The 462,142-nt window shown below is 40.5% G+C and overlaps 3 protein-coding genes and 1 pseudogene across 8 annotated transcripts; 2 read left to right on the top strand and 2 right to left on the bottom strand.

The window, feature by feature from the left end:
- Positions 1-66,290: 66,290 nt before the first annotated feature.
- On the bottom strand, positions 66,291-333,045 carry SH3PXD2A (SH3 and PX domains 2A). Of its 4 annotated transcripts, XM_063434631.1 has the most exons (15): positions 332,792-333,045; positions 292,493-292,573; positions 247,057-247,132; positions 216,342-216,418; positions 214,851-214,942; positions 166,390-166,418; positions 140,941-140,985; positions 134,289-134,420; positions 101,894-102,007; positions 94,260-94,343; positions 84,029-84,146; positions 76,846-77,180; positions 76,031-76,080; positions 69,618-69,737; positions 66,291-68,861 (listed from the first exon to the last, which is right to left on the bottom strand). In XM_063434631.1, exons 1-15 carry the CDS (start codon positions 332,861-332,863, stop codon positions 66,960-66,962), a joined length of 3,327 nt encoding a protein of 1,108 aa, XP_063290701.1. In that variant the 5' UTR covers positions 332,864-333,045; the 3' UTR covers positions 66,291-66,959. The 4 variants fall into 4 exon arrangements, with proteins under 4 accessions (XP_063290701.1, XP_063290703.1, XP_063290702.1 ...); XM_063434633.1 differs by lacking the exon at positions 94,260-94,343; XM_063434632.1 differs by lacking the exon at positions 140,941-140,985.
- A 26,541-nt stretch (positions 333,046-359,586) lies between these two features.
- STN1 (STN1 subunit of CST complex) lies at positions 359,587-392,894 on the bottom strand. The gene is made up of 10 exons (XM_063434561.1): positions 392,826-392,894; positions 378,800-378,946; positions 376,001-376,096; positions 370,681-370,752; positions 367,705-367,875; positions 367,063-367,192; positions 365,218-365,371; positions 364,573-364,692; positions 363,097-363,169; positions 359,587-359,961 (listed from the first exon to the last, which is right to left on the bottom strand). The coding sequence occupies exons 2-10, from the start codon at positions 378,906-378,908 to the stop codon at positions 359,804-359,806; spliced, it is 1,083 nt and encodes a 360-aa protein (XP_063290631.1). The 5' UTR covers positions 378,909-378,946; positions 392,826-392,894; the 3' UTR covers positions 359,587-359,803.
- A 4,306-nt stretch (positions 392,895-397,200) lies between these two features.
- Positions 397,201-455,028, top strand: SLK (STE20 like kinase). Of its 3 annotated transcripts, none has more exons than XM_063434946.1 (19): positions 397,201-397,458; positions 418,221-418,385; positions 420,110-420,158; positions 422,401-422,550; positions 423,735-423,807; positions 424,682-424,876; positions 430,124-430,205; positions 430,779-430,910; positions 434,007-435,407; positions 436,959-437,089; positions 437,593-437,716; positions 440,585-440,764; positions 445,300-445,371; positions 448,780-448,909; positions 450,615-450,739; positions 451,553-451,741; positions 451,928-452,053; positions 453,546-453,659; positions 454,423-455,028. In XM_063434946.1, exons 1-19 carry the CDS (start codon positions 397,309-397,311, stop codon positions 454,567-454,569), a joined length of 3,735 nt encoding a protein of 1,244 aa, XP_063291016.1. In that variant the 5' UTR covers positions 397,201-397,308; the 3' UTR covers positions 454,570-455,028. The 3 variants fall into 3 exon arrangements, with proteins under 3 accessions (XP_063291016.1, XP_063291015.1, XP_063291017.1); XM_063434945.1 differs by lacking the exon at positions 445,300-445,371 and adding an exon at positions 444,199-444,291; XM_063434947.1 differs by lacking the exon at positions 445,300-445,371.
- Positions 455,029-456,140: 1,112 nt separating this feature from the next.
- LOC134574681 (staphylococcal nuclease domain-containing protein 1-like) lies at positions 456,141-458,765 on the top strand (annotated as a pseudogene).
- The last annotated feature ends 3,377 nt before the right edge of the window (positions 458,766-462,142 follow it).

The raw sequence follows: 462,142 nt of genomic DNA, 5'->3' as shown, positions 1-462,142 counted from the left end.
AGGCTGGCACAAAAACAAATATCTCAAGCCAAGCAATGTATTATATTCTCTATTGTTTAACTATATGTACTTTATAACTTCCCTTATATCCTGCTTTTTCGTGACTCTTATATTTCTTTTTTATTAGGTTCAAGAAAAAGTTTATGAGCAGCTTTGATTTCTGTCGATAAAAATATTTGTTGCTAGTATTTAAGTACACAATGTCCTTGCACCTTTGGAGAGTGTTTCAGGTACATTAGATACTGAATTTGACACAGAACATTCTTACTGTAGACAATGTATCTGTGTCATCTCATTCAAATGGTTATAGTATTTGGAGTTCTCTGATGCTGTCCTTCCATTGAGTGTTAAACCGTTTTTAATTTTCTAATGTTTTAATGCTAAACAAGAGTCCCCAGCAGCCCATCATCCCCTCAGTGCTGCTTGGGCTAGGATGTATTAGCCTGAACAGCAATGGGTGGGATCACATCACCCATTGCCAGTATAAATAAGTATGACTACATGGAAGTCTGTAATTTCTGCCTTAACCACACCTCCTGCAGGGGCAGGGCTGTGGGTATCCAGGAACCCTCATTTAATGTTAAACTGCCTCAAAATGGTTTAATAGAGGGAAAGTGCAAGGGGACTACGGGCACCATAACCAGCTGACAGAGATGAAATGGTCATAGTAACCGCAGTGTCCCTTTCAGGAACACTTCAAGCAGCATAACCACTATGTCCTGCTGGGTGACCACAGCTGTAGCCCTGCTTCCGGATGTTCCTTCTGGATGTTCCTTGCAGGAGAATCCCATTATGTCCATTAAGCTAAGCTGGGCTATGCTTATTGGATGAGAGCTCTCAGCCAATGAGCACAGTCCTGGACAGGAAAGGCTAAGATCAGTGAAGACACCTCAGCTTGTCCAGCAGGGGAAGCTAGATGTGATGTAGATACCTGGGGAATCCAGATAAACGTTGTGAAACTGTTCTAAAATGAGATGACGGATTACTCCGTCAGAGCGGTAGTGCTTGGCGTGTTCTATTAATTAAGATGTTGTCCTGAGTTGAATTTTATCTGTCTGCGTGAAACAACAGGAAATTAGCTCATCAACATGAGTAGAGTACCAGCCTTCAGTTAATGTATTAAGTACCTTGAGTGTGTGTTATAGGCATCCTTATGTGCGTAGGTGGTGATGTGAGGATCTACCACTTATTTATCCTCACTTGCTTTCAGAAGTACACAAAAAGCTGTCAATACTACCCATTGTCATCAAGCCCTCATTTAATGTTCCCTGGGGGCTCGACCAGAGCTGTCCTTTCCTATTTATCATGCACAGATCACTGTCATTATTCCAATCTAGTGCCTGACTGTTCTCCTACTGACTATCACTCTCCTTCCAACCCAAGATATATATTTCTACAGTATGGTGTATTAACGTGTATGTTAAATGAATGTGTAACTGTATGAAGAATAAAACGTATCTGTGCCTGTTTTCAATGTAACGTTCTCTAAATAACCGGGGAATCGGTCTGAGACTAATCCGATGACCACTTGCATCTTAAATAACCCCTATGGGCTACCTCTCCCATTGTGTATATTGTAGGTGAACTAACGTGCCCAAATTACTTTATCCATCCTTGGTTTCATGCAGGGATTGGTATCATCTTGTCTACTGTTCAACTCATGCCATACCTTTTATTATTTAACTGGGTCGGGGTTGCAGTTCGTATGGAAATAACAAATCATGAGGTTTAAACAGCGAGTTGTGATGAAAGTACATCAGAAATAAAAATAAAATTTCTACTCCGTGCAACTTGCAGCTTAGTTAATAAATTCACAAATTTGCTGTATCAGGGATGGTACTGTTCTGATAATAATAGTGAAGAAAATACATTTGTGTCATTAGGAAAAATCATTGTCATTGTTTTTGTTTCTCAATGCATTGATGCATCGATCACTTATTGTAAATATGTTCTCTTCTTTCTGTGGACCAATTGTTAGCAGTTACTGAGTGCTCAAACCTCTTATTGTGGTGTAATAAAAAGTGCAGGTTATAGCCATGAAAAGAACTCCTTTTCCCCTTTCTATATCTTCTTTGGTAAAATGTATATGAAAGTGGGGGTCTTCTTTGTTTTTGGTTTATTTTACATTTTCAATTTATTTCCATCTATTTATTACTATTTTGTGCTTTGTTTTACAACAATAATGAATTCCTAGTACAAATTTAGATAAAAAAAATGTGATTGTGAATAAAATGATTTAAAATAATTTGTTTACAGTTTATTTGTGAGGAATGTTTTGTCTTCCTGTTTTGTATATAATGATATGTTGTAAAACATTAATATTAAAATATTTGCTCAAGACAAAATATAAGAAATGCACAGACTAGTAAATAAAATCTACTACTATAAAGTGTAAAGTACTCATGTACTGATCCATGGCCCCCTCCCCTCTAATTTCCCCCGACCCCCGACAGACACACACACACACATACATACAGAGACACACACAGGCAGACAGACAGACAGATACATACACACACAACACATACATACAAACAGACAGGCACACATACATACACACGACAAACATACATACATACAAAAAGACAGGCACACATACAGACAAGACACATACATACATACAAACAGACAGACACACACACAAGACACATACATAAAAACAGACAGGCACACACACATACATACAGACAGATAGAAGACATACATACAAAGACACATACATACAAACAGTCAGGCACACATACATACAGACAGACACCGACACATACATACAAATAAACACACACACACACACACACACACAATATTTAAGTCACCCTCCTGTTTCCTACCTTTTAGGTGCAGGAGGGTGACTTTCCCTCGGGTCCAGTGGTGCCTCAGGTTGATGGGGAGTCAGAGTTCCCACCCTGACTCCCTCTGCTTTCTCCCGCGTGGGCTCTGTGTATTAGCTGGGAGGAGCGACCAGGGAGTCACTTCCTTCCAGTGTGTAATGATCTCACCAGTGTGTGATAAAGCACCGCTGCGCTGACAGGGCCCCCTGACAATTCATCTCCATCGGGTGGCCCTGACAGCATGGGTCACCCGATGGGCATCTTAACATGCGGCCCCCGGCGGTTTGCCGCGCGGGTCGGGGTCGCAAATGATGGCGGGCACCCGGTCGCAGGTGTCTGCAGGGTGGCTGGGCCCCCTGGAGTGACGGGCAGCTGCGACCCCTGCGACCGCTATATGTACGCCAGTGCCTCCGAATATCACATAAGAGTGAGCATTTTGGATATAAACCACCCTTTTGGATGGGATTAATCTGATGCTCTAATGGTTTAGGTTTGAGTTAAGACCAGCTTGAGAATTGAGCGGGGATGCTCTGAAAGGCAAGCTATTTGAAGGGTTGTGAATTCTCACTATTCTCTTGCATGTGTTTTAGTTTGTTGGCTCTCTTTAACCCCTTAAGGACCAAACTTCTGGAATAAAAGGGAATCATGACGTGTCAGACATGTCATGTGTCCTTAAGGGGTTAAGGTTAAAGGGTAATCCAGACGTATGCCTCTTGCTCACTGTGCTTAGAGGGGTATCAGCTATACCTCATTGATGAGGTCTAACAAGGGTAAAATAATTGTCTGGGGTTGCTGTGTCTTTCGTGTTGAGTGAACCTGCCTGCATTTTGGATGTGGGCTTCCCTTATGTGTGGGTTCAGTCTGATGTGCAAATGGTTAAGGTTCTCTCTGTAATGGCACAAGATGACATAAAACCAACTTGAGAATTTAGCAAGGACCCATCGAAGGGCATGCTACTTGAGTTGTTGTCTGTTCTCAGCATTCTCTTGCAATGTGTTTAAAGCGGCACTGTCATGCCGAATCCCGTTTTTTTTTTAACCCCCCTCCCGCCTCCACTACATCCAATTGACCCCCTAGTCACCCCCAAATGCCCCTAAGCCCCCCACATTACCTATTTTTAAATCTGTATCTTCTGCCCCGATCTTTATTCAGGGCGCCGCCATCTTTGTGTGGGTAGGTGAAGTCCCTGTGGGACACGTCATCTGCCCACACTAGATAGCCCTGAGATTCCCGCACATGCCCAGTGAAACATCTGGACATGCGAACGGGAATTTCATCTATTCATTCATTCATTCATCAGACAGACGAATGAATGAATAGAAAAAATCAGACGAACAAACTAACACTGAGTATCAGTGTTCGTTTGTTCGATCAGTTTATTACAAGGAGGGAGCTACCGACGTGCAGCTCCCTCCTTGTAATATGTAAAGACAGAAGCGGCAGGGAGCAGTGCTCCCCACCACTTCATAAGCCCCCCCAGGTCCCCCCCCTCACTCTATGGGGGTCAATATGACCCCCATAATAGCACAAGGGAGATTAAAATCTCCCCAATGCCCCTACTCGCTATACCGCGAGTAGGGGCATGTCCACTAAACAGTGAGCAGCCTGTGGCTGCTCACTGTAAAAACATAAATGGTAATAAGGGGGGGGGGGGACCTACTGTCCTCCCCCCTGGCCCCCACCCCTGCGCGGTGGGTGGGGGCACTAATAAAATAATAAGGGGGGGGACCTACTGTCCTCCCCCCCGGCCCCCACCCCTGCGCGGTGGGTGGGGGCCCTAATAAAACAATAAGGGGGGGGGGACCTACTGTCCTCCCCCCGGACCCCACTCCTGCGTGGTGGGTGGGGGCCCTAATAAAACAATAAGGGGGGGGACCTACTGTCCTCCCCCCCGGCCCCCACCCCTGCGCGGTGGGTGGGGGCCCTAATAAAACAATAAGGGGGGGGACCTACTGTCCTCCCCCCCGGCCCCCACCCCTGCGCGGTGGGTGGGGGCCCTAATAAAACAATAAGGGGGGGGGACCTACTGTCCTCCCCCCGGCCCCCACCCCTGCGCGGTGGGTGGGGGCCCTAATAAAACAATAAGGGGGGGGGACCTACTGTCCTCCCCCCCCTGGCCCCCACCCCTGCGCGGTGGGTGGGGGCCCTAATAAAATAATAAGGGGGGGGGGAACCTACTGTCCTCCCCCCTGGCCCCCACCCCTGAGCGCTGGGTGGGGGCCCTAAATAAAGATAGGGGGGGGGACCTACTGTCCTCCCCCCTGGCCCCCACCCCTGCGCGGTGGGTGGGGGCCCTAAATAAAGATAGGGGGGGGACCTACTGTCCTCCCCCCTGGCCCCCACCCCTGCGCGGTGGGGGGGGCCCTAATAAAATAATAAGGGGGGGGGACCTACTGTCCTCCCCCCTGGCCCCCACCCCTGAGCGGTGGGTGGGGGCCCTAAATGAACCCCCCCCCCCAAGGTGACTAGGGGTCCCAAGCAGGGGCGTACCTAGAGCATTTGGCACCCGGGGCGGACCCTGAGTGTGGCACCCCCCCCCCCCACCCCGATCACATAAATTTCATACACTCCCTACACATAAAAACCCTGCACCCCGATCACATAAATTTCATTCACTCCCTACACATAAAAATCCTGCACACCCCCTTAATAAAAAACAAAAATGTGCACAACCCCTCTTAATAACAAAAAACCTGCACACACCCCTTATAAAAACCCTGCACAACCCCTTAACAAAAAACAAAAAACAAAAATCTGCACTGCACATCCTCCCTTAATAAATAGAATACTGCAACCCCCTTAATCAAAAAACCCCTGCACCCCCATTATTTAAACCTCCCCCTTTAATTCTTTAATCCACAGCCCCCTTTAATTAATCCTCACTCCCCCCTTAATTAATACACCCCCCTTAATTAATACACCCCCATTAATTAATCCACACACCCCTTAATTAATACACCCCCCTCAATTAATCCACACACCCCTTAATTAATCCTCACTCCCCCTTAATTAATACACCCCCCTTAATTAATACACCCCCTTAATTAATACACCCCTTTAATTAATGCTCACCCCCCTTAATTAATCCACACCCCCTTAATTAATACACCCCATTAATTAATCCTCACTCCCCGTCGCACTTTAAAAAAAACAAAAAAAAAAACGAGCGCAAAAAAAAAATTAATCCATGTTCACCCATGGAGGGCACGCCGCGTACTGAGCTCCGCAGGGCGGGTCAAGGCTTATATAGCCTTGCCCCGCCCTGCAATTAGGCTTAGAACACACTGATTGGTTGGTTTAAGCCAATCAGAGTGCTCTGTGTCATTTTACAAGCGTGGGAAAATTCCAAAGAACTTTCCCACGCTTGTAAAATGACACAGAGCACTGTGATAGGATGGTTTTCAAGCCATCCAATCACAGTGCTCTGTGTAATTTTACAAGCTTGGGAAAGTTCTTTGGAATTTTCCCACGCTTGTAAAATGACACAGAGCACTGTGATTGGATGGCTTGAAATCCATCCTATCACAGTGCTCTGTGTCATTTTACAAGCGTGGGAAAGTTCTTTGGAATTTTCCCACGCTTGTAAAATGACACAGAGCACTGTGATTGGATGGTTTTCAAGCCATCCAATCACAGTGATCTGTCATTTTACACAGCGTGGGAAAGTTCTTTTGAATGCTTACTAGACATGCCCCTACTCGCGGTATAGCGAGTAGGGGCATATTATTTACTAATACTAAGTCATCTTTACTTAGTATTAGTAAAGTTGGCTGAAAGACCAGTTTAGGTCTTTCAGCCTTTTAGTAGATAGCTCCCTGATACCGTGGGAATTAGGGAGTTATCTACTAAGCGGCTGCAAGATGCAGCCACAGCAATGAATAGGATCGGAGTTTCATTCATTAGAATGAAATTCCGATCCGAACAAAGTACCGAATTGCATCCTAACACCAATGGAGAAACAGTGCTCATTCTGTTAGGATGCAATTCGGCAGTTTTGCCGGCATTCTGTCTAAGTGACAGGACATTCGGCAGTACTGACAGGAAGCATTGTGGGAACTGGGAGGAAAGCTAGGGATCATGGGAAAATTGGTCTGACCAGCGGAAATGAAGCACACTTTGCTCCTCCGCTGGTCAGAGCTGGTCAAGCGGAGGAATCCTCCATAAGGCAAAGAGTCCCTACTTTGTCTTATGATTTTAAAGAAAACTAAAGAAGAATGGAAGAAAAGAATAACAGATCCTGAGAGAGGGGGAGAAGAGGAAGAGATTGAGGAAAGGTAAGTTCGGCATGACAGTGCCGCTTTAAGTTTCTTTGCAAGATTGGCCTTAGCTAAAACATAACCCAGTCAAGGTGGGGAAATTGGAAATTGGATTGGTCACTGTTGGTGGCTCATAGATAAGTTTTAAGAGTGGAGAAGAAACCAAAAGAGAAAAATTAGAAAAAAAAAAAAAAAAAAAAGGTGGGAGAGGAAGGGGATGACCCTAATACAGCCCTAAATAAGAGAGAATAAGGAAGCAGACTATGCGAAGTAATAGAAGAGGACCTGTATCCTAGCAGAATGATGAGACAATACCTGAGAGAGGGAAAGGGGTTAGGGGAGTTTAGTGGTGGAGACATCTCTGAGTCCTAAAAGAGTGGAAGCATAATTGTGTTGCCTTGTGCCAACATATCTAAAGTTATTCACTAAACTCATGAGTTGTGCATGTTTGACAAAGGAGATAAACATTTTAAGTCAAAGCAGTCAAAATGGGAATGTTCTACTTACCTTTACTTACCCGGAGTGCTGGTCTCACTGCAGCTGCCCCGCCTCTGCCAGCTGAGATCATCAGGATTTTCCATAAGAAAGCATTTGGAGACCAGTGCGCATGCATGGCATATCGCCATGCTGCGCCAATCAGCATCTACGGAAATGGTCATTGATTGAGTAGCTGTCTGTTTCTTGTGTGTTGTTGGTTCTAAAAGCCTGCCTCTTATGCTTGTCTTGATGCCACCTTGTGGACATATGTTGTTGCAACTAAAACAAATATTACTGAGGGGCAAAATATTACTTCATTTATTGGCAATGAGCTGCCCTTGCTGTCTGCTCACTTTCCATACAGGTACGCAAATATTTAAACAGCTCCTTTTAACTCACCACAGAAGCACAGTAAGTGTGATAGTTACTTTTATTCATTTGTTACAGCAAAAGCATAAACATGTTTTTATGATATACACAGTCAAAGTGGTATTTATTTAACAATTCTCATATAGCACCCTTTTCCCGGGTGCTTTACACAGATTAACAAATTATAAAGTGAGTGAGGATGGCATTTTGATCTAGTCATTGAGTTGCAATATAGCGAGGTATAATGCTTAGAGGATAAATCATTAGACTGAGGGACATTTACAGTAAATTATTGAACATGCCAGCACAGCGCGGTGACGTAGAACAAATTAGAGAACAATAAAAGTCGACTGTAGGAACATTAACCCCTTAAGGACACATGACATGTGTGACATGTCATGATTCCCTTTTATTCCAGAAGTTTGGTCCTTAAGGGGTTAATGTCATCTATATAACCACAAATACAAGTCGCCATTTTTATAACTTTTTCCTGGACACCTATAACTTATACAAACTCATGAGCAGCACGTGAAAAGTGATACCCTGCAAAGAAGAATGCTGCAGCGTATGAATACTACAATCTCCAGGGAAGCACTTTCAATAACCCTACGTAGTGTCGTGATCAATATGCTATATAGTGTATCACTGCTTCTTAGGAACATTTGTAGGTCTTTTTCTTCTTCTCCTATATACCAAATAGTCTGCAATTTTTACTCTTAGATTCCCAATTTTCTACAATTCCTGAATTAGTAAATAAGCACTAACTTTTTTTTAGTATACAAAATGAATACATCCATGTAACTTAGCTACAGTAAACACAAATGCGATTTATTTGTCAGTGCAATACATCACCACTAGATGTCAGTGTGCTCTAAGGTTTGCGTCTAGAATTTAAATATAACTAAGTGTAATTTAAATGCAGGGCCACCATCAGGGGGTGACAACCATGACGGTTGTCACGGGCCCGGCGGCCCTGGGGAGCCCGGCCGCCCGGGCCCCACGTGTAGCGGCGGAATTGCCGCCGGTGCAGTTGCACCGGGGCACGCAAACTTCCCGATGGGCCCTATATCTTCAGGGGCCCGGTCAGTGCTGTGGCCATGTTATAGCGCGACCGGGCCCCTTTAAAAAAAAAAGTGCAGCTGTAGTGCATACAGACATACATAGACAGACTTACAGACAGACACATACATAGACATACATACATGCATACAGACAGACATAAATACATACATACATACATACATACATAGACATACACACACATACATGTATACAGGCATACATACACAGACTTACAGACAGACACATACAGAAAGACACACATACACAGTGCTCATTTTCTAGCCACCTTCTCTTACCTTTGCAGGAGGGTGGCTGGGGATGATGGGAGTCGGCGTGACTCCCTCTTCACTTGCGCTCTCCCACTTCACTTTTTTTTTTTTAAGGGGCCCGGTCGCGCTATATAACGGCCACAGCGCTGACCGGGTCCCTGAAGGAGGGGGCTCATCGGGTGGCCCTAAGTGTGTGTGCGTTACAGTTGTCACCCCCTGATGGCGGCCCTGGCAGGGTGAACCACCATCACGCCCACACACGATTTGGTCTTAGATAATAAATACTTATTGCAGTGTGTCTGAATGTGTCTTTAACTTTGAATGTGTCTGAGAGTGCTATTTGGAATTTCTACGAACGTTTGTGTGTCTGTGTACATTTTCTTTTTGACTTACGTTATAACTATCATATTAGATGAAATGGCACTATAGGCAGTTACTTCAAAGATATGTGCAATGGCCTGAATATGAGAACTTCTTGTACAGAAGATAACAGGTGATGCAAAATATGAACAAAATATGTACTTTAACCCCTTAAGGACCAAACTTCTGGAATAAAAGGGAATCATGACATGTCACACACGTCATGTGTCCTTAAGGGGTTAATAACGAATCGCTTTCTTCAGGAGCAGTGATTCCATGTTAGGCATACATACACACAGACAGACATACACACATACATATACAAAAAGAGAAGTCCTGCGCTTAAGCAGCAAGGACTACAACACACATCAGCCCCAATATATAGTAAAAAACAAAGAAAAGAAAATGTTACTTGCGCTTTCTCCTTAATCCCTATGTATATTTAGACAAATGGAGGTCATTTAGTTGCTCCAATGGCCATTGGAGGGATGCCCGCCTGCCAACGTCAAGGCAGACCCCCCCTAAGCGGGTCCTAACACTGACCCTTCAGCCTGCTTCCTTGAGCTTCTGGCAAAGATATCTCTAATGAGACAGAAAGGGGTATTTTTTATATACACCCCTTTACTTATTAACCCTTAATAGGGAACACATGGGATGGGTAGCAGCATTGTAACCAGGCTGTGTGATACAAAGTAAATACAAATACAAAAAGAGAAGTCCTGCGCACATACATACACGCATACACACAGACAGACACACACACAGACATACACACATTCATAATGACAGACATACACACAGACACAGCTCATTTTCCAGCCACCCTCCTGTTTCTTACCTTGTCTTTGCAGGAGGGTGGCTGGCTGGGGCTGATGGGACTGGCAGTCGGCTGGCTCACCTTCTTCATTGTCAGGCGGGCGCTCCTCCCACGCGGAGTGAGCTGGGAGGAAGTGACCACTTCCTCCCAGCAGCACTTGCGCTGCGGCAGCATATATTATTTTTTTTAAAGGGGCCCGGTTGCGCTATACCACGGCCCCAGCGCTGACCGGGCCCCTGAAGATATGGGGCCCATCTGGTGACCCTAAGTGCAAGGGCCACCCGATGGGCCCCATCAGCGTGCGGGCCCCGGTGCAACTGCACCGGCGGCAGTTCCGCCGCTACACGTGGGGTGCGGGCGGCCGGGCCCCCCAGGGCAGCCGGGCCCATGACAACCGTTATGGTTGTCATCCCCTGATGGCGGCCCTGGTCAGTATGTATGTATGTATGCCAGTATCAATGAATGTCAGTATGAATGTATGTATGTCTGTATGTCTGTCAGTATGTATGTATGTATTCCAGTATCAATGTATGTCTGTATGTCAGTGTAAATGTATTACAGCTTTCAGAAAGTGGAAGATATCCTTTATTCTGGAGACTCCTATCCAATATAATCTACAATAAAGTCTAATGGTAAGTCCACTTCAGGCAGCCCTGGTTCTTATGTGAAATTGATTTATTATCACTTGTGTCTTGTGGTGTTCAGTACATATAGAGAAGCTTCCTTAACCCCTTAAGGACACATGACATGTGTGACATGTCATGATTCCCTTTTATTCCAGAAGTTTGGTCCTTAAGGGGTTAAAGGAAACCTACAGTATGATGAAGACAAAGCTGTTTTCCTAACACTACAGTGCCCTCCCCCCTATAATAAATAACTTTTTATTGAAATACCCATCTGCGCCGATGTCCCTTGGTGCTGGGTCGTGCTCTGCCTCCTCCAATGTCATCTAATGAAGGGACCTAAAGCGCATGCGCGGTAAATGCCATGTGCGCATAGGGCCTTCTCCTTAGAAAATACTTCTCCTTATTGCCGCAATACTTTTTCTATGGGGATTTCTCTGACACTGGAGGTCCTCATGCAGAGCGTGAGGACATCCAGCATCCAGGAAGCTGCTATAGTGGCAGCGGCTGTCTAGTAGGCAGTCACTAGAAGCAGTCTTAGTCCTATAATGTAAAAACCTCTCAGAAACTGCAATTATTTACATTGCTGGGCTAAAAGGAACAGGGACAGTGCCCCAGGCCACTTCAATGAGATGGGTGCCTATAGTGTCCCTGACATTGTCTGTATCCGGTATAAACTCTGTGTATAACCTGCTATACAGTGACTGCTGCCCAGTCCTTACTGAAGTAAAGGTAAGTACCAGTAAGTAGAATATGTTTGGGAATGGGAAATGTCAACTACCGAAACCTTTATTTATGAGGCTTTACTTGCAAAATAAGGCCTTGATCTGACAGACCAGAAATCCTTTACATGTGTATTGCAGGTAACAAACCACACCCAGTTATTGAGGTAAATCCTTGCAGATCCCCCACAGGTGTTACTGGGCCTTGTGAGATGTCTGAGGAAGGAGTCTGGATAGATCTAATATGGAGGTATTCAATTTGCTGTTACCATAACTTTACAAACTGACTTTTTAAAATGTTTTGCACAGTTCCCAGAAGAAAAGTGCTATCAGAACGTTTAATTGCCTTGTGAAATCTCCTCATAGATCACAAAACTACATTGTGTGTGTATATATATATATATATATATATATATATATAATATGTATAGTGTGTAAGCTGATTCAGACTGAGTAAAGGTTGTTGGGAAATATTTGGTTTAAATGTATTTTTGTTTTTATTCGTATAGCAACTGCACAGCTTGAGCTATTATTGGGAGCACAGAGCAAAGAGCATTTGTTTCAACTACTCGAGTACCTTTTTGTATTCTGCTATTCCAAATGTATCCTGAACAGGGACTGAGTATCCTAAAATACTGTGTTACCGTCTGGCATTGACTTTTATAAACACATTCTGCACATTTGGAGTTTCTAGTTCACACTTTATGTTCAGTGTATACTGATATTCATATTCTGGGCCCAGTCGTTATGATACTAAAATGTGAATGTTTTATGTATTTTTTTTTTTAATGCACTTATGATTTGGGGCATTTTAGCCCTTTGTATTATGGGAGAATATATTCTAATTACCGGTACTTACGTCTTGCTCTGGTATGTGATTATGGATAACTTGTATCTGCACTTTGAGTCCCTCCTTGTTTCTTTGCCTCTTGTCTACCATACAATATGCATCACCGTACATTATGAAACATTTATGTACCTATTTGACATGTCTCTAGTGCACAAAGGGTTAAGTATTAGAATTTCCTAGAGATATATTTCAAGAGTTTATAACCCCAAGTATTTATTTTTTTATTTTCTGGTGGAGTAAATGTATTGCTCTGGTACATTAACCCCTGGGTGTTCAACCATTGTACGTGTTTGTTACCAGTGGTAGATTGCGTCTGATATAGCAGATCTAGAAGGTTCTGTACTGGGAGTTTGTCCTCCTCAAGGAGACTACACACTCACATGTGCTTAATGGGGGAGGAGTAGCTTTTGCATTCATTCAATAACTCTGGCTATCTATGACCAGCATTGTGTTGTTCCTTCCATCCTTAAAGGGATATTCCAGACCCCTAAAGCACTTTAGCTTGTCCTAAAAGTGAAGTGAAGTGTGTCCTCTCTTTTTATTTTTTTCCCTTCCATTTTGTAAAAAGTGCAGATTTTAGATTTATACTTTTACACTTTTATAAATTAACCTGGTTACACCGACCTTGGCTTTCAAGCAGACAACAGCTCATGTTACTTCCTGTTTTGGTTATCTTATTTACACTGAACTTAAAGGGATACTCCAGGCCAATTCTGCCCATTGGAGTGGTCTGGGTGCCAACTCCCACTACCCTTAACCCTGCAAGTGTAATTATTGCAGTTTTTATAAACTGCAATAATTACCTTGCAGGGTTAACTCCACCTCTAGTGGCTGTCTACTAGACAGCCACTAGAGGGCACTTACGTGTCTATAGCACAGGTTTTCTGTGCTAGAGCTTCGCTGGACATCCTCACGCTATGCGAGGACCTCCAGTGTCACTCAATTCCCCACAGGAAACCAGTGACAAGCATTTTCAATACTTTCCTATGGAGAGCTCTAATGCACGTGCGCGGTAGGTCTCCACGGCCAATGGGTGGGATCAGTCTCGCCCACCGGCTGACGTAAGGAAGGGGAGGAGCGGCGGTGACCTCAGGTAAGTGACTAAAGGGGTTTTCACCCTTTCAGCAAAAGAGGATGGGGGGTGGGAGGGAGAGGGGACATGCAGTGCCAGGAAAACTCCAATATCATCCGACAGGGGGCCTAATGTGCATGCGCATCGAGTGCATTAGGCTCTCCCCATAGGAAAGCATTGCCTCAATTTTCACTGATATTGTGTGTCCTTCTGCAGAGCATGAGAACGTCCAGCGTCGTTTAAAAGGACACTATAGGCACCCAGGCCACTTCATCTCATTGAAATGGTTTGGGTGCAGTGTCTCTGTCCCTTTTAGTCCTGCAATGTAAATCATTGCAGTTTTTTAGAGAAACTACGATTTTATATTGCAGGGCTATAACTGTCTCTAGTGCTGTCAATCGGTCAGCCACTAGAGGCACTTACTGCTTGCTGGGCGAATATTGGATGAGGACACCTTAAAATAAAACACACATTAAAATAAAAACACACTGTTTACATTTTAAAAAATGCCAATATTTTCTTTGGGTTAGAGCAGTGGTTCCCAAATGTTTTAAGTTCAAGGCTCCCTTAATATTTCAGTATTTTTCCAAGGCACCCCAAGACAAAATTTCTAGGTTGTGTGTGTATATATATACAGCGCTGCCGCATTTACTGGCGCTATCGTGTAATGTACAGTGTTGGTGTTTGAAGGGGTGCTTGTATAAAGTTATTGTGTTTTACATACAGAGGGAGGTGTGTTTTGAATGTGATGTTTGATTGCAGGGGTGCAATTGCGCCCCCCCCCCCCCCTCCCCCCAAGAAAAACGACGGTCTCCCTCTCCCCTGCCAGAACATGCAGGTGCCAGCCCTGCAATGTTCCTGTGCACCGGAGGGGAGATCAGATCAGGCACTGTGCTGACAGCCGGCAGGGCAGGGCAGGGTGAGGGAGGGAGTGAGAGAGGACCCGGGAGCTATTACCTGCAGTTCACTCTCACCACTGGGGCCACAAATGAATCCCCCACTGGACCACCAGGGACTAAGAAATGTCCCCCCTCCACCCAGTAAAGGTAAGAATGGAGGGGGTACATAAATATTTGTTTTAATTAAATAAATAAAAATATATATATATTTAAAAAAAAAAAGAGAGCCCCCTACCCTTAACACCCCCCCCATACACTCATACTGCCCCCCATACACACACACTGCTCCCCATACTGCCCCCCATATACACACATTGCCCCCCATACTGCCCCCCATACACACATACTGCCCCCCATACACACATACTGCCCCCCATACACACATACTGCCCCCCATACACACATACTGGCCCCCATACACACATACTGGCCCCCATACACACATACTGGCCCCCATACACACATACTGGCCCCCATACACACATACTGGCCCCCATACACATACTGGCCCCCCATAAACACACACACACTGCCCCCCATACACACACACACACTGCCCCCCATACACACACACACACACTGCCCCCCATACACACACACACACACTGCCCCCCATACACACACACACACACTGCCCCCCATACACACACACACACACTGCCCCCCATACACACACACACACACACTGCCCCCCATACACACATACTGTGCCCATACACATACTGCCCCCCATACACAGAAACTGCCCCATACACACACATACTGCCCCCCATACACACACATACTGCCCCCCATACACACACATACTGCCCCCCATACACACACATACTGCCCCCCATACACACACATACTGCCCCCCATACACACACACATACTGCCCCCCATACACACACACATACTGCCCCCCATACACACACACATACTGCCCCCCATACACACACACATACTGCCCCCCATACACACACACATACTGCCCCCCATACACACACACATACTGCCCCCCATACACACACACATACTGCCCCCCATACACACACACATACTGCCCCCCATACACACACACATACTGCCCCCCATACACACACACATACTGCCCCCCCCATACACACACATACTGCCCCCCCATACACACACATACTGCCCCCCCATACACACATATACTGCCCCCCCATACACACATATACTGCCCCCCATACACACATATACTGCCCCCCATACACACACATACTGCCCCCCATACACACACATACTGCCCCCCCATACACACACACATACTGCCCCCCATATACACACATACTGCCCCCCATCTTCACACACACTGCCCCCATATACACACACACTGCCCCCCATATACACACACCCTGCCCCCCATACACACACACACACACACACACTGCCCCCCATACACACACACACACACTGCCCCCCCATACACACACACACACACACTGCCCCCCCATACACACACACACACACTGCCCCCCCATACACACACACACACACTGCCCCCCCATACACACACACACACACTGCCCCCCATACACACACACACACACACACACACTGCCCCCCATACACACACACACACACACACACTGCCCCCCATACACACACACACACACACACACACACTGCCCCCCCCATACACACACACACACACACACTGCCCCCCCCATACACACACACTGCCCCCCCATACACACACACACTGCCCCCCCATACACACACACACACTGCCCCCCCATACACACATACACTACCCCCATACACACACACACACTGCCCCCATACACTGCCGCCCCATACACACACACATTGCAACTGTTACACACACATCATGTCCCACACATACACTGCATCCCTGACATATACTGCCACCCTCACTCACACACTACAACCTTCACACAAACACACTGCTCACACACTGTCCCCCTAACACACACACACACTGCACCCCTTACACATTGCATCACTCACACACAGTGGCGTACACACAACCCATGGGGCCCCGGTGCGAAAACTGATCCGTGCCCCCCCCCCCGCGCGCTTACTCTGCGAAACTGGCGGTGGGAACCTGGTCAGAGGGGTCACAGACCCCTGCGACCGCGGTATGTACGCCAGTGCATGCAGATAGACATACACTTAAAGGACCACTACGGACACCCAGATCACATCAGCTCAATGAAGTGGTCTGGGTGCCAGGTCCCTCTAGTTTTAACCCTGCAGCTGAAAACATAGCAGTTTCAGAAAAACTGCTATGTTTCACTGAGGGTTAATCCAGCCTCTAGTGGCTGTCTCATTGACAGCCGCTAGAGGAGCTCCTGCGATTCTCACTGTGAAAATCACAGTGAGAAGACGTTGAACGTCCATAGGAAAGCATTGAGTAATGCTTTCCTATGGGCGGTTTGCATGCGCATTCGGAGCTGAGTGGCGGAGAGATCCCCAGCGCCAAGGGTGTCCGGCGCTGGAGAAAGGTAAGTGCTTAAGACATACACACTCTCATGAACAGACGCATACACACTAGCTAACAGACACACACACTCAGTGACAGACATACACACTCACTAACAGACACACACTAACACACTCACTAAAACGAACACACACACACTCACTAACACACACACACACACACACACACACTCACTAACACACACACACTCACTAACACACACACACACTGACTAACACTCACACACACTCACACTTTTTTTTTTTTAATTTAATCCCCTCAGCCTCCCTACCTTTAGAAGTGCTGAGGGGATTCCCTGGGGTCCAGTGGTGGTGGTGCTGCTGGGCGGGTTAACTGGCTGGCGGGCGCACGAGGGAGCACTTTCCCCTGGGTGCTCCCTCTTCAGCTCCCTCGCGCGCCGCGTACTGATACGGAGCCGGAAGATGACGTCATCTTCCGGCTCCGGTATCAGTGCGGTGCGCGAGGGAGCTGAAGAGGGAGCACTCAGGGGAAAGTGCTCCCTCGTGCGCCCGCCAGCCCGGTCATACCACGGCCAGCCTCTGGGGGCCCTGTGGTGGCCAGCTCCTGGGCCCCCCAGGGGAAGAGGCTGGCCACAGTGGGTACATACCGGGTCGCAGGGCGGCCGGGCCCCCTGGTGGGCCGGGCCCGGTCGCAGTCGCGACCCCTGCGACCCTGGTATGTACGCCACTGCTCACAAACACCACTACTACAGCCCCATGTCCCAGCAGACCTAAGGTAAGTTGTCAAACTGTTCTTAAACGGTTTGACTACTTACTCTGGGAGGGGGTCCCGGCACTATTGACACCATAACCACTACACTGAGCTGTAGTGGTTATTGTGTCTGGATTATTAGTTTAAATAAGCTACAAGTGCCCCTCCCGAGATCAGGCTCTGGATCCGCCACTGGTGACAACCATAACAGTTGTCACTGGCCCGGCGGTCCTGGGGGGCCCGGACTGCTTTGGCAGTCCAGAGCCCCACAATTACTCTCTGCACATATATATAGCGATGAGCGCTACATATATGTGCAGCCGCGGCCCCCCCAATTCCCTACACTTGCAGAGGGGGCCCAGCGGACTGCAAGTGTACTTACAAGCTCTTCCCTCTCTGTAACTCCCGCGAGACGTGCGGCTGTTAGAGCGTTGCCACGGGTTACCATGGCAACGCTCCGCGCGGCACGCACGCCGCGCTTGCGGGAGTCTCAGAGAGGGAAGAGCTTGTAAGTACACTTGCAGTCCGCTGGGCCCCCTCTGCAAGTGTAGGGAGCTGGGTGGGCCACAATGCCACCGGACCACCAGGGATCTTGGAATCTCTGGACCAGGTAAGAACCAGGGAGGGGGGAATAACTTTTTTGGAATGCTCCATTTACATTACACTAACACACACACACACATACACACATTACACTAACACGCACACACTGCATTCACTACACTAACACACACGCATTACACTAACACACACACTGCATTCACTACACTAACACATACACACTGCATTCACTACACTAACACATACACACTGCATTCACTACACTAACACACACACTGCATACACACATTACACTAACACACACACACACTGCATACACACATTACACTAACACACACACACACACTGCATACACACATTACACTAACACACACACACACTGCATACACACATTACACTAACACACACACACTGCATACACACATTACACTAACACACACTCTGCATTCACTACACTAACACACACACTCTGCATTCACTACACTAACACACACACTCTGCGTTCACTACACTAACACACACACACTCTGCGTTCACTACACTAACGAATTCACTACACTAACACACACACACTGCATACACACATTACACTAACACACACACACACACACACACTCAGGGGCGGACTGACCACTCGGGCATATCGGTCATGGACACTGTGTCACCCCCACCCTCCCTCTGTCACTAGTCACCCCACCCTCTGTCACCCCTTCCCTCCCTCTGTCATTGTGTCACCCCCTCCCTCTGTCATTAGTCACCCCTCCCTCTGTCACTAGTCACCCCCTCTCTCTGTCCTTAGTCACCCCTTCCCTCCCTCACTCTGTCCTTAGTCACCTCCTCCCTCCGTCACTAGTCACCCCATCCCTCCCTCTGTCACTAGTCACCCCTCCCTCTGTCACTAGTCACCCCTCCCTCTGTCACTGTGTCACCCCCTCCCTCCCTCTGTCACTAGTCACCCCTCCCTCTGTCACTGTGTCACCCCCTCCCTCCCTTACTCTGTCACTAGTCACCCCCTCCCTCACTCTGTCACTAGTCACCCCCTCACTCTAGTGACAGTGAGGGAGGGGAGGGTGTGACTAGTGATAGAGGGAGGAGATGACTAGTGACAGAGTGAGGGAGGCATAGGGTGACTAGTGACAGAGGGAGGGAGGGGGTGACTAGTGACAGAGGGAGGGAGGGGGTGACTAGTGACAGAGGGAGGGAGGGGGTGACTAGTGACAGAGTGAGGGAGGGGTGACTAGTGACAGAGTGAGGGAGGGGGTGACTAGGGACAGAGGGAGGGTGTGACTAGTGACAGTCACCCTCTCCCTCCCTCTGTCACTAGTCAACCCTTCCCTCCATTACTCTGTCACTAGTCACCCCCTCACTCACTCTGTCACTAGTCACCCCCTCTAGTCACCCCCTCACTCTGTCACTAGTCACCCCCTCACTCACTCTGTCACTAGTCACCCCTTCCCTTCCTTACTCTGTCACTAGTCACCCCCTCCCTCACTCTGTCAGTAGTCACCCCCTCACTCTAGTGACAGAGTGAGTGAGGGGATGACTGGTGACAGAGTGAGGGAGGGAGGTGGTGACTAGTGACAGAGTAAGGGGGACAGTCACCCCCTCCCTCACTCTGTCACTAGTCACCCCCTCCCTCCCTGACTCTGCCTCCATGTACCCCCTCACTCTGCCACCTGTCACCCTCTCCCTCACACACTCTGTCACCTGTCACATATGCATTCATACTGACACTACATCCAGACATGTACAAGTGCATTCACACAGACTCAAATACAAACATGCATTAATACACAGGTCTTCACAATATACACATCCAAAGGAATGCTGTATTATATGAGAGTTGTATTTAAAGGGACACTATAGTCACCCAGACCACTTCAGCTCAATGAAGTGGTCTGGGTGCCAGGTCCCTCAGGTTTTAACCCTTCAGATGTAAACATAGCAGTTTCAGAGAAACTGCTATGTTTACTTAGCAGGGTTAATCAAACCTCTAGTGGGTGTCATCCTGACGTGCAGAACGTCTATAGGAAAGCATTGAGAAATGCTTTCCTATGGACTGTTTGAAAGCGCACTTGCCGCGCATGTGCATTTCGCTCCACTCATGAGCTGACGTCGGCGGGGGGGGAGGAGAGGTCACCAGCGCCGAGGGGGCCCGGTGCTGGATAAAGGTAAGCTGCTGAAGGGGTTTTAACCCCTTCAGCGCAACGGGAGGGGGGCCCTGAGGGTGGGAGCACCCTTAGGGCACTATAGTGTCAGGAAAACAAAGCGGTTTTCCTGACACTATAGTGTGGTGGAATCTCGGTAAAAATAAATTTAGTAGGCCGAGATTACCACGTGGCATGTGTACGTGCATATGCTGACGTATCGATCAGTTGGTTGCACGTGGCAAGATACGATCAGTAGTGTACGGAGCATGTGCAAGAATACAGGATATAGTATTCCCCCTCCTCCATTGTGCTGGACAAGCCATGCGGTCAAACAGGAAGTTAATTCTTATTTGTGTTGATTGGTTAAGAGAATGTGCGGGTGGAGCTTAATATGGGAGGAGTTATATGCCTATATAAGGAGCCTGCACTATTGTCCGGGGCTCAGACTTTGCTGTATTTTGGTGACGCTAGTCCCTCTGAGTCCCGATCGGTGATCCAATAAAGAATCTCTTCCTTCCTGAAGAAACCTGTGTCCATCTCTCTGTGCTTGGCTTCCGTCAGTTTCTCCGGTATCATTTGGTGCATTGGCCGGGAAGCTCATCGTTCAACGGTAGCTGAGAGGCAGAGGCGTGAGACGGTCTATCTTTGCCCACGTTCTCTACGGCTGCACCCCTGAACTTCTGCGTGGACCTCCCTTCGTCTCGGCGCCACTGGTCTGTTGTCCAGGAGATCATCGGCCTCTACGTGAGAAGTGCTGGGGTGTCCCCGTCGATGAGTGTGAACTCAGGTTCAGGAACGAGGAGGTAAGATAACTGCTGTTTTAGACGGCAGGACCCGCTAGGGGTATACCGATTGTGCGGTAGGCCCAAAGGGGTTTTTGAATCTGTATCTGCCCCCTCTGTCGGAGGGAAGGAGCGAAGGCGCACCGCTCGATCGAACGCTCTTTAGTCAGACCGTTTGATTTGGTTAGTCAGGCAGGGCGCTCTGGTGTAAAATAAGCCCTAGCCGGACACCGGTGTCTTGTCTAGACTAGCGTTCTAGGGTGTATATTTTGTTCGCTAGGTCGGAGGGACCGGGAGACTAAGCGGCGTCTGTGTAAATCCGGTTCGCTAGTTCTCATCCTATCTGGGCTAAGTGGGAAGGCGTGTAAATTTGGAACCCACTAGACTTTTGATAGTGCGACTAAGAGGCGTCTGTGTAAATTCGGTTCTCTAGCTCGCTATATATGTGGTGATTGGGCAGTGTGGCTAACCAAAACGTATGTAGATTGTTTTTAGGTAGTCCATTCAAGGTACTGGCCAATAGTTTAGTTGGGAATTGTAAATGTGTTAACGATTGTTTTAGTAAAGTGTATATCTTGTTAGATAGCGCGAGCTCAGCCGTCTAGCGAGAGTGTTAATAGTGTGTTGCTGTATTATAGTGCACGGTACCATAACCCTGTATATTTACTGACATTGTATAATAAGTACTAATCATTGTCGTCCATTGCATGTTTAACACCATAACCACTAATAATTGTATTGTGACCTTAACTTGTGCTTTGACCTATGCTAACCGTACTGTAACCGCTATTTGTAAAAGACGATGTTACTGGGGTGTGTTATAGACGGGTAATTCGTATATAGAGAATTATAGCGTGGGTGACTGTATAGTTACGCCAAAGGGCATAATATTGATTATATAGTGACTGGTGTAACAGCTGTGTGTGTACGGGAATTCCCTGGGTGATTATTGTTATTGTGTACGTTTCACTTGGTAACCGTACCACGTGGTGCTGTTGCCAGAGGAAACGGGTGTGACTGTTGAATAAGTACGCGTGTATAGTATTCGTTGTCGACGACGTTCCATTGTTAAATATGGGTGCGTCGCAGTCAACGATTCCGGATCCCTTAGGATGTATGGTTAAGAATTTTAAAAAGGGATTCAAAGTTTGTGATTTTGGGGTAAAGATGTCTCCTGTACGTTTGGTCACTTTGTGTACTAGGGAGTGGCCTACTTTGGTTGCGGCATGGCCGCCACGTGGCAGTTTGGATCCAACTCTGGTACAGCGCTTACACGTGGCTGTATCAGGTAGGCCTGAACTTTACGGCCAGTTTCCTTATATTGACTGTTGGAGACAGGCCGTAAATGACTCGCCAAAATGGCTCCAGACATGCCACGAGGAGCAGTGTCGCCTCATGGTAGCTAGGACTTGTTCGTCCACTAGGACTGGTGTTAGGCCCATTTTGGACACGCCCCCTGAGTCCGAGATCCCTTTGCCGCCCCCTTACTTTCCGTTAAGAAGAAGTGACGCAAACGCAGGAAGCCCTGCACCCCTCCCCTCATTACCCTCATCCACTTCCGCTTCCTCCTCCAGTACAGGATCCACCCCCCCTCGTACTAAATCTCCCCTTCCGGAACCAGAACCCACCCCCATTAAAAACGAATATCCTGATTTGGCGCCACTTCAGACTTCCGGTCAAGCTTCATCTAGCTCGGCCCGAAGTGTTCTATTCACTACCTTTTCCCAAAACCAACCTCCCACATCCCCATACCCTATCTCTCCCCGACCGGAACCCATGACTGACGCTTCCCTACGTAGCCCCATCCAAACCCGACAGTTGACTGGTGCCCAACAATTAAAGCACTATCAGATGCCTCTTCGCTTAAATCCCGGGTCAGCTTATATCGATGCCGCAGGACAAATGGCACACGCTGACCCAGTCTTCGTATATGTCCCATTTACCACTACCGACCTTTTAAACTGGAAGACCCATAATTCCTCGTATACTGAGAAACCACAAGCCATGACTGATCTGTTCACCTCAATAGTACAGACGCACAATCCGACATGGGCTGATTGCCAGCAGTTACTAATGACTTTATTTAACAATGAGGAAAGGACAAGAATAAATCAAGCAGCCATTAAAGCATTAGAAGATAGAGCCCGTGCTTTGAACCAAGCTAATCCAGCAGCATGGGCCGCAACACACTATCCCAACACTGATCCCGATTGGAACGTAAATGGTGCTGATATGGTTCAACTTAGAGCCTATAGAGACGCTATAATTGCTGGCATGAAAGCCGGAGGAAAGAAAGCCATTAACATGTCGAAGACAGTTGAGGTGATTCAGAAAAGCGATGAAGCGCCCAGTGTCTTTTATGACCGATTATTGGAGGCGTACCGCTTGTACACCCCCTTTAATCCGGAAGACGCAGACAATTCCCGAATGGTTAACTCCGCCTTTGTCAGCCAAGCATACGGAGATATTAAGCGCAAGCTACAAAAGTTAGAAGGGTTTGCAGGTATGTCCATCACCCAACTAATGGAGGTAGCAAATAAGGTCTATATGAACAGGGATACAGAAAGTAAGAAAGAGGAAGAGCGCAAGATGCGTAAAAAGGCTGATATGCTAGCGGTAGCGATCGCAGGCGTAGATAGACGGGGCCCAGATAGAGGCGATAGTAGATGGAATGAGGAACCTCTAAGTAGAAATCAGTGCGCTTACTGTAGGGAAGAAGGGCATTGGAGAAATGAGTGTCCGCGAAGGGAACAGTCTGAGAAAGACAGACCTAGGACAGGTTATGGAAACTTTAGAGGCAGAGCGAGAGGTAGAGGAGGCCCCGGAGGGAGTAATGGTTATAGAGGGAGTAATGGGAACAGAGGAAGTGTTAGGGAAGACAGGTATATTCCAGCAGCGCAAAGGTCCCGCGATAGAGAAGGTAGGGACTTCGTAGGATTGGCTGACACGGTCATGGAGGACTATTGATACCGACCGGGCTCCATCCCCCTTGGTCGAGCGGAGCCTATGGTCGATGTATCAATAGGGGGAAAAAGGAGCGCGTTCATGATCGACACTGGTGCTGAACATTCAGTGGTGACTAATCTAGTTGCTCCTCCATCTGGAAGGACTATTACTGTGATAGGAGCAACTGGAAGAAGTGCTGAAAGACCGGTTCTTAAAAGTCGACTCTGTACATTGGGAGGCCACGTAGTAAAACACCAATTCCTTTATATGCCTGAATGTCCAGTCCAATTGCTGGGACGTGATATGCTATCAAAATTACAAGCGCAGATTACGTTCCTACCAAATGGAACAACATCCTTAAAGTTTAATGGACCTTCAGGTATTATGACTTTATCCGTACCAAAGGAAGAAGAGTGGCGACTTTATACAGTGTTGACTAGCCAAAACCCTAGGAGTGATGAGACATTATTTAACATACCAGGAGTTTGGGCAGAGAACAACCCACCAGGACTGGCCCGCAATATTCCACCTATAAAAATTGAACTAAAACTTGGGGTTTATCCAGTAAGCCTAAGACAATACCACATCCCGCAGAAGGCTAAGAAGAACATCCAATCCTATCTGGATAAGTTCATACGGTATGGTATCCTAAAATTCTGTACTTCCCCCTGGAACACCCCATTGCTGCCTGTTCAAAAGCCCGGTACAGATGAGTATCGACCTGTGCAGGACTTGAGAGCAGTCAATGATGCGGTTGTTAGCATACATCCAGTTGTACCCAATCCATATAACCTGCTTGCTTTAATTCCGGGCGGGGCTACTTACTTCACAGTCTTAGATCTCAAAGATGCCTTCTTTTGCCTCCGAATTGCCGCAGAAAGTCAATGTATTTTCGCTTTCCAATGGGAGAACGCTGTAACGGGCTCAAAACGCCAAATGACTTGGACAAGACTGCCCCAAGGGTTTAAAAATTCACCTACCCTATTTGGTTCAGCCCTAAGTCAAGATCTATTGGATTTCGAGTCCATCCCAGGAGAGTGTGTCTTGTTACAATATGTAGATGACTTGTTGATAGCAGCAGTTACAAAAGAAATCTGTCAGCAAGCAACGCACGATCTACTACACATTCTCTGGAAGGCAGGATACAAGGTGTCCAGAAAGAAGGCTCAGTTGTGTTTGCCAACTGTCAAGTATCTGGGATTCCATATCTCTGAAGGTCAAAGGATTATGGGGCCAGAGAGAAAAGAAGCTGTCTGCCAAATACCAATACCCAAGAATAGAAGACAAGTGCGAGAATTCTTGGGGGCAGCAGGCTTCTGTAGGATATGGATTCCCAGCTATGCGATACTAGCAAAACCTCTGTACGCAGCTATCAAAGGTACAGAGCACGACCCCTTCTTATGGACCCAAGAACAGCAAACGGCATTTGAAGATGTGAAGAAGGCTTTGATGAGTGCCCCAGCATTAGGTCTACCTGATCACACACGACCATTCTACTTATATGTACACGAGCAAAGAAGAATGGCTGTGGGAGTATTGACACAGTACTTGGGATCATGGCAAAGACCTGTTGCCTACATGTCTAAGCAACTGGATGCAGTGGCCAGCGGACTTCCACCTTGTCTAAGAGCCGTAGCTGCAGCCGCCCTGCTAGTAGCTGAAGCCGATAAACTCACTCTGGGTCAAGAACTTTATGTACGAGTCCCACATGCAGTACAGACGTTGTTGGATTACAAAGGAAATCATTGGTTTAGTAACAGCCGTATGACCAAGTATCAAGCAATGTTGTGTGAAAACCCAAGAGTGCATTTAGAGACTGTAAACACCTTAAATCCAGCTACCCTTTTGCCACAACCTACTGAAAGTCAACATGATTGTTTGGAAGTAATGGATGAAGTATTTTCAAGTAGACCAGATCTTCGTGATTTTCCCATCCAGAACCCCGATGTTCAATATTACACCGACGGCAGTAGTTATGTGAAAGAAGGGATCCGCTATGCAGGATATGCAGTAACAACAATAGACAAGGTGATAGAAGCTCGGCCACTGGCGAAAGGAACATCAGCACAAAAGGCAGAATTGATAGCACTAACACGAGCGTTACAATTGGCTGAAGGTTTAAGAGTAAATATCTATACGGACTCTAAGTATGCGTTTTTAACCACTCATGCCCACGGAGCTTTGTATAAAGAAAGAGGACTACTGAATTCAGAAGGCAAAGAAATCAAGTACGCAGCTGAAATCCTACAACTATTGGAAGCAGTGTGGGAGCCGAAAGAAGTCGGTATCATACATTGTCGAGCGCATCTGAGAGGAGATGGTGATGTAACCAAAGGAAATCGGATGGCAGATAGTGCAGCTAAGCGTGCTGCTGAATCAGGAAGACAGGAGTATGTGGGGCATATAGCTGCTCTAATACCAACTCCACTGTCCCAATGGACTCCAGTTTATACAGCTCAAGAAGAGGAGTGGTTAAAGACTGAACCGGGAAAGTATTTGGAGAACAAGTGGTATCAGCTAGAAGATGGAAGAATAGTCATACCAGCATCACTAGCGGTAGAAATTGTCCAAAATTATCACAACGGGACACATTCTGGGAGAGACAGTACTGAAGAATCTCTCAGGAAACATTTCTACATACCAAGATTGTCCAACTTGACTCAGGCCATTGTACGCAGATGTGTAACGTGTGCTAAGAATAATGCAAGACAAGGACCAGTAAAGCCACCAGGAGTCCAGTTTATGGGGGGACTCCCCATGTCCGATCTACAAATAGACTTTACAGTGATGCCTAAATCGGGTGGACATCGTTACCTGCTGGTAATTGTGTGCACCTATTCAGGCTGGGTAGAAGCATGTCCTACTCGTACAGAGAAAGCAGGAGAAGTTGTAAGATTCCTGCTACGAGAAATAATACCTCGATATGGACTACCCTGTTCTATAGGATCGGACAATGGTCCAGCTTTTGTTCACCAGTGCCTACAACAACTGACTCATATGCTTGGTATAAAGTGGAGGCTTCATACTGCATATAGACCCCAGAGTTCTGGTAAGGTAGAGAGAATGAATAGAACTATTAAGAACCAGTTGGCTAAAATGTGTCAGGAAACCCAACTTAAGTGGAACGTTCTCTTACCTATAGCTCTATTGCGAATCCGCAGTACCCCTACCAGAAGGATGGGCCTCTCTCCTTTTGAAATTATGTATGGACGACCACCTCCCGTACTTGGTAACTTAAGGGGGGATTTGAGTCAGTTGGGAGAAGGAATTACTCGGCAGCAGGTTGTAGAATTGGGTAAGACTATGGAGGAGGTACAGAAATGGGTACAAGATAGATTACCTGTGAATATTTATCCCCCTGTTCATAGTTATCATCCAGGAGACCAAGTGTGGATTAAAGAGTGGAATAATGTACCGTTAGGGCCCAAGTGGAGAGGTCCTTATGTTGTTCTTTTGTCTACCCCTACAGCGATAAAAGTAGCCGAAGTGACTCCGTGGATACATCACTCCAGGGTTAAACCAGCAGCAGTCGATTCTTGGCAAGTTACAGCAGATCCAGAGAATCCCTGCAAGATCCGGTTGAAACGCACTACTCAGTCGGAGTAACGAGGAATTATTGTGGATTACAAATTTTATTGTTACAGGTGTGAGTGAGAAGGCCATAATAAAGCCTGTCCTCTTACCAACACATAGTGTATAAGCCAGGAAAGTCTCGAAGGGACACCTGTGAAGACGAGCAGGACTCCATTCCCTGCAGCCCTCACATCCTGGAAGCTGAGGTTCCATCGCACGGACGAAGACTGAGGATGACGGCGAAAGATGTGCTTTTGATTGTGTTTATTTACATGTGTTTTTATATTCAGGAAGGTAGAGGTACCGACACTCCTAGCTGTGAGGTATGCATTAAGACTACGAGAACAGGTAACCATATTTCCCAAACAGCTGTGTGTGTACGGGAATTCCCTGGGTGATTATTGTTATTGTGTACGTTTCACTTGGTAACCGTACCACGTGGTGCTGTTGCCAGAGGAAACGGGTGTGACTGTTGAATAAGTACGCGTGTATAGTATTCGTTGTCGACGACGTTCCATTGTTAAATATGGGTGCGTCGCAGTCAACGATTCCGGATCCCTTAGGATGTATGGTTAAGAATTTTAAAAAGGGATTCAAAGTTTGTGATTTTGGGGTAAAGATGTCTCCTGTACGTTTGGTCACTTTGTGTACTAGGGAGTGGCCTACTTTGGTTGCGGCATGGCCGCCACGTGGCAGTTTGGATCCAACTCTGGTACAGCGCTTACACGTGGCTGTATCAGGTAGGCCTGAACTTTACGGCCAGTTTCCTTATATTGACTGTTGGAGACAGGCCGTAAATGACTCGCCAAAATGGCTCCAGACATGCCACGAGGAGCAGTGTCGCCTCATGGTAGCTAGGACTTGTTCGTCCACTAGGACTGGTGTTAGGCCCATTTTGGACACGCCCCCTGAGTCCGAGATCCCTTTGCCGCCCCCTTACTTTCCGTTAAGAAGAAGTGACGCAAACGCAGGAAGCCCTGCACCCCTCCCCTCATTACCCTCATCCACTTCCGCTTCCTCCTCCAGTACAGGATCCACCCCCCCTCGTACTAAATCTCCCCTTCCGGAACCAGAACCCACCCCCATTAAAAACGAATATCCTGATTTGGCGCCACTTCAGACTTCCGGTCAAGCTTCATCTAGCTCGGCCCGAAGTGTTCTATTCACTACCTTTTCCCAAAACCAACCTCCCACATCCCCATACCCTATCTCTCCCCGACCGGAACCCATGACTGACGCTTCCCTACGTAGCCCCATCCAAACCCGACAGTTGACTGGTGCCCAACAATTAAAGCACTATCAGATGCCTCTTCGCTTAAATCCCGGGTCAGCTTATATCGATGCCGCAGGACAAATGGCACACGCTGACCCAGTCTTCGTATATGTCCCATTTACCACTACCGACCTTTTAAACTGGAAGACCCATAATTCCTCGTATACTGAGAAACCACAAGCCATGACTGATCTGTTCACCTCAATAGTACAGACGCACAATCCGACATGGGCTGATTGCCAGCAGTTACTAATGACTTTATTTAACAATGAGGAAAGGACAAGAATAAATCAAGCAGCCATTAAAGCATTAGAAGATAGAGCCCGTGCTTTGAACCAAGCTAATCCAGCAGCATGGGCCGCAACACACTATCCCAACACTGATCCCGATTGGAACGTAAATGGTGCTGATATGGTTCAACTTAGAGCCTATAGAGACGCTATAATTGCTGGCATGAAAGCCGGAGGAAAGAAAGCCATTAACATGTCGAAGACAGTTGAGGTGATTCAGAAAAGCGATGAAGCGCCCAGTGTCTTTTATGACCGATTATTGGAGGCGTACCGCTTGTACACCCCCTTTAATCCGGAAGACGCAGACAATTCCCGAATGGTTAACTCCGCCTTTGTCAGCCAAGCATACGGAGATATTAAGCGCAAGCTACAAAAGTTAGAAGGGTTTGCAGGTATGTCCATCACCCAACTAATGGAGGTAGCAAATAAGGTCTATATGAACAGGGATACAGAAAGTAAGAAAGAGGAAGAGCGCAAGATGCGTAAAAAGGCTGATATGCTAGCGGTAGCGATCGCAGGCGTAGATAGACGGGGCCCAGATAGAGGCGATAGTAGATGGAATGAGGAACCTCTAAGTAGAAATCAGTGCGCTTACTGTAGGGAAGAAGGGCATTGGAGAAATGAGTGTCCGCGAAGGGAACAGTCTGAGAAAGACAGACCTAGGACAGGTTATGGAAACTTTAGAGGCAGAGCGAGAGGTAGAGGAGGCCCCGGAGGGAGTAATGGTTATAGAGGGAGTAATGGGAACAGAGGAAGTGTTAGGGAAGACAGGTATATTCCAGCAGCGCAAAGGTCCCGCGATAGAGAAGGTAGGGACTTCGTAGGATTGGCTGACACGGTCATGGAGGACTATTGATACCGACCGGGCTCCATCCCCCTTGGTCGAGCGGAGCCTATGGTCGATGTATCAATAGGGGGAAAAAGGAGCGCGTTCATGATCGACACTGGTGCTGAACATTCAGTGGTGACTAATCTAGTTGCTCCTCCATCTGGAAGGACTATTACTGTGATAGGAGCAACTGGAAGAAGTGCTGAAAGACCGGTTCTTAAAAGTCGACTCTGTACATTGGGAGGCCACGTAGTAAAACACCAATTCCTTTATATGCCTGAATGTCCAGTCCAATTGCTGGGACGTGATATGCTATCAAAATTACAAGCGCAGATTACGTTCCTACCAAATGGAACAACATCCTTAAAGTTTAATGGACCTTCAGGTATTATGACTTTATCCGTACCAAAGGAAGAAGAGTGGCGACTTTATACAGTGTTGACTAGCCAAAACCCTAGGAGTGATGAGACATTATTTAACATACCAGGAGTTTGGGCAGAGAACAACCCACCAGGACTGGCCCGCAATATTCCACCTATAAAAATTGAACTAAAACTTGGGGTTTATCCAGTAAGCCTAAGACAATACCACATCCCGCAGAAGGCTAAGAAGAACATCCAATCCTATCTGGATAAGTTCATACGGTATGGTATCCTAAAATTCTGTACTTCCCCCTGGAACACCCCATTGCTGCCTGTTCAAAAGCCCGGTACAGATGAGTATCGACCTGTGCAGGACTTGAGAGCAGTCAATGATGCGGTTGTTAGCATACATCCAGTTGTACCCAATCCATATAACCTGCTTGCTTTAATTCCGGGCGGGGCTACTTACTTCACAGTCTTAGATCTCAAAGATGCCTTCTTTTGCCTCCGAATTGCCGCAGAAAGTCAATGTATTTTCGCTTTCCAATGGGAGAACGCTGTAACGGGCTCAAAACGCCAAATGACTTGGACAAGACTGCCCCAAGGGTTTAAAAATTCACCTACCCTATTTGGTTCAGCCCTAAGTCAAGATCTATTGGATTTCGAGTCCATCCCAGGAGAGTGTGTCTTGTTACAATATGTAGATGACTTGTTGATAGCAGCAGTTACAAAAGAAATCTGTCAGCAAGCAACGCACGATCTACTACACATTCTCTGGAAGGCAGGATACAAGGTGTCCAGAAAGAAGGCTCAGTTGTGTTTGCCAACTGTCAAGTATCTGGGATTCCATATCTCTGAAGGTCAAAGGATTATGGGGCCAGAGAGAAAAGAAGCTGTCTGCCAAATACCAATACCCAAGAATAGAAGACAAGTGCGAGAATTCTTGGGGGCAGCAGGCTTCTGTAGGATATGGATTCCCAGCTATGCGATACTAGCAAAACCTCTGTACGCAGCTATCAAAGGTACAGAGCACGACCCCTTCTTATGGACCCAAGAACAGCAAACGGCATTTGAAGATGTGAAGAAGGCTTTGATGAGTGCCCCAGCATTAGGTCTAGCTGATCACACACGACCATTCTACTTATATGTACACGAGCAAAGAAGAATGGCTGTGGGAGTATTGACACAGTACTTGGGATCATGGCAAAGACCTGTTGCCTACATGTCTAAGCAACTGGATGCAGTGGCCAGCGGACTTCCACCTTGTCTAAGAGCCGTAGCTGCAGCCGCCCTGCTAGTAGCTGAAGCCGATAAACTCACTCTGGGTCAAGAACTTTATGTACGAGTCCCACATGCAGTACAGACGTTGTTGGATTACAAAGGAAATCATTGGTTTAGTAACAGCCGTATGACCAAGTATCAAGCAATGTTGTGTGAAAACCCAAGAGTGCATTTAGAGACTGTAAACACCTTAAATCCAGCTACCCTTTTGCCACAACCTACTGAAAGTCAACATGATTGTTTGGAAGTAATGGATGAAGTATTTTCAAGTAGACCAGATCTTCGTGATTTTCCCATCCAGAACCCCGATGTTCAATATTACACCGACGGCAGTAGTTATGTGAAAGAAGGGATCCGCTATGCAGGATATGCAGTAACAACAATAGACAAGGTGATAGAAGCTCGGCCACTGGCGAAAGGAACATCAGCACAAAAGGCAGAATTGATAGCACTAACACGAGCGTTACAATTGGCTGAAGGTTTAAGAGTAAATATCTATACGGACTCTAAGTATGCGTTTTTAACCACTCATGCCCACGGAGCTTTGTATAAAGAAAGAGGACTACTGAATTCAGAAGGCAAAGAAATCAAGTACGCAGCTGAAATCCTACAACTATTGGAAGCAGTGTGGGAGCCGAAAGAAGTCGGTATCATACATTGTCGAGCGCATCTGAGAGGAGATGGTGATGTAACCAAAGGAAATCGGATGGCAGATAGTGCAGCTAAGCGTGCTGCTGAATCAGGAAGACAGGAGTATGTGGGGCATATAGCTGCTCTAATACCAACTCCACTGTCCCAATGGACTCCAGTTTATACAGCTCAAGAAGAGGAGTGGTTAAAGACTGAACCGGGAAAGTATTTGGAGAACAAGTGGTATCAGCTAGAAGATGGAAGAATAGTCATACCAGCATCACTAGCGGTAGAAATTGTCCAAAATTATCACAACGGGACACATTCTGGGAGAGACAGTACTGAAGAATCTCTCAGGAAACATTTCTACATACCAAGATTGTCCAACTTGACTCAGGCCATTGTACGCAGATGTGTAACGTGTGCTAAGAATAATGCAAGACAAGGACCAGTAAAGCCACCAGGAGTCCAGTTTATGGGGGGACTCCCCATGTCCGATCTACAAATAGACTTTACAGTGATGCCTAAATCGGGTGGACATCGTTACCTGCTGGTAATTGTGTGCACCTATTCAGGCTGGGTAGAAGCATGTCCTACTCGTACAGAGAAAGCAGGAGAAGTTGTAAGATTCCTGCTACGAGAAATAATACCTCGATATGGACTACCCTGTTCTATAGGATCGGACAATGGTCCAGCTTTTGTTCACCAGTGCCTACAACAACTGACTCATATGCTTGGTATAAAGTGGAGGCTTCATACTGCATATAGACCCCAGAGTTCTGGTAAGGTAGAGAGAATGAATAGAACTATTAAGAACCAGTTGGCTAAAATGTGTCAGGAAACCCAACTTAAGTGGAACGTTCTCTTACCTATAGCTCTATTGCGAATCCGCAGTACCCCTACCAGAAGGATGGGCCTCTCTCCTTTTGAAATTATGTATGGACGACCACCTCCCGTACTTGGTAACTTAAGGGGGGATTTGAGTCAGTTGGGAGAAGGAATTACTCGGCAGCAGGTTGTAGAATTGGGTAAGACTATGGAGGAGGTACAGAAATGGGTACAAGATAGATTACCTGTGAATATTTATCCCCCTGTTCATAGTTATCATCCAGGAGACCAAGTGTGGATTAAAGAGTGGAATAATGTACCGTTAGGGCCCAAGTGGAGAGGTCCTTATGTTGTTCTTTTGTCTACCCCTACAGCGATAAAAGTAGCCGAAGTGACTCCGTGGATACATCACTCCAGGGTTAAACCAGCAGCAGTCGATTCTTGGCAAGTTACAGCAGATCCAGAGAATCCCTGCAAGATCCGGTTGAAACGCACTACTCAGTCGGAGTAACGAGGAATTATTGTGGATTACAAATTTTATTGTTACAGGTGTGAGTGAGAAGGCCATAATAAAGCCTGTCCTCTTACCAACACATAGTGTATAAGCCAGGAAAGTCTCGAAGGGACACCTGTGAAGACGAGCAGGACTCCATTCCCTGCAGCCCTCACATCCTGGAAGCTGAGGTTCCATCGCACGGACGAAGACTGAGGATGACGGCGAAAGATGTGCTTTTGATTGTGTTTATTTACATGTGTTTTTATATTCAGGAAGGTAGAGGTACCGACACTCCTAGCTGTGAGGTATGCATTAAGACTACGAGAACAGGTAACCATATTTCCCAAACCCTAATTTGGCATTCACAATACGAGTGTAAAGGAGATGTATCGAGATGTAGATACTTAAATATAGACTATAGTGTGTGCCATTTAGGAGTAGGAGAACCTAAGTGCTTCAGTCCGGAGTATCAACCTCGTACAATTTGGTTGACTCTCAGGAATGGAGATCCTCAGGGGACCCTAATTAACAAGACGGTGTTAGAATCCGTACATTCTTCGGGTGTTCTGCTATTTGATGCGTGCAAAGCGATATCGAGTGGTAGAAAGCCGTGGAATGTATGTGGGGATCTTAGATGGGAGAGGACGTATGGGTCTAATGATAAATATATTTGTCCCAGTAGTAAAAATAAATATGTGAGTCCTAGATGCCCAAATAAAGACTATAACTTTTGCCCATATTGGTCTTGTGTGGGGTGGGCGACTTGGGGACAGACAGTAGACAAAGACATGATAGTGACTAAGTTGCCGACTAGCCCTTATTGTAAGTCTATGGAATGCAACCCAGTCCATATACTTATTAATAACCCCGACAAGTTCCTAGATAAGTATGGCAATTTATTTGGGTTTCAGATATACGGGACGGGTTTAGATCCTGGGACATTATTGTTTATAGGAATAGAGACTGATACGGTATCCTCCCAGACTCATCAAGTATACCATTCCTTTTATGAAGAGATGAGTATAGATAATAAGATCCCCCATAACGCTAAAAACCTGTTCATTGATCTAGCTGAAAGTATTGCCGGTAGTCTTAATGTTACCAACTGCTATGTGTGTGGAGGTACTAACATGGGAGACCAATGGCCTTGGGAAGCAAAGGAGGTAATGTCCGGTTCTGAGGCAGTTGACCAATTAATATCTACACAAGCCGATTATCATATGAGTGTTAGAGGTAAATCTGAGTGGAGATTAAAGACCTCCATCATAGGTTATGTTTGCATAGCAAGGAAAGGAATAATGTATAATACTTCTGTAGGAGAATTAACTTGTCTAGGGCAAAAAGCTTATGATGATGATACAAAGAATACAACTTGGTGGTCGGCTTCAAATGTCTCAGAACCATCAAACCCGTTTGCTAGATACGCCAATTTAAAGGATGTGTGGTTTGATCTATCTATCACATCTACCTGGAGAGCCCCAGCAAATTTGTACTGGATCTGTGGTAAGAAAGCCTATTCGGAGCTGCCACAGGACTGGGAAGGGGCATGTGTGTTGGGTATGCTCAAACCATCCTTCTTCTTGTTACCGATTGAAACAGGTGAGACTTTAGGTGTTAAAGTGTATGATGTGAATCATAGGAAGAAAAGGGGACCCATAGAGATAGGCACCTGGGAAGATAATGAATGGCCTCCCCAGCGTATTATAGATTATTATGGGCCAGCCACGTGGGCTGAGGATGGTACCTTTGGTTATAGAACCCCTATTTATATGCTCAACCGTATTATAAGATTACAGGCGGTGGTTGAGATTATCACAAATGAGACATCACAAGCGCTCAATCTTCTAGCGAAGCATAAAAAAAAATAGATTAGCCTTGGATTACCTTTTGGCAGTAGAGGGAGGTGTATGTGGGAAGTTTAACCTAAGCAATTGCTGTCTTCAAATAGACGACGAAGGGCAAGCAATAGCTGAGCTTACTAGCCATATGGTTAAACTAGCGCATGTGCCTACTCAAGTATGGAAAGGGTACAATCCAAGTAGTTGGTTTGGTAGCTGGTATGAGTGGTTTGGAGGGCTTAAGGCAGTGGTAGGTGGAGTCCTACTGATTTTACTGTTGTGTCTACTCCTACCGTGTCTTATACCCTTAGTAGGTCTGTGCAAAGCCTGATAGGAAGTATAGCAGAGAGGAAGGCTGCTGCACAGATAATGGCGATATATAAGTATAAGGCTCTAGATCAAGGAGAACCAATGCAGGAAGATGAGTGTTAAAAGATTCACATCATAAGATAAGTCTGGTCTGGTTCAAGGTAACTTGCGGTGTAAGCAAAACTAAGGTTATGTGATGCCTCAAGTAATTGTAAAATATCAAGAGGCATCAAAGGGGGGAATGTGGTGGAATCTCGGTAAAAATAAATTTAGTAGGCCGAGATTACCACGTGGCATGTGTACGTGCATATGCTGACGTATCGATCAGTTGGTTGCACGTGGCAAGATACGATCAGTAGTGTACGGAGCATGTGCAAGAATACAGGATATAGTATTCCCCCTCCTCCATTGTGCTGGACAAGCCATGCGGTCAAACAGGAAGTTAATTCTTATTTGTGTTGATTGGTTAAGAGAATGTGCGGGTGGAGCTTAATATGGGAGGAGTTATATGCCTATATAAGGAGCCTGCACTATTGTCCGGGGCTCAGACTTTGCTGTATTTTGGTGACGCTAGTCCCTCTGAGTCCCGATCGGTGATCCAATAAAGAATCTCTTCCTTCCTGAAGAAACCTGTGTCCATCTCTCTGTGCTTGGCTTCCGTCAGTTTCTCCGGTATCAATAGTGATCCTTTAACATTTATTTAATGCACATATATTTGTGCATTCAAAGGGCCTGGGATCTAATTTTGCCCGGGGGCCCCAAAGGCTCTCAGTCCGCCCCTGCACACACTGCATACACTACACCAGCGGTTCCCAAAGTGTGGGTCGCGACCCACTGGTGGGTCGCAGGGCGATCCCCAGTGGGTCGAGCTGACCCACACATCCAGGGCCGCCGGGCAGTCAGGCATGCAGACTGACACCAGGAGGGAGCCCGGCAGCTTGCCCTGTATGCCGCCGGGCTCCCTCCAGTCAGTCTGCCAGCAGCTCCGGTCTGAGCTCCGCCGGGTGCAGAGCTGAAGACCGTGTGATAGAAGTCTCACGAGCTCCCAGAGCGTTACCATGTAACACAATATACACACACTGCATCCACTACACACACACACACTGCAATCAAACGCAAACATTACATACAAATACACCCCTGCATTAAAACACTAAAATGATCTACAAACACCCCTTCATTCAAACACCAACACTACACACAAAAAGCACACCTGCATTTAAAGTCCTACACTACATATACAAACACCCCTGCATTCAGATGCAAACATTACAAACAAGTACACCACTACATTCCAATAGCAACAGTACATACAAATACACTCATACATGCACACATATACTTAATACAAAAACATGCTTACATTCAAACACTGCTCACAAATATAACCCTGCAATGATGTGCAAATGGTAGATCTCCATCTGGCATATTATTGTTGAAGTTCTCCGACAGATGGAGATCTACCTTTTGGCCACACTTTCACTAGATGGGGGCCCAGAAAACATACTTGCACCACGGTCCTCTCTACATTAGTTCCACCACTAGGATAATCAACGTGAGGTGCCTGGATGAAAGAGCAGGACAACAACATTTCTGATTCTGAGTTTGTGAGTAAGCAGTTGTATGTCTCTAAAACTGATTGCCATGATGTGTAAAGTTTCTGCCTCTAAAACTGCCATGATATATCAAAATTATGCCTCTAAAACTGCCATGTTATGCCAATTTTATGCATCTAAAGCTGATTGCCATGGTGTGCCAATTTTATGCATCTGACTGTTTGCAATGGTGTGCCAATTGAATGCTTCTGAAACTGATTGCCATGATGTGCCACGTTTATGCATCTAAAAGTGATTGCCATGATATGCCAGGTTTATGCATCTAAAGCTGATTGCCATGGTGTGCCAAGTTTATGTATTTAAAGCTGTCATGATGTTCCAATTGTATGCCTCTAAAACTGATTGCCATGATGTACCAATTTTATGCATCTAAAACTGATTGCAATGGTATGCCAATTGTATGCATCTAAAGCGGATTGCCATGGTGTGCCAATTGTATGCATCTAAAGCGGATTTCCACGGTGTGCCAATTGTATGCTTCTGAAGCTGATTGCCATGATGTGCCAAGTTTATGCATCTAAAAGTGATTGCCATGATATGCCAAGTTTATGCATCTAAAGCTGATTGCCATGGTGTGCCAAGTTTATGTATTTGAAGCTGTCATGATGTTCCAATTGTATGCCTCTATAACTGATTGCCATGATGTACCACTTTTATGCATCTAAAAGTGATTGCAATGGTATGCCAATTGTATGCATCTTAAGCGGATTGCCATGGTGTGCCAATTGTATGCGTCTAAAGCGGATTTCCACGGTGTGCCAATTGTATGCTTCTGAAGCTGATTGCCATGATGTACCAAGTTTATGCATCTAAAAGTGATTGCCATGATATGCCAATTTTATGCATCTAAAGCGGATTGCATTGGTGTGTCAATTGTATGCATATAAAGCGGATTTCCACGGTGTGCCAATTGTATGCATCTAAAGCGGATTGCTATAGTTTGCCAATTGTATGCCTCTAAAGCGGTTTGCCATGGTGTGCCAATTGTATGCCTCTGAAGCGGATTGCCATGGTGTTCACTTTTTAAAATACGCATTAAAAGCAAGTGGGTCTCGAAAAATTACCATTTTGAAAAGTGGGTCTCGGCCCATAAAAGTTTGGGAAGCCCTGCACTACACTAACACACACACACTCTGCATTCACTGCACAAACAGTATCTAATACACACAAACACTGCATCCATTACACACATTCTAATTCACCTCCACTATACACACCACATTCAGTCCTGCATCATTTGCAGCGGATTAGGTAGGAGTCTCGTGGGCGAAGAGGGCGGCGGGGGGGGCCCAGACCTTGTGCTTTGTCAGGGACCCCAAAATTTCTGCTGGCGGCCCTGAATTAACTAAATAGACATATTCATATTAATGAGTGAAATAAATAGGCCATTTTAAGGCTTTCAAATCGTAAGTGTAATACAGAATTTAACCACAAGATGCCAGCAAAGTATTACTTAGAAAAAATTTTGACACTACAAATGTTCTAAATAAAATATCTCTCTCGCAATAAATACGGTGTATATATAATAATAATTTTAAAAAATTTCGATGCAAGATCATCTGTTTTATGGCTAAAATAAGAAAATAAATAGGCAGCTTGATTCCTGACGGCTGTTTGTGTTGCCCGTCCCTATGTGGCATTTTGGAGTGCTGGGCTTAGGGCAGCAGGGTCTCAGGGGGCCTCTGTTTTTATTTCATTTTTTGTATTAAGCGGAAATTGCGAAATACAGACACTACATTGTCATATCTCTACTTAAAGCTCTGATAATATATGGAATAATCTAACCACTCATTTTAAAAATAACCTAAAGTAAACAGCGTAAATAAAATAAAACAAAAAAATGATCAGCAATATGTACCCTGGAAGCATTAACATAGGTAGAGACTCCCCAAGTATACTTGTGGCCAATCTGGCCAATCAGAGCGTTGCTGCGGATTACCACGGCAATGCTCCGATGCAAGGCCGCCATCAGGGGGTGACAACCGTGACGGTTGTCACGGGCCCGGCGGTCCTGGGGGGCGCGGACTGCTTTGGCAGTCCAGGGCCCCACAATTACTTTCTGCACATATATATAGCGATCATCGCTATATATATGTGCAGCCGCGGGCCCCCCGGCTCCCTATACTTGCAGAGGGGGCCCAGCGGACTGCAGGAACACTTTACAGCATTTCCTGCTCTAACTCCCGCGAGACGTGCGGCCGTTAGAGCGTTGCCATGGCAACGCTCCGCGCGGCGCGCACACTACATCTCGCGGGAGTGAGAGCAGGAAATGCTGTAAAGTGTTCCTGCAGTCCGCTGGGCCCCCTCTGCAAGTATAGGGAGCCGGGGGGCCCACAATTCCACCTGACCGGACCACCAGGGATCAAAGGATCTTCCCCCCTCCCTGAACCAGGTAAGAAACAGGGAGGGGGGAATAACAAAAATACATTTAAATTACTATTACTACATTTACATGCATACACTACTAAACACATACACACACTGCATTCATTACACTGACACACACTGCATTCATTACACTGACACACACACTGCATTCATTACACTGACACACACACACTGCATTCATTACACTGACACACACACTGCATTCATTACACTGACACACACACTGCATTCATTACACTGACACACACTGCATTCATTACACTGACGCACACACTGCATTCATTACACTGACACACACACTGCATTCATTACACTGACACACACACTGCATTCATTACACTGACACACACACTGCATTCATTACACTGACACACACACACTGCATTCACTGCACTGACACTCACACACACTGCATTCACTGCACTGACACACACTCTGCCTTCATTGCACTGACACACACTGCATTCATTACACTGACACACACTGCATTCATTACACTGTCACACTGCATTCATTACACTGTCACACTGCATTCATTACACTGTCACACTGCATTCATTACACTGTCACACTCTGCATTCACGACACTGACACACTCTGCATTCACTACACTGACACACTCTGCATTCACTACACTGACACACTCTGCATTCACTACACTGACACACTCTGCATTCACGACACTGACACACTCTGCATTCACGACACTGACACACTCTGCATTCACTACACTGACACTCACTGCACTAACACACACACTGCATTCACTACACTGACACATACGCACTGCATTCACTGCACTAACACTCACTGCATTAACACTCACTGCACTAACACACACACACACTGCATTCACTGCACTAACACACACACTGCATTCACTGCACTAACACACACACTGCATTCACTGCACTAACACACACACTGCATTCACTGCACTAACACACACACTGCATTCACTACACTAACACACACACTGCATTCACTACACTAACACACACTCTGCATTCACTACACTAACACACACTCTGCATTCACTGCACTAACACACTCACTGCACTAACACACTCACTGCACTAACACACTCACTGCACTAACACACACACTGCACTAACACACACTGCACTAACACACACACTGCATCCACCGCACTGACACACACACTGCATCCACCGCACTGACACACACACTGCATCCACCGCACTGACACACACACTACATTCACCACACTGACACTCACTGCATCCACTACACTGACACACACTGCATCCACTACACTGACACACACTGCATCCACTACACTGACACACACTGCATCCACTACACTGACACACACTGCATCCACTACACTGACACACACTGCATTCACTACACTGACATACACTGCATCCACTACACTGACACACTCACACACTGCATTCACTACACTGACACACACACACTGCATTCACTGCACTAACACTCACTGCACTAACACACACTGCATTCACTGCCCTAACATACACACTGTATCCACTGCACTAACACACACTCTGCATTCACTACACTAACACACACTCTTCATCCACTACACTAACACACATACTGCATTCATTGGGGGGGGAGGCAGGCCGGCCGGGCAGGGAGGGGGGGGAGGCAGGCCGGCAGGGAGGGGGAGGGGCCCAGACTTTGTGCTTTGTCAGGGGCCCCAAAATTTCTGGTGGCGGCCCTGCTCCGATGGTCTCGCGAGATTACATGGTCTGCAGCTCTGTGGCCACTGGACCACCAGGAAGCCCACTGGACCACCAGGGAAGAAAAGGTATGTTGTCTCTCCCCGTCAGACCCCCCTCTTTCAGCATCACCCCCATCACCCCCCTCATCATCCCCCCTCACTATCAACCCCCTCATCATCCCCCCTCACTATCAACCCCCTCACCACCCTGAGCATCACCCCTCACTATCAACCTCTTCGCTCACCATCCGCCCCCCCCTCGCTCACCATCCGGCCCCCTCGCTCACCATCCGGCCCCCTCGCTCACCATCCGGCCCCCTCTTCCTCTCCCCATCAACCCCCCTCTTCCTCTCCCCATCAACCCCCCTCTTCCTCTAATCATCACTGCCCCCATACATGCAACACACTTCAAGCAGCTACCCCATACACATAGGGTCCCAGACAAAAACGCAAACATGCTTACATAGACATACATTCTCACACACACACACACAAGGATACTCTGTCAGACACAATCTCAGGCACATACACAGGTAAACTGTGCATTAATGTGTATATGTGACAGTGTGCATGTATTGCAACTCTATTTTTTTCCTTTTTTTTTAGTGGGGCCTCATGTTTGAGTTTTGCCTAAGGCCTCATAAAGTCTAGAGCCGCCTCTGCTCTCACCCTCCCCAGCCCCTCCATGTCCCATTCCCTCTCACCCTCCCCAGCTCCTCCATGTCCCATTCCCTCTCACCCTCCACCCTCCCAGGCTATCCATGTGTCCCATTCCCTCTCACCCCCCCCCCCCACCACCACCACCCAGCCTCCATGTGGCTTATTCCCTCCTGCCCCAAAGCACCTCCATGTGGCCTATTTCCTGCGGCCCCAAAGTCCCTCCATGTGTCCCATTCCCTCCAGCCCCAAAGCCCCTCCATGTGTCCCATTCCCCCTGGCCCCAAAGCCCCTCCATGTGTCCCATTCCCCCTGGCCCCAAAGCCCCTCCATGTGTCCCATTCCCCCTGGCCCCAAAGCCCCTCCATGTGTCCCTTTCCCTCCGGCCCCAAAGCCCCTCCATGTGTCCCTTTCCCTCCGGCCCCAAAGCCCCTCCATGTGTCCCATTCCCTCCGGCCCCAAAGCCCTCCATGTGTCCCATTTCCTCCGGCCTCAAAGCCCCTCCATGTGTCCCATTCTCCCCGGCCCTAAAGCACTATCATGGGTCCCATTCCCTCTCCTACCAGCTCCTCCATGTGTCTCATATGAAGGCTGGGGACTGGTGAAGGGGGGCTGGGGATCTGTGGATTGGTGAAGGCGGCAGGGGACTGATAAAGGAGACAGTGGACTGATGAAGGGGGGCAGGGAATTTTGTTGTTACAACTGTTCTATATTTATCAGTTTATTGCATGTGTATTTTGGAGATAGCTTTGTAAACTGACCCTTTACAATAAATGTTGCACAGTATTTTCGGATAAATATATATATATACCCACACACATTACATACAGCCAGCACTCACTATACCCACACACATTACATACAGTCAGCACATAAATTAACTATTAGCTGCCAAGTGTGTTTGTTATTATTATTATTATTATTATTATTATTATTTGCCCACAGACCGTTCTAGCCAATAACACACAGTTAATAATTTACTTGCAAAAATGTGCGTCATACGGGATTTTCTTTCAAACCAATGCATTGTAAATTTCTAAATACGTTTTTTGATTGCAGTTTAAGCAATTTGACATGGTATTGTGGTCACATGGCTTGATCACATGATGTCACAATGCACTTATTAATAATTAAAGGGACACTCCACGCACCCAGACCACTTCTGCCCATTGGAGTGGTCTTTATGAAGAAGTGGGTTTTTAATTATTTTTTTGAAGGAGTGGAGACTGGGTGAGCATCTAACGGAGGAGGGAAGTGAGTTCCACAGGAACGGTGCAGCCCTCGAGAAGTCTTGAAGGCGAGCATCAGAGGTGGGCGTACAGACAGAAGATAGACGTAAGTTTTCAGCAGAGCGTAAGGGCCTAGATGGGACATACTTGTGTATTAGGGAGGATAGATAGGTGGGAGCAGCATTATATATAGATTTGAAAGAAAGAACCAGAATTTTAAATTGAGCCCTATATCTTACAGGAAGCCAATGTAGGGACTGACACAAGGGTGAGGCGAGGGATGTGTGGGTGGACAGAAAGATGAGCCTTGTCACCGCATTCATTATGGACTGTAACGGCGCAAGTTGGGAGCACGTAAGACCACTGAGAAGTGGATTACAGTAGTCAAGGCGAGAAAGGACAGTGGAATGGACCAGCACCTTAGTCGCATCTGGCGTTAAGTAGGGTTGGATGCACGCAATGTTTTTGAGATGGAAGTGGCAGGATTTGGCGATAGACTGAACATGAGGCGTGAAGGAGAGGTCGAAGTCAAAGAGAACACCTAGGCAGCGAGCCTGTGTGGTGGAGCTGATGGTAACACTGTTGACTTGGAGGGAGACAGACACAGAAGTAGCAACACCTCAGGGAGGAAAGACCAGAAGTTCTGTTTTGGACAAGTTGAGCTTAAGGAAGTGGGCAGCCATCCAGTTAGAAATAGCAGAGAGGCAGTCAGAGACACTACTCAGGAGAGGACAGATAGATTTGCGTGTCATCCGCATAGAAATGATATTGGAAGCCAAAGGTAATGAGTTTACCAAGGGAGGCAGTATAGATGGAGAACAGTAGGAGACCAAGGACTAAACCTTGGGGGGACACCAACAGAGAGGAGTTAGGGAGAAGAAGCAGAGCCAGAGAAAGAAACGCTAAAAGAGCAACAGGAGAGAGCAATATCTTGTAGACCGATATTGTGGAGGATTAGAAGAAGAAGAGCGCTCTTGATAAAGGCGCCACATAGCGCTGAAACGCGCGTCGAGCTAGACGCTGGGTTTAGGGTTTATATACACCACTTTGGGTCTCTCTTTTAGCCTTCGATATGACTAACAGCTGATACTAGATTTAGGGCTGTACTCTGCCCGGTGTGCATGCCGAATAGCAGTAGTAAGGCTTTGAGTTACTAGCTTATTAGTCTCTTAGGGATTTGTCTCTCAGAGACTCCTCTGCCTAGCCTCCTATTGGACTTTGAATAAGTCAGGCGATAACCCAAGGGTTTGGTACTCCACTTTGCTGGTCTATTGGGCTAGTAATCAGGAATTACCCTATACTAGTCTGTTATTTAATATCTTTCTCTCTAGATTTAGCTATTAAGCACTCTGAGAATACGATACAGTTAGGAGTTTAGTCACTCTACCTCCTACACTCTAATATATATAAAAAAAAAGGAGGTGCTCTAGCCTCTGCACAAGTGGAGCCTGCCTATCTACCTGAACTTAAACTTGGGGGGCATTCAGAGGCATTTCTAATTGTACTTTTCATTTTATTTTCAATTTATTTTTAGTTTCACCTATACTTGTATACCTTATAGTAGGGGTCACCTACTGGCTGTTTTTCCCAGACAACTATATAGGTGATATCTCTACCATTATTGTTATCCCTACTAGGAGGGCAGCTCATACCACTGGTCTGCCTCTCCTATGATCTATATAGGTGACTGCGGCATGCTTCTGGGCTGTGCTAACTAGGTAGAGCTCTATTTACGCATATGGGTATCCTTTCCTGTTCATACAATTGCTAGCCCCCGCTAACTCTTATTTTGCTATATTTAGCCTCTAGGCTATTGCATGGTCCCCCTATAATATACTTTACATATAGTATATTATATCTTAGGGGAACACCCATGGGACCTTAACTTAAGATCGAGACCAAGTGTGTGTAGCACATTTTTTCACCCCCCCCTTTTTTTGCACAGTTTGTTTGCACTTTCTTGGGTTACCATATTGGTTTTTAGTACATTAATTTCCTAATAAAGATTTTTTTATTTTTATTTTCGCTTACTTCATGTATTCAGCCATGGGACTCTAGTCAGTTATTTACCCTCCTATATGGGCACACCCCCTGCTAGTGGTCTTTGGAAGCTGGACTCTTGCTCTCCCTTCCATCTACCCTAACACTTGGGATTCTTTTTCCTCCAGTTTATATCGTTCTGGGTTATGCCCATGTCTGTTGCCCATTTAGTCCGTTTTGACTTCAGGGTTAGTTTGTTCTAACTCTGTAGTCTTTCCTTTTCTTATATTTACTTAAGCATTGAATAAAGCATTTAGGTCTCCCCCATCGACGGTGGAGGAGCGTGGGCAGGGCCTGACCCAGCGCCGAAGGACATGGCACTGGATTCAGGTAAATAGCTGAAGGGGTTTTAACATGGGATGGGGGGTGGGAGGGAGAGTGGCACTGCAGGGTCCTGCAGTGCCAGAAAAACAGATATGTTTGTAATGTTATTATTTTGATGTATTTAACTCATTAGGTATTTTATTGATCATGTATATGTTTTTGTATATGTTTTATGTATATGTATATTTTTGTCTGTGGACTGTATTGATATTTGAGGTCATCATTTTGTGCCTTATGTTTTGCACACATGCCTCATCATTTGCTTTGCACACAGCACTTTGATTGTATTTTCACACCACACCGTATAAATAAGGTTGATGTTATGTGTTTTAGTTTGATAAACAATCCAGAACATTGAATTCTCTTCACTTATAAATCTGCCATGGAGTATGTTTCTGACTTTGTGTGTGTGCCATCCTCTCTGCGATTGTGGATGCAGGATGTCCTCACTTCTGCCGTCTTATTTTTGTATGCATATGATCTTAAAGCTATACAATATTTTCAGGGAGAGGGATTCATCCCCCATTCCCTCCCAGTTCCTACACCCATATGCAGGGCTGATCCTATGGACAGGGGCGTATGGGTGAGATTTTTTTTTTTGGTGCCTCCCAGGTGGGCGCGGTCATCTTTCTAACCCCTCTGCTTTGCAACGACTCCACCTCTCCATCTAGACACACACTCACAGGCAGTCACACACACTCACTGATTTGTCACACACTGACTGAAACATACTCAGACAGAAACATTGACACACACTCTCAATGACAGAAACACTCACTGACAGACACAAATGCTGACAGACACACAGTGGTACACAAAACAAGGAAGTCCAGCGCTCAGCGTTTTAAATCTCAAAAATTATATAATATAATCACACAATTATACACACACTGCCCCATGCATACCTAGACAATCACACACATTCACACTGTCATATGGACACTGTATCAGACAGACAAACACACACACTCTCTCTTAGTGTCTCATACACACAGTCCTTGCTGTCATGAACACTGGGAGATGGAAAGGAGGCCAGGGTCCCTAGTATCTAGTGGGAGGCAGGTATTCCTTTCTGCTTCCCTTCTGTGCTGCAGCAGCTCTAGAATTGGTGACGCCATCTTGAACAATTATCTCTATAAACTCATGTGTATAAATAATTTTTTAAAGCAACACACACAAACACTGACATACATACATGCACACACTTAGTGACATACTTTTACTGACACATACACACACTTACTGTTAGACACATACACGCTTACACAGTCTTGCACACACACTCACAAATTAATTGTATTGTTTGTTGCTCCTACCTTTAGGAGTCTTCTGGGCAGGGCTGCCATCAGAAATTTTGGGGCCCCTGACAAAGCACAAGGTCTGGGCCCCCCCCACCCGACCCCTCCCTCCCGGGCCCGCCCACGCCCTACCTAGTCCGCTGACAATGATGCGGGACTGAATGTGGTGTGTATAGTGTAAGTGAATTAGAATGTGTGTAATGGATGTAGTGTTTGTGTGTATTAGATACTGTTTGTGCAGTGAATGCAGAGTGTGTTAGTGTAGCAGATGCAGTGTGTATAGTGAACGCAGAGTGTGTTTGAGTAGTGGATGTAGTGTGTGTACAGTGATGTAGTGTGTGTTTGTGTAGTGGATGTAGTGTTTGTATGTACTAGATGAAATGTGTTTAGTGGATGCAGTGTCTGTAGTTGATGTAGTGTGTGTATTAGACGCAGTGTCTGTGTATAGTGAATGCAGAGTGTTTCAATTTGTGGTGGATGTAGTGTGTGTACTGTGAATACAGGATGTTTGTGTAGTGGATGCTGTGTGTACAGTTAATGCAGAGTGTGTGTCGTATAGTGAATCCAGAGTGTGTGCATAGTTTAGTGAATGCAGAGTGTGTGCATAGTTTAGTGAATGCAGAGTGTGTGCATAGTTTAGTGAATGCAGAGTGTGTGTTAGTGTGTAATGAATGCAGAGTGTGTGCATAGTTTAGTGAATGCAGAGTGTGTGTTAGTGTGTAATGAATGCAGAGTGTGTGTTAGTGTGTAGTGAATGCAAAGTGTGTCAGTGTAATGAATGTAGTGTGTGTGTGTGTGTGTGTTAGTGCAGCGAATGCAGAGTGTTTGTAAATGTGTAGTGAATGCAGAGTGTGTGTTAATGTGTAGTGAGTGCAGAGGGTGTGTTAGTGTGTAGCGGATGCAGAGTGTGTGTTAGTGTAGTGAATGCAGAGTGTTAATGTGTAGTGAATGCAGAGAGTGTTTGAGTAGTGGATGTAGTGTGTGTACAGTGATGTAGTGTGTGTTTGTGTAGTGGATGTAGTGTTTGTATGTACTAGATGAAATGTGTTTAGTGGATGCAGTGTCTGTAGTTGATGTAGTGTGTGTATTAGACGCAGTGTCTGTGTATAGTGAATGCAGAGTGTTTCCATTTGTGGTGGATGTAGTGTGTGTACTGTGAATACAGGATGTTTGTGTAGTGGATGCTGTGTGTACAGTTAATGCAGAGTGTGTGTCGTATAGTGAATCCAGAGTGTGTGCATAGTTTAGTGAATGCAGAGTGTGTGCATAGTTTAGTGAATGCAGAGTGTGTGTTAGTGTGTAATGAATGCAGAGTGTGTGTTAGTGTGTAGTGAATGCAGAGTGTGTCAGTGTAATGAATGTAGTGTGTGTGTGTGTGTTAGTGCAGCGAATGCAGAGTGTTTGTAAATGTGTAGTGAATGCAGAGTGTGTGTTAATGTGTAGTGAATGCAGAGGGTGTGTTAGTGTGTAGCGGATGCAGAGTGTGTGTTAGTGTAGTGAATGCAGAGTGTTAATGTGTAGTGAATGCAGAGAGTGTTTGAGTAGTGGATGTAGTGTGTGTACAGTGATGTAGTGTGTGTTTGTGTAGTGGATGTAGTGTTTGTATGTACTAGATGAAATGTGTTTAGTGGATGCAGTGTATGTAGTGGATGTAGTGTGTGTATTAGACACAGTGTCTGTGTATAGTGAATGCAGAATGTTTCAATTTGTGGTGGATGTAGTGTGTGTACTGTGAATACAGGATGTTTGTGTAGTGGATGCTGTGTGTACAGGTGATGCAGAGTGTATGTTAGTGTAGTGAATGCAGAGTGTGTGTCAGTATAGTGAATCCAGAGTGTGTGCATAGTTTAGTGAATGCAGAGTGTGTGTTAGTGTGTAATAAATGCAGAGTGTGTGTTAGGGTGTAGTGAATGCAGAGTGTGTCAGTGTAATGAATGTAGTGTGTGTGTAAATGTGTAGTGAATGCAGAGTGTGTGTTAATGTGTAGTGAATGCAGAGAGTGTGTTAGTGTAGTGAATGCAGAGAGTGTGTTAGTGTAGTGAATGCAGAGAGTGTGTTAGTGTAGTGAATGCAGAGAGTGTGTTAGTGTAGTGAATGCAGAGAGTGTGTTAGTGTAGTGAATGCAGAGAGTGTGTTAGTGTAGTGAATGCAGAGAGTGTGTTAGTGTAGTGAATGCAGAGAGTGTGTTAGTGTAGTGAATGCAGAGAGTGTGTTAGTGTAGTGAATGCAGAGAGTGTGTTAATGTGTAGTGAATGCAGAGAGTGTGTTAATGTGTAGTGAATGCAGAGAGTGTGTTAATGTGTAGTGAATGCAGAGAGTGTGTTAATGTGTAGTGAATGCAGAGAGTGTGTATGTGTAGTGAATGCAGAGAGTGTGTTAGTGTAGTGAATGCAGAGAGTGTGTTAGTGTGTAGCGGATGCAGAGTCTGTGTTAGTGTAGTGAATGCAGAGAGTGTGTTAGTGTGTAGCGGATGCACAGTGTGTGTTAGTGTAGTGAATGCAGAGTGTGTTAGTGTGTAGCGGATGCAGAGTGTGTGTTAGTGTAGTGAATGCAGAGTGTGGTAATGTGTAGCGAATGCAGAGTGTGTGTCAGTATAGTGGATGCAGTGAGTGTGTTAGTGTGTAGTGTATGCAGAGTGCATGTTGTATTAGTGAATGCAGTGTGTGTATTGTATTAGTGTATGCACTGTGTGTGTTAGTGTATGCAGTGTGTGTTGTATTAGTGTATGCAGTGTGTGTGTCAGTGTATGCAGAGTGTGTTGTGTCAGTGTATGCAGTGTGTGTTGTGTTAGTGTATGCAGTGTGTGTTGTGTTAGTGTATGCAGTGTGTTGTGTCAGTGTATGCAGAGTGTGTGTTGTGTCAGTGTATGCAGTGTGTGTTGTGTCAGTGTATGCAGTGTGTGTTGTGTCAGTGTATGCAGTGTGTGTGTGTTGTGTTAGTGTATGCGGTGTGTGTGTTGTGTTAGTGTATGCGGTGTGTGTGTTGTGTCAGTGTATGCGGTGTGTGTGTTGTGTTAGTGTATGCGGTGTGTGTGTTGTGTCAGTGTATGCGGTGAGTGTGTTGTGTTAGTGTATGCGGTGAGTGTGTTGTGTCAATGTATGCAAAGTGTGGGTTGTGTAAGTGTATGCAGTGTGTGTTGTGTCAGTGCATGCAGAGTGTGTGTTGTGTCAGTGCATGCAGAGTGTGTGTTGTGTCAGTGTATGCAGAGTGTGTGTTGTGTTGGTATGTGCAGTGTGTGTGTTGTGTCAGTGTATGTAGTGTGTGTTAGTGTATGTAGTGTGTGTGTGTGTGTTGTGTCAGTGTATGCAGTGTGTGTGTGTGTTGTGTCAGTGTATGTAGTGTGTGTGTGTAAATTTGCAATGAGGAGGGAGAGGGGGGGGGTCATTTTAACATTATTTAAAAAAAAAAAAAAATGTAATTAATTAAATTGTTTCTCCCCCCTCCCTGCTTACCTGTGTCTAGGGAGGGGGGAGATTCCATCCCCGGTGGTCTGGTGGCATGGTGGGGCCCCCCGGCTCCCTGTTACCGCAGAGGGGGCCCAGGCCTCCAGCTTCTCCTCTTCTCTCCTCCAATAACTCTCGCGAGACCCGCGGAGCGTTGCCATGGCAACCGGGTCTCGCGAGAGTTATTAGCAGGGAGGAGAAGAGAAGAGGCTGGAGGCCTGGGCCCCCTCTGCGGTAACAGGGAGCCGGGGGCCCGCGGCTGCACACATAGATCGCGATATTCGCGATCTATGTGTGCAGGGAGGGAAAGTGGGGCCCAGGACTGCCAGAGCAGTCCGGGCCCCCCAGGGCCGCCGGGCCCGTGACAACTGTCACGGTTGTCACCCCCTGATGGCGGCCCTGCTTCTGGGTCCTCTCCCCGGGGAGCAGTGACTTTCATGATCTTCCTGCTCCTCTCTCCTCCCTCGCACTGTTTAGTGATGCGGGCCGGAATAATGTCATATTCCGGCTCCCGGCATCACCACAGATGGCACACAAGGAAGCAGGAAGATCATCAGCACAGGCAGTGCTCCCTCGCTGCCGCCTGCCTCCTTCCTCACTCGGCCGGTATATTGCTGCAGAGTAGGCACCCGCTGTCTTGGATAAGCAGGTAGTGAAAAAAGTGATAAGTGCTCTCTATCCAATAAAGCAGCTATTCACCAACAAGGAGTTCCTTTTACCTTGTGAACAATAGAACAAAACAAGCAAGTAAATTAGGTGGACAGCGCTAAGAATTATTATAATAAAATCATACATACACAGGTAGCAGCAGATTTCGCAATTATGTGTCTTACTCTTAAAATAAAGGGAAATAAAAGTACAATGATAGTGCAGTATGTTATGAATAATATGGTTATAAAGATATATTCCAAAAGGGCACTCACGTTTTCCAGAGCTTAAAAAGCTCTATTTTAGGAGCCTGGACGGAACAATCCCAGTCTAAGGATTTCTTTTTGCTGGTATCAGATTCCCAAGGTAGTGTGATTCCTCATATGAAAAAAATAAGACACATCATTGAGAAATCTGCTGCTACCTGTGTATGTATGATTTTATTATAATAATTCTTAGCGCTGTCCACCTAATTTACTTGCTTGTTTTGGATAAGCAGGTGCCTACTCTGCCTTGCTACATAATCGCCAATCTGGAGGAACCCTTAGGTGACCAGCTGGCCACCTGCTGGGCTCCCTGTGACCGGCCATCAGCCTGCTCCGCATGATGTCCCCCACCGCCTGGCATCTGTGCGCAGGGCACTCTGTGCACCCGCTCAGGATCGGCCCTGCCCATGTGTGTCTGTCTATATAATAATGTAGATCCAATTAGCCATTTTAGTCCAGTAGACAAGATTCCAAAATAACAAGAATATTGTATACAATGATACCTTTTTTATAATATTTAAAAGCTTAGCTTAATTTGCTCGTTTTATATCAGGGGTTCTAATTAGACATGCTCAATATGAGCAAACCAGGAATAACATGGCCCTGGTGCAAGAATCAGAGAAGGGACCCCTTACTGTCCCATACTTGCTCCAATACACCTGACTGGGATGTGTGTAGTGGCTGAGTGTGTTTTTGTGTAGGGCTTGGCTGGGTGTTACTTGTATGTGTGGAGTTGGCGGAGTGTGATTGTGTGTTGTTCCTGTAACAATTTGTAATTGTCTCATTTATTGTGAAATATCCTCCTTTTATAATATTGTAAAGCGCTGCTGAATAACATGGCGCTCTAAAAATGCCAATAATAATAATAATAAAAATGTGTGATTGTATATGGAGTTTGGCTGCCTGTGAGTGTGGAGTGATTAGCCCTGCTTGGGGTCCCTTCCCTAAACGTGACAATCCCCCATGCTGAGGCTAACATGCTGGCTTCACTACCCCCACACTGGCATCAGTGCCTCCCATACTCCTCCAGCAACACAATGATTGGGATCAAGAGGACCACCTGGTATTCTATGGCATTAGACCCTGTATGCCATTGGCACACGTGCTTAACATTAAGGATTTGATTGACTGGTAGGGGAGGGACCATATTTTTAAAGCTCTTTAAATTAAAATCTATAAATTTTCTAGTGTTTATGCAAGCACAATGAACAGATGGGATTTAATACTCTCTAATATACACTTATTAGGACACACGCTCTCACTAATACACACACACTGACAGACACACAGTCATTGGCACATACACTTTGAACAACACACTTTCACTGACACACGTTGTCACTACTACACACACTCACTGACAGTCATTGGCGCGCACACTCTTTCTGACACCAACTCACTGAAAAAACTCGCAAATACACATAAACTGGCACAAACCCCGAATGACACACTCGCACTCTCTCAAACTCAGAAAGAAATTCAGCAGTAGATCCTTTCAAGTGGGGTTGTTGTGATGCTGTTTTCTTAATGTTCTTTCTGCTCTGCTACCTTGCGCCATTTAGTGATGCTGGTACCAGAGTGGCGACATATTCCGGCTCCCAGCATCACCACAGGGCGCACAGGGGAGCAGAGCAAGTCGAGAATGGAGTTCGTTCCTTCATTGCGCACAGCCACCCGCCTCGGCAGCACCCTTATGTGGCCAGCTCTTGGTCCTCCGTTACAGGAGGAACACCGAGGTCCTGGTCGCACTTCCGACCCCTGTAGTTCTGCTACTGGGATTAACCCTTTAAGAAACTTGACACTGCTAATGTTAGTAAGTTTGTCTGATTTTTTTTTAATAAATATATATATATATATATATATATATATATAAGTTTGTCTTTAAGTTCATTTAAATTGCACTTTAATTTTACTCCACCTCCGTTTAAACACTCTCTATTTAATGGAAATATAAAGCATCTGTTTCTAAACATCCCTGCCACACATTGCTTGTTCTTCAGCATCCAGTGTACAAAATGACATGTTCTCTAGAAAACCAATTTCTGATTTTAAGTGGAATTCCTTAATTTAGTCCTTAAACCCGTCTACATCTTAATATGAACTGCAAAAGGATTCCAGCTAAACGTGTTTGTGTTCTTCAATATGCAGACATAAATTCTTATCCATGCTGCTTAAAATGACTCTCTAGGCACCCAGACCTCTTTATCTCAATGACGCCCACCCATACATCCCTCATTTTAAACCTGCAGCTGAAAGCGTTGCTGTTCTGCAGAAAGGCGATGTTTTCATTGCTGGGTTTAAGTGACTCTAGTTGCTGTCACTCAGACAGCCACTAGAGGTGCTACTGAGGAAATAGCAGTACTGTGTCTTGCCATGCATGCACACTACCCTTCCAATGCATCGTATTTATTTATATTTATATTTATATTATATTTATAAATATTTTACCAGGAAAGATACATTGAGATTTCTCTCGTTTTCAAGTATGTCCTGGGTCCACAAAACATTGCATTGTTACATTAGAGTACAATAAAATACAAATACAAAATACAAAAACAATATTGACTGAGATCATTAGTCCTGTGTGGAGACGGGTGCTAAGAGGTAGAAAAGGTAAGTAAAACTATTTTGGTATGTTTCGTTTTTTTGTTTTTTTTCTCACTGTGGAGACCGATCTAAATGGCCCTAGGGCAGGGATAGGCAACCTTCGGCTCTCCAGATGTTGTGGACTACATCCCCCATAATGCTCTTACACACATAATGCTGGCAAAGTATCATGGGAGGTGTAGTCCAAAACATCTGGAGAGCCGAAGGTTCCCCACCCCTGCCCTAGGGAACTATACACATCTGTATTCCTAATGCTATAGTAGTCCTTTAATGCACGCCTGATATAAGGAGAATATCTCAATATTAAGCCCACAGGAGTTTGCATCTGTACAAATAAAATAACAGACACCAAAAAAATACAACAGAAACTACAGTCCATTTAAAAAAAAAAAAAACAGAAAAAACAACAACTTTATTGTTTTTGAGAAATATACGATGCAGTTGATGTAAACATAAACAATATTACAAAAAAAAGACAAATTGTATCTTACAATTTCCAAGATTTAACTGTGTGACTCCCTATCTAAGCTCTCGAAACAAGAAATACTAATCTAGCTGGATCACTATTTGTGACAAATGTTGTTTAAAGAGTTTAAAGACGGTATGTTTACTTTCTCAAAAAAAAATGAAAAAATGTATTCTTTATTTCAACATAAATATTACAAAATATAAGCTCATTTAGCACCACTTTGGTCCGTGAAATACACACATTGGGAGCTGAAATTCAATAACAAAAGTTAAGTTAAACATGTTTCTTATTTTTCAATATTAAAAGGTCTAAACCAAAGCTGGACAACAGCTACCCTTTGGCTGATTGAGGTCCCGAGACACCGCTAGAATATTATCATATCATGTCACACTGCAACAGACCCATATCTTGTGAAAATGAGTTTTCTTGTTTCAATGATCCATTATCTCCTGATCTCCTATGTAGAATGAGTGCTTTACTCACAGTAACTGGTATTGTCACAAGCTTTAAACTGATACATTTCTAGTTTCTTTCAAAATAAAAATGAAAGTTTGTTTGTTTTTTACAGATGTCACTGTAAGTCTAAATATAATCATATCGTATAGCTACTTCTGCACAACTATCCCTTTGTAATGACAAAATATCAGTCTCCTACATGCACCTCTGCAATCGCTCAAAAACCTTTTTTTTCTTTCAAAACTTTTGCCAATTACTGCTCAGCATTTTAACAGAAATGGTACCTGATACAGTCCATTAAATACAAATTCTTAAAACGGTTTAGAAAAAGAAAAAAAAAGGTCTATTTTGGAAATTGGATATTAATGTTGACGTGAGATTCAAAATATTAAGTTTTCATAAACGTATTAAAAAAAACTGATTTTGTTTCCTGCAAATTATTATTTTCTTAAAAAAAATAAAAATATATATCGGTAAACTTCTCTCATAACCTGTTCGAATACAATTAATCTTCCAAACGTTCCATCTTCCACTTTACTTTTTGCATTCCTTCATGCAAACGTTTTCTGAAAACCCTCACAACGTCAAATAAATGAAACCTATGAACCAGCGGTCAATTCACTTACGAAATCCTTCGCTGCATTTCGCTCTCGACTCCCTCATTCTCAGACACTCGCTCTAACCCTCTTCTCATTCAATAAACACAATAGTTCTCATATTACTCTGAATCCTAGTTTAGTATATTCTATACGTTAATCTGCAGGCTTTGCATGAAACCGATCACCTGTATACCAGAAGATTTTTGTGACTTGCAGCCAAACACTTACAGGGTTTTTACTAAAGGGAGGATTTCAGGGCGTTCCTGTTGGGAAGATACGATATAAGGCGTGATTAATATATAATCGCACCTCCGTCACAAACCGTTTGCAGTTACCTGCATATCAAACAAATATGTATAGTCATGAAAACACACTTTTCCGATAGGAGGCATATGGCATGGTGCATGTGGGATATCAGACATCTAGTAATCTTAGCCCTGTAAAATTACCAGCATTTTTGCCATTTAAATTCAACAGCCATCTGTCACGGTCTGCCAGAAGACGACGGGTACCATAGTGCAACAAATGCTGTAAGGCAAGATCTAACCAAATCCACATCTACTGATAGACATTTGGTAAGGGTGGGGTAACATTTATCAAAAAAAAGAAAACCGTCACTGTTCTCATCCCATCAGATAATTTTATTCTTTTAATAGAGGACAAATCTTCTGTGACGATAAAAAAAAAAAAAAGCAATGCAAGTAATTGGATATTTCTTTGCTAGGGATTTGTTCTAATTTTCCACTTGAAATTACGAATGTAATACAGATGTTAAATTACAGAGATGGAACATTTCAGAAGCCTTTTTATTTAATTTTTTTTTAATTTCCTGTGGCACGTCAAGATGTCAAATGAGGATCTGAGAACCTCTGACGTGACTGCCGTACAAAGTATGAGAACAGTGCGGGGCTGCCTTCTACTGAAAGATACAAAGTAGTCATGTCTTCTAGAACTACTCTTAGATTTCCAAATAATGTCCGTTTAAGACTCAACAACTTGATACATACATGTTGATTTCTCTTGACTGCCTTTCTTTAAAGCCTACATCTATAGTGGGACAGCAAAGTATGAGCATTACAAAATCACCTATTCAGCTCTTCAAGCACTAGAGTTGTGTAACTACGAATAAATTTTTTTTTAAAGAAAAACCACCACTTAACAAGCTTAGTTACGATAATTATTCTACAATAACTATAGACAATGTTTCATTATAAATCTTGCATCACTATAGAGACATTGTATATCTCTGTATGAACATGGCAAGTTTGATGTCCATTTCATAGAATTGGTATCTCTCCCAATTTACTGTCACCTGGCTCATTTTATGCTTAAGAAGGTTTTTATGGTTTTGACGTACTTTCCATAAAGTTGTCTATTGATCTTACCAGATCTATTGATCTTACGTCCCAGTTTATTGAGCCAGATAACATTTTTGAGTTTGCAATGCTAGATAATTTAAAGAAGAACAAAACCAAAAAATACTGAAGGCAGTAAATTGGAAATGGCTTATTCTCCACTTATAGTCTAAGAACAATGTATTCCAGATGTTCTCCTAATTGTAACCAGTTTTTCAATGATGCCATTACAGGATTCAATGTTTTTATCCACAAAACATGAATATGACAACCAAGTTGCAAAATTTAAACAGAATCGTCTAGTTGGTAATTTTAGTTTTTTCCCTAACTGTATCAACTCCCCCCAACTCACTGCTTGAATTCATGAATCCAGATTTTTTTCCATTTTTAAAAACTTCTTGTTTAGGTTAAATACAAGCTCCATTAACCTGACATTTATATTTTGTAATATATATGGTTTATAAATTACTTTTTTTTTTTTTTTTTTTTTTAATGGTAAACATAGAAAAATCACACAGTCCTTATTATATTGTAAGTTCAAGGATTACTCGTTGCCTATTAAGTGAAATATTCCCAAGTAGTTTCCAGTTAATTTTAATTCTTACCAATTGTTACTTTTATTTTTTTAGCCTTAAAAGTTCAATCAATGCACTAATTGAGGCTTGTTCCAAGCAGCTGTGCTATCTACCTGTCGACCATAATACACTTGGCTGTGTATTCGATAAACATCCCTATACTGGCAAATTGGAAACCGTTTATACAATGTAGGCCAAAAAAAATCCTACCTCATTTTTTATTTTTTTTGCCGAATCCTACTATTTTGACCTAAATTTTGAGACTCTGTTGTCTATTCATCACAACTCAATTTAGTGAATAAATCCTAATGATTGACTTGCTGAGGCCTTCTAATCACCACGGCCAAAAAAATAGTTACCATGTTTTTCTGAACACATTCCTTTTTCAGGATGGACATGCCCTGTAAAGTAATGCTTGGAGGCATATATCATTCATATGCAACGGGAGTAAATAGTCACAATCCAGCTGGGATTCAGAAGGAATTGCCAACTCTATTTTTTTGCTCCCTAAAATATATGAATTATATATACAATAGGGCAGTACCCATCATGATAGGTGTTCAGAAATACATGAAGTATCCGTATACCGACCTTAAAATAGTTTGGAAGGCTTTATTGATTTAACACTTCCACTACCAGGGAGCAGGCAGGCTTCGACACACAATGAATTGGCCCAACAAAAAGTTACAGGTAGATATCACGGCTGCTGTATTGACGAACAGGAATCTCAACTCAGGACAGTGGTGTCTTGTGCTGTTAAAGACAGATATGTATATGCCAGTGTGAAGCTAGCTATACACATTGGTAATAATTGCACTCTTATTTAGAACCTGCTAAACTGACTGGATAACTCTAACATAAATTAAAAAAAATAATAATAATTGGGACCAGCCCAGTGCTGAATCTGAAACCAGGACAAAACCAGTCTGTGGTCTGCCACGTTCGATGACTAATCTGTAGTGCTCCAGCTGTTGTCATACACTCAGCCAAAATGGTGAGCAGGTGAGCTAAGCATTGTGGGCATGTAGTCCACAACAGTTGGAGTCACCAATGGCTGCGGACATTATTTCCTTTCTCTGTGGGACCTCATCTATAAAGTTCACCATTAACAATATTTTCAATCAACTGAGCTTTGTTTCACCATTGAGTGAGTATCCACCATTTCCAGTAACCAAAAAAAGTTAATATGGTCCCAATCATTTAGCATTTAGTTTTTTTTTTCTTTGTGCATTTTTTTCTTTTATTTATAAAAATGTTAGGAGATTAAAGCACTTTATTCATACACAAATTTCACTTTACAAATTAATGGCTGTTAATATAACAGCATTCTTTACAAAAAAAATTAATGTTACTGGGCATTTAGCTGACCATAAATGGGGTGGAATTTCAGGCAGTAGCAGCAGAACTCGAGTTACTATTAAAATATATGTATTTCAGGCCTGGGTCTAACTGGCATTGCTTAATGCTGCCTATCCGTAGATCTTAAATGGTTTAAAATGTGTTTCTTAACGTAACCATGAGCTCTGTTCCATAGGCTCTGAACTGAGGTAACATTGTCAAACTGGCTTTTCTAAATCTTGTGTCATTGCTCCATAAACGTTTTCTAGTGCAAAAAAAAAGGATCTGTACAGATTTTTTTGCCTCCAGTGTAGACACTGTGGCCTTGGGAGTGGTGGCAAAATATTACAAACTACAAGAATTGTTAAGCTCGGGGGTCCAGTGGCTTTCCAATCCCCCTGCCATTTTATGTTTTACGCTCAGCTGCTTTTTCCACAAGCGGATGAAATACTATCTTATCTAAGGATAACCCTTCCAGTGGATTTCAGCTAAGTTAAAATGTTAATGTTGCAGTAGGGTTGTTGTTGGTTCCCTGAGTGGACTCCTTAAAAACCCCAGGTGTGATTATTATTTTATTTTGTTAGCACCATTTTATTATTAACCCTGAGTCTCCTGTAAATATTCTTCAATTTCTAATATTTAGTTAGAATTAGACCCTAAAAGTGCAGAATTTCTATTAACCCCCCAATTATCCTGTTTGTTCTATAAAATCAAATTAAGAGACAATCCCCTTGTTTCTAGCTACATAGAGAGTGACCCTATTTTGCAGAATTTTTTATTATAACAATTATTTTAAATATTAATTGATGAGATACTGCACTGATAAGGAAGTGGTGTGAAGAAGCACTTAGATCAGATTAAAAAGGACCTGAGATTTTTCACTTGGGGGGGGGGGGGGGGGAAATTGTGTATATAGTAGACGTCTTATCTGCAAAAATCTGGGTTTCAACTTTGTATGGTGTTAGGTTTGGGTCGCCTTCCTTTTTCTCCTCTTAAAACTACCTAGCCATGTAAACATTCCCCCAAATAAATTACCAGGAATAACTCATTGGACAACCCAATCAAGCCAAAATTGCAAGATTAGCTGCCTTTATCACAGAGCCTTTTTCCTACCTCACTGCAAGCTACACATCTTCCTTTTAATCTTTTTTCTGGAGTGCGTTTTTCAATTACAACTTTCACACTGTGCACACCACTTTTGAGGGCTAAATTCAACTACAGCAATGTCCAAAGGAAAATGTAAAGAATTTACTAACCCTTAAAATGTATCAAAGGTTGGTTGGTACCTACTCATCATTACATTCCTCCAATGTGCATTGCTACAGTTTAATCACCACTTTAAAAGTCCTGGATGAGTAACCTGTGTTCGTAAATATAGAATTTTAGTTTTTAATAATTTTCTTATTGCACGTATCCTTTTTTATAAAAAAAAAATGTTTTTGGATATTATTTCATCTTATTTTGTTTCCTATGAGAATACAAAATGATTACGGTTACAAAACAATGCAGTATAAGACAGAGTATAGGTTAATAAAAGCGATCTACACATTAAATACAATAAATGTACTACTGCAAATTCTGTAAATAAAAACACGTTTTCGACTGCCTTAAGCGCTATGAAATTCCCTCGCATTTCATACATACTTGATAAAACGCCATAGCAGTCATTTAATGCAGAAAGCATCAGTTAAATATATTTTTTACTAAAATGCAGCTCAAACATCTGAAAGTGATTGCAAAAAAAATGCTATAAAATGCCATCGTCTGTGTTACTTCTCCTAAGTGATTAACAATAATAAACAAAAAAAACTTTGATATAAAAAAGTGCCAAATCATACTTTGGTGACTGATTAATTTCAACCAGCTGATTATATGGACAAGACTTTCGGTTACAAAGGGAAAATATCATCTATCAAAATATCATCATAAAATTCACTGCGTATAAAACATGCTAAAGGAAAGATTGTTTCCTTCGTGTGATGCATATCTTGAAACTCATTTAGAACATAATACAAATAAAAAATGCTACCCATTCTGCTTAAACAGCTACCCATGCTTTATAGCTAGTAGTGCAGTGAACACAAGTTCACTTCTTAGTCAGGTAAATCTATATTTTGATAACCGTATGCTGTTCTCAGATTGCTTAAATAAAGGGGATTCATAAAATAAAGAATAAAGTCCCTATTAAAAATAACAAAACTCAAATTTGGGGAAAACAAAAACCTGAATGTGTCTTGCGTTTGAGGTTATATCTGGCTGTAATAAATCTACAACTCCTTAACCACTGGCTGGGTCAACTCTGCTAGCAGTTCAGCATCTGATTCAGAGTAAATATTTAAATTCACATTATTGTATAATGTGTCTAACTAGAGGAGAATTGTAACTGGAAGTCTTGACAGTTTTAAAATGTTAACCATGTATGTATACACTTCTGCTGATGTGTATTTCCACAACTGAAAGAACTACATACGCATTCTGTTTTAGCAACATATTAATTCTGATTCAGTATGTGATGTGCCAGTGTTCTACGTAGAGTCTGATATTAATGTTGAGGGTTTGGAATGGATAGATTATTTATGCATTGAGACGAGCATGATGAATCTAATGGAGTCTGTAATTTGCATACATTGTGACTGTTTCAGGGACTTCAAAACCCCCAAAAAGCTATGTATGCACACTATTGCAGATATCTATGGGAGTTGGGTTTTATTTCTTTAAGCTGATAAATACTATAATCATTGCTTCCGCCCAAGAGTTGTGAGAATTTAAGAGCAGGGCTTATTTTTGTGTTTCAGGAACTTCCAATTGAATTCTTCATGCTGTTCAAGCAATATAATGGGCAAAACGAACCACTCCTCAGATGTACTTGGGGTGCTTATTGGGTTAGTGTCACTATGCTCTGTTAGGCTCTGCCATTTGGCCCTGCCTCCTTGGCTGAGATCATCAATTCTGATTATGTCAGCCAAGGAGGCGGGTCAGGGGCAGCAGACCCGACCAGTGCTCAAAAAAAAGTTTCAATTTATTTAGCAGGGACAAGGGATATAGTTTTTAACACTACAGGGTCAGGAATACATGTTTATATGGTCATGTATACAGCATAGTGTTCCTTTAACTGTGAAAACACCAAACATGTTTGCGGACTCCTAAAAAAAAATTATTGTTTGTTCTAACAAAATTCCTCCCAAACCGTAACACTGTGCGCTGATGATTGACATATTTGATTCCTTCCCTTGCAGGCAAAGCTTTCGAGTGAGCCTGCATGTAGAAGTCAGTAGAACTTTGTGCTCACTACTCTCGTACATGCACTGTCCAATTAAAACAGTCCTTTGTCATTCCCCCCACACACAAAAAAAACAACTGAGTAGCTTGCTTTGAGTGGCACGACATGAAGATGGAGACGGAGAGGAAAAAATTGGCTCAGCGCTGGAATCAATATTAGTTTATTTTACAGCTTTTATTACCAAATGTAGGGTTGGGAGGGACTAGTGACAAATGCCATGGCCCTATAAACACAATTGAGCATATAAAGAAAAAGGGTTGGAGTAAACCTTTAAGTTACATTGTTCTTAAAAAGGTTGTCCTATAAATCTTGGCTCTACAACTCTTGGTATTGGTATCAAGCAGTATCTAGAAGGCTTATTATTGAGCATGTTGTAGTTAAGGCAGAGCTGTGATATGGTAAAGTAGACTAAATGTAATGGAATATTTGTTTCCAAGACTTATAAAACATTTTATTTTATTTTAAATCAGCCAAGTTACAGTTTAAATATTCACAAAAAGAAACTTTGAAAAAAAAAAATGAAACTTTTATCTTTAACTTGAATCTTTGTAGAATAGTGAACGGCTGTAAAATGTATTTCCCCTTTGGCACTGAAAGGCTTGTACAAACAAATTAGATATAATTATTATAACTTTTTTTTTTCTTTTCTTTAAACATTATGTTAGAACCATAACAAAACATACAAAAAATATAAAAAAAATTCAGGCATTGTATAACAATCAATAACGAACTCGGAAGTGCTCATTATTAAGAAAGTTGCAGTATGCAGTATTTAGCAAAAAAAACCAACAAATTTCACATTTTGGGGGGGCCGTTTGATCTAATATATAACAGTTTAAGCTTGAGTTTCTTCTCTTCTGTAATGTAATATATATATATAGATTTTCTTTTTTCTGCTGCAGCTCAATATTACCATGAAGGGCCCTTCTGATTACTAAGATAATTATTTTTCCTATAGAAGTCACTTTCTCTATATAATGTGTAAAAACATGTATTACAATGTTATTCTATTATCACAGTGTCAGTTTAATCAAACCGGGTCATTTATTCCTGAACAGGGTACTTTGCCTAATTGTTTAAATTTCAAGTATAGTGTTATTTATCTATCTATCTATCTATATTTAAGATTTTTAGCAAATATTTGATACTTCTAGACTTAGTTTTTTTTTTTAAGTTTGACAATAGATCAAAGATGATTACTTTGTTTAATAAATGTAATAATGTTTTTCTATAGGGTTTATCCACTACATGCTATGTCGTAGTGAACTGAAAATAATTGGGAAACGTTGGCAAAAATTACGCAAGTCTGCTACCGTAGCCTTTGGGGTATGATTACTTTAAACGTGCAGCTCACTACAAATGGTTTAGTGAATAAACTGTGAATTAAATAAGAATGGCCTTATGAAGAGATACAGGATATCTTCTGTTGATAAACAGGGGCTTTTGTTTGATAGATGAAATAAGCTTTAAAATTTACTAAAACCATTGTGTTAGCTTTTACGTGATGGGGGCTAAAAAGCTATTTAATTGTAATTATTTTAACGGGGGACTGTAACTTATCTGGAATTTACACCACTGAATAAAACGAAGAAAATCATAGGTAAATTGTGCTAATTTTATTTTAAAGATTGAGAAAATAACGTAATCCCGTAATCAAGCTCGGACAGGCAACGCCAGGGCAAGCAATCAAAATGTAGAGGAGAAATAGAAACATTGTTTCATTTCCCCTCTTCTCTGTTTGCTTTCTCTAGGGCTGATGTTAAATGCAGAGGACAGAGCTTATAGCAGTGATTGACAGGTAGCGAAGGTGGAGGCACCCAGTTGTACGATAAAGAGGTGTAGATTTCTACATTTTAGATTTATTTTTCACACCTCACAAGCCTATTTTCTTAAATGTACTGATAAGCAAACAGAACTCTAAAAATCGTGCAAAGTGACAGTTGCCCTTCAAGGAGTATAATAATGGTGATCCCCAACCCAGTCCTCATGGACCACCAACAGTCCAGGATTTATGTATTTCCCTGTTTTATTCCAATGGAGATACTGAAAAAAACTGGACTGTTGGTGGTCCATGAGGATTGGGTTGGAGAACACTGGCTTAGATCATGTCAATTTCTTGCTACCTTGTTTTTCACCACTGGTGGAATGGTATGATCAACCTGAAAGTACAAGCCACCATTAGTGGCTCTGAGGGTCACCTATTGTGTCTGCATTGCCCCACTTGTTAATTTGCTGTTAGGGGGCAGATGGTTTAGGGGGGCACCAGGCTCTAAAGTAATGCACTGTTCTGTAACTTAGCATCTCTACAAATTACAGATAGATAGCTGTACGACAACTTGATGTAAAGAAGTATAATGACTTAAATAATTATAAATATTTTAATATATAAATACATCCTGCTTTATGTTCTGTATGCACTGCACTTTTTTTCATAATGCACTTGAGTGTATCTTGTTATTGGTAAAGTGCATCAGTTTTCAAATAATGAACTACTCCTTAATCATTATTGGTAAAAAGTCATATATATAATATAATTAATAAGATTAACTATCTTGCTACTATTAGTACTGCAGTCTAGCAGATAAACTATGTATTACTCTGTTTAATACTGTCCAGCAGAACTATATAGTGCATCCAAAAGTCTATTAAATAAAAGATGCCAATCCCTATATACAGCAACTAGGTAGTTAAACCAAGTATGCAATTAACTCTTGAACTGCCAGGTTAACTATAATAAGTTGCGCAACTTCTGTTACGAAAATGTGCCAATTTTAGTTTAAGAGCAAAATAACTTCTTTGTAGAATTTCACCCAGGGACTTTGACGTAGGTAACGTAGGAAGCAAGGCTTTTAGTTTCGACTATTTACAGTAACCCTGTAACACGCTGGCTGTTTTTAAGAATTTTGTTATTTGTGTTTTTTTTATTTTAACCAATACCAGCAATCCTTTCATAAAAATCAATGAATTTGAATGGTTGTTTTCTTTTTTTTTTTTTTTAGTTTTTCATATTCCTGATTCAAACTTGTTACAAAAACTGGAGGTTTTCGTTCAGCCCTTATAAACAAAATTGAATATTTTGCATTGGAAGTTCTAACAACAATGTATTCTGGAATTCCTCCTCTCCTATGCCTATCATATTATATAGTACCCAGTAGACACCATTGTTGTGTGATACTGAATATAATTACACCATTTTAACTCTTAACAATGGCAGGTATGTCAGATTTGTGATCAAATCCACTATAATAAATTCTAGATGTTTACAACATTGATCAATATATTTGTAGTTTTCTCCTGACATTTCAAGTGCACACATTACATAATACATATAATTCCTGAACACGTGTGTGCGAGTAGAATGGTATATTTACAAACATATATAAGCTCAGTGGCTTGTTCCACAAATGATAAACCAGGTTTGCCGTGGGTCAGTTATTGTTCATTGTGTACATAGCGATAAAATGTATGAATCAAAATGTACCAATATGACAAGATCCACTTGGCGGATTTATGATTTCACGGTATTCGAACAGGTAAACCATGTATGTTTTGTAAAAATTGAGCACTTACAAAAACATAACTCATATTTGCTCACAACAAATTTGCTTTGCATTGTTCTGCTTTTTTTCAAACCACTTTTAATTCACGTTTTCCTGAAAATCCATAAAAAAATATTAAAAAAAGAAAAATCAATATATACAAAAGAAAAAAAAAAATTCCGCAGAGTGTGAATCAATGGCTTATTCTGTAAACAACAAGGTTATGAACAATCTCCTTCTTCTAAAGCCAAACCTGGACATATACTCCATGTACAGTATACAGTATATAATGATATTTTGTATACGGCAAGTTAGTGTGTAAACCAGTTACAACAAAATGCGCACCACTAACCAATCGTGGAACGGTGTTCACATCCAGTAATTATCTGATGTATACAAAGGGTTTATAAAATCGACCAGAGCTGTATAGATCAGTATTTTTCTCTTACTCATTAACACCTCTCCTCCCCTATTCATTCCTACAGGATTAGTAATTTTTAAAGTTGGGGAGAAAAACTATAAAATAATGAGGAAAATGACAAAACAGGACTTTGTAGACCCCAACAAAAATCACAAGCAAGCTTCTAAGGCGTTGCATTGTAGGGTCTTCTAGAACTGGACTTTGGTATTTTTAAACTCGAGCTCCCTATACATTTTGAAGAAGTATATCCATAAACATGTGTACTATGAAGAACACAACACCTCTTAACAAAAAAAAACCATTTAAGAACATGTTTAATTATCCTTTTTTAAATTGATAGAAATTGAGCGAGAACTCGCATAGAGTACGTCCTTCCCTACCTAACCTTGGAAAGAAACAAGGTGTGGATTGAAGGGAAACTGTACTAATTGAGAAATTTACCACAAAGCTCCTTAAATATTTCTGCACATTTTGTAGAAACATTTTGTAGTGAAGGCACAAAAATACACGTTTTGTGTAGAACAAACATAAACAGTGAATCTGTAATCTTTTATGTTCTATGTTCTTTTTACAATTTTTAACGTATTGTCTACAAAGAGCAACTTGTTACCAGCAATGACCTCATCAAAAGAATTCAAAGCATTCCAGACTTGGCAGTAGTTCTGTATCTAAATAATGACATTAGTGTTACTTATTTTACCTTTTTATCAGATAAATATATCTATCTATATATATATATTCATATAGATGTATATACACTTTCAATTCTTTTTCTCTAAATAGTTAGAGGGCACCCATCCTTTAAATGGTTTCCCTCCATCAAGAATATGGCAGTACCACCAGCCATTTGGATTTTTTTCCAACACTTCCATAGAAACACCTTCTTGAAAACCTACAGTTTCATCATCTCCTTCATAGTCCGCAATGGAGATATATATATCTTTCAGGTTATTATGAATAAATTGTGACTTCTCGATGGGTTTAGGTCGAACAGTGGACACAGGTATTCCATTTCTTTGTGGGGACCGAACTGTTTCTAAATCTGAAGTTTCTGCTTCTGGTTTTTCTCCAGACTTTATCTTAGACCTATTAGTTTGAGAACGGACAGTGTTAAAGGAAGAGTTTCGACGAACAGTTCTCAGGTGGTCAGTAGCTGAGAGTGATTCATTCCTGCGTAAGTGGCAAGAAATATTGTTATCCTTTGGTGGTGCACTAACAAACACAGACTGTGGCCTGACTGCCACCTGCTTTATTCCATTTCTTAATTTCACAACATTGTTTCCTGGTCCTGGTGGTTTGGAGAACCCTCCCGGGGGCCTGGTTGGAACAGGAGGTGTTGCTTTCTTGCTTTGGTTAATAGTATTTAAAGCTTGCACCCTTTTTTCGATCTTCTCAAGGCTATTTGACTTATTTTCATTTTTCTTACATATGCTTGGATCAGGTTCAGATGTGGAGATTTCAGACTGTGTATCGTCTACCTCTTCTAGAAAATGTGATGGTGCCCATCCCTCTAAATGTTTGTATTTTATATACCACCAGCCACTGTCTTGCTTTTCGAGGACTTGCACTTTTGCTCCTGTTGGGAAGCTTATTTCTGAATCCAGTACCTTTTGGTAGGAGCTCCTGGCTATATAAATATCCTTTTGCTCATTGCTTTCATCATTATTTGTACTAATGACAGGATGAGATGAACTAGCAGGGAGATCCACAGAACTTCTTCTCGGAATGCTATCCGCCTCATCAGATGCTGTCTTTGGTAGATGTTCAGAGTCTTCACTTTTTGAACCCTTAAGACCACTTCGCAGCTGTCCTGTTGGCCTCAGTTGACGCCGCAAAGTGCTTATGTCCATTTTATCTTGAGAGTCAGTTTTATTTAAAAATGGTTTTGGTCTAACAGATGGCTTTGCTTTGGTTGAAGGAACTACTGCTGTTTTTTGATCAGTATCTTTCTTTGGACCAACCTTTGGTACAGTACATAAACCTACATCTGAAACTGACCTTGGTTTTTTCTCCTCGCTTGTTGAGAATGAGACACTTTTTACAGCTTCTTGGTTGACATTTCTTTCTGATTTTTGCTTTAAGAGGGGTGGCTTTAAAGTGGCTGCAGTAGGAGAGTTTTTTGGAATAATCGAAGAGCTTTTTTGTGAATCTGAATCACCGCAAGATTCTTTGCTTGAGATAAAATCATTTCCAAAGGGGCGGAATCCATCATTTTCATAAATAGTCTCTTCTTCATTAGTGACCTCTTCAGAATACTCGCCAACTTTAAACTTTGCCCTCTGAAGAGAAGATACAGGTGAAGACTTTGAAGGCTGAAACATACTTTCAACAATAACATCATCTATGTAACCCTGAGAGGAATCATTTGGTTCAGTTTCCAATTCAAAACCAAAAGCGGGAACATCATATTCTGGTTCCTCATATTTCTGTTTTAAAGGAGAGTCCTTGGATTCAGATGAACAGAGCGTTCCTGGAGCTGACCCTTCCTCTGCATCTTTCGGTTTAGTTGGTGGAGCGGGTGGAGGAACTTTTGGCCTTGTAAGTGTGCTTGTCCTTCGGTTTAAATTGGGCTTCTTTCTTTTGTCAATGTAGGAACAGGGTGCCCAGCCTTCTTTTTCTCCAATCTGGACATACCACCAACCACCAGAATTCTTTTCAATCACCTAAAACCAAATATATTGATACTTAAAAGTGGGTAGTTAAGCCTGGTGTCTCACATATATCTAACTTTTTTTTTTTTTTTTGTAGGTGAGTTTAAGAATTTATTTTTTCATTTTTTTTTTTTAAAGTTTCAGAATACCACACAAACACAGGTAACATATTAAAGTGCAAGTGTGTGTGAAGGTTCTATTTAAAATATTGGTTAGTTTTTGTTTTACAGTCAAGGGAAATAATGCATGGAATAGATTTTATATTATGTAACAGATTTTCCTTAAAGGAACACTACTGTGTTAGGAATGCCATAGTGCACCGTTAGCCATTTAGGTGCTTGTCCCCCTGTCTCCCCAGTCCAAGTGGGAAAAATGCAGTTTTACTTATCTTTTCCCCTTGCAGTGCTGGTCTCTGCTCTGCTGTCCCACCTCAATTGGCTAAGATAATCAAGACCGATAATCTCAGTTGATCTAATGCATTTTTATGGGACAGGATTGGGAAGCTAGTGCATGCACGGCAAAACGCTGCACTGTGCCAAACAGATGATCTTTATGAGACAATCTGATAAAGTAAAATATTACCATTTATTTTGTTACATTGGTTTCTGTAGGGGACTTCACACAATTACCAGAGTCAAGGATTATGAGTTGATACCAGATTAGGGAACTGTAGTACCAGCACATTAAACACCATTAACCAGTCTGGCACACTATATTTTTTTGTTTTTTGCCCCTAGTAGTTAGAAACACGCTATTTTTTTTACTTACATCAGCCTTTTGACCTCCACGGAAACTTATCCCATCAGATATACAGGACTGGAATTCTGCAATAGTGTAATACTCTACTTCAACTGAAGGGGGCTCTGGAGGTTTTGGTAATTGGAATCCCTGCAGGAAAAAAAAACACACAAAAAAATCGCAATAAATTATATTTGAAATCATGACTTTTCCAGCATGTGCAAAGAACACACTGTAACCAGGAGATTGTATAATTATCCGCGATACACTGTGCTATTTTGTTTTGTGGCAGTTTATCAAATCTAAGCCAGGGTTTACAAATCTGACATTTGTACAAAAAATGATGGATTGCACACAGATGTCATTTTAAGGCGAGCAGGAGACTTGCAAAATAAAGACGTCAGTAGGTTATTTTGCCATGGTGCAATCAAAAAAATTCTTTGGACTGAGATGGATGCATCAAAGGTTTTTGGCTTTAACTGGGAAATGGACAAGAAGTTTTAATCTTACTGTATATTTCAAAATGTATTTATATATGGAAAAAAATAATTTTATTATTATTTGAAGAGACTTTTTATTTTATAATAGTGTTTCTGGTTGTTGTGTTTTCTTTTTTTTTTTTTGTTTTTTTTTACCCAATGGAAGCAAAAAAGCAAAACATATTGCAAAAATGACTTGCAACTATATAAATTAAGGATCATTTAGGGCCATAATTCAAATATATTGAGATCATCACTTGATTTCCCTCTAGGACGATACCACGTACCCTTGTCCACAATATTATAGTATAGTACGGAATAGTTATACTGCAATGTCATATGAAGGTTAGGTAAAACATATTTCTGGATCTTTATCCTTATAAAAGGTGCTTGTAATGTATTCAGTAAGGGTACACAGTATTTATTATTATTTTTTTCTCAATTTTTCTGCTACATGATTTCTCTTAAACAGAGTTCTAAATCTTGCAATTGTCTCTTAGTCCATGAGGTGCTAATTCTGGCTGTAGCCCCAGATGAGGTCCTGACCAGCTCGGAGTCTAAGTTCTCGGGTTATCCTGTGTCCCCTGTTCCACAGCTGGCCGTGTGCATCTAAATTTATCACTAAAGTTACGGCATTCCACAGAGCGTGCTGGATGGTGATGTCGCGAACATAAAATTTTCGGTTCGCGAATGGCGAACGCGAACTTCCGCAAATGTTCGCGAACGTGCGAACCGCCATAGACTTCAATAGGCAGGCGAATTTTAAAACCCACAGGGACTCTTTCTGGCCACAATAGTGATGGAAAAGTTGTTTCAACGGGACTAACACCTGGACTGTGGCATGCCGGAGGGGGATCCATGGCAAAACTCCCATGGAAAATTACATAGTTGATGCAGAGTCTAGTTTTAATCCATAAAGGGCATAAATCACCTAACATTCCTAAATTGTTTGGAATAACGTGCTTTAAAACATCAGGTATGATGTTGTATCGATCAGGTAGTGTAAGGGTTACGCCCGCTTCACAGTGACAGACTAAACTCCCCGTTTAACGCACCGCAAACAGTCCATTTGCACAACCGCAAACTCCTCATTTGCACAAGGTTGGATACCAAGCTAGCCATGTCCCGTTCCTTGTCCTCACTGATGTAATTGAAGGTCTCTTCCTCGACCCAGCAACGTACAACACTAAGGGTCCCTGAAAGGTGACGACAAGCCCCCTGGGACGCCTGCTGTGTTTGGTCTTTCACCTCCTCAAAGCCACCTTCCTCCTCTGAGTCCTCTTCTTCAGACTCCTCTCTCTGCGTTGCCTCTCTCTGCGTTATTATAAGGTGTGTTAAGTAGTACCTGTTACGTCCCCTATCAGGGGACGTGTATATGGCATCGATTTTAGGAACCGGGAGATGGAAAAAGATGCTTGGTCGGTCCTCCTACTTCAAATTTAGGGCACTGCGCGTGCAATCTAATGTGCCACCAGATAGGAGTGGTGTGTTAAGTAGTACTATTCCTATCAGGTTAATCCCAATGTCACGACTACTAGTGTGGTCCAGCACGCAGAAACTATATGTAAACATATACATAGGTAAGAAAAGGAAAATAAAAGGACAGAGCGTAAACCGGACCTTAGAATGGCTGGACTAATACGCTAGAGACAGAGAATGGTCAAAGGGAAAGCAGAGGTCAAAGAAGCCAGAAAATGCACAATACCATTTACACAAGCCAAGTCAGGGAAACCAGAATTCAGAATAACCAGGGAAAAGCCAAGATCAGGATACCAGGAAATCAGATTCACAATGATAAAGCACTCTCAGGAAACCAGGAACAGGAAACCACGACCGGGCAAGGTACTGGGGTGAGCTAGGGATTTAAATATCACGCGGCGGGCTGGCAGCCGCGACACCCTGTTATGTCCCCCTCATCAGGCCTTTTTTAGTTGAATGTATCGCTCACTGTCAGTCCCTTCAGGATCCATCCCTCATTCATCTTAATAAAGGTGAGGTAATCTAGACTTTTTTGACCTAGGCGACTTCTCTTCTCAGGGACAATACCTCCTGCTGCACTGAAGGTCCTCTCTGACAGGATACTTGAAGCGGGGCAGGCCAGAAGTTCTATTGCAAATTGGGATAGCTCAGGCCACAGGTCAAGCCTGCACACCCAGTAGTCAAGGGGTTCATCGCTCCTCAGAGTGTCGATATCTGCAGTTAAGGCGAGGTAGTCTGCTACCTTTCGGTGGACCCCAAAGGGCTGTGGCGATGCGTAGGACTTAAAAAGCTCTGCATGTCCTCCATCAACAACACGTCTGTAAAGCGTCCTGTCCTTGCCGGCGTGGTCGTGGGAGGAGGAGGATTACTTTCACCTCTTCCCCCGTTAAGATTCCCGTTGTCCTGTGACCCTTATACGCTGTGTAAAGCATACTTTTTAATTGATTTTGGAACTGCTGCATCCTTTCCGACTTGCCATAATTTGGTAAAATTTCAGGCACTTTCTGCTTATACCGGGGGTCTAGTAGCGTGGACACCCAGTACAGGTCATTCTCCTTCAGCCTTTTATACGAGGGTCCCTCAACAGGCACGAGAGCATGAAAGACCCCATTTGCACAAGGTTGGATGCTGAGCTACTCATGTCCCGTTCCTTGTCCTCAGTGATCTCACTGAAGGTATGTTCTTCCCCCCAGCCACGTACAACACCACGGGTACCAGGTAGGTGACAACGAGCACCCTGGGATGCCTGTTGTGGTTGGTCTTCCTCCTCCTCCTCAAAGCCACATTCCTCCTATGACTCCTCTTCCTCACAATCCTCTTCCAGCATTGCCGCAGGTCCAGCAAGCGATGCTGATAAGGCTGTTTCAGGTGGTGATGGTGACCACAACTCTTCCTCTTCACGCTCATCTACGGCCTGATCCAGCACTCTTCGCAGGGCACGCTCCAGGAAGAAAACAAATGGTATGATGTAGCTGATGGTGCCTTCAGTGCGACTGACTTGGTTTGTCACCTCCTCAAAAGGACACATGAGCCTACAGGCATTGCGCATGAGCGTCCAGTAACATGGCAAACAAATTCCCAGCTCCGCAGAGGCTGTCCTAGCACCCCGGTCATACAAATACTCGTTTACGGCTTTTTCTTGTTGGAGCAGGCGGTCGAACATTAGGAGTGTTGAATTACAACGTGTCGGGCTGTCGCAAATCAAGAGCCTCACTGGCATGTTGTATCGACGCTGGATATCTGAAAAGTGCGCCATGGCCGTGTAGGAACGCCTGAAATGGCCACACACCTTCCTGGCCTGCTTCAGGACGTCCTGTAAGCCTGGGTACTTAAGCACAAAGCGTTGTACGATCAGATTACACACATGTGCCATGCACAGCACATGTGTCAACTTGCCCAAATTCAATGCTGCCAACAAATTTCTTCCGTTGTCACAAACCACTTTGCCGATCTCCAGTAGGTGCGGAGTCAGCCACTGATCCACCTGTGCGTTCAGGGCGGACAGGAGTGCTGGTCCGGTGTGACTCTCTACTTTCAGGCAAGTCAACCCCAAGACGGCGTGACACTGCCGTATCCGGGATGTGGAATAGTACCTGGGGAGCTGGGGGGGTGCCGTTGATGTGGAGCAAGACGCAGCAGCAGAAGAGGACTCAGCCGAGGAGGTTATGGAAGAGGATGGAGTAGGAGGAGTAGAGGAGGTGGCAGCAGGCCTGCCTGCAAGTCGTGGCGGTGTCACCAACTCCTCTGCAGAGCCACGCATTCCATGCTTGGCAGCCGTCAGCAGATTTACCCAATGCGCAGTGTAGGTGATATACCTGCCCTGACATGCTTTGCAGACCAGGTATCAGTGGTCAGATGGACCCTTGCCCCAACACTGTGTGCCAGACATGCCATTACTTCCTTTTGCACCATCGAGTACAGGTTGGGGATTGCCTTTTGTGCAAAGAAATTTCGGCCGGTACCTTCCACTGCGGTGTCCCAATAGCTACAAATTTTTTGAACACCTCAGACTCCACCAGCTTGTATGGTAAAAGCTGGCGGGCTAAGAGCTCAGTCAAGCCAGCTGTCAGATGCCGGGCAACTTTGTGACATTGGCTTCTTACGCTCAAACATGTCCTTGACAGACACCTGACTGTGGGCAGATGAGCAGGAACTGCTCAAGGCGAGAGACGGAGTAGCGGATGGTTGAGAAGGGGCGAGGAGGACAGCAGTGGTTGACGTGGCTGAAGATGCTGGACCAGGAGGAGGATGGCGGCTTTGAGTTTGTGTGCTGCTTGTTCACATGTGTTGATCCCATAGGCGTTTGTGATGTGCGATCAAGTGCCTTTGCAAAGCAGTTGTACCTAGGTGGGTGTTGGACTTCCCATGACTCAGTTTCTTTTGGCACAGGTTGCAAATGGCATCGCTGTTGTCAGAGGCAGACACACAAAAAAATGCCACACTGACGGCATTCTGGTGGTGGCAACAGCATGCGTTGATTGGCGTGCTGTCTGGCTGACCCCGGGTGCCGATGCATGCTGTCTGACTGTGCCTCTAGCTCCTTGCGACGACCTCCCCCTGCTTCCAACTCGTCTCCTCCTCCTCCTCTCTGTCTCCCCATCTGAACTTCCCCCCTGTTCATCTTCTGTTCTAGCGGGCACCCACGTGACATCCACGGACGCATCGTCATCATCAACCGCTTCACTTGTATCTGACAACTCATCAAAGGAAGCAGCAGCGGGTACAACATCATCATCACACCGTACGTCCATGTGTGTAATGCCCGAAGCTAAGCTGGAGGAGGATGGTGCGTCAAGGTTCCGAGCGGAAGCTGTAGAAGATTGGGTGTCCTGTGTTAGTCAGTCAACTATGTCCTCAGAACTTTTCAAGTTCAGGGTCCTGAACACTGGGCATTATTCTAGGGCCAAAGGGAATCACAGCACCATGACCACGACGGCCCCTGCGGGGTGGCCTGCCTCTGCCTGTCATTTTTTTTTTTTCGATTAGTGGTACTATGCGTGCAAGCTACTGTGACAACCAGATATGAGTTGCACTGTGCAGTTGCAGAAGTTGGCAGAGTAGACGCTGTAGGCCTGACACACACGCTTGCAGACAACTGTTATTCAATCTATTACAGTCAAAATTTAATTTTTTTAAATGTACACTACTGTTACACCAGATATGAGTTGCACTGGTGTGACACTGTGCCCTGGCAGGCCCTGAAACGCACACATGTGAAGGAAACTGACTGCTATTATATTACAGTCCAAAAAGTTTAGTTTTTTTATAAATGCAAGCTATTGTGACACCAGTGAGTGAGTGGTGGCACTGGGCAAGTGGGCACAGTATACGCTGTGAGCCTGACACACAGGCTGGCAGGCAGGCAACTGCAATTACATTACACAGAAGAAAAAAAAAGCAGACTGATGTTCTAGCCCTAAAAAGGGCTTTTTGGGGTGCTGTCCTTACAGCAGAGATCAGATTAGTCCTTCAGGACTGTAGTGGACACTGAATACTACCTAGCTATCAATTTCCCTATCAAATTAGCAGCAGCTACACTGTCCCTACTCTCACTAAGAATGCAGCTTCACAATGAATGTAAAATGGATGCTTTCCAGGAGGTGGGAGGGTCTGGGAGGGATGGTCTGCTGCTGATTGGCTGGAATGTGTCTGCTGACTGTGAGGTACAGGGTCAAAGTTTACTCAATGATGACGAATAGGGGGCGGACCGAACATTGCATATGTTCGCCGTGAACAAGCGATGTTCGCCAGGAACTATTCGCCAGCGAACCGTTCGGGACATCACTAGTGCTGGACCTTCACTGATGGATGTGATTACACTGACTACCATGGTCCTTGAAAATGCACGCTAAATTCGACCCAATAAACAAAGTGCAATAAGCCTACTGCTTCTTTAAATTATAGTTTTATTAGGATTCAAAACTAAACAATGAAAAGACAAATATTCAGGTGGTATAGCAAAAATTAAAAATGTAAAATACAAACCAGACTAGACTCTCTCCTTGGGGGAGGCTTCATTCTTAGATTTGGAGAACCTGGAAGAAGACAGAGGAAACATGACTTTAAGAAAATGTCTTCCTGGAACATCTTTCCTAAATACAAAAATAAACTGTTAAATATGTCTGTACAATCATAATTACTAACTGGTGCTCTTAAATATTGTCTGAAAAGGGAAAACCATAGTTTTGCCCGTTAGTTCATATTCCTATTGTTAATGCTCTTTGCCACGTCTTTCTCTGTAGGTTTTGTTTCAATGTTTAGTTTTGTTGTTTATTATTTTTTGCAAGACTAAGCTATTTTATGAGTAGCAATGAGTTAAAATGTACAACTACAATGGTATAATACTCTACAGATTGAGCTAAAGCATGATTTTTGTAAACGGACTCTCCTAGCACCATAACGCTTGTATATATGCTACATTGGTTATTGTGCAAAGAGCCCTCTGCCTCCTCAGTCTGTTGCACCCATCAGAGCATTATCTTCCATGAGAGAAGGATCTCAATGGGCCATATTTATCAATATTGCACCGGGGCTAAACGGAAGTGATAAATGTTCTGTTCATTTCCATGGTGATTTGCACCAAACATTGTTTTTTGTTTTAATAAATATGGTCCTATATACACCGAACGCTTCCTTTAGTTCTTCATCTCCACCATGGAAACACTTCCATGGAGTTGGGTTAATTGGATTTAGTAGGGAATAAATGAAGCCATAATTAGGGGGATAAAAGTCTAATGTCAATTTATGTTTTATCTGTCTAGTCGTCAGTAGGTCAAAAAGACTGAAACCAATCTCCTTACTTATTTCAGATCTTTGGGGGGCGATTCTTGCCACCGCTGGGGATCCTGGTGTTATTTTGGATGGTAACGTTTCAGAGCCCATCATGGAATTTCCATTGGAGTCATTGCACAGGATCGGCAAGCTGATTTCTTTCTTGGTGATTTGCGGTTCTTCGCTCTCGCTACCCCCTTGGCCATCTTTGTCACTGCTCGGCTTCTTGCTAATCAGGTTACTGATTTCCATAATATTGCCAATAATTTCCACGGGACCTGCCAGATTCTTCTTTCGGCACGGGAGGTCATCCTTGGCTTTCTTCAGGTAGGATGCTGGAGCCCAGCCTTCTTTGCCTTGATATCTTTACAAGTAATGAAATATAAATTTACATTTTGAAGAAATATTTTTACATACTGTAAATGGATAACTCTGTACAAACTGAGTAATATTGAACTTTTCCATATATAAAACAACCCATTAAGCACTGAAAAATGTAAAACAATTTTTACAGCATACTCATCTCAGATGTCATCGCAAGTGTGCACCTATATTGCAATTTCTTCCTAACTGCATGTTCACTTTTTAACATTTTTTTTATTTGCGATTAATGGTTTTCCCCGACTAAAAATTGTGATTTTTATTAAAACACTTTTTTCATCGGAATAACCCTTGCTGATATGATCCCACCCCTCATTTAAAAAATAAATGAAATACTCCACAAGGGTCAGGTACTGAATGGCTGCGTATACTCCAAGCACCATAAACACTTCAAATAACTTAAGTGGTAACGGTGCTTGGCATAACTCTTTACCACAAGTTACAGAAGGGTCGCAGCTCCAGTTTATTAATAGAAATGATTATGACATCAATATTTTTGGGCTTTTCTTTTTCTAACGTTTCAATTTTGCTCTAACAAAAAGAAAAGAAAAAAAAGAAAAAGTACCTCTACTCCCTTATAAAGGGGAGCATCAAGAGGCGGAGGAATCTTGGGAAAGGGTTCTATTTTTTATTTTGTTTTATGCAGTAAACACCTTTATCCTTTCTTTAGTCTTCAAACAAATGAATCCGTTGCTGGATTACTCTGTTAAAATGTGTTATGTATTGAATTGGCTTTTACTCTGAGACGTAGCTATTTGCAGAGTGACTAATATGCATTCTGCATGATAAGGTGCGCTAACTCCGTCTTAGCACATAGACCTCAGGTGTGTAATGAGGAATGAAGCTGGATCAAAAAGTAAAATAGAATTTGTATCTCTGCAGCAGTTCCCAACATCTGTTTTCCAATGAGAAAAAAAATACAGGAAATGAGGATCAACACGCAGGCAGGAATGTCAGCATAATGCATGTTTAAGGTGGAGCCTGACATAATATTTAAGGTGGATTATGGGTTTGTAATTGGATCACTAGCTGCCCTTTTAAGAAGTTGGAACACTTTTTACATGCAGCTTTTGGAAAAAGGTTCAGTTCACAGATTGAAGTGCGAAAAATATTGCTAAGCAAAAATAAAAGTAGGATTTTTAAAATTTATTTTTTTGGTAAACGTTCTCATATTTTTCGTCAATCCTTGCCGCAGATGTGTAAATATACCTTCAGGCCATAGAGGTGACCAACGTCTTGCCAGCTAAGGAAATACTGAAACTCTCGAGATATTATGGCTGCTAAATATTGAGGTTTTATTTTTGTGAATTCATTGTACAGCGCTGCGGAATATGTTGGCACACTATAAATAAGTTATTCATATAGATACCGGGAGAGGGACAGAAAAAGCACATTGAATAGAATGGAAGTCGCATCAAGTTGAGTCAAAGCAATACAAATATTTTATGGTGCTCTAGAGTGATTTTTACAGCGAGTGTCACATGAAGCTATTTTAGCAAATTTAAAGTGATCCATGTCATGCAAATGTTCACTTACTAAAATGAGAATTCTTTCAGTTTGGCTACTTTGGCCTTAAAATAGAAATTCACTTTGAATTCTAACTTTGGTAAATAACTCTATGTAACTAGATATACATTGTGTATGTGTTTAGGGACTGTGGCTGGAGTTGTGACCAAGTATATAAAACAGGGGTTTTTAGTTCATTGAATAAGAAAGCATGTCACTTGTGTAATTGTATAATTGTGTTATTTAGAGGAAGAACATTTTATTTGTTTTTACAGAAACAACTGTTTAAATAAACTGATGAAAAGACAAAAGGTCCATTACTGTCTGTATTAGAGTTCTAGAGCTCTGTTAAACACTTGTATACACAGGATGCTCTGAGCGGTTGAAAAACAGACAAGCCAGGGTAGAAGAGAGGTGCAGGGAGAGGGACTGTTCCTCCTAAATACAGACACTTGGGTGGTATGGATCTACAGAATATTGTAGGATCTACACCAGCCATCAACTCCAAAATTCAGCATATGGAGAGCCAAAATGTCCTACTAAAAACTGTGTGGGGAGACTACAATAAACTGTAAAAAAGATTATTGCCAGAATATGTCAAACATGTCTAAAACAATCTCGCAATTACAGCTCCAAGTAAAAAAAATATCTCTATAAAAGCACTCTGCGAAAATAAATAAAATAATAATCAAAACGTCTATAAAAGTGAAAAATAAATAATCTTGCTGAAAATGTTCAAATCGCATTTAATCCCTCCGAGACCGGGGGTTAGACAAATAGATTGTTAATGCAATGGTCTTTGCACGTAATTGGTCCAGAATGGATATAGAAAAACAAAATAATTCTCCTTTAACAGTTAACTTTTAATCTTGTTATAATCTGGATGTATTACCCCTTTTGCCTAATAAAGAGCACCTGAAGTACAATGCCTGTAAGTAATCCTGACCGTTCTATGGTAAATCTAGCATACTGCTCCAACACGGGCACTCCACTACCTGAGTGAAATTATTGTTTAATAGATTTACCCTCAAAATTAAAACATGCATGTATTTAATTATGCATTTTTTTTTAAATTGTGCATATATATATTTAAAAAAAAACAAAAAAACAGCCCAGACTTTCTGTAGCTGTCCAATCATAGACTTCCTAATGCAGCTCAATGAGAAGTCTTTAAAAGGCAGTTGCTCTGGGCGATCGCCTGCATCTTGAGTTAAGTGTCAGGAAGTAACAGAAGGGGTTGTCTGATTGACAGCCAGGGGGGTGTAATAAGGTTAATTTATAAAACTCCAATTTCTATTGAAATCTGCACTTTTTGTAAAATGAAAAAAAAGAAAAGAGGACACCCTTTAATGCCAGTTTGGAGTGTTGCTTTAAGTTTGCCTTTTGCAAAGAAGCCTTTTACTAACCCATATTGATAATAACAACAAAGTATTTAACCAGGAAAAATAGGACTGCAATGATGGACAGACCTTTAGAAAAAATAACCAATTACTTGTATATTTGGCCAGGAAAGCATTGAGACGGCATTGTGCATGCGCAGCAAAATGCAGAACTGGTCCAGTCAGCATCTCCTCAAAGTCTAAATCAATGCATCTCTACAAGAAGCAATCCGCTCCATGCAGAATGTGGAGACGCTGAACATTGGTGCTGCACACTGTGATAGGATGTACCTCTAGTGACCATCTGAGTGATTGCACCTAGAGGTGTTAATGGGCAGCAATGTAAAATGGTGTTTACATTGAAAAGTCTGCAGGGACAGGCAATAAACACCAGAACCATTACATTAATCTGTAGCGGTAACTATAGTGTCTGTTTCAAACCACAGGACTGGGACTGTGACTCTGATGACTCTGATCTGATTCTAATTACAATCTGCTTTAATCTGTAATGATTTTTTTGGTTATATTAACTACATCTGCTACTGCTTAGCTCTCTATTAGCACTACAGATCAATTATATTGCCAACTGCAAAGGAAATAAGGAATCTATCGGTATCCTGCTGCTTTAACCCTGTGTACATTGTGTGTGAGTCAGGAGTAGCTGACATGGTTGGAGTCTCAGTATCTTGATGCTTTAACCATGTGAACACTGCATGCTGAGAGCTAATGGAGTCGCTCACGTTTCATAACAGCAGCAATATTTAATATATAGCTAAAGTTATTATAGCACTACTTAAGATGAGATCATGAGAGGGAGAGCTAAAAGAACGAGGAAGATAAACAGAAAGAGAAAGCGAGCGTGCTCTAAAGCATTTTACAAATACATATAGTATAGGTATCTCTATATTGCAGCTCTGTGTAATCACAGTGATCTTGGCTGTGTGGGGTAGTTAATCGTATCTCCTCATTGTGCCCAGCTCTGTGTGTTAATTCTGTGTATTTTACGCAGATCTACCTATTGTATGGGTATGTCTGTAGTCTACCCAGGTATCTGTGTATTATAGCTCTATTATCTGTCAGCTCTGTTGGTATCGTTATTTCTGTATTGTACTCGGCTCCATGTATTTACAGAAATCATTATGTTGTGGCCAGCTTGTTTTATTGTATGAATATCTGTGTATTATGAGCAGCACTCTGTATTGTATGAGTATCTCTGTATTATGCTCAGCTCTCTGTATTGTATGAGTATCTCTGTATTATGAGCAGCACTCTGTATTGTATGAGTATCTCTGTATTATGCTCAGCTCTCTGTATTGTATGAGTATCTCTGTATTGTGCCCAGCTCTCTGTATTATGAGTATCTCTTTATTATGAGCAGCTCTCTGTATTGTATGAGTATCTCTGTATTATGACCAGCACTCTGTATTGTATGAGTATCTCTGTATTATGACCAGCACTCTGTATTGTATGAGGATCTCTGTATTATGCTCAGCTCTCTGTATTGTATGAGAATCTCTGTATTATGACCAGCTCTCTGTATTGTATGAGGATCTCTGTATTATGCTCAGCTCTCTGTATTATATGAGTATCTCTTTATTATGAGCAGCTCTCTGTATTGTATGAGTATCTCTGTAATATGAGCAGCTCTCTGTATTGTATGAGTATCTCTGTAATATGAGCAGCACTCTGTATTGTATGAGCATCTCTGTATTATGCTCAGCTCTCTGTATTGTATGAGGATCTCTGTATTATGCTCAGCGCTCTGTATTGTATGAGTATCTCTGTATTATGCTCAGCTCTCTGTATTGTATGAGGATCTCTGTATTATGCTCAGCTCTCTGTATTGTATGAGTATCTCTGTATTATGCTCAGCTCTCTGTATTGTATGAGGATCTCTGTATTATGCTCAGCTCTCTGTATTGTATGAGTATCTCTGTATTGTGCCCAGCTCTCTGTATTGTATGAGTATCTCTGTATTATACTCAGCTCTCTGTATTATATGAGTATCTCTTTATTATGAGCAGCTCTCTGTATTGTATGAGTATCTCTGTATTATGACCAGCTCTTCTTAATGTATGAGTATCTCTGTATTATTACCAGCTCTCTGTATTGTATGAGGCTCTCTGTATTGTATGAGAATCTCTGTATTATGACCAGCTCTCTGTATTGTATGAGTATCTCTGTATTATGCTCAGCTCTCTGTATTGTATGAGTATCTCTGTATTATGACCAGCACTCTGCATTGTATGAGTATCTCTGTATTATGCTCAGCTCTCTGTATTGTATGAGTATCTCTGTATTATGACCAGCACTCTGTATTGTATGAGTATCTCTGTATTATGACCAGCTCTCTGTATTGTAGGAGTATCTCTGTATTATGCTCAGCTCTCTGTATTGTATGAGTATCTCTGTATTATGCTCAGCTCTCTGTATTGTATGAGAATCTCTGTATTATGACCAGCTCTCTGTATTGTATGCGAATCTCTGCATTATGACCAGCTCTATGTATTGTATGAGTATCTCTGTATTATGACCAGCTCTCTGTATTGTAGGAGTAGCTCTGTATTATGACCAGCACTCTGTATTGTATGAGATTCTCTGTATTATGACCAGCACTCTGTATTGTATGAGAATCTCTGTATTATGAGCAGCTCTCTGTATTGTATGAGATTCTCTGTATTATGACCAGCTCTCTGTATTGTATGAGTATCTCTGTATTATGCTCAGCTCTCTGTATTGTATGAGAATCTCTGTATTATGCTCAGCTCTCTGTATTATGACCAGCTCTCTGTATTGTATGAGTATCTCTGTATTATGCTCAGCTCTCTGTATTGTATGAGAATCTCTGTATTATGACCAGCACTCTGTATTGTATGAGTATCTCTGTATTATGACCAGCTCTCTGTATTGTATGAGTATCTCTGTAATATGAGCATCAATCTGTATTGTATGAGAATCTCTGTATTATGACCGGCTCTCTGTATTGTAGGAGTATCTCTGTATTATACTCAGCTTTTTGTATTGTATGAGAATATCTGCATTATGTTTAGCTCTTTGTATTGTATGAGGATCTCTGTACTGTACAGGGAGGAGTCTGGCGCCCCACCATCTTAAAACCTAACCAGCCGCCACCGTTTTTCCACTGGCAGGATGGCTATAACTGTATCCCTCTTTGTGAATTATCCTCTTGCTATCACACAGCAGAGTATACTAATGAGAGCTGTAATCCTACAGCCGGTGGATGGAGGGCCATTGGCTACCCTTCTCTATAAGCAAACATTTAAATTAACCACTGCTAATCTGATAGACTTACGAATGAGCAAAGCACATTTTCTGGGCACTGAAAGGTTAAGCTTTCCTTATTATTATTTAGACTGGACATGTAGGCAGGAATTAGGGGAAAAGATGGAGCGCTATTAAGTTACAACCCGATTTTGCTGCTTTTGCAATTGTGGCCATGGTTTTTCCTCATTTATCAGCAGGAAAGTTCTTCGAGTGGCTAAATGATTTGGCAAAAACATGTGTTCCGACACATTCTTCTACACCCATCGTTGAACATGAAAGATAAATCTGCCAAGCACTGGCTAATCTTTGGCACTGCAGGTGTTGTGGACTGCATTTCCCACGAGGCAACCTGTGAACTCTCAGGAATATACCTGAAATAAAAACATCGCTTTCCAATCCTGGACTAAAATGGGAAATTCACTTTGAAATCTTTATTCATTTTTTTTTTTTTTTTTAAGCATTCAATACTTAATGCCCATGTTGTCATTACCAAGACAGTCCTTAGGTGCCCATTTAGTGATGCCATTGCTGTTCGTAGTTGCGGTTTATAAGTAGAACTTTCTACACGGACATAAGGCTGATCACCTTTCCTTATCGGGTTAGAACATACAGTGTGAGGGATTGATGAGACATAACAAGACATTCTAGAATCACTGCATACCTGATATACCACCATCCCTCCAGATTCTTCTGGATAACTTCAACTGTGACACCTTTTTCAAATCCGATTTCATCCTTCCCTTGGCTGGTGTAGGGCTGGATGGTGACATATTTCTCCTCTAATAAGAACAAAATGAATAATTAACATGACATTCCATATTTTCTCTAGCTATTAGAAGGCAACGCTACATTTTGCATTGTCTCAGCACTTCCAGCAATTTAGAAAAAGCAAGTCACATACTTGACGATATACTCCACTGGCAATCAATCCACTTGGCTACAGCGACACATTATATCCTCTCTGGGATGACCGCCTGTTGGCCAGATGCAATAAAAACAATAGAACGTGGAATTTGACACTGTACAAGTACGGTGCCAAAGTACTATCCTGATTATTGATATTTTACTGCAGCTTCGTCTTCCTAGGCTTAATGGAAATGTCATTTTTAATACAATATGGGTATTAGCCGGATTACAGTAACAAATCAATTGAACGATTGTTACTCACAGTGATGTAAAAGAACGACCGTGCCAAACCGTTCCTCTAATAAGCACACATTTCAAAATGCAAATCTTTAACGCAAACCATTCCCGGTAACCAGGAAAACGCAAGAGAAACTGTCAGCACCGGCAAGTAAAGTAAATTTGCCTACATTTTACAAATAGGTTTATTAGGGGGGACATCAATATAACGGGTCTGGAATTATTAATTGAACTGGGGTGTTTGGGGCATTGACATTGGGAATGTTAAACTAGACCTGTTGTTAAAAATTTAACTTTGTTGAATTTTTCCTTTTGCTTTTTTGTGTAATTTCCTAAAAGGGTTTTTGTTCACTTACCTTGTATGGAGCGTGATTGACTTTTCAGACAAACTCACCTCCTTCATAACCATTCCCTGTTCATATCCTGCATCGTTTGGGAAGCCTGCCATAACTTCCCCACATTTGGAAAAGAGTCCTTAGATGACGCTGATGTGATGGGCATCATTTACAGCACATTGAACAGAATGTGTCAGTCACTCTGTTACTTCTTTGTTGTGCATATGGCTGCTTGTGCTTCGTACTGACAAAGTCCATTGCCGGATTCTCATAGAATCAAGATGGGGCTGAAAGCACATGCGCTGTAGCTAGTTGAAGCTGGATGTCTGAACAGCTTACAACACACAGCCAATAGCCATGTACTCAGACATCGGCATGGAGTCTATTCTGACTCTATCCCGGAAGGGAGAGTGCCAATTTAGCGGAATTTTATACATACATGTATACATTTGCTAGCGCTTTGGCTAGCCCAATGTATAGACGAAATCTTAAAAGGTATCATTTATGGTAATTGGAATATGGTTAACATTTAGGACACAATATATAAACTGCAAAAAGCAGAGATGGAGAATTTCTTTCAATTTAGTTAATCTGTCCTACAATTTCAGGTTCCTGATCTAGTGAATATGCACCATGATAACTTGATCTCAATCCTGGCAAAAAATGCCTGTGCTATAGAGATTTCCTACAATTTGTCAAACATATCATTGTAATCTATAGTTAGAAATACAATGAAAATACCGAAACCCAATAATATTCAAAGAATATTAAATATATTGCCACTAATTAAAATAACAACTTGCCTTTCATGATAACTTAATCTTAACCTCTCAAAATAACAGCCAACAGTATTAGCAATCGGCCGTGTATTTTAGATGCTTGCACTATCCTCTCTATTTGGATAGTGTAAATATGATTTGTTTCAGGAAATGCCAGAGATACAATCACATTCCATGGATCAGGACATGTCTGTCTAAGAAGCAGGAAGGAGAGGGGGCAGACATCATTTTCTTTTTTTTTTTTTTTTTTAATGTTCATCTGTAAGTAGAAATGACTCAATAGTTCGTCATACCTTAGCTGCCACTGACTTGTTTTACCCATAACAGAGATATATGGTGAGTTCATTTTTAAATATTTACAATGAGGTCAATGCTTCCATTTTCTGTCTCTGTATAGGAGTACTCCCACTCCCTCTAAACGTTACGCAATTAAAAAATTAAATATTAGTATAAAATTAGAGGGCAGTGTCAACAGAGGTACAAAGCTCGAAGAACTTTGTGCTAATTAAAATAATACACTCCGATCAGTCTTGCACGAATGAGCTACGAAAACGGGGGTGAATTTATCATATTTTGGAAAGACAAGCATAATATGGTCATGTACTATGTCAGAATTCTCCAAAATATTAGTTTGTAATTAATTAATAAAAAATGTTTTTGGTAGCCAATAAAGGTAACTAACTTTCCACAATTTTTAATATGTCTACATATCCCCTACATACATTTTAATATTAATAATATATATCCACGCATCCCTATCCTGCAATTGGGGTCCTCCATCTTTGCTCCCTGTCAATCATTATTATAAATGCCATATTTTGCACCTGGCAGTCAGCACAGACAAAGCATACAGAGACATGGAATGAAACAATGTTTCTATTTTGTCTAATTTGCAACGTGTGCCCTGGTTGTGCCAGGACTGGACTGGAATTTGAGATTTACTAAATAATGTTTTACTTTCCGGAGAAGTTGCCATTTTTGGGAATTGTCTTACTGAGAATAGTTATTTCAGCAACATAGATAAAGGATCAAGCACCCATGATAGTGCTTCCCTTTTCAGCATGGTGTATGTGTATTGCAGTTCAGAAAAATGACTTTAATCAGCCATTATTAAAGGCACACGGACACAGCTCGGCCAGTGCTGCTATGTAAATGATAAAACATGAGGATGAAGTAATTTGTGAGTTGAAACTTAGACCATTTGTAGGTATAAAATGCCCTTGAAATATTGACGGAAGGCGACATAAGTAAAAACTCAAAAGGACATCCATTCGGTTTACTATAACACATCAAGTGGTTTATTCACTAAAGGGTGGATTATCAGGAAATCAAAGTCAATTTCAGAAGAATTAGCTGAAGTAGAAGTTGTGTGTTTTTAGTGTTGCTGTTTTTGTTATAAAATTCACTTTGAATTCCTGCACTTTACACGTTGGTGATTAACACTATAAATATATTGCGGCGGCTGTATCCCAGGAGTGGCTGCTTATTTTAGTGCTTTTATATAAATATCTAAGGATTTATTCTATTCTGGATGCTAATGAAATCAAGCTGTCTGTTTAAACTGTACATACATTGGCACAGCCAGGATACAGATACGTGAGCAGTCTGTTGACCGGTAGGGAAGAAAAAAAAAATAGAAGCAAATTAACTGGCAACATCTGCCAAATGGTAAGAATGGTTGGTTGTGATTATTCTATATATTTGTTGAATATTTGACTACATAATGAATTATATATACCAGGTTCACATCCACCCAGCTGGCTTCTATTTAAAGCAGAGGAAAAATTACCAAGGCGAACATACAGATAGGATAATATAAAAGAAGCGTCTTATTAGGCCCGCTTTAAGGAAATCTATCCATAAGCATAGAATGGGAACACTAGGGGTAGCCAAAAATATTTTATGGGAAACGATAACCCGTTACTGCTTAGAGGTATCCCATACACATTCTTTGCAATGATTTAAGTCAGTTCTAAGAAACATGTGGCACTTCAGATGTTTTTCATCAATTTCTTCCTGGAGCAACCTACCTGTGGCCCTCCAACCAATATTGTTCTAATCCCATAATCCACCAAATATAGCCTACCTTTAGCTCTACAACTGAGAATGCACTATTCCTATAATCCTTATGGGGCAGTTTACTTATGGCTATCCAAAATTGCACAAATTGTCATTAATCCCCCAAGTTATATTACTTGTGCCTCCAAGCTGGTATTTTACCATTCCCGTAAGCTCCCCAAGGTCAAATATCTGAGGCTTGCCAATTGATATTGCACAAATCTCTTAATCATCTACAGGTAGCCTACTCTCTGGCTCTCCAACTTTTGACGAAAAGCTCTTATTATGATTCAAGAAGTAGAGAATATCTACTGGTCATCAGCTAAACTCATGTGACCCATGAAATTGTCCACAAATATTTTATCATAAGCGTGGCAAACTGGAGATCTGCTGGTTTGATCCTCCATTCAAAACCCATCAGTGGATACAGAGTTGCAGACTTGCGGTGTTAATTTTGGACAAGGGTTACCAAATCCCCAATTTCATGTTTTTTTACCTGCTAGAGGTTGGCAACTTATTAGATTTCATCGCATATATGAGAACATCTTACTTGCATTATTAATGCATGATTAATATTTCTTCCACTCCATGGTTCTATCAACTCAATAGGAGTGTGGACTAAAAGGAGATAACGGTGGAGATAACAGATCCTAGGAGGATGCAATTGGAACGCTTGCCTTTCTCTGTTGATTAACAAGGTTCACGGGATGGACTGTACGTCTTCAAATGTCATATGGTGACAAGCCAGACCTTTTTGAAATAGTGATGCAATGTAATAAGGTTCATTGAGTTCCAAGGGTGGAGGACATCTGGACTGCCTGGACAATCCTAGATTAAGGAAAGAATTGAAAGCATGCAATGTTCTTTACTATACAAATACCCTGTTGCACAATATCACTCATCTTCACAGAGTGTTCCCCCGTAAAAACAGAATGTGTTCTTAATTTTATATTTTAATAAACTAGGAGTTAAATGTACAAAGTTATCTAGGTTGGCTGAATCCATAAACGTATGGTTTATTTTGCATTCTCAAACCAGTCGAGAGACCTTGCCTAAGCATTTAGAAGAGTAATAGTTTGTATCAAAGCATTCCTAAACAATTTTCTGTAGTAGATATGTCGAATAAGTTGCCCTAAGGAGTATCTCCTTAAAGGACAATGGTCAACAAAACTTCACTTAATTTTTAAAACATTTTCCATTTAATGAAACTTAATGGTATATTTCTTAAATTATGTATACCAATTTATTTAGAGAAAATTTTACTCCCCCCTCGCCCGGGTCAGACCCATGTTATGGATGCTCAGCAGTTATATAAAAAAAAAAGTGAAATGTTCTCAAAATATATCAGTATACACCATTTAAGAAAATATAATTAAGTTTCATTAATTCAATTTTTAAAAGTGAAAATTTGATGACAGCTGTCAACATATGAAATTTGTCATTTTTGATTGTGATTCCATTTACTACGTTTTTATATTTTTCCAAAGAACATGAATCATGTCATGATGTGGATTAAATCACAGCAATTCCTGTAATTAAACAGGATTAAAAGGGAACGGTCACTTTTCTTAAATAAAACACTGAACATCCGTATATAAATTATTAACCTTTTTTCAGGAGATCGCCCATTCTATTTTAAATGTATGTTAAAGAGTTAGCAAATAACATCATAAACCAATTCAGACAAGGCAAATATTGCAAATTAGGAGAAAAAACAGAAACATTGTTTCATTTCTCTCTTTCTCTGTATGCTTTCTCTCTAATGACTTCCCAATGCAAAGGACAGTTTATAACAATGACTGACACACATATATTTGTTAAAGGGACACTACAGTCCCCAGAACAATTGTAGATTAAAGGACCACTATAGGCACCCAGACCACTTCAGCTCAATGAAGTGGTCTGGGTGCCAGGTCCCCCAGGTTTTAACCCTGCAGCTGAAAACATAGTAGTTTCAGAGAAACTGCTATGTTTACACTGCAGAGTTAACCCAGTCTCTAGTGGCTGTCTCCCTGACAGCCACTAGAGGCGCTTCCGCAATTTACACTAAGTAAATCACACTTATTTGATGCTGGACGTCCTCACAGAGTCCAGCGTCAAATAAGATCCCCATAGGAAAACATTGAGTAATGTTTTAATATGGGTGGGTTTGAATGCGTTTGCGCCTCTGGCTGTGCATTGGCGGGGGAGGAGAGGTCACCAGTGCCGATGGAGCCTGGCACTGGATTAAGGCAAGTGATTGAAGAGGTTTTAACCCCTTCAGTGCCAAGTGAGGGGGGCACTCCAAGACCCTATAGTGCCAAGAAAATGGGTTTGCTTTCCTGGCACTATAGGATCCCTTTAATGGAGCTTTTTCAGAAAAAAAGGCAGTGTTTACATTATTGCCTTATAACACCTTTAGTGGCAGTAACTGATATGGCCACTAGAGGTGCTTCCTGGGTCAGTGCTGCACAGTGTTCTCTGCATGGAGGTGCTAACGCCTCTTGTTTTAGCAGTGCATTGATTCAATGCATCTTAATGAGGAGATTTTGATAGATGCATGCACAAAAGCCTTCCAATGCTTTTCTATGGAGAAAGCATTTGATTGGCTGAGATTGTCAAATTTGATCTCAGCCAAGCAGACACAGAGGGCAGGGGCCAGTCTTAACGAGATAAGTAATACACCTTTTTAAAGGCAGACACCTAAACAACACTAGTACAACTATAGTGTCAAGAATACATGTTTGTATTCCTGACACTTTAGTATTCCTTTATAGGGATAAGTAAACCCATTACAAATTCTAAATGACAGTTCTCCTTTAAGGTTATACTGCTCCAAGTATAATGTGTGACAAAGATTTCATTCTGCATTAGAATATATGAATTTGAGTAAATTGGGAGAATCTCTATTTGCCCACACCTGTCTTACAAACTAGTATTTACTGTGATTTATACAAAGGAGTAAAAGGATTGGCCCAGCCTGTTCTCTCAACCACTTCATATGTAATTACTGGTATGGAACAAGATCAATGACATTTTTTGAAAGTTTAACATGTGGCAAGAGTATTCTGGGTTATTTATTTATTTTTAGGAACGGCACATTTTAATAAGAAATAAGCAAATGGGTCTACATCTGCATTAAAATGTATTAGAAAAAATAAGGGAAGCCAAGGAGGTAAACATAGAAACTGTATAAAAACACAAACAATGTGGCCTTCGAAATGAAAAAGAACCAAGATTCTCATGGAATTGGCGTGACTTACATCGTTGTGTGGAAAAATTGCTATTTTATTTGTGAAATGTGGATAGAGTGCTAGGAAATGCCTAAATTATAATAATTTAGAAAAGGGAGGCCCATGAGGTTTTTATTGGTCCGTCTTAAAACCACATGCATGAATTTTGTTTTTTAATATAGTTCTGAAAATAATGTAAAACATAGATTGTATTCATACTGTTTGTGCTAGGAGAAATATTCTTATATGTTAATCCAAAATAATATGAATGCAATAGAAAGGGTACACTGAGCATCGGATATTTCAAACACAATCTGGAATATAGGTTTTGGGTAAAGGGAAACTATAGTGCTAGGAAATCAAAGTTTTTTTTTTCTAGCACTATAGTGATCTATAATGTCCCCTCCCCCTACACTCTTCTGCCACTAACCTGATTCCTGCGCCAAAGCCCCTGGGCCTGGGCCATGCTCTACCTCCGTTCCCGCAGGGTGCGGCGAGTGCCACGCTCGCGGTAGGACTACCCTGTTGCTTTCCCATGGGATTTTAGATGACACTGCATTTCACTGCATTTCCTCATGCAGAGTGTGAAGATGTCCAGCATCATTTAGCAGACCAGGACATGCCTTTAGTTGCGCTCCTGGTAGACACTCGCTAGAGTTGGAGTTAACCCTGCTAGCTAATTATTGCAGTTTATCAATAACTGCAATAATTACAATCGCAGAGTTAACGCACCCAAACAACTTCAATGGGCTAAAGTGGTCTGGGTGCCTAGAGTGTCCCTTTAATGCTCACACCAATGGACCAATAATGGACTAATGATGGACTGACTCGATCCTGCTGGTAATTAAAGTTTCCTGTAGTGGTTATGTGGCCAGGAAAGCCTTAATGCTCTCCCAATGTATGCAGCTGAACAGTTTGACAAATTACCTTGGGTCTGACGGGCCAAGCTCGTTGCCTGAATGCGCTTAACTCATGCTCTCCGCTAATAAGACTGCCCTGCATGGCAAAGCTTAGCTCCAGGGGGGGTTGCTGACAGGTACCTAGAATATGCCTGGTAAGTTGTCAAACCATTCTTAAATGGTTTGACTACTTACTGTGGAAGAGTTCCAGGTGCAAGGCTAGGGTTAATGCACTTGGCATGTTCCTTTAAACCTGCACCTATGAGAGGCATCAGCCGGAGAACTAACCACTGAGCCATTTAAAGATTAACACACTAATAATAAATACCATAATAAAAGACATTATGTTAACTCTCCACCTTCAAAATATATAGCAATGGCTAACCTTACTTTGGGGGGGGGGGGGGGGGGGGGGGGGAGGAGGGGCGGAAGTATTCAAAAAAGTGAAGATTCCAAAACTGTAACGAACTATTTTACATGTAGAAAAGCAAACGTGAATGTACCCTTCGAGTGCCAATGTCCGTCCGTTATATAGCAAAGCAAAGAGTAGGGAATCAGGCGATAATATAATCTATCTCTAACAGTTACTATGTGCTTCCTATTAATCCTTATATCACCACTCAATCTCATGATATGTAAATTTATCGAACGCACAAATATTCCTCTGCGTTTGCGCACGAAACAGAATCTACTTTAATACAAATCGAATTGCCGCATCGAGAATCTAGCTGTGTCTGTAGGATGCTTTTCTGACAAATCTAGATCACATAATACATTAAAGTGAAGGCTCTTTTTTCCAGACCAGACCACAGCAGATTTTGTTCTGAAACTTTCCCTCTGTCAGCAGTCTCTTACTCTCTCTCTCTCTTTATTTTTTTCCCTCGTGCTGTCTTTTTGTCTCAAGTTTGGAAAATATGTGCACACTCCAGAGGGAACAAGATTATAAAGAACTGTTGGAAAGCTGCGGTTTTCTTTTACTTTACTCCTCCAGCATTAAAAATTAACCTAAAAGCAGAACCGATCTACGAGAAAAGGCTGTATTTATTCTATGGATTGGTATATTGGATGCAGGGGAAGTAGGAGAACATGACAAGAAATAGAATATTCCCCTAACCCACTTTAATTTTTTTAATAACATTATATATACCAGGGGTCCTCAAACTGCGGCCCTCCAGATGTTGCTGAACTACAACTCCCATGAATCTCTGGCTATTTATGTAATTCAAAGAATCATGGGAGATGTAGTTCAGCAACATCTGGAGGGCCGCAGTTTAAGGACCCCTGATATATACATTTTCTTTGGAGAGGAAGTAACTAAAAATAGTTCTTTTTGTGGAACTTCCTCTGAAAAACAAGGGTAACGTTTTCTAACTGAATACAGTACGTTGCTGTCTTTATGTTTTAGGGGTTGGTACAAAAAAATTTCAAAAGTGAAAAGTGAGCTACAAGTGATCCATAAATACAATGTATACCGGAGTGCCCAATGAGTAAATCTCTAGATGTTTTAGAGACATCAACCTCCATGGTGCTTTGACTTTGTGGTTCTACAACAGGAGGTCTACCTTTGCAAATAGATCAATTAAACGATTTGCCAGACTAGAGTCCATGCACCTTTTTGTAGCTCATATTGCATATGCAGCTGCTTATTAACAGTTTTTTTTTTTTTTTTACTAAATTGAGAATTTAAAGTGAATTTCAAATCTAAGGCCATAATAGGCAAATTGGACAAATTCTCTAAGTCAGCTATGTGATCAGTTTGGCTAATTTGGCTTAAAATGTGACATTTACTTTAAATTCACTTCGAATTCTCACGTTCGTGAAGAACCCTGTGAGTTTCTGTTGCTGTTCTTTACAGCTATATGACCGCTTCATGAAGGTTATGTAGTATCCACATTGGACATTTCAGGGAGCCCACAAACAGACACAAACACCCTAATAAATGAACATATTTTGCCATTGTTTGTCCACGTGCCCTGGCTGGAAGCTAGCGTTTACAGGGATTCACAGAAGGAACATCAACACGAATCCTTAATTGAAACTAAAATGTTATCTTTGAGTTTGCTAGTTTGGGTAGAGCATAGTACGTATGTCATTAGGTATGTTATAAAGAGCAGCCATGTAATTAATACTGGGACATTATAAGTCGCTAGTTTCTGATAACTTAAACCAAAAATAACTTTTTACAAATACGTTTGCCTCAAAGCCCTTGTCAAATTGTGCTGGCAATCTATAGGCTGTAAATTCATCTGAACTGAGTCTCACAATGTACCATACTTGTTTGTACCCATTTTTTTTTTCTGCATCATTTACCAAAATTATAGTTTCCCTTTTACTGCAGTCAAAGCAAACACAGTGTTAAGTTATTTTGGTTATCAGTTTCTCGACTGGGGCAATGGGCACACCTCAAAGGGTTAAGGTCAGTACCAACCATGAGTTATTTTGTTCACTAGTTAAATCTCTATTCACCTCGGCTTTGTTGCCTGTTGACTATGCCACCCAGCGTCCATCGCCGGTCCAGCCGCCGTAGATGGGCCTTGCGTCTCTTAGTTACTAGTACAGGAGGTGGATGGAAACACGAAGAGACAAAACGAAAAAAGAACAAAAAAGAAAACATGACAGAATGATGTGAATATAAATCAGAATGTAAATGAAAACACAAATTACATGAAAAACTGAGCATGTTAAAATATGAGACCTGTTAGAAAACGATAAGTCAAAGGATGAATCATGGAATTCTAGAGCTCGATATAGTTATAGTATGGAGCAAAAATGACAATGACATAGGTTTAGTGAGACTTTAAATATTATATAAACATTTATATATTCTACATAAATGTGCAAGTAAGAGGATTTAGTTGTAAGAACTCACCAAGATCAGGAAAACCAATTAAACTTCATATGTTCAATTTTCACAAGAAACACTGTACATATAGACTACAGACCCTATAATCACAGTACTTGGAGTAACCCTTTAAAACAGTGAAATTACTTTTATTTTTTGATTGAACATACCTAAAGGCCCAGCCGTCCTACTCTCGGTTATTCAATAAAGTCAATTCTTCTGCACTGAATTTGAGTTTGTCTGGATCCAGTAGGAAAAGGAGATTGGCCAAATGTGTTTATCATCTGTCATAAGATGCTGAATGTAGAACTTGGTAGGAAACTGGACCAAGTTCGGCCTAACCACTTTTGTGTTTTGGATCACCAACGTATCCAATACTAGATGTTATCTAGCTTGAGTCATTCTGAGACATTCAAATGCTCTGTCACTATAAAACAGCCCACTTGTGAAATGGCAGAGACTGGAGAACTTAACTAGCCAGTGGTTGCAGATTAAGGAGGCCAGAGTATCTGAACATTGCATCATAGGTAACTATTGGTTTGCATATGTGGGACTACAACCCTAATCAGCCCAAGTTCAGCTGCCCTGAAACTACTATCTTATGATATAGTTAAGATAGACAGGCAGTAGTAGTTCATACGTGTTACATAAAAGTATTCTTCGGTTCCATTATAACAACCTATTTATGCCTGGCCTATGAAAAAAAAAACTACCATGGTCAATTCATGAAAAGCAAACTCTCTCTTGGCATTAAATGTGTACTATATCTTAGATTATGCATGAAACAAAAACAGTCTTGCGGTTTGCTCACTTTGCATAGCACACACATATAGATCTATTAATCTTTCTAAAAACATTGAGTTGCTCAAAATAATTAAACAAGATGAATGTTATGCAGAGCACATACACAGCCACCTACAACTACAAATTATAAGTGGACATGAAAATGCAAATGATGCATCATTTTAGACAATTCAAATAAAATTCAAAATGTTTGATGTGCTGTGAAGGTGTGGTAGCGATGAAGCCAGATTAATTCCAAAAAACAGATGAAACTAATATTAATTTATGAAATTTAAAGTAAACACAAATTATTTAATGAAATTCACAGATGGGAATGCTGAAAGATGGGATCTTTAAAGAGTTTAATTTGTGCAAGACACTGTAGAAAATGATGTATTTTGGGGAGTAAACTTTTCATTCTAAATTACTTACTTACAATTACAATTGATGGACTTGGTCGTGAGATGTCAACTAGCTAATAACCAAACTTTCCATTATACCTACATTATATCATTTATATGTGAATTATGACCGTAACAAAATAAGAAATTGTATAAAATACTCCAGCTGAATGTTTGTGGACATCACATTCCCTGCCTTAACAGCAGTTTTTCCATCGTAGTATGGTCATTGAAGAAGTTATATTAAATGTCCCACTTATTGAGCACATCCCTGCAGTTGGAAAATGAGGACACTGAGGGATAAATCACAATCCAGCCTCAGATTCCAATAACTCTTTCTAACTTTTGGCCAGTATCGCATGGAATGGTTTCAACATGATCGCAATCCAAAATATGTCACAACGATTTTCTGCCTGTAATTCTACCAAAGTAAGAATTGCTATTGATTTAAAACCAGGCTAAATGTCAGTCGTCCTCATTAGTCACACGATCTTGAGCCTGATACTGTGAGATAGTGAGGGTAACCATAAAATAAATATCTATCTTGGTAGGAACTATCTGCGGATTCTTTTCTTTATAGTGCATTGGTCATGGCAGTAGATGAAAGGTGGGTCATTATCTTGTTGTGTTCCAGAGAGATGTTAAAATGCCAATATGTATCTTTAACCTTGCTCAAATTGAACATTTTAGGTATATCGTATATGTGCGGTGGGCAAGAAGCTAAGCTGGGGGAAGAAAGGCATCTCAATTAGTTTTAAAATGTGCTTTTACTTCTTCATGTAAAAGTGCAGCTGGATCAGAGAAGATGGGGGAGCAAATGAACCACTGATGGTTACATGTTTTGAGCCTTAAAGGCACTTCATCAGAAACTTATAGTGCACGTGTATTTGTTGTGTTATCAATTTTGCTAGATTTTTTTTGTCACATAGCTTATCTGTACTTTAGGTGCTTTAACTGATTCACAAGGAACTATTGGCATAAGTTTGATGTTCTCGCACCTCTCAATTTGGCAGAAAATAGTCAATGAACATCTTCCTGAAAAAAGAATAAAAGAAAGGGCTGCGCCAGGGAAATTCAATATAAAAATAGTCCAAACAAAAGAACGTCTTATCTAGAGGTGGTCTTGTGAAATACGCAGAGTCTGTAGGTATGGGTCAGGGACGAGTATCCTCGCTGTTCTCCTTCTTGTAAATTCTCTCGTATGTAGGAGATAAAAAGAATAGAGAACAAAAATAGTGCAATAAGTCTAATAGGGAAATAAATAAAATCTAAAAAGCTGGTATAAAACTCACATTTGAGAGAGCTATAACTCGCTCTTGTGTAGAAGGCGTACAGCGGTACGATCCCCGCTTATGGGATATAGTGAAAATTTCCTCCGCCAATGGTGTGTTCAATGCTCAAATATAAAAAGAGAGACAACCAATAGTGCTCACTGGATGAGATACAGGAGTTAAAATATATATAAAATAGTACTCACAAGAGTGGAGCGGGCCAACTGCTCCTTGAAAATAGCGCTGGTGGTATTATCCCCACCTCGGATTACTTGGAGTCCAGGGTGATGCCAGGTAACAAACAATATTCAGTGTATTAAAAAAAGATAAATGGCACTAATAAAAAGTATTTCACAAGACCACCTCTAGATAAGACTTTCATTTATTTGGACTATTTTTATATTGAATTTCCCTGGCGCAGCCCTTTCTTTTATTCTTTTTTCTCTTATTATCTTCTTAAGGGTGTTTGAGGGATTCCCTTATAGGGTCGCTGCCTATCTGTTATCTAGTGCTTACTCTTGTTTCTGTTTTTTACTCTGTTTTAATGAACATCTTCCTACCACAGACCACCATTCGTCCTTAAAGTATATCGTTTGACGAATCTGAGACATTGTTTTGAACTTGAATTCTAGATCTTTTGACAATAATATACTTAATTTCTTGGCCAACTTGCAGCTCATGCTACATAGATTGAATTTTCTAAACGGTTGAATTTGGAAATACAATATATGAAAATATGGTCAACATCTAAATTCCACGGTGGAAACTGAGTCAGTCATGGGAGAGCCATTGCTACATTGTCTATTGACCTTCTGGCTCAGCTGTCGAAGAATGGGTGTAGAAAATAACGCGTTTCCAAGGAGTGTGATGTGCACAAAAGTTCAGCTGGACTCTTCTGAGTATTTTCTAAAATGTCCAATTTAGTTATTGTTATGATTCACATTCCAAACAGCTGACCAGCTTCTAATAAATGATATGACAGATATGTTGGACACTTTGGTTATTAGACTATTTGACATCTTCCCACCAAGTCCATCAATGTAATTTAGAATGAAAAGTTGACTCCCCTACAAATTACATCCTTTTTGTGTAGGGGGGTTTGACATGTTGATAACATAAAAGGCCTAATTTTTCAAATCACAAGTAGAGCAGTGTTGGCAAACAATCTATTCTTTGACAGAAAGTGATCTTATCAGTTTGTCAACTTTTAAGGAGAACAAAATAAGAGGCAGTTTTTAATTCTCTATTTGTGAAAAAGTTTAACTCAAATACATATATTAGCAAAGAGCAGCTAATAACGCTTTATTGTCAATAACTACACAAAAAATATATTTTCTCTCTTTTTCACAAGTGTGTTTTTTTTGTATTTTTGTCATTGTGTCCTGATGTGTTTTATGTTTTTTGTAACTCAAGGTGACTGCATATTCATCAACAGTTTACTTTTGGTTTATCTTTTCATTATTTAACGCCAGAGTTAATGGCAATGGATCTTAAAAAAACAACCCAAAAAGATAAATAAATTTGGGGAGTGAAAAAGTACCGCCTGGATTTCTGAGAGATTACTGGTTTCTTGAAGGCTGGTAAATCCTATTAAACATGAGACATGTTCGTTTTCCTTTTTTTTTTTTTGTATTTGAGCAAGTGTTTTGTCTTTTATGACTATTGTAACATTATTTGGTATATGCTTGGTTTGGTTACATGATACTTTGTACCATATAAGCTGGTGTCTGCAAAGTAACAAAATTCAAGGAAAGGGAGGAATCAAGATAATAAAATAAATAATAAGATAATAAAAAAAGTAAAAATATTAACAACTGTAGTGACCTGATTTAGACAAAACCATAAATAATTCCTCCTACTTAGATTAGCCAACAAGAGACCCCATACTTAATGAATCTTTCTATTCTCACCCTAGTGATGTGCTTTGTATATTTTGAATTGCATGGTCCTGATCATCATGCCATGACGTACTCTGCCTTAGAAAATGTAAAAGTAAAAATATAAAGATGTAAGCTTAACGTGTGGATAATTATTCTTCACTTATGAATCTCATTGGAATGTCGGCTTTGATTTATGAGGATTGGAGGAGGGATTTGTTGTAGTTTTAAATAAGTACATACAATGTCTTCTATGGCTCACAGTTAAACGCCGGACATCTATTGACTCATAAAACTTGAAAGGGAAAGTCATTTTCTCAGCACTTGAAGCTGGGAAGGGCAGCAACAAAAATGCAAGTTCAAACCACAATACTAGGCATTTGAGAAACCGGTTCACTTTGAAAAGAGGCGTTAACGCTTTCATGGCATATTCCATCCATTGCAGACCATAAGCAGTCTGCATTTCTCTTTAATACTGGGTTTCATGACCAGAAACCAAGGATAAGGAAGGTTGAACATGGTAAAGATGATAAAAAAAAGGGAAAATGTCTTTGGACATAAATAAAATCCATGCATGACAATAACTTGTAACTAACAGCTTACTTAAAGTGTTAGTGAGACTTCAAATTTACTTTAATTTATAGAAAAGTGCACAATAAGAGTGTAGAAAAAAAAATAATGCAAGTACACGACACTTGCTCCTTTGTGCTAACCTTTTTTTTTATTGGCCTAATTGCCAAAGCTGTGTCGTCATCAGCCTAAAGGATTAATGCCATACCGGTTCATCCAATTGGCCCTTAGCAGTGTCTTTACTGCTTATTTAGTTATTTAAAGCGATGATGTGTTTTAAAATGTGTGATGGAAGACTTATTGGGAAAGAACACAGAGAGGAATGATCAATGAGGTACACGTGTAATATTGGTTGCATCACCGATGGTGTTTAGGCTTCAATCATCCACCCTGTGAGCAAACCAAATCACACTTTGGATTTAGATAGATACTTTAAAATTCCATTCACATTCTCCCATACCTCTAAACCCAATCTTGGTTGGGTTAATGATTGGTGCAAAATAGAATGGGAGATTGGGGACCTTTATATGTTTTAGATAATTATGTGACAATTTGCCTATCCAACACCATGTTATCAAACACATAACCAACTAGTTGCATCTATATATATCTATTGTCTTTATCTAATAAAAAAATTGAACTTTTAATCCAGGGCTTGGTTCCTCCGCACAAAGATAAAAATAAACTTTTTTTTTTTTCCTACACATTTTGCACTTATAAATTGTTGGGTAACTCAATATAAAAATACTTTAGTTTTACTTGGCTGACATAGTTGTACACACAATACTAATTTACATTGTCAACATGGTATAAACCCCCCCCAGGCTCCAAGAAATCACTTTGCATCTAAATGTAAAAATCAGTTATATCTTCATGAATGATGCTTTCAGAACGGATTTACTCAAACCTCTGGTCTTCAAATGGCAAATATTTTCAGATGTTCTACAGATTTCTGGAGCATAAAATCTGCAGGAAACACCTTTCATTATGCGGGCAAGTATATTACAACAGCAACGCATAACAAAAACACAATCAATATTCCAAGGTTCTGCTCTTGAAAGTGAATCTGGTCACCTGAAACGATTTAAAGTTAGCATGCATTGTGCAGAGCACCAAGGGATTTAACACAGATGTGCCACATGTGTGATGAAAAGCAATTTGAAATAACCAAATAAATGGAATTTTTTGCATAGGCTCATTTTTGCTGTTTTGAATACTGCCATTTCAATTTAATGTCTCACCTTCGAGTCAGCCTAAGTCTCAAACACTTTGCATTACTGGGCAGCAAGGCTGTTAATCACTTAGCTCCAGGTTGCCAATATCCCTACTGTGGATGCTCCCTCCTTATAGGAAAAATCAAAGCATAGACTGCATATCCACAGTTTGCAACTTCCTTGATAGTAAAAAGACTGCATATCCACAGTTTGCAACTTCCTTGATAGTAAAACACCCCAGTAAGGCTGCGATCCGTTTACAATGCAATTCCTATCATCCAAAGTGATGGCTGGATCTGCTCTCTGGAGTATATCCTATAAACGCCTGCTGGACAGGGGATTATGGGATATCACTCTCAATAGACTAAAATCAGAGGCTCCTCGTTGGAACATCTAGCTATGTATTGGGAGGTATGTGCCTGCAGAAGATCCCACTAAGCAGTGCACCAAGGGGCATGTTAAAAGGTAAGTATCTATTTTGAGTTGTCCTTATGTTTGTTTTTTTTGTTTTTTATTGTATTATCATGAACAATACATGGTTACATTTTGATAATTATTTTGAAATAATAAAAATACTTGAAAACGAGAGAAATCTCAATGTATCCATCCTGGTAAAATATTTTATAAATAAATATAATCTAAATCAGTCTAAAAATTATTCATCTCTCAAACTCAGAGCAAAGCCAATGGAGGGCAGTTCTATCCATACTAGAGCTTTTCTGTGGTGCTCCGTACAGCCTGCTCAGCTGGCTTTCATGGCAGAACAGATGCACATCCTTTAGAATGTTGCAAATCACCAGTGATGTACATTCTGTCTCCGGAATGCCCAACCAGGTCCATTCCACCTACACCCATATTTCTTGCTGTTAGGAGGCTTGAGGTGGTCAGACTTTCTTTAAAACTGACTTTTATGCGGGCAATGATTATTTTAAATATAGACCTGGTGTGTACATTTTTCATAGGTGTCACTTCCGAAGGGAAAAGTACACTTTATTATGCAGGGATAGACTTTTAAAATTGTATATGTGAGAGGTGAAGCTAGAAACCTGTCATTTCTAGAGGCATAAAACAGAAATACAATGTAGATATTTGTTTCTAGAAGTAATCTAGACTCGAGTAAAGCATAATTTAGGTAAACTTACCATCCCCCAGTTTCGAGGTATTGATTTCAGAATCATCTTTGGTTCCACTCTGTGAATCAAGGTAGGTTGCCGGTACCCAGCCTTGTTCCTCTGCTGTGCTCACAAACCACCAACCTAGGGAAGACAAAAGCCAAACGTCAAACTTCAGTCACTGGAAAACTCCCAGTAATCACAAAGGGAATGCGTCCAAAAACCACACATAAAATAAATTGGATATACTTGGAATTTGTTTTCCTATAAGGAAGAGGAACTCATTTTGTATCTAAAAACAATGATATTTTAGCAGAAATTTGCACTTATAAAATATAGCTTAAAATTACATTGACATGAAAAAAATAGTTGCACACAGAAAATATATATATTTGTTATGGCATAAACCATTCAGGCCTCCAGAAATCACTCTGTAAATATAATCATCAATATTTCACCTTCCTGATGGAAGTTGTTGAAAAGATTTCTGTTTGTGTGTCCGTTACGCTTATCAAGTTCAATAGATATCACCATCATACCACCCAACGTTCTCTCTGATATGCCAGGCAGGGTGTCTGATAGAAGTGGGTATAAAATGTGTATCCTGTATCTAGCAAAGTACAGAGAGATCGTCGCATTGGGAGCCATAAGTTAGCTGCACGTGTGTTTGTGCAGAGAACTGCAGTGATGTGTTGCAGAAACAAAATGTTGACAAGTACAGCATTCATGTTGTAGGACATATATCTACCAAGCCTATTGAGTGACTGAATTTAGATTTTTGAGTATCTGTCAATAAGAAAGTACCCCAGAATGGTGGAACAGCTACTAAACAGTGTTTTCCAAGAAAATTGAATAGAAGTGAAAAGTATGGTGAGGATAACAGCAATCAGACACTACCACAGAAGGAACTATTTCTATATGGCGCACATATAAACACACGCTTTAAATACCGTACTCAAAGGTTCCTGCACTTGCACACAGAGTGCTAACTGCAGCCACAGCCCTCCCTCACCAGGAAAAGGCTCCACCAATCAGGATCTCTCATTCTGGTCTGTGGAGTTTTATCCTATCCCATAAACTTCTGTCCAGCAGGGTGTTTATGGGAGTAGTAATTTTTCCTCCAAGAGCAGTTCCAGTCATCATATAAGATACAGGTGAATGAGGTATAAATGGATATCAGCCATACCCTAGCAATCTGTGATAAAAACTCACCTTTATTCCAGCGTTGCGCAGGTCTGGCTCCTGGTCCACCTTCTTGGCTAACATAACCAGAATTAACAATCTCAGCCAATCCAATGATTTCCCATGGGAAAGGATTGAATTGGCTGAGATAGTAAGTTCTGATGATCTCGGCTAAGGAGGCAGGCAGGGGTGGGAGAGGCGGAGAAAAACAGGAAACACTGCACACTGACCAATCAGCATCTTATTCAATGGAGACGCTAACCATGAACTGACCCAGGAAGCACCTCTAGTGGCCATCTTAGTGACTGCCACTAGAGATGTTGCTCGGGAGCAATATAAACAATGCATTTTCTTTTTCTTTGAAAAGGCAGTGTTGACATTAAAATGCCTGTAGGGACTGACTATACTCACCAGTACATTAAGCTGTAGTTTTTCTGGTGACCATAGTGTCCCTATAATGTTTACAGTGACACTTCAAAGATTTTTTTTTTTTTTTAATACAAACTCCCAGTGGAATTTGAGAGGTGGGGGGGGGGGGGGACTGGGGGAGTTTTGTTCCCCGCTACCATTCTGCCGTAATCTTGGTTACACATAAAGGATTCATTTCACTCCCCCAGAGATGATTTGGAAGGATGCTATATAACAGCTCAGGCAAGCCAAGTCACAGAGTTATTGAAAACAGATTTCCCTCTTAAGCAACTATCTGCACCCTTTGACTGCCAGCAGGCTGTCCCAGGCACAGCGATAAACATATTGTTTAACATCCATTCCTAATTAATGGCAAAAAAAAAAAAGAAAACAAATATATACAAGGACACGGTCTGACATTCAGCTGATTCTATACTAACAGGAATTTTAATGCTTGCTCACATGAACCCATGTGATTTATAAATTGAGGCAGCTCTGGAGAAGTTTGGCTTGTAACAAAACTCAAACTATAAATGTTTGCCAACTGTTTTTGCTTTGTCAGTCATATGGAGCTGGATTTAGTGCTATAATCAGGACAAAAAATGAAATGCAATCTGATAAATATACTTGTTTTATTATTCAATGCTATATTCAAAAAGTCACTAATTTAATGTACATGGTTGTCCTCACCTGAAATCCTACATGGTAGGAAGATTACAGTCTTATGACATGATTTTACAGGAGATAAACATATTCCAAACATCTCCTAGAATTGTAGCCTGCCCTGGGTTCCTCCTATCCTGCTTGACCCTAATGTGGGTATCCTGGTCAAACCTATTACTAAAAATTATTATTGTACTTAGTAGCTGCGTAGTGTGGGTTGCCAGAACTCCCAGAGTCCCTTAACGGGTGCCTAGATAGCCTCACTCCTCCTTCCTTATCTGCCTTATGGTCGTGATGTGTGTGACACTGATAATTGCATATATTTTTTTTTAAATCCACCTCACAACTTAAGTAATGTGTATAGTCTGTACGTACCGGTATGATACCATTAAATAGTCATGTACATAATACCTAGAAATAGTGTGATTTCCCATTTGAAGATACCATGGCTGTATTTAGCAAAAATATACTGTAAAATATAACGTGGCAATGTTTATGTCCACCGTCATGTTAAAAAACTGTGTAGAATGTTCAAGCATTGGGAGATTTTTTTTATGCGAGGCGGAGGGGGCACTGTGTTTTATTAAGACTTTCTTTTGAATTTTGCACCTCTAACAATTTTGAGCCCAGGGCAGGTGACCCTGGCAGAAGAGGAAGTCATAGTTTCCTGTAAAAAAATTAAAGATTTAGAATGGCTTTCCTAGAAGAACGTGGTATGATAAAACAATGTCTGTAATCGGTTTTAGATCCAAATCAGGTTACGGGCCAATAATACTTTAGTATGCTTGGTATATTTTATTTCTGGTTAGCACATTTTTGGTGACCTTAGGCTAGCTTGAAATTATTTTCTACTCTAAGAGATTTTTTTTCAACTTTTTTGTTCCCATATTTATAGGCTACATTAACTGTGCCTAGTTACCTCCATGCCAGTTAATCATCAAGTTATAGTATATATGAGCAAAATAAAGACTTCAGACAGTGTTGCCCATCAACATCAAAATGTATCTCAGAGAGTTTCATCCAGAAGTGTTGAATGTCTATACACTCCTTTAGTTACCTTCCCCTACAGCTGGAAGCTATGTGAAAGCCACGTAGACTCCATGAATACACATAACTGAAGAATGTATATCTGTTTTTTATTTGGCAGGGGCTTACAGGCCTAAAAACATATGCGTCTATAATGGTCCTCCTTTTTCCATAATATACACGTCCAGCTATACCTAATACCAAAAGAAACAATGTTTCCAGACTTTCAATAAGTGAAAATACACAGTTGTATAATTGGACTTGGCAGTAGCTCAACTACATAACCAAACATTTCTAAAGATGAGATCAAATAGTTACCTAAAGGAATAAGAAAAGATTCTAAAAGTCACTAATGGCTAAACGATTGTGTATTTTCAACCTCTGGATTTTGTTTGATGGTTTTGCTCCAGAGAGAGAGTCATACTTACTGAATGTCCCTCTTTAGGTGGTATAGATAATTTTGGGAACACGTATCCCTCTCTCCCTCTTCTCTATCCTGGTATCATTATTCTCTATTTTCCTTTCTACTTTTCTATCCTCAAATTGGCCTTGACTTTCCAAATGATTCAAAATGGTTAGAAAAAGTTTTCAAATGATTTATATAATGGTCACTATTATAGTTTACGGGAATGTTTGTAGATAAATCATTTGAAATTTTTCTCTGACAATGCTGAATCATCTCAAAAGTTTATTAAATCGAGACCATTGTTAGAAGCTCAGAATATCGTTTAAAGTGTATCATTGCAAAACTGAGCTTCACGGCAAAAAAGGAAATTATAAAAAGTCTTGAAACTATAAAGATTCTGTATGCTTTCAATATTCCTCAGTCCAGCAGGGTTACATCATGTCACGTTGTTTTTCCAGGGAGATTAAGGCTCAGTTGGAAACCATTAAAAATTAGCTGTCACTCCAATGTATCAAATGTTGGAACTAAACTTGATTTCACCAATGAGTAATAGCCTAAAGGAAAATGCATTATACATGCATGAATGGAGGTCACTGCCTAAATACTGGCATATATAGAAGCTTTGGATTTTGATATGTGGGTATGTATCTGATTTATAGATAAGAAACCATATTTTACAAAGTGAGGACAACGTCCTCTGATTCTCCTCATTGGCAGGAGGGTATTAGAGGACATACAGAGAGCGGGATTTACATCTCGAGGGGCCTTAGGCTCATGAAATTTGGCGCCAACAGTCCATTGGACTTAATGCTTCATTAAGTAAACAGATGGGTAGCCGAAAAATAAACCAAAAAACTCTTAACACTAAATTTATCACTTTTTTTTTTTACTTTTACCATATTCCATGTAAGCCTTGCCCAAATGGGTACCCCTATATGGTTAAAGGAGTTTACTAATTTTTATACAAAGTTAGAAATCTTATCGTTTGAAAACTCAGTAAGCCAAGAGCAATCACATGCTCAGTTGGGACTCACATTAGCCAGATCTTTCTCAAAGATTGTGTGTAGTTATTTTACAAATAAGCCCCAGAGCAGAAAATATTCATATGTTTTCTTTCACTGTCAGCTGAGTTTTCAGAGAATTCCAATGACCTAAGATGTTTACAATTCAATATTCTGCTGGAAGACATGCAATCATTTGGACACACTATGAAATCATTCTGCTCTCCCCTGTAAGGAGAGCTGAAATCTGAGTAAAAAGATAGGATACGGATGAGACTTGTTGGAACTCACATCAAAACTTTAAGTGATGCAAATGTTGAAATTATGCAGTTGCCCGTGTCTTTGTTTAATGTGTCCCTAGCAAGACAAAAAAAAATGTTTGGGCACACATGATTTTTGAAGTACATTAACACAGCCTTTGTGCAAATAGATGGTCATCTTTCGTCATTGCCAGTCATTTGGGCAACATAGGTTTGTGTTGCATAATAATAACACACACATACCTTTCCCTATGCTCCGACACTGGTCCTCACCCACCTAAGAAACAAACTTCTCTGCTGTAGCTCTGATGAGCTTCTATGCCTTACACAAAGAGACTAAATATCATTGCACAATTCTCCCACTATAAATGAGCTGACAGTGCATAATTCCTAAAATGAAGCTGAAACAGTATCCATGGATTCACAAAGAAAGTACCGTATTTATCGGCGTATAACACGCACAGGCGTATAACACGCACCTCATTTTTAGAAAGAAATTCCAGGAAATTTCCCCCCTCATCCCATAGTATTCCCCCCCCTCATCCCATAGTATTCCCCCCTCATCCCATAGTGTCCCCCCTTTCCATAGTATTCTCCCCCCTTTCCATAGTATTCTCCCCCCTCCCATAGTATTCCCCCCTCCTCCCATAGTATTCCCCCCCTCCTCCCATAGTATTCTCCCCCCTCCTCCCATAGTATTCTCCCCCCTCCCCTCCCATAGTATTCTCCCCCCTCCCCTCCCATAGTATTCTCCCCCCTCCCATAGTATTCTCCCCCCCTCCCCTCCCATAGTATATAGTATTCTCCCCCCTCCCCTCCCATAGTATTCTCCCCCCCTCCCCTCGTATTCTCCCCCCCCTCCCCTCCCATAGTATTCTCCCCCCCCTCCCCTCCCATAGTATTCTCCCCCCCCTCCCCTCCCATAGTATTCTCCCCCCCTCCCCTCCCATAGTATTCTCCCCCCCTCCCCTCCCATAGTATTCTCCCCTCTCCCCTCCCATAGTATTCTCCCCCCTCCCCTCCCATAGTGTACTTTCCTCCCCCTCCCCTCCCATAGTGTACTTTCCTCCTCCTCCCCTCCCATAGTGTACTTCCCCTCCTCCCCTCCCATAGTGTACTTTCCTCCCCCTCCCCTCCCATAGTGTACTTTCCTCCCCCTCCCCTCCCATAGTGTACTTTCCTCCCCCTCCCCTCCCCTCCCCTCCCCCTCCCCTCCCCTCCCCTCCCCCTCCCCTCCCCTCCCCTCCCATAGTGTACTTTCCTCCCCTCCCATAATTACTTACCTGTCCTGAAGCGTGGGCCGGCTTCACACCGTGCACCGCGGAACAGGAACTTTAATTTAAGGTTCCGGTTTCCGGCGGGACTGAAAGGAAGTGTGCACACTATTGTGCACACTTCCTTTCAGTCCCGCCGGAAACCGGAACCTTAAATTAAAGTTCCTGTACCGCGGTGCGCGCTGTGAAGCCGGCCCACGCTTCAGGACAGGTAAGTAATTATGGGATATCGGCGTATAACACGCACCCACGATTTTTCCCCTATTTTCAGGGGAAAAAAGTGCGTGTTATACGCCGATAAATACGGGTATTCTCAATCAGCAGGGCATTTGAAAATATTTATTACCATTTTATTTTAGTTACATTTATAGCATTATATTTAAGGTATTTTTTAATTGCAGTCTATACACAAAATAGCTGGTTGTCTGAACTTTATATCCGAGCTATCCATGCATGTATTGAATAAATAGTTCTCAAAAAGCTATGTAATTAAAGTAAATAGAACAGCTTCTCCTGTATTGGCATTTGCACATATCACAGTAATGGTGCTGTTAGTATGTGGGTACCTCCCCTGTTTCGTCACTGAACCATTTCCATTTAACAGTGAATCGGGGTTCCCAACCTAGTCCCTTCTGACAGAATGTCTAAGGTGGATTTTTGCTCAGTCTTAACACCATACAAAATCATACCACTGGTAGTGCCACTGGCTGCCGCTGGTATGATGTGGTATGTTGTAAGCCAGAAAGCAACTCTGTCTTATCCATTCCATCAGTGGGGTCTGAGCTGTGGGTGCCTTGGGACCTTGATTCACTATTAAACCGCTGGGAAACGATTTAACTACAAATCAGGGGGCACTGCTCAAGGCACAATAACCACTAAAACACAGTGTCCCTTTAACATCCAGAACAGCACTGCTGCATCTCCTTAAATGTGTCAATATTCTTTTTTTTTTTTTTTTAATTCTTTATTTTTATTGTGCATTGTGATAAAAACAGGCAGGCTCATGGTGCCCCAATAGCAATCCTCGAGCGTTTTACATGCTTAACAGTAGGAGCAATGTGTTAATAGGCACATTTTGTATAATAAGGTATAGCGTAGAATAAGCGTACATAGTGAACATACTTAAGCAGAGCAGTAGCTAGTCTATGGGTGATGCAATTAACTCTGGGTTGCTACGCTAGTGGTTTAGACAGGCTAGAGCTATTAAAATATATCATGACATTCAAGCTAGGTCTTATGAGATTGTCTTAGCATAGTTGGTGTTGTCAACAGTTTAACTAAAGCAAATCAGTTTAGTAGATTAATAAAAAGAAGCTTCATACATGCGTGAGTTTTACCACCCCAGTTTAACCACCCGCCAGTGTCTATGTGCCGTGAGGCTTGCCTCTGAAGTGTAGTGACTGCAGAGGGGCTCAAGCTTGGGAACAGCCAAATTAGGTGCAGTCCAGGTAATTGGCAGAATAGTTCCCCTACGGTGTACTTGCGGTTCGGTCCAGTGTCTACCTCGGGTAGGAGTTAGATCTCTGCAGCCACGTTGTTTTCACTGTGATTTCGCAGCTATGGGCTATTGGTCAGTGTGGGTCTGCTGCCTCGCGGTGCTTGCTTTGAGAGTCCTCTCTATAAGCGCACGTAGTCTCTGCCGGCCTATTGTGCTGCTGCTTGCATGGAGGTGCGACGTGGTTCCAGTATCTCCGCTACCGGTCAGCTTAACCCGGAGTGGGTCTTGGCAGGTACATGTTGGTTTCCACGTGTCCCGTATCAGTTTGTTGCGTCTGTCGTTTGCTGGCTTGGGGACTCTGCATGTTGTCTCCGCCATTTTGGCTGCGGCCTCCGAGTTCTGGGGCTCCATCACAGCCTGGAGTGTTAGCTTTTCTGGCTGCTGGCGAGCCCAGGGTGGGGACCGGGATCACCCCCTCCGGTCCAGGGGGGGGGGGAACGGGGCCGGACCTCCTCAGCCTTGTGTGCCGCTCGTGCCACTGGTGGGCAGGATAGCAGGGTAGCGGCCGTCCACCTCACTCACCGCCCGAGCGCTCCCCATCGCGAGGGACTAAAACTCTGCAGCAAGCCTCACTTCAGGACCAGGGTATCTGCTTACACAGGGTCGCCTTTGCCAGTCGTTTGATAGGTATTAAATCTATTTTTCTTGTGAAAATTGGGCTAGGACGCAGGAGCTGTTCTTTTGTGCGACCTGCCAGCATGGCGGTCGGCCCCGCCCCCCAAATGTGTCAATATTCTTAAAGAGAATGTTCAGTGATTATTAATTTGAGTACTTTTCCAGAAAAGTGATGATTTGCCTTTAAGTACAAATGTTATTGCATAGTTTCAAGGATAGGGTTTTTTCCCCCCACAGATCACATATTGTTCTAGTCAAATACTATATACCATCCCATATATATATTACCCTGGTACCACTTATTGACAGTCTCCTGGATGTATGAATGGAAAAGCAACCTGCACACCTGGGTACATCCTGAATCATAAATCTTAAACGTCTGGAAGGAAAAGGACATAATGATATTCCCCAATGCACCCTGAAATATTCCGATCAGCATATATATTTAACACTAGATCATTTTAGAAGAAGAAGAAGAAAAAAAAAAAAAAAACCCTTTGCGTTTTTATTCTGTTATGTTCATTATTTTCTATATTGAGCAGCACGGTTTATTGCTCACAATACAGGGGTTTTCCTAAGGGACATGTAAAAGATTCTAGAGTTTATACGAAAATGCCTTTATAGTAAAACCAGTTGCAAAATGTCTGCACATATTTGTCTAGGAATGGACAACACATTTATCCGTGGTATTCAGCAGTAGACAAGGCCAAAACAAAAGGTGTGAAATGTTGGGGTCTACACTCCATAATTATTATGAATACTTCATAATTATGGACTTTGCACATGCACATAATAACTTTGTGCATTAGTAGTGTTGTTCAATTCCTTGCTTTCTGTAAGATTGTTCACTGGGATGCGTGGAGATGCTGACGGCAGAGCTGCCTACTGTGCAGCACTGAGCCAGGATGCACCTCCAATGGCCTTCTGAGGAGGGGCCACTTGGAGGTGTCTCTAGGGGCAATGTTAAAGTGTTTGCATGAAAATGCCTGAAGGCAATAATTGTACTCACCAAAACAACTACATTAAGCTGCAGTTGTTCTGGTGACTATAGTGTTCCTTATGACGGCACCATAAGTTAACTTTTTGTCACTGGAGATACAAATCCCACAGTGTTCAATCATTCAATAATTCATAATGTAATTCCTTTTAGCTATGTGTTGTCCCATTACTAGCTTCCATGGGTTAATGTTTCTTTTTCATTTCTTTAACTAATCTGAAAAGAAACGAGTCCAACACAGAATGCTACCTATAATGAGCTCACATGTACACCAGCCAATCGCCAAATCTCAGATGTTACAGAGGCCAACAACACATTTTCTTTTTAAATGAAACCTGTAAATCTCTTGGACATGCGAAGACGGTATCCAACTGTACTTACTGTTTCAAAGATGGAACAGGGAAGCACAATGAAATATATAGTGGAGAATCTGCCATATACAATGTCTTTTTGGCAGACTCCTGCTTAGATAGGTCTAATTATTTGTGTATTCAGCTTTTTAAAAAATAATATTTTTTTTTACATATTGGGAGCAGCGGACAGCTGAGTGTAATTGATTTACCAGATGTGTCACAAAGCCCAACTAAAAACGGCTGTAATAATCAAATAGTACTCCGCGCAACATCTGCTTCTTTTGATCTGCGGATGGAATTATTCAATTAATGATAATTGAAATATTAAAATGTTGCAAAGTCTGTGCAACTTCTATGAGATGGATCAGCATTCGTGGTTTAAAAAAAACACAAAAAAAAACAAGCGGCTGAAAATGATATATAGGTACAAAAATCTGCTTCCAGAGGACTCGTTGGATGCTATGTAAGAGCAATATGGTGCAATAGAAGAAACATTCCATCTGTTTCAAAGAATCAGTCATTCTGCTTAAACCCGAACGTATATTCCTGTATGGTTAGACTTTTTGCAGTGACTGACCAGAATCAGATTTTGTATTCGGTATATGCCCAAGGATGCTGGCTAGCCAAATTATTTTTCCTTTGAATGTTTCCCATTATGAGGAGCTTTTGTAAACTCAAACACATAATAATCTACATTTATTTAAACCACAGAGCTGTATTAACATAACACGGTGATCTTGGTTCTTAGACACCACTGATACTTTTCTGATTTACATTAAAAACACAAGGAAAGACATGGGATGGGTGCCAGTTTTCCAGTGCCTGAGCCCAGGAGATATAATGTGAGCCTTAAGAGTGACATCATCCACAAGGTTTTAACCAGAAACCATGTACCAACTGGCTGCTCAGTGGATTAAACAGATTTGACCATTTTAAGTGATGAAACAACATTGTAACACCCTTCTGCAGCTGTCAAAATCAGAGCTGAGCAATATACACATGTAAAAGGAAGTAGGTATCACGGTATTGTAAAAGCAATTTTTTTTAATTCTTTATTTATGAGTTCAAGGATTCAGCCGTACAGAAGTAAGAGCATGACGTGTCATATTACAGTGACAAACATTATCAACAATGTACTGTATGGTGATCAAGTACACTGCAGGCCAAGCTGCGATCTTCATGTCTAACCATACTTAAGTGGTCACAAAGTGCCACAACTTCTATTAGCTTCATCCCGAACATTTTCATTGGTTTTATGAGGTAACAAGAGAGAAAGCAGTGTGAATAGTAAGAGGATGAGAGATGTAGAGGGGTGTGAAGGGGAAAGGGGGGGTGCAGGTGTGATGCTTATCGATGGTGACCCCTACATGGGTTAGCGGGTCCCGTTGCTGATTGCGTAAGTGTTCCCACGTCCGTCTAAGTAGTCTTCCCAGGGTTGCCATATCTTGCTAAAAGTGGTGTACGTGTTTTGTAGCTGGGCAGTCACTTTGCCCATTAAGTAGTTATCCTTAATTTTGATGATATACTTGACCATTGATGGTGTTTCCATACTAACCCACCCTTGTGCCCTCCTTGCTGCTAGTGTAACCGAGCTCCCTGTACCCCTGGCTGGGTACCTCTGCCAAGGACCACTTCCTAGCTGGAACAGGGGACAAACCGCCGCACTTCTGCCCACAGTCGCCGTGGCTTGACTGGGGTCCTGCAGCGAATGTGGAATTCGCTCTGGACACCCCCAGGCACTGGACGACAGGGAGAAGAATGCCATTATTTAATCTGTGCAAATTGTGATGACAAGTAGTAAAGGTGTAAGTTATGTAAGCCCATGCTCCCTCTCCCCTTTTGGTCGATAAAGTAAAAGCAATTTTAAGGGCATATTCCCCATTTTGTTCCATAGATGTGTTTTTACGCTCCTTTAAATTGGGGAGAGATATCTTCTTTGGGTGATTATATAAAATGCTTGCTGCAGGGTTGCATTTAAAATGCTATTGGTGTGCAAGATATTTCTTTTAAATCGTTCTGCTTCCCATCACTTTACTTTAAATTGCTCTAAATACAATACTGAAGATAAGTTGTGCTAAACTTTTTTGTTTTCTGTGATGCGCCATATTTTTGTTAAATGTATACTAAAGAATTAGCAATATAACATCACAATCCAGTTCAGACCAGACACTACCAGATAGTGCGTTGGAGAAGGTGAAAGAGATACATTGATTCTGTATCTTCACCTCTATATTCTAAGTTCAATGAAAGAAAAAGGCCAGAGCATATGAGAATGATTAACAAGGAGTCTCAGTTCCCAATCAAAGTGGACCCAGGGATGCTGTTTTCTATGTTTAATTTTATTTTCAAACCACCTGAACATATATTTTTTTAATATCGGGGAAAAAGTAAATGTAATATCAACTCATGACATGCAAGTTTCCTTTTAAATATTCCTGTTTGAAGAAATAATTTTAATGCAAGGAGAGTTTGCAATAAATTACTTGTTCATAAATATGGCACTCAAGGGGCTTACGAAAGGAATAATATTGTGCATAAAATGATCTTTAAACATTGAAAAGGCTTTTGAACATGGTAAACATATATTATTTCTCAATTTCCTTATAGGGTTTCACCATTTTGTAATCCCTCCATTTACATGGCTATCTTGTGTTTAAAACCAAATTGCAAAATTGGTCAAAGTCATCTATCGAGGGTACAACTGTAGACCAAGGCTGGCAAACCCCCCAATACGAATGTAGGATAGAAAAGATATGGTCCGGGCACTGAAGGATGACTGAATAGCAGTTTTAATGAAGATCGGTGCGTATTACAAGCAGCAACGTTTCAAAATCAAATTAATTCTTGATCAAGCTAACACGACAAGACAAAATATATAGGCCGTATAATTAGTACAAATTGAATACAATCGCAATCAGTACACTTGCTCAGACTTCCCAGTTGGCCAAACCATGAAATCCAGGACCATAGGAAAAATAAATACATTTGAGCCACTGAGCACAATGACCGCAGTCCCTCCTGACGTGCGATCACGTAAAAAAAATGTGATGACGTGAGGTGTACAATTGTTAATAGAAGCTTTACCAATATTGCGGCAAGCGCAGGAGGAAAGTCACAAAAAAGCAGGAGAAAACAAGTCATTGCTAACCACTGACATCATGATGCGCTACTGTTTTTGCTTGTGACGTCATCCCATAGTCTTTGCAGGGTTAGCCTCGACTTTTTCCTAATTTTGTACCTGATTCACACATTCCATGTATTATTAATCAGAAATCACGCAGAAAGAGGCATAGGAACATGATCACATTTCTGCAAAGGGGATTTAAGCCCCACCTATGCAGCACATACAGGCTACAAATTCCAAATTCACTAGTTTTGGGTGAACACCATCCAGACCAATATATTTAGATATTGGTCTGTGAGGGATGTAAGGCCTGTTTAAACAATACTGATCCAGTTACACATATTATGAAATGGGAAACTTGTCCTCTTTCACTCCTTTATTATCTGTACCTAGGCCGTCCCATTTAGTATTTATCACAATGCATTAATCACAATTCACTTCGTTATCCACTATTCATGCACTTTAAGCCACAAACATAATTCAGACAATAAACAAAATTAAAATAAAAACATTTCCCATTCTGTTCACCCAGCCCAACACTGGGTAGGGGAATGCCAGCTTGTGACGTTATTTAATTTAATTTCTAGTTTGCTGTATTTAATGCAACAGTGTTAACTGGCTTCTTTTAACAAACATGAGGGAATGATTAAACACAGCTATTGCATTAAAGGGCATTAACGGACACAAAATACAGAAATCAAAAAACAGACACAAAGGACACAACAGAAATCAAGGGCTGTACTAGATTACCATATTTTTTAAAATTTAATTTTGAGGGGCTTTCACCCTTTGTGTGCTAGGAACCAACAACGCACTGGGAAAGATGACAATGCCTTGTCCAACCTCCAGAACTCAGCCTTCACAGCCAGATAACAAATTGTAGTAAAGAAGTATTGGAGTAATACAAACGTTGGTGCAAATCTTGCGTGTAGGATGTAGTCTAAAGGAAAATGTAAGCCTATACGTTTTGACAAAGTGCAGACACAAATCTTGCAGTACCTCATACAGAATGGAAAACAAAGCACATACCCAAATGTTCCATAAATTGAGGGAATTACACATCCCAGGAATAGAAACCGTTCAACATGCTGTGCTGGTCCATGCAGAAAAGCAGCCAGCTGGCTATTAGACTACAAATCCCAGCATGATCAGTCATAATATGCACAACAACAATATCATCACAAGCCTTAGCAGTCTCTCCATGACCAGAGTTGGCCAAATGCCTTACCATGTCATTCTTGGCACCCTTCAAGGGGTTAATTCCAACTATGCACAGTGCCCGTATAAGTCAAATGTTCTGATCATGCACAAAAAGGGCAAAATTAGGTAAAATGTTGTATAGGCAGAACTATGGCAGGATTACAGACAGCTGGATACATTTTCAAAAGTGTTTTTTTGTTGTTGTTTTTTTACTTAAGGCCACAACGCTCTTCCTCAATGTAAAGACCATGTAGTTGGATTACAAAGCGTTACCATTACCAACTCACATGCTTAGGTCTCCAGCTTGAAAGTATTCACATTTTAAGGAAGTTGAACAAAAGCCAAAAAGAAGAAATAACTTCTCGACTGAGACCTTAAAAACGGTTATCGTGGTTAAAATCTCAGTTTATGTTTTCAAGATGGTACATGCTTTAATAACTTCAAAAAAGCATCCTTTGTTTCTATCATTACAACGTCTCTGGTAATAGATTCTAGAATCCCACTGTCATCATTTACGAAGTGCCTCTTTCTTGGGTGAGGTTGCAACACATATGATAAGCTTTGTTAGTTGCAATTACCTAAAATGGTTACTCCAACCACCATGAGCACTTCAGTAATTTGACGTGGTCATGGTGCTGGAGTCTGGATGTGCAGTGTTTCTGCTTGGAACATGGCACAATCAGAGTTATTTGCACTTGGTGTGCCAAGGGGCTAGTTACATTCCCGTTACATGTGACTTGGGCAACCTGCAACTCTTCTGGGCTAAACTATATACTATATAAATAGGCAATCGAACATAGAGAAATATGAAAAGAGTTTTAAAAAAAAATCATATACGTTAAAGCGAACATAACGGTTATACATAAAACCCATGTCTTTTTGTGCAAAAAAATCGGTTTGTACCCGTCAAGGTTTCATTGGGATTACAGTAGAGAAACAACTTTTAACATCTTCATAAAATGGGAAAAACTGACCTCATCTATACATCTCCATCCAAAATCCAAACAGTGACCCTATTGGAAAACCGGTTTGCTGACGAGTCAAATCTGTAGCAGTGCCTAGCACTGCTCTCCTAACCTTACTGTACCTCCTCCAGAGGCGTTTCCATTGCCATTTTTATGTCTCTTAAATGGGATCATGTAGGACCGATTTAACCCCTTAAGGACCAAACTTCTGGAATAAAAGGGAATCCTGACATGTCACACATGTCATGTGTCCTTAAGGGGCTAATAGGTCCACATGAAAAGCAAAATGGAGAAACTCTGCCTTTAAAGGGGGTTTGAACCATTGGTGCTCGGTTTTGACAAACCCTGCTCTCCAGCCTGACGGGAACCGTAAAATCTATTCCTTTTTGAATCGTTAGAATGCAATTTACGATTTCATAACATATGACTTCAGTTAGCATGAAATTCTCGCTGGAGACTTGGAGATGGAAGCAGTGTCTCTGCCAGTGTCTAGTAACAGCTCTGCTTGAGCCAAGGTTTACAATTTTCCAACCCTTGGAGATTACTGTAAGCAGAAACCATTAGTCTGCCAGTCTTCGTGTGCCGTTTTTTTTTTTTTTTATATACGGTATTCCCTCATGACATTCTTCATTTATGCAAACCTTGCATTTGGGAGATCCAGGGGGTCTTTTCAAGAAAACAGTTGAGATTATCTCAAGCCATTATAATTTGCTGCTATTATCTGTTAAATGAAATGTGTGTGCTTGGGACTGTTTCCAAAATATTTGGATGTAAGGCACTGACAACCCCCCTTTTGGAATCAACATATTTCTTAGAAATGATAGGGCAATATTTTATGAAGCTGACTTATCAATCACAGTTGTTTGACGTGAATAAATATAAACTGCTACTATGAATTAATGTATTTTACATATTCAGGCCCTAAAGTTCCAACGGACAATAGGCACATCCATGCCTAGTGTTCCATTTGTGGTGAAGTACTAAGCTAAAACGTGATAGAGCTTTTTAAATTATGTACTTGGCATTCCACAATGTGTGATTTAGGTGTTAAAAGATGAAAGTGCAATCACTCAGTTCCATTTGTATCCGGCTCAAGGGACCCAGATATGTACTAACTGCTACACTGAATAAAATCGCTTTAATTGTATACATTTACTAGACACACGATTACGCAATGGGCAGATCAATTTTCCAGGAAGGCAAAATGGGACAGTGTCAAGTCTCTCTGGACCAGTCCATTTGAATATATTAAGAGAATAGAGGGAAAGGATCGACACTGATCTAGAAACATGCATGGAAAATGCATTTTTAAAAAAATTAAATGTCATTTCTTATAGAAATTATAATGTGGGCATCCATGAATAAAATGGCAGTGGGGATTGAGGATATCCCTCCGGCTCTTTTTATGTATGTGTATTCAGTGTTCTATTTTGTATCAGTTCTTTTTTCACTTTTGTAATTTCACCATGGTTCTGGATGGCTGTGTTTAAATTTATGTAGAAAAAAATAAAAGAAGGATAGTGGGGTCCAGGACAAAAGCCCAACTAAACACAATTGCTGCAAAGTTTATATCCTGCATTTTGTTCTGATGCCTTACATATGCTTTGTCTTTTCTGTATTGGAAATGGATCTCGATGTGTATATTGCTTCATACTCCACTTTTTTCTAATTTTTTTTTCTAATTTTAAAAAATCAGCCACTTGTATGCTGGAGAGGGCAGGTCATAATCAATGACTTTATTTTAGACAGCACACACCACAGGACAAGACGTTAGTCAAGTAATTCCTGTAATTCCGTTGGCATGTGACTTCTACATATTGTATTGATGACCCTTATTTATAGGATGGTTTGCAGGGAATGGAATTTATGAGCGCGTGGTTATAAATCAGGCCCAACCAGGGGTAAAGTTACACAATTTAAATACATAATTGCGAAAAAATATAGTTCCCATAAATAGATGCAAATATACGATACACAAAATCTCAGCAGAAACATGAAAAATATAAAACGTCATTCAGGTCATCCATTTATAAAAGGCTAATATATTGAGAGGATGATCTGTATGAACTATACAGGATGTCGCATATAACATGTTTATAAATAAAATAACATGCATATTAATAAATATAAACGTCTCTTGTGTACTTTGGGCATTATACAGGTCACGTTGGTTCTGTCTGTTGTACATGTGCCACGTGGGTGCTGTATGAGATATTGATGACCTGTGGGTGCTGTATGAGATATTGATGACCTGTGGGTGCTGTATATGGGTCTAGTTAAGGGCATTGATAGTCTAAGTGTGAATACCAGGTGTCACGTGATATTAGATTTTGGTTCCAGCTACTGAAATTAAATAAAACGGTCAAAAATTGCTTTAGACAAGTGTACAAATGTAAAATGATCTTGTTAAATTTACGAAAAAAAGAAAAGAAAATTAAGGTTTATTATATATGTCTAAGCTTCTATTTTGTTTATCTAGTTTTGGCATTAGGACTCTGGCAAGCAGAAGGCTAATTATGGACACCGACCTCTTGTCATCATTTCATTGGCATTAACCGGAATTCAGCCCTGACAGGAATCAAGCCTACATGAGGTAATCATGCTAATGCGAATTGCAGCAGCAGCGGTAGTGTGTGCTTTCCAATTCAACGTTACAACATAAATAATAGACTTAAAGTGGACCTAAAAAAAAAAAAAAGAGGGGGGGCGGGGCCTGGCAGCCAAGATGGCCGGACCTGTACTCTAAGAGCTCCGGCACCGAATACCGAAGAAACACGCATTCTAATCGAACAAACAAAGCCTATAGCGCACAAGGCCCAGGGAATGAAAGGGCACTACTTACAGAGCAAAATGATACCAACCCCGAGCCGGAGCTCCACAGAGAAACCCGTACCGGCCATGCGGCCTGAACAGAAGTGGGGCCTGAAACCAGGGAGAGGCGGCCGACCTCCCGGCACGGAGCCCGCTCACAAGCGTGGGAAAATCCAGACCCTGCTGCCCCCCCCTCTGGACCGGCGGGGGATATCCCGGTCCACGCTGGGGATGATCACCCCAGCAACACTGCCTGATCACCCATTAAAGCCTACAGCTAGACGGGACTTGCGAGACCCACACAAAATGGCGACACAAAAAAGGCCAGCAACAAAGCTCACACTGATCAAGCCTCCCAGTAGCACCATAGAGTTTTTTGAAACACTCTGCACTCACCTCTGGACGAAGCTCCAAAACCGAGTACAGTCCTTCCAGCAGGCGAGAAGAGATGCGGTGGCCTGGATCCGACCGGCAGCCAAAAGACAAATGGGCAGACTCTCCCCACGAACCTCCAGAGAGGGACCCCAGGGGCAATGCCGGGAACAAATATGGCGGGAAACGAAACCAGGCTCCCTGGGCACCAGCACACGCACCAACACGCATCAGGGCGAGACCCATAAGCATGCCCGACCTGAGCATCACCCGGCGGTTCCAGGAACTCTGGACCAGCGTAGAGCAACCTCACATTTCCCGACACGAACAGTTGACAGCGACGCTCACCAAGATGCAGCACGGACTCCCACTGGGGAGAGAAACGGGAGAAGGAACCCTCCACGATCCACTGGAGAGAAAGGCTCACTGGGGCACCGCACCTGCCTACAACCACACAGGACAATACACCGACCTGCCCTGAGCTTTCCGTCCCTGGGCATAGGCTGACCGACTGTTTGCATGGCAGAGCTGAATCACCTGGTGCACCATGGACTTACCGGCCTGCGGCTGCAGACGCCCGATCCTATGCAGATTGCATCACTAATGAGTATTTTGTTCTGCCGCATATGTCTAGGTTTATTTTGCTTTTGTTTTTTCACCTTTATCATTTACTATCATCCAACAACTAATCGCTTACTTAATTTTGTAGGAAATGTCGGCACTAAGATATAGCTAAGCTTACGAGTTTACTGTCTGTTAAGCAACTCGGTTAGCTCAGTAACCCTTGCTTTACTTTACTTAAGGAAACTCCCGTGGCTAGCGTCTCGGATAACTGTTAGTCAGCTCTGTCCATGGTTTCCAGCCATTGATTACAATGTTGAAAGCTTGTTTATTTTGTACTCTTGGTCTTTTGTAGCTTAACCCCTTAATGACACAACTTCTGGAATAAAAGGGAATCATGACGGAATATATCCGTCGTCTGTCATTAAGGGGTTAATGTGCATATTCTGACTAGGCATGCCTCATGCATCTAATCGATATGACCCAACTAATGTACGACTTAATTTAAACCGACATACTCAACACCAGCATGTGAACCACTTAAAACTGAAAAAGGCTTAGTCTAACATGTTTATCTTAAATATAAAATGTGCAGTCTTGTTTAACCCCTTAAGGACACATGACATGTGTGACATGTCATGATTCCCTTTTATTGCAGAAGTTTGGTCCTTAAGGGGTTAAAACAGCCATGAAAATCTATAATGTATACTCTTGTTCGTGCTATCGTGGCACACCATGCATGATTGTAATTCCCTGCACGCTATAAATAAAGAATTTAAAAAAAAAAAAAAAAAGACAATGTGTAGTAGTGTATACACAATAGTTTTCTTATTGCTCACTTACTCTTGTGTTTGTAATATTGTATTTCCTATTCTGCACCTGACCCATTCCTGATTGGTCACTTAATATGGACCTTGTAACATGTATTCTAAGTAGTAGAAGCAAAAGGAAATGCATGTTCATAAAATTCACTATATTATGAGCTCTATTACAGAAGAATTGAAATACACCACTAATATTATCAACCATTGTATTTACACAGCTCAGCCACACCATTAAAACAACCTGCCTTATATCATGTAGGTTCCTCTCACGCTACCAAAACAACTCTATAAGCAGCAGATCCTTCAAGTCCTGCAAGTTGCTAGGTGGGTCCTCCATGGATCGGATTTGTTGTTCTAGCACATCCCACAGATGCTCAATCAGATTACTATCTGAGGAATTTGGAAGCCAAGGCAACACCTTGAAGACAACATATTGAACCCTCTGTCATGTTCTTCAACACATTTCCTGAACAATTTTTGCAGTTTGTCAGGGTGCATTATATTACTGAAGAAGCTACATGGTAATATCATTGCCATGAAGGAGTGTGGATGGTCTCCAACAATCTCTCTTCTTTGCACCACTTTTGGTAGGTACCAACACACTGTATACCGGGCACACCTCATAAGACTTGTCGTTTTGGAGATGCCCTGACCCAGTCGTCTAGCCATCACTATTTGGCCCCTGTCAAAGTCACTCGGATCTTTTCACTTGCCCATTTTTCCTGCTTCCAACACATGAAGTTCCAGAATTGACTGTTCACTTCCTTCCTAATACATCCCACCTCTTGACACATGCCATTGTAATGATATAATCAATGGTATTCATTTCACCTGTCAGTGGTTTTAATGTCGTGCCTGATCAGTGTACTATATACAATGTTACTATTAACTGTTGTATATTTTACATTACAAAAAACACTGTGGTGCAACAAAATTAGCCGTTACTATTCTTTTATACAAGGTACAGAAAGTCAATTGGTCTACAATACATATTTTCCCATTACCCATAATATTATCTTACATACAATACATGCAAAGAGGCAGAGGAATTATCACCCATTACTATGTCCACACAGTTCAGTGGAGGCCCTTTTATTCTGCTTGATGTAATGCTTATTTAAAAATAGGTATTTATGTACATTGGTGATGTTGGTACTAAATTAGTGGCTGAAATGGAACAGAACTACCCAAAGATCATTTTCAAGCAGTACATACTCTCTAGGAGGCAATGGCAAAAATCACACAAATCATAAAATTGTTTATCTGTGTGCGGTTTAGAAAAACAGGTCAAAGCTTGACTTGAGATACTCACAACTTGAAGCGATTTATATGCTTTACAATTACAGTAAATGGACTGGAACTGGTATTTGCCTCCTCAAGCAGGGCCTCAAGCTTGTCAGCATGAAATTAAGTTATTTTATCACCAATTCCCTGTAGGGTTTGTCTACCCATTGTACAGTGCTGACATAGATGGTAGCTAGCATGTTGCAAATAAACAATGTTCGGTAAGCATTTTTCTGTTTACATCTCTGTGTGATACCAGTTTGGCTTTATACAAGAGAGTCCTGCAATAATGCTAGGTTACGTAATATAAACACAAAGATAAAGCAACCGCGCTTACAGCAGCAGTAGCTTAGGTTACATAATATGCTTCTTTGCCGAAAAAAATAAAAAATAGTTTGTGAATAGTTTAAAAAGAAGTACTATAGCTCTTATAACACTACATTTGCCTAATTTCTGTAGTTGTTATGGTGCCAGGGGTGTCCTGTCATCCTCCCACAGTAAACGGTTTAGTTTGCCTGGATTCTACTGGATTCTACTGGGTGCCTACCACTACCTCCCCGGCTGCCTTTTAACCAAGACAGGGCATTGCTCAATTGCGGATAAACAATAAATGCGGCTTTGCTCTGTGGTAGGAACGTCTGGCTGGAGGGGAGGTGGCAATGGGAGCCTGGCACGTCCAGATGAGCTGTCCTTCCATTCTTAAATGGTGAGGACGCCATGGCACTACTAAGACCATAACCACTACAATTGACTGTAGTGATTCTGGCGTGCAGTGTTCCTTTACCTACTCCCAGTAATGGCGCTTACAGTATAAATAACCATATATAAATAAACTGCATGGGTTAACATACAGTGCAGGATTAATCCCCTGTGAATTGTCCTCTACGTGGCAAGTCACATTCAGAGTGTAATATGATCGGTTAGAAGATTTGGAGCAAAAGTAAACCAAATTAAATAAATTAGTTATATAGGGGTCATTTACTAAACTAAGTATGTATTTGACAAAGAAATTATACATTTTAGTAAAAGATAACCAACTTAGCCTATTTGGACTGATGTTAGCAATTCAATAACCGATCCCCGTGAAATTCATAACTTAGTGAATATGCCCCTCTTAGTAAATAAAGGCTATAGCCATATGTAACTCTATAGTGCACACTCACCGTTGTAGTCACATGATTTCTTAACTGACCATCTCCAAACAAGCAACAATATTGTCCAGACAGGTTGAATTAGTGACAGACTGTGCCATCATAATAATGTATCAATAATTATTTTAAATTGTAACTACACACTCCTCTAATGGCTGCAGGACACTACAAAGCCACCTAAGGTAAAAGAACAGGAAGTTCTACACAGGCAAACAGTCTTAGGAAACAGAATTGATTAATCTAATATGTTATCATTAAGGAGTGAAACTATTTTACTAATTAGTGACATATTAAAGGATACTTATATTTCAGCCAATTAAGATTTTTTTCCTTAACCAAACACAAGGCTCTGTGTGTTCTATTCTTTACACAGTTTAACTGTAAAAAAAAAAAAAAAAATACTAAAACAATCTTTCGTTTCGTTACAAGATTATTTTTCTAAGTATGCTGTCCAATAATTAAAATTTTGGCAGCTGGTTAGCCATCACATGTGGATATTAACTACATGTCCTGAATTATCCTTTAAACCAATTTCCAGATAATTCAGAAATACCAGTAGTCGAGATATGAGCCATAATTTATTCCATACCATATTCTGAACGGCCAATAATTTCAAAGCGAGACACATACATTATGCCACTTGCCGAGTATCACTTTCATCAAGACACATGCGGCCGAGCACAACATGATAAAGAAAATCAAAGCCAATTTTGTAGATTATGATGCAAAGAGGTCCCTGGTTACTGAGTCAAGATGCAGCATCTAATACCTGCTGTGTCTTGCAAAAGTAACTGCAGCTATAAGACTGTCATTTCTCCCTCTGATGTCAAAAGTACAAAACAATCTTCCTCACTTGCAGTGAACGTCCATCCAACTTGTACGTACATGGTGCGCTGGCTATGCACAGGAGGGTGAGTCACTATGCCTCTCCACCTGACAAAACCATGAAGGGGGCACAATAAACTGTAAGCCCGGCCCTAATCAGTGTTTTTAAAAACTGGCATTGATAAGGTGGAAGAGTGACTTCCACACAATGAATGCAGTCGAGGAAAGAGCAATCACCAATAGTCTCTTTACGTTCAAGTAGTCCTAAACTATTTAACATTAAACCAGGGTACTTTAGATCACAAAATCACTACAGCAACTTTAGTAGTTCAGTTGTTTAGCTTACCTATTTAAAATGCATTTTATTATTATTATTATTGTTTTTTTTATTTGTTTGTATTTGTATGATTAATAGCAGAGGTTCCAAACCCAGTCCTCAAGTACCCCCTAACAGTCCAGGATTTGGTGATTACCCAGTTGTGTCAAAGTTGCTTTTAGAAGAAAAAAAAAATGCTTTTGGCACAACAGGGTAATCCCTAAATCCTGCACTGGCAGGGGGTACTTGAGGACTGGGTTGGGAACACCCAATTTATATGATGCTTTAAAATAAGAGTACATTCCAAAATAGGATTAATTTATTTTTTTTACATATTTTTTGAGGCTGCTGTGTTTTCCATATAGAATTTAGAAGACATTCACAGTCACTGATCCTATAGACTGTAAGCTTGCTTGAGCAGGGTCCTCTTCAACCTATTGTTCCTGTAAGTTTTCTTGTAATTGTCCTATTTATAGATAAATCCCCCTTCTCGTAATATTGTAAAGCGCTACGGAATCTGTTGGCGCTATATAAATGGCGATAATAATAATGATGATATGCATGGATTAGCCTTTCTGTGCCATTAACTGCAAGGGTAACTGCAGTTAAAAAGAACTGAAAAACCACAGGAGTGCAGTACTTATTGCGCAACATTTAAAATGTAAACAGCACAGTCATCCAATTATTTTCCTATTAAACATACGATAATAGTTTTCTATAGGAAACATTCCAGACTCTTGCACAAGTCCCATTTATCATTTATACAGCATTTGCCAAAGCTGGCTATAGACCCCATTAATCCCCTAACTTAGCATAGTGTGTTTTTGTGCCGTGCGCTATATTATTAACAGCCTAATGGCAAAAAGCCCATCAATCTTTCCTGGTAAAGCACACCTTAATGCGACCAACTGTTTACAAATAAACCTTGCCAACTGTTTGCAAACAGAGTTGTCACAGATTCCAGACTGTCTCCATAGAAGCCAAGGCCAGAATCTGGCTCAAAGCATAGTGTTCCAGGGCTGGCTACATAGTTTAAATACCAATGGATACTTTATACACCAAAGCTGGAATACCTATGTTCCTCTGGCTTGTTGTTGGACTAAAACTCCCATCATCCTATGACAGTTTATTGTATTACCATCTCTGATATAAAGTGCAAGGGAAGGGGTGAGGCTACAGAACGGGCATAGCCTGGCACCAAGAACGGATGGACTTTTACAAGTTATTCTTTCTTTTCTCAATGTGTCGACAGACCCGTAACCCGTTATGTTCCTATGATGGAGACATGGCTCACCCATAATATATTATATAATATTCTGCAGAATTAAGCAGCATCTTTGGCTCTGTTAAGGTGTTTGGATTTATCGGAGAAGTTATCTATATTATTTTATTCAGCAAGCACCACTGTTTCCCCCTTATCTTTTCCCACAACGCATTGAAAAAGACAAGAGAGATGTTAAATCTTCTTTGGGGAGGGTTGATAATGGGGCATCATTACTTTGAGTGCTTGTAGCTCACGAGAAAGAACACAGCACGAAGGCAGGCCGAGGCAGCCACAATGTAATTCAAGTTAAGGTTTGTAATGAGTTCATGATGTAAATGTAAGTCAAGGACTGCCAGTAACTATCGTTATATTCATCGGTTATAGAGTGTTTCCTCCCTCCTCCACCAAGATTGCGTAAACTAACTAGAAAGTCAACTCAGAGCAGCTGTGAGCAGTTTGGCAATCAATGAAACTACAGAATTTTCGCTGTAAGCGTGCACCCAAAATGCTCTTAACCCCTTACCATGACATCTCCAATTTGGGATTCACAGAACAGTAACTTTTTGGAAAACAAAATCTTAGGTGTTTGACTTCGGGACTGTTCTTGCACAGAGAGGGTCGTGCGAGCTCTACAATACTCCAGCAACATACAGAAGTCTGTGTCTTCAAATACATTTGTAGGGTCAGAGAACCACAGAACATCCAAAGCCCCCTGTCACTGTCACCATCCTGTGATTAACTGACCAGATGTGAGGGAGCATGAGGGCCTGTGTTATTTGGGACTGTTGTAAGGTCCTTAAAAATATGTAAAGAGCATAGGAACATTCCCACTACAGATGCTTCTTGTATTTCATGAAGAATATTTAACTCCAGATATTTACTCGACAGCTGGATACCATAGGGAAACACCAAAAAGAAACCACTCACAGTGAATGGCAAAAACCATGAAACAAACTTTACCAACAAACACAGGCTGAGGCGGACAATGAAGGGAGAGAGATCTTCCAGCAAGGTGCCTCATGAGTTTCAGGTCCAAAAGTGCTTACGCATAAAAAAAAAAAAAAAAACGAAAAAAATAAAAGCAAATCTCTTTTCCCATTATACTGCAAATGGTTTTCTTTAACGAATGAATTCCAGATTTAGTTACCTGAACTTACCTCTCTTACTGTGACAATACGATCAGAAAACAAAAGGCTGAAAATTTAGTCAAATCTCATTTTTGCACGTGGTACAAAAATAATACACTGATATACACTAAGACTCATAAACATATATATATTTTTAAACAAACTAAAAAAAAACACCTAAAAATGTTTTGGATTAATGAACTACCATACAGGGATACATCGTTGCTGGGGAAACATGCAGTGAAAATCTCTGTTTGGACCGACAGAGACAAGCATGTTCCATGGATAAAGCAAGGATTGTTCTCCATCACTCAGAGTTTAGCAGTATTTATGGTGTTTTACAACATGTAATGACAAGGGGAGTGAGTGGGAGTGTGCCTGAGGACAATCGGGACTTCTAATACGCCTTCCTCCCGCTAACTCACATCTCTGAAAGATTCTTAACTGTGGCACTCATGTTGCCAATTCCTGTTAAAACTGGCAGTTCCAGAACGACCGTTACGATGCCGTAATGAAAGGCATGCCGTCTTGTTTTTACAGTTGGAAGCTGCCAGAACTGGCTCTCCTGGAGGGACAGGAAATAAGGACGTGGGGTGTGGTGGCTATTGTGGTGGAAAGTGAAGTAAAGGAATAGTGAGTAAGATGGAGTTGGCTGTGGTACCAAATGTACATAAATAAACCAGTTTCAACCACTGTGAATGATCTGTTTTAAAACTGAATTAGTCCAATACTAGAGAACAATTTGGGAGGCCAATGGGACTTCTATAAAAATAAAATGTGCGTCAAACATCAGGGTGCGGGAGGGCGTAAAGGTGGTACAAGCAGACAAACACTTCATTTAGATCAATCACCGTGGCAATCAAACAAATGTTTTTGCGTCTACTAGTTACTATGGAGATTGCTCCACAGAGATGCTTTGCAAATCATAAATCTGAGAAAAAAAAAAAAATTGGTCCCAAACATTTTACATGGGGTATTTGGTTATTTTTCCCAAACACGATTTCTTAAGACGAAGAAGAACAAAAACAAATGTGTTCTTAATTTACATTCTCCTGTTGCAACTGGCACATGACTATTGCAAAATGCTAGAACACGGATGTCATGTCAACAAGAGCCTTTGAAGATCAACACACTTCAGTTCAAATATGTGCCCATTATCATAAAAATGTCCCAGGTCCCATTTTCCCCCTGCTACCTCGAGAGACCTGCTGATTCTGTAAAATAAGCAATACAAACAGCGAGCATTGCAGTGACCAGTCACAATCCAATCATTATAACAACCTATAGTATGTATCCTGGATGGAATATCTTCAATCAATGAATGAGTTCGGTATGGAAATAATTTGAATGCACACCTATAACATATTGTATAAAAGCTTCCACAGAAAACAAACTAACAAAATCGAGCTGCAAGTCTATGTTCATATTTTTTGAAAGCTTTTAATGGGTCGCATAATAGAAATACCAGATTTAGGAAAACATAAATGAGTATACTGTTTTCAATGACCAAACAGGATCCTATACGGGTAGAAATTCTGACCTTTGAACACTGCCACCACATGTGGATGTAGTGGTTAATATGGCCATAACGTTTCAAGTATTAAATCGGTAGTAGTTTCGGTAAAGTTTAACTAGTATGGCGTGCCACCTTAGCCAGGTTTTGCGTACTGAGATGGAGGACTTAGGAAGAGATTCCCTCATAACTTCTCAATGTATACCTTCAGGGGTTTCCCTGGCTGAGATTGCTGGGGATGGGTTAGCCCAGTACTCTCAGCCAAGTCTCCACCGTTTGGACAGTGATGATGTAGATTTGTTAATTCTTGCACTGCACAGAAAATCCTTATTGTCCCATTTTCATGGAAGTACGAGTATGTGTAGTTCAGCTGTCATATTTTTTTCTATTAGAACTATCAAGTATAAAATAATCTATTTGTAATTTTAACTTGCTGAGTTGTTTCATTCATCTTTTCCCATGAATGTAAATACTCACAAGGAAGCACATACACGACTTTTATTGTATCCCAGCTTTTCTTTGAGAGAGCTTGTACAAGTTAGTTTAGAGATACACAATATCATGAAGGGCTGAGTGGATACAGATCAATACATTTTAGCATACTGAAGCTGAACTAGATACAATAGCAGAAACAGGGACATAAACACAGAGCAATAAGCTATTCACAACCTAAACATATGTAAATCTGGTGTTTGGGGAGTTTATTTTTTTCCTAAGAGATATAGATGAGTCTCGTTACAGATACTCGACTTTGGGCTGGTTAAACAGCTCATCTGATATTTTTACGACTGCCAGCACTCACATCATATCTGTACTCCTACACATCCTACACAGATCTTCTAGTGCATGCGCAGTGAGTTGCCACAAGAATGTAGTGCGCATCCTCTAAGAAGATGTGTTCCTTAACAGCCGTCATCTCCTGAGACAGCTTAAAGAATTGAAATAATGTCTGAAATGGTTTAGGATTTCTGGAATTCATTATTATAGTAATTGGGATTTTAAGTAACATAACAATCACAGCAGATTAAAGGGACACTCATTGAAGTTGTTTGGGTGCGGTGTCCGAGTCCCCTTACCCCAGCAATGGTAGTTATTAGAAATTATTGCAGTTTTTGAGAAATCAGACAGCCACTAGAGGCATTTATACAGGTGGTTAGGCGACCATGAGGACATCCAGCGTCCGTCAATTCCTTATACGAAAGCAATGCAGCAATGTTCCCTTTGGAGAGGGTCTGATGCGCTCATGGCGTTAGTTGCTTATGCGCATTAGCGCCCCCGTCAGGTGATGTTGGAAGTGTCAGAGCGCCAAGCCAATGCTTCTGTGCTGGGATCGGGTAAGTACAGTAAGGGTATTTTAACCCTTACTTTGCCTGAGAGGTGGGAACGAGGTAGCTATAGCGCTAGGAATACAACTTTGATGTTAAAGGGATACTATAGTGCTAGGAATACAGACTGTTGTGGAAAAGTTTGGCAAAAGCCGAGGCTCTTCCCGGTGACCAAACTACGCCATCGTCTCAGGCACAGTAATCCTGTTGATTTACAACTTCCGTGTTATCAATATCAGTTCATCCAGTATTGGACTAATCTGCTCCCAGCTCTCTCAGCCAATCATTTCAATCCTAGTTGAATAAAACTCTATTAATAATGCAGCACTGTACGATATGCATTAGTAATGTGGCCGAGGAAGGGGCAGTCTCCAAAATTCAGGAAGAGCCCTGGTTTATGTCAAACCATTCCTATATGGTTTGGCATTACACTGGGGAATGCATGTAGACTCTCCAGGCTGCATGACAACTGCAGTAAGTGATTATGTTTCACAGTGTGTCCCTTGAAGTAATCTTTGTTTTATTTAAAAATTCTTTTTGTTTTGAAATTTTAGTTAAACAACTTGGTTTATATGTTGTCAGTGCTAGAGATACTGTGTCATTAACCGAATGGTCACAGACCAAACATAAATAGTAAATTTGGGATTTTTAAGATGATGCATTCTAAAAAATAAACTCTGGGTTTTTTGGAATTTTCTATGCAGCTCTAAGACTGTGTTCAGTTTTCCAAACATAGAATTAACCATGATCATCTTTTGTTTCAATATACACTTCGGGTCACGAAAAAAAAAAAGTATGTGGGGAAGGAGGAAAGTTTTTTTTGGCATTCCTATTTGTTTAGACTGGTGTGATCTATTCCTATATGTCTACAACCACACCAAGTATAGAAATAGATACGTCTTTGGTCCAAATAGTAGAAAGGTTAAGAGTCTACAATTCTGCTATTTTGGTCTAAAAAGCAATCCTTGCTTTATTACGGAAACCCCTACTTTATGTGCTAGAGGCCAGGTGGCCAAGTTCCAGCACTGTTGGGGGTAGTAACACAATGCCCCTGGTACATTTATCATATTCAAAAATGTGCATAGATAGTTTTTATAGGGCACTTATTAATGGGACATTATGGGATATGTAAATAATATTAAAGAATGTTCTTCAATTACTACCAAGATGTTTTTTTCACTGGCCGAGCTATTTAATTCTGTAGTATTGCAGGCCAAAAAATCTATTTGTACAATTTTGGGGTCTACCTTAAATTGACTATCCCATTGTTTTGTACAACGTTAAATAAGGGGTGCAGGCATTTTCTTGTTCTACAGATTCGCAAGGAATGTATAGCTACTGCCCAGGTATGTATAATAATGACAAATAATGTATAAGCATGGCAACCATCTTTCTTCTCTTACATGTTTTTTTGTGCAAGAAAAACACAATTTCTTGCAAGGATCTCTACTGAGCTTAATTGTCAAAGACTTCTGCAGAACGTCTACCCCTGCCACTCCAAGTAACACCCCTGACTTAGGGGTAAGGGGAGCTCACTATCAGTACGAACCAAGCACTCAGTTTTTAGTTTAAAGGGCCACTATAGTCACCCAGACCACTTCAGCTCAATGAAGTGGTCTGGGTGCCAGGTAGACCAGGTTTTAACCCTTCAGATGTAAACATAGCAGTTTCAGAGAAACTGCTATGTTTACATTGCAGGGTTAATTCAGCCTCTAGTGGCTGTCTTTCTGAAAATCGCATTCAGCGTGCAGAACGTCCATAGGAAAGCATGCGTTTTTAATGCGCGCGCGGCTCTGGCTCCACTCGGGAGCTGACGTCAGTGGGAGGAGAGGTCACCAGCGCCGAGGGAGCCCGGCGCTGGATTAAAGTAAGTAGCTGAATGGGTTTTAACCCCTTCAGCCCAGCGGGAGGGGGGCCCTGAGGGTTATATCATGTCAGAAAAACGAGTTTGTTTTCCTGACACTATAGTGATCGTTTAAAGGGAACCAACAGAAGTGAAGAAATATAGATTAGCGATAAAGGAAAATAAGTGATCTTGTGCTCTAAATGACAGAGTAAATACTCAATCCATTTAGGAAAAGTTTGACCATCTACCTTGGTTCTGCTGGGTGTACGGTGCCACCTCCCCACTACCAGAAGCTACTGCCACTGAATTAAGCTGTCTGTGCAGTGCCGCACTCATTGGATAAAAACGCACAGCTGATGCTCTCCGCCAATGAGCCGGTCTTTGCTCAGGGAAACTAAAGGAAGCTCCTTGCATGAGACTACAATGGGAGCCCGGCAGGACCCAGGTGAGTTGTCAAATAGCACGCTGCAGTGCTTATGGTTGATTGTTCCTTTAAATGGTTTGACTACTTACTCTGGGAGCGTGTCAGGTAACTCCTGGCACCATAACCACTACCAGCATTTGCCCAGGGAAGGAAAGATAAAGTCAGATAATGGACATCACTGACAGAAAATCAAAGTTGGCTGCTACTAGGCAGAAGATGGAGATGGAGGGAATATTGGCCAGAAAAAGTAAAACACCAGGACCAGAGGGGGAAAAAGCAATATTAACAGAGCTACTTTAATTAACAGACAGGAATGTATTCGCTAAACACCGAATCATAGTGATCAGAATCCGAATTGCAAAATTTAAGAAAAGTTGCAGAAAATTTACAAATACGCAATTTGTCATACAGTTTGCAATTTGACTTTTAATTCACTACATTTTCGTGTTTAGTTAATAAAACTTTGCTCCCCCCCACCCCCCCAATTTAGATATTTGCAATGAAACCAAGTCTCTACTGAGAAGGCATCTTGTTTGCAATCCCACTAGGTAAATGTTATTCATTATTACATAGACTACAAACACAAACAAAGCATAACACAGCACAGCACAGAGAAGCATTTGACAATTCTTTCAACGTAGGATTGGAAGCCAGGCAGCTCCAGCGTTTGCTGACAATTTGAATTTAGATCCCCACCCACTCTCCTCTCTCCTAACCACAAAAAGAAATCTTAATGTACAAAGGATCTCCAAGACGGCTTGCCACATTTGCAGGAATTCTGGATACAAGTTTGTAAAAAATATGTAACAAGAATAGACTCTGCCTCATTCTCAAACAAAGCAGAGCAGGGATGTGCACAATGCATGGTTTACTGCTATCCAGTATGGTCATTGGGTGGCAAAGTAAACACACAATACATCTATAGACAGAGGAGGTGCCTGGGCGTAGATATATTTAGTAATGTGAGTGGAAACACTCAGACACACATGGGTTCACTCACTAAACCAGGAATTCTGCAGAACTGGTAAGGGAATAACATTTTAGGCAAAAATAGCCATGCTTGAAAAACAGCTAGGGTTTGTTGTTTGTTTGCAACCCCCTTCTCAATTCTGTGCAATCCACCGTTTTGTAAATAACACCTGCAGTGACTTGCAATCTCTTAGAAACCAACTTCAATACACATATACCTTCCTTGGGATATTTAAAAAACAAAACAAAAAAAAAAAACCACAGCCTTTGTTTTCATCTCATAATTGCTTCACTCTGATTTGGAGGATTTGCAATGGAATAAAAGGCTACATCTCAGATGTACACAGTCTAAGCCAGAAAGGCGGATATAACTTTTTATTTTTTTCTTTGGCAAACCAAACCCATTCAATACACGTAGATAAAAAAAAACTCTCGCATTGTGTTTGCTCTGTGGAAGGCCTGCTGTAAACAATAGTCAAGCAATAGGATTTTTTTTTTGTAAATCAGAGCAATTGTACTTTTATTTATTAATTTTTTTTTTTATACTCATTTGGAGACCGATACTTGTAAATAAGAGGGTGTCGTCCCTCTAGTTAAATGCTAAATGCAATTTTAAGAATTTATACATAATACGTTGGAAGAAATCTTATGGGGCAAGACAATATTTTTGGCACAGAGCCCAAAACAACTGGAAAAGAAATGTACCTTCTCAGCCAAGTTCAGGACCAGATGTGGTTAACGTACAGATTTCTATAGGGGAAGGGGGTCAAGGAGGACGAAACTAAATAACAAACTATAAAAAAGTAAATATATAAATAATGAAAAAATAAATAAATCTTACCGCTTTCATTTTTTTCAATGACATCGACGACTTCTCCAGTTTTTAGACTGATCTCGGAATTTTCTTGTTTCTCATAGTTCGATACAACAACGTATTGCTCCAAGATCATGGGGTCGCAGTTGCTATCAGCACCTGGGGAAGGGAAAAAGCACGCAGTGAGCCAGCTTCCAGCCATTGCCCCTCGCGAACGACCTACGTCCATCCGATTCATGATAAGTCAACTTGTCAGCCGATTTTAGCCAATCAGAATACAATCTTGGCTCGAAGCATGATTGCAAAGAGCTGGCCATATAGATATGTTCCTTTCTGGCCCTCGACAAGGCAGCAGCGTAGAACATTTGAAGGAAGGAGGAGTGTGAAAGGAAAAAAAAAAAAGAAAAGAAAATGCAAACAAAACTTAATCAAACGGCCTCATTATTTTGGCCGGCTGCATCTCATGCAGCGTTCAACCCTGTATGTCAGAAAAGAAAACGGAAAAAGAAAAAAAAAAAAACCACGCAAAGTTTTTCAACGTAAAAAAAAAAGTGTCAGTATGACTAAGTCCTCACGTAAACTAATAAGAATAAGCAAACAGCGTTGCTCTGAAAAAAAAGCAAGTTCTGCTCGCTTATGTCTTCAGCTGGAAGTCAAGAGGAGACTGTGAACGCCAATCATTTTCATCTGTACTGTGAGTCTTAAATGGAAACACATGAGGAAAGAGGAGTAGGGAGGGAGGGATGTAAGATAGGAGGAGGGGTAGAGGAAAGGAAGAAAAAAAAGTGTGCTGGATACTGTTTACTTCTAGGCACAAGACCTAAAGTTACGGGGCCAGATTCTTTCTAAGAGAGTTTAAAAAAAAAAAAAAAAAAAACATTCTGGAGCAGTTCTGGTCCCTCATAAACTTTAACTGTTTTCTTAACCCTTCTGATTACAGAGGGAATAAAGTGTGTTCTGATTACAGAAAGACATTGTAAATGTTGTAAGTGACAAAGAAAAACTGATTATAAAACGATAAAAAATATATATTAAAAAAAAATAAAAGTTCCCAATTTGTTAATGGTTTTACTGTATACTTTGGAGGGAAGTTTAATTTGCAAATTGCACATTCAAATTTCTTAACATATAGAGCTACAGAATTCTGTCAGCACGCCTGACGTTAATGGAAAGAATGGCGTGATCAGATATGACTTGTCTTGTTTTGCTAGTTCTAGCCTATCCATTTGGGCAACTTTTTAAATTCTATATAAAATGAACAGTCTCTCTTATTGTAATACGATGGGGTCATTTACTTATGGAAAGTAAATTAAGCAAACTAATTACATAGTTTAATTTACTTGGTGGCAGTAGAAAAATGGGTTTATTTGCCAATCTACAATGTTGGAGGGACATTCCAAGCACCATAACCACATGTCAGGGGGTTTTCTGACTGTTGTTATTTTGTTCATTAGGAGGGGATAAATAAATTGCTGCAGCTACAGGACTTCATCTAGCTACAAGCAGTCTTATATTTTTATACAAAACATTATGTTCAGTAGCCAATCCTGGGTTGCAGCTTCCATATGCTTAGAGAGTAGTCTCATTCACATTTCATTCATTAATGAAGCCAATTGCAAGAACGACATAAAAACCAGCATTCAAAATTAAAATCCTTACAGTTGGAGACTCTGAGTTATTTATTAAAGTGAGAATTAAAATATAATTAAAAGTAAACGTCACATTTAAGGCCAGGATAGCAAATTGAAAGCATAGCTGTTTTAGAGGATATGTCCATTTGGCTAGTTTGACCTTAAATTTGAAATTCATTTTGAAGTCTCACTTTAGCGACTAACCAGGTGTATGTTCCTCTCTGTCCATGCTTCATCAGCACAAACTGCTGTTTAGTAGATAAATCCCTTTGATTTGTGCACCTTTGTAGTTTAGATCTGCACTGTTCAACTCAAATTGATTTATTTGATCTGAAATATCCGGGTATAAATGTAAACCCACCATACACAAATCATGTTGATAGCAAGTTTACCTGTAGGGTTGTATACAATATATCTATACATGGTGTTGGCAAAGTGCACTGCCTACCTAGGCACAATACACTAAAAAGCTATTCACAACATCCCACAATTCCTAGGGGGTACGTGCTACAAGTTGCGAGATCCCATTATTTGGGTGTAGTGAGACTACGCATGTAACTACCTGTGGACTCCACATTTGTAGGCTTAATTGTTGTCATTGCAATAAAAAACAAGGAGGTTAAGAAGTTAAAGTGACACTACAGTCACCAGAACAACTACAGCTTAATGTAGTTGTTCTGGTGAGTATAATAGCTCCCTTCAGGCATTTTCATGTAAACACTGCGTTTTCAGAGAAAAGGCAGTGTTTACATTGCCCCTAGGGAGACGTCCAAGTGGCCACTCCTCAGATGGCCACTGGAGGTGCTTCCTGGGGCAGTGCTGCACAGTAAGCAGCCCTACCGTTCAGCATCCCCACGCTCTGCATGGAGACACTGCATTTTCCTCAGAGATGCATTGTGGGTTTAGCACTATAGGGTCAGGAATACAAGTTTGTGTTCCTGACCCTATAGTGATCCTTTAATGTAATAACTTGTCAACTATATAACTGCCAACAATTTGGTTACAATTATGTATAGATGACAATGTATGAATTTGCATCAGTCATGTTGGACACTATATGTTTTATCCATCTGAAATAGTAACAGGTATATGGTCTAATTAATATTATTTATTGCTATGACATCTGCAAACTTAGCATGGAAATGGACAAATCTTATGCACAATCTGACCCTTAATGAACCATACAAGGAAATAAGGAGTACTGTTCCCAATATGTAGCACTTCACAAAGTTTTAGAACTGGGGGGGCATTGCGCCGGTTTCTGAGTCTTTCCATGCTCACCCAAGATCAAAGAAAGAACTCAAATCTCCTACATAGACAAGGCAAATCTGAACTATGTCCTTATTGCTACAATTTGAAGGACACAGTAGCTCCCTATCTCCCTCGGCAAATAAGAAAAATAAATCAATGTGATACAAAATAAAAAAGGAAATCAAATTATCTGTAAAAGGAACAGAAATGCAGAGTGGTAGTTAGGTTAGGCACCCTGGTACAGATCCAATTCTACTTTAGATTGAAAATTCATGACCTGAATTACTTAATGGATTGGGATATTTGAAAGAAGGAATGGGTAAATTTATAAACAAAAAACACAACTTGAAAATCTACACATAGCCTTTGCAGTTCATTTAAGGGACACAAAGCACTAAAACCACTGCAGTTTAATGTAGGGGTTCTGGGGCCAAATAGACTGTCCACACAGTGTAAGCTCTGCTTTTCTGAGAAAATGCACTGTTTACATTGCTGCCTAAAGACAGCTTTGAATGCAGTCACTCGGAGAGACACTAGAGGGACTTCCTGGTTGTAGTTTTGCAATCTTTGCATGGCCAACATTTGGTTTCTACACACTCTGTAAGGATATGCTGAACGCTCCCGTAGAGATGCACAGAGTCAGTGAATCTGCATGAGGAGGTATTGATTGATCCCCTCTGTGGGAAAGCATTGGATTGGCTGAAATAATCAGCCTGCGTAGGAACGCCTGCGCAGCAAGACTGGAAAACTGGGGGATGGAAGTTAGTCTAACTAAATATTGTATTATTCTGGGGTTGAATCTCACCGCCCTTACATTATTCCAATGTTTGGAATACAGATTTGTATTCTGAAAGTCAGTGTTCCTTTAACCCCTTAAGGACCAAACTTCTGGAATGAAAGGGAATCATGACATCACACATGTCATGTGTCCTTAAGCAAATTAAAATATTTACTTTCTTCATAGTTCTACATTTAATCTAAACTAAGCCTGCAGCAGTACAATAGTGAGCAATACGCATGGTTTCTATACCGGAGTGCATAAACGCTTAAGGACGCTCACAGAACACTAGGAAAACACTGCGACTGGGCAAGTCACATTACTTCAATATTGACTTAACGTAAGAAATGTTTAAACTGCAGTCATTTGAACTTTCATTCACACATCACGCTGTGAGTCACCTAGTTACTAGTCACCTAGTTAAAGGGAAATTACTGCTATATAGATTTAAACAGCTGCAAATGAAATTCGTAAATATTTCCACGTGCAGACAAAATTAAAGGAAGTCTCAGCTGGTTAATGAAGTGGTAGGCATTTCCCTATGTATCGTGTCTTACAGCAGTCTTTTGCACACAGAGTGTGCAAAAAGAACGTCACAGTGCAGTGGGGTTAACAGAACACTCCAAAAACCATAACAACTACAGATCAGTGCAGTGGTAATGGTGCCAGAAGTGCCTTGGCACCCCACAAAATTCCCAACCATTTTAAAACTGTTAGACTTCATACCCCCAGATTGCCACTACCCTCTGGAAACTCAATGTCGAAGCTAAGCCCCGCAATGCGGCACTTCGCTCATTGGTTGCCAAAACAAATTCAGCTTATTGTGTTTGTTTTGGTGAGTATAATCAGTCCTGTTTCTTGCAGTACACACTGTCTTTTCAGAGAAGAGAGTGTTTTCATTACAGCCTAGGGATAACTCCACTGGCCACTCCTCAGATGGCTGCTAGAGGTGCTTCCTGGTGCAGTGCTGCACACTGGGCAGTACGGTCATTCAGTGTCTCCACCCTGATCTGCTTCCTGGACAAGCTCAGCCAATCCAATGCTTTACTATGGGAAAGCATTGTGATTGACTCAGAATACCACATCTGATGATGTCAGCCAAGGAGGCAGATCAGGGGAATAGCCAGCAGCAGCAGACTGGATTTTACTATATTTAGAAGGTAAGGGGGCTCGATGGTGGTTGTAATACTACAAGGTCAGGAATACATGTTTGTTTTCCTCAACCTTTGGTGTTCCTTTAAGAACAGGTATAGGGAACCTGCAAATAGAGATTTATTTATTTTTGCAACACATTGTTCCTTTGTAAAATTAGCTTATTGAGCATATCCTGATTAGTGAACATGTAGTTGCCATTAATCTATAGCATGGACCAGTGGTTCTCGACCCAAATTAAAAACGTTCATCAGCGTTCATGGCGTTCATCATCTTCTTCCCTGTGTAACACTTATAGGGACCCTTTGCGCACCAATACAACTTTAATATATTTGAAAGCTATTGGCCTAATTAATAAGCTGTATTTTTTTACGTGCTCAAATCTTTATAGTTTTTACAAAAAAATAAGTAAATGTTTAGCAGAATGCTGCACCATAAGCCTGCCTCTTTAGTAACACACTGTCACTCCAGAAAAAAATACTTCCTTATCAAATGGAGGCACACAGCTCAACCACTGACAGCATTAAGTGATCTGAAATTCAAAACAACTTGCATTAGAAGGAGAGAACACCCCCACAGGGAGGCCTATAGTAAAGATATCACTACCTGTTTACTGTTTCTCTGACTGTCTGCAGCCAGGTAATGAATTAAAAGCAGCTCACTCAGTGCTGTTGACGCCGAACTGTGTGCATACATTTGATAAGGAAGTCTTTATGGCATAAGGGTGCGTGGCTAACGAGGCAGGCGTATGGTGCAACATTTTGCAAAACATTTATTTATTTTGTGCAAAAACTCTAAAGATTTGAGGATAGAAAAAAATATAGCACATTAATGAGGCCAAAATCTATCAAATACATTAAAGTTGTACTGGTGTGCGGAGTGTCCATTAATATGTCGACAATTATCGAAATTAGTCCCTTGCTGTGTTAACAGCACATTGTGCCAGTTTCAAATATTTGGGATCACATTTTGGGTCCTGACCCAAGAGTTAAGAACCACTGGTGTAGTTTGATGGCTAATGAATCTTTGTGTGAATACAATCATATTGAGCATGCACAGGATCAACATGCTACAGCAGTGATGGGCTCAACATTCACACCCAGTTATAGAACAGCATCATCCATGATGCATTGCATTCTTAGTACAGGCGATGCATTAACGGGATTAAAGTGCTACAACTGTACTTTGCATTGCTGGGGAAGAACAGGAATGGAAAAAGTCAGAATTGTCCAGCCTGAAGAATGAGAGTTGCAGTTAATACAATTTGGTCTCAGTTCCTGAACACTTTGAATATTGAATATTACAAATTTAGTCAGAACATCTGTAGACAGTCTGAAGTTTTCATCTCATTTAATATACAACGGCTGTAAACGGTTATATCTGCTATAAAAATTAAAAGGAGTGACCAGATAGACTTTATATGATATCTCTGCAGATTATAGAAACATTTACACCTAACACATGCACAGAAACGTGATGCTGGCAAAATTGAAAGGTAATATTGATTCCGGGTAACTGTAAAGTAATCTTTAATATGCACTGAATTGCAGCTACAAGTAGGATGTGCAAAATGTAATAATAGCAATAACATTAACTCAACAACCCAAAATATAATAAAACACCATTAGAATGTTAGTGTCTAATCTAAGTTCATCAAAATAAAACCAAAGTAATAAACAATAACACACAACTCAGAGGCCACGGGACTGGGGCTCACTCCACACGCATGCTAAAACATGTAAAACAGTGAATTCACAGGATTTTAGCATCTGTTAAAGCTGTGATTGTCACACTCAAACCAAAGCCATACACAGAAGGCAAATTAACAGAACACGTTGGTTTGATTACCAGCACACACGAAAGGTACCTTTAGGCTCAGCTTTTGGGATCTCACATAAGCTGGACATCCAAACTTCCGGAGGTTTCAAGAAAAAGGCAGCATTAAAACAAATATGAGAATTTTAATTAGATAGAAGACACTGAATGAAATGCTTAATAAACTTAGAAAAGGATGGATGCATGGATGAAAACAAAAATGTAACCCTTGTGGAAACATCCATCCTATAAGAGAGAGTGAGAGTGAGTGTGAGTGAGTGTGTGTGTGTATATATATATATATATATATATATATATATATATATATACATGAAATTTAGTGAATATGTGAGTGCTCTGGATTGTGTATTTTGTATGTTGTACATACAAATACACACACACACACATATATATATATATATATATATATATATATATATATATATATATATATATACACACACATATATATATACACATATATATACACACACACACACACACACACACTTGACCATTTTTGATCACCGGTCATTTAGATCACTCCAAAGTCTGTGGGCACAGGATACATTGGCTTAGCTATTCTGCCCACTACACTTTGATATCACCTACTTGTTATGGTTATTAATCCTTATTCCAATTATATCTGGCGATAGGCTGGCAATGTTTACATCCAACAAAATATCGTAGAGACATCGTGTCTTTGTAGAATGCAACTATGTATTGTACTGAATGTACCCAGTTAAATTATTTTGTCTACAGACTGCAAGATGCCACAGCAAATAAAAAATATTCTCCTGGAAGTCCAAGATTTCAGAGGTTAAATGAATATAAATAACAACGAAATCCAGTAATTAAAAAAATATTGGCACCTTGAGAGCCGTGCGCAGCCCATGCGTGGCGTTTATGAATGATGGTAGCGTGACTTAGCATTTTTTATTCATTAAAATAAATCGATAGGTACAATTTCCCTGAATGAAGCAAGTGACTCCTCGATCTATTTCAATGAGTGAAAATGCTGCATCATGATATGCACTGGATATGCACAACGAGTAAAAAGCTTTGCAATGGAGATATAGTCTGTATATTTGAAGTATATTCTGTTAATGCTTTGAGTCCATGCTTTTCCTTTTAAATGAAAATAAAATTAAAATTAATCACAAAAATGCACAAATTGGGATCAAATCCAATTATTATAGAATCATTAAAATAAGGCATGTTCTGTGTGCCCTCAAATAAGGCCTTTTTTTTTTTTTTTAAACAAAAGAACAGGAGGCTGTTAAAAGGAATGCAACTGTACCAAAATATCAGCATGTAAGCAGATACTCTGAATAATGCACTTTAAACATTCTATAAATCAAATTAAAAAGGTTTGTATGCATTTCTGTTTTGAAAGTCAAACCTCCATGTTTGCATGTGAAAATGAATATTCATTCAGATTTTGGTTTAAGGTGGAAACTGCTTTTGAATGATATCACCGTGGCCAACAGGGAGCCATTGCAAGCCCAATGGCTGTAAAACTTCAAAAGAAATCCCTAGCCTCGCTGCTGGGCTCAGCTTTGCTTCCTTTAAAGACCAAAGCGGGAGCTTCAAACAGTTTAACAAAATATTAATTATTAGAAATTGCTTCAATCTTAGCCAAGGCCTTCTTGTAGACAGATGTTTAAATTTAAGCTGTGCCCTGCACGTTTTCTGCATAAGATACAAAAATAAAAAAAAACAACACAAAAAACACAAAAACAATAAGAACAAAAATTAAATAAAAAAAAAAAAAACAGCAGAAACCCCCCAATATAAACAAACAAGTCAGCAAGTGTTCATGCTTCCCTGCCACATCTGCTTTACATTTGACTTTCTTTTTCAAATGTTATACACAAATTGTTCCCAGTGTTACAGGAAAAAAAGATTTATCATATACACATGTGACGTACTCCGTTTAGAAAACGTGTGCGCTCGCAGAAAAATGAAAGAAAACAAAAGCTGGCACTATTTATGTGCGTTAGTGAGGGCTTAAAGCAGGCTTCCCCAAACTCCGGCCCTCCAGATGTTGTTGAACTTCAACTCCCATTATTCTCAGCCTGTTTCATTCATAGAATCATGGGAGTTGTAGTTCAGCAACATCTGGTGGGCCGGAGTTTGAGAGAGAGACACTAGGCACTTTAACCACTTCATCTCATTGACGTGGTTATGGTGCTTGGAATCCCTTTTTTTAAAGCATTTAACTATTTTATACTGAATGTGTGACTTGGCAGCCCACACCCTCCTGTGATCAAGGCAGTGGCCAAAACATTTGGGTATTTTTGTCTCCAGCCCTAGGTCAGTATACCGTTTTTGAAGGTAACCTTGTTGCACTTTATTTATGTGAATTAAGGTGTAGATGCTTTGCACTTTATCTTTATTGCACTTTTGACTGTACACTTATGACATGATATATTGTATCTAATTGAATAAATATTTTTGCATGAAATGGTGTGCTGTGGGTTTGCATGTGTAATCTTGATATGGTAACAAGGTTTTTAACCCATTCTAGCACCCTGCTTTAAATAGTGCATGTTTATAACACAGGGGATTACCTACTGGAGTTGAGCGCTATCTATATTTCTTATAAGCCCACACCCTGTTTTCAAACTGTTTAGCACAAATTGGGACATTACCAGCCATCGAGGTACCAGCCCCGTTGCCTGAGATTGCATGATGTGTAAGTTTAATTTTCTCATCATTTGTCTAAAAGATATGCACAGGTAAGCAAGATTAATTCATCCACAGTTAACTTAACCCACTCATCCATACAAGTTGGAACAGCAATAACAAGCTTGGGAAAGCTTATAACCATTTGCTATCTGCCCATCATTGCTGGTTTGTACAGTTTATGTAAATATAAACACCACCATTATTTCAGCAAGGATGGAAAGGCTGTGGTTTGGGTGCCAGGAGAGCAGTTGGCCATCCAAATACATTTTGACAACGAACTGCATGCACCAAAACTATTACAATAAGTTGTGGTAGTTATGGTGCTTAGAGAGCTACTTCAACCACAGGGGACCTCATTTAGGGAAAGGTACCTCTACTGCTTTCTGTTAGTGGAAGAAAAAAAATACACGAGATTCTGACAGCAACAGAAGTAACAATGATGTCCTAATGAATGGTCCTGTAGTGAACTGAAATGGCAACCTTTTCCTGATGGTTTAAAAGCATATTAAAGCATGTTTTTGTTGTATTGGATGACCCAGAAAGACAATCGAATTCATACACGTAAGCTCACCGACGTAAAAACACAAGCTCGCTAATACACACAAATAGTTTCACTGACAGACAATCTCACAGACACACACAGACAAGCTTACTGGTACACATACACAAATGTAGTACAGACAAACTGACACACACACACACAAGCTTACTACAGACAAACTCATTGGTAGACAAACAGAAGCTTACTACAGACAAGTTTACTGTTACATGCACACATTATCACTACAGACAAGCTCACTGACACACATACACATGCTCACTACAGACAAGCTCACTGATACTCACATGGTCACTACAGAAGGACTCAATGACACACACATGACCACTACAGACATGCTCAATGTCACACAGAAGCTCACTACAGACAAGCTCACTGATACAAACATGCTCAAAACAGACAAGCTCACTGACACACACACATGGTCACTGAAACACATACACATGCTCACTACAGACAAGCTCATGGAAACAAGCTCACTACAGACAAGCTCACTGATACAAACATGCTCAAAACAGACAAGCTCACTGACACACATACACATGCTCACTACAGACAAGCTCACTGATACTCACATGGTCACTACAGAAGGACTCAATGACACACACATGACCACTACAGACATGCTCAATGTCACACAGAAGCTCACTACAGACAAGCTCACTGATACAAACATGCTCAAAACAGAGAAGCTCACTGACACACACACATGGTCACTGAAACACATACACATGCTCACTACAGACAAGCTCATGGAAACAAGCTCACTACAGACAAGCTCACTGATACAAACATGCTCAAAACAGACAACTCACTGACACACACACACATCTTACTTCAGCAATTTACTAAACTTTACATAAAACAGTTGTGATGGTAGTCACCATCTCTGGGACCATGTAAACTCTGACCTTCACTCTGGCAGATTTTTTAAAGGGACACTATATTCACCCAGACCACTTCAGCTCAATTAAGTGGTCCGGGTGCCAGGTCCCTCAGCTTTTAACACTGCTATGTTTACATTGCAGGGTTAATCCAGCCTCTAGTGACTGTCTTCCTGACAGCCGCTAGAGGCGCTTCTGCGACGCTGGATGTGAAATTCACACCTAGCGTGCAGAACGTCCATAAGAAAACATTGAGAAATGCTTTCCTATGGACTGTGGACTCCTATGGACTCTTGCCGTGCACGCGCATTCCGCTCCACTCGGGAGCTAACTTCGGCAGGGGAGGAAAGGTCACCAGCGCTGAGGGAGCCCGGCGCTGGATTAAAGCAAGTAGCTGAAGGGGTTTTAACCCCTTCAGCACCAAGGGAGGGGGGCCTGAGGGTGGGGGGGGGGGTCCTAAGGAGTATATAGTGTCAGGAAAATGAGTTTGTTTTCCTGACATTGTAGTAATTCTTTAATAACTGTTGGCCTCTATTACCTCCCAGGGTTGCTCCACCTTCAGCTGGGATTATGTGTGACTGGGTTTGCTGTTGGTAGCAATGGAACTGTGGGTTTTTGTATGTTTGACACTATGATTTACCAGATTTTTCTTATGTCTAAGTCACGCTGTGCTCATTATATGTGTGTATTATAGTTCGGTTATATATCACATGTTATGTGTGCTCTCCTATCCTGCGGATGCTTTTTACCAACTAGGTGGATTTGGCTGTAAAACCTGTGCAGCGCCACTGTTGGTTGTGAAGATCTTGAAACAGTTATGTTTTCAACTTGAATAGCAAGGCACAATAATTTGAATATTCAGGTAGATTTGCATATTATGGTTTATGGTTTATGCAGGCAGGTTACACTTTTCTTGCAAGTGTTAGTCTTCCCCACTCCTTTATCATTATTGTATTGTTATAGGAGTGCTTGTATGATTCACCATTTGATTGTTATTAGTGTATAGGTTACATATAGGATTGAGTGCGTCACCATAAGTGTGATGGAGTCTTGTTAGAGGCTAGTCCTGAGTAAATATAAAGCATTGTGTGCTATCTGATTTGTTTGTGGATTCTAGTAACAGCGTTTTCAGGTCTGTTGACTGACTGCCCTGGTTTCTGATCCGGAGGACCTGTTCAGAAAGAGCTAGGTGTGTTTGTAAAGGCAGTATTTGGACGCAGCGCAGGCAAAGGTATCTATACCTGCCTGGGAGAGGTGCAGAAAAGGTAGAAGGAAAAATATCTGTCTGGAAGGAGAAAGGCCATCCAGAGGAAAGAGAGCTATAACCACTTCATCCTTCTCCAACGGAAAAGTTCCCCAGAGACCCCAGTCCAACGTTTGCAACCGGGTCTGAAGCTCTCCAGAGTCCTCTGGACCATGCAGGTAAGAGTTCCGTTCTAATCTCTCTGATACCAACAAAGTGTTTACATGTGTATTAAGAAAAATAAAGCCCAAAATGTCCCAGCTGGTCATTTGGACACTCCCTCTGTCATGCACAGGTGGACAGTAAATTACAACTTCCTCTCTGCAATGCACATGTGTCTGCATGGCTAAATCTTGACAATGCTTTTGAACTGCAGCCAAAAACAGAGGAGAATTTGGGGAGGACTCTGGATACACATTGAGACATATTTTCACTATGCAGAAGCATTCTTTGGAGATACAAATGCCAGGCTATAGTGAGATAGCCGAATATGAGCATTCTGTACACATACAGTCATAATGGTAACATTCTAATGGTGTTTGGAGAATATGCATTCCTTAAAACACCAGAAAATTCCCAATTACTACTCAGCAAATTGTACTGTACAATTTCTCGATGTTTTTTCATTTTTTTAATTTTTCTGACCTTGTAGAGTTGTAAGCCAAGGCTTTCCACAGTATCAACAAATATTTCATGATGTCGTCACAATCAACAAGACAATAATAACAAGTTAATAAGAGAATTTACAAAAAGTCTATCCTTCTAAATACTGCTTGCCCCTGTGATTCATTTAAAATAAAATTTTATAAAGCCCTCACGCACACTTGGTTGGATTTCTCTGTCGACTGTTTTCTGTATGCTGTTCTTATGAGTTATTGGTACCGACCTTTTCGATTTTTGGATTTTCAACTCACATTAATGTAATTGGGAAAGAATGCTGTGCTATGAAAAAAAAAAAAAGAAATCTTGAAGTATTGTTTAAAAAAAAATAAAAAAAAATCTTAAAATGCAAAAAACTTAAAAAAATAAAATAATAAAGGTATTTCCATAACACTGGATCCTTTTGCAATCACTCATTAAGCAACCATGGCAAATTATCTCTCCTCTATGGACTACCTCATGCCCATTGATGTTTTGAGATTCCACGGATAGATTTCTGTTTTAGCCAACACTTCAAGGAATCTGGACCCTCGTTAAGTTTGTGAAGTTTATTGGAAAGCACACTGTAAGCTGTTCCATGCTGATCACATCATTAATGTGAGATTTCAGAACGATTCTAGAAAGAGGAGATGCTTTCTACAGGCCAAACGCAAACATCTGTAAGACGTATTTGTTTTATCTGCATGAGGACCATTATTCCCAGGTTCACATAAAACCAGATTTAACTACCTCACCTACTGACTGTAACTAATTAATAGAATTCTCATCACACCACCCCAAATTGTTTAGACTTCACTTAAGGTGGATCCTCCCTCTGTACGGAGATCTGTATACATCTTGCGAACTAGCTCTTTCACCAGAAACTGACGCTGTTTTGCTTTTTTAACCCCAGCTTTTAATTTACCTACTGGCACATTTCCAGCGCCAACCTCTTCAACAACAGCAAAACAGACTAAACGCCGTTAACATCCATCTCTGGAAGCCATCTTGCAAGAGATACAGAGTGACTGAAGTTTAACTTTTTTTTCTTTAAATAATTGTTGGCAGTCTTGGCTTATGGGACACAGCCCTGTTGATAGAGTACGTGCCAAAGTTGATATACTATCAATGTTATTCCTCTGTATACTTTGTAGAACATTTCCAACCTAGAATGCAGCAGAACAGCTGGTCAGGTTTGTTCATTACATGTTGGTCCACTGAGGGTAGACACACTACATCTGTTTCTGTATGTATGGTGTCTGTTTAATATGTTTGGATACATTTTACAAGTGATTTACTAAATTTTTATTTTTATTTTAATATTTTGAAAAATTACTTTGAAAATCGTGGCCAAAATGATTGCATTGAGGCCTATATTAGAGACTATGAATCAATGTGTTCTCCCCATGATTACAGTTGTATAGTCGTGAAGCAGTACACAAGTGCTTAGAAATATTTAAAATATCTTCAAATCACACAACAGTAACCCTACCCCCCACCCTAGCAAAAAAATATATGTGTACATAATGTCTTAAGGATACAGTCTGAATAACAAAAAATATATATATTACTACTTCTTAATAAATGAATGGTATAGCACAGGCATAGGCAACCTTCGGCACTCCAGATGTTTTGGACTACACCTCCCATGATGCTTTGCCAGCATTATGGGTGTAAGAGCATTATGGGGGATGTGGTCCACAACATCTGGAGTGCCGAACGTTGCCTATCCCTGGTATAGCATATTATTGATGTAGATGGTTATTGTTCTGCCACCCAAAATGTTTCAAAGGAGAGTATCTGATTGTCTGCTAATTTCCTGCACACCACAGATGTTTGGGGGTTTTAATTAAGAAAAAAACAAATGATGCAAAGCAGAGCTTTTTCCACCCTCATTTGGAGAACTGGTAAATGTTCCAAATTATTTTTCATTATTATAACATACTGTACATGTCGAAAAAAAATTTACATTTGTGTGCGAGGGTATGTGTTTTTGTTTATCAGAAACAATGATTTTGTCATCTCTCAAACAAAACCTTAGTAAGCATTATGGGTAATGTAGTCCATAACAACAGCTAGCATGCAAAATAATCTCTTGACTGTAAACTACATGGTGACATTCTTGTGAACCGCAGACTAGACATGCTGATTTAATGGCAAGATTGCTGGAAAAGCTTTTTGCCAACTTGATTCCTACTCCAATTAAAAAGGTAGTGGAATGTCATTTGTCATCCCAGTGACATGTTGCCTACTCATTGCAATTCCCATTATCGAACATTTATGTTTGGCCAAAAATCAGTGTAGATCAGGGATGCCCAATCGGTAGATCCCTAGATGTTGTAGAACTACTGGTTCCATGATGTTCTGCATGCCTTTAGAATGACTACGCATCATGGAAGCTGTAGTTCCAAACATCTGGAGACAGGGCCGGCGCGTCCCAGCAGCCCCACTGGACCACCAATGAGAGACCCATGCCAGCTTTCCAGGTAGGGAGGCTGGGTGGGAAATTTAAATTAAATTTAGATTATTAGTTACTGTGAGTGTATGTGTGTGCGCATGTGAGTGTGTCTGCATGTGAGTATGTGTGTCTGTCAGTGTGTGTGTGTGTGTGTGTGTGCATGTGAGTATGTGTGTCTGTCAGTGTGTGTGTGAGTGAGTATGTCAGTATGTGTGTCTGTCAGTGTGTGTGTGAGTGAGTATGTCAGTATGTGTGTCTGTCAGTGTGTGTGTGAGTGAGTATGTCAGTATGTGTGTCTGTGAGTGTGTGTGTGAGTGTGTGTGTGAGTGAGTATGTCAGTATGTGTGTCTGTCAGTGTGTGTGTGAGTATGTGTGTGTGTGTGTATGTGTGGGCATGTGAGTGTGTGTGTCTGTCAGTGTGTGTTTGTCAATGAGTCTGTCAGTGTGCGTGTGAGTGGCAGTCAATGAATGAGTGTGTCAGATAAGTGAGTCTGGCTGTCAGAGACGTCTATGTGTTTGTCATTGAGTGTGTGTGACTGTCAGTGTTTATACACCCCTGACTGTAGCGTGGCCAAGCGGAGTGTACCGTGGTACAGGAACTTCTGTTTCCTGTACCTGGCAGGACTGACAGGAAAAGCTCACTGTAACGGGATTCGCTCAGCCACGCTACAAGAAAGGTAGGAGGCACACCAGGAAGGGGAGGGGACCACTATGGGGGCGGGTGGCGCACCAAGGGACAGAGAGAGGAGTGGAGAGATACCCTGAGGTACAGGAAAAGGAGGGTGGGGGGAGAGGAACACTTAGCGACAGGGAACAGAGGGGGGAGGGGAGAGGAACAGTAAGGGTCAGAGAAGGGAGGGGACCATTAAGGGACGGGGAGAGGGGCTGGATGTGAAAGAAACACACAGCGGGGCTTGAGAAGGAAAGAGACACACACAAAGGAGCTGGGAAGAGTAAAAGACACAAAGGGGCTGGGAGAAAAGGAGTCACACAAAGGGGCTGGGAGGAGTAAGACACACAAAATGTGGGAGGATGTAAGAGGAAAGATAGGAGACACACAAAGGCAAAAATAGGAGATAAAATACACTAAAGGGAGTCAGATATTTAAAGACGGGATAAGAAACACAAAAGGGAGGTTAAGAGGTACACAGGTGAAGATGTTTTGGGGGGGGCGGAAAAATGCATCTTCGCCTATGTACCCAAAATTATTTGCACCGGCCCTGTCTGGAGAGCTACCTTTTGGGCACCCCTGGTGTAGCCTGTCAGAAACTGTGTGTTTGGATTTCTGCATTTTCAAGCCTACAGTTCCAAACACAGCCACAGAGAGGTGTATGGAGTTAGGACATTTTATAAACTCAGAATTCCTCCCTCACTAAATTCTCTAAACGTTGCTCCTAAACTCCTCATGGAGAAACATTTACACACACACAACAAAAAAAATAATGACTAGTCTTGCAAACGTCTAGCACAAATACAAAAGAATAAGGGCAGAATGAAAATGTATTAACTAGCCAAATAAAATAACATCACTTGACATTCTTCTCCGTTCTCTGATTTTGGCCTCAGTATTGCATTTCGTATTCCAATTTCCCACAATTCTCTGATCGGTGAATAAATCACTACTGTATTATGGTAGAGCAAACTTTTTCCATCAACACCGAGGCCTCTAATCACAAACCATAAGCTCAGATCCTTATGTATCTGCTGAGTTAAGCACAAATTGACTAGAAGCAAATAAATGATTGTTTTAAAAAAAAAAGGGAAGCTGTATGCCTGCTACTTATTACATCTGTTTAATAAAAAATAATAAAGTACTTTAGGGATTTAAGGCATCAGACCCTATAATAATGCAATAGCACTGGTTGGGGATGTTTTTTGTTAGGAAATGTTGGGAAATATAAAGTACGCACACAGAGGAAGCTGACAGTAAGTGGGTCGGATCTATAAAACAAGTACTGTAAACATGCACATCTCTTCCTGACTCATCACACTGGCTGCAGAATTAGTTCCAGGTGCTGTTTGCAAGCTGGTAGTGATTCTATATTGTGTGTTTGTAACGGACCAACAGTCCTGGCATTGTGAGCCCTACAGATGTGTAAGTGGTTGTGGTGGCAGTCCGAGCACTAGGACCCCTATAGATGTTTAAGTGGTTGTGGTGGCAGTCCTGGCACTGGGAGCCCTATAGATGTATAAGTGGTTGTGGTGGCAGTTCTGTCACTGGGAGTGTGTGTGTGTGGGGGGGGGGGGGGGCAATGTCTGTAGTGGGGCAGTGTGTGAATGTGTGGTGAGGAGGGATTGGGGGTCTTTCAGAATTTTGTTTTTTTTTTAATAAAAATAAATAAATGTATGTCCCCCCTCCCTTCTTACCTCTACGGAGGGAGGAGGGGGGACATTTCTCGATTCCTGGTGGTCGTAGTGGTGAGAGTGAACTCTAGCCCACAGTTCTAGGGCTAGAGTTCTCTCTCGCGAGATCCGGAGCGTTGCCGGGGTGACCGCAGCAATGCTCCGTGCAAGCGAGAGAAGGACCCAGAGGAGCTGTAGGCTGAGCTCCCGGGTCCTCTCTCCCTCCCCTACCGGCTGCCCGCATGGTGCCTGTGGATCGGGGAGGGAGATCACCGATGAAGGCACATTGCAGGGCTGGCGCTTGGATAGTGCCAACCCTGCATTAGCCGGCAAGGCAGAGCCTGGGGGGGGCAATTGCCCCGCTGCCCCCACCTGGATCCGTCAGTGGTGCCAGGACTGCCACCACAACCACTTACACATCTGTAGGGCTCCCAGTGCCTGGACTGCCACTACAACCACTTACTAGATATGTGCAAGTCTTTTTGTGTAAGCATCCGAATGTCCAAAGTTCCCGAATTTCCGAAGTTCGGTAGTTCAGAAGTGCCGAACCAAATACCATTGTTCTGAATTGCAGAAGCAGCCAGATTTTTTTACTTACCCAAATTTCCGAACCAAAACAATTTTTTCCCCATGCACATCCCTACATTATAGTGCCATGTGTACCCGCCTCCCTCGCAGCCCTCCCTTGCAGTACATCAAGGGTAAAAAAAAAAAAAACACTTTATTTACTCGCCCGATTCAGTCGGTGCTATGCCTTCTTTTACATCATCCGATAGGGGGGACCTAATGGACATGCGCAGTGAGTGCAGGAAATACATAAGCGTCAGGCGACCAAGAGTCTGTTAAACTCAGGGAAACGCCTCTAGTGGCTGTCTGGTAGGTAGCCACTAGAGGCTGTCTTAGTACATTGCAGTTACTCTAAAACTCTAAAACTAAGGGGGACAGGGACACTGCACCCAGACCACGTCAATGAGATCTGATCAATGAGATAACGTGGTCTGGGTGCCTATACAGTCCCTGAAATCACTAAACTGCAAATTTAAGCAAGTTAAATTCAAACAATTCTAGCAAGACATATTTGACCTACATATACAGTTGGAGATAAGGGCCATGCCCAAATGAGCTTACACCCCTATATGATGATATTCTGCAGCAGTGGCCAAAAGTTAAGGAGTGATGGGCTGTAAAACTAAATGCTGGCAATCATGGGAAATGTAGTTTTACAACAGCTGGAGGTTGACCTATTGCCCATCTCAGATATATGACATATACTCAGGGGCGGACTGACAGGTCGGGCAGATCGGTCATGGACCGAGGGCCCGAGTCAGTCAGGGGGCCCGGCAGCACAGTCATGCTTCTGCTGTGGAGATCAAAGATCTCCACAGCAGAAGTAAGTTATGCAAAATGCTGTAAGAAGGTTGCAGGGGCCCATAATGACTCCAAGGGCCCCTGCAACCCATCAATCCCCCCACTCCACTCCGTGAGAGACCTGGCAGCATTATACCTGCTCTCACTGCCAGGTCTCTCTCTCCCTGCTCCGTGCTCAGTGTGAGGATGGGAGGCGGGGCAGGAAGTGACATCACAACCCCTGCTTCCCTCTCACACGGAGCACACTGACAGCGTGGATGGAGGAGAGTGAGAAGAGGATCCTGGCCTCCAGAGTGCTGTTTGATGAAGATGGAGGGAGAAAAACATCACATTGTACAGGTAAGCAGGCCCATACACACACTGCCCCTCCCCTCCCCCCCCCCCATATACACACACTGCCCCCCCATATACACATACTGCCCCCCCATATACACACACTGCCCCCCCATATACACACACTGCCCCCCATATACACACACTGCTCCCCATATACACACTGCTCCCCATATACACACTGCTCCCCATATACACACTGCCCCTCATATACACACTGCCCCTCATATACACACTGCCCCCATATACACACTGCCTACCCATATACACATACACTGCCCACCCATATACATAGACTGCACCCCCATATACACACACTGCCCCCCATATACACATACACTGCCCACCCCACACATACACTGCCCCCCCATATATACACACACTGCCCCCATATACACACATACACTGCCCCCCATATACATACATACACTGCCCACCCATATACATACATACACTGCCCACCCATATACATACATACACTGCCCACCCATATACACACACACACTGCCCACCCATATACATACATACATACACTGCCCACCCATATACACACACACTGCCCACCCATATACATACATACACTGCCCACCCATATACACACACACTGCCCACCCATATACATACATACACTGCCCACCCATATACACACACACTGCCCACCCATATACACACACACACTGCCCACCCATATACACACACACACACTGCCCACCCATATACACACACACACTGCCCACCCATATACACACACACACTGCCCACCCATATACACACACACACTGCCCACCCATATACACACACACACTGCCCACCCATATACACACACACACTGCCCACCCATATACACACACACACACACTGCCCACCCATATACACACACACACTGCCCACCCATATACACACACACACACTGCCCACCCATATACACACACACACACTGCCCACCCATATACACACACACACACTGCCCACCCATATACACACACACACTGCCCACCCATATACACACACACACTGCCCACCCATATACACACACACACTGCCCACCCATATACACACACACACACTGCCCACCCATATACACACACACACACTGCCCACCCATATACACACACACACACTGCCCACCCATATACACACACACACACTGCCCACCCATATACACACACACACTGCCCACCCATATACACACACACACTGCCCACCCATATACACACACACACTGCCCACCCATATACACACACACACACACTGCCCACCCATATACACACACACACACACTGCCCACCCATATACACACACACACACACTGCCCACCCATATACACACACACACACACTGCCCACCCATATACACACACACACTGCCCACCCATATACACACACACACTGCCCACCCATATACACACACACACTGCCCACCCATATACACACACACACTGCCCACCCATATACACACACACACTGCCCACCCATATATATATACATACACTGCCCACCCATATATATACATACACTGCCCACCCATATACATACATACACTGCCCACCCATATACATACATACACTGCCCACCCATATACATACATACACTATTCACCCATCTATACACTGCTCCCCATACACACATACATTGCCCTACACATTCACTCACTACACCCCCTCCCCCCCTACACACACACACACTGCACCACTCACACACACCACTGCTCCTATGCCCTACTACAGCCTCATATCCCAGCGGACCCCAGGTAAGTTGTCAAACTATTCTTAAACAGTTTAACCCCTTCAGCCCAGCAGGTTGGGGGAACCTAATGACCCTATTGTGCCAGTAAAACAAGTTTGTTTTCCTGGCACTATAGTGCTCCTTTAACCCCTTAAATCCGGAGGACGTACTATTACGCCCTGCAGGAACCGGCTCTAAACGCCGGCGGGCGTAATAGTACGTCCTCGCCATAATGGCCGCCCACGTGGCCGGCGCTAATCGCCCGCTGCAGATCGCGGTCGGGGGGGATGCCTGGCCCCCCAGGCAACCCCCCCTGTGGCCGGTGACCGCGATCTGCAGTCTCTGATCGCAGTGACAGGCTGTCACTGCGACCAGTATTCAGCATGTGTCAGCCGATTTCAAATCGGCTGACACATGCGGCCGGCGGCTTTCCCCTTCTGCAGATCGCGGTCGGGGGACTTACCTGGCCCCCCAGGCAGTCCCCCTGGGGTCAGTGACTGCGATCTGCTAAGTCTGAGATCGCAGTGACAGGCTGTCACTGCGATCTCAGAGCTCTCTGAACGCAGTGACAGCCTGTCACTGCGATCAGTGTTACATGTGTCAGCCTATTGGCTGACACATGTAACTGGCACAGTGATCCCCCTGCAGATTGGAAGGGGGGAGTGCTTGTACCACCCAGGCACTCCCCCCTGTGGTCAATTACCCAATCTGCAGGAGGTGATCACAGTGACAGGCAGTCACTGTGATCACTGATCCTGTGTGTCAGCCAGTGATGTGAAATCACTGGCTGACACGGTCATTGCCCCCTGTCCTGTAATAAAAATAAAATATTAGTTAAAAAAAGAAATAAAAAAAATTACAGTTACAAATATATATGATCTAAGTATATTCTATTATATATATATGATCTAAGTATATATATATATATACACATACACACACACTTACACATACACGACGTGTATTTAAATATTAATATATATATATATATATATTAATATCAAATTACACGTAGACTGATACTGATTAAATATATATATAATTATTGTTATATATATATTTATATATAATATAAAAAAATATATATGTAAATACGTAAAAAAAAAAAATTTGAAAAATATTTAAAAATAAATAATTAAAAAATATATAGATGTGTTATTTCGTTCTAACTGTATTGTGATATTAATATATATTTATATCAAAATACACGTAGAACAAAATAATATATATATCATAATATATATATCTATATACATAAATATATACGTATATATCACTATATATATACCTATATAAAAATATTTAAAAAAAATTATATATATATATATATATATATATATATATATATATATATATATACGTATATATACACATATGTATATATATACATATATTAATTCTACACATATATTTATGTAATAATTTTACATAATTAGGTATCCTAATTAATTACAATTAGCGGGACCTGCCTGACAACCCATGCCGAAAGTATAGGGAATTTAATTTGCTAGCACTATATTTAACCCTATAACTTTCCAAGACACCATAAAACCTGTACATGGGGGGTACTGTTTTACTCGGGAGACTTTGCTGAACACAGATATTAGTGTTTCAAAACAGTAAAATGTATTACAACGATGATATCGCCAGTAAAAGTGACGTTTTCTGCATTTTTCATGCACAAACAGCACTTACACGGACGATATTATTGCTGCAATACTTTTTACTGTTTTGAAATACAAATATTTGTGTTGAGTGAAGTCTCCCGAGTACAACAGTACCCCACATGTACAGGTTTTATGGTGTTTTCAAAAGTTACAGCGTCAAATATAAGGCTTGTGTTTCATTTTTTTCACATTAAAATTCGCCAGATTGCTTACGTTGCCTTTGTGACCCTATGGTAGCCCAAGAATGAAAATTACCCCTATGATGGCATACCATTTGCAATAGTAGACAACCCAAGGTATTGCAAATGGGGTTTGTCCAGACTTTTTTAGTAGCCACTTAGTCACAAACACTGGCCAAAATTGGAATTTTTTGCATTTTTCACACACAAACAAATACTAACGCTAACTTTGGCCAGTGTTTGTGACCAAATGGCTACTAAAAAAGACTGGACATACCCCATTTGCAATACCTTGGGTTGTCTACTATTGCAAATGGTATGCCATTATGGGTGTAAATTTAATTCCTGGGCTACTATACAGTCCCAAAGGCAACGTAACCAATCTGGCGAATTTCAATTTCAAATGTAACACGCTATATTTGACCCTGTAACTTCCCAAAACACCATAAAACCTGTACATAGGGGGTACTGTTTTACACGTGAGACATCGCTGAATACAAATATGTGTATTGTATTGCAGTAAAAGCAAACAGTATTTTGACATCCACAGTTAAAATGTCACATAGAACTAAAAAAAAATTAAAAAATTCTTTTTTTCTCCCATTTTTTTATATATTTTTTATATTAAATTATGTTCAATACCTAAATATTTGATGTTAAATGAAAGCCCTGTTTCCCCTGAATAAAATGATATATAATAAGGGGGAACATTTAATATGAAAGAGGTGAATTACGGTTGGACAGACATATAGCGCAAATGCCAGGTTTTGTTTACGTTTTGTTCTGTTCACAACTTGTACATTTGGCTGCGGTGTTAAGGGGTTAATATTTTGTCTTCGTAGGGCCCTGGATCAAATTTTGTCCGGGGGCCCAGAAGGCTGTCAGTCCATCCCTGCATATACTGCTCTAACCAGCAAGTAAGGGAAGCAATGTATGACGGAGAGTAGAAGAGGAAAGATGTAGGTTGGGGATTATACACGAACAGCAATGACTTTAGTTCACAAATTACTTGTAAAGTTTAGGCAAAAACAAACCGGTGAAATATCTCCACTTAATCTAAATTGATTGTTTTTATTTTATTTATTTATTGGCCTAAAGTTGAAAGTTATTTGTTAGCTCCTGACAACTCACTTTTTAGTAGATAGCCCAGTGAATGGTTTTCCTTAATTAATGCATACCTAAACCCCAAGGGTTCTCAACAAGTTAAAAGCTCTCGAAAATGGAAAATGAATACCATATGTGTGTTTAAGGTAGTTGCTGTTCTGGCCTTGAAAAACCTTACAGACCTTGTTTTGCTGCAATGTGGCTGATCATGTCTCAGACTGCATGGTGCTATCTAGAAATGATTATATTTGTGTGACTCATCTGTTAATGCAATCAGATCACGTTCATTCCCTTACATGGACAAGTGCTCACCACCAATGTATCCAGAATTGAACTCATTCAGCTTTATGTTACAGCGGAGTAATTGGAAATACATTCTGGGCAAGAAGAAATCACACAGAGCTCTGTGGTTAGAATATGAGACTGCAATTGGCAAAGAGGTAGAAGGATGGAAGAGTTACCGAATGAGTCAGGAGATGGAATGCCAGCTTGTGTATTATTAAATGTAAAAAGCTACAATGGTGAGTATTATATAATAAGTGCTGATATAACCTGCTACAAGGGCTTAGAATGGAGTCCGAAAACCATTACAAGTACATAACACGTGACATGTCAACTGCTCCATTACCATGCATGCATCTACCATGAAAGGTACAAGATAGAAATATTTGAGACTGGAGGACAGACCACGCAGCAGAAATTCCAGGTATAATAAGTCACCAGAATGTAAACTCCATTCTTCAACAGATGGTTTCTATGTATCCATCCATCTCAACCCAGGGACCCGATTGGCCTTGGGTGGAGCACTACTCTACTGCCACGGAATGCTGTAGGAGCCTCTTTGGTGGTGGACCCTTGACAGACATCTACAATGCATAAAGAAGTCCTCCTTTCAACAAAAGGTACAATTAGTCCAAATAGTTTAAATTTATCTGCTCATGTTTTGCATTGATTTTGTATTAGATATATTTTGTAGCCCATGTAATTATAACCGTGCCATCACAGGGAGATTTGAAACATCCTACATGATCTTCCATGACATAACTGCCAAATGTCCCTATTTTGGAGAGACAATCCATTTTGGAACCAAATTCCTCGGTCCCTTTTTTCTGTCCTAATACCACTCTTTTGTAAGAGCTCCATATTGTTGGTGTATCTGAGTGCACAAAAGAGCTCCACAGCAATAATACTCACAGTAATGTGTTTTTAAACAACAATAAATGTATTAAGAAATCAGTCTGTGTTGATAAGATACATTGTTTGTGTTCTAAATGACATGTTGGTTGCATAAATGGTTAATAGTAAGTCACATGGTATTTCTCAGAACAGCCCTGCCCCTGGCCACACCCCTAAAATTAAGGTGTCCCTCTTTGTCCATTTGAAATGTTGGGAGATATGCCTTAAATATCTCCACCATGTTCAAATTGACACCAAAGACAATTTATGTGTGAGAGATACAAAGACCCCATTCCTTCTACCAGGGGGACCCTTAGTAATTTATCAAAGTGCTTGAAAAATTTTTGACACCGAACAAACTACGACCTCTATAGCCGTCTTAAAGAGTGCCTATAATCAAGCTGAGACTGAATTTAAAATGCTTGAAGGCCACCATTCCTTTTATTTGCAGCCTTTTTGGTCAGAAATTCTATTAACTAAACAGTGAGCTATTCAATCGTCTTGCAAATGTTAGGCCAAAATAGAAGAATAGGAAACTAAATGATGCAAGCCATAATTCACTATTCAGAGACCTTTAAAACCTTTTCATGTCTTTAAAATAATAAAAAAACTGTTATGGATAATTCAAAGAAGTGAAACAAAAAAAGTGTTTGATTTGTTTGATTAATTAAAATGCTGCTCTTTTAAAGGGTGACACCATTCATGAAGACTTAAAATGTAAAAACATTTCTGGCCACCTGAAATTTAGCCGAATGTTGGATTGGCTCGGCAGAACTTCGGAACAGAGATTACTATTTGGAAATCTAATCAGTAGAATAATAAAATGGAGCAAAAATGTGCCAATCAGTGTGCTGCAAAATATACAAATAATATAATAGTATGTACATAATTTGCAATACACTGACAGAAGCATTTTCGTGCCACTTGATTCACATCAACATTTAGTGTCTTTTAACTAGCCATCAATCATCAATTTTTCCCCCCGATCATTCATCTATTTTTTTGGAATCATGGACAGAATCATGCCCCCGAACTGAACATGTTCAGCATTGCGCAGTTCAGTCAGTCCGTGATTCGGTTACATTTCGTCTCAGAGTTCGGGAATTCTGACCAACACACGATCTGCCCAAATTCAGCTGAACCGCAGTTCGACTGGAAACAAATCTCCAAGTCTACTGGCCATGAACATGTGCAGTCTATTATTATTGTCTGGAGACAAACCAGAAAGACATTACATGTGGTGTATTTCCAATAAATAATTATGTTAACATCTTCAATATATAATTTTTTTTTTAAAAGGCAATTCACTTTTATTTTAATTACAGTACGCAAACATAGAAACATAGAATGTGACGGCAGATGAGAACCATTCGGCCCATCTAGTCTGCCCAATTTTTGGAAATACTTTTATTAACACCTGGCTTTATCTTGTATCCTTATGCTTATCCCACTCATAAATATTTTAACATATTATTTGGCATACTATCTTGCTTTACCGACTGTCTTTCAATTCTTCAAACAGCTTTCAGACAAATATAAGAAATCTACTTTAATTATCACACTCATGAGAAATTGTAAATAATCTGCTGGTAGGTTTGGGACACGGATTTCCAGAATGCAAAAAGACTATAAAAAAACATGTCTGTGGGCATAAAGCCACATACATTAAAGATAATTATTTGGCTAAAATCAAACACCAATATTTCAAAAGACTACGTAGGCCTGCAAGCATGCCACATGCAGAATTGCTTAACTCATGTATTGTCATGAATAAAGGTACAGGTCAAACTACGATACAGCTTATATAAGATAATTGGAAGTTGTACGGCATGCACACAATGTATACACCAAATGAGATTGGTCAGGGGAAGTAAAGAGTCCTCTTGTGATGTGACAGAGTAGGAAGATTTTTGCAAATTGTTGCATCAATATTAAATATTTGGTTTGCAAAGCCATTAATATGGCATGGTAGTTCTACTACAGCGGGAGAGTTAATTTGCAGTGTTGATAATGGAAAATAGGGATGAGTCTGTTTTGGGATGATATATGTAGCCTCAAATTGTTTGCATGTTCCCTTGCTTCAGTTCTACCACGTGACACAGAATATTGTACAATAAAATCCTTCACAAACGTCTATCGCATGAAGTCACCAGCAACTACCAAAATATAAAAACAAGTCTCATCAATGAGGCTCATTGTGTCATCAGCCTTCTGTATCGCTTCACTCTACAATGGCAAAATGAACGTATAAAAATAAAAAGCTGACATAATAATAATCTAATAAAATAAGTTTATTTTAAAAGGATTTTCCTGTGAATCTGAGTAAGTGGTGATACATTGTGGCAGCATTACAACAAAATCCCTTTATGAACTTCAAGGGGATCCTTGTTTTAAATTCATTCAGATATCCTATCCTAGCAAATCATAAGATTACTACAACTGAGAAATGGAAGAAAAAGGGGCACTATTTATAATTTTATTTTCTTGGCTCCATAACGGAATTAAAGGGGCACTCCCATCGCTAACAGGGTAATTCATGAACGTGAGAATTATTGATAATATAAAGTGAATTTTTAATGTAAGGCCATGTGCATATGTTACACTCTTCCTTAAACGCATCACGTTGCCGGGCACAGAACCCCTTCCAGTTCTAATCTATCTATTTAAAAACAAATCGAAATGGCGCCTATGGCAGACAAATCGATTTGTCAATGTATTTAAGGAAGTGTGCAATGAGCGCACATGGTTAGGCCAAAGTAGGAAAACTAGAGACATTGCTCATTTGGAAATATTTCCATTGCTATTGTAGCTTTAAATTTAAAATTTGATTTGAACATTAAATGCAGGAACTTAACAGTTCTATAAGGTTTTATTATATTTCATTTTTCTCAATATATTTAAACGCATTAACAATACATTGCATGTATAACAATAAATGCATGTTATGTTTAGGCCGGGGATATAACGTAGATGGCCCACGTTTTGACCATTATAGAACGATATATGATATACACTGAACAAAATTATAAATGCAATACTTTTGTTTTTGCCCCCATTTTGGTTTTTCTTTTTGCCCTCCATCCGCCTGTGAGGTGGGTAGATTATCTCGGCAAAGGAGAAGTGCTCACTGACACAGATTTAGACAGATTTGTGAACAATATTTGAAAGAAATAGGCCTTTTGTGTGCATAGAAAAAGTATTAGATCTTTGAGTTCAGCTCATGAAAAATGGGGGCAAAAACAAAAGTGTTGCGTTTATAATTTTGTTCAGTGTATAAATAAGGAATGGCTAAACCAAGGTCGATCTAAAGCTTAGAATGTCTCAGACAACACACACAAAAAAAACAAATAAACAGGAAATTGCCTACCAGTCCTATAAGCAATGTGAATAAGCATGAGTGCATAAATTGTTAGATGTAGAAAATGAATGTGTCACTCTATATATGGATTACTAATTTAACTAGCGATAATAAGTGCTTCTTTATTTGGGCAGGGATGGGAGTTTCATATTGTTAAATGACAACGTTTTACGCAGTACCTCAGAAAGCAACAGACTGCAGTACATTAAGATGGGAAGTACGAGGTCAGAAGAACTTACAGCACCATCTAGAACAGGCAGAGGGAGATTAATCTAGAACAGGTAAGGGGAGGTCAATCTAGAACAGGTAAGGGGAGGTCAATCTAGAACAGGTAAGGGGAGGTCAATCTAGAACAGGTAAGGGGAGGTCAATCTAGAACAGGTAAGGGGAGGTCAATCTAGAACAGGTAAGGGGAGGTCAATCTAGAACAGGTAAGGGGAGGTCAATCTAGAACAGGTAAGGGGAGGTCAATCTAGAACATGTAGGGGAGGTCAATCTAGATCAGGTAGGGGAAATGAATCTAGATCAGGTAGTGGAGGTGAATCTAGATTAGGTAGTGGGAGGTGAATCTAGATTAGGTAGGGGGAGGTGAATCTAGATTAGGTAGGGGGAGGTGAATCTAGATCAGGTAGGGGGAGGGGACTCTAGATCAGGTAGGGGGGAGGTGAATCTAGATCAGGTAGGGGAAATGAATCTAGATCAGATAGATGTTAGATGTAGAAAATGAATGTGTCACTCTATATATGGATTACTAATTTAACTAGCGATAATAAGTGCTTCTTTATTTGGGCAGGGATGGGAGTTTCATATTGTTAAATGACAACGTTTTACGCAGTACCTCAGAAAGCAACAGACTGCAGTACATTAAGCTGGAAAGTACGAGGTCAGAAGAACTTACAGCACCATCTAGAACAGGCAGAGGGAGATTAATCTAGATCAGGTAAGGGGAGGTCAATCTAGAACAGGTAAGGGGAGGTCAATCTAGAACAGGTAAGGGGAGGTCAATCTAGAACAGGTAAGGGGAGGTCAATCTAGAACATGTAAGGGGAGGTCAATCTAGAACAGGTAAGGGGAGGTCAATCTAGAACAGGTAAGGGGAGGTCAATCTAGAACAGGTAAGGGGAGGTCAATCTAGAACAGGTAAGGGGAGGTCAATCTAGAACAGGTAAGGGGAGGTCAATCTAGAACAGGTAAGGGGAGGTCAATCTAGAACAGGTAAGGGGAGGTCAATCTAGAACAGGTAAGGGGAGGTCAATCTAGAACAGGTAGGGGAGGTCAATCTAGAACAGGTAGGGGAAATGAATCTAGATCAGGTAGTGGGAGGTGAATCTAGATCAGGTAGGGGGAGGGGACTCTAGATCAGGTAAAGGGAGGTGAATCTAGATCAGGTAAAGGGAGGTGAATCTAGATCAGATAGTGGGAGATGAATCTAGATCAGATAGTGGGAGATGAATCTAGATCAGGTAGGGGGAGATGAATCTAGATTAGGTAGAGGAGATGAATCTAGAACAGATAGAGGAGATTAAGTCTATTCTTAGCTTTACACTTGCGAAACACAGTAATCTACTGCAATCCTTTTATTCTGTATCCAGACATTAGACTGAACAAGCAATGCTGTTCAATAACAAAATATGTTGTGCATATCATCCAACATTTCAAACGGACAAAGAAGGACACTTTAATGTTAAGGGTGTAAATGGGGGTTTCATCAGGGGCGGGGCTGTTCCAAGTAATTTTAGGTGACTTGCTAGCAAAAATTCATGCAACTAAAATGTAATTTAGAACTAGCACAATGTATCTTATTTACACGGACTGATTTGTAAACACATTTATTGTAGTTTATAGACACATTACTGTGAGTATTGTGGCTGTGGAGCTCTGTTATACACAGATACACACCAACAATATGGAACTCCTAGAAAAGAAGGATTTTAGGATAGAAAAGGGGGACAGAGGGATTTGGGCTCAAACTAGGGACTGTTCCTCCGAAATAAGGACATTTGGGTGGTATGGCTAATTATATATGTTGCACTGACAGATTTAGCATTTATTATCCATGTAGGTGTGTATGTTATGATTGTTGTACGTGTTATGAGTTCCACATGCGAGCTGTATTCTATATTGCCTTGTTAGATTTAGGGATGCATCTAGCTACTGTATCGGTTATGGGTACCATATGGGATGTATATCATATGGTTGTAGGCTGGGTGAGTGCCAATTGTATTTAAATCTTTCTTATTAGTTACCATACACTCACACACATTTAAATAAGTGATTAGTGATGTTTTGGTACATTGTGATTCCAAAATAGTTGCTCTCCCTCCACAACCCAGATGTAATTTGTCAAGTCCTTCTCCAACAGCTGCCTTTTATTTCTCAATGTATTTTGTACTATTTGAGCTCTGTGTCCGGAGTCTAGAAAACGACAAGATACTTGTGATAGTTCCGTGTGGAGTTAACATTATGGATCAGAGAGGACTAACTCACTACAAAGCCAGTATAGCCAAATTTAAAAAGTCCCTGCCCATTAATGATTGACAAGTTATTAGAATACAAATACCCAAGTGAGGCTGATCCCCATTATAAGAGAAACTTTTCTGCTCTTCCAAAAACAATTGGCCATATTTATCAAGGTGTAACAAGCATTAAATGTTGACCTTAGAAATCATAAGAATGTGCCCCCAGAAACGCTCTGATTTCCCTCTGCTAAAACCAGCAACATCTTAAAATATTGACAAATGTGAGCGGGCACTTAACTCAAATCAATCAGGACCACAATCTTCTTAATTAACGAATACAGCTATGAACCCGGATGACCGCACAGCCCCCTATATAATGCACTTAGTACATAAGAGATCAATAACATATTTTACACCAGAGACAAGTCATTCATCTGGCTAAATTGCTATAAATGTCATGGTCACCCCCATAGATAGATTTAGGAAGGAACAGAAAGGGAAAAAAAAGGGAAGTGATTTGGGACCAAGAGCTCAAGAGGCATAAGAACGTAACGAATATTGTGGTTGATTAAATGTAAGTATTTAATATTAAAACATAATAAACTGAAACGGTGCATTACACAATCCCACTGCCAAAAATTAACACTTTCAATCCAAACTACAGCGCTGCTAGCAATGCAGTCACTGAAAGGGATAAAATTATGTTTTTACAGATTTAGAGCTTACACTATGGCAGTGAGAACAAGACAGCTCTATGGATGGATGCTGCATACAAGTCACTATTGTACTATTACCGATAAATGAGAGACAGTCACTTTTAGTAAATCTTCCGTAAACTGCATGTTAAGCTAAATCTCAAATGAAATGGGGTACACATTAAAAAAAATAATAAAAATAAATATTGGAAAATAGCAAATTCTTTTAACCCCATGTCCACCAAAAGATAAAAAGGGATTGCCCAAGGCAATACAGGTACACGCATGCAATACATTACTAACCATCAAAGAAAGGTTTGTGTTTTCTGAAAAGATAGAATTGTAATGAAGGGTTGGTGAGATATGGCCTTACGTAACAATATGCAAAAAATTGATAGTGTTAGGAAAAGTGAATAGCTGATACATGAAGAGTCTGCATTGACCAGATCTTTAACTGCAAGAAGAGGAAGAAGCCCACATGCAGTAGCTGCCAGTTCCAGGATTAACACAGGCTCAGCGTATACATTATACAGATAGAGCAATGCATGCAGCTCTCAGCCCCCGGCATGTGGATGCAGAATATGTAGGGGGGAAACAGCATAAAATGAATGATTCCCTTACCTGATTTCCTCTTAAATGCTCCATAATCCCTAAAAAAGAAACAGCAGCAGATAGACATGGTTAGTCAAAAGGTTATTGGCGGACAGGCAAAAGCAAGTGCCCCACCCATACAATTAATGGTCCCCTCTGTTCCTCTCTGTGGTTTAGCTGGGGAGGAGAAACGGAGTCTGAGAATTGACAGGACCAGTTCAGCATCCCAGCACTCCGAACAGCTGCTGCTATTACTGCAACAGATCTATGGGCTAGTGTGTCATATAACCTGATGGCCAACCAAAGCATTCCTCATTGGGTTCCCCCCGGGTGGTGTTTTTTGTTTTTTTTTCACAGTGAGGAACAGACTATTACAAGAAAAACAATTTAAAAAATAATAATACATTAATTACACTGTTACAAACCTTTATTATTTTAGCCAGATTTCAAAATAAATAAGGGACAGGCAACCTCGTGTTATTCTGAGATAAACAGCTTTTAGAGCACCTCCCAACGCTTCAAATGGCATGAGAGGGTCACGTTCATTTTAGGAGGTGTGACTGGGGGTGCAACCAGGGGCGAGGCTATTCTAGGACATTTTAGGTGACTGCCTGACCTACTGACAACTATTTATGCAATGGAAAATCATTTAGAACAAAAGCAAAGTATCTTATTTACACAGACTGCTTTCTAAACACATTTATCACATCACATCTCTCTGTTATACAATGAAAAACACCAAATAAGCTGAAGTTCCCAGAAAGGAAGGAAAAGAGAAAAGGGGCTGAGAGTTTTGAATAACATAAGGACTGTCCTATCACAATAGGTACACATGGTAGCTATAGACAATGTAAGCTGCAGCAGTAACATGTTAAACACATCTGTGTTTTGTATTTTTCCTAACTGAAGGTACCTCTAGCAAGCTGATGAACCCACATAAACAGTGGCGAGAGTACTCACACTGCATTTGTTAAATTCTGTATATAAATGTAACATCTCTCGACAGAAAAGTAAATTATGATTCGCTCTAGTTATATACAGATATTATTAGGTGAGTGTCCCATTAATATCTTGGTAACTGGGAGTGTCAGTGGGAAAATGTGACATGTGAAAAATCGGTTCTAACAACCGCATCATTTTCACATTTAGCTGTATGAAATAATCAAGCATAAATATAAACCTATAATAAATGGGTCAACGAAGTAATTAGTCTAATATTAGTTTATTACGTGAAATCTTCTTTTTAAAAGAACGCTTCAAGCACCACAACCACTACTAAGTGCTGGTGCAAGGAGTACCCTTGCCCCCTACCTGGGTAAGTAGTCCAACTGCAACCGGTTTCATAACTTATCTGGGTTCCACCAGGTACCTGCTAGTAGCTTCCATTTGCTTCATTCAGCTAAACAATGCACCATTAAAAAAAATTAAAAAAAATGGTTTGACTTCTTGCCACGGGAGAATGCCAGGGTACTCCTGGCACCATAACCACAACAGTGCACTCTAGGGATTTTGGTTCCTGGGGTGTTACTTTATGATGGGATATTCTTTTTTACACTTTTCTTCTCTTAGTAAACCTAGGCCTAAAATATTCCTTAACTCACAGCTTGAAAACAGAAATCGATAACGGCAGATCTTCTGGATCTAGCTGGAGTGTCAAAGCTTAACCACCACCGGAAAGAGGATGAGTTCAATATTTTGGGCAGCCTTCATAGCGTGCCCAAAATAGGCCATCATTCAATGCCAGCTCGAGCATTATGGGCAGCAGATATGGTACAATTCAAGTTCCCCATTACACAAAAAACTATTGTCTTTGATAAAAAAGTATTCTTAACTTATTAAAAATATTACAGAAAATGAAGGTACTTTCTTTGATAGGACAATACAGAAATATGTTCTTGTAAAATAGGGAAAATAAAAGTGTTTTACGGAAATTATAGAGACAAAAGAAACAACAAATAAACTTGCTTGTAAATCTACCAATCAACTTCCCTTCACAGTATGGAAAAGTGCACAGTCTAAAAGCGCTGCCCTTAAATATTACAAGAAAACACAAATGAAACTGGCGTCTGGGAGACTGATGGTTTAATCCTCGCACTGACAAGACTGTGAGCAGGCATTATACAGAGCGTGTGGGAGGACAATAAGAGTGTTTTATGCTCACGTTTATTGGAGTCTTTAACCCAGGACACAAATAACCAGCCCACTGTTCAGACCTGATCTCTACAGCCATCCAATAAAAAAAGGGTTTAAATACTTTGGGTATTTTTTTTTTGATTTTTTTTAAGAGGCTCCTAAAAACTCACAGAGAGAGGGTAATAATTATTAACTAATCAGCAAGATTCCAACTCACTAATAACATTTAGACCAAAATTAGGCAGGCTGGAAATTAAAAAAATATCCAACTCGGCAAAGTCAGACAATGTTGTGTCACTTGGCTATTTAAAGGAACACTATATTTATAGGTATACAAACGTGCACTCCTGACACTACAGTGTTAAAGGACCACTCTAGGCACCCAGACCACTTCAGCTTAATGAAGAGGTCTTGGTGCCAGGTCCAGCGAGGGTTAACCCATTTTTTTTTTATAAACATAGCAGTTTTAGAGAAACTGCTATGTTTATAAATGGGTTAATCCAGCCCTCAAATCCTCTAGTGGCTGTCTCACTGACAGCTGCTAGAGGCGCTTGCGTGATTCTCACTGTGAAAATCACAGTGAGAGCACGCAAGCGTCCATAGGAAAGCATTGATAATGAGACCAGCTGAATGCGCGCGCAGTTCTTGCCGCGCGTGCGCATTCAGCCGAATGGGAGGATCGGAGGAGGATAGCTCCCCGCCCCGGCACTGGAGAAAGGTAAATTTTTAAACCCCTTTCCTCTCCCCAGAGCCCAGAGCCAATTCAATGAGGCTATTGCGCACGGACGGCAAAACACCACACTGCGCCAATCAGCATCTCCTCATAGAGATGCAGTGAATCAATATATCTCTATGAGGAAAGGTCAGGACCTCCGTGCAAACAAGCCCGGACTGGCCATCAGGATGGCCATGGACCCAGGCCGACAGGGGAGATCAGTGTATCTCCCCTGCCGGCCCATGCAGATCCAGCGCTATCAGAGCACCGGCCCTGCTGTGTGCCTTCATGGGCTGGTGGGGAGACCAACTATCTCCCCACCGGCCCACAGGCACGGAGATGCGGCCGGGGGAGACAGGGAGAGAGGACCCGGTGGATCTCTATCTTGCAGCTCCGCCGGGTTCCTCTCGAGAGGTTGGAGCGTTGCCGTGGTTACTATGGCAATGCTCCGATGTCGCAAGAGTGAACTCTACCCCAGGAACTACAGGATAGAGTTCACTCCACACTGGACCACCAGGGATTTCCCACCTGACTTTTTTTCACGCAAGAGCTCTTCAGCAGGGCTCTGCGGATTGAACCAACCTGTTCACTTTGAGAGGAGAGATCTTCTCAGTGGGCCGCTGTGGTTCAAAAATGCCCAGGCCAAATTTTTTCCCCAGTCCGGCCCTGCGTGCAGAGTGTGGAGATGATGAGCGTCAGTGCTGCACACTCTACTGGCCGTCTGACCGCCACTGGAGGTTTCCCTAAATAGTAATGTAAACACTGCCTTTTTAGTGAAAATGCAGTGTTTACATTAAAATGCCTGCAGGGACCTACTATACATATCAGAACAACTACTTGTTTTTGGTGACTACAGTGCTTTCAGTAAAATGTGGCTGTTAAAAGAACTCTAAAGCATTTGGAATACAAACTTCTATTCCTAACTCTTTAGTGTCCCTGTCCCTAGGTGTATTCAAGCCCTCTCCATGTTTCCCTCAAAAATAAAGAGCATTAAACATTTTAGTTACCTTTTTCAAACACTGAGGCTTCTTCAGCGCTGCTCACCTCTCTGCTTCCCACAATGTCACGAAGGAGGTAATATTTCCTCCATGATTGTCTAATCCAATATACCTCATAGAGGAACATTGGTATCTTTTGCAAGCCCTCCCCTTCTAACCCCGCCCAAACTTTCTATGGCTGTCCAATCACAGACTTCCCAATGCAGTTCAATGAAAAGTGTTTGCAAGGAAGGTGCCCTGGGCAATTGCTGCCTCTTGAGTTTAGCTTCACTGAGCTACCAAACCAGGAAGTGACAGAACTAGTTGTCTGATTGACAGCCGGGGGGGGGGGGGGGGGGGGTAGAGCTTTAACAAGGTTATAACATTTATAAAAGTGTTTATTTCCATTGAAGCCTACACTTTAAAAAAAAATAAAAACAGAGGGTACACCCTTCACACATAAAGCACTTCAGCAAACTAAACGGTGTGTGGAGTGGTCCTTTTAGCAAACATGTTCAGATTTCAATTCACTGCAGTCTGGTTTAGTCTTGTAGCTGTTATGGGTGTCCATTTATCTATAATCTTACATTTAATTCTATTTCAGAAATCCAACTTCAAGACCTCATGTACTCATCTTGACACTGGTAAAGAAAAATATACTCTAACACAACCCCCTCTGTAAAAGAAAATATTATTTAAAAAAACATGGATTTTTCTATCAATGCTATGTAGAATACCCTAACCTTTTCATTTTAGGGTCAGATCATTTATAAATGATGTACTTGTCTTATCAAAGTATTTGTTCTGCAAACACAGGCAGGGATCAAAATTAAACTCTGGGTCAGCCTTATTCATGTTGGAATAATAGCAACAGTTTGAAAAAGAATTCTTCAAATCAAAGTCATAAACATTAGACCCCCAACCAATACAAGCAATACCCTACAGGCACCCTTTCAGTGACCACCTCCGTAAAGAATGTCAGATTATTCAAAAACGGATGAGGGACAGGGGAGTAGAATTATTCTGGTATTTGATGAGCAAAGAAAACGGAATACATGGTAGCGTTGTATTAATGTTTTATTTTGCTTAGATCAAATATGGGAAACTTTAAGCTGCAGATGTGACACGATATATATTTGCTCACAGTATGCCCCCTCTGTTCAAATACATACTTTGTTCATAACTGGAAACAGCCAGACAACTGGGATTCAGACTTGGGAATAGTGAAATAATATTTCGCCACATGTGATATACACAGAATATCCATCCATTCATGCCCAGCTGTAACATAGGTACAAAGCTGCCTTAGAGGTTTCAGTGCCGGATGGCTGGACAGTCTTGATTTGCATGTGACACAGAGATGACATATCCATAGGCACAGAGCAAGTCTTTAACCCCTTAGGGACCAGTGATATGATCCCATCATGGCAATCTTGTCTTTGAAGATGGAATGGCCCACTCATTTATAGGACTGTATAGGGCGGACGTTGTTCAAGAGGCAGGGTATTTCACACCTCTTGAACAGGGACCAGACTGTGAGGACAGCATGAAATGACAACTGGTCCGTAACAGGTTAATAGGACAGCAATCGCATTCCACGGGAGAAATACAAGTTAAAAATAAAAAAAATAAAAAAGAATTCTGTTTGGACGGCTTGGCCTCAATAGACATGTGCATACTATTGATTGTCAATGACAATAAATAAAAAGACCCAACTATCATACATCTGTCACTGTATTTAAGATTTCGAAAACAAACAGGACATCCGTCTGATCATCAAATTAGAGTAACTCTGTTCCTGGAGAGAAAGGGTGAACTGGGATATTAAATAGCACATCTGTTTTGACTTTTTCCTGTTTATGCTTTCTCTAACCAAAAAAAAAAAAAAAAAAAGGGTCTTTTGAACCATTCCTAGTCCTAAGGCTGTTCTTAGTCTGGCACATCCGCTAAAATGCACATAGCTGTGCTTTAATTTGCAACGCTTGTATTTACTGTTGGATACTAGTAAAATACCAACACATTCCATGGGGCTCTATACGGCCAGCTGACCGTAAAACCCCATCTACCCCAATGTTATGTAATGATCTATATACCTTTGTTAATCTTTTTTTTGTGTGTGTGTGATGGTCTGTTCTCATTTAATTTGTTCATCTCACATTAATCAACATTTAACATCCAAGCTGCCCATCGGTCCAGCCAGGTTACATATTAAAGGGACCCTAGAGTCACCAAAACAACTACAGCCTAATGTATTTATTCTGGTGAGTATAGCCAGTCCCTGTAGGCTTTTTGAAGTAAACACAAAAAACAATACAGTGTTTACATTACAACCTAGGGATAACTCCACTGGCCACTCCTCAGATGGCTGCTAGAGATGCTTCCTTCATATTGTGCAGCACTGACGTTCAGCGCCTCCGCAGCTGTACTTTCCCCCATAGAGATGCATTGCTTCACTGCATATATGAGGAGATACTGATTGGCCAGCGTGGCATTTGGCTCTCGCCCTCATCCCCTTGGCTGAGATAATCAGAATTGACTATCTTGGCAAATTGAATTCTTTATTATGGGAAAGCATTGGATTGGCTTAGATAATCAATTCTGATTATCTCAGCCAAGGAGGCAGATTGGAGGTAGCGCAAGCGACAGCAGATTGAAATAAAGCTGAGTTTTTAGGCTATTTAAGGGGGCAGGAAGGGGGAGAGGGGGCGGCCACCTAGGTAGTGTTTTTAACACTACAGATTCAGGAATACATGTTTGTATTCCTGCCCCTATAGTGTCCCTTTAAGTTGGAGGAGCTGAAATAGAGACATTGCTATATTTCCTCCACACACTAGCAAAGACAGAAAAGGCCAGATCTTGCAAGAATGATTGGCACAAAGCCAGGAATTAGGTAAACATAACAGGGAAGATTTCAACGTTTAATTTTCTTTCTGGACCTCACACACATATTAAATAAAAGGGATAAGTCAATGCAATATTAAAAATCCTGGGTAGTAACCGTACTTATAAACCCGGATTAAAGTTCAGCATTGAACAACAGTTTTAAAATGGCAAAACAGATTTGGAGGCCCAACGTTACAGCATATGTTGCCGCTTTAAAAGTACACACATAACAGTTTTTATTAAAATTGAGCAGGCAATATTTTTCTACAGAGCAGATTTGGAGAACTTGCCACCTCAACTGTTCATTGGACTACAATGCCCATGATCCACCAATGCCTGCGATTATAGTTTTAAAACAGCCTGATAGCATAGATTTCCCTTTAAGTGATCTATTAAGCACCTAAAGCAATATGCATTTATTACAGACTATTATAAAAATGGACACAGGACGGCATACCTTACTTAACCATGTCTATAATTCATCTCCTGATGTCTGGCTGTTATGAAAATTCTCCTGTGTGCAATTTTATGCCTCCAAGCCTAAATGTACAAAGCATGCTGTGATATACTGTACTTTACAATGGCAATGTATAGGGTTGCAAAAGACTGAATATTATGCTTATTCAATGAATTCCTTTGAATCACTTTTCAGCTTTGAAGACAGATCTGTTCAACAGAGCAAAAACAGGCATCCCTGCCTCTAAACCAGAGGAGGCACACTCCTGGAGTCCTGGTGGGATGAAACTATAAAAGGATTCACGCAAAGGATGTCTGATCCTTGCGAGACTTGTAAGCAGACTCTAATCCTGTGTCGCTACACTCTGTGACGCACCGCACTACCAGACATCATACTGCTCTGAATGCATTTTCATGAGTTACGTTACTGCCTCATACAAATACATCTAAATAAATGAAATTAGGAAGAAGAGGTTTCCTTTTTTTCCTCTCAGTAAAGTAATGATTGTATAGCAGAGAGTTGATCTGTAAAAGTTGGTTCATGTAGGATAGCTATACAAAGATAGCAACGTATTAATTGGTCGCTATCATCTGTTTATTGCAAATGACACCAGAAAAGGTTATCTTACCCGAGTGACAAGCGTGATCCGAACACAGTGCGCAGAGAAGAAGGTCTACAGATACGTACTAAGAGACAGTAATTGACAAGTCATATAAAACAGAGCTCCCATAACCTAATTATATCCAAAAAGTAATTACATTTGAGATAAAAGGAGATGGTATGATGTATTTACAAACCGCCGCAATGAGCAATCGTTAATAATTGTGTCTATTTCTCTAAACAGGAATTAATTTCTAATTAATCAGAACTTTTTTTCCTGTAGATTTAAACTTGGTTTGTTGCAACCACCCATTGTAGAGCATTGTAACATATTTTGATGCTTTGGAAAATATGAAATTCTGGCCCCACTGCCAGACGCCAGTCCACATAAGATACCATCCAAAAGTGTCAGATTTGGTGGGAAAATCCTGAAGTTGGGTTCCTGTACTGCTGTTCCAATGCATGTCATCACATTGCAAATTAAATTCAAATTATAACCTTAATGGCAGAGTAGTAACTAGAGTTGCGCATTTGGTTTTATATTAAAGTGGAATTTGTCTTCATTTAGGACAATCGGTGATTCGTCTGAAATCCTGAACTCCGAAACGATATATGGACGAACCTCAAAACAAATTAAACGGAGAGTGGATTAAACAGTTGTTTTGTGATTTAAAGTTTCATCTGTGACTTAAAAATAAAATAAAATTAATAAAAACAATGATTGATGATAAAAAAAAAATAAAAAAAAAGAGAGACATGATTATGACGGCTAGGAGACAGCCACTAAAAGTAGATTTTATTCACAGATCAAGTGACCAATAGTGGGGAAAAAAGGAGCGGTAGAAAAATAATGAAAAAAAATAAATAAATCTATATATTATACATTTAATATATAAATATAGATTTCATTTCCTGAGCCTCCTTTTCCTCTGTATTGGTTACTTCGCCTCACTTGATTCTTATGCCTTTTTGGGGTGTCCAGGAACGATAGCATGATGAAATTTATCTGAACCAAAACCTCACATGGAAGAAAGTCGAATTGCTTAAAACAATTTTTCTCCACGTCTCGGACTAACCACATTTTTCCAGTAGTAACTTTGTATAGACTGCAATAGCAGGACATAGGTAGACAGACACATCATATTTCTGCTCACTTTACAATTAAGTTTCATTATTCCTTTAAGAGGTTTAGATCATAAAAGAGTTTATAGTGGCTTCTAAACGATGTATTGAGTTTCCATATAAGAGTAACACTTATGTGAAAAGAAGGATTGCCCTAAGCACATGCACAATACATCAGGAAACATGTAAAAAAAAATTAAAAAAAAGTGTGGTGATTGGCAAAATGTCAGAGCACAGTTGGTAAGCCAACCACAGTACTCCTAGAACTGCACATAGATAGATTTGGAGAATAATTAAGTCTTGCCTGGGCCGGTACCTGTGTTATTAGCTAAAATTTTCCATAAAAAAATAAAAATAAAAATAGGGAGGAAAAAGTACTTTACCTTAATGAATTTGCCAGAAATTGTAAAAATAACGTGTTAATTTAAAGAAATTACTTGTTTAGTGCGTGGATTAAATCATGGAAAGTAGACATTCCATCTATAGTATATGATGTTGATGCCTCTGTGTGTGCTAATTCACACCTAACTAACTCTCGAAATCTGTCGCATTGAGCTCCCCTCGTCACTAACACTTGGATAAAGCCCCATCTTCAAGCCATGCTCAGAGAAATACAAGTGATTTGGAGATTTCCATAATGCTTGCGAAGTCCTAACATACAATCTGTATTGCAGGGTTCCTGATAATTGTGACTGCAGTGATTTAGAATTCTCCGGTTCCCAGATAATTCCATTTCTCCTATGTGTCAATGTAGGAGTGGCCATCATAAAGTCCCGTTTGGTTGGAACACCCTTTATCAAACCAAACACTCAGGGTTGCAATCAGGGGAAACAGGCATTACTCCAGTTAAAGGTCCACTCAAGCTGGTGGACCTCAATGGTCAAGTTGGGGAGATATCTTGCCAACAGGACTGCATTGAAGGTATCCTGTAGAGTGGGTCCCTTACTCAGAGTGTATCTGTGTGCGTGGCAGTGCAGATCTGTGTATAGGTCAGTGGGTATATGTGTATGTATGGTGATGTATGTGTGTCTGTGAGAATGTGTCTTGGTCTGTGCATGTATGGGGACATGTCTCTTTGTGAGTACGTGAGAGAGCTTATGTACATAAGACTGGGAGAGTATGACTAGCAGGTCCCAGCTACTGATTTTGTAAGGGGCACCAAAATTTCTGACGGCAACACTGCAAACACAATACATAACATGCACTAAACGATCGCAGAGTGTGGTATTGAGATAACCAAAGAACGGCAAGCCATCAAGATTGGCTAGCTGCATGGTCTTAGGTCGGATAAGCTGGATCAATGTATACTTGCAAAGTCTATACTTTTGCCTTTGGAACAATTTTTTTGTACAGTAAAAATTCCTATATGATCTCTACAGCTAACAAAACAGCCGTAGCGGCTGCTCATTTCAGTGCAGTCAGTGACTCAAGCAAATGCTCTACAATTAAAGAAAGAAGATTCGGTAACCTCCCTTAACCACATAACCGGTTATAAAATTCAAATCTGAAAAACAGAATATGGTTACTCTACACCCACATTTCAGAAAGCTGGTCATTTCTGATTTTGTACCCAAGCCAACTACATACAAACATAGAGGTCTATAATAATATATTCTGATACATTATATCCCATATTGATTTATTTACACGCATTGAACCTGTAACTATAAGTTTTACCAAATGCATAAAAAATACGAATCACAGTTATAGAGCTATGGTGTCGACATAACAACAAAATGGAATTTTGGGGAAGCAGGTATCTAATGTACTTTATATGTGCATGTCATTCCATAACTCCTCATGTGCACCCGTACCTTAGGCACGCATATTTTTGTATCATGGGAACCCGTATCATGTGTACTCATATTACTGCAACCGGAAACATGTCCATTTCATCAGGGCCACCAAGGTGTATTTTGGGGGCCAATATTGTCTGGGTATATCCTCAATAGAACATAGAAAATAACCAACTTGTGCATTAATATCCTTCCTATCAGTATACCACACGCATGTTGAAGGGATATTCCATGTTGAATACATACCGATGACATACACCGATATTGAACCACTAGTACAACTTGGATGTGGATCCCACATTTTGTGTATTAGACTTGACACATGTCCATGGTTGTACATTCAAGACAAACAAATCACCTTGCATTTAAATGTATTGAATTGATGGCTACTTTGTATGATTCACCATGATATTGTAGCATGATATGTGGAACTACTAGTAGGGTCTGCATGCAAATTCCACACATTCTGTGTTTCCACATGCCAAATTTGCCTTTGTACCATTAAAAGCCCATATCATCGAACGCGGATGTGAATCTGATTGTCTAATTCTTTTGCCAAAGCTTCTTCAGCACAATTTTTCTGGAAAAATAAAATGAGCAGCCAAAGTCTCTTCCAATGTTGGATCTATAGATGATGTACATGACGACCGTCTAACAAGACACAGATGCATCAGATAATCTTTTCATCACTATATATTTCACATTGCACCAAATCCCAGTATCCTTCTACTTTAAGGCTACACAGCAACTTTGTGCCTGTAGAGCTGCTAATTAAAATGAAATGGAACTCTTAATATTGGAATAGCATTACGGCAGTATAAAATAGTGCCAAGCAGATCATTTTCCAGTACCATTTACTAAATTGATAACATGATTTATAGAGTTTCGAGAGAAAGATGACTCTAAAACACTCTGCCAGAAGGATCATTACAATTGAAACCAAATAGTTGGCCTGGAAGTGTGCGACACAGAGAATCATAGGAGATCCGCCAAGTATTATTAAATATAATACAATCTAAATATAGAAATATATAAATAAAATACCATTTGCAGAAACACTTCCAGCTTATTTTCTGTTTTTTTGGAAAATCATGGCTCTTCTGCAATGATTACTTCCACATATTGAGCTGGAGGTTTTAACGTTTCTCGGACTAGAGCAACAATCATGCTGGCTGTGCATAGTAGGAGTTACATAGGTTGAAAAGAGACTTGTGTCCATCAAGTTCAGCCTTCCGCACATCTGTTTTTTTGTTTTTGATCCAAAAGAAGGCAAAAAAACCCAGTTTGAAACACTTCCAATTTTGCAACAAACGAGAAAAAAAAAAAACTTCTTGCCCTCAAATGGCAGTCGGATTTATCCTTGAATCAAGAAGCTGTTACTCTACAGTTGAAATCTTATATCATTGAATATAATGTTTTTGCAAGTATGCATCTAGTTGCTGTTTAAACATCTGTATGGACTCTGATAAAACCACTTCTTCAGGCAGAGAATTCCACATCCTTTTTATTCTTACAGAAAAAAAAACACTTTTTTTTGCCTTAGACTAAATCTTCTCTTTTCCAGTCTAAACGCATGACCTAGTGTAGTCAAGTTTTTGAATAGATTTCCACACAATGGTTTGTATTGTCCCCGAATATATTTGTATAATGTTATCATATCCCCTCTGAGGCGACTTTTTTCTAAACTAAAGAGTTTTAAATTTGTTAACCTTTCTTTATAGCTAAAATGCTCCATTCCTTTTATTAATTGTGTAGCCCACCTCTGCACTCTTTTCTGTGCCATCATATCCTTTTTTAGAACAGGTGCCCAAAATTGCACATCACATTCAAGATGTGGTCTTACCAGTGATTTATAAAGAGGCAAGAGTTGATTCTGGTTAGATAAATATTAAGCAAAACTGTTTAAGGCAGGACACAAATTAATTTTATTTGGATATACAGAATGGGAACACCTTAAAAACATTAAATGTACCAGAAATATAAAACTCACTTTTTAATCTCAGATTTTATTTCTAGACAAATAAAATACTGTCAATTAATTTAAGGCTTCAGTGACTGCTGTAATGATTACATGATTACAGTTAAGAGTGATTGTGAAAGTAAATTCAAATTTAGAATAGTTGAATTATCAGTAGAATTATCTTATTGAAATTAAATAGAAAATAGAAAAATAGAATGTGACGGCAGATAAGAACGATTCGGCCCATCTAGTCTGCCCAATTTTCTAAATACTTGAATTAGTCCCTGGCCTTATCTTATAGTTAGGATAGCCTTATGCCTATCCCACGCATGCTTAAACTCCTTTACTGTGTTAACCTCTACCACTTCAGCTGGAAGGCTATTCCATGCATCCACTACCCTCTCAGTAAAGTAATACTTCCTGATATTATTTTTAAACCTTTGTCCCTCTAATTTAAGACTATGTCCTCTTGTTGTGATAGTTTTTCTTCTTTTAAATATAGTCTCCTCCTTTACTGTGTTGATTCCCTTTATGTATTTAAATGTTTGTATCATATCCCCCCTGTCTCGTCTTTCCTCCAAGCTATATATGTTAAGATCCTTTAACCTTTCCTGGTAAGTTTTATCCTGCAATCCATGAACCAGTTTAGTAGCCCTTCTCTGAACTCTCTCTAATGTATCAATATCCTTCTGAAGATACGGTCTCCAGTACTGCGTACAATACTCCAAGTGAGGTCTCACCAGTGTTCTGTACAATGGCATGAGCACTTCCCTCTTTCTACTGCTAATGCCTCTCCCTATACAACCAAGCATTCTGCTAGCATTTCCTGCTGCTCTATTACATTGTCAGCCTACCTTTAAGTCATCAGAAATAGGCACCCCTAAATCCCTTTCCTCAGATGTTGAGGTTAGGACTGTATCAAATATTCTGTACTCTGCCCTTGGGTTTTTACGTCCAAGATGCATTATCTTGCACTTATCCACATTAAATGTCAGTTGCCACAACTCTGACCATTTTTCTAGTTTACCTATATCATTAGCATTTTGGCTTATCCCTCCTGGAATATCAACCCTGTTACATATCTTAGTATCATCAGCAAAAAGACATACCTTACCATCAAGACCTTCTGCAATATCACTAATAAAAATATTAAAGAGAATGGGTCCAAGTACAGATCCCTGAGGTACCCCACTGGTGACAAGCCCAAGCTTTGAATATACTCCATTGACTACAACCCTCTGTTGCCCATCACTCAGCCACTGCCTTACCCATTCAACAATATTGGAATACAAACTTAAATATTGCAGTTTATTGATAAGCCTTCTATGTGCAACAGTGTCAAAATCCTTACTGAAATCTAGGTAAGCAATGTCTACTGCACCACCCTGATCTATAATTTTAGTTACCCAATCAAAAAAATCAATAAGATTAGTTTGGCATGATCTCCCTGAAGTAAATCCATGTTGTCTCTGATCTTGAAATCCATGTGTTTTTAGATGTTCAACAATCCTATCCTTTAACATGGTTTCCTTCACTTTCCCAACTACTGAAGTAAGGCTTACTGGCCTATAGTTGCCCGACTCCTCCCTATTACCTTTCTTGTGAATGGGCACAACATTCGCCAACTTCCAATCTTCTGGGACTACTCCTGTTATCAATGATTGGTTAAATAAATCTGTTAATGGTTTTGCTAGTATACCACTAAGCTCTTTTATTAGCTTTGGGTGTATTCCATCAGGTCCCATTGACTTATTTGTCTTTACTTTTGAGAGTTGAAATAAAACCTCTTCCTCTGTAAACTCACGTGTAATAAATGACTCATTTATCCTTTTTTTAAACTGAGGTCCCTTTCCTTCATTTTCATCTGTAAATACCGAACAAAAATAGTCATTGAGGCAGTCAGCTAGACCTTTATCCTCTTCTACATACCTTCCTTCTTTTGCTTTTAATCTAACTAATCCTTGTTTTACTTTTCTTTTCTCATTTATGTATCTAAAAAAAAAAAAAAAGTTTTGTCCCCCTTTTTTACTGACTGTGCTATTTCCACTTCTGTGTGTGATTTGGAAGCTCTTATAACTTGCTTAGCCTCTTTCTGCCTAATCTTATAGATCATTCGGTCTTCCTCACTCTGGTTTTTTTAATAATTACTAAATGCTAACTTTTAGTTTTTTACTATTTTGACCACATCTGCGGAGTACCACGGTGGTTTCTTGAATTTTTTGCTTTTACTGACAAGCCTAATGCAATTTTCTGTTGCCTTCAGTAGTGCAACTTTTAAATAATCCAATTTTTCTTGGACTCCATTTAAATTGCTCCAGTCTGATAATGACTCCTTTACACATATTCTAAGTTTAGAAAAGTCTAAAACTTTTGTTTTTGTGTGGTGTGACTCAGTCACTGTTCTTATAATAAACCACACTGATGATCACTGGATCCTAAACTTTCACCTACAGTAATATCGGATACCAAATCTCCATTTGTTAACACTAAATCTAGCATGGCCTCTTTACGAGTTGGCTCCTCAACGACTTGTTTTAGAGACAATCCCAGTAGGGAGTTTAGAATATGTGTGCTCCTGGCACAAGCAGCTATTTTTGTTTTCCAATTCACATCAGGAAGATTAAAGTCACCCATGATGATAACTTCCCCCTTCATTGTCCTTTTAGCTATTTCTTCAACTAGTAGATTATCTAACTCTTCAATTAGTCCTGGGGGCCTATAAATCACACCTACACAACTATCACACTGTGTGATTACCAAATTCTAACGTAACCCAAACGGACTCTATGTTCGCCTCACTAACTTTTATTAGGCTAGATTTTATGCTATCGCTCACATACAGGGCCACCCTCCCCCTTTCCTGCCTTCCCTGTCTTTTCTATATAAAGAGTACCCTGGTATTGCTATGTCTCAGTCATTTTTTTCATTATACCATGTCTCAGTAACAGCGACTAAATCTACACTACCAGTTGCCATTATTGCCACAAGTTCATGGATCTTATTCCCTAAACTGCGAGCATTTGTAGACATGACTCTAAGCTTATCCTTTTTTAACACACTTGCTACAGGCACCTTATTGATGAAATGATCTAATCTCGCTAAATGTCTTAATTTAATTTAAAATTAATTTAATTTAAAATTAATATTTTACCACTTAGGAAGGAGGTCTGTCAACTTTTGGTATGGGCGGGTGGGGGATAGACCTACTAAGGTTGGTCCTACTCACCTAAAGAATCACTATAGTCACCCAGACCACTATATCTCAAAGGGGAACTGTCGAAGCAATATGGGTAATTCCGAACCAGAAGTCCTCAATTGCTTGAAAGATGCTAACATATAATTAAGGCGACATCGATTAAATTAAGATAAAAGACAGACTGTGGCGTGGCAGTGTTAAGCACAATGTACTTTCAACGGGGACTATATGAAGACCTCTCCCTTTAAGAATCTTATGACCGATGTTTGGAGATGGGCGGAGCTTATTAGCCGTGCCAGAGATGAAGAAGAAATGGCTGCGTTTAAACAGAGCAGAAGTACGTCACCGGAAAAGTACGCACCACCATCTTGGAAACCCGGAAGTACAGAACACAGAGACATATCCACTGAACACGCCACCATCTTATTAGTGGTGGCGAGTTGCTTCCGGTTATGGCCATATTTGGGCATAAAATTACCCTGTTAGCTGCTACACCCGTGATCCTATACCTATAAGGAGGATATATATAGGTGTGCTAGCTGAAGGTAAGACATATTTCACCTGAGGAAGACCATAGAAGGTCGAAACGCGTTGTGCCTGCTGCTACATTGTATTTTATTTTGTTATTTTATATAGCTGAATAAATTCCTGTTTGAATTAATTCATCCGGTTCCTGAGTTTCTGAAAATATCTGCAAACCAGAGAACCTCTAGGACAAGATGCAGTATATCCCATTAGTGGATGAAATGCCTCTATAGTCCAGAGTCCAACTTATTTGGCTCTGGAAATTGTGAGTTTACCTTTCGTTTTTTACCACATTATATATTTGTTACAACAGTACACACTATGCTGTATTTATATCTATTATATACAGGGTCCACAGTTAAGAATTATTACTGCCAATAGGACCTACATACTTACATTTGACAAAAGGTAAAAAATAATTACTGAGTCTGCGCGCTATCACCTTTTTTATTTTATCGTTGTTTCTATATATAGTGGACAGAGTGACTATACACTGAGGTGATTAAAAGCTGCACCGTTTTTTTTTTTTTTTTTTAAGTCTAGCACCCTTTTCGCCTTCTGTTGTTTGCTGTTTATCGATTAAATTGCCTACTCTTCTGACATTTTAAGGGCTGTGTAATCTAAACTAATCTCTCTCGACATTATCTACATTTCTGTACATGATAATTTACTCCCATTTTCGTTAATTGACTGCACACACGGTTTGTAGTTCTCTTTTCTTCTAGAACCAAATAACATTTTTCAGCAACCAAACATGAAAATACACCTTGAGTTTGCGAAGCAGAAACCAACCAGTCATGAAAGTATGGAACATCAGGAATTGCTTGGCTAGTTGCTGGGTAAAGCTGACCAAGGGGTCGTAAAGCACGGTATACTTGTCTCAAAGTCTGCATTGACGATTATAAGAACAGGGGCGGACTGACAGGTCGGGCAGATCGGTCATGGACCGAGGGCCCGAGTCAGTCAGGGGGCCCGGCAGCACAGTCATGCTTCTGCTGTGGAGATCAAAGATCTCCACAGCAGAAGTAAGTTATGCAAAATGCTGTAAGAAGGTTGCAGGGGCCCATAATGACTCCAAGGGCCCCTGCAACCCATCAATCCCCCCACTCCACTCCGTGAGAGACCTGGCAGCATTATACCTGCTCTCACTGCCAGGTCTCTCTCTCCCTGCTCCGTGCTCAGTGTGAGGATGGGAGGCGGGGCAGGAAGTGACATCACAACCCCTGCTTCCCTCTCACACGGAGCACACTGACAGCGTGGATGGAGGAGAGTGAGAAGAGGATCCTGGCCTCCAGAGTGCTGTTTGATGAAGATGGAGGGAGAAAAACATCACATTGTACAGGTAAGCAGGCCCATACACACACTGCCCCTCCCCTCCCCCCCCCATATACACACACTGCCCCCCCATATACACACACTGCCCCCCCATATACACACACTGCCCCCCATATACACACACTGCCCCCCATATACACACACTGCCCCCCCATATACACACACTGCCCCCCCATATACACACACTGCCCCCCCATATACACACACTGCCCCCCATATACACACTGCCCCTCATATACACACTGCCCCCATATACACACTGCCTACCCATATACACATACACTGCCCACCCATATACATAGACTGCACCCCCATATACACACACTGCCCCCCATATACACATACACTGCCCACCCCACACATACACTGCCCACCCCACACATACACTGCCCACCCCACACATACACTGCCCCCCCATATACACACACTGCTCCCCATATACACACTGCTCCCCATATACACACTGCCCCTCATATACACACTGCCCCTCATATACACACTGCCCCCATATACACACTGCCTACCCATATACACATACACTGCCCACCCATATACATAGACTGCACCCCCATATACACACACTGCCCCCCATATACACATACACTGCCCCCCCATATATACACACACTGCCCCCATATACACACATACATTGCCCCCCATATACATACACACACTGCCCACCCATATACATACATACATACACTGCCCACCCATATACACACACACTGCCCACCCATATACACACATACACTGCCCACCCATATACTCACACACTGCCCACCCATATACATACATACACTGCCCACCCATATACATACATACACTGCCCACCCATATACACACACACTGCCCACCCATATACACACACACACTGCCCACCCATATACACACACACACTGCCCACCCATATACACACACACACACTGCCCACCCATATACACACACACACACTGCCCACCCATATACACACACACACACTGCCCACCCATATACACACACACACACTGCCCACCCATATACACACACACACACACTGCCCACCCATATACACACACACACTGCCCACCCATATACACACACACACTGCCCACCCATATACACACACACACACTGCCCACCCATATACACACACACACACTGCCCACCCATATACACACACACACACTGCCCACCCATATACACACACACACACTGCCCACCCATATACACACACACACACTGCCCACCCATATACACACACACACACTGCCCACCCATATACACACACACACACTGCCCACCCATATACACACACACACACTGCCCACCCATATACACACACACACTGCCCACCCATATACACACACACACACTGCCCACCCATATACACACACACACTGCCCACCCATATACACACACACACTGCCCACCCATATACACACACACACACACTGCCCACCCATATACACACACACACACACTGCCCACCCATATATACACACACACTGCCCACCCATATACACACACACACACACTGCCCACCCATATACACACACACACTGCCCACCCATATACACACACACACTGCCCACCCATATACACACACACACTGCCCACCCATATACACACACACACTGCCCACCCATATATATATACATACACTGCCCACCCATATATATACATACACTGCCCACCCATATATATACATACACTGCCCACCCATATACATACATACACTGCCCACCCATATACATACATACACTGCCCACCCATATACATACATACACTATTCACCCATCTATACACTGCTCCCCATACACACATACATTGCCCTACACATTCACTCACTACACCCCCTCCCCCCCTACACACACACACACTGCACCACTCACACACACCACTGCTCCTATGCCCTACTACAGCCTCATATCCCAGCGGACCCCAGGTAAGTTGTCAAACTATTCTTAAACAGTTTAACCCCTTCAGCCCAGCAGGTTGGGGGAACCTAATGACCCTATTGTGCCAGTAAAACAAGTTTGTTTTCCTGGCACTATAGTGCTCCTTTAACCCCTTAAATCCGGAGGACGTACTATTACGCCCTGCAGGAACCGGCTCTAAACGCCGGCGGGCGTAATAGTACGTCCTCGCCATAATGGCCGCCCACGTGGCCGGCGCTAATCGCCCGCTGCAGATCGCGGTCGGGGGGGATGCCTGGCCCCCCAGGCAACCCCCCCTGTGGCCGGTGACCGCGATCTGCAGTCTCTGATCGCAGTGACAGGCTGTCACTGCGACCAGTATTCAGCATGTGTCAGCCGATTTCAAATCGGCTGACACATGCGGCCGGCGGCTTTCCCCTTCTGCAGATCGCGGTCGGGGGACTTACCTGGCCCCCCAGGCAGTCCCCCTGGGGTCAGTGACTGCGATCTGCTAAGTCTGAGATCGCAGTGACAGGCTGTCACTGCGATCTCAGAGCTCTCTGAACGCAGTGACAGCCTGTCACTGCGATCAGTGTTACATGTGTCAGCCTATTGGCTGACACATGTAACTGGCACAGTGATCCCCCTGCAGATTGGAAGGGGGGAGTGCTTGTACCATTTGGCTTGTGTTTCATTTTTTTCACATTAAAATTCGCCAGATTGCTTACGTTGCCTTTGTGACCCTATGGTAGCCCAAGAATGAAAATTACCCCTATGATGGCATACCATTTGCAATAGTAGACAACCCAAGGTATTGCAAATGGGGTTTGTCCAGACTTTTTTAGTAGCCACTTAGTCACAAACACTGGCCAAAATTGGAATTTTTTGCATTTTTCACACACAAACAAATACTAACGCTAACTTTGGCCAGTGTTTGTGACCAAATGGCTACTAAAAAAGACTGGACATACCCCATTTGCAATACCTTGGGTTGTCTACTATTGCAAATGGTATGCCATTATGGGTGTAAATTTAATTCCTGGGCTACTATACAGTCCCAAAGGCAACGTAACCAATCTGGCGAATTTCAATTTCAAATGTAACACGCTATATTTGACCCTGTAACTTCCCAAAACACCATAAAACCTGTACATAGGGGGTACTGTTTTACACGTGAGACATCGCTGAATACAAATATGTGTATTGTATTGCAGTAAAAGCAAACAGTATTTTGACATCCACAGTTAAAATGTCACATAGAACTAAAAAAAAATTAAAAAAATCTTTTTTTCTCCCTTTTTTTATATATTTTTTATATTAAATTATGTTCAATACCTAAATATTTGATGTTAAATGAAAGCCCTGTTTCCCCTGAATAAAATGATATATAATAAGGGGGAACATTTAATATGAAAGAGGTGAATTACGGTTGGACAGACATATAGCGCAAATGCCAGGTTTTGTTTACGTTTTGTTCTGTTCACAACTTGTACATTTGGCTGCGGTGTTAAGGGGTTAATATTTTGTCTTCGTAGGGCCCTGGATCAAATTTTGTCCGGGGGCCCAGAAGGCTGTCAGTCCATCCCTGTATAAGAATGAAACTACATGCATCACTTCCTGAGCTTTGAAGCAAAAATATATTCAGATGGCTCAGATACTAATAGGACACAAGAGGCCTGTTTGACTGACTAGCTCCATAATGTTTAATGGAAATATGACATCCAAAATCATTATACATTTTTCCGTTGTTAATATCGCTTTTCTCTCTAGGAGGGAAGAATGAATGTGCCATTTGTGAGGCATATGTTTTTTTGATTTTTTTTTATATTTCTATGCAAGTCTTTAATACGAATATTCTTGACCGGATGACGAACAAGAGAACTGTTGTAGACAGCAACTGCCCCCGGGTTCATGGACACAAAACGGTCAGTCATCACATTTTGCATAAAAAGTCTAGTAACATTGAAAGAATGAGGATGTTACCTAATAGGAACTTCTAGACTTTGTGATTTGCTGTTAATTAAAGAAAGCAAAGGCAGCAGAATTAAAGTAACGTTTGACCAAAGTGATTCTTAGAAGATGTTGTTCCACCAGCTTAGCTAACACAAGCACATTATGAAAGGAAATAAGTGCAGGTCAAGAGTGGCTGCAAGCTAGCCACCGAATCACTGGAAACGAGGGGGCACTCCGCGCATTCTGTAAGTGAACATTCAGAAGCCGGATGTCGCTAGGGAGATGCTGAGACCAGCACTGGAGGCATCTTTAAGGGTTTAACACTTGAAATTGGTTTAACCCCTTGAGATAATAGTGCCTCCTGGCACCATAACTTAATTTAGATGTAGTTGTTTTGGTGCCTGGAGTGTCCCTTTAATCTTTTTAATAAATGCTCAGTTTTCTTTTACATTTATATAAAAAATTTCCCAAATTACATCATAAACCAGTTCAGACAAGGCAAGGCCAGGGTAAACAATTCACAGGAAGAAGAGAAATAGAAGTCTTGTTTCTTTCCTCTTCTTCTCTGTATGCTATCTCCATGCGGACTTCTGGATAGAGCTTATAGCAATGATTGACATGGACCTTCAATGAAGGCATCCAAACGCAGGATAAAGAGGCGTGGGGACCACACAATTACATAATTGTTAAATATAACTACTAGCGAGGACCCAGGACTGGAGTTCTAGGTGATTTTATGTTACATTCCGAGAGCAGCTGTGTCCATCTACCACAGTGCGAGGATCCCATTGTACTGCAAATCATCAGGCGGATATAGGACACACTAAACCAAATGAAAAATGGAACAATGATGTGTTTAGGATTCCATAAAAATCCCAGCATGAGCTCAAACAATGGGGGCTTCATAATCATATGATTTTAAACAATCGAGCTACATTTAACTACACTTACAGAGAAACAACGCAAAAGGAAAGCTTCCAAGGAGTTACTGGCTCTTTCCTAATTCAATAATATTTATATGAAAATGAAAACGGTCATATATTTAGCTTCCTTCGTCAAGTAAGGAAAGTAGAAGCCTGCAGCTTTGCAGATTAACGCTTGGATCCCAACCCCTAGTACTCCCAGTTAGCGGAGGGTGCTGTAGACATACAATAAGATTGTGGAATCTCTTCAGAAGATATATAGACAATCAGGAGGCGTGATGCTAGTGTTTAAGATATATCAGTCCTGCAAAAGTTTGAGAGTTCCCAGAGCACACGGTCAAGAAGACACCAGGAAAATAAAGGCGCAGACAGCATTTATGAATCGCTGTGCAATTCACTGCCATTTAGAAGTTAAATCACTTTTGTTTCTGTTTATGCAGCCCTAGCTACACCTCCCCTGGCTTTGACTCCTACAGCCTGCATGAAAAAAATGGTTTCATTTTTAATCAGAAGTTAGCTTATTTTAAAATGTTTCCTCTCCTACTCTGTAGATTGAACTTTACACACAATAGGCTCCTGAATGGTCTAGCAAGCTGTTAACAGAGCAGAAGAGATAAAATATTGTAAATTAAATCTAATTTGCAATACAGGAAGTGGAAACATTGGATGACTCTTTACAGGAAGTGTTTAGGAAGGCTGTGTAGGTCACATGCATGGACTAGGACTGTATAAACAAAGTGATTTGACTCCTAAATGGCAGAGAAATGAGCAGTGAGACTGCAGGAACATAATCTATACGCCAAAACGGCTTCATTAAGCCAACATTTTTTTGGTGAGTATCTTGTCCCTTTAATAACAAGCAGCCCAGGTAGTTGACATGGAACGTCATGTAAATCCAATGGGTTCCAGTAATTAAACCCTTAAAGTGTACTTTTTGCGTCATATCTATATCAATTTACTGATGTGGTGATGGTGCAAAGACTTTCTTCTTAAAAATATCTCATTACAGTGAAACACCATTTTGATTAGTCTGAGTGTTGTCCTTCCTGTGCTGCCAATCAACCAGCTGGTATAATCTATTGACTATAAATCTCAGTTTTGTATAACTTTTGTATCTGAAGCCAGACACTGTATGCTAATCTCCGCTGCTCAGGGCAGGGTGGGTTAAACAGTGACAAGACTCCTGTTGCCCATGTCTCAGGTAAATTAACACTATTTCCCTCATAAAGAATAGAAGGAATTTTTTAATACAAATTGGTAAATATCTTCAAAATCACCATTAGAAGCTTAGGACTAGAGATTGATCATCAATGCTTCTCTCTGAGTACGAACATAAAGCAAGTGCAAAAATGAAAGGGATCTTCAATAGCTAGAGATGTCAGAACTATTTTTAAAAAATAAAATAAAAAAGTATGTTTTTAGACTTAGAAAATGTTTTCTGTAAATTTTAGTAAATGCATATTTTTTTCACAAGGTTTATTCACATGCTTTAAAAAATATGCATTTTTGAAATTAGAGTTCTCCTTTACATCTATGTGAGTGCTCTCACCAGGAATACTAATGGAATGACATCTCCTTAGTGCTTAGAAATCAAATGAAAGTTGTCCGGTGAGATTACAGCGGATCTGCCCCTCAATTAGGTAAAAGCTTTTCTCGGTCCTTGAATTGGGAGCTATGTCAAACAGACAGAGAATTGGCTCTACGAAGGCACAGACATTATCTTGAATAAATGTTAGGGGGAATTTTGAGGATACGGATGTGTGGTTTCCACTTGCTGTGAGAAAGCAATGTCATATGAACATTTCCAGGGATTATCCAACAGAACCAAGAAAAGAAATGATAAAACAGAAAAGGATGTAAAAGAGATTAAAATGAATACGTATTGGAAAGACGAAAAAAATAAATAAATTCGTTGTATACAAACGGGTTCAGTTTATTTTCCAAATCTCAGAATGCAGAGAATAATTGGAAAATAAATTTACTGACAGCCAATAGGGCAAAAAGAAGCATGAGGGAGACTATTTGATGGTAATAAGATGCATACGTTTGATAAAGAGCCTGGAGGTAGGCAGGCCTCCGACAAATTCAGCATGGCTGGAATATCATAATTAAATAAATACATTAACGTGTAATGCTCCATGTAAAATGGCTTTATGACAATAGGGAACTAATTCAATAAAATCAATCTGACACAAATGAATACATACATAGAAATATTCTAAAAACACATGATAATAACATCATCATCGCGGTTCCTGTGCTGGGAATTGTGGGGACCGCGAGGGAGCATGGTAGAGAGACATGCTCCTCCCTCCTCCTTCAGCCCCAGGCGAGTCAGCATTAGTGACAGCCTGACAGGAGTGCCGCCAGACCAGCGAGGCTGCCCTCTGGTCCGGCGGCTCCAGCGTGGAATGCGGCCGCCGGCCGGCCCCCTTAGACCCAGTATCCCGGTGGGCCAGTAACCTGTGTTTATTATACATTATCCCCCCATAGCCAGTAACCTGTGTTTATTATACATTACCCCTCATAGCCAGTAACCTGTGTTTATTACACATTATCCTCCCGTAGCCAGTAACCTGAGTGTAATATAGAGATACTGTGTGTAATATAGAGATACTGTGTGTAATACAGAGATACTGTGTGTAATATAGAGATACTGTGTGTAATACAGGGATACAGTGTGTAATACAGGGATACAGTGTGTAATATAGAGATACAGTGTGTAATACAGGGATACAGTGTGTAATACAGGGATACAGTGTGTAATACAGGGATACAGTGTGTAATACAGAGATACTGAGTGTAATACAGGGATACTGTGTGTAATAGAGATACTAAGTGTAATACAGGGATACTGTGTGTAATACAGGGATACTGTGTGTAATACAGGGATACTGTGTGTAATACAGGGATACTGTGTGTAATACAGGGATACTGTGTGTAATACAGGGATACTGTGTGTAATACAGGGATACTGAGTGTAATATAGAGATGTGTGTAATACAGGGATACTGTGTGTAATACAGAGATACTGTGTGTAATACAGAGATACTGTGTGTAATACAGAGATACTGTGTGTAATACAGAGATACTGTGTGTAATACAGAGATACTGTGTGTAATACAGAGATACTGAGTGTAATACAGAGATACTGAGTGTAATACAGGGATACTGAGTGTAATACAGGGATACTGTGTGTAATATAGAGATACTGTGTGTAATACAGGGATACTGAGTGTAATACAGGGATACTGTGTATAATACAGAGATACTGAGTGTAATACAGAGATACAGTGTGTAATACAGAGATACTGTGTATAACACAAGGACTATTGGAGAGGGGCAGTAAATGTAATATAATAGAATTAAGGGAGGAAGACATGGAGAGGGGCAGTAAATGTAATATAATAGAATTAAGGGAGGAAAACATGGAGAGGGACATGGCACTAAAAGACTGTGTCCACTCCGGGCAGCAGCCAGCTGACCCGTGTGAGTCAGGCTGGGGCTGCCGGGAGTGAACAAGGGGGAGATATGTGGCGGGACATCGCCACTAAGTGCCATGTCCCCTGAGTATTCAGAGGTTTGGTTTTATATTTTGTGTCTCCAATATGTACAGCGATGGTTTTCCCTTGTGTATGTCTTGCTATTACTGTATTGCAGAACATTTAAACGTTGACAGTTAACTCCTGGAGCCGTGAATAAAAATTGTCCGTTGACTCCCAGGCTATGTGTCGTGTTGTCCTTGGGAATGGGAATTATGCTGTGTGTCCTGCCTTCTGTATGATGAATCCTGAGTACCAGCAGAGAGCCCTTGGATTAACCCCTGACGCTCCACTACAAGGTTCCCATTGGCCCACGTCATTCCAGCACCCCCACACACGAACGTTTTGGGGGCGTAGGCATGACGTGGGCCAATCACTGGTGTAACAGTAGTGTACATTAAAAAAAAAAAACTAGAAATTTGAAAAAAAAAAGCAGTCAGTTTCCTTCACACGTGTGCATTTCAGGGCCTGCCAGGGCACAGTGTCACACCAGTGCAACTCACATCTGGTGTAACAGTAGTGTACATTTAAAAAAAAAAAAATACAGGGGCTTGTTGTCACCTTTCGGGGACCCTTGGTGTTGTACGTGGCTGGGTGGAGGAAGAGACCTTCAATGACATCAGTGAGGACAAGGAACAGGACATGGCTAGCTTGGTATCCAACCTTGTGCAAATGGGGAGTTTGCGGTTGTGCAAATGGACTGTTTGCGGTTGTTTGCGGTGCGTTAAACGGGGAGTTTGGTCTGTCACTGTGAAGCGGGCGTAACCCTTACACTACCTGATCGATACAACATCATACCTGATGTTTTAAAGCACGTTATTCCAAACAATTTAAGAATGTTAGGTGATTTATGCCCTTTATGGATTAAAACCAGACTCTGCATCAACTATGTAATTTTCCATGGGAGTTTTTCCATGGATTCCCCTCCGGCATGCCACAGTCCAGGTGTTAGTCCCCTTGAAACAACTTTTCCATTCACTATTGTGGCCAGAAAGAGTCCCTGTGGGTTTTAAAATTCGCCTGCCTATTGAAGTCTATGGCGGTTCGCCCGTTCGCGAACATTTGCGGAAATTCGCGTTCGCCATTCGCGAACCGAAAATGTTATGTTCGCGACATCACTACCAGTGTGTGTATTTCTGAGTGTGTCTGGCATTGTCTACCTGTGTATGTGCATGAAAGTGTGTGTCTGACCAAGAGTATCCTTGTGTGTGAAAGTATGTCTTTTTGAGTAAGTCTCTGGGACCGTATGTGTGTCGGGTAACTGCTTGCGGTGTGTGGTGTTTATGGGGGCTGCCTGTGAACTTTGTGCATGTGTGTATAGTAACCCGCGGCAACACTCTAACATGGTGGGAGAACGAGAGACACTTCAGTCTGCAGCTCACTCCCAGTGGAGCTGCAGACTGGAGGCTGGCTCTCTCCCGGGCAGACTGACAGGAGGGGCCTCGCACCCGGTGGCATTATGGGCAAACCGCCAGGACCCATCCTGTGTCGGGTCCTCGTTCATCGGACCCGACATGGTAGTCTGCCCTAAGGCCGTGAGGCCCCCATCAGCGCAAGTCCTTAGGCGCCGCCTAAATCGCCTAATTAGAGAGCCGACTCTGCTCCACTTCCTTGTTCCAAATAAAGACTTCCTTTTAGAAGAAACCTTTTTTCCCATTTGATGTATTCAGGGATTGGTCTTCCCTTTCTGGAGCACCCAGCAGAAAGTATTCCCCCTTTTTTAGTTTGTGCATTTTACTCTTGTTTTTTTGCACCCTAAAATACTGCCCAAACTCACCTATCTTGAACTTTGCCTGCAAAACACAACAAGGGTCTTGAACTAAACTATTATGATTAGAATTCTGCATTGATCACAACAATACTGTAGCCAGTGGAAATAAAGGCTTGCCAAACTATTGTGGATAAATGTAAATATATTTTTATTTAAACAAAAATTACAACTTTCACCACTAGAGGTCACTGTCTGTCAGTTTTTACAGCGAAGCAACCATGCACCCAGAATTCCTATAGTTTGCTCTTATGCCTCTAGTGGAATCCCGTGGTAGGTGCGCTACAAGTCTAAGAACTGCCATTAACGTAAAAACACCCTTAAATATGGAAATCTCAGAAAATCTAATTTCCTTTTTTAATATGCACAAACTAAAATATTTACAAATAAAAACATTTCTGGTTTAGGGACTTGATGGTATTCGGATATTCAGATCAGAGGAAAAAAAAACTTTGGTTTTTGCACATTATTTTAAAAAAACATGTAATAAAGCAGAAATATACAAAGAAAGAGAAACAAAAATATTTGTATTCCCTCTGTCTATATTACCACGTCTTCCATGTTATGCCAATGGTGGCACCGTAGTGCTGGCATCATTATTTATTTGTAGATTCACTTTCCCATGATACTTGCTTCAGCTTTCCTTGGCATTATTATTATTATTATTTTATTACGTATATAGCGCCATCAGATTCCGTAGCGCTGTACAATGGGATGTGGTATATCTCTTTACGATTGCACAGTGTGAGCTGCTGCTTACCTTTTTACACGTTTTCTATATTTATTGTTGTTTTTTTACAGAGATTTTTACGACATACCCACTTTTCAGTTTCTTTTTCTCGGAGTGGCAGCACTGATTTGGTAATATAATTTTTCCTTAAAGGTTTCTGGAACCAGGCACCCCAAAAGGATTACAGTTGCGAGTGAAGATTTGACATTATTGGACTTTATATCGGGAAAGCAGAAGATTGCTTTAATTCCCAGGGTGCTCGGTACAAGGCATCTCTACTGCTAAAAGGTCCATCACTGACCTATAACTAGTCACACTAGCACCGGCGAATCCTGCTGGGATTTTTCTGTGGAGTATATAAATAATTTCCCCATTAACCTAAATATATAGAAATAAACCACAACCCACATACACATTAAAAAAAACAAAACATGAAAAAACATGCTTATTAAAGTAATGAATATTATGGCAAAGGTTCTAATTAATGGGTTGGTTTTGTAATCCAGGTGCAGAGATAGTTGTAATAACTATTCCATTATATTTTTATGCACCTTGCCAGCCACACCCCATATACACACCAAGAAAAATGCAGAGGGTGAGTTTCTGGTTTTAGATACGTGGAAATGTTAAAGGGACACGGTATGCACTATAACCATTTCAACTCATTGAATTGATTATAGTGTCTGGAGTCCCCTGGTGACGCCCCTCCATTCAGTGTTAAAACATTTTTGGGCAGCACTAAATTAGGGACCCTGGAAACCCAGCCCCTACTGGATGTATTGCTAAGGCAGAGATTACACACTACCTTCTGGTCATACCAATTCATACCAGCAATGGGCACTGTGATAATGCTTCCTCATTGCAAAATTAGCAAAGATGGGGTGGGCTGCTGAGAACTCTTGTTTAGAATTAAAACATTAAAATAAATTAAAGGAGAAATGCAGCATTAGAAATGCAAATGTGTATTCCTAATTCTATGCTGTCCTAGTCGTTTGACATGCCCCTCATCCCACGCAAGGGTTAAACAGGTAGTTGACTCACATTTTCTCCCACGCTGCACTGCTCTGTGCGGTGGCCCAGACTCCTCGGCTGAGATCATCCATCTTGATGATCTCAGCCAATCCAATGTTTTACTTTTACAAAACGCTGAGCTATTCAGGTGGTGTCTATAAGACTATCTGATTGATATAGTAGGGTTCTACTCGGTTATTGTGGCGAAGGGGTTCTAGTGGCTGTCTGAGTGTAGGTTTTAAATTTGTCTAGTGGCTGTCAATGTAAACACTGCCATTCCTGCAGAGAGGCAATGTTTTAAGATTCAACTTTATTGTCACTGTACCACGTACATACAAGGGCAATAAAACAGTTGTAGGGTTAAAACTACAGGGACATTGTGTAATGTTACTGCTAAATGGAAGGACGTGCCAAGGGACTCAACACACTCTAACCACTTCAATAAGAGGTATCAGATACATGGCCTCTACTGTCCCTTTATTATTTTAACCCTTCTTTAGCACGCTATATACACACACACACGCATCAATAACCAGATCAGACCAGGGCAAATACTGCTGCTGAAGAGGAGAAATAGAAACATTGTTTAATTTCTCGCTCTCTCTATGATGACTGCCAGGTGCTAAGGACAGAGCTTAGAACAAGAACTGACCGGTAGCAAAGATGGAGGCATTCGGTAGCAGGGTAACGAGGTGTGGATTTCTACATTTTGTTTTATTCTTTACATCTCACGAATACCGATTTCTTAAATATAGGAATAAATAACCAACCTTTCGGCAGGTGGGTTGTTGGATGGTAAATAAAGCAACATAGGTCTGTCAAACTGGCTGGTACGCACTCTGATCCTGTGCTGTAATTATTCTGTCTGTTTAGGAAACATACCACCAGGATGTGATATACAACAGGACAGCTGAGAGCTGAGCTCAGGGGCACCACAACCACTATGGAAGCAACAAGACCTCTACACCCTCATGAATATAAACTTCGCTAAGGTAAATTGTGATGCATGAAGCTTTTGTGCTGTCATTACTTCTATTAAAAAAAATTCACAAAAACATTTAGTGCATACCAATGCAATTTTTTTTAAAACTATGCTTGGTTAGCACTTAAAGGCATTGTATTGGCACCATAACATATTCATCAAAATAAAGTTGTTGTGGTGCCCAGAGGTCCCTGGTGATTTTTTACTGGAAGGGATTAAACTGTTCTCGAATGGTTTAACGACAAAGGTTTCTCTCCAGTGTCGGGTCCTCTTTTCCCCAGCGACATCCAACTTCTTGAATTGAGTTTCAGGAAGCACAGGGTGCCGCCAGGCAGGGGTGCTGATGATTGACTTAGAACACTGCTCTAGCCGATCGGTAGCTCCCTATTCATAAAAAAGAGCAACCTTTAGGGTAAACTGTTCCAGAATGGTTTAACTCCAACAGGTGAGAAAGTGCCAGGAACCGCTGTTCCCCATAAATGAATTTCAATAAAGTTGTTATGGTGCTCATATAGTTATTAGTATTATTATTGCCATTTATGTAGCGCCAACAGATTCCGCAGTGCTTTACAATAGTTCTTTAGGATCCAATAACTGCTTGTTATTTACACCGTAAGTGTGAATATTTTGGACAGATGTTAAAGATGCCAGCTGCTTAGCAAGCGCCAATTTAAACCCCCAGATGTGTTGGAAATTTAATGAACGTGTGTCTGTAAACCTGGGATTAACACAAATGCAGACGTTGGCACAGCTAGACCCAGCATTGCTTCATCCTCTCTAGAACAAAACTCAGAAGATTTGCTGCCTCTTAAGAATTGTTACTCACGCTCACAATAAGAAAAGTCGATTATTACTTTGTAAACATGTTTTAGGGTACGGTGTCTGCAGTCTGAACTGCTAGAAGCTTCATTTCATTTTATTGTAATTATAGTCCAGGTAATATATAATATTTTAAAAAGCACAATAATTGTATTAACGCATTAAAATCACAATTTCAATATTATTTTTGTGATATCAGGGGATCTGTTGACTGTCCTGTTTACTCTTCGCAGAACAGAACCCCCCAAAAAGTGTGCACAGGGTAATCAAAGTGTCTCTATAAAACTTTGCACATGGATCTTGGGGGGCTGACGTGCATGTTCTAAGATCAGACCCAGGACAACCCCATTGCATGGCATCACTGGCTCCTTGTGGCCTATCCCCTATTCATTAATCCCAAATTTGGGAGGCATACATCAGGCAGTAATATATAAATGCTGTCTGTGTATTACGGGAAATTTGGTTTACAAATATTTAGGGTGCAAATATTAAAGGTCACTACAAGCACCCAGACCACTTCAGCTAATTGAAGTGGTCTGGGTGCAATGTCCCTTTTGCACTTAGTGTTGCAATGTAAAACATTGTGTGTTTACATTGCAGCACTAAGTCTGCCTCCAGTGGCTGTCTCCCAGAGAGCCACTGGAGGCACTTCCTGGATCGAAACGTACCTTTGTTCCGGTATCTGGACACTGGATGTCCTCACACTCTGCATGAGGACATGCAGCGTCAGATTTTTACCCTTAGGAAAGCATTGAATCTATGAGGGGGGAGTCTAATGCGCGCGCGGAATTTGCTGCACATGCGCATTAGCACCCACTCGTCGCAGGATGTCGGAGGGGGCAGAGCGTCAACCCAGCATCGAGGGACATCGGTGCATGGGTAAGATAAGTAAATAAATGGTTTTCAACCCTTTATTTAACGCGATGGAGGGGAGGTAGCGATATTGCCAGGAATACAGCTTTGTATTTCATGCACTATAGAATCTCTTTACATTAGCCATCACCGATCTCATGCGGTCCTAACCCTCTCTATCATTTTTCAGCTAAATATATTGTGGAGTTTTTTTTGTCTTCCATTTGCACAGTGCTAAAAAAAACGATCTTGGAAACCCTATGACTTGTGAGCAGGTTCGTTACACACTGTAATTACTTAATGACGCAGTCACGGGAAGATGTAGGCAGATGCCAATGTAATTCTTGGCAGTGTGTCCGCGTTAATCAAGGTCTGAGCATTAAACATGCACCAACAGTCTATTAAAATACGCCTGTGTCACTTCTATGTGTAAATAAAATGATCAAACAACGTATTTACAGTAATCACATTTATTAAAAAAAAAAAAAAAAACAAGCATCATCATTACGTCTTCCCCCACGGTTGTAGTAAAAGTTGTTTATACACATTTGATTACTTACTTTTGCGAGATACTTTTGCATCTCACCAACACTTTCCCTTCACAGCTGAGCAATCACAGCTAAGGGTCCACTGTTGGAGAGAAGAAATGACTCATGGCTCCTACATTTTCCTAAAGAGAAGGAAAAAAAAAAATCCCAGGGCCAAAAATGCCTCATTTATAAATCTTTAAAGATAAGAGGAATAGGGGCTGAGTCAAAGGAAATTACATAACAGAAACCAATTTCCTTGACTTCAGACAAACATAAAGCTGATTTTAATTGAAAAGCACATGGGGCAGGATAAAATCAGATGTTTTACTACAGCACTTGCATTTTAACCGACTTAGTCACCTGTACAATAAACCTCCAGCTATTAAAGTGATATATGTATTATATGTTTTAAAATATATTAAGTTGCTCTATGACTAAAAAAAAAATACTTCAGTTAAATAGGATACTTTGAGCATGGCTTGACAAAATCAAATCTTAATATATACCCAACGCACCTCCCAAGTGTTCCTATTTAGTAGGGGCAGTCCCTATTTTAGACGCAAGTTCCTCGGTTTCACTTTTCTAAGAGCTCCATATTGTTGGTGTGTATATCAGAGCTCCACAACAACAATGCGCACAGTAATATCTTTAAAACTACAACAAATTTCTTTAGAAATCACTCTGTATAAATAAGATACATTGTCCTTGTGCTAAAATATATTTTAGTTGCATAAATTATTATTAGTAAGTCATCTAAAATTTCTTAGAACAGCGCCACCTCTGGCCACACTCCTACCCACACCACAAAACCTAAAGTGTCCCTCTTTCTTCATATGGAATCCAGAAAGTTATAACATACCGTATATACTCAAGTATAAGCCGAGTTTTTCGGCACATTTTTTGTGCTGAAAAAGCCCTCCTCGGCTTATACTCGAGTCAGTGTCTGTATTATGGCAACTTACATTGCCATAATGCAGACCAGGTCCGCCGGGCTCATTATAAGCCCGGCGGTCCTGTTGGGGCCCAGAGCAAGCTGTTCCTTACCTTTGTAGCAGCTCCGTTCAAAATTCCCTCCCCCCACCCAGTTTACACACACCCACCCTGCATTATATATATATACACACACACACACACTGTGTTATATACACACAGAGTGTGTCTTTGTATCAGTGTGTGTGTATATAATGCAGAATGTGTGTTTTTATGAGTGTGTGTGTATATAATGCAGAGTGTGTGTTTGTATGAGGGTGTGTGTATATAATGCACACACACTGCATTACATACACACACTCATACAAACACACACACTGCATTAATTATATACACACAGCATTCATTTTATACACACATTCTGCATTCATTATATACACACAGCATTCATTATATACACACACTACACAAACACACACACACACACTGCATTCATTATATACACACACTGTAAATAAATATTCAATTAATGTAATTTTATTGGGATCTAATTTTATTTAGAAATTTACCAGTAGCTGCTGCATTTCCCACTCTAGGTTTACACTCGAGTCAATACGTTTTCCCAGTTTTTTGGGGTAAAATTAGGGGCCTCAACTTATATTCGGGTCGGCTTATACTCGAGTATATACGGTAAGCCGGTTCACTAAAGTGTGGATTGTCCAGAATTCAAACTAAACCCAAATTAATTTCAACTATTCAAACCGTAAAATAATAAGTTTCAGCTGTTTTGGCCTGAAGTTTGAAACGGACAGGGTTATTTATTGAGTCAAAGTCATTTCGTCACTGACTTTGACTTCCAGACAGTTCGTATTTTAGTTAATAACCCTGAGTCACAACAATGTTGAATGTTAAACTGCTAGGTTTGTGAATAAAATTAATTCCAGCTTTCTTTATAGATCGTGACCAAACTAATTAAAGTGTCACTCCAGATCCCTAAAGCATTTTAACTTGCTGAAAAGTTTAATGTGTAAATAGTGTCTTTTTTCCATTTAACAAAAAGAACAGATTTCAATAGAAATTGGTGTCCTGTCATAATAAGGTTAAAAATGAACCTTGTTACACCCCCCATAGCTGTCAATCAGACACCTGGTCCTGTTACTTCCTGGTTTGTTTAGCTCAGAGGAGCTAAACTCAAAAATAAGCTTTTGCTCAGAGCACCTGCCTTGCAAAGACTTCTCATTGAGCTGCATTGGGAAGTCTGCGATTGGACAGATACAGAAAGTCTGGGCGGGGTTAGAAGGGGAGGGTTTGCAAATGCTACAGACAAGAGATCTGCAATGTAAAAATGCAGAATTCATGCAAGTTTTCATTCAAGATATATCTACCAAACAGTGATTTTAATTTATTTTAAATTTGGGCAGTGGAGTGTCCCTTTAATTTGTAGATTTAATAAATTAATCTTAATACATGATTAAATCATGTTTATTATCTGAATTCCGGAGCAATGTATTTCATTATTTTTTTCCTCTGTTTTTGCTTCTGTGACTTTTTATGCTCTAACAGGTTTTTATTTTATTTTTGTTTTACATGTATAGAAGCTGCACAATATTTGGAATGGTATTCAAATGATATAATAGCAGACTGTAGAATTTTTAAAATGTACATTTTTTGGCCTAATATTTGCAATATCCTTTCATTTATTAGATATCACTGATATAGTACAGTGATTATTTACTAAAACCCAGTCTTGTGACGGTAAAAGCTCACAGAGAATGTAGACTATAGGAATACCGAATGTTGGATTTTTGGGGAAAACACATAACAGATGCTACCGTAACACAAAGCTTGTGATCACCCTGAAATTAGGCATTAGAGCTGCTGCCATATTTCATTTGGTGTTGATTTCCACTTTGACCTGTAAGTCTTTAAAAGGGAAAGATCTAAAATGCGTGGGTCACCGGGGTCAAATGCAAAGAGGAGAGACAGACATAAAGTCTAAAGTAAATTTATTGAGCGGAGACCCTGTATGGAAGCAAAGTGTGACCAGCTTTTAACCTATTTACTTAGATACATCACGTTTCAGCCATGGATGAAGTCATTGACCTGTCATTCTTCACTTAAAGGGAAATATCATGGGAAAAAAGTAATTCCCAATTTAATATTTAACCTATTGAGTGCCAGGGGAGTGCGATCCAATTCACATAAAGCTCTACATTATTTCAAACTCCTATTAATCAAAGTGTTTTTACCATGGAGAATACCAGAAGATAATCTCTTTTTTTAAATATATTTAGGGAGAAATCAAGGCACCCCCAGCCTCAATTGTAGTCATTTTATTGACTCTGAGATGTAAATTATATGTGTGGAATAATATTATGTCTCCACATTTTCAAAGTCTTAAGAGGGCACTGAATTTGTGGATTTGTCTACATAAAGCAACGGTCAGTCCTGTCGGTCTGTCCTGAGTGTTTGTGTGGAGAGGATAGACAGTGTATCTATCTGTTCAGTTCCAGAAGTAACACATGATTTGTGTAACCTTCATTAATATTTATAGGGATAATCTCCAGACTCTTCTCAGCCCCTCTGAGTAAGGCCATCATTATACAGTGCAGTGGTTATCAATCATATTATGACGGGGAACTAAGTTACATACGTGCCATTAGGATGGTAGATTACACAGCAAAATAACATTCTGAAAATGATCTTCTTTAGAATCTTCGCAATATTAGTGGAATCCCTGTGACACGGGGTATGGACATGCTGCTCCAGTAAGCAGAGTATTATGGGCCATAGTCGGAGACCCTGTGCATATGATCTGCCTGATGGCGTTAAAATTAGTTTCAAACAGGTACCGCTTCCATTTCAGAAATAAATAGTTCACTAGATAATCACTGAGATCTGGCAAAAGACTCAATAGCTGGCCCTCAGTTAATCCCCACTCAGGTCTCAAAAAAGGTTCTGCTCACTTATGCCATTACGAAAAGAACTCACACTATTAACATAGCAGATTTATCCGGCCAATAAGGGGGGTTCAGATCTGAATGCCGGCGAGAGATACAGCAAACTTGGACAACTGTTCCGGGGGTTGTTGTATTTCTCGTGCAGAGCGACCTTGCCAGCATTATGGGTGCGATCAGTCTGATGTGCAATGGTATAGATTCTCGCTGTAATGGCACAAGTGAGTAAAAACTATTTAAAGACCTGAGCAGGGACTAATCGAAGGCCAGTCTAGTTTCTCTAGCTTTTGTGCCTTTTTTAGAATTCTCATATTCTCGGTTTTTGTTGCAATCATTTACTTTGCTCTCCCAAAGTTAAAAGGGTAACCCAGACAGGAACCCAGTGCTCACTGTGCTTAGAAGGGTATCAGCTACACCTTGCTGATGAGGCCCAAAGAAGTTCAAAACAATCGTCTGGGGTTACTGTATCTCTCGTGCAGGGAGAACTTGCCGACATTTCGGTTCTGGACTGCTCTTGTGCATGGAATTAGTCTGATTTCTTTGCAATGACACAAGTGAGCAAAAACTATTGATACCTGTGTGGGGATTTACAAACGAGCACACGCTATTGGGTTTCTCTAAGCTTTTGTCCATTCTCACAGTTCCCATATTCTCGGTTCTTTTTTGGGCCTCGTCCACAAGGTGTAGCAGATACCTCTCTATGCAGAGATAGCAAGGGATCCACACCTGGAATTGTACTTTTTACTTAGGGAGCCCCTATGCCTATGCATTGCAGCAAAAACAGAGCGTATGAGAACTCTGAGAATGGGCAAAAGCCTTACCCTTTGATAAGATCCGAGTTTTTGTTCACTCCACTCCATTTCAAAGGGAACCGATACCATTAGCATAGAAGACTGAACCTCCTTATAAGACCAGATCTGAAATGCCGGCAAGTTTATGTGATAAATATTCCACCTGTTTTACAACAAGCAAAAAATACAAGTTGACGTCGTAGCAATAGCAAAGTAAATCCACTGGCTCCTGCTTTATGGCTGGAAAATTAAAACACTGTAATATGACTTTTTATTATTAAACATTAATATAACTTTAAACACACTGTACATAAAAAAGGGGCAGGTGGCGGATCAGTCAGTCCTGGTTCTCAGATGCACCTCTGTATCAGTTCTGGAATGGAGTGATTTTTTAAGATTCCTATTTCAGCTAGGTGTAAATTGAAATTGCAGTAAAATCTGAAATGGCACCATAAACATTTGGAAACGATCAGTGCCAGAAATTTATAACAGGTGAGCGAGAGCCAGAAGGACCCACCTACCAGGATTAGACATTTAACTTGTCTGATGTGCAGAGCTGGAGTGGAAAAGTCGAGCTCCACCACCTACTTTGATTTCCCCAGTCCCTATTTATTGCTACAGCGATGCAGCTGTTGGCAAGAGGAGGCTTTCTTAGCACCCAGGAAAGGAGACTGGCTCCCAGAAGCAGTCTATCATAGCCATAGTTACAGATTAACAACAACAACACAAGCAATGGCTTAGTCCAGCTGCAAGTGTAGGAGTTCACGTAAGGTTTGGAAAGTGAACGTTTAATTATAACTGAACGGCATCCTCATTTTTACAGTTAAAATTATCTCTATCGATCCAGAGACAGTATCACTCTTACGGTTTGTCAATTGCAAGAAGAAATCATATTGACAAAGCCCAGGGATTTAGCTACAAATGTCCTAATTCAGGCACTTGGCTTAGAACACTAGGCCAAATTAGTATATGATGTGTTGATCATGGCCATGCAGTGTTAACCCATGATAAAACTAAATTCTGCAGTTTAGCCGGGAGAACCCTTGACAAGTTGATAATAGTTTCCTCTAGAGTGGTGGAGAACCCTAGTGATCGGAGTTCTGTGCTAAATCCATTTCTGGGCCCCTAAGTGCTAGTACAAGCATGACAAACATGCAACCAATGGCCGCATGTTGCCCACAATGGATATCTCTGTGGCCCATCTGCCCTGGGTTCACTTTGTGCTGTGGCTGCTACCAGCCGCAAGACATGAAAGATATTTCCTATCGGATTCTAGTCTTCCCTCGAGTGCTCCCGCAGGCTAGCCACTCCCCCTTCCCTCCTGCTCGCAGTGCCAGAGGAACGTCTGGCCTGCTTGAGCAGATAAGAGCAGGGCTGGAACTGGAGAATGGACGGCTCATCTTAAGGTACGGGAAGATGGGCTTGGGGGACCTTTCTGTGTAGTATGTTAAATTGGGGAGGGTGGCAATGTATTAGAGTGGTGGGAGGGGGGCAATCTATTAATTTGGTGGATAAACAATAACACAATATAGATAAAATTGGTGCAACCATAAATAATTAAAACAGAATGATAGAAAACTTTTTTGATATGCAGCACCCGCTGTAAACCTTGGTAATGAGGTACAAAAAGATAAAAGTGTAAAGTGCTGGTGCGCAAAAGATATTTATAAAACCTTAAGTGTTAATTGATATCTTAAAATGCTTACATAAGTGGAGTGGGTGTTATCCCATATAACAACCACCTATACCAATCACACATGCATATACCTATACCCTGTACAATATGCACTGTAGGTATTTGTAAAAAGGAGATAAACGAGAAGCACTCCTAGTGCAATAAAGTAATTTAAAATGCATAAACCGCTAAAAAAAAAAACCTTAATAGGATAATCATGCACAAGAGTAGTAAAACAAAAAAAGAAAAACAAATTATAGATATATTATATATACATATACACAGACTTATTTTGTATTAATAAGTGGGCCTATTCCATGGGCATGGGCCTGGAGCTTCAACTCCATCAGCCCCTATGTTAATCTGGCCCTGCGGTTTGGTTGGGATAAGCTATGCTAGTTGTCCATTTTGGCTTAGCATGATGAGAGTTGTAGTCTCCTGAAGTTGCAATTACAAATATTGCCTAAATAAATTAAATTCAGTAATAGTGACTAATTGTTTCCTGTACATCAAACATGAACTTCAATAATAATCGATTTAGGCCAATTTGGGTTAAATTGTAAACTTTGTCTAAATATAAAACTTTCAGCTACTGAAAAGGCCTCCACTGAATAACTTCTCACCTTTAAGCATTGACTCACAGACTTAATGGATCACAGGACAAGAAATAATCCCCACCACCTCTCGGAGTTCTGCACATGATGAGTGCAGATAGAGAGAGTTGTGTTTTGCCAACGTATAGGAGATCAATGAATCTTTTGCACCAAAATCAAATATGAGATCTCATACCACTTTTGCTGAAAATGTTAAATATGCTTTATACATATTAAAGAAAAATAATTTACGTTTTTACATATGTGGTCGACTGAATGACTGATTCTGCGTTAATAAAACCATTGAAAACAATAAGTAAAACGCCGTAGAGAAATGGGAGAGACTATCTCCAGGCCTTCCAAAATATTTCCAGACAATTGCCAAAATGCCAAACATTCAGATATTAGCAATCAATGAATCAAGTGTCAGCACCCCTCCTCATGGCAGAGAGAGACAAGGGAAGTCCCTCCTTGTTTTTTTAAGGATGCAACTTAAACAATAGTGACAGCCTTTCGTAACTTTTTTTTTTTTTTTTTTTTTTAGCCTTTCGTAACTTTTTTTAAATTAGTGTTGGCTTCCACAGCGGTATAAATTCCTATAGAGTTGTGCTCCATTGTATCATAGAAGCCTACCATGATCCTGTCTTACTCCAAAAATCTGGGAAAAGGAAACCTTCCGCACCCCAGATGTTGTAAACTATACCTCCCATAATTGTGGCTGTAAGAGCATTATGGGAGATGTAGTTCACAACATCTGGAGTGCCGAAGGTTACCATAAAGTAATCAGCAGTAAGTCGACAGCATTGACATGTTACAAGTAAGCAAAGTAAATGTATATCAAGAGTAAAAAACAAACCACAGATGTATATCTGAATCGTTCGGGTAAGAAAGTTCTCGAATACAACAACCAATAAAACATATGCCCATGATAGGACGCACCGAAGGCATTCCAGCACCCAACACTTACATTTCACCGTCCAGATGGGAGTTTCTGGAGCTTGGAAAGCAGCTCAGAACCCCAGTCTGCTTCATTTCTGCAGAGAGCAGCTATCTAGCCTCATCCATGATTGTGTTCTGTAGGGTAATGTGGATTTCACTAGCACGAACAAAGAACATATGATGTATTCAGCTATCCCTCCCAGATTTACTGCTGAAAAACAGCAGTGTGTAGGCTTAACCTCTTCAGCAACCGATACAGTAACACAGCTTTCTTAATCATCACCCAGGAGGATTTTATTTTTTATTTTTAAAGGGGGAGACATTGTTGCAAATCACTTTTGAATCCCAGATTGACCTCTGAATCACTAACAGTTCCATAGTAATGCAGTAATGAAGGGGGGTGGGGAGGAGGGGGGAGGTAGAGAGGGGAGTTCTAGCGGGGAGGGGGGTTGTAGCCCTTCAAATTCGGCTTCTCACACCTCTCCGTTTCTGTCATTGATCCAAAAGAAGGCAAAAAAAATAAATAAAAATAAACTAACTGAAGGAATTTCCAGTTGCTATAGAAAAAGGTAGAAAAAGGTAGAGGAACGAATTTCTAGACTCCAAAGTGGAAACTGATGTCACTTGAAAGAACAAGTTAAAGGTGCTAATAATATCCTAACTGGCCAAAAAAAAGCGTCGAAGGTCACCACAGCTTTAAAGGACATTCTATGTCCAATGACCACTGCAGATCACAACACGTGCTATGGTGCAAGAAGCTATGGACACAATCTAACATTGTTTATCACACCATTTAAGAATGACATTTTAAAAAAAAAAAGAAAAAAATGTTTTTTGTTTTTAAAAGTATGCTACCCAATATCTCTTTGCTCCACACTGATCTGCAGTGGTTATGGCATTTGGAAAACACATTACAAGGGACACAGCACAGGCCAAATAAAAAATAAATACATTTTTTAAATGACGTTTAGTAGATATGCCCCATATAATACCTAAAAAAACAGCTTGCGAAAGCTGCAGTTCCCATCTGCAACCTTTGCAAGCCCTCCCCTGCTAATCCCGCCCAGACTTTCTGTGGCTGTCCAATCACAGACATCCCAGTGCAGCTCAATGAGAAGTCTTTGCAAGGCAGGTGCTCTGGGCCATTGCTGCCTCTTGAGATTAGCTCAACTGAGCTAAAGTAACAGGACCGGTTTTCTAATTGTCAGGCAGTTGCGTGTAACAAGGTTCATTTATAAAAGTGCCAAGTTCTATTAAAATCTGTACTTTTTATTAAAGGGACACTATATGTCAGGAAAACCGCTTGGTTTTCCTGACACTATAGTACCCTGAGGGTGCCCCCACCCTCAGGGTCCCCCTCCCACGGCGCTGAAGGGGTTAAAACCCCTTCAGCTACTCACCCTTTTGCCCTGCCGGGCTCCCTTACCTCTCCTCCCCTGCCGACGTCAGCATGTTTGTCTGACGTCCCCGGTGCCGAATGCGCATGGCGCAAGTGTCCGTAGGAAAGCATTTTTCAATGCTTTCCTGTGGACGCTCTGCGTGATTGAGGCATAATATGCTTCAATCATTGCCGATGCGCCTCTAGTGGCTGTCCGAAGACAGCCAGTAGAGGCTGGCTTAACCCCAGATGTAAACATAGAAGTTTCTCAGAAACTGCGATGTTCACATCAGGCAGGGTTAACCCTAGAGGGACCTGACACCCAGACCACTTCATTGAGCTGAAGTGGTCTGAGTGATTATAGTGTCCCTTTAAATTAAATAAGAGGACCCATTATTCAAACATACCGCATTTAAGCTAGCTAAAGTGATTTAGGGGTCTAGAGTGTCCCATTTGAGATAAATAACCAATAAAACTGCCATTCAGCAGAGACTAATTATTAGTACACTGGAGAAGACTGCCTTTATTAGAAATCAGAGTTAAAGTTTTTGGATAATTAGAATGTATTTTTCTCTGTTATCTACTCTAGTCCCTCTCCTTGATCTGTAATGGTGTCGGAATACAAGATCTGGACCGAATATGAAGACTGGATCACAATGGGGCTTGGTATTAATTGAAACCATATATCAGGGCACCATATTCACAGTAATGATAAGGTAATAATCTCCAGGCCTGGATAAGCCATGCACTGACCATACTCGCCTGTTGTATGACCTAGCTACAGTCACAAAGTACACCCATGAGACTTCAAACAGCTGTTCAAACAGATTATACTGACTAAGTGTAACCGTATAAAACAATTATATCACAAATTCTCTTAACCCCTACCATTCCAACACAGGCCAAATTCATGTTTCCATCACCAAGCAATGCAAAATGAAATGGCACACTGTGAAGTGCTAGGTTGTGAGGGTGCGTCAGAAGTGATCTTTACCCACTGGAGGTGCAGACCACATGATCCCATCCAATAACTAAATTAGTTTTTTGATCTCCCCCTTTTGAGCCAGCACTTCAGGCAAACACCCCGTTTCCATTATGGTCCCAAACTGAATGTATTCATTCTCAGCAAGAAGACCCCATTCTCCAGATTGTGACTTGGAATGTGCTTAGGTCATGGTGTTATGTCACCAGGAAACCAACGCCTTATTGACGTTTTATAATGCGAGACAGCTTATTTTCTCTTCTAAAGAACTGCACTTGGTTTAGACACCTCATTCAACTCATGCAGTTTTTTTTTTCTCACATGACGATCCTATCGCCTCTCATGAATCATGTAAAAGTTGGTGCCAAGGGTGAAATACTTCTGTCCAACTCCAATAAGTGCTGTCTAGCAATGTAACACGTCTTGACGTCACTTTGAAGAGAGGTCAACACACAAAGTCTTTGCTAGGGGAAGAGAGGTCAAGGGATTGGCATTGAGACTGACTCGGCCTGTTAACCTCCGTCAACCCTGCAACTCCCAACACGGGTCTCTGCTTGAAAAGCAAGTTCAAAGATAGTATTTCTAAATCCTACAGCTCCTCACAAGACATCATGTGACCATCACGCTATAAATATTCCTGCAAATTACAAGGACTAACACTCTGCATAAAGGAGTAACTTTGATTGTTTTACAAAGACAAGACAGTCCGAGTCCACTGCAGCTGGTGCGAACTACAATTACCAGCATCCACGGGGAGTTTATAGAAGTGACAAACTATGATACATTTTAAATTTTAATAAAGCAATAATATATTCTTAAGGCCTTAATCTTCGTGGAGTCCATTCATAACTTTTGCCACACAATGACAGCATCACTGCAAAATGGCAAAATTATATTATATAAATATGAGACATGAGCCCCCCTAAAACTAGCACGCATGAAGTGGGGAAACCAATAAACATGGTCCCCCCAAATAAGCAGGGAATTCACACACCCTATGTTTTGACCTTCCCCGTGTAGTGCATGGAAAGGGCAGACATATTATCATATTATCAGGGTCTTATTCATTTTATTTTACCTGTTTGCCCACTGCCAGCGTTTACCCGCCAGTAAGTTTATCTAGTTTGATGACATGTCAAATGCTGCCTAACAGCCAGATAACCGTACATTCAGCTAGGTCCGAGATGGCTCAATTTTTCAAGTCCACTTGTTTTATCCCATAATTTTGTCTTTTTGAATAGGCCGGCTTACACCAACTTGACTCTACTTTTTTAACCAACATTCCCTCACAAGTCGTTGGCAAAATATGGCACACTCCACTGACCCTTTGTTCTATTCTAACCTAAATAAACATCACTAAAATAATATAACCAACAGCAAAACTGAGAAAAAACAACAACAAAATGTTATGGGTGACCCAGCAGGTTTCGGGTTATGGCCAGTATATTTAGGGATAAGTTACAATTTAGGTAGGTGAACCTAACCTTAATACTTTCACTAGCACGAATTTCTAAACTTAGCATTTTTACTGCACTAAACCGAATCCTAATACAAGGATTAAAAATACTGACATAATTAAAAAAATTAAACATTACATCAGTTTTGTTCAGTAACATTTTGTTTTCCAAAACGGAGTTCCCACATATGAAGGTAACATCAAGTCATTCGTGATCATGCTAAATTTTACAGGGCTATTCAAGTGTGCAACGTCAGCATTTTAACATTAATTCATACCAAATATCAGATGTTAGACCAAAATAGCTGAGAAACATTCACCACGTAAGTTATGTTTTTAGTTTGGCTGTTTTTGGCATGACATTTTATTTCCCAAAAAATTCATATTTTAATAAAATAATCCTAAAACTGAACATTAAACAAAAACATTGGGGAAATATTCCATCTTGGCTACTTTGGACTATAGTTTGAAATTCCCTTTGGATTCACTCTAAATTTCGGACTATTCAATGGTAAAATTGCCAGAATTTCACTTTGAATTTAAAGTGAATTAAAATGTATAATTTAGCCCAACTAGCCAAAATTAAAGAATAGCTGACTTGGAGATTTATTTTCTAATTCAGATATTTTGGCCTTACAGCCAAAATTCACATTGAATTCCCAAAAATATTCACTTTAGTGATTTGCCCAGAATTCACAAATAAGCCCTTTTCGAATTCCTGACAATTCCTTCATTAGTGAATAAACCTGTAAATATTTGTAAGTATCCCAGAAAACAAGGTATGACAAATCCATCAACATATGACACGGATATCAATGACATGTGTATTTACGTATTAAGTGTATTTAAAGTATTTACAGGATATAATCATCTTCCTACTTTGATCTAAACTCACGTAAACTAATACACTGACAATTTTTTCTAAATCATAAATTTGCTCGAAGAGGTACCGGAGAGGGAGCATTCTACCCTGTAAAATTATAATAGAAAAACACATTTGCAGACTGTTTACTTACCCTGCCCCAATACCCTAAAGGCACCTATTTTAATAGTATCAGATTCTAAACTTTAGAAACATCACAAAGCATCCTTCTTCAGCAATACAGGGTTGCCAGCAACCCGCCTCCAAATTCAAATGCCACATCTGGAAAATGCAAGAAGACGACTCAAAGCTTCTATTTGTTTTCTGTATTCTGTAAAACACCCACTGCTGACCCCTGGAATATGGAGTCTGTGAAACGCCACTCTGCTAACCCACTCTGCATCTCATGTTCATACTAAAGGATATGCCTTGTTTCCAAACGACTCACAACAACAGATCCATTAACCATTTGAAACGGTTTCATATACGCACACATACTGACCCATTATATATGGGGAATGTAATAATTTTTAATTTGCTCAAAAGGAAAAAATAAATAAATTAAACTTAGTTATACATTTACAGAATGCCTGTGAGGTCTGATGATTACTTTATTACTTTTTTTTTTTTTAAGTTTGTATGTAACAGAACAATACAAAACTGTTACATAGCAATTAGTCTGGTGGAGCAGGCAGCTTGAAATACATTGTTTAAAGGTTGGACTTTGGATACATATTACAAATGCTTCAACATGTGCCATAGTTTAAAAAGGGCCTTAAAATTAAACTTTTTAAGTAATCCAACTGTCTGTTCCTCAAAATTGCGCACATTAGCCTGTATCATATCTAAAAAAAAAAAAACAACAAAAAAAAAAACAGTGAAACGGAGAGAAACCAATCAAAACCAATCTGGTGTGCGATTACTTGGTAACTCTACATTCAAAGTGATTTTTTTTTTTTTTTTATTTCTGCTTTGATTTAAGTGCAGTTTCAGGCATATCTGTGAAAGTTCCATTAAGCCCTACTGATTGATAGGCAAGTCATCGACCAGGAGACAAAGTCAAATGTGAGAGATTCTTCTACACACATCAGCGAGGAGATAAACAAACTCAAACGTTGATGTTCTAAAGCCAACAATATATCTACATGTCAAGAGGCCGATTATCTATAGACTGATTCATCTTTTTATCTGTGTATAGTGTCCAGATGGACCTCCTTCTATCTTTAGTTAGTTGATATAGAATGTTGAAACCATGGAACAAGCGAAGAATGCCTCGAAGGTTTGAGTTGTGTGTCACCTACTGTTCTTCTGGAACGTAAACTGAGTTTTATATACGAAGGGACCTACCATTGTTCCATGCATTGTGCCTTTATATGACAATGGAGTGGAGAAATCGATCAAAGTGCAATGAAAACAGGGTTTAGCTACTAAATTGAGAATGGTGGGGAAACGTACAAGCAAATTGCAAATGTTAAGCCAAAACAGAAAACTAGGAAACTATGGTTAAAGGGACACTCCACTGCCCAAATACACAATAAATACAAATCACTGCTTAGTAGATATACCCCAAATGACAACATGCATGCATTTAATTATGCATTTTTTATTTTATATCTAAAAACCTCTTGCTAAACCGGCATTTTTCTTGTCTGCAGCCTTTGCAAACCTTTCCCTTCTAAACCCGCCCAGACTTTCTGTGGCTGTCCAATCGCAGATTTTCCAATGCAGCTCCACGAGAAATCTTTGCAAAGCAGGTGCTTTCAATTGCTGCCTCTTGAGTTTAGTTCCACTGAGCAAACAAAACCCAGAACTAACAGGACTGGTTGTCTGCTTGACGGAGGGAGGGGTGTAACCAGGTTAATTTATAAAACTGCCAATATTTATGGAAATCTGCACTTTTTAATAAATGGAAACAAATATATATACTTCACACAAAACTTTTCAGCAAGCTAAGGTGCTCTAGGGTTCTGGAGGGACCCTTTAAATTTTAAAATGTTTTTCATTTAGCTATTTTACACTAAAATTTGCAGTTTCTGAGTCAATTTGCCAAGATTTATACTGTGGTAATTTTTTTTCTAAAATATATTGTTCTAATTTATCAATTATGAAAGAATCAATACAATTGTTTAAGCACGTGACTTTTCTATGAAAGATCTTATACCGATCAAGGAGAGTCTAGGCTTTTCCTACAGCGTCACAAAAGTGAGAAGCATATATGTGCAGTGATTTAAAAGCGAATATGCCCAATCATAACGTACAAGACGAAGTGAGCCTGAGGCAGGAGGCTCCTTGCAGCAAAACCCATGCAGACAGGTCAGTTGTTCTGGTGCGTGGAGTGTCCATTTAGACACGTATTCACACAAAGTATCTTTTTAAAACAATTGACTTCCATTGATAGTAAGAAGGAAAAAACATACTTTGCATTTCCAGGCTGCTGTTTGATAAACCTTGGACTCTTCCTGTCTTCATTCAGACGTACAGGAAGGCAGTTCTTGATGTGAACCAGATACAAATAGTGACAGTAGACAACATCTGAAACTGGTATTATGTCTAGATATACTGTGTCTTTAAATCATGCTTTAAAAAAACCAAAACCTGTTAACCCATCGCTGGTGCACATCATGTGCTTATCTCTACCCAACAGTCTGGGTCTGTTTCCATCTGACCCTCAGATAATAAGTAACTGTTGAAATGTGATCTGATATTGCTTTTTGAACATTAACAGATCTGATACACAGGAGAAAGTATCAGTACAATTCAGATTTCTTTTTTAAGTACAATTATACTAGCAATAAAGTGTACTTCGGTATCATGAATATATATAGCAAAACAAATTACCAGAACAGGTCTCATTTACCCTATATTTTTAGGAATCTACTTATGTCAATTTGCCAGTATTTTTCGAATGTGTAACAGCATAATTGCTCAGTAATTCTCCTATGTAAATGAAAGACGAATTTGCTGGGGTATCATAGACACTTCCTGGTTAGACTCAAGAACAAAGTATGGTAATTATGTGTAAATGTCTATTTAACATTTTTTTCATTTTTCAACATTTTGGACAAACAGGTGTAAGTATCAGAAATGGTTATAATTATATATTTATATAGTTAACTCCATGAATTATGCTCCATACAGTATGTTAACTCTCAGCCAAAGGAGAAAACAAGAACACAAATACAAAAAAATAAAAATTAAAAAATATTAAAGTCAATGAGCCTTACTCTTTAGGAGGGTCCAGATCTTCAGGACGAGCCTCAAAAAATCTCAGGACTTCTTCACACTGTGATATGTGGGCTGGAAGCTTCACCAGAGACTGGTTAAAAAAAAGAAAAAAAAAAGAAATGACTACTTAACAGCTGGAAACATTCTTAATAATTTTATTCAATCCCTTCATAACAGATGACATACAAGAACGGTCATGACATAGGATTTGATACATTCAATGTCCTGGGTGGGTTAAAGCACTACTAGTCCACATATAAAACACAATATCAAAGATTCTATTTACTTCTAGTTTTATAAAGCCATAACATTAGGGATGGTCTAATGGATATTGATGTTAATGGTCTACAACTCACGGAATTCTTTCAATGCAATAGAGGACTATAGAATAGGCAAGTCTTAGTTCAGCAACATTTGGGGGGTGGAGAGGGGGGGGGGCATAGTTTGAGATGTCTAATTTCTAGACAGCAGGCAGCATATGAAACATTTTTTAGAGCTCAGAGCTCCCAGCACAGTCTACCATTGCCAACCAAATGCTTTGAGGCACTTGGAGTTTCCCCTTTAATAATCTTTACAGACTATTATTCCTTAATAAAAAAATATGAAAATATTCGCTATCTGTGAATTACTGTGCACATTCCTCCAGCATAATTAATGCTTGAAACCCACAAATGAAACAGTATACTTGCAATAGGACATTCTTTCAAAGGGACAAAAAAGGTCCCACAGCTGTGTCACAGCTTTAAACATCTCACATGCAATCCTAAAACGAAAACAGTCAAAGGGAAGGTAATATGAGGACAAAGACCAAACTTTTATTGTAAGGCAGCCTCATAACACAGTCTAACACCTGAACGGGAATATTTACCAGGAATATTGGATTACAGACCAATTGTGAGCTTGCAAGACCTTAAACATTTCTAGATCTGTAGGTATATCGATGTCAAAGTGCAATTTCATTCAACGGCTTTGTAATATTAGTCTGAAAGTACTTCTGACTGCAGATTTTTCATGTAGCTAATCATTAAAATAAACAAAACAAAAAAAACGCTCTTTCGTCAGTATGTAAGTGGTTGCCAGCTGTAGGACTGAAATATGGAAGAATGTATGTGAGTGTGTGTGTGTGTGTGTATTATATGTAGTGTAGATTGGATTAGCCGTATTAGTCCAGTAGACAAGGGGCCAAAATACCAGAGTATTGCAGTATGCAATGATACCTTTTTTATTGGACTAACATAATATTTCAAAGACATGCTTTCAAGAGTTTCCTCTCTTCCCAGGGACTTACTGGTGCAGTGGTCAGACCGCCATTCAAACCTGTGGTTCCCAGTTTAAAGTCGGTGACATTAACACTGTGCTATCCAGTCGATATTATAATATATATATATATATATATACACACACACACACTCTCTCTCTCTCTCTCTCCCCTGTTTTAGGGTTATACAGAATATCCTAAGACTAGCATTTCTAAGAAGATGCATTCTCACCCTGCAATATTCATCAATGGGCTTAAGTCTCTTCACAGCTACATCTCGAATATGGCTCCTCCGAAATAAAATTTTACCTTTAGAAAACAAAACAAAAAAAAAAAGAAAAATGATTAATAACAATTTAAAATAATGGGAATCGCCAAGCTGAAATTAAATACTCATTTTTAAAGCTTCATAAACAAAACTAAAATAGACAAAATCGAAAACATGCTGAATAGCATTTGTGTTTTTACCCCGAGCCCTCCGTACTCCAGGATGCCGCGGATACTTTTCAATCAATCACAGTGCTTCAATTATTTTCTATCGCAACGCTAGGGATATAACTTTCCCACAGAGTTTAAGGATATACAATTCTACTCTCAAACGGAATTCTCAAATACTCCATACTCAAAAAAAGCGCACGCACACACACACACACACACACACACACAAAATACATTCCCTACACACAAACTGCATCACCAGCAAAAACAAACACTCTCTCTCTCCACAACACCCAAACACACATACTAGACCACAAACACAAAACAACCAAATATATTTACACACACTACACCACAAACATCCCTCTAAAAACACATGCAATCCCACAAGCAGCTTTCAAACACATTCACAATGCCATTTACTGCCCCTGTTCCACTTTGTGTTCTGGTATCCCACTTATGGAGACACTAGACACAAGTCAGTATACTGACATATGATACAATAGGATACGGATGTGCACAATTCACATTATTCTGCATTTTATAGCTGTGGGACTCTATGATATATTGCTATTCACATTACTGTAGGATGTTGTGCTTTTTTGCATCTGTCTGTCTGTGCCTCTGTGTATACCTGTCGGTGCTTGTGTATGCCTATCTGTGTCTTTGGGTACTTGTGCATGTTGTGTGTGTATGGGTGTCTGCATACATCCCAACCATCTTGGTTTTGGAGGGCCAGTCCTGATATTCACATCATGTACTGCCATTCTAAATATTCCCTGGTGTCCCACTTTTGGGGACTCCACCATAGTACTTTAGAAGTGCGAGTGCATCATTAGATGAGCATGCGCAATAGTCACGGCACTAGGACCATGCAGAGAGCACTGAAACAGTGCTGCCTGAAAGTGGTGCCCTCAGTGGGCTGACCTGCTTGATCGGCAGGCAGCCAGGAGTGCGTCAAAGCCAAGCCCTCCTACCAGTAATTTGGCAGATTTCCAGGTGAGTACACTCCCTCTGGGTGGAGAAAGTTTTGTGATTGCATCACTGATCCGTCCCTCTACCCTCCTCCTGCGATGTATCAAATTTGTGTATGTCTGTAAGTAACTGAGTGTGCAAAGAGGCATGTCAAGCGGTTAAATAGAGGAGGTGCAGGGGTGAGATTTGGGATGGGGCTTTAGAAAGGGGTCTTCACATTATATGTGGTCCCGGGTGTTATTATACATGCATGTAATGTAACAAACACACAGAGATGGACATGCAATGCACATACACACAATTGCCCCAAACACAGACCTCTTGGCAAAGTGAAGTTTGAATATTCCCTCCCTAATTTGGTGTGCTCCCACCCAGCTCTCTCTACGATGACTGCATTCAGATTTCTTCTTAACCTGAGATGTTCAGTGTACCTACATGAAGTGGTGCTGGTGTTACAGGTAGTTTTAACACTACTGTGCAAACTGCAAAGACATATTCTAGACACTTCCATTTTAAATCCATTCTACTGTTTATGGAACCCATTGTCTAAACCCAATCAAACTATGTACAGACTCTTCAGTAACACTATTCCCAAGTACCGCACAATTCAAATCAACGGATTCAATTTTTCTCAGTACTATGAAAGTGAAACAGACTTATTGTGTTATTTTTGTGTGTTTTTTTTCTTTTTTTTTTTGCATAGCGGCAATTCTGGTCACTTACAATTGGTTGAGAATGTAAAACCACTTTAAATTTATTTACCCTTATGGAATGTCAGGACTTTGTCTGGACAATAACCAATATTGCAGTATGGACAGTGGATGATTGTTACACCACCGCAATATCAAATAATAAAGCTCAATTCAATAACTAGAAACAGCTCTTTGTTCCTAATGAAATAAATAAACAAGTATAAAGAAAAATCCTACATTTGTTCAGAATGCCATTGACCTATATTAATTAAAATGGTCTTCATCGTTCTTTTGAAGATGCAGGCAAGAATTAACGATGCACCCATAATCCATGCTTGGTGTCTGGGGTGGGGTGGCTTTTATGGAGCTAAGCTTACAGTGAAGGAGACTGGCCTTGTGATCAATGGTCATAGTTCCATTCAAAAATATAGTTGTCGCCCGCCTTATACACAATGCCGCATCTTGACATTACTAAATAGTTACCATATGGTCCAACTTACAGGTTCCTCACTGCGTCTTTGCCGCAAGATCTGACTCTTTTGGCAAATCTTTTTTTGTTTGTTTTTTAATCTTTTTCCTCTTTTTATTTCCCTAACCCCTAAATTATGTTCAGTTTAGTTTAGTTTTTTTTTTTTACTTCCCTACCTATATTTTTATTTGACCACACCAGTAATTCTGGAATGCCTAATAAAAAAACAAAGAAAAAAAAACAACCTTAAATGAACATTATAGTCACCAGAACAACTATGGCTTAGTGTAGTTGTTCTGGTGTCTACAACATGTCCCTTCCGACCTCTTTACGTGAACACTGCCTTTTGAAAGAAAAGGCAGTGTTTACATTACTGAAAAAGGAAAAACAGGAGAGCAATAGTTGATAAGTCTTCATTCAAATGAAAAATTAAATTTGATAAACTTTATTATTATAACTTGAATACAACACACAATTTATTAAGAATAGAATACGTTTCAGGAAGTATTACTTTACTGAGAGGGTAGTGGATGCATGGAATAGCCTTCCAGCTGAAGTGGTAGAGGTTAACACAGTAAAGGAGTATAAGCATGTGTGGGCTAGGCTATCCTAGCTATAAGATAAGGCCAGGGACTGATGAAAGTATTTAGAAAATTGGGCAGACTAGATGGGCCGAATGGTTCTTAACTGCCACCACATTCTTTGTTTCTTTAAAGGACCTTGTAGTGTATTTACAACAATATTTAACTGTATACGGTTTACATTACTGCCTTGTAAACCCTCTAGTGACAGTTACTAGACAAGACGCTAAACGTTCTCCATAGAGATGCACTGATTCAATGCATCTCTATGAGGAGATGCTGGTTTGCGAAGTGTGGCGTTTTGACGTACATGTGCAATAGCCTCCCAATGCTTTCCTGTGGTGAAAGCATTGGATTGGCTGAGAACATAAAATTTGATGAACTTAGCCACAGAGATGGCGAGACAGCCGCGGCGAGATAATGTGCGAAACTAGAATAATAGTAAGAAAAATGCCTTTTTTTTAAGGCAGTCAAGGTGGGGCCAGGAACCTACACTATGTTTTTACCAGTATAGTGTCAGGAATAAATTTTTGTATTCCTGGCACTATAGTGTCCCTTTAAATGAATGGATGGAATTGTTGCCAGGCGCTGAACTTCATGTCCCATAAGCCTCTCCTGGCTAGAGCTTCATGAGCTATGCTCAACTCCAATTGAAAATAGTAGAAGCATCAGGATTGGCTGAGGCAGGTCTTTGAGAGCTCAATGTAGAAGCTGCAAATGCTGGGGATTTGCAGCAAAAACGGAGGACATCAAAAATCTGTATTTATTTTTCTTTTGTTTTTAAACACATTAATAACGTTAGTCTCCCAGCCAATAATATCCCATAGAATCTTCATGATGGGATACAAGGGTTTTATTACTTAGAATGCTTTCGGTTATTATCAATTAAACCAGCTATCGATAAATGACGGTCTATGTCGTCATAATAGTCGGGAATTACTAACTCACTAAATAATTGTAATACCTTGTAGAACTGTTGATGGGAAACAAGTAGAACATTTCATGCCGATATGAATGGGTCTTCAAGTGCCAGACTTTAATGACCTCTTGTTTTGAGAAGAAGAACATTAAGGGGTTACGTTCTATAGTGCTGTGATTTGCACATTTTAAACTAGTGAGATGGACCTCTTTTTCACAAAACCCGACATTCCTCCAGGTCACAAGGTTATTTGAAACAAAATTCACAGGAATATTCTTTATTAAATTTGAAAACAAAACAAAATCCACCCACACAACCTCAATGCAATGGAGCCCGAGAGATAATTCACTGTGAAGCAAGCATACATTAATTTCTATACAGTTGTTGCTTTGTCTTCATGACTAATATTCAGTAAAACCTTCTTAAATGTTACCAGTAGTTGTAGCCAAAACATATGAATCGCAGAGCCTGCCAACTTGATGTTTTATGTACATGTCCTTTTTTGATTTGATCTCAAAGGAAAGGTTTCACCCTCATTTCTACCTGCTGGGTGGTAAACACACATTATAAAGCTGCCTTTTTTCAGTTTGGTGACCCATGCTGACGGTATAAAATGACCAGAAAACAAAAATGTATTTTCTGTAGACTCCGTTCAGTCTTGTTCAGGTCCAAAGGAAAGCAACCCGAGTTCCAACACATTATCCAGACACCCTGTAGAGCAAACACTGATGTTCTTTGTGCGGTTCCAAAACAAAAATCTCCATCCAACTGGCAAGTAGAAGACATGTCCTGGTCACCGAGTATCGAAAGAAGCTACTCACTGTTCTTCTCACCGTGCAACGAGAATTAGAAGGATAATCGGCCAACCCGGAGTATCCTCGAGAGGTGAAGCACAGTGGGAGGTTTTCAGGAATCAATTTCTTCAACATCCAACGTATAGCAGTCACAGTAAGAGTACAAACAAGTTAAAATAAATTAATAGTAAGTCTACACCCAAATTCCATTAACCACTGCTATGTGATGATATTGCGAACGGCTATCTTACAGTAAAATGGGAAACACTAAAGGTGGGAGTTGGAAGGACTGGAGGGATGGATTTAAACAACAGAACAAAAAATAAAATAAAAAGACATCAAGCAGGACCAACTGTATTCTACCCTAAATATTGCACCCAATATGTCTGGTGGCAGAGAGTTATTAGGGCTGGATAAACAAAGCGTTTTAGCTCCTAAATGGCAGAGAACAGAACAGTGAGACTGCAGAGGCATGATATATGCAACAAAACTGCTTCATTAAACTAAAGTTGTTTTGGTGCCTGTAGTGTTCCTTTAAGCTTGGAAACAGTAACATTTTAATAAATTGCTAATTTAATACAGCTATTATTATTAGCAACATATTCTGGAGCTCTTTACAATCATAGAAAGGGGATATTTAAAGGTAACAAAACGTTCTGCTCCAAACAAGCTTACAATCTATGAGGACTTAAGGTAGGTGGATATATATTGTTAGGTGTCTTGCTCACGGACACTTACTGGTAAGGGGGGTTTCCCAATTCTAAGGCAGTGATTTAACCACTGCTCTAACCAGCTGATAATGATTTAATCTTGGACATAAAAGTGCTGAATTAAAAATGTAAAATCAGGACATCACTAAGATCTACAACTCCTAGGGTAACAGGAAGCGGAGGGTATTTAGCCAAGCACGGCCCTTCAATGCATTCTGGGTTCTTATGCATTTAACATAATGGATTTGTTCACGTGCACAAGCAGAAACATCTGCAACACTACAGGCGGGAGTGACGGACAAGTGGTGGTCCCCAGAGATACATCAGGCTGATATTCAGAATAAACTAACAAAAATAAACAAACGATTTCCCACAAATTATTCCTCCCCATCTGTGGGAAATTTTATCTCTTCTAGGAAGACAACAGCATGAAACAACGGTACATTTTAACTCGTTGAGTGTCCACAATTCCTGGGTTAGTGAATAAATCCCAAAATGAAAAATAAAAAAAAAAACAGAAAAACTAGACATAAATAAATTGTCCGTAAAACCTCTGAGGGACAAACTGAAGTATGAGAGTTCTAATCACATTTCCAAGAGATAATACGGTTGAGATTTCTTGCAAATAAATATCAAATGCAGAGATTTCCCCATAAGTTACACAATAATAAACATTTTGGATGATTATCACATTTGTAAAGGGTGTTTTCTGGATAGTTCACAGTAGTGTTGAAAATGTGATCCACAGGGGACATTCTGCTGAACCCGGTTTACCCAAGAACATCTGATTAATTATATGACATCATTGTTTTATTAAGTTCATATCTCTAGTGTAAAATATTCACAGCCCACCCTGTGAATATGTTTTCAAGGAACTGGTAATCTAATTTGATCATCCAAAATCCTCAGATATTTTCTCGATTTGTTCTGAAATTTAAGGTTTTGTGTTGTCGTTTATCCTATAATTAATATAACACAGATACTGAAGGTGCACACACCTTTTAAAGGGTACACTATAGTCACCCAGACAACTTCATTGAGATGTCCATCATTGATTGGAAGAGCATGACATTTGGCCGCGCAGGCATACCTCCAATCTGATTGGAGGACCTAGTGAAGATGTCAACAAGCATGCTGAAGTCTTCAAAGGTGGATTGGGTGGCTGCAGCAGAGGAGTCACAGGGCTGGAAAGCAGGTAAGTAATCCCTTTTAAACTTTAATTTTTAGCAGCAAAGTGGGCTGGACAGAAGGGATGATTTTTTGCTTTTGGAGTATTGGTTCCCTTTAAGAAAGACCAGGAAGAGTCAGTCTGCCAGTTCAGCTTTTGTGGACTACAACTCTCAAAACGCTCTGCCTGGTAAATGGCTGAGAGTCATATAGCCCACAGCGGCTTCACTCCCACACTTATCCATCACAAAGATCTTTCATTGACATCCCGTAAACCGAAAAATAACTGCTAGAAAAAAAAACACACAATATTTTGTATTTAACACCAGAATAAACTATAGAACTTTTTTTTAATAACATTTTGTAACAAGTTGTAATCTTTTACACTTTAAACTACTGCACGACTAAGCACATGGAACTGCTCCCGATGACGCAAATGTTCTATTTTGTGCTCTATGTGCAAGATTACAGTAAGTCCCTCCAAACAATGTTACAAGGATTACAGCTAAAATGGTTTAGTTCTTGTGCAGCTGCCAATAACTTGCTCCAGTTAACTGCTCATCTAATTAAACTGTGTTTTAATTAGTCACTACTGCCCATCATTTCCATTGTGTTTTGGGAAAATCTAACACTGGGTAAATGAAGTTATTAGTTATGGTATGAAAAGAAAAGGGAGGAGATGCCTCGGAGGCAGGTATAAAAGATGGATACTTCCGTCATGGTAGTAAGATTGCACTTTTATACCCTCCCTCAGGGCATGTCCTCTTGTGTTCTCTTCAAAATGTAATTGAATGACTTGAGTTCTTGCATGTTGTGGATGGCTAGGTTATATTTTAGGTCAAGGCCAGACAAAAGGTAGATCTTCATCTTTTGTCAAACTACAGCTCCCATGGTACTTAAAGGGACACTATAGTCACCTGAACAACTTTAGCTTAATGAAGCAGTTTTGGTGTTTAGAACATGCCCCTGCAGCCTCACTGCTCAATCCTCTGCCATTTAGGAGTTAAATCCCTTTGTATATGAACCCTAGTCACACCTCCCTGCATGTGACTTGCACAGCCTTCCATAAACACTTCCTGTAAAGAGAGCCCTATTTAGGCTTTCTTTATTGCAAGTTCTGTTTAATTAAGATTTTCTTATCCCCTGCTATGTTAATAGCTTGCTAGACCCTACAAGAGCCTCCTGTATGTGATTAAAGTTCAATTTAGAGATTGAGATACAATTATTTAAGGTAAATTACATCTGTTTGAAAGTGAAACCAGTTTTTTTTTTCATGCAGGCTCTGTCAATCATAGCCTGGGGAGGTGTGGCTAGGGCTGCATAAACAGAAACAAAGTGATTTAACTCCTAAATGGCAGAGAATTGAGCAGTGAAATTGCAGGGGAATGATCTATACACTAAAACTGCTTTATTTAGCGAAAGTAATTTAGGTGACTATAGTGTTCCTTTAAGGTAATGATGTGTTGGGTAACAATGTTAATGCTCCAGTATATAGGTAATAATCTGAGGACACCAATACAGTTATTTACTACAGTGTGATTTGCTGAAATTCTAAACTAATTCTAATTTTTATTAGAGTACAATAGCCGAACTGGAAACATTTTACAAATCTGCGATTTCAAATTTGGCTATTTCGACTTAGATTTCCTTATTGTTTCCATACTCCCGACTAACCAAATTTGTCAAGTATTTATTGAAAATTACATGCATCATGCTTATAGTTTAACTTTGTGCCTAAAGGGACACTATAGTCACCAAAACAACTGCTAGTTTAATGAAGCTGTTTTTGTGTATAGATCAGCATCTGAAGTTCCACTGCTCAATTATCTACAATTTAGAAGTTAAATCACTTTTGTTTCTGCAGCCGTAGACACACCTCCCCTGATTATGACTGACACAGACTGCATAAAAACAAAATAGTTTTATTTTCAATAAATTATTTAACTTGCTTTAAAAGTTTTCATCTCCTGCTCTGTAAGTTGATCTTTAATCACATACAGGAGGGTCTAAAAAACTATTAACTGAACAGGAGATAGTACATTCTAAACAGAATTAGCAATAGAGGAAGTATAAACATTAGATGACTCTTTACAGGAAGTGTTTAGGAAGGCTGTGTAAGTCACATGGAGGGAGGTGTAACTAGGGCTATATAAACAAAGTGATTTAACTCCTAAATGGCAGAGAATGGAGCAGTGAGACTGCAGGAGGCATGGTCTATAGAACAAAAACGGTTTCCTTAAGCTAAAGTTGTTTTGGTGACTGTAGTGTCTCTTGTTTCATATTTAATAAGGATTACAATCTAGCAGTTCTACTCTTTATTCTTTAGTTAAATTGAATAAAGAGTAAATGTCTTTGTTTGACAAAGCACCCTGATATTTACTCTGACTTGAAGAGAAATACAAATCTGAATAGCAAAATTGAGACTAAAATACCTAATATGGAGAAATAAGCCTCTCCATTTCATCTCTTGTCGTAATTTTGCTGCAATTCGGAATTTAGTGAACAAACAGCATAGTCTGCAAGCAAACATATGGGAGAAATGCAGCGATGTCACCTTTCAGGATCCCGGAGTAATAAACATGATTTATTATCTGTGTAAAGCTGTATATCAGATCATCTTGTTTAGAATTGCAATTGTGAATATGTCTCATTAATAATTCCATGCTGGTTACATAGAATACTTGAGGTTTGTGGCTTCAGAAAGCCCAGAGGCACTGGCAAAAAAAAAAAGTATACACAGAATACTAAGATTTCGCCTGTATTTCCAAAATAAACAACCAATGATAAAATAGAGACACAGATCAGTGTGCATCGTATTTTATACTTGCCTGCGTCAACTGCAGACATGTTTCCAACCACTGTATTAAAAGAAGAGTGGACTCTCTCCAATAATAATGAGAATCTCCGGTTTGATGCTGTGAATGGCACGGTGTGAATGGCAGAAATGAGAGCTTGTAACATTTTGGGACTTCGTTTTCTACGATGAAACTGACTCTTCACACAAATAACATTTTTATATATGGAGGGACCTCACCAGTGTATAAGAGATTTGTTCACACCAACACAGCCTCTCAGACAACTTGTTTAAGTGCAGGGTCCAGTCCAGGACGTAGGGACTACATGAATATTAGTTATGGCAGGAGAGGCAAAACCATAACTGAGAAGCAAATCAATGACTCCACTATATACTGTGTTCTATAAAAATTAGCAAAGTGTTCTCTTCTCATTACAGGGTTTGGTTTTCATGGAGGGAATACGAAGTTCTTCTATGGACAATTGATATGCTTCATGGTTGACTGTGGACATGTTCTGGCTTGTTTCAAATTAAAGGTCAACCCATCTATGCCAGTCACTGATCCTTCTATCTCCCCCCCCCCCAAACACCCTTTCTTAAAAATAAACAAAACAATTTCCTTGTTCCAAATCGGCTCCCAACGCAATTATCCCTGTGTAATAATCATGTTTCTGTTTAATTCGTTTTGTTATTTGGTGTATGGTTTGTACCCTTCAAATTTATACAAGAGCAGAGCAGGAAGGGGTGGCACAACTCTGCATGATTTTATTCATTTGTTTCTTCTTTTGTAGAGTATGTGCATAATTATTTATATATAACGTAACGTGTTACCTTTAGTTCTTCCTGGAAGTTTCACTGAATGGTTGCCAATATACGTGTGTTTTTTTTTTAACGAAACTGTTTATATCGATTACTCTCTCAATAAAATATTCATGAAAAAAAAAAAAGTTTGCCAAACACTTTATCATATGTAGAACGGAACAATCCAAAAACTAAACCTAGTGTTTCTATCACCATTCACACCAACTGAAGATACTGAAGATTTAGCATTTCTTATTTGGGAGCCATTTTTGTATTATCTTGCACAGGGATACACAAAGCCCAGCGGATGCAGGACACCCTTGATCTACTGCGTATCTTAATTGGGAACACGAAGGGCTGCCTGACACCAGCATTTTGCATTGTACATGAAAGATATAGAAACCGCCCTTTACACTGCCATCGGTATCATTCTAGACTGCCATGTTACATTGGAAGCCTACCTGTACAGGTCTCCATAGTGACAGCACCTAAACGGTTACATTTCCACCAGCAGTTGGCTGTCTTAAGTGTTCTGCATTGTAGAATTGTCATCAGTGTATAGGTATGAATTATAATTATGAACTTTGTTTGCATTAACAGTAGTATATTCTTCCATTTATGATTTAACTAAATTACATGTTTTTTCTTTGTCTGGGGTTTATCTAACTTACTCTCCTGATATCCTGGAAAATAATTATCTGTTATCCACAGAGCTCCAAAGAAATAAAACTCCTAGTAATGTGTTGTATGTATGAGGGCATCACATTGCTCCACTACAATAAAACTCACAGCAATATGTCGTGCACATGAGAGTATCACAGAGCTCCATAGCAAAACAGAATTTTTTTTATCCCAAATACCACTAGTTCATATCGCTCCACATTACCATTCTCAAGATATTTAGAAAAATCAGAATAGGCAAAGTAGGTTAATTCAGCAAAGTGATGGATAACTGTAGAGTATACACAAGGCAAATTGTAGGCCAAAAGAGATCATTTGGAAAACTTCCCAAATGCATCTTTTTTTCCAGCAAACCTTTTTGGCTGGAAATGTGGAATTCTCTCATCAGACCTTCCAAATTCCTAATTTAATATTGTATATTTACTACAGTGTGAATTGTCGGGTTTTCAAACTGTAATTAAAATCTTAGGTCATTATGAAGTCAAAATAGAAATGTAGAGATTTTTTTTGTTGGTTTGTTTTTTTCTTTAAGTCAGATATATTTTCCGATCACCTATTTGGCCCTAACATTTGAATTTCTCCATAATCTACATTTTAGTAAATATAACCCTGATTTAGATCAGAGGTATAATGAAAGGGGAAGGGGGAGCTGCCACTTAGACTGTGATTTGATAACTGGCACGCTATCTAGCAAGACAAATCCCAACGCACCAGACATGTTAGAAAAAGTATATTATTATACCGTTATTTACTGTGATCCTGACCACAACGGCAAAGCATTAACACAGCAGACTGTAGGTATTAATGCAGGCATAGAGAAACCTAGACTAAATGCTCTCAACGCCTGCTAAACAAACCAAATCATGCCCTCAGCAAATAAATAAATAAAAAAGTAAGAACATCGTATTTCTTGCCAAGGCAGAATTCTTTAAAACACTGCCCAGTAATGAAAAGGTAGCTTGTTCCAGGAGGTTGTTAACAGATTAGTAATGTAAGATGTGTCCCTTGCTGTTAATTAGCTGTAATATGGTGTACTATAGATTAGGCGTTTAAAGTGAAAATGTACACACGTATTGAAGAAATTATTGCGCTTAACAAGAATTGCAGTTTTCAAAAACTGTAAAATAAGTAAATACACAGAGAAAATATTTTACAGTTTCGCAAATATAATTTTTATCTTTTTTCTTAAATGATATTTTCTATTTTTCTCACTAAGGCCTACCCACTGAAGTGAGAATTATGGCAAATAGACGAAAAGACTGCACGTTTTAGGCCAGACGAGTCAATTTGGAAAAAGTAAAAAAAAAAAAAAATTGCATATTTTCCCTTTTTCGCTACCTCGTGCTAAAATGTTTGGTTCCCTTGTCAGTTCTCTATAATTCACTATTTAGCGAGTCATGCTGTCAATGCTACGAAATTGCAGGTTGAAGTGAACGACTAGCATGATATGGTAACAGGAGATCCTTAAAAATATCTGCTGGGCCCGGATTCTGCAAATCAATCAGACGCAGAGAATGGAATACAGGAGTACAGTTACTAACCTGGCTCCAGACTCTCATGCCATTGGCCACAGTGTAGATCATATAAGTAACCCCTATTGCTTATTTTGGTTGTTTTGAGTTCCAGGTATTTGTGTAGTGAACCCGCTATCCACGAATTGAGGGATTGATAACTTTCACATTCACGTACATATCAATTGGGAAAAATTTGACAAATATAATATAAAAAACTACATTTTGTATTAGAATTTTTTAGCAAAACAGACATTCAAGAATTATATTCTACTCTAAAGATCACCTCATCGTGTTGTAGAATGACCAATAGAATAGCAGGCAGGCACACTATCCCTATGGGTCGCACACAGAATCCTATAATTCTCATAGTTCTTGTGGGATACAGCCATGTCACACAGAGATAGAGCGGCCAATACACAGCAGGAAAGACTAAGTAGATCAAACAAATCAAATTCAATATTTATTTTAACTATAAATTAGCTCATTTGGCTCGCACTATGTACAGGCGTAACTACTAAACAACACATTTAAATACTAATTAAATAATAATTCAAATATTATACAGAGGGTATCATTTTTTTAATGAAACATTGCAGGGAAGATAAGGGCATTGAGAGTGTACATCTGCCATGCTCTTAATTAACCAAATGTTTAGCAATCTGAGGGGTAACGGAAATGGAGACCCCTGAAATGATCAAGCATGGAGCCCACTGTTACTTTTTTGTCTACATGAGGAAGACAAATGCAGTCGAGGGTGGTATGCATTGATTGTTCGACTAGGAGTATATGTGTGCAGGACTCCAGACCACCAGCCCGCCATCCACATTAGATGAATGGTTTGAGAGTTATTTTTAAAAATAATTACAGCCATGAAGAAAAACCATTGTCTGGATTCAAGAGAAAGAGAGAGAAAAAAAAAAGCACTAGCTAGTCAGCAGTTTGTGTAAAGAAGAACGACAATTCCTTAAATGAACAGAATCCTGCACGCTAAATAATACTGAATAATAGAACTGAATTAGGCAAGAATGGGAGAAAGTACCATCTCAGGAGTTGGGAGTGGGTAGTGCCATCTTGAGAGGTGGGGGTGAGTAGTATAATCTCAGGAGTTCTGAGTGGGCAGTGCCATCTCAAGAGGTGGGGGCGGGTAGTACCACCTCAAGAGGTGGTGGCAGGTAGTACCATCTCAAGAGGTGGGGGTGGGTAATACCATTTCAAGAGGTAGGGGTGGGTAGTATCATCTCAAGAGGTGGGGTGGGCAGTACCACCTCAAGAGGTGGTGGCGGGTAGTACCATCTCAAGAGGTGGGGGTGGGTAGTACCATTTCAAAAGGTGGAGATGGGTAGTAAAATCTCAAGAGGTGGAGGTGGGTAGTACCATCTCAAGAGTTGTGGGGGTAGTACCATCTCAAGAGGTTGGGGGGTGGGTAGTACCATCTCAAGAGGTGGGGGTGGGTAGTAGGATCTCAAGAAGGGGATGTTCAACTTAAAGGGGTTGGAGGAGTACCATCCTGAAAAAGGCCGACAGGGAACAGAGAGGAAGGAAAGATGGAAAAAAAAGAGAGACAGGCAACTTACAACATAAAGAGAGGGAACAGCGAAAACATTGGCTATACCAGGCAAAGGCAACCTTCGGCACTACAGATGTTTTGGTCTACACCTCCCATGATGCTTTGCCAGCATTGTGGGTGTAAGAGCATTATGGGGGATGTAGTCCACAACATCTGGAGTGCCGAAGGTTGCCTATCCCTGGGCTATACCATACCTCACAACATTTCAAATGGACAAAGAGGGACACTTTAGTTTTAGGGATGTGGGTTGGGACTATTCTGAGGAATGTTATGTGATTTGCTAATAATTTATGGAACTACAATGTAATTTATAACAAACACACTGCATCTTATTTACACAGTCTGATTTCTAAACACATGTATTGTAGTTGAATGCTGGCGATGGACAACCAATGGCATCATACCCCCCTCCATGTCACCATAAATCTTTCTTCAGCCCTGCAATGAGGGGGAACAATGTCACCAGAGGCTGCAGGAGAACCTGGACTCGGTGCGGGATCAAAGGTAAGTTTATTCCACCTTAAGAGGGAGAACATACCAGCAAGGCTTATCCCATCCAAAAACAGAGTTTTATTGAAACGTTTTATGGTTAGAGAAGCTCCTTAAGGCCAAATAATGCGGTATAACAATACAAATACAAAAAGAGAAGTCCTGCGCTTAAGCAGCAAGGACTACAACACACATCAGCCCCAATATATAGTAAAAACCAAAGAAAAGAAAATGTTACTTGCGCTTTCTCCTTAATCCCTATGTATATTTAGACAAATGGAGGTAATTTAGTTGCTCCAATGGCCATTGGAGGGATGCCCGCCTGCCAACGTCAAGGCAGACCCCCCTAAGCGGGTCCTAACACTGACCCTTCAGCCTGCTTCCTTGAGCTTCTGGCAAAGATATCTCTAATGAGACAGAAAGGGGTATTTTTTATATACACCCCTTTACTTATTAACCCTTAATAGGGAACACATGGGATGGGTAGCAGCATTGTAACCAGGCTGTGTGATACAAAGTAAATACAAATACAAAAAGAGAAGTCCTGCGCTTAAGCAGCAAGGACTACAACACACATCAGCCCCAATATATAGTAAAAACCAAAGAAAAGAAAATGTTACTTGCGCTTTCTCCTTAATCCCTATGTATATTTAGACAAATGGAGGTAATTTAGTTGCTCCAATGGCCATTGGAGGGATGCCCGCCTGCCAACGTCAAGGCAGACCCCCCTAAGCGGGTCCTAACACTGACCCTTCAGCCTGCTTCCTTGAGCTTCTGGCAAAGATATCTCTAATGAGACAGAAAGGGGTATTTTTTATATACACCCCTTTACTTATTAACCCTTAATAGGGAACACATGGGATGGGTAGCAGCATTGTAACCAGGCTGTGTGATACAAAGTAAATACAAATACAAAAAGAGAAGTCCTGCGCTTAAGCAGCAAGGACTACAACACACATCAGCCCCAATATATAGTAAAAACCAAAGAAAAGAAGCAGGCGGCATCCCTCCAATGGCCATTGGAGCAACTAAATTACCTCCATTTGTCTAAATATACATAGGGATTAAGGAGAAAGCGCAAGTAACATTTTCTTTTCTTTGGTATAACAATATATGTAAATCTCTGTCTGTGAAGAGGAGTATCAAGGCTTCCCAAAAAAAACTTAACTTATTCAGGAAAATCTCACTATAAAGGAAGAGAACGCAAACGTTAATCATTTTATAAAAAGTAATTCAAACTGTAGTTTTCCATTTAAAAATTCCACATTAAAATTGCAATAAACTGGGCAGCACATAAGGCTGTGATCAGGGGATCTCTCATCAAGTTGGCTACCAGACGAAAGAAACAGAAACATTCTAGATTGGAAACATTGCTGGGACGGCTGAGGACCCTTGAACTAAAACACCAAACGGCCCCTGACACAGAGACTTACGAGCGATTGGAGGCGGTTAGGAGGGATATTCGGACTTTACTGCTAGATGATGCGGCACGCTCCATGGTGTGGTCGAGGCGGACTTTTTACGAAAAATCCAATAAAATGGATTCACTCCTAGCCAGGACTCTGCGTCCCAAACAGGATCGTACGCACATAACAGCAATAAGACACCCAGATGGCACGACCAGAACAAGGCCCGACGAGATTGCTCGGGTTTTTGAGAACTTTTATAAACAATTATACAACCATACTCCAGATAAACAGACATATGATGAAACTGAAGAAAGGACCATACTCGAATATCTCGATAAGCTCGGGATGACTAAACTCAAGAGGGAAACAGTGAGTGTTCTTGCTGCTGATATCACCGAGGAGGAAGTTTATAAAGCCATTTCCGACTTGAAAGGCAACAAGGCACCGGGACCAGATGGCTTCGATGGCTCCTATTATAAAATTTTTAAGGAAGAACTAGCGCCTCCACTGACTAGGCTCTTTGCCGCTCTCAGGCAGGGGGATCAGCTGGATCCGACCATGGCCCTCGCTACTATCGTTTTGATACCCAAACCAGACAAGGACCCCCTTGCACCTGAACATTACAGACCTATCTCACTGATCAACCATGATCTTAAGATCTTAGCGAAAATACAAGCAGAAAGACTGAATCCGTTGCTGACCTATCTGGTCCACGCCGACCAAGTGGGTTTCATTCAGGACAGACAGCTATTTGAAAATACTCGGAGGAACATCGACCTGATCTGGAAGCAAGCTACCTCAAAAATGCCGACGTTAGTGGTAGCTATCGACGCAGAAAAGGCTTTTGATAGGGTGAGGTGGCAATTTTTGTTCACGGTGCTGAAACATCTGGGGTTCCCGGACGAATACATAACAACCACGAAGGCTATGTACCACGACGTACGGGCACAAGTACAGATTACAGGAGCCCCTATGACGCCATTTCGGCTATATAACGGAACCAGACAGGGTTGCCCACTCTCCCCCCTTCTATTCGTGCTAGCACTGGAACCACTACTCCAAGCTATAAGGCAACATCCGAACATAAGGGGTGTGCGGGTGGGAAATAGTGAATTCACTGTATCGGCGTACGCCGACGATGTCCTCCTTACCATCACCAACCCCTTGGATTCTATGGCTGCTCTACAAGAGGTCATAAGGGAGTATGGCGCGACATCGGGTTATAAAGCCAACATGGAAAAGACCAGTGCAATGCCGATTCACATGCCAGATACCGACGTACACCGCATCCGAGAGACCTACAGACTTCGAGTGGAAAGGGAGGCCTTGAAGTACTTGGGCATTCAACTTACGGCTGACCCACTACGCCTATACTCCGCTAATTATGACCCCATGCTTCGAACATTGACTGGAGATTTAGAGAAGTGGACGGACAAGCCAATCTCCTGGATCGGACGGATCAACTCGGTTAAAATGAACGTCCTCCCACGTATTCTGTTTTTATTCCAGGCTTTACCTATTCGAGTTACAAAAACCCAATTGACTCCGTTACAAAGATCAATAGGTGAGTTCATCTGGCAGAATAGGAGACATAGGATATCTAGACAGGTCCTATACAGACGTAAGGATAGAGGGGGATTGGGCCTACCGAACCTATATTTCTACTATTTAGCTGCCCAGTTGACACAGGTAGCGATGTGGCACTCTTCGCCGGAAGTGAGGCGGTGGGTGGAGATAGAATCCGAGATAACGGGGTGGGACGTCCCCCATTTTACCATGTGGGTCCCGAAGGACCATAGGCCTCGGATACGGGCACTTTGCCCGTCCATTCAAAATTCACTCCGCATTTGGGACGAGAACGGTCGCAAATACGGACTGGCATCATCCCCCTCCCCCTTAACCCCGATACTCCGGAATAGGGAATTTCCGCCGGGAATGGCTCCTAGAGAATTTCAGAATCTGGAAAGAATAGGGTTGCAGCGGATTCATCAACTTTACCATAATGGGCAGATAGTCCAATTCGCAGACCTTCAGCGAGAATCCCACTTAACACCAACGGACTTTTTTCGCTATCTTCAGATTCGGGACTTTGCTAGAAAGCCCCACATAAAAGGAGCTGCGCAAGCAGGGTTGACATTCTATGAGAAATTATGCCGAGCTGGAACCGTCCCCAAGGGTATGATAACACACTTGTACGCCCACCTTAGCACGGAGAACAAAGAATGGGGCCGTTTGGCCTACGCTGCCCAGTGGGAGGCGGATCTGGGAGAAGTTTTGGAAGGAGTGGAATGGCAGGAAATGTGGGAAGCTAACAAAAGTTCATCCGTTTGCGTCACCCTCCAAGAACAAACATGGAAGACCATGTTCCGCTGGTATACCACTCCTGTCAAACTCTATAAGATGCGCAAACTGGATACGGATGATTGCTGGAGGGGATGTGGTACCAGGGGTACGTACCTCCACATGTGGTGGGAATGCCCGAAACTACGCAACTTCTGGAAGGCAGTTGAAGGCCTATTGACGCAGACCTTTAACAAGCCCCTACTATTAGACCCGTGGGTATACCTACTGAACAGATCCATTGACGGATGGACCAAAAGGGAGCAGACTCTTGTCCACAAAATAACCCTTGGGGCTAGACGAACTATTGCCACAGCTTGGCTCTCTCCTGCAGGGCCGGAGATTTCGGGAGTGATATCTAGGATTCGAGACTGCCGACTGATGGATGATCTGACAGCACGAGTGAAGGGGACGACGGAGAAATTCATAAAACTTTGGGAGCCCTGGGATAATAGTTTAGCAGGATCTACGTAGACGGACCATATACATCAGTATGATGGGGTTTGGGGGACCCTGGGGTTTTTTCCGTCCCGCGCTGGCCCAGGCTGGTCGTCCCGCTCTTGCCGCGCCCCGGTTCCGGCGCCTCGCCTCATTTCTCTCTTCTCTCTATCTGGACTTTTCCCTTTTCTCCTTCTTCTTCGACAACCCTTATTTCTCGGTTCTCGAGCGATGGGGGTGGGTCTCTCTTTATAACATAGGTCTAATTCTATCTTATTCCTTATTTTGCCTGCCTTACCAACATCTCCTCAGGTGCGATCGGTGTGATAAGGGAAGGTGGAGACCTGGTATTATCCGGTTCCCTTCCCTACTAAGCCCCTTAGGGGACGACTTAGAATTGCCTGAGACTTATAAACAACCTTCATTGAGAGCCAGTTGACATAGATGACCTAAACGGGGAAGCCAGGGGTGGTTTTGCATTTGCTATCAGTTCGCTTCTCGAATCACCACCGTTAGCTACTACCCACCTGACACGTAGCTTTATGTACTTGTGCCTCCTGTCGAATCGAACACCGGGGACTTAAACCAAAACATATTAGACTGATACCGAATCCCCGATGGGAGGCGGGTGGAATGGAATTTAGGGATAGGCGTGTCTTGTAGACAGATATCGATTAAGATTGCTTCTGGTTAAGAATGCTCTTTTACGCTCAGGCTTCTGCGCAGGCCACACGGTCATATTGTTTCTGTTTTGACAATTGCGGGCAAGAGTAGAGAATTTGAATACTGATGCCATATAAAAAACACAAAATCCTCGATGGGGGGCAAGTTGTATAGCATTTACAAGGGGGCTTGTGATATGGGCATATTTTCATTATTACGTTCACAAAACTGTTCTTTTGTACTTTGGCTTCTGCGCAAGCCTTCGAATTGTCTAATTCTTGCCTTACCCATCGTGTGCAAAAATAAAGAATTAAAAAAAAAAAAAAAAAATTGCAATAAAAGAGTTTGACGATACAAGGTAGAAATGTGTTAACTATGTGAATTTACAATCTTATCCAACGTGTTATTGAGGGTTGCTGCCATATTCTGTCTACCAGATGTCAACACTGACAACAGCAAAAATGATTTCCCATTTGACATGATGTGAGTATTTGGCAAATTAAGCCGTTTTGGGAGACTAATAAAAAAAAATCTGGAATATCCCTGAGAACTAAAGCAAAACTAAACTCTCCTTAGTACAGAAAATACGAGAAAGCTTAAAACAAAAAGCATTGTAAATAAACACCATATATGCCAGTGCAAATCAGTGTATAAAACGGAAAAAAAATAGAATGGATGACCCATGTAAATGGGATGAGCGCAAAGTCATTAGATTCGTATAGAATAGAACCTAACAAAAATAGGATACATTGACTTTTGTGTCAGATTTATGCAATGTTTGGTCATGTCAATAAATCCTAATTACATACCATCCAATAGGGTAAAAGAGGGCAGGCCAATGACATGAATTGCAGTCACTGTCCCCAATGTGCTCTTTGCATGGTCTTACAGCGGAGTGATGTGCTCGTGCTACACTTTCTGTTGACAGTTTCCAAGTGTCTCCAAAAATGGAGACCAAGGAACAAATGGATGTCGGGACAAGTCCCTGAAATAGGGACTGTCCTGCTATAATCAGGACGATTCAGAGGCCTACTATTATCTTTTTAATAGTATATTATTAGAAAAGTATGAAATACAATTATAGTACATGCTACAATTTCCTTATTTATAATATTTGCTGTCGGAGTTTAAACCTATCTACATATTCTAACCAGTTTGTATACATCCTGTTATTCTGTATGGCTTTTTCACTTAGCCATTCATATCCTTTTTCCATCCTTATCTGATGTTTGACCTGTTGTATAAGTTCTTGTATACTAGGTACTATTTGTCGTTTCCATTTTCTGGCTATAACAGTCTTTGAGGCCATCATTACATGAATTATTAAAATTAAATCTTTCTCTGGTATGTTTCTATCGATCATGTGCAATAGTGAACATTCTGGTCTATTTGTCACCGGGGGTGGGGCTAGATCTTTCATAACTCCAAAAGCAATAATCCATAATGTCTTTATCTCTGGGCATTAACCTTCTATTATATCACCCAAGTAAGATATTTGAATTTATTTTTAGGGGCTTTAACTTGAAGTTTATTGAGCTGTATTTTATATGTTGTAGCTATTGGTCTCAGGAGCACACATATAATGCATGCATGTTTAGATAAGTAGAGCCTGTGTGTGCGTATATGATATACTGTTGTTGTTATGGTGCTTGGGCTGTTCTTTTATAGGGGTGCAGGGTTTGGCCATTTCACCTGAAACAACCGCTTTTTAATCTCAGTTTAGGGATATTTATAGCTGCTGCTATTTTGCATTTATGTGCTAAATAATTAGCCGTCACTTTGCATACCAATAGAATGTTACTAGATATTTAGCACTTTGCTCTCGGGCAATATGTGTTTGGCTTTCTTAAAATCTACCCCACCATTCCTTTATCATCCATGTTTCCCTAATTTACCTTTCAGTGTGATCTCTTTAGTGATCACCACGACCACAATTTCACAATGCTGTTTTGTAAACCTAGACCAGTGATGTCAGATTCTCCGTAGAATGCCAGGAAATGCTTTAAGTCTATTCAAAGAAGCAAACTTGAGAGGTTGTAAAGTTGCATTCAGAAAGGCATGAGTCAAAATGCACATAAACATTTACTGGATACACGGGCACAGATTGCTGCTAAACCAGCATAGACTTGAATGTCTGGATGAATTAAAAATAAAAGCATTTATTAGCAACACATACGCACTACTGCGGCAAGTGTTAGGAAGCTCCAAGTACTCAAATTAAAGTACTAAATGCATCTCAACTGTATCTCTCTTTGAAAAACAAAACAGTATAGTAAACAGAATACTTTGTGTGCTTACAAAAAAAAAAAGCTCAACTGATGGTGCATTGGGATATTGGGGCATGCCCCCTCCCCCCACCTTTCCACAGTGTATAACCTGGGCCAGGTCATGTCATTTTTACCATGTTCCAGGAATCAAAACTCTGAGCTGTTCAGGGTATTTTTCACTAAGCTGCGAGTATTGAAATTCACATCAAAATATTCTGCATCTACTGGCTCATTGCAAATAAATTGTGTAAAAGCTTGATGAATTCTAACAAAACAGTTCATTTGCACAGATAACTGTTTTGGGTTAGATCGACTCCCTACCCTACCCAAACCTTCCCTAACAAAAGAAAAAAATGGTATTTAAGTTTCCAGTCAAACAAATGCCTAAATAATTAAATTTATCTCCGACATTCTATGCCCATTAGTCAGTGAACACATGGACATAACCTATACAGTCGGGCATGCTAGGGCTTGCATGGCCCCAACCAAAACAAAAGAACATCTAATTAGATTTGCTCATATTTCACCGTTGTCCCAATAGGCTTGGTCCCTCCAGCACTGAAAACCTAACAAGACCTCTCTAGTTCAGCAAGTGTAAAGAGGGGGTGTAGCAAGTTGGTGCAAATCAAAGTAAAATCTGCCAACAGAGGAAACTCAAATTTCAGCAAATTATTCTAACTGATTTTATCAAGCCAAAAATAAATAAAATAAATTATAGCAGTGTTTGGTTTGAGAGTGGGAAAGGAACCTCTAACCCATTTCATTATTCTCATTTAATTAATTGGCACGTTTCACAGGACAGACACAGAACTGGCCACGCAAGCCACATGCGTGATCTCTGCCTCTTCACATGCATGGAAGCTTAGCGAAGCTCACATGTATTCAGAAATACACAAGCAGATACACAAAACCCTGGCCACATACATGATCTCTGTCTGAGTTGATGCATTTGAATGTTGCATAACACAGGTTAAAGGCATGCAGAAACAAACGGTCACACAGATCACACGCATGGAAGACAAACTCTGACAGAGATAACACATGCATAAATGTGATTTACCATCAAGACCACACATGTACACAAACTGTCACACATGCAGCCATGTACCTTGATCTGTACCTTGGATAGCGCACTTGCATGCATTAAACAAGTTACACACATGTACAAATGCAAATTGTTGTAGAGTTCAACAAATGCACAAACACAAAGTGTCTGAAGGACAAAACCTAGACACAGAAGTTGCTAAGCAGCAAAACAAAACATACAAAGAGATCACAAGTGGGCACAAGAATGCCCAGGATTGCTTGCAGGGCATATCACACAGAACTGTCCAGGTAACACAAACATATAGATGCTGGGTCAAGTTGTAAAATTCTAAATGCATTCCAAGTATTCCTACTGCATTTTTATATTTAAGTAAACACTTATTTAGCGTTTCTTTAATTACCTGTTTATGGGATTGCCCAGATAACCTTCGTGTTTGATGCTGCTGATATACACATAATGCACACCTGTGTAAGAACTTTGCTAAAGAATTGTGAACAGAAACCGGTACAGCGTAAGTGAGCTAGGTGATATCTCATGAGATAAAAGGAGAATTGAGTGCTTTCTTGGCTGACCTTTTCTGAATTTATTTATTTATTATTATTGTGGAGGGGGGCGGAAGGGGTATTGCGTAACTGGAGCAAGCGGTATTGCGTTAGTCCGCCAACTCATACATCACACGTTGATTGACACGTTAAGTAGCTGATGAGGCTCTAATTAAATTAAGCCTGACTTATTGTCTGCCATGAGGTTTCAGGGCTGTACTTAGCTAGGTAGGCCGCAGTGCGAGTTTAGGTAACATTCTTACAGCTAGGTGAGTTATACCTGGATCATTGGATAGACTGAAGGTTCAGCAGGTTGAACCTGCCCTTTGATAGTGTCCATTTAACTGCATTCTTACCACTCATCATGGGATAGCTACTCCCCTTCTAATTGCTTGCATTTCATTTTATTGCGAGAGGTTAGAATGCTCCACCTACCCCACCTCCCAGAGATTCAACGCGTGATGAAGCATTTACAATTACAATAGCAAAGTTAAATCAACTGTACAAGTATAGGGTAGCTAGAGGACTTCATTACAGTTTGCCTAACCCATGTCCCTTAGCAGGTTACTATAAGAACAGGGCGAATGTGCAGTGTCCATAAACTTGCAGTAATTTGTGGAAATCACGAGTCCCCAGAAAAAATAAATGCAATGGATGAGAAAATGTCCTGTACCTGGAATTGACTTTATATATGACACTATGTATATGTATGCCACCATCCTGTTAGTTTTCTACTATAGAATAACAAGCATCTTGTCCATGACACTTTATACATGTTTTGTATTGTTGTCGTAGCAACATTCCAATCCACAAGTGCCCAAAAGGTAGATGTCATGGTCTTGAGCAGGTTAGATAAGAGACTTTGGCCAGAGCTACCGTTAGGTTCTTTATTGGTTAGTTTGGACATTATAAAGGAACAGGAAATTCTATGAAATTATAGGGAGAGAGAAAATAGGAGAAACAGTGGTTTAGGCAATATGCCCCAGACGGGTTATAAAACAGGATATAATTAGACAGAAGCAAATACCCATGGATGAAAATATAGGTTATATAGAAAAATAAGTAAACAGAACAGAACAGTAGGTTTTTAGGAATTACAGGGAAAATAGAAATTTATGGGAATCAGCCCCCAATTGGAAGGATCACTGATAAAGTGGGTAAATAACGCCATGCAATAATAATTAGTAGCGAAGTCCAGTTTGGTGTTAAGCAGGTTGGTATAGAGCAGGTCGGTTGTGGAGATCTGGTAGGTATAAAGCAGGTTGGATAAATAGTTGCTGGATCAGCGCAAAATTTTCAACAAGAAGCTAAGATAAATGTAGGGCCGCAACCTAAGGGTATGAAGTTCCCTTACAAACCATCAAAGAGAATAGAATACAGTAAAAATAACCTATTTTTAAATGACCTAATTTTATTTTTACTGTATAAAGCAGGTTGGCAAGTTAAAACTGGATAGTAGCATAGTTGAGGTTGGTACCGAGCAGGTTGGCAAGATAAAGAAGGATAGTAGTGTAGTTCAGGTTGGTATGGAGCAGGTTGGCAACAAAAGGTTGATAATGTAGATCAGGTTGGTCTCCAATAGGAAGGAAGCAGAGAAGGTAAGTCCATAGGTAAGATTACAGGAGCCAGGAACAAAAGTCTTTCTGGTTGACCATCAACTTCATTGTAAAGGCCCTGTGTTGAGTTGGGTGTAGCCTTTTGTAGGAATTGTAAGTAGTCAAGGCAGGTGAGGATGATGAAGGTAAGTTCAGACCAAGAGGCTAGGGAGGCCACTAGTGGCAAAACATAGTTAGTGTATAAACTGTTATTGAAGAAATAGAAATGAAAGAAACATAATCCTTGGTTGTCAGGATAGGATCTTGACTAGTGATGTCGCGAACATAACATTTTCCGTTCACGAACGGCGAACACAAACTTCCGCAAATGTTCGCGAACGGGCGAACCAGGCGAACCGCCATAGACTTCAATAGGCAGGCAAATTTTAAAACCCACAGAGACTCTTTCTGGCCACAATAGTGATGGAAAAGTTGTTTCAAGGAGACTAACACCTGGAATGTGGCATGCCGGAGGGGGATCCATGGCAAAACTCCCATGGAAAATTACATAGTTGATGCAGAGTCTGGTTTTAATCCATAAAGGGCATAAATCACCTTACATTCCTAAATTGTTTGGAATAACTTGCTTTAAAACATCAGGTATGATGTTGTATCGATCAGGTAGTGTAAGGGTTACGCCCGCTTCACAGTGACAGACCAAACTCCCCGTTTAACGCACCACAAACAACCGCAAACAGTCCATTTGCACAACCGCAAACTCCCCATTTGCACAAGGTTGGATACCAAGCTAGCCATGTCCCGTTCCTTGTCCTCACTGATGTCATTGAAGGTCTCTTCCTCCACCCAGCCACGTACAACACCAAGGGTCCCCGAAAGGTGACAACAAGCCCCCTGTATTTTTTTTTAAATGTACACTACTGTTACACCAGATATGAGTTGCACTGGTGTGACACTGTGCCCTGGCAGGCCCTGAAACGCACACGTGTTTTATATAGCATTTTATGTTTGTTTGAGACCACCTTAAAAATATTGGATATCGCTAAAAATCATGATCACTATATACTTTCTCTACAAACCTCTAAAACGAACCAAACTACTCATCCATCCGCTATACCACTTTATCCCACCTATAACTAGTGCCCAGTTAAAATACTTGACTCTTACTTACCCACACTCAGTCATGCCACACACATTTCACCACTACTCTCACTGAATCCCTCTGACTATGGCTAAATTCATCTTCTACATCAGAACACTACTCCTAAGATTGGGTTGTATCCATGTCTCGGGTCTTTCATTTAGAATAGGGGCAGCTTCGGTCTCCTTCAACACTGACACTCCAGTGCATATTATTAAAAGATTGGGCAGATGGAAATCCTCAGTCAGGGCCGGCCTTAGGCATTTGGGCGCCCTGTGCAAAAAATCTTCACAGCGCCCCCCCTTCCCGTCCCCCCTCCCCCACTCCTTACCCCTTCCCACACACCCTGTCACACACACACACAGGCAGACAGCCATACACACACACACACACACAAACACACTCAGGCAGTCATACAAAGACAGCCACACACAAACACACACACAGACATAGAATGTGACGGCAGATAAGAACCATTCAGCCCATCTAGTCTGCCCAGACAGTCACACATAGGCAGTCACACACAAACACACACACACACACAGGCAGACAGCCACACACACAGCCACACACACACACAAACACACAGGCAGACAGCCACACACACAGCCACACACAAACACACAGGCAGACAGCCAAACACACAGAGGCAAACAGCCACACACACACAGGCAGACAGCCAAACACACAGAGGCAAACAGCCACACACACACAGACAAACAGTCAAACACACACTGTCAGACAGCCACACACACACAGTCACACACAGACAGCCACACACACACACTGGCAGACAGTCACACACACACATAGGCAAACAGTCACACACACAGGCAGACAGCCACACACACACAGTCAGACACACACACACTAACAGACAGAGACACACACTAACATACACTAACCCACATTAACAAATGTTTTTTAAATTTATTTAGACACCCCCCCAGCCTCCTTACCTTTGGGAATGCTGGGGGGGGTATCTTCCTCCCTGGTGGTCCAGTGGCTGCTGGGCTGGGCGGGCGGCTGGCGAGGGAGCACTTCCTCTGAGCTGTCTGCTCAGCTCCCTCGCGCGCCGCAGAGTGAGGCTGGGAGCCGGAATATGACATCATATTCCGGCTCCGCCTCCCAGTCTCACTCTGCGGTGCGCGAGGGAGCTGAGTAGACAGCTCAGAGGAAGTGCTCCCTCGCCAGCCGCCCGCCAGCGCCGCCCGACCGCCCAGGAGCCCGCCGGCATGTCTGTTAGCCGCAAGGCTAACAAGACATTTGCCTTGGGCATTTGGGGGGCGGCTTTTTTTGCCGCCCCCTGGAAAATGCCGCCCAAGGCAAATGCCTTGTTAGCATTGCGGCTAACAGACATGCCGTGTGAGCTATGCGGCCGCAGGGCGCCCCCTGCACCATGGCGCCCTGTGCGGCCGCACAGCTCGCACACCCCTAAGGCCGGCCCTGTCCTCAGTCTACAACCGATATATTCCTCATCCCGAGAAAGAAATGAGGAAAGCTTTTAAAAGTTTGGCTTTGTAAATTTGATGCAATAAGTGTGTTTTTCTTTAATACCTTTTCACCCTCTTTGCATGAACCCGAATTACATATATTACTAATATGTTTCTGAACATATATATTATATTATTCACTCACTCACTCTCTGGGCCGGCCTAAGACATCATGCTGCCTAGGTCCAACGATAAATGACTATGGGGGATAATGTATAATAAACAAAGGTTACTGGCTATGGGGGGGATAATGTATAATAAACACAGGTTACTGGCTATGGGAGGGATAATGTATAATAAACACAGGTTACTGGCTATGGGAGGATAATGTATAATAAACACAGGTTACTGGCTATGGGAGGGATAATGTATAATAAACACAGGTTACTGGCTATGGGAGGATAATGTATAATAAACACAGGTTACTGGTTGTGGGGGGATAATGTATAATAAACACAGGTTACTGGTTGTGGAGGGGGATAATGTATAATAAACACAGGTTACTGGCTATGGGGGAGATAATGTATAATAAGCACAGGTTACTGGCTATGGGAAGATAATGTATAATAAGCACAGGTTACTGGCTATGGGAAGATAATGTATAATAAACACAGGTTACTGGCTATGGGAAGATAATGTATAATAAACACAGGTCACTGGCTATGGGGGGATAATGTATAATAAGCACAGGTTACTGGCTATGGGGGGATAATGTATAATAGACACAGGTTACTGGCTATGGAGGATAATGTATAATAAACACAGGTTACTGGCTATGGGGGGATAATGTATAATAAACACAGGTTACTGGCCATAGGGGATAATGTATAATAAGCACAGGTTACTGGCTATGGGGGGATAATGTATAATAAACACAGGTTACTGGCTATGGGGGGATAATGTACAATAAACACAGGTTACTGGCTATGGGAGGATAATGTATAATAAACACAGGTTACTGGCTATGGGAGGGATAATGTATAATAAACACAGGTTACTGGCTATGGGAGGATAATGTATAATAAACACAGGTTACTGGTTGTGGGGGGATAATGTATAATAAACACAGGTTACTGGTTGTGGAGGGGGATAATGTATAATAAACACAGGTTACTGGCTATGGGGAGAGATAATGTATAATAAGCACAGGTTACTGGCTATGGGAAGATAATGTATAATAAACACAGGTTACTGGCTATGGGAAGATAATGTATAATAAACACAGGTTACTGGCTATGGGGGGATAATGTATAATAAGCACAGGTTACTGGCTATGGGGGGATAATGTATAATAGACACAGGTTACTGGCTATGGGGGATAATGTATAATAAACACAGGTTACTGGCCATAGGGGATAATGTATAATAAACACAGGTTACTGGCTATGGAGGATAATGTATAATAAACACAGGTTACTGGCTATGGAGGATAATGTATAATAAACACAGGTTACTGGCTATGGGAGGATAATGTATAATAAACACAGGTTACTGGCTATGGGGGGATAATGTATAATAAACACACAAAAAAAAAAAAAAAAGAATGCAGCTTCAGAATTAATCTAAATTGTATGCTGTCTAGGAGGTGGGATGGTCTGGGAGGGAGGGTCTGCTGCTGATTGGCTGGAATGTGTCTGCTGACTGTGAGGTACAGGGTCAAAGTTTACTCAATGATGACGAATAGGGGCGGACCAAATATCGCATATGTTCGCCATCCGTGGCGAACAAGCTATGTTCGCCAGGAACTATTCACCAGCGAACCGTTCGGGACATCACTAATCCTGACAGTAGATCCCCAGATGTCTGAAAATTACAACTTCAAAGATGCTTTGTCATTCTAAAAGAATTGTAAAGACATGCAAAACATAATGTTGTAGTTTTACAGCATATGGGGAAATCTACCTTTTGTGCACCCCTGTTCTAATTAAATCACTCCTAGGCAGCTGTGTTCAAGGTAAAGCAATGTATCTTGGACATTTTGCAGAAGAGAGCAATGGGGTTTGAAGTTTAACAGACAAGCGAAGGGTTAAACTTGATGAACCAGAGTTTATTTTCAACCTAGATTACATGTAACATACGCTGGTACCAGCCATGGCCCACGGACTTCCTATATACCAAGATTAACAGGTGCTCACAGACATTTTATTTTATAAAGACAGGGAATACAGTAGCTTTGATTGGTAGAAAACATCCCCCCGCCTCCCCTTTTAGATGAAGGACTAATCGTTTGCCAAATGTAAGATCTTGAAAACGTGCAGCTTCCGGGTCATTGTATCCACATTCATTAGCGAGCTGTGAAGTTTATGTGCTCCTGCAGGGGGTCGTGTCTGACTTTCTAGCTGCTTTATATAGCCACCAACTACAAAATAAATAAATCAAATCAAAGCCGATTGAAATAGAGTTCCCACGGGAGAAACAGTCGGTGCAGGAGAGTGACAACATCTGCAGACACTTGAACTGTGGGACTGTTTGTTCGCTGAAATACAAGGTTGCTGACATATATTTCATGGTCACCAAGGGACGAGACATTAGAGAGAGAAAGCCATTTGCTTGACGTCTCAATGTTATTTAACGACGCTCATGTACGAGGCCGATAATGCTACAAAAGTTTAGGACGGCAAAGGGTAAACTTGATCCGGCAGATGTTTTTTTAAAAACATTTCCCACGAGGTCCTGACATATCCTAGGCTGGCTATGCACTATGGGAAATGTAGTTTACAAATATATGTAGGGGCAAGTTTAACAAGCACTGGTAGAGGGGATTGTATTCACAGAGGCAAAAGATTATTCTCATGATTCTTATCATTATTTAGTATTGGTGATCAGCGAAGCAAATCATGATTTTGAGTTTGAAGAAGTGAAGCATATCTTGAGTTTGACTTTGCAGTAGTTATTGTCACAGATGCAGAGCCCCGGTATCACAATGGTATCACAAGTTCAGTGAATTAGAAGTATGACTCAAGTCTAAGCTAAGTTAGATGCAAGTCTAAGCATGTTACCAACTTTAAGGAAATGAAAGTATATGGTATAGAATATATATATATATATATATATATAGTATTAGAACTTGGTGGCAGGGTGTGTAGGTACTCTGTACCTTTACTATCCCCTCTTGCTCCCCCGACACATTCAAAGTCTTGACAAGTGGAGGTGTTTGGGACAAAGGCCCAAGGTAACAAGTTATCTTCTTATAGAATCTCTCTACACATGTGAGGGAAGTTCTGTAGAAGATAATGGCATTGTCAGCTGTCTGCAGGACCTCCTTCAGGACCATCCAAAGCAGCATCTAGCATAGATAGAAATGTCGGCAAAGACTTTAGGACAATAACTCTAGTGTCAACGGAATAATCAGAAAGTAAGTAACAATATTCACAATTTAGTGAAAAAACATTAAACCTTGAGAATTCTTGCGTGTCTTTAGTCCGTATAAAGAACAAGAATGTATTTCTGTAATGGGGTTACCTGGGAGAAATGGTATAATTCTTTGCTTGGGATCTTTCTGTCCAGCTTCAATAGGAAACTTGTCCAAAACTTGCATCTAAAACAGAGAAAAAGAAAAACCATCAGAAAAATACAAAATGGGGCAAAATGTATTTATTGGCTCTCTCTAGTGGTAAAGAAACAAGGTGATTTCCAAACACAATTCTGAGCCATTTTCGCAGTTGAGAAAAATCTCCAAGCTAGGCAAAAAAAGCCAGCTCCTGTAAAACTACAAATCCCATGGGTCTCTGGGGGACCCATTTAAATAGACAGCTGTGCTTCCGCTGGATTACATTTTAATAGGTCTCAAGAAGTAATGGAGGGAAGGAAGTGTTAGCGAGCAAAGCAGAAGACTGCAGAGCGAATGCAGTGAGCAAAACGTTCAACACAAAAACAAAAAAGGAAAAACAAATAACCCCCCCCCCCCAAAAAAAAAAACATTCTTAGAGGTGAACACCCATGGCCCCAGTTTTATCCCTAAAATTAAAGTGTCTCTCTTTGTCCATATGAAATGCTGAAAAGTATGCTCCTATTAAGGGACACTCTGCATTTATTTGCAATTCCGTCAGATGTGTTGGATTTTATTGTTAAAAAAATTAATGAAACATTAAACCTATTACGGTCTTCTTAACTTGGAACATTATATATTTTAGGTGCTGGTTTACCCAAGAAGGAGTGGACTTTTTTGTTTCCTTTCTCATTCATTGCCTGGTGGTAATAAAAATATCGCCCTATTACCTTATAGGTTTAAATGCCTGTTCATTTTGTCCTATACTTTTCCAATTGGATTTTAACCAGATCAATAATAATGACATTTAATAATACAACGATTCGTGATTATTTTCTATTTCTGGAAACAAATGATCCAAGTAAACTGGAAGCATTGAGAAAGGTGGAGGCTGGTGTCACCTTCCAGGCCAAAGTTCTTTAGAGAGTTAAAAAAAAAGCCTTTACTGTGTTTTTAGTTTGATCTTTCCTGCGTGTTGTAATGAATACTGAATAGCATGGACCACCCACCTGATTTGGTTACACTTCACAAGAACAGATGTTATTTCAATTGAAGAAAAAAAAAAACTTTACTTTTTTTGCACAGACCTCCATGAGACTTCTTACACGGTAACCTTTATTTTTGCATCCTTGGGATGAACATTGGGTAGAATCATTTGCATGTTTTGGAAGAAGGAAAAAACCAAAACAAAGCAACAAAAAAAAACAGCAACAACTTTTTCCACGACATAGTTTGACCAAAACAACACAACACAGCAAGCCCAGAAACCAAAACAGAGTGAAAACAGATGGAAATAAATATTAAAACTTAACTGACAAGATGCATGTATGAAGATCTGTACTCCTACATGATGTATGTTATCTGTATAAAAACAGATTTCAAACAGCAAGACAAGGACATATAGCATTTGCATCATGTGTCAATGCATTTTACTTGCAAAAAGACAAGTGTCTTCACACTTTGATAAATCTCCCCCAGTGTGTCACATGTATCAAGGAGACGTGCCAATGTATAGGTTCCGCAGTATCATGGCTGCTCTCCTAGTCCATATAACAAAGCAGGCTCAGGCTGCTTGTGTGTAATCTATTGCATAGGGAACGGGTTCAATTAAAGAAGATTAGCGATAGGGGGCTATGAGGAGGTGGAACATAAGGGGAAAAAAAGACTAAACTACAACTCTGATGATATTGGCATATTAAATACCTGTATGTGTGTATACTTCATTAAAAAAAAAAAAACTCTGGGGGGGCGGGGCCAAGCCGGCAAACCGAGCGGTCGCATGCAAGCAGGGCTCCTGACTACCGAGCCATAAAACTACTGTTATTAGCCGAACCCGAGCGCCTAACTGGAACCGGGAAGCCCTACTAAAGCCATAGGAACCCTGGCGACAAGCCTGAAACCGGAATTCAGCCCCTCGGAGACCGGGAGTCTGAACTGGCCAGACGCGGCCCAGAGGTAAGGGGACTGGGGGGAGGCAGCCGCTCTCCCCGGCCCTGCATCGGAAAGGCAGCCACACGAACACCCTGTCCCGTCCCCCCCCCGGACCGGTGGGGGTTACCCCGGTCAAAGCCTGATGGTGCACTCACCAGTTTAAGCTCCAAGACAGAGCCCGCGACGGCGGGTAGAAGCGAACGCCATCAAAATGTCCGCCACCACATGCGCCCGGCCCATAGAGAAGCCTGACCTCCTCACCAAACTCAACATGATTCCCACAACGGGACCGGCAAGCATCAAACAAGGGCGTACATTCTCCTCGGCAAACAGAGCCCAAAAATGGCGCCGAAAGAGACGAGGCCGCAACCAAACGCGGAAGATCCAAATACAGGCGGGATCCCATCGCACCAGAGACCCGGCAAGATTCAGCCTACCACCCAGGCAAGGGCTACAGACCATCCAGAACAGGCACTCTAACCCACGGTGGGACCGGGCGTTGCTGAGGAAGCTGAGACAGCAGCCACCGCAGAACACTCCCCACTACTACCCAGAAGCGGACCCCCAAGATCAACGGGACATCCACACCAGCATACCGACACCTAGAGACTGTCCCAGAGCACTGAGCCGTGGCATTGGCTGAAACCACCATGTTGTACATGCTGAGGCACCCGCCATACTTGGGACATATCTCCAAGTGCTGCACTACTAGATCTGTGGTAGGGGGGCGAATACTCTAACTGAACTTAATCTGATGGCAAGTTACATCGGACCCCTTAATGATATTCTGTTTTTCTGTTAGTTGACTTATATACAGCAGTAGATGTTAAACTGACATATATAGCATGTACACTTCAGAGGGCCTAACCTAAAAATTATGTGTCACACACTACTAGATCTTACGATATCAGTTTAAACTATGACTCTCGTTGCTATATTAATGAAGTTCCGCCTGCCTCACTCAGATGTAACTTAATAAGCGCTAATTTTAAGGCACTATACGTATGCCCCTGCATAATCCAAGTCATCACGACAGGCTACCTTAGTCCTTCCTTATTAAAATGTGCAAATAGCCGCTCAATCACCCTAGTATGGCACTATTCCTCATAGCATATATTTGCTCAACCACTACTCGACTCTACGCATATGCCTACCTATTTTTTACTGTTATTGCGTGAAACTTGTTAATAATACTGTGTAAAATCAAATTACAAAACATGTGCATGTTCTCTACATACCACATATCTGTTATCACTTTTTGAAAATCGCGCTTGTGAGAGCTAATGTGGCTATACAAGCACTGTTGTAAGCCTTTATGCACAACAAAAATAAAGAATTAAAAAAAAAAAAAAAACTCTGCAGAGCTGCAGACCATGTACTCTCGCAAGACAATCAGAGCGTTGCCGTGGTAATCCGTGGCAATGCTCTGATTGGCCGGTTTTCGCGAGACACATGGTCTGCAGCTCTGCTCACTGTGGAGCTGCAGACCGTGTCTGCGGTGGCCGGCCGGGCAGCCAGGAGGGGCCTCGCACCCGGCGGCATACCGGGCAAGCCACCGGCCCCCTCCTGGTGTCAGGTCCTCGGTCAGTGACCTGACACAGTCTGCCCTCAGGCGGTTTAGGCGGCCGCGAGGCCCCAGCCAGTGCGAGGCCTTAGGCGGCCGCCTAAACCGCCTAATTAGAGAGCCGCCTCGGGAACTCAGGTTAGAGATAATTTGGTCAGCTTTATTAAGGTGTCACTTCTTCAACATATGTTAGCCACCAAGTCTAATCTGGCAGTATGCCAGATGACTTTCAGTTGAACATAACTTTTAGCTTTTAATTTATTTTACATTTTTAGTTGCCTATACGGTAGAAAAGTTTAGTAGTTCTGAAAAATGGACAGAGACATTGTATTTTCTGTTACATTTGACATAATTGAGGATATTAACATTTTCTCCAACCAGAAAATATTAACAAAATAAATAAATCCCTGCAAATATAACAAGGAAAACATTTTCCCTCTTCCAACCTCCCAGGATTTGGGTGTAGCGTGTTTACCATATGTCAAGAGGAACCCGCAGGAAACATATTCTAGCCACTTGAATGAACATCTGCATACAAGGAAAATATTAAATAAACTGTAAAATTAAGTTACTACGCATTTTCCAGCACCGTCGCTAGAAAGCAGATTTAAAAATACATATACAGTTTGATTGCCAGAAAAATAAATAAATAAATGGCTTCTTCCCAAACGGCTGAAATTCAATTATTTAATTGTATAAACAATTAATGGGTGTGTGAGAATACGCATACATGCGCTATTGTGTGCTGTTTATACTCAGAATTTACCAGATTATCCCAGCTCAACTGGCACTCTGTTAAGAAAACTAATGAAGACTTAAAGTTAAGAAAAAAAAAAAGAAAAAAAATCTGACTTCAAATAAATCTGAGCATGATTAGAACCAAACACTAACTTCTGTTTATAAATGTTAATATGTTTACAGTGGTATGCCTGTGAGAGCTTGGAAGGCCTTGATCCCAGTGAAGTGTAATCTCGTTATTACTGGTGCCCCAAGAACTATATTTACATAGTGCCAACATATTCTGTTGGACAATAAAATGATAGAAATGGATATTAAGGGGCGAAGAACGTCCTGCTCAAACAAGGATTTGAGGTTGGGAGATATATAGTTACGGGTCTTGTCCAAGGATGCTTACTGGTAACGAGCCGAGGTTCTCCTGTAGCCTCTGTGAAGAGGAATGCCACCAGACAATTAACCAGTTTCAGGCAACCTTACCAACACAGCTGTACCTATAAGGTCATAGGTGCACGACTTGAGAGATGACTGGCTACTTGTTTTGTCATAGACCTATCCAATAGTAAAGAAATAATGGATACCGCACTCACCAAGATGCTCCGGGGTCCAGGGCTGGCCAGGCCCCACTCCGAGATATGTAGCGTAAATAATGGTCCAGGCACTCAGGGTAGTAGCAAAAATAGCAACTTTATTGGGGCAAAAGCAGTAAAGTTTCAACACAACCGGGTCTATATGAAGCTTGAGTTGAAACGTTGCTGTTTTTGCCCCAATAAAGCTGCCATTTTTGCTACTACCCTGAATACTTAGACCATAATTTACTCTACAAAGACCTATTCAATAGCATTAAAGTTACTTAGTGGCTGTTTAAGAGTAATTTCAAGAAAATGACTAGGAATAAAAAAATTAAAACATATATATTTCTGTCAAAACTCAGAACACAACACAAAATTGTAGGTAACAGATTGCTATATAAAATGTACATTTAGATATGTACAAATATAGATGTCAAAGTTATAATTCTTTTATTGTTCCGGGACGGCTTTTTTTTTTATTGTACTTTTGTTCACGGACCATGCTTAACTGTATTCTGATTGGCTTAGCCTTAGAACATTGAGTAGTCAATTCGATGGTTTTTCAATTTTTACTCCCAGAAACCCTTTCTACCTGCTCTTTCATTGCAGCAGTAAAAACTATTACATTTTTCTATACGTTTCTTAACGCTTTCTCAAAGTGAAAGTTTATTTTAAAAAGCATTTATATTAAGGCATTATGGGCACTTTAATTCAAAGAAAAACCCCTTTCCATTTGTAAGAGTTAATATTGGCCTAACAGACTGTGTTACTCTGGAAAATAGAAGCCTGTGAATCCCATTCTCCTGTATAATATATGAAGGAAACCTCCTCACAAGTTGATTGCTGCCAAAATTCTGAAAAAGGCATTTCAGCTTCCAACATTTAGTCCAAGATAGAAAAGAGCCACAAACCCCCCTCCCCCCCTATCCCCCCCCCCACCCCCCCCCCCCCCAAAAAAAAAAAAACTGCACTGATGAGGCTTCGACTGAGTGTAGCATTAAGGGTATATTTGCACATTATCGAAAATTCCATCAGCCAGAAGCTGTGTTATTATAGGTAGATAGGCAATAGTATGAGTGGGCTAGGAGATTCTCAAGTGCTTTAGCCCAATGATAAGTGGATCAGGGTATGCCCAGCTCCATGGCCCTAAAACAGCACACCATGCGCAATCCCTGTGCCCCTAAAATGAAAAATGAAGAAAATATTTACACCCCAGACCTGCAATAGTACCATGGGTATCATATCCTCTGGTCCCCAGTAATCCTGTCCCAGGTAGCTTGAACTCACTCTGTCAGGTCAAAGCTGTTGAAAAAATTAATTAAAATTCACCTACAGTTAAATGGTTAAGAAAAACAGAGAGGCTGAACTCAAACAGTGATGGGGCAATTCCTTTGGGTATTTTTTTTGTCAAAGCACTTGACAATGGAGAATTTACCTTCTACAATAAGTTGCAGTAGTTATGGTGAATGTGGTGTACCTTTAAAAGTAATAAAGCCATGTGACAGCACAGCAATAAGTGTTTAATGTTTTTTGCACACAAATTCACAGATGTCTGTGGATGGTTCTAGTCATATTAAACATGCAATACAAGACAGGGTTTGACAGATGCAACACTACTGTAGTTCATCCCAGCAACCTCTATCTTGTGCAGTGCGAGGGACCATTCACAGAGGTCCCTGAATGTCTAGGAGACACAGACTCTGCTTTTCGCAACTCTACTGCCGCCAGTATCTACCAGCATTGTGTAATACCATACTATACACCTATTTGGAGGTATAGATGCAGGCCAGAAGAGGTAGAATCAAGGGATGGGCACACCATGAAAGAGAAAAGGCCACATCTCGGGACTCCCAATAGAATAGATTCTTCTTATTCGTTGAGGAAGCAATTGTTGAAAAATTGTTGAAAACGATAGAATTTACAAAATACCAATTTTGACTGTGTTAGAATTTTACTGAAAATCCAACCCAGTCAAGAGATATACAGAAAAAAAAAAATAGGGACTACTTTGTCTCTGTATTTCTCCACCGCCTGACTTTCTTAGACTCAAGATGAAGATACAGAGTCTGCAGGATCCCCCATAGACCTCAGTGCTGTACTCTCGCGCAGCAGTTATGTCAACTCCTGGTGCTGAAGCGCCAAGAGTTGAAGAGGAGCAGCGCGAGCAAGATAGCGGCGCCTGCAAGAGACAGGTTCAGGTAAGTAATCCCACCCTTACCTGTCCCCCCAGCCACTGAACCACCAGCGGCGATGTCACAGTCTGGGGACTTTGCAAATTCGGTGACAGTGGTTTAAAAACTGTAATAGAGGAAATAAACTATTTTTTGTTTTTAATTTAGACATTATATATACATACTATTAAATGCATTTAAAAGAGGGACAGTAAATAAACCCGGAGGAGTCCTTTTTATTCTTAACCCCTTAAGGACCAAACTTCTGGAATAAAAGGGAATCATGACATGTCACACACGTCATGTGTCCTTAAGGGGTTAAAGTATATTTTTTCCCACATTTTTTTATTTATCCTTATACATTTAGATTTGCCTTGTTAAGCAGAAATACAACAGTTAATCTTACCAGTTACCCTATGGAGAAAGTCACAGGACAATTTACTGGCGCTCCAAACACAAAGAGTCTGCTCACTTGCACTTTTTTCTTTTTCTCGTTACCTTAAAAGTCTTTACATTTCTGTCTCATTTGCTCAAAAACCACAATTCATTTTGCAGAGTTCACATGAGTCAAGTTTGACTGATAACTTATTCTAACTTCAGAAAAATCGAGGAGGCAGCTGCTTCGTGCAACCAGTCTGGAGAACTCAAACAGCGACAGAGCTGGACGTTTTCCAAAATAAAGCAGAAATAGTCACAGTTTAAAGAGTGGGGTATAATAACTAAGCAGTGAACTACGGTAATTCCGTATCACAGTTCCGGAATTCCGGTCAAAAACAGTCAAAATAGACAAACATAGTTGCAGATGTTTTATAGTTGCAGATGTTAAGTATCTTAAAAAAAAAAAAAAGAAAAATATCCAGTGAAATCTCCTTAAATGACCACTTTGGGCACCATAACCACTGCATACACCCATAGTGGTTATGGTGCCAGTTTTATACTTACCCAAGTCCTGATGGGCACCTGTACTGCTTCTTCTTAAGCAGTAGAAGGCAAATGTCAGTTTGCTCAAGACAGGAACTTGTTCATTGTTTGAGGTGTTGATGCTGTGGAGTCCAGCTTCTCCTCCTGAATACGACCAGTGGCAGCACGGGCAGATATTAGGACCAAGGTAAATGCCAAACCCCACTAAGAGTTTAACTGATTACACTGGAGTGGGTTGCAGTAGTTATAGTGCTTGGCGCATATATTTAAAACAATTTAAGCAACAATATACCAGATTATGACGAAGACTAATAAGCCACTTTTCTCGCAGTAGACTTCTAAATGGCCAGTTGCTGACAAAGCAATGACAGTTGTCTGCCCTGCGTTAGAAGTGTAGCAAGCTGGAAGGGGTAGTTATTGCTGAATAAAGCTTCCAAACACCACATTTTATCTTCAGGTAGCTGATAAAGCCAAGGTCGGATTGTTTGACCATCGTTTTAGTTTCTTTTTTGTCAAACATCTTGATCCCACCCCTCCAATCCCCCCCCCCCCAATCGTTTTAAACCTGCAGCTGCAGAACAGCAAGGTTTTAATTTCAGAGTTTAAGTGTCTCTGTTGGCTGTTACTGAGGCAGCCGCTAGAGGTAGAGGAAAAAGAGTGATTATCTGAATGGTGCAGCGTGACATTTTGCCATGCATGCGCACAAGCTTCCCAATTCTTTTTTATGAGATAATACTGGATTGACTGAGATCATCAATCTTGAGGATCTCAGCCAAGGAGGAGGTGCAAAGACGAGGTGCCAAGAAGGTAAAAAGGTAAGTAGAAGTATTCTTTTTTTTTTTTTTTTTTAACTCCCTGCAGGTTTGGGCTGATCCCCTAAATAGACCCCAGGGAACTATAGCGTTAGAAATGCACTCTATATTCTGTATTCTTAACTCTATAGTGTTCCTTTAAGAAGGTTTGTCAAAAAAAAAAAAAAGACATGGGTATCTTTATACAAAAAGGAGCCCGAAAGAACTTTCATGTAAAATACAAAGTTCTTGATAATTAAGTGGAATACGATCATGTCAAAACCTTTCAGTTAAATGGTGATTATAAACAGATCAGGGAAGGAACCTCATCAGCTACAGAATAAGCATACAGCTGGGCATGTAATAAATATCCTGCTATATTCTCCTGAGAGTTTCGTACTGTAGTCAGCAAGATGAACATTTTAAATAGAATAGGTTCCAGCTGTAAGACTTTATCCCAGAGCTAAGGCGTGTTCCTGGCATGTGTGGCCGTTCTCATATAGCCAAACTTGCGTTATAAAGGAGAACGCAGAGGGATAGTCTGAATTTCAGCACGTTGACAGATGGCCAGACCGTATCATTGCAAGGATCAGTCTCGCACAAGAACAAAGGACATAGATATGATTAACCTTTCGAGGGCCACAGGAGTGTGCAATGGGGAACGCGAGATGTCCTGAAAATTGACGCAAACAGTGTTAAAATTACCAAATTGGGAGAAGAAGCATCGGCAAACCTTACAAACCGTTAACTGTAATTTTAAGTGATTAGTAACCAGATCATCTATTTATATTAAACGTGTGACAGCAAAAAGCTAAATATTTTGGGCTCTATAATTAAAGACAAGCAGATTGTACCAGCCGTATCAGAATTTTAGAACACAAATTGCATTAGCAATAGCACATTAATTAATAAACATCCAGTGGTGATTTCCTCCATTTAATAATACATTTTTATTTTTATTTTTATTTTTAAAGCTAAATGGATAATCACCCATAATTCCTTTCTATTTGCTGCATTCTATGGCAACTTTAAATCATTCAAGTCCGTATCGTGGCATAAAATACCCTTACAAACTGTGCAGTTCTAGGATTTTACATACGTTAAAAACAGGCGTTCATCATAAAATGTGCTACAAGTATATTGGACGGCCCTTACTTACAGCAATGGAGGAATAAACTCTAGAAGTGGACCAATTAACATAGAAAAAAAACAGGATTTTAATGGCGTAGACTATTGGTTTCCACAGTGGTTTTCTGCACTAGCCATACTTGTACAAAAATCCTGGGGTTTTGAAAGAAACTCAGAAAGATTCCAACTATGCTTGGGTCTCCATAACATTTCCGAGAGTCCATGGTTGACAAAGGCATATTTTATTCACCAGAGAACCATAAACTATCTACTATAGCAGCAGTGCCTTCTCACCAACACGTGCAAATTTAGTGTAAGTGGTCTTCCAAGTTTTATTGTAAGAAGGCTAATTAGCCTAAATTTGCAGAGGGTCTGGGAGTTTATGGAGCTGTCCTACACTCCTGATTGGCTGGAATAATCAACGTACTATCTCTATTTCAACCATGTTGCCTTCTGCTTTTACTTTTTAGGAGGCAAGGTCCTTGGAACATACATGAGAAATTCCAGGTGGTAACTTCCTTTTTCTTTTTGATGCAGATCACCGCAAGAATCAATAAATCTTCAAACGTTGGCAGTATGTTTCCACCCCCATGAGAAGGATGGAGGATATGGGTCATATGAATGTATTCAATTAGGATGTGATGGGTGGAAGACACAAGCACATACACATCTCTGGGATATCCTTAAAATGAGAGATTTCTTCATCAATCCTTCGTGAAAACAGGTTATAAAATGCTTATACATCAAGTCTTAAAGTGAGAAGATTGAGATTTTTTTCATAACTGTGCTTGCATACCAAAACACTTGAAAGAAGCTTTAAATTGTAGAAAATAGTTTTACCTTCCACAAAGCTTTAAGTTTTCAGGCTTACTCACTTCCTTCCCACATTGTGCGAGCACCACAATAAGCACTGCTTCAGCTGAGGACACTTATGGCCTATATGGGCCACAAAACAATTATACATGCAAGAATAGAATTAAGCTTGGCCTATGGCCTATGCCAATAGTCAGTCTGCCAGGACGAGGGAGAGCGCATTTTATTATAAAACAGAAGGGTTTCTGTAGCGCCTGAGTAGTCCTTAAAAGGTATATGCACCGACAAGAAGAGAAGATACAGGAACCAATTGTGTAGTAAGTGTACATATACTGGTGAGGAATAAAAGTAATAAGATGTGCACTGGGAGCTGTAATCCAGCTCTGACTTAAGCAACTGGGCGTTATAATCCCCGCCTCGGGAAGTAGTGTGTCAAATTGTTCTGTATTTGGGTATTTCTTGTTGTGGTAGAGTCTCGTAAGTATTTTAAAGGAGAACAGAATAAAATAATATAGTGCGGTATCTAGAGTTTAAAATCCCAAAAGTAAGTAAGTATTTAGATGTGTACTCACATACTCAGGAGCCTAAGTAATGGCTCCTAGGATATAGCATGGAGTGGCATGATCCCCACTCTGGAAGAGAATCTATACATTTGCCAATGATTTTGCAATCACCATGTATAGATGAAATCGCATGAGGAATCCATTTCTACTGAAAAGAAGCATGACAAGAATCCTTTAATAAATTAATGGGCAAATAGATTTAACTGGAGTCTATTCCACCATCTTTCAAAGTCATCGCTTTCTATTCTTGATCACCCTATCGCCTCTCCCTACACCGATAGTAGAAGATTTTCAAGCCAGTACAATTATTGTAAAACGATTAACATTTTTACGAGAGTCTATACCTAATGGTGTTTACTTACAACTGTTTAGGAATTCTTAAAATACAATATACATTGACCTCTAAGCTCCATTTCAAATCTCAATGCTATTCCAAACCTCAGTCCCGCGAGTTGTAGATGATAAGAATAAAAGAGAAGGAATAATGATAAATGATAATTGCTTGCATGTTTCCAAGGCTTTTTGACAATTTTTGGGAAAACAGTGAAGTAGGTGATTTCTAATCTTATCCTAAGAAAACCTCAGTCAGGTCATGTATGGATGTAAATTAAACCGTATGACTTTCATATGTCAAGTAACTGAATCCAGGTGGCTTGACTACGTATATATCATTTGTGCCTTTTCTATAAATGGGTGAATAGTGATCATCATAGAAAATAGCACTAGAAAAAAAAAATATATTTCTTACTCATTGGAATAATTCACAGTAACATTTCTGGATGTCTAACGGGTGACAGCACAACACGCATTCTTTCCATAGAGCAGGAAAGTAAACAAATGACCATATGATTTAGAATATAGAAAGAAAAAGTGGTATCTTTGCCAGCAGCATGACTTGTGCCAACCTCTTGTCTAACGATGGCTGCATTCACCCTAAAACAAAAAAAAAAAAATACTTTTCCTGCAGCTGTGATCGTTTCTCAATGAAGCAGATTCTTTCTTTACTTTGGCTGAATTTAGCAAGTTTTACCCTCCTTCCTCAAGCCCTCTTACGTGAGAACCGCTGAAAATCTTTCCAACGGAGTGGAATAAAAATGTTAAGTAAAATGCAATGAAAAGCAATGCCAAGCAAAGGGTTAACGGTACCATCCTGTAAAAGTGCAAAATACACCTATTTATTTTGCAAGTTAAATTTAAAGGGTAAGTACCCTGCCATTTTTTTTAACACGTGGAGTGATTTAATCAGGTCTGTTTCAACTCTTGTTATTTTTTTTTTTTTTTTAAATATTCAGTTCAATAGATTTAATGGGGGGGGGGGGGGGGGGGGGCAAAGTCTTTGAAGCTTTAGCTGTCAGACATGGCTTTAAGTGGTGCCAGTCAAATATAAATATTAGTAAAAAGACTGACATGTAGTGTAACGTTCAGAATTTGAGATTCCCTTATAAAGCATTCTGGGTTTGATTCACAAGTGACATCACCCAAACTAGTGTGTAATATTGGATCGTAGCATCATCGCAAGAGCCAATCTGGCACATTCTGGATAATTCGAATTACGGTCATGATAATATAACAGGGTTATCCACTAAAGCGTGCATTCTCGAGAATTTAAAGTGAATTTCAATTTGGAGGCCAAAATAGCAGAGCTGGTAAATTCGTCAGGTCAGGAAACGTGGACATTTCATTGTTTAACACATTCAATATATGTAGCGGAGAAAAGAAGAATTGGATACCTATAATAATGCTGCAGCGGTAAGAGTCAGTGGCAGATATACCTACCCAATATCAGGAAAAGGCATCAATCAGGAGCCTCCCATTCTGATCTTATTATCCGATAAATCCTTGTCCAGCAGGAGTTTATGGGATATGCTGCTGTTCCACTCATTAGATCTGAAAAGTGGAACTGCTGATAGAATTTACTCTGTGATTGCCGTCGGTTTATTCAGAAGTAGTTATGGTAGGGTGTGGAACTGCACTCTATCCCTTTAAGCAGTATGTAGCTGGGTGCAACTCAGACAGTCTCAGTACCAGAGACCAAAATGCTGAATAACAAAATAGAAGAAAAGTCGAGGCACTCCTAGGTACAAATCAGGCAATTTTATTGAATCCACTCCATCGCAACGTTTCGACCGACACGGTCTTTGTCAAGCTTGTAGGTCGAAACGTTGCGATGGAGTGGTTCAATAAAATTGCCTGATTTGTACCTTGGAGTGCCTCGACTTTTCTTCTATTTTGTTAGTCAGTTTATTCAGAGACACATTCAAAAGTTTGTGATCACAGCCGTGCACCCATTTCTCTAGGATATGCATGAAGCCAAAAAACAAAAATTCTTCCCATGATTTACGTCACTAAAGGTACAGCATGATATTTGCAGATTGCAATGTGTGTAAGGGGGACGCAATGAGCAAAGATTGTTATTGTACTTAGAATTACACTTTAATGGAGGGATAGGCCGCCTTTAGCACTCCAGCTGTTGTGGACTACATCTCACATAATGCTCGTACAGCAATATTGGCAGCAAAGTACCAAAGAGTATCTGGAGTGCCAAACGCTGCCTGCCCCTGCTTTACTGTGCTGTGGTCATGATGGAAGATTTGCAAGAGTGTCACTAAGTGGAAACACATGGAATTATCACAAACATTCTACTGGTTCCCATAGCGATAGTTCCTCTTTCAGTACTTTGCATGTATGAACCGACATGTACAGTGTAACGTGCTGTCATACTGGTAACTTTGTACAGAGGTCTAAAAATGTGCAAACATTTGTCTGTAATAAAACAAGAGCTAAATCGCGCTCTAAACAAAGAGTTTCCATTACTGAACATTATACTTTTATCAGAACCGCAACTTTTTATCAGAACCCAAAGAACCAGTTTCTGAAATGGTAACCCTGGGCAGGAGAGGTTGAGTTTTGTCTTCATTAGTCCAGGGTATTACATCACAGCTCAAGCATCCAACATTAAATCATCTTGCTTCTCTCTGTTCTCCATTCTCCAACTAATAAAATGCTGGCAACTCAAACAGTAGGAAGCTATGTTTATATCTGCAGTACAATGGATGAACTGCAATCTCTCGCTGAACGGAAATGTCTGATTGCGGCCTTGATAGAGGCTCAACAAAGACAATCATTTAGTTTAGATGTTCTTCATCTGTTTGGGATTTCCCAGAGAAAGAGCTATTACGACGTCAGATGTAATGCAGGATTTTATGTTCTTTGAGCATGGAGTGGACAAAGTGCCATTTTGTTTGATGAGGATAGCTTTACAGACAACCCAGAGGGTTATCTCAAATGATTCAGGTCAAAGACGGGCACGCGCGTCCACATGTGAACCTTCAAAAGGGAACTTCCATCAAGATTTTTCAAAACAATAACCCTTTGACATTCAGTCACAAATATTACCCATCTGATGCCACAAGTGTTACAGCCATAAGTGCTCGAAGACCATCTGTCCATATACATGTAAGACACAACATGAATGAGAAGGACACTGCTAGAAGGAATTACCACCCATTTTAATGTGTGGGGGAGAGAATACTTAAAGTTTATGGAGAGAGAAAAACCAAATGCGGTAATCCCTTTTAGAAGTCAGTTTTTGCAGCAAACCTCTGCGGACATATTTAGTGATTCTTCTTCGATACTCACAAAATCACCTAAGAGGAGACTGAAAGGGAAGCTCCCAAATGCATTTGTTTAAATTATTAACAATTATTATTTGGACTCCCACTGGATTATATGAAGCAAACTACAGCCATTAGGTTGTCTAGATTACAACGTTTGTTATAATTTATTTATATCTACACTTTAGTACACGTTTATTAAACCAAATACATTGAGCTTTCTTGTGCATTGAATGTGTCCTTGTACCCAGGGCCATTTCTTTAACCCCTTAAGGACCAAATTTCTGGAATAAAAGGGAATCATGACATGTCAGACATGTCATGTGTCCTTAAGGGGTTAAAGGGACACTTGCATGTAGAGTATAACCCCACCTATTTCAGTTGGTAGTATACATTGAAAAAAAAAAAAAAAAAAAAAAGCATGGAATAAAATACATGGTTCTCTAAATATCCCAGAATTCTTTGAAGGATGCACTGCATATGGCAGATAATGTTGCAAGTAGTTAGCGGACATCATTCATTAACAAATACCTGGAACCAGATCAATGAATGTAGCCCATACTTCTACATGAAGGCTGTATTTACAAATCACTGAATTACGGTCATCAAAAGTGGTTTTAGGAAGTGCCATTGACGGTATTTTAGCAATGTTAGATTTTGACAAGTCACCTTGCATAAAACAGTCAAAGTTGATTCTTTAGGTATTTTTTATTATTATTTTTAAGATTTTTAAATATGACTTCCATTAGCTGTCAATCATGATAGTATGTGGCAATAAATCAGGCACATGTTACATGGTACACTGCAGTAGTAAGACAATAGCAAGGTTTTTTTGTGCGTCAAATTATAGAGATTATTAAAACTGACTGAAACAGTCCCAATTCCAGTACAAGAGAATTGGAGAAAACAATATAAAAAAAGCTGAAAAGAAAATGAATAAGCCAACAGTGCAGACTTGTGTTGGGAGACTCTTTGCACTGCTCCCTAGATGGTAACAAAGCCAATTCCCAATTCCCAGTCAGACACTGGGGCTCTGCAGTCCAAAACAAGTGAGGAAAGGTGTGGGGACTCCATCTCTGCCATATCCAGGTATCTAGGCCTGCTTTTATGTCATACTAAGCTGGTTGTTTCATGTGTACAGGATGGAGGTCTGGAGCAGGACTCTGATGCATCCCGACAAGTATTAGAAGCACATGCTGGAGAGCCTCTGGAGGCCCAGCCATAGGGTTCTGGAAGACTTGTGGCCTATGTAAGTGAACTCCGAGCCTGGAGCAAAAAGCATCAAAGGCATGGCTGAAAGCCACCACCTGTGGGTGCAGCAGGTCACTCACCTGGGAACATTCTGGTGAGTAGTTAGCAGCCATATTGATGTTGATGTTTACCAACTTCTTGGAGCAGTGGGGAAAAAAAAGATGCTCTACCGAGGACTGGGATAGCCCCTTTTGATCCAAATGGGGAAGGACGGGGCTGAAAAACAATACTCAAGCAGTTGTGCGGCAGTGGAAAAGAATGGCTGACTTACTACCCAGGCTAGGCCACAATTAGGAGAAGCAGTTTCCTCTCAGATGTGCCAAACCTCAAGAGTAACATGAACCATGAAACCACCAGGACTTCATACAATCTAGGACACCAGCTGGGCAACACTTTTCAAGGAGATTGGTGCAGATAAATAGTCAGAAAGACGGAATTCCCCAGTAGTTACACTTCACTACATCAATCTGGTAGATGGTTATGCCCCGTCCCCCATTCTTTATATATTTATATTAAAATGGTATTAAATTATAGACTGGTAAAACACACAAAATGCAAGTTACAACTTTTAATTAATGTTTAAAGGCTGAAAATGGAGCATGTTTGCTGATTTACAGGGTTATTCACTAATGCGAGAATTCAAAGTTCATTCAAGGTGAATTTTAAATGTAAGATCAAAATAGTTAAAATGCGTCTCCCTCTCTTTTTTCTGTACCCCTATAATCACATGCCTCAACAAAAATAAAGAATTAAAAAAAAAAATAGTTAAAATGGAAATAATCTCTGTCAGCTATTCCTTAATTTTAGCTACTATGGTCTTTTAATTTAAAACTTACTGTAAATTCTCAGTTTAGTGGATAACTCTGTTAGACTTCCAAAATCTGATAAATGCAGTGTTCTTTGAAGCTTCCTTGGACGTTCAGAAGCAGAAAGCGACCATAAGTCACACAGTCAACTCTACACTGTAGATAGTTAGGTCCTCGGTATCGTAAAAGATTGGGTCAGCGTGTGAAATGGAGATGGCTTAGATGACTCCCGAGTTGCCTGTTATGATGACATTTCCTATCATTTGTGGACAGGAAAGGCAGAGATGAGAATTAGGTGTGGAAATATGGCTTTCCCTTGAAATCATCACATTACTGGAAGAGTATTTTAGCCTTGTTTGTTGGATTATTCTGTCCTCTTAATGTACTAATTTTTTACAGAATAAGACATGTCTTTTACGTGGCCTTCATGAGGCATCACCTCTTCTTGTTCCTGTGAGTCAAACTTATGTTTCATTTTTTTACACAATAATGCATGATTTTTCCACCTATTGTACAATGCTATGGAATATGTAGACACATTATAAGTAATAGTATTATTATTAATAATGGCATTGAAGCTTTAGGAAGAGATATGAAAAGATGGGAGCAAAGATTTAAACCAGTGAGAGCCTAATGTACGATCTCTGGAGATGTAACCAAGTCCCTGAATACAGTTTTACACCATAGAAAAAAATATAGAAAATTACCCATAACTCGTGTTAACCTTTTTTCATGAGATCCTCTGGTTTCTTTTAATTTTATATGAAAGCAATTTGTTTTTGCAATTAACATTGCAATGCAACTTACTACGAGTCAGTGGGTTTCTCCAAGCTTTTGTCCGTTCTCACAATTCTCATATTGTTTGTTTTTGTTGCCCTAACTTGGTTCTCCTCAAGTTCAAAGGGTAATCTAGATGTGGACACCGTGCTCACTGAGCCAAGAGGGCCATCAGCTGCACCTCACTAATGAGGCACAAAGAAAGTAGAGACTTGCCGGGATATCGGTTCTAGACTGCCCTTACAAATGGGATCAGTCTGATTTGCCTTGGAACTGGCTCTCTCTGTAATGACACAAGTGAGCAAGAACTATTTTGAGACCTGAGCGGGGATTTACTAAAGGGCAAGTTACAGAGTTTCTCTAAGCTTTTGTCCACTCTCAGAGTTCTCATATTCTTTGTTTTAGACAATACAAAGCCAGTGCAATCATAGCAGAGGAGGAGAAGAAATTGAAACATTATTTTATTTCTCCTTGTCTTTGTATGATTTCTCTATGCCGACCAACTGGTTTAAAGGGATATTGTAATAACAGGAATACAAAGCTGTATTCCTGGCACCACCTATCCTTCTGCCTCCCCCTTCCTTCCCGGTAAATAAAGGGTTAAAACCCTTTATTTATTTACCTTATCCCAGCGCCGATGTCCCTCGACGCTGTGTCTAAGCTCCGCCCCCTCCTCCGTCCTGCGACGAGCAGGATATAATGCGCATGCGCGGCAAGTGCCGCACGTGCATTTGACCTCCCCATAGGAAAGCATTGAATGAATGCTTTCATATGGGGAAAAATCCGACACTGAAGGTCCTTAATGCAGAACGTGAGGACGTCCAGCATCAGATAGCAGACCAAAAGTCCGTTAGGATTCCGGAAGCGCCCTCAGTGGCTGTCTAGTAGACAGCCACAGAGGGCAGACTTAGTGCAGCAATGTAAACATTGCAGTTTCTCTGGAACTGCAATGTTCTACATTGCAGCACTAGGTTCAAAAGGGACACAGCACCCACACCACTTCAATGAGCTGAAGTGGTCTGGGTGCCAACAGAGTTCCTTTAACCCCTTAAGGACACATGACATGTGTGACATGTCATGATTCCCTTTTATTCCAGAAGTTTGGTCCTTACGGGGTTAAAGGACAGGGAACCAACATGGAGGATCCCACTGGCAGTATAAAGATGTTTGGGTTTCTGCCCTTAAATCTATTTTTCCCACCTCAAAAATACATATGTGATTAATATAGGGATATATAAATATAAAATCAGAAATCATGGGCAAGCCTGCATGCCTGTATATGTTCTTAAAACAAACCAAAGTAATTTTTGGCCTATACAGGCTTACTAATACGGGGGTTTAAGATGTGAAATTTTCCTTTAGAAATCATTCTATATGTCTTTTATACCAACAGCTTTATTACATTCATAAAGAATGAGTCTTAAAGCGGCACTGTCATGCCGAATTCCGTTTTTTTTTTAACCCCCCTCCCGCCTCAACTACATCCAATCGACCCCCTAGTCATCCCCAAATGCCCCTATGCCCCCCACATTACCTATTTTTTATTCTTTATTTTCTGCCCGATCTATATTCAGGGCGCCGCCATCTTTGTGTGGGTAGGTGAAGTCCCTGTGGGACACGTCATCTACCCACACTACACAGACTGTGAGATTCCCGCACATGCCCAGTGAAACACCTGGACATGCGAACGGGAATTTCACCTATTCATTCATTCATCAGACAGACGAATGAATGAATAGAAAAAATCAGACGAACAAACTAACACTGTGTATCAGTGTTAGTTTGTTCGTTCGGTTTATTACAAGGAGGGAGCTACCGGCGTGCAGCTCCCTCCTTGCATTATGTAAAGACAGAAGCGGCAGGGAGCAGTGCTCCCCACCACTTCATTAGCCCCCCAGGTCCTCCCCTCACTCTATGGGGGTCAATATGACCCCCATAATAGCACAAGGGAGATTCAAATCTCCCCAATGCCCCTACTCGCTATATCGCGAGTAGGGGCATGTCCACTAAACAGTGAGCAGCCTGTGGCTGCTCACTGTAAAAAAAAAAAAAAAGGGTAATAAGGGGGGGACGGGGGACCTACTGTCCTCCCCCGCCGGCCCCCACCCCTGGACGGCGGGTGGGGGCCATAATGGGAATGAGGGGGGACCTACTGTCCTCCCCTCAGGCCCCCACCCCTGGGCGGCGGGTGGGGGCCATAATAGTAATAAGGGGGGGGGACCTACCGTCCTCCCCTCAGGCCCCCACCCCTGGGCGGCGGGTGGGGGCCATAATAGTAATAAGGGGGGGGGACCTACTGTCCTCCACCCCCCGGCCCCCACCCCTGGGCGGCGGGTGGGGGCCATAATAGTAATAAGGGGGGGGGGACCTACTGTCCTCCACCCCCCGGCCCCCACCCCTGGGCGGCGGGTGGGGGCCATAATAGTAATAGGGGGGGGGGACCTACTTTCTCCCCCCCCCGGCCCCCACCCCTGGGCGGCGGGTGGGGGCCATAATAGTAATAAGGGGGGGGACGGGACCTACTGTCCTCACCCCCCCGGCCCCCACCCCTGGGCGGCGGGTGGGGGCCATAACAGTAACAAGGGGGGGGGGGGACCTACTGTCCTCCCCCCCGGCCCCCACCCCTGGCCGGCGGGTGGGGGCCATAATAGTAATAAGGGGGGGGGGGGGGGATCTACTGTCCGACCCCCCCCCCCCCGGCCCCCACCCCTGGGCGGCGGGTGGGGGCCATAACGATAATGGGGGGGGACCTACTGTCCTCCCCCCGCCCCCACCCCTGGGCGGCGGGTGGGGGCACTAAGTAAATTCCCCCACCCCCCCCATCAAGGTGACTAGGGGTGCCCAAGCCCCTAGTCACCCACCCCCCAACCAAATAAAAAATGCCCCTACCTACCCCCCTCACCCTAAAAAATAGTGAGGGGGGAATAAAATTGCTAACCTGTAAAGTAAAATTAAACTTACCATTCGACGTCTTCTTTTTTCTAAAATCTTCATTTTTCAGCCCCAAAAAAGGCCAAATAAAAAACCATCATAGCCGTCGAACTAAAAATAAAATAAAAAACCCGAGCGCAAAAAAAAAACCCGACGAAAAAGAAAAAACCCGAGCGCACAAAAAAAATAATCCATCTTCACCCATGGAGGGCTCCGCGCAGACTGAGCTCCGCAGGGCTGGGCAAGGCTTATAAAGCCTTGCCCCGCCCTGCAATTAGCCTAAGAACACTCTGATTGGTGGGTTTAAGCCAATCAGAGTGCTCTTTGTCATTTTACAAGCGTGGGAAAGTTCTTTGGAACTTTCCCACGCTTGTAAAATGACACAGAGCACTGTGATTGGATGGCTTGAAATCCATCCAATCACAGTGCTCTGTGTCATTTTACAAGCGTGGGAAAGTTCTTTGGAACTTTCCCACGCTTGTAAAATGACACAGAGCACTGTGATTGGATGGATTTCAAGCCATCCAATCACAGTGCTCTGTGTCATTTTACAAGCGTGGGAAAATTCTTTGGAACTTTCCCACGCTTGTAAAATGACACAGAGCACTGTGATTGGATGGATTTCAAGCCATCCAATCACAGTGCTCTGTGTCATTTTACAAGCGTGGGAAAATTCTTTGGAACTTTCCCACGCTTGTAAAATGACACAGAGCACTGTGATTGGATGGATTTCAAGCCATCCAATCACAGTGCTCTGTGTCATTTTACAAGCGTGGGAAAATTCCAAAGAACTTTCCCACGCTTGTAAAATGACACAGAGCACTGTGATTGGATGGATTTCAAGCCATCCAATCACAGTGCTCTGTGTCATTTTACAAGCGTGGGAAAATTCCAAAGAACTTTCCCACGCTTGTAAAATGACAAAGAGCACTCTGATTGGCTTAAACCCACCAATCAGAGTGTTCTTAGGCTAATTGCAGGGTGGGGCAAGGCTTTATAAGCCTTGCCCCGCCCTGCGGAGCTCAGTCTGCGCGGAGCCCTCCATGGGTGAAGATGGATTATTTTTTTGTGCGCTCGGGTTTTTTCTTTTTCGTCGGGTTTTTTTTTTGCGCTCGGGTTTTTTATTTTATTTTTAGTTCGACGGCTATGATGGTTTTTTATTTGGCCTTTTTTGGGGCTGAAAAATGAAGATTTTAGAAAAAAGAAGACGTCGAATGGTAAGTTTAATTTTACTTTACAGGTTAGCAATTTTATTCCCCCCTCACTATTTTTTAGGGTGAGGGGGGTAGGTAGGGGCATTTTTTATTTGGGTGGGGGGTGGGTGACTTGGGGCTTGGGCACCCCTAGTCACCTTGATGGGGGGGGGGGGGATTTACTTAGTGCCCCCACCCGCCGCCCAGGGGTGGGGGCCGGGGGGGGCAGTAGGTCCCCCCCCCCTTATTACTATGATGGCCCCCACCCGCCGCCCAGGGGTGGGGGCCGGGGGGGGGAGGACAGTAGGTCCCCCCCCCCTATTACTATTATGGCCCCCACCCGCCGGCCAGGGGTGGGGGCCGGGGGGGAGGACAGTAGGTCCCCCCCCCTTGTTACTGTTATGGCCCCCACCCGCCGCCCAGGGGTGGGGGCCTGGGGGGGGGGAGGACAGTAGGTCCCCCCCCCCTATTACTACTATGGCCCCCACCCGCCGGCCAGGGGTGGGGGCCGGGGGGGAGGACAGTAGGTCCCCCCCCCTACTACTATTATGGCCCCCACCCGCCGCCCAGGGGTGGGGGCCGGGGGGGGGAGGACAGTAGGTCCCCCCCCCTCTTATTACCATTATGGCCCCCACCCGCCGGCCAGGGGTGGGGGCCGGGGGGGAGGACAGTAGGTCCCCCCCCCCCTACTACGATTATGGCCCCCACCCGCCGCCCAGGGGTGGGGGCCGGGGGGGAGGACAGTAGGTCCCCCCCCCCCCCTTTATTAACATTATGGCCCCCACCCGCCGCCCAGGGGTGGGGGCCGGGGGGGAAGACAGTAGGTCCCCCCCCCCTCATTATCTTTATGGCCCCCACCCACCGCTCAGGGGTGGGGGGGACAATAGGTCTCCCTCCCTTATTTTACTTAACGGCCCCCACCCGTCATTTAGGGGTGGGGGGCAATATTTTTTTATTTTTTTTTCTACAGTGAGCAGCCACAGGCTGCTCACTGCTTACTAGACATGCCCCTACTCGCGGTATAGCGAGTAGGGGCATATTATTTACTAATACCAAGTCATTTTTACTTGGTGTTAGTAAATTTGGCTGAAAGACCAGTTTAGGTCTTTCAGCCTTTTAGTAGATAGCTCCCTGATACCGTGGGAATTAGGGAGTTATCTACTAAGCGGCTGCAAGATGCAGCCACAGCAATGAATAGGATCGGAGTTTCATTCATTTGAATGAAATTCCGATCCGAACAAAGTACCGAATTGCATCCTAACACCAATGGAGAAACAGTGCTCATTCTGTTAGGATGCAATTCGGCAGTTTTGCCGGCGTTCTGTCTAAGTGACAGGACTTTCGGCAATACTGACAGGAACGGAAGCATTGTGGGAACAGGGAGGAAAGCTAGGGATCATGGGAAAATTGCTCTGACCAGCGGAAATGAAGCACACTTTGCTCCTCCGCTGGTCAGAGCTGGTCAAGCGGAGGAATCCCATAAGACAAAGAGTCCCTACTTTGTCTTATGGTTTTAAAGAAAACTAAAGAAGAATGGAAGAAATGAATAACAGATCCCGAGAGAGGGTGAGAAGAGGAAGAGATTGAGGAAAGGTAAGTTCGGCATGACAGTGCCGCTTTAAGTAAATAAATATTATTTAAATTAATAGTAAATTTGTTTCACAATTTGAACACTTTATTGACAAAACCAATAATAATTTTTTGGGGATTCCTTTTACAACAACTTTTGTTTACCAACATCTTTCCAGTAACTCAGACAATGAATAATTGAGTCACAATACACTGGAACAAACATGTTTAAGAACAAACAGCATTTAAACCAGTTCACTTCACTGTATAAGTAAAGTATTAATACATAAATATTTAATAAAATACAAAGGGATCCCCTGATTCTGCTAAACGCTGTATTTAAAAATAAATGTTGTTATTAACATCCAATAAATGTTTCAAACTGAGCAGATTAACACTAATCAACATCATTGGAGATATCACTGCAAAAGAACAGAACAACAACAACAACATGCAAAGTTCTAAATGTGGAACAATCAATAAGAACATTTCATTGGTTTCCATGGTAATTGCCAAAGAATCGTTTCTTTGTACTATGCAGAAGTTCCAGTAACCACAAGACTGATGGCCAAGACTATTCAAATATCTTCCAATTGCTTCTTACAAACACAAAATTCTCAATCCTGCCATTCACTAACCTTAAACTTCCTCATTCAACCACTTATCTTCCATTTAGATTCTACGTTCCCATACCAAAACGTCTTTCAATAGATTTTTAGCTTCCAGGATTGTAGATTGTTCTCTTATAGATGATTTAATTATTTGTACGTGTGTGTTGGGCTGCCCAGAACCAACTGAATATTAAAATTAGGAACACCCTGGGCAATTAACATGTTCTAGAAATCATTGCAGGATGAAATATTAAAAACAAAAGCACGCCTTCAGTGGGGCGTCAGCCAGGTTTAGAAATAGACAGCACATTTAATTCATAAGATATCTGGTATGCTGTGTGCCTGCTGCGTATTATTACAATAATATATCATTATTCCGAGGATTAGCATGTCATGATTACATGCACGTCAAAGCTTGATTCACTTTACAATACACACCAATAAAGAGAGAGGCATCTTGTGACCTATAAACGAGCCACAACTAAGACTTCATATTATATGTAGCAATCTATTGGTTATGCACACATGAGTTAATTGACATTGGCATGCCCTTGTATGAGACCAAACAAAATAGAGGTCCATGCACTCCTTGGTTAAAAAACATAGGCACTTTATTGCAACCACAGCAACGTTTCGACCAAAAGGTCTTTATCAAGCTTGACAAAGACCTTTTGGTCGAAACGTTGCTGTGGTTCCATTAAAGTGCCTATTTTATTTGAACCAAGGAGTGCCAGGACCTCTATTTTTCTTTACAATATTTGGAATTTGGTGCTTGGTTCCTGGTACAGCAAAAGCACCCTGCCTCAGACTGATGGGAGTGAGTGCAGTTCCCTACATATTCTATCTTGTATGAGACCAGGCTTAGCATTTACTCTGGAACTTCTTCGCTTTCAATAATTCAATACAAGGACATGAATGATGCAGTGGTTCTACGGTTTAGCTTCTGACTATGTGAATGCTGCAGCAAAATAACATGACACAGAAAGAGGGATTAGAAATCGGGTAAAGGAGCACTGTTGAAACTGGGGAAGTGGCTGATGCAGAGATGAGTTCCCAGCAATTCTAGATGTAGAACCAACCTGGGTACCACCTGAGGTCTCTATGGAAACCAAAGTCTTACTCAGATACAGGATTTCCAACAGGATTTCCATCTTGACTTGGAAGGGCAGTGGATTTGATTCCAACAGCATCCATGTATACGACTTACTATATTATTACTACTGGTTTTTATAAAAGACATAAAATATTCTGCGGCACTGTTTAATAGATAAATAAATCATACCAAATGATGAAAAACTTAGGCAACCAGGATCAAGAGATAAGAAAAAATAGCCAGCGCTGGCACTTTTTTCGTATAAATTTTAACCACAAGAATTTGGGGATATTCTTTGTGTGCTCAGCTGCTGTTGTATCAGACTAGAATTCTAACCATGGATTGAGAATATGGTTATTAAATGTTTGCGCACTCTCGATTTTAGAATACTGGATCAAGAGATGATGAGGTCTCCATTCAAACAAATTCACACCCAAAAGGAAGTGAGTTATAATTACAGAATAGGTAAGTATGTAATGTATCCAGAAAATAAGATACATTGCTACATGTACAGTCTGTAGTTAACTCTGTGCATTATTTATGTACTCGACAAGACATACACGGTATCTATAGAATAGGTAGGATTAATAGTGTTTGGGAAGACAATGGGAGGAACAGATGCATGATGAAAGAGAATATAAGATTGCAATATGCAAATAATCGGTTTCTTGACATGCTCCTATAAATGAGTGGGTTTTAAGGCACTTTATAAAATACAGGAAACCGTGAAAAAATAGCAATCTGAGAGTTGTCCTGTATAAGTGTTATAAGTTTGAAAGGAAGACCAGAAAAGGCGCATCTCAATTTGTAATACTTTTTGATTAAGGCGGATATGTAAGGTGTTGGCATAGCTGCCGAATGAGTTCTGGGCGAGAGTAAGGTTGAATCCTATATTATGCAAGATGCCGAAATAAGGATTGACAAAAGGACACAGATTGTTTGACGGAGGAAATTGCCAATTAAGAAACGTTGTGCAAAAGAAAAAAAATAACAAAAGAAAAAGAGGAAATCTGTTCCCACTATCAATATAAAGTACAAACAAACAGTTAAAAATCTAGAAGATACTTTATTTGTTAATCAAAAACACCAATGTAAAAATGCAAAACTTTTTTGATGTGCTACATGATTGTATTTAACCTTTTAGTTGATTTTCCTATTTGGGCTGTCTTCCATTCAAAGTTATCGAACTATTGTAGCCACACATTAACTTTTGAATATTGTTATCTTTTTGAGTAATTTCGGCCACCGTACCTGCCTATATCCCCTGAGTCTAGATGTGACCAATCAGATTCAGGGGCGGGCTTTGAAACCCCGGTATATCGGTGAATCAGTTCCCCCTGATGAGCCTCTAAATCAGGCGAAACGCGTTTTCACTACTAAGTCTTTTTTTTGTGTTCCCTGGCACCTTTCCCTTGTGGGCGGACATTTACCACGGGCTTTATTAAACAGCCACTTAGGTATCTTCGGAACTTAGATGGCAGACAGCCATCTGGGGCACAATAGACAGACATATACCGATCAGGGTACCTCTAGCAATTTGAATTAGAATTTGCAGTATCTCTCTATCTAGAATTGCTTCGGTTCTTTATATTATAGCATCAGGACTCTTTGTCTCCTTACTGCCTTTCCTGTACAAGGTGCCCTTGAAGGCACTATTCTAGCTTTTTGATCTTTTACTATTTTGAACTATACCCGATTCCTAATATTTAGACCATGGACTAAGATTATAAGGAATGCCTGACCAAACGCTGCATCTCAATTTTTATGATTGAGCTGATTAGCATATGACTGTTTAAATACGGGTTCAGACATTTGATGTTGATATGGCTCTCATTTAGCGCTATTAGAATAAATATTTATATAGGAACCAGGGCACGTTCATTTGCTATTATTATCATAGACTGAGTTAACACTGATTAACAAATAAAGTATCTCCTAGATTTGTAACTGTTTGTTTGTACTTTATATTGATAGTGGGAACAGATTTCCTCTTTTTCTTTTGTTATCAATTCTTCTAGGGTCACCCCCTTATCTGTCCCTATAGATTCTAGGGACATCGATTTTTGGCCAACTTTTCATTAAAGAAAAAAAATAATTTACCTGAGCACTATCCCAAATCCCTATGCACATTTCCATAACTGGAGGTTTAGAAGTTTCACTTGTAGGGCCATTAAAGGTCACCTGCCACTTAAACGTCTTGATGTTGAAAATGAGCTTACACTTTAATGGTGAATAGAGTAATATGTGTGGCAGTAGAAAGACTGCTATCCCGTGTGTGTCAGAAATCGAGTTGGAAAATAATAGTTGTCCATGCATCTCGTATTTTAAATGGACGAATGGGAGCTACACGTTTAAGATGAAGGTTGCAGGATTTGGATATGGACTGGATGTGGATTAAGGAAAGGGCACTGTAAATTAGGGCAACTAGAACATAGGGTGCGGATGATAGTTTCACCAATTACCTTAAGGTTGGGATTAGTAGCAAGAATCAATGGTTTTGTTTGTTTTTTTAATTGTGCTTCAGAAAAGGGAACTAAATCTAGTTAGAGACAGAGAAGAGGCAACACGTGATAATTCAAGAGGTAAGAGATAGGAGTATAGAAAGGTAGAACTATATATAAATTAATATAATAAACTGCATATATATATATATATCTCAAAGGGGAAAGGTAAGCAGCAAAAAAAGTTTAAAAAATAAAACAAATTAGTTGAGATCAGTGTCCTTTGTAATGAGTACTAAGAAAATAATTGGTTACTTTGGTTAACTCTGTTTACAGAATCCATACTGAGAAGGGTCATGGAGAGATTTGGAAATGAGAAATGAATTGAGCCAGGAACACATACAAGGTTCATGATATATGGATGTACAATCAGACTTCCTGACCAAATCCGGGACACTTGGGTGGTATTAAACTCTACTAAATCCTGAGAGCTACACATATATATATATATTATGTAAGCCTATATGTATTCGGAAGCTTAAGGCTACATATACGCACATTTTAGCAATACGAATATATTGGGTATGCAAGATATGGTTATATTTTAGGAATTTTTTTATAAACGGCACGTGTGCTTTTAGTATTCATGTAGTAGATGTTTTAAACACTGAGGGTGTTATTTAGCTTCTAAATGGCACTATTAACGTTGCAGACAGAAGGGAAGGGTTGGGCTTGTTTGAATTTGCCAAAAGCCAATTAATAAATTGCAGTGTAGTGCAAATAGCATTGCAGGGTGTGGTGTGTTTAGAGCTCTGCTAAGGAGGGCAAATCACAGGTTATTGTTTTTGTTTTGAAATTAGCAGAGCTGTTGAAAAGGGTTGCTTATTGAGCAGTTTAACAAACACTGGCAGGATAACTATGTGGCATTTCTACGTGTAACACCGCGGCCGCCTCACAACATACATTCACTTTCACCCCCTCATTCTAACATACTTGCCCCAAACTCTGTCACACATACCCCCTCACTATTTCACACTCACCTTCCCCACCCTTCTGCACTTACCACACTCACCCTGCCGCAGTCACCCCCCGAACATAGTCATCATCATAGACAGTAGTCTCACAAAGATGAAACACAACCGCACCATAAACACAACACACAAAGACCACAAGCAGCTCCTCTACAATACAATGTAAGGAACTACTCGACACACATGCTTCCAGATACAGACTTTGACTTCCAGGAAGGGTAGCGTAGTACAAAATCACTTCTCGTTTGGGTTGGTAAATTGTTTTATTGTTGCAGGATTTTTGCATTCTGTCAAAAGGAGTAGAAACTGCTGCCATGCACATTGTGAAACCCATATACTCCTCAAAAGGGACTAGATCACAGCTCAAAAGGTACTAAGCAAGTGGTTTCTAGATATCCCATGGGGGAAGAATTAATTCTTACTGAATGCAGACAAATGCTACCAACAGCTGGGCAGCACTTACACGCACGTTATTTACGGTGTACGGCAGCACATGAGAAGCTTTTCCCAAAATTCATATAGAATATGGAATTAAGTCAAATAATGAATTGTGGCACGGCTTCCAGGATTAATTCCAAACTAGTATTGTAAGAATTCCACATATTACATTGTTCATGCACTCCCTGACCTCATCACACAAACAAACCAAACCCATTTGCACAGTTTAGTGTACGATGCCCAATCTTGGAATTTCGCCAACTATGGCTTCACTATGGTAGTCTCACATGTTGCCAATTCAGTTTTCACTTCACCACAAATTGTCATTTGGAAAATAAAGAGTAAATCGTCACTAATGGATTTCGCAGAAGAGAAAACAAAGGCAATTTGTGGACTGGCCTTGGGAGAAATTGCAACTGAAATATGTTTTTAATTGTGGTTACATGCCTGACACAAATTATACATCCCTTTGTTTTAAAACTCCTTCTCATCTCTCTGCCTGTAACATGATTCGCTCCCTGTAATTACAAACCGTGATGTTGTTTCGCTTTGGGGCTCTCAATCAAAAAGCTGATTTTTAGGTCTCGTCTTTAAGGTGCGGTTACACTCATCCTTGAAACATATTGAGTAGGTTTGCAGCAGAGTGGTATAGTCACTCTATGGAAATACATGGATTTCTTTAATTTTTTTATTTTATTAAAGACACGGAGGCTCCTATTATGCATATCTCTTTCTTTATTTCCTCAGCAGCAAAGATAGAGGAATATAAATATTATCAAAAATGAAAGAAAAAACTGTACAGGCATAACGAGTAGCCAATCACATAACAGAGGAAGTAGCTATATAAGTCCTGTGTCTCCCACAATCCCCCTCTTTCTTTGCTGCTTCCTCAGACAGCTAAGTATTTTACTTGAGCTCTCCTACTCATTGCATTTTGTTTACTTGTGATTCATGTTTTGCTTATGCTTTGTTTCATTATTGTCGTTTTTATTTATTGTTGATTACTATCTAGTACCTACATCGTTGGTGTATTTGGGGGTTTCCCCTAGGGGCTTTGCCCGCCGCCGCGGGCTGTTTTCCCCTCCTACCGCCCCTGTTGCCGCTTCTCGGCGCTATCTCAGCCGCGTGGCCCTTTCTCTGTGAACGCGACTGAGTGTGCTCGTTTTCCCCTCTCGCGGGCTGCCCACGCGGGTAGGTGCACGCGCCCCTTCCCCCGCCTGGAGCCGGTCCACGGGCACACCCTGACACGTGCGGCGGCCATTTTGGGCGATCATTCGTTTCACCCTGCTGTGCCGTGCGGTCGGTCCCTTTGCTACGGGTCCCCTTGCTACACCAACGATCAGGTTTAGCCTTTTTTCTGTTCTGCTGGGTTAATCAACCCATTTCTAGTATTCAGTTTTGCTTCTATTGTACCTCATTATGCAGGATAGCAAGGATGGGCCTACTGTCCCCTCTGGGGATTTTCCAATAGATAATCCTGAGGGCGCTCTGGCCTCTCAGGAGCTCCAGGCCTTGTTAGAAGCTACTATGGCTTCCTCCCTTGAAAAGGCTATTGCCTCCGCTATGGGGACTGTCTCATCCTCTTTTGCCCAGTCACTTCAGTCTGTGCTCTTGCCTTCTATGGCTGCCCCTAACCCCCTGGGTGTGGGGTCCCCTTCCCCTGCCCTAACTGTGCCGGGTGCCCGTAAGGCGAAGGCAAAGGCTAGACATATCGGGTCCCACTCCTCGATGCAGGCTTTGCCTGTCATGATTGACACGCCTCCGGCGGTCGCAGATAGCGCGCATCCCACGCGCACAAGAGCCCCTGGCCGGGCTAAAAAGGCTAGATTGTGGAGACGGGCTAGAGCCCTGGATGATGGGTCGGATACCGACCGGAGTGTGGACAATGATTCCGATGTTATGGAATATGACTCCTATGGGGAGGACGAGTCTGGCGAGGATCAACCCCTTACGGGTGTAACCCCTTCTGGGTCCTCTGCCGTTCCCCGTAGAAAAGTGCCAGACCCCGCTGGGGATAATGAAAAAGGGCTTTTAGACCCACAGGGGAACCCCCTGTTTGACCCGGACGACCTGCGTCACCCGCGGTCTGCCGAATGGGTCCCTCCGGACCATATCGCCCAGTATGTGGCTAAGAGGATTCGCACGCCTCTGTCAAAGGAAGGCCGCAATAAATTGCGTGCCGAATGCCCACGACCTTCCCTCCCTGGCGCTGCCTGTAAGACCCCTGACGTGGACCCTCAAATTGCCCAATTTCTTAATAAGTCTGGGTGGAAGCCTAAAAAGGGTCTTGATCACTCCCTGAAAGGGTGCCAGGATAAAATTCTGGATACGCTGGGCCCCCTGTCTAAGCTGTACGAGCTCCTTGAGGCAGCCCGTAATGGCGACTCAGTTCTAGATATGGATGTGGCCATCGGGTGGGTCCAGCGAGCTATATGCCTTGTGGGGAATGCCAACACGGCTATGTCTTCCGAGAGACGCAAGGCTATTCTTTTGAAAATAGACCCTAAGCTGGCTGCTATGACCGTAGCTGAACCTGACTCAGCCGATGAGGGGATGTTGTTCGGCACATCCTTTGTGAAGGACATGGGGTCCTATGTAAAAACCTTTACGGCTATTGACAAGGCGCAAGCTAATATGAAGCGCGTCTTCGCGCCCAAGGTTTTCGGTGGGGCCGGGCGTAGCAGGAACCGTCCTCCCGGCCGTGGTTTCCGAGGCTCATTCCGTGCCAACAGAGGTTCCTTTTTCCCCTCTCGAGGGTTCCAGGACCCGAAAACGCCTCCTTTCTTCCCGGCTAGAGGGAGATCGTGGGGCTCTAGATACCCCCGTGGTGGGTCGTCGGGCAGACGCCCTTATGGTGAGTACCCCTTCTTCCCTTCTCGATCAGGTTCGGGTGGCGGGGAGGCTAGCCTTATTTTACCCAAGGTGGGCAGTTATTACCTCAGATGCTTGGGTTCTGCAATGCGTAAAGGGTTACCAACTAGATTTTGTTTCCCTGCCTGTCCAAACGTATACCCCCAGGGAATTGTCCCTCCCACAGGAGCAGGACGCGATGATCTCCGCGGAAGTCGCGGAGATGTTCTCAAAGGGCGCCATCGAGGAATTGCCGTTCGCCACTCCAGGCTTTACGAGCAATCTCTTCCTTGTACCCAAGAAAGGGGGCGGTGTCCGCCCAGTGATAAACCTTCGCCCTCTCAACGCCTTCCTACGCTACCAACATTTCCAGATGGAAGGCATCCATTGTCTCAGAGACCTTCTGAGACAGTCGGATTGGATGGCCAAATTGGACCTGAAGGATGCGTACTTCACGGTTCCAATAGCGATAGAATCCAGGGACTACTTGCACTTCACCTGGCACGGACGGCGTTGGCGTTTTACATGCCTTCCGTTCGGCCTCTCCTCGGCTCCTTGGTGTTTCACCAAGGTTATGAAGCCGGTGGTGTCGTTCCTCCGTACCCGAGAGGTTCGACTAATTATTTACCTGGACGACATCCTAATCATGTCCCAGTCGTTGGAATGCCTGAAGTTGCATTTAGATTGGGCGATCAACCTCTTACAGAACCTAGGTTTTCTGGTAAACTGGGACAAGTCGGTCCTGACACCCGCCCAGTCTATGGAGTTTTTGGGGTTCCAGGTGGATTCCGTACGGCAGTTCCTGTACTTGCCAGAATCCAAGATAAAAGCCATCCAGAAGGAGCTCCGTCGAGCTCTTCGCGCTTCGGACTTGTCAGTCCGGCAGTTGGCGAGGATCATCGGCCTGCTGGCCTCCTCCATTCAGGCGATATTCCCAGGCCCCTTACATTACCGGGCTCTCCAGCGGCTCAAGGGGTCACACCTACGTTCGGGTCGATCGTACGAATCCCGACTTTGTCTGGACGAGGAGTCCAGAGACGAGCTGGTATGGTGGTTGGCACACATGGAAGCCTGGAACGGAAAAGCAATTTTCGGTTCCGTTCCGGACGTGGTCATAGAATCAGATGCCAGCTTGCACGGCTGGGGGGCTCGTTGTGGCGACACTTCCACGGGGGGCAGATGGTCCGACGCAGAGAAGTCGTTACACATCAACTGCCTAGAACTTCTGGCGGGGGCCTTTGCGATTCGCAGCCTTACCCCTGGAAGGGCGAACTGTTGTGTTCTCCTCAAATTGGACAACGTATCGGCAGTCCGATACATAAATCACTTGGGCGGAACCAAGTCCAAAATGTTGGCTCTGCTGGCGAAGGACTTTTGGCAATTCTGCCTTCTAAACAACGTTTCGGTGACGGCGGAACATATTCCGGGTCTGGACAATTCAGGTGCGGATTGGAACTCCAGACATTTGAGAGACTCGGGAGACTGGCATTTGCACGCCTCGGTCTTCCAAAGCCTAAACAGGCTGTGGGGTCGGTTCGAGATGGACCTGTTCGCATCTCGACTGAACACTCAGTTGCCGAAGTTCTACAGTTGGAGACCGGACCCGGCGGCAGTGGCGACGGATGCCTTTCTTCAAGAATGGCCTCCAGGCCACCTGTATGCCTTTCCCCCATTCAACATGATCGCTCGTACGATCTCGAAGCTGGTTCGTCACGACTGTTGTCTGGCCCTGATCACCCCTCTGTGGAGATCACGTCCGTGGTTCCCTCGTTTGATGGAGTTGTCCATAGACTTCCCTCGTCTGTTGCCGAACTTCCAGGACCTTCTTCTGGATCCGGATGGGAACTCGCACGAATTGGTGCTCCAGCACCAGTTGCCCCTAGTAGCATGGTTCCTTTCAGGGGACGCTGGCTTGTCCCTGACGTTCCACAGTCGACTCTCTTGCTCCTCGATAACGCCTGGGCTCCGGGCACGCGATCAGCTTACCGAGCTGCATGGAAGTCTTGGTCTGATTGGTGCATGGAACGGGCAGTGGATCCCATATCTGCCCCTCTCCATTTGATCCTGGGGTTTCTTACAGCCCTGTTCGACTCAGGCAAGGCGTACAGGACTATCAATGTTTTTCGATCGGCCATATCGGCCGGTCATGGTGGTTTGGAAGGTGTACCCATCGGCAAACATCCTTTTGTATGCCGTCTTCTCAAGGGTATTCGCTTCGTCCGTCCGCCTAGGTCGCGGTTTTCGACATTTTGGGACGTCAACATTGTGTTGCGGTTCCTGTCGGATTGGTACCCTAACCAGGACTTGACTCTTAAACAACTATCCTCCAAGATGGTTATGCTGTTTTGCCTGGTCTCTTGTAAGAGAGTCTCCGATGTTAGGGCTCTTGACTGGGGTGCCTTTATGTTTACGCCGGATGGCGTTACTTTCACCATATCTAGGAGAACTAAGTCGGCGTCCAAATCCTTCGTATATCCTAGATTCCCGTTGTGTCCGGCGCTCTGCCCGGTGGATTGTTTGAAGGCCTATCTAGAGGCTACACGTACGGTGCGCTCATCTGAACGCCATCCCCTATTCATTTCGTTTAAGGCTCCTCATCGCCCAGTATCGACTCCGACGCTGGCGCGTTGGATTCGTTGGCTTTTATCCCTAGCGGGTATAGACACGTCTGTCTTTACGCCTCATTCTGTAAGGGGTGCTATGGCTTCGAAGGCATCCACAGTTGGTTGCCGCCTGGAGGACATCATGCGCGCAGCGGACTGGTCCCGAGAGTCGACCTTCAGAGACTTCTATTTCAGACCAATTGAACACGTCGCATCTCAGGTGATAGCACAGCTTTGAACTTGCATAATAGGAGCCTCCGTGTCTTTAATAAAATTCCCAGATTTTACTAGTAACATGACGTAAAGTCATGATTTTATTAAAGACACGGAGGCGAGTATTATTCCCTCCCACCCTCCCGGTGTGGATTTGGGATTGGAGATGCTTCGATGCAATACAAGTACGTGGGCAATTGGGTCTGTTTTGAGTTCATGTTTTTGTACTGTGTAGTTTTATCATGCTTAGATGATTTGACAGTTTTATATTGATTTCTAATCATGTATATATTCTATTTCAGAATCATGTTTCATGTAGATCCCTCACGTTTATGTTTGGTAAGTCTACAGTTTTGAGTTTGGAAATTACCATATTTTTCTATCTTTTTTAGCTTGAAGTTCTCGTTTTGTTTCCCGTTTCCTGTTTGGATCAAGTGGGACATCGTTTATCTTACCTGGTCTTCGGTTGCGCAAGAAAGAGGGGGATTGTGGGAGACACAGGACTTATATAGCTACTTCCTCTGTTATGTGATTGGCTACTCGTTATGCCTGTACAGTTTTTTCTTTCATTTTTGATAATATTTATATTCCTCTATCTTTGCTGCTGAGGAAATAAAGAAAGAGATATGCATAATACTCGCCTCCGTGTCTTTAATAAAATCATGACTTTACGTCATGTTACTAGTAAAATCTGGGAATTGTGTAAAAAAAAAAAAAAATGACAGTGAAGACATTGCTCCCCAAATTGGACATATCAGGGTGAACACTTAACTATTTACAGTTTGTCTATAATCACGCTTATGATTGTGTTTACTAAGTGGAGGGTTGGGCTCTGAAAATTCCAGTATTATTTAGTTTATATAGTTTCAAGATGAGAACATATAAAATTGTGAATTTTTAAGGACAATTATTTTGGCCATTGCGCCAAGATCAGTAAACACAAAATTATCGTGAGACTCGTTTATGTATCCAATCCACACACCTGTGAATATTTTTAAATGATATCATATTCAAATATAGAGTGAGAAAGGAGAAGGAATGTATTTATGTTTTTAACTCCCCTTTCGTACATATTTGTGTACATTAAATAACGTAGTTTTGGAGATTGCTGGCTGTGTAAAAACAATAGGGATTGGGATGGGAAAGGGTGAAATATGATGATGTAGGTAGGTCGATATGTATGTCATTTATGTAAAAGACAAATCTTTACTACGGAGCACATCTTGGTGGTTGGAAAAAGACAAAACAAATGCACTATTCATGCGCATGGTGGGTTACAAGAAAAACACTTAAAGTGGAACTGTCACTTCTCTGAAAAATTTACCACTGATTAAAACATTTAAAATCATCTATAGCTTATGTTTTGTCAGGGCTTGACAAATTTGCTTGGAATCTAGGAGCCAGCCAAGAAATTTAGGAGCCAGGTTTTTTAAAGTCAAAAACACGATTCTTAAATGGACCCTATAGTCACCAGAGCCCCTACAGCTTAATGTAGTTGTTCTGAAGTCTATAGCCCGTCCCTGTAGGCTTTTTAATGTAAACATTGCCTTTTCAGACAAAAGGTCAGTGTTTACATTGCAGGTTTAGGAACACCTCTAGTGACAGTAACTCAGACGGCCACTAGAGGTGCTTCCACAGTCAGTGCTGCATGTTACAGCTCCCACTGCTTCAATGTATCTCTATGAAGAGATGTTGATTGGTGCAGCGTGGCGTTTTAACACACATGCGCAATAGTCTCCCATTGCCTTCCTAGGCGGGTGCATTGGATTGGCTGAGTTTATCAAGATTGCGGTTCTTAGCCACGGAGGTGGGGCCAGCCGCGACAAGACCAGCATGGCGTAGGAAAAAAAATGGGAGTAAAAATACCTTCCCATGTGATTGGAGGGGCAGGTCACCTAAACAGACACATTCACTGACAGACACACTGATTTAATACACACACATTGATTTGACACACACACACACACACACATCTTCACATTCACTCACACATTATGTGTTTTGTTTAAATTTTGTCCACCCAGCCTCCCTACCTTTGGGAGAGCTGGAGTGGATCCTTTCCCTGGGGCTCTCATCATCCTGCTCTGCTCCCTCTCACGTTGTTTAGCAATGCCAAGGCGGGAGTTTAGTCATACTCCGCACTCAGTCAGCCGCCCGCCCGCCTTCGCTCTCCATGAGCTACCTGCCCATCTCCAATCTCAGGCAGACGGTCACCTCAGGTGGATGAACAGGCTCACAAATCCCAGGTGACCTGGCGCCTAGGATTTATCAAGCCCTGTGTTATGTTAACCTTTTTTTGTGTAATGCGGTTTTCTTATAAAATGTATATTAAAAATTTCATGAACAGTATTACAATCCACTTCATTCCTGGCACAACCAAGGTGCACAGTGCACCATTAGAAGAGAAAAAACATTGTTTTTGTATCTCCCTTATATATGCTCGCTCTATACTGAGTGAATGGTGCAAAGGCAAATCTTAGAACCATGATTGAGGCAAGATAGAGGAGATAAATAAAAATTGAAAGGCATGTCCAGCCATTTTTGCTGGTATTTTGCCCCTGGACAGACACATTATTATTATTATTATTATTATTATTATTATACCACCAACAAATTCCGCAGCGCTTTACAATGGGTGGACGAACAGACATGTAATTGTAACCAGACAAGTTGGACACACAGGAACAGTTGGGTTGAGGGCCCTGCTCAATGAGCTTACATGTTAGAGGGAGTGGGGTAAAGTGACACAAAAGGTAAGGGAAGGAAGATCGATAGGGAAGTAGATTGGTAAAATAGTATTAACTGAAGACTTACTGTGTTTTTTTTTTGGTTTTTTTTTATGACTGTTGCAAGAGATTAATATAATGGGAGCCATTAACAGTTTAATTGGACTTTTGTGAAAAAGTGAGTTTTTAATTATTTTTTTTGAAGGAGGAGAGACTGGGTGGGCATCTAATGGAAAAGGAAAGGGAGTTACACAGGAACACTGCAGCCCTAGAGAAGTCTTGAATGCGAGCATCAGAGGTAGGAGTACAAACTGAGGATAGACGTAGGTCTTCGGCAGAGCGTATATCTTACGGGAAGCCAATGCAGGGACTGACAGAGAGGTGAGGCATGGGAGGTGCGGGCAGACAGGAAGATGATCCTCGCCGCCGCATTAGTTATAGACTGCAATAGGAGCATGTAAGACCACTGAGAAGCGGATTGTAGTAGTCAAAGCGAGTGGACAGTGGCATAGACCAGCACCTTGGCCACATCTGCTGTTAAGTAGGGGCAGATGCGCACAATGTTTTTGAGATGGAAGCGGCAGGATTTGACTATCGACTGGACATGAGGGGTGAAGGAGAGGTCGGAGTCAAAGAGAACACCAAGGCAGTGTGCCTGCGTGGTGGAACTGATGGCAGCACCATTAAGGTGGAGGGAGACAGAAACGGGAGTAGCAACACTTGAGGGAAGAAAGACCAGAAGTTCTGTTTTGGACAAGTTGAGCTTAAGGAAGTGGTCAGCCATCCAGTTAGAAATAGCAGAGAGGCAGTCAGAGACACTAGTCAAGAGGGGTGGGGGAGAGATCAGGGGAGGACAGATAGATATGCATGTAATTTGCATAGAAGTGATATTGGAAGCCAAAGAAGCTGAGGAGTTTACCAAGGGAGGCACAGTAGGGGACCAAGGACAGACCTTTGTAGAACACCAACATAGAGGTGTGGGGGCGAGAAGAGGCACAGCCAGAAAAAGAAACACTGAAAGATCACTGGGAGAGGTAGGAGGAGCACCAGGAGAGAGCAATATCTTGTAGACCGATATTACAGAGGATGAGAAGAAGCTGTTGATGATGCTCTACAGTAGCAAAAGCAGCGGAAAGGTCAGGGAGAATTAGGATAGAAAAGTGACCACAAGATTTTGCAACAAGTAGATCGTTGGATACTTTGGTCAGAGCTGTTTCCACGAAAACCAGACTGAAGTGGGTCGAGCAGTGAGTTGGACTCAAGGAAGTCTGTCAATCTCACATACACAAGTCAAGTCAAGGGCACAGGATGATTTTTTTTTTTTTTTAAATTGGCAGTGGGAAAGATAGGTTGCAACACTAAAACATGGCGTTTCAGGGATAGCTTAGGAACATTTTGGAAAACCCAGCTTTCACTGTGCAGCCAGGAGCATAAACGTTAAAATGCACATCGGGCTAGGTTGTCTACAGGATACCTGATGAAGCAGATAAAAGAGAACATTACCTCTCCGTGATTAGAGATTAAACCAATCCAATTATATTCTAGTATACATTGTATGTTATTGGTAAGTGATGGCTTACATATGTCTGTTTCTTTTGACATGTGAAAGCTTTATTAACAAAGCATCTATAGCTGTTCTAAAGACAATACAATGCAATCTGGAAAATGAACAGATTTGCTCAGACAAATATACAAAAAGAGTTAATCCACCAGCATTACTCCATCTGGTTCAGCAATGGTTAACTTTTATCAGAGATACTTATCACAGAACAGTCTGATGACACGTTATCAAAAATGCATAATCCGCATGAGTAAGTAACATCCCCGATGACATCATGTATGGCCAAAGTTCAGAACTGAAAGCTCCAATATTCTGGAGCCAAATATAATTTAAAACTCCAACAGAAAATCGCAAAGACCCGCCCTATACCTTTCTTTACCATTATCAGTAACAGATGCTTGCCGATGAATATATGTTGTACCATTCAGCAATTTTTAATATCATGATCATTCAGCCTTTTGCAAGTTTGTTATTAATCACCTTCTGACAGAACCCCCCACCTCACAGACCAGTAAAGTACTGAGAATTGAAATAAGAAAAAAAAAAAAAAAGAAAAGAAAAATCACCAAATTGGTCAAATTCTCCAATATACTTTTAGTTTGGCTATTTAATCCTAAACTTTGAATTGGACACACTAATGAATCATCCACTTAGCTATTTTTTCCAAAGCCTTGCAAATCTGTTTTCCAATTTAACCGCAGTGCTCTGGTACTTATTCCTATACATCGAACTATAGTGAACTAAAAATCTAAATTCCAAATTTTGAATACGATAGCAAATTTGGAAAAATTCTCCAACTCCGCTATCGGCAAAGTGGAAATCATTTAACCTAAAAATTGTCCAAATCTTGTTTTCAATTAGCTACAATTAAGACTTGTGAATAGAACCCCTATTTAATTAATTCATTAATGAGTTCTGTATGGGCAAGCACGTGCTGTCCACCAGTGGTAGTTGTTGACATATTGAAAACTTGAAGATAATCTAAATAATTACAGCTAGTAATTTGTAGATGCACAATCACTCAAATGTCAGGAGTGGTGCTTTGAAATCAATATGTACATTTACCGGTAATTCAGCTGAGTAAATATACAAAACTAGGATCTAACTACATCATACAAAGTTACATAGCTGAAAAGAAACTTGTGTCCATCAAGTTGAGCCTTCCACCCGGTGGGCCTCCTTAGTGTGCGTCCCCAGGATGCACCGGGGGCCCATGGGTGGGAGAAAGATGTTGAGGGCAGCGGGGCAGCTGCCTTGATTGGGACAAGTGGATACTTTAGATAAGGAACCAGCAGTTGCCATATTTCTACTTCGTTCTAGTAAACGTTTTTCTTAAAGAGAGCATGAATGGGTATCAAGCTTTGAAACAAAAATCAGGGAGGTTTGTTAATGGATACAAGGTTTCAGCATAGGTAGGTTATTGAATGAAATGAGTATTCTAAGTAAATGCAAATTACATTTGAAATTTAAGGCCACAGTAGCCACACTGAAACACATAGTTGACTTCTGTTTTCTCTTTCCTCCCCCATCCCCTCAATTTCCGCTATTTTGATTTTAAATTCACTTTGAGTTTATTTGGAATTCCAACTTTAGTGAATACGAAAGCCAATGTATGGGCTGGAAAAATAGGTTGATACGTGAGAAAAGCAGTGTGTTAGTAAGTAAACCCCAGTAGTGTTCATTAATATCTAGAAAGGGGCAATGTGGATATGGAAGAATCCAATCAATAGTGGGTTGCATCGACTCATGATCTTAAATAATGGGCACCTCATTGTAAAGTTGGCATATACTGCCTTGGAAGAAATGGCTGGGAGGGTAACTGGGTGTGGGTAGCTGTGTCTCTTATTCACAGTTAATTAGAATGAATTAGGGTTACAAAAGGCCTGGAAGGGCAGGGTTGCAATGAATAAACATAGAACAGCTCACTATCCTGAGTCCATAGCTCATCTCTATATCCTGAACAGGAAACGATTTGCCTTGCTTCCACCAAAATCTGAACAATGTTCTGCAAAGTCGTTTGAGTCAAAAAGAATGGACAGTAGCTTAGTAACATTAGATTTTCTTTTTCTACCTTCATCCGTTTTCTACTGATCCATTTCCAAAAGTTATTGAATAACATTTTCCACTACTGTACGTCTGAATCAAATTTTCTAAACTCGACACATCTGGGATCTGTTTCTGCATTTGAGTCACAACATCCGTTGACGTTTAGGAGTGGGTTACTGTGTTGAGCACGGCTCATAACGTCACACTGTCTGCAGAGTTTAAAAAGCTTTCCAGGCACACGGATGCTAAATCAAAAATATACCATTGTTTAAAAAGTGCATTGTAACAAAAACCATTCTGAAATGTCACTTATATTCATATAATGCATTATGTAGTCAGATCACACGTGCTATTGATTAGAAGGGCAGAGCAGGCAATTTTCCTGCACGTTGCTCACTTCCTGCACCATTTCCTGGATGGAACTTTCTAAGCACCATAACCACTGCAGCTTAATGCAGTGCTTATATGCATTTTGAAGATGAAAAGCGAGTGAAATTCATTGTTATCTTTGAAAAAGCAGAATGACCAGGTTTGGGTACTAAAACAGCCCCGGTTTTTATCAAACACGTTTAACAGAATCTAGGGGAACTGCCCTGAAAATGCCCTGAATCCATAACCACTACAAAATGCTGCAGTGATTATGGTGCATATTATCCCTTTAAAAGCTTTTCACAGACCTCTACTTATAGACCAAGGAGATGTATACCTACATGAAGTAAACAGGTTCACCAAATATTGGGTATGTGCAACAATATGCTATATAATGCATTAAATAAATAAATATATGATATAACTAATTAGTAACTAATAACGTAGCGTATAAACTTCAGTGATTTTGTCTAATTGTATTACTGCTGTGAATGCACCACTAAATACCATGCAATGGTTTCTAAATAAAACAGTGTACAAATTAATTGTTTCATGTACAGTGCCTCACTCTATGCTGGGGATGTGTAAATGGAAGTCATAAAGGCATACACACGGACACACCCACTCACTGACATTCTCAGATACACATACAGTGACATGCACACACTCCCTGACACACACACTTACAGACACACACTCACATTCACTGGCAGACACATACGGACACACTCACAAGTTTGGGAGAGCAGCAGTGGATCCTTTCCCTGGGGTCCAATGGGGCTGCTATGATCCGGTCATCTTCCTGCATTTTTGTTCTGCTCTCTCGCATATTCTGAGGCAAACTGACATCAAATCCCAGCATCACCGCAGGGCGCTCCAATAGAAGACCAAAAAGAGCAGGAAGATTTTAGCTATCTCGTTGCCCCCTCTATTGGGCCCCCCATGACAGGCAAAAAAAAAGGGGCTCAGTCACACTTGCGATCCCTCTAGTTCTGCTACTGGGAAGGCATATTCCAAGGACCATAACCACTTTATCCTGCTTTAGAATTCTTTGACAACTTACCCAGGAACCCAGGCTTCTATACCATATTCTGCTTTCTCCTGCAGGAGTTAGGCAAGCTCAATATTGGATGGCCCTCACTGGTTAGGTGCACAAAGTGGGTGCACTCAGCCACTCAGGGCATCCCTGTAGGGACCTGCTTGGTTCGGCAGATTCTCATGCCAGGAGAATCCAGATGCAAGGCTGTGGCCACAAGCACCCGGTGAGACGCAGGTTAGTTGTCAAACAGTTTAACAAATAACTCTGGGAAGGCACCATAACCACTACAGCAGGGTGATATGGTTATGGTACTTGGAGTGTTCATTTAAAATAATGACAGATGACTTTGCGAAGACTGGTAAATACGGATTTGCCTAATCCCTTGTCATAATAGAGTTAAATGAGCACACCTAGCTTCAGGTTGATCATACAAGCGCTGATCTAACATTTCTCTCTTAAATGAGCACATACCTGGAAAATCTCAAGAATATGTAATAATATGCCTATTAAGTGAAACTGCTTAATATGAAAAGGGAAATCAAAACTTTTTTTTTTTTTTTTTAGGAAAATGCCATTATGGGCAGCAATATCAGAGGAGGAGAAAAGCGTACCTCAAATAAAGTGCCAATATTTCCATATAATTTATTCAATTGGAAACGCACTTGTTGAATGTAAAGTCTTCGTAAAGCATCTAGGCCAATTTGGATTACAATTTCCGTCATCTATAGTATTGATTTAAATAAATGTAATACTAGATAAAGTCCCCCAAAGGGCTCATGGGATAATAGGCAGCAGAATGTTAGCATATTATACAGTTAAACGAGTATGATATACTTTATATTAAACAGAATTACTCAAAATAAAATCGATACCTCTTTTTACATTCAGGTTTATACACAAGTGTTTTGTATGACATTAATGGTTTCCTCTGTCACTAAAACATTAAATCCTTAACATAAAATAAATCTTATGCTAAAGGCCATGTAGGAGCATTATTAATCTGCTCTAACCCAAAGCTTTTAGAAAAAAGACTAACGCTTCATATCTGGGATCCAGAGAATTGCTCCAAGAAGCGTGAGTGCAGTTAAATCACAATTTGGATAAAATAGTATTTCCACCCGACATAAAGATTGCAGAAGGAGTGATAAGCCAAGGCAGAAACGTATTCTCAATAAAGTGAACATTTTAAATTTACTGTGTGTTACTCGTGAACATGCAGGGAATCATGGGAATTTGAATCCCATGTACAGAACATGCCCGGAAAACATTGCACCAATTACTTGAAACTTATACCTCTGTGTCACACCTTTTTTTTACAAAAAGGAGCATTTATTTGGTTGTTATGGAAACCAAAGTTGTAAGTAAAAATTAAATATAGACTAGAATTCTTTATTGCTGTATTGTAACATGCGCGCAAGCACAACAACACTGTCCTCTCTAATCTGGTGAATGTACAAGCACTTGTTTAGTTGCAAGTAGTTTTATCAAAATAATGTCTTGATATCTGGCTTCCTGCCTTAGCCAAGTGATGCTAACTCTGGAGTCCAATTTATTCACTATATTTTGTATTAATTTCTTACTGAAATCACCTTCTGGCCTCCGATGAACTTATCCTAACCCCCTTATGTTCATCCTCCTTTGCTTCTTTGGTCTGTTCTACTCTACTATAAGACCTCTGTCTGGTTCTCCTCCTCGGCACAAATTGTAGAACATAGGAGAATATAATACACACATATTCAGAGGAGATTTCGTACATGGACTTTGTGAAACACAAATGTCATTTGTTCTTGGTAAGCACTTTTGTAAGTTATTTGGTAAAACAGGGTTAAATGAAAGTTTAATTAACTTTTTTTTCCTTAGGACTGTTTTGGGGGCAAAACATTAAAGCAGTGGGTGCCTTTTTGCTGCTTTTTTAAGGACCCATTTACGTATCAATGGGGGCTTTCAGGGCCCCTTCTTAAAGATTGAGACAACGTTTCCTGTCCATAACACTAACCCTATTGATAGGTTGGCCTGATGAGAACTTTTTTTTTTTTTTAAATCCACCAGGAAAGGCCAGGAGACCCAAAGAACATGCCGAAGAAAATGGATCGAGGATTTTAAACAAGTTAACAAAAGCCCTCAGAATCCCAACTTACGCAGATATAAAGCTAAACTTTAAGCCAATAATACTAAAGAAAACTTCCGTCTTCCACAGGGTGGCTTTGAAATCACGATGGGGCTACCATTCAAAAACAGTTAACCCTTTAAAGCACAATGTATTTCTAAAATCATCCACTGATATATGTCGGGATTTTAAATTTTTTTAGATAAACATTCAAAATATTAAAATATATCTAAAAAAAAATAATATATATATTATGCATAAAAGCATATCTGTATTAAAAAATATCAAAATATTTTCAAAATAAATAAACTTTGAACGTTTCCTACAAAAACATTAAAATCTAGACCTAAATGAATAATATATTAATACAAAAAACATGCTCTAAATGAGAAAATTATGGAGAAAGTTTCTTTTTAACTAGAGGTTTGACCACAAACTTGGGTAAGGCAACCAAAGACTCTTGGCAGTATTAAAATGTTAATGAGTTGTAGTGATTATGTTGCGTTGAGTGCCCCCTTTGAAGAGGACACTCAACGCAACACTTCTCTAAAAGTGACATTGCTGCAATACTTCAACCCCAGATTCACCTGTAAAAATGCGCCAAAATGATTCCCTCTACCCATCTCACAGACTTCCTCTAGAGTGCAAGCTCATTGAGCAGGGCCCTCCACCTCTCTGTTCCTGTACGTTGAGTTGTCTGGTTACAATTAAATGTCTGTTAGTCCACCCTTTGCACAGCGCTACGGAATCTGATGGCGCTATATAAATAATAAAATAATAATAATAATGAATTATTAATACATAGCCATCGCTCAAATGTTAAAAGATTAGGTTGTACTCAAAATGTTCATAACTGAGTTTTTGTTCGACAGAACACAAGAAAGGAAAACCCTACCATTTCTTAATCATTTAAACCTGAGGTTTAATAATTATGTCGGCGTTATATTGTTACCTGAAGGTCGAAGAACTTGCTGTATCTTCTGTAGATGACTTGTGTTGTAGAGTCCAACCAGGTTACCTTGATGATATAGACCTATTTTGGAAGAAATAACCAGATATCAGTTTTTTCCTTCTATGTTAACAAAGTCTGTAATATTACAAATTTATTAGCAGATAAGTATTGGATGGGCAGAGTAGAGATTCTGGTTTTATTGTAGTATTGCCTTAATCAGACGTTACGCCATCCAGCCTTATCAAAACCCCAGTCAGTACATCTTCCCCGTCCACAACGTCTTTAATACAATCACACTTAATGAAAGCATCTAGATCGCATCTTTCAGAACAATGGAACCAAACCATCAAGACACACCAAACCATGAAAATATCAAGATTATACACACTGGCTATAATATAAAGCAAAATAATAAAATATTTCAAATTTCACTTTATTTTATGTAGAAACCAAGACATTTAATATATATAGAAGGCGTATGCCTGAAGTTGTGGGAGGGATTTTATGGCTATTTAAACCCAGCAAATCCCCTTACTCACCTGTCTGCGACGATTTCGGAAATTGCTCTGACGTCAATCTACCGCGACGCTCGTACACTGCCCGCCAGTTCGTGAGTATTTTCATACGCGTACGCATCAAACCATTCGTCGGTTCATCCAAACTGTAAGTCCCTTCGAATATTTTTTCGTTGTACGCATACGTTCGCTCGCCTGCCCGGCTGGCGCTCCGCACCTGTCTGTTAGATCTTTATTCTGTCACTGGGTCCTGTCTGAGCGGAGCTCCTAACCTGCATTTGTGGCATCTCGGGCAGTGAGAGGTTTCAAATCCGCTCAAAGCCTTCAGGACCCTGTGGGCTGTGTTTGAGATCCCCAGTGAGTCCCTGGCTCTTCGTTTTGCATGTTCCGATCCTCCACCTTCGTACGCCCGCTCTCTCTCTAATACTGCAACATATATAACACGATTTCCAAATCTCAGTGGACATGACTCCGATATGCTGCATACGCTGACTCTGGGGGTTCAACAGTTAGTGTAAGCTGGGGGCTGGTGGGAGAGATGTGTGTGGTTCGTTATAACTCAATATATGTTGCTCCAGACGTCTTTATTTAATCTAAACCGAATGTTTTACAAAGTAGCAATTTGATATATTTTTAGAATCTGTATTGTGTACTTTTTCGAGGTCTGGCAGCGTGTGTGTGTTTGCATGGCAAGGGGAGTGGTGGGGGTTTTTGAACCCAGTTTCTGGAAAGCGTGGGTTAACTCTTACACGGGGAACCATGTTACAAGCTAATCTTCCCGCTCATACATAGGGCATAGAATACCAAGTCTGGCTTTCCAGTTCTTGTTGCACTACATTTCCCAGAATTCTCTAGCTCAGTAACCTGAAAATATCATGTAATATAACAGGAGAAAATATTGCTGTCTACATGTTCTGAGACATTGATAATCATTCAACTTTCAGTTTATTATATCTCCAAAACTGCTTGATCACATTATTTTCACTGTCTGTTATGTATTACCCTTTGCAGTCCACCGCTCAGCTATGTATAAAGACATTTCGGACGTCATTAAATGACTGATCATATGAGCAGGTTACAGGCTATCCTGTGTAACAGAATGGATCGCGTGTTCTGCAAATTAATGTGACTTTCTGACGTACGGGTCAGTCACTTGTCTTATAATACGGAGCAGTGAGTAGCATTCATGCTCGAGGCATGGAGGGGTTATATGTGCCCCCCTTTGCTTGCTGTATTCCGATATTAAGTCATGTCTGCATAAAGGACATGGATCCGCACACCTGTTTGATTATATACTCTCCAGTCTCAGATTACTATTAGACTCATTCTGTGCTACCTGCACAGTGCAGCCAGAGCCACTAACACGCTGCATACGGATAGTCTTTGTATGCAGTGTCTTACCTACATTACACCGTCTGTATACCAGGTAGGAAGGTTTCCTCCCTCTTCTCCCCACACCCCCCCTCTCCCATTGTCTGCCCATTGTCGGTACACAGTTGCAGATCCATGGTGGATTTCGGTACACGGAGTAACTGCTTCCCTCGGCGGAGTTGGATCCTCCTTGCGATAAGCGTAAACCCCACAGAGGGCTTGATTCACAAGCTGGCGGCATTACGGGATGCCATGCCGGCATCCGTTTAGGAGCGCGGTTCATATGTAGACGTGAGGGATCGCCGCTCTGACTTTCTTTAACCTGCTCATCATTGTGAGGGTCTTTGAAGCGATGTATGCACACAGCAAACGAAACCTTGTCTGTACCAGCCCTAATTCATCCTCAGTCAGTGCGGCAATTTGCGTTACGTGTAGAACCCGGCGTACTCCTACGCAGACAAGCACATATGTTACTGGACAAATGCATCTACTTTCATATTGCAGTTCTTGTGAGCGAGCCTCTGCTAAGGCATGTACGCATTTAACTATACTACGAACAAGATCTGCATATATATATATATATTAAGCATATAACAACAGATATACACGTTTATTCGTATTGCATTTCGAATCAAGGCCACGGTCTGGCACCACGAGCCCCGAGGGCCATTCATACGATCATACATGCATTCTAGTTCGTACGTCCCGACCATCCGGACCCCACATGCTCTCTGGGCACTCCAGTTTCGGTCGAACCATACGATCCTAACTCTTTGCTACCCACGTTTCGTTCTGTAGTATGTCCTCTCTCACTACCTACCCTTCCATCTTAGTTAGCAACTGCTGGCTGTTAGGTTCCTAGGTGTCCACTAGTTGTTATTCTCCCCGGCTTCTTCGCCATAGGTTAGTGGTCCCGCGAGGCCAACACCCATCCTCATACTTGGAGGTACTACGCCCCTCGGGCCAAATCATAGCTAGTCGCCTCGCATTGTGGCATAGAGAGGGCCTCATCTGTCACTCCCATTCTATCTTATGTTAACTGTCACCGAGAGGCCGACACCCCGCCACCTCATTCAGTGGCCACGCTACCCCCTCACGCCAACGCATAGATAGAGCCTCTCAAGCCGCTTGGCAACTAGCAGGGCCTCACCCGTCACCAACCTAGTGTAATCGTTTCGCCGCATTGCGGCACTAGCTAGTCGGCCAGCTCACATGCTCGCGCTCCTAGTAAGCTGGGGGGGGGCGGCACACTCCAGACCCATCACGCATAATCACTATGTTTTAGATCCTATAACCACATCAGGTATCCTGGCGCTTTATTTCCCGCTTTAGTTTTGATTGTGCGTTACATACTCCTACAGCGATACAAACAGTATTTCAGAACTATCGTACTCGGCTAATCCGGTGCTTTCAATACGTTATCTCTTATGGGCGACGGGTGTGCTAGATGCTTAGTTCTAGCAGTACGAGGATACATATGTATATATGTATATGTATTACCCCAACCTGTCCCTCACTGGTGATCCTTAGGTACCACGTACACTGCGTGCCCAGACCTAGCTAGTAGACACCAGGGCCAGCGGTTCCTCCTGCAACTTGTTTCAGGCATTTCTTACATATATTCAGTCAACTAAGTATGTTGGGCCTCGCCTTGCCTTCCACATTGCGCGTTGTACAGGTTTGGCCTCGTATTGGACCTTCGTCGGGTCCTCCAGGCGCTGACGTTACGTACAGTGACTGCTTCCGGACTCACGTATTACGGATATATTTTTATTGCTTCGCATCATTTTGGGGGCACTTTAGTACATTGAGTCCTAAATTACCGTTTATCGACTCATACTATCACTCAATTTTCATGTCGGCGTCACTCATACAAGCATTGCAGGATTGGCTTTAGCAATCTGATTGGACCGGGTGAACAGATTCCCCACTTGTTTCATATCAAACACCGAGGCATCACTCCGCCTCCATTTTTGGCCAAACAAACACCTTTCGAATCCTTAATCTACTAATTAGGGACTTGTCTGCACGCTCGACATTCACAGGGTCCTCCATGCGCAGTCAATTCATTCGTCACGCATTTTCGTTGTTCACGTTTCACTTCATGTAAGTTTAAGAAGTCCGTCAGGAGTTACTTTCGGTCATGCTGGATGTTTCGATTCAAGTTGTGACACCTTATGCATCCTATTGTACAATCTTTACGATCTCATGCCTGCCAAGTGACTGCTATAGGGTACTTACTATACAAACACATATCGTCTTCAAATTTAGTCAAAGCTTCTTTTCAGGTTCCTCTCTCGGGCAAACATTTCCCTACGGTGAGTCACGGCTTTGCATTCTATTCTTCGGTTCACTTCACCACAGTTAGTTTCATCAGGTGCCTGTTACAGTCCTTTTTCGCCATGTTTTAATGCAGGTAATCACACGTGTGCGGTCAGGTTAGCGCTTGTCCACAGAGGTTAACACCCTGCTGCGCGTAGTTAGTACAAGTCCACATGGCCCAAATCATGGGTAGGGCCTCTCTCAAACACAGGGCTTATGGCACGGCCTCAACTCTTACAGGATAGTCCTTATCTTCGCCTATTCGTACCCATTCGCTAAGCAGCTCCACTACACGAGAATTTCAATGGGCATCTGAGTTTGTATAATTTAAACATATTACGCTTCTTTCCTCCGCACAGCATGCTACAAGAACTAGGTCCAGGTAACGTACTGTCTTTGATACACGCTAACCCTGTCGTCTCAAGTCCCCTGCAGTATCCTCCGCCCTAGCCACTTCCGAAGTCGGTCCTTGCTTAAACGTTACAGTTGACATAAAAGAACACGCAGTCCGGATTTCCTCTGCAGGTCAAAAAAGGTATCGATCATGCTTGGAGTTAGAGTCTACACAGGTAAGATTTGTCTACTAATGCTGAGCAGACGTACTCTACGAAGCTTACGATATGTGTAAGTATTGTATGTGGTTCAAGATTATAAATGCCTTCCGATTATAATGGTTGCTCGTACTATTTTTGCCACATCCCTCAAACAATTCATGCCATGCATTCGCTCCTTGTTTGTTAGTCTTGGCCTCAATCCGAATTCCTTCTCAGGACATTCATTCCGTGTTAGGGCCGCCACAGCAGCCTCAAGTCGTCCAGTTCCAACTCATCTTGTAGAGAAGATGGGTCGCTGGAAGTCCTCGGCATACAACCGGTACATTCCAAATCCAGAAAGAAATCAGGCTCGCTTTCTATAATATGTCTAAATGGTTTGTTATGTTTAATAAATGTCACACACTTTTTGGCCCTCTTTTGCAGGCCTAACCTCACGTCGGTTTCGGCACACCTCAACCGACTCTCATATATTAAAATTACACACAGTTTAATGTGCGCCCCTTCCATAATCCCGTACACAAATAGAAGGCGTATGCCTGAAGTTGTGGGAGGGATTTTATGGCTATTTAAACCCAGCAAATCCCCTTACTCACCTGTCTGCGACGATTTCGGAAATTCCCTCCCACCACACCCTCTTCATATATCATTATACCTGGGTGGGCCCTCTTTTGCAGGCCTAACCTCACGTCGGTTTCGGCACACCTCAACCGACTCTCATATATTAAAATTACACACAGTTTAATGTGCGCCCCTTCCATAATCCCGTACACAAATATATATATATATTTTTTTTTTTTTTTTAACAAAATGTAAGTGGAAAAAAAACCCAAAACACGTTTCTACAGCATCGTCACCCCCAACTCCTTCTGGAACAAGTAGGACAACGGATATCTCTGCGCCCATGCCACCAAGGTTTGTTTGAAAGGGCAGATTCCATCTAAGGTGCAAGTGACCTCTACAAAATCAGTGATTACCTGCAACATATACAAAATACAGTATATGTCTTAGCTTAGGAGCCCCCATCATCTCTTTGTTTAACCTACGGGAACAAAGCAGCCCCTCAATGGAGTGTCCTTTTAAATGTAGGGTCTCTGTATACTCTTTCCCAAAGTAGTCAAACAATTAGAGACCTTTTTGGCAACTCACCTGGGCACCCACTGCCACGTCCTCAGCTGCTAAAATTGACTGACCAGTGGGACACATGTAAGTTTTCAAACTGACTACTACTCTGAGAGGGCACAAAGGCACTTCTAGCACCAATAATGCTACAGTGTGCTTTAGTGGTTATGGTGCTTGAATCGGTCCTTTAACAACACGTTTCCAAAAATACATAAATCCCTTTCCTTGTGTAAATGATTTGTGGTTCTCTTTTTAAAAAGTTTTAAACAGTGTCTGTGAAAATCTCAACACCAAACATTATTTTTTAATGTAGGGAAACACTATACCAAGCAAAAAGTAACAATGTATTCTATAGGCATTGGGCAACTGTGTCTAGGCAGATGTCACTGTCACAGTAACAGCCCTATTTATCAAACAGCTGCTCTAACATATGACTGTGAAAGCATGTCTATAGCTCAAAGGTATTTAGCTTGTTTCTATATGAAGCTCAGCCTGCTGCCTTATACTAGCAGATGTGTACTAGACACCCATTAACCCTACGAGTGCTGGTAAAGGGTGAGTTCTTTCCACTTTGTTTTTGTTCTCATATTTAAATACGATGTAACCAATTCTTTATAGTTAGAAATCAAAGCACAATGAGTATTTAGAGTATTTAGAAAGTTGGGCAGACTAGATGGGCCGAATGGTTCTTATCTGCCGTCACATTCTATGTTTCTGTTTCTAATGAGAGTCATTCACTTAATGAAAACTAAACTATTTTGCAGAATTTAGGTCAAAATGTGAAATAATTCATTCTTTTAGCCGTCAACTTAATAATAAGTATATTACTGTACACATATCGATCACCTGAAAGTTAACCACTTATAGTATTATTTGAAATCATAGTAGCTACAATACATTTAGATGTAATTAAAATATGACCAAAATTCTTTGTGACTGAGATTTCTCTAAATTGTCATAATAGTTTGTAAACTCCAAGAGCCAGGACTGTAATTAGCCAATCAGAAACTTGGGTTTCAGATTTGAGCCAATTATTCCCATAATTCCATGGCAGCAACATATACTGGTACATTGTAGCTTGGAGTCATTGTTGTTCACATGGACACTTCATTTCAGAGGGTTAATGCTGCTTTTTACAGACTGAATAATGCTGCATTAGTCCCTCACAAGCCCTCCTGTTTAAATGTATAAATGATCTGCCCATTTGGTTTAAATTTACACAGCTGTTAAAAGGAACAACAGGGTTGTAAACTGGAGAGTTGGGGAAGCCTGTGGTTCTGAGTGGAACCACAAATAAATGTCCATTTTATTCAGAGTACTATGGAGACAATGAGGACATTACACTGATATGGGTCAGTAATGAACAGCAGTGTTTCTAAGTTTTTAAAAGATCCAAAAAGAGGGGCGAGAAGGAATGGATTGCAGTGGTTCGATCTCCAAAGAGAGTGATGAGATTACAACTCCCTCTACTCTCAGCCACCACACAGTTTCATACCAAAAAAGATTTCAGAAGCCGTTGATTTTACCATAAACTAACTTATTGCAAAATGTAAAATCGATTTTATGGTACTAGAGGCTTATTTGGTTTGCATGCATGACCATATACGGCTTTTAACACATTGTCCATTTTTTTTCTATTTTTAACAGGCTGCAGGGAATTGTAACAGTAATATTTGCACCATAACCGCTGTGGTGAGATGTTGTGGTTATGGTGCATGCAGTGCCCTTTTAAACAGCTTTGATAAACTTTAAAAAAGTAAAAGAAACTACATGGTTTCTGAAACTTTTATCTCTGTTAAAGGGCCACTCCCAAGATCTTATCTGCTTTCCATATTTTAAACCGACAGGAAGAGATTTCTTTTTTCCTAGCTGCATTAATTAGTAAAAATGACATCACCGGGAAAACGCAAAAGGTATTTATAGATTTGATTTTATGTATTTGTGCATCTTTTTAACGCATTATCTCTTTATGCATCCAGGAAGAATAAGCACTCAGTTTGGAGTGTCCAATTAAATAGCATTAATAAATCATATAAAAATTATCTATAATTATTTTTTATTTTTTTCTACTTCTTCTTCCCAATGCTGCACTAGAAACCAGATCTCAGTGCTGATACATAGCCAGTTGGGATTAAATAGTATGACATGTGGGCCATTAACAGCCCAAGCAGCTTTGAAAAGGGACAGAATCCATAGGTGTTATACAGCAAGCAGGAAAAAAATAAAAATTCCAGATGATTTGTCTTGGCTGATACACACTAATAAACCTCCCGGTGTGAATTCCATCACTAGTTACATTACTGTTATTAATGGGACAGAGTTGGAGCACATTGCTCACAAACATTATCGTGGAATGCCCAGCAGGTGCACACGATCAGTGCATTTAGAATGTATAAAAACCATACTAGAAGATATATTTTAAAAAAAAATGTGAATGATGCACCTGCAGCGGTTCTTATAGTGGTACTGACTTTTTATTTTTTTTTTTTTTTTTTTTTTGAATTCTTTATTTTTGTTGTGCATTGTTTTGACAATCGGCTTGTTCAGCCACAATAGCTGTCTCAAGCCAGCGTAACATGCATGAGTTCAGTACAGTTGTAGTTATGTAGTATAGAACAGGCACATTATTTGAACTACTATGGCATAAAGGTGCCGGCACATTTTTTAAATATTGATTACTTGAATAACAGGTTAGTCCGAAATGTAAAGCATATTAGCAACAAATTAATAACAATATAAGGTCCATAGCCCTACGGATTATAAAGTGGTTACACTGGCCCAGTGCGCGGGCCATAATAAGGTTATTATTCTTTTCTCGCTAACCACCTCGTGAGTCAATTTTGTGTGTTTTTAACTATGCTAAGCAGGCTAGGCCCATATAAGCAGGAAAACAAAAGCAAAACTAAAAAAAAATGCGAGTCTGTAGCTACCGGTTCATATGAGGTATTTGGTTTACCGTGAGGGGTCTGTTGCGCTGTTGTTCTACTTTATTCTACGCTGAGGTGTAGTTGTGCAGTGGCTTATGGGCTCGGTTTATATGTGCTATGGAACCGCGCTTACAAAGTCGAAGGTATGGTTTATAGTGTATACTGGATCCTCTATGGCAGGTGTGTCTCTGGGACTTTTCCCCCTGACCATTCGCTTATATCTTAATATTTTACACTAAGTACATGTATGGAAATGCAAACTGGAAATATTAATGAATTAAAGCATTAAAGCATAAGAGACAGGTAAATGCAAACAGTAAGGCAGTTGTATCATGAGCAGCTTTAGTGGTTGGGCAGTTCTCTCCCAAAGGATTCAGGTGGTGGTGACAGTCTGCATAGTGCGGACGGGTCCGCCTGGAACGAAGGGTTCGGAGGTGGCAGGATTCCATCTGTGAGGCTTGTGGGTCGTGTGCTGTCGCCGCATGGCGTCCACAGGTAGGCCCAGAGTGGGTAGAAGGGCTTCAGCCTCCTGTAAGTCCGCTACTAGATGTGTGACCTCTCCATGCAGGACTTGGAGTTTGCAGGGTGAGCGCCATCTGTAGTGGATGTCGCTCTCACGGAGCAGAGTGGTGAAAGGCTTCAGGGTAGAGCGCCAGGCCATAGTTCCCCGGGATAGGTCAGAGTAAAATGATAAAGTCATGTCCTCGAAGGCGATCGGCGTGGTATTTCGGATGGCGGCCATTATGGATGCTTTGTCCTGACGCTTGTGGAATTTAATGATTAGGTCCCTGGTTGCTGTTGGTGGGGCCGTGGGTGGCTTAGGTATCCTAAATATGCCCTCAAAACCCACTCCTTTGGCCTGCTTTGGCGGTAATATTGTGCTCACCAGACGCCTCACTAGGTGGGGGAGTTCAGCCTCAGGGACAGATTCGGTTATGCCCCTTACCTTGAGGTTCTGGGCCCGTCTGGAGTCCTCCATTGCTGCCATGGCCTGCTCCACCTTTGCTTGCTGTTGTTGCAACAGTTTTGTCTCCTGCTGGAGTGAGGCTATCTGCTTAGTGTGCGTGTGGGAGTCGTGCTCCACAGTTGCCACGCGGTCGGTGAGGCCTTTCAAGTCCCTCCGCATGTCTGCGACGTCCTCCTGGAAGTTTCGTCGGAGCTCTGCCAGCAGCTCCTTCATTTCGGATTTCGTGACCGGAGCTGTGTCGGGCTGTGTAGCAGGTTTCACGGTAGGTTTCTCCGGTGCCCGCTTCGTGGGCAGGCAGATCTCGTCCGGTTCTGAGAGCAAGTCGTCTGAATCCTCAAAGCCGTCCATGTAAGCGGCCATGACAGGCTCTGGGGCGCCATGTGCTCGCCTCCACAGATCTCCTATGCTGGTGCCCTGTCGGGGCGGATCAGGTTTCGGTTTTTTGCTCTTTCTGCCCATGACCACTGCTTTCTCAGGTGGCTGGTCTGCTTTGCTTTGCTTTTGGGGGGTGATATTTCGGATTTTGGGTTCTTTTAGTGCAATTTCGCCGGGAGCTCCCTGTGCTTGCGACCTGTCGGTTCGGCAGTTGGCTCCGCCCAACTGGTACTGACTTTTTAAATTTAAACTGCTCTTTACGTTTTTAGAAATAAATTATTTTTTTCTGATGCATGTAAAAACCTATAATCTATTTTTTTTTTTTTTTAAATTGCGATATAAAGTAAGGTCCCACAGAGCATTGTATGACACTACGAGATGATAAAAAATGTTTATTAGAATGTTTTTTATGTGTAGTCAAAAACCTAAAAAGACAAAAGGACGATTGCATGGAGAACAGGTTGGAGAGATGTGGTGCATAGTTCAGCTGTCACATAATTAACCCCCCCCCCCAACTATTTACCTGATGGCTGCTAGCTAGTGATGTCGCGAGCATAACATTTTCCATTCGCGAACGACGAACGCGAACTTCCGCAAATGTTCGCGAACGGGCGAACCGCCATAGACTTCAATAGGCAGGCAAATTTTAAAACCCACAGGGACTCTTTCTGGCCACAATAGTGATGGAAAAGTTGTTTCAAGGGGACTAACACCTGGACTGTGGCATGCCGGAGAGGGATCCATGACACAACTCCCATGGAAAATTACATAGTTGATGCAGAGTCTGGTTTTAATCCATAAAGGGCATAAATCACCTAACATTCCTAAATTGTTTGGAATAACGTACTTTAAAACATCAGGTATGATGTTGTATCGATCAGGTAGTGTAAGGGTTACGCCCGCTTCACAGTGACAGACCAAACTCCCCGTTTAACGCACCGCAAACAGTCCATTTGCACAAGGTTGGATACCGATCGATGGTTCGATATTCTGAGCCCTCTCTGATTTACTGTACACGACTATTCGATATTCCCACAAATCTTATATAGCATTTTATGTTTGTTTGAGACCACCTTAAAAATATTGGATATCGCTAAAAATCATGATCACTATATACTTTCTCTACAAACCTCTAAAACGAACCAAACTGCTCATCCATCCGCTATACCACTTTATCCCACCTATAACTAGTGCCCAGTTAAAATACTTGACTCTTACTTACCCACACTCAGTCATGCCACACACATTTCACCACTACTCTCACTGAATCCCTCTGACTACGGCTAAATTCATCTTCTACATCAGAACACTACTCCTAAGATTGGGTTGTATCCATGTCTCGGGTGTTTCATGTAGAATAGGGGCAGCTTCGGTCTCCTTCAACACTGACACTCCAGTGCATATTATTAAAAGATTGGGCAGATGGAAATCCTCAGTCTACAACCGATATATTCCTCATCCCGAGAAAGAAATGAGGAAAGCTTTTAAAAGTTTGGCTTTGTAAATTTGATGCAATAAGTGTGTTTTTCTTTAATACCTTTTCACCCTCTTTGCATGAACCCGATTTACATATATTACTAATATGTTTCTGAACATATATATTATATTATTCACTCACACACTCACTCTCTGAGCCGGCCTAAGACATCATGCTGCCTAGGTCCAACGATAAATTACTATGAGGGATAATGTATAAAAAACACAGGTTACTGGCTATGGGAGGGATAATGTATAATGGGATGATAATGTATAATAAACACAGGTTACTGGCTATGGGGGGGATAATGTATAATAAACACAGGTTACTGGCGATGGGGGGATAATGTATAATAAACACAGGTTACTGGTTGTGGGGGGATAATGTATAATAAACACAGGTTACTGGCTATGGGGGGATAATGTATAATAAACACAGGTTACTGGTTGTGGGGGGATAATGTATAATAAACACAGGTTACTGGCTATGGGGGGATAATGTATAATAAACACAGGTTACTGGCTATGGGGGGATAATGTATAATAAGCACAGGTTACTGGCTATGGGAGGATAATGTATAATAAACACAGGTTACTGGCTATGGGAGGATAATGTATAATAAACACAGGTTACTGACTATGGGAGGATAATGTATAATAAACACAGGTTACTGGCTATGGGGGGATAATGTATAATAAACACAGGTTACTGCCTATTGAGGATAATGTACAATAAGCACACACAAAAAAAGAATGCAGCTTCAGAATTAATCTAAATTGTGTGCTGTCTAGGAGGTGGGAGGGTCTGGGAGGGAGGGTCGGCTGCTGATTGGCTGGAATGTGTCTGCAGACTGTGAGGTACAGGGTCAAAGTTTACTCAATGATGACGAATAGGGGGCGGACCGAACATCGCATATGTTCGCCGTCCGTGGCGAACGCGAACATGCGATGTTCGCCAGGAACTATTCGCCTTCGAACCGTTCGGGACATCACTACTGCTAGCGGGCAAATAAGACAGAAAATGATTATTCGCTTGGGAAATGAGTATTTCTGAATGTGCTTCCAGCTGGATGCATTCAGTACCGATTAGGTTTAATATTGTTGCTTTGTGAATTTTCCAAACCTTATACTTTGCATAGGATTCAGCTGCAAAAGCAGAGATTTTAAGACGGATACCGAAGGCATTCGGCAACTGCTGCAGAGCACTCGAATTCTGAGCGGAGTTTGCTTTAGACTATAGGAGAATTGCCATTTTAATCAAATCTGGTGTTTAGTGAAATCATATCTCCCAACTGCTGGGTCCTGGTAATCAGAATGCTGGTGGGAGGAAGGTAAAGGGGGCTAGCCAATGATGCAATTGCGTCACAAGCTCTGCTCCCATTGGGGCAAGCTGTCTGTCCATCACTCAGGCCAGCCCACTGGCCTGGATTCAGTGCTCCCTGCATGGACCTAGTGCTCTAATCAGTGTGCAGGTGCGTCTATTGATGCGTTTATGCTATAAATGTTGGGGACAGTTCCCCGGTGTCCCCAAAAGCAGAAGAACAGAGGACAGGACCGAAAATCCGAACTGTCCCGCTAAATTCGGCATGGTTGGGAGGCCTGGATGACCCAGTTAGAGGCAACGCACTGGACTGTATTTACCAAGGTGAGACATATAGGTGTTACCAGGAGTTAAAGAGTTAACAGTAGACAGCCTGCACATGACACTCGAATCCCTGAGTTATAAAAAGATAGCTGAACCCGCACGGCATGCTTCTGCATCAGAGTAATCACAAGGATTTTGTTTTGGAATGGTTTCTACAGACCTCCCATTGCATTGCTAAAATTAGACCCTGAAAATGTCAGCTGATAGAAAGGTGCTACTGCGGATTTCATTGTTAAAGAAGCTGTCGACCCCTTTAAAAACCCAAAGTAAAAAGTTCACACTCTGGTTTTGCATTAGAGGAGCACGTACACTTTGCCCCTTCTACCTGCTCATCACGAGGATACCAAAAGCAGTCTGAGTGCTATACCTGCCCTGTTTCCTGGGTTAGCCAGATAAACCTGCAACCATTACTGCTGACCATGTACACAGCGCTGTGCATCTATCATGTCAAACACAAGATTCAATAAAACACTCTTTGATTCACTAGAAAATGGCCTTGAAGTCCAGCTCTCGCCTTCTGGATACAGAGTGCCCCCACATCTGCTCATACTATCAGCCAATGTAACAAGGACTGCAGATCAAGGATGACACTTTATCCACAACAACTCAGACAACAACTTGTGAGCTATCCCCATTGATTAGTCCGTATGTAAAGAATAACCTCCTACACAGTCAAACAAACCATTGATCCATGTATCATGTTTTTTTTTTTAGGGGGTCGGGAGGTGGCAGGGGTGAGGTTTAAAAATCCTCCTTTATATTTGCTATTTATAGGCATATTCACTAAGCGGTTAGGAATTCCAGTATGGCCATCATTGCCGCAATCCTTTTAATTCACTTTAAATGCTCAACAATTCCCACTTTATGGGCCGATTCATTTAACTCTGAATTGTAGTAAAATGTATTGTTTTTTTTTTGTTTTTTTTTCAATTCAGAACTTTTTTTGTTTTTTTTTTTTAAACTCAGTTTGACCATTTTTCCAATTCGGTTTTAAATTCGCTGCAATTCGGCGATTAGGAAATAATTACGTGCGTCTGGTTTCTCAAAGCACAAACTAAAAAGGTATCTGCCACCAACCTCCACGATAAATAAACGTGGCAGAATGTTTAGTTGCTGGGAGATATAGGATATATTTCCAGATATCCTGTTTACGTGAAAAGCCTGATGTTAACACTTCTAGAATAACCTGCTCTCAAAGTGTCGAGCGACACTGTAGACACGATTACTTCTTTCGCACTAGGACTGTAAGCTATCCAGGGCTGGAAAATTCTTCTATACATTGATAAGGCAGAACATGAATGGCAGTGGTATGGAACAGTCCAATGATTGGCATTTCCCACGCTTAGCAAGTTGGATTTTAGAAATACTTTTCTCCAACGCTTCATGGCAGATCTGTTGTACAGCAGGTCAGAAAGGAAGAACGAAAATTGTTTCTTATCAAAACGAAGACTTGTATCAGCACAATGTGAGAACTTCGAAGTTCCACTGTCCACGTGTTTTTTGAAAGGGAGACCTTGTTTCATACACAGTATGGGCAGAGAGAACAAGGAACTAGAAGAAGATCAGGATAATAGAAGCTCTGGAATGGAAACGTAGTCCATACCAAATCCGTGCCAAAAGATTGGCCATGATGACTGTAACTGCTAGTTTTATATGTTAACTCGATGCAATGTGTCTTATATTAAAAGGTATTAAAAACCCATTTAAGTTCTCATACTATTGTAAAATAGTTTGGCTGCTTACTGTAGGACGGTGCCAGGGCACTCCGGTTACCAATGCCACTACACCCTACTGTAGTGGTTATGGTGCTTGGAATGTTTATTTAATGAATGACCCTTAAAAAAGCAGGACTTTCCTCTCTAGAACCCAAAAGTTAAATTGTGTTCTTTTAAATGTATATTCCATATACTTATAGACCACACTTACTAAATAATACATTGAAATATCTTTCATTTTCATTTGCCTTTTGAGGCTGTTATTGTCATCAGGAATTTTGAATTTAAACATAAAAAAAAAAAAAAAAAAGGTGCTGAACTTGTAAAAGCTCCAGAATAATAAGGTGACCATGGCAACACTAAATATTTAAGATACAATATTCTGAGATGTTATAGGCTTCATTTAATTTTAAATAACAAATGTGGCAATGGTTCTCCTTTAATTTATTAAACATGAGCGTGTCCTTCTCTGAATTTGGCCGTAGAAAATATCAAAAGGCATAGGGAACAATGAGCAGACATCAGCTGCCGATGACATTTTCTTTATAAATCTTGAGAATGATTCTGGTCTATATCCATTCGAGGAACGAGGCTATTACTTTTTCACAAAATTATTCCAGATGTGCCGACTGTTTCCAGGGGTGTCAGACAATTAGTTCACTTCTTTTGGCATTCTCCATGTATCCATTTCATTTCTCACAAATTATCATACTTTTCCATACCGTGGTTAGACCTGCCAGTGGGCACCTGGACACAGGCTGACCGAGTAAAATCTAAATAATAATAGGTGCTATTATTCTATCACGCATTGATCAATGAACCGCACATGGCTACCAACAGCTTTCAATTTACATCCCATTGTACAGCGCTACGAAATTTGCGGGCACTTTATAAATAATAAACTAATAATAATTTACCAGTGTAACCACAGAGTTCTTTTTAAAGGCATCAAGGATTATGATGCCAATATGGTCATCTTAACTAGAAGATCAAGAGAGGTGGATTATTTTATTTACTCATTTATGTTAGCTACACTTTGCTGGCACAACCTTTATTTAGGTCAATAGAATACATTTGAGAAATAAAAAAAATAAAAAAAGAGAATTAAAAAAAGACTGCTATATACATAGGCTGCCTCTAACGCATTAAACTCATTATACTTTATTTTATGACATAACTCATTTTATTAATACCATCACAAACCACTTCATTACATTTTCGGCAACTCTAACCTATGGCCAGGCATATACCAGACAAGGTAAAATGTGGCAATGGATGGTCTGTCCATAGAGTTCTAAATGCTATTGGTGCAAGTAATGCGGGGAAACAAAAACAAACAACACTGGCCACCCATTGTCCTACGTGACCCCGACAGTATTTAGGGAAGACGAGCAATATGGGTAATGTGCACAAACCTGTAAAGTGCCGCCACATCCTTAATCCTATGCCAGAATGGTGGCCTGAAATGCAGTATATAGAGGCTCCGAAACAAAGTAACGAAAATAAATAAATATATATACACGCACACAAATAGTGTATATTAACCAAAAAAAAAAAATTTGATGCACCTGTTTAAGCAAAGTGTTGCTTTTCGGTTTATATTGGGTGTTGTCATGGCAACAACATACAATGAGGCCAAATCTTTTTAGTCAGTTTTACAGACTTGCTAGAATGTCGAAAGAGCAGCCTGGCTAGTCCATGCAGCGTTGGAGCCAAGTTGTTAGAAAACCTGGAAGAGAAGTCTATGCTGGAAGTGCTGCGTATTGCGCTAGTTCGAACTGTTCCACATTACCCATTTATTCTGGCTCCCAGAACTACTGCTTTATTGGCCCGCTTGTATGATAATGCCCGTGAGAATTCAGATGCTATTGAAATGCTGTATTTGAGTCACTGGCACAACCAACCCCAGAGGCTTCCAACGCTATTACATAAGGATACACACAGTTATTAAATAGAATGCTGGAACAAATCGAGCACCATTGCCTTCAATGAATGAGTGGGACAGTGTCTCACTAGAATTATACATCGAGAGGAAACCAATGGCGTTTTGGGGGCTTATATATAGTGGTCCTACACAACAACAATTAATCAATATCCATAAGATATTGGCAATATTCCCCTCCTTAGGATATAATAACAGAATCTGAAATAAACAAAATTGATCTAGCACAGCTGTTGCAATAAGGTCTTTTGTGGGTGATGGAACAATAAATCACTTCCAGGATTCGACAGTTCCATTTTAATAAGATATTTTCAGTAACTTCTATTAACATGTAACAATGGAACATTTCCAATGATGCTCTGGCTGGCTATTGTAGGCATTTTTTTTTTTTTGCCCAATTTGTTTTTTTGCAGGTGGAACATTACAATTAGACAGGAACATGATACTTCTCCCCAGCATTCCTGCTACTTTATCATTTGGATACATTGTGAAACCCAGAAACTATTCTCAAACTTCCTATCAGCAAGGCTGTGACCTCGGAGGTTGTGACCTGAAGATAGCCCAGGCAAAACAAAAATGTGCTTCCTTTAAGATCCATACAAACAGGAAGGCCATCTCATCTGTGGGATTGTCGTGCACAATATACAGGTAAACACTCCATTTCTAACAATTAGCTGTAAATACGTCAGCTGATTCAGGCACGAGAACAAATGTCATCACATATGACAACAAGCCAAGAACCGGGAACCAAGCCTTATTTCTGTGGACAAAGAACAATCGGGTCTGAAACATTTGGAACTGGTGGCTGTCTTCTGCTTTCTTTTGTGTGGTTTTTTTTTGCACTTGTCGTATTTTAGCAATACCTCAAAAAAAAATTACAAAAAATTTAGAGAAGATAGATATAGAGAGAAAGAGAATACTCAAGAGGATGTAAAAAAAATAAAAAAACAAGCGCTACTATTCTCTTTCCAATAATAAGAGTTTATTCCAAACATACAGATGAGCAAGCTATGCCTCTAACACGTATCGTAAAAAAAAAAAATGAAGTAAAACATTTTTTTTACTGTAATTCTTTTTTTTTTTTTTTTTAATAAAACAAAGTTAAAAATGCAACTACAAAAACATCTAATGTTGAAATTTTTGAAGGATTACTTATATTTATTTTGTAAGAACCAGTCATTTCAGTATGTGTTGGTCCAATCAATACAGGAAGTGAGATGACGTATTCTCAAGAGTCCCTCGATTCTTTGCAATGTTCTGAAACAGTCCAGATTTTGGCAAAGCACCAAAATAAAGGAGAATGAAAAAGAAAAATAATAAACAGACCCAAAAACCCAGTAACCCTTCAAATGATGAAAGGAAGAGCAATGCCATGTATATCTCATTTCTTCTAGGGCCCCAAACATGCTGATTAAAGAAGGGAAGGCATGGACAAATCTGATTGGGCAATTGTGATCGTTCTCCCAGTCAAATTCCTGCAGGAGGATTAAAGGAGATCTTTCTGGGGGGTTTAGATTGATGATTTTTTTTTGTTGTTGCTTTGGAGGAAAGGGGGTTGGCTACCTGTTTTCATGTTTAGTTATTATTTTTATTATTATTTTATTATTTATATAGCGCCATCAGTTTCCATAGCGCTGTACAATAGTTGAACTGTTCTTAACAAAATACAGACCTTGTTCCATAAAAAAAAAAAAAAAGTTTTAAAAAGCAAATTTAGTTTATAATTTACTGAATACGCTTTACTTTTATTTCAAGCACAATATGTTTACACACAGTGCATTTCCCAGTGTAACAAAAAATTTAAAAAAAGTTTATGCACTCACATGGCATTGATACATGAATGCGTCAATGTTTCAGTCCCTGGTTGGGACTTTCTTCAGGACAGCCTGCACAACACACACACACACACACACCTTTAATGCTTGAAAATCATTTGCACCCGTTTTGTGTACATTCGCCATATTCTTAGGTATAAAACATTCATATACTAGTGTGTTTCCTGCCTTTTGGTTGAGAGACAAAATAATCTATTTTTCAAACCACATTTTAACCCTCTCTGGTTTTTCTCCTTTTTTTTCCCCCTCTGATGATTTTACCATTGATTACTTTCACAAAATAAGACATTATTATAACCAAGAAATAAAAGGCGCATTCACAAATTGATGGAATTTTTACACATTAAACAGACAGTGAAAGCTGCTTACCTGCCACTCAGGGACAAAAATTTATATATAAAAGTGCAGTTTCACTCATGTTGGCGTTTTAACAAATGTAAACACCTGGCTCCCCTCCTCTCTGGGAAATCCCCTAACGAAGCAGGTGCTGCTAATTAATGTAATAACCCTCTGTTAATGTTGATAATCCTATGTGCCTGGTACATGAATGAGCCAATTACCAGTAAGAGCACCTTGTAAATAATTAACTAAAATATTGCAATTTCATGTGTTTTCCAAACCAGGTCAGGTACCTGTAGATTCGGATTTAATGAAAGAGCTCGAAATGTTGCCCCAAATTTAAATGCTATCGGTTTGCAAAATAGAAGAAAGCTACGACATGCATATAATTAGCAAGAAACCAAAACATCAATTACAAAAAAACAAAAAGTCATGTATAACATATAGTCACCAACCATACAATAGACGTTATCCAAATACAGAGGGATTTATACAGATACAAATATTAAAGATAAACAAGGCCTCGAACAACCACAAACAGTAACTACAAGAAATGATAGATTCAAATCTAGATCACTGTTTATTTATGTGGGGCCTCTGAGCCAGTACAGATTGACAAGACAGACTAAATAGACGAGACACATGACAACAAGTTCTGCTGTACTGGAGCCGAGTAAATATTTCACATGTTAAAGGAACACTATAGTCACCTAAATTACTTTAGCTAAATAAAGCAGTTTTAGTATATAGATCATTCCCCTGCAATTTCACTGCTCAATTCACTGTCATTTAGGAGTTAAATCCCTTTGTTTCTGTTTATGCAGCCTTAGCCACACCTCCCCAGGCTATGATTGACAACTTGTTGAAAAACAACTGGTTTCACTTTCAAACAGATGTAATTTACCTTAAATAATTGTATCTCAATCTCTAAATTGAACTTTAATCACATACAGGAGGCTCTTGCAGGGTCTAGCAAGCTATTAACATCGCAGGGGATAAGACAATCTTAATTAAACAGAACTTGCAATAAAGAAAGCCTAAATAGGGCTCTCTTTACAGGAAGTGTTTATGGAAGGCTGTGCAAGTCACATGCAGGGAGGTGTGACTAGGGTTCATAAACAAAGGGATTTAACTCCTAAATGGCAGAGGATTGAGCAGTGAGGCTGCAGGGGCATGTTCTATACACCAAAACTGCTTCATTAAGCTAAAGTTGTTCAGGTGACTATAGTGTCCCTTTAAGGGAACCTGAATTAAGTTCCAGCTGGCAGGCCGCATTTGCTGCAAATCTGCAAGCTTTGCAGCTTTTGCTGTGAGTTCTTAACAAATTGGAAAGTGACGCAGCCATTTGTAATGCTCGCATACACCGGTAGAGCACCATCACATTTATTCCATAAATGGAAAGTCTGCGCCTGAGGGCGGAGTCTGTAGTTGGGGGAGGGGATATCCCGGCTTATAAATACACAGCCGCCCCTTCATCTAGGCGGAGACTGTCTGGTACAGCCCACCCACCCTTTATCAAGCCATTTAAATTGGTGGGCCCTCTTGTTACAGGCATACCCAAATATCTGTTTCGGGACACTACAAGCAACCTGTGCACCACTATCTTAACTTGGCTTATGGTCCCCGACCACAACTTCTGCTTTATGGGCAAAGAAAGGATTTATGTAAGAGCTAGTTCAATGGTCAACTTTCTACTTCAGGATAAGACTCTTAGAAACCTGACATCAGGAGCCACAGAATGGTGACGATGAAATTGAAACATTGGTGGATGGGAGAGAAGGCAGGAATGGTGGGTTTATGAAGAAAAAATGGTTTGTAAGTTCTTTTTTTTTTTTTTAAATGAAGAAAATAAAATAAAACCTGAAAAGTATTATAAGTAATTGTAACCTAACCTAGAAACTGCATCACAATAAGAGGAGACCTAGTATGGTCCGTGTTATATTGGGATTGGGAAAAATACATTTTTAGAGCTGGTATGCAATATAATTGTGCAAAATTTTATTTGAATAGGTTTGTCCGAATCAAAGAGTTTTTAAACCAAACCTGAATTAAAATGATTTTTCCACCTTTGATATGTACAGTCCTATTCATCGAAGGAGTCTCCACAGGTAAATCCAAGACCAATCAATTTGTTCCAGCATGGATCAAAAGCATGTGTCAGGATTACTAGTTGATGCAGCATGCAGAACTGTATCACATCTAGGACTAAAAGGCAACGTCTTCCCAGGCCTTAGAATGGCTGGACTTAACGTACCAGAGAATAGTCAGGATACTTGCCGAGGTCGGGACACAGAAAGAGACACAACGATAAGGGAAAGCCAAAAGTCAAGGATACCAGAATGTGCGTGCGCGTCCTTTACGTGAGGTCACACGCACGCCGACATTGTTAATGCTGTGGGCGGATGTGGATTTACAAATTAGTGTGGATCCGCAGCAGCCGGCGTCCACCAACATGCTGCAGGAGTCAGACACATTGATGCATGGCCGCCGAACTGCACCACCGCGTCCATTAGCAAGGCAACCACTGCAGATGCCGCAAGGTGAGGATGAACATGTTACAGCATGCCAATTAGGACAAGCCAGGTCAAACTCATTTTTGCCCAACTCTGATATCTAAAAGCTGAAAGGACTCCTTCCTAGTCAAGTGACTCATTGCCAACACTACCTGTGCATGAAAATCTATTGAAATGAAGATTTGATAGTAGAACCTAAAAAGAGCCTGTTTTATTCAATTTTTATGTCTAGAATGTATTATAAAGAGAGACCCCAGGTATTTATTAGTATTTTCAAAAGGGTCTACTGCAATGAAGTGGGCCACTATTTTTTGCACTAAGGTATACAAGTTCCATAAGAGTTACAATTATGCCCAACATTAAATATGCCTTCCTTGCTGTGCTCCTAATCAGCCATTTGACATGTGCCAAGACACGGGTCTCAGCAGATGGCAAGCCAAAAAAAAAAAAAACCCCATAGGAAAACAAACGTTAAATGCAAATTACCTAGAAGAGTACAAGTAAAATAAGTTAATTAAGGAAGAAAATCTGGCTTAAAAATGTGTTTATTGGCTTTTAAATGTCAGAAATTCAATAAATCCATGATTTTTGGGGGTATGTTCCGTTCTTTAGGTGTGCAGGGCACGCAGCCCAAAACGTCATGTTTACTTTTCTGCTGTTTTTGGCTTTCAGCTTTGCTTTTAAAAGCCAATAAACACCTTTTTGAACATAATTTTGCAGTAACATACATTTTCAGTGCCTAATATATTTTTTCACCTCTCACTTTTAGATGTGCTTTACAAAATCGCGATGTCATTAAACATGAAGGTGTGACACTAAAGTGGCTCATGTATTAAATAACAATAAAAAATAAGATTTATATAGAAAATGTTTCATGATGTGCACCTGCCTGACTTGGTGGCACATTATTAGACAATAAAACAGCATCTACATTTTACACTAGCCAAACTCTTTGCCAATGACCACATGGAATATAATTTGGAAATGAAGATTCTAGCTCACATACTTATAACATTGGCATAGAATGGTATAAACTACAGTTATGCCAGCCAGCGGGATGAAGGATCTATAAATGTGATGTTTTTAAAGGTTGTATGACACTGCTCAATTTTTATCTCAACATTCCATGATAGCTGTAGCCCTAAAGAAACACTAAAGTGTTAGAAATACAAACGATTAGATAGATAGATAGCTCCCCCTCCCCCATGTGTCACATAAAAAAAAAGAAAAAAGCACCGAGACTCCCTCACCACTGCTTACCTCTCATCCGCCCATGACATCATGTAGGAGGCATGGCCCAACCCAATGCCCCGAAGAATGCTCTGAATTCAATCTTTCCTATAGCGACTTCAATGTAACATGACCATGTTTTACACCATGGGTCCTCAAACTCCGGCCCCCCAGATGTTGCTGAACTACAACTCCCATGATTCTCTAGCTATCTATGTAATTCAAAGAATCATGGGAGTTGTAGTTCAGCAACATCTGGGGGACTGGAGTTTGAGGACCCATGTTTTACATGGTCAGTGCTGTGGAAGGACCTATGGTGGTTGTCAGGGTAGCAGCCAGTAGAGGTGGGTTTAACGTATCAAGGTAAACACAGTCATTTGTGCATAAAGGCAATTTGTTTTACCTTGAAAGGGTAGCGTTGAAAGTACCACTGCGCCCAGGCCACTTCATTGAGAAGATAGTCTTGGTGATTTTAGTTGTTATTTAAAAAAAGAAGTTCATGGGGAGGTGAGGTTTTGACAATTCAATTCCAATACCGTAGTGTGTAGATTAAACTATATAAATCACCTGAAGTAGAGGGTCTGGTCATTTGTGCATTTTAGGATGACATCATTTTTAAATACATCATGCATGAGAAATGGGAAAAACCCATTTTTGGCTTACTTCTAGACAGGCCAGGGAGACATTCCCAACCTGTTCAGGAAGTATCTCTCAGAGCAAAGCACTACAACAATGGGGCTGTCATCTATGGATCATTTGCTCACTGAGCTAAGCAGATTTCAGGTGACGGTTCTTCCAATCTATTGTTAAAAATGTTCCAGATGATCAAAAAGATGTAAAATATTATTCAATGTGTTACTTCCCCCTGGTTACAAAATTAAACACTTTCCTCTGTCTAACAAAGTTCTGTGTCTTTGCTACACGTCCCGGGATGAAATGAGTTTTATTTCATTTTGTGAAGTGTGTAATCTTTTTTATTTATTTTTTTTAACTGCAAACTCTAGGTAGACCTTGGTGGCTTACATTTGGCACACCAGATATTGGGGTCTGCCTGCTTATCTTCATAAACATGCATTTTTAACAGCCGGTTAGCCATCAGCATAAAAAAAAAAAAAACTTGTTAGAGCTCCCTTCTTCATTCTTTTCTGGGGTGGTAAATTAGGACAAGCAAATTGATGGTTAGAAGGCCCATAAACTCTTAGGTCAATCTTACTCTTTTCTCTATAAACTAATGACTCTCTTGGAGACCCTCCAGTTGAATGATCCCTCTCCCATAGACTGAACGCATGCTAAATAGGCTATGTTCCAATTATCGAAGACCATTAAGAACTGTGAAGTCTAAAACCATCTTTGGATCGAAAACAGCTCTGCGGTGGAATAAAAGTTCTCTACTGGTTGCAAGCTTATCTAAAATTCCACGAGCTCTTAGACTGTTCCTTACAAAACCTTTCAGTGTCCGTCCATTGAGCAATATCTATCACATAGGTTTCATGAGAACTGCATCCCTTTTGTGGTCACACGGTGCCTTTGTCTCTTTAAAAAGTGAAAGTTATCCTCTATAGTCTTCAGAGCAAATCCATATTTGCCTGGAGTCTCATCTACACTATTCCTAGAAGACTGAGCGCCTGTGAGCCCTTTAAATCCCACTGATATTGTCTTGATGGTAAGCCATTGTATTTATGTTTATGTGAATGTATATTTAAAAAAATAAAAAAAAAGAATATATAAAAAAAAAAAAAAATGTAAAAAAAAAAAATCCCACTGATGGTATTGTCTTAATTGTCTTTCCTTTAACGTTGGTTGTAGCAAGTACTAGCAGGCACCTCATAGAATCATCGATCAGAAAAGGCTGCTGCCCCAGCTATCATACTGCCCCGTTGGGTAACAGAGTTTAGTTTAGTTTTTTTTTTATTTTAACACTTTATTTCATCAGATCCTACAACCCTCAAGTCCTACGGTCATTGATGCAAAAAACAAACCCCCCCCCAAAAAAATGGAGCTACAACCAGAAAACTGCAAACTTGACAAAGACCACGAGTTGGCAGCATTGTTGCCAGTTTTAATATAAAATAATAGCAGATCCCCAGACATTCCTTTGCAATTGTCTGCAATGAAGTTGGTTTAGCAAAACTCATAGTCCGTTACATCAACAAAAATCAAGAAGTGTCAGCTAGAACTGGTTGCATCTTTAGGAAAGACTTCCATAGAGAAAAAACAAAACAAAGATTCTCATGGCATCTAATATCATTCTCTCTGATCCTTGAACATCCTCACCGCACATTTTTAATTTATTTTCTATCTAGGGGGAAATCAGTGCGTTAAACCGGTCACAAGCCTTTGGCGAATGTGTTTGTTGTTGTTTTGTCGGATTCCACCGATGTCTCTGAAGTTTGTCCTCTACTGTCTGTCAGTGAAATAAAAAGCGTGCTGAGATTTCTATTCGATAATTGCGCATAATCTGCGGCCTCATTAACACAATGTCCTAAAACAATGTAAAACAAAAGGTGGAGTATGCAAACATCACACTTACCAACACAGAACACAGACAGCCTGCTTTATTTCTTACGATGTACCATTCTGCAGGTAAATACTATGGGTGTGTTAAAGGAAGTAGCTAGTATTGTATCGCAGTAATATTATAGGTTACAGGTGGAAACTACCCGTATAATAGTGTAAATATAATTTGTTTTATATTGTTCTTATACATGGTATGTATATTGTTTTATGAGTCTAAAACATTGAGAATTTTAGGAGAAAATTGAAGGATGGGGAGAACAGACAAGGAATCTGCACACTTTAACCCCTTAAGGACCAAACTTCTGGAATAAAAGGGAATCATGACATGTCAGACATGTCATGTGTCCTTAAGGGGTTAAGCAAAAAAAAATTTTTTTTAAAAATTCTTAAATAAAAAACAATCTTCAAAATTGGTTTTATGACCTAAATGTTGCACTTTTCATATGAGTTCTCTGCAAACCTTTAGAGAATGAATCCTTGAGAATGCAGATAAATATTTGACTGCAAATTAAACCTCAAAAGCATAATCTGAAGTATTAGAGTTAAGGTGAAAGTAGCCGATCTGGAAAAATTCAACTAATCACAGTCACAAATTGGATATTTTAGCTTAATATTGTAATTTAATATAAACATTTTTTGAAGATTAGTTTATAAACCGGATAAAAATCACAGCTCGCCCATAAAGTATGTGCTACTACCCCTTTAAAACACGATGAAGAGTATTAAAAGGTGTCCCATCTCAAACGAGACACTGTGGCTTTACATAGAATTCTCGAAAAAAGACCTTCTATAACGTTACTTATTACACCCCTATGGTTACAATTTTCTTTTAATAATCTTTGAAGTTTATGCTAAATATTATCAGCTACTCCACCTTTGCGTTTACAAGCCATCAGGAATAATATTTAGATTACATATGTATGTATGGTTTTCATCACACACTCAGTGATGCTATGTCCTGCAATGAACTTGAAAAGCAGAGTTTGGCTTTGTTTTAATAGTGTCATATTACCTTTTGAAGTGCTCTCTGGCAAAAGACTCCATTCTAATAAAGTAAACTCCCCACCGCTTGTAACTTGGCAAACCGTATTGGGCTGCTATATAAAAGTTTGCCACAGTGTTTGATCCTTAAAGGGGCACTCCAGGTAACCACGTGTAACCTTAAATTATGTGGAGTGTGTGTTTTATTGTTGTTTTGGTTTTCTTTTTTTTAAACTGGTAAAATCTATAAATCAACGATGTGTCAATAAAGCATTGCAGACAAAGGAGATGCACACAATTTATTTATTTATTTGTTTTTAATATTTTTTTTTTTTTTACTCTCAGGGAACGAGATTTACATGACGTGCAGAAACGTCATAAGTGTGTATCATTTTATCATCAACATTTTCTTGAAAATACATATATGGAGGCGATTAGATTCAAACCATCGAATAACATTCTCTTATGAAAGTGGACTATTTTTAATATGGATTACAGGAACACATCGTTTATAAGCTGAGAAATACAGCGATCAGTTAGCATTAATTCCTATATTTCTGCATAAAACATTATTCAGATGAAGGGGCCAGATCAAATAAATGTTTTAGTCTGGTAGTTATTACAGAGTTATAAAAACCTGGCGGTTTCATTTCCCCAGAGAATTTTCAGATGGCTTTTATTCTGTCTTACAAAAACAGATGTAACAAAGGTCCAAGGAAAGATGTATTAGTGTATTCATCAAATGATGCAACCCAATATATATGGTTCGGAGAGCGGTCTAGTTGATTAGATGGTTTTGATTTACCTTTAGAATGTATGATTTTTGGTTGGTACACAAACATAGATTAAGTCCAATCAGCAAATAAACACACACACACACACACACAACAATCTAATCAAATTAAAATGTACAATACATGCAATGTATATTGGCGTGTTTTAAGAATTGAAGAGTGACTTAAAATAAGGTTTGCAAATTGTTTTGTCTTGTGGCATATAGTGTCCAATAGGAATAAAAGAACTTTGAAACAACAGAAAGGCTGATTTTTTTAATGACATTGTATTAACATGCGACACATACAGAAGGCCCAGTTTTCTTTTATTAAAGATTACATTTCCAAAACATTCTCAGAATGAAATGCAGAATTTCCCATGTTCTCACACTTTAATACAGCAGGCCTTCCCCAGGTGTTCCCAAAAAAAACATTGTATGAAATGTGAACATAGCTTTAGTCCAAAGCACAGGTACGATCAGGGAACCCCCCCCCCCCTATGGGGCTATGGGGCTTGGTGCCCGTCTGATCCTTAGACAATCTCAAAAGACTATATTATCCTCAACCAAAGAGGGAAAAATAATGAGAAAAGGGATAAATAATTAAAATATGAAGCTTTACTACTAAAATTGTTAAGATATTATGTGTCATTTACTGCAAGAAATGAAAATTTGAAGGGTTACAAAGTTTCCCCTATTGAGACTTCACAAATGTCCCGAATAGCCGTAATTTATAATTTAGTTCCTCATTCCTTGGACAATCTCTCTATAAGGGTTTGAGAGAAGTAGTGATATAAATACTGGTTGAAGTGTATCTCAATAATATCTCACACTGCAGGACCACACAGTTTGTACGCCCACCAAATACATGGTGGAATGTCCAATGGTGGATCATGGAAACTAAACACACTTCAACTTCTATACTGAGCTAAATAGCTCCTTAACGGCTTTCTTCGACCTAATTTCTCCTCTAATGCGGATACTAAGATATTAAATTGTAAATTCATGGCTGCATTGGCCATTGCAAAGCACAGATAAGAGTTGTAGTTCAGCAACTCTGGCGCACCAGCTGTTTTTTTATGTTAACTAGCAAGTTCTCTCCACTCAAGAGCCATAAAAACTGGTATTACGTTCGCGCCCAATCCACCATACAGAATTATATCGCGGTAAAGAGAGTTATAGCTTCCACCATTGTTGGAAGATCTGACAAACAGAAGCAATTTATTATGGGATCCCAGTTATAGAGCACATGATCTATGTAAAACATTGTCTGAAAACTTTTACAATTAGAGATTAAAGTCCGTGTCTTTGACCCACCCGGCAAAAAAAGGATCTGCAAATACAAAGTGACTAATTTATGACGGGTGCAGCCTTTATGCTACAAGAATAGAAAGGGAACGTGAATTACAAAGCAGATCACAAAACGTAAGATTATATATAGACACTATAGTGCACTTCGCATACTAGAACCATGACTAGTTTCAGGGCTATTTCCCGGCATCCTTAGTAAACTCTCCAGAAACTCAATACGAGGAACGTTCTAAAAAGATTACAAAAATCCAGATTGTGTGGTTTAACTGCACACTTAAACAGTAGCCAGATTGGAAACCATGCAAAAGCCTGTCATCTATCTACAGCCACTGCAACCAAGACATTTTAATTGACCTGTTGAGGCATGAAGAGGCCAGTTATCTCATATTTAACCCAGGTTTTATACCAAGATTAGACAAGAGTAGTCAACTACTCTGTTTTTGGGGACTCTGTTTCCTGAAAATCTCTGCAAGATATGAATACAGCATATACCCAACAGACGAGAGATGCAGTAGTCCTGCAGCTAAAGAAAGGTGGATTTTGAGGGGTTGGGAATGTATCAATTTATTTTTTTAACCAATGATTGGTGAGATAACTCACAGCAGCTCTAACCCATTTCCTATCAAGACAGAGAAATAGTTCAAGGTGTTCAATGAAATTGCGCGTGAGCGTTCAAACTGTACGTATGGGTTAATGTAATAGAGAGTTACCAGGTGCTCAAAGGCAAAATCTGATTTCCCAACAGATCCATAAACCTATTCGATAAAAGAAACCCAAAGCACACATTGTACACATTCAGCCTGAGGAAGGCAGGTTCGCTGAAACGTTGAGGTTATTATGGTCTCCTGCTCGCTGGTCAGTATGTTTATACATGGGTTTTTGGGTTTCTATTTTGAGCACTTACTATTGCATGTTGTTTATTGATTAAGTGGTATTTTATTTAATAGTTACATGCCTGTACTATTATCTGCACTTTTCTTGTATTATCTATGCTTATCACTTTATAAACAAATAAAATATATATTTTTTTATGTACAAATTTATTCTGGTGTGCTTGGAGACAGAGTTTCTTTAATAGACTATGGTTAAATCAGTATGACAGCCACTAGAGGTGCTTCTGTTGTTCTGACCAAATAATTGGATGTAGATGCTCATATGAAAGCATTGAATACAATGCTTTAAAAGATAAGCTTGGATGTGAGTGTAGGACAAGTCTGCATGCTCTTAAGGTCCCAATGTTCCACTGGTGGAGGCCACATCTCCTTGATGACATTGTGGGAGACAGTGTTTTGAGCAGCACTGAGTTAGCCTTTGCACTGGGAAAAGGTAAACCATTTTTTTTTTTTTTTAAATTTCATTAGAAAAGGGGTAGCGGGCGTTACCCAGGGGCATAAGCACTATAGTTTAGGAATACAGATTTCTTTCCCAACACATTAAAATCATAATAAGCATGTTGGTTAGAGAATAGTTACAATGTGGCTTAGTGTTATAGAATTTGCAGAGTGATTAGAAAGATCCTTATTGAAAGGAGAGTGAGGATGTTATGTGGAGTGAGAACATTTGATGAGAGCGGTGGAGAGTCTTCGGTCATGGAAAGCTGGTGGCAGAGTAGAGGCAGGATAAGGAAGAACAGCAGAAATGAAAGAGGGAAAATAGCCAAACAGGTAAAGACAAAAAAAAAATATTCTAACAAAACATGTTCGACATACAGGAACAGTGGATGACGAGGGCCATGCGCAGAAGATATTACAACTTGTGAAAGATTAGTTTGTTTCCTGCATTACACATCAGCCAATGATTTGACGAGGATGTAATGGACTGTAGACTGTTGAGAGACAGAGAATGGATAACTCCATCAGCAAAACTGGAGTTTTCTACCAAAAAAAAAAAAAAGTAATGCAGCAAAAAAGTGCTAACCTTCCAAATACTTTATTTTACATGCTATAAAAAATAAACATAAAAACAAGTTGAAGCATTAAAAGTATCCTGAAATCTGTGCAAAAAAAATGTATTATGTCCCAGCAGGAGTAAATATATACATATAACCAATAGGCAAAGTTTGAAAAGAAAGAAAATAAAGAAAATGTTTTGCGTTACAGCAGAGAAAAAAACAAACAAAAAAAAAAAACCAAGAAACACCCAAATCCTATTCTCTAGTAAACATGCTTTCCATGAATGAATGTTGGGAGTTTGGTCTTTGTTTTAACACAGACTGTTTATTTTTGCATATGGACTACAAATAACAGGAAATGATCCAAAAGGCCAGAGAAGGAAAAAAAAGGGGTAAAGACAGCAGCTGTTTCCTTGAAAAAAAAAAAAAAAGTATATTCATTCAGACAGCCAAGATAGCATTTCCACTCATGGACATAGGAAACCTCGAGCAGATTGCAGCTCTTCGGGTCCAGCCATTGATTGGTGTCCTAGATCACAACTTTAACAGATTTCCTATCCACTCGCAAAGACTGTTAAAGGTCCAGAACCAAAACACACTCTGTGCCCCAAGAAAACCACACAATGAGTAATGTGTTGGTAGCACGAATGTAACTTACTCTACAATACACATGCAGAAAGATTCATGAGACACTCTCGTCTGGTTTAAATAATGCATTAAAATGCCAAATATTTTAGAAACGCAAAGATGTTTGACATTTCTGCATCTTCAGGATTTGCAGGTTCTGCGGTGAGCACTCACCAAACCAGGAAGAAGAAAGGCCAGAACTAATGCTCCCCTTACTTTCAATAAAAGAGCATTGGCCTTAATACAAAGCCCCATGCCAGAGCTAGATCTGGTATCGAACTTGCACCATTGAATTTCTCAGAGGTTAATTCAACAAGTGAGGTAACAGCCAACTGGTTTAATAGAAGCGGAGATTAGCACAGTTGTAAAAATGGTTTGCAGTTAGTGCAGTAATGGTTTATCAACTTAAGTATTCCATAATCCCTGGATTCACCACGCTAACTGTCCACATCATTTCCCATCCCACGAACGACTATGCAATGTAATAGACACAGAGCGAATGGCAGACTAAATGCTGCAGATAATCATTGATATCTGCTTCCTGTCTATTTATCTCATAGAATTTCTGGGCTCCTGGCTTTTATTAATGTGGCTTGGCTTGTTCACTCCCACCCAAACAGCATTTAAAAAGAAGTAATATTTTGTAAAGATACCATTTTCATGAAATACTCACTTTGACTTGGAAGTTGGAATTTTCCTGAAATACCAACACAGTCAAAAGGCATAAGACCATAGGTAGGACTTCTTTGTCTTGCATTTTCTACATCTACACATTTTTTTATACATCTGACAAAACTTGACAAATGTTTTTTTTCATATCTTCCGGACATCACCAGCGACAGGAAAAAGGATAAACATAGACAATAGTATATCTGGGTCAAGGTACTATTATGGGACAGTCACCGTGGAAACGAATAGAATGTTCCTGCTGATTGTTCCATTTGTGGAATCTTGCCCCAGACTCATTCATTAAACATAGGAATGGGTTAGGTTGGCCTACTCAAAATTAATCTGTGAAATAAATAAACCTGAAAGACTGTCTAGGTGATATCTCCATAACACAGTATGAAGCAGGATATAAAAGGCTGACTGTTGGGGTACTAATGCATCTTCACACTTGGATAATATCTGCAAGTGTGCCCACTAGGTAAGAGTGTGCATTGCATCTGGTTCGATACATCCGTAGGTTTTTATATAGACTTTCCAACATTAACGATAGTATTTGCTGTAGCCGTAACGGAGTCTGCCATAAAAAGATACATTATAAAGAATGGTGAAATTCAACTTATTTTATTGGGGAGAGAACAAATGGTAGATTTTACAAGCTTACAGTCTAACCGGGAAATGGAGAATTGAGAACTAGGTACAGATAAGTGTGTTTAGATGATTAACATAGGCAAAGAAAGAACAAATTCATTGTCTGCATTGTAGATATTACAGGACTAAGAGTTGGGGTTAGGGGAGCGACGTGTGAGATTCTATAAGGAGATGAATTGTCTGGAAAAGTCTAAGCAACATCACCACTAAATTTCAGTGCTTGTGTTTATGCTTCCAAGAGAATTCTGCCCGCACTTGCAGCTGGGAGAAAAAAAGTAATTTTTTAACGTTTTTTCCTACTAATCTATACAATTGCTATTAAAACTGCTAGCACGATGTATAGATAGAATGTTACCAGTTCAGTTACTTTGGCCTTAAACTTGAAATTCTGTTTGAATTCTCACTCTAATGTTTTATAGAATATGAAGAGCTTTGATTCCTTTTGGGTTGAGCACCCAGCCCTTCCACTCCAGGTTCCCCCTTTGGAGGCGACTACAGGGAAGCATACATTGAGGAGAGTCTCTGAAAGCAGTTCATGCAGTAAGTGTTGCAGTTAGCATGCAAATCTCCCATGTTAAAATCAGTGTAGGATATTGGGGTGCTGTGGCGTAGTGGTGGGCTTAACACAATATTACCATATAGTGTAACGGATCACCATATTTGTATTAAGAAAATTATTTAAAGTAGCCTTGCAAGATTTAAAAAAAAAAAAAAAGAATCCTCTACCTCTAAGGCTCACTGCCTAGGTGTTCTCTTTGACTCCATCCTCTCATTTACCCCTCATGGCCAATTAATTGCCAAACCCTGACACTTTCATCTAAAAAATATTGCGCGCATCCGGCTCTATTTAATACCGGATACGGATGAAAAGGTGTCCATGCCGCTGTCCTCTCTCACCTTAACTACTGTAATTGGCTTCTCAGTGGTCTTACATGTCCCCAACTTGCCCCGTTACAGTCCATAATGAATGTGGCGGCGAGGTTCATCTTCCAGCCGCCCGCACCTCCCATGCCTCCCCTTTTGTCAGTCCCTACATTGGCTTCCATAAGATATAGGACTCAATTTAAGATGCTGATACTTGCTTAAAATCTCTACACACTGCTGCTCCGACCTATATATCCTCACTAATAGACCCCTACGCTCTGCCGGAGACCTACATCTAACCTCGGTTCGTACTCATCTTAAAGACTTGTCTAGGGTTGCACAGTTCCTATGGAACTCCCTTCCACTATCTGTTAGACTCTCACCCAATCTCCACTCCTTCAAAAAAATATTTAAAAACTTACTTCTTCAGGAAAGCATATCAATAAAACGGTTAACAGCTTTCCCTCCCCGCACCTCGATTCCTCTCCTGAAACTGTCATCAAAATAAAACACTAAGCCCTGAGTGAATAATATCCTATCAACCTACCTTTCCTTTATCTTTTGTGTCACTATACCCCACTCCCTCTAGCATGTGAGCTCATGAACAGGGCCCTCAATCCCTCTGTTCCTGTGCGTACAACTTGTCTGGTTACAAATACTTGTATGTTAGTCCACCCATTGTACAGCGCTATGGAACTTGGAACTTGTTGGCGCTTTATAAATAATAATAATACATTTGTTGTATGTCCGTGGTTCTGTAATCTGTATTTCCTGAAGAGCAGAATAGAGGCCAATTTTAGGGAAACTCCATAAGGATTGAGATACAAGAAAGATTAAAGTTTTTTGTGTAAACTAAATTAAGGGAGATCATATTTTATTCTTGATGGGATGGGGAGCCAGTGAAGGCTTTAAAGAAGAGAAACAACAAGTCTTGTGTGGATCATTGTTGAGATCCAATAAGAACATTGCCATAGGAACAATGGCAAATGAATAAATGTGTCAATTTGAGGTTTATGGCACCTTGCAGTAGAATTATTTAAATCTAGGAGGTATTATTATATTGGAAGCAGCATATCTGGCCAGAGGCTAAAAATGTGGGGTGCAAGAAATGCCAAATCCTAGATGACCATAAGCTTTGCTTACTGAGGATCCAGTACTATCATCAAGAGCAAGGAAGAGTTTGTTAAGTCAGGGAGAAGTATGATACATGTAGCAGCGAAAGAAGAGAAATGGCAGAGAGCTCATAACCAGCAAATATGCTGTTATCTTTAGGCCTCCCTTCACTGTTCAGAGTTTCCAGAACAATTTGCTATAGTGATCGGTTTTTCTAACATTCTCTGACACCTGGTTAGCTCTCTCTCTCTCTCATCTATACCTTACCCTGAAAAAAGAACGTTGCATTGATCTTGCACAGTTCTACGTGTATAAATGTGTTGCATAAATACATAATAAAACAGTTTGTGGCAAGGACCCTTAACAGAGCATCCCAGAGAGTTGGGATACTGGTATATACAGACATTCTTCCAGAGTGATTAAATCACACGAATACTGTACCATCTGTAGACAGCAGACATGACTATTTTCGGTGCGGTTAGTCACTTGGGCAACATAGAATGACCTATTCAGTAAAGCAGCTTCCATGACCACAGTAATCTGCATCACTGGAGAATCAATTAGCTTCCTTGACCTTCATTGCCTGAACTAGGGACTTTTCAAACTAACCGTACGATTTTCACATTATATCAAGACACACTTTATTTCCAGCCACAGGCTCTCACGGAGTTCGCTGGTCTAGTGAATGTGTGTTCTGCCCATCAATCTGTCACATCAGTAATAATTTGCCAGCATTTCTATCCAAATTACTAGCAAAAAGGTACATGTGAAAGGTTTAATTTTTTCAGTATAAAATCCCATCACTAGCTACTGATTCCCCGAAAGACTCAAACAAGTAGCACAGCTTCCGTCCCAGATGTGCAGTGTTGTATCTAGTTATATGGGGCACACAGGTAGGCAAGCTAGAATGCCACACTAAGTCATTGGAACGACATGATAGACTAGCGTCCACTTATAGAAATTGGTGTGAATGCAAGCTTCAGATATGTGGTCTTTTATTCTATACATGTGTTTATGGATAGATTATATAGACATACAGACTCCTACATCTGGAAAAAACATTGAAATATACCAAGCTCTACAGTTTACCGTTTCATCCATAAATATCGTAGTAACATTTATTGGTGGTAAAAGACTATATCCTTTCATATGTTTTACAAGGGAGCCCCAGGCTGTAGTTCAATACGTTTGTAAGCAAATAACCATCTGAAACAATCAAATGGGACTTCTGAAACTTTATAAGGAGTGCTGGAAGGTAATCAATGGGCACCAGTGATGGGTTGAGTGCTTCAGCTGATGCTCTCCATGTATCCGGTAGAAGAGGATGAAACAGCAATGATGGATTTTGAGAGATAAAATAATCATTCAAAACTAAATGCGCTTGTTCTAAAGCATCTCGAAAGTGTGTGTCCTCCATTGTAAGTGACCTTCAGATGACAGCATACAAGAGGGCAATCTCTCTTAATAGAGAGCTGATTGAACAAATGGCTTGGGTCTTGTCCTCCAATGTATGAGGGACAACCAGATAGAAGGTAAATTGTGTGAAAGGCATTGGATCAAGGTGTTCAGTGCGGTCTATTCTCTGACCTCGTTAATAAACACAAGTAATAGAGAAAAAGTTCAGTCACTCCAATAGTTTCAGGCACATTTATTAGAACCAAGGTAACACTAACGTTTCGACCCAGAATTGGGTCTTTGTCAAGCTCCCTTAAAAACACTGACATATGCAGACGCATAATTGTAGTTAAACCAAGCAATGGTTTGTAAAAGCTAATAGTTTTAATATTTTTTTTTATTTCATTGGGATTCCAAAAGGACGGCCAGAATGATTCCATAAAACAGTGAATTCTCAGGAATTGATCAAGGATTTAGAAATCTTAAAGGGACACTATAGGCACACACACCAGTTCAGCTCATTGAAGTGGTTTGGGTGCCGTGTCCCTATTGCACTGAGTGCCGCAATGGTAAACATTGCAGTTTTAGAGAAGACAGCCACCAGAGGAGCTTCTGGAATGTTACCGGACTTTTGGTCTGCTAAATGACGCTGGACGTCCTCACGCTCTGAATGAGGACATCAAGCATCAGCTATTTTTCCACAGGAATGCATTGATTGGGGAGGGTCTAATGCTCACGCGGCATGTAAGTTAGCTCCCCCACCCCAATCGACTGGCGTCGGAGAAGACAGAGCTGCAACCCTGCATCAGGTTTTCAACCTTTTTTCACTGCAAAGAGGGGGAGGGGGGGGGAGGGTTGGGGAGAGGGTCAAGGGAGGCAGAGGGTGCTATAGTGCCAGGAATACAGCTTTGTATTCCTGGCACTATAGTATCCCTTTAAGCCAAACAACTTGAAGTTGAGAAAACTTTAAACTCTGTCATTGCTTGGCCAATTCACAATTCAGTCTATAAAACAGGCTATGGTCAAGCTATAAAAGAGCCATTGGATACGGAATTATGACAAAAGCATCAGTTTGGGACGGTAAAGTAACTGTAATACAAGAAGTACAAAGAAAGCGTCTCAAGCATTCAGAACCCAAAAAGTATTGTCAGCGATCAATAGAAAGATAAGGACAAGTAAAATAATGCAGTCACAGGAAAACACAGGATAACATAAAGCAGACCTGATTCAAGGGAAAAGGTTACTTCCTTAAAAACAAGAAGCGCAAATGACACAGGAAAGTTTAATCAAAACAAAACAGTCTGCTAATGAACACACAATGCAGCTCCTTAATGTCATAACACAGCACTATCTAAACTGACCAATTTTTGGGTCAATGCGCACAACGTGCGTGCTCTTTGTTTGAATGTGTCGCTCGTGAAGGCGGGACTTGTAGAATTTAACTCTAGGCAACCTTCGGCACTCCAGATGTTTTGGACTACACCGACCATGATGCTTTGCCAGCATTATGGCTGTGAAAGCATTGTGGGAGATGTAGTCCACAACATCTGGAGTGCCGAAGGTTGCCTACACTCGGACATAGAAGATTCACATATAGCTATGCGTCGCACATCAGTGAAGAATAGATTAACAGTTTGTCCATCAGGCTTTTAATAGAGTTTATTGTCACCGTCCCTGGGACTCAAACTGTGCCATTAGTTATTGGCAGACATTGAATCTTCTGTATAAATTCTAAAAGTGTCGCAGTTGCCATGGAAACCATTGGACCGTCCATGTTTAAGATTGCACGAGTTTAGCACTGTGCCCCAGAATCCATGTGTTGGTTTATTTTAATGTACAATTCTTTGCTCGTCTTACTGGCATTTAAATGGTTTGGCAGTTTGCTTAGCACACAGAGAGGGAGTTAAAAGTTCTGATGTCAATGTTTGTGTGAGTCAATCACACCAGGCTCGTGTAAAGGCAAGTAATGGTATGTGTTACTTGCTCCCTGTTTACATAGGTCTGGTGCAAGACACACAAGTAAGGGCAGGTAAGCTGCAGTGGCCAATTTCCTTATTTACATATGTTTATTGAACCAGCAACACGTAAAGACAGGACATTGTTTGCTGTTACAAGTCGACTTGGAATACTTTTTCCTGTCACAAGTTTAGTTCGAAATGGCAGAATTAAAAGCCAAGTAGGAGAATTTTTCCCAATTGAGACATTTTTGCCCTAAAATGTCAAAGTCTCTGATGGGGTCTCAGCAATTCACAGTTTATTCAATAACATTCTTACAACAGCTGCAACAGCTACACGGTTACGAAGAAAAGCAAATCAGAGTCTCAGCTGCTGATAGACACACGGACGCATATTGTACATCGCTGCAGAATATGTTAAAACATGATAAATGATACATACTTCAAAATGGCCCAAAATAGGAAACATTTAATAATTTGCTAATTGATAACCTAAACTAGTAATCTGTAAACGTATTCCCCACTAGCGAGATCTATCCTTCCACATTCAGACAGGAGTTTTGAGAAACCACTATTGCCAAAAATCCTTCCCACTATTCCCGACTGTGAAACAACTCCAGTTATGCTGCTTGAGACGTTACGATCAATGTTGGGGTTCACAAACTTCAGTGTCACACAAGGGCTTGATTTATACTGGCAACCATACAATCACAGCTTGATCTAGGTTGGTGGATCGCATCACCTTTCACATCGCTTTCTAAAGACCCAATGTTCTAGATCAGGGATAGGCAACATGCTGCATTCCATCTTCCTTGATGCTTTGCCAGCGTTATGGCGATAAGAGCATTATGGGTGATGTAGTCCTCAACATCTTGCGTGCCAAAGGTTGCCTATCCCTGTTCTTGATGATTGTTAGCGGCGCAGGCAGTTCTCCAGGTGTTAAACTAAACTCTGATGGTTCTTAGTCAACAATGGGCTGGGCACAGGATGGACAATGGTCTTCAGATCAACAAAAGAGATCATACGTTCATTTTTTCAAGTGATGATTGCTACCCTTGCTCTATACTGGAAGATGATTTATTGAGGCTCGCACAGTTTGTGAATACATTGTGTGTAACAGTTCTAATGATAGACATGTTCTACCATCCACACGATGCTTACAGCGTATACAATGTGCAATACACAACTAATATAGCTCATATATAAACACTATATAAAATAACCGCTGTTAAGACATTGCTGTCATGCAATAGTTCTTGACACCTTTAAACAACTGGCAATATGTACTGGGAGGTCCCTGGCAGCCCAATTTTCTCAGTTTTAGCCTTGAATCCCAAATAATCAAGGAGTCTCTTACTAGCTCTGTGCTAGTAATAAATGTTCATTTGCAACCACATAAAACGTATTCTATTCTTAGAAAGCATTCTCTTAACTGTGCCAGTCAGTACTAGGATTCCAGGGGAGGGTAAAAGGGTTACTATAGAAAGGGGGGGGGGGGGGGGGAAGCACACAAAATCATTTTCGCAAAGCAGAAATATAGAGGAGGGAGGCGCAGATCTGGAAGGCATAGAAACAGTGGCAAATCAGCGATTTCTCTAGAGGATTTTACTGTGAGGGAAAATACAAACAGATCAGTGTCTGACTGAGCCAGCTAATGGACTTTGTAGTCAGAGCCAATAATGTACTGTGTGAAACAAGCAGGCCTGTTAGCAGCATAGGAAATGCAGACATTGGTTACAGCTGCCAGGATGTGACCTGGATCCTATACAATACTACATATAATAATAATAATAATAATAATAAATAATAATAAAATAATCCAAGACACAAACAGCAAGACAATCGCTGGACAAAAAAAAACTAAAACCAAAACAATGGCAAAGTTAAAAGAATGGTAAATAGAGTTCTTTTACTGATTGGAAGCCTAGTTTTATACACTGTAACACAATTAAAGCAGGAGGCCATAGGGTTATAGCTGCTGGGAGATTTATACAATACTGTAAATGTGACAGGCTGCAGGCAGAGCCTGGGGATTGCAGAGCTTCCTCCCACAATGCTGTGTGCTCCATGCATCACTATATACACAGTCAGTATATCAACCCAGACATGCAGGAGTTATTGATTGTATATACATTGAGACAGGAGAATGGAAAGCACTCACTATGTATACACACTGCTCAGCAGTCAGAAATACAAATATTACAAATATATCCACATTGCATTGTTACACACATCCACATACTACCCAGCTACATGTGTATGTATGTACCTACATTTGTATTTATATATATATATTATATATATATATATATATATATTATCACCAGCAGTGTGCTCCTGCATTTCTAACTAGCATGAGGTGGGTGTGTTGGTGACAGCACTGCATAGCTCACAGAATGCATGCACTGCCCCCTCTCACATAGTGTGCATGGAAGGGGCCCCCATTCTCACAGAGTGCATGGACTGCCCCCCACTCACAAAATGCATGGACTTGACTCCCCCTCCCCCCCCACTTACAGAGTGCATGAACTGTCCCCCCCACTCACATAATGCGTTGACTACCCCCTACTTACACAGTGCCCCCCACTCACATAGTGCTTTGAATACCCCCCTAACCACACAGTGCCCCCCACTCACATAGTTCTTTGACTAACCCCCCACTCAAAGAGTGCTTTGACTACCCCCCCACTCACACAGTGCACCCCACTCACATAGTGCTTAGATGGGTTCCTCCTCTTCTCCACATCCTGCACACACACGTCCAGCACTCCATAGGACAGCATGTTTGTGGTCCAGGGATGTCAGGCTGGCTCCTGCTAGTAACCTGGCATTCTTGGTGAGCTCTCCCGGTGCTGGCTGGCTGTGTACCCACTGATCCCTCCTCTAGGCAGCCAGGCAGTGCAGGGGGCTGCTTACAGTGCCATGTGCTTGGCTGGATGTATCTGCCGTCCCCCCAATCCCTGGATGGCTGGGGCTGTGTATAGGAACTCCCCCTGCTCTGCCTTCCTTTATAGAACCAGCAGTACCTCCTCCCTGCAGCCCACACTGCCTCCTCCCTACACACGGTGCCTTATCTGACGGGGGACCCGGGCTGGCCACTAGGAGGGGCTCTGGCTGGACTCACACACTCCATACATTCACTGCCTGGATCCCAGGGGGAATAAGGGGGGGCCAAATCGCACAATGGTTCATTGCCTGGGTCCCTTCTCAGCAATGAAAGGGTTAAATAGCAGCCAACACTTCTTCTAAATCCTTTATACAATGTAACTGTATTGTATGAACAATAAACCTCCTATACACCAGGACTGGATACATTCACACAATGTAACTGTATTGTATAAACAATAAACCTCCTATACACCAGGACTGGATACATTCACACACTGTAATACATACATTGTACAGTCTCTAGTTTTCTAAACATTTACAGATAATATGTAACATGTATATTAGTAATCTGGAACTTCTATCTATCCCATAAAAGGAGCATTTATAGACCTACTATAGAATAGTTTATATAATTTTCATATTATAAAAGTTATATCATACATCACCTTTCCACGTAGCCCAATAATGATGTATTCATATCTCTGTCTAAATAGAAATTGCTTGACTATGTATTTATATATACACACACACACACACACACACACACACACACACACACACACACACACACAATATTGTTTCATTATTAGTCTACAGCTGCTGCATAACATCTTTGGGATGTGGTGTAATACAACATGCTGCAGGTATATTCAGAGATTGATGGACACAGTGACTATCCACTGACCCCTGCTTTGGGTATCGCTGGTGCTGAATGCCATATGGGTTTTCTTAGAATTAAAGATTTGTCTTCTTTCCTATTGTACTGCGCTGCGGAATATGTAGGTGTTATAACATTAATCGTAACTTAAATTGTAGCTAAACTGCAAAATGTTGGCTAAATCAGCCAAGTTATGACTATAGATCAGTTGGAAATGTTTTCCCAATCAGCTATTGTGGTCTAGATTGTTAAATGCAGTATTACATCCACTACAATTTGGGTTTTTAGTAAGAAAACGCTTTAGAAGCCCCCTGCACCTTATGAAGGTATTTCCAGTGGAAAATTCATTCAATTCAAGTTCTTAAAAGCACTATTCAAAACAATATTTCTAACATCCTGGAGTTTGAAAGTAGATAAATTAAAAGTGTTTTCAACGTGCCTGTGGCCATAAATACTATATATCCCTAAAGCCTATATAAGGAAGGCTGAATGCCCCACCCCCACAATGCCTTCCCCACTACCCCCATGGAAAAGACAAAGAAAAATGTAGTGGATGTGATGAAAGGGGTAACTCCCCTGCCCTGGTCCTGGCAGCATCACCTTTAAAATCATGTTTTATTGATTAATAATGATGAGAACAGCAAGTTGTATAAATAAGTTACCCCTTCTCTATTTACCTTTTAAAAGGAACACTGTGAAAACCATCATCACTTTACTGGATTGAAGTGGTTATGGTGCTTGGAGTTTGTGTCTGTCAGGTCATTACTAAACTACCACCATTTATTAGAGACACTCACTCCCTGGACGCCTAAAGCCAGTACTTCGATGAGGAGATGGCGAAATAATATTATTATTATTTTTTTAAAATAAATAAACTAACTTTATCTTTGAATAATTGTTTTTTTTTTTGTAAGAAGGTATACATTATTTATTAAAAGGTGAGGTCAGGAAGCTTATGTAGGCTTATTTCCTATACTTTGTTTAAAAACTAGTGTGTGTTCATCCTTTGAGTCACACTCAGTTAGAGAAGACTGGCAATGCATCATGGGAGATGTATTTCTACAATTTGGAAAGCTACCTGTTCTAGCAACCGCAAAAATAAATCATTGTAGTGATGCAGTTTAAAGCAGCACTGTCATGACCCAACCCCCCCCCCCTTTTTTTTTTAGGTCCCCCCAACTGCATTTCCTCAATGTCCCCTCAATGTATTTTTTATTGTTCCACTCCTGCATTTATGACTCACAAAAAAGTTTATAAGAGAGGGGAAAAAAAAGTGTGGGGGCAGGGGGGTGGAGAAGGGGGAAAACAGGGAAAACAGGGGAAAGGAAAACAGGGAAAACGGGGGAAAGGAAAACAGGGAAAACGGGGGAAATGAAAACAGGGAAAACGGGGAAAGGAAAAACGGGGGAAAGGAAAAACGGGGGAAAGGAAAAACGGGGGAAAGGAAAAACGGGGGAAAGGAAAAACGGGGGAAAGGAAAAACGGGGGAAAGGAAAAACGGGGGAAAGGAAAAACGGGGGAAAGGAAAAACGGGGGAAAGGAAAAACGGGGGAAAGGAAAAACGGGGGAAAGGAAAAACGGGGGAAAGGAAAAACGGGGGAAAGGAAAAACGGGGGAAAGGAAAAACGGGGGAAAGGAAAAACGGGGGAAAGGAAAAACGGGGGGGAGAAAAAACGGGGGGGAGAAAAAACGGGGGGGAGAAAAAACGGGGGGGAGAAAAAACGGGGGGGAGAAAAAACGGGGGGGGAGAAAAAACGGGGGGGAGAAAAAACGGGGGGGAGAAAAAACGGGGGGGAGAAAAAACGGGGGGAGAAAAAACGGGGGGGAGAAAAAACGGGGGGGAGAAAAAACGGGGGGGAGAAAAAACGGGGGGGAGAAAAAACGGGGGGAAGGAAAAACGGGGGGGAGGAAAAACGGGGGGGAGGAAAGGGAAACGGGGGGGAGGAAAGGGAAACGGGGGGGAGGAAAGGGAAACGGGGGGGAGGAAAGGGAAACGGGGGGGAGGAAAGGGAAACGGGGGGAGGAAAGGGAAACGGGGGGGAGGAAAGGGAAACGGGGGGGAGGAAAGGGAAACGGGGGGGAGGAAAGGGAAACGGGGGGGAGGAAAGGGAAACGGGGGGGAGGAAAGGGAAACGGGGGGGAGGAAAGGGAAACGGGGGGGAGGAAAGGGAAACGGGGGGGAGGAAAGGGAAACGGGGGGGAGGAAAGGGAAACGGGGGGGAGGAAAGGGAAACGGGGGGGAGGAAAGGGAAACGGGGGGGAGGAAAGGGAAACGGGGGGGAGGAAAGGGAAACGGGGGGAGGAAAGGGAAAAGGGGGGAGGAAAGGGGGAAGGGGGGAGGAAAGGGGGAAGGGGGGAGGAAAGGGGGAAGGGGGGAGGAAAGGGGGAAGGGGGGAGGAAAGGGGGAAGGGGGGAGGAAAGGGGGAAGGGGGGAGGAAAGGGGGAAGGGGGGAGGAAAGGGGGAAGGGGGGAGGAAAGGGAAACGGGGGGGAGGAAAGGGAAACGGGGGGGAGGAAAGGGAAACGGGGGGAGGAAAGGGAAACGGGGGGGAGGAAAGGGAAACGGGGGGGAGGAAAGGGAAACGGGGGGGAGGAAAGGGAAACGGGGGGGAGGAAAGGGAAACGGGGGGGAGGAAAGGGAAACGGGGGGGAGGAAAGGGAAACGGGGGGGAGGAAAGGGAAACGGGGGGGAGGAAAGGGAAACGGGGGGGAGGAAAGGGGGAAGGGGGGAGGAAAGGGAAACGGGGGGAGGAAAGGGAAACGGGGGGGAGGAAAGGGAAACGGGGGGGAGGAAAGGGAAACGGGGGGGAGGAAAGGGAAACGGGGGGGAGGAAAGGGAAACGGGGGGGAGGAAAGGGAAACGGGGGGGAGGAAAGGGAAACGGGGGGGAGGAAAGGGAAACGGGGGGGAGGAAAGGGAAACGGGGGGGAGGAAAGGGAAACGGGGGGGAGGAAAGGGAAACGGGGGGGAGGAAAGGGAAACGGGGGGGAGGAAAGGGAAACGGGGGGGAGGAAAGGGAAACGGGGGGGAGGAAAGGGAAACGGGGGGGAGGAAAGGGAAACGGGGGGGAGGAAAGGGAAACGGGGGGGAGGAAAGGGAAACGGGGGGGAGGAAAGGGAAACGGGGGGAGGAAAGGGAAACGGGGGGGAGGAAAGGGAAACAGGGGGGAGGAAAGGGAAACGGGGGGGAGGAAAGGGAAACGGGGGGGAGGAAAGGGAAACGGGGGGAAGGGAAACGGGGGGGAAAGGGAAACGGGGGGAAAGGGAAACGGGGGGAAAGGGAAACGGGGGGAAAGGGAAACGGGGGGAAAGGGAAACGGGGGGAAAGGGAAACGGGGGGGAAAGGGAAACGGGGGGGAAAGGGAAACGGGGGGAAAGGGAAACGGGGGGGAAAGGCAAACGGGGGGAAAGGCAAACGGGGGGGAAAGGCAAACGGGGGGGAAAGGCAAACGGGGGGGGAAAGGCAAACGGGGGGGGAAAGGCAAACGGGGGGGGGAAGGCAAACGGGGGGGAAAGGCAAACGGGGGGGAAAGGGCAAACGGGGGGGGAAAGGGCAAACGGGGGGGAAAGGGCAAACGGGGGGGAAAGGGCAAACGGGGGGGAAAGGGCAAACGGGGGGAAAGGGCAAACGGGGGGAAAGGGCAAACGGGGGGGAAAGGGCAAACGGGGGGGAAAGGACAAACGGGGGAAAGGACAAACGGGGGAAAGGACAAACGGGGGGGAAAGGACAAACGGGGGGGGAAGGGAAAACGGGGGAAAGGGAAAACGGGGGAAAGGGAAAACGGGGGGAAAGGGAAAACGGGGGGAAAGGGAAAACGGGGGGAAAGGGAAAACGGGGGGAAAGGGAAAACGGGGGGAAAGGGAAAACGGGGGGAAAGGGAAAACGGGGAGGCAGGAGGAAAAGGGGGGAAGGGAGGGAAAGGGGAAAAAGGGGGAAAATGGGGCACACGGGGAAGAAAGAGGGGGAAAGGGGAAAAAGGGGAAATGGGGGAAAGAGGGGGGAAGGGGGAAGAGAGAAAAGGGGATGGAAAGAAAAAAGGGGGGGGAGAGGGGGAAAGGGGGAGGGAAAAGGGGGAAAGGGGAGGGAAAAAGGGGAAAGGGGGAGGGAAAAAGGGGAAAGGGGGAGGGAAAAAGGGGAAAGGGGGAGGGAAGGGGAAAAAGAGGAGAAGGGGGGCAGAGGGGGGAAGAGGGGGGGGAATTGAGGAAGGAGAGGAGGGGAGCTGACGCACAGATGAGAAATCATATTATGAGCAAACAGAGAAGTCGTCTGAATATCACCGAAAGAGGGGACCTTCGTTTGTTCCTTACGAAAATCGAACCAGATATGAAATATTTAGTCTTGCAGCCGCAGCCTCAAGGATCTCATTAATCACTAGTAAAAGGTAATTTCAATTTACTTTATTGTTTTCTCATTAAACTTTGCACTTGCGCGAAAACTGGTGGGCGGTAAGGACATTTTTCCATCAAGAAAGATGCATTAATGGGTGGTAGGTAGAAAAAGGTTGACTACCCCTGCTCTAGACATTCAATAAGGGTTTCACATGAAACCCCATTCAGGACAAGCAAACAGGCAAATCATAGCAGTTGATGCACATCACCAGTCATGAAGGGTTAAAAAACAGGACCAAGTCAATGCTAGCCAGACACAAACTTTATTTAAGAAATAGCTTTGGCAGATTAGGTTACAAAATAAACAGTGTAACACTGGTAACAAACACATTCACTAACAACCTTTGAGGTTTAATTCAGTCCCAGAAAAAGTTTATCAATTCAGTAGGAAAATATCACTGCTCTCAGTGCCAGAAGCAAGGTTTGAAATGAAAACTCAAAATTTTAATCCAAAACGCCAAAATGAAGACTAAAAGAAGCCAAGCTGTCACTAGAACGCAGCTGGAGAATTCATTTTTTTAAGTCTAAATGTTGGCATTCAGATCTTCGTTTACTGCTATTCAGAGATTAAAGGAACATTCCGAGCACCATAACAACTTCAACTAAATGAAATCCATATGGTGCCAGGAGGCCCCCCCAAGTGCACTCTTCCATCAGCGGTTCACCTGTTCTTGATCTCAAAGGGAAATTTCAGGTGCTGGAGGCTACTTTGGGGTTAAACCAACAGTGCACTCTGTGACCTGCTTGCACCATAACAACTTCATTTAGACAAAGTTGTTATGGTGCCTACTCTGTCCCTTTAATAATTAACCCATAACATTGGGTGTATCCCTGGGTAAATTATTCTTCCTTAACTCCTTTAAAATTAAACACATATGAGGCATAATGTAAATTAACGTGATGCATAACGTATGGTACTCAAGATCTCAACAGCACAGAATAAAACGTACAGAAAGTGACTTAAATAAATTGATGCATACATTTCATTTATGCTACAGTGTGATGGCCACCAGGAACGCAATCACTCCATAGAATACATGCTCTTTTAGTTCAAAGGGTTAATATTCCTCCATGTTTGAAGTAGATGGAGAATACAGTGTTTTCAGAAAATGATGGCCAATTGTGTTATATTGGCGGGTAATCCAATTCTACAAGTTATGGCTTTGTGATATAAGCATGCAGTGCTCAGAGGTCTTTAACCCTTTATCAGCGTTTCAGATTACATATGAACTTTAACCCTTTAAGGACCAAACTTTTGGAATAAAAGGGAATCATGACATGTCACACGTCATGTGTCCTTAAGGGGTTAAACTGCCTAAAAGAAAAAAAAATAAGAAAAAAAAAATACTTGTGTACTCAAACCAAATGCAATCTATTACACCTTAAGTGTAGAAGCGGAACACCTGCAGCCAAAGTGTGAAATCAGTTTAACCCAAATATATACAAACTGGAGAAATATTGGGTAATAGCAATACATATAATAGGCCACATACAGACCCCAAAAAATACATTTTCGAAATCTATGATGCGACTGCAACAGGGATTTATAAAACCAAACAGCTAAATTAAGGCTGTAATTGTCAAGCTGTATACAATTTTTTTTTCCATTCTAGCTAATTCAGCAAAACGTTTGCATTTAGGATTTTATTTAGCAGTAACTCAATATTTAGTAAATAAACCTCAAGGTAAGTCAAACCCTCTCATAATATCTTCCTTCATGCCGGTACAGAGTTGTAAGGAAAAGACAAGATTTAAAACTATTGGAGAAAGCCAAAAATCGAACACTTACCTGCATTCTGGATATCAAGTCTCAGTCACTGGCAGGGGCAATTAACAAGGTTCAATAACACGTGAAGTGGCTAATTACTACTACACAGTTTAACCCTAAAAACCAACAGGGCAATTTACTAAAGTGTGAATTACTGGGATTCAAAGTGTATTTAAAATGAATTTTAAAATTCAAGGCCACAATAAAAAAAAAAAAGTCTGAACAATTATCCAACAGGCTTATTCAGTCAAGTGAAAAAAGTTGACATTCACACGATGTAGCAAACTCAGCTTAGTTATGGCACATCAGCTAAATGGAGCCATGCTGGGCAAGGTGTACTAATTAATAATCAAATAAAAATGGTAATTAACCCCTTAAGGACCAAACTTATGTAATAAAGGGGAATCATGACATGTCACACATGTCATGTGTCCTTAAGGGGTTAAAGGGGCACTTCACTACCCAAAGACAAAATAAATTTTAAAACAAATCACAGTTTAGTAGATATACCCTGAATGGATATGTGCGTGCATTTCTTTTTACTTGGGTTATATCTAAAAACAGCTTGCAAAAACGGCAGTTCTCTTTTCTGCAGACTTTGCAAATCCTCCCCTTCTAACCCCGCCCAGACTTTCTGTTGCTGTCCAATCACAGACTTTCCAATGCAGCTTAATGAGAACTATTTGCAATGCAGGTGCCCTGAGTAATTGCTGCCTCTTGAGTTTAGCTTCACTGAGCTAAAGAACCAGGAAGTACCAGTACCGGTTGTCTGCTTGAAAGCCAAAGGCGGTGTCCAAGTTAGTTTATAAAAGTGTCAATTTCTATTGAACTCTGCACTTTTTGCAAAATGAAAAAACGAGGACACTATTCACACACTAAACTTTTCAACAAGCTAAAGTGCTCTAGGGGACAGGAGTTTCTCTTTAAGTTATGGGGTCATCGATCCTGTCTTAGAAACATCACATAAAGGCAGACAGCAATGGTAACAGAAAATATCAGTAATAAATATAGCGGTAACAGCTACTTGGATAAAGTAAATAATAGCATTTATTCACCTCTTGTGATATTAAAAATAGAGAAATATTGCGCTAGGCACAAACACTGCATGTCCTCCATATATGAGCTATAGATCTATGTATTTGGTATTAAAGAGTTAAACTTAGTCGAGATCCAAGCCAGTTCGGCTAGTTTGCTCTTTCGTCCACTTTGTCAGTGTGCTCAGCCTGCCATGAATGGAGGGGGCAGCAACTTAATGTCATATCATGCCTCTCTCCACTCACCTCTAATTGAGCAGGGTAGATATTACAATCATGGTAACATACATTAACAAGGGCTAGGGAAGACAAAAAAGGCACACACAAAATAATTTTAGGGTGGAAGTGGATGGACTGAATTGGGTGCTAGGAAATATAAAAATAGAGTGTTGGGTGGACAGACAGAATAGGGGTGTTGGGAGGTGGACAGACTGATGATAATGATGTGAACTGACCGAGAAGGGGGTGAACAAAGAATTAGGAGAGGACAGGCTGAAAATGTCAGACAGATTAGGAGAGTAACAGAATGAAAATGGAAATGGGGGTGGAGAAATAGCGAATGGGGGTCAACAGAGAATGGGTGTGATAGTGAAGAGACAGAGTGGGCACAAATAGGTGTAGACATAAGTGGGGAGATGCAAAGACAAACATACAGTTGGGGAATAGATGAGGGTGGAAGATTGACATGAGGGTCAAAAAGGGGAGAAGGATACAAATTATGTTGTACCCACCACAGTGGATTGGCTTGGGAACCCAGAGCTTTCCTTGTACCATAACCACTATAATAAGCCATGGTGGCTGTGTTGTTTGGAGTATAAAAGGGCGGTGCCAATACACAAACGCATACTGAGTGACAACTACCATAGGTATGTTTTGGAGGTCTTAATGTCATAATCTGAATTTCATGCAGAAAAGTCCAGGCTTATCAAGCTTGATAAAGACCATATAGGTCGAAACGTTGCTTTGCCTGTGGGTTAAATAAATTGCCTTTTTTGAATTCTGGAGTGCCTGGATCTTTCTACATTTGTTTCACTAAGTAACTGGTTTCCTGGTACTGAGACCGGTCTGGTAGCACCTAGACTCATATCAATTAGGGAATTGATTGCAGTTCCACATCTTTATTCTTTGGAACAATCTGAATTTCAAACATAGGTCTGGGTGGGCAGCATTGAATCAAAGGAAACAAAACACAGGTCAAATACATGATAATTTATAGGACACGAGACTGACAGTCTACCTGGTGCAACACCAATTCCAATTGCAATTGGGTTCAGTTCCCTACATCTCATGTTTGTGAAACAAGATGACTGGCAGAGACAAACATATTATCCTCTTTGTTTTTATATTCTCCTGTGTCTACAGGTTCAAACAAAGTGCTGCATCTGCCTTCGAGCTGCAAACGGATCGTATGATATTATTATTCAACAAGTTCAAGCAGGGGTTTATAAAAAAAAATAAAATACCTGCAGAGTGAATCAAATTATTAACACATTACACTGGGCACTGGGGTATATTTAATTGTTTATAGAGCAATGTATTTTCTACCCTATGCCCAGCCAAGTTTGTGCACCCACACTTTCAACGAAGACAAAGACATTCCGATGAAAGTGTGGACCCTTACTGCTTTTCCTATCCTTTGATAGCGCCCAACAGTCTACCGTCACCATCAATCACCCCCAGATTTACCCTAACCTAAATTTTATCATTTTATAGGAACATCAAATAATAAACCCATATATTTGTTGACATTTTACTGTAGTATGTTTTAGGAAAAGTACTGTACTCCTTTATTGCTGTCAATCCTGTCATCAATAAAATATATTTTAAGTGAATGATAAATTAGTCAAAATCTTTGTTTCCCATTAAAAAGAAAACTGACTCTGAACAAACGGTTACTCTAAGACAAAGATTTGGCTCGAGCTTTAAGACTGCCAGTTCCCTGAAGTTACTGACAAGGAGAGAACATTAAATATGTCGATTGCTGTAGAGCCTAATATTCAGTGCTTGTTTTGGCAATTAAATGGAATAAAAAAAAAAACTAATGTGCCAAATGAGCCATGAAACCACTGACGGCAGTGATGGACTTGTGTTTATGTAACTTTTCTGTGATTTCACACTTCTAATGAGTCGCTTTGTAGAGAAATGTGCCACAATCCCAACTTTTTAATCAGCGGTTAAATGAACAGCCGGTGAGCAAAGCAGCTTTGCTAAATATCTGCTTATCATCAGACCCTCTTACTCTGTGTTCCTAACGTGAAACATAAATAAAACTGCTCATGGAACTCATTGTCTCACATTATGAATAATTCAACAGAGGCCGAACGTGAGACAACGAGTCGTACCCTCATAAACCTTCGCGGATTTATATCATGAATACTTATTATATGATTTCTGGTTTTGGCAACAGTCATATCTTTACCTTATAGCCTCCAGAAATCACATGTTTGTGCTGGGTCTCTGCGGATATTATTATTTTAAGCAAGATCTAAGTGTCCTTAGTAAGATATTTCCACTTTCCCCTAGAGTCCACCCAGTCATTACAGTTCCCACCAGTTGTCTTCTCCACTCCAGAATGAAGTTTTGTCCCCGTTGGATAAGGAAGGGACATTTGTAATCTAGAACCTTCACATAAGCACAGCATCAATATATATAAAAAAGAAGAAAGACTGGGAAGAGTGTAATAACTTATAAATGCAGAGGACATAGGACAGAACCAAGGAAACAGATAGGAAAATCAGATACAAGGTAATGTGAAAAGTCAAAATGAAGGGAAAGTAGAACACAGGATGAAGACGTGTAAAGAAAGATAGAGATTGGAAGATAATACATTAGATTTGTAGAAAAGCATGATTACACATAAATAATGAAGGAATTAACTAACAGAGCTCTGGTGGATTATAGATGGAAATGATAAAAAAATAAGGATGGGAATTGGTGAAGAGAATGACAACGCTTTTAAGGATTAAGGAAAGATGGAGAGGTGGGAGATGGCAGGATGGATGAGAGACAGATCAATAGAGGATGATGTTGACAAGAAGACTGCAGACTGCTGAGTATATAAAGTAGTTGAAAATATTGAATGTTGCATTCCAATTTTGTCCCAATTCTCACCATACCCCTGGCAGGCATTTAATTCAGCATTTTCCTTAAAGGGACCCTCCAGATCCTTAAACAACTTTAGCTTGCTGAAAACCTTTATGTGTGAAGAGTATGTCCTCTATTCTTCATTTTGGAAAAACGTGCAGATTTCAATAGAAACTGACACTTTTATAAATTAAGCTGGTTACACCCCCTTGGCTTTCAATAGGACAACAGGTCCTGTTACTTCCTGGTTGGTTAGCTCAGTGGAACTGAACTCAAGGGCCAGCAATTGCACAGAGCTCCTACCTTGCAAAGACTTCTCATTGAGCTGCATTGGGAATATCTCAAAGAGACTGCAAATCCATCTGTGATTTCTAAGTAAATTGTGCAAATAAAATGAAATACAAAAACTGCAGGCTGCAGCCAAGTGATCTGCAGGCTTTTCAAGCTATTTTTAGCCATATCCCAAATAAATAAATGCATAATTAAATGAATGCAAGTTTTCATTTGGGGTATATTTACTAAACAGTGCTTTTTATTTATTTTGTATTTGGTCAGTAGAGCGTCTCTGTAAGTATTTGGAATGTATCACAAGTCTCTCCACTTTAGGTGATCAAACATAACTGGACACATATTAAGAGAGTGTAAAACACAGTCATCATATTTAGTGTACTGATCCAGTCCAATATACTGACACTGTGTCCCATATTTTTGCATAATTCTACTGATCCATTGATAAACGTATTCATCTGTTATCTGGATCTTTTCTTTGGAACTGTTTATGCTATTCCCTGGAGATTGATACTGATTCATTCAATAGATTATTATTATTATTTTATTATTTATACAGCACCATTTTTTTGAATGACTGGAGACTGGGTGAAAGTCTTACGGAGAAGGGAAGCATAGATGAAAATATGCATATATTTTTTAAATCCTTTAGTTATGAATATCTACTATAATATTTTTCTGTGTTCTAGTGGGGTGATTGCTCCTGCTAACTCACACTAGATTTTAACTTTGAATCATAGACTTCCTGTTATTTGACATTCATTGGGACCAGGTTCACCTTAACGGATAGCAGCTCCTAAACTGTGCTTCTTACTACAGGAATGTTACAGCAACTGCGGCACATGCGCTGTAGCTACTCCGGCTGAAAACAGGAGAACCAACTATATAAAGGATCTCCTGCTCTCCCTTGTCACTCAGTTGTTATAGATTTCAATGCTATCGGCACAGACATCTATGCTGTTGGCTTTCTGGTCTATGCCGACAATTGACAGACAAACAGATCGAGAGGGCATATTTTAAACCTTTAAAATAGATTCTTATGTACTTATAATTTGCTAGCACGGTATCTCTCTCTCTTATCAGTAAGTGAGTCTACACACAGATGATGAGCCAGACAGTAAAAGTTCCATTTAAATAAAATGATATAAAATGATATTTGTGGATGAATAAATCACTCACACTTGGCTGAGGAATTTGATCCAGCGGAAGTGCTCCCTCATCCTATCTGTAACCTCAGTACCACTAATGATATTTAATTGCAGGTCATTAGGGTCAGGCACTTTACTTGCATTAGCAAAGCCTGCGATACACCCCCTGCCCTACAAATAACCTTTTAAAATAGGAACTCGTCTTTAGTGTATTTATAAAGCAGGAACTTTAATTAGGTTTAAATGTACTTCACACAGAGTTATCCCTATTCATGTCAGTATATGACGGAGATGTCTTAAAATCAATCCTGGCTTTCATAGTTTTTATTAAGATTCTGATCTCATTATTCATTTAAATGGAAATCTGGTCACAAATCTTTATATTAAAAGCATTTGTGCTGCTGCTACATGAAACAGTAGCCAATTAACATATTTTTAGCAGGTTCTTCAGTACAGCTTCTTTTAAAGAGAGTTTAATCATTTAAGATGGCTTAAAATTTGGAGGTGTCCCTAGATAGTTTAGGGTTGTGGCCTGTAAGCAGTATGGACCTAGCTAGATAAAATACTATGGGATTATGGCCTGTAAGCAGTATGGACTTAGCTAGATACAATACTATGGGGTTATGGCCTGTAAGCAGTATGGACCTAGCTAGATAAAATACTATGGGATTATGGCCTGTAAGCAGTATGGACTTAGCTAGATAAAATACTATGGGATTATGGCCTGTAAGCAGTATGGACCTAGCTAGATAAAATACTATGGGGTTACGGCCTGTAAGCAGTATGGACCTAGCTAGATACAATACTATGGGGTTATGGCCTGTAAGCAGTATGGACTTAGCTAGATAAAATACTATGGGATTATGGCCTGTAAGCAGTATGGACCTAGCTAGATAAAATACTATGGGGTTACGGCCTGTAAGCAGTATGGACCTAGCTAGATAAAATACTATGGGATTATGGCCTGTAAGCAGTATGGACTTAGCTAGATAAAATACTATGGGATTATGGCCTGTAAGCAGTATGGACTTAGCTAGATACAATACTATGGGGTTACGGCCTGTAAGCAGTATGGACCTAGCTAGATAAAATACTATGGGATTATGGCCTGTAAGCAGTATGGACTTAGCTAGATAAAATACTATGGGATTATGGCCTGTAAGCAGTATGGACTTAGCTAGATACAATACTATGGGGTTACGGCCTGTAAGCAGTATGGACCTAGCTAGATAAAATACTATGGGATTATGGCCTGTAAGCAGTATGGACTTAGCTAGATAAAATACTATGGGATTATGGCCTGTAAGCAGTATGGACTTAGCTAGATAAAATACTATGGGGTTATGGCCTGTAAGCAGTATGGACCTAGCTAGATACAATACTATGGGGTTATGGCCTGTAAGCAGTATGGACTTAGGTACATAAAAAACTTTGGGTTTATGGCCTGTAAGCAGTATGGACTTAGATAGATACAATACTATGGGGTTACGGCCTGTAAGCAGTATGGACCTAGCTAGATAAAATACTATGGGATTATGGCCTGTAAGCAGTATGGACTTAGCTAGATACAATGCTATGGGGTTATGGCCTGTAAGCAGTATGGACTTAGGTACATAAAAAACTTTGGGGTTATGGCCTGTAAGCAGTATGGACTTAGCTAGATACAATACTATGGGGTTACGGCCTGTAAGCAGTATGGACCTAGCTAGATAAAATACTATGGGATTATGGCCTGTAAGCAGTATGGACTTAGCTAGATACAATACTATGGGGTTACGGCCTGTAAGCAGTATGGACCTAGCTAGATAAAATACTATGGGGTTATGGCCTGTAAGCAGTATGGACTTAGCTAGATACAATACTATGGGGTTATGGCCTGTAAGCAGTATGGACTTAGGTACATAAAAAACTTTGGGGTTATGGCCTGTAAGCAGTATGGACTTAGCTAGATACAATACTATGGGGTTACGGCCTGTAAGCAGTATGGACCTAGCTAGATAAAATACTATGGGATTATGGCCTGTAAGCAGTATGGACTTAGCTAGATACAATGCTATGGGGTTATGGCCTGTAAGCAGTATGGACTTAGCTAGATACAATGCTATGGGGTTATGGCCTGTAAGCAGTATGGATTTAGCTAGATACAATACTTTGGGGTTATGGCCTGTAAGCAGTATGGACCTAGCTAGATAAAATACTATGGGGTTATGGCCTATAAGCAGTATGGACCTAGCTAGATCAAATACTTTTGGGTTATGGCATATAAGCAGTATGGACCTGTTAGTTCAGAAGTCACCTGTACAGATATAGCAAAAGGACTGTAGTAATCTGTGAATTCTTTATAAGGATGCTGCTGGGACCTATTGACATAAAATGCAGCATTCAGTGCAGCCAACTTCAAACCAGTACAGGAAAAGTACAGTATATAATAATACATTGAAAATACCTTTTGAATAGTAAACTATTTGAGGATGGTTTTGTCCCAACTAATGACCACTCTTACAAAATTAACCAACTTATATGGGACTTCCATCCACTCGGAGATCTTACTGCAGTGCGAATTGTAAATAAGGTCTTTAAAGTGACACTATGGTCACCAGAACAACTACAGCTTATTGTATTTGTTCTAGTTAAAACAATCATTCCCTTCATGTCCCCCGATCTGCCTCCTTGACAATCTCAGCCATTCAAATGCTTTCCTATGTGAAAGCATTGTGATTGGCTGAGATAATTACTTATGATGATAAGATGTTGCTATATTTTGGGAGGGCAAGGGGTGGTCTTGGGGGTTAGATGGTTGTTTTAACCTATAGGGTTACATTCAACAGGGAGGTATTAACAAACAGAAGGACTTTGGTCAATATTCTGAAGTATATCATGTAATATGCAAAAACCCTAAATAAGATATTGACTTTATATGATTTACTGCACTAGTGAGTTGCCTACAGAACAGTGCCCCCCCCCCCCCCCAAGTATTTGGGTGAGTGTGCGCACCTTTTGCAGTTAAAATGACTCAATACAAACTGCAAGTGGTTATTGTGATATCTAATACTGTTTGAAGATGAATCAGTCATGAAAGAAAGTGCTCAAATGGAACACGGTTGCACAAAACTAGAATCCTGTAGGTATAATTACCACGTTTTCAGTGAATTCATGTAAGCTGTAAAATAAGAACATCTGTAAATTAGTTTTCTCTAAGGGGTCAGGATAACAGAGCACACAATGTAATTAGCGCGTGAGCTGTAATAATGAGACTGGCACTTAAATCTCTGTTTGTCTTCTCTTGAACCAGACAGGTAGACTGACAGTATAATAGCAGAGAGACAGACTTAACACCATACCCAGCTGTCTCAGGTGCTGGAACCTCCAGGTACCATTTTAAAATTACGCAATTTGTTCCACATTCATTTCACTCTGTTCTCATTGACTGACAGATCCAGACCACCCAGTAGATATCATTCAATCTCCACACAATAATAACTATCATTATTGGCATTTTATATAGTGACAACCTATTCAGCAATGCTTTAAATGCCTGATCCTACAATGTGTAGCAATAGGCAATCTATATATATATATATATATATATATATATATATATATATATATATATATATATAAATATATATAAATACATATACTTTGAATGAACACTGTCCCCTCTTTATGTGTTCAGAATATATGTTAATGTATCCCAGTTTCTGTTCATCTCGATTTTCTTACAATTTATAAGCTATAATTTGTTCTGCGTTCCAGTTTTATAGACCTTGTTGGCGCTCTATATATCTCAATGCTAATTATCACATTAATTTCAAACAATATTCGGATCCCTCTCCATGGAAATGATGGTGCTATGAATATATCTATATCTAACATTCTGGAACCTTGACTAAGACGATTTAAAGTCATTTTGTCTTCTATTGGCTCATTGGTCCAATGTCACTGGTCATTGACCCTTGGAGACAATGAGTGCAAGCGGTGATTCTAGCAATAGCTAGTAATGTTGTTTTAGGCTATATTATCTAATTACAAAAAGCTTTTCTGTTTAATGTGTTAAGGAAAAAGCACTCTGGCTGCCTCTTTTTCCATTACAAAAGGCTTTTAAGGGTAATGAAATGTTAATTATAAATGTACAAAATAGGATCTTCACCATCAGAAATTCTGATCCTCTTTATACAAAACAGAAAACTTGTTGATTTTCTTAAATAGATTCAGAAGTGAATGACACACAATGCACAATATCAGCAGCCCACTAGACTTGTGCATTCGGTTTTAAACAAACTGGGATTTGTCTGAATTTGGGGCGATCGGCAGTTTGTCCGAATCCCAGAACTCTAACACGCTGTATGGACGAATCACAAAACAAACTAAAAGGACAATGAACAAGCAGTTTTGTTTGATTTGTTCTGTAGAGTTTCATCCATTGTGCCCCAATAAAAGACAGCCATTAATTTTTTTCACAGGTCGAGTGAGAAGAGACCAATAGAAGGAAAAAGAAGGAACTTTAAAGAAAATCTATATTTAAACAATATATATTTAATAAAGAAATAATATATAAATATAGATTTTTTTTACGGCACCTGCTCATAGAATGTGACGGCAGATAAGAACCATTCGGCCCATCTAGTCTGCCCAGTTTTCTAAATACTTTCATTAGTCCCTGGGCTTATCTTATAGTTAGGATAGCCTTATGCCTATCCCACGCATGCTTAAACTCCTTTACTGTGTTAACCTCTACCACTTCAGCAGGAAGGCTATTCCATGCATCCACTACCCTCTCAGTAAAGTAATACTTCCTGATATTATTTTTAAACCTTTGTCCCTCTAATTTAAGACTATGTCCTCTTGTTGTGGTAGTTTTTCTTCTTTTAAATATAGTCTCCTCCTTTACTGTGTTGATTCCCTTTATGTATTTAAATGTTTCTATCATATCCCCCCTGTCTCGTCTTTCCTCCAAGCTATACATGTTAAGATCCTTTAACCTTTCCTGGTAAGTTTTATCCTGCAATCCATGAACCAGTTTAGTAGCCCTTCTTTGAACTCTCTCTAAGGTGTGTACAGTACTCCAAGTGAGGTCTCACCAGTGTTCTGTACAATGGCATGAGCACTTCCCTCTTTCTACTGCTAATACCTCTCCCTATATAACCAAGCATTCTGCTAGCATTTCCTGCTGCTCTATTACATTGTCTGCCTACCTTTAAGTCATCAGAAATAATCACCCCTAAATCCCTTTCCTCAGATGTTGAGGTTAGGACTCTATCAAATATTCTGTACTCTGCCCTTGGGTTTTTACGTCCAAGATGCATTATCTTGCACTTATCCACATTAAATGTCAGTTGCCACAACTCTGACCATTTTTCTAGTTTACCTAAATCATTTTCCATTTGGCTTATCCCTCCTGGAACATCAACCCTGTTACATATCTTAGTATCATCCGCAAAAAGACACACCTTACCATCAAGACCTTCTGCAATATCACTAATAAAAATATTAAAGAGAATGGGTCCAAGTACAGATCCCTGAGGTACCCCACTGGTGACAAGCCCAAGCTTCGAATATACTCCATTGACTACAACCCTCTGTTGCCTGTCACTCAGCCACTGCCTTATCCATTCAACAATATTGGAATCCAAACTCAAAGATTGTAGTTTATTGATAAGCCTTCTATGTGCAACAGTGTCAAAAGCCTTACTGAAATCTAGGTACGCAATGTCTACTGCACCACCCTGATCTATAATTTTAGTTACCCAATCAAAAAAATCAATAAGATTAGTTTGGCATGATCTCCCTGAAGTAAACCCATGTTGTCTCTGATCTTGAAATCCATGTGTTTTTAGATGTTCAACAATCCTATCCTTTAACATGGTTTCCATCACTTTCCCCACTACTGAAGTAAGGCTTATTGGCCTATAGTTGCCCGACTCCTCCCTATTACCTTTCTTGTGAATGGGCACAACATTCGCTAACTTCCAATCTTCTGGGACTACTCCTGTTATCAATGATTGGTTAAATAAATCTGTTACTGGTTTTGCTAGTACACCACTAAGCTCTTTTAATAGCTTTGGGTGTATTCCATCAGGTCCCATTGACTTATTTGTCTTTACTTTTGACAGTTGAAATAGAACCTCTTCCTCTGTAAACCCACGTGTAATAAATGACTCATTTATCCTTTTTCTTAACTGAGGTCCCTTTCCTTCATTTTCATCTGTAAATACCGAACAAAAATATTCATTGAGGCAGTCAGCTAGACCTTTATCCTCATCTACATACCTTCCTTCTTTTGTTTTTAATCTGACTAATCCTTGTTTTACTTTTCTTTTCTCATTTATATATCTAAAAAAAGTTTTGTCCCCCTTTTTTACTGACTGTGCTATTTTCTCTTCTGTGTGTGATTTGGAAGCTCTTATAACTTGTTTAGCCTCTTTCTGCCTAATCTTATAGGTCATTCTGTCTTCCTCACTCTGGGTTTTTTTATAATTACTAAATGCTAACTTTTTGTTTTTTACTATTTTGGCCACATCTGCGGAGTACCACAGTGGTTTCTTGAATTTTTTGCTTTTACTGACAAGCCTAATGCAATTTTCTGTTGCCTTCAGTAGTGCAACTTTTAAATAATCCCATTTCTTTTGGACTCCATTTAAATTGCTCCAGTCTGATAATGACTCCTTTACACATATTCTAATTTTAGAAAAGTCTGTTTTTCTAAAGTCTAAAACTTTTGTTTTTGTGTGGTGTGACTCAGTCACTGTTCTTATATTAAACCACACTGACTGATGATCACTGGATCCTAAACTTTCACCTACAGTAATATCTGATACCAAATCTCCATTTGTTAACACTAAATCTAGTATGGCCTCTTTACGAGTTGGCTCCTCAACGACTTGTTTTAGAGACAATCCCAGTAGGGAGTTTAGAATATGTGTGCTCTTGGCACAAGTAGCTATTTTTGTTTTCCAATTCACATCAGGAAGATTAAAGTCACCCATGATGATAACTTCCCCCTTCATTGTCATTTTAGCTATTTCTTCAACTAGTAGATTATCTAACTCTTCAATTTGTCCTGGGGGCCTATAAATCACACCTACACGAGTTACTGTGTGATTACCAAATTCTAACGTAACCCAAACGGACTCTATGTTCGCCTCACTAACCTTTATTAGGCTAGATTTTATGCTATCCTTTACATACAGGGCCACCCCTCCCCCTTTCTTGCCTTCCCTGTCTTTTCTATATAAAGAGTACCCTGGTATTGCTATGTCCCAGTCATTTTTCTCATTATACCATGTCTCAGTAACAGCGACTAGATCTACACTATCAGTTGCCATTATTGCCACAAGTTCATGGATCTTATTCCCTAAACTGCGAGCATTTGTAGACATGCTCGATTTTCCTCTATTGGATACGTCTTCTAACTTAAACCAAGTGGTGCAAAAAGTGTACTGGAAATGTATACATATTTGTATTTTGCAGTACACTGGCCAATTTCTCACCCTTTTGGTTTGTCCGAATAATTTTTCTGAAATAATAAGCATGGACAAAATTGAAACGCCAAATGGGCGAATGCCGAATTGTCCGATAATGGTTTTTGTTCGATGAATCAGTTTGTACTAAGCAATTTTTTCCACCATTCACAAGTCTACTAATGGGCTTCATTGCAAGGACATTTCTCTAAATTTCAGAGCATGTTATGAATGAAGACAATTGTACCGAGTTATTTACTAATCCATGAATTGTCAGCAATTTACCAGTGAACGCCCAGTTTCTCCCCAAACGGTCAGGTTAGAGCAATTCTAATTGAATATCACAATTAAAATCAAAACAGCAGAACTGAAAACACAGCCGATATGGAGAATATTTTCAATCCAGCTTTTTTGACCTACAATTTAAAATTTTCAAATTCAATTTGAATTCCAAAATGATTGGATAACCTTGCCAGTTATGTTTCCAGATTTGCTATTCTGGCTTTAATTTCCATGGTGACTTCCAGCCAATTTACAATTTAGTCAAGCAGGGGTGGGAAAAGTTCGGCACTGCAGATATTGTAGACGGCATCTCCCATAAAGGATCGATATAGTCCACAAATGGAGTGCCAAAGGTTGATTAAATCTGGTTTAGTTAATAACGCTGAATTAGTAAATATATTTCGCACACACTGATATGTATAACGTGATATTATATTTTCTTTTATGAGGGATACTTCAAGCTCCCAGCAGGTTGTTGCTGCAACCACTGGAGATACCAGCTCAGATTAAATTATTACAGAAGCAAGCCATGTTCCCTGGCCCAGGTAATTTTATGGTATTTTCCTGCAGGGTCAGTGCACACATACACGCTGAGCAAGTCCTCATTTTCTCTGTATTAATTCAACATTGACAGTAAATAACAGATACATCTTTGGAGCAGCAAAGAATAATCAGAAGAACTCAGGGAACTCAGTTTTCTTGTTATATTTGCAGATTGAACTGAGCTCCCACACTACTTACTGTGATGAAAAGGGCACTGTTTACAATATAGCATGCCTCCCGATATTCTCAATTTCCTTGGACAGTCCCGATTTTAGGGTTCTGTCCTACCGTTCTCACTTTGTTCTCTGGGGTCCAGATTTTTCCCACTTTCACCACGCTCAGAGCACTAGGACCATGCAGACAGCACTAAAACAGTGCTTTGGTGGCCAGTCAGTGAGATTGGCAGGTAGCCTGGCATGCATTCACATAAGGCTTAAATGCCAATTCTCTAGGTGGACATTTGGATGGTGCCAGCGACATGGTTCATATCACCAACTTTTACCCTGTCCGCTGGCGTCCCGCTTCATGGGATGGCTATATTGGGCAGTATGGGAGAAATCATATGTGGAACTAAACATTTCAAAATTACAAAGCAACCGGTGAAGAAGTACCCTTCATCAATTCATGAAGCTTTTAAACATCCAGCGTCCGATGAGCTAGCAGTGATTAAAATGATGTTTTTCTCTGTATGTTGAATATGTGGAATATTGCATTAATGGATTTTAATCGTTCCTATATTGTTATTTGACTATTACACAGGATAGTCACAGGAAATGTGGGTGGGGGACCCCAGTGCCTCACAAATTCTCAAGAAGAAAAATTGTTACCCGCTTGACAGGCAGAATAGAAAGTAGTAAGATAAGCAGAGTGTAAAATCATTAACTCTGTTTGCCTAGAGTGACAGAATTACAAGAACTGGCCCAGTCTATACACTCAATTTTAATGTGTTTACATTATTAGTTTCCATTTTTTTTTTCCCGCTTTCACAATAGCTGAAAACATTTTACATTGTATAGACCAGGTGCTCTTGCCCAACTGCCCACTAAGAGAAACTGTCATCAGAAGTCATTTTTATTTTATTTTACATAAGATACTGAAAATAACACCATGTATTTATTCCTGATTTTATATATATATATATATATATATATATATATATATATATATATATATATTTATATAAAATATACACATTTCCAATGTTCTATGTATCTATATATATATATACACACGAAAAATATGTATCATATTTTGAAATTTTGGTTGTATTGTTATTTTTGTAGAAATAGTGCCATCTAGTGGCTGACCTAGATATGAAGTATTTTTTATACCCATTCACTAAGCTAGAAATGTATAAAGCCCAATATTTTCTGAGGTTACCTAAAATCTGAAATAAAAATAGCACATTGCATGATTACAGTTTAAAGGATCACACAAACAGATATTGATTACACTCACAGGAATATTGGAATATATAGCCCTATCTGGTGCCGCCCAAATGTAGATGGGGGGCTTTTGATATCCACTCTTCCCATTTGTTCTCCTTAGCTTTCTCCTTGCACCATGGAAAGTACTTTACTCCACTTCAACGTGTGTCAGGTTGTAGCCAATGTACATGTATTTAAATTAAATATAATAAAAACACAATATGTTCCTACGCAGGCGCCCACAACAACAACCCTGGCACACCAAGCTTACTCGATACCTCCAAAAATGCTCCAGAACTGCTGAACGCTGTTGGAGAAAGTCTCACAGTGCTTCTGACTTTCTCCAATATAAATTTATGCTGAGCTCATACAGCTCGGCTCTTTCCTCTGCAAAAGTTAATTACTTCAATACCCTCATAACCACACTCTCCCGCGAACCCAAACGACTATTTCACACATTTAACTCTTCTTCGCTCTGCTGTTGCTCCTCCACCTACTAACTTGACCACCTCAGACTTTGCAACTCACTTCACTGACAAGATCTCTACAATCAGAGAAGAGATCTCTTATCTTTCTTCTTCCCCTTACAATACTTCCCCTAACTTCACCCCCTCTGCTGTTCTATGTTCATTCACACCCGCTACATTGGAAGAGGTTTCTGCTCTGCTCGAGTCCTCCCGCCTCACCACCTGCTCTCTAGATCCAATTCCCTCGCATCTCATCCATACTCTGTCTTCTTCTCTTTCTCCACCTCTCATTAAAATTCTCAATCTCTCTCTCTCCTCTGGTATATTTCCATCGCCCTTCAAACATGCAACTGTTACCCCAATTCTAAAGAAGCCCAACCTTGACCCTAACTCCCCATCCAACTATCGCCCTATCTCGCTACTGCCTTTTGCATCCAAGATCCTTGAAAGAATTGTGTATGCGAGATTGACAGACTTCCTCGAGTCCAACTCTCTGCTAGACCCGCTTCAGTCTGGTTTCCGCGCTAAGCACTCTGGAAACGGCACTGACCAAAGTATCCAATGATCTACTCGCTGCAAAATCTCGTGGTCACTACACTACTCTATCCTAATTCTCCTTGACCTGTCTGCGGCTTTTGACACTGTTGATCATCAACAGCTTCTTCTCATCCTCCGCAATATCCACTGGTATTAAATATACCATTGCTCTCTCCTGGTGCTACCATCAGCTCCACCACACAGGCTCGCTGCCTAGGAGTTCTCTTTGACTCCGACCTCTCCTTAAAGCCTCATGTTCAGTCTATCGCCAGTCCACCCGCACCTCCCATGCCTCACCCTTCTGTCAGTCCCTACATTGGCTTCCTATAAAATATAGAGCCCAATTTAAAAATCTGGTTCTTGCTTTCAAATTGCTACATAATGCTGCTACCACCTATATATCCTCCCTTATACACAAGTATGTCCCGTCTAGGCACTTACGATCTGCTGAAGACTTACGTCTATCTTCTGTCCGTAATCCCATCTCTGATGCTCGCCTTCAAGATTTCTCGAGGGCTGCACCGTTCCTGTGGAACTCGCTTCCCTCCTCCGTTAGATGCTCACCCAATATCCACTCCTTCAAAAAATCGTTAAAAACACACTTCTTCATAAAAGCGTATCAAATCAACTGTTAATAGCTCCCGACTGATTCCTCTTCTGCAACTGTCACTAGTCTAATACTATCCTTACCTTTTTGTGTCATTTTACCCCACTCCCTCTAGCATGTAAGCTCATTGAGCAGGGCCCTCAACCCCTCTGTTCCTGTGTGTCCAACTTGTCTGGTTACAACTATATGTCTATTCGTCCACCCATTGTAAAGCGCTGCAGAATTTTATGGCGCTATATAAATAACATAATAATAATAATAATAATAATACGCGTTTCGACAATTGCAACAGACTTCCTCAGGCTCCTTGCAGTAAAACATATGACAAAACAAAGCTACAATAACCTAGAATAATTTATACAAAATAAGGTATATATAAATTGTCTTTTTGTTTGTACACTGTGTATTCCTCTTCATATGATTATTGGTTGAACTAAACTAGACATAGCAGATTTGATAAGAGAATAGCACATTTTAGGCAAAAAAAAAAACAGCTTAACTGTAAAATACCTGAGAATAGATATTTATAATTACTATTTCCAGTTTGGTTATTTTGATTCAACATTTGCAATTGCTTGTCATTTCCCCACAGATCCCCCTGTAATGTAGAACTCTACATAGTTATAGAGATAATGTGCTTGCTGGCCCTTTTGCTTAACTTAGCTCTCTATCTAATTCCAGGGATGGCAACATTAACTCTGACCCAGTAATTGCCAAATTATAAGTACCATTTAAACTGGTAACTGCAAAAGAACCTCAGTTTATTCCAGTAATGATAAAATAATAGGACAGCTGTTGACACATTTTCACTTCCCAATTATTAAAACTTTATTATAATTATTGAAACAATTATTATTTTTGTTTTAATTATATATATTGATTTTGTTATGAGAAATATTTTGAGCGTGATGATGGGGCTTTGGCCCAGCGCAGGATTCTGGGTAAGTAAAACCTCTTTTCCAGAGCGGAGCAATCAAGGCCGGAGGGACCTTTTGCATAGCGCCCAATAGGGCATTTTACATAGTAAAGGTGACCCTGCTTCAATTGGTTAAAGTAACCCTTGAAGCCTTCTGATGGCCTAAAACGCTTAATCTATATGTCACAACATTTCAAATGGATAAAGAGGGGCAGTTTCATTTTAGGGATGTATGAGGGGTTTGGCCAGCGGTGAGGCTGATCTGGGACTTTTAGATGACCTAATAATAATTTATCCAACTAAAATGTAATTTAGAACAAAAACAATGTATCTTATTGACACGGACTGATTTATTGTAGTTGAAAGACACATTGAGAGGTATGCTAATCCATGCTGTACTGGACGTCTTTGTGCAGCAGAGACTGGCTCTAGGTCACCTGTGGTTGGATTATAAGTCTCATAACGCTCAGACCAAGAGAGTATCAGTTTTAAAAAACATTTCATGGCTTCATGTTTAGACCTTTCTTTGTACACTGTGTGATTTTGTTTCCCTGCTAACATGATGTGTGAAACGACTTCCTATAAACCGGGCTGAATTGTAAATCTGGGAATACCCGTCCCATAGCAGAATTTTCTCACGCTCTCTGAAAATTTGGCCTCCTAAGCTGTAACCAAGAGGGATTATATTACCCCTCATCGGGGAACACAGTAATGTTTTACCAAATAATATGATGTGGTTTTATTTAATGAGCTTACTGATGATTGAAGATCGCCCTTGATAAGAATGCAGTTGTTACTGTTCCTGTATGTCATACACGTTTTGTTAAAATTCCATATGTCTCGTTTACCTATTGTACAGCACTGCGGAATAAATTGGCGCTATATAAATAATTGTATTTTTAATAATTACTATCAAGAAAGTTATATTCAGGAAAGTTATATTTTTATTGATTTTATGACACTGGAAAGAGAATATTTTCTACGCTTTCACATTTTACTAATTCAAAGTATTTTGCAGGAGTTTTTAACAATATGGCCCACGCCTGGAGTGTTTTTAGGCACTGTAAACCTTCAAATGCGCATGCTTTATAGTAATCACATGCTCGTTATCAACTGCATCTTCTTTTAAGATGAGATTTTACATTAAACAAAACATTCATTGTAACTGTATATATTACATTTTCATGTTCTTTAATGTTCTTACACTTTTAAAGGACACTCTAAGCACCGTAGCAATTACAGCGTATTGTAATGGGTATATAGTGAGTTGTCTTTGCCAGTTTGAGTGTACAAGTTCCCCTTTGGACTGGGCCAGGCAGGCCGTCTTCATGCTAATGGAACGTAAGGCTGTAAAACAGGTTCATGTGGCTACATCAGGGTCAAGGGATCAATGAGAACATTGATGACTTAATTTTGTATATCATTTCTTATGATACTCATGGCCACTGGGAAGGTCGCATTGCGTAGAGGAGAACCTGGCAAGGTGATAGTTAAAGGAGTGTGAAAGCAGCAGTGAATGCATATGGAAATATGGCATATATCGGCGCATTAGATTACATCATTCCTGACAATGTTCAAACTAGCACTACTTCACCAATTCACAAAACCTTATCACACTGACTCGCTGAATACATTGTAACGCCTTTTGCGAGAGCTGACAAACGCGGAATCTTGAGATAGATATATATCATGCAAATAATATTTACTATATGCTCTTCATTATTATAAAAAAAGCTCTTTATTAATTTTGATAAATTATGAATGAAATATTAAGTCTTTCAAAAAAGTCCACAAGTGCCTCCTTACAATTCATTTGCCAAATAAACCTGTATAGATAGTATTACAGTAGTAAACATGTATGTGTTTAAAATTCACCTTATCAGTCTATATCCTGGGTCTAGCTGAAAACTTTTTTGTGTATTTTGACCAAAACCAGCCTCTGCGAGGCACCTGCAACCTCATGCTATTGTGGAAGTTCCATTTCCGTCACGGGGACATTTTTGTAGTTCTCAGAAGGCTGTGTAGTAGTTTTCCATGGTGCTAACGATATCACTGTTATTTTCAAGAGCCCCGATAACTCTCTTCAATATGGTCTCCGCTATGTTTGGGTCATAGCTCTGTCGAACACAGCGTAGGATGTGAAGAAAGTGGCAGCCCTTTTCTGCATCTAGTGAAAGCAATCATTTTGATTAGTAAATTATACAAAAATCACAACAAAATGGAAGAATTTTATATTTACATAAATAAGCAGAACCTGCAATACTCTGTGGATCAGGGACGCCCAATAAACTGCGTCCCACCTGTTGCACGCCCATAATCCCCAGGATGGCCTGCCAGACTTAAGGTTTTGTTGTAGATTCTATTAAGAGTGGTACAAAAAGTCCCACTTACCCACTGATAGGCTAATAAGCTAAACCGTGTTTCTTTTAACTTACTAGAAGCTTAGACTGTGCATGTATAAAAGAGTTGGATACTTATTCCATTAATAACCAGTGACATACCATGAATGTCATAATATGGGGTATGTTTTGTGATGAGGGAGTTGAAGCAGCTTTGTCACCCCCCCCCCCCAAAAAAAAGCCCAAGTATTTTTATAACGATAAACACTTTATGAAATACTCACATAGACTATGTTAAAATTTCACAGAAATTCCAATACAGTCAAAAGATATACTGACACAAACAGGGCTTACTTTCTTATACATTTCTCCTACACCTGACAAAACTTGGCAGGAGGCAGAGCTACCGCCGTCAAGTTTTGTCATTTCCTCCAGCTGTGAATCGTGATGTTTGTGAGGGAAAATGCGTTGTCTGTGGAGGTTCGAGTAATCTCACAGAATCCTCCATAGCCTGACGTGGTTTCCTGGTAGATAGAGCTACAGGAGCTGAAGGTAAGTAAAACTTACCTTCCACTGCACCCGAAGGCTAATATCCAATATTTATTAAAGTGTGCAAGATCTGAAATGTATAAATGCACACTGCTGTATTTATCCTGAAACTGGAACACCGCCATCTTGGCTCCCTGTCAATCACTGCTATAAGCGACACGTTTTGCCCCTGTCAATCAAAAAAGAGGGAGCATAGAGAGAGACGTCGCTCCACCTCTAGTGCAGTGTCTGCAGTGCTTGTGTCTGGTGTGAACTGGATTGTGATGCCATTTGTTAAATCTTTAATATACATGTAAAACAAAAAGGGACATGACACGAAAAAGGCAAATACAAGTTGTAGACATTTTCAGTGGTTTAGTCAATATCGTATTTTCCTGAAAAGTGATGGTTTAGTGCATATTGGCTGATTAATTAGTAGCAAAAACATTTTTATTTTTTTTAAAACCAAACAAAAACATAGAACTCAGTAGCTGAGAACAAACTAAGATGCTAAGTTTTTGCCAGTTTTGCAATGGATTTCATTACATCATATCCCATGTTTAGGGCATGACTGATAAGCATTTGACTGTAGCAAATAGCTCTACATATTAGATAAACATGTAATGAACGCAGAAGAGAAGACAATCAAACAATAGCCAATTTGTGAAGAAAGTTTTATTCTGTTTGTTTACAAAAGGGACGTATTAGAATAAGCAAACGCTGACACTTAGTTGCAATGTAACCAGATCTAGGTAATTTAAAGCCTTTAAACAGGAACACAGATGGATAGTGTTACATTGTAATTGTTCCTAGGTTAATAGGTGTGTTCGTTCATTCTTTTGTAGATGGAGCTCTTACATCACATCACAAGTTTTGAATAGGCAATACGTTATACAGCTGTACTCATTACGTCAATGATCATTAAGCAACATACAGATCTGTCACTTTATCACATTGTAAAAAGAGACTAAACGAATCGTACTCCAATCACGTGAAGATCCGGGTGCTAAATTGGACCAATGGCCAGCACCAGCCCAGGGAGTAGATATCAGTAGCAGAAAAAGGATCCAGGCACAAATGTGTTAATTGGGACAAGTGAGACACCGCAATGTTTCAACCCCTGAAAGGATCTGAATGGGCTCGACAAAGATCCTTTCAGGGGTCGAAACGTTGCGGTGTCTCACTTGTCCCAATAAACACATTTTAAGATACTTGGAGTGCCTGGATCCTTTAACACATTGTGACATCTAGTGGTCTATATTGGAAGTGTAATGCGCACTCTCTATGAATGGAGAATTTAGGGTAAAAAAATACTACTGATATCAAAGAATTAAAATGAACAAATTACAAACATCACAGGCCCAATCCACTATGAGTAGTAGTTGTTACTATTTTTACACAATGATGCGCTGCAGACAAGCATTTTCTTCGTAGGAACTTGAGCACTTACCTATGACAGTGGGTCCCACACTACACATTCTTGTAGTGTTTCCTTAAAGGGACACTATAGCCACCACAACAATTACAGCTTAATGTAGTTGTTCTGGTGTGTATAATATGTGCCAGCAGGCATTTTAATGTAAATACTGCCATTTCAGAGAAAAGACAGTGTTTACATTACGGCCTAAGAACACCTCTAGAGACAGTCACTCAGACACAATGTGCCGCACTTACGTTCAGCATCTTCCTTCTCTGCATGGAGGTGCTGAACGTTCCCTCATAGAGATGCATTTATTCAATGCATCTCTATGAGGAAATGCTGATTGGTGCAGCATGGCGTTTTGCTGCGCATTCACAATATCCTCCCAATGTTGGATTGGCTGACATCATCAAAACTGATGATCTCAGCCAAGGAGGCGGAGTGGGTGGGGCCAGCCGCTAGGAGATCTGCACGGTGCCGGAAAAAGGTGAGTAAACTACTTTTTTCACAGTGGCCTGAAACCTAAACAGAGTTTTGACACCTAAGATGTCAGGAATACACGTTTGTATTCCCGACACAATAGTGTTCTTTTAAATAGCCAAAATAGTATCACAGCTATTACAGATGCCAAGCAAAACAATTTTGTATTTCGTATAAAACAGAGTTCTGAAAAAATAAAACTACCGGTAATACGATTTAACTGTAATAGATACTAGACTGTGCCATTAATAGCATTTCCTGGAAATTAGGTTTGGAACCTTCAGTCATCATGAAAATCCTTCCTTTTCAAATAAAGATGATGATAATAAAAGTTTAATTTTCTTGAAGTACCTGGAACATTGTAACTCGGAATCAGATTGAGTATTACACAGGTTAATCAGGTATTTGTGTAAAATAAAGAATATTTATTTAACTTAACTGTGATAAACATAAAGAGATATAAATCAAACCCAAATGGTTAGTGGGTAAAGTAAAGAACAAAATGAATGAAACATAAAAACATACAACCACTTACGTTTCTGCCTTTTACAATCCTCTTGGATGGCAGTCAGTGTAAGTTTATATAATTCTTTATCCTGGTCAGTAACCTGCACAAAACATAGCCGAGGGTTATTCTTAGCTAGGAACATTATATCAGCATGCAGATAGTTCTATCTATTAAACATATTATAACATTCAACATTCTGCTGCCCTTAATAAAAGTGTAACTTTATACACATTTTTATGGTAATGGTTTATCTACAGAATACTAGAAATTCCAATTAGGTTAAATGTACCAGTAATAGTTTACTTTCCTCCAAGGCCGCGATGAGACCACAAATAATGATTCTAAAGCCAGGTGAGATGTTTAAAGACCTACCTACCCTTCTGTATGTACTTCTCAGAACAGTTTGTGTCCTAACCCAACCTCACGGAAGCTCATAGGTGAGTGGAACTACATGGAACAAAATAACCCGATTTTCTTTCAGTACAAAGAATGAGGAATTTTCTAATTCATTTTTTAAAGCAGCAGCAGCAGCAGCAGGACGCGTACAGCTTGTTTCTAGATCTTCTTTCTACTCTAAAACAGCTACATAAAGCTGAGTAATTCCGTGATGCTGGAGCTGACAGATTGATGGGCTTTATGAAGAAATTGAGTTGTCATGGTAACGGTTACAGATTCTGACTGTGACATATAGAACACCTGATGTTGATCCAGGCGGACACTGAATTCTCCCTACTATTTGATTGCAATGTTACAATGGTCTGGCTGCACACTCATCAGGAAGCACAGTCACCAAATACAGTCCAATATGAATACTATTGAGCGATTGAGAAATAATTATTACATTTAAAAAAATGCAACTCTAATACTTAACAAGTAGAGTGTGGCATAAATGTGGGGGGAAATCTGAATATTTACATTGTGGCTGCTTAGGTCTTATTTCAAAGCATTGAAGTCTTGCAAATCTGCATTATCCATAAAATTATCTTAGGTGGCTTGCTAGGGCCCCTGGGGTAGGCAAGGGCCCTGGAACCATTAATTTGTTTGGTACCCATTCGGTAGCCGGCCTATGGTCTTGTGGGATCCTAATCCTTCTTGAAAGCCCTTATCCAATAAACTTGTGTTAATCTGGCCCTGAGCGCTCCCTGATCGACCCCGCAGCCTCTGAACTTTGTCAACACGTGCTTATTCTAAGGAATTAGGAATCCCTGAAGCATTACTAAAATGCAAATCTTTGGATGTCAGGCTTTCCTCATACTCTACTTGGTCCTATCATGATTACCATAGGACGTGACAACATCCTACAGTAGATGCTTCTTAAGCAGCAAATTCAAATTAGCCAAGTGTGTCACCATTAAAAGAGATGGGAATCTGACTACAGATTCACGTGCAATTCTTAAAAAGAAGCTTCACGTTGCCTCACTGATACACGCAATCATTAAATTGATTCATCTACCAACCAGTATAATTTTAAGGGGCATTCTGTTAAAAAATTAATGGTCTTACCTGATAAACATCTCGATTTTGTCCTTTTTGGAAGACAATGCCCTCTTTTAGTAACAAGTGTATGGCTTCCTTAAATATATTATGAATTTCTTTGATGTTACAAGTAATGTTTGAGTCACCCTGCGGAAAAAAGAAGACAATTATTAATAAGTCATTTTATTATTATTATTATATTGTAAGATAAAAAAGGCAATATCAATATGTAATCTGTGCTATACTAGTCAAACCATTAGCTCCTTCACTACCACTTTTTGAATGAAAAAACATATTATCAAATCATTTGTTTAAAGCAATGGATGCATAGTTCGTATACAAACTACATAATAGAGAAAGTTTGTGTGTAGGTTGCTTTTCAGGCAAACTTAAACATTAAAATCCAAGAACAATGAATGACAACAAAAGAAAAAAAACATATGCACACATACAAATATATACATTATTGCACATGTGCACACACAAACACATCTACACACGCAGTGCAACCAGTTCATTTTTATTTGACACAGGCTCTTTAACCCCTTAAGGACACATGACATGTGTGACATGTCATGATTCCCTTTTATTCCAGAAGTTTGGTCCTTAAGGGGTTAATAACTAGCCGGACAGAAAATGAAAAATAAAAGCCCCATTTCAAAATTAACCAACCTCAGCTATTGGAGTCTTTGCTATAGCAAGTAAGGAACTGACACCTTCCAATTCCCTCTGATAGAAATTCTGGATTTTGTTCTCCACTAGAAAGACTTTGATTTTTTCACTGAGCAGGGAGATGAGACTGGATAGGGTAACAAATTTTTGGTCACAAAAAAAAAAAGAAATAAAGCAATCTTTAAAATATAAACTATTACTGCCAGTCCCAAAACAAACAACATTTTCATTTCTTTTTGGAATTGTAAAGGAACACTATAGGTTCAGGGACACAAACATGTATTCCTGACCCTATAGTGTTAAAACCACCATCTATCCCCCCCTGCTTCCCCTTGCCACCCTGAATATAATAAAATATTCCTTGTATTTAAGTCTGCAGTTGCTGCCTCTGCTACTGATCTGCCTGCTTGGCTGACATAATCAGAAGTGGTTCTCTGAGCCAATCACAATGCTTTCCCATAGGATTGGCTGACACTGTCAAGGACACAGGCCAAACACAGACCTGGTCAATCAGCATTTCCTCATAGATATGAATTGAATCAATGCATCTCTATGAGGAAAGTTCAGTGTCTGCATGCAGAGGGTGGAGACACTGAATGGCAGTCCTGACTCAGGAAGCACCTCTAGTAGTCATCTGAGGAATAGCAAGTGAAGGTATTCCTAGGCTGTAATGTAAACATTGCATTTTTCTCTGAAGTTGTTCCGGTGATTATAGTGTACTTTTGAGACATAGAATGAATGTCTACGATCTATTGTTATATAAAAAGTCAAATGAGTACTGCACACAAGTTAAAAGTACTTTAGAGCCCTGTGGAGGGTGGTTCACCATCCACACCAGGAATAGTTTAAAAGTTGAAGTCCAGAGGCGTCACAAAGTAGGGTGAAGGTAAAGGTATTGTAATGAAGATCAAAAAGCAAAAAGATACAACGTTTCAGCCGTCATCATAAACGATTATGGCTAAAAAGCTAAAACGTTGCATCTCTTTGTCCTTTGATCTTCATAAAAATACCTCTACCTTCACCCTGCATTGTGATGCCTGTGGACTTCAACTGTTGTATTAATCCATGTTTATAGTTTGCATCAATTCCAACCGTTAACATCTGAGAAGAACAACAACATTTATTGTTAGAGATTAAGGCAGAATTGTGGACAGCGGTGGGACTTTCTTGGGACATCTAACGTATCTTCATGATCTACTGATACCCATTTATGGAACTGAAAATGTAGTTCAGAACAGGTCTCAAGTAGCTTTCTAAACACATTTATTGTGGCTTAAAAACAGATTATGGTGAGTGTATTGCTGTGAACAGCTATCGCTATTGTTATACACATCGACACACTAAAACTTGGAGCTCCTACAAGAGGACATTAGGGAAAAGAATGGCAGGTGGATTTAGGACCAAAATAGGCACTGACCTTTCTAAACAGGGACACTTTGGAGTATGTGAGAAGTATGTGTGGGTGTGTTCTCCACATGTAATGCAGATAAGTGCTTCCGCAGTAAGAATGAGCAAGCAGAGACTAAATCAAAAGAAAATGTAAAAATTCCTAAACTGTTCCAATAAATCTGTACTAGTCAGGATATAAAGAATGTGTGAATTTGGTTTTAATCAATAGAATAGTTTCACTAAAGCAAACTAAAAATATTTTAAAAAAAATTATGGAATCATCCTTTTAAATAGGAAAATTGTATATTTCCTTAATGCAAATACAAACAAATAATTTACATATTCTATTAAGTCGGTGGGATAGCCACAATGATGGCATGATCATATTAACATAATATTCATAATAAAAAAACAAAAGTCATTAAAGGAATGACTTTGAAGAAATGATGAACACACTTCGCTTCCTGTGATGGATCTTTCATGTGTTCTGGGATTTTAAAAGGCTTGTCGTAGACATTTCTATAAAGGTATAGAACATCGAACATTCTTGCAATCTGCACATGAAGCATTGGATCATCCACTTTATCTAGAAAAAGAAAACCAAGAGCAATACAATCAGACATACGGTACTTACTCAGACATAATATAGATATAAAACAGTCCATTCTAGCTTGGGGTGCTGGGTTTTAACACAAGGCAATATTTTGAAGTTTTAACAGGAGATTGTTCACAAAGGCTCCAAAAATGCGTTCTATGGAGGAAAATCAGCTAGTCAGATTGCAGGAGAACAGTAGACCCCTATTTAATAGTTACAATAATAAATAAATAAAAAGTCATGTACCGTTTAAATACTTGGACAGGCTGACGAGGCATAAACACGAGGGGTGACCTTATAACTGAAGTGATTGTTGCAAAGTGATGCAATTAAAAAAATATGACATGGTGGGAGACTGGGGATCTCGTTGCACAGTAACCCACGGAAGACCCTGCTCATTAATAATTACTGTCGGCAAAACTATTACGCTGTCTGAAGAAACATTACAATAAAAAGTATGCATTTGCAAAGGTTAATATGAAGGACAAAACACGTTCACTTACAAAACAATGACGCCACAATTTCTCGCTGGCCCCGGAACACTTTAATGTAACCTCGAACTCTGATGACATCCCCTAATTCCATCCTGGCTTTCTGCTCCTCCTCTTTGTATAGCTCTTGCATCAGATCATCTAATCCCTTAGCGCCAGATGTGCTTTGGTGAACCCTAACCTCTGAAAACAATTAAATAGGATCAAAAGGTAGTTTTCCCTCTGCAGATTGCGGCAGATGTATTACAGATGTGCTCGACCCGATGACATGATTCCAATCTGGCTTTATAACTAAATATTTTTTTTTTTTTTTTTTTAAAACAGTAGTTCAAACTTTATAATAACTTTTTTTTTTAAACAATTATTTAAAACAGTTGGGGTTCTCATCAAAAATAAAAGCAAATGCCAGTGTTAACCTTTCTCTAAGGATATTTTACTTTCAAATGCCAATGAGGAAAATTTACTTCCGCCTGAATGGAAATGACTGAACATTAAGGAGTATTAAGTTACTGTACATTTCATCAGTTTTTCTGTGCTTGGATAAACTAGGATAAAAAAAAAGGGCTCAGTGTGACCCCATTATGTCACCACTGAAGAATCAGAAAAAGTAAAACAGCAGATTTAAGGAAACCTATGGGCATTTGAGGTCTATGCATGCGATGATCTAATGAGGACTTTTAGAGAATCCCCAAAAATCTGTGTGATGAGACTTTTTCTTCTTTCTTAAATATAGTTTGTTAATTTTTATTTAGACACATAGAACTGACACGTTGTCTCTCCACTGGAGAAGACCACCTGTCACAAGCTTCCATCTCTCCACTGGAGAAGACCACCTGTCACAAGCTTCCATTTTGGGATGTCACAACAGGGTTGACCAATTGGTACAATGAAGCCCCAAAATAGGTGATTTGGAAAAAATCTCCATCTAAGCTAGAGTCACAGTTAGGTTGTTTTAGCCACAATTTCACAATGCTGGATTTATGTGTAAACGAAAACATCAAGTTTTGTTATTATTATTGCGATTTATATAGCGCCAACAGATTCCGTAGCGCTTTTGTTAGAATGTTAAATGGAAGCTATACAATGTATTAGTGAAAACACTAGCTAATATATAAATGAAAAGACACACCTAGATTTTGGAGTGCCTAAAATACTTAGAGGGTTACTCCATCCACTGTGACCACTTCTGTGATTTGAAGTGGTTATGGTGGTAAGAGTACGTATGTACAATGTTGCAGCTTGAAATACTGCACATATTGACTTATTGTTAATTCTGTGCTAGGTACTAGGTGCTAGTTGCACCCACAGCACACATGGCATTGGCAGTCCAGAACTCTGGGCCTGGACCATATTGTCTATCTCCTCTGTCTACTGTTTGCTCTGCCTAACTGGACATTTGCTGCTTTATTGAAAGCTCCAATACTATTTCAAGCTTTATATAAAAACTACCTCCGAGGACACAGGCAAAGTATCTGTCTCCTGGCTGACTAATTGCAACAAGCAGAATTCTGGTTTCCCCTCTGGATAAAGGGGATGCAAACTGTAAGGGTGCATGTGGTACTCCTGGGTCTACATACGCGAGCAATATGCCAATATATAATGTTACCATGTATCCATACTGAATATACCTGCATTATAATAATGGACAAATCAAAACTTCTGTAGCGAGCAAAAACTATTTTGGTGCGACCATGATTTTATATAGGGTGCTTGTAAGCCTAGGGATGTGTAATTTCAACAATGGGCATGTGTAATTTTAACAACATATTGGTTATTTTGCAAGGGATCCAAAACCTATGCTTTGGCATACGTAGAACTCTAGAATATAGTCCAGACCTCTGTGTTGTAGTTTATCATTGTCTTATCAAAGATTAACAGAGAAAGCAAAGAAGATATTATGAAAGTGTGTTACAGGAAAGTGTGTATACTTACCCCTTCACCCACCCACACTGGCCCCTCATTTCCCTCCTTAAACATCTGCTCGTTTGATTAGTCACAAAAATATTGTTTCTGCAGCAATGTCAAGAACATATGTTTCCTATAAAATATGCGCATAAAATGCTTTCAATGAGGCTGCAAATTAATTCACAGCCCATGCAGAATAACGCAAGGTAATTTACAAGAGAACCCATTGTTCACCCTAGTTAAATATTTATAGATACGGCAGAATTTGTTATAACACATGCTGTTTACAGTATCGGAATGTGCAAGAACTGGAAATACAATACAACAAAAAGGGTGGTAGAAATTACTTGATTCGTTGTAGAATATTACGAATCATTGGAGACTGACAGGGGTATCTAAATACTTCTCACAAGAAAACGCATGTTGTGCAGTTGGTAGACAGGTTTGTTAAATTCTTAAAATTATGTTATTAATCCATAGAGCTAGTGACTGTCATATGTAATAACACGTGATGTGACTTAAGTCTGATAAAAGCAGCCACTGCACATTTAAGAAGATAGGAATTGGTGGCCACAAATGTCTCTAAGTAGCTAACAATATTCAGAACCAATATATTGTTTCAAAATCAGTATTAAGCCATAAAACAGCTATAAAATATATTTATGATTATATTAATCAGACTTCACCAAGCATGGTGCATATAAGTCCACCACTAGGAGGCTGTCCACCCCAGATTTCATAACCAATTTTTTCAATAGAACCATGCATAATAAATTAATACAAACGTCTATACTTCTATGCAAATATGCCCAGGACTATATTGTATCTAGATTGCAAGCTGACATGCCTTCTTGTACAGTATCTTGCAGGAAGTTAAAGTCAGGTGGCCAGATTCTCTTCTCCTTTTGTGTCTAATTATATATCCTCTGTTTGAAAAATATTACTTTTTGGCATACAATGTAAAATGCTCTGGATAAGAGGGCTATATTAGAAGTGTTAGAAAATAAATAAATAGCCACATTCTTTTTAATGCAAGATCATTAATAAAGAGACCGACTCTAATTCTGTTATTCAATGCCTAACCTGATCTGGATTCGGACGTTGGTACCGTTCTTTTCCAACAGGTGCAGGTGATTACGCCAGTACTATCGTCCACTGCAAGAGTCACAGACAGAAACGCACAAAATGAATTCCAGAAACATCATAAGACTTGCAGATTTACTTTGCGTTTATATTCACATTTTTTTACTTGGAAAACAATATGATTTAAAAAGTGTATTTATAAAATCTCAATATGTTCCGTAGCGCTGAATAGTGAGCAGACACAACACAGAATTACATAATATTATTGGTAATTAGGAATAACAACATTTAAACAAGCGTGGAAAAGGATGAAGGAGTGTAAAAAGTGTAAAAATAAACACAAAACGAAGGGCAGTCCACAATGTTTCCAATATTTTGATAAATTTGATACAATTACTTTAAGGGGTCACTCCAAGCTTCAATGATCTGAAGTGGTCATGGTGCCTGAAGTCTGCATGTGCAGTGGTTGGCTATAAAAAGCTGCCCATATAGAGTTTAACTTCTTATCTGCCAGAAGTGTAACTCCGCTTCTGGCAGCATTATTGGGGCATCCTTTGCCAGCCCAGAACAAAAGTCATTTCAATGTGTATTGAACATCTGATGTAAACATTTACAACATGCTAGCGACAGGCATCCAATGGCGGTAGCACCCCTCCGTGCTGTCCATATCCTCCCACTACATCACTGGAGAGGCATCAGATTGCCAGAAGAACATGGCCACAGCATTTGAACAAAGGTTTCACCTTTAATTTGCTTTTTTCTTTTTTTTTTTTTTTAAGTTTGGGGGTGGAAAGATAGGAAGGATTTCTGTATTAAAACACAGTTTTTAAAGGGCACTTTATTTGCTGGGTTTGCTTCCTTTAGAGGATGTCAGCACCTTACTCTATCGAAAACATTTCTATTGTACAGGAATCGACAGACTCCCTGAATCAAGCAAATCATTATTATTATCAATAGCTACAGGATCCTTTCCCTGTAATGAAACGATAATGTGAGTACTAAGAGCAATCAGAATAGGGTACTGCACATGTTTGTGTAGTAAATTTCCAAGGTTAGACATCACGGCTGTAAAGACACGCTACACAGAGTTTATAAATACTAGTCAATGAAAGAAAGATATTTAAAGGAACACTATATAGTCACCTAAATTACTTTTGCTAAATAAAGCAGTTTTAGTGTATAGATCATTCCCCTGCAATTTCACTGCTCAATTCACTGTCATTTAGGAGTTAAATCACTTTGTTTCTGTTTATGCAGCCCTAGCCACACCTCCCCTGGCTATGATTGACAGAGCCTGCATGAAAAAAAAACTGGTTTCACTTTCAAACAGATGTCATTTACCTTAAATAATTGTATCTCAATCTCTAAATTGAACTTTAATCACATACAGGAGGCTCTTGTAGGGTCCAGCAAGCTATTAACATAGCAGGGGATAAGAAAATCTTAATTAAACAGAACTTGCAATAAAGAAAGCCTAAATAGGGCTCTCTAAACAGGAAGTGTTTATGGAAGGCTGTGCAAGTCACATGCAGGGAGGGTTCATAAACAAAGGGATTTAACTCCTAAATGGCAGAGGATTGAGCAGTGAGGCTGCAGGGGCATGTTCTATACACCAAAACTGCTTCATTAAGCTGAAGTTGTTCAGGTGACTATAGTGTCCCTTTAAAAATCACTATTTCACCAAGTTTCATCGTGTGAAAACCATAATTCGGCCATTAGGAAGATACAACCTGTACACGGGGGGACGGACCTATAGGGGGCAAGGAAGTGATGTTGCTTTAGTCATTGGTGTCATCCAAAGTGGGATGCTCTAAGTCTAAAAATAACAGGGATGTCTGAATGCATGCTGAGCTGGCTAGCCCTATTCACACCTTGAGTATATCTAATTATGCACTAACAGGGTGCTCCATGGGGACTTGTTCTAGGGGGTCCCCAGATGTGGCACACCAGAGAGCAAACCTGGGACAGAGAGCCAGAACCCTGAATTTGTGAATGCCTCATCAAACCCGAAACTGAAGGGAGATATGGAAAATTGACTTGATATTGAGCTGAAGATGCTGGAGTGAGGGATATTCCTACTGTATATAAAAACCTGGCACAGTTTACCAGTCAGAATTATATATATGATGCATTAAAGGAACATGTATTCCTGACACTATAGTGCAGATGTGGTTGTTTAGGTGACCAGACCCCTCATTGTGCAGTAACGATTTTTCTCGCCTTCTCTTCTATGTCACACCAGTCTCGCTGCGGCTGGCCCAGCATCCGTAGCGGAGATGATCAAACTTGATGATCTCAGCCAATCCAATGCTTTCCCAATGATGCTGAATGTAGGTGCAGCACTGACCCAGGAAGCACCTCTAGTAACTGACTGAGTGTCTCTGAAAAGGCAGTGTTTACAGTGCTGAGACTGCAGGGATAGGTTATAGACACCAGAACCACTACATTAAAGAGAAGCTATAGTGTTTGGTAGACAGCCACTAGAGGTGGAGTTAAGCCTGCAACTTAATTATTGCAGTTTATCAAAAACTGCAATAATTACAATTTCAGGGTTAAGGGGCCTGGGACACTGCACCCAGACCACTTCAATGAGCTGAAGTGGTCTGGGTGCCTATAGTGTCCCTTTAACCCCTTAAGGACACATGACATGTGTGACATGTCATGATTCCCTTTTATTCCAGAAGTCTGGTCCTTAACCCCTTAAGGACCAAACTTCTGGAATAAAAGGGAATCATGACATGTCACACATGTCATGTGTCCTTAAGGGGTTAAGCTGCAGTGGTTCTGGTGACTACATGTCCCTTTAATTTGTGAAGCCTATACTTCACTCACAGCGAAAGAAAAGACAAGGCTGAACAGGAAGCATTGCCATTACTTGGCGTCAAATAAATAGATGAGGAGGAAAAGGAAGGGTAGGGCAGCTTGGCAGCGAGCCTAAATATATTAGGAGGGTGAAGTAAGAGCCCAAACAATGGCAGTGCGATGTTACGAAACAGGCACGGATGGAGCCATGGTAGAATGTAAAAGATGAAACATGCTAATCCAGTTTATCAGTCTGATCCAATGAGTGGATTAGAGGCAGGCAGTGTAAGCTTCATCAACCTGACAGCACTCACACAATATTAACTGCATCCAGCATATAATACATAGAAAGACATTATCGGGGTTAAAAAACATTAAGAACCATGAAACAGTGCAAGCTCATTATTGTAGCCTTGTTTAAAGGGGAGCTGTCATCTGTCAGGTATAGTGATATTGTGTTTACTTATCCCTATATTTATCAAATGTGGATCAATGAGGTGTGGAAAATATAACGAAACATAGAAATCCACACCTTGCTATTCTGCAACTTAGTGCCGTCATCATAGCTCCCTGTCAGTCCTCGTTACAAGCTCAGTCCTCTGCAACTGGCAGCCAGCACAGATACAGCATCACCAAAGCAGAAAACAATGTTTCTTTTCTCAAATTCATTTGCTATGTTTGCCTTGCCTTGTTTGTACTAGATTACAGAGTCATTTTTTCAAATCTCTCACAGAAATGTAAAAGAAAATGGAGGATCTCATGAAAAAAAAAGGTTAAAAGACAACTGCGCACCCATAAAGCACTTCAGCTTGCTCTAGGGGTGGAGGTTCCCATTTAAAAGGAACTTTATAAAAGTGACGGTTTCTACGAGAAATCTGCACTTTTATTCATAACTATTGGAACACCCACTGGCTGTCTTTCTTTCTGCTTTTGTTAGCCCCCCCCGCCTCCCACACATTCCTCTTCTTAGACCTCAGATCATAGTTCCTTCTGAACGCTGTGCACAGTGAGCGCGCATGTGCAGGAGCAGACGTGAGCACAAGTAGACTTGCGTGCGCAACCACGAAGGATACCCTAAGAAGCGTCTCAGTTACCTCTGATAAGCTATTTCCCAATGAAGACACTGAAAGTCTCTTCCAGGGAAAAAAGGGGAGGGTTTGCAAAAGCTGCATTTCATAAAAAGATATATCCCCAATGAATACATGCGTGAAAAATGCATGCGTCTATTCATTGGGATATATCTACTATATGGTGAGTTGAAAAAATATTAGTCCTTTAACACAAGCTATTAGTGATTTTCAATGTTATATTCAATTGTGTACATTCCAGATGAATCACAGTTCCCCTTTAAGGTTAATCCCAGTAGCAATATCTTAAAAATTCATTGACTGCTCACTCCAGCTGCTCCCCCCCATGGTTCTCTCCCTGGGGTCCAGTGGCTTTGATGCTCTTCCTGCTCTTCTCTCCTCCCTTGCGCTGTTTAGTGATGTGGGGCTAGAATAACGTCATATTCCGGCTCCCGGCATCACCACAAAGGACGTGCAAGGAAGCAGCAAGACGCAGGAAGGTCTTCAGCTCAGACAGCGCTCCCTCGTCGCCTGCCTCCTTCCTCACTCCGGTCCAGTATATTGCTGCAGAGTGGACACCTGTCCTCTGGGATAAGCAGGTGCCTACTCTGCCTTGCTAAATAAGGGCCACTCCGGGGGCGCCATTAGGTGGACCCGCCCAGGAATCGGCCCTGCCCATGTCCTTTGCTTCATGTCCAGGATTTTGCTTTCTATCCCTCACTACACAAAGGAGATGCGTCTGGCAGCTTTCTACTACAGAACTCTGCAAATGTCAATAACCTTATGTAAAATCTGAAACGTGCCATCAGTCTGAGGTCCCCCCACAAATTCCAAGCATCTGCTGTCCATCAAAAAGCCACTGCACTGATTGGTAATACATACATTTCATGTGTGTATGACTCATAGCACTGTGTAACATTGTATTTTGTGAATAATAATAAATGACACACGTTAACAAATAATAATGACTTTTGTTAGCTTAACAACAGCCTTTGTTGGATTTGCAGTTGCAGGGAGACCCTTGACTTTCAACCTAGTGGTTATGTGTATAAACAGATGCAAAATTGTCGTTTTTATGCAAAATAGTTCTGATTTGCTTAGGAAGGCTGATGCTAAAAAAGTAAGTATAAACAAATGTCATCTACCATGGTGTAAAAGGAATTAAAAAAAAAAAACGTGTCAAGAGTGACTTATGGTCTTATTTACTAAACACTAAACTGCCGTGAACTTACAGAGGAAAATGCAAAGTTTGGACGACAGCAGAAAACACGAAAAAAGTCTGAGTTCCGTTATTTTGCCTTTTCTCCAATTTCAATATAAACGTTACCATCTCACTACAATTCACTGGTCACAATACATTGCAAACAAATATAAATTAAAATGTATGTTAAGAAGAGACACTTCACTCACGCTGAAGTACTTTTAAACCCCCCAAAATAATATTTCCATACCGCCATAGCTGTAAAAGTTATCCTTCTCTCGCACGCTGACTATTGTTCCCAAGATATCCACCTGCTTTATAGGGTGTTCTTTGTAGAAAAAGATACCTGTTAAAGTAAAAAATACAGTATTCAGAATTAAAGAGACACTATAGGCATCAATATCACTTTTATATAATTTATAACTTTTGACCTAAATAATTCAATGTAATTTCTGCATCCTCAGTTTTGTACAGTTTTTTGGCAAACAAATTATTTTGCAGCATTCTGTTGTCTTAGTCCTAACTACTCTGGCCTACGCCCCCAGATCTAAAATACGGTACATCCTTCTAACAGGTTTCTGTAGTAGGCAGAGACACCTAGAACACTGAACAATACAGGATCTAGACAGCAACAGAACACTCAGACATACAGATAGTAAGTACTACAGTTGTGAATTCGGTTTAAAACAAATTGCAATTCATCTAAAGTTTGGGAGATTTGCAGGTTGTCCCAATTCTGTAACTCCGAATCGCTGAATCACGAAACGAATTAAACCGGCAGTAGACGAGTCGTTTGATTTGATTTGTGATTCAGAGTTCCGATTGTGGTGCCAAAAAAGAGAGATGATTAAGGGGGAAAAAAAGCTGATTGACGGTTAGATGCCATCCTCAAAGTGTTGATTTTATTCACAGATCAATCGAGAAGTAACCACCAAAGGGGGAAAAAAAGGCGCAGTAAAAAGATTTAATAAATCTATATTTAAACCTTCTCCTCTTTGTTCACCTCTATTGGCTACTTTTTCTTTCTAGGGACTCAATTTAATATGCTTTCCAAATGATTCAAGTCTGTTAGAAAATCATACCAAGCTATTTATTTACAAAATATTTCACAGACTTTAACGTTGACTTCTGTAAATAAAATTCTTTGGAAGGTTTTTCTTACAGATTTGAATCATTTCGAAAGCTTGATCTGTGAACCAAACGGTAGGTAAATGGTTTATGCCTCCATTCTAGAGGAACATGAATATAAAATAAAATCTTTAACAATAGACTAAACCATAGGAAAGCTTTGTTTACGAAATTAATACAGAAAGAATTAGTAGAAAAGAAAAGACAAATAGAAAATAAATTAATAAATTCAACATATACTGCATCTTCAATTTTTAATTTTTATTGTGTTCTTTTTTATTTGCTTCTTTTATTTGTAATCCCTCTGTTTATACTTTGTGTATAGGTGCAGATTTAATCAGTGTTAGCCTACTTTACACGGGATTTTTTTTTTTAATTCAGTTTATTGACAAACAGAAATTGTCACAGTAACATGCACAGCATGCACAACTAATTGCAGTGAGTTATCACAACTGTAAAAATTAACGGTTCTGACAACAGCTGATAAATACATGTTAGAAGCAGCAGTGATTGGACATGGTTCTTACCAGTTGGCTGACATTACATGACACCTACCCCCTGTATCTCAGGAGTTCAGCCCACTCCAATGTACCCATGTAACATGACATGAGGAGTAATATGGGGGATGTATGACACGTGGCATGCATGATAACGAAACCGCGATTCAGTTGAAGTAAACATTTTTAATTTATTTTTTAAGCATCAGTGCGATACAAACATAAATAGAAACAAAATCATAGGTAAAGTAAGTAACAGTGAAGAGTGCAGTGACTAACGAGGATTCAAACACTGTTGTCTCCTTTAGTAGTGGGTGTAAGCTATGTATTATCTAGGTATTTGTGTCTACGCTTATGACCCGGAGGGTGTGGGATGTTGGTTACTCCATTTTTCCCAAATGCTGGCAATTTTGCTCCGTTGGTTCGGGGTAATTACTGACATACGTTCGTAACATTGTTTCTGTTGGACACATCTCTGACTTCCAATTAGTGTTCAGGCTGCCAGTGCTATATGAGATATTAGCGCTGTGTCTCTGTATTGTAATTGAGGTGGGAACTCCAGCCATAAGTATACAGGATTATTTTTATTGTTTGATAGGTGTATGCGATTTCCTACACAATGTATTTATAATATTGTTCTGTTTAATAAAGTGTCACTGTGTACTGAGACGTTCAATTTATGAGTTCTAAACTATTGGTTGAGTGTATTAGTAATTTCTATAACTTACCAAGCCTAATAATTTAAAATGTGTGACTCCCTGCCAATAACTGTAAGCAAACAGAGCATATACTACCCAGACCTGTGCACTAAATGGAGTGATTCATGTGTTTTACTGTGGAACATTGAATGCAGTAGCAAGAAATGTGGGAATACACTATTTAACCCAAATGTTATAAGGCTTACAAACGGAGGACTGCTTGCAAACCTATCATCATCAGCAAGTAAAAGACATAACACCGTTTAATAAGGACATCCAATAAACAATGTTTGAGCATTGTACAAACTGTGATATATAACAGTTAAGTGTCACTCTAAAGAAAATTGGTCTTCAGCTGCAGTATCTCAGATTACAAGTCTGATTCAAGCAAGGGCCACTATGCTTGCAGAATTCTGAGGTCACTGTTTAGTTGGGTAAAATGTCTAGAACCCAGAACATGGAAACTAGTGAAAAGCTGAATGTACAATTCTTGGTTAAATGCAATGATATTATTAATACTGGGGTAAATTACAATCCCAGTGGCTGAATGATAAAGGATTCTGAATGATCCAAATCTAATAAAAAGCAGAGAGCTGGTTTAAACGAACAAATGTTCCAAAGATAGTTGCATAAAAGTAACAGCCATAAACAAGTCTGCCCCACTGTAACAGCCATAAACAAGCTAGTTCAATAGACTAACTTGCCATAAATAATTTAAACACTTACCTGGAACCTGATATGACTCATTTAATTCAAGAATGTCTTTTATATAGAGTTTTGGAAATGCCAAAAACACTGGATCCAATCCCCACAAGAGTGAAGGGATTTCCTCCATCTTACTGGAGCCTTAGCGTGGCATTCACTTACTCGTATCTGTGAAGACAAAATTTAGACAACAGTCGGTCAGTGTTTGAAACTATAAGGGGTAGGGTTTATTCACTTAACAGTGATTGAGGCTTAAATAGCCAAACTGTGACCGTAGTTAACCCCTTAACCCCTTAAGGACCAAACTTCTGGAATAAAAGGGAATCATGACGTGTCAGACACGTCATGTGTCCTTAAGGGGTTAAGGACACATGACATATGTGACATGTCATGATTCCCTTTTATTCCAGAAGTTTGGTCCTTAAGGGGTTAAAGTGTCCATTTTTTTTTTTGCAGCTCAGTTATTTTGGCCTACATTCTGGAATTCAGATTTTAATTAACTATAATTCATTGTTTAGTAAATAAAGACTAAAAAATAAAGTACAAAATCATAAAACCTCTGTAGAATTTTAATCAGTGGCATATAAACATCAGTCTGGGTCTTTTAGGGAAAGTCAACCCCTCTGCCCACTGAAGTCTATTTTTAACAGTAGTATTTTTCACCAGAACAACTACAGCTTATTGTATATTTTACTGGTGGCTTTTTGCAGTAAACATGGTCTTTTCAGAGAAAAGGCAGTGTTTATATTACAGTCTAGGAACACCTCTAGTGGTCACTCCTCAGATGGCTACAAGAGGTGCTTCCTGGAGTAGTGCTGCACAGTGTGCAGCACCTCTACGTTCAGAGCATGGAGATGCTGAACTTTCCTCATAGAGATGCACTGATTTAATGCATTTCTATGAGGAGATGCTGATTGGCCAGGCCGAGTTTGACCCTACCCCTGCCTCATCTCCTTGACAATCTCAGCCAATCTAATGCTTTTCCAGTGGGAATGCATTGGATTGGTTGAGATCATCAATTCTGAGTATGTCAGCCAAGGCGGCAAAGTGATCACATTTAATTTGCTTCCATTACATATAAAAGAAGATTACAACTCAAAGAAAGCAAGCCATTCTTACAATATAAAATCTGTATAACAAGCCCCGCACTCAAACGCTTACTACTCTCTATTCAACCTCAAGGAATAAAAAAAAAAATTTAAAAAAATGATGCACACTTTTTCCAAATATCAACATTCACTTAGAGAGATGCTATAGGCATCAAACCAACAATAGCTTATTTAGGCAGTTTTGGTGTATTGTTTTATGGACTTGCACAACCTTCCAAAACACTTACTGTAAAGAGAGATTGAAAGTTTAATACTTATTTTACTGCACAGTCTGTTTAATTTAGAATCTCCAGGTCTGCTAATAGCCTTCTAGACTCTGCAGGAGTAAAGTACTCTGTGTGTAAAGTTCAATTTGCAGAGCCGGAGATAACTTTTAAAGTAAGTTAAAGGGACACTATAGTCACCAGAACAACTACAGCTTATTGTATTTGTTCTGGTGAGTATAATCATTCCCTTCAGGCTTTTTGCAGTAATCACTGTTTTTTTCAGAGAAAAGGCAGTGTTTACATTACAGCCTAGGGGTACCTACACTGGCCATTTCTCAGATGGCTACTAGAGGTGCTTCATGGGGCAGTGCTGCACAGTGTCTCCACCCCCTGCACAGAGACACTGAACTTTCCTCACAGAGATGCATTGATTTAATGCATCTCTATGAGGAGATGCTGATTGGCCAGGGCTGTGTTTGGCTTGAGCTGGCTCTGCCCCTAATCTGCCTCCTTGACAGTCTCAGCCAATCCTATGGGAAAGCATTGCGATTGGCTCAAAGAATCACTTCTGATGATGTCAGTCATGCAGGCAGATTAGGGGCAGAGCCAGCAGCAGCAGACTTGAATAAAACTAAGGTGTTACTATACTTATGAGGACAAGGGGGGCTAGATGGTGGTTTTAACAGTATAAGGTCATACATGTGTTTGTGTTCCTGACCCTATGCAGGCTGTGTGAGAGATTAGAATATTGAGACTGCAGGACTATTGTTTGACCAAGTTGTTTGGGTGACTTTAAGAAAAGTAAATAAACTATTTCAAAGCTGAGCCAGTACATAATTGATTGAAATTATCTATATAATGTAATGTAAATCAGAAACTGTACAAATATTTACATATATGTATACACACTAATTTCAAAACCTCAACTCACTGAACAAACCAAAGTGAAACTGTTTTTCTTTGAAATAAAATATTGAGATTAAAAAAAAAAAAGGAATAAAATTGAATATGAACTAAAATGTGTTTTAATTTAAGCAATACAAATTTTAAATTATATGTAACATTATTGAATTTACAGTTTTTATTTTGAATTTGTATTATGTTGTCAAATAGTGTCCAAAAATGATACATTGTGATATTTTTCTATTTTTAAAAGCTTTCACAATGCAATTGCAAGGTTATATATTTAACATCAAAATATATACAGGGAGTGCAGAATTATTAGGCAAATTAGTATTTTGACCACATCATCCTCTTTATGCATGTTGTCTTACTCCAAGCTGTATAGGCTCGAAAGCCTACTACCAATTAAGCATATTAGGTGATGTGCATCTCTGTAATGAGAAGGGGTGTGGTCTAATGACTTCAACACCCTATATCAGGTGTGCATAATTATTAGGCAACTTCCTTTCCTTTGGCAAAATGGGTCAAAAGAAGGACATGACAGGCTCAGAAAAGTCAAAAATAGTGAGATATCTTGCAGAGGGATGCAGCACTCTTAAAATTGCAAAGCTTCTGAAGCGTGATCATCGAACAATCAAGCGTTTCATTCAAAATAGTCAACAGGGTCGCAAGAAGCGTGTGGAAAAACCAAGGCGCAAAATAACTGCCCATGAACTGAGAAAAGTCAAGCGTGCAGCTGCCAAGATGCCACTTGCCACCAGTTTGGCCATATTTCAGAGCTGCAACATCACTGGAGTGCCCAAAAGCACAAGGTGTGCAATACTCAGAGACATGGCCAAGGTAAGAAAGGCTGAAAGACGACCACCACTGAACAAGACACACAAGCTGAAACGTCAAGACTGGGCCAAGAAATATCTCAAGACTGATTTTTCTAAGGTTTTATGGACTGATGAAATGAGAGTGAGTCTTGATGGGCCAGATGGATGGGCCCGTGGCTGGATTGGTAAAGGGCAGAGAGCTCCAGTCCGACTCAGACGCCAGCAAGGTGGAGGTGGAGTACTGGTTTGGGCTGGTATCATCAAAGATGAGCTTGTGGGGCCTTTTCGGGTTGAGGATGGAGTCAAGCTCAACTCCCAGTCCTACTGCCAGTTTCTGGAAGACACCTTCTTCAAGCAGTGGTACAGGAAGAAGTCTGCATCCTTCAAGAAAAACATGATTTTCATGCAGGACAATGCTCCATCACACGCGTCCAAGTACTCCACAGCGTGGCTGGCAAGAAAGGGTATAAAAGAAGAAAATCTAATGACATGGCCTCCTTGTTCACCTGATCTGAACCCCATTGAGAACCTGTGGTCCATCATCAAATGTGAGATTTACAAGGAGGGAAAACAGTACACCTCTCTGAACAGTGTCTGGGAGGCTGTGGTTGCTGCTGCACGCAATGTTGATGGTGAACAGATCAAAACACTGACAGAATCCATGGATGGCAGACTTTTGAGTGTCCTTGCAAAGAAAGGTGGCTATATTGGTCACTGATTTTTTTTGTTATGTTTTTGAATGTCAGAAATGTATATTTGTGAATGTTGAGATATTATATTGGTTTCACTGGTAAAAATAAATAATTGAAATGGGTATATATTTGTTTTTTGTTAAGTTGCCTAATAATTATGCACAGTAATAGTCACCTGCACACACAGATATCCCCCTAAAATAGCTATAACTAAAAACAAACTAAAAACTACTTCCAAAAATATTCAGCTTTGATATTAATGAGTTTTTGGGGTTCATTGAGAACATGGTTGTTGTTCAATAATAAAATTAATCCTCAAAAATACAACTTGCCTAATAATTCTGCACTCCCTGTACAAACAAGTAATAATTACAGTTATGCATACAGAGGGTTTTTCATGAAACCAGACATTTTAGAGAATTAACAAGAATACAACGGCATAATTGAGGACAATATTCAAACTGCAAACATTGCCCACATGGTCAGGCCAATCACAGACTAGGTCAGTCATGGGGAACCCATGACTGACCTAGTCTGTGATTGGCCTGGCCAGTATTTTAGCTTCCATTAACATCTTCCACATTTTCGGCCTTGTCCACAACAGCAGCCTGCCTAGATTGAGTGTCAAGACATCTGGCAGACTAGTTTTACATAATGCCCCAGATTAGCTCTTCAATGAGATATCCAAGATGTCTTATTTGTTGTTTCCTACGCCCAGCCATTATAATGAACGCAGGTATTCTCCACCACCCTTAAACCTATTAGAATTAAAATTATCTTCACAAAGAACCTGTTCAGCAACATTACGCTGAGGGCAACTGAAGGAACAATAAAATAAAATAAATAAAACAAATGTCAAACAAAAAAGGTATGCACAGTCCTTGTCTACATCATACATACTTTGAATCAAATAAAATTAAATTAAAGTACATTTGTGATCACTGGAAAATATATTCCGCCTCTTGTTAAAATGCCAACTAACTCACCTTCTCAGTAAGCATTACTCTCAATTTAAAGATGGCTATACTTTTCCGTGTAATAATGTAATATGTGTCCTCACAAATATTCACACGTTGCAGTCAGGATTTTGTGAGTGCCATTTTACCTTATATTATATTGTTGCTTGCCTTGAGTGCAGGAATGCAGAACGGATTGTGTGTTTATATTATAGAGAGGACACATAACAATGAGATGTTTATAAAATAAGGCATTAGAGGGTCCTGGTCATTATAACGCATAGGGCCAACAGGTCCAATTATTTACATATATCTCCAGCATCACATAATGGCTTAATATCCTCCAACGACATGTAAACATTATGTATATTTTAGATTACATGATTTTTATTTACCGGTAATTAGTGTTAGGTTTCCTTACTCCTAGGACAACACTGGAACATGCATGTTTGTGTCTGTCCCAGTTTGGTGGGAGTTACACTCCCAGGCAACAGATTAGGGGGCTCCACACTGCGCACTGTCAGCATGAACGACATTGATCACCATACAGGTGTGTTCTACTAGTTAAAATAAAGGGCACATAATTCAAAATATATTGATATACATAATATAGAATTACTTCCATAGATGGGCTATATTATAGATTATTTGCATAATTTATTTATATAGCCACAAATACCGCAACTCTGGATACATTGAGCAAAAGAGCTGATACAGTAGGTTTTAACAACCTTGTTTCTAAGCTAAAAATTTAAAAAGGGAAAAAATGGGAAGGGAAATGCAGCTAGGTGGGTGAAGACAGAGGATCTATGTTATCTAGATTCTACATATTATAGAGCCATAATGGTTTCTTCACTGGTCTCATGGATAAAAAAAAAAAAACAACAACATAGAATTACAAACAGAGTAATAATATATGCACGAGTTCTATAGTAAAATATTAATATGTAAAAGTAAAACAGAATTCCTTGTGTGAGAAAAGATATTCCAAAGTACAATGTACGGTTCTAATTTTAGAGATTGTACTTTGAATGTATATAGAAATAGATTAAAGAATGTGAGATATGGACACTTATATGAGACAGTGTAAAATAAAAGTATAGAGCAGCCATTTAAACTACATACACGGTTATTGATTCAGGAAAAAAAAGGTGAAAATACTCCTGGTTTTAGAGAACAGGATAAGTCTGTGTTCTATATAAGTTTTCTTATTCTATATATATATATAACATTTTACTGTACACAGTTTAACGTAAGCATACAGCCCTAAATGGGCACCTAAGCACCATAACTACTACAGATACTTGTAGGGGTTATTAAGCAAGAAATCATTTGGTAACTTTCTCTCTCTCCTTTTGTTTTTGAGTTATTTAAATAAACAGGCTGTGAGAGGCAGGGCAGGATAGCCCAGAGCGTGTAGCCTGTCAAGTAAGATGGCCAATACGGAAGTAAAACATGTGTTTTATATAAAGAGCACGTGAACGGTAAGAGCCATGTTTTTTGTCAAACCACTTAAAGGTTTAACAGAAAACAGGAGGATGGCAACCACAGACTCCTGAAATCATAACCATATACCAGTAAATTGAGCTGCAGTAGTTATGGTGCTTAGAGTATTCCTTTAAAATCTCAGCAGAGTCACTCCCCGGATGTCTTCCTGAGTTCAACTGCTGAGCATCAGACGGTAGTACCAAAGTTCAATGTAATTAATATCTAAACTGTTCAACGTCAGGGCCGGACTGGCCCACCGGGATACCGGGAATTTTCCCGGTGGGCCGCGGCACCTGGGGGCTGCACAACTCTAACTCCCGATATAGAAGGAGCCCAGCGACCGTTTTCAATAATATCGTGGCCGCTGGCCGCATGTAGGTGCCGTTGGGTAGCTGGTCTGGTGGCATACTCTGAGGGGGCCACCTTGTTGCCAGTGGACCCATCTCATGTGGTGTATGACTGCTGTCAATATCAGGGAGTGTGCCAGGCAGCCGCCCAACCGGCACACTCACTGATACTGACAGCAGTACAGCTTACTACCGTGCTACCTCGCGGTTCCCACAATTCCCAGCACAACCACATCATAGAGCAGTGATTACTCTATGATGTTGATGCTGGAAGTTATGGGAACCGCGGGGGAGCATGGTAGTTAGCTCTGCCCCCTCCCTCAGTACTCCTGTGCTGACAGCTGAGATTTGCAAGGGTGGCTGTAAGAGACAAAAAGGAGAAAATTGGAGACAAGATACACTAAACGAGGAAAAAAAAAATTTAAAGGAGGGAATAAGAAACACAAAAAAAGGCAAGGAATTCATAAGGGAGTTAAAAGAAACACAAGAGAAGATGCATTTTTTTGTGTGTGTTTTGGGGGGGTGGGGGGATGCATTTTCGCCTGTGTCTCCTGCTCTCCCTGTAACTCAGTTCTTCAGCACGGGAGTTTATGCCGAAGAGCTAATTGACAGGTGAGAGAAAGACCTCTTATTAAATAGATTTTCCTTCCAATATATGCATTTTGCTAGCACAATGTACAGATAGACGTATTTGATGTGATCTTGACAGTAATACACACATATATATGTGCATGTATATTAATGTGTGTATTAGTAACATATATAGTTATGCCTATAAGGTTTTTATATTAAAGGAACACTATAGGTTCAGGAACACAAACATGCATTTCTGACCCTATAGTGCTAAAACTCCTGCCCCCCTAAATATTGTAACATCTTACTTGTATTCAGCTGCTGCCTCTGCCCCTGATCTGCCTGCTTGGCTGACTTAATCATAAGTGATTCTGTGAACCAATCACAATGCTTCTCCATAGGATTGGCTGAGACTGTCAAGGAGGCAGATCAAGGGCAGAGCCAGCACAAGTCAAACACAGCCCTGGCCAATAAGCATATCCTTATAGAGATGCATTAAACCAATGTATCTCTATGTGGAAAGTTCAGTGTCTGCATGCAGATGGCGGAGACACTGAATGTCAGTCACACCGTGCAGCACTGCCCCAGGAAGCAGCTTTAGCAGCCATCTGAGGAGTGGCCAGTGGAGTTATCACTAAGCTGTAATGTAAACATTGAATTTTCTAAGCTATAGTTATAGTTGAATTTAATAAGCTATAGTTGTTCTGATGACTATAGAGTCCCTTTAATTTTTTTTTAATGCATTCTAGGAGGGGTCACTGCAAGCCTGATATGCTCCTCTTATCTAGAGATGTCCCGAACAGTTCGCCGGAACATAGCTTGTTCGCGGTCGCCGCGGCGGGCGAACATCGCAACATATGCAATGTTCAGTCCACCCCCTATTCGTCATCATTGAGTAAACTTTTAACCTGTACCTCACAGTCAGCAGACACATTCCAGCCAATCAGCAGCAGACCCTCCCTCCCAGACGAATAGGGGGCGGACCAAACATTATTTATGATCGCCCGCCGCGGCGACCGCGAACAAGCTATGTTCCCCGGCGAACAGTTTCCGGCGAACTGTTCGGGACATCTCTAACTACTACTTATAAAAAAACTCACACGCTTACATGTACGCACAAGAGACAATGATAGAAAATAGATAATAAGAAATTCAAGCAAGAATGATTGTTTTTTGTAACGGAACCGCTGCACCCCGACCGGGTACCTTCCGCTGACGGATGCTCCTAGTGCTTTCCAAGGACTCCAAGCACTTCACCAGACACCATAACCACTGTAGACTCCCACGAACCGCCGCAGCTTGGTTGGGGTCTCGCCACGCTACCCACTCTGGATACTCAAGACCAGGATCTAGCTTCCAGTAGATGGACCTCTCCGAATTCCAGAGGGCAGGCACAGGAACAGCTCTTAGCAGAGCTCAGCAATAAAACCCTGGGGAGTATAGTGAATATAGCAATCCCCAGAGTGCAGTTCTCCAATCCCCCAAACATGAGTCGAGACTTCAGGAAGGTACAAGATGATCTGAGGTGCTAGCACACCCAGTCTGCTTTTATTTCCATCTTACACATAAAAGACCGCCCACAGGGGCGGGGTAAAACAGCCAATAGCATATTTAGAATCAGCACACTTTAAACATAAACCCTTCCAAAAATCACACAGATCCCTCCAGTGAATCAAAAGTTAGGTGGAAGTCCTTAATGACCGACCGCAAGCACAATTTCCTGCCCAAAACAGTTCCATGGATTTGGCTACACACACCGCTGACCTCGTTCGAAGGAACAAAGATGGCCGCTGCCACGTTTTCGTTTGTCGAATGGCGGCCACTTCGACTACTTCAGCACTTCGGCTGCATCCGAAGTGCCCATTTAAAGCTGCAGAATTGTTCCATATTATTTAAAGGTACAGTCTTATAAAATCCAATCTGCTAACCGAGTCTTTAACGGGTAATACCTTCCAGGGGCCATAGTCTTAACGGGTATTATTACCCAAAGTCTCAATATGTCCCCCGACAGTTCTTAAAGGGCCAGCAGTCGCACAATAAAGTACAATATGCCCAAATGATGCACCTGAAGGGCCAAATCTCCCAGGGACCATAATCACTGGGCAGGAGGCTAGCAACCAGGCTTCTCCAGTTCTCAGTGGCGAGGTTGGTTTCGTCACATCTCTCCCCCTTTCCAACAAGACTAACAGGGTACCTGACCTCCTGCCGGTCAGTGCCCTTGTTAGTCCAGCAGCCCACCCACAAAGCAGAAAAAACAGTACAGCCCACCCACAATAAATGGTTACTACACCTGGGTAGAGGAGAATCTTGTCCATGTCCAGGTGCCTCACCACGGCTGTGTGGGGGACCGGTAGGCTGTCTTGGTGGGTTGCTGAGTGGGCAGAGACCAGCGGTACTCTGTCCTGGTGCCAGCACTACCACCGGAGTAGTCTGGTTGGAGCCGGGTTGCTGGAGACGGACTGTCTCCCCCTTGGTTGCATAGCTCTGCTGCGGAATGGGGAGACCGGTTGTCTCCCCCTTGGATACACAGTTCTGTCGTGGGGGGGTAGGACCGACCATCCCTACCCCCTGTGTGGTAAGTGCAGAGACCACGGTCCCATCTGCACCGGTGGGGGGCTTACAGTCTCCCCCTGGTACATTAAACTGCCGCTGGGGAGATGGGGTAACAGGCTCCTCTCCCACTAGAACACTCTGCCGCTGGGGAAAGGAGACTGGGCTCTCTATTCCCTGCACATTACGGATCCGCCGCTGGGGAGAGGTGGTAGCAAGCTCCTCTCCCATACATACTTTCCGCCTTTGTGGAGGGAGACCGACTGTCTCTCCTCCCAATACAGTGTCCTGCTGCTGGGGAAAGGAGACTGGGCTCTCTATTCCCTGCATATCAATGATCCGCCGCTGGGGAGAGGTGGTAGCAAGCTCCTCTCCCATACATACTTCCATCATCTGTCGAGGGAGACCGACTGTCTCTCCTCCCAATACAGTGTCCTGCTGCTGGGGAAAGGAGACTGGGCTCTCTATTCCCTGCATATCAATGATCCGCCGCTGGGGAGAGGTGGTAGCAAGCTCCTCTCCCATACATACTTCCATCATCTGTCGAGGGAGACCGACTGTCTCTTCTCCCAATACAGTGTCCTGCTGCTGGGGAAAGGAGACTGGGCTCTCTATTCCCTGCATATCAATGATCCGCCGCTGGGGAGAGGTGGTAGCAAGCTCCTCTCCCATACATACTTCCATCATCTGTCGAGGGAGACCGACTGTCTCTTTTCCCAATACAGTGTCCTGCTGCTGGGGAAAGGAGACTGGGCTCTCTATTCCCTGCTGGACTCTCTGCCGCTGGGGAGGAAGGACGGCACCTTCTGCTCCCTGGGGTACACACTGCCGCTGGGGAGGAAGGAGGGCACCTTCAGCTCCCTGGGACACACACTGCCGCTGGGGAGGAAGGACGGCACCTTCTGCTCCATGGGGTACACACTGCCGCTGGGGAGGAAGGACAGCACCTTCAGCTCCCTGGGACTCACACTGCCGCTGGGGAGGTTGGGGCCGAATGGAGCTAAGGAAGCGGTGGTAGTCCTGCTCCAAGGCCCACTCCCGAGTAACTTGGTAAGTGAGGTCTTGTCCCAACTCAATAGCTGAAGGCAAGGGCAGCATCTTTTTCCGGTACCGATAAATAGCCCAGTACCGTGACACCTCTGGACTCCCAAAGTCATCATCTTCCTGCATGGCCCTGAGCAACAGGCCGGGACCATAGTATCCCTCCCCCTCTGGCTGGACCTCCTCTGTCACCCAAGTGTCTCGCTGGACTGCGTACCACCACAGCGCCCGGTACGAGTCATCCCGTATCACCTCTCTCTGAACTAGAAACTCAAGGTATCTTACCCACTCCGTCAAGGGTTGTTCTCCCAGGATTCCCATCTGCTGGGCCACTTATTGCTGCCAGCGCTGTGCTCTATTTGGAAGCTTCTTCCTCCGCCGCAGCTGTGCGACCTCCAGGGACTCCTGCCAGAGCTCTTGCATTATAGTCTCTCTATAACTCAGTTCCACCTTGTCTGACACACGACCATATTTTTTCAGTGTGCCTTGCAATCTCCGCTGGAACTCCTCCACGTATGGGGTCGCTGTGTAGGGGCTTCCAAACTCCATGCTGCTGTGAACAGGGGCGCTGTACAGATACTAGCGTTGCCCTCAATTGTAATTCCAAACGTTACCAGTGTCTCCGAGCTGCTTCTCCTCGCACTAGGACGCCATCCCACCGCTGCCACCAATGTAACGGAACCGCTGCACCCCGACCGGGTACCTTCCGCTGACGGATGCTCCTAGTGCTTTCCAAGGACTCCAAGCACTTCACCAGACACCATAACCACTGTAGACTCCCACGAACCGCCGCAGCTTGGTTGGGGTCTCGCCACGCTACCCACTCTGGATACTCAAGACCAGGATCTAGCTTCCAGTAGATGGACCTCTCCGAATTCCAGAGGGCAGGCACAGGAACAGCTCTTAGCAGAGCTCAGCAATAAAACCCTGGGGAGTATAGTGATTATAGCAATCCCCAGAGTGCAGTTCTCCAATCCCCCAAACATGAATCGAGACTTCAGGAAGGTACAAGATGATCTGAGGTGCTAGCACACCCAGTCTGCTTTTATTTCCATCTTACATATAAAAGACCGCCCACAGGGGCGGGGTAAAACAGCCAATAGCATAACGGTTGCAACCCACAAGTTCCCTCCACTCAGATAACCAGTTAACATAATTATACAGCTAAGAAAACTACAGTTTTTATACATGGGCTATAACTTTAAATCCATACATCCAATCTTCATAAAAACTGCATATTTAGAATCAGCACACTTTAAACATAAACCTTTCCAAAAATCACACAGATCCCTCCAGTGAATCAAAAGTTAGGTGGAAGTCCTTTATGACCGACCGCAAGCACAATTTCCTGCCCAAAACAGTTCCATAGATTTGGGCTGTGCGGTCGGTCAATTCCATGCAGAAAAACGGCTAAGTCCCATTCGAACGGGCGTTCGAATATTCGAACGGGACTTAGTCTCTGAAGCTGAAAAACGAAGCGTAAAAGAAGGTAAGGGTCAGCGGTGTTCGGTAGAGTGTGTAGCCGATTTCAGTTCCATGTATTTGGCTACACACACCGCTGACCTCGTTCGAAGGAACAAAGATGGCCGCCGCCACATGTTCGTTTGTCGAATGGCGGCCACTTCGACTACTTTGGCACTTCGGCTGCATCCGAAGTGCCCATTTAAAGCTGCAGAATTGTTCCATATTATTTAAAGGTACAGTCTTATAAAATCCAATCTGCTAACCGAGTCTTTAACGGGTAATACCTTCCAGGGGCCATAGTCTTAACGGGTATTATTACCCAAAGTCTCAATATGTCCCCCGACAGTTCTTAAAGGGCCAGCAGTAGCACAATAAAGTACAATATGCCCAAATGATGCACCTGAAGGGCCAAATCTCCCAGGGACCATAATCACTGGGCAGGAGGCTAGCAACCAGGCTTCTCCAGTTCTCAGTGGCGAGGTTGGTTTCGTCACAGTTTTAAATAGTGGGTAAGGCAGATATATGTTAGGTTACATAGCAGAATACAAGATTTAGGAAAAGTGAAAGATGAACTTGCAAATGGACAATGAAAAATATACTTACACTGAAATTTATTTTCCCCCCCTCTAATCCATTTTCCACAGTAGCGTACTTTGAAATAACCTTATCTAGCATTCCTGTGATAAATATTGTTTTGCTTGAGTGTGTGGGTTAGTAGAAGCAATTTAATGTGTTTCTTTATTATATCAGCAAACAAAACCCAAGGTGGAAGGGAAAGTTTTGAAGAACATTTGGAAACGAGCAAAGATAAAATTATGATAAAAAAAGCTTTCTGATGTTCCGCCCTTGTTTGCCAGAAGAGGATCTAAAAGAAGTGACTGATATATATTTTCATACTGATTTGGTAATACACATGCAGCTACACTATTACAACATCCAGATGATTACAAAACTCTATGGGAAATAAAAGTTGCGCAATTTCTTCTAAAGTTTGGAGAACTATATTACTTCCATTTCTTCAGCTCCTAAACTATCTGCATTGTACTTTACTTCTTACGATACAGTTTCGTGTGGATTTTAATAATCCCCAAAAAACAATAACTGATCTAAAAAGGGATGCCAGATATGTGTGTGTAAACAAGAAGATCAAGTTTTGTCAGATTGTTAAATGTGAACTATACAATGTATAGATGAAAAGACACACGTAGATTTTGTAGTGCCTAAAATACTTTAATGGTTCTTCAAAGCACCATTACCACCTCAGTGATTTGAAGTGGTCATGGTGCGTGCAGTCTGTATGTGCAGAATTACGCTATGAAATACTGAACATATATTTTTTAACCCCCCAGCTGTCGGAAGTGTAACTCCGACTATGGCAGCGTCATGGGGGACTATTATGTCTATGCATAGATGCTCCTTCATGTGGGATCTGGAGACACTGAATGTCATAAACCTGCTTGATAAGAATACAGGCTCCTGATAGGGACCCGGCTGCAAAATGGTTTACCCCACTACCAGGAGACGGGGCCAGTGCACTGTTCACATCATGATCCTTAAAGTGGGTTGCAATGGCTATGATAATTGGAGTAACCGTTTAAACTGCAGTAGCACACATGGCATTCTGGGAACATACTCTAAGCATTGTATAGCTGTAGTTTATAAAAAATACAATAATATGCTGCAATTTATACGGCTGAATAATATCAAAAAAATATATCTGCTTGGCTAGCAATTTGACAAGTACAATGCAAGGATTACATTTTATCATTTTTAGGGTGTCACCAATTTTCATGACAAAGAGAATGGTCAATTCATCGCAGAAAAACTGTTTTATCAACATAAATAGTGTCAATTAAAGGGACATTAACACGATTTTTTAAAAACTTTTATCCATCCTTACCTTCAAACGAGACTGCAGATCAGTTGTTTGCTTTTAAGAATAAGTGATGTTTTTTTGATTGTGTATCAAACTTTTGAAGTCTTTACATGGCATCTACCTTGTATACAATTAAAGCATGTTTTTAGATACATATACACCCATATAACCCATAGAACCCATATACACAAACACACATTATGGAAAAACAGTATACACATACCCTACTTACAAAGCTGGCAGCTCAAGGAGACAGGAGAGTGTAAATCTGGGTTCAAAAAACGGCCAGATTATTTCTTGATGAGGATTCTAAACATTCTAAAAACAAAAAACAAAAAAAACACACACACATTTCATTGACCACCTCAAAAAACACATGTTTTCAACACCTTGAGAAACTAATTTCAAATATTGTGTGGCGGGCAAACATGTTAGTTTAACTAATTCAAAGTGAGAGCTTACATTCAACAACCAAATATTTATTCACACACACTAGTCACAAAGACACTACCCTTAAAAAAATCACAAGCAAATGCTAAAATTTGGATCACAGCATTTAACTCTAAAAGCCTAACGTGCAGCAGCATTGTACAGCTGAATGTACAACATGACTTCAAATATAAGCTTACTCAAAAATTTGCATATTTAAACCTCATGTCTGGGCAATATTCATGTAAGTGAATAGGTTAATTATTACTTAAAAGTTATTTCATGTTTTAAATGTCAGTCAAAGTACCATAAGCACTTATCATAATTTGAATTTGCTTGGTTCTTAGAGGACTCTTAGCGGACTCACTTTTCTGAAAGTGTGTGAAAATCACTGCAACTAAAGATCGCCCATAGCTGTCAATCAAGCAGCCTGGAACACTTTTCAAATGCTTTAATATTTTCCAATAAATGTTTAAAAATATATATTAAAATATCAGAAAATATATCATTTATAAAAAAAGATACATCCATATATAAAAAAAATATCAAAATATTAACATATTTTTCATTTTATTAAATCATTTGAAAAGTTTATGCAAAACTATTAAATCTCCTGAAAATCTTATCGAAAAATATTAAATCGAGGTCTTAGTTCTAGGTTGCTTATATCAATTTTGTCCAATTGCATGTGCAACATGGAAGGCTCAATTCACACAATAAGGGGGCCTCCATCCTGCCATGCCTTGTCTGTGCCTTTCCCAATACTAAAATACAGTTTAGTCACGAAACAGTTAACCAGGCTATTTATAGCTGAAATAGCTGCAATTTGGCTGCTAGAGGTTCTAATGACATTCTAATCAACCTATGGCATGTGTAGACTGCTCTCTGGAGGATAAACTACTTATTCCATAAACTCCTGCTGGACAGGATAAGATCTTACTCCACAGACTTCAAGTGTGGTTGGCTAATGCATCTGAGCGACTGAAAAAGTTAAACTTTTTTTTCCTCAAATCAATTTTTGCCCAACATTGTTCTCAAGTTACGAGTTATTAAAGGGGCACTGTCACCATCTGGGGACTTTGCATAATTTGCAAAGACCCTTGACGGTGACATCACCGCTGAGGGTCTGGTGGCCAAAGGGGGGCGGGTGGCAGGCAAAGGTGATTTTAACTTGCCTGAAACTGTCTCTTGTTTTTCAAACAATATTGAATAAATTGCAACGCTGAATAAATCAAAGCCATTGTTGAATCAATGCACAATTTCAGAGACCAAACCCACCAGTAATGTTCAGGTAGGTACATATCAATTTTATATATTTGTTAGCAATTTCATTAGCACAATGTCAACATTACATTTAATAACTGCCTTAATTGAACCTTTCCACCATGGGAAAAATTACATCACCCTGGACACAGAAGTGCTACAGAGGTTACTTACGTCTGCTACATTACTAACCCCAGTAAACACTGTTATGCTTATTGAGATGAGGAAATAAGAAACTTTGATGACAAAACTTTAAAGAGATAGTACCTGACTTCCAGATACGTCTAAGTGCCCCAAGTTCAAACTTATCTGTATATTACCCTACAGGCGCTGCATTTGTCCAAGATTTTAATCACTACAGTGCGCTATATTAGTTAGGGTATCAGGAAGACCTTTCCCCACCCCATTGTAAGGAGTCAAACTGTTTTAAAATGGTTTGACATTTTACCTGGGATCCTCTGAGCACACTCTCCACGCCTACACTACCTCATCCAGACAGCCGGAAGGTCTCACTAGCTAGCTCACTGGCTGAGAGTCTGAGCTAATTGCTCTGGGACAATGAGCTAAATCCTACAGTGTCATTTTTAGCTCAGACAGAGCACTTCCAGCTCTCCGACTGAGGTAGTGGAGGCATGGAGCAGTGTATGGCACACCTCAGGTAAAAAGGTCAAATCACTCTAAAATGGTTTGATCCCTTTGGGGGTGCCAGGACACTCCTGCCACCATAACCACTAAAGCATGAGATATTGGTCTTACTTCAACAAATATGTATTTTTCCTACAATGCCACCTTGACTGAAAGTAGTTGACCTAAAAATGTTTATTTTTCATTAAATTGCATAAGTTGAGACTGTGACAGTTTTGCTTTTACATATTATGGGGAGCAGGGTGCAACATGAAAAAATATACTGCCTTATGGAAATCTGTAAACAGAAATCATCATGTTTGCTTGGAATGTGTATTTGACAACAAAACAATGACAATAAGTTTGGAACTTTGTAATGAGCAGGCACGACAGGCTGTGTTTTTTTTTTTCGTTTTCATGCCTCACCTTTTGAGAGACTTATTTGACTTTTTTTTTGTTTTTTTTCCTGGTGATTTCTCAATTTTTTTTATTTTTTTTAAACTTTACTCCCAAAATGCTTTTGTACAGGAGATAACCATTACATAGGTATTCACTAAGCTCCAAATTCAAATCCGAATTGAAAAAAACAAGAGGTAAAAATAGTTGATCTGGAAAAATTCTTCATATCCTCTATTGTCGCTATTAGCCTGCGTTTTGGAAGAAATTGTGAGTTTAGTGAATAGCCCTGTATTATTTGTAATGGATGAGACTGTAAGCTCTTCATCCTATTGTTCCTGTAATCTTTTGTAATTGTCTCATTTACTGTTAAATCTACCCCTCCTATAATATCGTAACGCGCTACGGAATTTGTTGGCGCTATATAAATGCCAATAATAATAATAACAATAATAATATATATGTGAGATAACATTAAGTGGTCTTGCTATGCAAGAACACTTAATAAAGAGGTAACCCTCCACAGACATGAGTTTGGTTGCCCATATGTGCCATGTTTTCGAGACACACGTGGCATGTTAGTGTCACAATGTATATGTTATAAGCTGTCAGAAGGAAATCAGGGTTTAAAACTAGTTATTAGGGGGAGGAGGGGGGACCCTAAAACCAAAACATATCTAAACATATAGCACTTTTAACTTCCTATCCAGCAGCAGGAAACTACAATTACTGTTTATATCTCCTAGCCAGGCCTCAATTAGTAATATAATAATAAATGGCATTATAAATAGATTGGCAGCAGTCATGTTATGTTATTTATCAGAATTAGAAGGAAATTACATAAAATGCAGTACTAGCAGCACTCCTTATCCTCCCTCCAAGTTATGGCTAAGTCTCCCTCCCTGCCAGGCCCTGCTTTTATACACCAGTTTATAAATAGTATCTGGGCGGTTATTCCCCTCTATTGCACCAGGCTATGAGTAAGAGGACAGGACACGCCAGTGTCTGTTACATGTTTTGTTAATAAAGTTTGATGGAAGGAAAAGGGGGGAAAAAAAAGGGCAGCAGTTACCAGGGAAACGCGAGAGCGCGCAGCAGGCCGGCTGACTGACTGAGTGAGTGGTGGGAGCGCGCGGTGCAGGCTGGTTAGTGAGTGCACACTTACTGACGGTGGGTGTCACTTACCGCGGCGGGATCCCGGTGAGTCCCCGCTGAGCCTCTCCCCGCCCCCTCCTGCTCACCGGACGCGGGCCTTGCTCCTCCCCGCTGGATGGGCTGGGTATCAGCAGTGACAGGATCCTCAGTGAGGGAGGCCCAGGAGCTGCCCGCGGCCTCCTCCCGACAGGTGTCCTCCTCCTCCTCCTCCCCAGCCAGCTCCTCTCACTGATACCCCGGGACAGAGCTCCCAGCCAGCCAGCTCCTCTCACTGATACCCCGGGACAGAGCTCCCCCTCCCAGGCAGCTCCTCTCACTGATACCCCGGGACAGAGCTCCCCCCCCCAGGCAGCTCCTCTCACTGATACCCCGGGACAGAGCCCATCGCAGGGCTCAGAGGGGGCGCTCTGACACCCCCCCCCCCCCCCATCACACAGCATTCAGCATTGGCCATGAGACCAGCAGCACTCCGGTGAGGGAGCCAGCCTGCACTCAGACCAGCTACCCGGGGGACCCCCCCTGCCTACCCCCCATCACACAGCATTCAGCATTGGCCATGAGTCCAGCAGCACTCCGGTGAGGGAGCCAGCCTGCACTCAGACCAGCTACCCGGGGGCCCTGCCCCCCCATCACAGAGGACATGTCTTTCTTTAATTTCCGTAAGCTCTTCAAGCTCGGGGGAGAGAAGAAGAAGAAGCAGTACGAGCACGTGAAGAGGGACGTCAACCCGGAGGAGTACTGGGAGATTGTCGGGGAGCTGGGAGATGGAGCTTTTGGTAAAGTGTACAAGGTGAGGGGAGCTCTGGGATGGAGCTTTTGGTAAAGTGTAGAAGATGAGGGTAGCTCTGGTATGGAGCCTTTAGTATAGTGAAGAGATTTTTTGTAAAGTGTACAAGGTGAGGGGAGCTCAGGGATGGAGCTTTGGTAAAGTGTACAAGGTGAGGGGAGCTCAGGGATGGAGCTTTGGTAAAGTGTACAAGGTGAGGGGAGCTCAGGGATGGAGCTTTGGTAAAGTGTAGAAGGTGAGGGGAGCTCTGGGATGGAGCCTTTAGTATAGTGAAGAGATTTTTTGTAAAGTGTACAAGGTGAGGGGAGCTCAGGGATGGAGCTTTGGTAAAGTGTACAAGGTGAGGGGAGCTCAGGGATGGAGCTTTGGTAAAGTGTACAAGGTGAGGGGAGCTCAGGGATGGAGCTTTGGTAAAGTGTAGAAGATGAGGGGAGCTCTGGGATGGAGCCTTTAGTATAGTGAAGAGATTTTTTGTAAAGTGTACAAGGTGAGGGGAGCTCAGGGATGGAGCTTTGGTAAAGTGTACAAGGTGAGGGGAGCTCAGGGATGGAGCTTTGGTAAAGTGTACAAGGTGAGGGGAGCTCTGGGATGGGGCCGTTAGCCTGGTGAATGTGATTGGGGCAAATGAGTCTTTGGTAAAGTGTACAATGTGAGGGGAGCTCTGGGATGAGTCTTTCACAAAGTGAATGTGGTTTAGGGGAGTGAGCCTTTGCTAAAGTGGACATGGTTCGGGGAGCTCTGGGATGGAGCTTTTGGCAAAGTGTACATGGTGAGTGTAGCTTGGGGATGGAGCTTTGGCAAAGTATATGTAAAGGAGAGCTCTGAGATGGAGCCTTTACTGTAGTGTTGTGTTTGGGGGAGGGGATGCTGGGGGATGGAGCCTTTGACAGAATGAATGTAATCAGGACGATGGAGCCTTTGGCCCACTGAATGTGATCACAGGGATGGAACTTTTGGCAAAGGCCTCATAGTTTGGGAATAGACTTTGGGGAAGTTAATGTGATCCGTGGATAATGCTTTTGGCAAAGTGTTAAATGTGACAAGAGCTGAAGGATGGAGCCTTTGGCACATTTGTCAAATAGTTTTTTATTAAAATATTTAAAATTTTACAATAAAATTAACAATCTATGTGAGATAAGTAAATATATTGATACAACAAACACTTTTTAGTGATCGAGCGAATGGAGCTTTTTGCAAATTGTGGTGAAGTGAGCTTAGGGAAATGTGTGCAAGGTGATCAGTTGGTAAGATTTTACAAGCTAAAGGGTGTGCCTAAAAATAAAGGAAGGTGTTAGAGAAAGGTTATATGAGAAAGATGTGCTGTCATTATAAGGCAGACGTGGACAGACAGTGACCTCATCCACAGGTCTATCAATACTTCAATTTAAAGGAACTCACTAGACGACTGGAGTACTTTAGCTTGTTGAAGTGCTTTATGTACCAAGAGTGTGTACTCCTTATATAATTTGGACAAAGGTATGCAGTGTTTCCACGCTATTTTTAGATCTAACCCCAATTAAATTTTTTTTAAAGGAATACGCTACACACCTAAAGCACTAGAGCCGGTTGGAGTGCTTTTAAAGTGAATTGGACAAACTAATGCAGCTTTTCCACGCTGTTTTTAGATACAGCCCCAATTTAAAAAAAATGCATGATTGAATGCATATATTTTTCCAATTGGGTATGTCTACTAAATTGTGAAAATAAATTTTTCCATTGGAGTGTTCCTTTAAAATTGCAATAGTCTATGCAGGAAATTGTTAGAAAATGATTTCATAATTTACAGAGTGTAGCATATTTTCATACAAGTAAGATTGTACATCATTTGAGATCAGTTCATAGCTTCCTGCATAGTTAAAACATAAATAAATAAAGTAAAATAAATTGGTAGCTTTTGGCTTAAAAGGACACTATAGTCACCAAAACAACTTTAGCTTAATGAAGCAGTTTTGTTGTATACATCATGCCCCTGCAGTCTCACTGCTCAATTCGCTGCCGTTTAGGAGTTACATCACTTTGTTTATACGGCCCTGGTCACACCTCCACGCATGTGACTTACACAGCCTTTCTAAACACTTCATGTAAAGACTCATCTAATGTTTTCACTTCCTTTATTGCAAATTCTGTTTAATATATAATTTCTTATCTCCTGCTCTGTAACAGCTTGCTAGACCCTGCAGGAGCCTCTTGTATGTGATTTAAAGTTACATTTACAGAGCAGGAGATATAATATAAGTTACTTCGCATTGAAAATAAAACCATTTTGTTTAAATGCAGTCAGTGTCAGTCGCAGCCAGGGGAGGTGGGGCTAGGGCTGCAAGGACATAAACAAAAGTGATTTAACTCCTAAATGGCAGTGAATTGAGCAGTGAAACTACATGGGCCTGATATATAGACAAAAAATGGTTTATTGAGCTAACGTTATGGGGACTATATTGTCCCTTTAACATCTTTATGGCAAGGTTTAGAAAAAATCCTTGGTATCCTTAGTGTTGGTATATGTGGTTAAACCTCGAGGGTTTAATATTTTTTTTTGTAATATGTTTTTATTGTTTTGAAGAGACATAAGGAAATGGGGTACAGAAAGGAAGAAGGGTAGACACAGGGGTAACATCTTAGAGTGTATACAAATCCATTGTCATCCTGCTAGAGTATGGGCATACAACAAGAGGTTAATAATTGACATTGATTGTTTCTGTAGAAGCAGGCCGTTGCATCATATTTTTGAGTCAGGAAAACTCTTCCTGGCTCCTCCAAAACCCTTCCCTAAATTGCAAGATGATGCATGTTGCCCATGAAAGGGAAGTGATGTTGTTATATGCTGGAATAATCCTGTTAAAAAAAAAAAATCTTCAGTGTTCATTATATCATTTGCTTTGCAGAAATAAAGCAAATAAATAATAATTATACCAGTTTTCCTTAACTGATGGATCTGGACTCGAAAAGATTGCCCCCTCCCCATTTGTTTGAACAGGCTTATCAAATCCACCAGGAGCCAAGTAATTGTCGTAAGCATCATTGCCGTTTCAGTCAAAGGAAGATTCGTTTCAAAGGAGGAATCTTTGCAATATTTATTTTGATGTCAATTAATTGTTACACTTGGAGAATAGGTCACTGAGCTTATTTCCTAATTGAAAAAATGGGTTGCCAAGCTAATTCCATATATGCAATTTGGGTTCCCATACGATATTCGGCCAGTTCCTCAAGACTCGACAAAGCTCCAGGGATAAATGTGTGACTTTTACACACATGGGTGCTGAGGAAATGGTTGATTGAGGCTGTGGTTTTAATGTGCACCTTTAGTTGATTTACTCTTCTTGTCATGAGACCTTCCTGCTTCCACTGTATGTTTTTCTGCAACACAGGTTGCAAGGGACCAATGAAAGTGTCATTTTGTTATGGGAAAGTGGTAGAATGCAGAGCAACACTGCAGGAAGAAACAAAATCCTGGACAGAAAGGAAAGATTGATCTGTTTAACAGTCCCCACCCCCTGCTTCCTTTTCACCCTTCCCTGCCAAAGAGCTTCTTATTTCAGTCATTCAATCTGTTGGTAAATGTACAGTTTATGCAGACATGTGATTGTCTTGTGTTAGAATTGGTAATGTTGGAAATGTAGAGTAACTCTGCCAATGTAAAGCTATAGGGGATTATATGTGAAACACCAAACTGTAGTGAGTGGTAAAATTTAGTGAAACAGGGCTTTTTACTAAAGTTAGAATTCAGAGTGAATTTCGAAGGCCATAGTAGCTGACTTAGGGAATTTTTGTAGTTCGACTATTTTGACTTTAAAGTGGACATGTAATGAAGAAAATTCACTTACCTAAAATGGCTTCCAGATACACGGAATACACTATATCACAAAGATACGTGGTTTATTCAATGTAAAATATATTGATTTACTAACCTTTTCTCAGTTCCAGCGTCACTTAGTGGGTGTCACTCTTTGTTTAACACTCACCGTGGGGCCGTCCTCCACAGTCTTGTTTGATTTGCCCTGCTTGGGGATGCATTCTCCTCAGTGAAGTCGGCAGTTTGGCTTTGTTGCCGGTGTCGCAACAGAGTGACATCATATTATTCCATTCCTATACTCCCTAGCTGGCACTAGAAGCGCTGGTGGTGGTGTTGCCATAGCAACCATAGCGCATGTGCAGTGGTTGCTATGGGTGGATAGCAGAGGGAACTCTTCTGGGAGGTATTTTCTGCTCTCCCTTGTCAGTCAGTTCCTTGGCACGCCAAGAAATTCCATGACAGCTGGGAGAAAAAAAATATTTTTAAAAAGGTTTTTCTCCTGATCTATAAATTTGCTAGCACAACGTATAGATATATTCTTATGCTCAATCTAATGAACATAGGTTGTTTGGGGCATGACCGGTCCGCTTTAAATGATAACATTACTTTGAATTCCCTAATTACTTTTAATAACCGTCAAAGCACTGATGTGGAAAAGGTCGCCAACTTTGCTATAGTCCCAGCTACACTATTTTAACTTAAAGTTTGCGATTTTGTTTTTGGTTCACTGCAGTTTATTTGTTAAGCCCCCTAGATCAGGGGTAGGCAACCTTTTAGCAGCACTGTGCCGAAATAGGATTGTGATGTCCCGTAGCGTGCCGGTCTTTTTTTTTTTTTTTAAATTGAGGTGTGTATGTTGCTGTATTCTGCTTGTGTTAGTTATACTGTAGTTGCTTTGTATCGTTGCATTTGTGCTTATATGAGCGATTATATTGTATATGTTCATGAGTAGTTTGTGGTATCGTATATGATATCTAGGAATGTTGGCTGTGTATGGGGGCTGCTTGTGGAATTGTGTGTGTGGATGGTCACATTGTGTGTTTGGTAGTGTGTGTGTATGTGTGGGGGCTGTTTGGGTTATTTCATGTGAGAGGCTGCATGTGGTGTTATGTGCATGTATGTGGATTGTCAGTGGTGTTGAGTTTGTGCGGATTGTGTGTATATTTGTATGTGGGCTGTTTGTATTATTTGTATAAGGGGAGGGTTATTATGCATCTCTGTGTATATCTAGCAGTGTGAGTGGTTTCCCTGGGTTCCAATGGGGACCAGACTTGCCAGGTACAAGTCAAGGACAGGAGCTGCAGGCTGCTCTACTCCAGTGTGGATTCCCATTCACAAGTGCTGGAATGAAGTGATCTGAGATCACTTCCTCTACGTGCCGCAATGCATAAATTGAGGATTGCCCATCACCACCTTTTCATATAAGCAGATTTCTGGGACTCCTGATAGGCCGGAGCCTGTTTGGCTCTAGCAGCCTTGAGTGCCGTGCAAAGACACCTTGAGTGCCGTGCATGGCACTAGTGCCGTAGGTTGCCTACCCCTGCCCTAGATCTTAATTTTCTAAGTTATATATGTTTTATAACACAGATGGTAGCTCTTTCTTGTTTACACTTATCAGTTTTCGATATATGGAAGTCAAAATGGCTAATTAGTTTACTGTTTGACACAAACAAGCATATTACATTTTCAATGCTAAAATAATTCAGGTGGCTTACAGAAAACCTAGATCCATGTGTATATGAAGAGGGATCTATCTTTCTGATTATAGTGTTTTACCAGTATATGTTTATGGTATCATATGGAGGTATAACAGATGTATTCTTCCCTGTTTGACACCGCAATCTTACTGTGATTGCAGTGTTCTTATTCCTTGCAATCTTACAAGAACACATTGCCCACTGGTGTGACAGGATAATACACAGCATTGTTTCTTTAACAGAATTTCCTCAGCAAGAGGAAGTGTCACTGGCAATTATTTATTAGCCTTTGATTAGTAATGTGGCTGTCATTTAGCTTAGGGAATGCTATCAGTATACAGCAATCTTCACTCCCTCTGCTAGAATCTGCCTTGAGGTTATAAATATTAACACCAGATTGTGGTTTTGTTTGTTTTTTGTGTGTTTATTTTTTTTACATTTTGTTCCTGTGTAAATCTCATTTAAACATGTTCATGTTTGTACTTCTGAACCATAAAGAAAAGTGGCATATCTAGCAACAATCTTTTGCCTCTGGATCTATAGCTTGGATTTTGAATTTAGTTATTTCTCTTCGTCCTTGAGGTACATATCATAACAAGATACAGTGACGAATGTATAGTCACCTGTCATCTGTCACCTTTTTTCTTTTCTTGTTGTTGTGGTGCTCTGCTGTGCCCCCCTGGGTAACCTAACTTTCGTTTTTTCTCTCCTGGAATTACATTGCTTTGGAGTAGGGACTACGCTTCCTTATTTAGAAACTGCGGGCTGACACAAGCTGGTGCTTTATTCCAAAAACATAACATACAGGGATATCATTTCTAATTAGTGGGGTAATAGCTGCTTGATCCAAGGAGATTTCTGACTGCATTTTGGGGTCAAGAAGGAATTTTTCCCTAGTTTGTTGCAAAATTGGAAGCGCTTCAGACTGTGTTTTTGACGCCTTTTGGATCAACAGGAAAAACATATATGAGGAAGGCTGAACTTGATGGACGCAAGTCTTTTTTTTCTGTCATATGGTGGCAGTCACATATGGGTTTTGCTCCTCCCTGTGGACAAGACTTTTAACAAGCTTATTAAAAAGGATCCTCCCCCTTTGGGTATAAAGGCTCAGACCGCAAAACCTACCCCAGTCTTCTTTCTTGTCCCGATAGGGATGGACAGGACTTCGTCGTTGGTGAGACACACAGGTTGCTGTCTGGGGGATCCGGTCCGAGAGCTGCCCGGGTGGTAAGCTGAGTGGCCCATGCTCCGTTTTCTTAATCGTTACGGAGCATACTGAGGTCTGTAATTTATGCCGAGAAAGTTTCCGGCAAATACTTCCGGGAGGCGGAGCTCGCTCTGAGCAAGCGCACAGCGGTGGAACGCACGCCCGGGTGGTGTTTGCGTTCCACCTAAGCTTCCGGGTGCGCAAAGACGCATGCGCAAACGGAAGCTTAAAGAGATATTGCAAAAAAAAAAAAAACGCGAAAATTTGAATTTAAAAGCTGTGCTAGTACCCACTGACAGCATGATGCAGAACAGAAGAGGTACGCCGTGTCACCTGCCCCCCCACACGGCTCAGAGGTATTTTGAGGTAAGATTTACAGAAAATAGATCTTTACTTTGAAATACTTTCTGAAGGAGAAAATACTTTCTAAGGAGTATCCGTTTAATTTTTACAGATATGTCTAGTCCACCTGAGATGGATAAAGAGAAACTAACTCCCACGCCTAGAAAGGCTACGGTGAAGTCCAAACATATTGTTTGCAGCGAATGTGCAACTCCCCTCCCAGACGGGTCTAGGAAGAAAATATGCAGTCTGTGTACTGCAAACTCGTTGGAAAGAGAGAAGCAAAAGGATATGCAATCTTTCCTATCCTGGTTCCAGGAGAGTTTGTCCCAGACCTTGGACACGATTAAGGATTCTAAGAGGGTAGAAGCCCCCAGTCAACGAAAGATCAATAAAAGAAAAATAGTTTCCTCATCTGGATCATCTTCAGGGGAATGTTCTTCTTCTGTCGAATCAGAGGATTCGGGTTCCTCATCCAGTGAACCAGTGGGTTTTCCATCAGAGGCAATCCGTAAATTTGTTAAAGAAGTGAATCTGACCATCCTACCTCAGGGAGCAGAAAATCCTAAGAGAGGTTTTTTTGTACAACAGAGCCTAGTTGATTCTATTTTTAGGAAAAACCCGGAAAAACGTGCCTTTATTTCCAGACACTTCAAGGACATCTTTAAGCTGGCTAGCGACGTTATGTGGGAAGATCTCCCAAAAGTCGATGTTCAGGTGGCACAGATTGCCAAGAGAACCACGATCCCTATTGGAGAAACTGCAGCATTAAAAAATCCCATGGATAAGAGAGCCGAAACCTCGTGTAGGCGAGCTTATCAGACAGCCGGTTTCCAATGTAAAGCCCTTCTGGCAGGGGCAGCAGCAGCCAGAGCGAATGAAGTTTGGCTAAATCTAGTACAAGAACATTTTTCATCTGGCCAGGTTGTTGATCTTAGTCACATGTTTCAGAACATGCATTTAGCGAATGAATTCCTTTTGGATATGTCAGTAGAAGTGATAAAATTGGCCTCCAGGATCATGGGTTTGACTTCGGTGGCAAGACGTGCCCTATGGTTGAGGTCTTGGTCGGCAGATACGGCGTCCAAGGCAGTCCTTTGTGAACTTCCTCTGGAAAAGGCTAAATTGTTCGGCGCTCCCTTAGAGGAAATCATACGTCAGATGTCTGAAACCAAGAAGGCACTTCCTCAGGATCGAAAAATTTCCTGGAGAGCAGGCTACAGGAATTATCAATCCAGGGGTAGACGACCCTTTCAGGAAAGACCACACTATTTTCAAAGAAAAGAAAAGAACCGAAAATTTGAACAGAGTAACGAAGTCAAGAGAAGCTTCAGAGACAAAGGGAAGCGTTTTTGACGCCAGAGGTGTAGGAGGACGACTCCAATATTTTTTACCGACATGGGAACAGACCACAAAGGATCCTTGGGTTCTAAGGATTATCCGAAAGGGACACAAGATTGTTTTTCTGGAAAAGCCAAGATCAAGCTTTCTACTTTCATCCTACCAGTCCAGAAAGAAATCTCGAGCTCTAGATTGTCAGACCAGGCTGCTTCTTCACAAAAGGGTAATAGAAAGAGTGCCACAGAAACGGGAATTTCGAGGAGTCTATTCAAGACTGTTTCTCGTTCCAAAACCGGACCACTCATTTCGGCCCATTCTGGATCTGAAGAGGATAAATCAGTTTATCCCTTATCACAGATTCCGTATGGAATCAATCGCATCAATTTTTCCCCTATTGCAAAACGGAGACGTTATGGTAAAAATCGACTTAAAGGATGCCTATCTACATGTTCCGATAGCCACTACTTCAAGGAAATATCTAAGATTTGCAATAAGAAGAAGAAGTCACACCGTTCATTTCCAGTTCAGGGCTCTACCTTTTGGTCTGTCCTCCGCTCCAAGGATCTTTACCAAAATCCTGTCTCCTCTAACTGCTCATTTAAGGGAAAAGGGTGTTTCAATTGTCCCATATTTAGACGACTGGCTACTGGTGGCACATACCGAAGATCAACTGCACGAGGATCTGCGGATCACTATAAAGTTTCTTCAGGACCATGGTTGGATTTTGAATCTAAAAAAATCAGTTTGCATTCCAACAAGAGTAATAGAGTTTCTCGGGTTCAAGATCGATTCAACCACCATGTCAATTTTTCTGCCCAGACGGAAGAGAATAAAGATCCGAAGATCGATTTCCAACCTCCAGAGAATGAAAAGTTGTTCATTCAGAGAGGCCATGAGTGTGTTAGGGCTTCTTACGGCCACTTTTCCCGCAGTCAAATGGGCAAGATCAAAGGTCAGACCTTTACAGTGGAACATCCTGACGTCTTGGTCAAAGAAGGAGGAAGATCTAGACGAAAGATTCCTACTGTCCCCTCAGGTGAAAAAGCAGCTAGATTGGTGGATAACCTCAGAGTGCCTGTTAAAAGGCTTGTCCTTTCTACCAAAGGTCTGGCTGATAGTCACCACAGACGCTTCAAACTCAGGTTGGGGAGCCCACTTGGGTTCCACCATGTTCCAAGGAAAATGGTCTTCCAAAGAAGCAGAGGAATCCACAAATTTCAAAGAATTGTTGGCGGTTCTGTATGCTCTTCATCACCTCAGACCTTGGTTACTTCAAAGAGCGGTCAAGATACAGTCAGACAATCGTACGGTAGTCTCTTATATCAATCGACAGGGAGGAACCAGAGCGAGAAGGCTTTACAGTCTTTGTACAGCCGTTATGGAATGGGCGCAGAGAAATCTGGAAGACATTACGGCGGTCTACATAAGAGGCAGCGACAATGTTATAGCCGACGATTTGAGCAGGGGAAAGTGGGACCAAAAGGAATGGTCGCTAAACCCGGACGTATTCAGAATCCTAACTGGGAAATTCGACGTACCAGAAGTAGATTTGATGGCAAGAAGATCAAACAAGAAGGTTTACCACTTCGCCTCCCTATTCAGAACGGATCAACCCAGTTGGATAGACGCTCTATCAATAAGGTGGGATTTTCAGCTGGCTTACATCTTCCCACCTCTGCCCCTGATCCCAAAGGTTCTCCTCAAGATACGAACGGACAGGGCAAGGATATTGGCAATAATCCCTTATTGGCCAAACAGAGTCTGGTTTGCCGCCCTAAAAGAGATGACCATCAGCTATTGGGAACTTCCCATGTCAGCTCATCTCATTGTGAACAGGAACCTACCCTTGAAAGTACTAGAGATGTTCAGATTGACGGCTTGGCTACTGCAAGGCTGATCCTTCGAAACAAGGGATTGCAGGATGAGAGAATAGCTGTCTTACTCCGCGCCACTAGAGTATCGACTTCTAGGATATACTTTAGAATTTGGTCCAAGTTTCTGCACTGGTGTAGGGATCACCGGTTCCCGATCTTACAACCATCAATTGATAACATTCTTCAGTTTTTGCAAGAAGGCTTTGACGCTGGCCTGGGAGTCTCAACTCTCAAGGTCCAAATATCAGCTTTGAATTTTTTTCTTCTAAAGGATCTGGCAGCAAATGTTTTTGTCAGAAGGTTTTTTAGGTCTATCAGCCTCAGGAGGCCTCCTAAACGATCAGTGTTTCCATCATGGGACTTAGCCCTAGTCCTTCAAGCCCTTAGTGCTACCCCGTTTGAACCTTTGGAGGAAGTTCCTTTAAAAATTTTATCTCTTAAGGTTTTGTTTCTGGTGGCCATCACCTCAGCCAAAAGAGTGGGAGAACTTCACGCCCTATCCTCCTCAGACGAATTCACTATTTTCCATGAGGACAAGGTGGTTCTTTACCCGAGACCATCTTTTCTTCCTAAGGTTTTATCTTCAAAGAATGTGAATCAACCTATTATTTTACCTTCCTTTTTTAGTGCGCCCTCATCCCTTCAAGAACACAGATGGCAAAAGTTGGACGTAAGAAGAGCGTTACGTATATATTTAAACAGAACAAAGGAATTCAGAGTGTCGGATCACCTGTTTGTTAATTTTCAGGGTCACTTAAAGGGTAAGGTATCTTCCCGTGGTACTTTATCTCGTTGGCTTATTCAGGCTATCGATTTGGCATATTCTTCCTCAGGTCTTCAGTCGCCTGCTGCTATCAAGACCCATTCTACTCGAGCTATGGCTACCTCATGGGCAGAAAGAGCACTTGCATCTCCAGAAATCATTTGCAAGGCAGCATGCTGGTCATCTTACAACACCTTTATCAAGCACTACCGGCTAGACATTTTCTCTGCCTCTGAAGCTGCCTTTGGGCGTAAGGTGTTACAAGCCGTCGTGGCATAGGTCCCGCCCAGAGGGATTCTTGCTATATCCCATATGTGACTGCCACCATATGACAGAATAAACAGAAATTTTTACTTACCGTAAATTCTTTTTTTCTTAATATGGTGGCAGTATTATAACCCTCCCTCTTTATTAAAGTAATTTTGCATTGGATATTGGATTTGTCTGGTTTCTTTACTTGTCACGTACTGGGGTAGGTTTTGCGGTCTGAGCCTTTATACCCAAAGGGGGAGGATCCTTTTTAATAAGCTTGTTAAAAGTCTTGTCCACAGGGAGGAGCAAAACCCATATGTGACTGCCACCATATTAAGAAAAAAAGAATTTACGGTAAGTAAAAATTTCTGTTTTCAGCTATGTAACTATGTAAGGTCAATGTCATTTGTCATCTTTTTCATTGGTTGCCACTTCTTACGCACCTCCTTCCAGCAATGACTCCTGCAAGATCCTGGTGAACTGGGCATGCGTGTGCTGTTGCGCGCATGTACAAGGGAGGGAAAAGATACTTCTGGGGAGCGCCATGGTGAATTTACCAAGATGGTGGCGCTGTGAATGAAAACCTGACCGGTAAGAAATTACATTCTCGGTGACAGCTTGGCCATTGATTTAAAAAAGTTAAAATGAGAATTTACAGGAGGTTTTTTATTTTTTGTTAAAAATGTGGAACGTGAAGAGATAATCTTTGGCAAGGTTAGATGCTAAGCTGTTGCAGAATGAAAACTCCCTTGATGCTTTGGAAACTCCCAACCAAGGGCCACTTAAAGGGACACTGTAGGCACCCAGACCACTTCTGCCTATTGGAGTGGTCTGGGTGCCAACTCCCACTACCCTTAACCCTGCAAGTGTAATTATTGCAGTTTTTTTAAACTGCAATAATTACCTTGCAGGGTTAAGTCCTCCCCTAGTGGCTGTCTATTAGACAGCCACTAGAGGGAACTTCCTGCTCTATAGCACAGGTTTTCTGTGCTAGAGCGTCGCTGGACGTCCTCACGCTGTGTGAGGACCTCCAGCGTCGCTCAATTCCCCATAGGAAAGCATTGAAAATCGCTTTCAATGCTTTCCTATGGGGTGAGCTAATGCGCGGCATTGCCGCGCATGCGCGGCATTGCCGCGCATGCGCGGCATTGCCGCGCATGCGCATTAGGTCTCCTCGGCCGGTGGGCGGGATCAGTCTCGCCCACCGGCTGACGTAGGCAGAAGGTGGAGCGGCGGGGGAGGAGCAGGCAGCGACGGGGGACATGTCGCTGCCTCAGGTAAGTCACTGAAGGGGTTTTCACCCCTTCAGCAACTGGGGATTGGGGGTGGGAGGGAGAGGAATCCTGCACTGCCAGGAAAACTGATTGTTTTCCTGGAACTGGAGATTCCCTTTAAGTGGCAGTTCGCGGGGACTCAAAGTATTGATTGACAGTGTTTCTTTAAGGCCTGTATAACACAATGGAAATTGTAGTTCAAGATATCTGCCTGTGGCCAGCTCTGTCATTTTCTTCTTTTTTTTTGATTAGGATCAAACTTGCAAGGTTCGAATGAAACACTCCCGGTTAGTATTAAATTAGAATCTTGCAAGTTTGTCTGCAGGCAAACCCATTCTTCAACAATACTTCTGAAGGTTGCTTTGACTTTAAGTACCTCTAGAATTATTTTTAATGCGTTATCCATATAATCCATTCAAGAATTAGGGGGGTTGTTTTTACTTGACTAGGAGATCCTGAGATTTAAAAATAAACAATTTACTGTTCTTTTTTTTAACAACCGAATGCCAAGAACGGTGGCTTGAGGAAACTGATCTCTTAAACATCTCTGCTGGCCACTGACCTTTTTGTTTTTTGAATAGGAAACAAGAGGCAACTATGAATTTAGCCCCCTATGAAATCGGAGTAGCTTAACCTTAGAAATAGGTGGCCCCTTTAAACCACCATGTGGCTCTCTAGTGTTCGGTATTATTTATAGAGCCCTATATATGCGCTTCTTTCCTGGTATTAAAAAAAAATATTCAGTCTTTGTTATATGCATTATGTTGAGGTAGTAATTTGAAACCGCTTCAACACTACCGATCTTTAGGTCTTCTATCTATTATATTGCTAAGAATATGTGAAAGTGTGTCATATAGACTCCCCTTTAGAATGGACTAAAGCATAGTCTAGAAGTAGACTCCTGTTCAGGAGGCTTAAGTTGAGTTTCAGTTGCGTTTAGTCCTCTTACCTAGGCCATTAGCATATCTGTCAGGTTCCTTCAAAATTCAGGAAAAATGCTTGTTCACCCTCTCTCTTGTCCAAGAATAGAACTAGTGTTTATGGCAACAGAGTTGAAGAGTCGTGAAGCTAATTTGCAAATTGTATGGTCTGTTGACTAATTGTCAAGTTTTGGTGAACTGACAACCAGCCCTCAAAAAATAGACTTAAATTAGCATTGGAGAACAAAATACTAAATTCTGTGAATGAAGACTTTCCCTTTTTCTTGTTTTGCATATAAATCAGTGGCCTCGTCACAGCTGGTTACATCAATGTCCGTGTTAATTATCTCATCATTTTAAGGAATAAAATAATAATTTGGCTTCTATATGCCATTAGAGAAATGGGAGTGGTTTCAAATTAACAAGATTTCCTAGATATCTTCCTGTCCAGACGTTTCCTGTGCTGCTTTGAACTGCAAATATTGATGTTAAACAAAACATTTACATTTTGCAGCAAGCATTCTCTTTATATTACTAAGATAATGCTATGATAAGATTTTCATACTTGAATATTTTTTTTTTTAGGGAAATCAGTCTGTAAATTTGGTAGCAATTTTTGCAAAACAGTTTATCAACACGAAAACGTGCTCGTGTCTTTATGTTTAATACTGTATGATGCTCAGAAGGAGTTGCAGTTTCATATAATGAACTACTCATGTCGGGCTTTTGAAGTAGAGAATCTCAGGTTTATTTGAAAACTATTCTTTCCTTCCCCTGATTGACAAAGAAGCCCCGTTCTGTATTTGCATTGAATGTAAAGTGCTTCCAGTGTATATTGTTGCTTTTTGTCTCAACATGGATTTTTATTTCCTTATTTTCTAAACTTGTTTAGCAAATCACATTGTAACATAGGTTCAGATAATCAGGGATTGTAAAATGTGTGCGTTTGTAGTAACCAAAGAAGGAGACCCTTTTTTAGATACTGGCCTGTGACCATAGTTTACTGCAGTAGCCGTTTGCCAGTTGGTTTACTAATTAATACAGTGATTGAGTTTATGTATTTCTGTCTGTCTGGGACAGAAATACATGAGTTAAGCATGGCACATTTTTCATTTGAAACATATGCTTAGTGACCCATTCAAGTGTAATGGAACACCTTGAGCTCTTCCCAGTATAAAGGGGTTTCTGCTGCACTGGGGTCCGCAAGGACACGAGAGTTAACCGGTTCCTGAAACTGATAATGATCCTTCTCCAACCAATGTGGACGCACTTTTGTATTCCAAACCGAGGGATGAAATTAAAACATTAATATAAACTGAGGTACCTCTGATTTTCACATTTATAATAAAACTTTCCTGGTAAAACAGAGGTGTCTTGATAATCAGCTGATTAGTTTAGGAGAACAGTCAGCAACTAGAGTACCTGTCAGGGTGGCGTACAGCCCTCTAAATGTTTTGTTTTAAGATCAAGCCCATCAGCAGATAATCACCTCATTAAAAAAGACTGCAGCTGCCTAGCTTGGCAGAGGAAAGGCTTTTTGGGGGAGGCCTTTAGCAGTGGCGTTAGAGCTCAGCTATAGACTGAACTGTGTGATTACATATAATTTGAATCTATACCCAGAAAATGAGGACGTAATTGTGTTTTTGACTGAATGTGTCTTTGCACATGACATGGAAGTCTGAGCTGACATGCTGCCGTTCAAACCCACGCATCTCTCCTCAGGGGCACAATTATTATAATAAAAAATGATATAAAAGTATGGTGCTATTATTAAAAATAGAGATTGAAAGGATTGAAATCTAAACCAATACTTCTATTTTTAGGTAATTTCTCTTCCTCCAAATGTCATAGAAATTACATGCAAAAGACAGAGAAACATTTTTATTAATAGAACTCTGCTTATACATTTTTTATTTACACACGGAGGGGTGGACCGCACGAAGACAGCATTAGCATTTATTAACACAAATGTATTCTTAAAGGAGAAGTTTTATTGTTTTTTACAATTTATAATAATCTCATATTGCTAATTTCTAATTTGTGAAACAATTTGCAAGGCAATAGGAGACACTGGATTTTCACTTGGTTTCCCTTATTTTTTTTTTAATCCAGTGTAAACCATAAATATCCAGTATAAAAGACAATAGAAGCGGATTTGTTTTTCCCACTGAAAATGCTGTATAGCTATTAAAAATAGGCTGTATGTAGAACACCCCCCCACCCCCCTTTTCTCTCTGAAAATATTATTTAAAGGAACTAGGGATCGACCGATATCATTTTTCCAAAGCCGATACAGATTATCGGTAGCCTTTTGAGCCGGTTGCTGATAACTACTGCCAATATCATGTGTGGTTAAGGTTTTGCAGCACAATATCTACACGTATCTGGGCCGATACCAATTATTGTAAAATTATAAATATCGGCTCTAATTTTAGTCGGAGCAGATAATTGGTCTTTCTCTAAAATGAACATGCCAAACATCCATAACACTTGACCTTTTTTTTTTTTGACTGGTTAAAATTGGGAGGGCTTGCAAAGGCTGCAGACACAATCTGCTTAATGTCAAGCTGATTTTAGATATCCCCTCAATAAAAAGCATAATTAATTGCATGTTTGTTTTCATTAGGAGATACTTAAAGGGACACTATAGTCACCCAGACCACTTCAGCTCAATGAAGTAGTCTGGGTGCCAGGTCCCTCAGGTTTTAACCCTTCAGATGTAAACAAAGCAGTTTCAGAGAAACTGCTATGTTTACATTAGGGGTTAATCCAGCCTCTAGTGGTTGTCTTCCTGACAGCCGCTAGAGGCGCATCTGCGACGCTGGATGCGAATTTTGCATCCATCGCGAAGAGTGTCCATAGGAAAGCATTGAGAAATGTTTTCCTATGGACTTATTGAATGTGCGTACGGCACTTGCTGCACATGCGCATTCTGCTCCACTCGGGAGCTGACATCGGCGGGGGAGGAGAGGTCACCAGTGCCGAGGGAGCCCGGCGCTGGATTAAGGTAAGCTGCTGTAGTGGTTTTAACCCCTTCAACGCCACGGGAGGTTTTCCTGACACTATAGTGATCCTTTAATAGCAAGTTGTTTTTTTTCTTATTTGGTCTCTTTAAACATCCATAATGGAAACATGAATATAAACAACTAGAGGGAATTGTGTCATATAAAATAAATATATGGAGTTATTTCATATGACCGTTATTGAGATCTAAAATGGCAATATCTTTTTCCCAATACCGAAAGCGGGGGGAAAAATCCATTGATGTTCCCTTATCCTTCTTAGCTGTAATACAAGGCTATATGTTGACATGTTTGACACATCTGGAGAGCCATGGTTCATAAAAACAAAAAACTGTTGATTTAACATTTTGAATAATCTAAGTAAAATGTGTTGTCCAATTGTGACAATTACTATTAAAGTGCTCACGTGGAGAGACTGCATCTCTAGCTGTGAAAATCCCCGAGCAACATAGTTTAAGCCTAAATTAGCAGTTGGAGACCTTCTAACCGGTTTCTAATTGATTTTCTTAGTGTTCTGGTGCACATCACGCCTCTAAATACGACAAAGTAAAGTGTATGTTATAAACCAAATGTGGTGTGAGATAATACTTCATTCACCCTTTCTGCAAACAGCACATGCTGAGTTATACCGCCTCAGACTGTGTAACCACTTAAAAGTCTGCTAAGATGTCAGTGCTCACACACTGCCAATTAAATCCTCAGTTTACATGTTAAATTGCACTTTGGCTCTTTTAATATTACCACATGCATTGGAGAGCTATTCCCAAACGTGTCTAGTAGTACTACAGCGTCAATGTTACATTTTCAACTTGTTTGATCTGGTTTTATATAATGTGATAGAACGCTAAAGATTCTTCACATAGAGAAGCATTGAATCCAGTGCTTTTCTATTTGTAGAAATTGGTCTAGGCATTGTCGACTTGCAAAAGGCTGGACCAGTTTTATAGAACTTGGAAAGGTGGAATTATGGAGTAAGGAGACAAAGCCAAGTAAAGTTTGGTGTGAAAGAGAGCTGTCACTGGATGGGGGAAGGGGGAGAAGTTGCATTGAGGCACACAATCCGAACGTCTACTTGCAGACCCACTCACAGCGCTGCCTGCAAGGTAAAAAAAAAATAGATTCTGTCTGTTGCCATCATGCAGAGTGGGCCAACGACAGGTGTACTTTTTGCACAGAACTAACTCTGTTTCTGATTGCCTAGCGTTCGTTCTGTGCAAAAAGTACACCTGTTGTTGGCCCACTCTGCACGATGGCAACAGACAGAATCTCTTTATTTTTTTTACCTTGCAGACACGAATATTTAGTTTATTGCTATGTTATGTTTTGAGTATATGCCCACTACTTGCTGTTATTTCATTCTGTCATCCTGAGTTGCTAGCTGATATTGCTGTAATAATCTAATTTTTAAAGGGCAGTCTTTCAACTTAAAGGATCACTATAGGGTCAGAAACACAAACATGTATTCCTGACCCTATTGTAAAAATCCACCATTTAGGTGGCTTGCCGCCCCCCTCAGAATGAGTTTAAACTTACCTTATTTTCATCTCTCCACGAGTTTGCCGGCTCTGGCCCCGCCCCCATGGTGACATCATTTAAATTGCAGATTTTTAGCCAATCCAATGCTTTCCCATGGTTAAAATCGGCAAGGGGCGGGGCCAATTGCTGTTTTGGCCAATCAGCACCTCCTCATAGAGATGCATTGAATCAATGCATCTCTATGAGGAAAATTCAACGTCTCCATGCAGAGCGTGAGGACTCTGAACGGCAGGGCCACTTGGAGGTGTCCCTAGGGGCAATGTAAACACTGCCTTTTCATGAAAATGCCTGACGGGAGCGATTATACTCACCAGAACAACCACATTAAGCTGTAGTTGTTCTGGTGACTATAGTGTCCCTTTAATGAAGTGATTTTGGGCCAGAGATGCAGCCCACATATGAATATAGAGCCATTTCTGCACAGTTTATATTTTGCAGTTTCTGCACTTACTGTCAGGCAGACAGCCAGTAGGGGTGTTCTAGCACAAATAGATTCAGTTTGTGAAACACTTTTATGTCCAGCGTCAGCATGCAAAGTATGCTGACCATGAACGATGTGCGCCACCAGTGCTTCTCATTGAGAAGCATTAGATTTAATGTTTCTCTAGGAGAAGCATTGGATTGGTGGATCATGGCAGTTGTGTTTTAGGTGCTTTTCTATGAGAAGTATCTGATTGGACAAAAGTCACCAGGATTGATGGTGTCATTGGAACAGGATTGGGCTGACTATCTAGGAGCAGGAATAAATGTAGCCCTGAAGGAAGTGCTGAAATAGGAGTAAAACACATCAGATTAATCTACTTCTGCTTGATGCCCAAGTTGTGATGTGATTACTAGAATTAAGGTCCCCCCCCCCCCTTTTTTTTTTTTTTCCTGTTTATCGAGGCGTTATTTCTCTTTCTTCAGGAATCTGGCATTTTCACCAAATTTTTTTTTAAAGCGGCACTGTCACAATCTGGGTACTTTGCATCATTTGCAAAGACCCCTGATGGTGCATTGTCACTGGGTGGCCGGTTCCTGAGTGGAGGGAACAAACACAGGTGAGTTTAATGTAACTGAACCTGTCCTTCGTGGGTGCCACCATCTTCTTTCGGCCGGGAAGCACCAGGAACCGAGGTCGCATTTGTACTCTGACACACATGCAGTGGGACAGAGCACTGAACGATGGAATTAAATACATTACATACAGCCAGCAAATACGCACACACACTACTTGTTTTATGGTGAGTAGCACTCCTATTTAAGTACAATACCGTAACTAAAGTTTAGAGTCGGTCATGACTGTGGGGTTTTATTTTTTTTAATGAGGTACATAGTATATTTCTTTGTTCATCTGTTACAAGCTTGTGTTTTTTTTTTTTTTAAGTAGAAAAAAAATTCTACTTACCGGTAAATGTGTGGTTGGTTTATCCAAATTGCACTTGTTGTGTGCGCGTGCATTTGGGTTTATAAAGTATGGAAGCTCTGGCAGGATGGGGCCGATATACAGTTTTATAGTAGACTTGTTAGTACAACAGATTGTATGTATGAGGGTGTGGCACTGATGTAGAGCCTTAAAAGAATGATATATTGCCATTTGCTTGCAGTCTAGGTTTTTGGCATGTGAAATCTAAAGCAGAATATGTTCCGTGTGTGTGTATATATATGTGTATGTATATATATATATATATTCATATTATTTCTGCTTGATGCTGAACAAAACAGGAAAAAAGAGGGCTGTGTGTTGCCATTTTATAGTACCATTATTACATATATAAGAAATGCAGTTTATATTTAGAACATTCACGGGGGTTGTTCATTGTATTGACTGGGAATTAACTACACAGCCCTATGACTCTTTCATTGAGTTCACAAAAGCAGAACATCTTTATATACAGAGCAAGTACCTCTTTATTCAGCCTTACTAGCCCTACTAGAACAATGGTGTCTCTGTGGCCAGACAAAGCATTTCTGATATAAAGCTCAGGAGAATTGTTCAAGGAAATCCCTATATGTTAAATGGATAGACAGCAGACAGGATACATGCAGCTGCTGATATATTGCTTCCTCTGTGTTTTGCAACAGCCAAGATGTTCAGCATGGCTACTTTGTGCATGAAATTAAGTTTATTACAAAAACCCCAATATGTGCATAAAAATAATAATAAAGGGGATTACACTTTCCTGTTACAGGGACATATAATGAATAATTGATGAATGAAAAAAGACACACTCCACTCCAAATTCAAAATACATTTAAAAAAATCTAAATAAATCGATATTTTGTATATACTGCCAATTAAAACTTTCATGCATTTAATAATGCTTTTTTTGTTTATTTGTATATTAAAACAGCTTGCAAAAGTTACAGATCTCTTGTCTGCGTTGTCTGCAGCCTTTGTAATCCCTCCCCTTCTTGCCCAGCCCAGACCTTATGTGGCTGTCCTATCAGTGCAGCTCAATGAGAAGTCTGGTGCTTGGAGCAATTGCGTCCTTCATGATTTTAGTTCCACTGAGCTAAGCTATCTGGAAGTAACAGGCCAGAGGGTGTAACAAGTTTAATTCATAAAAAGTGCAAATGTCAGTTAAAATCTGCACTTTTTGTAAAATGAAAATAAAAAAAACAGGAGGCAGTGGGAGTGTTTTAGTTTTTTGGAGTGTTCCTTTAACTTGGAATAATGGTTTGGTTTTGCTACATTTAAGTTGCCAAATGAGGCATACATGATCATCATACCTTTTTGTTTTTCTTCTTCTCTTCCTTCAACCAGGCTCAGAGTAAAGAAACTGGTATTTTAGCAGCGGCAAAAGTTATCGATACAAAATCTGAAGATGAGCTTGAAGATTATATGGTGGAAATCGATATTTTAGCCTCATGTGACCATCCACATATTGTCAAACTTTTAGATGCATTTTACTATGAAAACAACCTCTGGGTATGTATTATTTCATTGGGATGATAGAATTTAAATAATGAGTTTATACACTGTGTTCTAATGTGTCAATAATGTTCAGTACTCTCATGTATTCTTGGCAGCACTTTAATTTAGAACAATATTGAAATCCTAAATAAAGGATTCTCTGTAACCACTGTATCCACAAATAGCCTGTTTAATCAACACTGTAACCCTGACAAAACAAATGATCAACTTTTGTAAAATGTGTGCTTTAATGAAACACTTTCGATGCCCAGTGTTATTTATATGAGACAGCCTCTGGGCATTTCCTGAAGGAGAGGAGCACAGAGGACAATCTCCTCCTCCTTCTCAGATTTGGTGTTAAACTGTTCATAATTGGTTTAACCCACTTAAGGTAATTGCCCAGAACCTCTTGACAGACCATAACTTTAAGGAACACTATAGGGTCAGGAATACAAACATGTATTTCTGACCCTTTAGTGTTAAAACCACCATCTAGCCCCCTGCCCACTTCTTGCCTCCCTAAATATAGTAAAATCTTACTTGTATTCAAGTCTGCAGCTGCTGCCTATGCCCCTGTCTGCCTCTGGACTGCCTGCTGTTTGCTGACATCCACTGAAGTAGTGGTCTGAGCCAATCACAATGCTTCCCCATAGGATTGTCTGAGTCAAGGAGGCAGATCAGGGGAAGAGCCAGCACAAGTCAAACACAGTCCTGGCCAATCATCAAATCATCCTAGAGATTAATTGAATCAATGCATCTCTATGAGGAAAGTTTAGTGTCTGCATGCAGAGAGTGGATACACTTAATGGCAGTGTTGCACACTAGGCAGCATTGGCCCAGGAAGCACCTATAGTAGCCATCTGAGGAGTGGCCAGTGGAGTTATCACTAAGCTGTAATGTAAACACTGCATTTTCTCAGAAAAGACTGTTTACTGCAACGAGCCTGAAGGGAATGATTATACTCAACAGAACAAATACAATAAGCCGTAGTTGTTCTGGTGACTATAGTGTCCCTTTAATTGAGATGAAGTTATTATGGTGCCCGAAGTCTTCTTTTAAATGGCAGTTTTGAGCATAGATCCTGTCCATTTTCTTGAATAATGGGAAATATTTCTGTTTTTGATAAAGCATGTTTACGTTTGAGTAAAAACACATCTTTACTGGCTGTTGATCCCGAGAGTCACTACCTCTTTACATCCTTAGATTTTATTTTTTAATTTTCTTTACCTTTTTTTCTTTTTGATGGACTTCAAATTATGTGTCATGACACTTAGCATGACTACACTGAACCCTCCTAATCATAGAGAAGCATTGGAATAGTGGAGAGCAGTGTTTGCTGCACTTGTGCCACCTGTCCTCAATCCATCTGATTTCACGAAAGTCACCATGTTTCCCCAGCTATTTACACTACAGTCTGAGGCTTGAATCTGGCAACCACTTAAAAGCGGAGAGCGTCCACTGACACTTTCAACCTATCCGTAGCCCCCAATTTACAAAATCTGCTTAAAACCTATTTTTCCCAAGCTGCTTTTTTTGTGAATGGGGAGCTACTAATAGGTTAAGATCAGTACAGAGCAATCAAGTGCCGGATTTAAGGCTTTGGGGTGAACTCATTCATTAACAATTTGGTGCTAATTGTTTTTATTGAAGTTTCATTGATGTTTATTGTAAAGACAAATACAAAACAAAGGTAGCCATGACGAAAGATGCTGTGATATATATATATTTGTTTCCACCAGATTCTTATTGAGTTTTGTGCTGGCGGAGCTGTAGATGCTGTCATGTTGGGTAAGTCTGATCCTGGTAAAATGTCCAATAGCATTAATATCAAATTGTTATTCAACCAATTCTGCCAAATGTTTGATTTTTGTTGTTTTCGCTAAAAAATACTGGTGACCCCTTTTTTCTAAAAATTGAAATTCTGCAGAGCAAATAATATTAATAAAATACCTCCAGGACGGTGTTTGTCATTGTGCCTGATTCCTTCCTCTTCATCTGACTTGCCTGCCAGGAGTTGTCTCACGTTTTGAGATCAGTACTGTAAAGATGAATTATATTTAATTGTTTCAGAGCTGTTATACACTTACTTGCTGTCCAGCATTTCTGTATTTAGAGGTCTGGGTCCTCTGGTCTTGCCCCACTGTTACACCATTGGCCCTGCTTGGGGACTCTTTGCCCCTTTCCTGTGATGCTGACCTGTTGGTATTATTACCAGCACATCCGTGTCAGAACAGATTGACATCAGTTACTCGGTTCCTTTATTACACTGACAAGCGCAAGCTATATTTGTTGCAGGGATATCTGTGACAGAGCAGGAGCTGAGCATGTGAGAGGGTTCTCCTGCTCTGCCCTAGCTGTCCGTCCTCTGTATAGATATCTTTGTTAAACACTGGTTGACCAGATGGGAGGGAATCATATAGTTGTAAATGAAAATCTGTGGGGTAGCATTTAAGCTTGCACAATGTATAGAATAAAGGTTCTGTTCTTTAATCTTTTTTTTTTTTTTTTTTTTTTGGAATTCTTTATTTTTGCGTGCAAAGAATAAGCAGTTACAAATGTGTCTGTAATGCCTGAACAGCATATACACACGTTTGAACAATAATAATTAATTCGGTAAGGCATAACATGGATAAACACTGCACATTTTGTTTTTATGATAATGACCTGGATAGTAGTCAAGAAAAGATCATATTTGCAGAACATGCTGGTATCAATTAGTATAAAACACTCATCTTAGGTTTAAACAAGGTGATGATCAAAGATGCGTTACCCCTGCGGTTAATAAATCCTACGTTGTGTTGGCTGACTACATGAGCGAGAATTATAACTTGGCAAACTAGGTATACTAGTGCTTTACCCCTGTGACATATTAGGCAATTGAGAGACATGGCATTAGGCTGACCAAGCACAGGGCACTTGTCAAGACTATCATCTATTGTGAAAGGCATAGACTTCTCAAGTGTTAACTATGCATTATTGCATCTGTTGTTGCTGATACTGGGAGCTCAGTATCACAGGTACTGATAGTCCTTACAGCAGTTGCTTGGTGTATGTGGGCACCCCAACGCCTCGACAGAATGCAGCCCATCAGTCCTCTTCCGAGCTTTCAACACTCTACTGGGGAGTTTAAACCCTGGATCAGTCCATGCCACTCGAGCTCTCTCCTTCTCTTGTGGTTGAATCTTGCTGTCCTGGGTCGAGGCTAGTGCCTCACTGTCGTGCGGCTGCCGGTGCGCTCAGTGTGTTGGTGCTTAGTGCTGGAGGGATTTCTCTCTGCCTCTTGTTGTGGGGCATTCTCCACTGCTGTTGACACTGACCTCCTCGACTTCCGCTGTTCCGTTGCTGCACAGATCTTGTTAGCCGCCAGCTGCTTTGGTGTGTGGGACCGCTGGTTGGTTGAGGTAGCGTGGTGAGGAGCTGTGGTTGCTGTGGGGGGGGGGGGGGGGGGAGAGAGGTCTGCGTCTGCAGGACTTCAGGGCTGGATGACCGGCCGCGTCCTCCGCCCCGCATCAACTGCTAGGCTGCAAGTCGGACCTGCCTCGGGTAGTGCGTCCGGAGACTCCATGTTGTCCCAAACGGGTCCTGCCGTGGGTTCCGCGATGCGGTTAAATATATAGCCCGGTTCGGGTGTTTAAATTGCTGTCCAGATAGCTGAAAGTCTGCTTTTTTGCAGGAGCTCCGGTTCTATGCGTCTTCTCCGCATGGCGGTCAAGCTCCGCCCCCCTGTTCTTTAATCTTAAAGCAAACTTGTGTGTGCCATAATTGGCACTTTAACATTATTATTTTGACTTTTTGTTTTTCTTTAAGAAGTCCAACGCATTGCGTTACCTTCCAGACTGCGCAGGCATAATCTAACTCACATTTTGAGTCTTCACTTTTGTATTCATGAACGCTAAAAAGTATTTTTTTTGCAACTGAGCTCTTTTATAGTCATGTAACACGACTTGTCTTGCTACTGAGTGGAGTGTTCCTTGTATCAAAGCCGTGACATTCCATTTCCTAACTCAGTGTTTTTTGTGTATATTTGCAGAGCTGGAAAGACCTCTTACAGAACCTCAGATACGAGTTGTTTGTAGGCAGACCTTGGAGGCAATGCGGTATTTGCATGAAAGCAAGATTATTCATAGAGATCTAAAAGCAGGAAATATACTTCTTACGTTAGATGGCGATGTCAAATTGGGTAAGCATTCTAATATTATCATTCACTAAATGTTTGTCAGAGCCATCAACCACACATAAACCTGTAATGTCCACAGCAGAACTTCTTAAATACAGCAAATATCTGTATTCTACAGACAATAGGCTAGATTAAAATTATATAATAAAAACAATTGTGGAATCCTATATTAGTCTTTTGCTGACATGATCAGAATGGGGAAATTACACAAACACAAGCAATCAAATGCTCATCACAAAATCTGCTAATGGAAGTGCCTGGATTAGCAGAGAGTTGTCACTTCCTGGTTGCTGGAGAGGCTTTTCATTCTATGTTTCTTAATGTACACCATAGTAATTACAGCTTATGGTAATGTGCCCATGCAGATATTTTTGGCAGATAATTAGGAAGCAAAAATCTCTTATCATGATGTCAAGGAATCTTCAGTTTTTTGTCAAAGTGATTAAGAGTTTTTTTTAAAGGGAATGTTCCCCACAGCCTCCTTGAACTGTATCCACTGCAGTTAGTTATACCTGTAGTATTCTTTTAATGCATTTATATTCATAATAAGGTATCAGCTTAGGCATGTAAATATTTCCTTAGACATTTATCAAGCCACTTTGCCTTCTTGCAAGCACATTACTATGTGTTTTTCAGCAAAGCCAAGCGCTATTGTTTTTTTGGCAAAAGTGATATTTTTATTAAATTTTAAGCCAATCATTCTCAGCTGGTCTTAGGCTGGAAGTTGCTGTCCTTTAGAGCTAAAGGTGATTTCCTACTCTTGGGTACTGTACTGTGTTTTTTTTGTTAATAACTGGCTGTATTTCTGCTATTTCCAGGAGCACTCTGAGCAATATGCCCTCGGGTATTTTAGGAACCAATAATCTTTATTCTTTGTTTCTACTTAAGCACAAATGTACATGCTACATTGTAAGCTTGTTAGTGCGTCATTTTAATTACTTGCACAGTTATAGATATTGATTTATTGCAGTCTTTCTAGAAAGTAACCTGGTCATCCCTGCGCACAACTCTGCAGACTGTTTCTGCATTAAAAATGTGTTTGGAGATGTATGTATGTATGTTGCTACAGATTGGGGAAAAAAACTACTTTTTAATGTTCTCTACTACTGCATTTTTAAGATAATGTCATTGCATTTTAAACTGGTTAATAATCTATTTTATTTTTAAATTGTTTGATCTATCCACAGCCGATTTTGGAGTTTCTGCAAAAAATACTCGGACTATACAAAGAAGAGACTCATTTATAGGTACACCTTACTGGTAAGGATTTTGCTTTCTACCGGTTACACATTTGTCTCTTAAATGATTTACTGTGAGGGGCTAACCTGTTACGAGCACTTGCTGCCTGTTATTGCCATTCAATGTTTTATGAAACAAAGCAGAAGTTTTTTAGTGTGTATGAGAACCCTTTGTATCGTCAAACCTCTCAAATACCTGAGAACAAACAGGAGATGGAACCGAACAACACTGCACACCCATAACCCCTATAATTTGCGGTAGTGGTTATATTGATTAGCTCTTTAAAATATGACACTGGCTTGTCTTTACAAAAATATAAAATTGTCTTGTCCGTATGTATTTTTCACAAATGGCATCAATTGTCACCCTGTCGTCTGTTTTATGTTTTAATGTTTACTCTTCTAAACACAGGGTGATGTTTGCTTTTTCTGTGTAGCTAAATGACTAAAGATGTCACAGAAACATGGCTGAATGTGCAAAGGAGAGGTCTCTAAATGAGTGTGTGGTCATTATGTAGAATCCACTATAAATCCTTTATTGGTTGATTTTTGTACGCCATAAAGAAATGTACATAAACTTAATGTAATTTCATTGCATTCCTGGTACTTTGTTAGAGCAATTTCTTGTGCCTGAGTGGAATTAATTTAGTAACATGTTAAAACTTGGGTAAAGGGGTATAGCAGAGTTTAAACCCGTCTGCAAGTATCTAATGAACAGAGCAGATGAATAGAATGTTTTAAAAAAAAAAAAAAATCTATTTAAATCTTTCTCTTTCACATGCTATTTCGAGTATGGTGACCACTACTAGAATTTGTCACAAGTAAACAATTTATTTTACAGTCTTCTAGGTTTCATGTTATTGCTATTTGGCTAAATTAATGTTTATTCTCCCTAGGATGGCTCCAGAAGTGGTAATGTGTGAAACGTCAAAGGACAAGCCATATGATTTCAAAGCCGATGTTTGGTCACTTGGTGTTACGTTAATTGAAATGGCTCAGATTGAACCCCCTCATCATGAGTTAAATCCAATGAGAGTTCTGTTAAAGATTGCAAAATCAGAACCCCCGACCTTGGCACAGCCATCACGATGGTACGTTTTTATCATATAATATTTATTGCATTCTTTCTGTAAGGAACAATGGAAACCTGGTTCTTCTTACCTAGTTAAATGTCTGTGCTAAGTGTATAAAAGTAGTAGAAATAGAGAACTTTTTGCCTTAGACATATTTGCCGTTTGCAGATTACTTATACGCTAGCCTTGAAATGTGGGTTATCCAAACAGACAGTAAATATATTTGAAGAAGTGTGTATATATATATATATTCATATTAAGTTACGTTTCTTTAAAGGAACACCACGTATTTAGATACTTCAAATCTAAATATGTGGTGTTCCTTTAAAGCAGTTATGAGAGGCTATCTCATAAAGATTAAAGAGTTTAAAAAGAGTTAAAAAAATTAGGATAGTTATATATTGAACTCTATAAGCTTACAGCAGATAATAAAGAAGATCCTACAATGGAGAAAGGAAGACGAATAGTAGAAGTTCAAAAAAAATCTTACAATGTCTGAATATTAAAATGGCAAATAATATTAAAAAATTAAAACTGAGATTCTACTGTAGAGGGAATAAAACTGATAAGATGCTAACTAATAAGTTGAGGAAACAGCAAGCTAATGCCCAGATATCTAAGATTGTATATAATCAAACAACTTATATAAATCCAAAATATATTGGTAATTGTTTTAGAGATTATTATGGGACTTTATATAATCTTCCAGTGGAAGTTTCTACAAGCAAGATTAAGCAGTACCTGACTAGAACAAATCTAACAAAAATAGATCAAACTCAGTTAGTCTCAATAAACAGATTACTGAGGTCGAGGTTAATATGGCTATATCTAAAACTCAGAAACTGAAAACACCCGGTCCAGATGGTTTTCCCAATCTGTTTTTTCATACCTATAAATATATTTTGAGTAAACAGTTAGCATTAGCATTCAATAACGCGGTTCAAATAGGAAGTTTCCCTGAAGAGATGACGAGAGCGAATATGCTCCCCATCTTGAAACAAGGAAAAGATCCAACTGCCGTCGCTAGCTACCGTCCCATCTCTTTAATTCTGATGTAAAAATATTCTCATCTATTCTGGCAGACCGTCTTAAGAGTATTATTAAAACTCTAATTCATAATGATCAAATTGGTTTCATACCAGGTAGATGGGTAGGCTCTAATTCAAGAAGAATTATAGATAATGCAAATAAGAAACATATCCCCCTTATGACTTTAGCAGTCGATGCAGAAAAAGCCTTTGATAGGCTGAATTGGAAGTTTTGGGAACTAACTTTAGAAGCATATGGAATAGGAGGCTGGATGTTAAGAGGAATTATGACCCTATATAAAAATCCTTCAGCTAGAATAGTAGGCCCAAATGTCTGTTCAGACTGGGTATCAGTAAACAATGGGGTGCGACAAGGCTGCCCACTCTCGCCATTATTATATATTCTTTCAATAGAACCCTTAGCGGAAAATATCAGGAAAAATGCAGATATAAAAGGTTATAGAACAAGAGATAAAGAATTTAAAATCAGTCTTTATGCTGATGATATTCTTTTGTCAATTACTGAGCCAATTAGTTCCCTGAACTATTTGATGGAGAAAGTTAGAATGTATAGTCAACGAGCTAATTATAAGTTAAATAATGAAAAAACAGTTGTGATGAGCATTGAACTAGATAAGTCCAGAGAGGAAATTGGTAATAAATACGCATTCACATGGGCATCTCAGAAATGTGTGCCTAGGAATATCTATCACTAAGAACATAGAGAGAATGATGGAGGAAAGCTTTCTAAAGCGATTAAAAAGTACAAACTTATTACTTAAAGAGTGGAGAAATATGCAGATTACTTGGTGGGGCCGTATTAATGTTATTAATTCTTATATCATTCCTAAATGGAATTATCTATTTCAAACGATTCCACTTAATATCCCAGATACTTGGCTGACGCTATTACAAAACAACTTAGAAAACTTTATTAATAAAGGTCAGAAAAATAGAATTAATAGAAATATCCTTTCGTTAAAAAAATAAGGATGGAGGATTAAATTTCCCCAACATAAGATTTATGTATTGGGCAAATGCGATTATAAGTCCCAGGCGGTGACCGCTAAAGAAGAGAGTTGGTTCAATATTGAAATGGAGGATCTGGAATTAAAAAATCCAGAGGGCATGATATGGAATACGAAAACTCTAGATAAAATGGGGATTGACATTAAAAATAATACCATATGGGCCCAAATGCTGCCCGTTTGGGAGGAAATTAAAAGGAAAATAGGCCTTGGGTATGTAATTATGGATTCGGCAAATCTGAGGATAATAGAAGCCAATGTGACAGATCTTTCCCTAGATATCTGGAGAACACAAGGAATAAATAAAGTGTCACAGATATTACACTCAGACAAAATAATGCCTTTCGGCACTATTTTACAAAAGTTCCAACTCCCCCAACGAGAGTCGTTTACTTATTTGAGGCTTAAGTACTTCCTGGAGAAACATCTTATTAGTGAGTCTGAAAAATCTTTAAAATTGATAACATTTATATTCTCAAATCAGATTATACCTAAAGTTTTAGCAAAAGCAATAGAGGTAATCAGAAATATTAATGAGGTAATTAGTTTTCCTCAGAAGCTTAAATGGGAAAAAGATTTAAAGTGTTCCTTGGACCATCAAGATTGGTGTAAAGCTATAAACAATACTCGTCAACAGGTCCAATGCTTGAACTTATTAGAGACCTACTATAAGGTCACTTATAGATGGTACTTGGTTCCAAGTAAGCTATCTCAGATGTATCCAGGGGTTTCCTCTAGATGCTGGAGATGTGATAAAGAGGAGGGATCATTTCTCCACATTTGGTGGAGTTGCTCATATATTCAGATCTTAATCAAGAGAATGTTAAGATTTATTAAAGATATAACTGGAATAGAGCTCGATAAGAAACCAGAGGTAGTTTTGTTGCATATGCACTGGCCAAATATGTCATATGCAAATAGATGTTTTTTAATCCATTGTTTTATTGCATTTAAAATTTGTTCTTGCACGGAATTGGAAATCCAATCAATTAATGCTTTGGCATACTATTAAAGATCAAATCAGTTCTCAGGCGAGGATGGAAAGAGATTTGAGTATACCGTATCTGAATGCCCCCAAAAGATTGGATCTATGGCAATGTTGGGTTAATAAACTAGAAACTAGCCTGTGAATAAAACCTGAACACATTGGATCTGTAACCACCTGAAATAGTAAGACCCCTGAGCTAAGACAGATTCCTCCCCCCGAACCGACCCCGCAGATAATGGTGTTATATGGTTGTCTGTTTGTTTAATGTGAATGTTTTGATTATGTAATAATGTAACTCGACTTGTGTCGTTCTGTTGGTATATGTATTTTTGTAACAAACTGGATAAAAAAAGTATACTAAAAAAAAGTTACGTTTCATATGTAAATATTTGATATGAAATAAAAGCCCCGTTTCTCCTGAACAAAATGAGATATAGATAGCGATATAGAGAGGGAATATATATATATATCTATCTCGCTCTCATTTTGTTCAGGAGAAACGGGGCTTTTATTTCATATCAAATATTTATTTGTAGAGGGCAAGTTAATTTTAATATAAAACTTTATTATTAAGATGAGCAGGATTTTGTAGCAGTAAATCAGAATCCTATAATGTTGTGAAGTAATTGAATACAAGGATAATATAGTCCTCAAAACAACTTTAGCGTAATTAAGCATTTTGGGTGTATGACCGTTCCCCTGCTCAATTCACTGCCATTTAGGAATTCATTCACTTTGGTTCTGTTTATGCTGCCTTTGCCACACCTCCCCTGGCTGTGACACAGACAGCCTTCATGAAAAAAAGGTCAGCTCTTACTTTAGAGGCTTTTATCTCCTGCTTTGTAAATCACTCTTTAATCACACACAGGAGGCTCCTGCAGGCTATTAACAGATATTAATAATAAATTGTAAATTAAACAGAATGTGCAATTTAGGAAGTTTTAATATTGGTTATCTCTTTATAGGAAATATGTAGGAAGGCTGTGTAGGTCACATAGAATTGATCTTTATAAAGACTGCAGGGGCATTATCTATACGCCACAACTGCTTCATTAAGTTGTTTTGGTGCCTTTAGTATCCCTTTAACTCCTTAACACTGTTAAAGTATGAACCTGAACTGTCATACAGTACCAAAGGCAACAGCCCAGCAAACCAACCTGCCAAATTTCAATGTGTAAAGAAAGGAGACCCTGTAACTCTCCAAAACCCCATAAAACCTGTACATAGTAGGTACTTTTCTACTTGTTGGACATCGCTGAATACAAATATGTGTAATTTATTGCAGTAAAAACTAACAGTATTATGAAATCAACAGTTAAAATGCCACGCAGAACTTAAAAAATAACTAAATTACTTAATTTCTCGACATTTTTTAAATTTTTTATTCATATTATTCTGTTTCATATATAAATATTTGATATGAAATAAAAGCCCCGTTTCTCCTGAAAAAACCAGAAATAGTGTAAGAATAACACCTGGAAGGCTACCTGGAAGCCAAATGGCTACCTTTATAATTTTATTTTAGATATTGTAATCTTATCTTTAGAAATTGATAATGCTAGTGTGTGGAATAAATTTCCCCTTTTTTAGATGTCATGCGACACAATTACAAAAAAAAATCACTGCATTATGTGATGTGTAATACGATTGTATAGTATCATAGATGCACTCACATAATGTTCTGAAAGGGCTATGAAGCTGGGAAAGTGAGCTGTAGTCTCTACATAGATTGTTCTTCTGATAATAATCATTTTTGCCTGCTTATGCAGTGTGTATGTGAATAGGATTAATGTTATTCACTCCACAATGGCATATCTATACACGTGCAGAAAAACACCTATTCGGGGCTCTAGAAAACTAACCGAATACGAAACACTAAAATACACCACTGTAATGTATAGCTGCACTCATATTATCCCACAGTTGGTTTTAGACAGATGTTATCATTCACGTCTGAACAAATGGAAATTAATTCACCATGATAACCTAGAATTTAACAGTGTATACCTGTGTCTTGGTAACAAAGCACTATATATCATACATGCAGCTGAATTGTGTTTTCTGTTTAACTGTGAGATATCTTACCAAACCTACAACCTGCCCGCTTCTGTTACCTGGCCATGTAACATGACCATAATATCCCCTCTTCTTTGGGTCGTACTTGGAGAATATCATGAGAAAATCTCAAAGTATCCTTCCTCATAAAATGTTTTTATTTCAGGTCGAGAGACTTCAACGATTTCTTGAGAAAGTGTTTGGAAAAGAATGTTGATAACCGATGGAGTACTGCACAGTTGCTACAGGTATTCTGTTTAAATGAAAGCCGTTTTATTTTTTTACTTTTTTAAATTGCAGAAACTACTTCAAAATAAAATAGTGATTATTTATAGAAGCCGCTAACAAAAAGGTAAATGCAACTTTAAAAACCCTAATCCCCCAAGCTGACATTTAAAAGATAAAGGGACATATTCACTAAACAGCAGACGGTGCTGAACAGTTGCCCAAGACTGTAAATTGTCAGTGAAAGCAATTCTCCAACTTGGCTACTATGGGTCAATGTATGTTCTAATTCCTTGGGAATGAACCGTGCTAAAATATTTTTTATGGAAAAGTAAAAATAGAAGAATTGAGCAGATTCCACAAAATAGAAGATGTGTGACACACCGGACACCTTTTGCAGGGAAACATGTTTATATGCAGATTCTGTTTACTCTCCAGCCCAGTAAGATTGTCTAAATGTTGCAGTGTTTCAAGAATTGTTGTGTAGGTTATCATTGTCTGTAAATAGAATATTATATTTTTGTAAAGCTTGTTTAGGATATGGAGGCCTTTTACATATTTTCTAAAGCAATAACTTTTTTTATGTTTATTTTAAGCATCCATTTGTATCTTCTGTGAATTCCAACAAGCCAGTCAGGGAACTCATCGCTGAGGCCAAGGCTGAAGTGTTGGAGGAAGTGGAAGAATCTAAAGAGGAGGAGGAAGAGGAGTCAGAGGATACTTCTTTGGTTAGTGTTTATTCATTTATTATGTTTTTAACCCCTTAACGCCGTTACGGCGTTCCATGCCGTCGCGCTTTAAATGGGCTTTAAAGCCGTTGCGGCGGCATGGAACGCCGTAACGGTTTAAGCCCCCAGGAGCCAGCAACTACTCACCTCCGCCGCGATCCTCTTCTGGGGGGCTGCCTGAGAGCCCAGGCAGCCCCACTCCGGCAAATGAGGCCCCCGGGGGCCATGTGATCGCTCTCAAAGAGCGATCACATGGCCCCCTATAGCTGGCTATGGATCTGCCATCAGGGGGACTGTTTGAAATATCAGACAGTCCCCCTGCTGGTAGGAGGTGTAAAAAAAATAAAATAAACATGTTTAAAAATAAATTAAATATATTTTAATATGCAAAGTGTATTTTAATATTAATATAAGTATATAAATTAATATTAAAATACACTTAGAATGACGTTACATATATATAATATGTATATATATATTATATATAATAGATGTACATATATATTATATATAAATACGTATAATTAAAATAATAAATAAATAAAATAATAAAATAAATAAATAAAATATTGAAACAAAATTTAATATAAATTATATATGCATATGTAATTTCATTCTAACTGTATTTTGTTATTAATATATATATATATATCGGTAACAAAATACACTTAGAATGACATTCTATATATATCTATGTATAAAATACAAATAACCGCAAATATTTATATATATAGATAAATACATATAATTACATAAAAGATTACATTAGTATACACGTAGAATTTAAATACCTATAAATGCATATATATTAAAATTCTACGTGTATATTTAAATAATCTTTTAATGTAATTATGTGATTTGATTAATTAAAATTTGATTGACATGCCTGACAACACAGGGAGAAAGTGCAGAGAATTTAATTCGCAAGCACTATATTTGACCCTGTAACTCTCCAAGACACCATAAAACCTGTACATAGGGGGTACTGTTTTACTCGGGAGACTTCACTGAACTCAAATATTAGTGTTTCAAACTGGTAAATTGTATTACAACAATGATATTTTAAGTAAAAGTGACGTTTTTCGCATTTTTTACAAGCGAACGGCACTTTTATGGTCTATATTATTGTTGTAATATGTTTTACGGTTTTAAAACACTAATATTTGTGTTTAGTGAAGTCTCCCGAGAATAACAGTACCCCCCATGTACAGGTTTTATGGTGTTTTGGAAAGTTAGAGAGTCACATATAAGGCTTGCATTTCATTTTTTTCACATTGAAATTTGCCAGATTGGTTATGTTGCCTTTGAGAGCGTATGGTAGCCCAGGAATGAGAATTACCCCCATGATGGCATACCATTTGCAAAAGTAGACAACCTGAGGTATTGCAAGTGGGGTATGTCCAGTCTTTCTTAGTAGCCACTTAGTCACAAACACTGGCCAAATATTATTTTTTTGCTTTTTTCACACAAAAACAAATATGAACGCTAATTTTGGCCAGTGTTTGTGACTAAGTGGCTACTAAAAAAGACTAAACATACCCCACTTTCAATACCTTGGCTTGTCTAATTTTTCAAATGGTATGCCATTATGGGGGTAATTCTCTTTCCTGGGCTACCACACCGTCTCAAAGGTAACATTACTAATCTGGAAAATTTCAATTTGAAAATGGAACGTTCTATATTTGACCCTGTAACTTTCCAAAACACCATAAAACCTGTTAATGGGGGGTACTGTTGTACTCGTGAGACATCGCTGATTACAAATATGTGCATTTTTTTGCAGTAAAACCTAACAGTATTATGACATTCACAGCTAAAATGGCAGACGGAAATACAAATTTAAAAAAAAATCTTATTTTCTCACCTTTTTTTTTATTTTATTCATAATAAATTATGTTCCATATATGAATAGTTAATGATAGATTAAAGCCCTGTTTCTCCTGAACAAAATGATATATAATAAGTGGGGGTGCATATAATTTGAAAGAGGGGAACTACGGTTGAACAGACATATAGCGCAAATTCCAGTTTTTGTTTACGTTTTGTTTTGATCAGAACGTGCACTATTGACTCCGCCCTGAAGGGGTTAAATCTCGAGTGCTGGAAAGAGCATAGTTACATATATACAGACATTCGTGTATCACTTCTCTTATTGTATGCTTTTAGTTAAGAAGAAAAACCCTATGCAGGAAATGCAACACTTTAAAAAAAAAAAAAAAAAAATATGTTAAATATATAGATGTAAAATAAGGACTCAATCTAATTAGTTTGAATCAGAATAAAAATTGATTCATTTAATTGTTTGGGGGGGGGGGGGGGGGGAAACCTTTTCAAAAATGTATATACAAACAATTCCCGCAGACTTAATGGTGATGTCTGTAGATAAATGATTTGAGGGTCTTTTCTAACAGAATTGAATCTTTTCTGGGTTTGTTTCAAACTAATTAAATAGAGGCCACTAAGTGCAAAACCATATAACATTTGAAATTGCACTGATTGAATGGACACTGTTACGTAATCATTCCAGTTTAGTGTTGTGGCTATGCAGCCAAGATTTGTATGTTGAGAGCAGCCAAAACTAGGTCTCTCCCTGACAGCATGAGCCTATGCCCCTCTTCCAGTCGACTGATAATACAGGATTTATTTTTCATCATTGTCCGTATCTGTCTCATCCAGCATGAGTGGCAGTAATAGGCTGAGAATACCATCCTAATCCATTGCTCCACCTATTACTGCAGTCCAGGTTAGATGCAATATACACTGAACTGTAGTGGTTATAATGCTTAAGTATCCATTCTAACAAAAAATGTTTTAGGGAGGGTCAGCCAGGAGGTAACTGTTTTAAAAAAAAAAAAAAAGTTAAATTATCCTTATGTAAGTTTTTTTTTTAAACTAGTGTGTACTTTGTGTTGCATCTGGCTACATGACATTGTCATGTAATCATCTGTGCAAAGTACAGTTTCTATGATTATTTACCAGTATATACCTTGCCTTGTTTAATTATTTCTGTTTGTAAGAACAACTCATTTCTTTGGTAACTTTAAAACACAAGCCAGCTTTGTACATCTTGAGTTAATGTCTATATGTTTCCTTTAGCCTGTACCTGACAACAAGAGAGCTTCTTCTGACCTGAGCATTGCAAGTTTGGATGACGACAAACTCTCCCAAAATGCTTCATCTCTAGAAACGGTTACTGAAAATGTTGTTCCTGCTGAGATTAAAAATAAAGTTTCTGAGCAAGGTGTTTTGGAACCATTGGCACCGAGAGTATGTGAACCTACTGCTAATATTTCTGAAAAGTCGGACAGTGAAAATGTTTCTCCAAAAGAGAACCATATACCCACTGAAGAAGTCTCTCCATCTAATGAGGTTTCTGTTAAAACAAGTGAAGTTGAAGTCAAGTCTCCATCTTTTGATGAAAGTAAAGAAACCATTGATGAAACCACTCCCAAAGAAATTCAATTAGTTCCCGAACAAGATATTGATGATAAATCTCTAGCAAATGAAGATATAACTGCAGTTGGTGTTGTAAATGCTAATACAATTGTGGTGGAAGAAAAATTAGTAGAAACCGAAGAAATACAGAAAGAAGTAAAGCCAGAAATTCCAAAGAGTGAAGATGCAGCATGTACTGTAGTTGTTACTGAAGTAATAAATGACCTACCAAATAAAGACTTTTCAGATGAAAAGAAGGAAGAGTCAGAAATTCCCAGTGAAGGAGTGGCAGTCATAGAAAAGTCTGAGTCAGTAGGCAAGGGGGAAAATGAGAGTGAAGCACAATCTCAGGTTCCTAAAGAAAGTGTTGAAAATCTTGAAGATCCAGTTCATGTATGTCTTGACATTCCTCATGTATCAGATGATGTGGTCAAAAACGAGGAGACTCTTGAAGATCCAGTTCATGTATGTCATGACATGCCTCATGTATCAGATGATGTGGTCAAAAACGAGGAGACTCTAGAAGAGCCAGAAGAAATACACATTATAGAAACTACTCCAGTGGGTGAAGACACTTCAAAATCTGAATCTACCAGTGAAATAAGCGATGTCCCTGAACCTTGTAAAGTGGATCCGGTCCCACAGCCAGAACAGACTAAAGAAAATGTCTCAGAAAGTAATGTCCTTGTTTCTGATGATTCTGCCAAAGATATGAGCGAAAATACAGTTGTATCTTCTTTGCCTGATAAAGAAGACATGCAAAGTACCCAAGAAAATGTTAATTCAAATGTTGCTTCAGACGCAACTGCTACAACAAACCCTGAACCCCTGCCTTCTGTGCCTAGTATCAGTATTATTTCGGAGGAAAGCAAAGAGAACGATCACGTAATCTCCGCAGTGAAACCAGAACAGTCTCAGTCTGTAGAACCTGTAGAAAATCCAAAGGAAAATGATTCAGATTCTGGTACGGGCTCCACAATTGACAGTGGAAGCATGGATCTAAATTTGTCCATATCAAGTTTTCTTACCAAAGGCAAAGAATCTGGTTCAATATCTATACAGGTAATACACTATTCATATTCTCCACTGTCTGAAGCCATGTATAATGAATTTTACTGGAACTCTTAATATATTGACTGTTCTATTAAGTCAATAGACCCATTATTGGGCAACTGGAAAAATTAAAACTCATGGTAGGCCTTGGGATAATTGTGATGTGTACATCTATAATGTATGGAAATTGTGGAAAGTTTAATTAAATTAGTATAAAAAGCAAGCAATAATTTTGGTGAATCCAAGGAGGAAATATAGAAAGAAAAAAATGAATGCTAAATAACAGGGACATTAAGTAGGTAGTAAGTGTGGTTATCTCATAGGAAATGGCTATTGGAATCTTATAGTATGTCAGGTGAACAAGATAATTACTGTTGTTTATAACTGAAGCAAAGTTACAATTCTTTAATGTAGACTTCTAAATAGATTTTAAAAAAATACATAATACATGCACACACATAATTGAAGTGTTTTTGTTATTTGGAAAAAGAATGCAATATGGTGATATGTATATCTTAAAGGGACACTATAGTCACCAGAACTACAACAGCTCAATGTAGTGGTTCTGGTGTCTATGGCATGTCAATGCAGCCTTAGTACTGTACCAAATTTGTAATTAGTACAAAATTGATGATCTCGGCCATGGAGCCAGGGCTAGCTGCAACAAGACCGGTGTGGGAGACAAGGTGAGTAAAATCACCTTTAATCTCTGGAAAAGGGGTAGGGTGGGGACACAGGGATCTAATGCTGCATTCCAATACAGGTTTGTATTCCTGACACTGTAATGCTCCTTTAAGATTAATGCCATATTTCTAATGACCTGGATCGCCAATAATGTAAAGCTTTCAGTCTGCCCTCATCACCAAAAAGATTGAATTAATTAGAAGAAGAGATTTATGGCATGCAACATTTAGTTGCGTAGAACTCTTTACACACATGCTTTTATTTTGTCTTCATGTATATTCATATTAATGTATATTAAAATGACTTCCTGTATAAAGATATATCTTGCCTTTCTTACCAATTCCTCCTTTCTGAAATCCATTTTTATGCATTTTTGGTTGTATTGTCAGTTGTGACGCAGTGCTTACTGTTCTGCAACTGTCCTTTGCTTTTAAAAAATTACTGATAAAAAGATAGAGCTGCTGATGCAGGCTGAAAGAGAACATGTTTTTTTTGGTTTTTTTTTTTTAACGCGCGTTGGGTCAGATATCTAGCAATACGACCAAAGGTTCATAAAAATCGCAGTCAGAAAGGGAATGCTTGGAAAGGTAGGCAAGATTTCAGAAAAATGTCAGTACACATGGATTGGAAAAAGAAAATAATGTTATAACAAAGATTATGTTAAGATATTTTAAAAGCTTTCAGTGTTCCATTAAGCTCCACATTAAGAAAAGTACTCTCTACATTCTTTTATGTGAACTAAAAAAGGTGATTTTTCATGTAATCCACAACAACGCAACTCCCAAAGGTTAGCTTTCAATGCTGTAAGGTTTTTATGTCTGTCTATTGTATATCACATGTAAAGAGGTTTTTGATGGATGCAAATTTATATTTTAGGACAGTAGGAGACAGAAAAAAACATTGAAGAAAACTCGCAAGTTTATGGTTGATGGGGTTGAAGTGAGTGTCACCACTTCCAAAATAGTTACTGATAACGACTCTAAGAGTGAAGAAATGAGATTCCTCCGGTATGTATCTACATATTCTTTGTGCCACTGTTTTATTTATTTAATTATATATTGTAGAACATGGCCTGGTAACGGACTGTGTGCATCTCTGTGTTTGTTTGCGTTTAACCACATTATGACAAAGACTTTAGGCAAATTCTATATTATATCATGGTAGATCATACAAACAGCCTGTTTTAAATGGGTTACTTTCCTGCAATACAAACACAAATGGAGGTTACACAGGACAGTGAAGTGTGCATACAGCATTCATTGTGTTGTTAAAAAAAATCATAATGCAAATAAAGGTTTTCTGCAAAATGGAGAGACTTAAAAGCTATATCTCAAAGTATAGGCAGTTTTTAAATGGCAATGCAGTACAAAGAACATTCCTGACTACAACCACTGTAGGCAAAGCTATTAAGCGAAGCAAAGTAGGTTATCTATTTTGATTTGGAATTTCTAAGAATATAGACAAATTGAAGTTGTAGCCAGTAATGACTCATTTACTTATTTTCATGAAGGCGGCAAGAACTGCGGGAACTGCGACTTTTACAGAAAGAAGAACAAAGAGCACAGCAGATTCTTAGCAACAAACTATTACAACAGAGAGAACAGATCTTCCGACGTTTTGAACAGGAAATGACGGTAATTTCCCTTTTTCTCAGTCCTTACACACGACAAAATAAACACATCATTTTATTCATTTAGAAAACACGGGTGAAATAATAATTAAATAGAATAAAAATAAAGATATATGAAGAATATAGATTTATTTTTTTCTTTCAAAACAAAAGTTGTATAAAACAAATTGCCCTTTTCCCAGCAGCTATACTGCTTTTATTTTCACTCGTCATCTATTTGATGTAGTGAATAACTTCTGGTATTCCCATAATAATCCTTCCAAGCAGTACTGTATTTTCAATATGAATTAAATCATGACAAATCCCTAATTTATTATCCTGTTAGCTGGAAGTGAAGAATGTTGCCAATCTCTTTAATTGGGAAGAGAACTTGTTATATCTAAATTAAAAATGTCCCTTCCTACCCAGATTAAATCCTTAAATTATGCTGCATATTCAAAATAAACTAACTGGATTGCTGCATAGTTTAAATTTAGTAATTAATATTGACTGTTGCTAATCTACAGATTAAAGGACCACTCTAGTGCCAGGAAAACATACTCGTTTTCCTGGCACTAGAGTGCCCTGAGGGTGCCCCCACCCTCAGGGACCCACTCCCGCTGGGCTCTGGAAAGGGGTAAGGGGTTAAAACTTACCTTTTTCCAGCGGTGGGCGGAGAGCTCTTCTCCTCCCCGTCGGCTGAATGCGCGCGCGCATTCAGCCGGTCACATAGGAAAGCATTCATAATGCTTTCCTATGGACGCTTGCGTGCTCTCACTGTGATTTTCACAGTGAGAATCACGCAAGCGCCTCTAGCGGCTGTCAGTGAGACAGCCACTAGAGGAAATAGGGGAAGGCTTAACCCATTCACAAACATAGCAGTTTCTCTGAAACTGCTATGTTTATGAAAAAATGGGTTAACCCTAGAAGGACCTGGCACCCAGACCACTTCATTAAGCTGAAGTGGTCTGGGTGCCTAGAGTGGTCCTTTAACTGAAATTAATCAAGTCTGTTATTGTCTATATAAAATATTTGAGAAAAATCTGCAGAGTACCCCAAATTAATGCAAATGATCAAATACTGTGCGGGCCTACCTCGTGTAATTAAAATCTGTTCTGGCCTACCTCAAATTATATAATTATAATCTGGTCTGGCATGCTTCAAATATATAATTAAAATCTGCTGTGACACAACCCAAATCATATAATTAAAATGTGCTGCAGCTGGATACTCATGTTTGTCTCTTCCTATTTATTTGTATGATTAATGTTTGCAAATGTATTCTTTGATTTGTAACAAGGCACCACAAAACATGTATTCCCAGAAGAAGAATTAATTTCAGGAAAAAGTCTCTGATCATGAGTCTCCTAGATTCCCCATTTGCGGAAAAAAAAATGCTGGGAAGTGCATTGCTTAAAGAAGCACGGGGGGGGGACATTCAAAGTGAATTTCGATTTTAAGTCCTTTTTAGTTTTATTAAGATAGTACCACCAAAAACACTCCATTTAGTGTTTGAATTTTGGTTTAGCGTATATTCTGTTTCATTCTTCCTTTTCTTTTATGAGGAAAAAATAGAAGAATTATTAAAAGTAAAAAATCTCCCAGACAGGGGCTAGGATCTGGCCTCCTGCTATACACATGGTGTTGAGATTACCAACTAAAAATCATTTAGTTTTCACTTTTCTTAGTTTTTCTGTTTTGAGATTTGTACATCCTAGTTTCTAAACTAGATATTACACCGCTGCGCTCAGGCTTCTGGTCCACAAGACATGCTCTTCAAAATTATTGAATGTTATTCCACAAGGACCTGCGTGTCCATATGCAAAGCTTTTGGTTTATGAACCTGCGTGTCTCACAATGTTTTTTTTTTTGTTTTGTTTTTTGAAAAATTTAAATAAAAATAAATTTACAAACATTACCATAACGTTTTAAACTCCCATGCTAAATGCAATAAATACTGTTTAATAGGATTTATATGTTTGTCACTACATGCTGCCTCCAGTTGGCTGAAATTGGTATTTATCTTCTTAATTGGAAAAAAAATGCTTTGAGACCTTCCTGGTCAAGCAAAGTAAAGTGAACAAAAATGTTTTTATTTAAAAAAAAAAAAATCTACTATACCTTTTAACGGTTGCTGGTGCTAATTATGTTGGTGGTGATGGTGTGTTGGTATTGATTAACCACTTAAATAATCTGCATTGCATCTGAAAGATAATTATGTATGGTAACACTGCAAACAGACGGGCTTATTTTAACCTTTACATGTAGATTTGCAGGGTTTTTTAAACTTTTTATTTATGTATCTTTTTGAATTATTTTTTATTTTTTCCATCAATCTTTCTTGTATTTGTGTGATACAGAATAAAGAAAGGGAGATGAACATGTTGTACACACGATAGGGATTTCACATTGTGATTTTACATCTCCTAGATATGACTGCCTCATTTTATATTAATTCAGTAGAATGTAGACTGCTAAACTGTTGATTAAGAAAAAAAAACAAGAATTTAAAGAATATAAACATGCTAAACTGTTGATTAAGAAAAAAAAACAAGAATTTAAAGAATATAAACATGCTAAACTGTTGATTAAGAAAAAAAAACAAGAATTTAAAGAATATAAACATGCTAAACTGTTGATTAAGAAAAAAAAACAAGAATTTAAAGAATATAAACATGCTAAACTGTTGATTAAGTAGAATTTAGAAGCCAGACATGCTGAACTATTGCGTCATGATTATGAATAGACATATGCTAAAAAAAAGAAAACCTTAGAATAAGATTTATACTGAAATGACAAACTGGTAACGAAGTCGCTATAACAGATGTCTGTTATATATCCAAACCCAAAAAGTGAGGAAACACTTACTGATTGTATGCTTGTTTTGTTTCAGAGTAAGAAACGTCAGTATGATCAAGACATTGAAAATCTCGAAAAGCAACAGAAACAAACCATTGAACGTTTGGAACAGGAGCACACAACCCGTTTGAGAGATGAAGCTAAGCGTATTAAAGCAGAGCAGGATAAAGAGCTTTCTAAATTCCAGAATGTGTTAAAAAATCGGAAGAAAGAGGTAAGATCTTATTTTAGCTTATGTAGGGAAATACTGACTTGCTTTGATATGTCTGTGGTTTGTTTATTCTTTACACTGTTAAATAGTTGTTACACTTCCCCTTGGCTTTTCTGCGCAAGCAGTCCTTTATTTTGTTTTTTTCTTTTGCACTTAAGTTATTACTGAGACCCTTCTAGTGAGCTTTGCATGAATGCTGTTGCTCTCTCAGAGCAATATTTACATGCGATGTGACCTCCTTTCAAATTAATTTATATTTAGTTCTTTCATTCAAATCTGTTTTGAGAAGGGAAAAAAAAATCCGTTGACATTCATTTAAACAATGAAATAGAACTGTGGATGTTCACAGCAGTAGTCCAGTGCTATTAAATATCTAGGGGTCATATTTCTTATAGGTTTTGCTGTGAAAACGGCAGGATAAAGATAAGATGTGTGTTGGCACCCAGCAGCAAGTGGCCCACTCTAGCTCTTTTTTGGAATATAACTTTGGTCATTGTCCACCAGGCATGGCAGGATAACACAGAATGCTGAACACAAACCCCTTATATGTGGTTTCAGGAAACTGGTACATACATTTGTTTACAGTGTTATAATAACTTTGACTGTGAAGTTTTATGTATATGAAATGGTATATAAAAAAAATCGAGTGTAAGTCAAATCAAGCTGAAATGCGAGATCCTTTTTCCCATCTCCTCTACCATATTTGGTGGCTGTTTTTATTTCTCCTTCAAAGGGGAGCTGTCTCATCCCAGGAGTTGTAATGTTATGTTGTGACCATCACCACTTCTGCTTTTTGAAGTGGTCATGGAGAAAGGCATCTGGTTATTTGCACTTGTCAGCCCAGAACTTTCACTACCTAACTTATTATTTTTTTTTATAATGTTTGAAAGCGATGGACCTAAAGAATAATGGCCATTAGTAGGACATGATTTGTTTACAAAAAAAACGTTCTGAGGGCTGGAGTAACACTTGTGCACGTGTTTCTGAGGTCTGAAAATAAATTAAATGCAAAATTCACACTGCTTTATTTACCTCTGAAAACTGATCTCAATTTTAGCTCTTCGTCAATCACTGTTCTAAACCTGCTCTTTGTGGTCATTGAGCATGCAAGGGAAGAAGGAGAAACAAAAAGTGCTTGCACCATGTCATGTCTGAACTGGATAAAAGAAAACCGTTTCACATGAAAAGGGTTTACAAAATAGGTGATTTTTCGGTGCTTCATTCATAAGTCTAATATCCAGAACAATTACTGTTCCCAATTTAATTGTGTAACCACTGGTGAGAAGGGACATTTTTCCAACCCACAGTGTCAATGTTATGTCTTGTGCATCTTTCAACTAAAGTTGCAGCACTGTTTATTTCTTCCGTGTGTTTGTCCAATCTGCAGTGCGTGAAATTAACTGTTTGTTAATAGTTTTAACGGTACTTTATTTCCAGGTTGTATTACAAAACTATAGTCAGAATGATTTATTTTTTTTATTTTTTGGAGTAAACTTTAATTTGTGTACTAATTTTATTTAATTTTTTCCTCCTCCCTTTTACTGCACATTTTTGGGTTTTTGAGTCTATATTTTTTTTTCTCTAACTTGGTGGTTGGGCCTCATGCATTTTGGTGATCAATTTCATAGGATTGTCCTTTGCACCACTGGCAAAACGGATGCAGGTGTTTGCTTCCTCTTTTGTAATGTAACATAGAAATTTACATCTGAGTACACCGGTTTAATATAATATATGTATTCCTTACATTTGATCTGTCCTAAATAATATGATCAGCAGCGCATTGTATGTGCTTCTTTTCTTTTTATTTATTTTTAATTAGTAAACATTATTTTATTTAATATTTATTTCCCTTTACCAACCTGGAACACATTCTAACTGGACATATACAGTTCCAACACTTTTCCAAAAAAATCACCCAACATTTCTTTTAATGGCCTTTGTCTTTGAACTACAAAGTAGTCCAATTAAACACAAACTGATAGGAATTAAGGTTTCATTAACAATAGTGAGTACTTAGCTCGCATAGGCACTACTTAAATCACATAGGACTTTGCTTTTTATTTTATTTTTTTCTCACAACATCCACTATAACTGGAACACACTAAATTCTTTAACCCTTTAATGACACTTGACATGTGTGACATGTCATGATTACCTTTTATTCCAGAAGTTTGGTCCTTAAGGGGTTAAAGCACTTGAGCTAGCACTGTCAGACAATTAGTGCTTTACATATTTGAAAATTAATTTAACATTGCTAACATGGAAGCGGAGCTAGAAAATAGACCAGCAAGGGGCTGGGTCACGGACACCTGGAGGATCCTCAGTTTGTGCCAAATTTAAATGGTTAACGAAAAATTGTGTTTCCTAACATAATAACTACTAAAAAAAGGTTATGGTGCTCTAAAGTGCCCTTTTAAACATAAAACAAATGTTGCTCTATAAATTTGATACTTTTTTTTTTTTTCTCACTTATTAAACCAGCAAAACACAATATTTTTTTTTTATTTTTTTTTAAGAAATACATTTCTAGTTTTTAAACTGGTGCACACAGGTGAATTATGATCTAGACTCATTCATTTCTTACAGGATGTGGTGGGGCATTTAGAAAATTCTATTTCTTTTTTATTATACATTTTTGGTTCTCAAATAACTGCTTTGCTTAACTGCACCTTATACATTACAGTCCTGCACATGTTTCCCTTTGTGTGTTGTTCTTACAGAGGCCTGTACATATCTGTAATTAAACATACTGCTGCCTGGCCTGTCTTTTACTTCTGCAAGATTCCCTGTTCCTGAGTCGTTAATAAGAATTCCACACATGACATTTCCTGGCTGAACACTAAATGCCAATCAGAATTCGGCTAGGATTCAGTTCATGGTCAGGGAGCAGAACATGCATATGTAAGAAGAAATTAATGCCCAAACTGGGTTTGCTGTAAAGTTCGGAACATGCATGTTGTAGAACATATACACATATGGAGGGTCTACATTTTAATGGCACCACATAAGAAAACTGTTAATAAAGCAAAAACAGTCTTTTGAAGGTTGATTTTTAAAGTATAAAATCTTGTCCCAATGTTACTCTGTACTGCCCTGGAAAACTAATGGGTTTAAGTGACAATACTTTATAATTCTAGATTTTCATAAGCCCTTGGACTGCCACTTATGTGGCAGCATTTTAAGGTAGACTGTTACCTGGCCTTTATCTAGGACTATCGGCAGAGATATTGGCTAAAGGTACACCCGTATATTCATTAATAAACATCTGCTAAAAAGCATGAACTGTCTCTCTTTCACTTTCTAACTAATCCACAGTGGTGCACACTGCAAGCATCTGTCAAATGGTGATGTGGCTTCTTCTAGCTAACAAGCTTGCTACAATTGCTTGCTCTACAGAAAAAGGGTTATTTTCCCCACTCTCTGCATGCTTACATTAGGTAATAATTGAAGTGGAGAAAGCCTCAAAAGAGCAGAGAAAGGATCTTATGAAACGCAAGAAAGAGGAGCTTGCACAAATCCAGCATGCTCAGGTAACTTCAGTCCCTTTGTTTTACTAAACCCAGTGAAGAGGCTTATTGCTTTCCTTGAGTGAGCTATCAAAGCTACCAATCTGCCATTTGATGTCCAACTAACCCCACGTTGATTTCTGAATTTAACTGCTGTGATCATTTTGAGTTTGAAGATCACTTTAACATTTCATATTTTAATAATGAATGATTTTGTTTGGATTTGACAAATTCTGAACGACTAATAAGGCATAGTTGTATAAAATCTTTGTGTTGTTTGGTACCTTCATGATTAAGGTTTAAAGTAAACCATGTCTAAATCCATTGGTATTTTTCCCCCTGATGTAGCAAGCATATGGTAAGTACCTTGCAGCCAGAGAACAAAAATGTTTTGTAAATTTTGTTTAATTGACTGTTTGATCTCCTAGTAAAACAAATCAGTATAGTTTTTTTTTAATGTCCGATTGGGATGACAGAGTGGAATGTCCCTCTACTTGGTTAGGAGCACGCTAAGCACTTCAGCTTGCAACATTGAATGTCCTAGGGTGCAGGGCAAACCTTCCCCCAGCCAAGGAGAGCTCAGTCCATCAATATCAGGAAGGCTTTGCTTATATTGAACAAGGGCAGGTGTACAGGAGCTATCTGCAAATAACCACTAAGGTTTGCTGTAGTAGGGAGGCTGCTTAGAGGAGGCACTCCTGCCAAAACTGACTTTGTCTTTTAAAACCTGGCGCCACTGTAAAGAGTGTGAAAATATGTAGATTGCACTGATCAGATTCCTAGCAAAGTTTAGATTTCATTTTATTATTGATGGTGCAATTTTGTTCCTGTGTACATTCTTTGAGGTATATACAATAACTGTTTATAAAATATGAATGTTGGCAGCATTCTGTGAGCCACTAGCCAAGTCTGTTTTAGTGCATCCTATGACTGGCTAGCTGATAACTGTTGGAATTGATTGCTAAGGAGGCTCATTATAATAATGTCTCTGTTCTGCCTCTTATTGGGGATGTACTGTATTCTGATTCATAGGGTGTGGCCCAGGTCATGATTCAATCTTTTCAGTTGTCTTCGTGTACTCTATTCAACGCTCAAATGCAAGATGTAAGTGGTGTGCTGCAAGGTGTGTTGTGTGCAGTGTGACGTCTTTGTGTTCCTGTCTGCCCATTAGAAATGATTTGCAATGTGTGGCATCTTGGGGAAACTTTTCAAAAGCCCTTTTAACTAAGCATGTGTGGATGTGCCTCTCCTGTTATTCCTGTGGAGTCTATTCATTGGAAGTGTAAGCAGACAATCCATATTACCGGTTTCAATATTGTTTCCCTGCAGGGTTCATCGATATGTGGGTAGCACGGGCTAAGTTTGCATAATTACATACTGGGGTTGTCATGATCTGTGCTTAAATACCCTTATAGCACAAGGGAACTTAATACAGGCAAAATGTGTAAGGTGGCACCACTTGACTTGAAATAAAATATGCTGTTATTTTAACTAGATTACTGTCGGAAGGGAATGCATTTATCTTTTGACCTTCTTGGCACCTCTGTCCCTCAAATAGAGGACAGTTAGCAGCCATGGCAGATTTATACCACTTTCTCATAGTCCTCTACAGTATGGCCATGATTTTAAAGTAAGTTTGGGTATACCCTTCATATGGGACAACACTAGTCAGGCAATATTTGTAGCCTTTATAGAAAATTTGGTATTCCCACAAATTATGCGCAACAAGAGTATTACAGTACTCACGTGGGTTAGCTGCAATCTGCTAAAAGCTCTCTAAAACAAATTCTCATCCATGATTGACTACCCTCAACACCCACCGCAGATGTCTGTGGACAACATATCCCATGATTCCCAGACAGTCTTTTTCTAGCTTGCACCTGTTGTCCACCAAAGCTTCAGTGCCGAGGTTAGTCATCATTGTTCTAGGCTGTGAGCGGTAATTGAAACCGCACGGGGAGAAGGAATAAGCGGTATGTCGTAAACTTTACGTTGGTCTGAAATTTCCTCTGTATAGACTCCTGCTGTGCATTGGGTGTACTTCGAGATGACATTCTTGAAATCTCCCAAATAATTATTTCTTTCCATATTTATGTGAAAAATGCAAAAGATCGATAACTCAGCCGTTTACTTGTTTTTTTTTAATAATCATTTTTTGGTTCCTCTTTAACCAGTGGGGGGTAGGTATCAAATTATTTGTCATAGTTGCTATTATGAAAATACATAGAGCTTTACAAATAAGCAGCATTTACAGCTTCTTTGATCCGTTGAGTTTTTTCTTTTTCTCTTTCTTTTTTTTCTTTCTTTTGCCAGCTAAATTATTCAGTTAATTCAGCATTATTTTTGGTGGAATAGCTTCTAAATAACACCACATTTCAAATTAAAGCTTAACCTTTAAATACTAAATCAAAATAGTACTTAACAGTCGTTCTAGTGATTTAAAATAACTGTATGTGTGTGTTTTGGTGGTCCTGTCTGGTGAGATTCACTAAAGAGAGGGATACTCTCGCTTTTACATGCAGTGTGTAACTTATTTACCAAAAACTTTTTAATTGTATGTCTAGCGATACAGTTTGTCAAGTTGTAAGACACTCAATATAGATTTAATAGCTTGCACAGTGATCAAAGTGAGAAAACAAACTTGTAAAGAGAGGGACAAGTTTACTATATGATAAGATATAGCTCCAAATAAATGAGACAGCACCAATCAGCTGATAGCTTTAAGTGTTGAGACAGAGTGGGAGGTATGCAAGAGGAATAAACTTTTCCTGCCTGTGCCTTTGTGGGCACATATATTTGAGTAAAAACACAACAATGCAGAGCTTTACAGCGCTTTCCTTCGTCACCGCACACTGTCAGCTGCCTGCATCCCGCAGCTGACCATGAGCCACCAGCCCTACTGCCTGCCTCAGCCCTCCGTGAGCCGGCTGCCGGCCTCCAATCTGTCAGCCGGTCCCATCGAGGGCTAAACAGGCTCACAAATCCAAATCACCAGAACAAATTATCCGGTCGCTGTGGTGACCCGGTGCCTGGATTCGTCAAACCTTGTCGTAATGCAAGGCTAGGAACAAACTGAAATATCCCTAAACCAAAACACAGGAATTGCCGGAAAAGTACCCACTAGTGAATACTAATCACTGAGTGTATGAACCATAGTGGGTCAGGTAGAGGTAGCCGACTAGAATGGAGCCGATCATATGGCTCTTCAGACTGTATAGATTATATACTTGCTACTCTTGTTTGCACTCTGATTGTTGGTAACAGCCGACGTATTATGTTGTCGCTCTCTTTTATGCTGTTCTAGTATAAATGTAGGAATTTAGTTAAATCCTGACAATCATTTTTTACCCCTAGTTGCAGAGTGTTGATTGGCTGCTCTTTTGGTGCAGCGCGATTGGTGTCTGAGGTCTGGCAGCAGCCAATTCGCTAATTGTGGCAAAAACACAATTCACTTGATAATCTGTGAGGAAAAAGTTGGGGAACTAAAGGTCGTGGCATTTATGAACTTTCTAAAACTCAATGTTTACAGAAAAATAACCTTTTAAATGGGACATGCTAGAAAAACAAGACAAAATTGGGCGAATTTTTATAATGTGCTAAAGCGCACACAAAAAAATCATTTACTGAGTATTGAGCAGAGGTTGTGCTCTACTTGTGTTCTAGTGATTTGGGCTAATCGGAATTAGTGATCTACTAGTTAATTATGTTTTATGCTCCCATGTTTGTAATCTAATGGGAAGAACAAACTGCTACCCAGTTATCTCTGCTGTGTAGAAGTATTTTGATTGTAGCAGAATGCATTTGATACCAACCCTCTCATCATCACTTTTTGAGATGCCTTATGAATGTGGTGCATTTCAACGGTTATTACCGGTCCTGAATGTGAGAAGCATACTAGTATATAATATATTGTACATAATCTGTATTCGTGGTAACATTTATAGATCTGATTCTTGGTTTGTGATAGTTTTTATTAATTTTTTTTCCATATTTTTTTTGACCGGTTGCTAATAAATTGTTTCCATATGACAAACAAATTAAGGACTGCCCCTGAACTGATTTCATAAAAAATTGTTGATAATGAAGCATTTTATAATATAGGTTAGAGTCTGCGTTACAGGCCGGCGCTCTGGCTGTTACTGTTTCTTTTTTTTTTTTCTATAAATATGCTGAAATAAATAGACCTATTCTAAAGTTGCAATTGACTGGAAGGCTCCTTTTGAACCTGATGTAGTCATGGAAACAAGACGCCTACTGCTTCTCTTTTCCTATAGTTCTCTTGTAATGTTATCTGCAAAGAGTTACCACCCTGTGGACACTATTATTATTCCTCATTAAGACCACCTTGCTTACTTTAAGTTCACTATGTTAGTTTAGTTACTAAAATATTTTTTTGTGTTTTGATTTGTTTCACTTTAATAATTTGAATCCTGCATTAAAGAAACAAACAAAAATAATTGCTTACGTACTTATCAAAAGTAATATCCAAGTAATTTATGAATTCTCAAATAGGAGCAAGAATTTCTTCAAAAGCAACAACAAGAGCTTGATGGTTTTCTGAAGAAGATTATTCATCAGCAGAAGATGGAGCTGGCCACTATAGAACGAGACTGCTTGAATCACAAACAGCAGCTGATGCGAGGTAATCACAATAAAGATCTAAATTTGCCTAGTGTTGGCCCACCTTTGTACAGCTGTGACTTTAAGAGCGTTCTGTAGGTTGTGTAAGCCTCTTATCTCTAGATTACACTTTTGAATACTTTTGAAATTAGAAATCCAACATGTTCGTTTAAAGGGTTACTCAAACCATTACTAATTAAATGTTTTTTGTTATTTTTCATTTAGGATGCCCCATTGGACATTATTAACTTGGTGCCCCCTTATATTTTTAAAATCACTAATAAGAAGCTTTAACATACCTGGAATACAGTTCCAGATAAAGATCACCGTGCTACCTTACCTTCTATGCCCCCTGTAACTCCTTCACTCTCTGTAGCCCACTCAAATGCTACTCATGAGGAGGTGAGGGAATGTGGGGTGGGCTATGGGGATCATAAAGTCACAAATCAAAATGCGTGGGGCCGTAGAGATGGGAGGGAGGTGACATACAAATTTCCCTTTGCAGGCACGCCCCCCTGCTAGGGTAGTAGCTGATTACATCTGTCACCAGCACACAATACATTCTGAAGTCAGATGTAATTTTTGCACAGAATTATCATTAAGCAGCCTGGAGTTCTCAGCTTCCTAAGTCATTTGTGAAGGGGGCTCCAGGCTGCCTAATTCACATTTACCAGGGCTGCAACAAGCCACCGGCACAAAATCACAGTTTTCTGTATTTGTAGTGTTTCAAACAGAAACATTTCACATACAGATTCCTTCCTCCATGAATACTTCAAAAAGCAGAAGAGATTGTGGAGTAATTAACCCTTTAACATATACATTTGTACTAAAACATACTTTATTTGTGCCTTCGTAGGCAAAGATCAAATTCACTTAAAGTCCAGAATTTGTGCTGAGATTGTGATCATTTTCAAGAAAACTCAAAGAATACAAGTTACAAAAGTGAATTCTTCAACAAATCCTCTCCACTGGACAGTCATTTATTGTGGCATCTAGCATTGCTAAGCTTGTGCTGGGTTCAGCAGAAAACAAACAGGATTATTTACTAAAGTGAGAATTGATGGAATTTCACATTTTTGCCAAAATTGCTGAACTCAAAGTATTATTATTTTTAATCATTTTCCAATTCACTATTTTGGCCTTAAAGTTGAATTTCATTTTGAATTTCACTTTGAATTTGCATCAATTCTCCGTTTAGTATATGATCCTGAGAATATGCTTTAAAATCAACAGGGCCGTAATTTGTCTTGGTCTTTGCACTACTTGTTACAGTGTACCTGTCAGTGTGCCATGTTTGGAATACATTTAATGTTCAAATAAGTACACGCAACTGCTGTAATGAACAAGCAGACATAAACTACTCTCCTAGCTTTTCTGTCTCCTGACATCCTTCCGGGATATAGGTGTCTCCCATTTTTTTCCTGAGTGACCAAGATCTTTATGGAACACATGCAGCTCTTGGCCACCACGAGTAGGCAGTGGCAGATGGCAGGCAATTGGTTTTAATTTGGATGCAGTGTGTACAACACATACTTGTTGCAATTTCTGATTTGATTTTCTAAATGGCAGATTTTCTTCCCTAGTTGGTCAAAACAGTTTGTCTTCAATGCAAGGTTTAAATGCAAAGCAGATTTTTTTTCCGTAGTTCCTATTACAGATAATCAGTTACAAATGCATTTCAGAACTGTGTAGGTTGATGAAAACACATTTTCTTTGTCTACTTTTAGCCCGAGAAGCGGCAATATGGGAACTGGAAGAAAGACACCTACAAGAGAAGCACCAATTGCTGAAACAGCAGCTTAAGGATCAGTATTTCATGCAAAGGCACCAGTTACTGAAGAGACATGAGAAGGTTTGCTGACATTTATGTTTTTTAGTTTGTGGTTTTGTTTTTACACTTCTACTTTGAATAATAATTTTCTGTGGATAATGGGAGTGGTACAATATGTAATTTATTCTTTCCAAACTCCCTTTGCTATCTATGTAACAAACATTCTGTGTTGGGGTCGTGCAAGGTAATAGATTAATTTTACCTTTAGTAAAGCTGGTTAAAGTGGGCTTGACATCTTTTACAGTGTTCTCCTTGCTTTTGGCTGTCATCTTGAAAGGAATTTCATTTTAAAGGAATACTCTGGGCACAATAACAACTTTCTTGGAACAAAGTTGTTATGGTGCTATACGATCCCTGGCACTGACTTACCTTCAGTAGTTCATTCGTTAATAAACGGTCAGCTCTGCCACCTCCACATCCGCTTAAAACAGGAAGCCTTGGACTGGAAGCCTGAAAGCGACCCTCAAAATAAGGTGTAAAGAAGGAGAGCAAGCTCAGAAAATGGGACTAGGAGTCCATAAATAATTTAATGCAAAAAGTCCTTGATAGCACTAGAGTGAGGTTTGTAATGGTGATTGTAAGTGAGCACATAAAGTATTAAACGTCATAGTAAATTAAAAAGCATAAAACTAAATCTTTTCAAGATCTTATTTCATATGGCAAAATCTTTTCAAGATCTTATTTCATATGACTTACATTATTTCTTTATGGCTAATGTAAGTCAATGAAAGATCATTTTTACTTTAGGGACTCTTTGTTCGCTTAGTATTTAACCTTTTTAATGCATGCTTTATAATTGTTACCTTGTTAATTGTTATTATGTTTATTCTTTAGGAAATGGAGCAAATGCAGAGATACAATCAACGACTTATAGAAGAATTGAAAAACAAGCAAACACAAGAAAGAGCCCGACTCCCTAAAATTCAGCGCAGTGACGCAAAGACTCGTATGGCCATGTTTAAAAAAAGTTTAAGGATAAATTCATCTGGTTCACCAGAACAAGACAGGGAAAAGATTAAACAGGTAGTTATCTATTCAGATTGATGTCATCCGCCACATGTATTCCTTGTTTTGCTCTGATCTTCTACTGTGGGGACTTTGCTGTTTTTGTTTAGGTAACCACCTTAATGTGATGTTAGTTTTTCACTGCAGTTTAATTTCGTAATCAGCAGGATCACCCTATCATTTGTGCCTTTTTTATCTTTGCAGTTTGCCATTCAAGAGGATAAAAGACAGAAGAATGAAAGATTAGCACAACATCAGAAACACGAAAATCAAATGCGTGATTTGCAGCTGCAATGTGATGCAAATATCCGGGAGCTGCAGCAGTTGCAGGTCTGTTGTATTGCTAGTTTACATTTATAACGACTGGCTGTGCTGTTATGAATGGCTAATGAATTAACCAGTGTCATGTCCATGGATGAATGCTGGTGGTATGTTGGTTTTCTGCCCAAGACTGTGGTGGTGTCCAGACTATTCATGAACTAATCTGCTGTACATGTGTTACCACCATAGCTACTACAAGACTACTGCATGCACCTAAACTTTTCTGCAAAATATTTCCCGAGCTTGCTACTAGATATATCTCCATTTACTCTTTTTTTTTTTTTTTTTTTTTTTTTTTATATACAATACCAACCTTGCAGTGGCATTGCACCAGAATTAAAGTGGTTTCAACCAAGCACCAATCATTGCTTCTTGTACACAATTCTTCCTTGGGAAAAAGGTGCAGAAGTGGGCAGCATCAGGATGTAGTCTCAATGTCTGCCAGTTTTATAACTTAGAGGGAGGTCATGTACACAGGGCAGAGACAGGGTGCTAGTGATATATTGAAATAAACATTTAACGCACATACATGTTTCTAGAATATGAAATGAAGGTAGAGAATAAAAAGGGGGGTAATTGGATCATAGGGGAATGGAATGATGAATGGAAAATGTAAATTGCTGGGATATAATAAAATTTTATATATGAGGGAACAGAGGTTGTTGAGAAAATCAATAAGGGAGGGTCAAATTAAGGAATCGGGAAATATAGTGAGGTGTGGATGCGATTCTGTCGTAAAGATGGAAAAGGTTGTGCAAGAGATGGAATATGGAGTAACAAAGATAGTTTGAGGGGTAATAATATTTCACCTGAATTAAACCCTTCTGTCACTTACCTGATTCCAGCGCTGGTGTCTCTAACATGTAAAATGCTTTCCTATGGGGTTTTACATGACACTGATGTCCTCATGCATAGCGTGAGAACGTCAGGCGACCAAAAGTCGCTCAACAACCTGGAAGTTCCTCTAGTGGCTGTCTAGGAGACAGCCATTAGAGATGGAGTAAACCCTCAAAGATGATTATTGCATTTTATTAAAAACTTCAATAATTACCTTTGCAGAGTTAAGGGATCCGGAACACGGCACCCAGGCCACTTCAATGAGCTTAAGTGGTCTTGGTGCCTATAGTGTCTTTTTAATGTGCATAACATTATGACAGGGATGGTATATTAGGGTCATAAAAATGTTAGTTTTGTTTTCCTTATTCAGAGGTATAAGTTTAATACCTCTATGCTATGTTTGTATTACATTGTTGCATTCCCATGTGCACTATGCATTTTGAAATTATTTTATTTTTGTAATAAGAAAGTGAGAATTTGATCTATCAGTGTAGATCTGTGTTATGAGATAAAACGGTCAACTGAAAGCTTGGTACATTCACGTCCTTAACAAAATGAGTAGATCAAGCATTTTCTTATGACTTGCCCTATCTAACATGCCTCTCTACCTAAGATCTTCTATTTTACAAGATATATATGGCTTGCAATGTTTTTGTTTTTTTAGAATGAGAAATGTCATCTGTTAATTGAGCACGAAACACAGAAACTGAAAGAGTTAGATGAAGAACATGCACTGGAGCTGAAGGAATGGAGAGATAAACTAAGACCCCGCAAAAAGGTAATCAGTACATTTATTGTACAGACCCCTTCCTCATTAAAAAGAAAATACATTTTAAATATATTCTAGTATATACTCTTAATTCATCATTGAAAGATGAGATTGGAATTGGAAACCATATTTGTGTAAAAGTCTCCCCCTTCACCTAATGGTAGCTACCTTCTCCATTATATGCTTCTTAGTCTGACGATACAGCACCTTTACTAATTATGGATATATGTAAAACATGGATTCTGTCATGGAGGGCTTCTCTCACTGGGTTTATTTGCTTTTCCTTTTTTTTGTGTTGCATTGTAACCAGATTTGCAAAACTAATGCAGTTGGCCAAGTTGAGAATATTAGAGTTAAATAATTTTTCACCTCTGTTGGTTTAGTCATACATGTGATATCTCCTCTAACATTAAATAATGTCACTTTAATTAATTTCTTTTGTGATGCCTTCACCTTTATGTTGAATACGACTTTGTCATTTGTATTGTATATAAATTCATTGAAAATGTCAACTTTCTCCGTGTCTCATCTTCTATCTAGATTAAGATTGTTTTTCAGTACAGGAATTCTTTCGTTTTATCTGTTGTGTGAAGCAGGTCTTAATATAGCTCTTTTTCATTAATCATGGTCGTTTTCTAATACAAAGAGTCATTGTTTTGTAGACTTATCATTTTATCTTTAGAATGTCCTTATGTTGAGCTGGACACAGTTGCATTTTGTAAATGTAAGCTATACTTTGTTTCAAGGAAATAATGCCATTGTTTTCTAACAGGCACTTGAAGAGGAGTTTGCACGAAAGCTTCAAGAACAGGAAATGTTTTTTAAAATGAGTGGCGATTCTGAATGCCTTAACCCCACCGCACAGAGCCGGATTTCCAAGTTTTATCCTATCCCAAGCATGCATTCATCTGGGACATAAAGGCGAGAAGCCGTGTTGTTGGCCTCCAGCTCTTGACAACTGCCATGAAGCTCAGAGTTATCACAGCTGGAGAGCTGCTGCTTTGCTGATTTTATATTTTATTTCCAAAACGCCCCTTTTTAAACATTTTCAGAAAGCATGGGTAGTTTTTAGTAAATTTACTATTTAGTCTGGTTTTTTTTGTGTGTTTTTGTTCTGTTTTAATAGTTTGAGGTGATTGGAATACATTTTGTAGAATATACTGTAAGAGCAAAACCTGAAAACGAGTTTGAAAGGTTTGTAAAACCACTGTGTTTGATTATCAGGAAAATCTGCCACCTTTATATTATATTATTTAGTATGTATAATAACGGTTATAAAAGAAACCTTTGTTTTGCGGTTTAATCCCAAGTGAAATTACGCGTTTTCTTTTATTGTAATACAGACTACATTTTTTTGTTAAACTTCCATCCATCACCATCACGTGTTTTTGTTTTTATTATTTTAAATTTTTAGATGATATATTCAGATTTGCTCATACCCTATTAAGTTCCGTTTTGTTGACTTCCATGTTGTCCTACATAGTTTCTGCATTTAATTGATTTATTTTTATGAGTGGTCCAGCACTGAACTGCTTGCCGCACTTTTATAGCGATTTCCTTCCAGAAATCAACATGGGACACGAAGTGCACACGCTATTGTTTCCCTGTAAATTAATGGGACTCTCGAGTGCCAGGAAAACATATCCATTTTCCTGGCACTGCAGGACCCTGCAGTGCCCCTCTCCCTCCCAACCACCATCCCATGTTGCTGAAGGGGTTAAAACCCCATTCAGTGACTTGCCTGAATCCAGAGCCGATGTCCCTCGCCTCTGGGTCAAGCTCCTAACGCGCATGCGTGGCAAAGTTTATAAAAACTGCACTAATTACACTTGCAGGGTTAAGGGTGGTGGGAGTTGGCACCCAGACCACTCTAATGGTCAGAAGTGGTCTGGGTGCCTGGAGTGTCCCTTTAACATAATGGTGAAGCAGTAATCATTCAAATGTTCCAAGAGTACACATTATTTCATTTAAATGCTTACAGGTACTCATGAAAGTGTATTTTCCTGAGATGCTTAGTATTATGTTGTACACATATTTCCTTAATAATTGTGTCAGGTACTGCATAAACTGGATACCTATAACGGTCTCTAAACTACCTAATTGTAGTTTATGACTAAATGCACTTTACTTTTCAAAACAGGTTTGCCCCCCTCCCAATCACCTCTAGTCCCAGTTACCTAGAAAAAAAACTGAAAACAAAAATGTTTATACAAATATAATGTGCATGGACTGAAGCTGTTTAGAACGTAATGGCAGACATGCCCTGCCACAAATGATAGGATGACGGCATCGCTGGAACATCTCCAGTGTTCTGTCTGTGTTTACTCTTACTGGCATAAATTCACAATCATCCCAAGCTTATAACTTTGGTTAAATTGCCAGTTCCTCTTGTTACTGTAGTTGTGTTTTGGCACGGGAAATTAAAAGTGATAAAGGGGTGGCATGCTGTTACTTCCTGAAATGGAACTCTATTAAACCATTAAACATTAAAAGGATTGTGTCATTTTCAGTGCGAGGGAAGCAGCCGCAGTTCCCGGCCTGATCACTCGTTTACACACTGCTCTCCTAATCACTCCAGTCTTGGCATCTTGCGGAGCTCAGTCTGGGCCCACAGCACCCGCTCTACAGAGTGGCATAGTCATAATGATTCTCTCTGGATGTGCGACTATTATTCAAGGTGAGCGAGCGGGTTTTCCTCCTGAGAGGCAGATCAACCTCAGCAACGTCCATGCATGTAATCTGGCTTGCAAAGCTGCTGTGTACTTACAAGACTCTAAGGATAACCTCGATGCATTTCCAGGTTGTAAATTCCTGAGAATGAAGTTAATTGGCAAAGAGGTTTGCTTTATAGTAGAGTACAAGACTCGACTGTGGAGAAAATATGGAATGGTTTGCGTCGGAAAAAAAACATCTGGTGAGAACATTGCATAGTCCCTTGAAGCTGAAGAACTGGCCTCCCGACGTAAGAGAGTACAAACTACAACCCCAGAGCAGAATAGGCTGGTGGAAATAGAAGAACAATCTTGAACAGCAAAAAAAGGGTTTGTGGAGTGACGGGACTGACTCTCATATCATCAGAGACATTAAATACACAAAAGAGAAATCAAGACACTTTATGGACTCCATGCATCAAAAAACAGTCAATGCTGTTACTGAGCATGTGTGATTAGAGCACTGCTACTTCCTGAATACTATCTTGTTGCAGTGATGCTGTCTGGTATAAAGTGTCCAGCCTTTAAGAGAAAAGCTGATGGCATTGAGACTTTTGAACCTTTTGCTGCAGAAGCAAAGTTTTGGTTTTTTTTGTTTTGTTTGTTTTTCAGAGTCAAGTTTGCTGCAGTGTGATGTATGAATTATTTTGGAAAGCAGCCACCACCAAAACTTCCTTGGAACCATTCTCCATCCCAATGGTAACATCATAGAGGTGCTCCTTAGAGCAGGGTTTGCTCAATGTGTAGGCTGAGAAAGCTGAGGGCAGCAGAACGATTTGCCCAGGAAAGAAAGATAAGGATCTGGAGAGCTTGTGGCGCCCACAGAAAATTTGGATCAGAAGGATAAGCAAGATAATGCCAAGGTGGTGCAAGTATTACATGCAGATGCCATGGTTGTTAAGCTAAATTCAGGGGAATACAAACCTATTCATCTTTCCAGTACAAGGCGTCAAGGAGAGGGATCACAGGTTAAGAACAAGAAATTGCGTCCTCTCAATGACCTGTACATGTTTAGGGCCAGAGATTTTCTTCAGAAGAAACTTTTTGGGTGTGCGGTGGGGAGGTGAATGTAGATTATATTCGGTCAGCAAACACAGCAATAGAAATTGTCCCAGTCTTTCCAGAGCGTACCTGTGCCACTGTCCTAATTGGTGAAATAAACATTGCGAAAGCTGTAGTGGGCAAAGATTTTGCCACAGTGATCTTCTATAGACAGAATGATGACCAGTGATCCTCTCACTGAGGAGTTACTGGCAGCAGAAGCATGAGCCATCAAGAATGCTAAAAGTCTTCAAAGCAAGAGAAAAGTTCCTACCCACAGAGTGGCAGACATCTCTGGGGACACTCAAAAGGCAAAACAGTTCCTTAATTTCCTGCAGGGCCAGATGCTCTGAAGCTATTGTAAAGTATGTATTCCGTAGATCCAGGCTCAAGCTTTACATGCCAAAGGAAACCTGCCTTATCACACTTCTCCTTGCTGGCATTGAATCTCCTAGAGAACCGAGAAATATGCCGGGGGTGGTGTTCAGGTAAGTGAGCCGTTAAGTGACGAGGTAATGTTTTACACCAAGGACTTGTATTGGAAAGACAGTTGAAGCAATGGCCAAGGCTGGTAACTTCATTGGATGGTTTCACGTTGATTAAATCAACCTGTCTGTCTTTGGTGGAACACACATTGTCCAAGATTCACTTCACTGCTGAGCGCAGCAACTGCTACAAAACCCTCCTGTCTGCAGAAGAGGAAACTAAACAAAGAAGAAACGATCTGGTCGAAGTTTGAGGAGCTCAATTAAGTACAGCGTTCTGGAACTTACAATAAAAAGGAGTGGGATTTTCAAAATCTCAGCTGAAGCATTTGATTTGGTTATTTTTTTTCAAACTTGGGCAATGTTGACTTTTGCTGATGTTTTTATTACCTAAAATTAATGTCTAAAACGTACACTCCCTACTAACCTTAATAATATTTGTGAAAATGCTACGAATGGTGCTAGATTCCAGTTATTTAGTTCCTGCAATAGGGATAACAAGTGCTTGGATAGTTTTTCATATATCTTGCATAATGTAATTTAATGGAAGGAGATATAATTGCTGAGTTCTACCGAAAGAGTCCAGTGCTCTTAATAAATGGTTTTTGCACTAAAATGTTGATTACAAGCACACTAGAAAATTCTATTTCACCAAAAAATATAGATGACCAACCCAGCATGTTAAACATAAAGAAATCTGCTACAAAGGTGCTGGGTAACCGTTTTAAGTTTTACATAGTTTCACGAGCTTTAAATGCATTGCAGTTTGCTCAGGCACTCCGTTTTAATGAAGCTTCAAACAAGTTCTTTATAAAAATTAGCTGAATTTATTACAAGATGCTATATATATTATTTGGGCATTTTTTTTCCATACTGCATATACCCTTCATTAGTTTTCTTTTACATGTGTATAATGGTATACTTTATATATTTTTTTTTATTTCTGCAGTGGCATTGACAGCTTTGTTATAGAAGATATTTAGTTATAAGTGAAGTTGTGCACTCATTTCTTGAGGGCTATTTTAAATTTTATCAGAATAGTATTACCGGCTACTTTTGTTTTTATTGTATAAAACTATTTTACCCACCTTTCTTTATATGTTTGTATTTTATGGTATTGTTACTCGTAATATAGCCATATTTTGGTTCATTTAGGTTTTTTGTTTTTAATTGTATGACTTGTTCTGTTGGGTCATACAAAGCAATATTTGTATATTTGTTACACTCATTAGCTTAATGAAGCAGTTTTGGTGTATAGATCATGCTTCTGCAGTGGCATTGCTTAATTCTCTGCAATTTAAGCGTTAAATCGCTTTGTTTATGGAGTCCTAGTCACACCTACCTGCATGTGACTTGCACTGCCTTTCTAAACACTTCCTGTAAAGATTCATCTAATGTTTACACTCCCTTTATTGCAAATTCTGATTAATTTAGAATTTCTTATCACTGGCTGTTTTAATAGCTTGCTAGACCTCTTTAGTATGTGATTAAAGTTCAATTTAAAGAGCAGCAGATAAATACTTTTAAAGTAAGTTAACATTTTTTTTTCCCATGCAGGATGTCGGTCACAGCCTGGGGAGGTGTGGCTAAGGCTGTATGAACAGATACAAAGTGATTTAACTCCTAAATTGCAGAAAATTAAGCAGTGAAATTGCAGGGGTATGATCTATACACCAAAACTGTTTCATTAGGCTAAAGTTGTTTTGGTGACTATAGTGTCCATTTAACATGCATTGCTGACACTTGGGAGTAGAAAGGAAATATGCTAAACTGTTGATATAACCGGTCAAGATTGGTCAGTTTGTCTACAAGGAATCTTGATGGTTTAACCCCTTAAGGACACATGACATGTGTGACATGTCATGATTCCCTTTTATTCCAGAAGTTAGGTCCTTAAGGGGTTAAAGTGGACCTGTGTCCCATAAATGTGGGTGTGATGCGATCAGATTTAGATCTATACATTGTGATAACACTCTCCAGCTGATATATATTTAATGTTATACTTCCCTAAATTTGCTAATTATCTTCCTGTTTATGGGTGGGATATGGATGCATGTATGAACCTATCAAAATGTTTGAGCCTGGTTCCCAGAGTGCAGAAAATGAATATAAATATTTTACAGAAATGGAAAATAATAGCTTGGGGAAAGAGATTAGGCTTAAGTCTTTAAAAAAAAAAAATATATATATATTAATGTGGACCTAAGCTTTGAAAAGCACAGTTTTTTTTAAATATAATATTGCCCCCCCCCCCCCCCCCCCCCCCCCAAAGTCACCATCAGTTAGGACAATCCTCCTATTTGGGACATATTTTCTAAGGCCGGCATAGGAGCTAAAAGTGGTAAACCTCTAATCACTGTTTTATTAAAAAAAAAAAAAAAAAACATTTTCAATTCCTCTTAGTCGTGGCGATTGAGGAATCTTATTATTACTTTGAGTATTTCTCGTGATCGTTCATCTACACTTATGTTTTAATGGGGAATTGGCAAAAAAATATATATATATATAATTTTGTTTAACTGGGTAGTTTTGTCAGCTCCGGGTGACTTTATGACCTGTGAGATCATGCCTGTGTCCAAGTCGCTTAACACACCAATAGAGCCGTCCTATGGAGAATTTAAAACGTGTATATCCTTAAAATCCACTCAGTTCTGATAGTCTGATATAAGTTTTGAGAATTTTGCCATAGTTTACATTTTACTTATTCACTTTAAGCAAAGAAAACTTTTTGAACAATGATTGATTAGTGTTTTAGAGTGGATTTTTATTTCAGATAACCAGTTGCTTACACTATTTTAATATATTTTTTTTTAAAAATGTATAGCTTTAACAATATTACCTGTCTTGCTTATTTGGGCATTCATTCATTTTTATATATTTTATTTATTCAAGGCTGCTTTATCTCACTTTCTCTCGGCCTCCCTTTACCCTTATTAACTGTATTCACATTATGCAGATGACTGCTTGCATTGGTCACGTCATTGATGTGTTATGATCTATTTTTGTATGCGTGTGTGTTTGTGTTAAAATATATACACACCCACACACACCTGAATTGCTTGTTTTTTTGTTTTGTTTTACTGCTATTTTTATGCAAAAGCACACCTGAATATTTGCATTAAACTGCAGAGATCTTGTGTGTATAAAGCTATTCTTGCTAAACACAATAGAAATCGAATTATTTCCTCCGCAATTGGAGGTAATGGTGGAAATATATTCCACTCAAACATCATGCCTTCCTGAACATTTTAACCTAGTGGCGTTTGCTTGCATGCTTGTCTTGCAATGCTCCTCTGATATTCTTTGTGTTTTTCAAGGGTCAGTGCATTACATTATCTGGAGGGAAAAGCCATCAGCTGGATGTGTGATTACGAAAAATTCAATTCTTTGATATAAAAGAAAAGGAGAAGTTAGAAACCGTTTATATATCCAAATGCATGTTTTACTCTTAATGCCCTTTAATTTGTACCTTGTGGTCAAGTAATTTTAGGCAGATGGAGTGTCCCTTAGCTCTTACATTTCAGAAGCAAATACTATCTGCTATTGATTGATATGCTAAACATGAAACTACGCCTGGGCAAATTCAATGATCTTAATAAAACGGTGCTTATTAGATAATCAATATTTGTTTTAATTTTCTGATTTCAAAAGAATGTTTCAACATAACATATTTTTTTATTAAATTTGGACAATACGGTTTAAACTCTTTGCCACCTAAAATAAATAAATTATATATTTTTTGTTTTTCTTTCATTTTTGTTTGTCTCTACATTTTCAAAAAATGAATATTTTTTTTTTTTTTTTTTTTTTTAACTTGGCCAGTAATGAAATTTTAGAAATCATCTAAAAGTGTCAAAAAGCATATACTCTCATTTGTAAACTCTCCATGGCTTTCTGTAAAGGTTTTATCCTAATGTAAATAAATCTAACTATACTGTAAGTGTCTGTGTTAAATCTTTTATCAGTTGTCCAATGTGCCTTTAAACCCTGGCATTTTTAGTATATCTGGCCATGAAAAGTGTGTGTCCGTTGTATTTTATTTTAAAATGGTAAATTCCAGTATTAAAAACAAGGTGACTTTAAAAAAATATTAATGACACAAGCCAGGAATAAAGCTTGTATTTTTACTTTACTTTTTTTATAGAAGGTGCAGTGATTTTGATTCTGTGATATATATTGACATGCTATTTAACTGTAGAACCTCTTCTATAGGTGCACTCAGCACATAACATCAGGGTGTCCAATAGGTAGATCC

Source organism: Pelobates fuscus, chromosome 10 (genome assembly GCF_036172605.1).
Source record: "Pelobates fuscus isolate aPelFus1 chromosome 10, aPelFus1.pri, whole genome shotgun sequence".
In the NCBI taxonomy this organism is placed as follows: domain Eukaryota; kingdom Metazoa; phylum Chordata; class Amphibia; order Anura; family Pelobatidae; genus Pelobates; species Pelobates fuscus.
The sequence above is the reverse complement of the archived record's forward strand: the minus strand, read 5'-3'. Positions and strand labels throughout refer to the sequence as shown.

Coding starts and splice junctions, on each gene's coding strand:
- SH3PXD2A (XM_063434631.1), bottom strand. CDS start 332,863: ATGCTGTCCTATGGAGTGCTGGACGTGTGTGTGCAGGATGTGGAGAAG. Junction 214,943..216,341: donor CCATTGATGAATATTGCAGG/GTGAGAATGCAT, acceptor TTTTTTAACCAG/TCTCTGGTGAAGCTTCCAGC. Junction 77,181..84,028: donor GAGGGATGGTGGTATATCAG/GTATGCAGTGAT, acceptor TTACTTGTAAAG/ATATCAAGGCAAAGAAGGCT.
- STN1 (XM_063434561.1), bottom strand. CDS start 378,908: ATGGAGGAAATCCCTTCACTCTTGTGGGGATTGGATCCAGTGTTTTTG. Junction 367,876..370,680: donor AACGTCCGAATCCAGATCAG/GTTAGGCATTGA, acceptor AATTGTTTTCAG/AGGTTAGGGTTCACCAAAGC. Junction 365,372..367,062: donor GATCCATCACAGGAAGCGAA/GTGTGTTCATCA, acceptor TTTTTTTTTTTG/TGACCAAAAATTTGTTACCC.
- SLK (XM_063434945.1), top strand. CDS start 397,309: ATGTCTTTCTTTAATTTCCGTAAGCTCTTCAAGCTCGGGGGAGAGAAG. Junction 422,551..423,734: donor AGATGGCGATGTCAAATTGG/GTAAGCATTCTA, acceptor ATCTATCCACAG/CCGATTTTGGAGTTTCTGCA. Junction 430,206..430,778: donor GTACTGCACAGTTGCTACAG/GTATTCTGTTTA, acceptor GTTTATTTTAAG/CATCCATTTGTATCTTCTGT.